We start from the raw sequence: 404,342 nt of genomic DNA, 5'->3' as shown, positions 1-404,342 counted from the left end.
TGGCTCCTACATGAACCATAACTTCTGGCCACTTTGGACCTAAGAAGGATAGAAAAGTACTTTCTAAATGATGAAAAGCTAGAAACAGTGGCAGTCCAAAGAGCCTTGGGGGTCCATGAACATAGATCATTAAAATATCATGAACAGGTACAGAGAATAATCAAAAAAACTAATGGTGCTGGCCTTTATATCTAGAGGACTAGAGTACAAGGGGGTAGAAGTTATGCTACAACTATACAGAGCCCTGATTAGACCACACCTGGAGTACTGTGAGCAGTTCTGGGCACCACACCTTAGGAAAGAGATATTGGCCTTGGAGGGTGTGCAGTGCAGATTTACCAGAATGATACCTAGACTTCAAGGGTTAAATTACAAGGAGAAATTACACAAACTAGGGTTGTATTCCCTTGGATTTAGAAGGTTAAGGGGTGATTTGATCGAAGTTTTCAAGATATTAAGAGGAACTGATGGGGCAGATAGAAAGAAACTATTTCCAATGGTCGGTGAGTCGAGTATTAGGAGGCGTAGTCTAAACATTAGAGCCAGGCCTTTCAGGAGTGAAATTAGGAAACACTTCTACACGCAAAGGGTGGTAGAAGTTTGAAACGCTCTTCCGCAAACGATAATTGATGACATGTCAATTGTTAATTTTAAATCGAGTGATAGATTTTTGTTAACCAACGGTATTAAGGGATATGGGGCAAAAGCAGGTATATGGAGTTAGGTAACAGATCAGCCATGATCTCATTGAATGCGGATCAGGCTCGAGGGGCCAAATGGTCTACTCCGGTTCCGATGTTCCTAGAAACATAGAAGATAGGAGCAGGAGTAGGCCATTCGGCCCTTTGAGCCTGCTCCGCCATTCAATGAGATCATGGCTGATCATCCAAATTCAGTACCCTGTCCCTGCCTTCTCCCCATATCCCTTGATCCCTTTAGCCTTAAGAAATATATCCAACTCTTTCTTGAATATATTTAATGAACTGGCCTCCACTGCCCTCTGTGGCAGAGAATTCCACAGGTTCACCACTCTCTGGGAGAAGAAATTCCTCCTCATTTCAGTCCTAAATGGCTTACCCCTTATCCTTAGACTATGACCCCTGGTTCTGGACTCCCCGGCCATCAGAAACATCCTTCCTGCATCTAGTCTGTCCAGGCCTGACAGAATTTTATAGGTTTCGATGAGATCCCCTCTCAATCTTCTAAACTCCAGTGAGTATAAGCCCAATCGACACAATCTCTCCTCATACGTCATTCCTGCCATCCCAGGTATCAGCCTGGTGAATCTTCGCTGCACTCCTTCCATGGCAAGAACGTCCTTCCTCAGGTAAGGCGACCAAAACTGCACACCATACTCCAGGTGTGGTCTCACCAAGGCCCTGTACAACTGTAGCAAGACATCCTTGTTCCTGTACTCGAACCCTCTTGCTACGAAGGCCAACATACCATTTGCCTGCTGCACCTGCATGCTTACCTTCAGCGACTGGTGCACAAGAACACCCAGGTCTCTTTGCACTTCCCCTTCTCCCAATCTATTGCCATTCAAATAATAATCTGCCTTCCTGTTTTTGCCACCAAAGTGGATAACCTCACATTTATCCACATTATAGTGCATTTGCCATGTTTCTGCCCAATCACCCAACCTGTCCAAATCGTACTGGAGTTTCACGACATCCTCCTCACAGCTTACCCTATCTTACTGTGTACAAAATGGTTGCTAGATTACCTATACAACAAGAAGTCACTCCATTTAATAGGAGATGGCAATTTCCAGTGATATTTAAGGGATCCTCAGACGCCCTCAAGTAAAGTTTTCTTTGCATTAGATTGTGGTGATTATTTTCTTTGGATTATTTCAAAGTGCTTGTAGTTGCTGCTCCACATTCTAAACTCTTAAGGGACTTCTTGTATTGCATTTATTTCTTCGTAGGCATCATTCTCGCAGTCATACTCTGGCAAGAGGAGGAGCAGCAGCAGGAAGGGGCAGAGCTGCACCTGAAATGAGACCGAGTACAGGAAACTTTCTGGTATCCGGTCTTATGTTCATTAATAAATAGACATTCTTATTATGAACACAGCTAGCTTTTGCTAGTTACTTTATTGAGCACATGTGGACTATGTACAGTATCTGTAGAGGCTTCCATCCTGACTGCCACCTTGTGGGTAGCCTAGTGCCTCATGGGTAATGTAGTCTTAATATACATACAGCTGGGTAGTGTAGTCTTATACATACAGCTATATACAGCTCTACGGCGTCACCTAGTGTCCACTATAGAATGACATGTTATTGATCATTACATCCCCCTTTCTTTGAGGTTTAACAAAATCAATATCAATCAGCTTTCAAGAAAACAATAGATAATAATATCAGTAACACTTTTGTTAGTGCTCTATAAACAAACATTTTCAAAACAGTCAACACATTTTCAAAGCTTTACATTGTACTCAAAGATTAAGTCTATCAGGCTCTTTTACTTCACGTGTGGATCTTCTCAACACGGGTAAGTCTGATGTGTCTTCATGAGATTGTTCTGGTGGTGAATGACAAGATGCAGTTGCGGCATCGTCATCAATCTGCTCTTGTATAGATCGAGGTTTCCTTTCGATCTTTGCTTGGAGAGGGTTTCAGTGTTTCCTTCACTCTTCATGCCATAACTCTCAATGTAGTCAATGCACTCTCGAAAAACTGCTGGCAGCTGGATCCCATCATACAGCATAGTCCTCTCAGCAGCCTCGGCTAATGGAACACCAAAGATTGGCCTGAGGGAAGAAGGAGTATCCACCGGAACTGCTTCCTGCTCTGGTGCAGGCTTCTTATTTTTCTTTTTCTCTTTCCACTGCTGCGGTTATATCTTTGGACTTTTTCTCCTTGTGTTTTTCCTCTTTGTGCTTTTCTTCCTTTGGCTTCTCTTTGACCTTAAAGTCTTTTTCTTTCTTCTTGGAGAAACTAGGCTTTTTGAAGATATGGATACCCTTTGGCCTTTTCATCCTTGATGGGCTCTCTGCTTCATCACCTGAGTCATCTGGTCTGCTTATGGCACAGTTTATACGGTAGACTCTCTTGCCCAGTTCTAAGTCTTCACAAGCTTTGTCACCTAGTATCGAATCAAGTCTTTCAGCCACAACAGAAAACATGAGATGATGCACTTTGTCTTGGACTGTCACTTTAAGTCTGCATACACCTAAGCTATCTATTTTCTGTCCATTATAGTCCTTCAGTAGTACTGACTTTTTCTGTATTTTGGGCTTTTCTTTCATATTGTTAATGTCACTCATACTGATTAAGTTTGCTTTTGCCCCAGTGTCTAGTTTCAAGGTAACTAATGCTCCATTTACCTGCAGTGGGATTATCCATTTGTCCTCTTTTACTGCATTAACTTTATGTTCAGCATTGTCCATTTCTGAGGGCTGCACATTTTCTGTATCCTTTTTGATATTGTCACATGACACCATTCCTACAAAAAATGTCTCACTTAAATCAGTGTCCTCAATTACATTAACTCGTTGCCCTTTCGTCATTTTTACTTTTGAAAAGCATTGTTTGGCAAAGTGATTCTTTCCATTACACTTTGTGCACATTTTTCCAAACGCTGGGCATTGTCTTAACTGGTGTTTGTAACCACAGCGTTTACAATTAAACATTTCATCCTCCGATTGCTTTTCATTTCTGTTCTACCCATGTTTCTTCCCCTTGTAGGACACAGCACCGACAGCAGCATTATCACTCATTACAATCGCATCATTATTGATTTCACTGAAAGTCTTCGCGTGCTTTCGAGCTAACTCGCTGGCTTGGCATATTTTCACCGCATTTTCCAAATTTAGTTCGGTTTCTCTCAACAGACGTTCCCTGACTTTTTTTTAATCATGAATACCAAACACAATCTGGTCACGAATCATGGATGATTTCAGCTCAGAGAAATTACATGTCTGTGCTTTCAGTTTCAGATCAGTTATAAAGCTATCAAAAGTCTCATTTTGCTGCTGTGTCCGAGAACAGAAGATGTATCTTTCATAGGTCTCATTCTTTTTGGGAGAGCAATGTGCATCAATTTTTTTTAGCACATCTTCTAATTTTTCTCTGTTCGCCACTGGATTAAATACAAATGTATTAAATACCTCTATCGCCTGTGGGCCTGCAACCGTAAGCAGCAACGCTATCTTCCTTGCGTCTGGCTTCGTACCGAATCCGATGGCTGCAATGTAGAGTTCGAATTGTTGTTTAAGAGTCTGCCAATTGTCGTCGATGTTTCCTGTGAGTTTCAAACGCTCTGGTGGCTTCAAATTCTCCATGTCGCTTTTCACAATTTTTAGCAGATCTTCACCATCCTGGTACCATCTTATGTTCATTGTTATTATTCTTATGAACACAGCTAGCTTTTGCTAGTTACTTTATTGAGCACATGTGGACTATGTACAGTATCTGTAGAGGCTTCCATCTTGTCTGCCGCCTTGTGGGTAGCCTAGTGCCTCATGGGTAATGTAGTCTTAATATACATACAGCTGGGTAGTGTAGTCTTATACATACAGCTATATACAGCTCTACGGCTCCACCTAGTGTCCACTATAGAATGACGTTATTGATCATTACATCCGGCACTGACGGGGCTGAGCTGGTGCCGTTAGATCAAAACTGCCGTATAAACCAGCGGCAATGTTAAAACATAGAGCTTTTCAGCTCCGTGTAAATCAACAAACCCTGTTGCTTAGCAACAGCTTCAAAACAGTCGGCTGCAGCTGCAAGCATCTCTAGCTGAAGCGGTTGCTTAGCTACAGACCTTGCAGAGCCTGACTGGGGGGAAAAAAAAGCAACGAGAAGTAAAAAAACTTATAGAAAACGGCTCCTGAATTTTGCCGGTAGATAGAGCTTTCCGGACTTTTAACCTCCGGTTAAACGAAAGTTTCCTGTAGATGGAAGCATGCTCACAGGAATCCTTACCCTTCAATCAGAGTTATTAGACTCTGGACAACATACCTGTTACTCTGAGGAACAGTGCATAAGGAGGCTGTGACATTGTGTCACCTTCTATAAGACCTGCAACCAACTGCCAGAGCCAGCCATCACTGCATTTTGCAGTCAAGGTCACTGCAGCCCTGAACTTTTGTGTCAGTTTGCACTCCGTGCCTGTATAAAGCAGGTGACTGATACCTAGTTTGTTAAAGAAGTTTCATCACTTTCTTCAGCGATGTTCAAAATATGATAGGGTTCTGGGGTTCTCACAGATTGCAGGGATCCCCCAATTCAAAAGTCTCACTGACTGCAGACTTCATGAATCACAAGGTCTTCCACTCCATTGATAACAACAACAACTTGTATTTATTTAGCACCTTTAATGTAGCAAAACATCCCAAGGCGCTTCACTGGAGTATTATAAGACAAAAAATTTGACACCAAGCCACGTAAGGAGAAATTAGGGCAGGTGACGAAAAGCTTGGTCAAAGAGGTAGGTTTTAAGGAGCGTCTTAAGGAGGAAAGAGAGGCAAAGATGTTTAGGCAGGGAATTCCAGAGCTTAGGGCAACAGAAGGCACAGCCACCAATGGTTGAGCAATTATAATCAGGGATGCTCAAGAGGGCAGAATTAGAGGAGCACAGATATCTCGGGGTTGTGGGGCTGAAGGAGATTAGAGATAGGGAGCAGCGAGGCCATGGAGGAATTTGAAAGCAAGGATGAGAATTTTGAAATCGAGGCTTTGCTTAACGGGGAGCCAATGTAGGTCAGCGAGCACAGGGGTGATGGGTGAACGGGACTTGGTGCAAGTTAGGGCACGGGCAGCCGAGTTTTGGATACCTCAAGTTTACGTAGAGTAGAAAGTGGGAGGCCAGCCAGGAGTGCATTGGAATAGCCAAGTCTAGAGGTAATAAAGGCATGGATGAGGGTTTCAGCAGTGGATGAGCGGAGGCAAGGGCGGAGACGGGCGATGTTACGGAGGTGGAAATAGGCGGTCTTTGTTATGCTGCAGATATGTGGTTGGAAGCTCATTTCAGGGTCAAATATGACACCAAGGTTGTGAATAGTGTAGTTCAGCCTCAGACAGATGTTAGGGAGAGAGAGGAGGTCAGTGACTAGGGAATGGAGTTTGTGGCAGGGACCGAAAACAATGGCTTCGGTCGTCCCAATATTTAACTGGAGAAAATTTCTGCTCATCTAGAACTGGATGTTGGACAAGCAGTCTGACAATTTAGAGACTGTGGAGGGGTCGAGAGAAGTGGTAGTGAGGTAGAGCTGGGTGTCGACAGTGTACATGTGGAAACTGACGCTGTGTTTTCAAATGATGTCGCCAAGGGACAGCATGTAGATGAGAAATAGGAGGGGGCCAAGGATAGATCCTTGGGGGACACCAGAGGTAACTATGCGGGAGCGGGAAGAGAAGCCATTGCATGTGATTCTCTGGCTACGATTAGATAGATAAGAATATAACCAGGCGAGTGCAGTCCCACCCAGCTGGACAATGGTGGAGCAGTGTTGGAGGAGGATAGAGTGGTCAACCGTGTCAAAGTCTGCAGACAAGTCAAGGAGGACGAGGAGGGATAGTTTACCTTTGATGAGAGCCGTTTCGGTACAGTGGCAAGGGCAGAAACCTGACTGGAGGGGTTCAAACATGGAGTTGCAGGAAAGATGGGCACGGATTTGGGAGGCGACAACAAAGACTTGAGAGGAAAGGGAGGTTGGAGATGGGACGCTAGTTTGCAAGGACAGAGGAGTCAAGAGTTGGTTTTTTGAGGAGCAGGGTGATGATGGCAGATTTGAGGGCGAGAGGGACAGTACCTGAGGAGAGAGAACCATTAAAAATGTCAGCTAACATGGGAGCCAGAAAAGGAAGTTGGGTGGTCAGTAGTTTGTTGGGAAGAGAGTCGAGGGAGCAGGAAGTGGGTCTCATGGACAAGATGAACACGGAGAGGTCATAAGGGGAAATCGGAGAGAAACTGGAGAAAGATGCGAGTTCAGGGCTAGGGCAGGGGGGAACCAAAGAGGAAGTTTGGCTCGGTAGGCTAGGGGAAGGAGGGGGAAGTAGCAGAGGCAGCTGAACAGATGGTCTCAATCAAAGAAGTCCATGAGCTCCTCACACTTGCTGTCGGAGGTGAGGGTGGAGGAGACAGGGGAGAGGAGTTTAAGAAGATGGTTAGCAGTGGAGAATAGAAGTCGGGGTTTATCTTTTCATTCCAGAATGATTCTGGAATAGTGAGCAATTTTGGCAGACAAGAGCAGGACCTGATAATGCTTTATGTGGTCCAGCCAGAGATGGCGGTGAATGGCTAAACCAGTTGTCCGCCATATCCTTTCAAGTCTGCATCCCTTGGACTTAAGGGAGCAAAGATGGGTGCCATACCAGGGGGAACGGACAGGGTGAGAGAGTAATTATTTTAATAGAGACTTGGGCATCAAAGGTGGTGGTGAGGGTGTGGTTGAGCAGATCAGTAGCTGCAGAAATGTTATGGTGAATGGAGGGCCAAAGGCTGAACAGTGGGATTTCATAAGTGCAGTTGTAAGAGAGTTGGGAGAGAGTTTTTTCCGGGGGCGGACACAGAAGGAAGTAGTTTTGGGAGGAGAGCGATATGAGGAAGTAGTCAGAGATGGCCTTATCTGCAATTGATTATTGTGCAACCTGTGTGTGATCACCAGCAGTACATCTTGCAGGTTTGTGCCTGCTTTCCTGGCAGCAACCACAATGCTTTTATACTGTGGCAACGCTCTGTCCTCCCCAGTCCTTGCTCCGCATAGCAAGTGAGAAGTTTCCAGCTTGAGGACAAGGCCCATTCGCTGCACACTTAGACCATGAATCCTGCAGAATGCTTCCACAATCAGATCAATGGGTCAACTAGAGCCCCCAGTGAGTAGAGGATTGCATGGTCCAATTTCCTATCTCCTAATTGATGAGCTGCCTATTGAGTGCCTTTCGCATTGGCAGCCCAATAATCACATGATAATAAAGGCCAACCATCAAAACTGTATAGGTCTGAATGATTAGGAACTAATTTTTTTAAAATTTGTTGAAAAATACATCTGCCATGAGAGTTGTGTGTGTCCGGGCCACTGTTAAAGTTAAATAGGTGCAACATTATTTAATATCTACATTTCATTACTATTCATAAAGTAATTAATAAATGGTCCATGAAATTAATAAATCTCATTTTTAAGTTGATGTCCCCATGTCAAATGGCACTTTCTGTTGCAGCCAGTCTACCCACTGTCTCTCCCCATTGACCTACCAATTTCCCTCCTGAGTGTTGGGCTTTTTATAGCTGCTTACCATCTTACGCCCTTCCCACTCCGTGATTGCAGCCTGCAGCCTCCCTAGCTCCCTGTTGATCACTGAACCACACGCCACAAAGATCCAACAGTACTTAATTAAATTGAAAAGTTAAAAAGCAAATACGCACAAGTCAATTAAAATTATTCCAAAATGTTTATTAAGCCATCAATTTATATCCAACATTAAAAAGATAGTGTTAAGTACATCCCAAGAACACTGTAAATTAAATCCATTAATCGACAAAATGAAACTAAAAAAGTACCACCACCATTTCTTATTTCATACTCATTTTCAGTACTTATTAGCAGCATTGCTGAAAAATCAGTAACAATCTTGCACCAGAGGTCATACTGTGTCACTTTTCCATTTGGTGAAGGTTGTGAGTAAAATTAATATATTAATGCACAGTCTTTACCAAGGTAAACGCTGACCTCTCCAGTCTAGAAAGGATCCACTGTCTTTGTCTGAAAGCTTTGACAGCACCCCGAGAATCCCCCGAATACTTTCCTCTTTTGTTAGCGGTGCCTGGTGAAAGTGAATAGAAACTGAAAGTTACTTGGGTATGAAGCACGAAGTATAAATTTCCCAGTCGATGGTGTATTTTGCTAAGGGTGGGCAGCTCTGGTCCACTCCCAAACCAGTCTGAAGTTACTAGAGAAAACTTGGATTAAAATGAACAGAGTGAACCCTCCCATCTGTGCCATTATTGGAACAACCTGGAGATAAGGAGACACTACATGGTAACAAAGTGATTTTTCCCCCCTAAAACTCTGAAGGAACAAATAAATAGACTGGGGCATAAAGTAGTCCCATGGACTTTCCTTCCCCTTAAAGATACTTCCATGAAATGAAATAAGGTTCACCATTACTCAACTACTCATAATACAGCAATATATAACCCATAATAGGGGGAAGGGAGAACAGAGGACCAAAAGCTGCACAATCCAAAAAATATACAAAAAGAATGGTCATTTAAAGATATACTGATTTCATTAAAGTTAATTCTTGGCAACAGTTGAGGAAAGTGAGACAAAATGGACGAACTGAAGAAAAAAATTTGCATTTATAAAGACACATTTCACAGCCTCAGGACGTTCCAAAGCTCTTTAAACCCAATGAAGTGCTTTTGAAGCGTTGTAATGTAGAAAACGGGGCAGCCAATTTGCACACAACAAGCTCCCACAAACACCAATGTGATAATGACCAGATAATCTGTTTCAGTCATGTTGATTGAGGGAGAAATATTAGCCAGGGCACCAGAAATATCTCCCCTGCTCTTCTTCAAAATAGTGCCTTGGGATCTTCTGCGTCCACCGGAGAGAGCAGATAGGGCTTCGGTTTAACGTCTCATCCGAAAGGTGACACCTCCGACAGTGCAGCACTCCCTCACTACTACACTGGAATGTCAGCCTAGATTTTGTGCTCAAGTCTGGATTGGACTTGAGCTCACAGGCGCGTGTGCTACAACCGAGCCACGGTTGACACTGACAATGAAGAGAAATATTGACACATTGAGCTAAACATAGCAGATTATAACAAAATGTATAATATTGGATCTACTACTCAGTCAGGATGCAATACCCATATCCGAGATCACTAGTTATAATGATTACTATAGTGGTTATAATCTTAGACCCAACTTCAATATTTATTTTCTTACCTGTTCACCACCCATGTCTGTTTTGACCCAGCCAGGGTGCACTGAAGCACAAAGTATTCCATGGGGTTTCAGCTCGTTAGCTAAGCACTTGGTTACCATATTCAATGCAGCCTGGTTAAAGACCAATATAATCATGAAATTGTATCAATAATAATACCCAGCTGGGTGGGTTTACAAGCCAGGAATTTCTCAAGAGGGTCAGGTAACAATCTGGGAGTATAGTGCATGGTTTAGAACCATTAACTCATTGTATCTGTGGCAGGAACAATCCAAAATGAATCCCACTGCCCTGCTGTCTCCCCATAACCCTTATTCCTCCTCTGCTTCAAATGCTTATTCACTTTTCCATTTAAAAATTACAATAGTCTCTGCCTATTCTCCCTGGGAATAGGGACAGGGAATGCTTTCCGGTCACAAAGCGTTCCATACTCCAACATCTCTCTCTAAAGAAATTTCTTCCAACTTCTCTTCTCACTCGAACAGTGACACTTTTAAATTGAGGACCCCTTGCCAACGACATCCCAACCAAGGGAATATTCTTTCCCTGTTCACTATATAAAAAAAAACGATTAGATCCCAGGTGAAAATAGTCCCAGTATCTCAAGTCTCTATAGTTTCTAATCTCTGGCATTATCCTGGTGAATCTATGGTGTGTGCTCTCTCTCTAGCTTTAATATCTTTTCCATAATGCAATGACCAAAACTGCACACGGTACCTGGACTGAGATCTAACCATTGCCTTGTACACATTTATCATTACTCATCTTTGTTTCTGTACGCCATGAAGATTTACTCTACATCGAGCTGTTTTGTATCTGACCTGGGAGTGACCGATACTGACAATGGCTGCCTAAAATACAAACAGTTTCATCTTGATAAGTACAACCAACAAACCCAGCACCGACCCCCACCAAAAAAAGTCCTGTTAATGGCTTGGAGGAGGCATAAACCATAACAAACACAACTCAAACCACACAGATTCCTATACACAAGCAGTGTCTTTTGCAATTTTACCCTTTGATTGTGCGGTTGGTGTATACTGACCTTACTGACCCTGTACGGATATGCTTTCCCAGCTGCATCGTCAAACAACTCTATGGAGGCCAAGATGGAGGACATGTTGATAACTGCTGCTTTCTTACAGCTAATACCAGGTTCATCACTCAGCTGAGCTGCTCGCTGCAAAGCTGGCAGCAAAGCCTGCAAAATAAAAAGAAGCAATAGTTGATCCTTTAGTGTTAGAGATTTAGCGAGAACACCGGAAATGAAAACAGAACTTGGCTTACTTAAAATTATTTCATTAGAAAATTGAACAATTTGTAATTAAAATGGATTTAAAAACTAGAAAAATATGGGACACTGGACCACCGATGTTGAACATGTGTCATATTCCATTTACTCTTTGATAATCTTTCAGGCTAGTTTTAAAAACATTACAGCATAGCAATGTGGTGAGGATTGTCAAATGATGACAATTAACAAAGATAAACAGATTATCACTTCACGCATCACTGTTAAACTCTTCTCATTAGTATTTTCATTTACCATGTGTCAAATCTGTCAAACAGAAACTCTGCATTTACTCACATCACTAAAATTCAGATGAGTTGATTCTGCACAACAATCAATATTGAACTTCAACATTTTTGCTCAGCCTTCCCAATGATGACATTCTCTGCTCCTTCACAGTGACCTGGTTAATTCAACCGAAAGTCGACTTTGCATTTACCATAAACTGAGGATGTATCTAAATGAGGGTCACATATGGGTAACAGGAATCACAACAACTCATCAATACAGATGAAGTTGAAAAACCATCAAAGCAAAACCAAGAATTATTTTTTAAAAAGCCACCTCATTGCCCAGCACAATAAAAAAATATTCTATTACACTAATAAGAATACCATTCATACACGATCACTTGCGTCTATTCCTGTCTGAAAGATAGTATCGTGAGGATTTGGAGACCACCCTCTGCTCTGCCCTCCCCATCCATTGAAAGAGTAAGGTGGGATCAGTGACACAATAAATACATTAAAACCAATCAAAATTGCAAGCAATTCCAGGACACAATATTACCTTGGTTACCATCATTGGTCCAACAACATTGGTTGTGTAACTCTGCATCATTGTTTCAGGAATAACTTCATTCAGGCCTCCACCAAAGTTGATTCCAGCATTATTTATTAACAGATTTAGACCATTATTTTCCAATACCTTCTGAATCTGATCAGCACACTCTTGAATGCTGGCAAAGTCATCCACGTCTTAAAAAGTTAACAATAAAGGATTTTAGTTACATGTTTATACTGTATTTTTCCACTTTAAAAGCAACTCGCATCATATTCCAGTACACGGGACAGTTACACAGTACTTCCAACACTGGTGTTGCTATGCAGATTGACTCCGTAGGCACTCGTCACCCTCCGGTACCTCAGCCAAGTTGCCATTATTATCGCACCATAACCAAGCTGATCTTGTTCTCATCTGATGGCTGCATATACGTGCTTTCAGCAGGGCTCTCAAAAGAAGCAGGACTGGGCGATTCTCCCCTCGCAAGCCTAGGAATACTCAGACACATTGAAGTCTGCCTCAGATATGCTAATTGAGCACAGGTTGGAGATTAATATTGGGATCTTGCTGGTCTGTATGGTTCAGTAGCTTTAGATGTTAATTAATTTGCTGATGTGGCTAACAAATAACATAAGCAACATTTTAACCCTGAAAGAGGTGGTTCAAGCTAGGGTGCCTGTGACTAGTACAGATGAAAAGATGTGACTATAGGCAAGGGGGATAGAGAATGATTTTTCTCCCAAGAAAGGATGTATAACACATTAGCTGATCACTGATGATAATAATCAAACATTGATCATGAGGCAGCAGTAACGTAGCTCTTTGAAAAGTCAAACCCACTACCACAGAAGTAAGAATCAATATCTGCCACTGTGAGACTGCCCCGATATAGTAAAAAAAGCTTTAGAATTTTTTTAACTTTAGCAACATTGAGCAAAAAGGACTTGCAGCACACAAGACAGGGGTATTATATACAAATTCTTTGTGGTAAACCACTGTTGTTGTTGTTGTTGTTATTACACACTGTTGTACCTATGCATGCCTCAACATGTCTCGGCTGGCTCCACCCACACAGGCCCAGGTATAAAGGTGATTGACCTGCAGCCCCCTGCCTTCTTGGAACCCAGTCAACCACGAGAGGCATGCTCTGTTCTTTGCTAATAAAAGCCTTTAGTTACTCTCTTAACTCTCAGTCTTTTTATGAGTAATTGATAGCGCATCATTCTTAAAATGCATTAATTACTCACATGTTGATTATTCTATTTACGGGAAGAAAAAGTCCTGATCATTGCCCTGAATTATTCCGATGATGAGGGTTTTACTGTACTGAATGTGCTCTCTTCCATTTCAGTGTGGTGGATGCAGAGGCTTTGTGGCACTATTTCATGGCACCAAAGTGTAAATAGATGAACACTTGTTTTGATTTTGTGGGAAAAGCAAAATTAAGTTTTTTGAAAACCCTTTTGATTGGCTCTATTTTTGGTAGATTTGGGTCACTTCTCAATGATACCAAGTTCATATTTGTTGCTGTTTTAGGAATAATAAACTTGAGCAAATAAGTCAAGCATGACACAGATGGAGAACAACAGACAGGAAATTCATGCCTAAGACTATTTTTAATACATCATCAAATCTCCCATGGCTCATAGCAAATCAGATGATGCAGGGTTTTCTAAGGAGTGTTTTATAAGGCATTACGTGGCATGTAATGCACAATGTATTATTCTGCTAAGGAGTAATGTGTCCCATTAACCCAACAAAGTCTAAAGAGTGGATTTTAACTATCAGGTGGTGGCCAGTGGAGTGGGCGGGCCAACCACTAGATTCTTCATGCAAAAGGCCCGGTCCATTTCGAGGTTTGGCCTCATTAACACACAGGCGCCAAGCTGGGACCCCAAGCAGGCATACCAATGCAGCTAACCAACACAGTATCAGGTGGCTCAGATGCCAACCCAGCTGGGAAAAAACGATAGATTGGGGATGGGGGTGTGCGGGGTGGGGTGGTCTCCTCCTGGCCCCGCAGGAATAATTTTGACACTCACCTTTTTGATGCTCTTCAGCTGCACCGACAGGTGGATGCTCCATCCAATAGGCTGTTAAAATGGCATCAGGCTCCTTTGTACCTTATAGAACCTCCATTGGCATGAATTCACGAGGCTCCCACCTAATTCAATCACGCTCCTTGAGCCGCCCATGAAAACATCAGGTGGCAGACAGGAAGCGAGGCGGTAAATCCATCGCTAGAATTTTAGCTCCTCTGCTGCTAGGTTTCCACCAGGTGGAAGGAGTTAAAATATGTCCTCATGTTGTTAAATAAACATAAGCTCAGGTCACTCACAGTTCTATTTGGTCAAGGGATTTGGGAATTTCGCTCCAGGTTGGAGTACCCAGCATTAAGTTACTGGTTTCTTTATAAATTTGTTTTGCATATGAAACAAAGGGTGACATCGAGAGTGAAAATTACATTGATCCCACAGGTCAAGTAATGGTGGGTATATGAATTTGCCAGGGAGAATATTTCAGTTCATGAAAGAATTTCTAGCCAATAGTTATTGTGAATTTATCTAAACAGATTGGTGGCAAAAAAATTAATGAAACCAAACGCTTATGAAACAGCACCTGAATTAGATCAAATTGCAGATTAATATATTCACCTCTTGTGGTGTGACACATTCACTGAATGAAAATTTTAAAAGAAATTTGATGCTTTGAAGTAATTATTGGTGAAAACAAGTTTCAACATTTATTCAGCAGAATTCACAATGAAAAAAGGTAGCTTTGCCTGTCTTCTCAATAGTAATATGCAATCTCTCGATCATGTTATTTTAATGGGCTCTCTGCATTCATCCCAATATTACAGGGGGCATGTATTAAAATCAACTGCCTACATCTGAAAACCCAACTTTATAAATTCAGCTAATCAGTACCATTAATATAATTATATGTACTGTTTGAATGTATAAAGAGATGAATTTCTTTAAATACTTACTTATATTAATGACACCAATAAGCTCAATTTATAACATTGTTTTCCGATGTATGCCATCTAATTTAATTGGTAGCCCCCTCTAATATTGGAATTATTTCAGAGAGGGCAGGAAAATTTACAATGCAATCTTAACTAAATTACTACAGTATTAGTAATCACTTACCCAACTTAAATATTTTTAGATTGGAGAAACTTTTTGCCATGTTCTTAAGATCCTATGGAGCATAGAGACATAGGTATTAATACAGGAAATCTTGTGTTACATCGATAGCAAAATACTGCAGATGCTGGAAATCCGTAACAACAACAGAAAATGCTGGAAAAACTCAGCAGGCCAGGCAACATCCGTGGAGAGAAATTAGAGTCAACGTTTCGGGTCTAACCCTTTTTGAAAAAGGGTTCGACCCGAAACGTCGACTCTAATTTCTCTCCGCGAATGTTGCCTGGCCTGCTGAGTTTTTCCAGCATTTTCTGTTGTTATTTTTATCTTCTGTTACATGATCATCCAATAACCTTTGATCAATACAAAGTACACCACCAGTTGGCATATGCAAATTCTCTCTGAAGGCAAACATAGCGGAAGACTGAGTTAGGAAAGACAATGTCTGCAGTACAAAGCTTTATGCATGATGAGTTTTTGCATTTTAAAGCCTTCTGCATGACATCACAGATATGTTTTTATTTTCATTGATGTTATCGCATTCCCAGTCAATAACATTTTAAAAAATGGCTATATGATGCATGCACTTCTATTATTTTCAACAAGAATAGGCCATTCAGTCCTTCGAGCCTGTTCCCCCATTCATTTAGATTATGGCAGATCTGTACATGAAATCCATTTACCCACCTTTGCTCCATATCCCTTGATACCCTTTCCTAACAAAATTCTATCGATCTCTGAAGTAGGTGCAAGGAGGGTTGCCTTGTTTGACACTCCAGTACACCCTTCCCAGAGGACAGAAGTGCAATATGCCAGACAGGGGTTGCAACCAGAATGACCACTGCACAGACCTTGTGGAGACAAAATCCCATCTTCACACTAGGGACACCCTCCATCGTGTTGTGTGGCAGATTTTTGAATTTTTTGAATGGTAAGGGAGTCAAGGGTTATGGGGAGCGGGCAGGGAAGTGGAGCAGAGGCCAAAGCCATGATCTTATTGAATGGCAGAGCAGGCTAGAGGGGCCAAATGACCTACTCCTGCCGCTACGTCTTATATTCTTATGTACTACCACCGTGCTAAATGGAGTAGATTCAGAACAGATCTAGAAGCTCAAAACTGGGCATCCATGAGGTGCTGTGGGCCATCAGCAGCAGCAGAACTGTATTCCACCACAACCTGTAACCTCATGGCCTGGCATATTCCTCACTCTACCATGACCATCAACCCAGGGGACTAACCCTAGTTCAACAAGGAGTGTAGAAGAGCATGCCAGGAGCAACACCAGGCGTACCTAAAAATGAGGTGCCAACTCGGTGAAGCTACAACACAGGACTACATGCATGCTAAACAGAGGATGTCCTGTCCACAAAAAGCAAGATACATCCAATCTGGCCAAAAGATGGACAAAAGAGCTGAATTCGAGAGGTGAGTTGACTGTCCTTTACATCAAGGCAGCATGTGACAGTGTGTGACATCAAGCAACACTAATAAAATTGAAGTCAATGGGAATCAGGGGAAAATCTCTCCACTGGCTGGAGTCATACCTAGCACAAAGGAAAATGGGTGTGGTTGTTGGGAGGCCAATCATTTCAGCCCCAGGACATCATTGCAGGAATTCCTCAGGGCAGTGTCCTAGGCCCAAGCATCTTCAGCTGCTCCATCAACAATCTTCCTTCCATCATAAGGTCAGAAGTGAGGATGTTCGCTGATGATTGCAGTGTTCAATTCCACTCGCAATTCCTCAGATAATGAAGCAGTCCGTGCCCGCATGCAGCAAGACCTGGACAACATTCAGGCTTGGGTTGATAAGTGGCAAGTAATATTCGTACCACACAAGTGCCAGACAAGGACCATTTCCAACAAGAGAGAATCCAATCACCTCTCCTTGACATTCAACGACAATACCATCACCAAATTCCCCACCATCAACATCCACCCTTGACCAGAGGCTGGGTATTCTGCACTGAGTGACTCACCTCCCGACTCCCCAAAGCCTTTCCACCATCTACAAGGCACAAGTCAGGAGTGTGATGAAATACTCTCCACTTGCCTGGATGAATGCAGCTCCAACAACACACAAGAAGCTCAACACCATCCAGGACAAAGCAGCCCACTTGATTGGCACCCCATCCACCACCTTAAACATTCACTCTCTCCATTGCCAGCGTACTGTGGCTGCAGCATGTAACATCTACAAGATGCAATGCAGCAATTCACCAAAGCTTCTTCGACAGCGCTTCCTAAACCCACGACCTCTACCACCTACAAGGGTAGCAAGCGCCTGGGAACACCACCTGCAAGTTTCCCCCAAGTCACACACCATCTTGACTTGCAAATATATCAGCATTCCATCATGGACGCTGGGTCAAAATCCTGAACGAACTCCCTAGGAGTACTTTCATATCACGGACTGCTGTGGTTCAAGAAGACAGTTCACCACCACCTTCTCGAGAACAATTAGGGATTGGCAATAAATGCTGGCTTTGCCAGCAACACCAACATCCCACCAATGAATAAAAAAGGACCTGTTCCAACACTGACATCAGACATGGTGACTGAAATATATTGCATGATTTCTAGTCTTTTTCAAATGTGAGAAATCACACAACACCAGGTTATAGTCCAACAGCTTTATTTGAAATCACAAGCTTTTGGAGCGCTGCTCCTTCGTCAGGTGATTTCAAATAAAGCTGTTGGACTATACCTGGTGTTGTGTGACTTCTCACATTTGTCCACCCCAGTCCAACACCGGCATCTCCACATCATAGTCTTTTTCAGTAAGCAAACGAAACTTTTTGCAGTTACAATAAATGATGAACTACATAGACGAACTAGAAAGGGGACGATAATTTTATTCATTCAGCATATTAAATCTTTATATTTGACAATCAAAAGACTCACTTTTGCCCGTGGGCCCTCGGGGTCTCTGCAGCCGGCGAACAGGTAGCGGGGCGGCCGCTCAGCCCGCCCCAGCTGGCGGATCAGCTCCAGACCCAGACCGCGATTCGCGCCCGTCACCAGCACCGAGTTCATCCCGACAGCCGCGTCTCCAACTCGACACTCGACGGGCTCCGGTGTGAAGAGACTCTAACAGCCCAGAACGCTCCCAACAAAATTCTGCGAAAACGCTCGAAATCACGCATGAGCAGTTTAACACCCGTGCACCTACGTCATCAGACGCCCAACCAAGCGGCGTCGCCGCATGCGCAAACCAGCCAAAGCTCTCGAGCATGCGCACTTCCAAACCTCGCGAAAAGACGTCCCCGGCACGTGCGGTGACATCATCACGCCTGCGCGTATGTCCTTTCATTTGACTGATCTTCAAAACCTTCGTGTTGGAGACTCCACCAAGAAAGTCCAGACAGCACCAACAAGAACTTGCATTTATATAGCGCCTTTAATGTACTAAAACGCCTCCAAGGTGCTTCACAGCAGCGTTATAAAACAAAATTTGACACTGAGCCACATAAGGAGAAATTTGGGCAGATCAAAGAGATAGGTTTTAAGGAGCGCCTTAAAGGAGGAAAGAGAGGTAGAGAGTCGGAGAGGTTTAGGAAGGGAATTCCAGAGCTTAAGGTCTTGGCAGCTGAAGGCACGGCTGCCAATAGTTAAGTGATTAAAATCAGGGATGTGCAAGAGGCCAGAATTGAAGGAGTACAGATATCTCGGGGGGTGGGTGGGGCTGGAGGAGATTTTGAAATCCAGACGTTGTTTAACTGGGAGCCAATGTAGGTCAGCGAGCACAGGGGTGATGGGTGAACAGGACTTGCTGTGAGCTAGGACATGGGCAGCAGAGTTTTGGAGGACCTCATGTTTACATAGGGTAGAATAGTCAAGTCTAGAGGTAACAAAGGTATGGATGAGGGTTTCAGCAGCAGTTGAGCTGAGGCAGGGGCAGAGTCAGGTGATGCTCCGGAGGTGGAAATAGGCGGTATTAATGGCACAGATATGTGGTCGGAAGCTCATTTCAGGGTCAAATATGACACCAAGGTTGCGAACAGTCTGGTTCAGCCTCAGCCAGGGAGAGAGATAGAGTCGGTGGCTAGGGAATGGAGTTTGTGGCAGGGACCGAAGACAATGGCTTTGGTCTTCCTAATATTTAGTTAGAGGAAATTCCTGCTCATCCATTACTGGATGTTGGACAAGCAGTCTGACAATTTAGAGACCGTGGAGGGGTCGAGTGAAGTGGTGGTGAGGTAGAGCTGGGTGTCATCAGCGTACTTGTGGAAACTGACGCTGTGTTTTCGGATGATGTCGTCAAGGGGAAGCTTGTAGATGAGAAATAGGAGGGGGCCAAGGATAGATCCTTGGAGGACACCAGAGGTAACAATGCAGGAGCGGGAAGAGAAGCCATTGCAGGTGATTCTCTGGCTACGATTAGATAGATAAGAATGGAACCAGGAGAGTGCAGTCCCACCCAGCTGGACGATGGTGGAGAGGCTTTGCAGGAGGGTGGTGTGGTCAAAGGCTGCAGACAGGTCAAGAAGGACGAGGAGGGACAGTTTACCTTTGTCACAGTCACATAAGATGTCATTTGTGTCTTTGATAAGACAAGAGAAAACATCTTTAATCCAGTAAAGCAGCTTTCAATTGCTTTAAATGTGAGTACTTGAGCATTACCTATCGTTTATTGTACTTATTTTCAGAATTTTTCATGTTATTTGTGGTTTCATCATTTGCTTTGGATCTGTATCCTAGGCCATCCGTCTCCATCCTTTGCCGTTTCTTCCCCAAACTCCTCTCTTCCATTGTTATATTCCTCTGCCTACAACAATGGGTATATTTTAGCCTAACTACAAGTTCAAGTTTAATGTTACTTGTGCCTTCCCCGAACCATGCTTAAATCTGGCTTCCACTGCCGTCCATCCAGCAACCATGCTTAAATCTTTGTTTTCTGCCGACAAGTCCACACGACTTTGTAATACTGGTTTTTCAGCTTTATTTTCCTGGTCGGAAATTGATGTTCCTGCACTGTAATCCATTTCTCTGCTGATTCTGGATCTTACAGTGACCTCCAAATTCTCCACCATTTTTATGCCACGTGATCGATTCTGCACACGTCCTGGCTCTTCATTCCCATGTAAATACCTCCAGCAGTGCATCCTCCGATATTCTACCTTTTAATCACCTTCTGGTTACTTACCAAGGCCTATCTATCCTGACCTTGTTATGTGACCAGTTTCCCTCTTTCCATTCGCGTACGCGTTTGGCTGCCGCTCTGGATCGGAGCACCTCACTTCTATTTCCCCTTTCTTTTTTCTTTGGTTGCATTTCCTGACAACGAATTTCTCGCAAGTGCGCAATTGCAGCTATTTTGCCGTGATGTCAGCTCAGCGTGAGTGCGGGAAGGGTGAACCGAGAGGTGAGGGGGCTGTGTGTGGGGAGGGTGCTCTCCGGGAACAGAGGACGGATATATGTGAGGGGCCGCCCAGGAGAATCCCCCCGGAATAACAACAGAAAATGCTGGAAAAACTCAGCAGGCCAGGCAACATCCGTGGAGAGAAAATAGAGTCAATGTTTCGGGGCAAACCATTTGTCAAGACTGGAAAAGCACAGGAAATGAAATAGATTAAGAGGCCAGGCTGGGAGAAAACAAAAGAGAAGTGAAGAGACATTAAGAGGTATTCAAAACGAGACGAGATGGTGATAGGACAAGTGGAGACAAAAGATGGCTCTAGATTAGGTGTGAATTGCGCTGGCAGAATGGGAGACAGCTGCCATGTGGGAGAGAGAAAAGGGGGGGGCCAAAACAAAGGTGTGGATAAAAAATAAGTAAAAATGTAATGGGGGCCGAGTTTATGATCTGAAATTGTTGAACTCGATATTGAGTCCGGAAGGCTGTAAAGTGCCTAATCTCCCCGGAGCCTGGTATTGGTATTGATGATCCGAGGTGACCCAGACCCAGAGCGAGCAGCCACCCCCGGAGTGGCAAAGGGCAATGGGGCGTAGGGCGATGACGGACAGACCGGCGCCACTCGCGCTCTGTGCATCACAGCAATCACGTTGACAAATCGGGCCAACAGTAACCCATTCCACCCTCTCCCCCTGCACCATGGACAGGTCAGGCCAACAGTAACCCATTCCACCCTCTCCCCCTGCAGCATCGACAGGTCGGGACTACAGTAACCCATTCCACCCTCTCCCCCTGCACCATCGACAGGTCGGGACTACAGTAACCCATTCCACCCTCTCCCCCTGCACCATGGACAGATCAGGACTACAGTAACCCATTCCACCCTCTCCCCCTGCACCATGGACAGGTCAGGCCAACAGTAACCCATTCCACCCTCTCCCCCTGCACCATGGACAGGTCAGGCCAACAGTAACCCATTCCACCCTCTCCCCCTGCAGCATCGACAGGTCGGGACTACAGTAACCCATTCCACCCTCTCCCCCTGCACCATCGACAGGTCGGGACTACAGTAACCCATTCCACCCTCTCCCCCTGCACCATGGACAGGTCGGGACAACAGTAACCCATTCCACCCTCTCCCCCTGCACCATGGACAGGTCAGGACTACAGTAGCCCATTCCACCCTCTCCCCCTGCACCATGGACAGGTCAGGACTACAGTAACCCATTCCACCCTCTCCACCTGAACCATTGACAGATCAGGACTACAGTAACCCATTCCACCCTCTCCACCTGCACCATGGACAGGTCGGGCCAACAGTAACCCATTCCACCCTCTCCCCCTGCACCATGGACAGGTTGGGACTACAGTAACCCATTCCACCCTCTCCCCCTGCAGCATCGACAGGTCGGGACTACAGTAACCCATTCCACCCTCTCCCCCTGCACCATGGACAGGTCGGGACTACAGTAACCCATTCCACCCTCTCCCCCTGCACCATTGACAGGTCGGGACTACAGTAACCCATTCCACCCTCTCCCCCTGCACCATGGACAGGTCGGGACTACAGTAACCCATTCCACCCTCTCCCCCTGCACCATGGACAGGTCGGGACTACAGTAACCCATTCCACCCTCTCCCCCTGCACCATGGACAGGTCGGGCCAACAGTAACCCATTCCACCCTCTCCCCCTGCACCATGGACAGGTCGGGACTACAGTAACCCATTCCACCCTCTCCCCCTGCACCATGGACAGGTCGGGACTACAGTAACCCATTCCACCCTCTCCCCCTGCAGCATTGAGAGGTCGGGACTACAGTAACCCATTCCACCCTCTCCCCCTGCACCATGGACAGGTCGGGACTACAGTAACCCATTCCACCCTCTCTCCCTGCAGCATTGACAGGTCGGGACTACAGTAACCCATTCCACCCTCTCCCCCTGCAGCATTGACAGGTCGGGACTACAGTAACCCATTCCACCCTCTCCCCCTGCACCATGGACAGGTCAGGACTACAGTAACCCATTCCACCCTCTCCCCCTGCACCATTGACAGGTCAGGACTACAGTAACCCATTCCACCCTCTCCCCATGCAGCATTGACAGGTCGAGACTACAGTAACCCATTTCACCCTCTCCCCCTGCAGCATCGACAGGTCGGGCCAACAGTAACCCATTCCACCCTCTCCACCTGCAGCATCGACAGGTCGGGACTACAGTAACCCATTCCACCCGCTCCCCCTGCACCATGGACAGGTCGGGACTACAGTAACCCATTCCACCTTCTCCCCCAGCAGCATTGACAGGTCGGGACAACAGTAACCCATTCCACCCTCTCCCCGTGCACCATGGACAGGTCAGGACGACAGTAACCCATTCCACCCTCTCCCCCTGCACCATGGACAGGTCGGGACTACAGTAACCCATTCCACCCTCTCCCCATGCACCATGGACAGGTCGGGACTACAGTAACCCATTCCACCCTCTCCACCTGCACCATGGACAGGTCGGGACTACAGTAACCCATTCCACCCTCTCCCCCTGCACCATGGACAGGTCGGGACTACAGTAACCCATTCCACCCTCTCCCCCTGCACCATGGACAGGTCGGGACTACAGTAACCCATTCCACCCTCTCCCCCTGCACCATGGACAGGTCGGGACTACAGTAACCCATTCCACCCTCTCCCCCTGCACCATGGACAGGTCGGGACTACAGTAACCCATTCCACCCTCTCCCCCTGCACCATGGACAGGCCGGGACTACCGTAACCCATTCCACCCTCTCCCCCTGCAGCATTGACAGGTCGGGCCAACAGTAACCCATTCCACCCTCTCCCCCTGCACCATGGACAGGTCAGGACTCCCCCACTTCCCCTCCCCATCTCCCCCTCGCATCATGACCAATGGTGGAATTGTGCCTCGATCGATGCCTGCTGCCTCCAACATGGAAGATGGAGCTAAGGCTTTTTTATTCGCAGTTGAAAGAAATGTTGAATTTAAACTCCTCTGTGTTGTGAAAGAAAATAAAATAATTTTATTTTGATACTAAAGTGTGTTGGGAATTGTCATTCTGAGAAGAATATGTATTTTTCTCCCAGAGTGAGTGATCCCATCCTATTCCATTCCCCCACTCCTTAACCCGGAGATGGGGATGGAGCGTGGGCGGGAGTTACTCACACGTTGCACTTTTAACCCCCCGCCCGGCCCTCTCCCACCCATCAAAGGGGGGGGATTTAGTTTAAAATCGAGGCCTTTGTCTCTAAATTGGACATCGACCTGCAAAAGGCCAGTAAACCTGTGTTATATCTTTTGCAGGCTTTGCATAAAACATTCCTGGACAATAGCCACACACCAAACTGACCTAAGCATTGGGAAAAGGAAGTAAATGTATCATATGGAACAGTGAGCTGGCTGAGTGTGGTGGGTTAAAACATTGGCCCAGAAATTCGGGTCAGGGACTTCCCGCGGGTGCAAGCCCCCGAACTGCACGTACCTACCGCGCCGGCCGTTGAGCTGTGGGCCTACGTGGGATTCCGATCCTGGGCCTCCTCCAACTGCCGGCGCGCAGTGCTTGCATATCCCAGGGGCGCAGTTAGTTCGATGCGTCCCCTGGGATCACGTGGGCCATGGAGAGACAATGGTAGCAGGGAATGCTTCATTCAGAAGTTTGACAGGAAGAGCTGTCAAACCTATAAATATTTTAAGCCCCAAAACATCACTAAAACTTCAAATAATTTTTTTTTTTAATCACATTTTTAAAATAACTATAAATTACATGAAATAACTATTTTAAACAATAATTTAAATTTTTGAAAAAAAGAATTACATTTTCTAACGGGGCTAAAAATAAACTTATCTTTAAAGTATTTATAAAAATAATAAACCTGTGGAAAAAATGTTTTAATTTTAATTAATTCACCACTTACCTTGTTAAAAGCAGGCCTTGCACCTGCTTTTTAAAAGTGTAACTGCTGGAGACTTACCCTCCTGGAGAAATCTGCAAAAAAAACGTCAGTTCCAGGCGCACACGCTGCCTCTCCGGCGCACGCGTTCCACCTGTCAACCCCTTCTTTCAGGGGAGCAGAAGTGCCGGTTTCCCACGCATGTGCAGTGCATGTACGAAACCGGCACTTTTGTTGGGCCTACGCGTGAGTACCCCATGCATACTCACACATTGGGACCCGAATTTCTGGGCCATTGAATTTGTTTGTTTCAGCGATTGGCAAAGATGCCTGCGTAGATTTGTTGCAGCCTAACTCACAAGAGGTAGAAACTGCACCATGTGAAGTTACTGTATTTGGATCCATTCTGTATTGGTAACAATATAACTGGAGGTAGTTTCTCCAGAGATTTGCAAAAAGAAGCAATTTCAGGTGAATGTCAACAAGACAGTCTGAAACGCCAAGGACCAAAACAGGGCTGGCACAGACTTGCCTTCTGAATCCTTGTGCCATTCTGACCTTCGGATACATACGTTTATCTGTTTGACCATTGCACGTCTACTCTTTATCAGAGATATTAATACATCCAAAGAGATATGGTCAAAACTGTGGCAAATGGATTTCAATGTAGGCAAATGTAAGGTCATCCACTGAGAGTAATTTCTAAATGGTGACAAGCTAGAAATAATGGAAGTCCAAAGAGACTTGGGGGGTCCATGTACATAGATCGTTAAAATGTCATGGGCAGGTACAGACTGTAATCCATTTATTTCAGCGAGGAGGCACTGAGGCAAACTGTACAACTCACCGCTGTCTGGGTGAAATCAGCTGACTCAAGGCAGACCTGGGATACAACCTGAGTCCACGCTGGTCTGTCTGATCAGCCGGGAATCGTATCCCCTGAACCATCTGTCAATCTCCAATTCCTGATCAATTTGTCACAAACCTACAACAGCAGAGCTCCGGTGCAAATCCTTGTGGCAAACTGCTTCATCACCACTCGGAATAGGGAGAGGAGGAGGAGGACAACATTACTCTAGTCAAGCATCCCAAGGCACTTCACAGGAACATAACCTGACAAAATTTGACACCAAGCCAAAGAAGGAGACATTAGGACAGGTGACCAAAAGCTTTTTTTTATTCGTTTATGGGATCTGGGTGTCGCTGGCAAGGCCAGCATTTATTGCCCATCCCTAATTGCCCTTGAGAAGGTGGTGGTGAGCCGCCTTCTTGAACCGCTGCAGTCCGTGTGGTGAAGGTACTCCCACAGTGCTGTTAGGGAGGGAGTTCCAGGATTTTGACCCAGCGACGATGAAGGATCGGCGATATACTTCTAAGTCAGGATGGTGTGTGACTTGGAGGGGAACTTGGAGGTGGTGTTGGTCAAAGAGGTAGGTTTTAAGGAGTGTCTTAAAGGAGGAAAGAGAGGTAGAGAAGCAGAGAGGTTTAGGGAGGGAATTCCAGAGATGAGGGCCTAAGCATGGAGGGCTGGAGGAGGTTACAGAGATTGGGAGGGGTGAGACCATGAGTGAGCAGGAAGGTGCAGGAACAGGCCATTGGTGAATGCTGCTCAGACTGAACACAGCGGTCACCTCCTGTGCCAGAAACACACAGGAAAGAGGCTGTTTACTTCATCTTATCTTACAGATTGCAGTTTTCAGGTGACATCATCAGGCATGCACACGTCCTTAATTTGGTCTTATCTTACAAATTGCAGCTCTCCTGCTTGCTGTTGTCCTGCTGCATTTTCCCTGCTGTCTCTCACCATCCTTTAATATTTTTCCTGGAGTGTTTTGAATGCTGTGCTTTTTCCCGCTGTACCAATCCCCTTGTGATAATGGATTACGTTTCCTAAACGCCTGTCCCTCTTCAGCATCTTCGAAAATCACAGGACCATGCGCGGCTTGGAAGAGGCTGAAGAACCCAGTTTTGACTTTGACCACTATAATCTGTACATAAGGCTACTACAGATTTCAAATTATGTCCCTGACAAAGAAAAATTATTCATTTTACGCAAGGAAGTTTAGTGAGCAAGCAGATTTCATCCAAGTCCATAAAAGGCATTAAAATCAGGACAGGTGACCAAAAGCTTGATCAAAGAGGTAGGTTTTACGGAGCATCTTAAAAGAGGTAGAGAGGCAGAGAGGTTTACGGAGGGAATTCCAGAGCTTCGGACTCTAGATTAAAATTGGGGAGGCGCAAGAGGCCAGAATTGGAAGAGTGCAGAGATCTCAAAGGATTGTAGGGCCAGAGGAGGCTACAGAGTTAGGGAGGGGCGAGGCCATGGAGGGATTTGAAAACAAGGATGAGGATTTTAAAATGATAACGGAACTGCAGGAAACTAATTTCTCGCGCCTGCGCAGTTCAAGTTTAATGCCGTGATATCATATTCAGCGACTTAAGCCTCTTCAGCGCTTTCCAGGTCACGCATGCGTCCTGCGATTTTCAAGGTAAAAAAAATGTAAGCCGCGTAAAGATGGCAGCTGTGTGGTTGTTCCAGAAAGAGTAACAGTGAAAAAGCAGAGCGAGGCCGGCCTGCGAGTTTAATTTGGACGTCATATTAAAAAAAGTAAATTAAAGAAAATAGTTTAACCTCTAATTGATCTGATCTGCCAAAAAAAACAATTACACTATAATTGACCTGTGACAGTTACACTTTGTGGTCTTAAAGGGACACAATGAGTTACACAAATACAGTTCAGCAACCGAATGAGGCATTGTGTGTCGCACATTCATCCTGAAAAACAGTGTATTCTCTCATCTACCACGGGCAGCACCAAGGGAGATACACTAGTTCATTAAAGTTGATTTATTTCCATTGAAACACACTACAATGTATCTTGGCAACTATATGTGTGGTTGTAATGTTTCCGGCTCCTAATTCCGCCCCCCGGGGCCCCCCCCAGATCAGAAAGCATAACTGTAGATGGATAGAATTCTTTAGGTTATTATATATTCCTTATACTTAGAAAATATTTCCAAGATCATAGCAGTTTTTATATTCCTAATCATGATATTTATTCTTTATTTTAAATTATCTTGAACAATTCAAAATAGGTAGAATAAAAGCTTTACACATCCAAACCGAGCCAAATCCCTTAACTGACAATTCCCTATTGTAATGTTTGTACTGAGGTTTTTTAGGCAGGTATTACTACCCAAAGAAGTTATGTTTTATATAATATGCACAGTACAAATGACTAAACTATTAAAAAAAACTAACTACCTCTTTTTTCTTCATTGAAATTAGATTTTCCCGATAATGTGAGGAATCAGCACTGGGAAGTACTGCATCAGGAATGGAACAAAATAATCTAAAGGACTGGAGTGTTCAAGTTTCATTAAATTATAACTCAAGCCTAATTATTGTTGTTTCTATTTGGTCCAAATAAATAAATATGTTGGTAGCAAAAAAAAACTAGAGGTAGCGTACATAAAATTTCAAGAAGAGGTATTCATGCAACTTCCCTTTAATTGGCGATATTGTGATTCCTGAGCCATCCCTATGTGACTCTTCCTGCTCCCATATACTACAAAAGAGCTCTGGAGTGCCAGTTCAGTTTACCTAAAGATACCTTGCAAAGTTAATTGCTCTCCCTGCAAAACCTGATTGCACAGCACAGTGTGTGGAGAATGAAGAACCAACAAGCTAGATCATTTTTCTTCTACAGATTGCAACCTCCAAACAGTGCTGGAGATTAGCCAAATAGTAAGTGGAATGAGCTCCTATTAGGCGATTGAATGCTTCAGGCCCCTGGACAAAACTATTAAATATGGGGGGGAAAATTCAGTTGTTTGCGCCTCCTGTTAGCACCTTAAGAGGGCGCTAATGCGGCGCAAAGCAACTAGTGCGCGGGCGCGGCGATGTTTGCATCGCTCGCGAAATTAACTAGACATTTTGCGGCAGCGCTAAACACTACCGCCACGACCTCCTGCGCCGGCAGATTGTGACGACAGTTGAGTGCGCAACACCCCGGTAGCGCCCCAGACCGGATATTGAGTGGCACCCCCTGCCTTACCGCCTGCCGCTAGCAACGACAGGTTGAGGGAGCGTTTTGCAGTCAGAAAGGGACTAGGGGAGCGCTATTTAAAGGCGACCGCTTCCTGCCTTTTTTTGTTGGTGACGTTTTTGCACCACACATTCTGAGAGCGAGAGAGACTTCTGGAGAGATTCAACGCTGTGTGAAGGAGTTTTGGGTACTGAGCAACACTTTGCAGGTTCATTTTGATTTGCCCTTGCTTTGCCAGCGCTCTGAGGTAGCGCCTCGCTCCTCGGCCTTTGCGCCTTAAGACAGGTGTGAAGCACCTGATTTAGTGCTCCAATCACCTCCAGGGGCGATAAAAGCCAAGTTTGCCATCGGAGGCGATAATTAGTGCCAGGCGCTAAACTTTGCGCACGGCCGATAATGGTGCCCCAAACGGGACGATACTGAATTTTTCCCCATAATGTTTTTCATGCTTGCTATGTCTAAGCAATAATGCTTGTTAAAAGTAAGCGCATTACTCCATATTACATATTACAGATATTGTTAACAAACCCTTGTTTCAATAATACCCATGAGTGAAACTGGTGGATTGACCCTACACTAACCCAAAAGGTCTTTTATTAGGAAGATTCTGAAAATGCAAGATGCACGCCATAAACCACCTGGCAAACAAACAACCTGCTCTGAATTTGAATCGCCACCATGACAGGGAGCCACCTTTCACCAGGAGGTGATGGCTGTAACAAATTGTCTTGGAACACCACCTCAGATCTGGAGCTGACCCTTTTTGATGGCTGCTGAATTCAAGGTGTTGCATGAAGTTCTTTGTTACCATCTCTGTGGGTCAGCATTGCAGCTTGCCAGCAAGGAGGTGCATCCTAGTCAAACCACAGTTGACCATTACTGTCACTGCATGTGCCAGCCCTGTACTGCATGGTAGCAGAAAATGGCACAACATTGCATCTGCCTCTCTGCTGACCCAGATCTTCAGAGAATTCCCTGTGGTGATTGCCAGGTATATGTGCCAGGACTGGCAGAAATGGTTGGTGGCATCTTAGCAGGAGTAGCCAATCAGCTAACATTGACTGTTGATCACCCTGGCATGCCTTCTTTCATGCAGTGCTACTGAAAGCATAACAAAACTATGATTGGGGTGCTTCTAAGGAACCATCAAACACTACAGTTAGTTAGGCACTCGCATATTTTAGTGATGGAATTAGGAGTCTGCTGGCGCATTTTCCTTTAGGAAGAGGAGTTTCCACCAGCCTTACGTGTCAAGGCCAGGTTATTACACCTCTCTACAGGTGTGGGTGTGTGGGTATCAGCAGATGGAAACAGGGCAACTCTCATGCAGCCTGACCTGCCTGGCAGGCAGGCGTTTGCTGAGGATAGTTTGCAGAAAGGAGGAAATCAGTCCAGATTTCGAGGCCCTTTCCTGATCCGAATGAATTTGCTTAATGAGTATAGATTACTGAAAGCTATCTCAGCTACCATTATATGCACCAAATGAGGATTCCTCAGGTGGTTGGATGAGACCAGATCACAAGGATGCAGTCTGAAAATGCAGGTAGATCCCTTTACTGGTCTCATAGATCCAGACATCTGTTGTGATCATTTCCCATCTGGCTGTGAAATGTCTTAAGCAGCCTCCCTATACTTGGGTCCTTGGAGATATAGGAGAGTTACTAATGGAGGGGCAGAGTTGGGTCTGGTCCCATGGAGAACTATGCAGGCTCTAGTGTGATAGGTTTTCATATTGATATACTGCCCTGAAGCCATGAAAGGGCTGGTATCGCTGCCTTGGTCTGTAGATGTGAGAAGGTCTCTCCTGATGTGCCAGACCTGAAATGAACTTGGAGGTTCTGTCTGTGACATCTTTGGTCCTCCAATGGCTCTTTCACTTACCTGTCAAAAAGCCCCTTGCCTTTACCAGACAGTGCATTCCAGATCATAACAATTTTTTTCCTTATGTTGCCTCTGGTTCTTTTGCCAATGACCTTAAATCTGTGTCCTCTGGTAACCGACCCTTCTGACACTGGAAACAGTTTCTCCTTATTTACTCTATCAAAACCCTTCATGATTTTGAACATCTCTATCAAAACTCCCTTTAACCTTCTCTGCTCTAAGGAAGAAAATCGCAGTTTCTCCAGATAACTGAAATTTTTCATCCCTGGTACCATTCTAGTGAATCTCCTCTGTACCCTCTCTAAGGCCTTAACATCCTTCCTAAAGTGTTGTGCTCAGAATTGTGCACAATATTCCAGCTGGGGCCTAACCAGGGATTTATAAAGATTTAGCATAACTTCCTTGCTTTTGTACTCTATGGGCGCGATCTTGCCAGCCCTGGGGAGGTGGGTTTGGAGGCAGAACTGCCGGGAAAATGGCAGAATCTGGGGGCGGGTGCCCATCCTGCCCCCAACCCGCCTCCGTGCCATCTTCCCAGGAGGCGGGTACCCGACCTGCGCCGGGTCCCGTCTCCTGGAGACAGGAAAGGGGATTACAGACACTTAACTGCCTGTTAACAGATAGTTAACAGGCAGATAAGAGGATTATCCCCATTTTACCCACACAAGTGCGGGCTTCCCGAAGGCTGCTAACCCCGTCAGGTTTACTGAGGCAAGCAGTGGGTCTGCGGGGGTCGGAGGGGTGCAAAACTGCGCTGTGAAGGTAAGTGATGGGTGCAAGTGTGGAGAGGTGAGTGGAAAGTGATAGAAAAAGTTTACTTACCTTTGTTTCTTCCTGCAGGCTTCAATCGTTGGGGATACGGAGAGTCTTGCATCTCCGCGGCAGAGATGGCAGATGGCTGCTGCATTCTCCAATGCAACAACCATCTAATTTCTGCTAAAGAGGTTTGATGAGTCTTGAATAAAAGAACTCATCAAACTACAGAGAATGTCAGTGTTTGACAGCTTCACAGATGAAACATCATACGCTGACGTTCTCTGTAACCGGCTTCCCTTTAATTGACCTACTAAGCCCGCTGGGCGGGCTCAACAAGGTCAATCAAGGGAAAATAACATGGGTTGGCCAGAAGTCGATGGAGGTGGGACTAAAACCCGACAAGTGGGAGTCCCGCCTCCAAAAGCTCCCCATTGACAAAATCCAGCCCTATGCTTCTATTTATAAAGCCAAGGACCCCATCTGCCTTTTTAACAGCCTTCTCAACTTGTCCTGCCACCTTCAAAGATTTGTGTACCTACACCCCCAGGTCTCTGCTCCTGCACCCCCTTTAATATTGTATTATTTAGTTTATATTTCCTCCCCTCATTCTTCCTACCAAAATGAATCACTCCACATTTCTCTGTGTTAAATTACATCTGCCATGTGTCTGCCCATTTCACCAGTCTATCTATGTCCTCCTAAAGTCTGTTACTATCCTCCTCACTGTTTATTACATTTCCGAGTTTAGTTTTGAAATTATGCCTTGTTTACCCAAGTCTGGGTCATTTATATCAAAAAGAGCAGTTGTTCCAATGTCGACCCCTGGGGGACACCACTGCACACTTCCGTCCAGTCTAAAAAAACAACCGTTCACCACTACTTTCTGTTTTCTGTTGTTTAGCCAGTTTCGTAGCCACTCAGCCACTGTGCATTTAATCCCATGGGCTTCAATTTTGCTATCAAGTCTATTATGTGGTACTTTATCAAACACCTTTTGAAAGTCCATATACACAACATCAACCCTCTCCATTACTTCATCAAAGAATTCAATCAAGTTTAGTCAAATATAATTTGCCTTTAACAAATCCATGCTGGCTTTCATTAACCCATATTTTTCCAAGTGCCAATCAATTTTGTCCCAGATGAATGTCTCTAAGAGTTTCCCCATGACCGTGTACGTTAGGCTGATTGGCCTATAGTTGCCGGGTAAATCCCTCTCCCCTTTTTTGAACAGTTCTCCCTTGTACTTTTTGTATTCAGCTGGACTCTCTACTGAATTATGAACCCAACATTTATCATAAGCCTCCTTTTTTTGTTTCATTTTCATCACTATATCTTTAGTCATCCAGGGAGCTCTAGCTTTGGATGCCCTTTCCCCCTTGTGGGAATGTGTCAAATCTGTACCCAAACTATTTCCTCTTTGAAGACCCCCCATTGCTCATTTACTGTTTGACCTGCCAGTCTTTGATTCCAATCCACCTGGGCCAGATCCCCTGTCAACTCACTGAACTTTACCCTCCTCCAGTTGAGTATTTTCACATTTGATTTTTCCTTGTCCTTTTCCATAACTACTCTAACCCTAATAATAGTGATCCCAGTTTCCCAAATGCTCTCCCACTGAAACATGCTCCACTTGCCCCATTTCATTCCCCAGAACCAGATCCAGCACTGCTTCCTTCCTCGTTGGGCTGGAAACATACTGACCAAGAAAGTTCTCCTGTACACATTTCAGGAATTCCTCCCCCTCTTTGTTATTTTCCCAGTCTATATTAGAATAATTGAAGTCCCTTATTATCACTTTCTAAAGTTCTTGCATCTTTCTGCAATTTGCCTGAAAATATGCTTCTTCCCACTATTTGGTGGCCTATACTATACACCCAGTAGTGTAATAGCACCTCAATATTCCTCAATTCTAACTAACCAAATAGATTCTGTCTTTGAACCCTCAAGTGCCTCATCCCTTTCTTGAGCTGTAACAACATTTTTGGTCAATAGTTCCACCCCCTCCTTTTTTTTCATCCCTATCTTTCCTGAATACATTGTAGCCAAGAATATTAACTGCCCATTCCTCCCCTTGCTAGAGCCAGGTCTCTGTTATTGTCACTATAACATAATTCCATGTGGCTACTAGTGCCTGAAGATCACCAACCTCATTTACCATACTCCATGCATTTAGCATGTGTACTCTAAACCCATCTTAGTCTGCCTCGCATTTACCCCCATCTGATCCCTCCTATTTCTGAACTATTCTTGTCTCTCCCAATCCTTGCATCTTTTATTTCCTTTCTAATGCTTCACCCTGGTGCCCCTCCCCCTGCCAAATTAGCTCTCGTGTGTTGACTGCAGCCTATTTCATTGAGATAGTCTGAAGAAGGTCCTTGATGGGGATAGAGGTAGGCATTGATCTCTGATAGACCTGTGGGTTGTCTTTATCACAGCTTTGAGCTGGATGTGTGCGGGTGAGAAAACCCAGTCCAATGGATTTGTTAATAAACCTGTACTGTTCCCTGCACAAAGTTCCACCTGTCCCAGGAGTCCAGCAGTGTGGACTCACACTTGGCTGGATCAGGTTCTGCTTCTGTATGCATGCTATCCAGCGGAACACTGGAAGAGTCACTGCAGTGGCCCATGAGGCACATAACAGGAGTGTGGTAGCACATTGGGTTCAATCTACTTTGGTTGTCGCTGGAGGCTATTTACAAAAGTGCTTTCAAACTTCCTGAGCAACTTCAACAGGAGGTGTTGAAGACAAGCCCCTAAATGTCAAAACATAGAACTTATAGGAAATCCTAAACAATGGCTCAACTTAATGTTCAGTGACATTCAGCCCATGGGTTACAACATTGAAAATGTCAAGCTCTAATGACATCCTGTGGCAACTAGTCAGTGAAGGATCATATGCCATCATCATATTTTAACATGTTCTGAGTTCATAATTTAGGCTGACTAGTGCAATACTGAGGGTGTGCTATTTTGAGTGGTGCCATCCTTTAGATATTGGCCTACGGTTTCCAATCATATCAACAGCAAACCCTTCATATTGATGAGTTATCTTCAGCATTGCACTAGGAAAACTTACATCAATATTTAAACTGAGGCCCCATCTGCCTGTTTCAGTGGTTCAGTTGGACATTGCTAGCACAGAACAACAACTGCATATGCCTACCTTAGAACAATCACTGCACTTCAAAATAATTCAATGTGTGAAGCACTGAGATATTTTGATATAATATACTATATAAATGCAAGCATTATTATTTATTAATGAGGTGGAACTCTCATTGGAGGGCCAGCCTTAGGAGATCAAGGTGGCAGATGCATGGGATCACAGCAGAAGACTGAGGTAGTCTAGTCAAGCAAGTGAAAAATATCAACGAAAGCCCAGTTGAACGATCCAAACTCAGGAATGTAGTAAAGGAAAACCTGAGGTTAAAAGTTGTTGGGAGGATAGGAAGGGTGGTAAAAAAAAACACTATTGCCATCTAACTAGGCTGTCAGCTTAGCTATATTTGCGATGCTGAGTCAGACAGTTGTGGGTTCACGGAAAGACTTGAGCACATAATTTATGCTGAGGTGCCATCTTTCAGATAAATTGTTAAACCGAGGCCTGCTTACATGGACATTAAAGGTCCCATGGCCCTGTTCGAAGAGCAGGGAAGTTTTCCCAGTGTTCTGGCCAATCAACACCACCAAAAAAAACCAACTGAACTGGTCATTTAATTCATCGTTGTTTGTGGGATCTTGCTGCGCACACATTGTCTGCCAAAGTTGCCTGCATAATAGTGACAGCAATTTGTTGGCTGTGAAATACTTCTGGAGGTCCTGAGAATGTGAAAGGTAATATATAAACATAAGTTCATTTTTTATCGTGAAATCTGTAAGGAAACCAAATCTAAAGATGAGAAAACAGCACTCGGTTGAAAAAGGCTTTTTCAAAGCAAATGCAATCCAACTAACAACTGAAGAGAGCAAGGGAATATTTCTTCTATGTTAGATGTAGCGAAAAAGTAACATGTGGAGGAAATCTCCCAGTACTGCTGCTGCATGGTATAGCCATGTAGAGTGGGAAGGAGAAGATCGTAGTGGCATCACAGTCGCCCAATCTAACCTTAGTATGGAGTATTATCGATGAATTAAAATTCAGTGTTTTGACATCCAATTATGAAATTTGAACAGTCTTGTAGGAATCAATTTACAAATTGATCCTCCCAAGATAGGCTGCTTCCATTTTAATTTCAGGATTCACATTACTGAAGCTCTCGAATTTCTTGGTCTTGGCCCGTGGCGTGCGAGCTACTGTTTAAAACACATCAAAATAATCTTTGTAAAGTTTTCTGGAATGCTCTTATTTGGCATCACAGAGTCCACCCTAAAATCTTTTAAAGGTGCAAATACTCCCCCAATTTTCCCAGTTGCTTATCTTACTCTATCTATATGGGTGATTTAATTAATGATATATTGTTTATGAATTTTCAGCCGTTTGGATCTGTAAAATAATACAAAACAGCTTTTCTAATTATAGCACCGACAGAGAAGCTTGTTTTGTTTATGATAGATAGGAAACAGCAAACCAGCTCAGGTGTTTAACCTGATAATTCAAATAAATCACTTAATCCGAGTCCAGAGGAGTGTAACAGATTGTTAAAAATGCAAATCAAATTCTAACAAATCTGTCCAAATCCTAAAGTATGAAAAATGACTTTTTCAGAATAAATGACAACATCCAGTTTATCTGTAAGAAAAGGTCAGTATATTTATGGATTGCTTTATAAAAGGTACTATCATACATTGTTACATAGTAATGAATTCACAAAAATATGAAGAAATATTTACAAGTAAAACACAACCACAGAACAGTTTCACTTTCATCAAAATGAGACATTTAACACAGTTTCTATTTGCACAAAACAAAAACACTCTTAAATTCATTTGATTCCATCTGGAAAGTTGCAAGCACAAAAGTAATCCCTACATCACCAAAGCAGAAACTGTCTAATAAAACAAAACCCTAGAGCTAACAAGTGTATTTCTTGTTCTTTCAAACCTTTTCACACATAGACCCCTCTGAAATTCACCAGGTCCCCCGCCCCCCCACTTCCCTGGAGAGAAAAAAAACCCAAACACTTTCAGGTTTAACCCTTTCACACACCTCTTCCGAGTTACAACCAGTCACTGGACAGCTTGTTCCCAGCAAAGTGATGAAGGAATTGTATTCGGTCAAGTGTTAAAGACTGATAAAAGAGACAAGATAGCTACAGAAACATCATAGGTTTATGAATAAATATATATTTTTTTTACGTGTAATGATTTCATTTAGAAATTATAATTTATTTGTGCTAGAATGATTAAATACAGTGATGATCAGAGAGCGAGTGTACATACATTGGTTTACGAGGATATATTGCCCAGGAAGCAATTGAATGAAATCTGGTAACCTGGTATCTATGAGTGAAAGGGTTAAAATAACAGCATCTGTACATTAGGAAAAAAACAAGCAAATGAGCTAGTTTTTAAATAATAACCCTTTATTAGGTACCGAGTGTCCCTTACAGTGTTGTTGAGAAAAAAATTACAGTGGATATTAAGGAGGAAAAAAAACTTTGATATCCAGTTTATGCTTGGCTAACACACATATAAGGGATGCCATTTTTTTTCTAATTTCTGTACACTCCTTTCTTCCTCCAAATAAATACAATTTGCACAGTAGGTATCAGAGATGAAAAAGCCTGACCTTAACATTTTCACTGTATTCCTTAATGCTTCCAATAAATCTAAGTAATTGATAGAGGTAATATTTATACAGAATTTACATGATACAAAGCTTGACACAAGCTGAAAAAATTGCTACCAGCTCATTGTTAAACATTTTTTTTTTTTTTTAATTTGCCTCCTCTAGTCAGAGCTGTATTTCAACAGCCCAAATTACAATATTCACTTTCTTAATAAATTATTTACAAGCTTTTGAAGTACAAAGGAACCAGCAAAATTCTTTTTATTTGAAAGGATATGTTTCTACAAGAAACAATGTTCAGAGAGGAGAAACCTGGGTGCGCTATGTACAAGATGCAACTTGATCGCAAAAAACTTTTTTTGTTGGTTTTCTTTTAAATGTTTACATGTTTGAAATGATCCCTGAAAACTTCACAAAAATTATAAATGAAATTTGTTGTGAAAATTCTGTCAGAGGTTAGAAAGTTTTTTTGTTTTTTTTTCTTGTAGATAGAAATTACTTTGTACAATATAAACAACAGGATGAGAGCTCTCCTGGCTAGGGATACCCACTCGAGCACAAAAAAACCCTGGAATTTTATACAGAGAAGGTGATTACCAATAGTCACGTGCAAGTCTGTAAGCGAATAGTGCACAAAGCCTCCATAGGCCAAACCCTAGTGCATTAGCACAAAAATAAAAATTCGCTAAGCCAGCGTATCTACAATTTGCAAAAAAAAAGTTACAACTAAAATACATAAAGGAAAGGAAGGGGAATAAAGCATTAAAAAAAGCACCAAACTTAGACTAGACGAACAGGATGCTACTGCCGAGGCCTCAAATTCCCATCAACTACTTTAATTAGCTTAGTAGAAATGTAGTTTGAGCTGCAAACCATAAACCTTTTCAAGTATTCAATGGTCACTTCTTCGCATTTCTGTTTTTTTTTAATGTAAAAAAGAACTCAAAAGAAAAAGTAGCAGCAATCAATTAGGCAGAAGGAAAAAGTGTGGGGACCCTGCTCCACGGCATGGGACCTGGGGAGGAAGAACTGGTATTGTACTAGTTTACTGTGACACAAAGTGGTAAACACCTTTCTTTCCAGAGGAAGAACACCTGAATCCTAAATGCAGTCCCAACACTTATGTGCGTTTTAGCCTTAGGTTCAGCAGAAGTGCGAATTGTTGGTTTGGCAAGTGCAACCACATCTAGGTTACTGCTCTCAAATGGAGCATCTCAGACCAGACCCTTTCAATTGAGGGTTCCTCTACAGTGTTCTGCACCACACAGACATGGAATTTTCACATCTTCAATGGGGAATTTGTAGTCGTACGTGATCTCCTCGTTCACATTTATTTGCTGTTTGGAATAAATCACTATCTTCTTTTGCGACTCCACTGTGATGACTTTAGCGTAGCAATTAGGCTGTTTACAGAGAACAGGAATTCACAGTTAGGAAGGTCAGTACAGTAGTTTTGTGACAGTTTGTTATAGGGGTTTCCTTCTATGCCAAGGTTGGAGGTCCAAGACACATTTAGTGCTAGCAGTTACATTTCTTTAATGGGAGTCCTAGCACTATTCTCTCAATATGAAGAGAACATCCATTAATAATTTGCATAAATCATTGCTGTACATAAGAACTGGGAGCAGGAGTAGGCCATTTGGCACTTCAAGCCTGCTCCGCCATTCAGTAAGATCATGGCTGATCTTCTATCTCATCTCCACTTTCCTGCACTATCCCCATATCCCTAGATTCCCTTAATATTCAAAAATCTATCAATCTCGGTCTTGAATATAGTCAACGACTGAGCCTCCACAGCCCTCTGGGGTAGAGAATTCCAAAGATTCACCACCCTCTGAGTGAAGAAATTTCTCCTCATCTCAGTCCTAAATGGCCGACCCCTTATTCTGAGACTGTGACCCCTGGTTCTAGACTCCCCAGCCAGGGGAAACATCCTCCCTGCATCTACCCTGTCAAGCTGAGATCACCTCTCATTCTTCTAAACTCTAGAGAATATAGGACTAGTCTACTCGATCTCTCCTCATAGGACAATCCCCCCATCCCAGGAATCAGTCTGGTGAACCTTCGTTGCACTCCCTCTATGGCAAGTATATCCTTCCTTAGGTAAGGAGACCAAAACTGTACACAATACTCCAATGTGGTCTCACCAGGGCCCTATATAATTGCAGTAAGATGTCTTTACTCTTATACTCAAATCCTCTTGTAATAAAGGCCAACATACCACTTGCTTTCCTAATTGCTTTCTGTACCTGCATGTTAACTTTCAGTGATTCGTATTAAACATTCAAGTCTAAAAATAAATTTAGTTGACTCCTGATGTGTTGTACATCCCTCTGGCTCAGTTAAAATGTAAACTTGAGCTTAGACTTTAAAAAGTACTTTTATTGTATGGCACCTAAGTAAACGTAAGGTTCTGGTTTCTCAGTTAGGTCTCAGCAGCTTAGACCCGTGAATTGCATTTCTGTAGATTCTTGCATGCTAGTTATGAGTAATGCAATTACTTGTGTTGCTGTTACTGCAACATTAAATGCAAAGTTGTGCCAATCTATCGGTTTCTTTAAAAAAAAACCTGCATATGATTTAATATTCATTGTAATGCCAGGGGTTTGAGTATAAAAGCAGGGAAGTCCTGCTACAACTGTACAAGGTATTGGTGAGACCGTACCTGGAGTGCTGCGTACAGTTTTGGTCTCCTTATTTAAGGAAGGATATACTTGCATTGGAGGCAGTTCAGAGACAATTCACTCGGTTGATTCCAGAGATGAGGGGGTTGCCTTATGAAGAAAGGTTGAGCAGGCTGGGCCTATACTCATTGGAATTTCGAAGAATGAGAGGTGATCTTATTGAAACATATAAGATACTGAGGGGGCTCAACAAGGTAGATGCAGAGAGGATGTTTCCCCTCATGGGAAAATCTAGAACTTGGGGGCATAGTTTCAGAATAAAGGGTCGCCCTTTTAGAACTGAGATGAGGAGGAATTTCTTCTCTCAGAGGGTCGTAAATCTGTGGAATTCTCTGCCCCAGAGAGCTGTGGAGGCTGGGTCATTAAATACATTTAAGGTGGAGATAGACAGATTTTTGCAAGATAAGGGAGTGAAGGGCTATGGGGAGCGGGCGGGGAAGTGGCTTTGAGCCCAAGGTCAGCCATGATCTTATTGAATGGCGGAGCAGGCTCAAGGGGCCAAGTGGCCTATTCCTGCTCCTATTTCTTATGTTCAAATCAAAGTTTTGCAGCTGCTGCCTGGCCTGCTGAGTGTTTCTAGCATTTTCTGATTATATTTCAAAGTTTGGCAGAGTTTACCATAAGCAAGTTACTGATCATTTGATACAGTATCTAGATTAGAATATCTAAATATTCAAGTCAAATTAATACTAGTAGTAATCTTTCTGTTAAATGTTAAAAATGTAATACTTGAAGACTTCTAACAAATATAAGTACTTACATTGCAGCTATGATTGATAAATCTGGCAAAATTGCCACATTTTGTAGCATCAATAATGGAATCGTGGTCTACCCTGAACATGTAGCTACTTCCAATTCCCTCATCTTCATATCGCTTTTCTCGCATGTCTGCAATAACCTGAAGGGGAATAAAATCAGTCTTGGATTAAAGGAATTTTCCTCCCATATTTGGCATACGAAGAACACAAGCAGATGTGCAAAATAATCCGTAAGTCCAATGAATGTAACTTTACAACTTTGTTACACATATAATAATCAATATCCATTAGTAAATAGAATAACTGAAATGAGCCATCTGGTTGTCAAGGTCAGACTAATGTGTGGTAAATCGCGCATGCGATTATCTACTGGGGTACGAGTGATCAGCTCAATATCATTTATGCTGGAAGTTTTGTTTAAAGCACTTCCTTTAAAATCTTCGGCAGCATTGCAATGTAACAGAATTAGTTTTCTATGCCGGTTATAGAATAGAATACAATTCTCCTGGTTTGATTGCCAGGGACAACTGATACTTAATCAATAAATAGAATGGATCCTGCAGCAGCATCATGAAGTTCAGCAGCAACATCACAAACGGGTGGGAGGCAGTGCTCCCCATTCATAATGTCACTGCAGGAGCAGGGATTCCACTGAAGTTCAATTCCCAGGTCGCTTCTAGCCTGCAACATGACAGCATAACACTCAGCAAGAAGGGAAGATTGAGAACCTCTGCTGTGTGCAGATATTTCCAGTTAGAGTATTTTGCAGCAAATTGGATGAGTGATGTTCTTGTTTAAAATACTACTTGTGTAAACTAAAAATGAGGCACATTTCCTATCTAAACCGTGGCATGCAGGATTTATCTGAATTCACACACCTTCAAGATAATTCTCTGTATATGTAATTGGTGGTGTGTCATTCACTCTTCCGTCTTAATTTCAATATACACATCATTATAATTAAACACAAACAAAATAATTTCACATTTTGGGATCATGAATTTGATATTATTGAAAGGATTTTTATATAATCAAGCCTCCCTGATGAATTGGTGAATTTTACACTAACTCTTAACTCATTAAGTACCACCAGGTCCTGCTTTCCTCTGCCAATACTGCTCACTATTCAAGAATCATCCTGGAATGCAAAGATAATCTCTGGCTTCTTTTCACCACAAACCGCCTTCTTAATCCTCTCTCCTCCAACAAATGCGAGGAGCTCATGGATTTCTTTGTCAATAAGATTGAGACCATCTGTTCAGCTGCCTTTGCATCTTCCCTACCTAAACAAGCCAAACATCCCCCGAGGTTCCCCCCTGCCCTAGTCCTGAATTTGCATCTTTCTCTAGTTTCTCTCCTATCGCCCCTCATGACCTCTCCAAGCTCATCTCGTCCATGAGACCCACCTCTTGCTCCTTTGACCCTATTCCCACCAAACTGCTGACCACCTAACCTCCATTCCTGGACCCCACGATTACTTGATATTGTTAACGGTTCCCTCTCCTCAGGTACTGTTCCCCCCCCTTCAAATCTGTCATCATCACCCACCTCCTCAAAAAACCCACTCTTGATCCCTATGTTCTTGCAAACTACTGCCCCCCATCTCCAACCTCCCTTTCCTCTCCAAAGTCCTTGAACGCGTTGTTGCCTCTCAAATCCATGCCGATCTTTCCCGCAACTCCATGTTAGATCCTCTCCAATCAGGCTTCCGTCCCCGCCACAGCACTGAAATGGCCCTCATCAAAGTCACAAATGACATCCTTTTGACTGTGATCATGGTAAACTATTCCATCTCATCCTTCTCAACATGTCTGCAGCCTTTGACACGGGTGACCACACCATCCTCCTTCAACACCTCTCCTCCATCATCCAGCTGGGTGGTTCTGCCCTTGCCTGGTTCCATTTCTATCTATCAAGTCGTAGCCAGGGAATCACCTGCAATGGCTTCTCGTCCCTCTCATGGAATGTTACCCCTGGAGTCTCCCAAGGAACTATCCTTGGTTCCTTCCTATTTCTTATCACAACGTCAGGTTCAACATGTACGCTAACAACACCGAGCTCTACCACACCACCACCTCTCTCGACCCCTCAACTGCCTCTGATTTGTCATGCTACTTTTCCAACATCCAGTACTGGATGACAGAAATTTCCTCCAACTAAATATTAAGACCGAAACCATTGTCTTCGTTCCCTAGCCACCGATGCCATCGCTTTCCCTGGCCACTGTCCGAGGCTCAACCTTCGTGTCTTGTTTGACCCTGAGCTGAGCTTCCAACCACATATCCGCTCCATCACCAAGATCGCCTACTTCCACCTCCGTAACATCGCCTGTCTCCGTCCCTGCCTCAGTTCATCTGCTGCTGAAACCCTCACCCTTGCCTTTATTACCTCTAGACTTGACTATTCCAACACTCTCCGAGCCGGCCTCCCATCTTCCACCCTCCATAAACCTGAACTCATCCAAAACTCGGCTGCCCCTGTCCTAACTCGCACCAAGTCCCATTCGCCCATCAGCCCTGTGCTCGCTGACCTACACTGGCTCCTGGCCTGGCAATGCCTCAAGTTTAAAATTCTCATCCTTGTTTTCAAATCTCTCCACGGCCTCACCCCTCCCTATCTCTAATCTCCACCCCTACAACCTTCACCGAGATCTCTGTGCTCCTCTAATTCTGGCCTCTTGTGCATCCCCGATTTTAATTGCTCCATCATTGGTGGTTGTGCCTTCAGCTGCTTGGGCCCCGAGCTCTTGAATTCCCTCCCTAAACCTCTCGACCTGTATCTCCTCCTTTAAGACGCTCCTAAAAACCTACCTCTTTGACCAAGCTTTTGGTCACCTGTCCTAATATCTCCTTATGTGGCTCGGTGTCAAATTCTGTTTGATAACGCTCCCGTGAAGCACCTTGGGACATTTTACTATGTTAAAGGCGCTATATAAATGCAAGTTGTTGTTATTAACAGCTTCAAGCACAGCTAGAAGTAATCTTGTGTTACAAGTTACAGACAGACAAGCCAAACATTTTCACATCGTGAGGAGATAAATACACAGTGAGAAACTATACAACAACAACAAACAGAAACTGGTCCTTACCTGTCTGATGTTTTGTCCAACATATTCAATGACCATCTCATCCGCCGCAATGGGTTCCATGGCAAAAAGCCCCCATTCATGGATATGACTCTTGGAGAATCTCAGCTTCTTCCTACGGAACTGTAAGTGACAAGTTGCAGTGAAAACAGGCTTTTAAAATAAAATCATCTTGCAAAGAAAAAGACCTTCTGTAAGCATCAATGACTAAAACATGTGCATGTACAAAAGGTAGTAATATTCTTTACTATCCGTATCCTGCTTCAAAATTGTGCACAACAAAATCAGACCAAAGAACGAATGGTTTGATTATTTGACTTTTTAAAAGTCTTTTTTCCTTTAGTACTACACAAATCCAGGTTTTCGTTTCCAACCTTGGCTAGGAACAGGAACACTCAGAAGCTGTCACACTGACTCAGCTGGATAAGGTAGTGGATAGTTAAGCCATACAGACTAGATAGACCCTAGGCTTGATCTCCAATTTGTGCTGAAATAGCCAATCTCAGCCAGGGCAATGGTGGGCAGGGGGAGGGCAAAAGGTGGCCCAGCATTCTTGGTTTAGGATGTGGAAAACTGCGCAGGGTTTCCACTCATGAGTAATGCCCAGTGACCACCACTGGAAATGTGGATGTTGGGTGATGACAGGATCGAGCTCAGCTGCAATTCCCTGCAGATAAATAGCCTGCCGACACTCACCGTCTAGGCTCACATTAAAAATGACCATTTGGGCAAGGTACCAGAGATCAGCCAACACCCATGAAACCATATCCCAGCAAGAATAATTGAAGACCTTCAGGAAAGAGGAGAGGAAGATAGAAGAAATGAAAGAAAAAAACACTGAATATTTTTTAAATGCTTCTGATGTAACACAGATTCTTTAAACCTAGTTAGCTACCCATAATTTTCAGCAAGACATCCAAGTGGCATAAATAAATTAACACAGGAATAAACCAATTGAGAAAGATCATGGTCATTAGAGAGAAAGCTGGTAGCGTAACTAAAAATGAGACTCTTCCATTCACCTGTACAAGAAGTGCATTCAATTTTGGGGTGGCAGCTGGTCCTGTTTTACTGAGAATGAACACATCCAGTGTGATAGAAACACATGTTGCAGTTAGAGCCCTAGATAAGGGGAAATCTATAGGAACTACAGCCACAACGAATGGAACTGAGACCACAAACCTTCAGTTGATTAAATTTCAGGAGATCACTGTCTGCAGGTAAGCCACCCATGAAGGATGACAGGAGTCGGCGCTGCTCCGACCGCCTTTCTGAGCCTGCTCGAGTGGACGCATGAGGTTGGGCTGGAATACTCATTCCCTGTTTGAAGGAGAATGCATTATTAATATTGGTGCTGCCGGAATCGGTTATGTACATCACACACTTTTCTTCTGTATATCAAATATGAAGAGTTTCTATAATTAGTTATATAATACAATTATATAATAACATACAATATTTCTGTTGCTGAGTATTATGTAAATTATTGGCTTTCAATGCTGTGGGACATTGTGCTTTATAGCAATCTGGTACACAAGTACATGTCTCCAAAATAAAAACAGATGTCATGGCCAGGGTCAATGGAAAATTGCAGTGCAGTTTTTAATGACTGAATCCGTAAAAAAAAAAATCACCCTCCTCTGCGCTCCCCAACTGACTCTTCACTGTCGCGTCTACCTCCCACCGGATAGTCCTGCTAGTCTAGGGGATTCAACACTGCTCCTTCTGTGGGTGGGAAATCTCACAACAGTTTAGCAAGATTAGGAATTCTCAAGCACAGCCTGTGGCAGAGTTCAAACACACAGAGCAGCGGCAAAAAGTGGAGATCACTGGCTCTGTGAACCATGCGGGCGGGAGGAAAAAAAACGGAAATGCCAACATTAACGGGGAGTGGGAGAAGAATGTCACTCAGATTTGGCAACAGAGAATACCAATATATATTCACAATAGCCCACAATTTCATCACAGGAAATGAGAAAAATCCCCACAATTGTTTGGCACAATGTTCCAGCGGCTCTGGTTACAACTTTTTATTAAGAGACGCAATTCTTCATTCAGAAGGAAACTACACAATGGGCTGGATATTCCGATCCCTACAGGTGTGTACTCACCTGTAGGGACATCGGAAATGCCGGTTTCAGGCATGCACAGCACATGCGCTGAAAACCGGCATTTCCGATTTGTCAAGAATGCTCTTGACAGATCGGACACCTGCCCTGGAGAAGGGCCTCTGCAGGCGGATAGTTCCGCTTTCTGGAGCCCCTCCGCCCGCAGAAAATCTTTAGAATTTTTACGCCTGGTAAAAGCAGGCATAAGGCCTGCTTTTACCAGGATAAGAGTTGGAAAAAGTAAATGAAAAAGTTTTTTTTCAGTCATTTATCATTTAAAAATACTTTATAAAAAAAGGTAAGTTTATTTTTAGCCCTGTAAAAAACTTTAATTATTTTTTTCAAAAAATTAAATTTTTGTTTAAAATATTTAATTTATTGTAATTGCAACTAAGTTTTAAAATGTGATTTAAAAAAAAATGTATTTATGTTTTGAGGTGTTTTTGGCGTGATCTCCATTCATATATTTGACAGGTCTATCTGTCAAGTGTATGAAGGGAGATTCCCTTCTTTGATTGGCTCCACATAGCCCACGTGATCCCAGGGACACTTGCGAACCACATGCGCCTCTGGGGTATGTAGGCCCTGCACACTTGGAGTTCAAGAGGCCCAGCATCGGAACTATACGCACCTCAGGAGCCCTCAGGTAAGATTTTTTCCAGATCGGAGGCTTCCACACGCGGGAAGCCTCCGATCGGAAAATACTGCTCTATATACCACCTCAATAACACACAGCTCACTAGAACATACTTTTCTGTACGACTACCAAAGATTGTTCTATTTGGTAATAAAGTCTACAAAAAAATGATACTTGGAATGGTTAATGTACATGTCATATGGGCCACCAATTTCATTCATTTACTTCAGTTAAATGGTTATATCCAATAAATAGCACAATGGTAAACTTGTCATAACATATTATTCAAGTTGGTGTTCTGAATTGGTTAATAGAGTATGTTGCCTAGGCCATAAAGACAATATATTCTAAAAAGTCCTAACTACTAAAGTGCATTTATATATTCTGGTAAAATTACTATCACTTACTTTCAACAATATTATAGAAGAGCTTTACAAGGTACTGAAACTAAACTCACTGAATTGTAAACATTAACAGCATAAAGTTGAAAATCTCAGAGCACAGAATGCTTAAGACCACTGAACATGTACAAAGCTGGCTGAAAAAATAATCAAGTGCAAATTTAACTTTCTCCCTTCACACATGTGACTTATCAAACCCCATAACCCTATTCAGAACAGTTAAAATAAGCTGAAAGATGACACATTCATTTATCCCCATTCACACAATAACACACTACAGTCTTGATCAACTTAGTTTAGCTTCAGTGCATCCAACCCCCAACACCAAAATAAAAGTAAAAAGATGGAAAATAACAATTTTTTGCATATATAAAAAAAAACATTGTTGCATGAGTTCTAAAGTGGCATCAGAATTCAATCTTGGACTTCAGATGCCAATCGTGCCCAGAAAAAAACAACACGATGGCAAACATTAAGGAATCGGAATCCCAATTTCAAATTTCCTCTACAACATTCTTTCTGCTCAGCAATCTTACTTGTGTGTCAGCTGGTGGCTCATCAGCTAACTCGCCACTGATGTTGAGGTATTTCGCTTTGTCCTTCTTGCTGATCTTGTAATAGCCTTCACTGCGGGCACAGCCTGTGACATGCTCCCTCATTCCGTCTTCCTTTTTCTTTTTCTTAACCGTTAAAACATTGGTATGTGTGAGGTGTTAAGGAGAAATTTTGAAGTGTTTTCAGACACATCAAGCAAAAGGTAGCTTTATAACCAAAAGATTACACTTAAAACAGTGAGCTTTTTTCACTCTTCCTTCAAAATAAAAGTAACCAAATTATATCAAGTATTGTCAAAGTAAAGTGTTCAAACTGAAACAAGTCAAGTATTTTCCTGCAAAATTCATTAAAAACATAATTAGTTGGAATGTTACATAAGGATATTAATATAGTTTTACTGCATATTACTATTTTTAATTCTATTCTATGTAATAGCAGATTTCCCATGACACTTCTCATTGTGAGTTGGAGGTTATGCATCAACACGGGTGTTTGTGTCATGTTGGGAAAAAAATCAGTTGACACATTTACAGTGACTAAATAAGCCAAATTCCATTTTTATTAATTGGTATCCAGGGATTTTTATTACTTCTTTGGAGATCGAATTCTATGACTGTATATTCCATTATTCTGTGAAAATCATAAACCTTTATTATTGACATTTCTTTATCCATATATAAAAAAAATTTGAGTTAAGTATCTGATATTTAGCAGTAGTGGAGTGGGGTTTACTTGTACGGGAGATGGTCCTGCATTTTGGTAGTGCTGGGAATGGTGCTGCGATTTGATCGTAATGGGGGATCACCCTTAGCTTTAAAAGCACTGGAGTGGGTCTTGGGGTTTGGCAGCACAGGGGGAACCTTTGGTCTGGCATCACTGTGGAGGGAGATGCAATGTTTGGTAGACTGGGGGCGGGGCAGGGGGGGGTGGAATGTAGAATTTGACTCATTGGTGGATTCCTGGTATCTGTATTAGTGAGCGGGGGCGGGGCTTTGGCCTGACAGCACCATGAGAGGATGGGGGCATCTCAGGACATGCAACACTGGTTTGTAACTTTCTAAAAGATTTCTGCAAGCATTTAAATTAATGTTTACTGATTGGTTCCTGGAAGTGTATGATTGCATCCCTGCCACTTTTACTATCTGTCTCTTTCCAGGTCTCAGTCTCTCCCAATCTCTTCTGGTTCTGCCTCTCTGCAATTACAGGAAACTCTTTTTTATCCGGCACCGACAGGACCGGCGTGGTGCCGGTTTATCAAGAAGTCCGAATTACAGAGAGGTATAACTTACCAAGCTACGAGAGCCCCGTACACGGCCACAGGTGCAGGAGCCCCGATTACACGGCACTTGTGCAGGAGTCCCGGTTACACGGCCACAGATCCAGGAGTCCCTGTTGCACGGCCACAGGTGCAGGAACACCGGTTACACGACCACAGATCCAGGAACCCCGGTTACACAGCCACTAATACATAGTAAAACTTACCTGAACCTGCTCCTGAATTTTGCCAGTTAAGAGAGAGTTTCCTGTAGAATGTTTACATTTTCTAACCATCAACACATATGATAATCAGAGGTTTTCTGTTTGCTTCCAAAATTCAACTAACTTATGTTAAAACAAACTCAAATTAGGATGAGGAAAGATAATGTGTGTACACACACATCACTCAGCTTAATATGCTTTCTAAACTTTACTTTATTAAACCAACAAAAGCTGCAATTGTGTGTGATCAGTACATGGTTATTTTTTCTCTCTCTCACACAGGCAGCAGCTGTTTAAAAAATCAATATAAGTTCTACCTGAATTAAGCTTTTGAAATCTGTCCTCTAGCTTTTCTTCACATCATTTTCAAAAGCAACCAAATAGGTTTTGTTCATGACTGAGAGAGGTACATTATTTGGCTAGCTTAGAATGCATCATGGGAAATATTACACAAATGCTAGACTGCAGGATACATCTTCAACTTACAGCTTTGAGCAAAAATAAGCCTAGATGTTTGGGGGAGTCTGAGGCTGGGGCTTTGAGGGAAGTGTTAAAAGACACAAAAGACAATTCAATAGATAAGTATAATTAAGTTATTGTAAAATATTAAATGTTTCCTTTGTTTAAAACCTTTTTTGAACATCAGTTATGGAGAAAAAAAAGATGAAATTTAAAAAAAAATTTATAAGGCATTTTGACTAATTTGATTGGTTCATTAACAAACCATGATGGTGAAATGTTTACATACAGTTTCCCCCCCCCCATAAAATGTTGAGATGTTTAGATTGAGTTTTCCTATTATAAATATTGACATGCTCAGATACAAGTTTCCCCATTATGAAGGTTTACATCGGCAGTTTGCTCATGTAACAGGAATTAACGGTGGTGTGCACCATATGCAAATTTTTAAATAACATATTAGCAAATTGCCTGTGGCGATGCTCACATTTAGCCAAAGGTTTTATAAGTATAGCGTTGTGATGCCAATTAGTACCACCAGGAATACTGACTTATCAGCATTGGGGTGGGTGGCTCTGGAACCACTGGAAGGGGGCATGGGGTCTGGCATTACTGGAATGGAGTTTCAGGGTCTAGCATTATTTTGAGGGGTCCTAGGTCCTAGGAGTACTGGAATTGGATCTTGGTAGCACAGGAGAGGGAAGTTCTTGAAATGTTGCTGCAGCTCCTGGGATCAAGGAGAACTGGGAATGTGAACACAGAGGGGCTCCTAGGATCTTGGGAATGGGGAGTGGAGTTTTTGCATGGGGGATCCTGAGGTATAGCAGGGTTATGGACCAGAGTCTGGTGGTATTGGGGTGTCCAGAGTCTGACAGTATTGGAATTGTTGGGCTATGATCATACTGGGAGAGGGGGGGCAAGATTTAGTGGGCTTGTGGGAGTGGGGGGGGGTGTGGCCCAGAAAAATAGGTAACAAACTACCATTGGTCCATTTCAAACCATCAGGGTCCAACCCCTTGCTGTATTCCCAACTATCAGCTTCGGCCTGATCCATCTGCAGCCTGTTTTGTGCCGTCAGGTATATGGCCCCCACCCCTGCCCATCACTTTCCCCATTGTCAGCTGATTTCTGCCTTTAAAGTTCCTACTTTAAAACAATGGTGTCCAATACGTTGGCCACTAGCCACATGTGGCTAATTGGGAATTCAGATGTGGCTGATTGCATTTCCGATTAGTAAATTAAAAAATTAGCAATAGACACAATTGTTGGGTGTGTTATCTTAATACACATGTTCACATGGTTTATGCTGGTATACTTTAATCATTTTGTGCGATTATTGATAAAATGGTAAGATGAAACGCAGAGTGTGAGTGTTTAAGTAAATATAAATGTGAGTGTATTTAAGATGTTTTCTACTAAAATGAGTGCATGTGGCTGAAGAGGCATCACTGTAGCCACACCTGTGTCTAGTCAGCAATTTCTACTGGACAACACTGGTTTAAAGCACTTAAGGATAAATGTTCTTTTTCTTAAAATTAATAGATGGATTGGGGTGTGCAATTTACCCTTTGTTCCTCTGGTAGTCTTTCCATAAATAAACAAAAATTACTTTGTAAAATTTACAAAGGTTCATCATTTATACAATTTCAAAGTTTATAATTAAAGAAATCCTTAAGCCTCAGAAAAGGTTCAGAAGAGAGATTTTTTAAAATGAATTTTCAAATGATAAAGAGGCAAATTACCAAAAAGGAATTCCATTCTTTATAAACAAACTTCGTCTTCTTTTCTAACCATCAACAAAGAAACCACACCTACTCTAATCATTGTGTGTCTGTGAGCAGTTCATCATAGAAAAACAGTTTAATATCAGACTTGCCCAACATAAAGGTTTAAGAATTTAATCTCCAGTTTCTTTCAAAGTCTTTTGGAGAAAGGAAAGAAATCCTCAAATCTTCACGAGATGGGGGACACACCCTGCTACCCATCAAGTCATGAAGATGCACAGATTGAATGTTGGGACATTCTGTAAAGACACATGCTCAGAATGCAGAGATGTGGCCTGTCTAACTGTTGAGGTAACATTTTCCAGTCAATGTCCAAAGGCCTTCAAGTAAAAACTTTAGTAAAGGTGTTAAAAGACACAAAAGGTACATTTAATAATGTTATTGTAAAATATTTATGCATTTGATTTATTTTATTTTGTTTAAAACCTTATTTTGGGCATTAGAATTTTCAGTTACCGAGGGGAAAAAATGAGTTTTTTTTTTCAGAAAGCATTTTGAGTGACTCAATTGGATCATCAACAAACCATGACAGTTAAAAGTTGACAAATTGGGATAGGATTCTGCCATTTTAAATGTTGACTAGGCAGTTTCAATGTTAAATGGTGACATAGAAGGCCTAACTCATAACTGTGATACAGGAAGTAAAGTTTGTGAACAGAAAGTGTGTTTCATAATATTTTTAATATCTAGATAAATATAAGGAGTTGATAGGGAGGCCTATATGTATGTTAAGCCAATTAAGTTGTAATGCAATTGTTGCTTTCAGATCTTAATTGAAATAAATAAACATATGTTTAAATGGTACATGTAATTTTTCAAGATAGATTATATATAGATGGCTATAAATGTGGAGTTGACTTGGGGTATTCACCATAGCAGTGATTGTTGAATTATTTACTTACATCTAATATTTAAGCTCTTTAAGCACACTGCTATTGCAAAAAATACAAAGAATTTCATATTGTGCTGCTGTAGCATTAAACACTGCCAAAATGGTCCAATATGTACAATGGCCAGTTTCTGTCTTGCAAAGGTTTATTTGTAATGCGGCAAAAGGAAGGGAGCATTAATGGAGACTGGTGAAATGCAAAAACTGCAAATCGGAAACAAAAACAGAAAATGCTAGAAACACTCCAGGTCAGGCAGCATCTGTGGAGAGAACAGATAAGTTATTTAAAAAAGCAAAATACTGCGGATGCTGGAAATCTGAAATAAAAACAGAAAATGCTGGAAATACTCAGCAGGTCAGGCAGCATCTGTGGAGAGAGAAACAGAGTTAACGTTTCAGGTCGATGACCCTTCATCAGAACTGGCTAAGTTATTTAGTTTGAAATGGAACAAAAATCTTGGAAATTATTTACTCCTGTACACACCATAAATGCCTCAGAATATCCAATGGTTAACAGTTTAACAAATTGATGCGCCCCTTTTCAACTTTCTCCACTTATTTTGTCTCTTCCAGTCAGTGGGATTTCTGGCTGATTTTTTTTTTCTTTGCTAGTTTAAAGAAGTTGAGACTAACTATGGGGTGTCCTGTACAGCAGCCAACTCAGTATAGACCAGGGATCGAACTTGGGACATTCCTGGTATAAATGGCTCAGTACCACATTAGAAAATGCATTTTTCAAATCAGCCACTGGAGGCCGGGTTAACTTATCAACTTCAAATTCCACATGCACACTGAATTTTTCCCATTTGCTCAATATTGTAAGAGCATAAATGTGTGGCTTCAAGTGTGTGTGTGTGTGTGTGTGCGTGTGTGTGCGAGAATTGGAAAAACTATTCAAGATGGGATATTCTGAGGCACTACTGCGTATCGGAATAAATAATTGCAAGTTTCCTGTTCCTTTACTAACTAAAGAATCTGTAGAAGAGCAAGAATTATAATGCTGAATTATTTTCCATTAAGTAACTCTTCCATTTATCACCAGCACAAAGAATTTAAGCATCAGACATAATTGAAAATGATCTATAATGTTCCATACAATTCTCTCGGCTCAAAAGACAAAAGAAGTAACCATGCTCAAAAAAAGACTTTTGGCATAAATTACACATAATGAGTATTCTGAAAGGATATAAGGATGATGGACCCAAAGTGTGTCATTCAGACAGTCCATGCAATTGTCCTGCAGAAGCATTCTATCATAGGTAATCTTCATGAATTTAATATCTTCCTCATCCATTCCTTCATTCCATATGTCATACAAAATGGTCATCTCCTCAAATTCAGAGCGAGGTTTAAATAGTGACCTAGGCGGTGAAGATTCAGATGATAGAATATCATCATACCACTCATCATGTTTTTTCCTATGCCTTCGAGTCAATCGTTCTCTAAATTTAGCTTTTTCTTGTTTATCATCTTCATCATCTTCATCGTCTTCATATTCATTCTTCTCATCTTCAATTTTGATCTTCATCTGCAGTTCTTTCAAAGCCAACCTGTCAATTGCGTTTAGTGGTTTTTTGCTTCTACAGTCCAAAAATGTTTCGGTGTTATTCATAACACTTTCCTCCGAAGAAGGCTTGATCTTCTGTAAGTAGACATCTTCCCTAAAGTCTAATGTAACAGCTGCTGGGTCTTTCACACCAAACTGATCATCACCACGCTGACTACAGAGTTCTTTAGTAACATCAGCTTCAACTGCATTGGCCTGCAGAGGAGGCTCTAGCTTACCAGCAATTTTAACCTTTGGTTCCTCTTTTAACTGGGAATCAAAAGTGGGGTCTGGTGGTTGACACACCTGTTTTTCTTTTGCATAGCTGGTCTTGTGATGTGGGATCGTTTGGTTTGGAACACTGCTGAGAGGTAAAGGTGGTACTGGTTCTGACAAGATTAATGCTGGTTTGTTTTCCTCTTCCAATTTTTCTCTGTTATTTGGCACGGTTGTGGGTTTTATTAATTGACTTGAGGCAGAATTGGGTGATAACCCAAGGTCCATTGGGAAATTAGGAGGAGTAATAAATGTGACAGGCAGAGGAAGGGAAGGTTGTAGCAAACTATTCACACTTAGCGCTGAGGAAGGCTCCTTATGCGTTAGATTTTCTCCTTCTCCATCCAGTGAAGGTTTTTTGGATGCCAATAATGGAGACCCAGCAGTATTTGCTTCAGGAAAAGCAACAGAAAAGTTAAAATCTCTGCCTGGAGTGCGCGGAACTCCAGAATTTACACCAGGTGACTGAGATGGATACGTAAATGGACTGCCAGGAATGTGAGGTGAACTCAGAGTCAAGCTGTTCCCTGTTAATGGTCCTTCACTTCCTGGTGTCTGTGGAACTGTCTCAGTGCTCAGGGATGTTGTAAGACCTTTCACAGAATCAGCCACAAAATCACGCCCAGGAGTTCTTGGTGGGCCTTCTTCAGATGCTGTTTTCACCAAAATTGGATGTTCAGGTATGGGCGATCTAATGACTACAGGTACCTCCTGTCTGCCTGGTGTTGGAGGAATTGCTGGTATAGACATAGAGGGTTTTGCAAGGGATGACATGGAAGTGTCAGAGTCAGAATGGATTAAGATTTCTCTGCCAGGTGTGTGTGGAAGACCATCATCCTCATCTGCTCTTGGTGAGGTGAACTTCATTTTATTACGCATTTCTGAATCACTGTCATCAGACTTGTTGAGGACACTGCCTTTAATAACTGACAGAGCAGCAAGGGCTCCTGTTGGAGTGGGTGGCCTGTGAGTTCCAACATCATCGGTTGTGTCTGCCTTTTGAGACTCAACTATTTCAGGTTCCAATTCAATGTCTGGCTCAGGCGCCTCTGCTGCAAGAAAGGTCATAGGAAAAATCAAATAAAAAACTTAACAACACCAACAAAGCTGCCTATGGATTTGGGACATTCCCAAAAAATATCTTAATTTCTCCCTCCTATCACAGAATCATACAGCACAGGAGATCACCATTCAGCCCATCATGCCTGTGCTGGCTCTCTGAAAGAGCTACCAATTAGCCCTACTCCCCTGCTCTTTCCCCATACCCCTGAAAATTTTCCTTTTTAAGTAGAGATCCAATTCCCTTCTGAAAGTTACTATTTGAATCTGTTTCCACCACCCTTTCAGGCAGTGTATTCCAAATCATAACAACTCGCTGGGTAAAAAAAAAATCCTCATCTCCTCCCTGGCTTCTTTGCCAATTATTTTAAATGTGTCCCCTCTGGTTACCGACCCTCCTGCCCATGGAAACAGTTTCTCCCTATCTACTCTATCAAAACCCCTCGTAATTTTGAACACCGCTATTAAATCTCCCCTTAACCTTCTCTGCTCTAGGTTGAACAATCCCAGCTTCTCCAGTTACATCATCAGATCTACAGCACAGAAACAGGCCATTCGGCCCAACTGGTCTATGCCGGCGTTTATGCTCCACACGAGCCTCCTCCCTCTCTTCTTCATCTAACCCTATCAGCATATCCTTCTATTCTTTTCTCCCTCATGTGCGTATCTAGCTTCCCCTTAAATGCAACTATGCTATTTGCCTCAGCTACTCCTTGTGGTAGCGAGTTCCACATTCTTAGCACTCTTTGGGTAAAGAATTTCTCCAGAATTCTCTATTGGATTTATTAGTGACTATCTTATATTTATGGCCCTAGTTTTTGAATCCCCCACAAGTGGAAACATCTTTATGTCTATCCTATCGAAACCCTTCACCGTTTTAAAGACTTCTACCAGGTTAAAATAACCATTGTGGAATAATTTATATCGAATCATTAAAATTATAGTGTTGGGTACATCCCAAGAACACTAATTCAATTAACCAACAAATTTAAACTTTACAAAAGTAACATCACCTCTTTTATTTCATACTCATTTATTTCATACTCATTTTCAGTACTTAATGAGCAGCAGTGCCATTTCAAACAGATAACTGAAACCTCTCATCCTCGGTACCATTCTAGTAAATCTCCTCTGCTCCCTCTCCAAGGCCTTGATGTCCTTTCTAAAGTGTGGTGCCCAAAATTGGACACAATACTATAGCTGAGGTCTAACCAGTGAGTTATAAAGGCTTAGCATAACTTCCTTGCTTTTGTACTCAAAGCCTCTATTTATAAAGCCCAGGATCCTGTATACGTTTTTAACAGCTTTCCTGAATACACTGACGTCCTTGCTGGGATATGATTCTTCACAGTGATCAATCCAATCCAGTCTTCACCCAACATTCTTCCAGCTAAGGTGGCTGAAGAGCAATCAGGGATTGGGAACTCTGCAATTTTCTGTTCCATAGCTCAGAGGCACTACAGCTGATTGTGTGCCTGCTGCTATCCTGGCTGAGGTCAGCTAATACAGTTTTGATTATACATATCTATACAAGTTATAAGGAATTTTGCTCATGTACACCAGATTCACCAGACTGATACCTGGGGTGGCAGGAATGACGTATGAGGAGAGATTGGGTCGCTGGAGTTTAGAAGAATGAGAGGGGATCGCATTGAAACGTATAAAATTCTAACCGGACTAGACAGACCAGATGCAGGAAGGATGTCCCCGAAGGCGGGGAGTCCAGAACCAGGGGTCACAGTCTAAAGATAAGGGGTAAGCCATTTAGGACAGAGATGAGGAGGAATTTCTTCACCCAGAGTGTGGTGAACCTGTGGAATTCTCTACCACAGAAGGCAATTGAGGCTAATTCATTAAATATATTCAAGAAGGAGTTAGATATATTTCTTAAGGCTAAAGGGATCAAGGGATATGGGGAGAAAGCAGGGACAGGGTACTGAATTTGGATGATCAGCCATGATCTCATTGACTGGCGGAGCAGGCTTGAGGGGCCGAATGGCCTACTCCTGCTCCTATCTTCCATGTTTCTATGTTACAATTTAAAGTAAGTTTAACTTTATGTACATGCTATAAAACCTGGTTTTAAAATGAAGGGATTTGATATTTCCCCTGTTCCTTTCTGTGGTCTTCCAAGGCCATGCATCAGATCTGCCCGAGTGGGCAGGCATGCAACCTCTGCTTGTGCCACTCCAAACAAGACGATAGGAGGTGCATGGTAATGGCCAGGGGTAACTCTCTCAACGGATTTCCTCTTCTATCGGTGGGGAAGCACTTGTCTCCACCTGGCATATTCCTATATTCCGCCCACTAAGGGGCACAATGGACATGATCTTCACCGCACGTCAATTACAAGAGAAATGCAGGGAACAGCACTAACCACTGTACATGGCCTTCTTTGATCTCACAAAGGCCTTCGACACTGTCAACTGTGAGGGATTATGGAGTGTCCTCCTCAAATTCAGCTGCCCTCAAAAATTTGTCACTATCCTCCGCCTGCTTCACGATGACATGCAAGCTGTGATCCTGACCAACGGTTCCACCACAGACCCAATTCACGTACGAACCGAGGTCAAGCAAGGCTGTGTCATCGCACCAATGCTCTTCTTGATCTTCCTTGCTGCAATGCTCCATCTCACCCTCAGTAAGCTCCCCACTGGAGTGGAGCTAATTTACAGAACAACGGGAAACTGTTCAACCTCCGTCGCCTCCAGTCCAGATCCAAGGTCGTCCCATCCTCTGTCGTCAAATTACAGTATGCAGAGGAAACGCTTCAAGGACACCCTCAAAGCCCCCTTGAAAAAGTGTAACATCCCCACCGATACCTGGGAATCCCTGGCCCAAGACCGCACAAAGTGGAGGAGAAGCATCCGGGAAGGCACTGAACACCTCGAGTCTCTTCGCCGGGAGCAAGCGGAAGCCAAGCGCAGGCAGCACATGGAGCGCACGTCAACCCAAGCACCCCACCCACCCGCCCCTTCAACCACTGTCTGCCCCACCTGTGACAGAGACTGTAGGTCCCGCATTGGACTATCAGTCACCTGCGAACTCATTTTTAATGTGGAAGCAATTCATCCTTGGTTCTGAGGGACTGCCTAAGAAGAAGGATGATGACACAGTGGAGATTATGTGTGGAATTATGGGCAGGAACCTGTCCATGTTCTACCATTCAGCTTTACAGCAAATGAAGTACCTTTTGGAGTGTAGTCACTGTTGTTATGTAGGAAACACGGCAGCTAATTTGCACACAGCAAGCTCCCACAAACAGCAAAGTGATAATGACCAGAGCATGTTGCACCACCATTGCACACTACAGAACAAACCTTTAAACAGCTGTCCCATTGAAAAAGTCTAACAAAGGTTGTGCAGTACATTGTACCACAAGTTAGCACCCTAAATCCTCTATGTAGCAAGCCTTGAAGGGTAGTATTTTATGACTAGGTGTCATCTTCATTCTTTGCATCCAGCTCAATCTTCACTTACAAAGAATGCACTACAAGTGACCTATATTTCTACAATATAGCCAAGATATCTCAGCCCCAAAATTCCTGCGGTTTTCTGGCACGGAAATTGTGCTGTCTGGGTTGCAGAGAGGAAAGGAATTTGGGGCGAAACACCGTTCCTTTGAATATCTGCTCCTTTCTATCCCCGAGAAAGAATTCCAATGGGAGGGTCCCGCTGTGGTGAAACGGCCCCCCAGGAATATCAGGGCCCTTATACTCAAAGCTACACCATGGAGAGTTTATCTCTAATGTTATCCGTATATATAAGGTACATACTCAATGTCATCAACTGCATACAGAAATTAAACTATTACTATGAAATTAGGCAAATTAATACTTTGGGCTTAAGTCGAAGTACAGCGCACACAGTACACCCCCACAACCAGCACAGGGCAGCAGTGCCTAACCCTAACAAGTGGCAGAGTGCTATTGATAAGAATGAAAGTGTTGCCACAGTATATTACTGAAGAGCCGATTCTAATGTTCCTGAATAACATTGATCAAATCTGAGGCTTGACATTTAGAGATTTGCAACAAAAATTGCATAGTTTGATTCCTAATTGTAACAAGGTATTAAATATGCAGTTATCTCTACCTGGAACTTCTTCTGGTGATGGAGCAGATTTTAAGTCTGGCTCTGTTTGTGCTGGAGCTTCATCTGTAATATTATCATTCAGGACATCGACTACCTCTGCCTCTTCATGGGCTGCTTCTTCTGCCTCTACCTCAGCCCCTCTTAATAGTGGCTCTTTTTCCTTCTCTTCTTCCTCCTCCTCCTCCTCCTCGTCCTCCTCAGAGCTAGATTCATATTCTGAGGATTCATCACTGTCATCTGAATATTCCACTTCCACTTTGGATGAGGCAACACTGATCGCTTCATCTGCAAACATAAGAATTGCAATATGTTATTTGCAGCATCCAATAATTTAAATCAGGAGGGAAGTAAAAGGCTGTCGGGTGGCACAATGCAAGACTTGCATTTATATAGCGCCTTTCATGACCTCAGGACATCTCAAAGTGCTTTACAGCCAATGAAGTACTTTTGAAGCGGTCACTATTGTAATGTAGGAAATATGGCAGCCAATTTGCACACAGCAAGCTCCCACAAACAACATTGTGATAATGACCAGATAATGGGGGAGAAATTCGGTTGTTAGCGCCACGGATTAACGCCTAAAGAGGCCGAGAAGTGGGGCGCCAGCCAATTTCCGGGCGGGTGCAAGGCGCCTAGCCCCATATTGAGCATGCATTTAGCGCCGGCGCTAAATCTTAGCGCCCGCTCATGGGCACAGGCTGATTATGACATTATTTGAGTGTGCAACGCCTTTTGGGTGCCCCGTACCGGAAATTCAGTGGCGCCCCCCTCCGTAGCGCCTGGCGCTAATAGTGACAGCTTACCTGGACCTTACCAAGTCGCTCTCGGGCTGGAGGAGTGTTATTTAAAGGGGACTGGTGTGGTTTAAAAGCGGCAGCCATTTTTGGAGCACAACTTCCTCGAGAGCTACAAAGAGTTGCTGAGCTGCACACTGAGAGCCATTTGACCACTGAGCCAGCGCAGGCAGACGATCTTCAGCCTTCTGACCATCACCTTGCTGTTGGTGAGCCTTGACAACGGGGAACCTTCCTGTGGGCACTTATTATGGGGGCTGCATTGGAGGGGAACGTCCTGCTGCTGACTAATCTGGAAAGGGCACTGAGACGCTGGGAGAGGGGGGCGGGCATGGCCAGATGGAGGAGGGCCAACAGACGTCGCCACAGCAGACCTTACGCTGGCAGGGTTTTCCAACAGCAGCTTTCCTGCATGAACATGCCAGAGGAGCAGTGTGTTAGAAGGCTGCGATTTAGAAAGGAGGTGGTGACTAAGCTGTGCTAGCTGCTTCAGCCAGATCTGCAGCCTCAGATAAGGTGCAGGACATCTCTGTCGGTGGCTGAGAAGATGCCTGCTGGCCTTAACTTCAACACGAGCGGCTCTTCTCAGGCTGCGCGTCAGAGGCTGATCAGAAGTAGCTTCTAGGCCCCTCTCACGGAATGCTTGCTGCCATTCCAAGAACAGGAATGGAACCGGTCTGATACCCCCAAGCCTGTGAAGGGCAAGATGCATGTAAATAGCAGGCATGGCCATTGTAAATGAAGAAAGTGTTTCATTACACAAAATGTGGTTCCTTCAAACATGAGAAAGCTATGGCAACAGAAAGCAAAACTAATACACTGACACATAACTGCCTCTCACACCCGGGAGACTGTCCAAAACATAAATCACATTCCGACCATCTTCCTTGGCCTTGATTCCATTGCGCCAACCAAAGCATCCAATGCCCCATCAGTGAGGCGTTCCGCCCTCTGCCTCACCCTTTCCATATCTTGCTAGGCTGGTGCGCCTCAGATAGGCTCCCACCACTTTGAAGGCCTACAAGGCAGTGAGTGTGTCTGGTGATGCCAATTGACCTGCCCCTTTAAGAGTTGGCCGGCGCCAGTGTGTCTCAGGGAAAGTGATTATTGACAGCACCTTCGCTGTGCCCCGCCGCCGCGAAATTGGGTTGCGCCGCCGGGTTAGCGCCTTAAGAGTAGCGTGCAGCGCCTGATTTAGCGCCGCAATCACCTTTAGGGGTGCTGCAACCCAATATTGCGCTAGGTGGTGCTAAACTGCGCCTGGCGCTAAACTTTGCGCATCGCCAGGACTAGCGCCCCAAACACGGCTATACCGAATTTCTAGGCCAATCTGTTTTAGTGATGTTGATTGAGGGATAAATATTGGCCAGGACACAGGGGATAACTCCCCTGCTAGCACGTGTTGCACAACGACACAATGGGAAGTTATTTTGCCTCTAATTCGTTAAATCTTCAGATCGCAGAGAGAAAATAAATAATCGGAGAGCATAAATCTATACCTCCGTCACACACCTCCTAGCTGGTGGGACAATGGTGCCAATTAGAAGGGTATGGACAGGCTGGCTGTCCCCTCGATAGGTGATGTGGTAAGTGACACAGGAAGTGGGAGAAAATACTTCTAGAATTTCACAACATTGCAACTAGGCACATTAGGAAACTATACAAGCTCCACTGGCATTGCAGAAACACATTTTATTTAGCTGTGTTGCAGTCAAATGGACTGAACATTTGTTTACAGTGGAGCTAAAACGTTTCCTACTGGACTTCAGGTTGGCTATCTCACATTTACTTATCCTGATTTTCCTGACATGCAGGTCAACATAGAAGCATTAACACGAGGCTAAGCTCACAGTATTTTACAGTTACTGATGTACTACAATCCAAATGTCACCCATCACCATCTGCCAGTTTGTCACCTGATCAAGACCTCACCTTCTTCAGAGTCTAGCAGCTCCTTTTCACTGGTCTCAGCATCTGCTTCATCATCTTCCTCCTAAAAAAGAGACTTGCATTTATATAGCACCTTTCATGACCACCAAATGTCCCAAAGCACTTTACGGTCAATGAAGTACTTTTTAGCGTGTAGTCACTGTTGCAATGTAGGAAACGCGGCAGCCAATTTGTGCACAGTGCAGCACTCCCTTAGCACTGCACTGGAGTGTTAGCCTAGATTTTTGTGCTCAAGTCTCTGGAGTGGGACTTGAACCCACGACCTTCTGACTCAGAGGCGAGGGTGCTACCCACTGAGCCACAGCTGACACTGTAAAAGTAATTCAACACTAACGAGCAATGACAGAAAATAATGATTGTACAGCAGTCCACTGAGAAAAAAAAAGAATTTTATTCACATGGCTACACAATATGGGACCTATTTATGGTGCATAGGTCAAACAATTATTCTTGATGTCTTTATATTGGTGTACTTTACACACAGTAAGGCTAGCACCATTAGAATGCCTTAAAGATGAAAACTGGGAGGAGGTTGGGGCACTTTCAATGTAAACTTAATTTTTTTAAACTTACCTTTTAGGCAATAATTAGAATTTAATACTTCTCTTTGCAAACTCATCCTTTTGGGTGTCCAAAGGTAGCCGCTCAATTGGACTTAGTTACAACACCCATAAGAAACTACCTCTATAGGCAGATTAGCTTCTTTTGGGTGTCTGGCTGCTGATTAGAAGTGGTAGAGACATGGATCTTAGAACTATGTACTCGGTCATTAATAACGTTTCCCAGAATACTTTCACTGTAGATATTCCTTCACTCGGTAACTGCCTCCTTCACCCATCAAGCCAGCAGTAGATTACCTCAGCCCTCTGAAGGCTATGCTTATAAAAATCAGCCAATGGGCTACAAGTATAGTGTACTGCAGAGTAATTACAAGCCATGCTAGAGACATCAAGTGGCTGCAAGAGGCATTGCAGAAACACATTTTATTTAGCTGTGTTGCAGTCACATGGACTGAACATTTGTTTACAGTGGAGGTAAAACTTTTTCTATCGGACTTCAGTTTCAAGCTGTTTATAGACCTATTCTCAATTTGAAAGTAGTCTAAAGTAATAAGCACCACTGAAGTCAGTTCTGTTCCAGGGCACTCCCTGGAGAACAGAATACCATATTGTGGACCCATCAAAAGGTTCAGTGAACAACCTCAACCAGGTTTGAAAATGGTAGTAGACTGACTGGACAAGCTTTTGTACCCTAGAATCCGCTGTGTTAACTTGCAACATAAAACACTGAAGAACAAACTAACCTTTTCCGATGAGGCCTTTACAGAAACCTCTTCTTCATCCTGTTCCTCCTCGTCTTCCTTCTCCGAAGAGGATTCTTCTTCCTCCTTCCCAGAAGTTTCCTCTTCCTCTTCCCCTTCACTGTCTAGCTTTAATGGTTTTGCTGGTTTTCGCCTCTCAGTGACTGACTCCAAGTCTCTCTTGGATAATTCAGAAGAATGACTGGCGACATCTGACATGTCTCGGTCACGCTCAGACTCTGTTACAAGCGACAAAGAGATGGAGTGAGTACTCTGCATTGCAATAAACCCACACAGCCACTGCCCAGCCTAATAGTATTATAAATCTTCTCTAATATACTATCTTTTCAGAAAACCCTTTATAATAAAAGTTGCTCATTTGTGACATAGTCTACTTTGTGACATAATGACTGCAATATTACCAGAGAACATTTTACAGCAGATTACACAGAAATGTGTCTATGCAGTATATCTTATACAGAATATTTCATTCACAAACTGCATGAAGTACACACCAACTAACTTTCACCAACTAATACAGGAAATTTTACAAAATGAAACAACCCAAACGGGTGTGTAGGGGATGAAAGAATACTGAGCAGCAAGTGGGGGAGAAGGTGGGGGAAGGCAAGTGAAGGTACAAAGGGTTAAGTTTTAAGGAGGTTTTTGAAGGTGAGGAAAGAAGTAGCAAAGTGGAAGAGTTAAGAATGGAATTCCAGAGTGCAGCGGCATGATGGATGAACTCTCTGTAGCTAGCGTCGGAGCGGAGGGAGTGAAGCCTATCCAAGAGTAGCTCAGAAAATTTATGTGTGAAGGCAATTCCTGTACTGCAGTTTAATTTGTATTTGTAAATATTGAGTTTAGGCAAGTATTTAAATATATGAAATGTACACCAACCTTCATCATCATCATCCAGTGGAGTAGATGGTCTAATTCTCTTCTGATCACCCGAGGAGGCAGCATCAGGTGGCTCTTTCCTCTTTACCTGCAAATTATTACAGAAATATAACATGACTGCCATCTTGAAAATCTCAGTAAATGATTAGTTTTGAAGAACCTGTCTATCAGTAAACATGGAACTGAAATGGATTTTTGCCTGTGTGTCAAGATATAAACGCAGAAAAATAACTTGCACATTTACAAGCTGCTGCACTGAAAGCAGTCACTTTGAACACTTCAATTTCATAGAGCAAGCTGTTAACACTGGCCAACATGCCAGAGCAGAGCAGCTGTTCTAGGCCTCTTCAGTTTCTAGTCAGCCTGTTTACAGTGCCAGTATGCTAACTAATGACATGACAACTGTGGAAATACGACTTTAATTATCACACTTCCTACACTATATAATGCTCTAAGTAAATAGCACTACTGCAGACCCATGCCTCAACCACTCAAATGTAATAAAGACCACTAGGAAGTTATGGTTTGTCTCACACTTGTCTTATGAAATGTTGGGACCAATGTGGCAGTGTTGTAGTAGTACCCACAGGTACTCTATTAAGGAATGTCAGAAATTTTTAAATGGTGCCAATGCCATGAAATAAAGTGTCAGGGAGAGGGAAAAAATCCTCAATATCAGTGGGACACCATTTTATTTGTGCAGGAACAGATCATAAATTCCAATCGTAGCTTAATTTCAGGATTTCCCATACTGTTCCACGTTTAAACTGGCCTGTTGTTAAAAAGACTTCTTCACAAGTATATGAACATTTAATATGCTTCTCTGTGGAGATTCTTAATGGTGGTAAAAACATTGATTAAGACATTGAATCCAGGACTACATAGAGAGAGAAACAGAATTAACTCTTGCAGGACCATGGCCAGGTTTACACGGACCACCGACTGGTGTGCTAGCTTGGCAGAGCCTCTTTTGCATTTGACATTTTTTAACCCAATTGCATCTATGATATGACTACGTCAATCTTGGCTTTTGATTGGATGAAAAAATGGCCATTAAAACTGGTGCCCAGCCATTGAAAATGCATTTTTTTTTTTTTAAGTTGCTGTAATCTCCAAAATGAATGGTGGAAACCAGGAGACAAGAATATAAATTTAAAGTTATTTTCTGAAGAAAAAAGATAAAAGTACGGCACAAGAGAAATAGATTAGGTAGGAAAAAATGTTAGGTTAAAAAAAATGGGGCAAGAAAATGAGGGAATGTGAACAGAATTGGAGTGCTGTTAATGTTTAAAAAAAATTGTAAATGAAAATTATATTTAAGTGATTATTTTTACTGTATGGTGATTAGGAATTAAGCCATTTGCAATGTTTAAGAATCTTTATTCTGTAATATTAGTGTTTATTTCAACTTCACTGCAGCCATGGCCAGGGGACAAGAATCACTCTGCACCTGCAAGCACGTGAAGGGTTAATTTTGAAAAGTCCTTAATTGAAATCGATGTAAATATTCTTTACAAGGAGATTTACTTCTCTTTTTGAGTTAAGGGATTATGAGTAAGACTTTTATGAGTGAACCGTGTTTAAATCCAGCTAAACAAAGTACCATTACTGCCTGAATGAACGGAACTCCAGACCAAATGTAAAACTGCTGGATTCTAGCCTTTGTCTGGCTGCATTTACATTGTGATATACTTCGCTGATTATAACATTTTTAGCAAAGTTTCCCCGAAATGGGACTAGGAAAAGCTCCGATATCTGGATCACATTCCAAATGGAAGTTTAATTTTCGTGACGTGGTTTCACAGTTGAGGTTATGAAAGAGTTTAATCATTTAGCAACCTGTACATCTGTGATGGTTTACACTAACTATAGTTACAGATGTTGGAAATTTTCAAGGTGAGAGATTATAATCTTTAGGAATTTCACATTTTAGATGGCACTTTAATACAGGAACTAGAAAGTATTAAAACTGCTGAAAGTCAAGAATGTTGGCAGATACGAGGTACGAATGGAGCACCAATAGATTGACTGACCATTTTGTACAATAGTTGGAGTGTTTGAATTTTCTCCATGTTTTTAGAGTTGCTGTTACAGGAAATTGCACTGCAACATTTCTGCTGAAATATTTATCAGCTTGGGTGAGTCTGCTAAATCTGACTGGCTTTTATATTCAATGTGGGGGTAGAATGGGAGTCCACTGCAGACTCTTCAATCATACTGCATTCAAACGGCTTTATTAACATGATCTTCAAATAGTGCCACGTATAAACAGCACAATGAATAAAATCTAATTAAAGTCTAACCTTACAACCATTTGGTTAAAGATTAGGGGCTTTTGTTTTCTAACAGAAACCCCGACAGGCTCATATTCGGAAATCTGTGCATATTTGTTGTCCAGTGTGGCAGTTTCTTGTTATTGGCAGTGTTACAAAATAGGAATTTGGATGGGATGTTCAAAAAATTGGATTAGTGCTGACTGACCTTGGTGATATACTGAAAGAGATGTACTTTTTCTGTCATTACTTTACTTTAGCAAATCTCATTAATTGTTCTTTGGGTCTGTTCTACAAAACACTTTCCGTAAAGAAGCAATCTGTGTATATTATTTTCTTTATTGGAAAAGCCACTTTTGAGTAATGATAACACTAGAGGACCTCGGTGCTATGGAAACTGGCCAGTTTGTATTCCAGGGCAGACAGCATAGCAGCCAGTATAACAGAGAAACAACTGTGCATGGTGTGGTTCTGGCCCTTGCACTTTGTCCAGTGCCTGGGGAAAAGCATTAACCATCGAGCAACAAAATTGTTTTACGGGCCTGTGCGGGGACGGTAGGGCCGGGGGGTGGGGGGGTGCGGTGGTGAGCTGCTCAACCAATCCGTGGCGGGAGCACATGGCTACTTCAGCCCCAGGCAGCAAAAATCCTGTATTTATAGCATTAGTGTCATCTCTGGAAGGGCTTATGGAGACCATCTCCTTTGGTGGATTTGGGACCCTCCAGAAGCAACAGTTACTTTATCAGTCAGACACTGAAGTTGGGACGGGCACGAGTAGCACCACAAAATGCTTTTATGGTTAAAAACCAAGAGCTCAGAGCAAACACGCAGTTCTTTTCCGGCATGCTGTGGTTAGTAAAAGAAACAAATCGACTTTCAGAGGCACAAACCCCCCCACCCCCCCAACTTTGTCGTGAGTCTTAAGAAGCTGCCATTGGATTTGTGGGCAACCATGCTGATGGAGAAATATGCCAGGTGGCTGTGTAATGGGGCCCGAGAGAAATTCTGGGAAGCTGGTGTAATATCGCTCTCCTGATACCAGTGCTGAAATAAATAAAGTCACTGTTGCTGGTTCCCAAAGCACAAGCCTCATGTAGCCAGTGCCAACCCCATTGTAAAACTGCCAGGTTCACTTAATCTAGGCCAGGAAGACCCCATTTAAAAAACCAAAATTGGGTCCTTGTGACAACCAGATTTAAACGAATCGGCATTTGTATATTGGGGTTGATGCTGTCTATACATTTGAGTACTAGTGTCACAAACACCCCATCAACATCAGTGCAAAAACAGCTTTAAATGTGCTATAACAATGCTACATTTGGGGGTGGGGGGAGGGGTGGTCAATCCTGTCAAAGGAGCCATGAGAATAATTTAACACAACACTATAATCTGAAATAAAAACAGAAAATGCTGGAAATACTCAGCAGGTCAGGCAGCATCTGTGGAGAGAGAAACAGAGTTTGTGGCCCAGAAATTCGGGTCTCCACGGGTGAGTACGCACAGGGTACTCACCCATAGGCCCAATGGAAGTGCCAGTTTCCTGCATGCACGGGAAACCGGCACTTCCGTTCCCCTGAACGAAGAGGTTCAGAGGTCGAACGCATGCGCAGGAGAGGCTGCGCGTGCGCATCGAACTTCGGTTTTTTATACAGGTTTTCCCGGGAGGGTATGTCTTCAGAAGTTAGACATGTAAAAAGCAGGCGTAAGGCCTGCTTTTTACAAGGTAAGTGGTGAATTAATTCAAATTAAAACATTTTTTCCACAGGTTTATTATTTTTAAATACTTTAAAGCAAGGCAAGTTTATTTTTAGCCTCGTTAGAAAATAAAATTATTTTTTTCAAAAATTTAAATTATTGTTTAAAATAGTTTATTTCATGTAATTTATAGTTTATTTAAAAAGTGATTAAAAAAAAATTATTTGAAGATTTAGTGCTGTTTTGGGGCCGTAGTATTTATAACTTTTGACAGCTCTTCCTGTCAGTCTTATGAATGGAGCATTCCCTGCTCCAATTGGCTCCCCATGGCCCACGTGATCACAGGGGACGCATCGAACTAACTGCGCCCCTGGGATACACAAGCACTGCGCGCCGGCAGCTGGACCAGGCCCCGGATCGGAATTCCACGGGGGCCCACAGCACAATGGCCGGTGCGCAAGGTTAAGTGCAGGTCGGGGGCTTACACCCGCGGGAAGCCCCCGACCCGAATTTCTGGGCCAATGTTTCAGGTCGATGACCCTTCGTCAGAACTGGAAAAAGTTAAGAGATGTAACAGATTTTTAAGCAAGTGCAGGGGCAGGGAAAGGGAGATGGGGAGGAAAGAACAAAAGGGAAGGTCTGTGATAGGGTGGAAAGCAGGAGAGATTAAAGACAAAAGGGATGATGGTGCAAGGCAAAAGGAGATGGTAATGGGACAAGTTAAGAAACAAAAGATGAGTCTAGAAACAAAAGATATGAGTCTAGAAACAAAAGATAAGTCTAGATGAGGAATAAATGGGAATGGCAGAATCATCAACAGCTGCCATGTGAAAAAAAAAATAGGGCAGAGGTTATGGTCTGAAATTGTTGAACTCAATATTGAGTCCAGAAGGCTGTAAAGTGCCTAATCGAAAGATGAGGTGCTGTTCCTCGAGCTTACGTTGAGCTTCGGTGGAACAGTGTAAGAGACCAAGGATGGCAAGGTCAGAGTGGGAGTGGAGCGGAGAATTAAAGTGACAGGCGACCGGAAGCTCGGGGTCACACTTATGGACTGAACAGAATTGTTCCGCAAAGCGGTCACCCAATCTGCATTTGATCTGAAACTATAATCTGAAACTTTGCAACAATGGACTCTGGCAGCGTTTGTATGGAAATCTTGTGTCTGATTAGACACACGGCACAGGGCACACGCATATTCAAAGTTTTTTTAGTGACAGTTCTGGCATGAGATGAATTGACTAATTGGATATTTTGAAGCTAAAGGAGTCGTTTCACCATTGCTTTGTTACAACACACATAAAAACTACAATGCTATCTTGAAGACTCTACATAGTCTCTCCAGGGACCCTGTTTGAAAGACCCTGTGCTAAGCAGTTGATACTAAAAAAAAAGTCACGCACCAAAAATATTTGATCTTAATATTGAAAATCTTCATGATACTGATAAAAAAAAAACACTTTGTCCTCTGGTGATGCGGTGTTTCCCTTACCTTAAAGGATGGCAATCGGATTGCACCCCTTAGACCCATGCCCAGTCCCATGCCTTCATAGCCGAGCCCTTCTCCTTTAGGCCAGTTCTCCAACAGACATGTTGAAGCTGGAGCTGGTTCTTTAGGCTTTGGTCTCTCCTCATCTTTACTTTGATCTGCAGATTTTATTGGTGTCTGTGAAGCCTGTGGAAGGAGATGGTGAAATTAAAATAAAATTACAAAATGTACACAAAAACACAGGACTGGGAACCAAAACCAAATCCAAATGAAAATTCTGGGGTCGAATGTGAATTTAATTGGAAATTAGCAAAGCATATTATAATCTGATTAAGTAAACAGTATGAGTATTACCAGCACAATGCACTTTTTATTTTTTTTGGAGCCAATAAAATGAAGGTGAGCCTATATTGAAGGTTCAATCCGCCAAAACCAGAATATGCACATGACCATTTTATTGGGACAGGACATACCCAGTGACGTAAGAAAACTACTAGGCACTTGGTCTAAGCGTTAAACAAAGCTTTAATCAACTGTTTTACAACATGGAGGTCTAGTTGTGTCCTTCACTAGTTCCTGTTAATAATGTCCAGCTGGGCCCGTGCCCGAGTATTTATACTCTCCCTGGAAAGCGCCACCCGCAGGCCATTTGGTATTATTTCATAAGTCTTTCTTTCATGAATGACGGATTCATGTCACCCAGTCTGGAACATTAGCTGATCGATATGATTCCGAGAGTGTGACTATGTCAGGCTGTTGCTTGACTAGTCTGTGGGACAGTTCTCCCAACGGACACCAGTTTGCAGAGGTAAGTGAGGACGGCCTTGTAGGGGTTGACTTGGCTGAGCATGCTTTCATCATGCTCTGATTCAAAGGCTAGTGGTTCATTCTGTTTTATTCTCGTTACTCTTTTGAGTGATTTGACACAACCGGGTGGCTTTCTAGACCACTTCAGAGGGCAGTTAAGAGTGAACCACATTGGAGTGGGACTAGAGCCACATACAGGCCACACCGGGTAAGGATGGCAAGTTTTCTTCCCTAAAGGGACATTAGTGCACCAGCTGGGTTTTTACAACAATTCAATAGCTTCATGGCCACTTTTACTGAAGCCAGCATTTTATTTGCACATTAAAAAAAAACTGAATTCAAATTTTTGAAACTGCCATGGTGGGATTTGAACTCGTGTGCTCTGGATTATCAAACCAGGCTTGTGGATTATTAGTCAAGTAATATAACCACGATATTGCTGTACCCGATTGTTAATGTAATTAAGTGCCATTTTTGCCTTTTTTTCCTGATTTAGCTGACTGGGATATCTTTGGCAATGTGCATTTTCCTCCTTCCCAAACAATGCTGGATCATGAACATAATCTAATTTCCAGACCATTTTTCTTGTGTTCCTTTGTTCATAACCTCTTTTCATTTGAAATAAGCACTGACAATACGAACTGTTTTACACACAGAAAGAAAAATGAACTAAAACTGAATACAGGGATTTTACACTATACCGGATTTGGCAGTACTTCACACTAACTCCAAATTAGAGAATGTTCCAGTCCTCAGCATTAATGTTCCCCACATTGATGTCTACTCTAGACCATCACTATGAATGAAAGTGAAGTGAAGAAGAATGCCACGATATTTTAAAGAGTGCTGACACTACTGTACATCAAATGACAATTTTAAGTACCAACAATTCTGGTGTTTTTATTACCTGCAAATCTAGCAACTTATGAGAGCAATCTTTTGCAAATTTTATACCAGTGCAACCAATATGCCTGCTTTAATGGTAAGCATTTTGCCAGTAGCAACAGCAGAATCAATCCACCTCGCCATGCAGAAGGTCATGCACCGAGAAAACGCAAGACTTCTACACAAGAATACATCTGCCTAGAGCTGCAAGTTTTACTTATGAAGTCCCTCATGAGCACCTGAAGTAGTTAAGTTGCTTGAAAGCTGCAGAACCATTGGGAGACTCGGGGGGAATTTTTCGGGGGGTCAGCGGACGTGATCGGTGGCGGAAAAAATTGACAGCGGGTCGGGACCGCCGCCACACGCCTTTCCCAAATGTCAGGTCTGTCAATGCTGAGCAGACCCGACAAGCAGTGGCGGGGGAGGCAATTCAGTTCATTATGACCTTGTTACAGACCATTAAGAAGTATCTTGAGCTCACCTTCAGAGTTTACCAGGTCACCCACAGGGTCTACGCTGCTTGAGGATCACATCCAGTAAGCAGGGCGGGAGTTGAATGGCCATGGAAACATCTCAGTAATTGACAGCTGCAAATGTACTAAAAAAGCTGCCATCTCACAGCTGTTCACTTTCCAAGTTCAGAAGCTGTTGCTTACTGCATTTGGAAGACAGATTGAGCTTTATGCAGGTTGCAAGTGTTTGGGGTAAACTCTCTATCCAGTGTCACCTCATTGGAACAACCTCTCTCACCATTGACAGATCACTTCTGTCATCTCAAGTTTAGCTGCCATCTATTACATCAGCATCGGTGCCCTTGAAACTATCTCACCTTGGTCCTCAGATGCCCACCATGATTAGCCCCAACACCAGCAGTACCAACACCACCAACCTTCTCCGCAATCAACTGATGCTGCAGAGGACACAGGGCATCAGCACCCGACCATATTGCTGCCAAGGACACCAGGGGTGGCCTCACCACGGCCAGATTTACTTCACTTGACGCTGTACACCCTGACTGCCACATGATGCACCAGGTTGGCACCACCCCACACCAACACCATAAAGCATCCCTACAATGTCCAAGCCATTCCTTTCACGCTCATCACCATTGCGGGGGGTACTGTTATGTCTCATCATTCACTGCAACTCACTAAGCCACTTCCAAAGGTGCACACAAATCTGTCTAACAACGCAAAGTGTTCAGAATAAAAGGTTTCAATGTCTGACAGCACATTAACAGAAACTTCACATGAACATTGGCTAAAACACACAAGTATCTACCCTTGTGTGTTGTTAGTTGGTATGATTGTCAGTGTTCTTGCTCAGGCCAACATCCCCAGCATCGAAGTTCTGACCACGCTCAATCAGCTCCGATGGACGGGTCACATTGTCCGCATGCCCGATACGAGGCTCCCAAAACAAGCGCTTTACTCGGAGCTCCGGCACGGCAAGAGAGCCCCAGGTGGGCAGAGGAAACGCTTCAAGGACACCCTCAAAGCCTCCTTGAAAAAGTGCAACATCCCCACCGACACCTGGGAATCCCTGGCCCAAGACCGCACAAAGTGGAGGAGAAGCATCCGGGAAGGCGCCGAACACCTCGAGTCTCTTCGCCGGGAGCAAGCGGAAGCCAAACGCAGGCAGCGCACGTCAACCCAAGCACCCCACCCACCCGCCCCTTCAACCACTGTCTGCCCCACTTGTGACAGAGACTGTAGGTCCCGCATTGGACTCATCAGTCACCTGAGAACTCATTTTTAATGTGGAAGCAAGTCATCCTTGGTTCCGAGGGACTGCCTAAGAGAGAGAAGAGATTATGATTGGACTAGGATGAGGGCGAGTGTGAGGGGTGGCTACTGAGATGGGGAAGTGATAATGTAGTTAGAGAGGGATGGGTGGAGGTGCAAGGTAAGTTGGTGTGAGTAAGGATGTGTAGGGTAGGGAAGGTAGAGTGATGAGGATGTGATGAGTGGCTCAGCAGGATGAGGTTGAGTGTGGCGTTGCAGTAACGTTTTGTGATCTACTGAGATCATTGAAAGGTTTGCGCCACTGCAGCCTGGTCCTCCTGACGACATCCCTGTTTGTGCACTCCTGTGCAATGTGCAACCAGGCTGCATTGGTCTCCTGGGGAGATCTCTTCTGCCCATTGGAAGGGAAGAGAACCTCCCTGCGTGCTATGACTCCCTCTATAAGCATATGGAGGGAGTCATAGGAGAACTTGGGTACAGCCGTGCACCTTTGTGCAGTGCTCGTCAGTGTTTGCAGCACCTCAATGCTGTAGAACACTGACAGCACAACTGTCAAAGTAAATTTGCGCATGGTCCCTTTAAGGAAACCGGCTGATGACACGTCATCAAATGACGTCATCATACCTGCTTCCTTCAATTGGTCGGGAAACGTGCTGGCTGGGCTTAACAAGCCCAATCAGGGGAAATCATTTTGAACTGCGGGCTGGAGCCGGCCGCGAGGCCGAGACCCTCTACCACGTCGCCCGCCGCGGACCCGCCGAGATTGGTAAAATTCAGCACTTAGTGTTCAGTGAACACTCGACACAGCACTGCTGTAACCCTTTAGGCGCATAACATACTCTGATAATTCAGTGAAAACAAATTAAGTTCATTAGTCTGTAAGACTATTAGAGCAATGTCCAAAGACATTTAAACTGCTCAACACATGGCCAGCCAATGCTACTCTGCATACATTGCTCAGAGGAGACATGAGTGTATATTTTAAAACTGAATTATCTTTATTATGTATAAAGCTCATGTTTTGAGGCTATTTCATGTGGCAATTTAAATTGCTTCATCCCTAAAGATGAACGAGCACACTGAAATCATTTCTACAACTGACTCAGTTTTGCTTATTTTTTTGATGTTATCAGGTTGATTGTATTGTTGCACACAGACTCAATCTCATTCACACATCAGTAGTGCACACACTTAGAGATCACGCTGACTGGCAGAGAAATAACATCCAAGAAAAAAAGTTGGGTTCGATGATGTGACAACATTGGATATAATGAGAAACTGAGGAAAAAATGGACTCAAATAGATAAACCAGTTCAGTACTGCAATACAATAGCATACAGGTAAAACATTTACATTAGATCTCTCTTCTATATAAAACATAATAATAATGTAGCAACAATCAAATCTAAAATCAGGACATCAGCATCCAAGCAGTCAACTGAACTCTCTTTCCCACCTCCATCCTATCCCACCTTGCCGTCTATAAAAACAAGGAAAATTTAAGTGTAAAAAACCTTACAACATAATTCAAATGAGATAATAAGACTGTTGGCCTGACACACTTACATTTCTTGCCTGACCTGCAGACTCCATATTACCTGTTTCTGACTAACACGGTTTAAAAGCAGAATGTTTCAGTTTGAACAGGGTTCCAGAACCTTCCACATGTAAATGAAGCCTAAAATTCTAAAGAAACATCATTTTTGATTAGAAATGGTAAAAGGAACAAAATCACTGGGCAGTTGTTTCATGCGGATTTCAGTAAGCCATATAGGGGGCCTGTGATACTTTCACATGGTTGGGGGGGGGGGGGTGGGGGGGTGATTTTACTGAAGTACACGCGAGGCGAGGTTCCCAGCCACCAGTGTGTCCTTGGAAAATTATCCCTTGAACTATGCGAAACATTCAGCAGTGCAAGTATAGATTTTACCCTTCTTGGACTGTGTTTAAATGGAGCATTTTGAGTTGTACAACACTGGGGTGAAGTCATGGCGGTTACAGGGTTTGCCACCAGTGGCTGTAATGGGAACAGTCTAAGGTAATGAATTAAGAGTTTTGTGCAAGGATGCTGTAGTGTATGTGCCTTTAAGAGCCCCAGGTGTGCTGTAATGCCGGTAATTGCCACTCGGGCTATATAAGCCTGTATATTGTGTATATCCGTTAGAACCCCCCCCCCAGACTTTGCTTAGTAAACACCTATGAACCAACTCCTGTCTTCAGTGTCTCTATCAACACACGGACACTACAGTGGCGACGAAGTGGAAACGGACTTACCTGCAATTCGGCAGCACCTCCAGGACATCGATTCCTCGGGCGTCCAGAAGACTCAAGAAAGTGAGAGAAGCTGTGGTTTCACCAGCTGGCCAAGCTGGTGGCAGGTACTGCGCTAATCCTTCCTGGGCGTCAGGCTGGGGCTCCAGCAGCTGGCTCTACAGCTGAGACAGGCAGCGAAATCGGAGGCAAGCAATAACGGACTGGGAGGGAGCACTCGGGAGACGGCCGGCGCGGCAAGCAGGTCAGCGTTCAGACCTGCAGAGAAAGTCCGGCGGGAACGAGTCTCCAACTGTAAACAAATAAAAAAAACAAAGAACGGAAACCTCGGGAAACAGCGTTGTCATCGGCAGCAGCGGCGGGAAGCACTATATCTTTTCTGAAATGCCTAAGTCTGGCAATATTGATGCTTTTGATAGCAAAATAGAGGATTGGACCACATACGTGGAAAGAGTAGAGGTATATTGCACTGCAAATGGAATAGAAGATGAAAAAAAAGCTTCAGTACTGCTGAACCTAATGGGCGCAAAGGCATACGGGCTGTTACAAAATGTAATCACTCCAGCCAAACCAAAGGACAAGAATTTTAAAGAAATTGTTGATACCCTGCAGGAGCACTTAAACCCAACACCACTGCTGATAGTGGAACGATTCAAGTTCTTCAAGAGAAATCAACACAAGAATGAAAGTAACGCTGACTACCTAACCGAATTAAGAAAGCTATCAAAGTACTGCCAATTCGGGGCAGGACTAGCAGATTATCTTCGAGACAAATTCGTTTGCGGTCTCTTAAGTGAAGGAACACAAAAAAGGCTGCTTTCTGAAAAAGATTTAACATTGGACAAAGCTTTCAGTATGGCTGTATCATACGAAGCAGCAGCAAGAGGAGCTGCAGAGATACAACAAAAGACACAGAACTTCGGCACCCATGAAATGACACGGTTTCGAAAGATGTTATCGCTGCAGCAGATCCACCCATAACCAGAAGGACTGCTGGTTCAAGGACAAAGCATGCAGGCAATGCGGAAAAATTGGACACATTGCACGGGTATGCCGATCTGGATGAAATAAATCCACAGACAGAAAGAAAAAAATCAATAAAGGAAAGTACAGGAAGGTACAAATGACGGACAGTAGCTCCGAAGACCAGAAGAGCGATAGCGACTCCGAAAACAAGAGACTAAGCTGTCTCAAATTACATAATGTACTTGCCAAAGAGGATTACCAAACCATTTGGGTTAACCTCACGATAGCAGGGTCCCCTGTTAAAATGGAGCTAGATACAGGATCAGCTCTAACCGTAATAAATCGACGGGATTACGAGAGGCAATTTTCGCATATACCTCTAAAAGACACATCCATTATCTTAAAAACATATACGGGGCAGAAAGTATACCCCAAAGGAAAAATAAGGGTGCCTGTTGTATACAACGGCAAAGAAATACAAAAGTTGTATTTATACATTCTACAAGATGGTGGTCCACCATTGTTGGGACGTGAATGGATCAGAAAGATACGTTTAGACTGGCACTCCATTCAGGCACTGACGGTGACCAGTAAGAAAATAAACAATGATGACATCATACCTGAACGATTAAAAGATATCTTGGCCAACGCCAAAGAAGTGTTTCAAGAGAAACTAGGAACCTTGAAGGGCATCACCGCCTCAATAAAAGTGAAAGATGCAGCAATTCCCAAATTTTTTAAGGCAAGACCGGTGCCATATGCAATTCGTCCAGCAGTCGAGGCAGAGCTGGAGAATTTGGAAAAGGCAGGCGTATTATCCAAAATAGATTGGAGCGAGTGGGCAACACCCATCGTTCCAGTCATGAAAAAAGCATTAAATAATGATAAATCTGAAGAACAGAGAAAAATTCGCATCTGTGGAGACTTCAAGGTGACTGTAAACCCGGTCCTTCACACAGTACAGTATCCTCTTCCGAGGATAGAAGATATTTTCGCCTCACTATCCGGAGGGAAACGTTTCACCAAAATTGACTTGGCACAGGCATATCTACAGATGGAGGTTGAGGAGGCCTCTAAAAGGTATCTCATGATAAACACACACAAAGGCCTGTACCAGTACAATCGACTGGTTTTTGGAGTAGCATCAGCTCCAGCTATCTGGCAAAGAGCTATGGAGCAAGTCCTGCAAGGGATTCCGGGGACTCAATGCTACCTAGACGACATCCTTGTAACAGGAGAAAACTACAACGAGCACCTTGCCAATTTGGAGCAGGTGCTCACTAGGCTGAAAGAACGGGGCCTACGAGCAAATCGCCCCAAGTGCGAATTTTTCCAAAATCAGATATCATATTGTGGCCACATAATTAATAATGAAGGGTTGCATAAGTCACCTGAAAAAATTGAAGCGGTCATAAAAGCCCCAGCACCTGAAAATGTTTCACAATTAAGGTCGTTCCTGGGATTAATAAATTACTATCATAAATTTTTACCGAACTTATCAACTCTTCTACACCCTCTTAATGAACTTCTACAAACAGGAGTGATTTGGAAATGGAACGAAGACTGTAAACATGCCTTCCATAAATGCAAAGACTTAATCACATCCGAAGAAGTTTTGGCTCATTACAACCCATCACTGCCAATCAGACTGGCGTGCGATGCATCCCCTTACGGCATAGGAGCAGTATTATCCCATAAATTCCCTGATGGCTCAGAACGGCCGATAGCTTTTGCGTCACGCTCATTAAACTCAGCTGAGCGTAACTATGCCCAAATCGACAGGGAAGCACTCAGCCTGGTATGGGGAGTGAAGAAATTCAACCATTACCTACACGGACAAAAATTTACCTTGTTGACTGACCATCAACCCCTCATCTCCATATTCAACCCTAAAAAGGGTGTTCCCATTATGACAGTGTGGTAAACCACTGTAGTTCACTGTGTTCACTGTTGTTGTTGTTGTTGTTCTCGTTCACTCTTGTTTCACTGTTATGCCTGACTATGCCTCAGCTGACTCCGCCCCTGGGCTACCGAGTATAAGAGCGGCCGCATGGCAGCTCCTGGCATTCGGTCGTCCACTAGAGGCATAGTCCTGATCTGTCTGAAGTGCAATTCAGTAGTTAATAAAAGCCTGTTGTTCTGAACTCTGCCTAGCCTTTTATTAGAATTGATAGCGCATCAATTTTATTAACTACTGAAAAAAAAAAAAAAAAACGATGCTGCAGATTCTTAAGATCAAGTGCCTGGAACTCGACCCGCAAGAACCGGACTCGACTGCTAAGTTCTCGCACTGGCTGCACTGTTTTGAGTCCTTTCTGACTGCATCCGGCGAGACCGTCGCCGCCGATGCCGACAAGCTCAGGGTGCTGAACTCTAAAGTAAACCACCGAGCTTTTGCCCTTATCCGGGACGCTACGAGCTACCAGGGGGCTATCGACATCTTGAAGGAGCAATACGCACGCCCGGTCAACTATGTTTACGCAAGACATCTCCTGGGGTCTCGCAAACAACAGCCCGGGGAACCCACAGAAGCATACATACGGGCGCTGAAGGAACTCGGCCGAGCCTGCGAATGCAAGCAAGTAACAGCCACGGAACATACGGAGGAGCTCATCCGGGACGCCCTCGTGGCGGGCCTCAGGTCCACTCACACACGGCAGCGACTGCTGGAAAGTAGCGAGCTCGACCTGAAGGCGGCGATTTCACTCACCCTCTCGTTGGACGTAGCCCACCGGAACATGGAGGCCTACTCCCCGGACCGCGCGGTCGCCTCATGGATGCTGCAGCCGCCGCCACCTTGGGACGCGGCGCCGCCACGGGCCCTGGCCTCAACTGCTGCAGCGATGTCCCGCCCGAGCCAGAAATGTTATTTCTGTGGCCAAACCAAACACCCCAGGGCGCGCTGCCCGGCGAAAAACACTGTCTGCTCTGCCTGCGGTAAGAAGGGACACTACGCTGGCGTCTGCAAAAGCCAGAAGACCCCTACCTCCAGCAGCGCCGCGTGCGATTCGTGGGAGCGGCCATCTTGCCTCCCTCCAGCCTCGTGGGGATCGGGATCGTCATGGGCGCCGCCATTTTGTCCTTCCTCTCCGACGCCGCCATCTTCTCTGCCATTCTGCCAACGGGCCCCCGACTCACCCACCGCCGCTTCACCGGGGTTCTACAGCGACGCTACCGACTCCACAGCGGCCTCCATCACGCTGGATCAATCCAGACCCCATCAGCTAGCCAGGTCCACGATGGACATCCAGGTAAATGGCCGCGCCACAACTTGCCTTTTTGATTCCGGGAGCACGGAGAGCTTCATACACCCTGATACAGTACGGCGCTATTCTCTCTCGGTCCGGCCAACGTGCCATCGGATCTCCATGGCCTCGAAATCCCACTCAGCAGACGTCGGCGGCTACTGCGTAGTGACCCTCTCGGTGAAGGGCTCCGTATATAAAAATGTAAAGCTCTTCGTCCTGCCACATCTCTGCGCTGCCGTTCTACTGGGGTTGGACTTTCATTGTCACTTTAAGAGTGTCACCTTGACATACGGTGGACCTTTTCCCCCACTCACTGTCTGCAACCAGCAGTTTTTAAATAGCCCACCGCGCCCCACCTGTAGCCTCTCCACCCTCAAAATCACACCCCCCCCCTGTTCGCCAACCTCACCCGCGACTGCAAGCCTATCGCCACAAAGAGCAGGCGATACAGCACCGGGGACAGATCCTTCATAAGATCTGAGGTGACGCGGCTCCTGAAAGAGGGGATTATTGAGGATAGTACCAGCCCCTGGCGAGCCCAGGTGGTAGTCGTTAAGACCGGCAACAAGCAGCGCCTGGTCATCGACTACAGCCAGACTATCAACAAGTACACCCAGTTGGACGCATACCCCCTCCCCCGCATAGCCGACATGGTTAATAAGATAGCGCAATACCGCGTTTTCTCGACCATTGACCTCAAGGCAGCATACCACCAAATCCCTATCCGCCCTGAGGACCGCCAGTACACAGCTTTCGAGGCAAACGGCCGCCTTTTTCACTTCCTCAGGGTTCCTTTTGGCGTCACCAACGGTGTCTCCGTCTTCCAGAGGGAGATGGACCGGATGGTCGACGAGAATGCGTTACAGGCCACGTTTCCCTACCTAGACAACGTGACCATCTGCGGCCATGACCTGCAGGACCATGACGCCAATCTTGATAAGTTCCTCCGCACGGCCCAACTCCTAAACCTCACGTACAACAAGGAAAAGTGCATATTCCGCACAGCCCGCCTCGCTATCCTTGGTTGCGTGGTGAAACACGGAGTCATCAGTCCTGACCCTGACCGGATGCGCCCGTTGATGGAACTTCCCCTGCCCCACTGTCTCAAGGCCCTCAAAAGGTGCCTGGGCTTCTTTTCCTATTACGCCCAGTGGGTCCCTCATTATGCGGACAAAGCCCGTCCACTTATCAAGTCCACTTCCTTCCCCCTGACGGCGGAGGCCCACTTAGCCTTTCACCGTATAAAAGATGACATTGCCAAGGCCACCATGCACTCGGTAGACGAGTCCATCCCTTTCCAGGTGGAGAGCGATGCATCCGACTTCGCCCTGGCCGCTACCCTTAACCAGGCGGGAAGACCCGTGGCCTTCTTTTCACGAACCCTCCAGGGCTCCGAACTCAGACACTCCTCTGTGGAAAAGGAGGCCCAGGTCATTGTGGAGGCGGTGCGCCACTGGCGGCACTACCTGGCTGGAAAACGATTTACCCTGCTTACTGACCAGCGTTCAGTTGCTTTCATGTTCAACAACAAGCAGAGGGGTAAAATCAAAAATGACAAGATTTTGAGGTGGAGAATCGAACTTTCCACCTACAATTACGACATCTTGTACCGGCCAGGGAAACTCAACGAACCCTCAGACGCTCTATCGCGAGGCACATGCGCCACCGCGCAGATCGATAGACTACGGGGCCTCCACAACGACCTCTGCCACCCGGGGGTCACCAGGTTCTTCCATTTCATTAAGGGCCGCAACCTGCCTTACTCCATCGAGGAGGTCAGGACCATGACCAGGAGCTGCCCAGTCTGTGCAGAGTGCAAGCCGCGCTTCTATACGCCGGACAGAGCAAACCTGATCAAGGCCACCCGCCCTTTTGAGCGCCTGAGTATCGACTTTAAAGGGCCCCTCCCCTCCTCTGACCGTAATGTGTACTTCCTCAACATAGTTGATGAGTACTCCCGTTTCCCTTTTGCCATCCCCTGCCCGGACACGGCCACCGCTACGGTCATTAAATGCCTGCACAACCTCTTTGCTCTGTTCGGTTTTCCCAGCTATATTCATAGCGACCGGGGCTCGTCCTTCATGAGCGACGAACTCCGTCAGTATCTGCTCATGAGAGGTATTGCCTCAAGCCGGACCACCAGCTACAACCCCCGGGGGAAAGGACAGGTTGAAAGAGAGAACGCGACGGTCTGGAAGGCGGCCCTCCTAGCCTTAAAAACTAGGGGCCTTCCGACCTCCCGTTGGCAGGATGTCCTACCCGATGCGCTCCACTCCATCCGGTCACTGCTGTGTACAGCCACCAACGCAACCCCCCATGAGCGAATGTTTGTTTTTCCCTGGAGGTCCACATCCGGTAACTCACTACCACACTGGCTGACGTCCCCAGGGCCCGTCCTGCTGAGGAAGCATGTAAGGTCCCACAAAACGGCTCCCCTGGTAGAGAAGGTTCACCTCCTCCATGCCAACCCCCAGTACGCCTACGTGGCATACCCGGACGGGCGGGAGGACACAGTCTCCATTAGAGATCTGGCACCCTCGGGGTCCACTGACCCGCCACCATTGCCCCCCACCACGACCCCCTCCGACACGGCCCAAAATTCAGTAGACCCAATTCTCACCCCTGTCCATTCCACCCCAGTAGCGGCCGGAGCCCACTCGCCCACCCAACACCAAAGGGGACGATACGCCGGTGCTGGACCCCGCTCAAGACGCGTCGTGGGAAGCTGTACCATCGCAACCGTCGCCACGAAGATCTCGACGGCAAACGAGGCCGCCCGACAGACTCGCCTACTCGAACTTTTGATACACTTCACCCCGCCGGACTTAATTTTAAACGAGGGGTGAATGTGGTAAACCACTGTAGTTCACTGTGTTCACTGTTGTTGTTGTTGTTGTTGTTGTCGTTCACTCTTGTTTCACTGTTATGCCTGACTATGCCTCAGCTGACTCCGCCCCTGGGCTACCGAGTATAAGAGCGGCCGCATGGCAGCTCCTGGCATTCGGTCGTCCACTAGAGGCATAGTCCTGATCTGTCTGAAGTGCAATTCAGTAGTTAATAAAAGCCTGTTGTTCTGAACTCTGCCTAGCCTTTTATTAGAATTGATAGCGCATCAGACAGCGCAAAGGCTACAGAGGTGGTCCCTTTTTCTAGGGGCACACCAATACAACATAGAATACAAAGGATCAAAACAGCATGGGAATGCTGACTGTTTATCGCGCCTACCGTTGCCAACGGTAGAAGAGGCACCTACAGTAGACCCAGTAGAGATGTTCCACTCTACCATAGTGGAATGTCTACCAGTGACAAATTCTACCATTGAAAGGGAGACGAGAAATGACCCGATTCTCTCACGGGTCTACGATTTAACAGTGAAGGGATGGCCAGCACATGGCGAACCACTGTTGCCAGCATTCTCGCAAAGAAAACAGCTGTCAGTGTGCCGAGGAACCTTGATGTGCGGATCCAGAGTGGTGATTCCACCCAAACTCCAGGATAAAGTGCTAAAGGAGCTTCACGAGGGGCATCTGGATGGAGTGAAAATGAAGAACCTAGCTAGGGCGTTTGTATGGTGGCCAGGTATCGATGGAGACATCGAAGAAATGACCAAGAGCTGCCTAGGATGCCAGAAGGTCCAAAACGCTCCACCACAAGCCCCTCTACATCCATGGGAGTGGCCCTCATCTCCCTGGCAAAGGGTGCACATCGACTTTGCTGGTCCATTTATGGACTCAATGTTCTTAATCGCGGTTGATGCACACTCCAAGTGGCCGGAGGTAATAAAGATGTCCTCCACCACCACGGAAAAAACCATCACAGTATTAAGGGCCATTTTTGCCAGGAATGGGCTGCCGGAACAGATATGTTCTGATAATGGACCGCAATTTGTGTCCAAAGAATTCAGAAAGTTCTTAAAAAACAATGGGGTTAAGCACTACACATCCGCCCCATACCATCCCGCCACCAATGGATTGGCTGAAAGGTTTGTCCAGACCTTCAAGAAGGCCATAAAGGCCATGGGTAATGAAGACATAAAACTTCAGCACAAGGTGGATAACTTCTTATTCGCATACAGGAATGCAACACATATGGTTACCAACCAAACTCCCGCCATGATGTTCTTCAACAGAAACCTAAGATGCCGGCTGGATTTGGTCAAGCCCAACATCAGAAGGGACGTGGAGAACCGGCAGTTTCAAGGCATGAATGAAAGGCCAACTAGAACCTTCCAGATAGGTCAACAAGTTTTGGCCCGGGACTACCGTACCGAGAAATGGCAGCCTGGAACTATCTGCACACGACTAGGACCACTGATGTATACTGTGGACATCGGAGAAAGCATAATAAGGCGCCATGCTGACCAAATCATAAAGTCATCCGAAAGGGGACAACCTACACCTCAACTCTATACGTCTAACGATAAAGTAGAGATACCCATATCTACCTCCGATCCAGTGATACTGGAACCCAATGAACCCGACACTGGCATTCAAGCCGAATCAGCCTTGCCAGAAGAACCTACGACACCACCAGAAACTACTACACCCCCGAGGCGTTATCCGGACCGAGTCAGGAAGCCTCCTGAGAGACTGACTTATAATTAACTAACTACAGCAATGTGTATATTATTTTGCTTATAACATGTCATAGAGTCATAGAGTTTTACAGCACAGAAAGAGGCCCTTCGGCCCATCGTGTCTGCGCCGCCCATCCATCCCTGTCCAGTCTAATCCCATTTTCCAGCATTTGGTCCATAGCCTTGTATGCAATGGCATTTCAAGTGCTCATCCAAATGCTTCTTGAATGTTGTGAGGGTTCCTGCCTCTACCACCCTTTTAGGCATTGAGTTCCACATTCCAACCACCCTCTGGGTGAAAAAGTTCCTCCTCAAATCCCCTCTAAATCTCCTGCCCCTTACCCTGAATCTATGCCCCCTTGTTATTGACCCCCCTACTAAGGGGAAAAGTTCCTCTTTGTCTACCCTATCTATGCCCCTCATCATTTTGTACACCTCAATCAGGTCCCCCCTCAGCCTTCTTTGCTCCAAGGAAAACAACCCCAGCCTGTTTAGTCTTTCTTCATAGCTGAGGCGCTCCATCCCAGGTAACATCCTGGTGAATCTTCTCTGCACCCTCTCCAAAGCAATCACATCCTTCCTATAGTGAGGCGACCAGAACTGCACACAGTACTCCAGCTGTGGCCTCACCAGCGTTTTGTACAGCTCCATCATAACCTCCCTGCTCTTATATTCTATGCCTCGGCTAATGAAGGCAAGTATCCCATATGCCTTTTTAACCACCTTATCTACCTGTTCTGCTGCCTTCAGGGATCTATGTACATGTACACCAAGGTCCCTCTGACCCTCTGTACTTCCTAGGGTCCTACCACTCATTGTGTATTCCCTTGCCTTATTTGTCCGTCCAAAATGCATCACCTCGCACTTTTCAGGGTTAAATTCCATTTGCCACTTTTCCGCCCATCTGACCAACCCGTTTATATCGTCCTGTAGCCTGAGGCTTTCCTCCTCGCAATTTACCACCCCACCAATTTTCGTGTCATCTGCGAACTTACTGATCATACCTTTTACATTCGCATCCAAATCATTTATGTAGATCACAAACAACAAGGGACCCAGCACCGATCCCTGAGGTACCCCACTGGACACAGGCTTCCAGTCACAAAAGCAACCTTCGACCATCACCCTCTGCCTCCTGCCACTCAGCCAGTTTAGGATCCAACGCGCCAAGGCACCCTGGATCCCATGGGCTCTTACCTTCTTGACCAGTCTCCTATGCGGGACTTTGTCAAAAGCTTTACTGAAGTCCATGTAAACCACATCCACAGCATTTCCCTCATCCACCCCCCTAGTCACCCCCTCGAAAAATTCAATCAGATTTGTCAGACATGATTTACCCTTGACAAAGCCATGCTGACTATCCCCGATTAATCCTTGCCTCTCCAAGTGGAGACTAATTTTGTCCCTCAGAATTTTTTCCAATAATTTCCCTACCACAGATGTTAGGCTCACTGGCCTGTAATTCCCTGGTTTATCCCTGCTACCCTTCTTGTATAATGGCACTACATTAGCTGTTCTCCAGTCCTCTGGTACATCCCCTGTGGCCAGAGAGGTTCTGAAAATTTGTGTCAGAGCCCCTGCAATCTCCTCCTTTGCCTCCCACAGCAGCCTGGGATACATCTCGTCCGGGCCTGGGGATTTATCCACTTTTTGGCCTGCTAAAACCGCTAGCACCTCCTCCCTCTCGATGCTAATATGTTCAAGTATGTCACAGTCCCCTTGCCCGATTTCTATGTCTGCATCGTCTTTCTCCATAGTGAACACAGATGCAAAAAATTCATTTAAAACCCCGCCTACATCATCTGGCTCTACACACAGATTGCCACTTTGGTCCCTAATGGGCCCTACCCTTTCCCTGGTTATCCTCTTGCCCTTAATATAGTTATAAAACATCTTAGGATTTTCCTTTATTTTGCTCGCCAGTGTTATTTCATGGCCCCTCCTCGCCCTCCTAATTTCTTTTTTAAGTATGCCCCTGCACTTTTTATACTCCTCTAGGGCTTCTTCCGTCTTTAGTAACTACCAAAAGCCCCCCTTTTATTTCTAATGCATTTTTGTATATCCCTTGTCATCCAAGGTTCCCTTTGCTTGTTGGTCCCACCCTTGACCTTTACAGGAACATGTTGGCGTTGTACTCTCTCTATTTCCCTTCTGAAAGTCTCCCACTGTTTTGATGTGGATTTTCCTATAAGTAGCTGCTCCCAGTCCACTTTGGCCAGATCCTGCCTTATCATATTAAAATCGGCCTTCCCCCAATTTAGAACCCTTATTTCCGGGCCGTCTTTGTCTTTTTCCATGACCACCTTAAATCTCACCGAATTATGGTCACTGTCGCCAAAATGCTCGCCTACTGATACTTCCACCACTTGCCCGGCTACATTCCCCAGAATTAGGTCCAGTACCGCCCCCTCTCTTGTAGGACTTTCTACATGTTGGCTCAAAAAGCTCTCCTGGATGCACTTTAAGAATTCTGCACCCTCTAAGCCTTTCACACTCTGACTATCCCAATTAATATTGGGGAAGTTGAAATCCCCCACTATTATTACCCTATTATTTTCGCACTTCTCTGAGATTTGCCTACATATCTGTTCCTCTATCTCCCCCTGACTGTTTGGGGGCCTATAGTACACTCCCAGCAAAGTGCTTGCCCCCTTTTTGTTTTTAAGTTCTACCCATATGGCCTCATTAGAGGAACCCGCTAATATATCATCCCTCCTTACAGCAGTAATTGACTCCTTAATTAATATTGCAACACCCCCTCCCCTTTTACACCCCCCTCTGTCTCGCCTGAAGATTCTATACCCCGGAATATTGAGCTGCCAGTCCTGACCCTCCCTCAACCATGTCTCCGTGATAGCAACAATATCGTACTCCCATGTGTTCAACAACAACTTCAGTTCATCCACCTTATTTGCAAGACTCCTTGCATTAAAATAAATGCCTTCCAGCCCTGCCATATTCCCTTTTGCCTTCACATATTTGCTCTGCCTTCCCAGCTGACTTGTTTTTTCCTCTGTATTTGGCTGTAAATCACCCCCTACTATAGCTCCACTCTGTACCCCATCCCCCTGCCAAGTTAGTTTAAACCCCCCCCCAGCAGTGCTAGCAAACCTCCCCGCAAGGATATTGGTTCCCCTCTGGTTCAGGTGTAAACTGTCCGACTTGTACAAGTCCCACCTTTCCCAGAAGCAGACCCAGTGATCCAGGAAACTAAAGCCCTCCCTCCTGCACCATCCCTTTAGCCACGCATTCATCTGTTCTATCTTCCCATTCCTATACTCACTAGCACGTGGCACCGGGAGTAATCCAGAGATTACAACCTTTGAGGTCCTGCTCTTTAATCCTTCACCTAGCTCCCTAAATTCTTGCTGCAGGACCTCATCCCTCTTTTTACCTATGTCGTTGGTACCAATGTGGACCACGACCTCTGGCTGTTCACCCTCCCCATCCAGAATGCCCTGCAGCCGCTCAGTGATATCCTTGACCCTGGCACCAGGGAGGCAACAAACCATCCTGGATTCACGTCTACGGCCACAGAAACGCCTATCTGTTCCCCTTACTATAGAATCCCCTACCACTATTGCTCTCCCACTCTTTTTCCCCCCTTCCTGGGCAGCAGGAGCACCCCCAGTGCCAGGAAGTTGGCTGCTGCTGCCTTCCCCTGGTGAGTCATCCCCCTCAACAGTATCCAAAGCGGCATACCTGTTTGAGAGGGGAATGGTCACAGGGGTCTCCTGCACTACCTGCCTGCTTCTATTGCTCCTCCTGGTGGTCACCCATTTCCTATCTTCCTGTGCAGCCCTTCCCTGCGGTGTGACCAACTCACTAAACGTGTTATCCACGAACCTCTCAGCATCGTGAATGCTCAACAACCCATCCACCCGCAGCTCCAGCGCCTCAATGCGGTTTGCTAGTAGCTGCAGATGGATGCATCTCTGGCACACGTGGTCATCAGGGGCACCGGCAGTGTCCCTGAATTCCCACATAGAGCAAGAGGAGCATATCACGGGGCTGGGCTCACCTGGCATGACCTTCCCTTTACTTAATTTAAATTAATTTACTATCACCAATTAAAAATATCTCTAAGGCGCTTGTATAGTCTACCAACAGTCCCTGCTACACCAGAAAAGACCCTAGTAACTATAAACTACAGAGTTTAAGTTTAAAAAAGAGAAATACTCACCAACCAATCACTTACCTGCTCCCTGGTGACGTCACACTCTGATTACTTTTTACCTCTCTCCTCTGCTGTTGATTTGGTATGCCTCGCTGCTCCCTCTGGTCGGGCCTCGTTGGTGGAGCCGGTTTTTAAGCCGGGCTCCGCCTCACCTCGCCTCGCTGCTCCCTGTGGTCGGGCCTCGTTGGTGGAGCCGGTTTTTAAGCCGGGCTCCGCCTCACCTCGCCTCGCTGCTCCCTGTGGTCGGGCCTCATTGGTGGAGCCGGTTTTTAAGCCGGGCTCCGCCTCACCTCGCCGCTCCCTGTGGTCGGGCCTCGTTGGTGGAGTCGGTTTTTAAGCCGGGCTCCGCCTCACCTCGCCTCGCTGCTCCCTGTTAATAATTACTTAAAATATTATGTACTGGTTAGCTAAAAGGGGAGGAATTGTAGTGTATGTGCCTTTAAGAGCCCCAGGTGTGCTGTAATGCCGGTAATTGCCACTCGGGCTATATAAGCCTGTATATTGTGTATATCCGTTAGAACCCCCCCCAGACTTTGCTTAGTAAACACCTATGAACCAACTCCTGTCTTCAGTGTCTTTATCAACACAAGAACACTACAGATGCCGTGTTACTGAAGTATAATGGTACAAGTACAATCTTTCATCGAGCACAATGGTATAGGAATACACTTTATTAAAAATCACTGGGAGAACAATGAGCTTGGTTCAGGTGGTAAGCTTGTGAGCCAAAAGGTTGTGGGTTCAAATCCTACACTGGCACTTAAGAGCATCATTTATGCACATTCCAGTATAGTAGCGAGGAAGAGATGCATCGTTAGAAGTGCCTTTCTTTAAGCGAGAGGCTAAAATGACATCCTGTCCCTCCATTCAGAAAGGTGCCAGGGGACTATTTGAAGAAGAGCAGAGAGTTCGCCTGGTGTCCCGGCCAACCTTGCTCCCTAAAACACCGCCAACAACAAACAGTTTAACTGGTTATTCATCTCATTGCCGTTTCTGGCATGTTGCAGGTGAAGAATGGCTGCTTGCATTTGCCTACATAAATAGTTACTGCTCTTCAAAAATAACCCATTATGTGAAGCACTTTAAGAGATTTCGACAGAGTAATAAGATGCAACAGCCACCCATATTATGTCTCGATTGACTCCCACTCGCCCATCAACCCTGACCTAACACAACCCCATCCCCCAATACATTCGATTTAAAACCTTCATCTTAAAATCTCTCCATGGGCTTGTCCCCATTTCTTCTCCAGGCTTATATCATCCCTGCAACCTTCAGTCCTCTACCTCTGGCCTTTTATGCCTGCCCTTACATTCGTCCCACCATTGGAACTCAGTGCCTTGGCCCTGTTCTCTGCAACTCCCTCCCTAAAGTCCTCCAATTCTCCACTTATTGCTCACCTTTAAAAACATTCCCAAAACCTTTTTCAACTCCTGATCACTCCTCCTAACGTAGAAACACAGGAATTGCTAGACGAAAAAAGACCAAGGTACATCTAGTTCGCCTTCTACCATCCTAGATGATAGTTGCATGTTACAACAATAATGCAGCTGTCGGCTAGTCATAGTAATCAATCTGTCTACAATTTCTCTGCAGTCCCTCCCTTCCCAATTTATGAGATCCTTGTCTATACCAAAGATATATTTTGAATTCCCTTTTAGGATTTCTCTACTGTTGATGCTCAGCAAAGTTTTGATGAGTAAAAGGTTAACTCGTTCAAGTTTTTAAAAAAAATCAAAACTCACTCAACAAGCGACTTTTTGGCACAGATGTGGATGCTGTACTGTGCTATTTTGCAAGCATTAGTTCTGTTTCCACTTGGTTACAAAGTACAGTATGCAACATTATGCAATATGGCCAACTGCTTGATGCAAAAGGAATTTCTCATTAGTCAAGTTTCACTTCAGAAACATGTGATCTAAAGCACATAACACCAGCTAATGTACTGTATAAGCAATAAACTTTCTATCCAGTTTTCATTCAATTAGGCAGTCAATATATAACAGAGCTGTACAGCCATTGAACCATTTGCACTGTGTAGGTCATTATCTATTGTTGGTCTGTTAAAAGAAATGCTGGGATTGCACAACAGGTTGATCCTCATTTGGAAGACAAAAAGATGGGTTAATGTTTTGGATGTGACCCTTCATCCAACTGCACCAATTTGTTCTCGTTCAGATGCAAGTAGGCCTGCTGTTCATTTCCAGCATTTTGGTTTTATTTAGAAATACCAGCATTTGCCATTTTTCTTTTTATCTCTATTAATGCTCTATTCTTAAGTTTAAATAGCGTACAAAAAAAAGACACCAAGCTTAGCACACTAGCATATTTGCCAAATCAGTGTTCATGATATTTTCCCCCCAACTATAGCAGGATAGAATTAAAAAGTAGAAAATTTATGCTAAGCTTGTTTAGGCCACACCTGGAGTACTGTGTACAGTTCTGGTCACCATATTATAAAAAGGATACAGAGGCAGTGGAGAGGGTGCAGAGAAGATTTACTAGGATGATACCAGAACTGCGAGGTGATACCCATCACAAAACGATGAACAGGCTGGGTCTCTTTTCTCTTGAAAAGAGAAGGCTGAGGGGTGACCTAATAGAGGTCTTTAAAGTTATGAAAAGTTTTGATAGAGTGGATACAGAGAGAATGTTTCCACTTGTGGGGAAGAGCATAACTAGAGGCCATCAATATAAGATAGTCACCAAGAAATTAATTAGGGAATTCCGAAGATACTTCTTTACCCAAAGAGTGGTGAGAATGTGGAACTTGCTACCACAGGGACTGGTTGAGGTGAATAGTATAGATGCATTTAAGAGGAAGCTAGATAAGCATATGAGGGAGAAGAGAATAGAGGGTTATGCTGATAGAGTTAGATGAGGAAGGCTGGGAGGAGGCTCGAGTAGAGCATAAACACCGGCATGGAGAGGGTGCTGTTGTCCTGTTTCTGTGCTGTATATTCTATGTAATTCTACGTAACTAGCAGAATTTCTATGGATGTTATTGACCAACACGGTGGCATAGTGGTTAGCACTGTTGCCTCACAGCGCCAGAGACCCGGGTTCGAATCCGGCCTCGGGCGACTGTACAAACTCCACACAGACATTCTCCCCGTGTTTGCGTGGGTTTTCTCCGGGTGCTCCGGTTTCCTCCCACAGTCCAAAGATGTGCGGGTTAGGTTGATTGGCTATGATAAATTGACCCTTAGTGTTAGGGGGATTAAATACGTGGGGTTACAGGGATAGGGTGGGATATGTGTTGGTGTAGGGGTTACGGGGATCGGGTGGGATATGTGTCGGTGCAGGCTCGATGGGCCGAAATGGCCTCTATCTGCACTGTGGGGTTTCTGTGATTCTGTGAACAATATGTCAATAAAGAAAGCAAAATAACTTTGAGTGGGACCCTATAAAAATGTGCATTAACCAGAGCATCGGACCTATGAGGGAGCAGTGACCGGTGGCAGTTTAAAAGCGGCGGCTGATTCAGCGAGGCGAGGCCCGACCAGAGCATCGGACCTGTGAGGGAGCAGTGACCGGCGGCAGCTTAAAAGCGGCGGCTGATTCAGCAAGGCGAGGCCCGACCAGAGCATCGGACCTGTGAGGGAGCAGTGACCGGTGGCAGTTTAAAAGCGGCAGCTGATTCAGCGAGGCGAGGCCCGACCCAAGCATCGGACCTGTGAGGGAGCAGTGACCGGCGGCAGTTTAAAAGCGGCGGCTGATTCAGCGAGGCGAGGCCCGACCAGAGCATCGGACCTGTGAGGGAGCAGTGACCGGCGGCAGCTGATTCAGCGAGGCGAGGCCTGACCAGAGCATCGGACCTGTGAGGGAGCAGTGACCGGCGGCAGTTTAAAAGCGGCGGCTGATTCAGCGAGGCGAGGCCCAACCAATTCAACAGCAGGGGAGAGAGGTAAAAAGTAATCCAAGTGTGACGTCACCAGGAAGCAGGTAAGTGAGTGGTTGGTGAGTATTTCTTTCTCCTTTTCATTACAAGCTTAAATTCTGCAGTTTATATTTTCTTGGGTCTCTGTGGTGTAGTGGGGACAGTTGGTAAATAAGCGCCCTAGAGTATATCTTTAACTGGTGGTATTGAATTAATTTAAATTAATTAAAGGGGTAAGTCATGCCAGGAGAGCCCAGCCCCGTGTTATGCTCCTCTTGCTCTATGTGGGAATTCAGGGACACTGCCAGTGTCCCCGACGACCACGTGTGCCAGAAATGCATCCAGCTGCAGCTACTAACGGGCCGTATTGAGGTGCTGGAGCTGCGGATGGATGGGTTGTGGAGCATTCACGATGCTGAGAGGGTCGTGGATTACACGTTTGATGAGTTGGTCACGCCACAGGGTAGGGCTGCACAGGCAGAAGGGAAATGGGTGACCACCAGGCGGAGCAATAGAACCAGGCAGGTAGTGCAGCGGACCCCTGTGGCCATCCCCCTTTCAAACAGGTATACTAATTTGGATACTGTTGAGGGGGATGACTCACCAGGGGAAGACAGCAGCAGCCAACTTCCTGGCACCAGGAGTGCTTCTGCTGCTCAGGAAGGGAGGAAAAAGAGTGGGAGAGCAATAGTGGTAGGGGATTCTATCGTAAGGGGAACAGATAGGCGTTTCTGTGGCCGTAGACGTGACTCCAGGATGGTTTGTTGCCTCCCTGGTGCCAGGTTCAAGGATGTCACTGAACGGCTGCAGGGCATTCTGAAGGGGGAGGGTGAACACGCAGAGGTTGTGGTTCACATTGGGACCAACGACATAGGTAGGAAGAGGGATGAGGTCCTGCAGCAAGAATTTAGGGAGCTAGGTAGCAGATTAAAGAGTAGGACCTCAAAGGTTGTAATCTATGGATTACTCCCGCTGCCACGTGCTAGTGAGTATAGGAATAGGAGGATAGAGCAGATGAATGCGTGGCTAAAGAGTTGGTGCAGGAGGGAGGGCTTTAGTTTCCTGGATCACTGGGCCTGCTTCTGGGGAAGGTGGGACTTGTACAAATCGGACAGGTTGCACCTGAACCAGAGCGGGACAAATATCCTTGCGGGGAGGTTTGCTAGCACTGTTCGGGGGGGTTTAAACTAAAATGGCAGGGGGTTGGGAACCTGAGCAGGGAGACAGAGGAAAAGGAAAACAGGGATAAAAGCAAAAGATAGGAAGCAGAAAAAAAGTGGCAGTCAGAGAAATCAACGGTTTAAATCAAACGTGGCCACAGTAAATAATAATTCTAATAGGTCTAAGAGCGTTAAAAAAAACAAGCCTGAAGGCTTTGTGTCTTAATGAGAGGAGCATTTGTAATAAGGTGGATGAATTGGCTGCGCAAATAGAGGTAAACGAATATGATTTGGTTGGGATTACGGAAACGTGGCTCAAGGATGGCCAAGACTGGGAACACAACATCCAGGGGTATTCGATATTCAGGAAAGATAGGCAAAAAGGAAAGGGAGGTGGGGTAGCATTACTGGTTAATACAATTGTAATGAAGGATATTAGCTCTGATTATGTGGAATCTGTATGGGTAGAATTGAGAAATACTAAGGGGAAAAAAACATTAGTGGGAGTGGTATATAGACCTCCAAACAGTAAGGCGGAGGTTGGGGATGGCATTAAAAGGGAAATTAAAGAAGTGTGCAATAAGGGCACAGCAGTCATCATGGGTGACTTTAATCTACATATAGATTGGGCCAACCAAATTAGTAACAATACTGTGGAGGAGGAATTCCTGGAGTGTTTACAGGATGGTTTCCTGGACCAATATGTCGAGGAACCAACCAGAGATCAGGCCATCTTAGACTGGGTATTATGTAACGAGAAAGGATTAATTAGCAATCTTGTTGTACGAGGCCCCTTGGGTCGGAGCGATCATAATATGATCGAATTCTTCATTAAGATGGAGAATGAAGTAGTTGACTCAGAGACAAGGGTCCTCAATTTAAATAAAGGAAACTACGATGGTCTGAGGAGCGAGTTGGGTAGGATTGATTGGGGAATGGCACTCAAAGGGTTGACGGTGGATAGGCAATGACAAACATTCAAAGACCGAATGGATGAGCTACAGAAATTGTTCATCCCAGTTTGGCATAAAAATAAAACAAAAAAGGTGACTCAACCGTGGCTAACAAGGGATAGCATAAGATCCAAGGAGAGGACATATAAATTGGCTAGAAAAAGCAATAATCCTGAAGGTTGGGAGCAGTTTAGGAGTCAACAAAGGAGGACAAAGGGATTAATTAAGAAAGGGAAAACAGAATATGAGAGTAAGCTAGCAGGGAACATAAAAACTGACTGTAAAAGCTTTTATAGATATGTGAAGAGAAAAAGATTGGTGAAGTCAAGCGTAGGTCCCTTACAGTCAGAATCAGGGGAATTTATAATGGGAAACAAGGAAATGGCTGACCAACTAAATACATACTTTGGTTCTGTCTTCACAAAGGAGGACACAAATAACCTCCCAGAGATGCCGGGGAACATAGGGTCTGATGAAAGGGAGGAACTGAAAGAAATCAGTATTTGTAGGGAAATGGTGTTAGGAAAATTGATGGGACTTGTAGTGTATGTAACCGTTCCACCTTTAAGAGAACTATTTTAAGGGTTGCACTACTTTATCTTGGCTGTTGTATACTGTAATACCGGTGGTGACCACACCGGTATATAAGTGCTGTGTAATGATTTATTGGGCAGTTCCGCCCTGACCTTCGACCAGTAAAGACCTGTTAAAATTTACTCTTGTGGTCTGTGTAATAATTCTCATTATAACACACAGACTTAACAGTGGCGACGAGTACGATCTTACCCTGCAGCAGAGATACATCCAAGGCAGTTGACGGGCGTTGAGAGGAGGCATCCGCCCTCATCATTCTGCTGAGAAAAGACTCGGGTCTGCAGAGCAAAGGAAGAATTCTGACACGAAGCCTTCCATCAGCAACAGGCAGTGATCATCCCTTCTATCACGGTGGTGGGTAAGCCGATCAGCGACGAGCAGCAAGTCGGCCACGTTGGCTGTGAAGTAGGGGAGGGAAAAACGGAGGATATAAGGGCGGAGAACTCGACCATGGCCGGGGAAAAGAGCCGGACAGAAGTCGGGGCCAGAGGCGCTGAGACTGGGGCAGCGTAAGGCACGGGAGCCGCGGTGAATGCAAACGCAGCCGGTGTAAAAGACCGGGCTGCAAGCGGGCTGGGAGACGCAACAGCGTCGAGAGAGAGCTCGACCGCGACGAACGCAGCCGGTGTAAAAGACCGGGCTGCAAGCGGCTGGGAGACGCAACAGCGTCGAGAGAGAGCTCGACCGCGACCGGTGAAAAAGGCCGGGCAGCTACCGAGGCCGCAAGGCGCAGCGACCGGGACAGCATAAGGCGCGGGAGAATTTTTTTTTTAAAAACCGCGGAGAACTCAGCCGCAGCCGGGGGAAAGGACCGGACTGCAAGAGGGGCTGGGAGGCACGATTTGAAAACCGCTGGGGAGGGCGAACGCAGCAATACGGCAATCGCCATTACAGCCAGCGGGGGAGAAAGGCAAACGCGGGAAGCCGCCATTTTCGTAGGCGGGGAAGAAGACAAGCGCAGGAAACCGCCATTTTGAAAAAAAAAGTTAAAGAAAAATTTCTTTTTGTTTCTCAAGAAGATTGCGAGGATGCCTAAGCGTGGTAACATCAACGATTTCGATCCCGATGTGGAAGATTGGGCCACGTATGTAGAACGCATAGAGATATATTGTAAGGCAAATAAAATATCAAATGAAGATAAAGCACTAACCTTACTAAACTCAATGGGTGCGAAGACATACGGGCTATTGAAGCATCTTCTATCACCAGCTAAACCGGCGGATCAGGCTTTCGCTAATATTGTTGCGGTCCTGAAAAATCATTTGAACCCCACACCGCTGATGTTAGCGGAACGATTTAAATTTTATGCGAGAACGCAACTGAAAGAGGAAAGCAACGCGGAGTATTTAATTGAACTGCGTAAGCTAGCGAAATACTGTCAGTTTGGGGAAAGACTGACAGAGGCACTGAGAGACAAATTAGTGTGTGGATTGTCGAAAGAAGGAACACAAAAGCGGCTGCTTGAAGAGAATGACCTTACACTTGATAAGGCTGTCACTATTGCAGCATCGCATGAAGCCGCAGCGAGAGGCACTGCGGAAATGCAGCTGAAGACAGCGGTACTCAGCGTAGATCAAATGGCTTTGGGTACAGCGAAATGTTATCGTTGTGGGAAGACAACACACGATCAGAACCAATGCTGGTTTAAAAATCAGGAATGTAGAAAATGTGGCAAGCTTGGTCACATAGCTAAAGTATGCCAGTCAGGAAAGAAGACCAGCAACAAAAAGTCACCGCAGGAAAAGTGCAGAAAGGTACATAAGGTGGCTGAGAAAAATTCGGATTCAGACTCCAACAGCAAGGAACTGGGTAGTCTGAGAATTCACAATGTGAGTAAGGAAGCTGACCGACAAACTATCTGGGTCACACTTCAGATAGCAGGAGTCCAAGTGAAGATGGAATTGGACACCGGATCGGCGTTGACGGTCATGAATAAGCAAGATTACAAAAGGTTATTCACACATATTCCCCTACGGGATACGGAGATAGTATTGCAGACATACACGGGGCAAAAAGTATACCCCATCGGAAAGATAAAAGTCAAGGTGGTACACAAGGGCAAAGAACACCAAGGAATGGACATATATGTACTACCTGAGGGAGGTCCACCACTTCTGGGACGGGAGTGGATCAGGAAAATAAATATGGACTGGCACTCCCTAAAAGCAATAACGGTAGATTCCGGAAAAAAAGATGTCAAACCTGAACGATTGTCCAGAATATTGGATGAGGCTAAAGAGGTGTTCCAACAGGGACTGGGAACACTGAGAGGAATTAAGGCAAAAATCAAGATTGCAGAACATGCAAACCCAAAATTTTTCAAAGCCAGACCGGTACCTTATGCGATACGACCTGCTGTGGAAGCTGAGCTGGAAGGGCTAGAATGTTCAGGAGTACTGTCTAAGGTGGACTGGAGTGAGTGGGCCACGCCCATTGTTCCCGTCATGAAGCGTTCATCGAGTAACAAGCCAGGGGAACCGGGGAAGGTCCGCATCTGTGGAGACTTCAAGATCACAGTTAATCCGGTGCTTCACACGGTGCAATATCCGCTTCCGCGGATTGAGGATATCTTTGCTTCATTGTCTGGCGGGAAACACTTCACCAAGATAGACCTGGCGCAAGCGTACTTACAGATGGAAGTTGAGGAAGAGTCGCGCCAGTATCTCACAATCAACACGCACAGAGGCTTGTATCGATATAATAGACTGGTTTTTGGAGTGGCTTCGGCTCCAGCAATTTGGCAGAGGGCCATGGAGCAGGTATTACAGGGAATTCCAAGCACTCAATGTTACTTGGACGATATCCTGATTACAGGAGATGACGATGAGGAACACCTTGCAAATTTGAAACTGGTGCTCACCAGGTTGAAGGAATATGGCCTTCGAGTTAATCGCCAAAAATGTGAGTTCTTTCAGAAACGGATCTCGTACTGTGGTCATGTCATTGACCAGGAGGGGCTGCACAAGTCACCTGACAAGATCGAAGCTGTTGTGAAGGCTCCCGCTCCGGAAAATGTATCCCAGTTGAGGTCGTTCCTAGGGTTGATTAACTATTACCATAAGTTTCTGCCAAATCTATCCACGGTGCTGCACCCGCTGAATGCTCTTTTGCAGAAAGAAGTACCATGGAAGTGGAGCGAGGACTGTAAGAAGGCCTTTCGCAAAAGCAAGGCATTGATCACCTCAGAGGAAGTGTTGGCTCACTTCAACCCAACGCTACCTATTCGTTTAGCTTGTGATGCTTCTCCTTATGGTATTGGAGCAGTACTCTCACACAAGTTGCCAAATGGCTCGGAAAGGCCAGTCGCATTTGCATCCAGATCATTGACCTCCGCTGAGCGCAACTATGCTCAGATAGATAGGGAGGCTCTCAGCCTTGTGTGGGGAGTAAAGAAGTTTAATCATTACCTGCAGGGCCAGAAGTTTACACTGCTGACAGACCACCAGCCGTTGGTATCCATATTCAACCCTAAAAAGGGCGTTTCCATTATGACAGCGCAAAGGCTACAGAGGTGGTCCCTTTTCCTAGGGGCACACCAATATGACATAGAATACAAAGGATCAAAACAGCATGGGAATGCTGACGGTTTATCGCGCCTACCGTTGCCAACGGTAGAAGAGGCGCCTACAGTGGACCCAGTGGAGATGTTCCACTCAACCATAGTGGAATGTCTACCAGTAACAAATTCTACCATTGAAAAGGAAACGAGAAATGACCCGACTCTCTCACGAGTCTACGATTTAACGGTGAAGGGATGGCCAGCACATGGCGAACCACTGTTGCCAGCATTCTCGCAAAGAAGAGAACAGCGGTCAGTGTGCCGAGGAACCTTGATGTGTCGATCCAGAGTGGTGATTCCACCCAAACTCCAGAGTAAAGTGCTAAAGGAGCTTCACGAGGGGCATCTGGGTGGAGTGAAAATGAAGAACCTAGCCAGAGCGTTCGTGTGGTGGCCAGGTATCGATGGAGACATCGAAGAAATGACCAAGAGCTGTCTAGGATGCCAGAAGGTCCAAAACGCCCCACCACAAGCCCCTCTACATCCATGGGAGTGGCCCTCATCTCCATGGCAAAGGGTACATATCGACTTTGCTGGTCCATTTATGGACTCAATGTTCTTAATCGCGGTGGATGCACACTCCAAGTGGCCGGAGGTAATAAAGATGTCCTCCACCACCACGGAAAAAACCATCACAGTATTAAGGACCATATTTGCCAGGAATGGGCTGCCGGAACAGATCTGTTCTGATAATGGACCGCAATTTGTGTCCGAAGAATTCAGGAAGTTCTTAAAAAACAATGGGGTTAAGCACTACACGTCCGCCCCATACCATCCCGCCACCAATGGATTAGCTGAAAGGTTTGTCCAGACCTTCAAGAAGGCCATAAAGGCCATGGGTAATGAAGACATAAATCTACAACATAAGGTAGATAGCTTCTTGTTGGCGTACAGGAATGCAACACATGCGGTCACAAACCAAACTCCCGCCATGATGTTTTTCAATAGAAGACTAAGATGCCGGCTGGATTTGATCAAGCCAAACATCAGAAGGGACGTAGAGAACCGGCAATTTCAAGGCATGAATGAAAGGCCAACTAGGACCTTCCAGATAGGTCAACAAGTTTTTGCCCGGGACTACCGTACCGAGAAATGGCAGCCTGGAACTATTTGCACACGACTAGGACCGCTGATGTATACCGTGGACATTGGTGAAAGCATAACAAGGCGCCATGCTGACCAGATCATAGAGTCATCCGAAAAAGGGACAACCTACACCACGACTCTATACGCCTAATGATGAAGCAGAGATACCCATAGTATCTACCTCCGATCCGGTGATACTGGAACCAGATGAACCCGACACTGGCATTCAAGCCGAATCGACCTTGCCAAAAGAACCTACTACACCACCGAAAACTACTACACCACCGAGGCGTTATCCGGACCGAGTCAGGAAGCCTCCAGAGAGACTGAATCTGTGAACTGTTTTTGCATGAAGTTGTGTATATATGTTATGATGTTATGTTTAATGGGGAATATATACGGTTAAGCTAAAAAGGGAGGATTGTAGTGTATGTAACCGTTCCACCTTTAAGAGAACTATTTTAAGGGTTGCACTACTTTATCTTGGCTGTTGTATACTGTAATACCGGTGGTGACCACACCGGTATATAAGTGCTGTGTAATGATTTATTGGGCAGTTCCGCCCTGACCTTCGACCAGTAAAGACCTGTTAAAATTTACTCTTGTGGTCTGTGTAATAATTCTCATTATAACACACAGACTTAACAGGACTGAAGGCCAATAAATCCCCAGGGCCTGATGGTCTACATCCCAGGGTACTTAAGGAAGTGGCCCTAGAGATAGTAGATGCATTGCTGGTCATCTTCCAGAACTCGATAGACTCTGGAACAGTACCCATGGATTGGAGGGTAGCTAATGTTACCCCACTATTCAAAAAAGGTGGTAGAGAAAAAGCGGGGAATTATAGACCGGTAAGCCTGACATCGGTAGTGGGGAAAATGCTAGAGTCTATTATAAAAAATGTAATAGCAGAGCACTTGGTAAGCAGTGACAGGATCGGACAAAGTCAACATGGATTTACAAAAGGTAAATCATGCTTGACTAATCTACTGGAATTTTTTGAGGATGTAACTGGTAAAATAGATAAGGGAGAACCAGTGGATGTGGTGTATTTGGACTTTCAGAAGGCTTTCGATAAGGTCCCACATAAGAGATTAGCGTGCAAAATTAAGGCACATGGGATTGGGGACAAGGTATTGATTTGGATAGAGAACTGGTTGGCGGACAGAAAGCAAAGAGTTGGAATAAATGGGTCGTTTTCCGAGTGGCAGGCAGTGACTAGTGGGGTACCGCAAGGATCGGTCCTAGGACCCCAGCTGTTCACAATATATATTAATGATCTGGACGAGGGAATTGGATGTAATATCTCCAAATTTGCAGACGACACAAAGCTGGGTGGGAGGGTAAGCTGTGAGGAGGATGTCGTGAAACTCCAGTACGATTTGGACAGGTTGGGTGGTTGGGCAGAAACATGGCAAATGCACTATAATGTGGATAAATGTGAGGTTATCCACATTGGTGGCAAAAACAGGAAGGCAGATTATTATTTGAATGGCAATAGATTGGGAGAAGGGGAAGTGCAGAGACCTGGGTGTTATTGTGCACCAGTCGCTGAAGGTAAGCGTGCAGGTGCAGCAGGCGGTTAAGAAGGCAAATGGTGTGTTGGCCTTCGTAGCAAGAGGGTTCGAGTACAGGAACAAGGATGTCTTGCTACAGTTGTACAGGGCCTTGGTGAGACCGCACCTTGAGTATTGTGTGCAGTTTTGGTCACCTTACCCGAGGAAGGACGTTCTTGCCATGGAGGGAGTGCAGCGAAGATTCACCTGGCTGATACCTGGGATGGCAGGAATGACGTATGAGGAGAGATTGTGTCGATTGGTCTTATACTCACTGGAGTTTAGAAGATTGAGAGCGGATCTCATCGAAACCTATAAAATTCTGTCAGGTCTGGACAGACTAGATGCAGGAAGGATGTTTCGGATGTCCGGGGAGTCCAGAACCAGGGGACATAGTCTAAGGATAAGGGGTAAGCCATTTAGGACTGAAATGAGGAGGAATTTTTTCACCCAGAGAGTGGTGAACCTGTGGAATTCTCTGCCACAGAGGGCGGTGGAGGCCAGTTCATTAAATATATTCAAGAAAAAGTTGGATATATTTCTTGAGGCTAAAGGTATCAAGGAATATGGGGAGAAGGCAGGGACAGGGTACTGAATTTGGATGATCAGCCATGATCTCATTGAATGGCGGAGCAGGCTCGAGGGGCCGAATGGCCTACTCCTGTTCCTATCTTCTATGTTTCTATGTGTGTGTGTACACGTGTCTGTGAGAGAGAGAGAGAGAGAGAGAGAGAGAGAGAGAGAGAGAGAGAGAGAGAGAGAATAAATAGGAAACGAATTGAGCTACATGGATAAAGTCTGCTAATGTCAAACTGCCATAAAAGTTTGCTATATATTAAAACTGATACTCTAAATTCAGAGTTTAAGAGAGATCCTGCTAAGTCATTGTACCCTTAAGAATGAAGAATGTACATAGTTTGCAAGGTCATAACAGCATCACTGTGTTGTTTGTCCAATAATCTGTTTCCTCCAGCCCAATGATGTGCCAGTCCTACTCCTGTAAATTATCCCGAGTACAGGGAGAGCACAGGTGAGTCATTTTTAATTTAAGCTGGAAAAAGGGTAATACTGCTTTAGAAGAAGCTATTAGCAACTTTCATATTACATCATGTGATAATCTTCTGCTTAAATAGCCGGAGATAAAAGGTAGGCCCAACTTTTAAGACTCCTGGGGGGGAAAATTGAGTCGCGCCCCCTTTGGGGCGCTAACTTCGTCGGGGTGCTACTTTTAGCGCCCCGAAAAAATACGCACCCCCGTGACCGAAATTCATCGGTAGTGCCCCAAGAGAGAAGCAGGGTGCTACTGGAAGCGCCCCGCCTCCCTCTTGGGGCGCTACCGATGAATATTGCGGCCGGGGGGTGGGGGGGGATGCTCAGGAGGCCGGGGACGGCAACGGGTGGCAGGTGCTGGCAGGCGGCCAGCAACAAAAATGGCTGCCCGACACCGTGCCTTTAATTAGCGCCGCCCCGGCCACAGGTAGGCCCCCCTGACCCCGTCGGACATAGCGTCCGACGGTAAGTCAGGAGGCGCTTCCGAAGTTCGCGGCCGGGGTGCGAGCGGGTCGCTGCGCACGCGATGACGTCATCGGCGGCGGCGCAGCGCTAACAGTTACCGCCGCCGCTAACCCTGCTAATTTCACGGGAGGCACGGACGGCGCCGCGCCTGGACACCAGTTGCTTTGCACCCGTTAGCGCCCTCTTAGAGCGTTAACGGGAGGCACAAAGCAACCGAATTTTTAGGCCTTAGTCTTAAGTTTATTTCTGTAAGTTAGTTAATAGTCTATTAAATAGAGACATGGCAGGGCAGCTCAGTCTCTCGGAATTCATATCCTGTGCCATCCAGGACACTTCCCGTATCCTAGACAACCACGTGTGCAGGAGGTGTCAGCTGGAGGAGCTCGAGCGCCGGGTTTCGGAGGTTGAGCAGCGGCTGGCGTCACCGCAGTGCATCGGAGAGCTTCGTGGATAGCACGTTTCAGAAATTGGTCCCCCCGCAGCTAAGAGAGGGAATGGGTGACCGCCGGACAGTAGAGGACCACCAGGCAGGTAGTGGCGGAGTCCCGAGTGCATCCCGCTCTCCAACCAGTATTTGGTTCAGAGTACTGGTGAGGGCGATGATTCCTCTGGGGAGTACAGCCAGAGCCAAGTCCGCGGCACCACGGGTGGCTCAGTTGTACAAGGGGGGGAGGAAGAAGAGTGGAAGAGCAATAGTGGTAGGGGATTTGATAGTTAGAGGAGCAGACAGGTGTTTCTACGGCCACAGGCGTGACTCCAGGATGGTATGTTGCCTCCCTGGTGCCAGGGTTAAGGATGTCTCTGAGCGGCCGCAGAACATTCTGAGGGGGGGAGGGTGAACAGCCAGAGGTACATATTGGTACCAACGACATAGGTAGAAAGAGGGATGAGGTCCTGCAGGCAGGTTTTAGGGAGCTAGGAAAGAGGTTAAAAAGCAGGACCTCGAAGGTAGTAATCTCCAGATTACTTCCGGTGCCACGCGCAAATGAGAACAGAAATAGGAGGATAAAGCAGATGAATGTGTGGCTGGAGAGATGGTGCAAGAGGGAGGGCTTCAGATTCCTGGGGCACTCGGACTGGTTCTGGGGGAGGTGGGGCCTGTACAGACCGGACAGGTTGCACCTCAAAGGGCCGGAACCAATATCCTCGCGGGGAGGTTTGCTAGTGCTGTTGGGGAGGGTTTAAACTAATTTGGCAGGGGATGGGCACCAGGATGTAACATTAGAAAGGGGGAATGAAGTGCTCAAAGGATCGGGAGAGGCAGAGATCACTAAAGTAAGAAATAGTAAGTTATTAGGTGAGGTCAAACTAAAGAGAGAATACAGGATGGTGTAAGATGGGTTTACAGTGTATGTATGTGAACGCACGAAGCGTAGTAAACAAGGTAAGTGAGCTGCAGGCACAAACAGCCACATGGAATTATGATGTTGTGGCAATAACTGAGATCTTGGCTCAAAAAAGGGCAGGATTGGGTATTAAATATTCTTGGTTATAAGGTGTTCAGGAAAGATAAGAGGTGGTGTGGTAGTATTGGTTAAGGAGAATGTTACAGTGCTGGAGAGGGAGGATGTCCTGGAGGGGTCAAGGACAGAGTTAAAAAATAATAGAGGTGTCATTACACTACAAGGTGTATTCTATAGACCACCAAATAGTGGGACAGATATGGAGGAACAAACTTGCAGAGAAATTAGAGAGGTGCAAGAACTATAGAGTAGTAATAATGGGGGACTTCAACTATCCTAATATAGACTGGGATCGTAAAAGTATAAAGGGCAGAGAAGGGGAAGAATTTCTGAAGTGTGTTCAGGAGAACTTTCTTGATCAGTATGTTTCTGGCTCGACGAGGGAGGAGGCATTGCTGGATCTGATTCTGGGGAATGAGGTAGGTCAAGTAGAGCAAGTGTCAGTCGGTGAACATTTAGGAAACAGTGATCATAGTATCACAAGGTTTAGATTTGCTATGGAAAAGGACAGGGAGCAATCTAGAGTAAAATGGGGGAAATCCAATTTCAGTGGGATGAGGACGGATCTGGCCCGGGTAAAATGGAATCAAAGATTGGCAGGCAAAACTAATGGAACAAAGCGCTGCCTTTAAAGAGGAAATAGCTCAGGTACAGTTGAGGTATATTCCCACTAAGGGGGAAAGGCAGGGCAGCTAAAGTCAGGGCTCCCTGGATGACGAAACAGATAGAGAATATGATGAAGCAGAGAAAGAGCGCTTATGACAGATGTCAGATTGCAAATACATCTGCGAATCAGGCTATATATAGAAAGGTCAGAGGAGAAGTGAAAAAGAAAATAAGAGGGGCAAAGAGAGAGTATGAGAATAGAATGGCAGCCAACATAAAAGGTAATCCAAAAGTCTTCTATAGGCATAAAAATAGCAAAAGGGTAGCAAGAGGAGGGGTGGGGCCGATTAGGGACCAAAAAGGAGACCTGTGCATGGAGGCAGAGGGTATGGCTGAAGTACTAAACGAGTACTTTGCATCTGTCTATGGCAGCATCCTCTTCCTTGGTGAAGACAAAGTAAAGGAGGAGGTAGTGGAGATACTTGATAGGATAAAAATTGAAAAAGAGGTATTAGAAAGGTTGGCTGTACTTAAAGTAGATAAATCACCAGGAGCGGATGGGATGTATCTTAGGATGCTGAGGGAATTGAGGGCGGAAATCAGAGGTACTGGCCATAATATTCCAATCCTCCATAGATACGGGGGCGGTGCCAGAGGACTGGAGAATTGCAAATGTTACGCCATTGTTCAAAAAAGGGTGTAAAGATAAACCCAGCAACTACAGGCCAATCAGTTTAACCTCGGTAGTGGGGAAGCTTTTAGAAACAGTAATCAGGGACAAAATTAGCAATCACTTGGATAGATGTAGATTCATTAAGGAAAGCCAGCACGGATTTGTTAAAGGCAAATCATGTTTAACCAACTTGATTGAGTTTTTTGATGAGGTAACAGAGAGGGTTGATGAGGGTAATGTGGTTGACGTAGTTTACATGGATTCTCCCAGTGGCCGAAGAGCTCCTCCCAGAGTCGCAATGCGGATCCCGCCCACTAAGGGGCACAATGGACATGATCTTCACCGCTCGTCAATTACAAGAGAAATGCAGGGAACAGCACCAACCACTGTACATGGCCTTCTTTGATCTCACAAAGGCCTTCGACACTGTCAACCGTGAGGGATTATGGAGTGTCCTCCTCAAATTCGGCTGCCCACAAAAGTTTGTCACTATCCTCCGCCTGCTTCACGACGACATGCAAGCCGTGATCCTGACCAACGGTTCCACCACAGACCCAATTCACGTACGAACCAGGGTCAAGCAAGGCTGTGTCATCGCACCAACGCTCTTCTCAATCTTCCTTGCTGCAATGCTCCATCTCACCCTCAGTAAGCTCCCCACTGGAGTGGAGCTAATTTACAGAACAAACAGGAAACTGTTCAACCTCCGTCGCCTCCAGTCCCAATCCAAGGTTGTCCCATCCTCTGTCGTCAAATTACAGTATGCAGACGATGCTTGCGTCTGCGCTCACTTGGAGGTCGAACTCCAAACCATCGTAAACACCTTCACCGGCATGGGCCTTACACTAAACATCCGTAAGACAAAGGTCCTCTACCAACCTGCCCCCGCCACACAGTGCTGCCCCCCGATTATCAAAACCCACGACAAGGCCTTGGACAACGTGGACCACTTTCCATACCTCGGGAGCCTACTGTCAACAAGGGCAGACGTCGACGACGAAGTCCAACACCGCCTTCAGTATGACAGTACAGCCTTCGGTCGCCTGAGGAAGGGAGTGTTTGAAGACCAGGACCTCAAATCCAGCACTAAGCTCATGGTCTAGAGGGCAGCTGTGATACCTGCCCTGCTGTATGCCTCAGAGACATGGACCATGTACAGCAGGCACCTCAAAGCACTGGAGAGGTACCACCAACGCAGCCTCCGCAAGATCCTGCAAATCCATTGGCAGGATTGGCGCACCAACGTCAGTGTTCTTGCTCAGGCCAACATCTCCAGCATCGGAGCTCTGACCACGCTCAATCAGCTCCGATGGACGGGTCACATTGTCCGCATGCCCGATACAAGACTCCCAAAACGAGCGCTCTACTCGGAGCTCCGGCACGGCAAGAGAGCCACAGGTGGGCAGAGGAAACGCTTCAAGGACACCCTCAAAGCCTCCTTGAAAAAGTGCAACATCCCCACTGACACCTGGGAATCCCTGGCCCAAGACCGCACAAAGTGGAGGAGAAGCATCCGGGAAGGCGCCGAACACCGAGTCTCTTCGCCGGGAGCAAGCGGAAGCCAAGCGCAAGCAGCGCAAGGAACGCACGTCAACCGAAGCACCCCACCCACCCGCCCCTTCAACCACCGTCTGCCCCACCTGTGACAGAGACTGTAGGTCCCGCATTGGACTAATCAGCCACCTGCGAGCTCATTTTTAATGTGGAAGCAAGTCATCCTCAGTTCCGAGGGACTGCCTAAGAAGAAGGGATTTCCAAAAGGCGTTCGACAAAGTGCCACATAATAGGCTTGCCAGAAAAGTTGAAGCCCATGGAATAAAAGGGACAGTGGCAGCATGACTACAAAGTTGGCTAAGTGACAGGAAACAGAGAGTAGTGGTGAACGGTTGTTTTTCAGACTAGAGGAAGGTACACAATGGTGTTCCCCAGGGGTCAGGTCTAGAACCACTGCTTTTCTTGATATATATTAATGATTTGGATGTGGGTGTATAGGGCACAATTTCAAAATTTGCAGATGACACAAAACTTGGTAGTATAGTGAACAGTGAGGAGAGTAATAGACTTCAGGAAGACATAGACAGACTGGTGAAATAGGCGGACACGTGGCAAATGAAATTTAACACAGAAAAGTGTGAAGTGATACATTTTGGTAGAAAGAATGAGGAGAGGCAATATAAACTAAATGGTACAATCCTAAAGGGGGTGCATGAACAGGGAGACCTAGGGACATGTGTGCACAAATCGTTGAAGGTGGCAGGGCAGGTTGAGAAAGCAGTTAAAAAGGCTTATGGGATCCTGGACTTCATAAATAGAGGTATAGAGTACAAAAGTGTGGATATTATGATGAACCTGTATAAAACACTGGTTCGGCCCCAACTGGAGTATTGTGTCCAATTCTGGGCACCACACTTTAGGAAGGATGTGAAGGCCCTAGAGAGGGTGCTGAAAAGATTTACGAGAATTATTCCAGGAATGGGAGACTTCAGTTATGTTGATAGACTGGAGATGCTGGGGTTGTTCTCCTTGGAGCAGAGAAGATTGCGAGGAGATTTGATAGAGGTGTTCAAAATCATGAGGGGTCTGGACAGAGTAGAGGGAAACTGTTCCTATTGGCAGAAGGGTCGAGAACCAGAGGACACAGATTTAAGGTGATTGGCAAAAGAACCAAAGGTGACGTAAGAAAAAACCTTTTTACGCAGCGAGTGGTTAAGATCTGGAATGCACTGCCTGAAAGAGTGGTGGAGGCAGATTCAATCTTATCTTTCAAAAGGGAATTGGATAAGTATCTGAAGGAAAAAACTTTGCAGGGCTACGGGGAAAGGGCGGGGGATTGGGACTAGCTGAGAGTCGGCACGGGCTCGACGGACCGAAAGGCCTTCTTCCGTGCTGTAACCATTCTATGATTCTATGAAAATGTAAGAGTGTGTATTCCTTTACGGCTACAAATCTCTCTGCTGTTTGTGGGACCTTGCTGTCCGCAAATTGGCTGCTGCATTTCCCTACATTACAACAGTGACCACACTTCAAAAATACTACATTGGCTGTGAAGCACTTTGGAATGTCCTGTGGTCATGAAAGAGGCAATATCAATGCAAGTACTTTTCTTTTCTTTTCTAAAGTCTAATTGATGTTCAGTAAACACTGGGCGAATTATTTCAAGGGTTGCTTGCTATTGAGGCTGGAGATCAGAATCCTGTCTTTTTTATGGGCAGGTCAATTAATGGGCTGCAGACGTAGAGGGAAAAATTTGCCCGTTAGTGCCAGTAGATGGCGCTGATGCCCTCCAGGATCTACAGCGGAGGCAACAAGGAAGATGGGAACATGTGCGCAGAAGGAGGAGGAAGAGGAACACGAGGGAGGAAGGAGGCAACCAGATAATCGGGCTTTCAGACGGGTGGTCCATGACTAGCTCATCAGACTCCGATTTGAATGAACGAAAGCCCAGATTCCCGTTGCTCACCACATCCCCAATCATACCATCCCCGTGTCATGCCATCTCACAGCGTCCTCCTGGGCGCAAAGGTGAAATGAGAGCGAGGACAAAATATGCCAAACTCTTAATAAGTTTATGCATAAACATATCATACATATCATATGCATTCTAATAACAAATGACTCTTGTGCCTGCCATAGTTGGATAGCTGTCATTGTGTGCAAGGTGTGAGATGTGGGGGTGAGTGTTGGTAGGTAGAGATTGTTGGTAGGTGAGTGTTGGGGGTGTGGTGCATTGAGCAGTGTGTGAAGCTTGTGGTACAGATGGTGGTATGTAGCATTTGTTGAAGCCTTCATTAACCCTGCCCACCTGCGTGAGCTTGTTAGTTATTCCTGCACTGGGTGTGGGTCCTGGGGACCACAGTGCTGTCCGTGATGTGGTGTGCCACCTCCCTCCACAAATTGCGGCAGACTTGTGGCGAGGGCCTCCTGCCAGTTGGTGAGTACAGGACTGGCTGCCTTCTCTCCACCGCTAAAACGAATGCCTCCAAAGCTTCATGGGAAAACCTGCATGCTCTCTCCGAGGCGGCGATCTGTCATCAGCATTTGTAAATAGGTGCTCTTTTTCTTTGTCCTTTTTATGGTTGTTGAGGCAGCTGTACACCCAACAATGCTGAGAATGAGGTGCTGTAGCATCAATGGACCTTCCCTTTAAGCAGTGAAAAAGGCCTGTGGTAATTATTACTTGTGTTTAGACTACACCCGATATTGGTCCATCTTTTCAGTGCAATGCCAATGAGCTTGGGTTTTTAGACTAGATTTATAGCACCAATCATTTTAATGAGGAGTGAGAACGAATTTTGCGTACAGTCTAGACGATTTTCACCTGGCGCTAATTCACCATTTTTAGTCTAAACACTGCCCATTCCTTGGCTATAACGAATTTCTAGCTCAATTTATGTTCACAGTATTTTCTGTTCCCAGAGACTATGGCTGCGATTTTGCTGATCTCGGCGGGCGACGTCAGTGGTGGGTCCCGACCCCGCTGCCGGCTCCATCCCGCTCTGTGAAATGATTTTCCCTTGATTGGGCTTGTTAAGCCCACCCAGCGCGTTTCCCAGGCCAATTAGAGAAAGCGGGTCTGGTGACAATGGCAATGATTGCACAAAGGCACAGGGCTGCACCCAGGCTCTCCCATGACTCCCTCCATATGGTGGAAGAGACCTCCCCAGGAGATCAACACAGCCTGGTTGCACATTGCAGAGGAGGACCTGGGTGCAGTGCCGCAAATGTTTCAATGATCACTGTAGATCACGAAACGTTAGTACAAAGCCACACTCAACCTCATCCTGCTGTGCTTCTCATCATATCCCCATCATTCTGCCTTCCCTGCCCTACTCCTGCACATCCTTACTCACACCAACTTACCTTGCACCTCCACCCATCCCTCTCTATCTAGATTATCACATGCCCATCTCACTAGCCACCCCTCACACTCACCCTAGTCCAATCATACCAGCTAACACACAAGGGTAGGCACTTGGGTGTTTTATGCAATGTTCATGTAAAGTTTCTGTTAATGTGGTATCATCATTGAAACCTTTATTTTAAACACTTTGCGTTCTTGGACAGATTTGTGTGCACCTTTGGAAATGCCTTAGTGAGTTCCAGTGAATAGTGAGACATAACGGTACCACCCACAATGATGATGGCTTGGGCATTGTAGGGATGCTTTATGGTGTTGGTGTGGGGTGGTGCCAACCTGGCACATCAAGTGGCAGCCAGGGTGTACAGCATCAAGTCAAGTAAATCTGGCCATGGTAAGGCCATCCCTGGCCTCCCAGGCAGCATGTGGTCGGGTGCTGATGCCCTCTGTCCTGTGCAGCATCAGGTGATTGCGGAGAAGGTTGGTGATGTTGTTGCTGCTGCTGGTGTGCCTGGTGCTGCTGGTGTTGGGGCTGATCGTGGTGTGATTCTGAGGACCAAGGTGAGAGAGAGAGTATAAAGGGCACCCGTGCTGATGGAATAGATGGCAGGTGAAGTAGAGATGACAGAAGTGATCTGTCAATGGTGAGAGAGGTCAGACTGGATGGAGACTTGTATAAAGACTTGCAGCATGGTGAATCTGTTGTGGAAATGCAGTGAGGAAGTGTTTGTGGCTGAGGGAAGATATCTCTAAGGTGGGAGCTTTTACTGTACATATGAAGCTGTCAACTCAACAGCCGATTCAATGGCCACTGACCTCCCGCCTCAACCTGACAGATGTGGGCGAGCTGTCAAATGCAAAAGGCGAGCTGAAAATCATTCTTAAGTGGCTCTAAACAAGCCACTAATTACCTGAAAATGGGTCCCCGGCCGCTGCGTGTCGGGTCTGCTCAGCGCTGACGGACCTGACCTTGGGAAAGGTGCGTGGCTGCGAGTGCACAGCGGGGCCCTGACCCGTTGTGGGAAAAAAACTTTCCCACCCAGCCCGCCACCGATCGCGCCCGCTGACACCACCCCCCACCAAAATTCCGGCCTATATCTTTACAATGTAAAATACTGCCTTTGTTTCTTTATACTTTTTTTTTCACACAAAGTGTGTCACAGGAATTTGGCTTGGGCAATGTGTGTTGAACATCCGAGAAGTGACGGACCGGAAGTGTGTACATTCATTATGTTTTTAGTACAGGAGTTTGGCACAGCTCCAAAAATGAAAGAGTCAAGAAAAGAAGCATCTTTGTACCCAGTGGTTGGGCAGTTCAGATGCTTGGCTCCCAACTATAATGTCATGAGTTTAAGTCCCAAGGCTTCTGTTCGTTCATACTGCATTTACATTGCCAGTTGGACTTGGCTATCGGAATCAGTGATGTAAACAAATTGCTAGGATTGTTCTCCTTAGAGCAGGGAAGGTTAAGGGGAGATTTAATAGGGGTGTTCAAAATTATGAAGGGTTTTGATAGATGTAGAGAAACTGTTTCCACTGGCAGGAGGGTCAGTAACCAGAGGACACAGATTTGAAGATAATTAGCAAAAGAACCAGGGGGAGATGAGGATAATTTTTTTAAAGCAGCAATTTGTAACAATCTGAAATGTAGTGCCGGAAAGGCTGGTGCAATCAGATTGAGTAGTAGCTTTCAAAATGGAATTGGATATCTACTTGAAAAAGAAAAATTTGCAAAGCTATGGGGAAGGAGCAGGTGGAGGTTAATCGGATAGTTCTTTCAAAGAACCGGCACAGACATGATGGGCCAAATGGACCCCTTCTGCGCTGTATGATTCTAGGGCACTGCTCTGACTGCCGCACCCCCAAAACAGGCGATTTTGGTTGATGCTTCCGACAGCAACAAACGCAAAGATTCATAGTCGAAGGCGGCGTGTTTTTAAAAATCGCTGGCAGGCTGAACAACGGAAGCGTTCGTGTCCACCTTGTATCGGCCAGCAAATTATTTCGCAGCTTTCCCCCATCTAAATAGTTGCAAGCAATGATCTTAAGACCATAAAAAAGGTATAGGCTTCCAAATGGTAGTTGTTTTCAACTGGAACTACCCTTTGCAGAAAGTGCTGGGCAATAGAAAACAGGATGATTTCTACAGCAGCCGGTAATACACAACCACATCCTGGAGTTGCCTGTAATCAAACTTGCTTTCCTCAGTTGTCTGCATCAGTGGTCATTTCTCAGCCACACACTAGATGGAGTGCTACACAATAAGTTGTTCCCTTGTGCGTGGAGAAGTTGGAACACAGACACACTCGCTTGCCTTCACTTAAAACTTATGTTTCCTGAACATGAAGCAGCTTCCTTCACTAAAACACCCAAATTACTAGAGTGCAAGGACAAAGAGATTTTAAAAAGGGGGAGGGACAATAGGGCTTTAACTCTCCCTCCCCAAAAATATAGATCTACATTGCCAGATACCGTTACACAGAATGCATTATGCAATTTGTACTAAAAAAAACCTTTCGCCATGTCAATCCATTTAGTGCTTTTCAGTGTCGTCTCTTTAATGAAGGGTACTTGGATTGGCTGCAGAGGGTTCGGAGTGCTTCTTGTGAAATGTAACACTTCATACCAATTACCAAGAATCAAAGACAGGTTTCCAACTAATTCTTCTTACTAGAAAAGTTGTGATTTGTGCAGAATCCAAGTTGTGGTTAGAGGAGAATCCCACTTAACCTTGTGGGCCTTTCCTTCCCTCTGTAACTCCTCCATCTCCTGCGCCTCTCTATATTTAAAGTACGCAGCGCTCCCTCATTTTACTGCCATAGACCAAGTGAATTTTACCATTAACATTACAAGGAACAAAAGGTTCCCAACATAAAACAGGGTGATTCTAGCCAACAGCTAATGTCTAATGCAGATGACTGCATAAAATGCGGTATTTATGTTCCACATTTTTTTATTTTCTGTTTGGAATGTTTTATGAGGGACTGAATCACGTTTGTTAGAGACCCCCATTAGCAGAATGCATTTACAATTCAAAAATGCTTCTAATAAATGTCATTTCAACTATGAAACACAGTGGCATACAGGACCAATTTTTCCTTGAATCTCTTTTTACAATGCAAAAGCCTTTAAATGGGAGCACCCCTGTGCCAAGCAAGGTATTCATTAAGGATGCAGTGTAAAATTAATTGGTTCCAAGCAAATGCTCACTTTAAACAAATTCACATGGTGCCCATTTAACAATTTTTAAGTGCTTCATTTGGTTGCCGTTTATATATAAATTGGACTGCAGATGCTGAGTATTTAACAAAGCACCTCCTTTGTAGTTACTGACATGTCAGTTCTTACACACAGGCAAAAAGTGATCAAACCTCAGACAGTCACTAGCAATATCGTCCATATTGCTAACCAACTATTGACTGTAATACAGAACCAAATGTGCATAACAATAACAACTTGCATTTATATAGCACCTTTAACATAGTAAAACGCCTCAAGGCACTTCACAGGAGCGATATCAAACAAAATTTGACACCAAGCCACACAATAAGGAGATATTAGGATAGGGGACCAAAATCTTGGTCAAAGAGGTAGGTTTTAGGGAGTGCCTTAACAGGAGGGAGAGAGGTGTGGAGAGGTTAATGGAGGGAATTCCAGAGCTTAGGGGCTAGGCAGCTGAAAGCACGTCCGCCAATGGTGGAGTGATGAAAATCAGGGATACGCAAAAAGCCAGAATTGGAGGAGCACAGAGATATTGGAGGGTTGTAGGGCTGGAGGAGGTTACCGAGATAGGGAGGGTCGAGGCTGCAAGAATAAAAATATATGTTTTGTATGTGTGATGGACACGAGACTATTAATATATTATGTAATAAAGATAAATTTGATGTGTATGGATCTCCCCTGGGTGAGCAGAGCTCAAGGCAATGGCGCAAAACTTAACAAAGGAAACTTGCACAACAGGATAACCCCCACAGTTACACCAGCGAAACTAACCATCGAAACTCAAGAGCCATTAAACAATTAATTTAATCAAGAAATGGCACCAGCCACTGCAGACAGGCACATGTTCAAAGGAAAGCCAATCAAGAACTGCCGTGAAACTAAGATCCAATCCTGGGGTCTTAGCAATTTAGACTAGAGACAATGGACTTAAAAAGATATAAAACAAGGAACCCAAAGGCTCTCTCTCTCTCTGGGTGACCACGCAGAAAGACAAGACCAGACCAAGAACAAGGAAAAAGGCTGCGTGCATTGCTTGACTCAGGGAGGTACCAGTCTGTGTAAATCTAACCCATTACCTTACGTGTTGTAATCGAGTAGTCCATAAATACCAGTAGGCTATTGTTTTGATGTGCATGAGTGTGTGTGTGTGTGTTTAATAAACTTATTCCAAATTGTTTCAAAAGAATTGGTCTTGCTGTCAATTTAACGCCAGTCGAAATAAAAAGCTTACAAAATTGGGGGCTTGTCCGGGATCTGGCGAGACAGCTTTATATCTTTCTCTTAAACAATTGGAAATTTTGGGAGTTGCGATTCTAACCTGTGGTGCAAAGTTTAAAAGTAAATTCAAAAAAGACAGGATGAAGGGATCGGGGGCATACAAAAAGCCAGCAAAAAATGTAGCTGTAGCCTACCATGAAAAAATATACGAAAAGGTGTCCATAAGGGACTTACAAGAGTTACGGGCACGATGCATCTGTAAAGACCAACATGCGTCCTTTGGGGAGCTCGTGTCATTTATCCAGGAGAGGGTAGATGAGGGAAAGCTAAGGCCCAAACAGGCAAACGGTCTCTTGGCATTCAGGGCACATTACTGTGCTCAGAGCAATGAGAAATTAATGAGGCAGGAGGCAAAAGAGATTCGAGATTTAAAGGGAGAGATACAAGATTTAAAAGAACTAAAAGTCAAAGAGATTCAACTAAAAGAAAGAGATTTAAAGTATGAAAGAAGAGAAAGAGGAAGGCATCCAGCTTGTTAGGCAGTTAAAAGGAGGGAGAAATCCAGCATTTGAGTCAAGAAATCGATCGATTAGGCCGCAGTATCAGGCAACTAGAAAGAGGAGCTGAGCAGGCAGCTTCATTGCTACAGCAACAAAGCATCTCAAATTTAAATGCAGGAGCAGCCGTCACAGCAGCAAATGAAACGAGGTTAGAGCTCAAGAAATATAAATTGGAAAACCTGGGGCTCCGGCAGGAAGTAGATAATGTTAGGGGGGCATTAAGGGAAGCAATTAAGAAGCCACATAGGGAGGAAGACCACTCCCGGTGCCACCTAGAAATAGCGCGGCTAAAGAGTAAATTAGGGCAGCAACAGGCTCTAGTATCCGCCGTAACATGGGGAGCCATAACAGAGACAACAGAAGGGGACGAGGGGGAGACAGATTGGGAAGAGGAAGGCAGTCAGTATAATCCCCAGGAGGGCGGTGAAGGATGGGATACCTTGGAGACACAAAGGCCAACAGTAGCAACCGCCTCTTTATGGTGCAATGTGCATGGTCACATCACTAGTAACCATACCGACTCACGGCCCAAATCTGGTGCTGGCGCCATGGCGTGTAGCCACGAGTTGGGGCCCATTAATGGTGGGGACGACCCACTGGTAGCTAATAGGTGGGCAGATTTCAGGAGGGGTCACCCAGAGTTAGAAGAGGGAGACTTAACACGAGTCCTCCTCTTGGCCTGTTCCATTTCTTTAAAGAATAATCTGCCAGACGCGATCCTCCAGCGTGGCACAGCGACCGATGCAGTCGTGACCGAGATCCTAAACCATTTAGGGATCCAAAACTTTAACTTAGTGGCTATGCTTAATCTGACCAAACATCACCCAGATGAGAGCCCTAGAGCCTTCAGTAATCGCCTGTACGATATGAATGTACCCAGAACCAGGTATCCGCAAATGCTGCAACAGGAAAGAATCAGGAACAATTCAAAACGATGTTCCTGACCCAACTCCACTCTTTAGTTAAAACCACCCTGGGCATAGCCATGAGGCCCACCGATCAGTGGACAGATATAGAGACTAACGTTCAAAGAGCCTGGGAGATGGTAAAAGACCAGTTAAAGGTGAAGTCACCAACCACCGCAAGAAACCAGTGTCAGCGGTGGAGGGATCTAGGTACTACCCCTTTAGGGGACAGTGCATTAATTGTAAGAAGGAAGGTCACCTAGCAAAACACTGCAGGAGACCCAGACAGGCACCGGACCACGATGCAACGCATAGATACCTCCCGAGGGGTGAACCCGAACCCTCTGGGATGGAACAACAATTGGCTCAGTTAGTTACGCTTCTAAAAAAGGACGAATCCAAGCCCTCTGGGACGGATCAATGATTGGAACAGTTGATAACCCTCATGAAAGCCCAAATTGTCACGGGGGGGTTGCAAAATCATTTACCGGTGCACACAATTGCCAATGCACACCCATTGGGAATGCAAAATCCTATAGTCAATGCACACCCATTGGAGCGACCCCTCCAAGGATCCACCCTGTGACGGGGTTTGGCCCCCAAAGATTGGTCGGAAGTGAGGTTCTGACATGATGGTAGCGGGAGACCAGTAGTCCTTGCTGTCTTAAAAGGGGGCCGGCAACAGATTATGCTTACAGACACTGGCTCAGCCGTTACCATCATCCACACTCTGAACGCCATGCAGCGGTGGGAAAGGGTTGTACGGCCCTTAAAGGGTTTAATGGTGATACAACCACCGCGTATACAGGGAAGGCCTCTGAACTTCAGTTGGGAGGCCTCACCTGTAAGGTCCCAGCGCCGATGCTGATGATCACCCCCGACGGAAGGGGAATTTTAGGGACTGATGTGTTGGATCAGTATGGCGCGGTAATAGATTACAATCGGGGTTGTGTTTGGATGGGATTGAGAAATAATGCAAAAGTGATAGAAATTTCAGGTGCTCACTCTGTTTTTTGCTATTAAAAAGCCATCCGAGTATGACCCTCTGACGAGCGAAAATGAAGCTGCGGCAAAACTAATTCAGGAACACCTAGCGGTGTTTGCCACGTGTAAGCACGATTGTGGAAAAATGGCAGGCGAAGAGTCTATTGAGCGACCCCCCCCCCACTCATTCACTAAACAGTACCCCATCCCAAGGGAGAGTCACCCTTACATCCGAGACAGCATAAAATCCCTAGTCGAGCAGGGTGTTGTTAGGACAGGCACTTTCACAACCAATTCACCCACCTGGCTGGTTAAAAAGCCTGATAGCAGCTGGCGACTGACTATTGATTACAGAAAGTTAAATTCTGTAACGCCAGCCTGCTCACCGGTAGTAAGAGAAGCTCCCACCATATTATCTCAAATTCCTGCTGGTTCCAAGTACTTCTCGACCCTCGACATCGCCAATGGATTCTGGAGTATCCCTGTTAAAGGGGAGGACCAGTACAAATTCACGTTCACATTTGAGGACCAGAGCTACACCTGGACATGCCTACCTCAGGGGTTCCACAATGCCCTCACGATCTTCCACAAAAGAATGGCTGCAGTTTTAAAAGAGTTTTCCCGCCCTACCTGCTTGCTACAGTATGTAGATGATCTACTGCTGGCAACCGATAACATGGAGGAGCATCTGTCCCTTTTGCACGAAGTGTTGACATTGTTGGATCAGGGGGGACTAAAGGTGAATCCCCGTAAGGCTCAGTTGGTAAAAGAACGGGTCACCATTCTGGGAGTGTCCATTTCTCCAGAGGGATCGTCCCCCAACTCCCACAAGGTGGAGATAATACAGTGACTACCATTACCCACTTCCAAAACAGCCCTACGATCATTCTTGGGTTTGGTGGGGTAACAAAGGAACTTTATCCCAGGCTTTGCAGAGTGCGCAAAGCCCCTGTATGATTTGATAAAACTGCAGGGTGATGACCTACGCCCAGCATGGACTGATGCTTACACCCAGTCTGTGGCCAAATTAAAAACTGCAGTGATACAGGCTGCATGTCTGATTCCTCCGGATCCCACGCAGCCCTTCCATTTGGAGGTTGGGGCCACAGAACAAAGCCTCGCTGCAGTTCTGTGCCAAACGCAAGCTAATCGACTACAGCCCAGGCTAGAGTGCAGTTTGTCACGGAGTGCAGATTGGAACAGAGTGTTAAGCTGTGAGCTTTGTGAGTGAGGGGAGGGAGGTAGGTGTTCCTTTCTTTTTCCATCTTGGTCAGCTTCCAGGAGAGCAGGAGCTAAAAAGCTGCACGAGAGGGGACAGAGAACCAGCGGTGAGTATTTCTACATTCCAGTCATTAAACTAAAAGTAAGGTCTCTAGTTTAGAGTAAGTAGTGTTTAAAGGGAAGTAAGGTCCCTAGTGTATTTAATGCTCTTTAATTTAAAGGGAGTAAATTAAGGGTAGCACATGGCAGGGCAGCTCGGCAGCGTGGAGTGCTCCTCCTGTGCTATGTTGAAAGTCAGGAACACTTTAGGTGTCCAGGGCGAACACATGTGCAGGAAGTGTCTCCAGCTGCAGCTACTCGAAATCCGTGTTTCGGAGCTGGAGCTGCGGCTGGAGTCACTGTGGAGCATCCGAGAAGCTGAGATCTTCGTGGATAGCATGTTTAACAAGGTGGTCACACCGCAGGTAAAGAGTGCACAGGCAGACAGGGAATGGGTGACCGCCAGACAGAGTAAAAGAACTAGGAAGGTAGTGCAGAAGTCCCCGGGGTTCATCTCCCTCTCCGACAGATTTTCCGTTTTGGACACTGATGGGGGAGATGGTTTTTCAGGGGAATGCAGCAACAGCCAAGTCCGTGGCACTCCGAGTGGCTCAGCTGCACAGGAGGGGAGGAAGAAGAGTGGGAGAGCAATAGTGATAGGGGATTCTATCGTAAGGGGAACAGATAGACGTTTCTGTGGCTGCAGACGTGACTCCAGGATGGTATGTTGCCTCCCTCATGCCAGGGTCAAGGATGTCACTGAACGGCTGCAGGGCATTCTGAAGGGGGAGGGCGAACAGTCAGAGGTCGTGGTTCACATTGGTACCAACGACATGGGTAGAAAGAGGGATGAGGTCCTGCAACAAGAATTTAGGGAGCTAGGTAGCAGATTAAAAAGCAGGACCTTAAAGGTTGTAATCTCTGGATTACTCCCGGTGCCACGTGCTAGTGAGTATAGGAATAGGAGGATAGAGCAGATGAATGTGTGGCTAAAGAGTTGGTGCAGGAGGGAGGGCTTTAGTTTCCTGGATCACTCGGTCTGCTTCTGGGGAAGGTGGGACCTGTACAAATCAGACAGGTTGCACCTGAACCGGAACGGGACCAACATCCTTGCGGGGAGGTTTGCTAGTGCTGTTCGGGGGGGCTGGTTTAAACTAACTTGGCAGGGGGATGGGATACGGAGTGGAGCTATAGTAGGGGGTGATGCACAGCCAAATATAGAGGAAAAAACAAGTCAGCCTGGAAGGCAGAGCAAATATGTAATGGCACAAGGGAGTATGGCAAGACTGGATGGCATTTATTTTAATGCAAGGAGTCTTGTGAGTAAGGCAGATGAATTGAAGGTGTTGATGAACACAAGGGAGTATGATATTGTTGCTATCACAGAGACATGGTTGAGGGAGGGGCAAGACTGGCAGCTCAATATTCCAGGGTGTAGAATCTTCAGGTGAGACAGAGGGGGGTGTAGCAATATTAATCAAGGAGTCAATTACTGCTGTAAGGAGGGATGATATCTTAGCAGGTTCCTCTAATGAGGCCATATGGGTAGAACTTAAAAACAAAAAGTGGTCAAGCACTTTGCTGGGAATGTACTATAGGCCCCCAAACAGTCAGGGGGAGATAGAGGAACAGATTTGTAGGCAAATCTCAGAGAAGTGTAGAAATAATAGGGTAATAATAGGAGATTTCAACTTCCCCAATATTAACTGGGATAGTCAGAGTGTGAAAGACTTAGAGGGTGAGGAATTCTTAAAGTGCATCCAGGAGAGCTTTTTGAGCCAGCATGTAGAAAGTCCTACAAGAGAGGGGGCGGTACTGGACCTGATTCTAGGGAATGTAGCCGGGCAAGTGGTAGAAGTATCAGTAGGAGAGCATTTTGGTGACAGTGACCATAATTTGGTGAGATTTAAAGTAGTCATGGAAAAGGACAAAGATGGACCGGAAATAAAAGGTTCTAAATTGGGGGAAGGCCGATTTTAATATGATACGGCAGGATCCGGCCAAAGTGGACTGGGATCAGCTACTTGTAGGAAAATCCACATCAGAGCAGTGGGAGTCTTTCAGAAAGGAAATAGAGTACAATGGCAACATGTTCCCGTAAAGGTCAAGGGTGGGACCAACAAGCCCAGGGAACCCTGGATGTCAAGGGATATACGAGAATGGATTAGGAAAAGAAAAGGGAGGCTTTTCGCAGATACAAAGGTCTAAAAACAGTGGAAGGCCTAGAGGAGTACAGAAAGTGCAGGGGGGTACTTAAAAAAGAAATGAGAGCGAAGAGGGGGCATGAAAAAACACTGGCGGGCAAAATAAAGGAAAATCCCAAGGTGTTTAATAAGTATATTAAGGGCAAGAGGATAACCAGGGAAAGAGTAGGGCCCATTAGGGACCAAAGTGGCAATCTGTGTGTAGAGCCGGAAGATGTAGGTGAGGTTTTAAATTAATATTTTGCATCTGTGTTCACTATGGAGAAGGACGATGTAGGCATAGAAATCAGGCAGGGGAATTGTGATATACTTGAACAAATTAGTATTGATAGAGAGGAGGTACTAGCGGTTTTAGCGGGCTTAAAAGTGGATAAATCCCCAGGCCCAGACGAGATGTATCCCAGGCTGCTGTGTGAGGCAAGGGAGGAGATTGCAGGGGCTCTGATACAAATTTTCAGAACCTCTCTGGCCACAAGGGAGGTGCCAAAGGACTGGAGAACAGCTAACGTAGTACCATTATTCAAGAAGGGTAGTAGGGATAAACCAGGGAATTACAGGCCAGTGAGCCTAACATCAGTGGTAGGGAAATTATTGGAAAAAAATTCTGAGGGACAGAATTAGTCTCCAGTTGGAGAGGCAAGGATTAATCAAGCATAGTCAGCATAGCTTTGTCAGGGGGAGATCATGTCTAACCAATTTGATTGAATTTTTTGAGGGGGTGACTAGGTGTGTGGATGAAGGTAGTGCAGTTGATGTGGTCTACATGGACTTCAGTAAGGCTTTTGACAAAGTCCCACATGGGAGACTCGTCAAGAAGGTAAGAGCCCATTGGATCCAAAATTGGCTTAGTGGCAGGAGGCAGAGGGTGGTGGTCGAAGGTTGTTTTTGTGACTGGAAGCCTGTGTCCAGTGGTGTACCGCAGGGATTGGTGCTGGGTCCTTTGCTGTTTGTAGTTTACATTAATGATTTAGATATGAATGTAAGAGGTATGATCAGTAAGTTCGCAGATGACACGAAAATTGGTGGGGTGGTAAATAGCAAGGAGGGAAGCCTCAGGCTACAGGACGATATAGACGGGTTGGTCAGATGGGCAAAACAGTGGCAAATGGAATTTAACCCTGAAAAGTGTGAGGTGATGCATTTTGGGAGGACTAACAAGGCAAGGGAATACACAATGAATGGTAGGACCCTAGGAAGGACAGAGGATCAGAGGGACCTTGGTGTGCATGTACATAGATCCCTGAAGGCAGCAAGACAGGTAGATAAGGTGGTTAAAAAGGCATATGGGATACTTCAAGAGCAGGGCGGTTATGATGGAGCTGTACAAAACGCTAGTTAGGCCACAGCTGAAATACTGTGTGCAGTTCTGGTCGCCACACTATAGGAAGGATGTGATTGCATTGGAGAGGGTGCAGAGGAGATTCACCAGGATGTTACCTGGGCTGCAGCGCTTCAGCTATGAAGAGAGACTGGACAGGCTGGGGTTGTTTTCCTTAGAGCAGAGAAGGCTGAGGGGGGACCTGATTGAGGTGTACAAAATTATGAGGGGCATAGATAGGGGAAAAGTTCCTTTCTATCTACCCTTAGTGGAAGGGTCAATAACCAGGGGGCATAGTTTCAAGGTAAGGGGCAGGAGGTTTAGAGGGGATTTGAGGAAAAACTTTTTCACCCAGAGGGTGGTTGGAATCTGGAACTCACTGCCTGAAAGGGTGGTAGAGGCAGGAACCCTCACAACATTCAAGAAGCATTTAGATGAGCACTTGAAATGCCATAGCATACAAGGCTACGGACCAAGTGCTGGAAAATGGGATTAGAATAGACAGGGCTTGATGGCCGGCGGGACACGATGGGCCTCTTTCTGTGCTGTATAACTCTATGGGGGGAAAATTGGGTGAGTAGCGCCACCTGTTTGCGCCTAAAGAGGCAGTCAGTAGCTGTAGCGCCACTGGCTGCGCCTCCCGCGATATTCAGCAGGGGCGCTAATGGTGGCGTTAGCCATTTGCACTGCGCCGCCACCGATGACGTCATCGGTGTGCACAGCGCCCCATTCGTGCCCCGAACGCGATATTTGGTAGCCCGCGTTCACGGGGCCTTGCTGCGCCGGCAGAGGCGCAAGTTAAGGTGGAGGTGCGGGGCGGCCGCTTTTTCAGCATTGCCGGCTGTTTCCCGAGAGCCCGGCACTTCTCCTTGGTGCCAGGCTCTTTTGCCGGCACTCGCGATCGGGGTTCGTGCTGTTGCAGGCCCCTCCCCCTTAACCGCCTCGAGCCTCGCCCCGTCTCCCTCTAGGGGCACTTCAACTGAATTTCTGACGATCGCTACAGCTTCGAACACTGCGCAAAAACCAGCGCCCAGGCGAACTTGGCGCCAGTTTGGCACCTCAACCCAATTTCTAGGCCTATTACTCTATCTATCTATGACTCTATATGCGTCTCGAATCCTGCAGGGGATAAGCAAAAAGCCAGAACTGGGGGAGAGCAGAGAAAATGGCAGGTTGTAGGGCTGGAGGAGGTTACAGAGGTAGGGAGGGTCAAGGCCATGGAGGGGTTTGAATACAAGGATGAGAATTTTTAAATCGAGGCGTTGCCGGACCGGGAGCCAATGTAGATCAGTAAGTACAGAGGTGATTGATGAACGGGATGTGGTGCGAGTTAGGATACGGGCAGTAGAGTTTTGGATGAGCTCAAAAGTGCATGGTAAGAGGCTGGCCAGGAGAGCTTGTGGCCAGGGATAATGGTTAGCCATTTCCTTCAAGTATTGCACGGAATTCAAAAGGCGCTTATATATTTGCCGCTTCTTTGACTGAATCACAGGAGACCGATCTCATATATGTCGGCTCCCCATGCTTACATTGTTAAAATCAGCTCCACCATAACAAAGGGCGCGTCAAAAGCCTACATTTTAGTGAGACTACCATTAGTCGAGATAAGTGCTCGTCTACACTCTGGAGTAGTTTTGCCAATGGGGGCGTGTTGGAGGCAGGAGTGCTGCTTGTCGGGTTGTTGTCCTGCCTCCATCGACTTCTGGCCAACCCACACTACTTTCCCTTGATTGACCTTGTTAAGCCCGCCCAGTCTCACTGGAAGAACTTTATAGTTTTGTCAGTCATACTTATTTTTAACAATAACACTTATGTGGAATTCTAGTTTTAAGGGTTAGTTCTATACACAGCTGATATTCGCTAGGTTCTATTGTACAAGAAAACAAAACAAACTGTTCAGACAACAGCTTTGGGCAGAGCAATTTCTTCTTCCTTTCTTTCTTGCAAAGACTCGCTTTTACAAACTTCTGTTACACATTCACTTCCTTCTATTTTGTCACATGCCTGTGGTACAATTTTCAGGGCGCTTAAGGGGAAGTTCGTGTGGCAGGGCCTCCATGGAGTTCAACAATATGTTCTCGTGTTGGAGGCAGGCAGGATTTTCAGCATCAATCTCTGGAGAGTTTCCAGAGCTCACACCGTGCTCATTGGTCCATTGAAAAGGCCACTTTCTCCAAATCAAAAACTTTGATGTTATTTTATTATTGGGATGCACAGGAATTTTACACTCACCCTCAGGTCATGTGCTGCTTTCTAGGTTACACAGTACATACTGATGCATACATTGAGGATAGACAGTTCATCACACTAGGGTATGTGTCAGCTGTGGCTCAGTTGGTAGCACCCTTGCCTCTGAGTCAGAAGGTCGTGGGTTCAAGTCCCACTCCAGAGACTTGAGCACAAAAATCTAGGCTGACACTCCAGTGCAGTGCTAAGGGAGTGCTGTACTGTTGGAGGTGCCGTCTTTTGGATGAGACGTTAAACCGAGGCCTGTCTGCTCTCAGGTGGACGGAAAAGATCCCATGGCACTATTTTGAAGAAGAGTAGGGGAGTTATCCCCTGTGTCCTTGCCAATATTTATCCCTCAATCAACATCACTAAAACAGATTATCTGGTCATTATCACATCGCTGTTTGTGGGAGCTTGCTGTGCGCAAATTGGCTGCCGTGTTTCTTACATTACAACAGTGACTACACTTCAAAAAGTACTTCACTGACTGTAAAGGAAGTCCGGCGGTCGTGGAAGGCGCAATATAAGTGCAAGTCTTTCTTTTAGGGTATAGATTGTTTGGTCAGTGTCATTTTTTTGGCAGGGCTCTGATCATTGAGGGAGGGAGAGTGAATGCTCTCTCTGGCTGTTGGGAGGTCATGAGCCAAGCCACTTTCTTTCACCTCCTGAATGCTACCTGCTTATGATCTACCTCTTCCTCACTGCTGTTGGGTTCTTAATCCATCCATTCTTTGCTTTAAGGTTTGAAGCCTTAGATGTTCTCTTTGATGGCCTCCCTGCCCCCACTCTGCACAAACATTCAGAACTTTGTAACCCGTGTCCTCGCCTGCACAGAGGCCAGCAGACTCATCCCCCAAACTGCCTTACTGCATCCCAGCAAATTGATAACATCCTCATGCTCACTTTGAAATCCCCCCCATGTCCTTGCTCCTTCCTATCCGACTGATCCCATTCAGTTGTACATTGCATCATGCGGCCTCTGTTTCTTTGACACCAGCTCCTTACCTCCTCCGTTCCACTATCGGTGACTGTTAGTTCAGTCACCCGCCCATCTCTGGGATTCTCACAAAATCTCTTCATCTCGCGACTTCCCGACCTGTTATCAAAATCCTCCTTGAAGGCCTCCGCTCCTCTTCACCAAATTATTATCCTCCTCCCCACCCCCACCCCCAACCATTGTTAATTGTTTTATAAAGTTTATTTTTGTGAGAAACACCACAAAAATACACATTGATAAGTCTCCATTGTTATCTGGGTAAACAAAGTAATCAATTGGTTGTAAAGTGCTATAAGAAGTACTAAGGACATGGTAAATTGCTTTTATAAATGAAATTTCTTCTTTTTTGCTGTCATGCTGCTGGCCTGTAATGAAAAGTCATTTTGGGTGGTTTGGAACTTCATTATATTGTGATGTGAAGAAGCATCTTGGAATGCTGTTGTTCAGTTACCTCGATCCAACTCTGAAACTTCCTCCCCAAAACTTTCAATCTCTCCCCCCTTCAAAACTCCTCAAAACCCAAGTCTTTATCTGGGTCCTGGATCACCCTTCCTAATCCCGCCCTAGCTGGCTCAGCGTCGGTTTTCCTTACACTTATTTGTGAAGTGCCTTGGATCGTTTCTTTAGATTAAAGTCCACTACAGACCCAGCACAAAAAGCTACCTGGGCCACCTCATCCTCAGAGCAGCCAATGGCACGCAACAGCTATCCACCTCACCTCCTCCTTCCACCGGAGAAACACTTCGAAGGAGCAGAAGGTTAGAATGTACGTGGTCACAAAGTGGAAGCAATGCCATGCTTGACAGCACAGCAAAGGCACCGAAAAATATTGCAGAATGTTGCATTTTAGACAACTTCGCCCTGCAAACTATATACAAACAAAATATATTGCAGCTCACAAAGTTACGGGAAATAAAATTGGGAATTACTCATTCTCCAAGGTATCCTGAGAGTTTATTTGTTGAGACAAATTAAAGTAGCTAGTGAGAAATACTTAAGAGATCCTGATGTTGGGCTCAGGGCAAGGCGGGGGGAATCTATTTTGGTTAAGGTATGGAGTATATGTGGAAATGACTGTAGTGCTTTGGTAGTTCATGCATTTAAGGCTTCTTCTGTGAGAGACTCCCATAGCACTGGCTAATTTGGGCAGATATATCTTCTGCACAGGGTTGATGCTGCATATATTCCACCGCCTGCTACGTAGTAAGGTCCCTTCACACGGTGAAGTTATGTAAAATGCAGTAGGCTACAATAATTTGAGATGTCTTTGCTGGGCTGCAATGCAGCAATCCCCCAGTCACTCTTCCAAGATGCCAATACAGTAGTGTGCTCAGCCCAGATTCTGATAGCAGTATACACCATATTATATTTATATTCCTCTCGCGTCCTTGGGTTCGTCAATGAATTATGTGAGCCATGGCTGCAGTGGGTAGCCTTCCCCCTACCCGCCATCCGTCCAGTTTTCCTGGCCCTTCAAATAGTGATGGAACCATGCCATAAAATGAAGAATCATGACAACTCTCAAGGTAGGGAGCATTCATGTAGATGTTTTTGTACCTGTTGTTACAAACGAGCTGCACATCAATGGAGTTTAAACCCTTTCTGTTCATGAAAGTAGTATTGGGAGGAAGGGGGCAGCTGGTATGGCCATATTTGTACCATCAATAATGGCCTGCATTTTGGAGATTACGGCCAGACAATAATAAAATAAAATAAAAGGGCTCTCTCAATATTGTTTTCCATATGGAAGTTGATAATACAAGGCGCCTGGGCAAACAAGGCACCTGTGACCTGCATTGTGCAAGTGAGCATAGCAGGTTGGATGATTTGGTAGATATTTCCTGCTGTTCCTTGGAACAATACCATTGCATAAGGATTTAAGGCGGGAGGAAAAAGAGGAGTAGAGCTATAGTAATAGGGGATTCTATTGTAAGGGGAATAGATAGGCGTTTCTGTGGCCGCAAGCAAGACTCCAGGATGGTGTGTTGCCTCCCTGGTACAAGGGTCAAGGATGTCTCAGAGCAGCTGCAGAGCATTTTGGAAGGGGAGGGTGAACAGCCAGTTGTCGTGGTGCATATAGGTACCAACGACATAGGTAAAAACCGGGATGAGGTCCTAAAAGCTGAATATAGGGAATTAGGAGGTAAATTAAAAAATAGGACCTCAAAAGGTAGTACTCTCAGGATTGCTACCAGTGCCATGTGTCAGAGTAGAAATAGAAGGATATTTCAGATGAATACGTGGCTAGAGGAATGGTGCGAGGGGGAGGGATTCAAATTCCTGGGACATTGGAACCGGTTCTGGGGGAGGTGGGACCAGTTCAAACAGGGCAGTTTGCACCTGGGCAGGGCCGGGACCGATGTCCTGGGGGGTGATTGCTAGTGCTCTGGGGGAGGGTTTAAACTAAAATGGCAGGGGGTTGGGAACCTGAGCAGGGGGACAGAGGAAAGGGAAACAAGGATAAAACCAAAAGATAGGAAGGAGAAAAACAGAAGTGGCAGTCAGAGAAATCAACAGTTTAAATCAAACATGGCCACAGTAAATAATAATTCTAATAGGTCTAAAAGCGTTAAAAAAACAAGCCTGAAGGCTTTGTGTCTTAATGCGAGGAGCATTCGTAATAAGGTGGATGAATTAGCTGCGCAAATAGAGGTAAACGAATATGATTTGATTGTGATTACGGAAACATGGCTCCAGGTTGGCCAAGGCTGAGAACTCAACATCCAGGGGTATTCAATATTCAGGAAAGATAGGCAAAAAGGAAAGGGAGGTGGGATAGCATTGCTGGTTAAAGAAGGGATTAACACAATTGTAAGGAAGGATATTAGCTCTGATGATGTGGAATCTGTATGGGTAGAACTGAGAAATACCAAGGGGCAGAAAACATTAGTGGGAGTGGTATATAGACCTCCAAACAGTAATGCGGAGGTTGGGGATGGCATTAAAAGGGAAATTAGAGAAGCGTGCAATAAGGGCACAGCAGTCATCATGGGTGACGTTAATCTACATATAGATTGGGCTAACCAAATTAGTAACAATACAGTGGAGGAGGAATTCCTGGAGTGTTTACAGGATGGTTTCCTGGACCAATATGTCAAGGAACCAACCAGAGATCAGGCCATCTTAGACTGGGTATTATGTAACGAGAAAGGATTAATTAGCAATCTTGTTGTACGAGGCCCCTTGGGTCGGAGCGATCACAATATGATCGAATTCTTCATGAAGATGGAGAATGAAATAGTTGACTCAGAGACTAGGGTCCTAAATTTAAATAAAGGAAACTACGATGGTCTGAGGCGCGAGCTGGGTAGGATTGATTGGGGAATGTCACTCAAAGGGTTGACAGTGGATACGCAATGGATGAACTACAGAAATTATTCATCCCAGTTTGGCATAAAAATAAAACAAAAAAGGTAACTCAACCGTGTCTAAGAAGGGAAATTAGGGATAGCATGAGATCCAAGGAGAGGACATATAAATTGGCCAGAAAAAGCAGTAAACCTGAGGATTGGGAGCAGTTTAGGATTCAACAAAGGAGGACAAAGGTATTAATTAAGAAGGGGAAAATAGAATATGAGAGTAAGCTTGCAGGGAACATAAAAACTGACTGTAAAAGCTTTTATAGGTATGTGAAGAGAAAAAGATTGGTGAAGTCAAGCGTAGGTCCCTTGCAGTCAGAATCAGAAGAATTTATAATGGGGAACAAAGAAATGGCAGACCAACTAAATACATATTTTGGTTCTGTCTTCACAAAGGAGGACACAAATAACCTCCCAGAGATGTCAGGGAACATCGGGTCTGATGAAAGGGAGGAACTGAAAGAAATCAGTATTTTTAGGGAAATGGTGTTAGGGAAATTGATGGGATTGAAGGCAGATAAATCCCCAGGGTCTGATAATCTACATCCTAGGGTACTTAAGGAAGTGGCCCTAGAAATAGTAGATGCATTGCTGATCATCTTCCAACATTCGATGGAATCTGGAACAGTACCCATGGATTGGAGGGTAGCTAATGTTACCCCACTATTCAAAAAAGGTGGTAGAGAGAAAATGTGGAATTACAGACATTGATAAAGCCTGACATCGGTAGTGGGGAAAATGCTAGAGTCCATTATAAAAGATGTAATAGCAGAGCACTTGGAAAACAGTGACAGGATCGGACAAAGTCAACATGGATTTACAAAAGGTAAATCGTGCTTGACTAATCTACTGGAATTTTTTGAGGATGTAACTTGTAAAATAGATAAGGGAGATCCAGTGGATGTGGTGTATTTGGACTTTCAGAAGGCTTTCGATAAGGTCCCGCATAAGAGATTAGCGTGTAAAGTTAGGGCACATGGGATTGGGGGCAAGGTATTGACTTGGATAGAGAACTGGTTGGCAGACAGAAAGCAGAGTTGGAATAAACGGGTATTTTTCCGAGTGGCAGGCAGTGACTAGTGGGGTACCGCAGGGATCGGTCCTTGGACCCCAGCTATTCACAATATATATTAATGATCTAGACAAGGGAACTAGATGTAATATCTCCAAATTTGCAGACGACACAAAGCTGGGTGGGCGTGTGTGCTGTGAGGAGGATGCCTAGAAACTACAGGATGATTTGGACAGGTTGGGTGATTGGGCAGAAGCATGGCAAATGCAATATAACGTGGATAAATGTGAGGTTATCTACTTTGGTGGAAAAAACAGGAAGGCAGATTATTATCTAAATGGCAATAGATTGGGAGAAGGGGAAGTGCAACGAGACCTGGACGTCCTTGTGCACCAGTCGTTGAAGGTAAGCATGCAGGTGCAGCAGGCGGTTAAGAAGGCAAATGGTATGTTGGCCTTCGTAGCGAGAGGGTTTGAGTACAGGAACAAGGATGTCTTGCTGCAGTTGTACAGGGCCTTGGTGAGACCACATCTTGAGTAGTGTGTGCAGTTTTGGTCACCTTATCTGAGGAAGGATGTTCTTGCCATGGAAGGAGTTCAGCGAAGATTCACCAGGCTGATACCTGGGATGGCAGGAATGACGTATGAGGAGAGATTGGGTCGACTGGGCTTGTACTCGCTGGAGTTTAGAAGAATGAGAGGGGATCTCATTGAAACATATAAAATTCTGACAGGACTGGACAGACTAGATGCAGGAAGGATGTTCCCGATGGTCGGGGAGTCCAGAACCAGGGGTCACAGTCTAAGGATAAGGGGTAGGCCATTTAGGACAGAAATGAGGAGGAATTTCTTCACCCAGAGAGTGGTGAACCTGTGGAATTCTCTACCACAGAAGGCAGTAGAGGCCAATTCATTAAATATATTCAAGAAGGAGTTGGATATATTTCTTAAGGCTAAAGGGATCAAGGGGTATGGGGAGAAAGCAGGGACCGGGTACTTAATTTGGATGATCAGCCATGAATGCATTGAATGGCGGAGCAGGCTCGAGGGACCGAATGGCCTACTCCTGCTGCTATCTTCTATGTTTCTAAGGCGGTGGTCAGCTTAACTGTAACCAAGGCAACAATTGCCTTTACTGAATTGGTTTGCAGGAGTTTACAAAGATCCATGTCTGCCCTCTTTGGGGTAGCTCAGTCTGCACATACATGTTTCATCCAATTTTTTTCAGATAAAATCAGCTGGGAATACACTGATGGCAGCACAAAGGCCTATTATCATTAATCTTCATAAGTACACCTGTCTAGCATGCCCCCGGCAAATCCCATTCTTCAGAACCTGAAAACAGAGGGTTGCCCATAGAGATACCAATTGCTCCACTCAAAGGTGCACACAATAACCATTCCCTAAGCTTGTGACTCTAACAAAAAATTAGTAGAAATTATCTTGGGCGGTTGTGTGAAGTGGGCGGTATTGCATCAGATGTCTGTTATACGCTCTGCCCAATATTAGGTTGCACTGCAGTCAATGGAATTGAACATCAGGTGAGGTGTATAAGAGGCAGCCGATGCGATAACGCCTGTTTTCCGCTAACGGCAAAGACTAATTTCTACCCACATATATTGCGCTTTGAGATAAAATTACTATAACTAGTCAATTTGCTAAATTTATGATTAAAAACAAAAGAGTAAGATTAGTCATCGATTTCTTTCCAGACAGAAACAAGCCACTTCACTCCGCACAGAATACACCACACAGATCAGCAGCAGCTACCTTGGCCACGTGGAGAAGCCCAGGTCCAAACATTTCACATTTTATTTTGTGTTGTATTGTTTGTTCTATTGACATAAATCAAGATTAACAATCCAAAAGCAGGTATAGCACCTCACACATGCAAAAGGGGGGTAACAGTATGTGGAATCCCAGGATTCATTTGCGGATCTTCTTCAGGTGTTAGCAGCAGTGGGTTATCAGAATTTTTCACCAGCAACACCAAGTACCAGGTGTTCACTGACTTGCGCAAAAGCTGATCAAAATGAGTTATGGGTTTTTCACACATGCAGCAGCACTCCTGTAACTCACCATCACAGTAAAGGGTCATTCAATCCATTCTTAAACTTAATTATTTTCTACATGTGGTGTTATTGTGTGGGTATTACTTTGGTAAAGACTTCAGTGTTGTCACTAGGCTTTCATTACAGTAGTGGGTATGTGCAGTTTTTGTAATATTTCCACATAGTGAAAAGCAGTACAATTTTATAGATTTTTCCTAAACTCAGGTCGTGCCTGGAGAGAGCAGTTTTAGCTAGTTAATAGTATGGTGAAGTACTGGTGGTTACAGTTTTGTCACTGATGGTGGTGGTGCTGGCTGCAATTTGAGTTAATGTTCACAAAGAGTGTATCAAACAACGTTAAAGGATATTGCGCAAGTGTGATTTTTCCATGTTGTGTATGGCTAATAACATGTTAAATATAAAGTCTAGTGACAACTACCAGAAAACAAATTTGACTACACAGGAAATTTCTCAAAGAGACATTTTAATTTATGTTATTTTTGACCTAATGTAGGTTTAACCAACTTTCAGTTAAATTCAGAACTTTGAGGTTTATGCTGCAGCAGCTCCCTTCCCCTCTTTTTTGACAAAATTAAGTGTCTAGTTGTCATTAATGACACTAGCATCTCCATGACAAGTCCAATGTATAACAGAAACTGTGAAAACTCTCCCTTCTAACTTGCTCACACACAAACACATACGCACACACACACGATCTTTTCTTCAAAACCATCAATAATGTAAACATAGCAATGCAGATGAGAAAATGCTATTTAACGCTACTTTTTCACATTTCATATTGAATCATTATCAATCTCAGGAGCACACCATCCCCATACCATGGGGCGTTTCCATTTAAGAACATAGGAACATTAATAGGCCATTCAGCCCCTCGAGCCTGTTCCACCATTCAATTAGATCATGGTTCATCTGTAACGGTCATCCAGGATTAGTTTCTCATCCTCTTGGTGATAACAGACACTCCAGGCAAGTTGTCAAAACTGAGTGCCGCTCAGTGTCAAATTTAGGACAGCTTGATGTGGTACAGCCGTACTCATTAGGGTGACCTTTAAAAGTACCTCTACTTTAAAGTGCTACTTATCACTATTACACCATTGTAACTGCAAGTATGATCCTGTTCGACTGCTGGCTGCCTACTTCGCATGTGTGAGGTATCATTTTTGGATTTGATTTTTTTTCACCCATCCTCCACTGTAACTCTTGACCTCCCTTCTCCAGCTGGGAATAGAGGGTCACAGGGTGAAGGGGGTTTTAGAAGTCTGAATGACTTCTAGCAGCAGTTCCTCTCAGTCATCCAACTGACATATGGTACAGAGAGGGACAATGCACCAGCTTATTCTCTTTCAGGCTGCAATACATCTGGCTGGGAACTGGCTCCACTCATGGTCCAGACCTGGCAGACTGGAGTTAACTCAAACAGCAAATTTAACATAAGAATGTAGACTACTACATATATGCATAACTTTGATATTTTCAAAAAAAATTAAACTACACAGTACATACTTATACAAACTGTACTGCAGGAGTGTGTGCCCCGCCCTCCCATGCTCCACCTTCTATCTCTAAACTTCTCTGCCTCTCCTCCTTTAAAACCCACCTCTTTGACCAAGCTTTTGGACACTCTTCCTCATACATACTTCTTTGGCTTGGCGTCCTTTTTTGAAAACTTAATTTTCCAGTGTGGAAATCACTGGCATGGCCGGCACTTATTGCCCATCTCTAGTTGCCCTGAGAACGTGGCGGTGGACCTTCCTCTTGAACTATTTGGGTTTGATACAACTGATCGGCTTGTTCGGCCACTTCAGAGGGCAGTTCATTGGGACTGGAGTCACATAAGCGCCAGACTGGGTTAGGAAAGCAGGTTTCCTTCTCTAAAGGACATTAGTGAACTACAGGAAACTCTTTTTACCGGCACCTAAATAACCGGAAATCTCTCTTAACCGGCAAAATTCAGGAGTAGGTTCAGGTAAGTTTTACGTCATATTAGTGGCCGTGTAACCGGGGTTCCTGGATCTGTGGCCGTGTAACCGGGGTTCCTGCACCTGTTGCCATGCAACAGGGACACCTGGATCTGTGGCCGTGTACGGGGCTCTCGTACCTTAGCAAGTATACCTCTCTGTAATCCGGACTTTTTAATCAACCGGCACCACGCCGGTCCCGTCAGTGCCGGATAAAAAAGAGTTTCCTGTAGTTGGGTTTCTAATGACAATCAGACAGCTTCCTGGTCATGTTTACTGATACCAGCTTTTTATTTCCAGATTTTTCAAACTAAATTAAAATTCTCAAACTTCCATGGTGGAATTTGAATTCAAGTTCTCTGGATTATTGGGTCTAAACTGTTGTATTATTAGTCTGGTAACATAACCAACCCCACTGTGAAATTTTTTGGAATTTTTTTCCATGTTGAAGGCGCTATGTATATATATAAATATATAAGTTAAACGTTATAAAAACAAAAAATATATATTGTGCATAAAAGCACTGCACACTACCAACATCTAAGGCATTGCAAACAACACATGACGACAAGCAGCCAAAATGGGAAGTATTAGAGAAACAACTCTGAGATACGAGAAGTTGCTAAGGAACTGGTGAATACAGCAGCCACCGATGTGTCCTCAAGTGCTAATTATATCATCACAAGTCCTTTTTAGGGAACTTTAAGAATTACTAAACCAATACACAACGCCACATTAAATATTATGTATACAAATACTGACTGCAGTACAGACTTAGAACAAATTACTGACCAGTAGAATTCAGATTGCACAAAACCAAAAGGATTTTATTTCTAACTTTGTGTCATTTCTGTAAACATGAGGGCAAAGATTTACTTTGTAGCCTGGAAATGGAGCCCAATATTTATTCCCATTACACCTTGGATTTCATTTTATTTTAAGACTGTTGACTGTATCGAGGTCTGAACCAGGCAGACCAAAAGTAAGTCAGGTTCTTTACATCTTCAAATTAATAAGGATAGGATTTACAGACTGGCAACTGATTGATGTTTGTGTGGCAGTTTGCCAAACAAGTAGACCTCAGGAAGTACAATACAAAAGGAAACTACAGCCTGCTGACACCAGTTAAGAAGAAAACGTGAAATCTCACATGTGAATCATGACTAACATCTCAGTACAAGGGATTTAAAAATTAAATACATACAATTATAAATGATTTAGGATGGAATACCGATCTTAGGAGTAATAAAGATTCATCTATAGTTAAGATCCCCTTTTATTCCTGAGGGAAAAAAAAACTGAAAACACCCATGGTATAGGCATTTTGCTATTCCACGGTAAGGCTCCTTAACTTGAACATTCAGCCTTGGGAGATTATGTGTTACGTACATTCTGGATCATATCGGTTAGATTATTTAACTGGAATCATTGTTCACATCTATTTTAAATGCAATTAAAATATATTGCACCAATTATTTAACATTTAAAATCCCCATATATTATCTAAAATAAACTTTACAGTGCCAAAAATCTAAAGAGGTCAGAGACAAATTAACAAAATAAAACACTTCTTTCAGACCAAGGTCCATGTTTACTCTTTTAAAGGAGAATATACCCTGGGGGAATACTTGTAATCTAAAGAAAACCAGTAAATAAAAAGTACATTCATTTTTATTTATTACTTTATAAAAATACCTGTATTCAGAATAAACGATCGGGGAGCAGAGTTCCTGGGCTTCATTAATGCTTTGGTCTAATGTAGTTATTCAGACATGGAATTACATAGGATATACGGCACAGAAACAGGCCATTCGGCCCAACCAGTCCCTGCCAGCATTTATGCTCCACTTGAGTCTCCTCCCATCCTTCCTCATCTAACTATCAGCATAACCTTCTCAGGTGCTTATCTAGCCTCCCCTTAAATGTATCTATACTATTTGACTCAACTACTCCCTGTGGTAGCAAGTTCCATTCTCTAGGTAAAGAAGTTTCTTCTGAATTCCCTATTTGATTTCTTGGTGACTATCTTGTATTGAATACCTCTAGTGTTTTTCTCTTCCCCACAAGTGGAAACACACTGTGTGTCTATGCTCACACTCTACTCTATCAAAACTGTTCATCATTTTATAGACCTCTATTAGGTTCAAGAGAAAAGAGACCCAGCCTGTTCATCCTTTCCTGATGGGTATAACCTTGCAATTCTGGTATCATCCTTGTAAATCTTCTCTGCACCCTCTCCAGTGCCTCTATACCCTTTTTATAATATGGCGACCAGAACTGTACACAGTACTTCAAGTGTGGTCTAATCAAGGTTCGATACATGTTTAGCATAACTTCTCTGCTTTTCAATTCTATCCCTCTAGAAATAAACCCTAGTGCTTGGTTTGCTTTTGTTATGGCCTTGCTAGCCTGCGTCGCTACTTTGTGATTTGTGTATTTGCACTCCCAGATCCCTTTGCTCCTCTACCCCATTTAGATTCTTATTTTCTAAGTAATATGTGACCACCTTTTCTTACCAAAATGTATTACCTCACACTTGTCTATGTTGAAATTAATTTGCCAATTATACGCCCATTCTGCAAGTTTATTAATGTCTTCTTGTAATTTGTCTGAAATATAGTCCTCCTCAGTGTTGACTTTCCCTTCCGCAAATTTAGAAATTGTGTTTTTGATTTCCAAATCTAAATCGTTATTATAAATTGTGAACAACAGTTGTCCCAGCACGGATCCTTGTGGGACCCCATCTTCTGCCACAATGAATAGCTACCCTTTACAGATGCTGTATTGATTGAGAATCCTAATTTGAAGTATTTGTTTAAAATAGTAAAGATTACGGTAGCTGCATATCCAAAATAGAGTTACTTTTGCAACATGAAAACATTCACCTTTTTATTCCAATTTATATCCTCATTAGTCAGATGTGGCAGAGGGAAAACAGCAGTTCCAAGAAGAGACTTCTTTATCAATCCTCCCCACCGCCCCCCCACCCCCCTCTCACCCACCAGAGAGAATGTTTAAATGTTATTTTGCATGAAGAGGCCAGTGCAGCCTGTTTTTCCTTTCTCCTGCAGATGACTCAGTGGAGACGGGCAAAACTTGGCCTCCAGAGAAAACCACACCCCTGGGGGTGGGAGATTGGAGAGAACTAGGATTTACGACTGCATTTCAAGCACAGATATCCTAGCAACAAATTCAACACTGCTAATACAGCAACCTTGCTGCTTGTATGGAAATGAATAACACCTTTTACTACAGAAGGAGAATCCTCTTTATCTAATATAAACTCAGTTACGTTTTGAATTTATTGTGCACCATTACCATTCTTTATTTGGTCTCTTAACACCGTTGTTTGAACTGAGAGCCCACACAAGTGACAGGTCTGTGGCAATAATGCTCGAGTCAGCCTTGAGGAGGTATGCAAGGAGACCGACTTTCCGAAAGTTGCTGAACTGGACAGACCATACCTGGTACCGTCACTGACCACATATGGAGATGAAAGAACTCACCCTTAGGAGAACTACAGGTGCAAACTAAAATCATAGTTTAAAAAAAAACTTTTGCAAAGTAAAACTGGCAAAAATCAAACACCCAGTCACCAGAAATTAGCTTGTTAATCACACGCAAATAATAAAACGCAGGATACAGCAAAAGTTGATTAGTTTATCACACTGTCCCAATACAGTTAAGATTGACAGATGAGATAAAACTTTCAGCAGAATATGACATTTTCACCTCATTACCACATAAGCCTTGGAGAATGATGGCTGTCATTTTGCAAAAACATTTAAGATGCACAAGCACCTAGATTTCTCAATCAACAACTACTGATCGATTAATAAAGCTGGTGAGAATTTGGCTAGACTGAAAAAACATTCCTTCCCGCACAAATCAGTATCAAAAAATGGTTGACAAATAGGTGCAGAAACATAAGAAAAGGATTTGGTTAGAAAATGTTATATATGATTCCTGTACGGAAAATTGTTCAACAAGTCTGGCAATTCTATATCTGAAGCAACAGAACAGAAATGAAAGCAAGATAAGATACAAGATGCTGGACAGATGTAATCTGGTCAGTCGCTTAGTAATATTGGTGTTGCTCAACTGTTTGAAGTGCGACTCAGCAGAGTGTAATATTCAATGTAACACCAGCTGCTTACTGTACAGTCAACAACGCACGCTTCACTCAGCAGCACTACAAACTACAGAGCAGCACATTAACATCTTAAGAGGCCAAGCACAGTAAACTGATTAAAAGCTCCCCCCCCCCCCATTCAAAGCTGGTTAGAAGCTCCCAGTTTAAACACTTGAGTATCAAGGAGGCACTATTCTACTGAATTGAGAGTGCTATTTTTTAAGGATGTCTGATTAATGCAATTTGCAAAAAGAACGAAAATCAGGTATCCCCAAGTAATGTGGTTAAACCAGCTCTGACTCTATACTACTATGTCGAGAGCATGTCCTTTAAATTATAATGGCCCATGCAGAAATTTGGCGACGCTGTATTCATCACCAATTGCAAACAGTTCAGCTTGATGCAAGCACATTTTTACATTCCCTCCACCATTCACGGCTCTAAAAATAAACAATTAAACCCATTAAAGTAAGTTGCTTCCTTTACTAATTAGCAATTGAATATAAAAAGTAATTACAAATCTACTGATCCAAGTAACTTCCCATTCCCCACACCCCTGTCCCCGACACCACTATGCATTCAAGCCATAAGATAATTTACTGGTCTGATGGATTCTAAACCAGTGGTCTGAGTTTTCTGCCCATTAATTAGTGCCCTTAGCAAAGACCCCATTTTCACTCTGTTAATCCAGAGGGCAGCAAACTTTAAACCTGGTGCATAATTGATCCAGTAATTCACCACTAGATTTGGTTTGTCTGTATCAACCGTGCCTTGCTCTCCTTAGTCAAATCCTCTATTATTCCAGGATTTTAAAATCACACAGCACAGAAGGAGGCCATTTGGCCCATCGTGCCTGTGCCAGCTCTTTGAAGGAGGTGACCAATTAGTTCCACACCCCTGGCCTTCCCCATAGCCCTGAAAATGTTTCTTTTTCAAGTATTTATCCAATTCCCTTTTGAAAGTTACTATTGAATCTGCTTCCACCACCCTTTCAACCAGATCATAAAAACTCGCTGCGTAAAAAAAAATTCTCATCTCCCCTCTGGTTCTTTTGCCAATTATTTTAAATCTGTGTCCTCTGGTTACCGACCCTTCTGCCACTGGAAAACGTTGCTCCCTATCTACTCTATCAAAACCCCTCATAATTTTGAACACCTCTATTAAATCTCCCCCTTAACTGTCTCTGCTCTAATGAGAATCCCAGCTTCTCTAGCTTCTCCACATAACTGTAGTCTTTCATCCCTGGTATCATTCTAGTAAATTTCCTCTGCACCCTCTCCAAGGCCTTTATATCCTTCCTAAAGTGTGGTGCCTAGAATTTAACACAATACTCTAGCTGAGGCCTAACCAGTAATTTATAAAGGTTTAGCATAATGTCCTTGCTTTTGTACTCTATTTCTCTATTTACAAAGCCCAGGATCCTGTATGCTTTTTTAACAGCCCTGTCAACTTGTCCTGCCACCTTCAAAGATTTATGTATGTGAACCGCGGGCCTCGCTGTTCCTGCAACCCCTTTAACATTGTACCATTAAGTTACCATTCTGGAAGGCAAGGACCACCCAAAATTCCTTTTCTCCATGACGATCTGCCTCTTTACTCCACCTTCAGCTACAATGCAAAGTATGAAGAGCTCATGGATTTCATCATCACTAGGATTGAGACCATTCATGCAGTTGTCTTTGCCGTTACCTCCCCTTCATCTCTTACCTTCCCTGTTTCTAACATCTACCCAGGGTCCCACCCATTCTACCTTTGATTCCTCCATCACTCTACAATCCGTCCTCTACAACTTCATGTCATCCATGAAACCCACCTCTTACTCCCTCAATCCCCTTTCCACTCAACTCCTGAGCACTCAACTAACTACCCCTCCTTACCCACATCCTTGCCAACATTGTTAATGGCTCCTTTTCCCTTTCAAAACCACTGTCATCACCGCCCTCCTCAAAAAGCCCACCTTTGACCCATCCATCCTCATCTCTAACCTCCCTTTCCTCTCCAAGGTCTTCAAACAGGTCATCTCTCAGCTCCATTTCCTTCTTTCCTATATCTCCCTATCCGAAACCCTTCGGTCCAGCTTTTGCCCTGTACACAGCCCCAAAACCACCCTAGTCAAAGTAATGAGTGACATCTTCTGTAACACCAGGGCTTAAAGGGTTACATTATCATGATAGGGCAATAAAAGCCAATCTTATGCAACCTGAGTATAGACGATCAGGGGTGATCTAATCAAGGTGATGTAATATGAATTGAGATAAAGAATAAAAAGGGATTGATCATGCCAAAAGGAGAATTCTACAGGCTACCTAATAGTGGAGGGGAAGTGGAGGAAGAAATATGTAAGCAAATTTATGAAATGAGTAAAAGAAATAGAATAATAATCATGGGAGATTTCAACTATCCCACAAACCCACGACTTCTACCACCTAGAAGGACAAGGGCAGCAGGCGCATAGGAACACCACCACCTCCAAATCACACACCATCATGACTTGGAAATATATCACCTTTCCTTCATCATCACTGGGTCAAAATCGTGAACTCCCTAGCAGCATTGTGGGAGTACCTTCACCACACGGACTGCAGCGGTTTAAGGCAGTGGCTCATCACCACCTTCTCAAGGGCAACTAGGGATGGGCAATAAATGCTGGCCTTGCCAGCGATGCTCACATCCCATGAATGAATTTTTAAAAATTCAAACTGGAAAGAGGTAGGGAAAGGGAAAAAGGGAATGGAATTTTTACAGCATGTTCAGGCCTCCTTTCTAACCCAGTACCCAAGAAGTCCCACCAAAGAGGAATCACTGCTGGCTCTAGTAATGGGAAATGAACCAGAGCAGATAAGTGTAGGGAAACATCTAGGCAACAGCGATCATAACATAATATGGTTTAAAATATTGAGAAAGACACAGATAAAACAAAGACCAAAGTAATAGATTGGAAAAATGCTAATTTTACAGGGATGAGAAAGGAACTAGGGAAGGTAAACTGGAAAAAAAATTGACAGATAAACGAGATAAAACAGCAGTGTGAAATATTTAAAAAGGTAATCAATAGAGTCCAGGAGAAATATATTCCACTAAAAAACAAGAACAAACTAGCCGATAATGAAACACCATGTATGAATAAAGAGACATGGGTAAAATTGAAAGTAAAGAAAAAGGCATACACTAAGTATAGACAATAAAGGAGGTTGACAAAATGGAATATGAAGAGGTTAGGAAGGAAGTCAAGAACACAAATAGGAAAGCAAAGAGGAACTCCAAAATTAAATTATCAAGGAATATAAAAAGTAATACTAATGCATTCTACAGACACATAAATAACAAAAGAAAAAAAATCAGGATAAGGACATGGCCACTAAGGGATATACAAAATAAATTCACAGGTAATGACAGCAAAATGGCAGAAATATTGAATAGTTACTTTGCTGCAGTATTTATCAAGGAGATTAACAAGGTGGATAAGACATTAGAAGAGATCAAAAAAGATATGAAGATATTTAAGATAGAAAGGGGGATATAAGTGATAAACTAATCAAGCTTGGAGAGGATAAAACCCCTGGTCTGGATGGATTGCATCAGTGCATATTAAAAAAAAGTTAGGGAAGAGATAGCAGAGGCACTATTACGTGTATATATATTTAAAAATTAATTAGAAAAGGGAATAGTCCCAGAGGACTGGCGAACAGCTAAGGTTATTCCTATACTTAAAAAATGATAGAACAAGTTCAGGGAACTATAGACCAGTTAGCTTAACGTCAGTGATAGGAAAGATAATGGAATCTTTACTCAAAAATGTAATAGAAAAATATCTAGAAACCAAAAATAGAATAGAGTCGTCAGCATGGATTTCAAAAGGGAAGGTTATGCTTGATCAACCTTATTGAATACTTTGAAGTAACAGAAAAAGTAGACAAGGGTAATGCAGAAGATGAAATATATTTAGATTTTCAAAAGGCCTTTGATAAGGTACAACATAGTAGATGCATGACTAAGGTCAGAGCATGTAGAGTCAGGGGACAAGTAGCAGAATGGATAGCAAGCTGACTACAAAACAGAAAATATGGATTAAGGTTAGCTACTCAGACTGGCAAAAGGTGGGAAGTGGTGTTCCACAGGGATCGGTGTTGGGACCACTGCTGTTCACCATTTACATTAACAAGTTTGACTCGGGAATTGGAACTGCAATTTTAAAATTTGTGGACGACACCAAATTGGGGTGTATAGTTAATACTGAGGAAGAGTGCGACAAATTACAAGACGACATTAATAAACTTGGGTACAGATACACAAATCAATAAAAGTAGCAACGCAGGTTAATAAGGTCATAAAAAAGGCAAACCAAGCACTGAGGCTCATTTCCAGAGGAATAGAATTGAAAAACAGAGAAGTTATGTTGAACTTGTATCGAACCTTGGTTAGACCACACTTGTACTGTGGACAGTTCTGGTCTCCAGGTAATAGAATGGGTATAGAGGCACTGGAGATGGTGGAAAAAAGATTCACAAGGATGATACGAGAACTGAGATGATATATTTATCAGGAAAGGATGAACAGGCTGGGGCTCTTTTCTCTAGAAAAGAGAAGGCTGAGGTGAGCTGATAGAGGTCTTTAAGATTATGAAAAGGTTAATTAATAATCTTGTAGTAAAGGGGCCTTTAGGAAAGAGTGACCATAATATGATAGAATTTTATATTCAGTTTGAAAGCGATTTAGTTAAATCTGAAACTAGGGTCTTAAATCTAAACAAATCAAACTATGAGGGGCGAGTTAGCTATGGTAGATTGGGAAACTACGTTAAAAGGTATGATGGTAGACAAGCAATGGCTAGCATTTAAAGAATACATAATTTACAACAAATATACATTCCTTTAAGGCACAAAAACCCCACAGGAAAAGTGGTCCAACCTTAGCTAACAAGAGAAGTTAAAGATAGTATTAGATCAAAGGTAGAGGCTTATAATGTTGCCAAAAAGAGTAGCAAGCCTGAGGATTGGGAGGATTTTAGAATTCAGCAAGAGGACCAAGAAATTGATAAAGAAATGGAAAATAGAATGAGAGTAAACTAGCGTGAGACATAAAAACAGACTGTAAAAGCTTCTATAGGTGTGTAAAAAGGAAAAAATTAGCAAAAGTAAATGTGGGTCCCTTACAGACTGAGACAGGAGAAATTATACTGGGGAATATGGAAATGGCAGAGAAATGAAACAAATACTTAGGGGGTGGTTTTCATTCAGAAGTCGGGAAGGAGGCAGGGCTACAACTTTCGGGGTTGTAGTCCCGCCTCCATCGAGATGCGGCCAATCCACGCAATTTTAACTTGATTGACCTTGTTGAGCCCGCCCAGCGGGCTCAGCAGGCCAATTAAGGGCCACCCGGCAACAGGTGACATCACAGACTGAAATGTCATCTGTCAAGACGTTTTGACAGATGAAATATCAGTGTTTCACAGCTGGTTGAAGCTGTCAAACACTGACAGTCTTACTTCTAAACCGAGTCCTTCTACACAGACTCAGTTAGAAATCTCACCAGCACAGAAAGCTGCAGGCTGTCACTTTTGACAGATCGCAGCCATTCTGCTTTCTGTGCCGGTGAGATGATGGACTCCCGAAACCTAGAGGAAGGAAGGCTGTAAAGGTAAGTACAGGTAATTTAAACTTCTTTACACACTTTAGACACACCAAACACACTTACCTTTGCACTCATGCACCCATCATTCACCTGAACACCGACATCTCGACCCCTCCAAGTCCTTCAACCCGACGGCCCGACTCCTCTAACTTGGCGTGGTTTGGAGCTGTCGGGAATCCCACACTTCAAGCTTTAAAATAGGAATTAGGCTAAAAACTGCCTGTTAACTACCTGTTAACAGGCAGTTAATTGGCACTAATCCCTTCCCGCCTTGGATAGGCGAGTCCCAGTGCGGGGCGGGTACCCGCCTCCTTTGAAACTTACATGGGGGCGGGATGGTGTCAGGACCCCCGAATTCGGGACTTTAACCCCCGCACGCCTCCAATCCTGACTCCACGGGTCAATGAAAATCGACCCCTTTGTGTCTGTCTTCACGGAAGATGATGCAAAAAACTTCCCGGAAATAGTGGAGAACCAAGAGTCTAGCGAGAATGAGGAACTGAAAGAAACTGGTATTAGTAAAAAAATAGAACTGGAGAAATGGCTGACATCCTAGGGTTTTGAAAGAGGTGGTTATAGAGATAGTGGATGCATTGGTTGTCATTTTCCAAAATTCCATAAATTCTAGAACAGTTCCCGCAGATTAGAAGGTAGCAAATGTAACCCCACTATTTAAGAAAAGAACAAGAGAGAAAACGGGGACTACAGACCAGTTAGTCTGACATCAGTAGTAGGGAAAATGCTAGAATCTATTATTAAGCACGTGGTAACAGGGCACTAAGAAAATAATAATAGGATTGGGCAGAGTCAATATGGATTTATGAAAGGGAAATCGTGTTTGACAAATTTTGAGGTTGTAACAGCAGATTAAATAAGGGGGAACCAGTAGATGCGGTGTATTTGGATTTTCAGAAGGCATTCGATAAGGTGCCACACAAGAGGTTATAAAACAAAATTAGGGCTCATGAGATTGGGGGTAATATACTAGCATGGATTACATAGAAAACATAGAAGATAGGAGCAGGAGTCAGCCATTCGGCCCCTCGAGGCTGTTCCGCCATTTACAGGAAACTTTCTGGTATCCGGCACGGACGGGACCAACGTGGTGCCGGTTCAGCAACAATTCCGGATAACCGAACGCTATAGTGAAAGATACGGACCTTAGAGCTCCGTATGAAGCAACAAACCCTGTTTGTCCACAAGTTGCAAGCGTCTCTGTAGCTTAGCAACAGCTGCAGCCAAACCCTTGCCTTCCTCAATTTGTTGCTGTGCAAGTAATAAAAGTTATAAAAGTTAGCTGAAACCGACTCCTGAATTTTGCCGGTTAACCGACATTTCCGGTTATTCGAAAGTTTCCTGTAATGAGATCATGGCTGATCATCCAAATTCAGTACCCTGTCCCTGCTTTCTCCCCATATCCCTTGATCCCTTTAGCCTTAAGAAATATATCTAACTCCTTCTTGAATATATTTAATGAATTGGCCTCAACTGCCTTGTGTGGTAGAGAATTCCACAGGTTCACCACTCTCTGGGTGAAGAAATTCCTCCTCATCTCAGTCCTAAATGGCTTACCCCTTATCCTTAGACTGTGACCCCTGGTTCTGGTCTCCCCTGCCATCGGGAAGATCCTTCCTGCATCTAGTCTGTCTAATCCTGTTAGAATTTTATAAGTTTCAATGAGATCTCCTCTCATTCTTCTAAATTCTAGCGAATATAAGCCGAATCGACCCAATCTCTCCTCATATGTCATTCCTGCCATCCCAGGTATCAGTCTGGTGAATCTTCACTGCACTCTCTCCATGGCAAGAACATCCTTCCTCAGATAAGGTAACCAAAACTGCACACAATACTCAAGGTGTGGTCTCACCAAGGCCCTGTACAACTGCACATCCTTGCTCCTGTACTCAAATCCTCTCGCTATGAAGGCCAACATACCATTTGCCTTCTTAACCGCCTGCTGCACCTGCATGCTTACCTTCAGCGACTAGTGCACAAGGGCACCCAGGTCTCATTGCACTTCCCCTTTTCCCAATCTATTGCTGTTCAGATAATAATCTGTCTTCCTATTTTTGCCACCGAAGTGGATAACTTCGCATTTATCCACATTATACTGCATTTGCCATGCATCTGCCCAATCACCCAACCTGTCCAAATCATACTGGAGTTTCTCTACATCCTCCTCACAGCACACATGCCCAAACTGCTTGATGATTGGTTAACGGACAGAAAACAGAGAGTAGAAATAAACAGGTCATTTTCAGGTTGGCAGGCTGTAGCTAGTGGGGTACTGCAAGGATCAGTGCTTGGGCCTCAGCTATTCACAATCTACATCAATGATTTGGATGAGGGGGCCAAATGTAATATATCCAAGTTTGCTGATGATACAAAGCTGGGTGGGAATGTAAGTTGTGAGGAGGATGCGAGGAGGCTTCAAGGGGATATAGACAGGTTAAGTGAGTGGGCAAGAACATGGCAAATGGAATATAATGTGGAGAAATGTGAAGTTATCCACTTTGGTAGGAAAAATAGAAAAGCAAAGTAATTTTTAAATGGTGAGAGATTGGAAAATGTTGGTGTTCAGAGGGACCTGGGTGTCCTTGTACACGAACCACTGAAAGTTAACATGCAGGTACAGCAAGCAATTAGGAAAGCAAATGGTATGCTGGCCTTCATTACAAGAGGATTTGAGTATAAGAGTAAAGACGTCTTACTGCCATTATATAAGGCCCTGGTGAGACCACACCTGGAGTATTGTGTACAGCTTTGGTCTCCTTACCTGAGGAAGGATATACTTGCCATAGAGGGAGTGCAACAAAGGTTCACCAAACTGGTTCCTGGGATTGGGGGATGGGGGGATTGAGTAGACTAGGCCTATATTCTCTCGAGTTTAGAAGAATGAGAGGTGATCTCATTGAAACGTACAGTATTCTTACAGGGCTTGACAGGGTAGATGCAGGGAGGATGTTTCCGCTGGCTGGGGAGTCTAGAACCAGGGGTCATAGTCTCAGAATAAGGGGTCGGCCATTGAGGGCTGAGATGAGGAGAAATTTCTTCACTCAGAGGGTGGTGAATCTTTGAAATTCCGTGCCCCAGAGGGCTGTGGAGGCTCAATCGTTGAGTATATTCAAGGCAGAGATCAATAGCTTTTTGAATATTAAGGGAATCAAGGGATATGGGGATAGTGCAGGAAAGTGGAGATGAGGTAGAAGATCAGCCATGATCTTATTGAATGGTGGAGCAGGCTCGAGGGGTCAAATGGCCTACTCCTGCTCGTATTTCTTATGTTTGATAGGGTAGACATAGTGAAAATGTTTCCACTGATATAAATATAAGATAGTCACTAATAAATCCAGTAGAGTGTTCAGGAGAAACTTTTTTTCCCCAAAGAGTGGTAAGAATGTAGAATGCGTTACCACAAGGAGTAGTTGAGGGAAATAGCATAGATGCATATAAGGAGAAGCTAGATAAGCACATGAGGGAGCAAGGAAGAGAAAGATATGCTGATATGGTTCGATGATGTAGGATGGAAGGAGGCTCATGTGGAGCATAAATGCAGTATATACCAGTTGGGCCGAATGTCCCGTTTCTGTGCTGTAGACTATGTAACTCTATGAGGTGTTTAAAATGATAAAAGGATTCAGTAGGGTAGATACAGAGAAACTATTTCCACTGCTGGGAGAATCCAGAACAAGGCGGGCATCCCCCACCCTAGCTCAGTATTCATTCTTTTATCTGTGTTATTTTATTATATTTCCTCTCCATTCTGTATCGTGCCTTGGGACATTTTTAAAAATTAAAAGTGCTATATAAATACAAGTTGCCTTTCATTGTAAAGAACATGGATTGTGCAAATTTGACAAGATTAGCAGCCTTTATCCATCTCTAACAAAATGATTGTAATTTATAAGCACAGGTATGGAAACTCTCTTATGTAGAAACTGGTTGCAATTTTTGGAATTAAAGCAATAGAATTGCTGTCTGAAACTGCATTTTACTGTAGGTGATTAGTAGGCTCATTTTTGATGGTGCCCGAACATTCCTACGGTAAGTGATTTGTTATTGCTCAGAAAATACGATTTTCACTGCCTCCAAAAGTCCTATGCAAAATTACAATATTTGGGAAGCAAATCATGGTACACATGGCAAGTATAGACATTCGCAGAATCTGTCCCAGGATATCACACTGCACTAAATCACTTGCCCCGATCATTCCTCTTCCGCATACCCACCATGCTAATATTTTTCTGCTCTCTTTAGATGCCCCATGATAAACCATTCTCAATCAAGCACTGTGCTTCAATGTTGTACCTGGCAAGCATAACTCAGAAGTGACCCCACATTGATATACTATTGCACTGTGTCACACAATGGTACAATGTGTCACATCACAGTGCCACCACCACTAGTTAATTATCAGTGTATACCATACAATATATGTTTTCCCAATGGGTGGTGATGGAATTCCTCGCATCTACATGGCACCGCACAACTGGCTTGACCATCAACTAAGCTCAACCAAGGAAAAGAAGACTAGTAGGAATCACTAGGATTGAGACTCCAGGATTGAGGACCACTCCATCCATTTCCAACGCCTCTCCACCATCGTCCAGCTGGGTGGGACTGCACTCACCTGGTTCCATTCTTATCTATCTAATCGTAGCCAGAGAAACACCTGCAACAGCTTCTCTTCCCGCTCCCGCATAGTTACCTCTGGTGTCCCCCAAGGGTCTATTCTTGGCCCCCTCCTATTTCTCATTTACATGCTGCCCCTTGGCGACATCATCTGAAAACACAGCATCAGTTTCCACATGTACGCTGACAACATCCAGCTCTACTTCACCACCACTTCTCTCGACCCCTCCACGGTCTCTAAAAATTGTCAGACTGCGTGTCCCACATCCAGTACTGGATGAGCAGAAATTTTCTCTAATTAAATATTGGGAAGACCGAAGCCATTGTTTTCGGTCCCCGCCACCAACACCGTTCCCTAGCCACTGACTCCATCCCTCTCCCTAGTATCTATCTGAGGCTGAACCACACAGTTTGCAACCTTGGTGTCATATTTGACCCTGAAATGGGCTTCCGACCACATATCCGCGGCATAACTAAGACCGCCTATTTCCACCTCCGTAACATCGCCCGTCTCTGCCCCTGCCTCAGCTCATCTACTGCTGAAATTCTCACCCATGCCTTTGTTATCTCTAGACTTGACTATTCCAACGCACTCCTGGCTGGCCTCCCACATTCTACCCTACGTAAACTTGAGGTCATCCAAAACTCGATACGAGTTAGGACACGGGCAGCCAAGTCCCGTTCACCCATCACCCTTGTGCTCGCTGACCTACATTGGCTCCCGGTTAAGCAACGCCTCGATTTCAAAACTCTCATCCTTGTTTTCAAATCCTTCCATGGCCTCGCCCCTCCCTGTCTCTAATGTTCTTCAGCCCCACAATCCCCCCAGAGATATCTGCGCTCCTCAAATTCTGCCCTCTTTGAGCATCCCCGATTATAATCATTCAACCACTGGTGGCCGTGCCTTCTGTTGCCTAGGCCCTAAGCTCTGGAATTCCCTGCCTAAACATCTCCACTTCTCTTTCCTCCTTTAAGACGCTCTTTAAAATCTACCTTTGACCAAGCTTTTGGTCATCTGTCCTAATTTCTCCTTATGTGGCTCGGTGTCAAATGTTTATCTTATAGCACTTCTATATGAAGCGCATTGGGACATTTTACTAGGTTAAAGGTGCTATATATACACAAGTTGTTGTTGTTGTTGTAGACTGGGACTTGAATTCATAAGCGTTTGATTTGGAGTCAAACGACAGACAGTACCACATGTACCATAAAATATACTGGGCTGGATTTTAACACCCAAAAACGGGTGGGTTGGAGCCGCAGCACAGGTTAAAAAAATTTTAATCTCTAACCCGACTGAAGTGTATGTACCTTTAAGGGGAGAACTACTTTTTACAGCTCCTGTATACTGTAGTACCGGCAGTGACCACACCTGTATATAAACCCTGAGTAGGGATCTGTATTGTAAGTTTTAGAGTAACCCTCATCCAGTAAACACCTGTTGATTGTTCCTCTGCAGTCTCTGTCTCTATCTTGAAGGGCACCATACATCAAGATTCACGGATTTAACATTGGCGACGAGGCGATTCGAACCTACCTGAACTCTGCAGAGGAAGGCCGATTCCAGAGGCACGGGCGTCGACCATCCGGCGGAGACTCCAGTGAGGCGGGCTGGCAACAGGTACGGCGCAGACCTTCCCGCACAGCGGCGGCTAGAGCCAACCAACGACACAGGAAAAGGCCGAGCAGCGTCGACGGGAGCAGAGGGTAAAACGCGCAGAGCGCGGCCGGTGTTCAAGGGCTGAGTAGCGTCCGCGGGGGAAGAAAGGAAAGCGCTGGAGACGCCATTTGAGCCGCAGCGGAGAAGAAGGGAGAGCGCGGGAGACGCCATTTTGAGCCACAGCGGAGAAGAAGGGAGAGCACGGGAGACGCCATTTTTAGCCAGTCTAACCACACCCAGGGATGCCGAAGAGCAGCAGTGTCACAGCGTTCGACAATGAAGTCGAAGATTGGGCGACATATGTAGAACGCATAGAAGTGTACTGCAAGGCGAATGAAGTGCCAGATGCCAGGAAAGCAATGGTATTGTTGAATTCCATGGGTGCAAAAACGTATGGCTTACTGCGAAACCTAGTAACCCCAGAGAAGCCAGTGGAAAAGGATTTTGAAAGCATAGTGGCAATCCTACAGGACCACTTAAACCCCACACCGCTGCCGATAGCAGAAAGATTTAAGTTTCACAAAAGGAACCAGCATAAAGACGAAAGTAATGCTGAGTATTTAACGGAACTGCGCAAGCTATCGAAACACTGCCAGTTTGGAACGGAACTAGTAGATACTTTAAGGGACAAGTTTGTGTGTGGGGTTCAAAGTGAAGGAACCCAGAAACGGCTTCTATCAGAAAAGGATCTTACGCTGGACAAGGCTTTCAGCATGGCAGTATCACACGAAGCAGCCACACGGAGTGCTGCAGAGGTACAACGGAGACCGCAAGAATATGGCACAAATGAAATGTCATATGGAGCAGTGAAGTGTTATCGCTGCGGCAGAACAACACACGACCATAAGGATTGTTGGTTCAAGGACCAAGTGTGCAGACAGTGTGGAAAAGTAGGACACATAGCAAGAGTCTGCAGGTCGGGAAAAGGAAACCAGCAGCAAGAAATCTCCACAGGAGAAGTACAAAAAGGTACATAAGGTGACGGAGAGTAGTTCAGACGAACAGAAAAGTGATACAGACTCCGGAAGCAAGGAGCTGGGTTGTCTGAAACTAGATAATGTAATCAAAATGGAGGATCACCAAACTATCTGGGTCACGCTCAAGATAGACGGAGTCCAAGTGAAAATGGAATGGGACACAGGATCAGCCCTAACAGTCATAAACCGAAGGGACTACAAGCGGCTATTCTCACATATACCCTTGAGAGATACAGAGATTGTCTTGAAGATGTACATGGGGCAAAAAGTCTACCCCAAAGGAAAAATAAGGGTGGACGTTATATAGAACGGCAAGGAAACACCAAAAATGGACCTATATGTATTGCCAGATGGAGGACCACCACTACTAGGATGTGAATGGATCCGGAAGATACAGCTAGATTGGCATTCCATACAAGCACTGACTGTAGATGCCAAAAAGGATGACGACGTCACACCTGAACGACTGTCAAAAATGCTAACTGACGCACAAGAAGTATTCCAGGAGGAACTCTGAACACTAAAAGGCATAACAGCGACGATCAAAATAAAGGAAAATGCAAGCCCAAAGTTGTTTTTTTTTTTTTTTTTTTTTTTAAGGCCAGACCGGTGCCTTATGCGACCCATCCAGCCGTCGAAGCAGAGCTGGAAGGTTTGGAACGTTCTGGAGTACTGTCCAAAGTGGACTGGAGCGAGTGGGCTACACCCATCGTTCCTGTAATGAAGAGGTCGTTAAGTAATACGCCTGGGGAACCAAAGAAGGTTCGCATCTGTGGGGACTTAAAGGTGACAGTGAACCCAGTCCTTCACACGGTACAATATCCGCTTCCACGGATTGAAGATATTTTCGCCTCGCTATCTGGAGGAAAACGCTTCACTAAGATTGATCTGGCCCAGGCGTACCTGCAAATGGAGGTAGAAGAAGCCTCAAAACATTACTTCACGATCAACACTCAAAGGTCTCCACCAATACAACCGGCTGGTGTTTGGGGTAGCATCAGTTCCGGCTATTTGGCAAAGGGCAATGGATCAAGTCCTGCAAGGGATTCCAGGGATCCAGTGTTATTTGGACGACATCCTGGTCATGGGCGAAAATGACAGTGATCACCTCACCAACCTGGAGCAGGTGCTCACGAGATTGAAGGAACATGGGCTCCGAGCTAATCGCCACAAATGCGAGTTTTTCCAGAAGCAGATCTCGTATTGTGGCCACGTTATTGATGAAGAGGGTTTACATAAGTCCCCTGAAAAGATTGAGGCAGTAGTCAAGGCTCCAGCACCGGAAAATGTGTCACAACTGAGGTCGTTCCTCGAGCTGGTGAACTACTACCATAAGTTCTTGCCGAATTTGTCTACAGTACTACACCCACTGAACACCCTACTGCAAATGGGGGTACCATGGAAGTGGAATGACGAATGTAAACAAGCTTTCCAGAAGTGCAAAGAATTGATCACATCAAAAGAGGTGTTGGCTCATTTGAACCCAGCACTACCAATTCGGTTGGCGTGTGATGCATCACCCTATGGTATTGGAGCGGTGCTATCGCACAAATTCCCGGACGGCTCGGGGAGGCCAGTAGCCTTTGCGTCTCGGTCACTAACCTCAGCCGAGCGTAACTACGCCCAGATTGACAGGGAGGCCCTCAGCCTAGTGTGGGGAGTAAAAAAGTTCAACCACTATCTGCATAGGCAGAAGTTCACCTTGCTGACTGACCACCAACCACTTGTCTCCATCTTTAATCCAAAGAAGGGCGTTCGGTGATGACTGCGCAACGGCTACAAAGATGGTCCCTTTTTCTAGGGGCGAACCAATATGAAATAGAGTATAAGGGCACGAAACAGCATGGAAACGCTGATGGGCAATCACACCTGCCACTGCCTACTGCGGAGGAAGTACCAGCAGTGGACCCTGTCGAAATATTTTATTCGACTATAATTGAACGCTTGCCAGTAACTAACGCGGATATAGAGAAGGAGACCCGAAATGACCCGACACTGTCTCGGGTATATGACTTGACGGTGAAGGGATGGCCAACACATGGCGACTCACTGTTGCCAGCATTCTCATCCAGAAGAGAACAGCTGTCAGTATGCCAGGGGACCTTGATGTGTGGATCCCGAGTGGTAATTCCACCCAAGTTAAGGGAGAGAGTGCTCAATGAGCTTCACGAAGGCCATCTGGGAGGGGGTGAAAATGAAAAGCCTTGCTAGGGCTTATGTGTGGTGGCCGGGGATCGATCAGCAAATCGAGGACCTGACAAAGAGCTGCTCAGGATGCCAGAAGGTCCAAAATGCACCACCACATGCCCCTCTACAGCCATGGGAGTGGCTCTCCTCTCCATGGCAACGGGTGCATATTGATTTTGCTGGTCCATTCATGGACTCAATGTTTTTAATAGCCGTGGATGCGCACTCGAAATGGCCTGAGGTGATCAAAATGTCCTCCACCACCACGGAGAAAACGATTGCAGTCCTATGGACCATATTTGCCAGGAACGGCTTGCCAGAGCAGATTTGCTCTGATAACAGACCACAGTTTGTGTCCGAAGAGTTTCGGAAATTTATGAAAAGGAATGGGGTAAGGCATTACACATCCGCCCCGTATCATCCAGCCACAAATGGATTGGCCGAGAGGTTCGTACAAACCTTTAAAAAGGCAGTAAGGGCCATGTGAGATGACGACATTCCACTGCAGCATAAGGTGGACAATTTCCTGTTAGCCTACTGAAATGCGACACATGCAGTCACCAACCAGACCCTGGCCATGATGTTCTTTAACCGAAGGTTGATATCTTGTCTGGATTTGCTCAGACCAAATGTACGAAGAGATGTTGAGAATAAGCAATTCCAGCACATCAATGAGAAGCCGACAAGGAGCTTCAATGTAGGGCAACCAGTCTTGGCCCGCGACTACCGAACAGAGAAATGGCAACCAGGAATGATATGCACACGGCAGGGGCCACTAATGTACGCAGTGGATGTTGGGGAGAACATTGAGAGACGCCATGTCGACCAGATCCTAGAGTCACAGGAACGAGTCAACCCCATGTCTCGCATACCTGGTGATGAACCCGATATACAGGTAGCATCTACCCCGGAAACAATAGCATCGGAAGCTGATGAACCAACCGACGACAGGGGGCCAGAATCGCCTCCGCACCAAGAGCAAGACACTCAGGAAAGGCGCTATCCAGAAAGGATCAGGAAGCCGCCCCAAAGACTGAATTTATAAATGGACTATTTTCAGTTAATGTTGCATGTTAAAAATGTTAATTGTTAAATGAATGTTATGGTACTGTTAATCTAAAAGGGGAGGAATTGTAGTGTATGTACCTTTAAGGGGAGAACTACTTTTTACAGCTCCTGTATACTGTAAGTACAGGCATTGACCACACCTGTATATAAACCCTGAGTAGGGATCTGTACTGTTAGTTTTAGAGTAACCTTCGTCCAGTAAACGCCTGTTGATTGTTCCTCTGCAGTCTCTGTCTCTATCTTGAAGGACACCATACATCAAGATTCACGGATTTAACACCGACCACTTCAGAGTTTAACGGAGATAGGACAAGGGATGGGCAGCCAACCCGCTCCCAGGAGACAGGTCGGCAATTTAAATATTGTAATGTGGCTGGCAGCCTCTGATTTAACCTGTTTTACATTTAACTGTGGCCTGCCGGGTTTCCCATGTCTCAGGAAACTCAGTAGTTGAAGGGAAGAGGGGACAGCTTCGGGGAGAAGACACGTACCTTTACAGCACTTATTGTGGGCCAGGAGGTGCATGAGTGCTTCCTCCCGGCCCCTCAAGCTTCCCCCCCCACCACCTCTATCAGACCCGCCCCAAAGACCTCCAGGATCGGGGATCGCCCCCACCCTCCCCCGGGGATGGAAACCCCCTCCCGGCGTCGTGGATCGGACCTAGTTGGTCCTGTGTCCTGCTCCGGAGTCCTCCACATCCGCCTGGAAGCCAAGCCTGTCAATCAGGCTGATTTCCGGGCAGTGAACCTGTCAAGCATAAAAGACGCATGGCACGCGGGGAAACCCGGAGTTCAGGTTTACCGTCCAAACCACCCCCCCCCCCCCCCGCCTATATAACCCACCCATGATTTTTCCTAATATTCAAATAGATTTTAGCAAGGTTTGCAGGAGCAGTCATTTAGCTGTGAGAACAATACTGTGATACAAGCAGCATAAATTCTGTGAACAAATGTCTTGAAGCAGCAACAAATTTAGCAATAGGCCCAACTGGTAGTTTCTGGTTTGGTTCAGTTGGAGTTACTCTTGTCCAAGTTTCTTCAGTTGATAAGTATGCCTCATGCAGTAGCCAAACTATTAACATGGGTTTCATAACTTTTGCACATTGGCTGTCAAACAGAACACCTGGAAACCATCAAATTCAAGGAATAAAATGTTGGTAAAAACCTGTGAAGAATGAGGCCTTTGCCAACCAGCTCAATCCCGAGAAACAACTGACTCAATATTCAAAAACAAGTCCTAAATGAGAGAGTTCTTTGGTTAAATATACATCTATTCACGTTGAGCAATTAGTTTGATCTAGTCTAGCCGGTATAGTGTTGATTTTTTTTCTCTATTAGCCAGTACGAATCTTGTACTGGTCTGCTACAGAGAAGGGACAACATTTTATTGCGAAACAATTTAATTCTTATTTCAAAAAAGCTGCAGCCAACTATTTTTGAGATCATTGCTTTAAAAGATAGAGAACACAATTCCAAACCAAATGATCACAATCACCAATAGGAAATCCAAGCCTATTGCCCTTTCGTTATTGTAACATTGGTGTTAAGCCGTTTAAAATAAATAGATTAATAACATAGTTAAAATGACACCAATCGGAAAGTCTGGGCTCCAATATCTTTACTGATCAACTACCAACATAAACCTTTATGTGCAATCCTTGCATAGATAAGTTTTCAATAGGGGTACTTAACTATTTTAAGAATGGTTTAAATGTAAAACAAGTAGCTTACCTTTGCTTTGCGTTCCTTCCTCTCCCACCATTCATCAAAAGTCCTAAATGCCACCATCTCAACCATTTTGCGGTTCAAATCTTTCTTCATTATGTTCTTAAGTTCCTTCATAACCACCAGCAGGACTCCATCAATGGTGGCTTTGTGAGGATCCTCTTTCTTGAGTTCATAGCCAGGTGGTGGGACGGTGGGATCAAACTTTGGCAACGGAGTCCATTGCTGACCATGAGCAAGACTTGAACCCATCAGATATGGGCGGTATGGTTGCATATTTCCAAACTGCAGGTTCATTCCACCAGCCATGAAAGGTGGGTAAGGAGATGGTCCTTGACCTTGCATCATACGGCTCAACATCTGAGTCTGCATCTGAAAGGACATCTGCATGCTCCCCCACTGGTTGCCTATGCAGTTCATTAGGTCCATGGACATCATCGGATACATGTTGGGGGGGAACGGATGAAGGTGAGGGAGCATGGGAGGGGGAGGTGGCGGTGGAGGGGGAGGCGGAGGCGGAGGCGGAGGCGGCGGTGGTGGCACTCCAGGAGGGCACAAGTCTGGCCGAGCAGGAAGTGGAGGGGGTGGAACAGGGACAGTGGGATGGGTTGGAGGTGGTGGGGGAGGGGGAGGAAGAGGTGGCGGCAATGGAAATCCTGTTTGTGGTGGTGGGGGTAGTGGGTGGAATCCCGGCGGTGGTATAGGTATAGCAGAAGCAGAGGAGCTGACCACTATCGTTTCCGAACATTCTGCACTGGTAATTGGACTCGTATTTGTTTCGTCATCGGATATCTCCATGTCTTCCCCTGATGACTGCTGGGTCTGTCGAAACAAGAAAGAAATTAAAATCATTTCATTAATTGTACTTTTAAAAAAAGAAACCCACTAAACTAGAGGAATATGTAAAATGATATAACCTTTTAAATCATCAAGTTATTTATCTTGTACAGAAATAGGGATTACCATTGTTTAACTGAACATGATAAAAAACTGAAAACAGCAATTCCTTTTCTGTTATAGTTTACTTGATCTCCAATTCCTGCAAATTTATAATTCATGTTTACAACTTCTATGTAAACTTGTAAAAATGGCTCTCTCATATGTTTCCACTTTATTGCAGTCTTTATTTTATCTCACAGTATTGGTTGGTTTACATTTTGAGATGTTTAGTACAGCTTGCCTAATAAAGAAATGTAGTTCTAGTCGGGAAACTTCTAGGAACTTGGCAACATCCACAATCAAACAACTTGTCAGAAAACAGCTGCATTAATGTTAAAAAGTGGACCTCATAATAAACATCAAACTGGGAGAAGAAACACAAACTCAACATCTTATAGCTCCTCGCAATCTTGGCTTCCAATGCAACAAGCTTGTTGAAGACCAAGAAAGAAGCATTTTATGCTAACCAGGAAATGAAACTTGTCTTGGAGCTTGTGCTGCATTATTCTAATGCTTTGAAAGGAACAGAATCAATAATGGGCTGAAGCAGACGTCAAATATTCAGCATCACATTCAGTACGGAGTATTCATCAACAGTGCACAGCATGGTATCAAACTAATTAAAAACTGCATTCAACTTAAATATTGTACAATAAAGCATGGGCCGCTGTGGACATTTTCAAATAGAAAATGTTCCTCTCACACCCTCTAACTTACGCAATTATATATTGTGAAACGGTAATGTTCCAATCTTGGATGTGATTAGATCACTAAGTTCTCAAAGTGTTAAATGGGGTAGATTTTCCCTTAGTGCAATAGCGTAAAACAGGTGATAGCGAATCAGCAGCCCATTTTACATCTCTCCCAGTTTTTATTTCTATTAACAAAACAGACATTTATTAATGGGGGCTTGTGTCTGTGTCTATCACTATCTGATCATTATCACATTGCTGTTTGTGGGACCTTGCTGTGTGCAAATTGGCTGCCGCGTTTCCCACATTACAACAGGAACTCCATTTCAAAAAGTACTTCATTGGCTATGAAGCGCTTGGAGACGTCCGGTAGTCGTGAAAGGCGCTATATAAATGCAAGTCTTTCTTTCTTACGACGGAGCCACATACAAAATTTAAAGTGAACATTCCTGCTAATTTGTATCTTTCCCAAGGAACTGGTGCTAACAGATTTTGTGGCTCGGATTTATCTTTATTGAGTGAGCAGTGCCAATAAAGATTTTCCAAAACTCTAGGCCAGCGAAATCCAAGCAGGAGGGACCAGTAGAGTAAGAAACATAAACGCAAATACAAACAGTCATTAGAGCTGCATGGGCCAGCTAGCTAAGACTCGAGGGCTGCACAGTTTGGAAGGTTCAATGGGAACATTTGTTCAGGTACCAATTCATTCTCCAAAGATTCTACCTGCTTTGGTGAATAGAAATGACTGGATTTAGGGAGGGATTTGCTCGCCCCAAGTTGCATTTAAGATTAAGTTTTTATTTGGTAATGTTTGTGTTGTTTTATTCTGTTCTCTGATTTTCAGATAAAGTAAATAAAATCAAGATAAATTACAGTAGCATAGGCAGCTACAGTGCACTGCAAGACAGCATGGGATATCTTAAGAGGACGTCTCAGTAATATTTCAGGGACATTAATTTGCCCCACTCGTTTTGATGAAAAGAATTAAGTTTAATTTTTTTTAAGTTTGAGACTTCTCTTTTGCAACTCATGATGCCCTCTTATACATGCATTATCAATACAGGAAACTCTTTTTTATCTGGCACCGACGGGACCAGCGTGGTGCCGGTTGATTAAAAATTCTGGATAACGGAGAGGTATATCCACCGCGGGAGACTCGGACTCAGACACATTTCCTGTTAGAGGTGTTCGGATCGGAAGAGGCTTCCGACAGCGCCAAGGTGCTGAGGAGTGGCGGTTTGGAGAACTACCCCCACTGACTAACTCGGCCACCGCGGAAGACTCGGACTCGGCAACACTTCCGGTCATTGAGGTGTTGTTTTCGGAGTATCAATTTTGCTGGTTATTAGAGAATTCCGGATAATTAGGTGCCGTTTAAACGAGAGTTTACTGTACGTCAACTCAAACATCCTCAACATTAAATACAACACAATATCCTTATGCAAATTTTACAAAATGCCATTTCTCCGAGTCACAGTCCACTATAAATTGAGATCATCGTTCTTGTGCCTTTTTCTCAATGCTGTGTGTAGTATTTTTTTTTTGAAGAGAGCACTGGAACACCACCCGCTGGCCAGGCCTCTGCCTACTGTTGCCGTGGCTTGGAGCCAGCGTGGTCTTGACATTTCCTTATTAAGATTTCACAACATGTTGCACTTTCACCCTCTCACCTAGAAACTAAAACATTTTCCTAATCCCCAAACAGGAAGGGCAGTGTTCAAATGAACTACTACAGTAACGAGTTAATTAAGAGTGATTATGTTAATTAAGAGTGATTATGCAAGTAGAAGAATGCAGATTTTTTTTTAAATGCGGTAGAGGAGTAAATTTCAGCCCAGACCGTCTTTTCTGGCACCACACTAGATATAGCTTATTCCAAGATAATCCATGACTGTATTACAGCTGACTCTCCCGTTGACAGATCTTTTTCCAGTAACATGCAGACAAATGTTTAAGTTGAATAACCTTCTTATAATCAAAACCTGTGTCTTATCTAGCAAATCCACTCCTTCTGCTCACTTGTGCTCAACAGTTCAAACACCAACTGATGAACTAGCAATCAATGCTTTCCATTAATAATAGTTAAAGATAATCAGCACCGCCAAGCAGGCAACTGATTCTATACATGGATCATATAATTACTTCCAGGCAACTGCTGTTCCAGTATACAGTGTGTAAAAGTTGTGAGCTTTGCTTGCAAATCTAACTATTTAAACAAAGCCACAGTGCTGCACTAACGCAGAGATAGGAGCTTGTCTGTAACCAGGTACCTGGGGGTTTTGCCATTATCAGTAATGAAGATTATACAATAACAGTACGACAGAGCAAAATCCATCCCTTCTAATTTATGAGGGCACGAGTGCAGAGTTCATAAATGGGAAGTAGCACATAGGATTGGAACAGCCCTGCTGCTTACTGTAGAACTTTGAGCATCTGTTACCTCACATCTGTCTACTGAAATAAGAGTCATTGGCCACTGATATTTATGGGAAGGCAGGGAGGGCCGAAAACAGCCGAAGCACCCGGCAAGGCCGGGGATGTGAAGGTCCTGACGAATTTAGTGGCAAGACCTCAACAACATTTTTTTGTTCCATTTCCCGCTCGGCAGCCGGCCAAATTGACAGCCTGGCTGGCAACCGGCAGGGAACACCAGCGGCAGGGGACTGCAGCCGGGGGCTCTGGGGATGGTCCCTAGCAATTGGGAGGAGGGAAGAGAGGCCGTGGTTGCCTGTAAGTGGGGGGGGGGGGGGGGGGGGCGCGGAGGGAGAGAGGTCAGCAATCAGGGGAAGGGGAGGGGGGAAAGCCATGATCGGGGATGGGGAGGGAAAAAACAGAGGTCGGCAATCGGAAGGGCTTGGGGCAGTGGGAGGCTCCGATCGGGGCTTGGGGAGGCCATAGGCTTCCTTGAGGGGCCAGGGGTGCACATAAAAAAGGCGGCGGGCACATGCGCGGTGTGTTGGGGGAGGCGTTCCTCGTATTATTTAATTCTTTAACAACCACCCGCCCCCCCCTCACCCCGACTGTCTCCCACCTGTCCCCACAACATATCGGGTCATAGCGCAGCAATTGGTTTTCAATATTTTTCTTCGCAAAACAAGCAAAGCACAACTCATTCTTAACAGTAGTGGATGATCTTCATGAACTATTTTAAATGGCTGTAGCTTTGCAGACAAATAGAAGACGCTCATTATATGATACCGAAAGTGACTGTAATTGGTTTACTTTTAAATGCCGATCGCCTGGACAAAGTAGTGTTCATTTCATGAGAGGGAACGCAGTGTTCACCAAAGTGAAATATTCCCTTAATTGGGTAACAATAATTTGCCAAAATGCAAACCTTGTAGCCTCTGCGACGATGTACCATTTTGTACAAAGCTGCTGGAATGGCTGCAACGTGAAGATCTGTATAAAAGTTTGTGATGTGCAAATCAAGAGAAAAGCAGAGAGGGGCTTGAAGAAAGAGTTATTTTCATCTGGCAAGAAACTTTCTACAACTATAGCTATATAATTCTGCTTTTCTAAAAGATGTCGATAACATTATTTCCCTTAAATCAGCTGTTGCCACTCAATAAACGTCCATTACAAACAAGAATTAATCTTTTAACTTGGATGTCATCCTGCATCAACTAAAATGGGGTTCAGATGACAGATGAAACCACTCGAGCTTTACTCCAATAGTAATATCAACCCCTCAATGAAACTGCTTTCTTCTAATTACTCCCAAATATCGCTATTATCAATGTAATAGTACAATATAGGACTTGTCTGGAAGGGAAAACATAAAACTGAATTTAACAGTAGCTGATGGAGGTACATGGATTTTAGTCAGCAGTGCTGTTACTAATCAGGTGGAAGTGAATAGAGGTTTTTAAATTCAGAATGGTACAGCCCAGATGAATTATATTTGGTACAGTATGATATTTAGTATACTGGTGGCTCCCGGGATAATTTTTTTCTTAATTTCCTACGCTTTCCCTCCCTATTGCAATGCCTTCCTTAGCCAAAAAGGATGGCTTTATGATCCACTTAGAGAAGCACAACAATGTTGGTCCTTCGTCCCCGAGATAAGGGTCCAATCCCTTAGGGCATCCCCTCCAATGAAGGGCTAGGAATTGATAGAAACCCACCAGGGTTAAATGTTTGGCTTTGGGAATCAAACCAATGACAACATCAAGACGAGAAGGCAGTGTGTTCATGGATTTGAATTTCACATAACTTGTGTGAATGCCATTTAAAATCAGTATATGGTATAGGACTATGTAGGTCAACACTATGCAGATGAAACTTTACTTACAAAGTTTGTGGCAGTCAAAAGGGTTAACTGCTACACTAACAAGCATCCCACCAAATATCAAGAGGGGAAGGAATAAACTATGTTTTGTAATGTTTATTTTAGTGAAATTAATGGCACAAGTTCCAACCACAGTAGGTGGAAGATGTTTCAAGTTAGTAAAAGAACACAATTCCTGTCAAAGTAGTTGCTGTTCGATTCATAGCCTGCCCTTGGAGGTAGACTGCACTAAAGAAACAAAAAAGTTGATCATAAGTATTTTATTTTTTCCTGAGAAAATAAATCCACAAGATATAAAAATAATTACACATTCCCTGTAATGTGGTCGATTCTATCCAGCGATACAGGGATGAACGAATATCACTTTTCAGGTTGCTCATGTTAGGACACAATCTTTAAATATTCACTAAATTACACACTGCACCCCATCAGGTGACAGACCCTCTCCTTAGAACAATGCATAAGTAGCTTAAAAACGGAGTACATTAACAAACTGATTAGCTGATGTTACATTCTAAAATGTAAAAATTATTTATAGTGTCATTACCTCTTCACGAAATTACAATGCATTGCAACATTTATCTTCCAAAGTACTTACAACTAGCTTCAATAGAAGTTTTAAAAGCTAGTGAAGTTGTCTACATTTTCCTTAGATTTTAAACAGAATAGAATCTAAAATAATGCAACTTGCAAATTTAGAGTTTTACAACTCAACATATTCCATACAACTGGAAAGAACGCGGCATTTCTTGTACCCTCTTGGTGTATCCTTAGTGCTTCTTCAAATGGCTCTTTCAATGTATCCAGTGTCTAGCTGAGCAATGCAGACCTGCAAGATCCTAGGTCCAAACCATGATTTGTGCCAAATTAGCTGGGGCAGGAAGATCAGCCAGAGTTCCTGCTCTATTTCACAATGCAACAATCCCTGCTCGAAATGCACATGTGTATAGCAGGCAAGGGCTTGGCTGTGATGCCCCTGAAATTGAATAGTCTGCCAATATTCACACTTGGGACTCGCACATTAAATCACAGCCACTTGAACGAGGTACCAGAGGGTGACTGGCACTGGTGGAACTGTACCCCAGCAAGAAGTCAATTCCTCTACAAAGCCAGAAAAAAAATGGCAAGGGAAAAAAAAAATTATTTATAAAACAGAAAGCAGAAGATGATGGACTTGCTCCCAATAGTTATTACTTTCAGCGTTGCTTCCCTGCAAAATGTTTAATTTACCTCTCATTCAAGGTAAATTTGGTTCTTTGCTAAATCAGCGTGCCAATTAAATCAAGACTTCTATGTGTTTTGAAAGCAGACATATGGTGAACCACAACTTATCTCCAATAAGAAAGGTTCACACAATAAAGAACAGATTGATGCAAACCCAGATCAACACTAGAAAAACTGCAGAGGGTTAGTTTTTGTTCAGTAAAAAGTGGGAAGGCATAATGTAGCACTTCCCTTAAGTTTTATAATCAGAGCTTAAGTGATACCAGTGCAGTTTCTGGTTAGGTCATTTTTGTCACAATTGTGCAGACACAAAGGAAGTGAGTGAAAGGCCAAGTAGAACAGACATCATTTTTACAGAGGCACACTGTGACATATAAAGAAAATGATGATCAATGCAGTATTATCACTTTGTGTGCTTTTGAGAAGTAAGTGATGTAAACAGAGTGCTCTTCTAACAATGATGATAATCACAGATGGCCCCTTAATAACCTGTAAACTGAACTGAGTTCAGCTGACAAAGATGCCAAGAGTGAAGCTTAAGTGGGGTAACGCACCTAAAATTAGGTTAAGTCCTTTAACTGACTCCTGAATGTTTATTTTATAAACTGTGTAGTGTTTGTGACCTAGTTTTCATGTCATTATGTTGTGGGCGTGTTAAACTGGCAGTAATGAGTTGGAGGAGGCTTGATGTAGAAGCTGTGAATGTACACAGTAGCATGAGACAGGGCCTGTACTGTTCAATAAAGCATAGCTTGAAAAACCTATTTATTACACATAGTAGTTGAGGCAAATAGCATAGATGCATTTAAGGGGAAGCTAGATAAGTACATGAGGGGGAAAGGTATAGAAGGATATGCAGATATGGTTAGATGAAGTAGGGTGGGAGGAGGTTCGTGTGGAGCATAAACACCAACATAGACCAGTTGAGTTGAATGGCCTGTTTCTGTGCTGTAAATTCTACGTAACCTGGCTGGTGTGTGTTTTAACACCCATGACTTCCCCTTTTTATTTTCCTACCCTTCTTAATGCATCAGTTCAGTAGTGCTTCTTCCAAGTTGCCATAGTGAATGACTACAAAAAAAACTTTATTGTATGCTGATAAATATCCCATGGAATTGTTCACCATAAATCAGATGTGCTGTTTTACGACAACTACAGCAACTTTAATCTAAAAAATAGCCCCAAGGTGCTTTACAAATAGAACTAGATAAGAGAACATATACAAAGCCATGGAAGGAGAGATTAAGAGGGGTGACTGAAAGCTTGGTCAAAACGATTGCTTTTGAAAACTTTATCAAAACCTGAGAGAGCTCGCGAGGGTAGGCCACCCATGTAACACTAAGCTGTACTGACCAGAAGGTCCCAGGTTCAATTCTCAGTCTGCAGTTAGCTGATCTTAGACAGGTTAGCACTACAATTGACCGCACCATCCTTGGGCGAGCCAGGGCTCCTAATCCTAATGACCAACTCCAGCTAAAAGTGTCATTTTCATCGTCCAGGGCCCCAAACTCTCCTTCCAGGTGAAACAATGATTTACTTGCATGTCTTTAAATCTAGTGTACTGTATTCGCTGCTCACAATGCGGTCTCCTCTACATTGGGGAGACCAAACGCAGATTGGGTGATTGCTCTGCAGAACTCCACTGTTCAGTCTGCAAACGAAACCCTGAGCTTCCGGTCACTTGTCACTTTAATTCTCCGCCCCACTTCCAGTCTGACCTCGGCCTCCTGCACTGCTCTAATGAAGCTCAATAGAAGCTCGAGGAACAGCACCTCATCTTTCGATTAGGTACTTTACAGCCTTCTGGACTCAACATCCAGTTCAAAAGTTTCAGGTCATAGCCACTGCTCCCATTTTTTTGGACAGCAGCTGTTGGCAATGATTCTGCTGTTGTCATTTACACCTCCTCTAGACCCATCTTTTGTTTCTTTTCTTGTCCCCATTACCACCCCCTTTTGCCTTGCACCATCATCCCTTTTCTCATTTCAATCACTCCTGCCTTCCACCCTATCACAGAACTTCCCTTTTGTTCTTTCCTCCCCTTTTTCTGTACTTGTTTAAAACCTGTTACAGCTCTAACTTTTTGCAGTTCTGATGAAAGGTCATCGACCTGAAACGTTAACTCTGTTTCGCTCTCCACAGATGTTGCCCGACCTGCTGAGCATTTCAAGCATTTTCTGTTTTTATTACTGAAGTAAGTATTTTTGGCAAATATTCAAATTCAAATCTTTTTAGTGATCTTTTGATACTGGCAGAGTTGTTACAGTATTGAATGTTTAGCCACAGGGAATAGTTGAAGCAGAGCCAATTGCACCTTTTAAGGAAAAAGCGGATAAATATTTGAAGCAGAGGAAGTAATGGGTCAAAAGCAAAATGCTGGAAATACTTAGCAGGTCAGGCAGCATCTGTGGAGAGAGAAACAGAGTTAACGTTTCAGGTTGATGACCCTTCATCAGAACTGGAAAAAGTTGGAGATGGAACAGGTTTTTAAGCAAATGCAGGGGCAGGGAAAGGGGAGAACAAAAGGGAAGGTCTGAGATAGGATGGGAGGCAGGAGAGATTTAAATGAGAAAAGGGATGATGGTGCAAAGCAAAAGGTATGGTAATGGGACAAGTTAAGAAACAAAAGATGGCTCTAGATGAAGTGTAAATGGCGATGGCAGAATGAAAGACAGCTGCCATGTGGGAGAAAGAAAAAAAATGGGAAAAAAGTTAGGGGCCGAGGTTATGGTCTGAAATTGTTGAACTCGATGTTGAGTCCAGAAGGCTGTAATGGGTGTGTGTGCGCAGAGGGCAGGGCAGTGGGATGAGATTTGGATTTCTCTAGAAGAGAGCCAACAGAAACATGGAAGGCCAAATGTGCTGTAAACTTCAATGGTTCCATGACAACAATGATATATGATGACAGCAACCTTTACACTGCACCTCTAATAGAGAAAATGTCTCAAAGCAATTCACAGAAGAGGAAAAGAAAGGACGCTAAGCTTTTGAGAGAGTTGGTAAAGCTGACCAAAAGCTTCTTCACACAGATGGGTTTTGAGATGGTTTTTTGTAGAGAGGGAGGATGTTCTGGAGACAGTTGAAGTCTCTGCCACAATGATGGAGCACCATATGGGATGGCAGAATCAGAGGACTGGGGGTTATGTGAGGGGACAGAAGGCTGGATCTAATCGCCGAAGTATAGTGGGGCAAGGCCATGAAGATTTGTAGATGAGGACACTAAGTTTAGATTTGATGCATTGGGGATAGGGAGCCAGCGTAGGTAGGTGAGGATGGAGATGATGGCCACATACAACTTTACTTGACAGGATCTGGGCAACCGAGTTTGGAGATGGAAATCAGGAGGCAAGGTTCGAGGAATTGAGTCTAAAGGTGAAGGGGCGTGGAGAAGGGCTTTGGCGGCAGTGGGGGTGAGGTAAAGGTGGAGCTAGCCAATGTGACGAAGGTAGAAATAAATGGTCTTGATGATGGATATATGGGAGACTGAAGTTACGTATATCTGGTTCAGCCCAAACAAGCATTCAGTGATGGGGATGAAGTCAGGGGAAAAGAAGTGGAGTTTTTGGTGTGGGCCAAAAACAATTGCTTTAGCAATTGAATGGATTCTTGGAGAACTTTGGAAGTGATCACGAGGGTGGAAGGAGAAGTCGTTGGTGGAAAGCACTGGGACAGGTAGAGGTGGAACCATGCAAGGGCAATTCCATGGAGGAGACGATGTGGAGAATGGCCTAGTCAACTGTGTCAAACACCAGAGAGTTCAGGGAGGACAAGGATGGATAACGTGCTACAAGTCGCAAAGGACATCGCAGTTACATGGATAAGACTGTGTAATACACAATGGGGTCGATTTTCATTGACCCGTGGAGTCAGGATTGGAGGCGTGCGGGGGGGTTAAAGTCCCGAATTCGGGGGTCCCGACACCATCCCTCCCCCAACCCCCCTTCATGTAAGTTTCAAAGGAGGCGGGTACCCGCCCCGCACTGGGACCCACCTACCCGAGGCGGGAAGGGATTAGTGCCAATTAACTGTTTGTTAACAGGTAGTTAACAGGCAGTTTTTAGCCTAATCCCTATTTTAAAGCTTGAAGTGTGGGATTCCCGACGGCTCCAAACCACACCAAGTTAGAGTCGTCGGGCCGTAGGACTTGGAGGGGTCGAGATGTCGGTGTTCAGGTGAGTGATGGGTGCATGAGTTTTGGGAGTCCATCATCTAACCGGCACAGAAAGCAGAATGGCTGTGAACTGTCAAAAGTGACAGCCTGCAGCTTTCTGTGCCGGTGAGATTTCAAACGGAGTCTGTGTAGAAGGACTCAGGTTAGAAGTAAGACTGTCAGTGTTTGACAGCTTCAAACAGTCTTGACAAAGGATTTGACCCGAAACGTTGACTCTTATTTTCTCTCCACGGATGTTGCCTGGCCTGCTGAGTTTTTCCAGTATTTTCTGTTGTGAAACACTGATATTTCATCTGTCAAAACGTCTTGACAGATGAAATTTCAGTCTGTGACGTCACCTGTTGCCGGGTGGCCCTTAATTGGCCTGCTGAGCCCGCTGGGCGGGCTCAACAAGGTCAATCAAGTTAAAATCGCATGGATTGGCTGCATCTCGAAGGAGGCGGGACTACAACCCTGAAAGTTGTAGTCCCGCCTCCTTCCTGACTTCTGAATGAAAATCACCCCCAATGTCTTCTTCTGCTACTAAGGTGGAGCTGTATCCCTTTACGGCCTCAAAATCTAACCATTAAGTAAACACAGACTCAGCTCAACCAGAATCTAACTATTGCTTGCTGAGGGTACTCTGCAGATGGAAAATTGCTCGAGTTTCATGATCCAGATCAGAAGCACCCAGCATGAAGTGACAGGTTTCCTTTCTAGTTTTAAAATTGTTTTGTATCTGTAGCAAAGTATGACTTCTCAAGTGCGATGGATGTGCGCTAGACCCAAGACATATTACAAATATATTTTCACAGGCACTGCACAATAGTATTACATAGTAGTTACAGTACAGAAACACGCCATTCAGTCCAACAGGTCCATGCCGGTGTTTATGCCCCACATGAGCCGCCGCCCACCCTTCTTCATCTAACCCCATTAACACATCATAGAATCCGTCGTGCTTGTGCTGGCTCTTTGAAAGAGCAGTCATGCTTAGTCCCACATCCCCGCTTTTTATTCGTAACCCTGAAAGTTCCTCATCCTCAAGTACCCGTCCAACTCCCTTTTAAAATTATTTATGGATTCAGCCTCCACCATCTTTTCAGGGAGAGCGTTCCAGATCCCGACAACTCTGAGTGAAATAATTTCTCCTCATCTCCCCTCTAGAATCTTTGCCAATGATTGTGAATCCATGACCTCTAGTTATTGACCCACTCACCAGACGGCATAGTTAACATCCTGGTAAACATCCACTGCATCCTTTCTAAGGCCTTTAAATCTTTTACATCCTTCCATTCCTTTCTCCCTCATGTGTTTATCTAGCTTCCCCTTAAATGCATCGATGCTAGTCGCCTTAACTACTCCTCGTGGTAGCGAGTTCCACATTCTAACCGCTCTAGGTAAAGAAGTTTCTCCTGAATTTCCTATTGGATTTATTAGTGGCTATCTTATATTTTTGGCTCCTAGTTCTGGTCTCCCCCACAAGTTTTTAAAAAATCATTCATGGGATATGGGCGTCGCTGGCAAGGCCAGCATTTATTGCCCATCCCTAATTGCCCTCGAGTTGAAACATTTTCTCTATGTCTACCCTATCAAACCCTTTCATAATCTTGAAGACCTCTATCAGGTCACCCCTCAGTCTTCTCTTTTCTGGAGAAAAGAGCCCCAGCCTGTTCAATCTTTCCTGATCGGTATAAGCTCGCAGTTCCGGTATCATCCTAGTAATCTTTTTTGCACCTTCACTAGTGCCTCTATTTTGATAATATGGAGGCCAGAACTGTTCACAGTGCTCCAAGTGTGGTCTAACCAAAGTTGTATACAAGCTTAACAAAACTTCTCTGTTTTTCAATTCTATCCCTCTAGAAATGAACCCAAGTGCTTGGTTTGCTTTTTTTTTTATGGCCTTATTAACCTGCGTCGCTACTTTTAGTGATGTACATATCAGTACCCCCAGATCCCCCTACCCCAGTTAAACACTTATTTTTCAAGGAGTATGTGGCTTCCTTAATCTTCCTATCAAATTGCATCACCTCACACTTACCTACAGGAAACTTTGTGCTATCCGGCACCGACGGGACCGAGCTGTTGCCGTCCCATCAAAACTGCCGGACAAACCAGCGCTAATGTTGAAACATACGGAGATTTTGAGCTCCGTATCTGGCAACAAACCCTGCAACAGCTTCTAAACAGTCAGCCGTACCTTGCAAGCGTCTCTGTAGCTTAGCAACAGCTTCAGCGAGACCTTGCAGAGCCTGACTGGTGAAAAAAAAGCAACGAAAAGAAAAAAAAACTAACGAAACGGCTCCTGATTTTTGCCGGTGGCTCGAGCATTCCGGACAGTTAACCTCCGGATAAACCAAAGTTTCCTGTATATTGAAGTTTATTTGCCAATTGCACGCCCATTCTGCAAGTTTATTAATGTTTTCCTGTATTTTCTCACAGTCCTCCTCTGTATTAACTATTCCCCCCCCCAATTTGGTGTCATCTGCAAATTTTGAAATTGCACTTCTGATTCCCGAGTCAAAAACGTTAATGTAAATGGTGAACAACAGTGGTCCCAGCACTGCTCCTTGTGGAATACCTCTGCCACTCTGAGTAACTACCTTTAACCCCCAACTTTCTTTTTTCTGTTTTGTAGCCAGTATGCTATCCATTCTACTACTTGTACCCTGACTCCACATGTTCTGACATTAGTCATGCGTCTACTATGCGGAGCCTTATCAATAGTTTTCAATCAATTTATAACTGGTAATATTGAAACTAGTGTCTGTACGGTATACACAAGAAAACACAGCTGTCTATGAACCTCAACATCTTTTCATGTTGAGGTTAAGTGGAAATTAAAGTTCTCCAGTGTATATGCACATACAAAAAAGGATGTAGCCACAGCAGAATTCAAAAGTTCAGAACCAATCTCACTTCAGGCTTATACGGAGATCTAGTACCATAATCTGGGTTCCATATAAGGGATCCATGATGGTGAATTAGTGGAAGTGCCACCACTGAACTAAGTTCACTGGGTAGTGCCTTATTAAATTCTTGTTTTTTTTTTGCTCCTTTACGTATACACAGCATTCAGTGACTGCAATGAAGGCAGTTGAATTGTGCTGCCAAGTCTTAATGAAATGAGTGTGAATCAGTGCCACTGTGAAACCAACTCCCAAGGTAAGTCTAATTTATATCACCCATGATTCAGGTGGATTGCGTTGAATGTCATGAGGTTAAGCAGCTGATACTGAAACCAATTCAATCTCTATTCAGCACTGTAAGATTTCAGTAACTTAAAAAAAAATTACATTGCCCAAACGCGTGCTGATACTTTCACTAAAGTCACTTTCTCAAATCTATTCAGATCACAGATCAGAACCAGTCAAACTGTTTTAAGAGAATATTGCACCCAGCCATTCATTACTACAGATTACAAAATAATCCAGAATTCCCAGACATAAACCCTATAATGGAATACCAGTTGCATATCTATTTAATATACACCAACTGCTATTTAAAAATGTAAATAACACCATTAATTGCTTTGGATTTGTGCAATATCATAAATAGTATTGATTCTCATGCTGCTGCTGCACTGGGATCATCTATATGGATGTTTCTTTGATCTTGTGATGTCCTACACACTCTTCCACCTCAAGTCCCCAAAATGTTGAAAGCTAGGCTCAGTGCATGACCTTCTACTCCAACTCAATTTTTCTGCGGACCTCAAAATTGTAAAATTTCTCACCTCTAAAATCAGTCTTCACTTCCATCTAAAATCTTCAGACTTCTGGAAACAAAGCGTGGCATCAACTAATCATCATTTACCATGGCTTCACTGCAATCTTTTTAACCCTGATAGCATTCTGCACTTTGGGCCTTGTTCATTCACCTAAGATTTTTATTAACACTAATAAAAAGCTATTGTAGCTGTGAAGAGCAAGTGACAAAATGACAGGGCTGTGGCTCTCCCAATGGCTCGGGTGGTTAAGCCAGCGAGCAACTGAGCCATGCAGACCAGAAAGATCCCACATTCAACTTCCAACGTGCACGGTGTTAGCTAATCTCATCCAGGATGACAGTGGAAGTACCACAATTGGCTTCAACGCCCCTGGGTTAGAGGGAAAAAAAGTCAGGTAGAGTTCCTGCTCCTTATCACTGAAACAGCAACAAAGGGGAAAGTAACAGATGTACAGGCATGATGGGCCAAATGGTCTCCTTCTGTGCTGAATCTTTCTATGATTCTATGATATAAGTTACAAGATCTAGGAGACTGCTACTGTTACAATCCACTCAAACATTTTTTGCACTCTTGAAATACAGCAGTAAACACCTTGCCTGTAATTTATCCAGATCAGTTGAGTGGATTACATGATATAGTTGTAAACTAAATCACAAACTCTTGCAGCATGTTCTCTGTATGAAAAAACATAGCTAGGATGGAAGCAAATGTACTGTTACCCAATCAAATTCTGACACATACAAGAGTACATTAGGTGGGGTGTTACACAGGAAAGCAAGAACTCGACAACATCTCACCAAATTCAGCCAGTCAACTATAGCACATCAGAACATCAAACACACCAACCAACAGCTGACTAATGACATCACAAATTCATTTAAAAAACTCAACAAAAGGTTTTAACAAAGTACCAAGCATGGGAAATTCTACAATTCAGTTCCAGAATTTCCTTTTCTTTTGGTGGGGAGGTGGAAGTGGAGGAAGGATGGTTAGGACCAATAGAAAATAATTTAGTACAAGGCCTCGTGACCTCTGGTGTCAATTGAAAACCCACAAAATATGCGTTTTCTGCGGCTACAAATAGCTGTAGCATCTGTGCAACTTACGAAAAGTTGTCAATTGACCAAGCTTTGTACCACAGCATTACAATAAAAGGCATGGACCTGAACCTTTCCGATGGTCAAGTTCTGGGCGAAATTTTAAAATGTGTTGAGCATTATAAATTCAGAAAGAATCAATCCAGTATTAAGACCAACCTGTTGTGGGTATTACTGTTAATTGCAATTTATGGAGTTGCAACATTTACAGTATTGTCCATTTTACAGGGGAGAAATTCGGTGCTACTTATCACCTCTGACTGCAAACTTGGCTTCTATCGCCCCTGGAGGTGATTGGAGCGCTAAACCAGGCGCTACATACCTCTCTTAAGGGGCTAACGCTGAAGAGCGAGGTGCTAACTCAGAGCGCTGGCGAAGCTCACGTGATGTCAGTCAGCAATGGAACACGGACACATTGGCGCCGGACAGTTCTTAAAGGGGAGGGTCGATCTTGCTCTCCATCCACGCCCTGCTCATTGCAGCCTTGAATCTCGGCCTGGAGAGACCTGTACATCAAATCTGCTGGAAAGAACAATGGAGAGGCCCAGGGAAAGAGCTGAGTGCAGCCCCCATAGTCTCTTCGAAATCGATGCAAGGAAGGTCAAATCAAAATGAACCTGCAAAGTGCTGCTCAGTACCCAAAACTCATTCACACAGTCTCTCTCTCTCAGAATGCGTGGTGCAAAAATGTCACCGACAAAAAAAGGCAGGAAGCAGTCGCCTTTAAATAGCGCTCCCCCAATCCCTTCCCGACTGCAAAACGCTCCCCTCAACCTGTCGTTGCTAGCGACAGGCGGTAAGGCAGGAGGCGCCACTCAATATCCGGTACGGGGCGCTACCGGGGTATTGCACGCTCGACTGATGTCACGATCTGCAGGCGCAGGAGAGCGTGGCGGTAGTATTTAGCGCCGCTGCAAAATGTCTGGTCAATTTCGCGAGCGGCACAAACATTGCCGCGCCCGGGCGCTAGTTGCTTTGCGCCCCATTAGCGCCCTCTTAGGGTGCTAACGGGAGGTGCAAAGCAACCGAATTTTTCCCCCTACTTCTCTTATGACAGATTAAAGTTATATTTTCTTTTGAAAAGTTAGGATTTAAAACATTACCATTAAAACACAAAACAAGACATAATTATTCACATATCTAAATACTACCCCACTCCCCATCTAGATTCCCATTCAGAACTCAACTACAGAAATTGTGTTTCCCCTCTCCAAAACACTCTCAATTTCTTCCTCTCTCTCCTCTAAAACCTCTTTCCATTAGGCTACCTCCTTTAGCTGAATAGAGGATATAATCAGGATCATAAAAGCTTCCACTGCCCTCAAGCACCACTCCTTGATCAGCTAATATTGTGTGGAGGATCCAACCTTTTCAGATCGTAAGAATTTCTATAAATTATATATTTTTTTAATGAATTTTAGCTAGACCAAGTGCAGTATCATTTTTCTTTTAGAAAAAGTTTTCTATTAATGCTTGCTGAGAAGGTCTGCCTTTGTGTGTGTGTGTGTGTGTGTGAGAGGATGAAATGCACATTATGTTGTCATGGTTATAACTTTTGACAAGACAACATTCTTCTCTGACACCTCTAATTATATTAAGGCAGCATGCATGACTTTGAACTGACTGTTAAAATGGAAGTTTTCTTGCCTTACTGTCTACACAGTGATGCAGGAGTAGGCCAGGTGTTTTGTTTGCCAAGTCAACCAGTTACTTCCTGGACCAGAGGTGTCCAGGTTTTGTCTTCATGGAGCCTCAGAGGCCACGTACAACACTTAAATCCACATTCACAACAGTTTGGAAATAAGAAATAAGCACAAGAAAGATTGAGTGGGCTGGGTTTCAGGAGCTGGATTGCCAGGGTTTAGGGCCACATGTTTAACAACCCTTCCCAGGCTAATCTGTCTATTCCTTAATTGGATATTCAAGACCACAAGGTGTGGATCAGTTTAGCTGATGCTGGTTTTGATCGACAGCTCTATACCCAAGAGCTGTCCTGATATCCTTGAATCTATTTTGATTGACAGTTTTGATTAATTGTTAAGAATATGCTTTTTTAATCTTCCTTTTTAACCACTTGCACATCAAAAGAAAAGTAAGAGCTATAGTCAGACAGGGTGGCCCATGTGCTTCAGTTTCCGATTTCACTATGGTGCCATATGGGCTGGGTGCTTAATGACTCAGTGAGCTTAATTTCTCAAGTAAAGCTTTTCATCACAGACTCATGGTTAAAAATTATTGAAGAGAACTGCTAAGATTTTGAAAACTTCTGTGTTTTGGAAGAGATAAATATAAAAGTTAAACGAGTACAGTGTTTGCCAAGTCATTACTGCTTTTGTTATTTTTTTTAATAAACATAGATTAGGATTTTTTTGAGCCTGAGCTGCAGTCTGGCAGCACAATATATTTCACTGGCTTGAAGAAATCTGGCAGACACAGCCTTATTATTCTGGTACATACCCAGAGGGTAGAAATTCCCACTTGCTTACAACACGGGGAGCATCTCCTTGCCTTTACTGTGCACTTGGTTAGGGTGGAACACTTCATAGCAAAGGCCAAGAAATATATAACAAAGTGATAAAATATTACATTAATTTATAGCTTTCCCTCTTTACCAAGTGTCCCTGCAATAGTACCCGGTGTCATTAAAACATTCTGCTTAAACATGTGTAAACTCAGGACTTTTATTCAGAAGTCCCTCCAAACTTCAATAATGCTAAAACCCTTTGCAGAATTTGCAATTTATATTAAGTTTTTGATGTGCATCGAAAATAAAAGTGTTGCTGTTGTAAACACTTAGAATGCATTACAAAATATAAATATTTCTAAGTGCAAAGTTTCACTTGTCGGACAAAATATGCTGGCCTAGAAATTGAGTTTGCGCTGCGCCGGGGCTTAACGCCGGAAATTTAGCGCCGGTGCGAAGTCGCGCTGTGCGCGCCAAAAATTCAGTAGCGCCGCGCCCAAACGGCTGCCGGCACTACTGAAGGCTGTTTGCGCCTGAAAACTGGCGCTACGCGCCGCATTGCGGCGCTATTCCGGCGCTGCAGCGCCCGATGCGGTGCGGCAGGCTCGGGAAGTGCAGGCCTCCTCCTTCAGTTAAGGAGGAGCTGCCTGCACCCGCCCGCTGGCCGGTTAAATCACCACAAAAATGAGCCCGGCACCTCGGGGAAGTGCCGGGCTCGCAGCCGAGAAGCATCTGTTCCGTGGGGGGTGGGGGGGGGGGGGGTGGGGGAGTCCGGGGAGGGAGGTGCGGGCAGGCGGCCGGCGGGAAAGCGGCCGGCCGCCGCTCCACCTTTATGCGCCGGCGCAAAGTCGTGTAAGACTCTGTTGCCAGAGTCTTAGTTGCGGCTGCCACGGGCGAGGCGGCCGCAACTGAATTTCGGCACTGGGACCCGTCACCACGGCAACCGGGACGCTGCGCACACCGATGATGTCATCGGTGCCGGCGCAGCGCTACCGGTGTAACGCCGATGTTGGGCCCTAGTCAATTTCAAAACCGGCTGTAAGTCCAGCGCAATGCCCTCTAGCGCCGCAAAATGGGCGCTAAGCCCACTCAATTTCTAGGCCGCTGTCTTTGCGAAGAAAGCAACCTCCAGAAAAACTAACTTACAATTCTTTTTGGCAAAGTACTCTCACAAAAAGTTGAAAAGTTCATGCTTCACATTGTTTTGACGTTTTTAGATACAAAATAAAACACACGTATTTTGGTTACATTGTCTGCTCCTATAAAATTATTTCTCTTGTGTTTTAATCTCATCAGCGTAGCTTCATTGCTGGATATGGGAGGGAGAAGGCTCACAGAACAGCAAGTCCTGCCACATTCGGGCTACCACCGACGGCTTGGGCCCATCCTAGGCCACCATTTTCACAGCCTCCCTATACAGCTAGCAATATCAGGGAAAATCCACAACTCGAAATGAAAGGCACAATTCACAAAATTGCACGCGTGCAGTTGTTCATCTGTTGCACTCTCGTGCTCTAGAATCTAGCTCACAATATAAACAGGGCGAATTCCAGGTCACCAGTAACCAAGATAGAATGAACCAAATTCCACTTTGAATATATAAGCACTGCTTCAGACCCTTCCTAAATCACTCAAAATTCCTGACATCATTTACAAACTGACTACCTAACCAGATCATTTTTTAAATTAAGTAGCTCATCTTCTGTTTCAGCTGACTTTCCTTTTTCTGCATGTACAATGTTGCTCATCTCCACCTAATCTCATCTCTTTCACATTACCATTCACATTCTCTGTCTGTTGTGTGCCAATTGCCACTTCCTTAGTCTCATCTCCTTGAACACCTCATTTCACGGATCACCGCCTTTGTACCTTTGCTTCCCCTCACACCTTGCATTACTGTCATCAACTCCTCCCCCTCACTTTGCTCATCTGCCCCAAGCCTAAAAGAGGCCCGTCAAAAACCCAAATGTCATCTTGAACCTGGCCAAACTACCTGTTACCACACTAGAGCACCATGCTGATCCAATACCTCACTTTATATCAGCGGCACAGTGGCAATTTTGCCGAAAGAAAAAAATTGACAAAAAATATTAGAACCCATAGCTGCAATGAAAAATTAAACTGTGACTGTTAGACAAGGCACATGAATTCAAACTAGCAAAAGGCAAATTTAGGACCGATCTCAGAAAGTACTTTTGCACAGAGTGGAATGGGCTTCTGGGTAAGGTAGTGGAGGCAAAAAAAAACTGGCATCATTTTAGAAATGGCTGGATGCTGTGATGGAGGACTGTAGGTCCTTTCTGGCTGGATATGGTGTTGAGGGAATTGTAGATCATTGAGAATTTTTGGCTATTGATCTCCATCAGTGACCAGACTGAGGCCTGAAACATAGCCACAGGTCTGCGAATCCTGCAGTTTAACCTCACGTTCCTACCCCTTCTGCCAGCGTTAGGCCCTACAAGTAGGCAGGCCTGCACTGGGCAGCCCCCAGACCTGGGACAGAATATCCCAGAATTCCAGGGTCTCGACAGAAGGTGTACTGCTCCACTCCAGCACTGGGGTAGGTGGGATGGGCAGGAAAATCAGTCCTTCTGTAATTCAGACAGCAAAAGTAACAGATTAACAGGCAAATTAACAGATTAGAGGTGTTCTCACACTGCAGTGAAGCACTGTTGTCCCCTCTTCTTACCATGGGTCACCTGGATGTGGAAGCTACTTTTGGGAAGGGAGAGAATGAGGATTGAAAAAAAAAGAGTAGAACAGAATTGAGGAAACTTCCTTTTTGTGTTTTAGAGACTCAAGCACCTCAGAAAGGGACTCAAACTACAATATTTTAATTGTATTCAGGGAGCAATTGACCCATTTTCGAGTGAGTTATGGGTACATTTGAATAATCTGAATACAAGTTTGGCAGAGCAGATCAAAATTTATGTTCTCAACCTCACAGTTTGAGCATAGTTAGGTTCTTCACTGAGCCTGGTCACAATAATACATGGCTAAAGCCAAGTACAACAGAGTTTTAAATAAAAACAGGAAATGCTGAAAGTACTCAGTAGGTCAGGCAGCATCTGCGGAGAGAGAAACAGAGTTAACGTTTCAGGTCGATGATTTTTCGTCAGAACTAGAAAAAGTTAGAGATGTAACAGATTATAAGCAAGTGCAGGGGCAGGGAAAGGGAGGAGGGGAGGAAAGAACAAAAGGGAAGGTCTGTGATAGGGTGGAAGGCAGGAGAGATTAAACGACAAAAGGGATGATGGTGCAAGGCAAAAAGGAGATGGTAATGGGACAAGTAAAGAAACAAATGATGAGTCTAGAAGAGGTGTAAATGGGAATGGCAGAATCATCAACAGCTGCCATCTGAAAAAATAGGGGTAGAGGTTATGGTCTGAAATTGTTGAACTCAATGTTGAGTCCAGAAGGCTGTAAAGTGCCTAATCGAAAGATGAGGTGCTGTTCCTCGAGCTTATGTTGAGCTTTATTGGAACGGTGTAAGAGGCCGAGGACTGAGACGTCAGAGTGGGAGTGGAGCGGAGAATTAACGTGACAGGCGACCGGAAGCTCGGGGTCACGCTTACGGACTGAACAGAGGTGTTCCACAAAGCGGTCATCTAATCTGCGTTTGGTCTCCATAATGTGGAGGGGACCGCATCGTGAGCAGCGAATACAGTATACTAGATTGCAAGTACAACAAGTAAATCGCTGTTTTACCTGGAAGGAGTGTTTGGGGCCCTGGACAGTGGGAAGGGAGGAGGTAAAAAGGCAGGTGTTGCATCTCCTGCGCTTGCATGGGAAGGTGCCGTGGGAAGGGGAGAGGTGTTGGGGCTGATTGAGGAGTGGATCAGGGTGTCACGCAGGGAGCGGTCCCTTAGGAATGCTGAAAGGGGAGGGGAGAAGATGTGTTTAGAGGTGGCAGAAATGTGGAGGATGATCCGTTGAATGTGGAGGCTGGTGGGGTGACAGGTGAAGACCAGGGAAACCCTATCGTGGTTCTGGGAGGGAGGGAAGGGGTGAGAGCAGCAGTGATGGGGAATGGAACAGACATGGTCAAGGGCCATGTCAACCACGGTAGAGGGGAATCCTCAGTTGAGGAAAAAGGAAGCTATATTGGAAGCACTAGTAAGGAAGGTGGCATCGTCAGAACAGATGCAACGGAGACAGAGAAACTGGGAGAATGGAAGAGAGTCCTTACGGGAAGCAGGGCGGGAGGAATTCCTGGGATTGGGGGGATTGTCCTATGAGGATTGAGTAGACTAGGCCTATATTCTCTCGAGTTTAGAAGAATGAGAGGTGATCTCATTGAAACATACAAAATTCTTACAGGGCTCGACAGGGTAGATGCAGGGAGGATGTTTCCCCTGGCTGGGGCGTCTAGAACCAAGGGTCACAGTCTCAGAATAAGGGGTCAGCCAGTTAGGACTGAGATGAGGAGAAATTTCTTCACTCAGAGGGTGGTGAATCTTTGGAATTCTCTACCCCAGAGGGCAGTAGAGGCTCAGTCGTTGAGTATATTCAAGACCGAGATCAATAGCTTTTTGGATATTAAGGGAATCAAGGGATATGGGGATAGTGCAGGAAAGTGGAGTTCATGTAGAAGATCAGCCAGGGGCTCGAGGGGCTGAATGGTCTACTCATGCTTTTATTTCTTATGTTCTTATAGTGGATGTTTGTCAATAGCCTATCCCCAGAAACGGAGACAGAGAAGTCGAGGAAGGGAAGGGAAGAGTCGGCGATGGACCATGTGAAGGTGAGGGAAGGGTGGAAATTGGAAGCAAAGTGAATGAAATTTTCTATTTCAGGGTGGAAGCAGGAAACGGCACCAATACAGTCATCAATGTACCGGAAAAAGTGAGGGAGGGGACCCGAGTAGGACTGTAACAAAGAATGTTCCACGTATCCCACGAAAAGGCAGGCATAACTAGGATCCGTGCGGGTTCCCATAGCAACACCTTTAATTTGGAGGAAGCGAGTGGAGCCAAAGGAGAAGTTGTTCAATGTGAGAACAAGTTCAGCCAGGCGGAGGAGGGTGGTGGTGGTGAATGGGGACTGGTTGGGCCGCTGTTCAAGGAAGAAGCGGAGCGCCCGCAGGCCATCCTGGTGGGGGATGGCGGTGTAGAGGGATTGTACGTCCATTGTGAAAAGGAGACGGTTAGGGCCAGGAAACTGCTAAAGTGGCAGAGGGCGTCGGAAGAGTCGCGGATGTAGGTGGGAAGAGACTGGACAAGGAGAGAAAAAAGAGTCAAGATATGAAGAAATCAGTTCCGTGGGGCAAGAACAGGCTGAAACGATGGGTCTACCAGGGCAGTCCTGTTTGTGGATCTTGGGAAGGAGGTAGCAGCGGGCTATGCGGGGTTGGCGAACTATGAGGTTGGCGGCTGTGGAGGAAAAGTCTCCAGAGGAGATGAGGCCAGTGATAGTCTTGGAAACGATGGCTTGATGTTCGGTAGTGGGGTCATGGTCCAGGGGGAGGTGGGAGGAGGTGTCAGAGAGTTGGCGTTCAGCCTCCACAAGGTAGAGGTCGGTTCGCCAAACAACAACAGCACCACCCTTGTCAGCAGGTTTAATGACGGTGTCAGGGTTGGATCTGAGAGTTCAGAGTGCTGCAAGTTCAGAGGGAGGTAGGTTGGAGTGAGTGAGGGGAGCAGAGAAATTGAGACGGTCGATGCCATGTCGGCAGTGAGCAATGATCTAGAGAGGGTAAGAGGCCAGAGGGAGGGGTCCAGGTACAACGAGAATTCTGAAAACGGGAGAAAGGGTCAGCTGTGCAGGGGGAAGCTGGCCAAAGAAGTGGGCACGGAGACGAAGGTGACGGAAAAAGAGCTCAGCATCCTGCCGAGCTCGAAATTCATTGAGGTGGGGGCGTAAGGGGATGAAGTTCAGGCCTTTACTGAGGACTGATCGTTCGGGGTCAGAGAGGGGAAAGTCAGAGGGGATAGTGAAAACAAGAGTTTTTTCTCCGCTTGTCCAGTCTCTTCCCACCTACATCCGTGACTCTTCTGACACCCGACACCACTTTAACAGTTTACAGTTTCCTGGCCCCAACTGTTTCCTTTTCACTATGGACGTCCAATCCCTCTACAACAGAGTTTTATTCTATTTTGTTTTTGAGCATTTTCCCCCTCCTTTTCTCATGGTGCCGACTCTTGCTGCGATACGGGACCACCTTTCACTACATCATCCAAAAAGCCATTTCTCATGTGTGTGCCTACAATGCGAGTGTGGGCAGGCTTTCAACTTTGGAGGCATTACAGCCCACACTCTTGTTCTCACCTGATGTCCACACGTGCAAGTTCCAGAAGAGGATCGCTAAATGGTAATCACAGATTTCCATCCCCCTCCCTAGCCCAGGGGCACTGAGGCTAGTTGTACTGCCGTGAATGAAATCAGTTAACTCAGTACAGGCCACAAATCAAACTTGGGGTATAGTGTTAAATTGAGTGATGCCTTTACCTACTAAACCATTCAGGGGGTGGAGTTCTATTACAACATAGAAAAAGTGATGGACAAGAAAAGGCCATCAAGGCGCATCCTTCGAGTATCCTAACTCTCCCTCAAATCATCCAGCTGCATTTTGAATGCCTCCAATGGTTTTACAACAATTTGCATTTATAGGACAACAACCACCTGCATTTATATAGCGCCTTTAACATAGTAAAATGTCCCACAGCGCTTCACAAGAGCATTATCAAACAATATTTGACACCGAGCCACATAAGTAGAAATTAAGGCAGATGACCAAAAGCTTGGTCAAAGAGGTAGGTTTTAAGGAGTGTCTTAAAGGAGGAGAGGTAGAGAAGTTTATGGAGGACATTCCAGAGTTTAGGGCCTAGGCAGCTGAAGGCACAGCCACCAATGGTTGAGCGATTAAAGTCAAGGATGTTCAAGAAGGCAGAATTAGAGGAGCGCAGATATGTCAGGGGGCTGTGGGGCTGGAGGAGATTACAGAGATAAGATGGGGCGAGGCGGGAATTTGAAAAGAAGGATGAGAATTTTAAAATCGAGGCATTGCTTAACCGAGAGCCAATGCACGTCAGCGAGTACGGGGGTGATGGATGACCGGGACTTGGTGCGAGTTAGGACATGGGCAGCCGAGTTTTGGATGACCTCAAGTTTACGTAGGGTAGAACGTGGGAGGCCAGCCAGGAGTGCGTTGGAATAGTCAAGTCTAGAGGTTGCGAACAGTGTGGTTCATCCTCAGACAGATGTTAGGGAGAGGGATGGAGTCGGTGGCTAGCAAACGGAGTTTGTGGCGGAGGCTGAAAACAATGGCTTCAGTCTTCCCAATATTTAGTTGGAAGAAATTTCTGCTCATCCAGTACAGGATGTTGGACAAGCAGTGTGACAATTTAGAGACAGTGCAGGGGTCGAGAGAGATGGTGGTGAGGTAGAGCTGGGTGTCGTCACCGTATATGTGGAAACTGACGCTGTGTTTTCGGATGATGTCGCCAAGGGTCAACATGTAGATGAGAAATAGGAGGGGGCCAAGGCTAGATCCTTGGGGGACTCCAGAGGTAACTGTGCGGGAGCGGGAAGAGAAGCCATTGCAGGTGATTCTCTGGCTACAATTAGATAGATAATGGAAGCAGGTGAGTGCTGTCCGACCCAGCTGGATGACGGCGGAGAGGCGCTGAAGGACGATGGCGCTATAACGTAGCAAAATGTCCCTCCATCAACCCCCGTCAGATTATTGGAAACTTTTCTGACTGTTTGAGAAAAGAAATTCTTCTCAATATTGCTTTAAATTTACTTCACACTAATTAAAAGTTCATGTCCTTCAGTCTCGCTTAATTTGAAATAAAATTATGGGTTTACATTACATATACCATTTAATATTTTATGTACCTCAATGAGGTTCTGTATCTAACCACCTTATATCTAGACTGAGCATGGAATTTTCTGGCCACATGACCCACAATCACCTTATCCAGTCCTGCACAGTCCACTCCTCTTAATTCAGAATTGCTTACTTCAAATGATCTGATAATTCAAATTTTAAGCACTAATTTCCCACCTTTCCTGTGCTATTTACAATGCTTAATTCAAATTATTGGATAATTTAAATGTTTAGTGCAAAAATGATTTTGAATTGTTAAAAAGCAGACTGCATATTCGAGCCATGGCTTAACCAGTGCTCATAGCTCAACTCCTTCATACCTGGGATCAGTCTTGGTCCGCCTCTCACCACCCACGACAATGGCAGCGTACATTATTCCTACTGTGGTATGAACAGTGCTTTGAAAACTCCTCATATATGTAGTTACCCAAACATTGAAAGTGATGAGTCTACCTTCACCTCAAGTCAATTTCAAAAGGGCACTTTTACTTTTCCGGAGATCCTGTTTCCGGAGAGTGACCTCCATGGGCCGCTCTTCTGCTTTTATCCAGGAGTCAGTCTCTGTAGTGCTGCTGGACTGTGTTGTCTAATGCACACAGAGTGCAAATGTGGGAAGCAGTTCTCTGCATTTATATCACAGAAAACCATTGCCTTAATCCAACGCATTTCTTAATCAGTATGATCCGGTCAATGCCTAGAAACTCAGCTCCTTTATGCAATGGAGCGCAGTTGCTGAAGGGAGACCTGCATGCACTCCTTCAGTGTGAAAGCAACATCATTCACCCTGTGCCAAATCAATTAGATTCACCATATAATTATTGATGCATTTTTTTCCAACTAATGTGCAATACATTAAATTTTATTTGGGCTTTGTCTGCCCAATGGCATTGCTAATCTAAATCTTTCCGTAAATCTCATACTGCTTCCTTGCTCTCACATTTAGAGTTGTCAGCAAGTTTGACAAACTTAATTTGGTCTCAAAATCCAGATCAGTAATGTAGATTAGAAATAATAGGGGTGCAAGTACTGACTTTGTGAGACTCCATTCAGTACATTCCCCCAAGCTTGACATTACACTTCTCCCAAGTATTCGGCTTCTTACTTCTGAACCGAGACTCTATCTAGTTTAATGCGCTGCCTTGAATGCCTGTGGCTTTTAGTTTAATCAAGCGTCTTTCATTTGGAATTTTGTCTAAAGCTTTTTGAAAAACCAAATAAAATGCATCACTGGGAGTTATGTTACCTACTTAATCTGTAACATCCTCAAAGAAGTCAAGCAAGTTAGTCAGGCAGGTTCCACCACTTCCAAGTCTGTGCTGGCTGTTTCTTATTGTTAATACAGTCGATACTCCTCCAGCATGTTGATGGATGTGTGGCTGCCTGGGTCAATTGTCATTTTAATTTCTCCTGTTTGAACTCAAGGGAAAGTTACAAACTCAGTCAGTAATTTGTGGATCTAGCCCTTGCCAATCATATTTTCAAGCTGATCTTTTCACACTGCCCTCCCCCCCACCCCACCACCACTTCCATCCAGCAGCCCAGTGGCTCCACAGTCAAAGATATATGGGACATTCCTTCTATGGAGAGGCAGATGTCGTACTCCTTACACCAATAAAGTAGGCTTTTCATGTTTTCTATTGCATTCCGCATTCTTCTTCAGTAAAAAATAACATTGCAATTGCTATTCACAGAAACACATTACTAGTGTCTTAATCAGACCACCTGCACACTTTATCTCTTCTTGACCTTTTGCCCAAAAACCTGTAGCTGATGTGTTGCTATCAGAACATAAGGCAGGCAATGTTTTTGTAGACAAATTCTGCAACCCACTTCATTAAACACAGAATTCCTGTTCAACCAAAAATGTGATATATTTTTTAAACTGGCACTTCACTAACAAGATAGCAGCAAGCAAAGTGCCTTGGCTTCCAAAAAGAGAGGCTGGATTAACTACCCTCGTTGACCATGAATGGGGGAAAAATTCCAACCATAATGTCCTTTAAGTGAGCACAAAGAAAGAACTTGCATTTATATAGTGCCTTTTAGATCCTCAATGCTTTACAACCAATGGATCACTATTGAAGTGAAGCTACTTCTGTTACGCAGGAAAACGAGGTAGTCAATTTGAGCACAGCAAGGTCCCACAAACAGAAAATAAATGAATGACCAGATAATGTCTTTTTGGTTGTGTTGGTTGGGGGAGGAATGCTGGCCAGGACACCGGGAGGACTCTCTGCTCTTCTTCAAATAGTGCCATGGGATCTTTAACATCCACCTTAACAAGCAGGTGGGGCCTTGGTTTAATGCCTCAACTGAAAGACAGCACATCCGACAATGCAGCACTCCCTCAGTACTGCACTGAAGTGTCAATCTAGGTTTTGTGCTCGTGCCCATAGTGCGTTTGAGCCACTATGGACACAAGCGTATAACTTAGATTGACAGCCTGCTGACACAGAGGCAAGAGTCTTACCAATTGAGCCAAGCTGACACAGTTGACCAGGAGCAAACTGTACTCTTATTTCTAATAATTTAGGGCTCTGAATTGACCTGCATTAAAGTAGTCTGAAGAGCAGAGAATATCAAATGTTACAGCAGTTCAATAATAATTTTAAATGAATCAATCCGTACCAATTATGTAGAGATACAGAAGAAAGAAAAAATGAGAATGAGAGAGAAAAGGGGAGAGGGATAAACATGGCAACTACAGGCCAGTCAGCCAAATGTCAGTGGTGGGGAAACCGTTAGAGACAATGAGCCGTAATTTGCGGCCCCTACAGGTGCGTACGCTGCGCATGTGCTAAAACCCGGAACTTGCGATCTGTCAAGAATCTTCTTGACAGATCGTCTGCATCCCCGGAAAAAGGGCATCCGCGGGCGGAGAGTTGGGCTATTTGCCCAGCGAATGCCCTTGAAATTCTTACACCTGGTAAATGCAGGCGTAAGACCCGCTTTTACAGCGCAAGTGTTATAAAAAACAGAAAAATAACATTTTATCAATAATTTATGCATTTAAAAATCTGTGAAATAAGGTAAGTGTGGCGGAACCACCAGAGGATTACGGACAATTGTATATAATTCCTTTTACAGCAATGTAGTACAGCTGGGGGCTGCACCTTTAATGTATCTGTTAACTGTACTAGGGCTTCTTTCCTGTACTCTGCGTGATGACGTCATGCCGTCCGTCACATGATCTCTCAACGGCGGGAAGAACGTGATGACGTCAGAGCTCGGAACCTTCTAGCAGTAGAGCTCAGAACCTGCTAGCAGTTTCCAGAGAGGCTTTCAAGCAGACCAGACCTATTTGTATTGTATCCTACAGTTTCCTGTACAGCTTCGTTTGTTCATTAAATTTTATTGTTTTTGATTTTCTGAGTCGATCTCAATTCTTCGGCTAGGAACCCCAGTTCCTACATTGGTGACCCCGATTTCTTCGAACAATTTTCGTTGAAGTTACATCATGGACACGAACGCAGTCACCCTCAAACTACCGCAATTTTGGGAGCAACAACCGGCCACATGGTTTTTCCAGGCGGAAGCCCAATTTGTAATCCGGGAAGTAGCAGCGGATTCGACCCGTTATTATTACGTGGTCTCCGCCCTCAACAGCGCCACGGCCTCGCGGGTCGTCAGCCTCCTCGAGAGTCCACCGAACGATGGCAAGTACGAAGCTTTAAAAGCACGTTTACTGCAAATTTTCGGTCTGTCCAAGTCGGAGCGCGCTCGCAGACTTATCTCCATGCCCGGCCTCAGGGACTCAAAACCCTCAGAGCTCATGAGCCAAATGCTCACGCTTTTGGGCTCGGAATCGCAATGTTTTCTGTTCCGCGAGCTGTTTCTGTCAATTACCAGAGCCAGTACAGACCGCCTTGGCCAATTCCGCGATCACGGATTGTGCTGAACTCGCCGCGGAAGCGGATAAAATATTCACCGTCTCACAACAATCTTGTGCAGCCACGAGGTGCCCATCCCCCACAAGAGCGAATCCGACGACTCCTCCTGCAGGCTGGTGTGCATACCACGCTCATTTCGGCGCGAAGGCCAGAAATTGCCGTCCGCCCTGCAGTTTCTCACCAAAAAAAAAAACCTACCTCAAACCAGCGGTTTCTGAGAAGATCAATAAGGCCTAAGGGACGCGCCGGAGTTGCGATGGCCGTCGGACCCGCAGGGAAACTCCTATACATTACAGACTCCCTGTCAGGGCGACGTTTTCTCTATGATACTGGCTCCCAGTGCAGTATCCTATCAGCGTCGAAGCTAGATCTTCAATCCGGCAGTCAAGCTCCCCCCCTCGAGGCAGCCAATGGTGCGGCCATTCGCACGTTCGGAAAGAATAGGGTCCAGTTGAGTTTTGGCGGCCAACGTTTTGTTTGGGAGTTCAACACAGCGAAAGTCTCACAGGCCATCCTGGAGGCAGATTTCTTCTGCGCAAACGGGTTTCTCGTCGACGTCCGACACTGCCGGCTAATCAGTGCCTCCACTTTTCACTCGGTCCCCTGCCACCGAAGCACCGCGATGTCTTGGTCAGTTGCCTGTGCAGTCCCATCTCCAAATGAGTTCTCTCGTCTTCTCAGTGAGTTCCCTGAGCTCAGCAGGCCCACATTTTCTTCTTCAGTCGCGAGGCACGGTGTGGGGCACCACATTACCACGACAGGATCCCCCGTTTATGCGAGAGCTCGAAGGCTGGAACCCGGTAAACTCGCGACCGCCAAGGCGGAGTTCCATACAATGGAACGCCTGGGTATTATTCGATGTTCGAATAGTCCTTGGTCCTCGCCATTACACATTGTTCCTAAGCCGGGCAGTGGATGGCGACCATGCGGTGACTACAGACGCCTGAATGAGGCTACCACACCGGATCGGTACCCAATTCCTCACATTCAGAATTTTTCGGCCCATCTGGCAGGGAATTCCATCTTTTCCAAAGTAGACCTCATCCGAGGCTATCATCAAGTGCCCGTGCATCCTCAGGATGTCCCCAAAACTGCCGTCATCACACCTTTTGGGCTCTGAGTTCCTTCGTATGCCGTTTGGGCTGAAGAATGCAGCACAAGCCTTCCAACGTCTCATGGATTCCGTGTTGCGCGATCTGCCGTTCATCTTCGTCTACCTAGACAACATCCTTATTGCCAGTAACAGCACGAAAGAACACATTATGCACTTGCGTACCCTTTTTTCTCGTCTCAGCCAACATGGCCTTATTATCAACCCGGCCAAGTGCCAGTTTGGGTTGCACAGCATTGATTTCGTGGGACACAGAATCACCTCATAAAGGCGCCGTCCCGCTGGCCACGAAGGTGGAAGCAGTCACCTCGTTCCCTCTTCCTCAGACCGTCAGGGCCCTCCAGGAATTTCTTGGAATGGTCAATTTTTATCATCGGTTCGTCCCCAAGGCGGCATTGTTGATGCAACCTTTGTACGAGACCCTCAGGAGGTAAATCGGGCAAAGACCTGATCGATTGGAAACCCCAGATGGACCAGGCTTTCCTCGACACTAAGAATGCTTTGGCTGCTGCGACCATGTTGGCAAATTCCCTTCCGGGTGCAACCATTGCCCTTACCACCGACGCATTTGATTATGCCATCGGGGCAGTACAGGAGCAGTGGGTCGACGGCACATGGCAACCACTGGCTTTCTTCAGCCGACAATTGCGGAAGAACGAACGCAAGTATAGTACTTTTGATAGGGAGTTGTTGGCATTGTTTCTGGCCATCCGCCATTTTCGCTTCCTACTGGAAGGACGCCCATTCACGGCTTTTGTAGACCACAAGCCACTTACTTTTGCGATGGCCAAGACAGCAGAACCATGGTCGGCACGGCAACAACGTCATCTTACGTACATATCTGAATTTACAACCGACATACAACATGTCTCGGGCAAAGACAACCTGGTGGCGGATTGTCTCTCCCGCGCCCAGCTCCACGCAGTACACCTGGGAGTTGACTATGTTGGTTTGGCAAAAGAACAGAAGGCAGACCCTGAAGTGCAGACATACCGGACCGCACCTTCCAGCTTACAAGTGACTATGTCAGTTTCCAGGCCGCAGGGACCACACTCCTGTGTGACATCTCGATGGGCGTCCCACGTCCAATCATTCCAGTCGAATGGCGCAGGAGAATTTTCGACACTATCCACGGGTTGTCACACCCTGGCATGAGAACGACTCATGGCAAAGAAATTCGTCTGGAAGGGCATGCATCTCGACGTCCGTGACTGGACCAATACCTACGTGAGTTGCCAGAAGTCCAAGATGCAATGCCATGTTAAGGCCCCAGTCGCCACTTTTCCGGTTCCGGAGCATCGATTCGACCATGTGCACGTGGACCTGGTTGGTACTCTCCCTTCCTCTCGCAGGTACACTCACCTCACCGTGGTAGACCGCACCACCAGGTGGCCAGAGGCAATTCCTTTGGTTGCCACCACAGCGGCAGACGTCTCCAGAGCCTTCATCTCGTCGTGGGTAGCTCGGTTCGGGGTACTGGCTGACATCTCCTCCGACCGGGGGCCTCAATTTACCTCTGAGCTTTGGAACGCCGTAGCTCAAGGTTTGGGCACCAAGCTTCATCGTACCACCGCCTACCATCCACAGGCAAACGGTCTGTGTGAAAGATTCCACAGGTCCCTTAAAGCCGCACTGCGTGCTAGTCTCCGTGGGCCTAGTTGGGTGGACAGGCTCCCTTGGGTGCTGCTAGGTCTTCACATGGCGCCTAAGGACGACCTGCATTCTTCTTCAGCAGAGCTGGTTTACGGCCAACCACTCAGAGTGCCTGGCGATTTTCTTCCTCCTCACACGGAACCCTGGTCCCCAGCTCAGCAGCTCGTCAGCTACCAGGAAGCGGCCAGGAATTTCATCCCAGTGCCTACGTCGCATCATGATCTGCAGCGCTCCCATGTCCCGGTGGATCTTAAGAGCGCAGAATACGTGTTCATTCGGCAGGATGCTCACAAAAACCTGCTCAAACCGCCTTACACAGGTCCGTTCCGCGTCATCTCGTCAGGTGACAAGTCCTTCACAGTCGACGTCAGCGGTAAGCCTGACCACATCTCCATCAACCGGTTGAAACCGGCACATCTGGATCTGAGCGAACCAGTCGTCACCGCTCAGCCGCCTCGTCGTGGTCGTCCACCGTCGACTGCCGGTCCAGTACAGCCACAGTCATCTGCCGAGTCGCCAGTGCCCGCCTCACCGCGTCGAACACAGCCGGCCTCCTCTTCTCCTCCGCCTGCGGCGTCATCCCAACCACAGCCAACGGCCAGTTCGTCTTCTAGCACTCCGTTCCAGCTGCCAGGGTATCGCAGTCGGTTGGACAGACTCGTCAGACCCCCTTCTCGCCTTACCTTCTCTGTTAAAAGCAATTCTAGGGGGGCGCATGTGGCGGAACCACCAGAGGATTACGAACAATTGTATATAATTCCTTTTACAGCAATGTAGTACAGCTGGGGGCTGCACCTTTAATGTATCTGTTAACTGTACTAGGGCTTCTTTCCTGTACTCCGCGTGATGACGTCATGCCGTCCGCCACATGATCTCTCAACGGCGGGAAGAACGTGATGACGTCAGAGCTCGGAACCTTCTAGCAGTAGAGCTCGGAACCTTCTAGCAGTTGAGCTCGGAACCTGCTTGCAGTTTCCAGAGAGGCTTTCAAGCAGACCAGATCTATTTGCATTGTATCCTACAGTTTCCTGTACAGCTTCGTTTGTTCATTAAATTTTATTGTTTTTGATTTTCTGAGTCGATCTCAATTCTTCGGCTAGGAACCCCAGTTCCTACATAAGTTTATTTTTAGCCCCTTTAAAACATGTAAATTTATTTTTCAAAAAATTAATTTCTTTTAAATATTTAATTAAATGCAATTTAATTAATTTTAAATATGTGATCTTTTAAAATTTATTTGAAGTGTAGCGGTATTTTTTGGGGTATTCCCATTCATACTTATGGGGATTCTGTACATATGGATCCTCCATAAGTATGAATGGGGATTCCCTTCTTTCATTCGTTGGACTGTCCCATTGGTTCCCAGGGGCGCTTGCGAATCGCATGCACCCCCGAGATACGTAGGCCTCTACCCGCGGGTACCCGGAGAGGCCCAGGACCGCGAATCTCCGTACCTCCCAGACCACCAGGTACATGAGCATTTTATTTGCGGATCGGAGGCATTTCCCCGGGAGAAGCCTCCGACTGCAAATTCAGGGCCAATAATCCGGGACAAAATCAATTGCCACTTGGAAACATATGGGCTAATTAATGAAAGTCAGAACGGATTTGTTAAAGGCAAATCGTGTTTGACTAATTTGATCCGAGTTCTTTGATGAAGTAATGGAGAGGGTTGATGATGGTTCATGTGTACATGGACTTTCAAAGGGCATTTGATAAAGTACCACATAATAGACTTGTAAACAAAATTGAAGCCCATGGGATTAAAGGGACAGTGGAAGTGTGGATACAAAATTGGCTAAGGGACAGAAAGCAAAGAGTAGCAGTGAACGGTTGTTTTTCCAGACTGGAGGGAAGTATGCAGTGGTGTGTCCCAGGGGTCGGTATTGGGACCACTGCTCTTTTTGATATATATTAATGAACTGGACTTGGGTATACAGGGCATAATTTCAAAGTTTGCAGATGATATAAAACTTGGAAATGTAGTAAACAATGAGGATAATAACAGATTTCAGGAGGACATGATCAGACTGGTGAAATGGGCAGAAACATGGCAGATTAAATTTAACACAGAAGTGTGAAGTGATACATTTTGGTAGGAAGAATGAGAGGCAATATAAACAAAATGGTACAATTTTAAAGGGGGTGCAGGAACAGAGAGACTTGGGGCTGTATGTACACAAAACTATGAAGGTAGCAGGACAAGTTGAGAAAGCCGTTAAAAAGCATACAGGATCCTTGGCTTTAGAAACAAGGCATAGAGTACAAAAGCAAGGAAGTTATGCTAAACCTTTATAAAACACTGGTTAGGCCTCAGCTGGAGTACTGTGACCAATTCTGGGCACCACACTTTAGGAAGGGTGTCACGGCCTTGGAGGGGGTGTGGAAGAGACTTACTAGAACAGTACCAGGGATGAGGGACTTCAATTATGTGGAGAGACTGAAGAAGCTGGGGTTGTTCTCCTTAGAGCAGAGAAGGTTAAGAAGAGATTTGATAGAAGTGTTCAAAATCAAGAACAGTTTTGATCGAGTAAATAAGGAGAAACTGTTTCCAATGGCAGAAGGGTCGATAACCAGAGAACATAGATTTAAGGTGATAGGCAAGTGAACTAGAGGCGACATGGGGAATTTTTTTTTAATGCAGCGAGCTGTGATCTGGAATGCGCTGCCTGAAAGGATGGTAGAAGCAGATTCAATAGTAACTGTCAAAAGGAAATTGGATAAATACTTGAAGGGAAAAAAATTACAGGGCTATGGGGTCAGGGCTGGGGTGGGGTGGGGGTGGACTATTGGATAGTTCTTTCAAAGAGCTGGTAAAGACATGGGCCGAATGGCCTCCTTCTCTGCTGTTATGATTCTAGAACATGAGAGTGAGAGCAAGAGCGAGAGAGAGAGAAAAAGAGAGAAAGAAAACAGAGACAAGAAAGCAACAAAGATCAACAGCATGCATTCTATCGCAACACAAGCTCAAAGCTTCTCAGAGTACATCACTGGTGCAATAAAAATGCTCTAAAACTTTAAAAAAATACTTGAGATTTTATCTAAAGTTACCCCTTTGAGTTGGTGAGTGCTTGAATCCATACTTTTGTAGCTCATCTAATACAGAAAGGAAAAAAAGAAAGTGCTTTATGAAGTTTAGAACCGGTGGAGGGCCATTCGAGGATTGCAAGTTGACAGTCAGCATTCTCCACATGGCAAATACCTCATCCTGACTGAGATCATCAGGGAGGTACTGAGTGGAGGCAACGCACCTCTGCATGGGAGCAGCAATCACTAGACCTCTGGCAACCATACACTGGCATGAACTGAGGCCGCGAGGCAGGATCTCAGCTGCAACACAGGGAATCTTAGAAGGGGGGAGGAGGAGGAGAAGAAAGTTAAAAGGCCGTTTCAGTTTATGATCTGGATTTACAGCTGGACGTCATTCATGATTCATAAGAACACAAGAACATAAGAAAGAGGGGCAGGAGAAGGCCATAAAGCCCATCGAACCTGCTTTCTTCTCCTCCCAAGATTCCCTGTATTGCAGCCGAGCTCCTGCCTCTCGGCCTCCTGGTTTCGCAACCATCACGAGTCCTCTAGTACCTCTCCTGAGTGGATATTAGTCATGTGAGATTCGACAGCAAGTATCTGCAGGCTACTCAACTGCAGGGGGCATCACAACAGAATTTGATACTGTTCTCGCCTTGACATTTCTGAATGTACACTTCCAGCAGAGGTCACTGGATAGTGATCAGGAGTGGGAACCCTGGCCGATGTTCCCTTCCCTAATCCATGGGTGCTAAAGGCAACTTAATGTTACTACCACAACCCTGAGTGAGGTCAGCCAACTCGGAACAGAGCAGGGATTGAATCTCGGATCTTCCTGGACTGTATGGCTCAGCTCTTCAGGTGAACAATCAGGGAAACAAAAAAAGAATGAAAAAGACAGAGCTAAGCGATCTCACAATCAACGGATCAGATCAAAAGCTCTGCAGTCCTGCCACATCCACTCGTGAATGGTGTTGGACTATTAAACAACTAACAGGAGGAGGAGGCTCCATGAATATCCCCATCCTCAATGATGACGGAGCCCAGCACGCGAGTGGAAACGATAAGGCTGATGTGTTTGCAACCACCTTCAGCCAGAAGTGCTGAGTGAATGATCCATGTCGACCTCCTCCCGAGGTCCCCACCATCACAGAAGCCAGTCTTCAGCCAATTCGATTCACTCCATGCGATATCAAGAAACGGCAGAGCGCACTGGATACAGCAAAGGCTATGGGCCCCGACAACATTCCAGCTATCGTGCTGAAGACTTGTGCTCCAGAACTAGCCGCGCCTCTAACCAAGCTGTTCCAGTACAGCTACAACACTGGCATCTGTTAGACAATGTGGAAAACTGCCCAGGTATGTCCTGTCCACAAAAAGCAGGATAAATCCAATCCGGCCAATTACCGCCCCGTCAGTCTACTCTCAATCATCAGCAAAGTGATGGAAGGGGTCATCGACAGTGCTATCAAGTGACACTTACTCACCAATAACCTGCTCACTGATGCCCAGTTTGGGTTCCGCCAAGATCACACTGCTCCCAACCTCATTACAGCCTTAGTCCAAACATGGACAAAGGAGCTGAATTCCAGAGGTGAGGTGAGAGTGACTGCCCTTGCCATCAAGGTAGCATTTGACCAAGTGTGGCATCAAGGAGCCCTAGTAAAACTGAAGTCAATGGGAAACGGGGGAGAAACTCTCCACTGGCTGGAGTCTTAGGATCTTAAAAGAAGTGACTGCAGAGATAGTGGATGCATTGGTTGTAATCTACCAAAATTCCCTGGATTCTAGAGAGGTCCCAGCGGATTGGAAAACCACAAATGTAACACTCCTATTCAAGAGAGGAGGGAGACAGAAAGCAGGAAACTATAGACTAGTTAGCCTAACATCTGTCATAGGGAAAATTTTGGAGTCCATTATTAAGGAAGCAGTAGCAGGACATTTAGAAAATCATTATATAGTCAAGCAGTCAGCATGGTTTTATGAAAGGGAAATCATGTTTGACAAATTTGCTAGAGTTCTTTGATGATGTAATGAGCAGGGTGGATAAAGGGGAACCAGTAGATGTAGTGTATTTGGATTCCAGAAGGCATTCGATAAGGCGCCACATAAAAGGTTACTGCACAAGATAAGATGGGGTTGGGGGAATATATTAGCATGGATAGAGGATTGGCTAACTAACAGGAAACAGTGTCAGGATAAATGGGTCATTTTCAGGTTGGGAAACTGTAACTAGTGGGGTGCCACAGGGATCAGTGCTGGGGCCTCAACTATTTACAATCTATATTAATGACTTGGATGAAGGGATCGAGTGTACTGTGGCCAAATTTGCTGATGATACAAAGATAGGTGGGAAAGCAAGTTGTGAAGAGGACACAAAGAATTCGTAAAGGGATATAGACAGGCTAAGTGAGTGGGCAAAAATTTGGCAGATGGAGTTCAATGTGGGAAAATGTGAGGTTATCCACTTTGGTAGGAAAAATAAAAACGCAAACTATTATTTCAATTGAGAGAGATTACAAAATGTTGCGGTACAGAGGGATCTGGGGGTCCTTGTACATGAAACACAAAAAGTTAGCATGCAGGTACAGCAAGTAATTAGGAAGGCAAATGGAATGTTGGCCGTTATTGCAAAGGGGATGGAATATAAAAGTAGGGAAGTCTTACTACAACTGTACAGGGCGTTGGTGATACCACACCTGGAGTACTGTTTACAGTTTTGGTCTCCTTATTTAAGGAGGGATATACTTACATTGGAGGCAGTTCAGAGAAGGTTCACTAGGTTAATTCCCGAGATGAGCAGGTTGGGCCTGTTGGAGTTTAGAAGAATGAGAGGTGATCTCATTGAAACGTATACGATTCTGAGGGGGCTTGACAGGGTAGGTGCAGAGAGGATGTTTCTCCTCCTCATGGGGGAATCTAGAACTAGGGGTCGCAGTTTCAGAATAAGGGGTAGCCCAGTTAAAACGGAGATGAGGAGGAATTTCATCTCTCAGAGGGCCGTGAATCTTTGGAATTCTCTACCCCAGAGAGCTGTGGAGGCTGGGTCATTGAATATATTTAAGGTGGAGAACAGACATTTGAACTACAAGGGAGTCAAGGGGTATGGGGAGAGAGCGGGAAAGTGGTGTTGAGGCCAAGATTGGATCAGCCATGATCTTATCAAATGACGGAGCAGGCTCAAGGGGTCAAATGGCCTACACCTGCTTCTATTTCTTGTGTTCTTATACCTAGCACAAAGGAAGATGGTTGAAGGTCAATCATCACAGCCCCAGGACATCGCTGTAGGAGTTCCTCAGGGCAGTGTCTAGGCCCAACCATCTTCAGCTGCTTCATCAATGACCTTCCCTCCAACATAAGGTCAGAAATGGGGATGTTCGCTGATGACTGCAGTGTTCAGCGCCATTCAGAACTCCTCAGGTAATGAAGCAGTCCATGCCCGCATGCAGCAAGACCTGGACGACAGTCAAGCTTGGGCTGATAAGTGGCAGGCAACCTTCGTGCCACACAAGTGCCAGGCAATGACTATCTCCAACAAGCAAGAGTCTAACCACCATCCCTTGACATTCAACGATATTACCATAGCCGAATCCCCCACCATCAACATCCTGGGGGTCACCATTGACCAGAAACTTATGGACCAGCACATAAATACTGTGGCAACAAGAGCAGGTCAGAGGATAGGTATTCTGCAGCGAGTGGCTCACCTCCTGACTCCCCAAAGCCTTTCCACCATCTACAAGGCACAAGTAAGAAGTGTGATGGAATACTCTCCACTTCCCTGGATGGGTGCAGCTCCAACAACACTCAAAAAACTCGACACCATCCAGGACAAAGCAGCCCGCTTGATTGGCACCCCATCCACCACCTTAAACATTCACTCCCTCCACCACCGGCGTACCGTGGCTGCAGTGTGTACCATCTACAAGGTGCACTGAAGAAACTTGCTAAGGCTTCTTCGGCAGCACCTCCCAAACCCGCGACCTCTTCCACCTAGAAGGACAAGGGCAGCAGGCGCATTGGAACATCACCACCTCCAAGTCACACACCATCCTGAAGTATATCGCCGATCCTTCATCGTCGCTGGCTCAAAATCCTGGAACTCCCTACCGAACAGCACTGTGGGAGTACATTCACCACACGGACTGCAGCGGTTCAAGAAAGCGGCTCACCACCACCTTCTCAAGGGCAATTAGGAATGGGTAATAAATGCTGGCCTTGCCAGCAATGCCCACATCACATAAACGATTAAAAAAAAAAAATTTTTAAGAAAAAAAAAACTTAATTTATACAGTGCTTTATCAAATCCTTATTGGCCCAAAGATCTTTACAGCCAATGGATTATTTCAGAAGTGCAGTCACTGTTATTATGTAGGCAAACATAAAACACTGGATGAACTCACTGACCAATTAGAGAAACCCTACACAGGTTTGTGTGTCAAATACTTATTTTGCATCAACGTTATACTTATTCAGAATCAACCAGTCTGAATGTTGTTAGTTTAGTTAAATCATGCAAACTTTGTTTGGGACTCCAAGTGCACCAACTATATGACTACCTCTTATTTTTATTAAGCCAATGAAAAGCAGCATTCACAAATGGTAAATAAGAAAATGGACTATATTCAAATAAAACTAATTCTTCAGCCACACCAGACAGCGGACATTGAGTATTGTGTGCAGTTTTGGTTGCCTTATCTGAGGAAGGATGTTCTTGCCATGGAGGGAATGCAGCGAAGATTCACCAGGCTGATACCTGGGATGGCAGGAATGACGTATGAGGAGAGATTGGGTTGATTGGGCTTATATTCGCTAGAGTTTAGAAGAATGAGAGGGGATCTCATTGAAACTTATAAAATTCTAACAGGACTAGACAGACTAGATGCAGGAAGGATGTTCCCGATGGCGGGGGAGTCCAGAACCAGGGGTCGTCCAGAACCAGGGGTCACAGTCTAAGGATAAGGGGCAAGCCATTTAGGACTGAGATGAGGAGGAATTTCTTCACCCAAAGAGAGTGGTGAACCTGTGGAATTCTCTACCACACAAGGCAGTTCAGGCCAATTCATTAAATATATTCAAGAAGGAGTCAGATACATTTCTTACGGCTAAAGGGATCAAGGGATATGGGGAGAAAGCAGAGACAGGGTACTGAATTTGGATGATCAGCCATGATCTCATTAAATGGCAGAACAAGCTCGAGGGGCCGAATGGCCTACTCCTGCTCCTATCTTCTATGTTTCTATTAACCAAAATAGATAAAAGTTAACAACACCCCCAGGTAGGCAGCAATGATGTAAAAAAAAAACACAAGCAATCACAAATATGTTTCTAGGATAACAAGAATGTAGGCAAGCAGAATTTCCCAGAGATAGAAGATCCTGAACTGCTTTGTGGAGCAAAGAAAATAGCACCCAACTGTCAACTGGGGACAGGCAAGACAGAACATGCTCTTCAAATTGAGATTTCAAATGCTGAGATAAGAACTTAAGAAATAGGAGCAGGAGTAGGCCATTCGGCCCTTCGAGCCTGCTCTGCCATTCAATGAAATCATGGCTGATCTTCTGCCCCAACTCCATTCACCAGCCCTATCGCCATATCCCTTGATGCCCTTACTAGTCAGAAATCTATTGACTTCTGTTTTGAATATACCCAATGACTGAGCCTCCACAACCCTCTGGGGTAGAGAATTCCAAAGATTCACCACCCTCTTTGTGAAGACATTTTTTCTCATCTCAGTCCTGAATGGCCTACCCTTTATCTTGAGGCTGTGGCCCCTGGTTCTAGACTCCCCAGCCAAGGAAAGCATTCTCCCAGCATCCACCCTATCAAGCCCTGTAATAATTTTGTATGCTTCAATGAGATCCCCTCTCATTCTTCTGAATTCAAGAGAATACAGACCTAGTTTACTCAATCTCTTCTCATACAACAGTCCCGCCATCCCAGGAATCAATCTCGTGAACCTTCGTTGCACTCTCTTCCTTCGGTAAGGAGGCCAAAATTGTACACAGTACTCCGGGTGTGGTCTCACCAAGGCCCTATATCGTGGATTTTTTTTTGAGAAGCAAAGAACACCCAAATAATGCTTATCCAATATCTGGTCTCTCGCATTAATTAATTTTCACAATTTCAGCAGCATAGGAAGAATTGTTATGAAGGTGGATGTTTTCCAAATACTGAAAGTGGATACATTTTTTTTTGATATCACATTTGTTGTTATTGCACACACATGTGGACTTCTCCAGGAATAATGGACAGCTTTCATCTGACAAGTGATGTTTTGCACATGAAACAAAGAGAAGGAACTTGCATTTATATAGCAGCCCATTTGCACACATCAAGCGCTCAAAGAGAGCATAGAGAAAATGACTAAAGATAAATTAAATTTATAATGCTGGGAAGATTTTCATTTTACTGACTGAATTAATTTGATTTTTAAATGGTAATGATGTGGTTGCAGCGCAGCATTGGGTGAAAAGCCAGGTGCACGGTGCATTTGGTGAAATTAGCATTCTTAAAAAAAAATGTTCCTAAGTACTCAATTCCAAGAACACTTCATTTGGCTTTGATTTTCTAGAGTTCTAGGAGTGGAAAAATTTAATGTAGTATTTCCTGTAGAAATCAGGGTTCTGTTTTTTATTTAAAGTGCCATTTTGCTTCTGGATGAACGGGAGGGAATAAACAGGAGCACTTCACGATTGGAATGTAGTGGGCAAGTTTACAGTCGTGCTGCTTCAGCTGCTACACACAATCTCTTAAACATGGCATTAAACATGTCAGAATGCCCCCTTTAAAAAGGGAAACTCCAAACCATCTAGTATTTGGAACACTGATTATCCAATATTCAGTCCCTAGGATTAATCCATTTTCGCAATTTCAACAATACAGAAGTTTGTAAAATGGATGTTTTCCCAATATTAAAATGGAGATAAAAACATTCGGAGCTTGTTGGTGGGGTTCTGAGTCAAAGCTAAACTGCTGATTTTCAGGCTTCTGTTTACAGTTCTTGTCCCTATCGGACTTTTCTGCCAGTTCACAAGACATGAAGGCACAGATAGTAGATACACCTTCACAGACGTCAAAATAATCCAGCCCTGTTGCACCAACAGTTGCTGATATACAACCACTGATCACTAGATTAAATTTCTACATTATAAAAGTGATCAACATAAAACTAGCTGATTAATAACAAGGCAGATTTATATCAAATACAATCGCAAACTACTGCGAATGCTGGAAATCTGAAATAACAACAGAAAATGCTGGAAACACTCAGCCGGTCAGGCAACATCCATGGAGAGAAAAACAGAGTTAACGTTTTATATCAAAGGCTGATATCATTGGCACATCAATAACCTCAATATATACAGCTCACTGTAACCCCAATAGGTGCACACTTTGGTGTTCACTATTCCCATTAAACCTTTAGTTTACCATATTATATCTGACAAGATATTTGATGCACATATAGGCTGCGATTTTGCTGACACACAGGGTATGGGTTTGGAGGCGGGTCCGCTGTCAAAATCGAAATGATTGACAGCGGTTTGAGAGCCATTCCGAACCCACCTCCATGCAAGTTTCCAAAGTGTCGGGTCTGCGATTTCAGAACAGATCCGACACCAAGTGGCGGGGAGGCATTTAAGATAGTTAACTGCTTGTTAAGTGCTTGTTAACTATTATTTGGCCAGCCTTTTTCTATTTTCCCCCATTTTTAACGGGGCTCAAGTCATTCAGAGATCACGTCAGGTAAGTAGGTTGGGTTCTCCATGACTCCCCATTGCTGTGAATAGGTGACAGCTGCAAAAGTGGTATGAAAGCTACCATTTCACAGCTGGTCACTTTCCAATGCCAGAAGCTTGAACCTTCAGGACTTGGAAGACACTTTTGAGCTGTATGCAGTTTGGAAATGTTTGGAGTAAACTCTCTATCCACTGTCACCTCCTTGGAGCAAGCTCTCTCACCACTGACAGATCACTTCTGTCATCTCAACTTCAGCTGCCATCTATTCCAACAACATCGGTGCCCTTGAAAAAATCTCACCACCAACATCACCAGGCACACCAACCTTCTCCGCAATCAACTGATGCTGCACTGGACACAGGGCATCATCACACGAGCAGATTGCTGCCCGGGAGGCCAGCGATGGCATCACCATGGCCAGATTTAGTTCATTTGACGCTGTACACCCTGGCTGCCACATGATGCACCAGGTTAACACCATCCCACATCAGCACCATAAAGCATTCCTACAATGACCAAGCCATTCCTTTCACACGCATCACCATTGCAGGAGATACCGTTATGTCTCACCATTCACTGCAACTCACTAAGATACTTCCAAAGGTGAGCACAGATCTGTCCAATAAGGCAAAGTGTTAAAAATAAATGTTTCAATGTTTGACAACACATTAACAGAAAATTTACATGAACATTGCATAAGACACCCAAGTGCCTACCCTTGTGTGTTGTTAGTTGGCATGATTGCAGTAGGATGAGGGTGAGTGTGAGGGGTGGCTAGTGAGATGGGGAAGTGAAGATGTAGATAGAGGGGGATGGGTGGAGGTGCAAGGTAAGTTGGTGTGAGTAAGGATGTACAGGAGTAGGGTAGGGAAGGCAGAGTGATGGGGATGCGATGAGTGACACAGCAGGGTGAGTTTGAGTGTGGCTTTGCAATAATGTTTCGTGATCTACTGAGATCATTGAAAGGTTGGCGCCACTGCAGCCAGGCACTCCTGATGACATCCCTGCTCATGTCCTCCTGTGCAATGTGCAACCAGACTGCGTTGATCTCCTGGGGAGGTCTCTTCCACCCATGGGAAGGGAAGAGAACCTTCCTGCATGCTGTGATTCCCTCCATAAATATGGAGGGAGTCACGGGAGAGCCTGGGTGCAGCCGTGCACCTTTGTGCAGTGTTTGCAGCACCTCAGTGCTACAGAACACTGACAGCAGAACTGTCAAGATCAATTTGGACATAGCCCCTTTAAGGAAACCGGCTGATGACACATCAAATGACGTCATCAGACCCGCTTCTTTTACATTGGCAGGGAACCCCGCAGGGTGGGCTTAACAAGCCCTGTTAATGGAAAATCCTTTTGACAGAGCGGCTGCAGCCGGGAGCGGGACCGGAACCCGCCAACTACCTCTCCCGCCACCACTGGGAAAATCCAGCCCATAGAGTGGAGTTCTCCTGTTTATAGTGAGGACCCTCCACTAAATACACTTTAGCCTTTAAAATGAAATCCATAAGCTTATACACATTCTTCTTTACATTGAAAAGCATCCATATTTTTCTGAATTATTACTAGCATCAGGCATGCTTGAAATGGGCATCCTTTAACACCTGTGCAGATTCAGATCTGGTAAGTTAGGTTATTTACAGTGGTAAATGGGAGGCTGAATTTCAGAAGAATCTGGCCTCCATTTCCATCCATAAGTGGGGGCCATATTATCTGCACATTGGAACCTCACTCCAGATCTAACGGAGCAGTAGCACTTCCCTCACTATTTTACCAGAGATAATGAGGTGCTGGGTTAATTTTTCTAGTCATTCATAATATACTTTATGTACAATAAAAACATTGCATTTTCTGATCAATTTTAGAAAATTGGTCTGTGAAATATGGGATCATATTGTACATTATTTGCACTTCTGGCTTGAAAATAACTAGTGAAGGCGCCTTTAAAGGTTCACTGACTGGCTTGTATTTTGGTTCATCACTGCAATGTTTGCTTTTGCTCCATTTCTGCTCCACTTATATTTACTGTACAAGTAAGTACAAGTAAGTCAATGTAATGAACACCTAGAAAGACTTGCGTGCCAACTGAACAGACTGCTGCCTGCAGGTGGAAACAAGGTTCCTTCAAATGCAAACATGGAGTTACTCTTGCCCCCTTCAAACAACTGATGTGATACCACCGAACTTTTTGCTGTTCGAACCTTCAATTGCTTCCTGAAAACCCTCCATTTCAACCATGGTTTTCCCCCTCCTCCTCACTGTTCATTTGGTATCCGCCACCATGTAAAGTGCACTGAGACTTCTCTCCGTACTTACTGAGTGTTAAAAATTTCAGTTATTGTTGTTGACGGTGAGCGTATTCGATAAAATCTGATCTTATGCTTTAAAAAGCACCTTACGCTTTTCCAACAGTTTGTGCACGATAGTGATCCCTGGCCAATTTTCCCCTAACTAACCCAGGGTAGAGAGGCCAATTGTAGCACCCCTACTGCCAAACTGATTGAGATCAGCTAAGTCAGTAGAGGGAGGATTGAACCTAGGACCTTCCTGGACCTGTGGCTCTGCTACTCGCTGGATAAGCTCTCCAAGCCATTGGCGGGGAGCCTGTGAACTATTATTCAACCCAGAAGATTGAAAAACATGAGTGTACAGCGTCTGTGTAAATTTATTGATCTGCATTATTTAATATGACACACAATCTAATTGTGTGGTGTATGTAACCTGTTCCACCTTAAGAGAACTTAAGCCTGTTCCACCTTAAGAGATGTACTACTTTCTCTAATTGCGGTGGACGCACATTCCAAATGGCCAGAAGTGATCAAGATGAATACCACTACTTCAGAAAAGACAATTGCGGTGTTAAGAACAATATTCGCAAGGAACGGATTGCCAGAACAGATATGTTCGGACAACGGACCACAGTTCGTGTCGGAAGAATTCCAAAAATTCTTGAAGAATGGGGTGAAACATTATACCTCTGCCCCATATCATCCGGCGACAAACGGGTTGGCCGAGAGATTTGTCCAAACATTCAAAAAGGCAATAAAGGCCATGAACGATGATCAGATTCCGCTACAGCACAAGGTGGACAATTTCCTAATGGCATATCGAAACGCCGCTCATGCAGTGACTAACCAAAGTTCTGCCATGATGTTTTATAACAGGAGGTTGCGGTCCAGGTTGGACTTGTTAAAACCAAATGTGCGGAGGGAAGTGGAAAACAAACAGTTCCGGCATATTAATAACAAGACCACTCGAAGTTTCGACGTAGGACAACCAGTGTTGGCAAGGGGCTATGGAAACGAAAAATGGCAGTCCGGAACAATTTGGGCCAGACAAGGACCTCTGATGTACACAGTAGATATTGGTAACAATGTGATAAGGTGTCATGCGGATCAACTGGTAGAATCGAGAGCAAGGGTCGAACCCATGGTTGCGACAGAGACAACTGTGGAAGACGTTAATGAACCTGAAGCATCTACCTCGGCAGGGAATGTACCTGATGATGATAACACCCAATGCATGGGAGACCAACTAGAGGAGTCATCTCAGCAACAGGAATCAGAGACCACTGAAAGGCGTTATCCAAACCGAATCAGAAGGCCTCCTGAGAGACTGAACCTTTGAACTGTTTATACCTGAAGTTATATATGTTATTATGTTATGTTAAATGGGGATATGACTGTTAAGCTAAAAAGGGAGGATTGTGGTGTATGTAACCTGTTCCACCTTAAGAGAACTTAAGCCTGTTCCACCTTAAGAGATGTACTACTTTCTCTGGCTGCTGTATACGTAATACCGGTGGTGACCACCGGTATATAAGCACTGTGTAGTAATATTGTATTTAGTAGTAGTCCTGACCTCCAACCAGTAAAGACCTGTTGAACTTTAATCTTGTAGTCTGTTAGTAATTACAACTAGAACACACAGACTTAACAAATTGAATATCCAAATTGGTCTATTTTTAACAGTTTGATAGACAAAAGCTAATCAATGAATGTTAAGATTTTAGATACAGTAAAGGTTTTGTCACAAAATCCAGTTTAATGTATTCTTTGGCATTATACAGCAAATAAGAGGTATAAACTCTACTTCGAGCATAAACCAGGGAGGGAATATATTAAGCAATTACACCTCTGTTGGATGGGGCGGCAGGGGGAGAACAGAGCCTCTCCAGTTGTGTCTCCATTCATTCCCCACACTATATTTGTTGACTAGAGATGAACTTTAGGTCTATTCAGTTTTGGTTTGGATGGCAGAAGGACCAAAAATACAGATACCAACACCTTACACTTTTATAGCACTTTTAATAGAAAAATCTCCCTTAGTACTTCATAGAGCAGGACAGGAATGGAAGCTGCATCTTTGTTAAGAGGTAATCTAAAGCTTGATTGAAGAGATGGGTTTTAAGAAGACATTTAAAATGGGAAGACAAGAGTTGGACAGTAATTTGGTGAGTGAGCTGAATTCCGCCTCCCCCCTCCCCACCCCCCGCCCCACAAAAGGTGGAAGGTGAGGGCACTGAAGGGTTGGAGGCAAGTAGAGAGATCCAGAATTCAAAGCCGTTCCCTTACTGCCAGCTAGTCACCATGGATCAGATCCACAAAGCACACTGCCTTGTTTATCAGCCACTAAGGATTGGATACATAGCCAGCATTAGACCACAGGGGAATCTGGGCAAAACCCCTCCTCCTCCTCCTCCTCATCCCCCAACCACCATTAAACTGGCTTGGATCAGATGAAAGTTCACCATTGATCACTAGGGACTACAGACAGACGCCCCTCCCCTGATCACTCAGGATCGCATATATGATTTCCCACCACACCTTCAGAACCCATCCATACTAATCGTTTTTGGACAATTCCCTTTAAACACTCCAGGAATAAAAACTACACCAAAAAAACATTAAAATAAAAAGAAAATGTTTATATATTATATATATCACGGTAAACTGACAAAATGTGCAGTAATTGGTAATTGAGGAGCCAGCAATAAACAAAGTAATAACATACAGTGCCATAACCCCCCCATTAATACTAATTATGCAGGCAGTGCTACAGCAATGAAAATACTGCACTCCAGCCAGACTCACTCACGTGATGAACTAACAATAGCTGTTGTTATTTTTCTACAGGTACCAAAAGGTACTGGCAACATTGTCTGGCAATATATTTTTTTTTCTGAGCTGCGACAGTTTAGCTCCAACCGCTGATTACAAACACAACCCTGGGGAAATCGAACTAAAGTAGCAACACAAATGCTAAATCTCCAAGGCACAGGACTCAGCGAATGAAAAAAGGAAACAGCATGCAACATTTGGAAGTATGTCTACCAGCTTATTTTAGCAACTCCAGCTGATCTGCTCCAGGTAATGTAATTATTGTGCAGCTAATTAAGTGCAGACAGGACCAGAGGAGATGACATCTGAAGTAACGCAAGTCTGTTGAAAACCGAGATGATTACACAGGGATGCATCACCTTAAAAATCCCACTCTGTAGCTTATGTCCTGTACCCTGTAGTAGGTTTGAAGCAACTTAATATCTAACCTGTAGAATTTTTTTAATGAGATGGATTTTTTTTTTGCTATACTAAATAATATAGTTTAAATAGCTAGAAGTAATGATGGTTTCAAGTGTATTAGAAATGTTCACTGAGGCATTTCCTTTTCCTGAATAGCTCAGTGGGGAAATGCTCAAAGAGAGAGTGCAGCAAGCAATTGCCTTTATTATCCAAAGCAGGAGGGGAAAATTTGGCCAAGATTCCCAATGATTCCCATCCACTGACCCTGCTGAAGGTGAATGTGCATGAAGATCAAAGGAGGAAATAGTTCCATGCTCCCTACTTTTGAATAGGACATTGATTTTCACTGTCCACTCACACATGAAGAATGGCTAGTGGAGATGGTACTGAAGGGCTGCCACCAACCTTACCACCACTACAACAACAATTTGCAATTATATAGCACCGTTCTAGTAAAATGTCCCAAGGCGCTTCACAGAAGTGGAACCAGACAAAACATTGACACTGAGCCAAAGAAAGAGATATTAGGACACAAAAGCTTCATCAAAAGGAGGTCGGTTTTAAGGAGCAGAGAGATTTTGGGGGATTAAAATAATTGGAGAATTGTTTGGTTTTCAAATTAAAGTTTAATTTCCATACAAATTGCTGTTGCCGTTTATTTTGACTGAAAAAATCTCCAGTATTTTTATGTCTTGGGCTAAATAGGCTATTACAAATTTCACAAGTCTACACTGGATATTCTCTTGTATGTGGCTTTACCAGTCATAGAATCATAGAATGGTTACAGCATGAAAGGCAGCCATTCAGCCCATCGAGCCCATGCTGGCTCCCTGCTCAGCTAGTCCCAGTCCCCCCTCCCTCTCCCGTAGCCCTGCAAATTTTTCTCTTTCAGGTACTTATTTCACTCCCTTTTGAAAGCAGTGATGGAGTCTGCCTCCACCACCCTTTCAGGCAGTGCATTCCAGATCATAACCACTCGCTTCGTAAAAAAGTTTTTTCTTACGTCGCCTTTGGTTCTTTTGCCAATCACCTTAAGTCTGTGTCCTCTGGTTCTCGACCCTTCTACCAATGGGAACAGTTTCTCTCTATCTACTCTGTCTGGACCCCTCATGATTTTGAACACCTCTATCAAATCTCCACTCAACCTTCTCTGACCTAAGGAGAACCACCCCAGCTTTTCCAGTCTATCCACGTAACTGAAGTCCCTCATCCCTGGAATAATTCTCGTAAATCTTTTCTGCACCCTCTCAAAGGCCTTCACATCCTTCCTAAAGTGCGGTGCCCAGAATTGGACACAATACTCTAGTTGAGGCCGAACCAGTGTTTTATACAGGTTCATCATAATTTTCACACTTTTGTACTCTATACCTCTATTCATGAAGCCCAGAATCCCATAAGCTTTTTTAACTGCTTTCTCAACCTGCCCTGCCACCTTCAACAATTTGTGCACATATACCCCCAGGTCTCTCTGTTCACACACCCCCTTTAGGATTGTACCCTTTATTAGTTTATATTTCCTCTCTTCATTCTTTCTACCAAAATGTGTCACGTCGCACTTTTCTGCATTAAATTTCATCTGCCACATGTCCGCCCATTCCACCAGCCTGTTTATGTCTTCCTGAAGTCTATCACTATCCTCCTCACTGTTTACTATACTGTTTTGTGTCATCTGCAAATTTTGAAACTGTGCCTTGTACACCCACGTCCAAGTCATTAATATATATCAAGAAAAGCAGTGGTCCTAGAACCGAGCCCTGGGGAACACCACTGTATACCTTCCTCCAGCCTGAAAAACAAATGTTCACCACTCCCATTAGTGGACCTTGTGTCCTATACAAATCAGGGGTGCACCTTTATTGCTCAATATCTAGTTACCATGATCTGGAGTTCACAATATAGATCCATTATTGTGTGTACTAAATACTATGATCTTGCATATGCCACCATGCACACTCTCATGTCTTGAAGATGGACTCAAAGATACTTTAGTAAGGCAAGGCATGGTTATAAACCAACAAGCTAGTTCATTTAATAGGGAATATATGAATGAACAGAATACAGTTTTCCAGTTAGATACGACTAGTTCCCAGTGCTCCTCATACTATGAAAATAATAAATCGTGCTGCCATTCGGGGTGGATAATCACTCTTCAAGCTCACTGGTTGCTTACAGGTTGCATAGATTTGTACCTCAGCCTGAAGTCTCTCTCTATCTAACTAGAGAAAGAGTGCGTGAGAGAGAAAGAGCGTGAAATTGATCTGCATCTCTGGATGACGAGAGAGAGAGAGAAACACAAAAGCTCTGACCCTCCCTCAATTCTGTGTTTTGAAGATTGGCCCAACAAAGCTATCAAGTTACCACCTCAAATTAAAAGCCACCCCCTTGGCATGGGGGCTGGCATTGCCAGTATGTCAGGTCCAGCAAAGCCTCCTGCTGGGTACAATGAATTCAAACCTGTCATAGCAAGAAATATCGAAGACCAGATATCAATGAACTTCATTACCTCAAAGCTGTAGGAGGCAAAATTAAACACTCTGATGTTTATGATGGCTCATCTGCCTCATATTTCACTGCCCTCTCCGCAACTCCAGAAACCATCCTAATCAACAATCTTAATGGCTTGTGTAGCTCTGGGAGTTAATCTTTTCCAAGCTGAATCTAACCATTATAGCAATATAACAACATGAATAAAACAAAACTCCTTCCAGGCAAAATAGGTACAAGTTCAAAAGCCATTAGCAGAGATTCAGCTTTAATGACATTAGCTGCATCATTTCAATGTTCAAAACCCAACTATTCTTAATATTTTAATACTAGAAATATAACATAGGATACAGGGGCTAAGGGCTCGAATTTCCAAGCCCCGTGGAGGCGGGTTTGGAGGCGGGAGTGGGGGGAAAATTGCAGAAATCGGGGGGCACGAACCCTTCCCGCCCCCAACCCCGTTTCCCAGGAGGCGGGTACCCGACCTGTACTGGGAGCCGCCTCCCCGAGGCGGGAAGGGGATTAGTGCCAATTAACTGCCTGTTAACAGGTAGTTAACAGGCAGTTTTTGGCCGAATCCCTATTTTTAGCCCTGAAGTGTGGGCTGCCCGATGGCTCCAAACCACGCCAAGTTAGCGAGGCGGACCGTCGGGCTGAAGGGCTTGGAGGGTTCGAGATGTCCGGTGTTCAGGCGAGTGATGGGTGCATGAATGCAGAGGTAAGTGTGTTTGGTGTGTGTAAAGTGTTTAAATAAGTTTTACTTACCTTTACAGCCTTCCTTCCTTCAGGTCTCGGGAGTCCCTCATCTCATCGGCACAGAAAGCAGAATGGCCGCGAGCTGTCAAAAGTTGCAGCATTCAGCTTTCTGTTCTGGAGAGATTTCTAACTGCGTCTGTGGAGAAGGACTCAAGTTAGAAGTCAGATTGTCAGTGTTTGACAGCTTCACAGAGCTGTCAAACGCTGATATTTTATCTGACACAAGCTCTTGACAGATGAAATGTCAATCCCTGACGTCACCTGTAACCACTGGGTGGACTCAACAAGGTCAATCAAGGGAAAATCATGTGGGTTGGCCACAAATCGATGGAGGCAGGACTACAACCCAAAAAGTGGGAGTCCCGCCTCCATTACGTCCCCATTGACAAAATCCAGCCCTAAGTATTTGTTTTGATTTACAATCAACAATAAAAAGACTGAAAATAGGAAAGCCTTTCACTTTCTATCACCAGTTAGTCTTCATCTCATTCAAATCTACTGATTTGAATCTCGAGTTGCTGACAGATATTTTAAAATAACTATTAGGAAAGCACAACAAATAAAGCAATCAAATCCACAAATATGCAAATAGGAGAAATATAAATGGGGTTAAAAAGCAGATTAGCCAGTAATAGTGTGACCATCCAGGTCTTACTCCATACAACAGGATTTCAGACACCACTGACAAGTCCATATGCCAGACCTTCAGTATTAATGAACCAAGGAAAATGTAAACTGCACTTAGAAACAGATGCTAGAGCAAATGTTACAAATCAGCAGGAAAAAAATGATAAAGACAGACTTCTACTGGGAGGTTTAATGAAAAAACACCTGCTTGAGCCTGTCCAGCACAGCGACACTGTGTTACTAGGTTTCCCTCAAAGTGTGAAAGCCATGTCCAGGTGCATGTGGATTATGAGGGTCTTTACCACAAAAAGACCCTTTTTCTTGCCTTTCCACTTGAACAGATCAGTACTATACTATTTCCCTATTCTACATGATACATGAGATAGTAACATCTGGGAATTTGGGTGGCCTTCTGGGAATTTGGGTGGCCTTCAATTATAAATAATTTGCACTTATGTAAGTTTATTATTTTCTTTTAGCGGTGTAAACTTACAATTCACTAGGCAAATAAATTCACTACTATAACTCAGACTAATGCATATAATGTCAATTCTAATAGCAGATGTCGAAGCAGAGAGTGACGTTTTCTAAATATATATTACAATGAAATCATCTCTATTTTACTTCCTACTCAGCGCCTCCTATTGAAAAGGTATTAAGTTTGTAAACCTACCATCAGTCAATCTTGGATCAAAAAAAATATTGCATGCATAGCTGTTCTGGCCGCATCTTATGGATTAAAAATAAAAACAAATGTTACACCTAAAACCTGCAAAAATACAACCAGGCTTCTAGCCATCAGTTATTTAAAAATGCATGTTTAACATTAAATCGGCAATGAGATGCCATTGGAATAATTAAGCAGTTTGTCAGAGTTCACAATGACTACTTGCGGGAAAGTCTGAGGTAAAAAAATAAAATCAGGGACAGAAAAAAGCGCCATTATGGCTTATACCAAATGACAGTCTTAAGAAACAAGTTACACCTCAAACAGGCGTGGTCACTTGCTGAGCTCTGGTATATTTTTGCTGAGTTAACTTCTTGAAAAAAAAAAGTAACAAAATGCAAAATTTTACAGATATGGTCTGTAGTACTCAGAAGTAGAATTATTCCAAACTTGTGTTGTATTCCAACACAATGATAGATTTTTTGAACTACATAAGGAACTAGTTCCAAATATACAAAAATCTACAGGTCAGATGAAAAAAAAAAAAATAGGATTGACATCAGCAATATCCTACTTATCCATTCTTGGCCAATTACCTTTCGATATTTGTTTGCCCAGCTGGCTTCAGTTGATTGAATAAATGACCTACACTCTCACCAGTCTCTGTAGCTATGCTGCAGCGAAAGTTAGGAGTTTGATCAGCACGTGAAGGTTTGAAATTGGGAGCACCCCCGAAAAAATAGTGCTTTCACTCCATATGTAAAATTAGCAGTGTAAGATGGGAGGATGGCGGAGGTGCAAGAATTGCAGAGAAATGTGGGCAATGGATGTAGGGCAAGTGGAGGTCAACAGCTACTTATGTTAAAGTACTTAAAAACAGCCAACATGGACCCCTGGATACAACAGTAGTAACGAAGGAGACTGGGCTAGATATAAATAGCTGGACATTATTCCAGTCAGGTGAGTTATGACAGCTTTTATCCAGCTCACTGGTTGAAATACTCCATGGTAGAGGATCTAACTGTGGTAGTGATGGTGGGATTTAAAGTAATTGATAGAAGGATTAGAGGGGAGTCGAGCAGAAATCCCTTTACCCAGAGTGGTGGGGGTCTGGAACTCACTGCCTGAAAGGGTGGTAGAGGCAGAAACCCTCATCGCATTTAAAAAAGTACTTGGATATGCACTTGAAATGCCGTAACCTACAAGGCTATGGACCAAGAGCTGGAAAGTGGGATTAGGCTGGGTGGCTCTTTTTTGACTGACACAGACACGATGGGCCAAATGGCCTCCTTCTGTACTGTAAACTTCTAGGATTCTATATGGTTGGAGAGGAAGAGCTGAAATTCTGGTAAGACCAGTCCCATTCTGCAGTAACACAAGTCCCATTATGCAGCCATAGGAGCAAGCCTCAAGAAACATACTCGGACCAAGTCACCCGCCTTCCTGGTAAAAGGAGGAAGCACAGCAGCGTGCGACAGCAGCAGAGGTCGAACAGAAGTAAAAAAAAGTATTTAAAAACGGCATAAATGTTTCTTAAATGGAGCAATTCAAATAGAAACTTTTTTTAAACTAACTATATTTCATGCCCTTCAGAACCACTATTGCCAAAAGTAGCAAACTAATTTCACTGAATTGTAATCTTTTTAATTTCCAGGGTTCTACAAATACTACCACTGACAAATGACACACATTTCCCTATGATTCTGAATATGTATATGAAGTGTAATGTCTACTACTGAGGCATCTACATCAAAAAGGAAACAAAGGAACTCCTTCCTCAATGGAATGTCAAAGAAAAGGTCATCATTGTGTTAATGAGCAATAAAATTTGACTTTGGCCAATTGTGCTATCTCGAGCCATGCAAGGCAGTTTTTAGGGTTTAATGTATAAAATGCTTAAAATGCACCTCTAATTTTAATCACATATTTGATACCAGATCATTCTATGCTGTATAACAAAGGTGAACACACTTGGGAGTTTTGGAAACTTCGAGAATGTGTGAGGAAATGTGGATGGAAAGATCTTACTGAAAAACTTTGTCTTCACTTTTACAGCTCCATACCCGATTTCAGTACTCACTGAAACAAAGCCGAAGAACAGTAGTAGTTTCCAGAAATGTTTGCAAAGAAGCCAACTGACTTGAAGATAAACTTTTATTTCACCAAGATTTACAAAACCAATTCCATACTAGAGTGGTCTCTCTACAAACACCATGAATACTGAAGGATCCATTCATATGGACAACAAATTGCATTCATATAGCATTCCTCACAAGCAGAAAGACATCCGAATACTTTACAATAACAAAGATAAGGATATCGTAAACACCAAGTATGGAAATAGGGAGACAAAATGGAGAGACTAAGATGGACAACCAAAGGCATAGGCAAAAAGGACTATTTTGAGGTTTTTGGAAGCACGGAAGAAGGGGAAAGGTTTAAGGAACTAGATAGAGAGATCCAGAGCACAAGAGTGAACAAACAGACATCAATGGTGGAGCTGAGGAAAAAAGAAGTCCCGTGTTAAAGGAGTGGACAATGCATGCCAGGTTATAAAGCAATCGAGAGCACAGTCAGGATAGGGGCGGCCATGCAGAGATTTGAAAAGGAGAAATACAATTTTGAAAATTGACACTCTGGGTCACGAGGAGCCAGGAAAAGACAGGGTGACGGGAGTCTGGGGCTTGGTGCAGGCGAGGACTTGGCTTGCAGCATTTTGGATGAGCTGAAACTTGCGAAGGATCGATGTGGGGAGGCCAGCTAAGAGGGCATTAGAAAAGGCAAGTCTCAAGATAACTAAGGCATGGACAAGGATTTCAGCAGCAGAAAGGGAGAGAAAGGGATGGAGGCACAAAAACTGCAGAAGTAGACAAAAGAAGTTTTGTCTAACCAGACAGGACTGATTATACAATCTACATATATTGCCAGTAATTCGCTTATTTCAAGGTTACTTCAACATGTATTTGATTGGACTGTGCAACAATCCTTCAAGGACTTGCAATAGAAATTAGCTGCCAAAAATAGAGGTTTGCTCATTCCCACAACACTATAAAGCATTGTGTATTATAAATGTATAATAATTAATAATTTAAATGCAATGCATGGGTATTACAAAATGTGCAAATTATCTGAAAAGTTAGAGGAAATCTGGCACACCAAGAGTTAATCTGGCAGTAACTGTTGAAGGATTGACATTTTTATGCAGCACCTGTCTACTTGATTTTTTTTTAAAACATCTGTTGTTCCAAGTTAAAAGTCGTCCTTATCCAGTCTTTAGGTTCCCCTAAGCATATCATTCTCTGGCTCAGCTGACCTGCCTGGGAGATCTTTGCCAATGTTACTCTATAGCCATCCATTAGGAGACAAACCAGAGTGGCACTTTTTTGGCTCCCCCGTTGTTTTGCATCCCACCCTGCCCAGGAGACAGCTGCCTCGCCCCATTCTCCTCCCTACAAAGACCAACTGAAGTCAGGGCTGTGTTGTGAGAAGTTGTGCAAGTGTGAAGCAACACCACCTCAAAATATAATATGCTGCACTTGCAGAGCTGAATAATTCAAAGTATTTTAATGGAACAGTAATTTCTGGTTCTAATAGGGTTTTTATTTTAAATTCGCCTTTGTGTGTTACTACTACTGATAAGAACTATCAGGCGGACACAAAATAAATACTATCTGCCAGCTCCCAAAAAGAAAAATGTATATATTTTGGCAAACTAATTGTAAATCAGTACCAGTCACTGAAAATCTAAGCAGTGCTTCCACAAACACATTCTTCAATGATCAATTGAAAATTACCAAAGAGCTGATTTTTAAAAATAATTTGACATGTGGTGCCTCAGCCTAATTTTTGTTTTCATCCCAATATCCAGTGTAAATGGTGCAGATATTTGACTGCACTGGACACAGCATGGTCCCGAAAGACCTCCACGCCAGAACTAACCACCCCAATAGCCAAGTTAGTACACTGGCATTTGCCAGACAACATGGAAAATTGCCCAAGTATGTTTATCCACAAAAAGCAGGACAAATCAAATTCAGCCAATTACCACCTCATCAGCCTCCTCCCAATCATCAGCAAACTGATGGAGTCATAAATAGTGCTATCAAGCAACACCTACTCGCCAATACCCTGCTCACCAATTGCACTGGTGCCAGCCTAGATTACATGGTCAAGTCTCTGTAGTGGGACTTAAATGCACAAACTTCTGACTCAGAGATGAGAGTCCTACCTAAGCCAAGTGCCAGACAATTATCACCTCCCAACAAGAAAAGGCCCAACCACTTCCCTGACCGTCGACAACATTGCCATCACCAAGGTCACACACCATCAACGTCCTAGAGGCCAACAGTGACTGGAAACTTAACTGGACCAACAACACCAACACAGTGGCTATGAGCAGGGGCAGAGGCTGGTTATGCTGAGTGTGTACTTGGTGATGGCAGCGTTATTGAAGATAATGGAGGTGGTTGGGCCTTTTCAAGTTGGAGGTGGTCATTGCCCGGCACTTGGACATCAGCCTTGGCTTAGCGGTAGTACTCTCATCTCAAAGTCTGAAGGTTGTGTGTTCAAGTCTCACTCAAGAGATTTGACCACGTAATCTAGGCTAGCACCAGTGCAATACTGAAGGATTGATACAATGTCGGAGGTGCCGTCTTTTGGATGAGATGTTAAACCGAGGCTCCATCTGCCCTCTCAGGCGAGCATAAATAATCCTGTGGCACTATTTGTAGAAGAGCAGGGAAATTCTCCCGGTGTCCTGGTCAAAATTTATCCCTCAACATCACTAAAACAGATTATCTGGTCATTCTTCCAATTGTTGTTTGTGGGATGAGATGAGTGGCTCTTGACCCCCTCAAATCCTCTCCAGTAGCTGCATGGCTGAAATCAGGAGGCTCAAATACTCACCTGGGTAGGTGCAGCTGCAACAACATTCAAGAAGCTTGACACCATCCAGGACAAAGCAGGCCACTTGATTTGTGTCTCTGCCACTGAACTCAATATACAGCCCCTCAACCACAGGTGCACTGTTGCTGCAGTATTTTCTATCTACAGGTTACAGTGCAACAACTTCCCAAGTTTACTTCAACAGCACCTCTCTGCCCCATGACCTTTACCACCAAAAAGGACAACAGCAACGTCAGGGGAATATCATTACCTCCAAGTCAAACACCATCCTTACTTGGACATCATCATTGTGGAGGGCTATCGGCAGAAGGACTGCAGCAGTTCTAAGTGAAGGCCCTCAACTCAATGGGTTGGATTTTAATACTGGAGGCGTGTAGGAGGCGGGACTACAACTTTCGGGGTTGTAGTCCCGCCTCCATCAAGTTGTGGCCAACCCACACGATTTTCACTGGGTTGACCTTGTTGAGCCCGCCCAGCGGGCTCAGCAGGCCAATTAAGGGCCACCCGGCAACAGGTGATGTCACAGATTGACATTTCAGCTGTCAAGAGCTTTTGACAGATGAAATATCAGCATTTGACAGCTCTTTGAAGCTGTCAAACACTGACAATCTGTATTCCAAGTTAATTCCTTCCTCTCAAGCTGATTTAGAGATCTCTCCAGAACAGAAAGCTGAATGCTGCAACTTTTGACAGCTCGCGGCCATTCTGCTTTCTGTGCCGATGAGATGAGGGACTCTCGAGACCTGAAGGAAAGAAGGCTGTAAAGGTAAGAAAAGGTAAGTAAAACTTCTTTAAACACTTTACACACACCAAACACACTTACCTCTGCACTCATGCACCCATCACTCACCTGAACAACGGACATCTGGAACCCTCCAAGCCCTTCAGCCCGACGGTCCGCCTCGCTAACTTGGCATGGTTTGGAGCCGTCGGGAATCCCACACTTCAGGAATAAAAATAGGGATTAGGCTAAAAACTGCCTGTTAACAGGCAGTTAATTGGCACTAATCTCCTTCCCGCCTCGGGGAGGCGGGTCCCAGCACAGGTCGGGTATCTGCCTCCTTTGAAACTGGCATGGAGGCGGGTTGGGGGCGGGATGGGTTTGTGCCCCCCGATTTTGAGATTTTAACCCCCCACATGCCTCCAATCCCGCCTCCACGGCCCAATGAAAATCCTGCCCAATGTGTCTAAAAGGTCAAACTGTACAGCAAGAATCAGTGACACTACAATACATGCCAAACTATTACATAGAAAAAGTTAAATCTGAACAGATATTTAATGTTAGCAGTAATGAATTGCACTAAATATACTGTAATAATTGGGGGTTATCGAGAACAGAGCACACTTAAGAGGGAGTGTAATCTTTAAAGGGCACCCTTGTACCAACAGGATATAAACCACTGTACACTTGCGCTGCATCATATATACATATGCTTTGCACATATTCAAAACATATGCTGGCATACATCCCAGTAGGGACACACAAGCAGGCTACAAGCTGGAACCAATTATATTTCATCAACAATCAGAACACAACTCGCTACAGTTTGTGAAAATGTGCAGTAATAAAAGACAAAATGAAGAGGTCAATAGTTAAATGATATACTAATAATAAGGTATAGATTGTTACCTATGAAGCTGTATCAAGTGCCTTCTAAATTAGCAATTCTTAAAAAATGTTTTGTACGAATTGTTGTATGTATGCAAAATTAGCAACAGTATGCAATCAACCAACAAGGAATGTCTAATTTTCTCTACATTCTTTTGGACATCACTCTGATGTATAGCAAAGCAAAAAGTATGTTTTTCAACTCAGTTCTGAAACCTTGTTTGTTGCAATATTTAGCATAATACTGGTCTAGGCCAGGTCAGGTCAAAACCTAATGAGCAGCAGCACAGAATAGAATATCAGACCAAATCATAGAGTGGCCAAGCTGTGAAGATTCAACTCATACATGATGACTGGAAAAGGTAATTGGAGATTGGATACATTCAGACCATTTACATCAGTTGGATTCTAATCCACTCACAGTGCTCTTTGTAAGAACTTTCAGAGTGGTGGCCAATCTAATTCCAACAGCATTTCTTTCAAAGGCCATCACCCTATATTTGCTTTCTTTCCTGCTCTGTCCCACCTCTGTCCTGAAGGCAAGCCTTTCTTCCATTGAGGGCAACACAACCAATCCTGCCCTCGTCCAACAACCACATACGTACACGATCCAGCGGCACACTATCCCATCATCAGCGCCATGACGTAGAATTAACCGAAGGTCAGAGGGAGTCCGGCGCTGCCTGGCAGCAGATCCAAGATGGGAGGAGCCGGGCCACGTCAAGTGTTAAAAATCTGCTTCTTTTAGAGCTCCGTGTGGGCCAGGAGGAGCAGGGGTGACTGCCCCACTGGGAGTCCTTGGGCTTCCCCAGGCCTGGCCACCACCCCCAATCCCCTGCAAAGCCTCCTTTCACTGACTGCCGGGGACCGTACTCACCGGTCCGCGGCTGCGGCCTCCTGCCGTTAAATTCCTACCACCGCCCACCGGCCAGGCGTCAGGTGGGAGTCAGTGGAGATTTATTTAAATGAGCTCCTGCCAGGGCTCCACATCCCCCGGCCTTGTGGGGTTTGTTGCCCGCTACCGGACTCCCCCGCACCCTTCCTGTCCTCCCGTTAATATCAAGGCCACAGAGTGGCAACTCAGAAGGATTTTTAATACATACAAAGTGATGAAGGCATGTGTTGCACTTACAAGTGTAGGGCAGCTGTATTTGTGTGTTCCGGCCCTTATCAAAAATAAACATCGAAGTATTTTTGGATATCATTCAGATGGAGCCTGGATTGGGAATAGTAGTTAAAATCGAATAGGGTGCTCAGCAGTTGAGAAAAGAACTGTGCACATAGCTTCGAGAAACACAGGCTGCAATTTATTCCGCAGTGCTGTAATGAAGAAACCTGCTAGAGGTTTAGGTGCACTAATATATACAAAACGCAATAACCTACAGGAGGAGTGTCAACATCAATATCCTCAAAATTAAACACATAAAAACAATGATTAATTTCAACATATTTGTTTTTTCCCCTTCTGCATTTGTTAACTTTTTAATATTTTTGATTCAATAAGGAGCGCTGATGATATAGTTAAGGAAAGTTGGCTTGCAGTTGATCTCATTGAAACATAAGATTCTGAGGGGGATTAACAAGGTAGATGCCGAGAGGTTGTTTCTCCTGGCTGGAGAGTCTAGGACTAGGGGGCATAGTCTCAGGATAAGGGGCCGGCCATTTAAGGCTGAGATACGAGGAGGAATTTCTTCACTCAGAGGGTTGTGAATCTTTGGAATTCTCTACCCCAAAGGGCAGTGGACGCTGAGTCGTTGAGTATATTCAAGGCTGAGATAGGTAGATTTTTGGATTCTTGGGGAATCAAGGGATATGGGGATCTGGTGGGAAAGTGGAGTTGAGGTTGAAGATCAGCCATGATCTTATTGAATGGCGGAGCAGGCTCGAGGGGCCACATGGCCTACTCCTGCTCCTAATTCTTATGTTGTTATGTTCTTAGTAGGGTAGATACTGTTTGGTGCAGTGTGCAGAAGTTAAACTGAGAAGCTTGCTGAAACACCCTAGGTAAACCACTGTATCTCCCATCAAAGTTACTTCACAGTCAGGAAGCCCAAGTATGTTATCAGAGCTAACCACTAAACAAAAGTGTAGAAAAATGTACAAAATCCTGTTGAAGTTGACCAGAGTCCATTTCTGCTAGCACGGCACATTCAAGCACCAACAGGGCAGGCAGATGATGGAGTGCAGGCTTAATTCTACACCACCCCCTTCTGCACCATGGAGTCACGCTGCTAGGACAAGATGGTTTATTGGAGGCAAGGTGCCTTCCCACAAGAATATGGGGGGGGGGGGGGGGGAAGGCAAGAAAATGGTAAGGAAATCAAAAAGGGATAAAGAAAACTGTGGGACCCCAAAGGGATCCCAAGAAGGATGTGATAATTAATAAATAAAGAATGGTAGATCATCTTAATGATTTATTTGTGTCAGTATTTATAAATGAATCAGAGGACCACATTCTCCATATAAAATTTAAATTTAAAAAGGCAAGAAGGAAGAAAACTAACAATTACCCACAAAGAAGTGACAGACAGACTAAGGACACTGAAAGGGAGCGAGGATGGACTTCAAAACAGCTTAGGAAAGGAAGAGGCACAGGAAATTGGTCACATCTTGATGGGTATCCGAAGAGAATCACTAAATACAGGAATTCTGCCAAGAGACTAGAGATATAAATCTGGTACCAATTTATAAAAAAAAAAAGGATGGAAGGTTAACCCAGGGATCTATAAACCTGTGAGCTTAGCATTGGCAGTCGGGAAATAACAGAATATCTGGAACGGAAGCAAAGTGAAACATAGAATGATAAAAACCAGTCAACATGGCTTCATTCTGTTGGGTTCTTTGAATATTTAAAACTGTGTTAGCTCAGTAGAAATCAGTAGATTTAATATACCTAGGCAATAGGAAAGCCTTTGACATAGTACTACAGAAAATTACTTTACAAAGGACCTGAGCTTTTGACATTGATAACTAACTGGTTGCTTCAGAGGATGCTAAGGGAGCAGCATCGACATGGAAAGGAGTGACGAGCAGAATACCATAAGGATCTGGTCTGGAGTCATCGTTTTTTCCAATGTGTTAATGATGTGGAAAGGGAGAGTAATAAAGCTCTTCGAATTCGACAATGGTAGCAATTTGGGATGGGTTATAAATAGTAGGAAAAAAGTGCACCAGTTGCAGAGGAATCGGGACAGGTTCGGAGAATTCCCTTTTGAAAGCCGTGATCAAGTCTGCCTCCACCACCCTCAGTCAGTGCATTCCAGATCCTAAACACTCGCTGCATAAAAAAAAGTTTCTCCTCATGTCGCCTTTGGTTCTTCTGCCAATCACCTTAAATCGGTGTCCTCTGGTTCTCGACCCTTCCGCCAACGGGAACAGTTTCTCTCTATCTACTCTGTCCAGACCCCTCATGATTTTGAACACCCTTAAAGTAGAGCACAATGTGTACTGCTGGTAAAAAAAAATGAGCTTAGGATGTCTAGCTTGAACGACTGAGCACAAGTCTCAGGATGTGACAGTTAGCTATGCAAAGCACTGGTCTGCCCCGACCTAGAGTAATGTGCACAGCTTGAGCATCATAGCACAGAGGGGAATATCTGGCCTTGGAGCAGTACATAGAAGGCACCTAAGCTATGAGGAAAGACTAAAAGTACTAGGGATGTTTACAATAGGAAATAAAGGCAACTCTGAGGTGGTCTTATTGAAGTATGAAAGGAACAGACCCAGGATGATGATGAGAGACTAGAAAAACAGAGAAGGTTAAGGGAGGATTTAATCGAGGTATTCCAAATAAATATGAGGGTTTTGATAGAGTAAATAAGGTGAAACTGTTTCCACTGGTAGGTAGGTCAGTAACCAAAGGACACAGATTTTAAATAATTGGCAAAAGAACTAGAGGGGAGACGGAAAGAAGTTTTATGCAGTGAGTTATAATGTGGAATGCACTGCCTGAAAGGGTGGTGGAAGCTGATTCAATAGTAACTTGAACAGAAAAATAAATTGTATGGCTATGGGGAAAGAGCAGAGGAGTGGGACTAATTGGAGAGCTCTTTCAAAGAGCCGGCACAGACACGATGGGCCGAATGGCCTCCTCCTGTGCCATAAAATTCTATGAGTGTATTAGGCCCTGTAACGGAAGCTATGTGCTGATAGTTATAAAATTGAATAGAATGATTTGCATTGAACTGGTTTCACTGCTATAATTGTACTCCTTAGTGTATTCAAAAAAGTGATTATTAATACCAACACTTTTCAAAAATACAAGTCTTTTATATTGGTCTGATTGTTGGCATCATGTGCCCATTATTTGTGTTTTTCTCATCTCTTGGCCTCAGGTTGAACAGCAGCAATTTAATGAAACTTCAGGCCTATATTTTGCCAAACACTGGACTCATTAAAAAGCAATGCCAGAGTCTGCTGTATAACTCTGGCCTATACAGTTTGACCAGGAATTCTAACTAAGTTGTAATTAAATGGTTAGAAGTCCTTTTCCTCTTGGCTACGGCCATTTCTACTAGAAAATATATTAGAAAAACCAGCAAAATATCATAAAATAAAATCCATTACAATAGAAAGCATGGCTACTATAAAATGTTCTGATTAGCACATGAATTGACTGAAAGTCCACAATTAGGATTAAATTCTAGCACCATTTTCCTGTAAATAACTCTCAGGAATCTTGTAGGAGATGACGTTGCCTCCGTTCAGGTAGTTCCAAAATAACAATGTATACTTTATAGATATTGATGTTATTTTACTTACTTCTTCCAGTGCATCGGGAGTAGGTGGAGGTTCAGCGGCTTCCTTGTTTGCTTCACAGCTCTCTGCTTTAGCTGCAGGAGTCCTACCATCTGAAGATGTGGAAAATCTGCTCATCTGACTGGACTGATCAACAGGTGTCATACTGGCCTCTGATGCCGACCTTGAGCTCTGATTCTGTTGAACAGTTTCAAAAATAGGATCCTCATCATCCGAATCTGGTAGAGGAGTTGGACTAACATCCTCTAGGCCTGTGCTAGAAGGACGAGAGGATGGAGTAGGACCTCGCTGAAGCAACTGAGTGTTTGACCCAGAAAGTGGTAATGGAGAAAGCTGGGAGGAAGAGGAGGATATGGGACTGTGCTCCATTTTAACGTCAACATCAGATTCTTGGTCGAAGAAAGGGAGCTTTGTCCGTTGCTCCTTCAAAAGCATCTCAATACGTGAATCTAAACTGTTTGGTTGTGTTGAGCTGCTAGGTGTTTCAGACGTTAGGGTTTCAGGAGTCGCAGCCCTTTCAGGAGATTTGCTAAAGGAAACAGGTGTTTGATCATTTGAAATGTTACTCTCCGAAGGAACTGGATCTTCTGCCTTCTCCTTTACAGGCACGATGTCCAAATTGGCATTATTATGCCCAAAGGTTTCAGATGGTGGCACAGGTCTTCTGTAATCGTGGTCTCTGGATGTCTGACCATGTTGTTGATCCAGAGTACGGGAATACAGTGGTTGGGCAGAATGCACGTTTTGGTACGGAGAAAAGGCTGACTGGTAGTTTGTCCCAGACTGGCTTGCTGAAGGGTTATGCGAATATGATCCACCCTCTGAGCGAGCTGACTTGTAAGTGTTAACTGGTAGCTCAGGGCCTCTGTACGATCCCGTGTTATGCGAGTAATGGTGTCCCAACCTCCTGAAGGAATCTTGGTAATTAGACTCAGGTCTTCGGGATTTGTACCCAGATTCTTGTGAGTAAGAATAAGCTGGTGTACTCGGTCGACTGGAATAGCTGGAATCCTGCGAGTAGGGGGTTCCCAACCGTGGTGTATGTGGTGTGCCTTGAGACGACTGCGGTGTATACTGGCTGTATGAATTTGGTGTATCCTGGCGACAACTGGAATAAGCAGTATCATGGGAAAATGGGGTACTACTATTTGGGGTTACAGACGGTCCCATGGGAAGATAATTTTCACCAGTTCGAAGTTTCTGGGGATCATTAACCTGTGGCAATGGGTGGGAGGAGGAAAAAGACAAAGTTTTAGCCAAAAAGGAAAATCTACACAAACAAATTAAAGATAGGTCATAAACATCTAATTTTCTGCACCGACATCTAGTACTTTTCTCAACACCAAATTCACACCACATTATACCAGAACAGAAATAAAGTTGATTAAATCAACTAATCTTTCAGCAAAGAGAAAAACTGAAATTACACTTATTTATATTATCCCCCAAAAATCAACCTGTAATTAGGATTGTGGCTCTGCTGTGAAATTAGCTGCATCAGTTAATCAGCTTTATTACCACAGAGGTGACAGGTTTCCAGGCCTCGGCTACTGCCACGCCACAGGTGGCCCTTAAGAAGATGCACACCTTCTGATCGCCTGTTCCTGTGGGCGGAATGCCCTGTTGTTATTCAGTGTGCACCTCAGATAGGGATAGAACAAAGCAGATAGAACTAAAAAGACCCATCCTTCCATTGTGTAGTATGGCAGCATACTAATGTGCTGCACCATTGCAACTGGCCTGAAATATTTATTTTCCCATCAGCTCCTTTTTATCATTTCTGCCAAATCTGCAGCATATACCTTGCCCAGGCCTTCATCGTCACAGCTTTGCTGCAGGACAAGACAGACAGACATGGAAACAAGCTGACAGACTCATCCCCATTCCACCCACCCACCCATCCCCAAATTAGTCTGACTGAGATTAGAAACTAATAATGCAGCAAATCACAAACACAAACCCATGGTTAACCACTGCCTATTGTCTGAAAGTATAGTTTTAAGTATTTGTTTTCAAACAACATGCACATTCATTTTATATTAAAAAAGGATCAATCAAAAAGTGCACCATGTTGTCAGGCCAACTCCCTAATTAAATGATCAATAAATAAATTAGTCCAATAGAATTAAATGATTTTAAAGGAAAAAAATAATACAGTGGTGTGAAAAGATTTGCAGAAACTCAAAACTTGAATTACTTATTTTTTCTCTATTTTCAGATTTAAGCATAACTCGATCAGAAAGGAAAATTACACAGTTATAAATAACTTTAACTAAATTACAATTACATTTCTACAAAGGTTCAGTAGCATGTTTCTTGAAACTGAAACAAGACTAATCATTGTATTATCCAAATTCAAAAGAAACTACGCAGTTTTAAATTGAGTTACTGTGCAGTACTGTCAAAAAGGTAGTTTCATTTAAAAAGAAAATGGCTGGAAACTGCTCTTTAAAATATTACTTTAGCTCCCTTTAAGACAATCCCTCATAAAATGAATATTTCCATTAATAGATATTAAAGATCCAAACTTGTCAATGCACCCACATCATTACATTCACTGAATAATTAATCCAACTCATATTAGCTGACTTTTTTGGACTCTGATTACCAATCTACCTGCCCAAACTACTGTATATAGGTCACCTCTTCAAAAATATTGAAGACATTTATTTCACAAATCTATTTAATAATAGAAATATAAGCGCTCAAAACCACCGATATCAGAAAACTGCCCATTACAATTAAGCAGGAAATGAACTATTCTTTTACTACAAGTTCCTAAAAAACAAGTTATTCATTTAGCAGATTTAATTTATATATTCTTAGTTCAGCTTTTTAAAATCAGTCATTTCCCCCTCCACCTCCCCTTTCCACACCCCATTTTCTCCCGACTTTTACTGACACTTGCTGGAGTTCAGTTCCACTATCTCACCAAAGTGGTGTTTCTTCAATGTGTGAGCCAATAGTGAGTACTGACAAACTATTTGATCCTGGGAGGCATCACAGCTCGTCTTGATCCTGTCCCCACCCACATACACATACTTTTCCAGTATGGGTCTCTGCAAAATCAGGAGCAGGAATGCTGGTTGTTTTTTTTTTCCCCCTCTCCACACTGGACAGTGCACACACCAACTGAGCCATTAGGATTTTTTTTAAATTATTTCATTAATGTAGAAGCAACTACAATACTAGAAATTTATACCAATTGTGAATGCCAAATTATGGATTGCAATATAGAAATTAAATATAACAATTATATTGTTGTGGGGGGGGGGGGGGGGTTGCTTTACAGAGTTAGTGTTGATAAGTTATTTGTATTGAAATGGATTCAATTCATGCCTGGGAAGAGAACGCTGCTCAAAGTTGCAATATCACCTTTGAAGAACTGCATTTTATAAATCCATAATTAAATCTATAAGTTTGATTGAATCTCTGTAACTATTTCATTCTGATCAAGTTTCACTTAAAAAGGTTCTCTTAAAAGGCTGTTAAAATATTACACCATTAATTGGCTCATTGATGGCGCTCTTGTACATTACAGGTAGTAGGCACGCACAAACATTTCTGCTTAACTTATTAGATTTTGAAACAACAAAACCCACATTATAAAAGGGGGCACCTAACAGTTTGTCTGAACAATATCACACTGTGCAGACAGTGACAGGACATCAGTTTGCCCCCATGATTCTCCATATGGTTAGTTAGTGATCCCAGCCATGCGGTTGTGGTGAGGCACCACAGATTTCACCAAATAGACTACTGGTTTCACCAAAGAGAAGCAGAGAAAATAATTTGTAGACAAATCATTCTCATAGACATCCCAGTGCACAGTATAAAGTGGCACTGGCAAAGCACTAGTGGTACGCTAACCTGCCTGCCTGGGGTTAGTGGGCAGCAGAGGAGGATTATAGAAGGGGAACAAAACAAAAAAATTAATGGATTTTTAAAATGGGAATAGAATAGCTGTTACTCTGTACTAGTTAAATACTATATAATTAAAGTACATTTGGCCACTTATGTTTTACAAAGCTTGGCTTTTTTTAAAAAATACAATATTTACACTCACCAGAATATTTTTTTTAATTATCCATTCTCTGTGAAATACTGGCAATTTTTTTTTTTTTTTTTTTTTTTTTTAAAACAAGCATTTTGTCTGCTCAGGTAAAAGACATCTATATCCTAATAAGTGGTATTCTGGCAGTGTGTGTGTGCATTTATCCCCATTATTGCCCTGAACAATTATACACTGAACATTAAAGATTTTTTTAAAAAGCCAGATTGTTACAAATACTGAACTCTTAGAATGGACATTAAGAACATACAGTCTATCCTTAAAGAGAAATTAAAAGTGTTTGCCTCAATAACCCTTAAAGGCAACTTTCAACAGTAAACCACTCCAAGATTAAAACTTATATTCATATAGTTCCTTTTAAATGATTCATAAAATTGGAACAAAAGCTTCTCCATGGAATAAAACTTAATACACAAAGGTGACAAAATACATAATGTAATAACGTAGCAAATTTATATAACCCACACGGACTGAATTTCTATGTATTTTATTCTGAAAACCTTGTCTTAGGTTTTCAAATTTCATCCCCTTTCTTTTCTGCTTTCCTGAAGGCTAGCAGTCAGACGGAGCAGCCCTCTAGTACCTTCTCCATATGGCCATTCTCCATGAGCCAACACTGTGATTATTGGCAGCCTATTCAGCCATGGAGAGCATCATCACCAAGCCTACTATTTTTGTCACTTGGCATCCACATGCACACTTTCCAATAGGGGTCACTGGCTAACAATCTAGGAGTGGCCAATCCCCCACTTCCTAGCCAATGATGTTAAAGCCAATCATAGCACCCTCAGAGCCAATCTGCCCAAGGTCAGCGAACTCAACAAATATATGGGTTCAAGCCTGGGACCTTTCTGGTCTGTATGTTTCAATCACACCAGGTATGTATTTAAACCCATCATATTTTTTAAAAATAGAACATCCTGCACCAATGATGTGAATGCAACATCACTGTAACTTTGAATGGCTCACTAATTTCAGAAACCCTAAAACTATAAAAGTAGGATTATGATATGTTATATTGTGTGCTAAATAACTTTAACATAAGGAACTATGTGAGGGGGTGGTTAAAGACCACAAGTCAGAATGGCCTTGAAACTTGATTCACATATCCCACATCAAAACCTAAAATTGACTATGCTTTGCTCATAGCTGTAACTGGTAATGAAGAGCTCCAAATGGTGCACAGTATAGAATTTTCTGAGAGGGATTTTTTCCTATTCTTTAATTATATTCTATTTTCACAATAGAAAACCTGTAACATAATCCAATAGGAAGAGAAAGTTAGTACCAGAGCCTACAGTAAAAATATATGTATTCATTGAATGAAAACAAATGGTGACATTTCTGAGAGGCAAGTTATAGGAGTCAGTTTCTGAGATTCAGTCTGCCTCTGCTGACCATTAGGCACCACACTGGAGAGTATCATCACAAGATTTTATAACAGGTGTAAAAACACAAAACCACTTATAACCTTTAGCTTATTCTGAGGAGATGGAGTAACATCTATTCAATACCTCTTACATTGTCAACAACAGCTTCCTCAAGCTACAATAAAGTTAACTCCTCTGGCAAGCAACACTTCAATTTAATTAAAAAGTAACCTAAATGTTACATTGGCTGACTGCTGGACTAACATTGCCGGATTAACAGACAGCACACCAGAGTAATAGGAGACAGGGCGGCACCCAGGATTCCACCACTGAGAGTTCCCATTAATTGGCCGCAACAGAAGAAAAAGTGATTTGAGATTCCACACCTGGTCATTGGAAGTCCCTACAGACACTACCCCACAACTCAAAAAGGAAATATCAGCCAATGAATTAGCAATCACCACCTCTCTCACACACTTCCAAGCAGCTAGTTAGTTATACAGTGGCACTGCAACAGGCCTGGGAGCAGATTTCCTGACTAACCTTATGTGGTGATGACTAGTGTATCCCATAAGGTAGACCTAAAGGCCGGGGAACTATATTAAAATGGTCGAGTGGGGGAAAGAGTTTTGTGTCAATTAATTTTTAAATAAATAAATACATTTTCCACTGAAGTATAAACAAAATGCTGGTTGGAATGTAGTGGGGAAACTGGAGCAGACTCCAAACTATTCAAGACTAATTTGTTTTTAAAGATTGAAAAATATATGATTTTCATCTGTTCCTTACTGTGCAAATGTTATTTAATAGCTCTAATCAGGTTGGATCAGATGTATACACAAATTTTAAGTTGCCGATTTATGAGAAGCAAAAGAAAGTTTTCTACTTTTTATAAAGTTGTCAGTAAAACAGCAACTAAACTATAGAATATTACAGTCGCAGTTCTTCGACACCAAGCAAAAAGCTCTATTATTTTCACTAATTAGTCAGACATTTGACATGTCAAAACATGGGACTTTAAAAAGATAGAATTTATTTTCTCCCCTTTGTTGTCTCATGTCCTGCAGCTTTCTGTCCTCTACATCCTTCTTTATCAGAGAGAGTGACAGTGAATCTCTGCGCAGAGTCTATGTCCAGACAGAAGACAACTTTATGGCATGGCAGAGATTGGGCCAAGAAGCTCTCCAGAAATACCACTGTATCCAAACAGCTTTACAGGATGGCAAAGGCTGAATAGTTGTCTCAATGCTACCCTTTTAATGGACTGGGGCACTCTGGGCATCTTCGTGGCCCTATCAGTACTATTAAATCAGCATAGACAAGAGGTGCAATTAACCAGGCACTATAGGGTCCACAAAAGGTTTGTACCCCAAGATGGATCACTTCACCACCTCAGCACAACGCAACAGCCTGACAAGAAATGGAAACCTGACCCAAAAAGGTACAGGGGGCTGTTGCTTAAAAATGTTTACATATGATTTTATGTATTTAATAATTTTACATTTAGTGTCTTATATGAAACTGAATAACAAGAACCTGTAAATTGTCCACCTTAGGAGGATTATTTAAATAATTCCCATATTATAGATTTTGAATTGTTTTAGACCCACTTTATTTCCCAGATTGCGTGGTTCTTTTAAAATTGATGATGCAAGTAATATTCCGAGATCCTGCAACACCTATCTTGCCTGTTGCTAATCTGTCCCGCACTGAAGAAAGCCGCGCAACTTCTGCCAGACTTTTAACAGCAAGCATCACTAAACTCGGCGTGTGCGGAGCTTCATATAATCCCACATTACAGTCAGCAGACCCAGCTCTAAATAGTCACATTCTCGTTGGTAAAAGTAGTCGATAAGGTCTTTTAAACTGACCCCCTGCCCTCCTGCACCCAGTCTAATTTCATTTGTTTACCGGCAAAGTGGGAGGGTCATTGAAACGCATTGCCTCGTTGCACCATGTCAAACGGGTTCTACAGTATCTTTATTATATAAATGTAATAAAACCGTCCATACCTGTCCAAATTCACTGTTTATGACGGGAGAGGTGTCCAAAAAAGCATCGGAACCGACAGGGAGGGTCTGAGGGGTAAAGTGACCACTGACCAGCAGCTCGTAGTATCTCATCCGATGTTCACCTAGAGAATGGCAGGAGTCTGATCACTACGGAGCTTACAGTCAGAACCCAGTCTTAAATTACACACAGGTCTTCACAGTAACTCGTCGATTGGATACAAGCGCTCCCCCTCAAGATGGAATCAACATATTGATCAGAATTTCACGTGACTGTTGTATTTATTAAAAAATCGCCGCGACTTTATAAACTTAGTTTGAACGATACCAAATCATAACAGTTCGATCCTACAGCTTTCGGCCATTCATTAACGTATTAGTGTCCAGCGACAGGACTCTCAAAATACACAGGTTGGGAGGATTTTACAAATCACAGCAGTCCCGGTGTCTGTTTCCTAGCAACATTAAACAACTTGCATTTGTATGTACACGTGACTTGCAAACGACGTTAAAATGAGTCAATATTACATATTTACATTACAGTCCCTGATAATGAAACGAGCGTGGCTTTAAATCCTTTTGGGATACACAGTCGGTCTCAACCCAATTGATTAAAAAGTAACTTTATTGCACCTTTGGTATCGAGCTCCACATGGATGATGTTTCCCATTACGGAAGTGTTGTGGAGGTGCTGGACCGTATCCTTAGCTCCCTTCACCGTGGCGAACAACACTTTCGCGATTCCTAGATGCTTCTTGTTCTTGGGGTTGTAAAGTATCTCCACTTCTTCCACCTCGCCATACTTCTTGCACATGTCTAACAGAAACCCCTCTCGGATGTTGTCGTTCAGCTTTGCAAACGTTACCTGCTTGGGAGGTACGGGTCCTACATAATGCTCGTCGATCTGTTGGCACCAGGAGTACATTCAAACAAACTTACTGTTTATTTCTAATCAACAAAAAAGAGAGTTTATTTTGGACACTTCAATATTCATTTATTTACGTTTTGGAGTTACAAGGTAAAACGTTAAGAGCACCATACTCCGGTCAGGAAATGCTACTGAGGAGTTGGAGTGCAGAAACCATTCGGAATTTTTTTCCCCCCTTACCTTAAATTTTGGAACAGGCAAATCCAGTTCTTTGCTTTTGGTCCACATGCGTCCAAGTCGAGGGTCTCTGACGGTATCAACCGGTGGAACACCGGGATTCTGTAAAGATAACCACTGACATTATTTATTTTTAAAAGGTTTAAGAATGTGCAGCCAAGTGGCGAGCGTGTTACCGAGTAATTGGACTGTCAGTTTAAGAGCACCTGACAGGACAAACCACAATGTAACTTTATTCGCTTGCAACATTGTAACAATGGCAGCATCCTGTGATAAACACAACAGACAGGGAATTAATGGCTGTACCGCCATAGTATCACTCACGGGGAGACCATCGTAGCGGTAGAGTTTGTGTTGTCCCTTCTTCAACGCTGGGTCAATAATCAACTTATAACTTCGCCAATGGTGACTTTTTCTCTCTGCTGAACTCCCTCCTGCGTGGCTGTGCTCCATCCCATTGATCAAACCTGCAAATGGTGAAACACAAGAAGGTTTCAGCACAAAGCTGACAAATGGCCCCAGTTCTGAAGAATTTTTTTTTTGGTGTGTGTGTGGCTTCCACGAATACGTTGCAGATTAAATGGGGAATCTAAGCTCGCTGGACCATTAGGAGAAAAGAGACGGGGAAAAACAATCTCACTTGAACTCTGTTTCTTGCCATGATCTTCGTGGTGCCTCGGTTTCTCTCCAGCTTTCAGTTCTTTGAAAGACATTGTCGTCGATTTCTGTCGGTTTTGGACCAAACGGCGTGATCTGGAAAACAATTACATTTCGCTGATTAGATTACATTGTACGGCTCCTGCCTCCTTTTTGCGAGCCAACACATATTGTGTGCTTCTGCACAGTGTACGTATCCCACAATCCACCCGCCGAGGTCTGGCCACACTAACTAGCCTTCCATTCTCTCGGCACATTCAACGTTTCAATTCGGCCCTCAAACCCCATTCCTGGCGCCTCGACCGGCCGAAATAACTCACAAAACCCGCATTGGTGCAATATCGCGAAAGTTCGAGCCGCTAGGTTTTTAGCCCCGTCCTCGATTTGTGCCGCTCCGGGTTCACTTACGGTAATTTTGAATCAGGATTGGGAATCCATGTTACGTTTACGTAACGTAAAATTGGGTCTCCAAACAAGATGGGTATAGGTGGTTCAAGTTTGAGGACTCCAATTGAGCATTAACTTCCATTTCGCCATTGCCCTCGCTCCCAGCGGAGCGTTCCCCGATTGTTGTTTCTTACGCCTGGACCAAGCAATGGCTCGGGAATTTCGCCTGGTCTGTCAGGCAATCGTTAACTTCCGAGTGGTTTGAATGGTTGGCCGATTTTGCTTGTTAAAGGTGGTTGGTAACGGGAGCCAATCAGAAAGGCGCTTGCATGAGGCTTGTGGTTTTGAAGCTGAAGTGAAAGATCCTTGAACAGAGGCGAGGCTCAGACTGGGCTTTGTGTATGTGCGCGCTGCAGCAGCAACAACAGCAACAGCAAGGACGGCGCTCTCCTTTGTTACAAATGGAAAGATCTCTCTTCACAGTTTCAAAGCACAGTTGGGTTTTTTTTCCTCCAAAAAAACGAATCTAATTTAGATTCTGCAATTTTTTTGGCCACATTTGAAGAACTGATGACGAATTTGGATACACTATTTCGAAGTACTAAAGGCTGAAGATTATTTTTATTTTTAATTTCTTTTTTGGAATACATCTTGGGGTCGAAACTAGGTCACGGCACCCGCGCTGTCTGCAGTTACATTGATATGAAGTCTTTGTGAAGGAAAATGAAGCAAAATTGGATGTTTTTTTTTTGAATGTGTTCTTTTATATAACTATTCTAAAAGCGAATTTAAAAATGGCAGAGGGGTCGTTAGATAGCAGTCTTTTTCAATTTGTAGATACATATGTGAATCTTAATTTTTAGGTTCGTTTTGCATTTCAGAAGATTCAACGCTAAAATCTCACAAGTAGATGATTTTTACTTTTCAATATACAGTGTATGCCTTAAATCGTTAAGACTTCCAAATTTTACACAATGGATGAAGCTCTTAATTTTACTGTAGCAGATAGGCGTTGTCCTTAACTTAATGTTAATAATCCCTGCCAGAATTGATTCTTTTAATTAATGTATTTGAACCCTTTGGTTTAATCGTTTCAGTACAGTGATTCTGAAACTGCAGATAATTGTCACCCTATTAAAAGACAATGTCTAATTTACTGATGTTTGTTTTTGACCCAATCTTTCCTAAAACTTTGATTTTATTTAAGTGATTACATGAGTTCCACTTCAGAGTGAAAAATCCTTAACATTCGGGTTTGAATCAGAAATATCTAGTTCTGTGGTGAGATCTGCAATAGGAAAACCGCCAAACAAACTCCACATTTCAAAGTGTGACCCCTGCCTTGCTTATTCCTTTTTTTTTCCAAATTAAAATTGATTCTTTACCCAGGACTGTCGTTGCCCTTTTAACACTTTCTTATCTGGCATACAAGTTATTTCAGTATGCAGATGTATTTTTAGAAATATCTCTGAGGTTCGTCTCAAAATATATCTGCGGCAGGTGGTGTGCCCGTAAACTGCCGTATGTGTGACATTATTTTAAACCTGGATTAAAACGAAGGTCTGTACCACTTTTATTATATAACCTGAATCCAGCGAAGTACCGTGTTTGGAACATTGGATAGTACGGGTTTTTCATTGGTTTAAACATAATTTTGGAGCTTTATATATTCCGAATGAGCTATTCTGCATTGCTTACAAATAGTACAACAATTTAATTCGCATCGTGTTCTTGGTTTCAGGCACTTCAATTATGTTTATTTCAAAGGCTGATGCACTTCATTTCCAGAAGTTTTTTTTTTTACTTTTAGTTTACATGGTTGTTGGGAGCGTTCAAGAATCTAGACTACAAAGGATTGATGTGGCTTTTTGTCTTAAAGTCTCTCCTTTTAAAATCTGCTCATAAGAACTACATTTATTGGAGGGAGGGAATAATGCTCTAAATTAACTGATTTTAAAATGAAGATATGCCATTCATCCTAATGGAAATGCTCCTTGCTTTTTATTATTGCCATTAGACAGAGAGCTACACGTCATGATTATCTGATGCAACAAAATGATTTATATCCCTCCTTTTACTGTATATTTAGTGCTTGTATTGTTCGGACTGTGGGCGGTGACAGCCTCTTGAAATAGTTTCGGATTACATATGGCCCCGAGGCGAAGCCTGTTTTTTATTCTGTGTGTTGTACTGTACAAAGAAATGTATCCGCCGAAACAAAATGGAGCCGATGACTCGTGTCGTTCAGACTTTATTTTTTTCTAAACCAGTTGCTGGGTAATTCTGGCGCTACCCTGTGATGCTGCCTGGGAACAGTAGGCCGCGGTCACTCGCGTGCGAGCAGTGAAATGTGTTTCTGTTTCAGAAAGGGAAAAAATAGATCCCCATCTGTGAGAGTAAAAGCTAGTAAACACTCGCCCCCAAATATTCACCGCCAGTGTTTTCAAAAAGGACACCATTTGTACAGATCCTATTTGTAGTGTGAGATGAATCTTTTTGTTTTTGTTTAAACAGTTGTATCACGAGGGGCATTGACCAATCGGAATTGCTGAGTTTCACCATGTAAGGAGATTGAAAATAAGGCCATTGTTGCAGCGGTAGCGGCGTGAATCTGGCCGGGGAAAACCCCGAGTGTAATCGCTGCAGCAACTGAAACGCACAGTAAATTCACTGCTCCGCCCCCAGCAACACCATCCAAAGCTCATTACTGAGCCAACATTGTGTGGCCCAGTGCCCCAGAAGCTAAAGTACATCATGATGAGCATTGTGTAATTGTCAAGTGACTCTCTTGTCTGAGTCAATTCCAGGAGGGATTTAGGGAAGGAGATTCCAAAGGCAGTGGCCACCATGTGGGGATGTGGATTCAACAGTTATGTGGTAGATTAATCTACTTCCTCGGGCTGCTGCACCCAGGACTCTCCCAAGACAGTTTCTGGTGGATCTGATCAAAACAAACAAGTTATTTTTTGGGTGGGTGTTGTTCTTCAATCTTTTTACCCCCGCCCCATGCAATAACCCATGCCAGGAAACCGTCCAGAGACCCTGGCAGCTATTTTTCATGAAGTTATTCATGTGAAATTAGACAGTGAGTGTTGATAGGTTAGTTGAGCCTGATTATTTCCTCACCAAATATCCACATGTCCTTTCTTCCGCTGAGGGCACTGGATAATAATCAAAAGCAGTAGTTGTTTCCTTTGCTGCAACCACTGCTTGAGATTGGTAGGAACAACATTTGGCAGGAGCCAGATTGTCAATTTCCTGCTCCCTGTGTTTTTGGGAAAAGTTCCAGGTCCCACTGTGTATTTTTTTTACCCCTCAAGTCCTGCTCCTTGTATCAGTTAGAAGAGGCAAAGAGGTAGGAAGCTGGAAATAACAAAGAAAAGTGAGGGTGAGAAACAGAAGTGGAGGAGAAAGAGCTTGAGAGAAAGTGGAGTGAGAAACCCAAGTGTGTTTGCATATGTTTGAGAGACACAGAGAAAGGAGTGAAGGAGGGAAACCATTTTTTGCAGACTTAACACTATCTGTAGTTAGAGGGGTGTGACAGACCAAGAGATTTTGGTAGGGCCAGTCCCCTAAAAGGTTTGAGCACCGATGTTTAAATTTATTGTCAGTAATGACAATTGGCTTGAGCCAGCCTTTTATTGAAGGCCTGTGGGCACAACATTGTGTGGGTTGGGAATGCATGTAAGTGGATCTCCTGTGTCCCTCCCACCTTTTGTGTTGGTACTTGATGTTCTTTTACCTGTTTCACCCTCAACCCAGTGACACTGCTGTCCCAACTGAGATCAGTTCACTCAGTTATTACAATACAAATGTCTTTGTGAAGTGAACATGGTCATGACACAACCATAATTATAACACCAATGTTGAACTTGCTCCATAGACCAATGAATGAAGGACACTGACAGCCATGTTTGTTGCATTCCCCTTGCCAACTGTTGGGTCTTCTGTGATGTCCTCTTCTGTTAACATTCTATCGCCTATGGCATCACATCTCGCACCAGCTTCTGGAATTTTTGGCTAAATCTTCCCAGGTTTCGGGCTGAATGTAACATTTCTTATCACTGAAATGTTTCCTCGAATGCACTGTTCTTTTTCCTATCATCAGCTGGTAGTGAATACCGCTTTCGGAAGCTGTTCATCTGACATGCAGACAACATGGTCAGCTCACTGGAGCTTGTCTGTATAACCATGACTTTAATGCTTGTCATGTTGGCATCTGTAGTACTTCAGTGTTTAGTCACTCAGCCTAGTGAATTATTTTTAATGAGATCATATATATGCAGTTGGTGGAATATTTCTAGTTGCTCCTAATGCTAGTGGTAAAGAGTGCATGTGTTGCAGACTGAAGGGTGTAGTGAATACAAATGCACTACATGCTTGAAGCTTTGTCTTCAGCTTCGGCTGTGTTGGTTTCAAACATAATGATGCATGTGCCACATTGGCCTTTTCAATGTGGCTGTTTTGCAATTGAGAATGCTGTGTATGTATGTGTTCCCTTATCTTGGTTTTCAAACTGATGACCAATTCTTAACACAAAGAAAACTCAGCAAACTGATACTATACTATAGATTGTCTTCAGAATGGGTTGGTATAGCACAGTCAATCGTAACTGAAAGTTCATAAATGACACATGATCTTATTTTTTTTAGTTTCTATCTACTGCAGTTGCAAGTGGTGCTGACTGTTGGAATTATCTGTAGATGCCCCTGTTACAATTTGCGGGGGGGGGGAGGGGGAAAGTAAGAAAGGGTTGGGATAATTACACAATCCTGCTTCACATAATAATTTATGCATCCATTATGCTATGGTGGTGTTACCTGACTGTTTGATCCATAATCTCCTTCCTTCTCTTGAAGATGCCAAGCCCTTGCTAAAGTACAATTCTATGGGAACTGACAGGCTTCTGTAACTTCGACAAGTGGCCATTTCTCCAGTGTGAGCCTTGACCATAAATATCAGTGGGCCATTCAACAATGGTAGGTATCTTGCCTGAGCGTGAGCCTGATGCTGTTCCTGCCCAATGGCCATCCATGTGCAATTCCAACTGAATAGTAAGTAGGAATCCCCTCCCTGGACTTGAGCCTAATTGTGGCGACCCTACTACCATCCTAGTTGAGATCAGCTAGCCAAGCACAGTCTGGTGATTGAACATGGGAACTTCTTGGCCTCTGGCTCAGATATTCACTTTGAGAGCCTATTATACTTTTTTTTTAAAGCAAAACTTTCTACTTGAATTTGAAATGCAGCAAGATTGTACCCTTTTCCCAAGAAGTGCTTCAGATCTGTTTTGTCAAAGATGACAATGAAATATACAGTGACCTTTATCTGGATTAATTAAACAATTTTTAAACACTTTTTGGGTTCATTAACTAAAATTGTGCCCATAATTATAAGAATTTGATCAGATTTAAATTTGAAGATCTTTTTTGAAGGGAGAAATGCTATCAACTGCAGTAGAAAATGTGTCAAATTCTGCCAAACAAAATGCTTATTTGAACCATAGCAATTTTTGTATCCAAGATAATATTGAAACATCATGTCATACCAGTTTATATTTCAGTTAATCCCTGAAGTTATGAGGACATTCACAACCATGAGATATAAACTATATTGCACAGCACTTGTTCCGTCCAGTTGCTTTAACTTTGTGATGTTTTTTACAAGTAGCATTACTTGTAAATCAAACATGAAATCGTTTTTTTTATATACTCAACACTCAATAACAGTTCCTGTTACATAGTAATACAGTAAGATAATTTCACCAGCTAGTTTTTACCATTTTGCAAAGTTTTTTTTATACATGTCTAGTTTATATTGAAATAAACTAGACAAGTGTCCTGTACCTATATGTTTTAGTGACTGCTTTATTGACTAAATTACGTGTAAGAAAAATACTATTATAAGAATAGAACAAAGTAATGTATTTTGGATAATAAGCTGTTGTTTCTACATAATAAATATATATATTTTCTACATTTTTATATATAATGAGTCAGATTTTGCTATCGTAGGGCATTTACCAGCAGTAGTTGGACTTGTGCCTGCACCCTTCAACGCTCAAAAAAAATTCTCACTACGTTGCTGAAAGTGCGAGCTGATAACGGCGCAGCGAGGGAAACCGGGCATCTGGGACCTGAGTGAACAAGGCAATCACCGGGGTATTTCCTTAATCAATTAGATTTAAAGATTGGAACATAAACAGTGGAAGGACTGAGAAGGGGGTGAATTTATTGTCAAATCCGTTCCTGGTTGGTGTTGAGTTAGCTGTAGTGGCAGTTGGGGTGCTAAAATTGGCTTCAGCAACCCTGGGCTAGGGAAAAGGCAAAATATGTTAAAGCCTTCTACTCCCAGTCACCATCCAGTAACTGCCCCTAAAAAGTGCATATCTACACACAATAAAGCTCTGCTTTGATGTTTTCCAAGGTTCAATAGCCTGCCTAAAGCCAATGTCGAGGCCCATACATGAAGAATGCCACTTGGGTAAGGTACTGGAGGAATGTTGACAACTGTGAAACTAGTTGTCAATGAGTCAATGCTTCAGGAGCAGAAGAAAGAAAATTACAGACAGAGGGAAGAAACCGATTTCAAACAGAGAAGAGCTCGATCTAAGTTGTATAAGTGAAATAGTGTGTGGTCAATGAGTTGTATAAATTTTTTAAAAAGTTAAAATGTTTAAGGTGTAATTGAATCTGGGCAATCAACTACATAGGCCCTGACCTGCCAAAGTGGGGATAATGCTGTGATTTCATCCAGGGTATCATTTGATTTGGTGCATTCTACTATACATTTGGCAAAAATATATTTATGATGGTAAAAGATAAAATCCATCACCTTTAAATGGGCACTGAATTAAGTCTGTGTGCTCTGGTCCAATTTTTCTCTGCATTACCTGAATGCTTAATTCTTGGTCTTCATTCCCTATGTGCAATGCCATGGGATATCAACTAGTGTATTTAATTTATTTAGTCTCGGCATCCAAGCTAGTGCACATCACAGTAGGATATTGGCATCCATATCCAAATTTACTTTTGTATAGCCTTTTAAAGCAGCTCCAAGTTCTGGCAATAGGCACGCTGGTCTGCTCCAACAATAGAGTGTTAGGTTTGAAAGCTTAGAAGAAATAAGTGACTAGTGCATCCAAAATTAAATGCTTTTTATTTAGGCTGATTTATTTTTCCCCAAATATTATTTATTGCAATTAGGGAATTCTTACTCCAATGCCCTCTATATAATATTGGCTCCAATATATGGAACTTGGTAATCCCTGGACACCAGTAGGGCGAATTGTAATCCAGGAATTCTATAATGGAAATGAGCTTCCTGACCTTGCACAACTCATTGCTCCTGAGATTTAAATAGGAATTTGTGCGCAGTAGAGCGGACTGAACCCAAGTACCATACCTCCAGTGTCTCTAAGGAAACTTATTTGACTACCAGTGTCCATAAAAATAAAAAAAAGGGTTGCTAACTAATGCATCTGTGAATATTGAGAAACAGAGGAGGAGAGCTGAAGAACATTGGGAGGGTTATTAGAAGAAGTCTAGAGACATTGGGCTGGATTTTGCCAATGGGGAGCTTTTGGAGGTGGGACTCCCACTTGTCGGGTTTCAGTCCTGCCTCCGACTTCTGGCCAACCCACGCTATTTTCCCTTGATTGACCTTGTTAAGCCCGCCCAACGGGTTTAGCAGGCCAATTAAGGGACAGCCGGTTACAGAGAACGTCAGCGTATGACGTGAATTGTCATCGTTTGACAGCTCTGTGAAGCTGTCAAACACTGACATTCTCCGTTGTTTGATGAGTCCTTGTAGTCAAGACTCATCAAACCTATCTGCTGAGCAGAAAATCAGATGGCTGCTACATTGGCGAATGCAGCAGCCATCTGTCATCTCGGCCGGTGAGACGCTGCTTCCCCAACTGTTGAAGCCTGCAGGAAGAAACAAAAGTAAGTAAACATTTTCTATCACTTTACACTCCCCTCACACACTTACCTCTCCGCACTTGCACCCATCACTCACCTCTACAGCGCACTTTTGGACCCCCGCAAACCCACTGCTTGCCTCGCTAACCCTACCCGCCTCCTGGCAAGATGGCATGGAGGCGGGATGGGCACCCGCCCCCTGATTCTGCCATTTTCTCAGCAGTCCCGCCTCCCCAAGGCTGGCAAAATTCCCTCCATTGGGACAGATTGCAGATTCCAATAGGCTGCTTGAGTGCACCTGGAGAGGGTGGTATGGCCTTATTTTTTATAACTATAGCAGAATTTAGAAAGATGAGTAAGCAAACTGAGGTGAGGTGGAAAGAGAAATTGGCACATGGACTGCAGATCAACAATGCAATTTTATTTTTAAAAGATTAAAATTGAAGAAGAGGGCACATGGAGCCATTACTTATGATAAAAGTGAGAGCGAATATGAGAAAATCAAGAAAAGTTAAGAGAGGGATAAGGAAAACGAGGGACTATGAGGAGAAAATCTCAAAAATATAAGAACAGTAAGTATATATCAGTAAAAAGAGGAGAGCATAGCTATTTAGTAGGAGATAAGTAGAAATTGGTGGGGATATTTAACAAGTACTTTGCTTCAGTGTTTACAAATGGGGAGGAGGTAAATTCTGAATTGGTCAAAGGTGCAAAGAGAGATGGAATAAAAAAAAAAGAAAACATTAGGGAGTTAGTTAAACGAAAGGAGGACAAAGTGCTAGAACCTGATGGGATACAGCCAAGGATTCTGAGGGATATGGTGGAAAAATAGCAGAGGCCCTAGAAATCATATTTCAGGGTTTTATAAAGAAGTGTGCTGAATGACTAGTGTGGCCAATGTAATACCTATTTTCAAAAAGAGAGGCAGAACTAACCCAGGTAATTTTGGAATCTTTAATTAAAGATAAATTACTAAATATCTAGACGAGGAAAAAGTAACTAGAAGCTGCCAACATGGATTTCAGAAAGGGTGTTGACCTTTGCTCAGTAGTAGCACTCTTGCCTCTGAGCAAGTCTAGAGTGTGGGAGTTAAGGGCAGTTTCTCAGTGGTTGGAAGTGGGTAGCATTGTCCCACAGGGTTCTGTTCTGGGACCATTTCTATTCAGTGTACATCAGTAGTTTGGATCTCAGGCTAAAGGGGCTGGAATACTGGGTTTTATAATGAGGGAAATAGAATATAAAAGTTGAGATGTAATGGTGAATCTATACGAAACCTTAGTGAAACCACAGTTAGGTTACTATGTGTATTTTTGGGCTCCATGCTATAGGAAGGATGTTGAGGCAATAGAGAGGATATGGTGCAGTTTCACTAGAATGCTGCCTGGTATGAGAAAGTAGAAATGAAGAAAGACTTGAAAAACAGGTGCTGTTTTAATTAGAACAGAAGAGATTAAAGGATGTTTTGATTAAGGTGTTCAAAATTATGAAAGGATGGAACAGAGTAGATAGAAACAAATTGTTTCTGTCTGGTACTGTCCCCCTCTCCTTCAAATCTTCTGTCGTCAACCCCCCTCAAAAAAAAGCCCTTGCCCCCGCTGTGCTTGCAAACTACTGCCCCATCTCCAACCTCTATTTCCTCTCTCAATTCTTTGAATGTACTGTTGCCTTCCAAATCCATGCCCATCTTTCCCAGAACTCCATGTTTGAACTTCTCCAATCAGATTTCCACCCCTACCACAGCACTGAAGTTGCCCTCATCACAGTCACAAATAGCATCCTAAGTGACTGTGACCAGGGTAAACTATCTCCTCATCCTTCTCAACCTGTCTGCAGCCTTTGACACGGTTGACCACACCATCCTCTTCAAATGCACTTCCTCCATCTTTCAGCTGGGTGGTTCTGCTCTCGCCTGGTTCCATTCCTATCTATCCAGCTGTAACCAAAGAATCACCTGCAATGGCTTCTCTTCCCACTCCAGCACCATTACCTTTGGAGTCCCCCAAGGATCTATCCTTGGCCCCCTCCTATTTCTCATCTATATGCTGCCCCTCGGCAACATCATCCAAAAACACAACATCAGGTTCCACATGTACGCTGACGACACCCAGCTCTACCTCACCACCACCTCTCTCAACCCTTCCACTGCCTCTGATTTGTCATGCTATTTGTCTGACATCCAGTATCGGATGAGCAGAAATTTCCTCCAATTAAATATTGGGAAGACAAAGCCATTGTCTAAGGTGCCCCCTACAAACTCCATTCCCTAGCCACCAACTCTAACCCTCTCCCTGGCCACTGTCTGAGGCTGAACCAGATCATCTCAACCATGATATCTTATATGACATAATTTGCAACAAATATATATTCCTCTAGGGCATAAAAAACCAAAAAAGGAAAAGTGATCCAACCATGGCTAACAAAAGAAATTAAAGCTAGCATTAAGTCAAAGGAGGAAGCTTATAAAGTTGCCAGAAAAAACGGTCAGCCTGAGGATTGGATCTTTTTAGAAATTAGCAAAGGGGGACCAAGAAATTGATAAAGAAAGGGAAATTGGAATATGAGCACAAATTCATGAAAAATATAAAAACGTATTGTAAAAGCTTCTATAGGTATGTGCAAAGGAAAAGACTGGCGAAGGTAAATGTAGGTCCTTTACAGTCAGATGGGAGAATTTATAATGGGGAATGAGGAAATGGCAGAGAAATTAAATAAATACTTTGTTTCTGTCTTCACGGAGGAAGACACAAAAAACCTCCCAGAAATACGAGAAAACCAAGGGTGTGGCGAGAATGAGAAACTTAAAGAAATTATTATTAGTAAAAAAAACAGCACTAGCAAAATGAATGGGACTAAAAGTCAATAAATCTCAAGGACCGGATGACCTACATCCTAGGGTTTTAAAAAGAGGTGGCCGTTGGGATAGTGGATGCATTGGTTGTCATCTTCCAAAATTCAATAGATTCTGGAACGGTTCCTGCAGATTGGAGGATAGCAAATGTAACCCCGCTATTTAAGAAAGGAGGGAGAGAGAAAACGGGGAATTACAGACCTGTTAGCCTCACATCAGTAGTTAGGAAAATGCTGGAATCTATTATGAAGGATGCAATAACTGGGCACTTAGATACTAATAGTAAGATTGGGCAGAGTCAACATGGATTTATGAAAGTCCTGTTTGACAAACCTATTGGAGTTCTTTGAGGATGTAACTAGTGGAGTAGACAAAGGGGAACCAGTAGATGTGGTGTATTTGGATTTTCAGAAGGCCTTCGATAAGGACCCACACAAGAGGTTGGTGAACAAAATTAGGGCACCTGGAATTGGGGGTAATATACTAGCATGGATTGAGAATTGGTTAACAGACAGAAAACAAAGAGTAGGGATAAACAGGTCTTTTTCAGGATGGCAGGCGGTGACTAGTGGGGTACCGCAAGAATCGGTGCTTGGGCCCCAGCTATTCACAATCTATATCAATGATTTGGATGGGGGGACTAAATGTAACATTTCCAAATTTGCTGATGACACAAAGCTAGGTGGCAGTGTCAGTTGTGAAGAGGATATGAAGAGGCTTCAAAGGGATCTCGACAGGCTCAGTGAGTGGGCGAGAACATGGCAGATGGATTATAATGTGGATAAATGTGAAGTTATCCACTTTGGTAGAAAAAAACAGAAAGGCAGAGTATTTCCTAAATAGTGAAAGATTGAGGAATGCAGATGCTCAAAGGGACCTGGGTGTCCTTGTACATGAGTCACTGAAAGTGAATGTGCAGGTGCAGCAAGCCATTAGGAAGGCAAATGGTATACTGGCCTTCATTACAAGAGGATTTGTGTACAGGAGTAAAGAAGTCTCACTCCAATTATATAGGGCCTTGGTGAAACCACACCTTGAGTACTGTGTACAATTTTGGTCTCCTTACCTAAGGAAGGATATACTTGCCATAGAGGGAGTGCAACGAAGGTTCACAAGATTGATTCCTGGGATGGCGGGACTGTCGTATGAGAAGAGATTGAGTAAACTAGGCCTGTATTCTCTTGAATTCAGAAGAATGAGAGGGGATTTATTTGAAGCATACAAAATTATTACAGGGCTTGATAGGGTGGATGCTGGGAGAATGTTTCCCTTGGCTGGGGAGTCTAGAACCAGGGGCTACAGCCTCAGGATAAAGGGTAGGCCATTCAGGACTGAGATGAGATGAAATTTCTTCACACAGAGGGTGGGGAATCTTTGGAATTCTCTACCCCAGAGGGCTGTGGAGGCTCAGTCATTGGGTATATTCAAAACAGAAGTCAATATATTTCTGACTAGTAAGGGCATCAAGGGATATGGCGATAAGGCCGGTGAATGGAATTGAGGCAGAAGGTCAGCCATGATCTCATTGAATGTCCTACTCCTGCTCCTATTTCTTATGTTCTTATGAGTTGAGCTTTCGATCCCATTTCCTCTCCATCAGTAAGACCGCCTACTTTCACCTCCGTAACATCAACTGTCTCCACCCCTGCCTCAGCCCATCTGCTGCTAAAACCCTCATCCATGCCATTGTTACCTCTAGACTTGTTTGTTCCAATGCTCCCCTGGCTGGCCTCCCACCTTGCACCCTCCATAAACTTGAGCTTGTAGGAATGTCTAGTTCCTATCCAAAAGACTGAGGTCCACTCAGGCAATCAAATAAACGAGGTTTAATGAAAAGTAACAGAGTTTAACGGATAACTACAGGAGAACATCGAATATAGGTCTAGTCAGTTCGAAGGCTCCACGAGGACTGCTAGGGCAGTCCCGTGGCTGACGTCATGACATCATCACGTTTTTCCCGCCGGTGGGGGATCACGTGATGAACGGTGTGACGTCATCGCGTTTACCTGCGCTATTAAAGTGATCGCGCTCTGTACATGTAAACAGTGAAAACAAAAGATACAGACTCAGGCTGTAGCCAACATATTATTAAAGGGAATTATATACAATTGATTGGAGTCCCTTAGTGGCTCCGCCATATGCGCCCCCCCAGAATTGTCTTTAATAGCAAAAGTAAAACGGTGAGGAGGCCTGACAAGCCTGTCAGATCGACTTCTGTAGCCTTGAAGTGGAAGCTGATGGACGGTGGACGAGCTGGTGGGCAGTTGCGTTTGATCTGGCACGGCGACTGTGGGCGGTTGGCCACGTTTCGGCGGTTGTGCGATCTCGACTGGGCAGTCAAGGTCCAAGTGAGCCGGCTTCAACCGGTCAACCGAAATGTGGTCCGGTTTACCCCCGACATCGACCGAAAAAGATTTGTCTCCCGGCTCTATCACACGGAAAGGACCAGTGTAAGGGGGTTTGAGCGGGTCCTGATGAGCGTGGTGGTGGATAAACACATAGTCGGCGTTCTTCAGCTCAGCTGGGACGTGGGAGCTCTGCAAGCCATGATGCGATGTAGGTACTGGAGCGAAACTTCTGGCTGCCTCCTGGTGGCTGATGAGCTGCTGGGACGCGGACCATGGCTCTGTTGGAGACGGAAGGAAATCCCCTGGTACGCGTAGCGGCTGGCCATATACGAGCTCCGCCGAGGACGATTGAAGATCTTCTTTAGGTGCCGTATGAAGACCCAAAAGGACCCATGGAAGCCTGTCCACCCAGCCCGCTCCTTGAAGGCTGGCTCGCAGTGCGGCTTTGAGCGACCTGTGGAATCGTTCGCACAGGCCGTTCGCCTGTGGATGGTAGGCAGTGGTGCGATGTAGCTTGACGCCGAGCCCCTGAGCCACAGCGTTCCAGAGCTCTGAAGAAAACTGCAGCCCACGATCGGACGAGATGTATGCCAGTACACCGAAATGCGCGACCCAAGCGGAGATGAATGCCCTGGCGACATCTGCGGAAGTGGTGGAAGACAGAGGAACCACCTCTGGCCATCGAGTGGTGCAGGCCACCATTGTAAGAAGATGAGTAAACCCGTGCGAAGGCGGAAGTGGCCCCACCAGGTCCACATGCACATGATCAAACCTACGTTCCGGAACGGCGAAAGTGGCCAATGGAGCCTTGACATGCCGCTGCACCTTGGCCTTTTGGCAGACCACGCAGGTGTTGGCCCAGTCGCGAACATCCATGTGCATGCCCCGCCACACAAATTTGGACGACATCAACCGTTGCGAAGCCTTCATACCAGGGTGCGACAACCCGTGTATGGTGTCAAAAACTTTTCGGCACCAGGCGACCGGAACAATAGGGCGAGCATCTCCTGTGGAGACGTCGCAGAGTAGCGTAGTGCCCGCGGCATGAACTTTGACGTCAGCCGCTTGGAGGCGAGAGGGGTTGGTTCTGTAAGATTGGGTAGGATTGATTGGGGAATGGCACTGAAAGGGTTGACGGTGGATAGGCAATGGCAAACATTCAAAGACCGAATGGATGAGCTACAGAATTTGTTCATCCCAGTTTGGCATAAAAATAAAACAAAAAAGGTGACTCAACCGTGGCTAACAAGGGAAATTAGGGATAGCATAAGATCCAAGGAGACGACATATAAATTGGCCAGAAAAAAAGCAATAATCTTGAGGATTGGGAGCAGTTTAGAATTCAACAAAGGAGGACAAAGGGATTAATTAAGAAAGGGAAAATAGAATATGAGAGTAAGCTAGCAGGGAACATAAAAACTGACTGTAAAAGCTTTTATAGATATGTGAAGAGAAAAAGATTGGTGAAGTCAAACGTAGGTCCCTTGCAGTCAGAATCAGGGGAATTTATAATGGGAAACAAAGAAATGGCAGACCAACTAAATTCATACTTTGGTTCTGTCTTCACAAAGGAGGACACAAATAACCTCCCAGAGATGCCGGAGAACATAGGGTTTGATGAAAGGGTGGAACTGAAAGAAATCAGTATTTGTAGGGAAATGGTGTTAGGAAAATTGATGGGACTGAAGGCTGATAAATCCCCAGGGCCTGATAATCTACATCCCAGGGTACTTAAGGAAGTGGCCCTAGAAATAGTAGATGCATTGCTGGTCATCTTCCAGAACTCGATAGACTCTGGAACAGTACCCATGGATTGGAGGGTAGCTAATGATACCCCACTATTCAAAAAAGGTGGTAGAGAAAAAGTGGGAAATTATAGACCGGTAAGCCTGACATCGGTAGTGGGGAAAATGCTAGAATCTATTATAAAAGATGTAATAGCAGAGCACTTGGTAAGCAGTGACAGGATCGGACAAAGTCAACATGGATTTACAAAAGGTAAATCATGCTTGACTAATCTACTGGAATTTTTTGAGGATGTAACTGGTAAAATAGATAAGGGAGAACCAGTGGATGTGGTGTATTTGGACTTTCAGAAGGCTTTCGATAAGGTCCCACATAAGAGATTAGCGTGCAAAATTAAGGCACATGGGATTGGGGGCAAGGTATTGACTTGGATAGAGAACTGGTTGGCGGACAGAAAGCAAAGAGTTGGAATAAACGGGTCGTTTTCCAAGTGGCAGGCAGTGACTAGTGGGGTACCGCAAGGATCGGTCCTAGGACCCCAGCTGTTCACAATATATATTAATGATCTGGACAAGGGAATTGGATGTAATATCTCCAAATTTGCAGATGACACAAAGCTGGGTGGGAGGGTAAGCTGTGAGGAGGATGTCGTGAAACTCCAGTACGATTTGGACAGGTTGGGTGATTGGGCAGAAACATGGCAAATGCACTATAATGTGGATAAAGGTGAGGTTATCCACTTTGGTGGCAAAAACAGGAAGGCAGATTATTATTTGAATGGTAATAGATTGGGAGAAGGGGAAGTGCAAAGAGACCTGGGTGTTCTTGTGCACCAGTCGCTGAAGGTAAGCATGCAGGTGCAGCAGGCAGTTAAGAAGGCAAATGGTATGTTGGCCTTTGTAGCAAGAGGGTTCGAGTACAGGAACAAGGATGTCTTGCTACAGTTGTACAGGGCCTTGGTGAGACCGCACCTTGAGTATTGTGTGCAGTTTTGGTCGCCTTACCTGAGGAAGGACGTTCTTGCCATGGAGGGAGTGCAGCGAAGATTCACCAGGCTGATACCTGGGATGGCAGGAATGACGTATGAGGAGCGATTGTGTCGATTGGGCTTATACTCACTGGAGTTTAGAAGATTGAGAGGGGATCTCATCGAAATCTATAAAATTCTGTCGGGCCTGGACAGACTAGATGCAGGAAGGATGTTTATGATGGCCGGGGAGTCCAGAACCAGGGGTCATAGTCTAAGGATAAGGGGTAAGCCATTTAGGACTGAAATGAGGAGGAATTTCTTCACCCAGAGAGTGGTGAACCTGTGGAATTCTCTGCCACAGAGGGCGGTGGAGGCCAGTTCATTAAATATATTCAAAAAAGAGTTGGATATATTTCTTAAGGCTAAAGGGATCAAGGGATATGGGGAGAAGGCAGGGACAGGGTACTGAATTTGGATGATCAGCCATGATCTCATTGAATGGCGGAGCAGGCTCGAGGGGCCGAATGGCCTACTCCTGCTCCTATCTTCTATGTTTCTATGTTTCTATGGACCTCCGGATCCGAGGCTTGATCCGCAGCCATGAGGGCATAGTCGATGCCGAGCTGGACTGCATGAATGGTCGCGCGGGAGAGGCAATCCGCCACCAGGTTGTCCTTACCGGACACATGCTGAATGTCAGTGGTGAATTCTGATATAAACATCAAGTGACGTTGTTGCCGAGCTGACCACGGTTCGGAGGTCTTGGCCATAGCGAACGTTAGTGGCTTATGGTCCACAAAAGCCGTGAACGGACGTCCCTCTAGCAAGAACCGGAAATGGCGGATGGCCAGAAAAAGGGCCAGCAACTCTTGGTCGAACGTGCTGTACTTTCGTTCGTTTCGCTGTAGTTAATGGCTGAAAAATGCCAGCGGTTGCCACGTCCCATGCACCCACTGTTCCTGCACTGTGCCGATGGTGTAGCCTGACGCGTCGGTAGTAAGGGCGATGGTGGCACCTGGCAGCGGGTGCGCCAGCATGGTTGCGTTGGCTAAAGCGCCTTTTGTGTCGACGAACGCCCGGTCCATGTCGACCGTCCAGCTGATCGGATCCTTGCCGGACTTGCCCTTGAGAGCCTCGTACAGGGGCTGCATGAGCAGAGCTGCATTAGGGATGAACCGGTGATAAAAATTTACCATCCCGAGGAACTCCTGCAGGGCCTTGACGGACTGCGGGCGCGGGAACGAAGTAACTGCCTCCACCTTCGTTTGCAGGGGAATTACGCTGTCTGATGTGATGCGATGGCCTAAAAAATCAATCTGCTGCAGGCCGAACTGGCACTTGGCCGGGTTGATGATCAGGCCGTGTTGACTGAGGCGTCTAAAGAGGGTGCGCAAATGGCAGATGTGCTCCTCTTTATTAGGGCTGGCGATGAGGATGTCGTCGAGGTAGACGAACAGAAACTTGAGGTCCCGAAGCACGGAGTCCATCAAGTGCTGGAAAGCCTGTGCAGCGTTTTTCAATCCAAATGGCATTCGCAGAAATTCAAACAGGCCGAATGGGGTGATGACTGCAGTTTTCAGGACGTCTTGCGGGTGTACGGGGACCTGGTGGTAGTCACGGACAAGGTCTATTTTTGAAAAAATGGTATTTCCCACCAAATGTGCAGAGAAATCCTGAATATGAGGGATCTGGTACCGATCAGGAGTAGTGGCGTCGTTCAGGCATCGGTAGTCGCCGCAAGGCCGCCATCCACCGCCAGGTTTCGGAACAATGTGAAGAGGCGAAGACCAGGAACTATTCGACCGGTGAATAATCCCTAGCCACTCCATCGTGTCGAACTCCGCTTTCGCAGCCGCGAGCTTGCCAGGTTCGAGGCGCCGGGCCCATGCGTAGACCGGGGAGCCAGTAGTGGCGATGTGATGTTCGACACCATGTTTCGTGGCAGTGGAAGAGAAAGTGGGTCTGGTCAGGTCTGGGAAATCTCCGAGGAGGCGAGTGAAGCCATCCGGAGGTGGGGACACGCAGGAGACAGTGCGCGCCATGGTGTTACCGCGGTAGCATGGGATGGAGTGAAAAGTGGCCGCATTGATCAACCGGCGGTGCCGTACATCCACCAGGAGGCCGTTGGTGCACAAAAAATCCGCCCCGAGGATGGCTTGAGAGACTTTGGCCGTGATGAAATCCCAGTAAAACCGCTGGCCGCTGAAGCACACCTGGACCCACCGGCTTCCGAATGTCCGAATGGCCCCGCCATTAGCCGCCTGGAGGGAGGGGCCGTGCACCCCAACTTGTAGATCAAGATCTGACGCGGGTAGGATGCTACACTGTGCCCCGGTGTCGCAAAGGAAACATCGACCAGATAGGGAGTCGTTGGTGAAGAGGAGTTTTCCCGAATTACCGATTGCCATCGCAGCCACGGGGCGCTCGTTATAACTGGTCCTCTTTCGACAGGGTGGCTGCTGGGTTTTTTTGAGCGAAAAGCTGCAGGGAGGGCAGCAGCATCTTGCTTTCGTGCCACAACGGGCGTGGTAGAAGCACAACCCCGCAGGTTATGGGGCTGGAGCGGCGTCTGTGGGGGATGGGCGCCTCGTGGCGGCACAGTACTGCTGTGTCACCGCAAAGATCTTGTCCGCATCGGCAGCCAGCTCTGCGCAGTCGGTGACTTCCGACCTGGCTAGGGCAGCCTGAACTTGCTCCGGTAGCTGGCTGAGGAATAGCTCCCTGAAGAGGAAGCATTCCGGTTCGGAGCCCAGGAGCATGAGCATTTGGCTCATGAGCTCGGATGGCTTGGAATCCCCGAGGCCGGGCATATTGAGCAGCCGGCGGGCGCGCTCCGACTTCATGAGCCTGAAGACCTGTAACAACCGTGCCTTTATCGTATCATACTTGCGATCTTCTGGTGGATTACCAAGCAGGCTGACGATCCGCGAGGCTGTGGCACTGTCGAGGGTGGAGACCACGTGATAGTAACGGGTCTGATCCGCAACGATGTTCCTGATTGCGAACTGGGCTTCAGCCTGGATGAACCACGCGGCTGGCTGTTGCTCCCAGAACTGTGGTAGCTTCAAAGCAACGGCGTTCAATTCCATGTTCAGTAACTTCTGCGAAAACCGTTCGCAAAAGTCGGGGTCACCAATGTAGGAATGTCTAGTTCCTATCCAAAAGACTGAGGTCCACTCAGGCGATCAAATAAACAAGGTTTAATGAAAAGTAACAGAGTTTAACGGATAACTACAGGAGAACATCGAATATAGGTCTAGTCAGTTCGGAGGCTCCACGAGGACTGCTAGGGCGGTCCCGTGGCTGACGTCATGACGTCATCACGTTTTTCCCGCTGGTGGGGGATCACGTGATGAACGGCGTGACGTCATCGCGTTTACCCGCGTTATTAACGTGATCGCGCTCTGTACATGTAAACAGTGAAAACAAAGATACAGACTCAGGCTGTAGCCAACATATTATTAAAGGGAATTATATACAATTGATTGGAGTCCCTTAGTAGCTCCACCACAAGCTCATCCAAAACTCAGTTGCCTATATCCTAACTCACACCAAGTTCCATTCACCCATCACCCCTGTGCTCGCTGACCAACATTGGATCCTGGCCCGACAATGCCTCAATCTAAAAATTCTCATCCTTGTCATTCCATGGCCTCACCGTTCCCTATCTCTGTAACCTCCGCCAGCCCTACATCCCTCTGAGATCTCTGCGCTCTTCCAATTCTGGTCTCTTGCCAGAAGGGGCCTCAACTATTCCCAATATTTATTAATGACTTAGATGATGGCATAGAAAGTCATATATCCAAGTTTGCTGATGACACAAAGATAGGCGGCATTGTAGGCAGTGTAGATGAAAGCATAAAATTACAAAGGGATATTAATAGATTAAGTGAATGGGCAAAACTGTGGCAAATGGATTTCAATATAAGCAAATGTGAGGTCATCCACTTTGGACCTAAAAAGGATAGAACAGCGTACTTTCTAAATGGTGAAAAGCTAAAAACAGTGGATGTCCAAAGAGACTTGGGGGTCCACGTACATAGATCATTAAAATGTCATGAACAAGTACAGAAAATAATCAAAAAAGCTAATGGAATGCAGCCCTTTATATCTAGAGGACTAGAATACAAGGGGGTAGAAGTCATGCTACAGCTATACAAAACCCTAGTTAGACCACACCTGGAGCACTGTGAGCAGTTCTGAGCACCACACCTTAGGAAGGATATATTGGCCTTGGAGGGAGTGCAGCGTAGGTTTACCAGAATGATACCCGGACTTCAAGGGTTAAGTTACGAGGAAAGATTACACAAATTAGGGTTGTATTCCCTGGAATTTATAAGGTTAAAGGATAATCTGATTGAAGTTTTCAAGATATTAAGGGGAACAGATAGTGTAGATAGAGAGAAACTATTTCCGCTGGTTGGGGATTCTAGGACTAGAATGGTTACAGCACAGAAGGAGGCCATTCGGCCCATTGAGCCCCTGCCGGCTTTCTGCAAGAGCACTTCAGCTAGCCCCACTCCCACACCCTTTCCCCATAGCCCTGCAATTTTTTTCCTTACTTATCCAACTCCCTTTTGAAAGCCACGATTGAATCTGCCTCCACCATCCTTTCAGGCAGTGCATTCCAGATCCTAACCACTCGCTGTGTGAAATAGTTTTTCTTATGTCGCCTTTGGTTCTTCTGCCAATCACCTTAAATCTGTGTCCTCTGGTTCTCGATCCTTCTGCCAATGGGAACAGTTTCTCTCTATCTATTCTGTCTAGACCCCTCATGATTTTGAACACCTCTATCAAATCTCCACTCAACCTTCTCTGATCTAAGGAGAACAAGTTTATCCACGTAACTGAAGTCCCTCATCCCTGGAACCATTCTTGTAAATCTTTTCTGCACCATTTCTAAGGCCTTCACATCCTTCCTAAAGTGCAGTGCCCAGAATTGGACACAATACTCCAGTTGCAGCCGAACCAGTGTTTTATAAAGGTTCATCATAACTTCCTTGCTTTTGTACTCTATGCCTCCATTTATGAAGCCCAGGATCCCATATGCTTTTATAACTGCTTTCTCAACCTGTCCTGCCACCTTCAACGATTTGTGCACATATACCCCCAGGTCTCTCTGTTCATGCACCCCCTTTAGAATTGTACCCTTTAGTTTATATTGCCTCTCCTCGTTCTTCCTACCAAAATATATCACTTCTTACTTTTCTGTGTTAAATTTCATCTGCCACGTGTCAGCCCATTCCACCAGCCTGTCTATGTCCTCATGAAGTCTATTACTATCCTCCTCACTGTTCACTATACTTCCAAGTTTTGTGTTTGACAATTCATTAACAGAAACTTTACATTAACATTGGATAAAACACCCAAGTGGCTACCCTTGTGTGTTGTTAGTTGGTATGATTGCACTAGGATGAGGGTGAGTGTGAGGCGTGGCTAGTGAGATGGGGATGTGATAATGTAGATAGAGAGAGGGATGGGTGGAGGTGCAAGGTAAGTTGGTGTGAAGAAGGATGTGCAGGGGTAGGGTAGGGAAGGCAGAGGAAAGGGGATGTGATGAGAAGCACAGCAGGACTAGGGGGCTTAGTCTAAAAGTTAGAGCCAGACCTTTCAGGAGTGAAATTAGAGCCAGAATTTTCCGGGGGCTCAACGGGTCAGATGGGATCAGTGGCGGGTCAGGTGGCAAAGTGTTTTTTTTTACAGCGGGTCGAGACCCCACTGTCAACCCGCCACCATGCGCCTTTCCCAATGTCGGGTCTGTCAGCGCTGAGCAGACCCGAAACGCAGCAGCCGGGGGACCCAATAAAACTGATAATTGCCTTGTTGACAGATCATTAATAATACACCTGACCCACTACTGATCCCATCTGACCCGTTGAGCCCCCGGAAAATTCCGGCCCTAATTTCACTCCTGAAAGGTCTGGCTCTAACTTTTAGACTAAGCCCCCTAGTCCTGCTGTGCTTCTCATCACATCCTCATTACTCTGCCTTCCCTACCCTACCCCTGCACATCCTTCTTCACACCAACTTACCTTTTCTCTTTAACTGCTCGCCCACGGGATCCACGTTGCTTGGGGATCACATCTGTTAAGCAGAGACGGGAATTGAATGGCGATTGAATAATCTGATAGCTTGAAATGTGCTATAAAAGCTTCCACCTCACAGCTGTTCACTTTCCAAGCTCAGAAGCTGTTGCTTACTCCATTTGGAACACAGATTGAGCTCTATGTAGGCTGCAAGTGTTTGGAGAAAACTCTCTATCCAGTGTCACCTCATTGGAACAACCTCTCTCACCACTGACAGCTCGCTTCTGTCATCTCAACTTCAACTGCCATCTATTCCATCAGCATGGGTACCGTTTATACGGTTTCACCTTGGTCCTCAGATTTTGACCACTATCAGCCCCAACACCAGCAAAACCAAGCACACGAGCAGCACCAACAACAACACCAACCTTCTCTGCAATCACCTGATGCTGCACAGGACAGAGGGCATCCGCACCCAAGCACATTGCTGGCCAGGGATGGCCTCACCATGGCCAGATTTACTTCACTTGATGCTGTACACCCTGGCTGCCACATGATATGATAGCAAAATACTGCAGATGCTGGAAATCCGAAATAACAACAGAAAATGCTGGAAAAACTCAGCAGGCCAGGCAACATCCGTGGAGAGAAAATAGAGTCAATGTTTCGGGTCTAACCCTTTGTCAAGACTGGAAGAGAAATGATGCGTCAGGTTGGCACCACCCCACACCAGCACCATAAAGCATCCCTACAATGTCCAAGCCATTCCTTTCACACTTTTTTTGCTAACATTTTGTGATCTAATGAGATCATTGAAAGGTTTGTGCCACTGCAACCAGGTCCTCCTGATGACATCCCTGATTGTGCCCTCCTGTGCAATGTGCAACCAGGCTGTGTTGGTCTCCTGGGGAGGTGTCTTCCACCCATCGGAAGGGAAGAGGACCTCCCTGCGTGCTCTGACTCCCTCCATAAGCATATCGACGGAGTCATTGGAGAACCTGAGTGCAGCCCTGCACCTCTATGCAGTCATTGTCAGTTTTCAGAGCACTTCAAATGCTGTAGAACACTGAGAGCAGAACTGTCAAAATAAAGTTGGCCATAGTCCCTTTAAAGAAACTAGCTGATGATGCGTCATGAAATGATGTCACTAGCCTCGCTTCCTCTAATTGGACCGGCAAACGCGCTGGGCGGGCTTAACAAGCCCTATCAAGGGAAAATCATTTTAGGCAGCAGGATGCAGCCAGCAGCAGGGTCAGGACCCACCATCGAAGTCGCCCGCCCCGGACCTGCCGAGGAGAGCAAAGTTTGGAACTCTCTTCAGCAAATGGCAGTTGATGCTAGATCAATTGTTAATTTTAAATCTGAGATTGATAGCTTTTTGTTAACCAATGGGCCAAAGGCGGGTATATGGAGTTAGGAACAGCTTCTTTCCCAGGGCTGTCATCCTACTGAACTCCACAAATAAACTCTAAAGCCTGCACATCTGCCAATGCACTTTATTATGGTTATGTTTATGTTAATGTATTACAAGCCAAATGTATGTTGAATGTTTAAATGTCTTAATCCAAATGTACACTCTCGGGAGCCGCAAGCCTACATTTCGTTGTACTGCACTTGTGCACTAACAATGACAATAAAAGTTGATTTGATTTTGATTTGATCAGCCATGATCTCATTGAATGGTGGAACAGGCTCGAGAGGCTGAATGGCCTCCTCCTGTTCCTATGTTCCTAACCCCGATTTTCATCATTCCACCTTCAGCTGCCTAGGCCCTAAGCTCTGGAATTCCCTCCTAAATGTCTTTTTTTTTTAATTCATTTATGGGATGTGCGTGTCGCTGGCAAGGCCAGCATTTGTTGCCCATCCCAAATTGCCCTTGAGAAGATGGTGGTGAGCTGCCTTCTTGAATCACACCAGTCTGTGTGGTGAAGGTACTCCCACAGTGCTGTTAGGAAGTTCCAGGATTTTGACCCAGCGACGATGAAAGAACAGTGATATATTTCCAAGTCAGGATGATGTGTAACTTGGAAGGGAACTTGGAGATGGTGACGTTCCCATGCGCCTGCTGCCCTTGTCCTTCCAGGTGGTAGAAGTCGTGAGTTTGGGAGATGTTGAAGAAGCCTTGATGAGTTATTACAGTCCATCTAATAGAGGCGTAAGATTTCTAAGGGTTTTCTGCGGGCGGAGGTTCTCCAGAAAGCGGAACTCTCTCCCCCCCTGCAGAGGCCCTTCTCCAGGGCAGGTGTCCGATCTGTCAGGAGCATTCTTGACAGATCAGAAATGCCGGTTTTCAGCGCATGCGCTTGGCATGCCTGAAACCAGCATTTCCGATGTCCCCACGGGTGTGTACACACCGCGTATACACCCGTAAGGATTGGAATATACAGCCCAATATGATTTAAATGGTACAATTTTGAAGGGGGTGCAGGAACAGAGACCTGGAGGTGTATGTACATAAATCTTTAAAGGAGGCAGGACAAGTTGAGAATGCAGTTAAAAAAGCATATGTGATCCTTGGCTTTATTAATAGAGGAATAGAGTAGTAAAACAAGGATGTTATGCTAAATCTTTATAAAACACTAGAGTCATACGTCATACGATCATACGGCACAGAAGGAGGCCATTTGGCCCATCGAGTCCGTGCCAGCTCTCTGTAGAGCAATCCAGTCAGTCCCATTCCCCCGCTCTATCCCCGTAGCCCTGCAAGTTTATTTCCCTCAAGTGCCTATCCAGTCTCACCTTGAAAACATTGAGTGCCTCCACTTCCACCACTTCTGTCGGCAGCAAATTCCAGGTTCTCACCACTCGCTGCATAAAAAAGTTTTTCCTCAGGTCCCCCCCTGTATCTCTTGCCCAAAACCTTAAATCTGTGTCCCCTAGTCCTTGTACCATCAACTCATGGGAACAGCCTTTCACCGTCTAACCTATCCAAACCCGTCATAATCTTGTACACCTCTATTGAATCACCCCTCAACCTCCTTTGCTCTAATGAAAACAAATCCAGCTTCTCCAACCTGTCCTTGTAGCTAAGATCCCCCATCCCTGGAACCATTCTGGTAAATTTCCTCTGCACCCTCTCAAGGGCCTTCACATTCTTCCTAAACTGTGGTGACCAGAACTGGACACAATACTCTAGTTGTGGTCTAACCAGCGTTTTATAAAGGTTCAGCATAGCTTCTCTACTTTTGTACTCAATACCTCTATTTATGAAGCCCAAGATCCCATATGCTTTGCTAACCACTCTCTCAATATGTCCTGCCACCTTCAGGGACCTCTGCACATTAACTCCCAGGTCCCTCTATCCCTGCACACTCTTTAAAACTGTGCCATTAAATGTATATTGCCTCTTCCTGTTCTTTCTGCCAAAATGCATCACCTCACACTTCTCTGTATTAAATTCCATCTACCACTTGTCTGACCATTCTGCTAGCCTTTCTATGTCCTGTTGTAGTCGATTGGTATCATCCTCACTGTTTGCCACACCCCCAAGTTTGGTGTCGTCGGCAAATTTAGAAATTCTACTCTGTATTCAAATATCCAGGTCATTTATATATCACAAAAAGCAGTGGCCCCAGCACTGACCCTTGGGGAACACCACTGTCTACCAGTCTGAAAAACAGCCATTTACCACAACTCGCTGTTTTCTGTCCTTAAGCCAGTTCCTTATCCAAGCTGCCACTGACCCACCTATTCCGTGAGCCTCAATTTTGTTAACCAGCCTTCTATGTGGTATTTTGTCAAATGCCTTCCGAAAATCCATGCAAACAACATCCATTGCATTCCCTTCATCAATCCTCCCTGTTACTTCATCAAATCATTCAATTAGATTAGTCAAACACGATCTGCCTTTTACAAATCCGTGTTGGCTCTCCTTAATTAGCTCTCCAAATGCCCGTTAATTTTTTCCTTGATTATTGTTTCTAAAATTTTACCCACCACTGATGTTAAACTGACCGGCTTGTAGTTACTAATTAGGCATCAGCTGGAGTATTGTGTTCAATTCGGGGCTCCACACTTTAGGAAGGATATCAAGGCCTTAGAGAGGGTGCAGAAGAGATTTACTGAAATGGTACCAGGGATGAGGGGCTTCAGTTATGTGAAGAGACTGCAGGAGCTGGGGTTGTTCGCCATAGAGCAGAGAACGATAAAAGGAGATTTGATAGAGGTGTTCAAAATCATAAATGGCTTTGATAGAGTAAATAAGGAGAAACTATTTCCAGTGGCAGAAGGGTTGGTAACCAGAGGACACAGATTTAAGGTGATTGGCAAAAAAATGAGGTGACATGAGGAAACTTTTTTTTACCCAGCGAGTTGTTGTGATCTGGAATGCAGTGCCTGAAAGGGCGGTGGAAGCAGATTTAATAGTAACATTCAAAAGGGAATTGGGTAAATACTTGAAGGTTAAAAGATACAGGGCTATGGGGAAAGGGTAGTGGAGAGGGACTAATTGGATAGCTCTACCAAAGAGCTGGCACAGGCACGATGGGCAGAACGGCCTCCTTCTGTGCTTATATATGATAAAGGGATATGGGAACAGGGCATGCACATGGGATTGGGATTACTGTTTGTGTGGAGGATAAAGACCAACTTCGACTGGCCGGGCCGAACGGCCTGTTTCCCATTCGTAATTTCTGTGTAATTCCATGTAACCCCATATTTGTTTGCATTGCCTTTAATTCTTCCTTCATTCCAGCAATTTTCGGATTGTACCTTGTGAGATGAGCTTCAAATACGTTGTGTCAGGTGAGAAAATCTAATGTTATCAAATCACTGGCCATGAAGCGTTCATTCCCTACTGACAAAGCCTGGCTCGAAGCTCACATTTTGCAAGTTTACAGCAGGTGGCGTGTTTTCGCTGGAGTTTGAAACACAGGATTTAAAAAAAAACCCGAGCTATTTTGTTTCGGTAAAGGTGGAAAAGATTCGGTCCAGGGTTGGTAATAACTTCAGCTCCTCGTGGACCGGAATACAGTGGAGCCTCGCCCTTCCTAAAATTCCGGGTTCCGTTTTAATTGCGGTTTCGACAGTTACCCAACTAAAATTGTGCAAACGGAAAGTCGACAGCGATGGGGTTTAGCACGTGTCTCTGCTCTGACGTTGTGACCGTCTTCAATTCATGTCAGACAAACTTCGTTTAAAAAAAAATGGACAAATGTTTCTTCCAATCAATTTCTTAGTGTGCACAAAAAATATCCTGTCAGAACAGACTGAACTAACATTATAATGCATTAGTTTAATATTTACTCAATATTCTGGATTTTAAACGTACTTTATTTTAAAATGCAAGGGACCTTCTGATGAAAGCAGGTTCAGATCTGGTGCTCGTTCAATGACATTTCCTCCCTGTAGGAAGTGTATGTGTGTACCACAATCACCTTCAGACCTCTGATAGTGTCCCTGCTCTGTGAACACCGACCCAGACACGGGGCAGCAGCACACTACGGGCAAGGCTGCCTCAAAACGCCCACAAAAATGCGAAATCATTGAAACTGGGACAGGACGTTAAGAGCAGTTAAACGAATTCGGTCAGAAAAGCAGCATTTTCTGGTGGAGTGTAACATAATAAGACACCGACAGTAAATGAATTCCACTGTGTGATTTTCATGGATTGCAATCCTTAAATGAAATCGCAGTGAATATTCATTAAAAGGTGTCATTCATTGGGGTTTGGAATAATAAGGTACAACAACACCATCGATTAATATCATCCATTATAAAATATGAGTGCAGCCTAGTCCACAGTGCGCTGTGCACCGAGCCTTGCTTCGTTACGATGCCAGCAAGCCTCAGTTATCCCACAGCCTGAGAGTTGGTACAGTTCCAAGTTTTGCCGATTTCAGTGAACATTTGTGCTTCCTGTAACCCGTGTTGAAATGTGAAATGGGAAGGGCACTGCTCTCGGTACCAGAAACCAATGGTACAATGTAAGGTATTCATGACGAGGAGCAGACAGGGGTTAGCGTGCGGCTGCTGGGTGGGAGGCGGGACTGCACAGCAGGAGTGTCCCTGCTCTGTGAACATCGACCCAGACACGGGGCAGCAGCACACTTCAACTCAACGTCCTTCCGCACCGCTACGGGCAAGGCTGCCTCAAATCGCCCACAAAAAAAAAATGCGAAATCATTGAAACTGGGACAAGACGTTAAGAGCAGTTAAACGAATTCGGTCAGAAAAGCAGCATTTTCTGGTGGAGTGTAACATAATAAGACACCGACCGCCCTGATTCACTCGCGGCAGATGTGTCGCCAAATGTCACCTTTGTGCCCCGGAGGAATCACACCGGAGTTTAGCGGAGATTCCAGAAACTAATCGTGTTTTTTTCGTCAAAAGAAAAGACTTGAAATACGGTCGCGATGTCAAATGGCCATAATCCGAACTCCACTGACGCTGGTGGGAAAGAGGTGAAAATTGTGATAGTGGGGGACGGTGGTTGCGGGAAAACGTCGCTGCTTATGGTATTTGCCAAAGGGGACTTTCCAGAAGTAAGTTGAATGAACGTCACGATAGAGCTGCTAATAACTGTCAGAATAATGTAGCAGCAGATAAGAGTTTGCTTTGATAACAGTAAGATGGGAAGAGTCCGATTTATATTGTACCAGACCCATTGTCTGGCGATCGGATTTGATACAAGTAACGAGTGTGTTCTTCATTTAGAAAAATGTAATTTGACACATTGCTCTTTTGATACATTGCTGTTTCCAAAATATTGGAACTTGCACAGTAGCATTGATCAGACCCTGCAGTATTTCATTCATCATATTGGGAATAGCCCGACAATATCGCATTCTTTAAAAACTACAGAGAATAACTGTTCTGTTCAAATGTCCACGGATCTCACGATACGGTAAACCACGAGGTCCATGGCAAATATGGGGCTATGCTGTGTAGCGTGTATCACCTCAGTGAGATCCATGGGTCAGCGGTTAACAGAACTCCCCTTGAAGTGGTCTGGGACGGTGAAAAGGTGCCGCTGGCAGTGAGTAGGAACAACTCGAAAGGCGAAAAAGAATGAGGAAGAAAGTGGAAGAGAGGGGAAAGAGAACAGAGACATATCAACAGTAACGATTGAGTCTGTTTCGATTTTACAATACATTTTACACGGCCTAATACTGTTTAGCAGTGGAACGTTCATCTAAAAATATTGTTGTGAGGTTCATTCATGTTGATGTTTATTGTATGTGTTGGTAGTATCAAGTGTCTACTACTTCTTTTTACTATTGCTGACAACCTGCTGCTGTGTCAGTGGTATGAGGATTACTGCAAGAGCTTCTCCCCTTTAGAAGAAAATGCCTGGCGACAGAAGGCAGGCCTTTTAAAAAAGTTTTCCTTCTTTCAATTTTTTAGTTTAGAAAGAAAAGAGCACTTGTTCCTGGGAAAGTACTGCCATGTCCCAGTTACAAGTGAAATTAAGCTAGCTGCAATGGCACAGAGAGAGCAGTTTCACAGCAGGTTGAATTGTCACCTTCTCAAGTTGCAATCACATTAATGATCTTTTCCTGACTGGAGTCTTTATTTTACCAGCTTGAACAGTGCAAACCAGATAAACACACTCCATGAACGGGTAACAGCCTGTGGAGTCGATTTTTGCCTCAAGGATAGATGTTGATTATTAGATTCCTCCAATTGGAGTTGTTCTGGCTTCTCCCAGTATTGGCTCCCACTGTACTATTGTTTTTGTAGCTGTCCTAAAAGGCTCAGCATAGTATGAATGCCAAAGATAGCAATCAAGGTTCAACTAGCTGAATGGATATAAAACAGTTAGTCCAATGTGAACAATATAACAGCCCAGAATTTGCTGGAGTGGGGCATCTTGCAGCGTGCTCCGGTGAGTTAGATGTTTTCCCTCACCCTTCAGCTCCAATTATTTTTGCGCCGCAAATTGCTGGAAGTGCGAATTGATAACAGCATGGTGAGGTTAGCGGGGCATCTGCAACCTTGGGAAATGACGGAACCAACAGTCTATCTCCTTAACCAATGAAATTTAAAGATAAAGAAACAGAGCGAACAACGGAGAAGGAAATAGGATGGATTAGAGTCAATTTAGATACAGATACAGAAAGAGAAACAAAGAGGGAAAGAAAGATTGGACAGAGAGAGAGAGAGAGAGAGAGAGAGAGAAAAGAGACAGAAAGGAAAAGTAAGAAAACAATGTTAAATTTTAAAAACATCTAGGAACAATTTACTACCTGCAGGAGTGAGACTCCACAGTTTCAATTGTTCCTTTTCTGGGCCTCTGAGGTTGGGTAGCATGTCAGGACCATTAAGCACCCTATTAACAGGTGCCTTACGTTGTGAAATAGCAGCCCTAACTGTCTGCGGTGAGTTTAACCCATATTTATGGCACAAATCCAGCAATTTCTAGACACGCATGGGGAGCTTGACGGTGAAACTAACAGCCGAGCGCAAATCATCCAGCAATTTGTGGTGATTCGCAACTCATGACGTATCTCTTCCTCGCCCCAGGTTGCTGTTTATTTATGCATTAATAATAACATGCACTGTGAACTCCCCGTTACTTTTCCAGCAAATTCTGGGCCACAATGTTATAAAGTACATTCAGTACCCATTATGCCCTACTTATATTCTACTTATACTCTAGTTTCAAACTGCCATTTGAAGCTAATCTATATTGAAATTTGGTGAGTGTAAATGGTAAATTATTTAATTTAATTTGGAGTAAAGATTTCAAAATGTTGACCTTGTAGCTACCAGCAGGAGATTCCCATCAGGCTGTTGGATAAGGCAAACTGCACAATCCGCTGGCCATGCAAAGGTGTCTGACAGACGGGTTGTCTTGATGGCTGAGCTGATAAAGCAAACTTTGTCACAGCTTCCGTTTCTGGTCTGTGCTGAATTAGCTGATGGTGGTTGACAATGCTACAGCACCCTGGGCTTGCAAGGGGAAAGAATCATCAAGAGTTTTCAGTTCCCTGTGATTTGGGTGGATGTCAAATAGGAACGAATTGGGTTTGGCTGTGGTTCCCCCCCTAACTGTGCAACAGCCGACCAAGGCTTACTGTCGAGGCCCACACAGGAAGAATGGCTACTTGGGTGGGATACTGCAGAGTGCCCAGTACCAGTACCATACCCCCAGCCAGACTCAGTGCCTGCAGAAACAGAAAAAAATGTCTGGCAGATCAACTGAATCTGGATGACTGTACCCTGTACTTATAAACCTTCAAGTGTTGTATTTCGTTTTATCATCCTGGCTTTAACTGAATGCAATCTCCGCGGTAATTTGATCATACTTGTCTAAAAGCTGCATTGGAAAATTTACACCCACCAGTAAAATCTCTGTGGCTCACTGGTACATTGAACTGCTCACAAACATTACTTCAAGGTGTGGTCATTGCACTGGATTATACTGTATTTAAAGGTAATTTATTATACATACTACAAATACTAGATATAGTATTGGCATGCTGGGGGAGAGGAAGAAAGCAACAAGGGCCGATGTTATTTCCTCCCATTTAAAAGCTTCTGTTTTCGCCTCTAAATCCCCACATGGTGCATCCCATTCACTGCCTAAGTCATCAAACAGCTGACTCTTATGCCCCTCCTGATCTCACTTCAACAAGGTGCGTCAAGACTTGGGCAATTCATATCTTTACTTTCCTTCCTGAAGCAAAGTACCTCATTTCCACTCTGCGCATTCCCTTCAACAATGTGACAAAGTCCAACTAGAAAAATTCAGGTGATTCCATGTACTATCTTATTATACCTGTTGACTTAGAATGATGTTCGATGTTTACTCATTGAGGTGTTAAACAGAAACTTTATTCAGTAATTAATGTAGGGCAATAAAAGATGTCAACATTCATAAGTTTATGTTAGTTACTTTTGAAATCTATCCATTTTCATTATTTTCATTCATGTTTTCCTCTCAGCAATATGCCCCATCAGTGTTTGAGAAGTATGTGACAGATATCACTATTAGGAACAAGAAAGTCACCTTGACACTGTATGATACAGCAGGTAAGACTCTTCAAATTATTTCAGCTTTGGTGAACTTTTACTCAAAATATTTTAATATTCCAGCACCCTGATGGCTCACCAGGCAACATACTACATAATTGTGGCCAGGAAAGTCCTGGATTTTATTTCTGGTCTCTGTTGGATTAGCTGACTTTAACTAAAGCAGTCAAAATTCCAGTTCCAGATGCTGTTTGTGATTCCTGTTTCCAGATTGTAGGCAAAGTCAGGATCAACTTCTGATACTTACAAAATGCAGAATATGCTTAATTTATAATATTTAAGCATTCATAAACATAATAGGAACTTAAAAGTTAGACATATCCTGGGATAGTATATGTAGAGCCAAGCAAACAACTAGTCATTAAGAATTAATTATTTATCGGTAGGTAAAGTTTATTTTCCATGAACCCCTGATAGAAGCAAACTCAAAATATCTTGTCCACTTTCTGAGTTTGTGTAATTAGTTCTTTAAAATACACGACACCATTCCTCACTGAGTAGGTTTACTTGCAAAATATTAAAATCTAATACTGTTATTAGGAAGTGTCACTTCTCATTCTTCAATTTATAAAACTTTACAGTTAGGAACATTGATACTGCTAATGATGATAGATGTTTACTCATTGGAGGTATTAAACAGAAATGTTCTTCCGTAGTTTATGTAGGGCAATAAAAGACGTCAACATTCATAAGTTTGTTAGTTACTTTTGAAATCTATCCATTTTCATGCAGCATCAGTGTTCGAGAAGTACGTGACTGATACTGTGTCTTTAAGGCACTTCTGTGTTTTGCTAACTACAAGCATATTTGAACTTGCTGCGGTTCACTTTATATGGTTTTGGTAAAAAAAATGACTGCAAGTCTATAGGTGGACTTGATATTTTGCTGTGTGAAGCCAAAACCAAACTGATTTTTGAAATATAGGCATCATTCAGAGAAATTGCACTTTGTATCTCTTCACAGAGATTAATTTCAGGAGAATCTCTATAAACTTGGGCTGATTTAGAAACAAAATAGTCTATTAGTTAGTTGATTATTGCAATAAAATGTAACCTTTTGAGAATTACAGTGGCCTTTTCATCACCATGTTTAAAATTTACTTCATATACAATTTATCAGAAAAATGTTACTACTTTTTAATGTTTTAATACAGGCCATTAAATGGCCCGGAAAAAGAGGGCCTCAAATTTCTTTGAGATCTGGGTCACACTCACAACGTAAAACAACCAGGCATGCAAGGCCGGGTGGAAAATCAGACATGACCCAGAAATGTTGGGTCTACACCCAGAAAAGGGAGCCAACAAGAATTTCCACTGGGGCCTGTGACATCACAAGGAGATGGGACCTCCGGGAGGGCTTCCCCCACCAGATTTCCCAAACCGGCCACATCCTTTGTGTCCAGCGATCAGAACATCAGAAAGAATCCGGTATACTCTTTTTGAGCAACCCATAAACAAATATACTGTAACTAATAAAACATTAAATGAAACTTAACAAATTAAATTAAAATTTGATTACCGGGGGTGATGACGCACTCCAGTCCCCACCGGTCGCGGAAGGCCTCGAGCGTGCCGGCGGACACCGCGTGCTCCATCTCCAGGGCCACCCGGGCACGAACGTGGCCGCGGAAGAGAGGCAGGCAATCGGGCCGAACGACCCCCTCGACTGCCCGCTGCCTGGACCAGTTGATGGCCACTTTGGCCAGGCCCAGGAGCAGTCCCACGAGGAGGTCCCCCGATCTGCCCGCAAAAATCCGCTGTAAGTGGGGCATGGCCGGGGAGACCTCAGAGTTATGCCTAAAAAAATATCTATTTGACATCAGCGCTCTTATAAAATGAGCCGGTGACATGGACAGCGGCAACTTCTGGAGCAACCCCACCAGTAGTATCCTGGGACAGCGGTACAGAGCTGCATCTCCTCACCCCCCACCCCTAGCCCCTCCCCCAGCCCTATAGCGGCACCCACCAGAGATATTTAAACTAGATGACCTCGCCCTGACTGGATATTTTGGTAAGGTCAGGAGTAGAAGGGGTGGAGTAAAAAGAGAGTAGGGAGGCCCAAGGACCTTTAGCCCCGAGATATTTTGCAACCATCAGCATGCTAAATGGTAGCTCTGATGTTTAGTGTCTGGAATGTGTAGCACAATATTTTATTGTGTGTAATCTGAACTGCTCATCATTTGCTGGTTAGCTCCTGTTTATCATTATTATGTTAATATTTGATGTACAATATTTTAGGACAGGGCTCCAACACCTTCCCCATTTTCCATTTTGAATATTTAAGCTTCTTTGTTGTTACTGATAAATTTTATTCGGGGAGGAAGTAGTGTTGCTACAAAAAACATCTGTGGCACATCTTTACCAGTTAAATTCTACAGGATGTCCCATTACTTCAGCTGCAAAATACTTCACAACAGGACTGGAGTTTGATGGCTCAAAGGTGAAAATGCAAATTCTTAGCACAAATATTTAGCATATGCTAATCTTGCCTTATTTTAATAACTACAATCTAGATTGTATCGTCTATATAATTAAACATATTGCGTGCAGTGTACATCTGTCACATTTTAAATGTCAAAGTATTAAAACAAAGAAATGCCGCAATTTAATGCTCCTTTTATCTGACATGACACCAGGAATTTACAAGCACTTGCAAATCTACAAAATGGCAATTAACCTCGGAATCTACCTTTTCCTGTTAGATTCAAAGGGACAGACTGGATTAAATGGAGCTGCATCTTAGCAGTAGAATAATTCATTATAATGTTATAAAGCAAGCTCAAGAATGCTAAAAAAAAATTGTCTTTATTGGGTGATTTGGGTGTGGAACTTGAACCTCCTTTTGAAGTGTTAGCTTGTTACTTAGGAGTGACTGACATTGGTACAAAGCCATTTCCTGCCTGTGTTGGACTTAGTTTGATTAACCACAGGAAGGAACTGACTAAATATTATCAGTTTGAAACTATATACCATTTTTCAACTGAACTTTCTTGTCAATTAAATGAAATGCCAATCAGAGTTGGCTGATTTGGGTAGTCACATTCCCTTGTCTTGAGCTGGAGATGAGGATGGTTGCACATAGTAACTGACTTTCTTTACTCCTAGAAAGAGGTTTAGTAAATTGATGCTGGTAACAAATTACAGATGTCTACGTTAGAAATGCATAGGACATGGGTGTTGCCAATAGTTGAGAGTAATTCCCCATCAAGAGAAGTGTCTGACCAATGGGCTGTTGGAAAAATCTATTAATTCTACAGCAAATTGCACTCCCCCTGGACAGAGGAGCCATGACGATGTAAAAAAAGAGAACCTGCATTTATATAGCATCTTTCACAGCCTCAGGACGTGAAAGCTTCTTTTGAAGTGTAGTCACTGTTGCAATGTCAATAAATGCCTAACCACCCTCTCAGATGGAGAGAGACATGGTAGGCATTTTGGAAGCAAGTTATGTGAAAATAAGCATTGCTTCAGAAGTTGATTGGGTGTCAGCTGTGGCTCAGTTGGTAGCACTCTCGCCTCTGAGTCAGAAGGTTGTGGGTTCAAGTCCCACTCCAGGGACTTGAGCACATAAAACTAGGCTGACACTCCAGTGCAGTGCTGAGGGAGTGCTGCACTGTCGGAGGTGCCGTCTTTTGGATGAGACGTTAAACTGAGGTCCCGTCAGCTCTCTCAGGTGGATGTAAAAGATCCCATGGCACTATCCTGGCCAATATTCATCCCTCAATCAACATAACAAAAACAGATTGTCTGGTCATTATCACATTGCTGTTTGTGAGAGCTTGCTGTGCGCAAATTGGCTGCCGCATTTCCCACATTACAGCAGTGACTACACTCCAAAAAAGTACTTCATTGGCTGTAAAGCACTTTGAGACATCTGGTGGCCGTGAAAGGCACTATATAAATGTAAGTCTTTCTTTCTGCTGCAGTGGCAAGGCAAGCTAGTACTGTGTGCGATGGAGTTCACACTCTGAAATGTCATCCCAAACTCAACTATTTCATCAGTGGGAGTCATCTAGTGGTGGGCAAGCAAGGCAGTTCAGCAATTGGTTTCCTCTGGTCTCAATGTTTACTTAAATGTCTGTCTCCAAGTTGCAGGCCTACAATTCTTCAAAAAACAAATTGTAAAACTTCCCAATCAATTTAAAATACACACAAAGTACACCGCCCTTGATATGGATAGTGGATGCATTCTTCTAGGGTGTCCCTATCAAGCACTTCACCTTGACTTCTCCTTGTGGGTAGCATATATTTCCGGCAGAGTACAAGACTGCATTAGTACTGGATTATGGATGTGTTCAGTTGAATCCCTTGGCTGACATTATGAAATTGGCCTCTTAACTTCTTCCTACAGGGGCAAAAGCTATAATGTCAAGCCTATTAAAAACAATTTTCTAACCAATGATGTATTCAAAAAGTAGCCACATAGAACATAGTGCAGTAAATATTTTACATCCATTCATCCCCAGAATTTTCTCTGTCTTCTCAGAGAAGCATAGGAAATACATTGCATAAACAAACAAGAACATAGGGCACATCTAAAGATAAGTACTGTAAGTTCAGACTGCTAACCCACAGTTTCCTTCCCTTTAACAACTAAATTACAAGACTGTAAGCTTCCCTGTTGTTCAGTGAATTTATTAAATTTTATCCAGTGAGCAGCTGAAACTTACACACCAGGAAAATACCAGGTTCCCTCCCAGGTCCATGTCAAGATAACTGACCTCAGCTGGTACAATGGTTTGGGACCCGCAAGTCTGCCTCAGTGCATCTTAGTTAGGAAGGGACAAGTTGTACAGAGTTCCTGCTCCTAATCAATTCCAGTAGGAATTTAACCATTGCTCCAGCACAGGAGGAGGCCATTTGGCCCATTGCGTCTGTACCAGCTCTTTGTTAGAACAATCCAAAACTAATCTCACTGCCCTGTTCTCCCCATAGTCTGCATCTTCCTATGCTTCACTTTTCCATTAACAGATGCCTCAACCACTCCCTGTGGCAAAGCATTTTATAGTACAACAATTTTCTACATAAAAATAACTCTTTTTACTCCCAGTGACAAATTTTAAATTGATGCCCTCGTGAAAGACTCCCCAACCAGAGGAGGTAGTCTCACTATATTCACCCAATCAAAACTCTTCATAATTTTAAAATCTATTAAATCTCCTTAGTTTTCTCTGTTCTCGTGGAAATAGTTGCAATATCTCTGGCCTCTCCACATAACTATAGTTTGTGATCCCTGTTATTATGCTGCTATGTGCTCTCCATGGCTTTAATGTCCTTTCTATAATAAGGCACCCAAATCTGCACAAAGTAGTCTAATGGTGGGCTAACCATTGCCGTGTACAAATTCCTCATTTGCCCTTTGCACCTGCACATTATGGCCCAATTGGCTTTCTTTACAGTAACACCTACCCGCTGTTGCACTAGATGGAGCACAGTAATTTTATATCGCACGTTTGGTGCTGGTGCTCTGCCAAGATTTTTAGCCTGATGGTGTCAGAAGTGGAATATAAAGCTGCCAATGCTACAATGAGGCAATTACATAATCATTTCCATCTGTCACTGTAATTTTTTTTTTAAGTAAGTAAAACTAGCACAAATCTTGAAGAAACAAAAGCTCATATTGCAACAGATAAACTGGTTGTTTTAGTATTCCAGGAAGTGAGATGATCCAAAAGTTTCCAACACAGCAACATACAAAAACAGGTAGTGATGCTTTGTCTAATCACCACAAGCCGTAATAGTCATACACAAAGATATGCAGCAACTCATGCTTCAGTGACTATATTGTAGGTCTGATTGTTAATGTACTTAAAACCTAACATATTATCCAATGATAACAGGGAATTGGTGCAGGTACCAAGAGCTTTGAATCCATTGAGATGTTTATACTCAATTATTGGTTAAGTCGACATGCAAGGGAAAATTTTGGAAGACCAGGTCACTGCATGCAGCCTGTGTACATTGGAAAATCGTGGGGACCCGTCCCCATAATTTTCCAATATCTTCTGGCTGCCCACAAGGCTCTGTGTTGTGGAACCTCCCAAAATTGATCCAGTGTTGGTGGAGATGTGGGGACACTTGAATAAATTACGTTTGGAAATCAGGGAACAAAATAAATTTCCCCATCTCTCCTGAAGGGGCTGGTACAGTTTCACGAGGAACAGCCATCCTCCTGTACCTTGCCCAGGTAGCTTTTCTTCAGGTATGAGGCTAGACAGTGAGTGTTCAAGAGCAGGCGCACAAGTGACATATCTCCCCATGCTAACTCAGAGGCACTGAGGCTAATTATACTGTCCCTATCTCAACTAGAATTAGCTAAATCATCAGAGACTGGGAATAAAGCCGAGGACCCAGTAATCTGTATAGGCGAGTTATAACATTGACTTTACCAACTGAGTTATTTTTTGCAGAGCTTTCCCCCCACCACCCCCTATTTATAGTTCATAAAATAGTAGATTGTACACGGTTTCCAAAAGGAGTGGGCTTGACGGGTCAAATAGTCTTTTCTCTTTCTTTGCTACCGAATGGCCTACTCCTGCTCCTATCTTCTATATCGTTGAATGTGTTTTGTGATTTATGCCTTTTTATATCTATGTTCTCAACTATAATACAGTACATTGGTATTGACATTTTGACTCTGGTTGCTTCCTCTGTCTTGGTACAGTCCATGTCTTTTGTTTTAAAGTGGCTGTTTCCTTTCAATTAGCGGTTTGTTAACATTGATCAGAATAAATTTCCTTTGGGTTGGGTTGTGTGCGGCAGCTCTCTCAGTAGAAAGTCCACCACAAGAGTTCTGGAAAGTCCCCAGTGCTATAGCACTGTTTTAACTCCATGATCTCCATTGAAGGACATAAAACTTGTCACAAAGTTTGAATTGCTGGTTTCATTTAATTAGAGATGAACTTATTCAAAAAATGAATTGGTAAAAATATTAAGTGTATTTGACTTACTGATAGAGATGATGGAGAATTGTGATTGTATCTCCAGACAGGTATCTGTAATGCTGTGTGGTATTGTGAATGCACTTAGTAATATAGTTGTACACAGTACAATCTGTCTATTGTGTTTAGTTAAATTTATGTAATGAGTATTATTCATTTCTTCTGAAACAATCTACATGCAATCTCCTAAACTAATAGAAAGATCACAGAAGACATTATTTGACATGATTTAGGAAAAGATGCTTTTGCGATTTCCAGAACTGATGGTTTCAACCCCCAACAGTTGAGTGACTGTTTCCTTTTAATTAGTGGTTTGTTAACATTGCAGTTGGGCCGGCATTACTTTCTGAAATTCTGGTATTTGATCAGGTGAAAGACTCTGGTTTCACTCTCAGCTTGAGTGTTGTTACTTTATGATACTAAGGAAGCAGTTGAATTTGCCATTCATAAAACAGAACCTTTTTAAACTATTGATCAGGGACTTTTTATATATTTCTGAAGGTTAATTTACTGATTACAGACTCTCATTGTGTGTATATTGTCAGTCGTGGCTCAGTTGGTAGCACTCTTGCCTAAGTTGTGGGTTAAAGTCCCAAAAATTTTGGCTGACACTTCAGTGCAGTACTGAGGGAGTGCTGCACTGTCGAGGTGCCATCTTTCAAATGAGACGTTAAACAGAGGCCCTGTCTGCTCTCTCAGGTGGATGTAAAAGATCCCATGGCACTATTTCAAAGACGAGCAGGCAAGTTATCCCTGGTGTCCTGGCCAATATTTATTCCTAAAAATCGACATCACTAAAACAGATTATCTGGTCATTATCACATTGCTGTTTGTGGGAGCTTGCTGTGCGCAAATTGGCTGCTGTGTTTCCTGCATTACAACAGTGACTACACTTCAAAAAGTACTTCATTGGCTGTAAAGCGCTTTGGGGTGTCCTGAGATCGTGAAAGGCACTATATAAATGCAAGTCTCAATTGGTAGCACTGTCATCTCTGAGTCAGGAGATTGTGGGTTCAAGTCCTATTGTAGGATTTGAGCAATCTAGGATGGCACTCCAGTGCAGTACTGAAGGAGTGCTACATTATCAGAGGTGCTGTCTTTGGATGAGCCTGATGGCCTACTTTTGTCATGGATACACAAACATGAGGAGGTGTGAGGAGATAAACAGAGGTCCCATCTGGCTGTTCAGGTGGACATGACAGATCCTGTGGCCTATTTTGGAAAAGAGCAGGCAGTTCTCCTGGTGTCCTGCCCAACATTCCTCCCTCAACTAATACCATCAAAAAAGCAGATTAACTGGTCACTTTGCTGTCTGTAGGGCTTTGTTATGCACAAACTAGCTGCTGCATTTATCTACTTAAGAACAGTATCTACAGTTAAAAGTACTGGCTGTGAAGCACTTTTGGACCACCGGAGGATGTACAAGTTCTTTCTTTAAGATTCTTGTAAATAAGATAATTGTTAATCCTCAGGTATGCACACAATTTTGCTAACATTATAGAAAAAATTGTAAGGGATAAGGTGCACTTAGTGTAAAAACAGTCTATAAAACAGTCTAGGGTACTTAAGGAAGTGGCCCTAGAAATAGTTGATGCTTTGCTGATCATCTTCCAGCATTCGATGGAATCTGGAACAGTACCCATGGATTGGAGGGTAGCTAATGTTACCCCACTATTCAAAAAAAGGTGGTAGAGAGAAAACGGGGAATTACAGACCGGTAAGCCTGACATCGGTAGTGCTAGAGTCCATTATAAAAGATGTAGTAGCAGAGCACTTGGAAAACCGTGACAGGATCGGACAAAGTCAACATGGATTTACAAAAGGTAAATCGTGCTTGACTAATCTACTGGGATTTTTTGAGGATGTAACTGGTAAAATAGATAAGGGAGAACCAGTGGATGTGGTGTATTTGGACTTTCAGAAGGCTTTTAATAAGGTCCCGCATAAGAAATTAGCGTGTAAAGTTAAGGCACATGGGATTGGGGGCAAGGTATTGACTTGGATAGAGAACTGGTTGGCAGACAGAAAGCAAAGAGTTGGAATAAACGGGTCTTTTTCCGAGTGGCAAGCAGTGACAGGGTACCGCAGGGATCGGTCCTTGGGCCCCAGCTATTCACAATATATATTAATGATCTAGACAAGGGAACTAGATGTAATATCTCCAAATTTGCAGATGACACAAAGCTGGGTGGGCGTGTGTGCTGTGAGGAGGATGCCGAGAAACTCCAGGATGATTTGGACAGGTTGGGTGATTGGGCAAAAGCATAGCAGATGCAATATAACGTGGATAAATGCGAGGTTATCCACTTTGGTGGCAAAAACAGGCAGGCAGATTATTCTCTGAATGGCAATAGATTGGGAGAAGGGGAAGTGCAACAAGATCTGGATGTCCTTGTGCACCAGTCGCTGAAGGTAAGCATGCAGGTGCAGCAGGCGGTTAAGAAGGCAAATGGCATGTTGGCCTTTGTAGCGAGAGGGTTTGAGTACAGGAACAAGGATGTCTTGCTGCAGTTATACAGGGCCTTGGTGAGACCACATCTTGAGTATTGTGTGCAGTTTTGGTTGCCTTATCTGAGGAAGGATGTTCTTGCCATGGAAGGAGTTCAGCGAAGATTCACCAAGCGGATACCTGGGATGGCAGGAATGACATATGAGGAGAGATTGGGTCGATTGGGCTTGTACTCGTTGGAGTTTAGAAGAATGAGAGGGGATCTCATTGAAACTTATAAAATTCTGACAGGACTGGACAGACTAGATGTAGGAAGGATGTTCCCGATGGTCGGGGAGTCCAGAACCAGGGGTCACAGTCTAAGGATAAGGGGTAAGCCATTTAGGACAGAGATGAGGAGGAATTTCTTCACCCAGAGCGGTGAACCTGTGGAATTCTCTACCACAGAAGGCAGTAGAGGCCAATGCATTAAATATATTCAAGAAGCAGTTGGATATATTTCTTACGGCTAAAGGGATCAAGGGATATGGGGAGAAAGCAGGGACAGGGTACTGAATTTGGATGATCAGCCATGATCGCATTGAATGGCGGAGCAGGCTCGAGGGGCCGAATGGCCTACTCCTGCTCCCATCTTCTATGTTTCTATGTTTCTAAAAGTCTGAAATTGTAACAGAACTGTGCATCCTCAATGCATTGTTCACCCAATACACCAAAATGATACAAGGAACGGGATGTGGTTAGCATTTACGGCAAAGAGATAGATAAATACGTCTTACCTCTCTTCCTGTCTTTGCCCGAGAACACAATTTCCTCTGAAGCTTGTGTTTTGTTAGTGTTGCAACAGCATTTGTTGCTGTACCTTAAAATATTTCTATAATTATGTTATTGCAGCATGCTTAATTTAACTGAGAACTGGTGTTTTTTTTATTCGTTTATGGGATGCAAGGACAGCATTTATTGCCATTCCTAATTGCCCTTGAGAAGGTGGTGATGAGCCGCCTTCTTGAACCGCTGCAGTCCATGTGGTGAAGGTACTCCCACACAGGTGTATTCTGCTTATGAACCAATTCCTGTCATTATTTCCCTCCTGATCTACTTACAAATCTACTAAATTTGTTCAATTGTTACATAGATTTTGCAGCACAGAAATAGGCCATTCCACACAATGGGTCTATGCCGGTGTTTATGCTCCACACGAGCCTCCTCCCACCCTACTTCATCTCACCCTATCAGCATATCCTTCTATACCTTTCTCACTCATGTACTTATCCAGCTTCCCCTTAAATGCACCTGTGCTATTTGTCTCATCTACTCTGTGGTAGCGAGTTCCACATTCTAATCACCCTCTGGGTAAATTACTTAGTGGATTTATTAGTGAGCATCTTATACTTATGATTCCTAGTTTTGGACTCCACCACAAGTGGAAATATCTTCTCTATGTCTACCCTATCAAACCTCATCATAATTTTAAAGACCTCTATTAGGTTTCATGAACCATAAATTAAACGGATGCTTTAATAAACAGTGGTACAGTATATTGCTTACAATGCCATCCAAGATAATATACATTTCCTGAAAACCAATTAAAATTTGTATCGATCTAATTAATTTTAAGCCACTTTCTTTAAGGTGCTATGTAAATGTAAGTTGTTGTTGAAGTGTTACACTTCAAAGAAAAATATAAACGTTATATAAACAAAGATATTCTTTTGACACAGAAGCCAGAACGTCTATAAGCTCTGACCAACCTTTAGAAACATTTTTTACATATAAAAAAAAGAATAACAGTGTGATCAGTAACTGATTACAGAATTCATTTCAACAACTTCGTAGTTACCTTGTAGTAGCAGACTATTATATTGTGTTACATAGTATGGTGCATCCTCTGACTTAGCATGAGCACTGCCACAGATTTCTTTTAGTAATATTAAAACAAATCAGTACAGACAGACATCACATAGCAGGTTTAAAGTATCTCTTTCTCCCAGATCTAGTTATCAGTTTTACATTAATGTTGCAAAATTCAAAATGAGATAAGTGGTGATTTCTGCACTGAGGCTGGTTTTGAAGAGAGATCATTAGCTCGGCAGATGGGGTGGGGGGGGGGGGGGGCGGGGTTCCAAGCCAGATAGACCAGGACGATCATAGCTTTGATCTCTGATCTGTGCTGAGTTTATTGATCTTGGTCCGGTGAGAGAGGGAAGCCTTTGTTACTTCAGCATATCTTTGGGTTAAGAGGAGGAAACATCAGCCTGGGTTCCCATTCCGGATTACTGGAAGAGGTGTGCATTTATACTCCCTCTACAGTTGGACCTGTTGCCACGCACTGTCCAGACTCATATGAAGACCAACCACTTGATTGAGGTACAAGGGGGCTGCCAACAGTAATGGCACCATACCCAGCAGGAATCCACAGAGTGCATGATTTGTTTCTTTGCATTTATCCATGTCAGGATGCTCTCATTTCTGGTATATCTTGCATAGATGAAGCATTATTAGCTGAATAAATAGTTCAAAGTAAAACACTAAAAGAACATGCATCATTTTGTGCTTGCTTTCCTCTTTTGTCTTTAGGTCAAGAGGACTATGACAGGCTGCGCCCACTATCCTACCAAGATACACATGTTCTCTTAATCTGTTATGATGTCACAAATCCCACAAGTTTTGATAATGTCCATATTAAGGTGAGGTGGCAAATCATGTCTTCTATATTCCACTTAATGGCACAGTTTTAAAGAGTGTGCAGGGACAGAGGGACCTGGGAGTTAATGTGCATAGGTCCCTGAAGGTGAGAGAGTGGTTAGCAAAGCATATGGGATCTTGGGCTTCATAAATAGAGGTACTGAGTACAAAAGTAGAGAAGTTATGCTGAACCTTTATAAAGCGCTGGTTAGGCCACAACTGGAGTATTGTGTCCAGTTCTGGTCACCACACTTTAGGAAGGATGTGAATGCCCTTGAGAGGGTGCAGAGGAGATTTACCAGAATGGTTCCAGGGATGAGGAGATCTTAGCTATAAGGACAGGTTGGAGAAGCTGGATTTGTTTTCATTAGAGCAAAGGAGGTTGAGGGGTGATTTGATAAGAGGTGTACAAGATTATGACGGGTTTGGATAGGCTAGATGAGGAAAGGCTGTTCCCACGAGTTGATGGTACAAGGACTAAGGGACACAGATTTAAGGTTTTGGGCAAGAGACACAGGGGGGATGTGAGGAAAAACCTGGAACTTGCTGCCGACAGAAGTGGTGTAAGCGGAGACACTCAATGTTTTCAAGGTGAGACTGGGTAGGCACTTGAGGGAAATAAACTTGCAGGGCTACAGGGATAGAGCGGGGGAATGGGACTGACTGTATTGCTCTACAGAGAGCCGGCACGGACTCGATAGGCCAAATGGCCTCCTTCTGTGCCGTATGACTCTTATGGGGGAAAAATTCAGTTGTTTGCGCCTCCCATTAGCACCTTAAATGGGGGCTAATGGGGCGCAAAGCAACTAGCGCCCGGGCTCGCGAAATTAACTAGACTGTTTGTGGTGGCGCTAAACTCTACCACCACGATCTCCTGCGCCGACAGATTGTGACGTCAGTCGAGTGCGCAATGCCCCGGTAGCGTCCCGGACCGGATATTGAATGGCGCCCCCTGCCTTACCGCCTGCCACTAGCAATGACAGGTTGAGGGGAGCGTTTTGCAGTCAGAAAAGGACTGGGGGAGCGCTATTTAAAGGTGACCGCTTCCTGCCTTTTTTTGTTGGTGACATTTTTGCACCACGCATTCTGGAAGAGAGAGCGAGCGAGAGAGAGAGACTTCTGGAGAGATTCAACGCTGTGTGAAGGAGCAGCACTATGCAGGTTCATTTTGATTTGCCCTTCCTTGCTTCGCCAACGCTCTGAGGTAGCGCCTTGCTCCTCGGCCTTTGCGCCTTAAGACAGGTGTGTAGCGCCTTAGCGCTCCAATCACCTCCAGGGGCAATAAAAGCCAAGTTTGCCGTCGGAGGCGATAATTAGCGCCAGGCACTAAACTTTGCGCACGGCCGATAATGGCACCCCAAAAGGGTGATACTGAATTTTCCCCCTATGACTCTATATTCAACAGAAGCAAAATCGTGGTAGTTAATGCTCATTTGTTTTAGCATTTTTCTGAAATTATTAATTGACCCTAACCATCCTTTTTTTTAGGAAAGCATTTATTATTTTCTTCCATTCCCTTCTCTTGGTAGCCCAGCACAGCACATCATCGGCAACTAAAAGGGTGGGTAAATGACCCAGTCCTCAGTCTGCTAATATCACTTTCTGTCCAGGTATCAGGAGGTGTATGAGGGGACCATTGTGGGGATGTGCCTCGCCTATGCTCAATATTTCCCCATAATGTCAAGGGTGGAATGGGAGCTCATCAGGAGAAATATTGTAGGTACAAACCCACCTCCAACCATTATATGGGCATGGGACCTCTACATTGCAGCACTGCAATGCCTACCCTTATCGAATTTACCCAGGATGATAATAAGGCCCAAGGAATTCCAGAACTTTTAGACTCACAGTATAATTATATACAGTATAAATATGGCAATTACACGGTTTGTCAGTTCACAATCATATTTTATCAGACAATATCAATTTTCTATAGTTTATTACTGCATATGAACATTTTTATACATTTAAATGTATATATTTGCATTAATAGTCCTAATTAAAAAGGTACTTGCGCTGTTACGTAGCAGCCCTAACTTTCTGCGGTGAGTTTAATTGGTAATTAATGCGCAAATGCAGCAATTTCATGCAGCTCACAGGGAGGTTGAGGGTGAGCTGCTGTTTTCGCGAGGCTAATGGCAAATCGTCCAGTAACTTGTGGTGATTTGCAATTCACAGGGTATATCTTCCTCACCACAAGTTACTGGACAATTTACACATTAATAATGGTGAGCACCATTAAACTCACTGTTATTTTGGCAGCAAATTCTGGGCCATTAGTTCTGATCAAAATGATAATTAAAAGTGACTGAAGCACAAGTAACTCACTTACATGCTTTGGCAGAGGTTTTGTGGAATAATTCTTGACAAATATAAAATGCTATACAGATCAACATGTGACGTTAAAATGTACATGGTTTTTTTGTTGTATTTCCTCAACTATGGTAGTGGGTTCCAGAAGTAAATCACTTCTGCCAGGAAGTCCCCATACTCCTGATTGGTTGCAAAACAGACCTTCGAATGGACAAAGAACGCTTGAGAAGACTGAGAGCGGCCCAGCAGGAACCTATCACATATAATGAGGTAAAGTGACCGCGTGATGTCAACATGGCTGTGAAGCTGTGTCAGTGCAAAGTACACGGCTCTGCTTTTCCAAACTAACCCTCCGAAGGGAAATCTTGTTTTTCAAGACAATTTTAATTCTCTTTTGATGTTTGAACTGAGTTCTTGTGACAGATACAATTACCCAAGTTCTGCCTGCTTGCAGTTCATTAAAAACATCACAATAAAAAATTTAACACAGAAAAAGTGAATTTTTCAAGCTGTGCATTTGAAGGATGCTCGCTTTCAGTTGCCGACTTTCTCCCCTTTGCTCAAGGTGTTACCTTGTTAATGAGTTGGTAGTTCCACAGGTGCCACATGCTATTATTTATGCGTGAGCCGTATCAGTAAACATTGGGAGGCTATTTGACGGCAGGGGACATCGCAAAATAGCCAGATCCTGTCCTCAGCCAACATCTACAATACGAGCACTTTAAGACACTTTAGGTCCATAGGAACAGCATAACCTCCAAGTTCCCCTCCAAGTCACACACCTCCTGACTTGGACAAATATTGCCGTTCCTTCATCGTTGCTGGGTCAAAATCCTGGAACTCTCTCCCGAAGAGCCTTGTAGGAGTACCTTCACCACATGGACTGCAGCGGTTCAAGAAGGCAGCTCACCACCACCTTCTGAAGAGCAACTAGGAATGGGCAGTAAATACCAGCCTTGCAAGGGATGCTTCTATCCCAAGAATTAATTAAAAAAAAGAATATCTTCTCCCCTCTAACCCAGGAGTGCCAAGATTAATTTGTGCCACCATGGTTTAGATCAGCTAATTCTGCACAGACTCGTGGAGTGGGGGTTGAACTAGGACCAGAGGGGCAGGTGAAAACTGCACTAGAAGCAGAAATTTTCTGAGCATGTAAAGAAATTATTTGAAAAGTAAAGATGTTTGCAATATGATTGAACAGCAATCATGAACTTCAGATATATAAGTTGTCCAAGTTCAGGATACATTAAAAGTCAAGCAGACTCAAAAGGATGTCCTTCTCTTCCTTCAGCCTGCCTTTGGTTTGCCATGGCAGTTTACATAGGCCAATTTTACCACAAATTGCCACAAATTTCTCTTACCAAAAAGTTCTAAGAATGGAGCAGTCACTGTCAGTGTATCTTTATCAATGGCGCCAAACTGCCAATGCAGCCAGCTAGTCTGCAGAAGAATGTCCAAAGAGAATTATAGACTTTGCTGAGAATATGGACCCTGCTCTGGAATTATGCAACCGACTAACAAGTACAAGACCCTTATGATCCAAAAGAGCTCTCCCAAACACCCGACAGATGGATTATGAGTTTGGACGGATCAGTGACAATGCCAGAAACCTCCTGGGTAGCCCTTCCCATTGGAGTGGGAGACTAATCTTTCCCCTTCCATTCAGTTTTCCTGACTTGTAGGAATCACTGACCGGCCCAGTCCAAGCCTGGTCCATAGACAAATGCAGAATCACAGAAATGAAGACAAACAGTAAAAAAAAAAAATTGGCCAAAAAGCAACTGAAAGTAAAACAGGAAACAATAGAAACTGTTAAAAGAGACGAGAGAAACTGAGAAAGGTGAAGAGGAAAGGAGTGAGAAAATAGCAGAGAAATAGAGAAAGGAAGAAAGTAATAAGTCAGAACAAACCTAAGTAAAGTTTAAAAAAATGAAACTGAAGGAAGTCAATAAAGTCACAAAACTGTCAACATTTAAAATAGAACCAATGAAAGCATCACCCAGACACCTTTGTCACCTTTAATTAAAATCATTTAATTAAAGAAACAGCTTGCATTTGTATAGCACCTTTCATGACCTCAGGACACTCCAAAGTGCTTCACAGCCAATGAAATACTTTTGATGTAGTCACTGTTGTATTGTAGGGAAATATGGTAGCCAATTTGTACATCGCAAGGTCCCACAAACAGCAATGATAAATGACCAGCTAATCTGTTTTAGTGATGTTGGTTGAGGGATAAATATTGACCAGGACACCGGGAGAACTCCCCAGCTCTTCTTTTAATAGTGCCATGGGATCTTTTACGTCGACCTGAGATGGCAAACGAGGTCTTGGTTAAACGCCTCATCCAAAAGACGGCACCTCCAACACTGCAGCACTCCCTGTACTGCACTGAAGTGTCAGCCTACATTATATGCTCAAATCTCTGGAGTGAGGCTAGAACCCATGACCTTCTTACTCAGAGGTAAAAGGTACTATCACTGAGCCAAGGCTGACAGCTAATAGGTACATTATTGGGAGCACAAATTTACCATTGTGGTCCAGAAGATAATATTTCAATGGTATTTTCAGAGCAGACTATTTCTGATATTCCAGATACTCAGCCTGCCTAAAATTTCCCAATACACCAACACACACCAATACTCTACCATAATAATCTGATGCAAGGTTATTCTTAACATTCCATTCTGTCCATTCTCTAATAAATCAAAACTGTTATTCTTTACTTGTCATAGGGGGAAAAATTCAGTATCGACCCGTTTGGGCCGTCATTATCGGCCGGGCGCAAAGTTTAGCGCCTGGCGCTAATTATCGCCTCCGACGGCAAACTTGGCTTTTATCGCCCCTGGAGGTGATTGGCGCGCTAAATCAGGTGCTTCACACCAGTCTTAAGGCGCAAAGGCTGAGGATCGAGGCGCTACCTCAGAGCGCTGGCGAAGCTCATGTGATGTCAGTCAGCAATGGAACACAGACACACTGGCGCCGGCCAGTTCTTAAAGGGGAGTTCTGACGAAAGGTCATCGACCTGAAACGTTAACTCTGTTTCTCTCTTCACAGATGCTGCCTGACCTGCTGAGTTTCTCCAGCATTTTCTGTTTCTATCTTAAAGGGGAGGGTTGATGTTGCTCTCCATCCACATCCTGCTCATTGCAGCCTTGAATCTCAGCCAGGAGAAACCTGTACATAAAATCTGCTGGAAAGAACAATGGAGAGACCCAGGGAAAGAGCTCAGAGTGCAGCCCCCACAATCTCTTCTAAATAGATACAAGGAAGGGCAAATCAAAATGAACCTGCAAAGTGCTGCTCAGTATGCAAAACTCCTTCACACTGAATCTCTCCAGAAGTCTCTCTCTCTCTCTCTCTCTGAATGCGTGGTGCACAAATGTCACCAACAAAAAAAGGCAGGAAGCGGTCGCCTTTAAATAGCGCTCCCCCAGTCCCTTTCTGACTGCAAAACGCTCCCCTCAACCTGTCGTTGCTAGCGGCAGGCGGTAAGGCAGGGGGCGCCACTCAATATCCGGTCCGGGGCGTTGCGCACTCGACTGACGTCACGATCTGCCGGCGCAAGAGATCGTGGCGGCAGTGTTTAGCGCCGCCGCAAAATGTCTAGTTAATTTCGCGAGCGGCGCAAACATCGCCCCGCCCGGGCGCTAGTAGCTTTGCGCACCATTAGTGCCCTCTTAAGGCACTAACGGGAGGCGCAAACAACTGAATTTTTCCCCCATAGAGTTATACAGCACAAAACGAGGCCCTTCGGCCCATAGTGTCTGCGCCGGCCATCAAGCCCTATCTATTCTAATCCCATTTTCCAGCACTTGGTCCGTAAGCCTTGTATGCTATGGCATTTCAAGTGCTCATCTAAATGCTTCTTGAATGTTGTGAGGGTTCCTGCCTCTACCACCCTTTCAGGCAGTGAGTTCCAGATTCCAACCACCCTTTGGGTGAAAAAGTTTTTCCTCAAATCCCCTCTAAACCTCCTGCCCCTTACCTTGAAACTATGGCCCCTGGTTATTGACCCCTCTACTAAGGGGAAACGTTCCTTTCTATCTACCCTATCTATGCCCCTCATAATTTTGTACACCTCAATCAGGTCCCCCCTCAGCCTTCTCTGCTCTAAGGAAAACAACCCCAGCCTGTCCAGTCTCTCTTCATAGCTGAAACGCTCCAGCCCAGGTAACATCTTGGTGAATCTCCTCTGCACCCTCTCTAATGCAATCACATCCTTCCTATAGTGTGGCGACCAGAACTGCACACAGTATTCCAGCTGTGGCCTAACTAGCGTTTTGTGCAGCTCCATCATAACCTCCCTGCTCTTATATTCTATGCCTCGGCTAATGAAGGCAAGTATCCCATATGCCTTCTTAACCATCTTATCTACCTGTCCTGCTGCCTTCAGGGATCTATGTACATGCACACCAAGGTTCCTCTGTCCTTCCTAGGGTCCTACCATTTATTGTGTATTCCCTTGCCTTGTTAGTCCTCCCAAAATGCATCACCTCACACTTTTCAGGGTTAAATTCCATTTGCCAGTGTTCTGCCCATCTGCCCAACCCATCTATATCATCCTGTAGCCTGAGGCTTCCCTCCTCGCTATTTACCACTCCACCAATTTTCGTGTCATCTACGAACTTACTGATCATACCTCCTACATTCATATCTAAATCATTAATGTACACTACAAACAGCAAGGGACCCAGCACCGATCCCTGCGGTACACCACTGGACACAGGCTTCCAGTCACAAAAACCTTCGACCATCACCCTCTGCCTCCTGCCACTAAGCCAATTTTGGATCCAATGTGCCAAATTGCCCTGGATCCCATGGGCTCTTACCTTCTTCACCAGTCTCCCATGCGGGACTTTGTCAAAAGACTTACTGAAGTCCATGTAGACTACATCAACTGCACTACCCTCATCCACACACCTAGTCACCCCCTCGAAAAATTCAATCAAATTGGTTAGACATGATCTCCCCCTGACAAAGCCATGCTGACTATCCTTGATTAATCCTTGCCTCTCCAAGTGGAGACTAATTCTGTCCCTCAGAATTTTTTCCAATAATTTCCCTACCACTGATGTTAGGCTCACTGGACTGTAATTCCCTGGTTTATCCCTACTACCCTTCTTGAATAATGGTACTACGTTAGCTGTCCTTCACTCCTCTGGTACCTCCCCTGTGGCCAGAGAGGTTCTGAAAATTTGTGTCAGAGCCCCTCTACCACAATTGTATATGGTCTTAATCACATTTCAATTGTTTTAGCCTTTGGTACAGAGAAAGATAAATTTCCTCATCGGATTGAACAATTTTTGTGTCTCTGCAATCGTGGTAGAGCATTGGATTCCCAACCAGGGAGCTCTAGTTTGAATCCTAGACCTAAATAACATTTTTGCCTGATTGTCTTTATCAGTTAAGTTTTGGCCAGCTCACCGGGTATAGAATCATAGAATCTTATAAGCATAGAAGGAGGCCATTCGGCCCATCGTGCCTGTGCCGGCTCTTTGAAAGAGCTATCCAATTAGTCCCACTCCCCTGCTTTTTCCCCAAAGCCCTGTAATGTTTTTTCCCTTTATGTATTTATCCAATTCCCTTTTGAAAGTTACTATTGAATCTGCTTCCACCACCTTTTCAAGCAGTGCATTCCAGATCGTAACAACTTTTTTTAAATATTTGTTTATGAGATGTCGGCATCGCTGGCAAGGCCAGCATTTATTGCCCATCCCTAATTGCCCTCAAGAAGGTGGTGGTGAGCCACCTTCTTGAACCGCTGCAGTCCGTGTGGTGAAGGTACCCCCACAGTGCTGTTAGGGAGGGAGTTCCAGGATTTTGATCCAGTGACTATGAACGATCGGCAATATACTTCTAAGTCAGGATGGTGTGTGACTTGGAGGGGAACTTGGAGGTGGTGGTGTTCCCATGCACCTGCTGCCCTTGTCCTTCTAGGTGGAAGAGGTCACGGGTTTGGGAGGTGCTGCCAAAGAAGCCTTGGTGAGTTGCTGCAGTGCATCTTGTAGATGGTACACAATGCAGCCACGGTACGCTGGTGGTGGAGGGAGTGAATGTTTATGGTGGTGGATGAGGTGCCAATCAAGCGGGCTGCTTTGTCCTGGATGGTATCGAGCTTCTTACTGCGTAAAAACAATTCTCAGGTATAAGAGGAAGAGTTGGCAGGCCCCCAGCGGAAGGACACCTAATTACAGAACTGCACGGAGTGGAACTAAAGAGCAGTCCACGACCGAGACCTTCCTACTACCTGGCTGCAGGTGTGGGGTGAATGGCAGTACAACAGACTAAGAGAGTGGAAAGGGGAGAGAGAGAAAAAAAAACAAAGAAAAAAGTTTGCAGATTGTCATATTTTTGTTTGTTCCAGGGTGAAGAGGCTGCTCGCCGGATTAACGCTGTGATGTACTTAGAGTGCTCAGCCAAATTCCGTGAGAACATAGAAGACATCTTCAAAGAAGCCTCCGGTGTAGCTTTAAATGCCATAAAGAAGAAAAGAAGCAAAAGTAGAAGGAAGCAGAAGCAATGCCGGCTCCTCTGACAGTCGTTCCCTATAGATGTTGTTGGTCATCAGTGTGCCAGACTGTGCTCCAGACAGTGTATTGTAAATTTGTTGAAGCTATCAATAATTACATGTAATTACCAATTTCTCAGTACACTCATTTACCATTTCAGGGGATATTTTTCACATCCCTGGGAAAAACATTTTTAGCCGTATGTTGCAGGATTCTTCAGGCTAGAGACACATTTGCTAAAGCACAATAAAATAAATCATCAGAGATGCAAGAAGACTGTGGTGTATAGAAACCGGTGTTTCATCCATATTAAAAATAGACCAACAAGAAAAATAAAACCTGCAACTGCTGAACGTCTGGAACAAATAAACACGGAGCAAGTCAGTCAGCATCGATGGAGGGAGAAGACAGGACAGTGATTTGAAAGGGCACATCTTCATGGCTAAAGAAGCACCCTGCCTGAAATGTTGCCTTGGCTTGATGCTGACTAACCTGCTGTACAATTCCAGCAATTCCTGTTTTTTTTAAAAAACAAAAACAGTTCATGTGAATATATCACTCAACAGCACTTTAACCACCACTGCTGCGAATAGGGTGCTGGGTTTAGTGTTTAATTTGTCTCATGTATGTTACTTCTGCAAATGTTTTTCTAAATTAACGTTGAATGTAAAAGTAACAATAACTAGCAGCTGTTTTCAGATCGACCCTGCTTGAAATTGTGAGAGTAACAGTATAACCTGTCATGACGAGCAACAGCTTAATGGCACTAAAGCACTTTTTAAAAGGATTATTTTGCCAGCTTGTTCCCTCCTGTCCTGAAGGCACTGACTCATGGGTGCAGGCGTATAGTTCCACCAGCCCCTATAGCCTGCTGGTACCTTTCTCAAATTACCATTTTTTAAATGCGTGAGCCTAGACCTTAAATTTATCAGCAGGCTAATCAACTGTGGGGACACAGGTGAGCCCGACCCTCTGCTCATTTAATGTTCAATTTCCATGCAGCAATCAGGAGTGGGAACGTTTGCAGATTTTTCCCCTCCATGGCTCTGGGACGCTGAAGCCAATTGTAGTGCCCCAACCACTGCCCTAGTTGAGAACAGTTAATTCAACATCAAATGGGAAATAAAACTAGGACCTTCTGGTCTGCGTCCCTCATCCACACACTGCCTTTAAAACTGACCCATCAGAAGAGTTACTGAAGCACTTTAAAAAAAAAATAAACACGTAGGAATAAAGTTTTAAATGCATTTTGTTTAACAGCCACAATTCTTTCCTTACTGTGGTGCCCAGCCACTAGAAATAACACACAAATACAAGAATGCTGCAGGAGCCAGGCTGAGATAAATTATGCTCTGTTTTTTCCCAGAAAAACAGAAGCAAGGTCAAACCACCTTCTGTTGGGAAACAGTCTGGGTTTTTTTTTTAACAGGACAAGATACAATATCCTAACGAAAAATCAATTCAGTATTTTAAATTCCTAGTATCCTTTCATCTTTTCAAAGTTGCAGCATTTCCTTTTTCATAACTTCATAATTGAGTCTCATGTATTGCATAAATTACTAGGCAGAAAGGGGTCCCGATTGCTGCATCTTCGTGCAAAGGCAAGGAGCTTAATAAAAAAGAGATACAGAAAAGCTGCCCCTCGTTATTGGCCCACAACAACTGAAATAGAAGAGAGCGCTGATGGACACCCACAACAGCTGAAGTACAAGAGAGCACTAACGGGCACTAGAGATGTCTGCAGCTGCCTACTTATTCCTGCAGCCGCCTGCCTATTCCTGCAGCCATAGTCCAGGGTGGGTTGTCCAGCATGATACAAAGATAGAAAATGGCATTAAAAGTGCACTATTCACTGCATTTGCTGTGATAACTGTATGGAGTCCATATGTATTCAGCAGGGTGAAGGTTAATTTCTCTTGCATGCTAACCAGAGCTTTAGAATTTTGCTCCAAATAAACTTAGAATAACTTTTCTCATGATCTTTCCCATTATTGTACACTTAAACTTTCTGTATTGAAAATGTGTGTCTGCAATGTTTCATTTCCTTTACTGGATCCTCGTCAGTCACTCACCTCTGCACCGTCTTCCTTCATTGTGCAAGCAATTAGATGTCGTAAAATATTGGAGATCTGTAACTGGAACTAGTTACTCCATATTACAGAAACTTGTGTGTTGTAGACAAGGTATAAGTTTGCACCCATGTAGTGTAATATTCCTCTATAAATTGAGTGATTATTATAGGATTGGCAGTAAAATACCAACTGTAATGTTACTGTGGCTATCGTCATATTTAGCAAAATTTAAACAGAAATCACCAAAGCTGTCAGCTTACACCCTCTGATTTGCCATTTTAAGTATTGCACTGTGAGCTGGCTTCCTGTATGACTTAAAGAGTAAGTATCAACATGAGAAATTGAATCCTGTGTATTTAATTTTTCCTGCCAATGCCATCTGGTATTGTTGCATTTTATGTAAATTGACAAAAATGCTCAAAAACTCAACTGATTGCGTCTGACAAAGAATTGCATAATTAAAGGTGGTTCCCATGTAAAACCAATGATTTTAATGGAAAAGAAAATTGGGCGCGGTCACTATCGCCTGTTTCACGCTACTGGCGTAGACCAATTTCACTCCCACTGTATCTTATATAGATTGTACTCCAGCTCTCCATTACTTTTATATATTTCTGACAATAACATGACAAGGATGATGATCAGTTCGGAGCTTCCTCCATCAGTTTGAACCTTCAGCATTTTTAAAAAACAGTCGTTGAAACCCAAACTTAAACTTCATCAAACTGTTCTGTCAACATGGGAATTTATATTTTAATACAGTATTTAAAACCATTGGCATTGCTGCTTTTCATCTTTTGTTACTGACTGTTCCAGGACTTTTCTTATTTAAGGTACATATATAGTTTACCTCTATTAATGAATAGTATGGTATTCTTCTGTAGGTTGCAGCTCAGCACAAATTGCATCCAGATTAAATCATTTCAGCTTGCTCTGTGCATGACTTCACACAACCACCGACAGCTGGTAGTGCTTCTGAAAGTCCAGGTCATTTTGTCACAAAGTTGGAAATAAGTGATTATGGGTCGAGCAGGTAAAATGACACAAAACATTATTATAACAAGGGTTCTAGGGAAGTATCTAATACAGAACAGTAGGCCTTTTACCTCTGGGACCTGCATTCAAATCCAGTCTAGATTGATGGGATGAAAGTTTCCTTGTGAGCCTCATAATTCTGTACTAATTGGCACTTAATTGCCAATCTCACTTGGAGAGACCATGGGGTGGTTGTTGTGGCAGCAAATGGAGAAATGTTACACTGGTAAATCTTCGCGCCCGGGTGGCCCTGGAGATGGAGCATGTGGTGTCCGCCGGCACGCTTGAGTACTTCCGCGACCGGTGGGCGCCGTGGGGACTGGAGTGCATAATAAATTCGGACAACCAAATTTTAATTTGATTTGTTAAGGTTTATTTAAAGTTTGTTTAATTTACAGATAATTTGTTTTTGGTCCAATCAAAAGAGTACACTGGTAAATCTTCGCGCCCGGGTGGCCCTGGAGATGGAGCACGCAGTGTCCGCCGGCACGCTTGAGTACTTCCGCGACCAGTGGGTGCCGCGGGGACTGGAGTGCATCATCAACCCAGACAACCAAATTTTAATTTGATTTGTTAAGTTTTATTTGAAGTTTTATTAATTTACAGTCAATTTGTTTATGTTTTTAATCAAAAGAGTACACCGGTAAATCTTCACGTCCGGGTGGCCCTGGAAATGGAGCACGCGGTGTCCGCCGGCACGCTCGAGGCCTTCCGTGACCGGTGGGCGCCGCGGGGACTGGAGTGCATCATCAATCCAGGCAACCAAATTTTAATTTAATTTGTAAAGTTTTATTAATTTACAGTGGATTTGTTTAAACACCAAAACCAAAAGAGTACACCGGTAAATCTTCACGCCCGGGTGGCCCTGGAGATGGAGCACGCAGTGTCCGCTGGCACGCTCAAGGCCTTCCGCAACCGGTGGGTGCCGCGGGGACTGGAGTGCATCATCGCCCCGACCAACATTTTAATTTAAGTTGTTAAGTTTCATTTAATGTTTAGTTAGTTACAATTTATTTGGTCTAGGGTGCATCCAGAAGAGTACACCGGTAAATCTGGAGTTGAGGGCATGTTGCTGAGGAATCCAAACTAGTCCAGACAACTCCATTCTATTTGTGCTTATATTTCTTATTTGTCCCATTTTTTATTTTGGTGGGCCAGAGGTTTGGAAAGAAGTGTGCTTAGCACCTTTGCCTTCTTGGCAGTCTAAACACCAAAATGTTAGTATCAGAAACTTGAGATATATGCAAATTAATAGAACACAGATTTAAACGTTATACATGGCCTGAGATGCTACGATGGGCACCTCTGTGGCCACAAAGACACCCTGCTCTAACTGACATAAGGTGATTGAAATGGAAATGATTCATTTCCCAGTACAGTACTAACATTCTTTACCTTCACTAACACAAATAAAGGACTTATTTTGTAGCGATGTCTTGTAAGAGTTGCATGTGGCTATTTATTTATAAATGTGATAATCCTTTAATCATGTCCAACATGCCACTGATACAGTATACAATAAGGATTAAGTTTCACCTACTGTATCACAATTTATGCTCATCATGGAAAAACTTTTAAGATGGTAGATTCATTAGCTTTTGCACTTTAGAAATAGACTATTTTCTTTTAAAAATAAGTTATGCAGGAATTCTTCCAGGATTCATTGCAGTGTTTACTAAATGAGTGATATTATGCAATATATATTTTCATGTTTGTTATTATTTTCCCTACCAATTTTCTCCTCTCCTCCTGTGTGTTGGATGTGCTTCACTACCTCACCCAAGGGACAATTATTCCGAAGTAATTGAGTGTTAAAAGGCTATTTGGCCATATGGTTCATCACAGCTGAACCAATTCTATCAACATGCATACACTCTAGCAGTGAGCAGGAGTTGGAACCCTGGACAATTTTTCCCTCTTGAACCTAGAGGCATGAAGGTCAATTGTAGTGGCAATATGCTCAAATCAGCTAACTGAGCATAGAAGGGGTTTGAACCTAAAACCTTGGAGGAGAGAGAGGGGCTGTCTGTATTGCAAATTATTCTTTGTGGGGATTCTAATTAACAGTGTTTTAAGTATGAGTCAAGTATAGGTGAGGCACCTCTCCAGAGACAGGAAGAAGTATTAAGGATGATTATTCCCCCATTTTACTGCCTAATTTCCTGTAGTAGGAAAGAAGAAAATTAGGTGGTGATGCACCCAGGTGGTGGTGGTGGCGGCCACCCATGTCCTTTAACTGCTGCAGTTCCTGGGATCATGGTGCTCCCACATGGCGTTAAGTAGGGAATTCCAGGATATTCACACAGCAATGATGAAAGAACTGTGATATACATCCAAGTTAGCATGGTGTGTGACTTGAAGGTGACAGTGTTCCTATGATGTTGCTGTTCTCATCCTTCTCTGTGGTAAAATTCACAGGGGAGGAAGGGGCTGTTGAAGTAACTTTGGTGAGTTGCTGTGGTGCATTCTGTAGATCATAGATACTGCAGCTACTGTATGCCATTGATGCAGTTGCAAATCAAGCAAGCTGCTCGATCCTAGACGTTGTTGAGCATTTTGAGTGTGGCTGTGGCTGCACCCACACCTGATTTTAGCCTTGCCCATGGTGAAGCTTTGAAGAGTCCAGCACGTACACGACTCAGTGCAGAGTACAAAGCCAGTGCTCTGCTTTTATAGCCATGGTGTTCATATGGCTGGTGCAGTTAAGCTTCTGGTTAACAGCAACTTGTAAGCTGTTAATTAAAACAGAAAATGCTGGAGACACTCAGCAGCTTAGGCGAGAGAAACTGAGTTAATGTTTCAGTTCTATGACCTTTTGTCAGAACTGGCGCTGTTAATGGTGAGTGAACTTGATGGTGATGCTTTTGAAGGTTGGGGGAGGTGGTGCAGCTATTTCTTATTGGAGATGGTCATTGCCTGACCCTTAAGTGGCATGAATGTTATCTGGCACTTTTCAGCCCAAATGTGGATGCTGTCTATGTCCTGCTGTGGGTCAGCCTGGCTACTTCATTTTTAGAGGAATAATAAGTGAACACTTTGAGATCATCAACTCCTGGCCATATGACAGAGAGGAAGGTCATTGATGAAGGAACTGAAGATGGTTGAGATGAGAAAACTTCCACGAAGAACTCTTATACCAATCCCCTGCCGCTGCGGTGATCTGCCTCCACCAACCACAACCTGCCAACAGGCAGAAATGCATTTAGAGGAAAACTTCACTGGGTCTTTCACTCATTAAGTTTGCTTTTTAGTAATGGTTTGGAGACTTTTGGTTTATTACCATCAAACCTTGCTGCTATGTTCAGCATTCTGCTTTAGTCTCTGCGGCATTTTTTTAAACCTGAGCTATTAAACAGAAGAGGCAATGATGCATCCATTAAGGCTTTATCGCTGTGTTATTGAGAGCAGGAAGACAATGCTAATCAGTGCAATAATTATTCTGTATGTTTGTCCCAAACCTGGAGCCCACCACCACCAGAGGCACTGTATTGCCAGGTTCTGCAAAGGTTTTAATGAAAGATCATCCACCTGAAAAGTTAACTCTGCTTCTCTCTCCACTGCCTGACCTGCTGAGTATTTCCAGCATTTTCTGTTTCTATGTCAGATTTCCAGCATCTGTAGTATCTATAAAGGTTACCACTGCCTTGAACTTCCACATCCCAGGATCATTTCAGGCTGAATCTGGTGGCATTTTATAAATTAACCAAGCAGCTGTACACAAATGTCAAGTCACTGATGTATTCGTTGAGAAATGTGGCCAGTATATGAATAGGAAAGGACACACTCCAGCAGTGTAAGAGGGCTATCAACAATTTGCCAAGGTGCACGTCTCATTGATTGCATCCAGGTCATCATATATGCCCTTTTCTGTAATACAATGAACTTCCTGAACAGGAAAGGGTTTTACAATGAGAGATCAGAAATAGTAAATATTACATGTAAATGTTCGCTACCCAAGACGTTGCCACAATCCTTTCCTATTAAGACAGCCTACCATCCCATTACTGTTTGTAGCTGAAAGACAGATGTATGGGTAGTTCTCTGAAGATCAGGACTACCCTCTGCAGCAGTGGCCTGTACAACCCTAGGTGAACACTGATATAAATGAGATTCAAGATGCTACCTGAATCAGTTTGGAGCAGAAAGTAGGCATTCTGAAGGCATTCTATAGTCCAACCAGTGTTTCTAAGATTGTGGCAGTGTGCGAAACACTACACAATACTTGCCCAGGAAGTAGAAAAGGAAGAAAAACCAGCCAAGCAAGGTGACCAGGTACCTGCGGAAACGTTGGGTAATACACAGGAGAACCCTTTACTAAATGTGAGACATATGGGCAGAGCTAATAAGGGACACCTGTTCCTGTTACCTGCAATGACTACAACAAAGGTTGTGTCTCCATGTTCCTCCTTTCCAGACACACTCAATTATTCATATATACAGAGACTTGATTTTCATATACAACTTCCAGGTTTATCACTCCTGAAATATTCTTCCAGGTCATTTTACAGTAGGCAAATGTTTTGCATGTAATAATTCTGTGAAAATTTATACTATAGTAATCCAAGTAGAATAATTTTCCAAATCCTTATTTAAAAAATATAATCCACAAGGTTGTGGAATCTGTATTTATTTACAAAACATTGCTAAAATGTCTCGTGATTTCAAGAACGCAAAAAGACACAGTAGAAGGCAGATTTAATAGACGGAAGATCACGTTACGCTTGGGCATTAGTCTTTTAAACTTTAGCTTCTCGTTGCATGATCTCATTGAATTTAACACATACTAAGTTTCATGCAAAGGATGATGACTAATACAAATAATAGATAAGTAATCGTTTTATATGGATAGGATTATTAAACCACACCCAGGTACATGTGCAGTTTTCTATTAACATTTTTACTTTCGTCTTCAACTCAGGTTGCTGTTTGTCAACATTCCTTTATTTCAACATTAAGCAAGAATGAAAAAAATGTAGCCTTATCCATGTGTTGAATGTTTAGATAGACCCACCCACGTGAGGAATGCATTAGGGATTATGGTACAGATTTGTTTCAGGAAGGTCAGGTTAGATTCCTGGTCTGTGCTGATCTCAACTGGTGTGGCACTAGGGGCACTACAATGGACTACAAATCCCTGGGCTAGGGAAGGGGGGAAAAAGCAGCCATGCTTCCAGTTCCTGATCACTATTCCAGGGGCTGCTGCAAGAAGTACATGCATGTTGAGTCGGGATGAGCACAGCTATGCGGTGATGCCTCCCTACCGCTAAAGAGCCCGCTAACATACGAATAATGGGCTCTTGGGTGTGGTACTGGAGAGCACTGCTACATTACAACAGTGACTACACTTCAAAAGTATTTCATTGGCTCTAAAGCACTTTGGGATGGCTGGTGGTCGTGAAAGACGCTATATAAATGCAAGTCTTTCAATAGCTGTAGAAGTGAACCCCTGCAAGGAGTCAACCCCTTCTGCAGGGAAAAAAAAGGAGAAATTTGGTGATAAAAATAGATTAACCTAATTCCTGGGCAGCCACAGTTGAAGCAACTTGTTTCTACATTGCCAGTCCCCAGAGTAACCTGTCAAGTGCTTGCAACACCCACCTTCAGGCTCCTCATAAATTTGACCTAGTCCTTCTAATATGAGTTGAATAGGTCAAACTTCAAAGTTTTGCATCTTTGCTGGTTCACTAACAACTGGCACCTAAGGCAACATTTTCCAATCCAGGGCCAAATTGTACTAATGTAGGTCCCAGCTCTAAAATGGTCAGTAGGATGCGGAAGGTACAGAACAGATAAGTATATGTTTGAACATAATAGAAGAAAAATGTTAAAGCTAAAATATAGACTGTAGGCAAAATATATAGCATGCACAATAAATGTTAAACAGAAAACACTGAAGATAGAGAATCAGGAACAAGAGAGCACAGCCAGAGCAGTTTTAAAAATAATATTTAGGGTTGTTCTTAAAGTGAATTGATAATTCATATTACCTTATTACAGTAACAAAACTACTCGTGACATCACAGTAGCATTGTTATTGTAACTCTTTAGCACTGCAGTCTGTCAGCTGAAATGGTACAACAATTGGCAGCTCCCGAGTGTGTGGAATTCCCTGGATTTACCAGTGTAATGAGGAACTTAACAAAATATCAATCAATTGAATCAATGCATGAATTTGTTCCCAATACGCATCGGTATCACAGAAGAATAGATGAACCCACTATACAACTAATGGAATTTAACAAAGTACATTACCCCAGCACTAGAGTGGAACTTTTAAACTGGAATAGGGCTAACTTCAACGGGATGCAAAAGAATCTAGCCAGGGTAAAATGGAACTAAAGACTGACAGGAAAAACTAACGGAACAATGGGTGATCTTTAAGGAGGAGATGTTCCAAGTACAGGCTAGGTAAATTCCAACAAGAGGGAAGGGTAAGGGAACCAAAGCAAGGGCTCCTTGGATGACGAGGGAGAAAGAGACGATGAAACAAAAAAAAGTTGTATGATGAATGTCAGGTGAATTCTTCAAGGGAGAACCAGATCAAATACAATAAGTTGAGAGGGGAAATGAAGATGAAAATAAGATTGTCAAAGAGAATGAGAGAGTAGAATGGTGGTTAATATAAAAGGGAACCCAAAAATCTTCTGCCGGCATGTAAACAGTAAGCGGGTAGTAAGAGGCGGGGTGGGGCCTATTAGGGACAAAGAAGGTGATATATGCTTAGAGGCACAAGGCAAGGCTAGAATACTTTGTATCGGTGTTTACGAAGGAGGTGGATGCTGACAAAATATCGGTAGAAGTGGAAAAGGTAGAAGCAATGGAAGGGGTGAAAATTGATAGGCTGGGTATGCTTAGAGTGGACAAGTCGCCTGGTCCAGATGGCTTGCATCCCAGGTTGCTAAGGGAATTGAGGGAGGAGATAGCGGAAGGGCTTGCCATAATTTTTCAATTTTCCCTAGATGTGGGGGAGGTGCCTGAGGATTGGAAAGTGGCAAATGTGACACCATTGTTCAAGAAAGGGTGTAAGGACAATTCTAGTAACTACAGGCCGGTCAGTTTAACATCAGTGGTGGGTAACGTTTTAGAAACAATAATCAAGGAAAAAATTAACGGGCACTTGGATTTGTAAAAGGCAGATCGTGTTTGACTAATCCAATTGAATTTTTTGATGAAGTAACAGGGAGGATTGATGAAGGGAATGCAATGGATGTTGTCTACATGGATTTTAGGAAGGCGTTTGACAAAGTACCACATCGAAGGCTGGTTAACAAAATTGAGACTCGTGGAATAGGTGAGTTAGTTGCAGCTTGGATAAGGAATTGGCTTAAGGACAGAAAACAGCAAGTTGTGGTAAATGGCTGTTTTTCAGACTGGAGGATGGTAGACAGTGGTGTTCCCCAAGGGTCAGTGCTGGGGCCACTACTTTTTTTGATATATATGTGACTTGGATATTGGAATAGAGTAGAATTTCTAAATTTGCCGATGACACCAAACTTGGGGGTGTGGCAAACAGTGAGGATGATACCAACACTTTAGGAAGGATGTGAAGGCACTTGCGAGGGTGCAGAGGAGATTTACCACAATGGTTCTGGGGATGGGGGATCTTAGGTATAAGGACAGGCTGGAGAAGCTGGATTTGTTTTCATTAGAGCAAAGGAGGTTGAGGGGTGATTTGATAGAGGTGTACAAGATTATGATGGGTTTGGGTAGGCTAGACGAGGAAAGGCTGTTTCCAATAGTTAATGGTACAAGGACTAGGGGACACAGATTTAAGGTTTTGGGCAAAAGATACGGGGGGGGGGGGGGGGATGTGAGGAAAAACTTTTTTACACAGCGAGTGGCGAGGACCTGGAATTCGCTGCCGATGGAAGTGGTGGAAGCAGAGACACTCAATGTTTTCAAGGGGAGACTGGATAGGCATTTGAGGGAAATAAACTTGCAGGGCTATGGGGATAGAACGAGGTAATGGGATGACTGGATTTCTCTGCAGAGAACCGGCGCGGACTCGATGGGCCAAATGGCCTCCTTCTGCGCCAATGTGACTCAATGGCCTAACTGGACTCGGAATACTGTAGAATACATCAGCAATGGTGAATGATGCAGCAGCCCAGGTACTACCTCAGGAAGCAACAACCACATTTCAAATCTGGGACCTCCCAAAGATGGAACTTTTGCCACAAGCAAAAAAAAACCAAACCTTCTGTTTTTGGACAAGAAATTGCATGGCCTTAGTGATTGATGGCTTCTTCGTTTTCCAGGGAAGATTTCTGTAGGCTTTAATATATGCAATTTTGTTAACTAGGGTCATTCTAAAAGGAGGGAAAGATGGGCTGAATTCAATTTCTCATTGTCAAGGTTCACATATGCATAGTGGCCATTCAGGCAGCGTATCAGTGAATGCAAAGTACCATGGAACTGTACGCCAACAAGACGACATCTGGAGGCAGGGAGAGGAACCTAAAAATCGGCAAGAAATAAATCCTACAAATGTAACAATTGCCTATAATAAATAATTTAACTTTGCTGAGACTTCTTTGGTTAGATAATTTTATGCTTTTGTGGATTGTGTCACAGATCAAAATTAATGTTTTTTTGCCACCCCAGAAAACCAGTATTAAAATTTTAACCATTTTATTTTCATTATTACAGTTATAGTGAACAAGCGTGGATGAAATACCGAGGGGGACATATTAAGTATGCATCAGTACATTTCTGGCCGGCAGTCTCAGAACTTCTAGCTAAACAATTATAGCAGGGCTTTTCATCAGACATAACCTCAAGAAATGAACCAATAAAACACCCTAGAAATTTACATATTGGCCAAAACAAGGTAAAAAGAAATACTGTGAATGCTGAAACACGCAACAAGTCTGTCCACATATGAAAGAGAAGGCAGGTGAACATCTTGGGGTGGGCTCCTTCAGACATGAGGAGGGCCCTTTCGATGAAAGGCACTCCATAAACCATTAACCATGCTTCGCTGTCAGACACTGACCAACTTGGTGCGCATTTTCAGCATTATTTATATTTTAGTTTAAAACTAGGTCCATTTGTGTGAAAAATGCAACTGTTGAGCGGTTACAAAGTGATTGCTGTTCAAGATGCAATGGTGTAGTAACTCAAGTGGCATAAGACAAAAACTAAAAACCACAGTCGGCGATCGGATGTCATTTATAAATTTACAGCCCGAGAGAGATGTTTTCTTGAATTGGTTTATTTTAACAGCCTTATACACAAGTGATAGTACAGTAGAAGTTAAGCCCCATATAAAGGCCAAATCTTCCCACAGAGATGGGCAGAAACACTTTACCCTGTAACGATCACAATCAGGAAAGTCCAGATCTTCCCTTTTTATTCTATTTCACAGTATAATGTGAACCTTACAAGGAACTGCAGCTGCAGATACTTAGATAAAAGAACCCAGGAAGCATATATTCACAAACAGCATTTGGGGGAAAAAGAGAGAATTTTCAGTTGGGAGATACATGAGGTTGAAGAACATTTTAAACAAGGCTGTGCGTCACTGCGACTGTTCTGTTGATTTATAAACAGATTTCTTACTATCTCTATTATATTACAGACGTTTTCATAAAATGTCCATCACTGGACTTCAATAAGTACAATTAGTTCACTGCAAGTTTATTTCTCTGATTATGTGTGTTTTTTCTGTACAGCAGTTTAAGGCATCACACTCGCTAATATTGCTTACCAGTATCCTTCTTAAACCACTTGGTACATGTGACTATCTCAGCATTAACATATCCTACTGGGATCCGACTAAAGCAAATTGTTGAAAATTGTAGCTTATTACTGCTGTATTGCACTTTGGTAGTAAATAATTTAAATTACACTTGCCTGATAAGGTGTGGTTTCAAGTTTTTAATTAACTGAATTCTTGACACAGGTAAACAGTCAACTGTTCCCTTTCTGTGCAGCAAGCATTCATTCTATTTAGTGAAAATGTTAAATACAAACAGTTGTTCGGTAACAAGCAGTAAAAATAAATTTTCCTTTCCTAGCATTAATAGAAAACACTGGTTTATCTGAAAAAAAAATATTTTACATGTTATAACTTCCAAGTGACAGGTTGGTTTCACAGTTTGCAGAAGTCCGAGTGACCACCAAACATGACATTGTATGATAATGTCCCACTGAAGCCTTCTGCAAAAGTCAATCATCTGAGTATATTTTTAGCTCTGGGAAGCTTTACAGACATTTATGTACTTCTTGCTCTAGTCAAAAATGAAAACGGCAACTACAGTGATGTACTGCTACTATGCCCATAACAGTGTATTAGGATTTCATTTTTAAATTACAAATCCTTTTTGTTTATGAACAGTGCTCACAGTTTCTGACTGTTCGCTTTTGCTCCAGAACATGTCGATTTCCACATAGACCATGAATCATTGCAAGTATCTTTCAAGGACTACACAAAACATCAGTTTGGTATCAAAAATTCCAGACTTTGACATCAACTAAAAAGGTGTCTATTCCAAAACAACACATTTTTAACAAATCCTAAATCATACGGGCAGCGGTGGATGGTACCTGCCTACTCAGCACATTTCAAATTCAGCATCAATGGTGTAGCTGCAATGCTTGCTGCTCATCAATAGATGCATTAAGATCAACTTTGGAAGAATAATGTATTCTTGCTGTGGACCACTGAACAGACATGCCCTCGTTTTAGATTTCTACATGATCTGTGCTGTGTTTGGGCTCATTTCTAAGCTGAGAGATTGGAATTTCTCTTGCAATAACATCACATCATTTTAAGACAAAGATTAAACTAATTTAAGAGAACCTGATTTCTTTTGTGCTCAATTAGATATGTTTGTTTTCATGAAAAAGAAAATTAGACCATTTTTAAAATGCTTACTGACACACACCCCCCCCCCGCCTTGGGCTGAGTGGAATTCAAGTTCAAAAGAAATACAAACGTTCAAGCCGTCTGACAATTGTTTTCCTTAGGTTTAGAGAAGCCACAGTGATTTTCTATTATGTTTTCACCAACCTGTTACAATCTTCAGAGAATTCCAAAAATGATCAAATTCTTCAATGTACAACAGCCTTTGGTCTAAAAGCAAAACTTCTCAATTTTTACAGTGAATTACATTTGCTTTACAAGAAAATATAAACTTATCTGTTCTAATGAGTTTTAATGCATCTCAACACCACATACAAATAAATCAAGAGTATTTCACAAATTCATATGTCTAAGATACTTAGACCAGCTTAAGTGAAGAGCAAATGGATTAACAAAATTATTTTAAAAAACAGGTGGGGCAAATGCCATTAACGTTTGTAATTAAATAAAATCAGTATTCTCAGTTTGGAAAATTCAGGACACCATGACTGTTTTAATATGCAGCCTAAATTATTTAACAAAAAAATGTAGGCCAATTAATTCATTTCGGCAGTCAATTTATTCGCGGAGTGGCAGGACATGGGTTCATCCACAATCCCAAATGCAATGAATTCCTTCTGAGCTGTTCCATCAAGAGTAGGCATTAAATGGATCCCAGGCACTTCCCCCAATTGTAGGGAGACAAAAAGATCAGAGTTACCCTGAGTCACTCTGTGTAAATACAACCAGCTAGATAAAGAGTGGCACTGGTAGACATACGGGAGGAGGTAGTTTGTTTGCCCTCTCAGACAAGAAATAGTGCACAGTGTTGGAAAAAATGTCCTTAAAACAAAATCCAAGGAAAGGACACACTAAACTTAAGAAGGGTGATGCATATTTTAAAAAGTAATGTTATGCACGCAGCATCTGACAATGAAATAATTACATATATAATCCAAATTGTAATACACATTTACTCGATGTTAACATAACATCTACAAGGGCTGAACACAGAACACACATGCAGAATTTACATGAATATTTTATGCCTTATATTTCAAATGGTGCAGTTAAATTTTACTTGGACAACCAGTTCAAACTAATTTTATACTTCAATCAAAATTCATCTCCCCGTTTACATTGTAGACAGCTCATAAACTGGCTAACTCTAGTCAAACCATGATAAAGGATTAGCCAAACATCTGATCTTAGAGAGGACATTTACCCTACTTCCCCACTGCCTCCCCCTCCTCTTGTATCAATGTTAATTTTTAGAAGGGCTCCATGATACTATAATTCACATTAAGGATGATAACATCTCTCATGGTAGTGAAAAACTAGAACATTGAAATGAATATTCAACAAACTTGTTTAAAGGACAATGAGCCATATTAATGTATGGATCTTAAAATTAGAGTGAATTAGCTTAGTCATTTTCTCTAAGAATTTGTGTAGAGAATGCAGCTAGCATCAGGATTCTTAAATATTTGTGCGACAGTTACAAATCCAACCTCACTGATGTGCGAGTGTTCAGACCCTCAAATACAGCAGCAAGAGTGAGAAAATGGGAATAATATGGCGCCATCTTCCCCAACAATGTTGTTTATCCAGCAGGATTCATACGTTCATAGCTTCTTCAGTTTATCATTGTTTTTCTGAAATTTTTGATGAACAACTTTAAGAGTAGTAAGAAAGTTCCCAAGGAAGAGCACCAGGAATGTGAGAGCCAAGACAAAAATCTGAGAGAGAGGAAACAGGTAAAATAAATTGACAAAACAACCCATATGAGGCATAGCTTTTGTATTAGGACAAAAATAACCATTTTTAGCTAAGTTATTCCAAATCTTAGCCATTGCTGCCAACTTCTAAATACAGGAAACTCTCGATTTACCGGCACCTAAAAAAAAAAACCGGAAATCTCTGTTAACCGGCAAAATTCAGGAGTAGGTTCAGCTAAGTTTTACTTCATATTAGTGGCAGTTCCTGGATCTATGACTGTGTAACTGGGGCTCCTACACTTGTTGCTAAGCAACAGGGACGCTTGGTCTGTGGCCGGAGTTCCTGCACATGTCGCTAAGCAACAGGGAAGCCTGGATTTGTTGCTGTGTACGGAGCTCTCGTACCTTGTAACTATACCTCTCTGTAATCCGGACTTTTTGATAAACCGGCACCACGCCAGTCCCGTTGGTGCCGGATAATAAAGAGTTTCCTGTATCAGTAAAAAAAAAACCCACATTTAAAGAGCATTATTGGACACGCTCAGTATCGGAGATGGTAGAGCATCGGTCTCTTACATGGTGATATGCAAGGTTGCAGTCAGTCAAGCTCATCCTACTATTAAGCAAATTTAGATTCATTCTTAAACCGACCAGCCAAATAGAGCACCACACTATAAGACACTTAGGGCAGGATTTTCATTGGGCCGTGGAGGCGGGATTGGAGGCATGTGGGGGGTTAAAATCTCGAAATCGGGGGGGGGGGGGGGGGGGGCACGAACCCATCCTGCCCCCATGCCAGTTTCAAAGGAGGCGGATACCCAACCTGTACTGGGACCCGCCTCCCCGAGGCGGGAAGGGGATTAGTGCCAATTAACTGCCTGTTAACAGGTAGTTAACAGGCAGTTTTTAGCCTAATCCCTATTTTTATTGCTGAAGTGTGGGATTCCCCACAGCTCCAAACCACGCCAAGTTAGCGAGGCGGACCGTCGGACTTGGAGGGTTCGAGATGCCGGTGTTCAGGTGAGTGATGGGTGCATGAATGCAGAGGTAAGTGTGTTTGGTGTGTGTAAAGTGTTTAAAGAAGTTTTACTTACCTTTACAGCCTTCCTTCCTTCAGGTCTCGGGAGTCCCTCATCTCACCGGCACAGAAAGCAGAATGGCCGCGAGCTGTCAAAAGTTGCAGCATTCAGCTTTCTGTTCTGGAGAGATCTCTAAATCAGCCTGAGAGGAAGGAATTAACTTAGTGGACAGATTGTCAGTGTTTGACAGCTTCAAACAGCTGTCAAACGCTGATATTTCATCTGTCAAAAGCTCTTGACAGATGAAATGTCAATCTGTGACGTCACCTGTTGCCGGGTGGCCCTTAATTGGCCTGCTGAGCCCACTGGGCGGGCTCAACAAGGTCAATCAAGTGACAATTGCGTGGGTTGGCCACAACTCGATGAAGGCGGGACTACAACCCCGAAAGTTGTAGTCCCACCTCCATCAAGCCTCCAGTATCAAAATCCAGCCCTTAGTCTCAGGAGGAGGAAAATGGCATATTTTGATGGAAGCACACCTTCTCTTCAACTGATCGCTAAAATGCACTGGCAGCACTTCTGGAGAAGTTCAGGCAGTCTTACAGTGAGCAGCTGCTGCAAGAGACTTTGTTTTTGTGGATATTTACCCTCCAAAAGGATTTGCACCTCTGCAATTGATGGGCGAGGAAGCATAAAACAGTGACAACTCCCTCATAGTGTTTTTACTAGTCCCAGCACGCACACCCCTCGCATCCGCACAGACATATCAGCCTTTGCTGAGATAATCCCCACTTTCAGTTTGATTGTGTATTATGGTTGTTTAGAGCTCATATTGCACTAAGGATTATCAATTTGGAGTGATTTTGAAAGTAAAATCAAATTCCTTACAAGTTTATCATATTCAGCCCATGAACTAAAAAAAATATTACTTTGGGATTGCTTAGTATTGGCAGCAGTTATGGAGAGGCTTGTGGCAGATTGGAGGTCTGTTTTGTTTCAAGTGACAAAGTACTTCATATTATTATTACTTCTTTCTGGGATTCTGATGGCTTGTCAGCTGATGACCGCTTGAAATTGGTTACAGCTTGCTGGGATCAGTCTGTATATGAATCCACATTATTGCTTGGTATGCAGACTGCCATTTCAAAGATAGTCGCCTGGATTGCTTAGCAAGTGTTAAGACACAAAGACCACCCAGGAATTAGAAATAGTTAACCACTCATTACCAGACTGTGAGAAGGAGACGGAGCTAGTTATTTGGGATTGCCGACCTACCAGAGGGGGAGGAAGAGTGGCAGTTACCTATTGTAAGAAGGAAAACCTGTCAGGCAATTTCTGCACCTCTGAAACCTTGACTAGTTTGGACTTCAAAGTAATGACGGATATTTAATTGTTGTATCAAGGTTCCTTTCGTAACTTTCTGCTTCACCAGGCAGTTGATGAACTGGGGTCAATGAAGCACTTGTGAATATAAAATGTCATGTATAAACTTATCCTCCTAGACATGTGATTCAAGTCCTAAAAATGATTAAAAGTTTGAGACAGTTAATATTTTTAAATAGTTTTAAATTACTGGTGAGAAATCAAGTATTATTTTACTGTATTCTAGTGATATCTGCATAGTTTACTCGTATTTCTTAATTATACTTCTTAATAAAGATGATTTATAGTTTATAGCCCGAGATATACAGACCGTCAAAGAGAGTATTATTTGTTTGTCAGTTGGAAAGACCAGGAGAGTATAAGCATCTCATATTTATAATGAGCTTATCAACAGCATAGGAGTTTATTGGTTACCCCGTGCATGCTATATCATCAGATACTGTGCATACAAATTCATGCTTTGATGCATAGGGAGCAAGGGCTTGCTTATGAGAATGGCCTTTTGTGCTGGACATATCAAGTAAAATATCCGAATTGCAACAAGTACTGCTGTTTGGATTGAATCAGCCTTCCAGCTGGAGGTCATGCAGAGGAGATGAAGCTCATGATAGAAACACGTGGAAAAATTTGACTAAAGCATAAGTTCCATTGGTCTGTACTCACTTGCCATTCTTTGCACCGTTCATGTTGTGAAAGTCCAAAAAGTGTTAATGAATTGTATAATTGCCAAAACTGTAAAAATAAAGTAACAAAATCAAATTTAATAAGCTTGGATACACTTAAAATCTATGTTTTTTCCCCATTACCAAAATGTTCCCTATCTCTCCTGAAGATGTTGACTCCTTGCTTTGGCACAGTTCCATGTGTGTCTTTTGTCCTCATCATGCATCTGATTCTCGACAGTTGAGTGACAACGGACTATTTGATACAGGGATATCATTCATTGCCAAGCCCAATCTTGTCCTCTCCCAATGTGCACACACATGCATGTCCAGCCCAGAAGTGCAAGGCTAGTTGTACCACTGTTCTAACTGCTAATTCTGCAGAAACCAGGGCTCAATCAGTTTATAAAGCTGATTTACCTGCTGGATAAATTCACTGAGCCATCATGAGAACACAATCACCTTCTAAGCAAGCTTTTGATGTCAAGTTACTGTACTACAGCAGCAATAACATTTGTAAACTTAGTGTAAACTGCATCCAGCTATCCTGTAATACCTCATCTCCTGCAAAAATCACATTCCATTAAACATCTTGGAAAACATTTTCCAAACTATTATTAGCAAAGATTGATTTTGTTATACTTACATGACCAAAGAAAAGAAATGGAAGAAGAAAAGTTAAACCTCTCCACATCCATGATTGAAATCCTTCTGCAATTACAAATATAGTATAAATAACCAGCATACGGAAGTGGCGTCAATGTGAACACTCTTCACCCTGCATCACATTTTAGGAGTTTAAAAATAAAAATACAAAACTTTAAACCTTTTGTTCTTTCTAGTTACAGAAATTTAAAAGAATTATTTCCCTTGCTCCATCTGGTAACTATTTACTCCGCTCTTTAGGTTCTTCCCTTCTTCATTCACTCCCAAACAAGTGGGAGCATCAGCCATTAGGCAGAATGCGGCTATACGTAATCTATAATCCCTTTCTTTAACATCACTTTCAAATTAGGACGAGATGCCAAACAGTTAAGTTGGTTATTACTGTACTCCAGGAGTGCATCTATTTATGAAGAGAATACATTTCTATGGTTGAATTTTGACAAAAAATAAAGTGGAAACAGAGGAATAAAACTCCCCACTTCTCACGCTGATTCAAACTGAAAAGCTTCTGTAAACACGAGGTGAACTTATACTTTCTCACCACACCCAGTAGGACACAGTGGAATGTTTAATTAACCTCCAGACCTTGGGGATAAAGTTTTGTACATCATATGCCCAATATTATCAGTGTCAGGAGTGATTATGATATATGGCTGAGAGCCACTCTTAATCTAGCCACAGTACAAGGCTATATGCGTGAGTTTAGAGTATTCTGTTGTGCAATTATTATAGCAGTGTTCAGTGGTGGTGGTGTGATTGATTATTTAAAACAGATTCAGATAATTTCAATTGCCAATCTGTAGCAGTCAGATCCAGGCTAGGAGCGGAGGGGAACTTATCAATGATACATCAAGCATAAGGGCAAAGTTCACTATAAATGAAATAAAATTAAGTAGAGTTATCAAATCTACAACAATGAAAACTTCAGTATCAAAGATTACAGAGAATGGCTCACATGGTTGCTGGGTCAAAATCTTGGAACTCGCCACCTAACAGCATGGTGGAAACACCTTTACAACACAGACTGCAGTAGTTCAAGGCGGCGGCCCACCACCACCATCTCAAGGGCAACTAGGGATAGGCAATAAATGCCAGCCTTGCCAGTGATGCCCACATCCTGAGAATGAGTGATAATTTTTTTAAAAAGTTGTCTAGTGTGACTTCCCACAAGAATGAAGGGAAAATCTGAGGAAGGCACCTGGAATCCATTCAACACATCCACACAGGGGAACAGCCAAGATTGAGAAATTAGTGCATGGAGAATGATGGGCACACACCCACATCCCCATACTCTGTACTACCCTGCAAAGGGGATGGGGTGGGGGGAGGGGGGGGGGGGGACACAAGACATCATCGTCGTTTCATTCTCATAATTGAAGACAATTTTGTAAATATTGAAGACTTTAGGGATACAAATTACTGCTGCATCACATACCTACTGTAAGGTCCATGTGATCCCTTTCCCCCAATGCCCGCAATCTATAAAGACAGCCACTTTGGTAATAATACTGCAGGAACTGTACACAACCTGCAAGAAAATGGATTTATAAGCTTAAATGATTATGCAAAACCTAAATGGTACACTCTCACAAATGATCATCGGAAGCTGGAAATATAACCAAATGCCAATGGATACGTTCCACTTTATTACTATTAAAAGGGCTCTAATGTGTTCTCTGATTACTTTGCTTATAACACATCAATATTGCTCAAGTTTATTTCCACACCTTCTTTCGGTTCTGTGCTGTTACATACCATTCCAGGGCAAAAGGGTTGAAGCAAGCAATCTGTTCTGATGCCCAATGTCAAGAACGAAGTAATTACTCCAACAAAGTGCAATATTGTGGCAGAGTTACCTTCCTCCCCGAATATTCTTACCCTCTGCTAAGTAAATTGTTTGTCTTTATCTGACAACAACCTTTAATTACCTGCTTACGGTCAAACTCTCACAAGAAGAAGAATTGCTCTGGTTGCTATGCATAATGACACTTCTTTTTGAATCCAATATAATGCTGTTACACAGTGACCAGTGATCACCCCTCGTCCCCCTTCACCAAGGTGGGGAATTACAAATCCAAGATAAAATGCTAAAATCTGTCTCAAGTGCTTTAAAATTTTAATCCACTGTATTAATATGCTCAGCTTTGCTTACAGAACATTTGATATTCAAATTCACACATACTTAGATGAATTGTAAAGTGCTCATTATCATAATATACAAGTGGAAAGCCCAAGTAGTTAGTTAAAAAAAGTTCCCATAACTGAATTTTGAGAAAAGATTCTAGTAATGAGCAAAAATGGTAATGGTTTAATAATGGAATGTTCACTCAACATCTATATGATCACAGGTTGAAGTCTCAACAGTGGCTGACATTAACCAACTGAACATACATACAGTAAAAGGTTTTATCACGGGTTCTACCGGGAACGGTAGCATAGTCATGGACTAATGATCCAGAGACGTGAGTTCAAATCCCACCACGGCAGTTAATTAAATAAAAAGCTAGCATCAGTAATTGTGATTACCAGATTGTTGTAAAGAACATCTGGTTCACCAATATCCTTTAGGAAATCTTACCTGGTCTGACATATATGCTATGTGACTCCAGACCCACAGCAATGTGGTTGACTCTAAACTGTACTATGAAATGGCCTAGCAAGCCACTCAGTTGTACACAACCGCTACAAATAAGAATAAAATTGGACGGACCACCCGACCAAAGATAATGGCACATCCAGCCCAGTCGACCCTGCAACGTCCTCCTCACTAACATCTGGGGACTTATGCCAAAATTGGGAGAACTGTCCCACGAACTAGTCAAGCAACAGCCTCACAGAATCACACCTTTCAGCCAATGTCCCAGATTCTTTCATACAGTCGGGAGGGAGTGGCCCTGGGAGTCCTCAACATTGACTCGGGACCCTATGAAGTCTCATGGCTTCATGTCAAGCATGGGCAAGGAAACCTCCTGCTGATTACCACCTACTGCCCTCCCTCAGCTGATGAATCAGTACTCCTCCATGTTGAACAGCACTTGGAAGAAGCACTGAGAGCAGCAAGGGCACAGAATGTACTCTGGGTGGGGGACTTCAATGTCCATTACCAAGAGTAGCTCGGTGGCACCACCACTGACCGAGCTGGCCGAGTCTTGAAGGACATAGCTGCCAGACTAGGACTGCGGCAGGTGGTGAGAACACCAACATGAGGGAAAAACCTACTTGACCTCATCCTCACCAATCTACCTGTTGCAGATGCATCTGTCCATGACAGCATTGGAAGCAGCGACCACCACACAGTCCTTGTGGAGACGAAATCCCGTCTTCACACTGAACACCCTCCATCGTGTTGTGTGGCACTACCACCGTGCTAAATGGGATAGATTCAGAACAGATCTAGCAGCTCAAAACTGGGCATCCATGAGGCGCTGTGGGCCATCAGCAGCAGCAGAATAGTATTCCACCACAACCATGTAACCTCATGGCCCGATATATCCCTCACTCTACCATTACCATCAAGCCAGGGGACCAACCCTAGTTCAATGAAGAGTGCAGAAAAGCATGCCAGGAGTAGCACCAGGCGTACCTAAAAATGAGGTGCCAACCTGGGAAAGCTGCAACACAGGACTACATGCAGGCTAAAAAGCAGAAGCAGCATGCTATAGACAGGGCTAAGCGATCCCACAATCAACGGATCAGATCAAAGCTCTGCAGTCCTGCCACATCCAGTTGTGAATGGTGGTGGACAATTAAAAAACTAACGGGAGGAGGAGGCTCCATGAATATCCCCATCCTCAATGGTGACGGAGCCCAGCACGCGAGTGCAAAAGACAAGGCTGAAGCATTTGCAACCATCTTCAAGTGGATGATCCATAGTGGCCTCATCCCGAGGTCCCCACCATCGCAGCAGCCAGTCTTCAGCCAATTCGATTCACTCCACGTGATATCAAGAAACGGCCGAGCGCACTGGATACAGCAAAGGCTATGGGCCCCGAAAACATCCCGGCTGAAGACTTGTGCTCCAAAACTAGCTACGCCACTAGCCAAGCTGTTTCAATACAGCTACAGCACTGGCATCTACCCGACAATGTGGAAAACTGCCCAGGTATGTCCTGTCCACAAAAAGCAGGTCAAATCCGATCCAGCCAATTGCCACCCCATCAATCTACTCTCAATCATCAGCAAAGTGATGGAAAGTGTCATCGACAGTACTATCAAGCGGCACTTACTCACCAATAACCTGCTCACTGATGCCCAGTTTGGGTTCTGGCAGGACCACTCGGCTCCAGACCTCATTACAGCCTTGGTCCAAACATGGACAAAAGAGCTGAATTCCAGAGGTGAGAGTGACTGCCCCTGACATCAAGGCAGCATTTGAGCGAGTCTGGCATCAAGGAGCCCTAGTAAAACTGAAGTCAATGGGAATCGGGGGGGAAACGCTCCACTGGCTGGAGTCATACCGAGCACAAATGAAGGTGGTTGGAGGTCAAGCGTCACAGCCCCAGGACATCACTGCAGGAGTTCCTCAGGGCAGTGCCCGAGAACAAACCATCTTCGGATGCTTCATCAATTGTAATGTATATACCTTTAAGGGCGGGGAACTATCTTTTACAGCTCATGTATACTGCAGTACCGGCAGTGACCACACCTGTATATAGTACTGAGTAGTAATCTGTACAGATCAGTTCCAGTGTGAGCCATGTTGAGTAAACACCTGTTGTACCGTTCTCCTGCAGTCTGTGTCTTATTATACACGGACACAACATTGGCGACAAGGCAAGTTCGAACCTACCTGCAACTCTGCATCACCTCCCGGGGATTCGTTCCTGGAGATCAGTGGATTGGAGGTCAAGGTCAGAGACTCGGGCGTCGACCACGGGCAACCGCCCAGTCATCCAGCAGAGACTCGAGAATTGCGGGGGAGGCTGCCGAGAGCCAGGCTTGGCTTTCCAGTCGAGGTGGTCCAGCGAAACGGGCTGGCAACAGGTAGTGCGCAGACCCTTCCCGGACAGCGGTGGGCTAGAGCCCGACCGAGCGGCACAGCAAAGGGCCGAGCAGCATCGACGGGGGAGAGAGAGAGAGAGAGCAGAGCGCAGCCGGTGTTCAGGGGCCGAGCAGCGTCGAAGAGAGGGAGAGAGAGACGCGCAGAAACCTGCGAGGCGCCGCCATTGCCACGAGGACCGCCGAGAGCGGCATTGGCAGCAGCGCAGGAGAAGCGCGCAAAATCTACAGGGCGCCGCCATTGCCACGAGAACCGCCGGGAGCGGCGTTGGCAGCAGCGGGGGAGGAAGGAAAGCGCGGGAGACGCCATTTTAAACCACACCCAAAATGCCGAAGAGTGGCAGTATCACCGCATTTGACAATGAAGTCGAAGATTGGACTACATATGTCGAACGAATAGAGGTATACTGCAAGGCAAATGAGGTGTCAGATGACAAGAAAGCGTCGGTATTGTTAAATTTAATGGGTGCAAAGACGTATGGTTTATTACGAAATCTAGTAACCCCAACGAAGCCAATGGAAAAGAGTTTTGAAGACATAGTAACGAAAGTACAGGAACATTTAAACCCCACACCGCTGCTGATAGCAGAAAGATTCAAGTTTCACAAACGGAACCAGCATAAGGATGAAAGCAATGCTGATTATTTAACAGAACTGCGCAAACTATCGAAACACTGCCAGTTTGGAGCGGGACTGGCAGATACCTTAAGGGACAAGTTTGTGTGTGGGCTTCAAAGTGAAGGAACCCAGAAACGGCTTTTATCTGAAAAGGACCTTACGCTGGAAAAGGCTTTCAGCATTGCGATATCATATGAAGCAGCAGCACGGGGCGCTGCAGAGATACAACAGAGACCGCAAGAATATGGCACAAACGAAATGTCATATGGAACAGAGAAGTGCTATCGCTGCGGCAGAACAACACACGACCAGAATGATTGCTGGTTCAAAGACAAAGTGTGCAGACACAGTGTGGAAAAGTAGGACACATAGCACGAGTCTGCAGGTCGGGAAAGAAAACCAGCAATAAGAAACCTACCAAAGAAAAGTACAAGGTGGTACATAAGATGACGGAGAATAGTTCAGACGAACAAAAGAGTGATAACGACTCAGAAAGCAGGGAACTGAGTTGTCTGAAACTACATAATGTGATCACAACGGAGGATCACCGAACCATTTGGGTCACTCTCAAGATAGCAGGAGTCCAGGTAAAGATGGAATTGGACATAGGATCAGCCCTAACAGTCATAAACCGACGGGACTACGAGCGGCTATTCTCACACATACCCTTGAGACACAAAAATTATTTTGAAGACATACACGGGACAAAAAGTCTACCCCAAAGGAAAAATAAGGGTGACCGTTATATATAACAGTAAGGAAACACCAAAACTAGACCTGTATGTATTGCAAGATGGAGGACCACCATTACTGGGATGTGAATGGATCCGGAAAATACAACTGGATTGGCATTCCATACAGACACTGACTGTGGCTGACAAAAAGGATGACGACGTCACACCTGGGCGACTGTCAAAGATCCTAACTGACGCGAAAGAAGTGTTCTAGCAAGGACTCGGAACACTAAAAGGCATGACAGCGACGATTAAAATTGAAGAAAAGGCAAGCCCAAAATTTAAGGCCAGACCGGTACCTTATGCGATCCGCCCAGCCATCGAAGCAGAGCTGGAGAGTCTGGAATGTTCAGGTGTACTGTCCAAGGTAGACTGGAGCGAGTGGGCTACACCCATCATCCCTGTGATGAAAAAGTTGTTGAGCAGCACGCCTGGGGAACCAAGGAAGGTTCACATCTGTGGGGACTTTAAGGTAACAGTGAACCCAGTCCTTCACACCGTACAATATCCACTTTCGCGGATTGAAGATATTTTCACCTCGCTATCTGGAAGGAAACGCTTCACTAAGATTGATCTGGCCCAGGCGTATCTGCAAATGGAGGTAGAAGAAGCATCAAAAAAATACCTCACAATCAACACCCATAAAGGTCTCTACCAAGACAACCGGCTGGTATTCGGGGTAGCATCAGCTCCAGCTATTTGGCAGAGGGCAATGGAACAAGTCCTGCAAGGGATCCCAGGGACCCAATGTTATTTGGACGACATCCTGGTCACGGGCAAAAATGACAGTGATCACCTTGCCAACCTGGAGCAGGTGCTCACTAGATTGCAGGAATATGGGCTCCGAGCTAACCGCCCCAAATGCGAGTTTTTTCGAAAACAGATCTCGTATTGTGGCCACGTTATCAATAAAGAGGGGTTACGTAAGTCCCCAGAGAAGATTGAGGCAGTAGTCAACGCTCCAGCACCGGAAAATGTGTCACAACTGAGGTCGTTCCTCAGGCTGGTAAACTACTACCATAAGTTCTTGCCAAATTTGTCTACAATACTACACCCACTGAAAACCCTACTGCAAACTGAGGTGCCATGGAAGTGGAGTGATGAATGTAGACGAGCTTTCCAGAAGAGCAAAACACTAATCACATCGAAAGAGGTATTGGCCCATTACAACCCAGCATTACCAATTCGGTTAGCATGTGATGCGTCACCCTACGGCATTGGAGCGGTGCTGTCGCACAAATTCTCGGACGGCTCAGAGAGGCCAATAGCCTTTGCGTCACGATCACCAACCTCAGCCGAGCGTAACTACGCCCAGATTGACAGGGAGGCCCTCAACCTAGTGTGGGGAGTGAAAAAGTTCAATCACTATCTGCACGGGCAGAAATTCACCTTGCTGACTGATCACCAGCTTCTTGTCTCCATTTTTAATCCGAAGAAGGGCGTTCCGGTGATGACTGCGCAACGACTACAAAGATGGTCACTTTTTCTAGGGGCGCACCACTATGAGATTGAATATAAGGGCACGAAACAGCATGGAAATGCTGATGGGCTATCACGCCTGCCACTGCCTACTGCGGAGGAAGCACCAGCAGTGGATCCTGTCGAAATATTCCATTCGACTATAGTTGAATACCTACCGGTAACTAACGCTTGTATCGAAAAGGAAACCCGAAATGACCTGACACTGTCTCGGGTATATGATTTGACGGTGAAGGGATGGCCAGCACATGGCGACTCACTGTTGCCAGCATTCTCGACAAGGAGAGAACAGCTGTCAGTGTACCGGGGGACCTTGATGTGTGGATCCCGAGTGGTAATTCCACCCAAGTTAAGGGATAGAGTGCTCAATGAGCTTCACGAGGGTCATCTGGGAGGGGTAAAAATGAAAAGCCTAGCCAGGGCTTATGTGTGGTGGCCGGGAATCGATAAACAAATTGAGGACCTGACCAAGAGCTGCTCAGGATGCAAGAAAGTCCAAAATGCACCACCACAGGCCCCTCTACACCCATGGGAGTGGCCCTCATCTCCATGGCAACGGGTGTATATTGATTTTGCTGGTCCATTCATGGACTCAATGTTCTTAATAGCCGTGGATGCGCACTCGAAATGGCCTGAGGTCATCAAAATGTCCTCCAACACCACAGAGAAAACTATTGCAGTCCTACGGACCATTTTTGCCAGGAATGGCTTGCCAGAACAGATTTGCTCCGACAATGGACCACAGTTTGTGTCCGAAGAGTTCCGGAGGTTCTTGAAAAAGAATGGGGTAAGGCATTACACATCCGCCCCGTATCATCCAGCCACAAATGGATTGGCTGAGAGGTTCGTACAAACCTTTAAGAAGGCAATAAAGGCTATGTACAATGACAACATTCCGCTGCAGCACAAGGTGGACAATTTCCTGTTCGCCTACCGGAATGCGACACATGCAGTCACCAAGCAGGCCCCAGCCATGATGTTCTTTAACCGAAGGTTAAGATCTCGCCTGAATTTGCTCAGACCAAACGTACGAAGAGATGTTGAGAGTAAGCAATTCCAGCACATCCATGAGAAGCCAACAAGGAGCTTCAATGTAGGGCAACCAGTCTTGGCCCGCGACGACCGAACAGAAAAATGGCAGCCAGGAACGATATGTACACGGCAGGGCCCACTAATGTACACAGTGGACATTGGGGAGAGCATCGTGAGACGTCATGCTGACCAGATCCTAGAGTCACAGGAACATGTCAACCCCATGCCTCGCCCGTACGTACCTGGTGATGAACCCGACGTACAGGTCGCATCTACCCCAGAAACAGTAGCATCGGAAGCTGATGAACCAACCGACGACAGGGGGCCAGAATCGCCTCCGCACCAAGAGCAAGACACTCGGGAAAGGCGCTATCCAGAAAGGATCAGGAAGCCTCCCCAAAGACTGAATATATAAATAGACTATTTTCAGCTAATGTTGCATGTTAAAAGTGTTAATTGTAATTAGTTTGATATTTAAATTGTTAAGAGTGTTATGGTACTGTTAATCTAAAAGGGGAGGAATTGTAATGTATATACCTTTAAGGGGGGGAACTATCTTTTACAGCTCATGTATACTGCAGTACCGGCAGTGACCACACCTGTATATAGTACTGAGTAGTAATCTGTACAGATCAGTTCCAGTGTGAGCCACGTTGAGTAAACACCTGCTGTACCGTTCTCCTGCAGTCTGTGTCTTATTATACACGGACACAACATCAATGACCTTCCCTCCATCATAAGGTCAGAAGTGGGGATGTTCGCTGATGACTGCATAGTGTTCAGTTCCATTCACAACTCTTCAGATAATGAAGCAGTCCATGCCCGAATGCAGCAAGACCTGGATGACATTCAGGCTTGGGCTGATAAGTAGCAAGTAACATTCATGCCACACAAGTGCCAGGCAATGACTATCTCAAAAAAGCGAGAGACTTCTAACCACCGCCCCTCGTCATTCAACGGTATTACCATCGCCGAATCCATCAACATCCTGGGGATCACCAGAAACTTAACTGGACCAGCCACATAAATACTGTGGCTACAAGAGCAGGTCAGAGGCTTGGTATTCTGTGGCGACTGTCGCACCTCCTGACTCCCCAAAGCCTTTCCACCATCTACAAGGCACAAGTCAGGAGTGTGATGGAATACTCTCCACTTGTCTGGATAAGTGCAGCTCCAACAACACTCAAGAAGCTCGACACCATCCAGGACAAAGCAGCCCGCTTGATTGGCACCCCATCCACCACCTTAAAACATTCACTCTCTGCACCACCGGCGCACCGTGGCTGCAGTGTGTACCATCTACAAGATGCACTGCAACAGCTCGCCAAGGCTTCTTCAGCAGCACCTCCCAAACCCGCGACCTCTACCACCTAGAAAGACAAGGGCAGCAGGCGCATGGGAACACCACCACCTCCAAGTTCCCCTCCAAGTCACACACCATCCTGACTTGGAAATATATCACCATTCCTTCATTGTTTCTGGGTCAAAATCCTGGAACTCCCTCCCTAACAGCACTGTGGGAGTACCTTCACCACACGGACTGCAGCGGTTCAAGAAGACGGCTCACCACCACCTTCTCAAGAGCAATTAGGGATGAGCAATAAATGCTGGCCTTGCCAGCGACGCCCATGTGCCATGAACGAATAAAAAAAAGTTTCCAACCAGGCTAAATGGTGGGAAATTGCATGGATGCATATTCCCTGACAGCTACGTCGGAGCAGCACTGGTCTTAGTACCCATGTAAAAAAAATAAACAAAACTGAGAATAGCAAGGGTGGGAGGAGAGGGTGCGAGGGAAATCAGATAGCTATCATTTGACTTTGTCTGCACAGATGAAAGGGTAAAAGCTGGATTTTGACAAGGAGGGGCAGGGTTAACAAGGCCCAGGTTAACACACTCCATGTAAAAGTTCACAGCCCAGAGAATATACAATATCATGTAGGTCCTCAAAGTAAGTTGAAAAATACAGTAAAAAAAACAAGGAGGCAATTATTCATTTACTTTAAAAAGTACAGCTTTTTTGAATGCAAAAAAGGAGCACAAAAGAGCTTAAGAATGTTAACCGCAGATCCACTTAGGCCAGTCTATTTGTAACTCATCTATGCAATTACCATAGGAATCAAGGTTTTGCTAACCTTACATGGAAATAAAGGTTTTAGCCGCCACTTTGGAGCGGTGACCCTATAGTCAGCCTGATGGGTAGAAATGCAACTCACAATGTTCAGGCTAAACTCTCCAAGGTGATGACCAAAATCTCCATTATGATGCAACGTGAACAAGTACTTGTTTCTTAAACTGATTTACCTCACTGCCCTAGTTTCTCCCTTCCCAAAAAGTGGCACATATCTCATAATGAAAGATGCAAAAATCAAAAAGAGGCAGAGAAAACAAAATACTTACTTTGATAAATGGAAAATGCTAGAAATTGACTGCGAAACATCTGATACATTAATCCATTAGGCCTTAAGTGCAAAAGAGAAGAATTATTAATAGAAGAAAAAAAGGTTCCGAAGTATGCATATACATTTTCTGATCATTAAAGTGAACTGTTAATTTACATCGGCATACAAGTGATCTTTAAAAAGTCATTTAAAACCGAGGTGAAAAAATAGTGCTGCAAACTAAGCTAATAAAAAGCATCTGATCCTGTCTTCACCTCATATCCCACGTCCTTTTTCTAGCAAAGGATCATTTTTTTAAATTTTTCGTTCACCAATTCTACCCCCTCACCTTTGACTTTGACACCCTAACTGGGCTATGGTGCCTTGAGCACAGTTGCCCTTCAGTACCTCACATAAGTGACCATTATTTATGTATGAGCCTGGACGGTGAGTGTTGGCAGGCGACTGGATTGCGGGGACATAACAGCCCAACCTAATCCTGTCATTGGAACAGGAGTAGGCCATTCAGCCACACGAGGCTGTTCTGCCATTTAATTAGATCATGGCTGATCTGTACCTCAACTCCATTTACCTGGCTTGGTTCCATATCCCTTAATACCCTGGTGTAACAAAAATCTATCAATCTCAGTTTTGAAATTTTCAACTGACCTCGGCTCAACAGCTTTTTGGGGGGCGGGGAGTGTTCCAGATTTCCACTAGCCTTTGTGTGAAAAAGTGCTTCCTGACATTACCGCTAAATGGCTTAGCTCTAATTTTAAGGTTAGGACACAAAAGTTCTGGAGTCCCTCACCAGAGGAAATAGTTTCTCTATCTACCCTATTAAATCCTTTAATCATCTTAAACATCTCAATTAGATCAACCCTTAATCTTCTATGCTCAAGGGATTACAAGCCTAGTCTATGCAACCTGTCCTCATAATTTAAACATTTAGCCCTGGTATCATTCTGGTGACTCTGCACTGCACCCTCTCCAAGGACAATATATCCTTCCTGAGTGCCCAGAACTGAACACAGTACGCCAGACGTGGTCTAAGCAGAGCTTAATATAACTGTGGCATAGCTTTCACTCCTTAGTACTCCATTCCCCTCGAGATAAAGGCTAAAATTCCAGCTGGTGTCTGCACATGTGCACTTCCAGAATGGTCACAGTATCGTGAGCAGGAGCTGAAACACATGGGTTGATTTTGCCTTCTATAAGTCAGGGATGCTGCAGCCAATTGTAATGCCCCACTACTTTCCTAGCTGAGATTAGCCAATGCAGCACAGGCTGAGGATGAAACCTTGAGCCTTTCCTGTTGTATGGCCAGGTATCATAACTAGAGGTGCATTTACCCTGGGACATTGGAACCGGTTCTGGGGGAGGTGGGACCAATTCAAACCGGACGGTTTGCACCTGGGCAGGGCTGGAACCGATGTCCTAGGGGGAGTGTTTGTTAGTGCTGTGGGGGAGGGTTTAAACTAAAATGGCAGGGGGTTGGGAACCTGAGCAGGGAGACAGAGGAAAGGGAAACAAGGATAAAAGCAAAAGATAGGAAGGAGAAAAACAAAAGTGGCAGTCAGAGAAATCAACGGTTTAAATCAAACATGGCCACAGTAAATAATAATTCTAATAGGTCTAAGAGCGTTAAAAAAACAAGCCTGAAGGCTTTGTGTCTTAATCCGAGGAGCATTCGTAATAAGGTGGATGAATTAGCTGCGCAAATAGAGGTAAACGAATATGATTTGGTTGGGATTACTGAAACGTGGCTCAAGGATGGCCAAGACTGGGAACTCAACATTCAGGGGTATTCGATATTCAGGAAAGATAGGCAAAAAGGAAAAGGGAGGTGGGGTAGCATTACTGGTTAAAGAAGGGATTAACACAATTGTAATGAAGGATATTAGCTCTGATGATGTGGAATCTGTATGGGTAGAATTGAGGAATACCAAGGGGAAAAAAACGTTAGTGGGAGCGGTATATAGACCTCCAAACAGTAAGGCGGAGGTTGGGGATGGCATTAAAAGGGAAATTAAAGAAGCGTGCAATAAGGGCACAGCAGTCATCATGGGTGACTTTAATCTACATATAGATTGGGCCAACCAAATTAGTAACAATACTGTGGAGGAGGAATTCCTGGAGTGTTTACGGGATGGTTTCCTGGACCAATATGTCGAGGAACCAACCAGAGATCAGGCCATCTTAGACTGGGTATTATGTAACGAGAAAGGATTAATTAGCAATCTTGTTGTACGAGGCCCCTTGGGTCAGAGCAATCATAATATGATCGAATTCTTCATTAGGATGGAGAATGAAGTAGTTGACTCAGAGACAAGGGTCCTCAATTTAAATAAAGGAAACTACGATGGTCTGAGGAGCGAGTTGGGTAGGATTGATTGGGGAATGGCACTCAAAGGGTTGACGGTGGATAGGCAATGGCAAACATTCAAAGACCGAATGGATGAGCTACAGAATTTGTTCATCCCAGTTGGGCATACTGAATTTGGGTGATCAGCCATGATCGCATTGAATGGTGCAGCAGGCTCGAGGGGCCGAATGGCCTACTCCTGCTCCTATCTTCTATGTTTCTATGTTTACCCACTGAACAACTGGGGAGGGGAGGGAGTCCATAAATTAACTTTAATGTAAATTTTACTGTATAAATTACCATTTTGTTGCAAGAATTTCCCAAAATATGTTAGAATGTTCTAAAGTACACTTTTCCCCAATGTTGAATTATTAAAGAAAGTTTGAAGCTTACCATGTTAACATGACCCCAGAGAGAAATGTAGACACATAATGATGAGACACCCACCAGCCCTTGATTCTATCAGATAAAGAAACAACAAGTGGTGAAACATTTATGCTTGTAACCAAATTAACAGTTTATTTAAGTCACTTATAATGTGGTATGTTCAATCCACTTTCCAAAATACCAAAAAGCATCAAAGTTGATGGAAGTTCTCTAGCACTGCAAGATAAAAACTTTAACAATGAAAGAAATCTATGATTAAAGAAACAAATTTAAATCCATTGTGCATACCCAATACAAGTTTTTTAAATTACAAATTATACCACAAACAGAAGATTTGCTTCCCTTAGCCATAAATTCAAGCTATAAAACTGCTAAAATCATGAAATGCGCATCTAATCTGCACTAGTTCAAACAGCTAAATTTTAAAAATCTGGTGTCTTTTTTTGAACAAGTCTACTGGCCGATGGTGATCACCTGACCTTTCCAACTGAAATACACTCTCAATCTCATTAGGCAATAATTAGATGAGCTTTCAAAATTTAGTGTCACTTTTAAGTTATCTCATTTATTAAAAGTAAATATGATTGCTCTAACATGTCGTTTTCTAGCAATCTCTTTGGTTGCAGCTGATCACGTGACCAAACTGGTTGTTCTGTGCCTGACTGAGGGAAGGGGCTCTGCACCGATACTGGTAAAGACAGGGGCGTGGCGGGGATTCAGCAGATTTGGTTGCTATAAACAAAGGACTGTTCCTGTGTCAACTACTACTCATTGTTTTTTCAACACTGGAACTGATCCAGGGGAACAATGTGGCTGAAAAATCAATTGGTCGCTTGTAACTGCCGTTCACTAGTTCCTGGTAACTCATTATACCATGGAGTTATCACAATGAGAAAGTATCACATTGCAGTTTCCCCTGATTTTTCTTGGGGTACAAAATAAAATCCCTTTTCAAATGTAATACCAAGGTCAGATGTAATACCAAGGGCAGCATCATGCCACTAACAGCATTTTTAAATCTTCAAGGTAGGATGCACTGTGGACAACTAATCAAAAATGCAATTAGACACATCTGGATTCCCAATCAGGCACACGTGGCTAGTGGTGACCGTATTGGACAATACTGTTGTAGTCGATTTCCTGTGATTTTGCAGAGTCTTCAGACCAAGTGTATTCAACAACAACAACAGCTTGTATTTATATAGCGCCTTTAACGTAGTAAAACGTTCCAAGGCGCTTCACAGGAGCGTTATGAAACAAATTTTGACACCGAGCCACATAAGGAGATATTAGGGCAGATGACCAAAGTTTGGCCAAACAGGTCGGTTTTAAGGAGCGTCTTAAAGGTGGAAAGAGAGGTAGCGAGGCGGAGAGGCTTAGGGAGGGAATTCCAGAGCCGAGGGCCTTGGCAGCTGAAGGCATAACTGCCAATGGTAGAGCGATTAAAATCAGAGATGCTCAAGAGGCCAGAACCGGAGGAGTGTAGATATCTCAGAGGGATGTAGGGCTGGAGGAGACTACAGAGATAGGGACCGACGAGGTCATGGAGGGATTGGAAAACAAGGATGGGAATTTTTAAAATTAAGGCGTTGCTTAACCAGGAGCCAATGTAGGTCAGTGAGCACAGAGGTGATGGGTGAAAAGCACTTGATGCGAGTTAGAAACATAGAAGATAGGAGCAGGAGTAGGCCATTCGGCCTCTCGAGCCTGCTTTGCCATTCAATGCGATCATGGCTGATCATCCAAGTTCAGTACCCGGTCCCTGCTTTCTCCCCATACCCCTTGATCCCTTTAGCCTTAAGAAATATATCCAACTGCTTCTTGAATATATTTAATGAATTGGCCTCTGCTGCCTTCTGTGGTAGAGAATTCCACAGGTTCACCACTCTCTGGGTGAAGAAATTCCTCCTCATTTCTGTCCTAAAAGGCCTACCCCTTATCCTTAGGCTGTGACCCCGGTTCTGGATTCCCCGACCATCGGGAACATCCTCCCTGCATCTAGTCTGTCCAGTCCTGCCAGAATTTTATAAGTTTCAATGAGATCCCCTCTCATTCTTCTAAACTCCAGCGAGTACAAGCCCAATCGACCCGATCTCTCCCCATACGTCATTCCTGCCATCCCAGTATCAGCCTGGTGAATCTTCGCTGAACTCCTTCCATGGCAAGAATATCCTTCCTCAGATAAGGCGACCAAAACTGCACACAATACTCAAGATGTGGTCTCACCAAGGCCCTGTACAACTGCAGCAAGACATCCTTGTTCCTGTACTCAAACCCTCTTGCTATGAAGGCCAACATACCATTTGCCTTCTTAACCACCTGCTGCACCTGCATGCTTACCTTCAGCGACTGGTGCACAAGGACACCTAGGTCTCGTTGCACTTCCCCTTCTCCCAATCTATTGTCATTCAGATAATAATCTGCCTTCCTGTTTTTGACACCAAAGTGGATAACCTCACATTTATCCACGTTATATTGCATCTGCCATGCTTCTGCCCAATCACCCAACCTGTCCAAATCATCCTGTAGTTTCTCGGCATCCTCCTCACAACACACACGCCCACCCAGCTTTGTGTCGTCTGCAAATTTGGAGATATTACATCTAGTTCCCTTGTCTAGATCATTAATATATATTGTGAATAGCTGGGGTCCAAAGACCGATCCCTGCGGTACCCCACTAATCACTGCCTGCCACTCGGAAAAAGACCCGTTTATTCCAACTCTTTGCTTTCTATCTGCCAACCAGTTCTCTATCCAAGTCAATACCTTGCCCTCAATCCCATGTGCCTTAACTTTACACGCTAATCTCTTATGCGGGACCTTATCGAAAGCCTTTGAAAGTCTAAATACACCACATCCACTGGTTCTCCCTTATCTATTCTACCAGTTACATCCTCAAAAAATTCCAGTAGATTAGTCAAGCACGATTTACTTTTGTAAATCCATGTTGACTTTATCTGATCCTGTCACTGTTTTCCAAGTGCTCTGCTATTACATCTTTTATAATGGACTCTAGCATTTTCCCCACTACCGATGTCAGGCTTACTGGTCTGTAGTTCCCCGTTTTTGCTCTACCACCTTCTTTGAATAGTGGGGTAACATTAGCTACCCTCCAATCCATGGGTACTGTTCCAGATTCCATCGAATGCTGGAAGATGATCAGCAAAGCATCAACTATTTCTAGGTCCACTTCCTTAAGTACCCTAGGGTGTAGATTATCAGGCCCTGGTGATTTATCGGCCTTCAACCCCATCAATTTCCCTAACACCATTTCCCTACAAATACTGATTTCTTTCAGTTCCTCCCTTTCATCAGACCCTATGTTCCCCGACATTTCTGGGAGATTATTTGTGTCCTCCTTTGTGAAGACAGAACCAAAATATGTATTTAATTGGTCTGCCATTTCTTTGTTTCCCATTATAAATTCCCCTGATTCTGACTGCAAGGGACCTACACTTGGCTTCACCAATCTTTTTCTCTTCACATATCTATAAAAGCTTTTACAGTCAGTTTCTATGTTCCCTGAAAGCTTACTCTCATATTCTATTTTCCCTTTCTTAATTAATCCCTTTGTCCTCCTTTGTTGAATCCTAAACTGCTCCCAATCCTGAGTTAGGACACAGGCAGCAGAATTTTGGATGACCTCAAGTTTACGGAGGGTAGAACGTGGGAGGCTGGCTAGGAGTGCACTGGAATAGTCTAGAGGTAACAAAGACATGGATGAGCGTTTTAGCAGATGAGCTGAGGCGGGGCGGAGTTGGCGATGTTACGGAGGTGGAAATAGGCGGTCTTAGTTATGCTGCAGATGTGTGGTCAGAAGCTCATTTCAGGGTCAAATATGACACCAAGGTTGCGAACAGTCTGGTTCAGCCTCAGACTGTTGCCAGGGAGAGGGATGGAGTTTGTGGCAGGGGCCGAAGACAATGTCTTGTTGGACTAGAAACATACTCGTCTAAAAAGTAGTCCTGGATGCGTTCTGAAAAAGCATTCTCAATTTGATGGCATGCATTACCTTTATTCCAGTTTATTTTGGGTTAGTTAAAATCGCCAGTATTATTGCCCTATTTTTGCATATTTTTCTGAACTGCCTGCAGACCACCCCCTCTATCTCATCGGCTCTGTTTGGTAACCTGTAACTGCACACCAAAAATTGTACCATTTCCAATCCTCTTTCTTACAACAACAACAACAACTACATTTTTCAGTCTTCTTAAGAATAGACAAGGATTACAAATAATCAAAGAAAAGGGTGCTGGACTGGAAACAACTTAATCCTTATGCTCTCGTGCTGTGATAGAATCCTTTACTAACAGACACCCACTTCATTTTTCCCTCCCTATCTCTCCTGAAAATGTTGTAACCAAAAGTATTAAGTTCCCAGTCTATCCGCATGCATACCACTCAATGGAGTGTTGACCCTTATTGCCTTTTCTGCTTTTCTCATTTAATTTTTTGATGTGGCTTTCCCCTTCTGCAATAGTGTTTTTATCTCTCACTACCTGAAATATCTATCTTTCCCTTTCTCCTCTGATATTTTCTCAATACAGGAAACTTTGTGATATCTGGGACCGGCGTGTTGCCGATCTATCAAAACTGCCGGACATACAAAGTTAATGTTGAAGCATACGGAGGTTTTCATCTCCGTATCTGACAACAAACACTGTTGCTTAGCAACAGCTTCTAAAGAGTCGGCTGCAGCTGCAAGCGTCTGTAGCTGAAGCTGTTGCTATAGCTACAGACCTTGCAGTGACTGACTGGGGGGAAAAAAAAGAATGAGATCTAAAAAAAAACGTACAGAAAACGGCTCCTGATGTTTGCCGTTAGATCGAGTATTCCGGACATACAACCTCCGGATAAACCAAAGTTTCCTGTATCTGTTTCAGCTAAATCTTCTGCGTCTATTCCAACAGCTTTATTAGCCCTGCTCTCCCTTTCCAGTTTCAATCCTAGACTTTGCCCACTCCCTGTCATATTAGCTGCTTTCCCTCCCTTACCAGCAGTTTTCCATCTGTTCCCGGATATCCTTCACACAGGCACCAGGTCGCAGTGACTCCCAGTCATGACTGCAAAAAAGGCTATGTGTACACCTCACTGTAGATTCCCCACAATATCACTCTCCTATACTTGTTGTCTGCCTGCCTCACACCCCATTGGATAGTTTTGTTCTGTGGTGCCGCAATGTTGCTGAAGATCACCCTCCTCTGATTCACTGTCACTGTTCACCTTGGTGTGGAGATGCCGGTGTTGGACTGGGGTGGACAAATGTAAGAAGTCACACAACACCAGGTTATAGTCCAACAGTTATTTGAAATCACAAGCTTTCGGATGCAGTCCAACACCGGCATCTCCACACCATGGCTACTATCGACACCACAAACTGCCGGCTCAAAGTGGAGAGGATCTCCAAGAAGATCGCGCATATCGAGGCTCCGAAAGCTTGTGATTTCAAATAAAACTGTTGGACTATAACCTGGTGTTGTGTGACTTCTTACAACTGTTCACCTTGCACTTATCCACCCCTATATATTCTATATAAATATATATATGTATGTATACTGGACAGTTCCAGCTACTCTGGTTCCCTGCCCATGTGAGTCATCACCCTCTGTTGCCTCTGTGAATGATCAACCACACTTCTTTCTCCATTATTCCCATGTCCTGAATTATTTTTCACTCTTTCTTGGGTGACCACATTTTGGAGAGCGCAATCCATTGTGTCTAATGATGCTGAGTGTGGCAAATTCCTTTGCTCCCAAGCCTCAGTTTTCTAACACTTCGTGTAAATGTGCAGTTCCTGGACACACTGAGGATCCATGATGTCCCACATATCGCACTCCACACACATCACAAAGATTCTTTGCACTGTTATCCCTTGTGTCTGACTTGGAAAAATGTAGATAGTGTTAACCTGAACTTCCACTAACGCCAAACGCTTGCAAGAATCAAGCTCCTCTTAGTATTCATTATAGGGAAAGAAACTCCTGTCCAACTGTACCTCAAGGCTGAACTCCCTCTCGGGCTGAAGTCCCCCTGACGCTAACCTCCACATTCCACTGGCCTCCCTCAGCTCGAGGTCAGCATTTCACACAGAATCACAGAAACCCCACAGTGCAGATAGAGGCCATTTCGGCCCATCGAGCCCACCCGATCCCCGTAACCCCTACACCAACACATATCCCACCCTATCCCTGTAACCCCACGTATTTAATCCCCCTAACACTAAGGGTCAATTTATCATAGCCAATCAACCTAACCCGCACATCTTTGGACTGTGGGAGGAAACCTCCTTATTAGTATGGCAGTCATATTAAATCTGCATTGTACATAAATACATAGATTATAAATGTGCCGACTGGTAGAAAACAGTTTATGCCCTTTATCCAATGATGACAACACTTTGGCAGTGGAGCATGTAAAAGGCAGAGCTAGTCACGTGCACTCAAATAGTCAGAAGGAGTCTGCTTTCTGTCCTCCAAATCAATTTGAAGAGAGTCACTGGAACAGTTAAGTTATTTCAGTCTATAGTAATTGAAAGGTTACATGTTTTGTTGCCCTTTTTTTGGAATAAGTTTAAAAAGTGGGCTTTACATGGGAAGTACTGCTGTTGATGCAAAGTGAAGGAAACAAAACCATCTGTAGGAGGCGCCTTTGGCTCCTCTGATACTGGCTCACACCAAAGGTGGAGTATCGACAGTGGTCCTTCAACCTCGAAGGTCACCATCTATGGACGTCCTCATGGCTGTGTGGTCCTTTGTGAGGGGCACAGAGGTTCCTACAACGTGTGCGTATGACCACCCTATTTTGGTCACTTGGTCATTACTGCTGTTGATAGTGTAATACAAGGTGTCTGCTGAGTGGTTGCTACTTTATTTTTTGCCTCATCTCTTTCGTCATTAGCAACGCTTCCGTCAGGCTTGTGGTTAATAGCAGTTTTGTCAAAAGCAGCAGCAGAGTACATATGTATCTTCATCTGGTCACATCTCTTATTTTATTTTTGTTGATACAAACGATTGGTCTCCCATCTCATGTTTTGTTTGAAATATTAGTTACCATAAATTTGGGTAAGAAGGCTTTCAGTAATGAATAGGTGTGATATTACAAGTGCATCGCAATGGATGTAGTTTCCAATATATAGTTTTAAAACTAGTTGACTTTCCGTCATTTCTTATCAGCAAATTTTTGATATATTTATTTACATATGAATATAAACTTGGATATACCTATCTAGAATGAATTAATAATCTTATACTGCATGACTTCAATTATAAATTCTTATATTATGTCCACATTTAAAATGGAAATTTCTCACACTGCAATTATATCCTCCCACCACTGGTGGCAATATAGTGCCTCGGTTTTGCATCTCCCAGCTCCTCAACCTGTACTGAAGAGAAACTCTTTTGCTCCACCTAACACCACCTCTCAGTTTAGCAAATTGCTAGACATTTTGCTACTTCACTATAAAAATATATAAAGTCAAAGTATTATAATAATAATAATGATAAATTGAATGACTCCAGTATTGCCAACCCCACTGCCTCATAAATCAGGAGACAACTCTTAAAAAATGAAATTTGGTACAGAAGTCACGAGTACTATTTTTTGCCCAACCCGACCCCTCACTGACCTTTGCTCCCGGACAGGAAGCGCATTCGGCCATCACTAACCAATTACTGGCATAAGAACATACAAAATAGGAGCAGGAGTAGGTGGATCGGTGGCCCAGCTGTCGTGTCACTCGCAGGCCAGCCTCGCTTTGTTTTTGACTGTTACTCTTTCCGGAACATAGCCTCCTCCAGCCCGACAACCACCCCGAGATCTCTGCGCTCCTCCAATTCGGGCCTCTGTTGCATTCCTGATGTTAATCGCTCCCCCATTGGCGGCCGTGCCTTCAGCTGCCTAGGCCCTACGCTCTGGAATTGCCTCCCTAAACCTCTCTGTCTCTCTGCCTCTCTTCCCTCCTTTAAGAGGCTCATTCAAATGCACTTCTATGACCAAACTTCTGCCCTAATATCTCCTTATGCGGCTCGGTGCCAAATTTTGTTCGTTAACTCTCCTGTGAAACGCCGTGGGACATTTTATTATGTTAAAGGCGCTATCTAAATACAAGTTGTTATTGTTTCCCACTGATCGAACTACATGGCTGACCTACTCTCGTATCTCCAGCTATAAACTACTACAAATCGCCTTGTGTTCTTTTTTGCGCATGCGTAAAGCGCGTATTTTTTCATGTATGTGCAAATCGACGTTTTCCAAAAATCCCGAGATTAAGGCATTCCATCGCGGGTGATGCTTTATTTCACTCCGAAATCGCGCGTCTCGCAATGGATTCGTGAGAGTTGGCAATAATGTGACTAATACTCGGGCTAAATTACATCCACACACCCTGGACTCACGCCATCTCATCCTGTTTCAGCTATCTCTTCAAAAAAAAAAAACAACCTTTGATCCCTCCGTCCTTGCAAACTACCGCCCCATCTCCAACCTCCCTTTCCTCGCCCAAGTCCTTGAATGTGTTGTCTCCTCCCAAATCCACGCCCATCTTTCCTAGAACTCCATGTTTGAATTCCTGTAGTCGGGTTTCGGATCCTGCCACAGTACCGAAACAGCTCTCATCAAAGTCACAAATGATGTCCTGTGTGACTGTGACACAGGTAAACTATCCCTCCTCATCCTTCTCGACCTTTCTGCAGCCTTTGACACGGTTAACCACACCATCCTCCTCCGACGCAACTTCACCATCGTCTAGCTGGGTGGGACTGCACTCACCTGGTTCCATTCTTATCTATCCAGTTGTAGCCAGTGAATTATCTGCAATGGCTGCTTTTCTCGCTCCCGTACTGTTACCTCTGGTGTCCCCCAAGGATCTATCCTTGGCCCCCTCCTATTTCTCATCTACATGCTGCTCCTCGGCGACATCATCAGAAAACGCAGCGTCAGTTTCCACATGTACGCTGATGACACCCAGCTGTACCTCATCACCACCTCTCTCGATCCATCCACTATCTCTAAATTGTCAGACTGCTTGTCTAAAATCCAGTACTTGATGAGCACAAATTTCCTTTATTTGATGTTGGGATATAAAATGGGGCAAATCACTGATGCGAGAGTAAAAGAACAATTTGAAAATAGCAACCACAATATACTTAAGTTCAATGCATGAATAGAAAAGGATTACAAATAATCAAAGAGAAGGATGCTGGACTGGAAAAGGGCACTGGACTTGAAAATGGCAACATTTGGTTTGATAAAAAGGGGATCTGGCCCAAATTAATTGGGCAGAAAAGCTGGCAAACAGGTCAATGCATCAAATCCTCAAATACAAGGTGGATCCCATACAGTAAAAAGAGTTCCATAAATTGAGTGTGTAAAATTAAACTGAAAACTTAAACGGGAAGTTTATGATTAAAATTAGGGCTAACAATACAAATGCAAATCATGAGGAATATAGAAAGTGTAGTGGGGAGGGGGGTGGAAGAGAGAAATAAGGGCTATAGGCAATGTGAAAGGAGGCTAGCAGATAAATATAAAAAGGAAATACTAAGGGTTTATATAAGCATATTAAAAACAATAGGACTCCTCAGGAATGAAGGAGTTTAATTGTGGAGCACAAAGGCATAGAAGAAATATTAAATAAATATTTTGCACTTTTTTTTTTACAAATGGCAATGGAAGTGAAAATATATGTGTATGAGGAGGAGGATACCGAATAATTGATGGAGTTAGGTGTAAAAAAAAAAGGAACTGGTTCTAAAAATTCAACATGGATATGTTACCAGGCCTTGATGGCATGCACCACAGGCTGTTAAAAGTCAGAGATAGCAGAGGCTATGCCCACATTTTTTCACTTCTCCTTAAATATACAATTGTGCTGTGTGATTAGAGAATAACTGAAGTAACACCCTTGTTCACGAAGGGAAAGAAAGACAAGCTGTAATGCCACTTGTGGGCAAATTCTTAGAATCCATAATCCAAAACCAGGACCCCAACTCCCTACCAGGTGCCACCACCCTCCAATTGCCAGGTTCCACCCTTCTGTCTCCTTGTCTGCAATGCTCCTTCTCATTCCCTCCTAGCCACCTACTTTCTCTCTCAACCATGCATATTCCATCAACTCCTGAACAGCTTCTCCCATCGGATTCCAGTGCCCATTTCCAACCAAATACATGTTGCCCATCATCTTGCTGTGTACCATGGACCTTTTCTTTTTTTTAAAAAAGGCAAGAAAAACTGAGTACATCAGTATAAAGGAATATATGTGAGCTATATGAAGAGAAAGTGGCGCATGCTGAAGAGAGAGGAGACACAAGGAGAGAGACTTACATAAAGAGAAAGAGAGTCAGAGACAAATGGAGACAGAACACCACAAATGAAAGAAGTGAGAGAGGTTGACAGAAGGAGAAAAGAGTGGAACAAAATTGAAAATAAAAGAGCAATGCAGAAACAATTAGAGTGGGATATAATGCGGCACAAAAGGAGGAAGATAATCTTTTTTTTCCCCCACTGTGAGCCACAGCAGATCAACGACTTGTTATAGTCCAATGTGATAAACTGCAGCTGAACTTTTATCAGCTGTTCTACACCAAAACACTTTGGAAAAAGTGTAAACCAAACAGGAAAATTATTTGGGGAATTATTGGGCTCAACAAGCTCAGAGACATTGGGGTGAATTTTAACATCCCAAAAAACAGGTGGGTTGGGGGAGGGAGAGATGTTAAAACTTTAAAAATCTCAAACCCAACCCGCCCTCTTTAACGGAGTCGGGACACGAGGCAGGCTGCCAACCTGCTCCCAGGAGGTAGGGTGGCTAATTAAATATAACAAGCCTGGCAGTATCAGATTTAACCTGCTTTGCAGGTTTAGCCAGGTAGCTGAAGGGAGGTGAGGACATCTTCAAGGAGAAGGTAAGTGCCTTTACAGCACTGCCTGTGGGCCAGGAGAAGCAGGAGTATGCCCACCCTGCCCCCGGTCACCCAAGCTTATCCCCTTGCCTTGCATAGCACCCCCTCTACCCCATGCTCCCAGTAGCAGCTGCAGGCTCCCTACCTGGGGCTGTGGCCTGCTCCGGAATGATCCCCGCCCGACTGGAAGCCAAGCTTATCAGGCTGACTTCTGGGAGGGGATCCTGTCAAAACATAAAATATGCACGCTGTGGAGTCAATACTCCACGGCATGTGTCCCCCAACCCCCACCTCCACCCCCACAGTCAACGCAAACCAGCCTCATCAGGATCGGGTCCATTAGTACTGAGGGAATACACATTTTCAGTACTCTCTCAGTGTTAAGTATTTAAAGGTTAGGTATATTACAGACTGTGTGTAGAATAACTCCCTCCATCATGGCCCAACTCCAACATCAGTAGAGCACCCTCTACTGTCCAGTATTTTTTAAATTATTCTGCTTTCTACAGCAGCCAGCCTGTTGCCTCTCTGAATAAGACTACTAATTCAGTCAACTTTTGTTTAATTTGGCCAGTTTTATTTCACACTAGAAACTGAGTTGAAATTAACTAAGTTTTTTTAACCCCATCCTCTGCTCCTGAAGGCATTAACTCTCTGTTGGGGTATGGTTTCACAGGTACAGTACTTGCCACTTTTTCTCATATTGGAGCCAAGTGGCAATTATTCATGTGAATTTTGAGAGAGAAGTTTGGTATGCTATTTAATTCTGGGGAGCATTGCAGCCAACTCCAACCAGTCTTCAGCTAACATCTATCCACACAGATGCACTTACAGCAGTGATTACTAGATACAGGAGTGGAAACCTTGTCTGATTTTCCTTTCCTTAATCCAGGAGCACTGAGGCGGACTGTAACCTCCTCTGCTTCCCCAGCTGAGTTTAACAGGGATCAAACCGGAGATGTTCCTGACTGGTGCCTCTCAGCTATTCACTTGATTAACTTGCGAAGCCATCAAAGCAGCCGACACCAAGGAGACGATTTTGCCAGCCCTGGGGAGGCAGGTTTGGAGGTGGGACTGCCGGGAAAATGGCAGAATCTGGGGGCGGGTATCCATCCCGCCCCGAACCCGTGCCATCTTCCCAGGAGACGGGTACCCGACCCGCGCCGGGTCCCGTCTCCTGGAGGCGGGAAGGGGATTACAGCCACTTAACTGCCTGTTAACATTGTCCCCATTTTTCCAACAGAGGTGCGGGCTTCCCGACGTCAGGAAATCCCGCCAGGGTCAGCGAGGCAAGCAATGGGTCTGCAGGGGGAGAGAGGGGTCCAAAAGTGTGCTGTGGAGGTGAGTGATGGGTGCAAGTGTGGAGGGGTAAGTATGTGAGGGGAGTGAAAAGTGTCAGAAAAAGTTTACTTACCTTTGTTTCGTCCTGCAGGCTTCAATCATTGGGGATCCGGAGGCTCCGGCATCTCCACGGCAGAGATGACAGAATGGCTGCTCCATTCTCCGATGTAACAGCCATCTGCTTTCTGCTCAGGAAAGAGGTTTGGTGAGCCTGGAGTACAAGAACTCACCAAACAACAGAGAATGTCAGTGTTTGACAGCTTCTCAAAGTCTCCAACGTGCCCCCATTGGCAAAATCACCCCCAAAGTCTTATGTTATTTCACATTGGGCCTTACAGCAATCAGGGAGGAAACATCATCCCATCATGTTTTCAGCGTTCAAATCCATGTTCAGGAACCATCCACCCCCTAGTGGCTTAAGGAGAATATAGATTTTAAAACCGTAGCAATTTAGATTGCTATTTATCATCATGCTCAATGTGACAATGGTGGGTGTACATGTTAAGTGTATGAGTGTACTAGCTCTTGGCCATTTTTAGAATTTCCACCATTACTGATACCACTGTACTAAAATTGAATGCGTCAAAAATGTAACGTTTCCAATAGTTGATACAAATACCGAGTTATGTGTACTAAATATTGAATCAAATCCTCAGGCCTCTTACCTAGGCTTCCTAGAAGTGGTTTGAGCTTGGTGAGCTCATGTAAGTGAACACTGAGTATTATATGGCTTGATGTCACATGGATTAAATAAGGCTTCCCTTCTTGAGGTGCTATTAACACTTCAGAGACTGACAAGAGCCAGAAATGTCTCTTTTTATTAATTGGCAGACGTCAATATAAAAATTATGTTGGTGACAGGGAAGTCTAGGTTGACTAATGGGGTGATTTGGCAGACAGGCAAAATGGCAGGCAGAAAGTGTGCTGCCAGCTTGTCTGGTGATCCAGATCACAGCTGCATTTGACAGTGGACAGAATTTGTGACATTATGGGTCACAGAAACACCTTCGAGTTTACAATGCTTTGAGAACTGTTGTGAGGCGAGAGGTAACAGGCTGGTACATCAAACATTTAAAAAGTGGTAGGCAAATACCAATTCAGAATTTGGGGGTTTCTGGCAAATCAAGGCAAACATTTTTTTTTGGGGGGGTGGGGGGTGCGGTAGAGTATTATATATAGTTTCCATGTGGCTTTAATTGTTGTCAAGACTGTTTCCTTTGCTGTGAAGAGGATGCTATATATTGCGATCCTACTGTTTGCCATTTTTTAAACAGAGCAGGGTGTTCTTCTCCCACACTACGAGTATCAGTTCCTTGGATGCAAGCTGAGAAAGTGGGCTATCAAAACTTGAGGCCATTCATCTGTAGGTTGTAGTCTAAGGGGGTGAATTTCCTCCGAGGTTGTCCCACTCACCCGCTGTAACTTCAGCAGAAGAGGCGCAGAAACCCAGGAAAATGGCTTAGATGCTATTTACACAATTTTGAGGGTTTCTGCGGCTGTTATACTGAATTATGGCGGATGAGAGGGAGAATCCCCTAAGTATCAAATGTGTTATTTCCAGGTGCAAGAATGTAAAATAAGATCATGAACAATTGTACAAGTATGTTGTGTCCTCAGGGACACAAAAGAACCTTACATTGTTCCAGCAAAACATTGTCTGCATTGAACACCTTGCTGGATCCATATGGTCCATCTCCAGTAAAAAGTCCATTAGAGCTTCAGGAGATAAGCATCTGTGCAATGTCCTGGCAAATTCTTGAATCCACATCTCATTATTGGATATGGTATTGGATATGGGTTGTTGCGTCAATGCTATCACAGTGTGGACTTTGTTTTGGATATGATGCTTTTCTGCTCTGGAATATTAGACCGCCTTTTTCCTTGGTTACCATAATGTTGAGTCAGCTTTCTCGTGCAACATGTATGGGTAGGGAAGGAACTATAGGACCATGGACATTGGCTGTAAATACATATTTCTAAACAATCACCTTAAATAATGGTTCTCGAATAACATTACCAATTTTTAAATGAGAAAGCAGGGTTAACTCGTAGCTGTCAGGCTTGTACTACAGCATAATTAATAAAACAAAAAAATATTTCTTGTGTGATATGATGTAAAGCTATTAGCAATAATTCTACTTCAAGATAGTAAGAAAAAAGTTACAAAAACAGTAAAGTGCCATATTACCTTGATCCATTGCTGATGAGAACGCTCTCCCTTATTGTTAACGTGCAGTAATACCAGACCAACAGGAAATTAAAGATTTCATCAATTACCCTGGTAACAAAAAATAAAGTTTATTAAAAAGGAGTAACTGTACCAAGTTGGAGTTCATAGCAGTAGAATTCCTTACTAAAAGGAGTGTACAATGTAGTCTGTACAATTAAATATGTATTTTTATTTGAAGAAAATTAATAATTTTGTGGTCTGTACCAACACAGGTAGTTGTAGCTATCCATTTCTGCCTTTCACCCAGCAACCTGACCCCATTTCCACTGGCATACATGGTACACAACAGGATTGGCTTAGTGGCCAGACAGAAGATGCTTCTACATACTTGCTTGTTAACAGTTCTGGAACAGCAACCAATTTTTTTTTTTTTTTTTTTAATAAAAGGTGAAGCAATCATACTGCCAGACGTTTTGTTTTCCTCAGTGATCCAATGAGTTGGTGCTCAAGTTGTAGCCTCTTTCTCTGCAGTAAGGTTGGGGCTTGAGTTTTTAAGGTGCTGAGGTATTTGCTGGTCTGACTCATCCTTTGCTTGCTTTCTTGTTTTGTCTTGCCCTGAAACCTCTCCGCCTCCCTTTCCTCCTTTAAGACGCTCCTTAAAACCTACCTATTTGACCAAGCTTTTGGTCATTTGCCCTAATTTCTCCTTGTGTGGTTCGGTGGCAAATTATTTGTCTTATAATACTCCTGTGAAGCACCTTGGGATGTTTTACTACGTTAAAGGCACTATATAAATAAATGCAAGTTGTTGTTGTCTATCCTACCGGTGCCATTTTTCATATTTTCTAAAAAGGCTTTTCAATGTTATTTTAGATGTAATTTTTCTCTTTTTTCTGTAAATTTGAATATTTTCTTCATTCTATTTTAATTGCACCTGTGCCATTTTATTTTATTTTCAGTTGCTTGTACTTTGCACCACCCTCTTGTTTTTTCCTCCAGCTCAAATATATCTTTGACTCTTTCCTTAAAGCAAAAAGGAAAACAATACAGCTTCTTTGCAGAGCAACTGCATGATTTTGTTCAATGTCATAATCTGGTTTAAGTCCGGCATAACAAATTCAATTACACTCCAAAACACTAGAAAATGTCATGCAGGTACTCAGACATTACAGTAGGTGGAGCTTTTTAACTAAAAAAAACAGTATCTCCCACAGTACTCACACCAAATGCTATTTCATGCAAGAAAGCATGGAGTGAAAAAAGGATAGTTGGCCCATATCAGGTTCATAATACAGTGGAGAACCACGCTGAATACAGAAAGTACAGAAGAGAACTGAAAAAATAAATAAAAGGGGAGAAGAGAGTGCATAAGGATAGATAGGTGGGAAACATAAAAGGGAACCAAAAGCATGTTCTAAACATATAAATAGTAGGAGGACAGTCAAAGGAAGGGTGGGGCCAATTTAGGGCCAAAAAGGAGATCCTCTTGTGGAGGCAGAGGGAATGGTTGAGGTACTAAATGAGTACTTTGCATCTGTCTTGACTAAAGAGGATGCTGCCAATGTTACAGTAAAGGAGGAGGTAGTAGAGAAATTGGATACGGTAAAAACAGATAAAGCGGTGCTAAAAAGGTTGGCAGCGCTCAAAGTAGAAAAGTCACCCAGTTCAGATGGGATGCATCCTAGGTTGCTGAGGGAAGCAAGGATGGAAATTGGGGAGGCTCTGGCCACAATCTTCCAATATTCGATATAGGAGTGGTGTCAGAGGACTGGAGGATTGCAAATGTTACACTCCTGTTCAAAAAGGGGAGTGGGATAAACCCAGCAACTACAGACCAGTCAGCCTGATGGCGAGGGACAATAATCCAGGACAAAAGGCATCAAGGGGGAATATGGTATTGAGATAGAGGATCAGCCATGATCATACTGAATGGTGGAGCAGGCTCGAATGGCCTACTCCTGCTCTATTTTTCGATGTTTCTAAAATTAATTGGCACTTGGAAATATATGAGTTAATAAATGAAAGCCAGCACAGATTTGTTAAAGGCAAATCGTGCTCGACTAAGTTGATCGAGTTCTTTGATGAAGTAATGGGGAGGGTTGATGAGGGCAGTCACAGTGTGGTTGATATTGTGTATATAGACCTTTAAAAGGCATTTGATAAAGTACCACATAATAAACTTTAGAAAAATTGTAGCCCATGGGATTAAAGGGGCAGTGGCTGTGTGGATATGAAATTGGCTAAAGGATAGAAAACAGAGAGTAGTGGTGAATGCTTGTTTTTGAGACTGGAGGGAAGCATACAGTGGTGTTCCCCAGGGGTCGGTATTAGGACCACTGCTCTTTTTATATGTATTTATGACCTGTACTTGGGTATGCAGGGCATAATTTCAAAATCTGCAGATTACGTGAAACTTGGAAATATAGTAAACAATGAGGAAGATAGTAACAGACTTCAGGAGGACATAGTCAGACTGGTGAAATGGGCAGACAGATAGGTGATGAAATTTAACACTGAAAAGTATGAAGTGATTCATTTTGGTAGGAAGAATGAAGAGAGACAATATAAACTAAATGATACAATTTTAAAGGGGGTTCAAGAACAGAGAGACCTGGGGGTGTACGTACTCAAATCTTTGGAGGTGGCAAGACAAGTTGAGATGTCTGTTAAAATGGCATACGGGATCCTTGGCTTTATAAATAGAGGCACAGAGTACAAAATTAAGGAAGTTATGCTAAACCTTTATAAAACACTGGTTAGGCCCCAGCTGGAGTATTGTGGTCAATACTGGGAACGACATTTTAGGAAGGATGTCAAAGCCTTGGAGGGGGTTCAGAGGAGATTTGCATAAAAGGGTGGAGGAAGCAGATTCCAGGTAACTTTCAAAAGGGAACTGGATAAATACTTGAGGGGGGAAAATTTTCAGGGATATGGCGAAAGAGCAGGGGATTTGGACTAATTGCATAGCTCTTCCAGAGCCAGAACAGGCACAATGGGATGAATCACCTCCTCTGTGCTGTATCATTCTATGTTTCTATGGAATAGAATAATGTAATCTCATGTGCTACACTGCACTCCTCTTCTGAAGGCGTGGACAAATGAGTTCTTGTCAACTGCGTCCCCACAGGGATGTGACATGTCCTTATCCACTAGGTAGTCACCACAAGCTCATCCTGTGTATCTCCCAGTGTCTGGCTTTGCATGGTGAAAGGTGCTTGTTTTTCTCAATTGGCGGGGGGGGTGGGGGGGGAGGAGCAATAATTTGCTGAACAGTTTACAACTGTCTTAAGTTCTAAAATGGTTAAAGACTGAGCTACTTTTACGAGGGTGCAGTTCCAAGGGCAGTAACACCCCTCTGGTTCCTTGAAGTTGCCATTCTTCATGAATGAACCTAGACACTCAGGTGCATGCATGCCTGTTTGTGGATGTGTTGGGTGTGCATCACAGGCAAGCCGGATCCCATTCACACCACACATCCATGCACACACTTCCTGCAGGGAGTCTGGATAGCAGCCTGGTCAAGCTGTCTCTTCCATAGCCCAGAAAACTAAGACCAATTTTAATGCCTCCACTGACAACCTGGATCACATCAGTTAACACAGCACAGAAACTTCTGTATAGCTCAGTACAGTACCACACAAGGCATTTATACTAAGCCATCCAGATAGCTCAAGCTACTTTAAAAAGCATTTAAACACTGAGGGAGTAATTTCCAACTTCGGCGTGGGCAGTAAACTGGCGGTTGCAAATTGGCCGCCCATTATACACCACGCCCAATTTTCCTTGCCCTCGACTTAAATGGAAAGGAAAAATCGGGTGGCGTGTAGAACATGCTGCTGAACTTCTACCGCCAGTTTTCTGCCCCCGTCAAAGTTGAATATTACCTCTTGAAAGTTTAAATTAAAGCTTAATTATTTAAACATCAAAATCCATGTGTTACTGAAAATTGGACTCGAAACAGATTGGTCATGTTGGGCATTGCCCAGCGGGTTGTTTTGTATAAACATTGCCCTTTGCTTTTATCAAGTTATACTGATATAACTAGGAAGAGCATTTACAAAGCAAACAGTACAGTAGAAATGATTGCCCTGTAATGGATTAAAAAAAGATTCAATTAGCATATACATAAAAAGGGTTACCAGCAAAGAAATAGAAATATATTAATCTAAAATACTGTATTTCTGTGGACTGGGTTGGAACCTTATCCCTTCAACACAGGAGCCTTAGCTTAAATCTAGCCCAGATTGTTGCAATTAAAAGTTCTTCCCTGTGTGGCAGCTACAAGAGTCACGAGTAGGATAAGTGCGAGCAGTCATAATTCAGTTCCGTATGGGTGAGGTACAGCACAACCCTGACCATAATTTGTTCCCGATTGTTACTAAACCAGGGGTCGCCCCCCCCTCCACCCAAAATGGCCACAATGTTAAGAGAAATGGAAAGAAAATTCCTAATTGTACACTATATGATTCTCTCTTGCAGTTGGAAGTAAAGCACATTATTGGAGCATGAGAAAGGGAGCTTTACTGTGCATCTGGCCAATGCAGAACTAAGTCCAAATTAAAAAACTTCCCAGCACTATCAACCCCGATGAGCACAAAAAATGGAATATTGCAATTGTCCTTCCAATTAAAGGACAGACAAAAAGCAAAAGCTTTACCTATTCAGCAGAAACATGCAAGATATTGCACCAAGTAACAAGATGATGGTCAGATAAAGTTTGAATTTTTCATATTCATCTTTGTAGGCAAACCTGTAAAAACATTATTGGAAGCAACAACAGTTAGGCTTTTTCACACTAATGTAATGGAACAAAACAAATATTTTAGACCTTCTCCTTTCAGTTTTAGTATTGTTCTTCAAATCCTAGCTTGCGGACTCAATTAATTAGTGTTTCTCAAATGTTAATGGTTTCCGTGTCAGCTGTGAGTCAGAAGGTTGTGGGTTCAAGTCCCACTCCTGGGAATTGAGCACATAAATCTAGGCCGACACTCCAGTGCAGTGCTGAGGGAGCGCTGCACTGTCGGAGGTGCCGTCTTTCGGATAAGACGTTAAACCGAGGCCCCATCTGCTCTCTCAGGTGGACGTAAAAAATCCCATGGCACTATTTCGAAGAGCTGGACCATCCACCTACAGCCAAGAGGGAACATGGGCCTCAGCAGTACATTGTGCCTCTGAGTGAGTGGGCAAAGGGGGCTTTGTTAGATATCTGGAAGCAAGCTGCCGATCACCTTTCTGCAGCAGAGGCATAACCAGGGCAAACTGAAGAACTATGGCGTTAACTTATAGAGGAAAACTTACAGAAGTAAAAATTATCTACAGGAGACTTTGGTTTATCCGGAGGTTGAATGTCCGGAAACCTCGATCTACCAGCAGAAATCAGGAGCCGTTCTGTTAGGTTGTTTTTCTTCTTGTGGCTTTTTTTTCCCCCAACAGTCAGGCTTTGGAAAGTCTCTCTGAAGCTGTTGCTAAGCAACAGTGTTTGTTGTCAGATACGGAGATGAAAATCTCCGTATGCTTCAACATTAACTTTGTATGTCCGGCAGTTTTGATAGATCGGCAACAGCTCGGTCCCGTTGGTACCGGATATAACAAAGTTTCCTGTAGCGCAGATAGAACCAGTATACACATGCTTGCCATCCAGGAGGTAGTTTTCTTTTTAAATGTAAACTGCATATAGATTTATGTTTTGTTGTTTAACACTGTTCTGATGTTTATGAGTTTTTAAAAAATTGTAATTGTTTAGTTACAATAAAATGATATTTTACAATGTACATGGAGAATTATAATGGGCCAAATTTTGCTGCAGCAGGGCATCTAACGGTGTCTACCATTAGTTAGACATGCCCTTGCACGTTTGGTTTTTACATTTTTTACGTGGCACGTTTCTGAACATGCGAGCTGATAACATCGCAGCGAGGGAAACAGGGCATCTGGGGCCTGAGTGAACAGGACAAGCAACTGTGTATCTCCTTAACCAGTCAGATTGAAGGATTGTGAACTTACAGTGCAAGGACTGAGAAGGAAGTGTCAATCAGGTACAGAAAGGGAAATAAAGAGGGGAAGAAAAATTGGGTTAAGGGGGGAAAAAAAGACAGAAAGGAAAAGTAAAAATCTTTTTTTTTAATTTTACATTTTAAAAATCTCCAACAACAATTAAAACCTGAAGGAATGAGGAGCGAGAGACACTTGTAATAGTTCATTTTCAGTGCCAGAGGGTTTTTTTTGGCAGTAATTAACATTTACCACATCATTAAAAGGGTACTTAGACTGGAATGGTTAAGACTTAACTTTCTGTGGCGAGTTTAGTTCATATCTACCGCGCAAATACAGAAATTCACTCCATTCAATGCATTTTAATGGTGAGCCAGACAGCGAGATGCTGTTTTCGTGAAGCTAACAGCAAGGCGGCGCAACTCGGAAAGCAACTTTTGGATTTTCCCATTTAACCACACATCTGCTCTGCATCTGAAGTTTCTATACTATTTGCACATAAATAACAGTGAGCGCCATTAGCAACACTGTTATTTTGACAGGAGAATCTGGGCCAATATTGAGTGAACTTTATTGAGTGACATAGGTTGAGAACAATATTGGACACTGATGCAGTGAGTAGCACTGCGGTTTAGGGTGTACTGCTGTTTTTGGCCATGGTGTCATTGCCTGGAGTATGCGCCAGATGGTTGGCTTATGAGATGAGCTATGCGGAGAATGCTGTTGGCATGTCCACCAGTAAACCAGGATTGTGGATAAAATTTCAAACAAATCTCTTCTTGCACAGTCTCGGAGAGTACAAGACTTTCTACAAATAAGTTAATTGCTACTTTATCTCACTCCATACTAATTGCATGGGCATGATTTTCCTGTCAGTGGAATGCACCAATAGCCTGCAGTTAGGAGAAAACCCTAGAGCCTGCTCATACTGGAAAGTAGAAGATGTTACTGCGGGGAAGTCCAGGAAGTTACGTGCTGAATCCTGTTCAGTAGCATGCTTGGTGAGCTTTTGGACGTCAAACAACACCTTTTGGCATGAGGCTTTGCTACAGTTCCAAGTTATGTTCTCTGGGCTCCCCACAGAATTTTACTAAACCAAGTGAAGAATAACAGGAAATCCTGCCTCTCAACTAGAGCTGGAGTTTGGCAGAAGAGGAATGACAAGTGAAAGGATTGCAAACATAACCACCTTAAATAGGCAGTATCATTTAGATTTTTTTTTAAAATCATAAATTGACTCGCAATGTGAAAACCAAAGAATGCTCAATGTAACTGGTAATTGTGCTTGGTGAATTCACTAAACATTAATTTGGTACAAATTAAAAGGAGTTCTTTAGATGGCCTGACACTTACATACCAAAGGTTCCAGGTCTGTGCTGGGTAATCTGATCTCACTGGTGCAGTAGTTGGAGCACTTGTATTGACCTTCGAATCCCTGGGGTCAGAGGGCATGGGGAAATAGGTCAGAGTTCCGACTCACGATCACCATACAGTTAGAAGTCACACAACACCAGGTTATAGTCCAACAGTTTTATTTGAAATCACAAGCTTTCGGAGCGCTGCTCCTTCGTCAGGTGAAGTGGAGAGATGCCTATAGACACAGATTATATAGTCACTGACTAATCTGTGTCTATAGGCATCTCTCCACTTCACCTGACGAAGGAGCAGCGCTCCGAAAGCTTGTGATTTCAAATAAAACTGTTGGACTATAACCTGGTGTTGTGTGGCTTCTTACATTTGTCCACCCCAGTCCAACACCGGCATCTCCACACCATGACTGTACAGTTAGAAAGTGCAAGTATGCATGTCAAGCAAGAACAGAACTGGGCTCAGTTGTGATGCCCCCCAACAGTTAAATATTCCACTGACATACTCTCAACTCACATATGAAGAAAGGCTTCTTGGACATGATGCCAGGGAGCTGCAGGCACCCATGGAATCACACTGTGGGAGGAGTTAGACCGTCACAAGAGGGAAGGAAAAAAAAAACTATATTCCTCTTTTGCAAAGCTACCAGCGAAGTCAAATAAGTGATCGAAAGCATGCTAGAATAGTTATGAAACACAGATCAGAAGGTAAATTGATATTACTTAGCCTGCTTGCTGAGAAGAGTTACATTCACATTTCCAAGCACCAGGTTTAAGTATAGCCTGAAAGAAGAAAAACATTGAAATGTGCAAGGTTTTACTATCACTTGAATATTAGCATTTCCACAGACAACAAAATCAGAGATCATAATTTATCTCGCATCAACTCCATGATTAAAAATTAAGAATTTACACAACTGGGGTAAAAAGAATAAACACAGTGTGACTGGACTTATCCATTAAGATTTCTGGAAAATCATGTATCATGTGCTTGTGAGCTTCATTCTAGAAGAAATATCTTTGTAAGAAAAAAATAAATCCTCTTTATTCATTCTATTTAGCAATAGTTGGTAAATTGGAATGGATCAAAAATACAGGCTTTTGGTAAAATTTCCACTCTAATATAGATTTTGAGAGGTCACCAAAGCACTTTGTAAATTATCACAAACTGGATGAAACAACAATTAAAGTAAAAGTTTATTTCACAATTTCTTCCCATTTGCTTTTTGAAGGGTGACTTTGATAGCTGCACGTTATAAAGTTGTTCTACGCTAATCTAATGGCCAAAAACACCACATAGTGTGGTAGTGAACCACAAAAAAGGAATTCAAATTTAATCGCTGGCATGTGCTAAGTTAGCAATTCTCAACGGCGTGGCGATGGGGTGTTACAATTGGCCTCGATATCCCCAGGCTAGTAAGGGGAAGAAGTAAACCTATTCGCAATGACTATTTAGCAATCCTGGTGGAAATTTGTATGTGTGGATATGTGCATGTGTGGATATTGGTTTGAGAACAGAATTGGACTTGGTCATGGTACTCCCCATGGTCAAATCCATGCCAACATATACTATCAAGGTTCACACTACTGGGACATGGACCTGCCGTGTTCCTGGTGCCAGAGTTCATATTGTCCACAAGTTACCTCCTGCTCCCTCACTCCCCTCCCCATTCAACTCCCCTTCCTCGCCCCCATGCTAGCTAACATTGTTCCCTTTCCTCAGGTACCAGTCCCATCCCCCATCCCTTCAAAACTGCCATCACACCCTTTTCAAAAAACAAAACCTCAATCCATCTGTCCTCTCCAATTATCACCCATTTCCTATCTCCTTTTACTATTATGAAAAAGGAAAGGAAGAACTTGCATTTATATAGTACCTTGTGGCAGAGCCACTAAGGGACTCCAATCAATTGTATATAATTCCCTTTAATAATATGTTGGCTACAGCCGGAGTCTGTATCTTTGTTTTCACTGTTTACATGTACAGAGCGCAATCACTTTAATAGCACGGGTAAACGCGATGACGTCACGCCGTTCATCACGTGATCCCCCACCAGCGGGAAAAACGTGATGACGTCAGCCACGGGACCGCCCTAGCAGTCCTCATGGAGCCTCCGAACTGACTAGAACTATATTCGATGTTCTCCTGTAGTTATCCGCTAAACTCTAACTTTTCATTAAACCACGTTTATTTGATCGCCTGAGTGGACCTCAGTCTTTTGAATAGGAACTAGACATTCCTACAACCTTTCATTATCTCAGAACATCCCAAAGCTAATGAAATATGCTTTCAAGTGTAGTCACTGTTATAATGTAGGGAAACGCGACAGCCAATTTGCGCACACCAAGGTCCCACAAAGAGATTAATGACCAGATAATCCATTTTAGTAATGTTGGTTAAGAGGTAAATATTAGCCAGGATACCTTGAGAACTCTCTTGTTCTTCTTCACATAGTGTCATGGGATCATTTTTATCCACTCGAGGGCAGTCGGAACCTCGGTTTAATGTCTCATCAGAAAGACAGCACCTCTATCAGTGCAGCACTCCCTCTGTACTATACTGGTGTCAGCCTAGATTATGTGTTCAAATCTCTGGAGTGGGGCTTGAACCCATGACCTTCTGACTCAGGGGAGAGAGTATTATCACTGACATCCAAGGTCCTTGAATGTGGTGCCTCTCAGCTCTGTGCCTATCTCTTCCAAAACATCCAGCTTCCACCCTTCTCACAGCACCAAGATGTCTCAAGCCAAAGTCATAAAAGATATTCTCTGTGACTGTGACCATAGTACATTATCTCTCCTCAATCTTTCTTTGGCATTTGATAGGTTGGTCATGCCATTTTCCACCAACACATCTGCCTCTGTCAGTCAGAAACAGGAGAATTTATAATGGGGAAACAAGGAAATGGCAGAGCAATTAAACAAATACTTCACGGAAGAGGACACAAATAGCTTCCCCGAAATGCTAGGGAACCAAGGGTCTAATGAGAAGGAGGAATTAAAGGAAATTAGTATTAGTAAAAGAATAGCGCTGGAGAAATTAATGGGACTGATAATCTGCATCCCAGAGTATTAAAAGAGGTAGCCATGGAAATAGTGGATGCATTGGTTGTCCTCTTCCAAAATTCTATAGATTATGGAACAGTGCCTGCAGATTGGAGGGTGGCAAATGTAACCCCACTATTTAAAAGAGGGAGAGCGAAAACAGGGAACTACAGACCGGTTAGCCGAACATCAGTAGTAGGGAAAATGTTAGAGTCTATTATAAAGGATGTGATAACAGGACACTTAGAAAATATCAACGGGATTAGACAAAGTCAACATGGATTTATGAAAGGGAAATCGTGTTTGACAAACCTACTGGAATTTTTTTGAGGATGTAACTGGTAGAATAGATAAGGGAGAACCAGTAGATGTGGTGTATTTGGATTTTCAGAAGGCCTTTGATAAAGTCCCACATAAGAGGTTAGTGTGAAAAATTAATGCACATGGGATTGGGGGTAATATACTGGCATGGATTGAAAATTGGTTAACAGACAGGAAACAGAGAGTAGGAATAAATGGGTCTTTTTCGGGGTGGCAGGCAGTGACTAGTGGGGTACCGCAGGGATCAGTGCTTGGGCCCCAGCTAGTCACAATATATATCAATGATTTGGATGAGGGAACCAAATGTAATATTTCCAAGTTTGCTGACGACACGAAACTAGGTGGGATTGAGAGTTGTGAGGAGGATGCAAAGAGGCTTCAAGGCGATTTAGACAAGTTGAGTGAGTGGACAAATACATGGCAGATGCAGTATAACGTGGATAAATGTGAAGTTATCCACTTTGGTAGGAAAAACAGAAAGGCAGAGTATTATTTAAATGGTGATAGATTGGGAAATGTTAATGTCCAGAGGGACCTGGGTGTCCTTGTACACCAGTCACTGAAAGCAAACATGCAGGTGCAGCAAGCAGTTAGGAAGGCAAATGGTATGTTGGCCTTCATTGCAAGAGGATTGGGGTACAGGAGCAAGGATGTCTCACTACAGTTATACAGGGCCTTGGTGAGACCACACCTGGAGTACTGTGTGCAGTTTTGGTCTCCTTACCAAAGAAAGGATATACTTGCCATAGAAGGTGTAATGTATATACCTTTAAGGGGGGAACTATCTTTTACAGCTCATGTATACTGCAGTACCGGCAGTGACCACACCTGTCTATAGCACTGAGTAGTAATCTGTACAGATCAGTTCCAGTGTGAGCCACGTTGAGTAAACACCTGTTGTACCGTTCTCCTGCAGTCTGTGTCTTATTATACACAGACACAACATTGGCGACGAGGCAAGTTCGAACCTACCTGCAAGTCTGCATCACCTCCCGGGGATTCGTTCCTGGAGATCAGTGGATTGGAGGTCAAGGCCAGAGACTCGGGCGTCGACCACGGGCAACCGCCCAGTCATCCAGCAGAGACTCGAGAATTGTGGGGGAGGCTGTCGAGAGCCAGGCTTGGCTTTCCAGTCGAGGTGGTCCAGCGAAACGGGCTGGCAACAGGTAGTGTGCAGACCCTTCCCGGACAGCGGCAGGCTAGAGCCCGACCGAGCGGCACAGCAAAGGGCCGAGCAGCGTCGACGGGGGAGAAAGAGAGAGAGAGAGAGAGAGAGAGAGAGAGAGAGGGCAGAGCGCACAGGGCAGAGAGAGACGAGCAGAAACCCGCGAGGCGCCGCCATTGCCACGTGCACCGCCGAGAGCGGCGTTGGCAGCAGCGCAGGAGAAGCGCGCGAAACCTACAGGGCGCCGCCATTGCCATGAGAACCGCCGGGAGCGGCGTTGGCAGCAGCGGGGGAGGAAGGAAAGCGCGGGAGACGCCATTTTAAACCACACCCAAAATGCTGAAGAGTGGCAGTATCACCGCATTTGACAATGAAGTCGAAGATTGGACTACATATGTCGAACGAATAGAGGTATACTGCAAGGCAAATGAGGTGTCAGATGACAAGAAAGCGTCGGTATTGTTAAATTTAATGGGTGCAAAGACGTATGGTTTATTACGAAATCTAGTAACCCCAACGAAGCCAATGGAAAAGTTTTGAAGACATAGTAACGATACTACAGGAACATTTAAACCCCACACCGCTGCTGATAGCAGAAAGATTCAAGTTTCACAAACGGAACCAGCATAAGGATGAAAGCAATGCTGATTATTTAACAGAACTGCGCAAACTATCGAAACACTGCCAGTTTGGAGCGGGACTGGCAGATACCTTAAGGGACAAGTTTGTGTGTGGGCTTCAAAGTGAAGGAACCCAGAAACGGCTTTTATCTGAAAAGGACCTTACGCTGGAAAAGGCTTTCAGCATTGCGATATCATATGAAGCAGCAGTACGGGGCGCTGCAGAGATACAACAGAGACCGCAAGAATATGGCACAAACGAAATGTCATATGGAACAGAGAAGTGCTATCGCTGCGGCAGAACAACACACGACCAGAATGATTGCTGGTTCAAAGACAAAGTGTGCAGACAGTGTGGAAAAGTAGGACACATAGCACGAGTCTGCAGGTCGGGATAGAAAACCAGCAATAAGAAACCTACCAAAGAAAAGTACAAGAAGGTACATAAGATGACGGAGAATAGTTCAGACGAACAAAAGAGTGATAACGACTCCGAAAGCAGGGAACTGAGTTGTCTGAAACTACATAATGTGATCACAACGGAGGATCACCGAACCATTTGGGTCACTCTCAAGATAGCAGGTGTCCAGGTAAAGATGGAATTGGACACAGGATCAGCCCTAACAGTCATAAACCGACGGGACTACGAGCGGCTATTCTCACACATACCCTTGACACAAAAATTATTTTGAAGACGTACACGGGGCAAAAAGTCTACCCCAAAGGAAAAATAAGGGTGACCGTTATATATATAACGGTAAGGAAACACCAAAACTAGACCTGTATGTATTGCAAGATGGAGGACCACCATTACTGGGACGTGAATGGATCCGGAAAATACAACTGGATTGGCATTCCATACAGGCACTGACTGTGGCTGACAAAAAGGATGACGACGTCACACCTGGGCGACAGTCAAAGATCCTAACTGACGCGAAAGAAGTGTTCCAGCAAGGACTCGGAACACTAAAAGGCATGACAGCAACGATTAAAATTGAAGAAAACGCAAGCCCAAAATTTTTTACGGCCAGACCGATGCCTTATGCGATCCGCCCAGCCGTCGAAGCAGAGCTGGGGGGTCTGGAACATTCAGGTGTACTGTCCAAGGTAGACTGGAGCGAGTGGGCTACACCCATCGTCCCTGTGATGAAAAAGTCGTTGAACAGCACGCCTGGGGAACCAAGGAAGGTTCGCATCTGTGGGGACTTTAAGGTAACAGTGAACCTAGTCCTTCACACCGTACAATATCCACTTCCGCGGATTGAAGATATTTTCGCCTCGCTATCTGGAGGGAAACGCTTCACTAAGATTGATCTGGCCCAGGCGTATCTGCAAATGGAGGTAGAAGAAGCATCAAAAAAATACCTCACAACCAACACCCATAAAGGTCTCTACCAAGACAACCGGCTGGTATTCGGGGTAGCATCAGCTCCGGCTATTTGGCAGAGGGCAATGGAACAAGTCCTGCAAGGGATCCCAGGGGCCCAGTGTTATTTGGATGACATCCTGGTCACGGGCAAAAATGACAGTGATCACCTTGCCAACCTGGAGCAGGTGCTCACTAGATTGCAGGACTATGGGCTCCGAGCTAACCGCCCCAAATGCGAGTTTTTTAGAAAACAGATCTCGTATTGTGGCCACGTTATCGATAAAGAGGGGTTACATAAGTCCCCAGAGAAGACTGAGGCAGTAGTCAAGGCTCCAGCACCGGAAAATGTGTCACAACTGAGGTCGTTCCTCGGGCTGGTAAACTACTACCATAAGTTCTTGCCAAATTTGTCTACAATACTACACCCACTGAACACCCTACTGCAAACTGGGGTGCCATGGAAGTGGAGTGATGAATGTAGACGAGCTTTCCAGAAGAGCAAAACACTAATCACATCGAAAGAGGTATTGGCCCATTACAACCCAGCATTACCAATTTGGTTAGCATGTGATGCATCACCCTACGGCATTGGAGCAGTGCTGTCGCACAAATTCTCGGACGGCTCAGAGAGGCCAATAGCCTTTGCGTCACGATCACTAACCTCAGCCGAGCATAACTACGCCCAGATTGACAGGGAGGCCCTCAGCCTAGTGTGGGGAGTGAAAAAGTTCAATCACTATCTGCACGGGCAGAAATTCACCTTGCTGACTGATCACCAGCCTCTTGTCTCCATTTTTAATCCGAAGAAGGGCGTTCCGGTGATGACTGCGCAAAGACTACAAAGATGGTAAGCATGCAGGTGCAGCAGGCGGTTAAGGCGGCAAATGGTATGTTGGCCTTCGTAGCAAGAGGGTTCGAGTACAAGAACAAGGATGTCTTGCTGCAGTTGTACAGGGCCTTGGTGAGACCGCACCTGGAGTATTGTGTGCAGTTTTGGTCGCCTTACCTGAGGAAGGACGTTCTTGCCATGGAAGGAGTGCAGCGAAGATTCACCAGGCTGATACCTGGGATGGCAGGAATGCCGTATGAGGAGAGATTGTGTCAATTGGGCTTATACTCACTGGAGTTTAGAAGATTGAGAGGGGATCTCATCGAAACCTTTAAAATTGTCAGGCCTGGACAGACTAGATGCAGGAAGGATGTTTCTGATGGCTGGGGAGTCCAGAACCAGGGGTCATAGTCTAAGGATAAGGGGTAAGCCATTTAGGACTGAAATGAGGAGGAATTTCTTCACCCAGAGAGTGGTGAACCTGTGGAATTCTCTGCCAGAGGGCGGTGGAGGCCAGTTCATTAAGTATATTCAAGAAAGCGTTGGATATATTTCTTAAGGCTAAAGGGATCAAGGGATATGGGGAGAAGGCAGGGACCGGGTAGTGAATTTGGATGATCAGCCATGATCTCATTGAATGGCGGAGCAGGCTCGAAGGGCCGAATGGCCTACTCCTGCTCCTATCTTCTATGTATCTATGGTCACTTTTTCTAGGGGCGCACCACTATGAGATTGAATATAAGGGCATGAAACAGCATGGAAATGCTGATGGGCTATCACGCCTGCCACTGCCTACTGCGGAGGAAGCACCAGCAGTGGATCCTGTCGAAATATTCCATTCGACTATAGTTGAATACCTACCGGTAACTAACGCTTGTATCGAAAAGGAAACCCGAAATGACCCGACACTGTCTCGGGTATATGATTTGACAGTGAAGGGATGGCCAGCACATGGCGACTCACTGTTGCCAGCATTCTCGACAAGGAGAGAACAGCTGTCAGTGTGCCGGGGGACCTTGATGTGTGGATCCCGAGTGGTAATTCCACCCAAGTTAAGGGATGGAGTGCTCAATGAGCTTCAGGAGGGTCATCTGGATCTGGGAGGGGTAAAAATGAAAAGCCTAGCCAGGGCTCATGTGTGGTGGCCAGGAATCGATAAACAAATCGAGGACCTGACCAAGAGCTGCTCAGGATGCCAGAAAGTCCAAAATGTACCACCACAGGCCCCTCTACACCGATGGGAGTGGCCCTCATCTCCATGGCAACGGGTACACATTGATTTTGCTGGTCCATTTATGGACTCAATGTTTCTAATCACCGTGGATGCCCATTCGAAATGGCCTGAGGTCATGAAAATGTCCTCCACCACCACGGAGAAAACTATTGCAGTCCTACGGACCATTTTTGCCAGGAATGGCTTGCCAGAACAGATTTGCTCCGACAACGGGCCACAGTTTGTGTCCGAAGAGTTCCGGAGGTTCTTGAAAAAGAATGGGGTAAGGCATTACACATCCGCCCCGTATCATCCAGCCACAAATGGATTGGCTGAGAGGTTCGTACAAACCTTTAAGAAGGCAATAAAGGCTATGTACAATGACAACATTCCGCTGCAGCACAAGGTGGACAATTTCCTGTTCGCCTACCGGAATGCGACACATGCAGTCACCAAGCAGGCCCCAGCCATGATGTTCTTTAACCGAAGGTTAAGATCTCGCCTGGATTTGCTCAGACCAAACGTACAAAGAGATGTTGAGAGTAAGCAATTCCAGCACATCCATGAGAAGCCAACAAGGAGCTTCAATGTAGGGCAACCAGTCTTGGCCCGCGACTACCGAACAGAAAAATGGCAGCCAGGAACGATATGCACACGGCAGGGCCCACTAATGTACACAGTGGATGTTGGGGAGAGCATCGTGAGACGCTATGCTGACCAGATCCTAGAGTCACAGGAACAAGTCAACTTCATGACTCGCCCGTACGTACCTGGTGATGAACCCGACGTACAGCTCGCATCTACCCCAGAAACAGTAGCATCGGAAGCTGATGAACCAACCGACGTCAGGGGGCCAGAATCGCCTCCGCACCAAGAGCAAGACACTCGGGAAAGGCGCTATCCAGAAAGGATCAGGAAGCCTCCCCAAAGACTGAATATATAAATAGACTATTTTCAGCTAATGTTGCATGTTAAAAGTGTTAATTGGAATTAGTTTGATATTTAATTGTTAAATGAGTGTTATGGTAGTTAATCTAAAAGGGGAGGAATTGTAATGTATATACCTTTAAGGGGGGAACTATTTTTTGCAGCTCATGTATACTGCAGTACCGGCAGTGACCACACCTGTATATAGCACTGAGTAGTAATCTGTACAGATCAGTTCCAGTGTGATCCACGTTGAGTAAACACCTGTTGTACCGTTCTCCTGCAGTCTGTGTCTTATTATACACAGACACAACAGAGGGAGTGCAACGAAGATTCACCAGACTGATTCCTGGGATGGCAGGACTGTCGCATGAGGAGATTGGGTCGACTCGGCCTGTATTCACTAGAGTTTAGAAGAATGAGAGGGGATCTCATTGAAACGTAGTAAATTCTGACATGGCTAGACAGACTGGATGCAGGGAGGATGTTTCCCCTGGCTGGGGTGGGGGGGGATCTAGAATGAGGGGTCACAGTCTCAGGATACAGGGTAGGACATTTAGGACTGAGATAAGGAGAAATTTCTTCACTCAGAGGGTGGTGAACCTGTGGAATTCTCTACCACAGAAGGCTGAGAAGGCCAAGTCACTGAGTATATTTAAGGAGGAGATAGGTAGATTTCTAGACACAAAAGACATCAAGGGGTATGGGGAGAGAGCGGGAATATGGTATTGAGATAGAGGATCAGCCATGATTATATGGAATGGCGGAGCAGGCTGGAAGGGCCGAATGGCCTACTCCTGCTCCTATTTTTCTATGTTTCTAAGTGTCCAGCACCATGGGACTGGCCTTGCATGGTTCCAGTTATATCTATCTAAATGCAGCCAGTGTACTTCCATCAATAGATTCTCTCCCCTTCCCCGCACCATCATCTTTCCTTTGCCCTGTTCTCTTTCTTATCTGCAACCTGCTACTTGTTGATGTCATCTGCAGGCACAGCATCAGCTTTCACATGTGTGCAGATAATACCCAGCTCTATCTTTTCATTACTTCTCTCAACACGTTGGCTGCCTTTGTGTTGTCAACTGCTTGTGCAACATCAAGTCCTGGGTGAGCCACAATTTCCTCCAATTCAACATCAAGAAAACCAAACAGATTATCTTTGGCCCTCGTCACAACCTCCACTCCCTTGTCACTGACTCCAACCCCTGCCTGGTAACTATCCCAGGCGTAACCAGACAATTCAGAACCTTGGCACCCACCCTCTGATCTAGATTAGCTCCCATTATCCAACAAGTCTGTAAATCCATCAGTGGTTTTGCAATTGCCTCAAGCCCTATATCCCGCTCCCAATTACTCGGTTCCTCAGACTCTGGCCTTTTCTGCATCCACCCTCCCTTCGCCCCAACATTGGCGACAGCCATCAGCTCCTCAGACCTACTATCTAGAGGTTTGTCCTGAAATATCTCTGCCTCTCTCCAACTTGAAGAACCTTCTCAAAACCCAGCTTTTCAACCAAGCTGTTGGTCGCCTATCCAAATGTTTTCTTTCTTGGTTTGGGTTCCTGTTTCCTTCCATTTATTTGAGACATACATTGGGAAGTTTCTTTCCATTAAAGGCACTATATATTTTCCAGTTGTTCTTGAACCATATCACAGTGTGAGTTGCCACTTTCAGGAAGGAAGGGAAAAAACCTGAAGAAAAAAAGGTCTGTTCTACCCCATAATTGCTGTGTTTCAAAATCACTAATCAAAGTTACGTGTTGTGTCCTCATAAGGAGGCAAACAAGTCCAAAAGTTAAAACACTCAAATAGGAAACCAACATTTAAATCCCTGTTGGTCTTCCCTTAGGAAACAAGACTGCTAAAGCTTGGCTGGGTTAAGAGCTATATAGATGGATACTGCAATGGGTTAGCACAATAGTTTGCACATTCTCCCCGTGTTTGCGTGGGTTTCCTCCGGGTGCTCCGGTTTCCTCCCACAGTCCAAAGATGTGCGGGTTAGGTTGATTGGCCTTTAGTGTTAGGGGGATTAAATACGTGGGGTTACGGGGATAGGGTGGGATATGTGTTGGTGTAGGGGTTACGGGGATCGGGTGGGATGTGTGTCGGTGCAGGCTCGATGGGCCGAAATGGCCTCTATCTGCATTGTGGGGTTTCTGTGATTCTGTGAATAGCGTGTCACCACTGGTACTTGGGTTTCGAGGCAGCCAGACAGAGGAAATGAAAATTTCGAGTCTGTGAGCTTCTAGCATCCTATATATGAAATAAGTTCATCTTGGCAGCTCCTACTGGATGTCAGCCACAGTACAAAAATGCATTTGTCACGAATTTCAAACTTAATCAGAATATCTACAAGGTTGGCTGATGAGCAAAATGAAAATGTCACATTTTGTGCAATACTAGGTGACGTTGAGTTTGCAGCTCATTATTGGGCAAGATAAAGGGAGCTTTGCTCTGCATTTAACCTGCACCGTACATGACCTGGGACTGCTGGTTGCTGACACTCCGTGCTCGAAAAGGAAAACGCTGCATTACCCAGCGCTAACATCTCTCACCTCGAGCATAAAATCTCACCAATCAATAAATACAAAATTAGTGCAGGTTGCAATAGTGTATTTGGATTTCCAGAAGGCATTCGATAAGGTGCCACATAAAAGGTTACTGCACAAGAGCGCACGGGGTTGGGGCTAATATATTGGCATGGATAGGGGATTGGCTAACTAACAGAAAGCAGAGAGTCGGGATAAACGGGTCATTTTCTGGTTGGCAATCAGTAACTAGTTGGGTGCCACAGGCATCAGTGCTGGGGCCTCAACTATTTAAAATCTGTATTAAATGACTTGGACGAAGGGACCGAGCATACTGTAGCCAAATTTGCTGATGATACAAAGGTGTGACGAGCACACAAAGAATCTGCAAAGAGATACAGATAGGTTAAGTGAGTGGGCAAAAATTTGGCAGATGGAGTATAATGTGGGAAAATGTGAGGTTATCCACTTTGGAAGAATGAAAAAGCAAATTATTATTTAAATGGAGTGAGACTACAAAATGCTGTGGTACAAAGGGATCTGGGGGTCCTAGTACATGAAACACAAAAAGTTAGCATGCAGGTACAGCAAGTAATTAGGAAGGCTAATGGAATGTTGGCCTTTATTGCAAGGGGTATGGAGTATAAAAGTAGGAAAGTTTTGATGCAACTTTACAGGGTGCTGGAGAGACCGTACCTGGAGTACTGCATACAGTTTTGGTCTCCATATTGAAGGAAGGATATACTTGCACTGGAGGCAGTGCAGAGAAGGTTCACTAGGTTGATTCCTGGGATGAAGGGGTTGACGTATGACGAAAGGTTGAGCCTATACTCATTGGAGTTTAGAAGAATGAGAGGTGATCTTATTGAAACATATAAGATTCTGAGGGGGCTTGACAGGGTACATACTGAGAGGATGTTTCCCCTAGTGGGGGTATAGTTTCAGAATAAGGGGTCGCCCAGTTAAGATGGAGATGAGGAGGAATTTCTTCTCAGAGGGTCATGAATCTTTGGAATTCTCTACCCCAGAGAGCTGTGGAGACGGAGTCAATGAATATATTCAAGGTGGAGATTGACAGACATTTGAACTACAGGGGAGTCGAGGGGTATGGGGAGAGAGCGGGAAAGTGGTGTTGAGGCCAAGATTGGATCAGCCATGATCTTATTGAATGGCGGAGCAGGCTCGAGGGGCCAATTGGCCTACTCCTGCTCCTGTTTCTTATGGTGTCTGATGGAGCCTCCCTACCTATGAAAAAGTGCATTATCTTCCCTCACTAGCTCGACTAAAAGCAGGAACTCTGGAAGAAGTAGATGCAAGCCCACATCCTCCCAGTCCATACAGCCAATCCCTGGTACATCTACTGTTATAAGAACAAGCTTACGTTTGCACAGGATTATTTTTATTTTTTAGGGAAAAAAAAACATACCCATTCTTCTTGGGTAGGAATGCTTCCATATCAAAGAAAACATTGCGTCGCTCTTTGATATCATTATTAAGTTTCTGTATGACTTCAGCTTCTTCTGCATTAGCTGAATGTTTATACCTGTGTGAAAAACAAAAGATTTTTTAAGCTGTCACACATCTTAGCCCTTTTCTGAATAAAGGAACAGAAATACTATATAACAAATATGTAATGTTTTCTCCAGCCTTTCCTCTACAGTTTAACAGTGCTATAAATAACTGCCGAGTTCAATTTTGCTACTAACTAGGCACTTAATGGTGACTTCGCGCCAAATACTTGTATTTTCAATTATACATTTATGGGGCTTCAGGCCATCTGTTTACATGCAATATAGGAATATTCAGACTTTTTGCATTCTGTTTTCCTTATACTTTCCATTCTCGGGATGTGGGCATCGCTGGCAAGACCGGCATTTATTGCCCATCCATCGTTGCCCTTGAAAAAACGATGGTGGGCCTTCTTATTGAACTGCTGCAGTCCATGTGGTCCCACAACACTCCTTACCCAAGGCATTTCAGGATTTTGACCCAGCGACAATGGAGGAACAGCGATTTATGTCCCAGGACAGTTTCTTGCTGATGCCAGGTGCCCAAATTGGGAATTTCCCATCCTTTGTTTTAAAAACATCAAGCACAAAGCTCGAGAGACACAGGTATACCATGGTAAATTAAGCCATCAAGAACATTACCATTAGATGATAAAACAGTCAATTTACTTACAACATTAAAATAAACAATCTAACATGACACTACAACATTCCATATCAGTGTGGCGGAACCACCAGAGGATTATGGACAATTGTATATAATTCCTTTTACAGCAATGTAGTACAGCTAGGGGCTGCACCTTTAATGTATCTGTTAACTGTACTAGGGCTTCTTTCTTGTACTCCGCGTGATGACGTCATGCCGTCTGTCACGTGATCTCTCAACGGCGGGAAGAACGTGATGACGTCATGACGTCATAGCTCGGAACCTTCTAGCAGTAGAGCTCAGAACCTGCTGGCAGTTGAGCTCGGAACCTTCTAGCAGTTTCCAGAGAGGCTTTCAAGCAGACCAGACTTATTTGCATTGTATCCTACAGTTTCCTGCACAGCTTCGTTTGTTCATTAAATTTTATTGTTTTTGATTTTCTGAGTCGATCTCAATTCTTCGGCTAGGAACCCCAGTTCCGACATTGATGACCCCGATTTCTTCGAACAATTTTCGTTGAAGTTACATCATGGACACGAACGCCGTCACCCTCAAACTGCCGCAATTTTGGGAACAACAACCGGCCGCGTGGTTTTTCCAGGCGGAAGCCCAATTTGCAATCCGGGGAGTAGCAGCGGATTCGACCCATTATTATTACGTGGTCTCCGCCCTCGACCTCGCGGGTCGTCAGCCTCCTCGAGAGTCCACCGAACGATGGCAAGTACAAAGTTTTAAAAGCACGTTTACTGCAGATTTTCGGTCTGTCCAAGTCGGAGCGTGCTCGCAGACTTATCTCCATGCCCTGCCTCAGGGACTCAAAACCCTCAGAGCTCATGAGCCAAATGCTCACGCTTTTGGGCTCGGGAATCGCAATGTTTTCTGTTCCGCGAGCTGTTTCTGTCAACTACCAGAGCCAGTATAGATGGCCTTGGCCAATTCCGCGATCACGGATTGTGCTGAACTCGCCGCGGAAGCGGATAAAATGTTCACCGTCTCTCAACAATCTTGTGCAGCCACGAGGCGCCCATCCTCCACAAGAGCGAATCCGACGACTCCTCCTGCAGGCTGGTGTGCATACCACGCTCGTTTTGGCGCGAAGGCCAGAAATTGCCGTCCGCCCTGCAGTTTCTCACCAAAAAAAAACCTACCTCAAACCAGCGGTTTCTGAGAAGATCAATAAGGTCTAAGGGACGCGCCGGAGTTGCGATGGCCGTCGGGTCCGCAGGGAAACTCCTATACATTACAGACTCCCTGTCAGGGCGACGTTTTCTCTGTGATACTGGCTCCCAGTGTCGAAGCTAGATCTTCAATCCGGCGGTCAAGGTCCCCCGCCTCGAGGCAGCCAATGGTGCGGCCATTCGCACGTTCGGAAAGCATAGGGTCCAGTTGAGTTTTGGCGGCCAATGTTTTGTTTGGGAGTTCATCACGGCTAAAGTCTCACAGGCCATCCTGGAGGCAGATTTCTTCTGCGCAAACGGGTTTCTCGTCGACGTCCGACACTGCCGGCTAATCAGTGCCTCCACTGGTCACTCGGTCCCCTGCCACCGAAGCACCGCGATGTCTTGGTCAGTTGCCTGTGCAGTCCCATCTCCAAATGAGTTATCTCGTCTTCTCAGTGAGTTCCCTGAACTCGCCGGGCACACATTTTCTTCAGTCGCGAGGCACGGTGTGGCGCACCACATTACCACGACAGGATCCCCTGTTTATGCGAGAGCTCGAAGGCTGGAACCTGGTAAACTCGCGGCCGCCAAGGCGGAGTTCCATACAATGGAACGTCTGGGTATTGTTCGACGTTCGAATGGTCCTTGGTCCTCGCCATTACACTTGGTTCCTAAGCCGGGCGGCGGATGGTGACCATGCGGTGACTACAGACGCCTGAATGAGGCTACCACACCGAATCGGTACCCAATTCCTCACATTCAGGATTTTTCGGCCCATCTGGCAGGGAATTCCATCTTTTCCAAAGTAGACCTCGTCCGAGGCTATCAAGTGCCCGTGCATCCTCAGGACGTCCCCAAAACTGCCGTCATCACACCTTTCGGGCTCTGAGTTCCTTCGTATGCCGTTTGGGCTGAAGAATGCAGCACAAGCCTTCCAACGTCTCATGGATTCAGTGTTGCGCGATCTGCCGTTCATCTTCATCAAATCAAAATGTACACTCTCGGGACCGCAAGCCTACATTTCATTGTACTGCACTTGTGCACTAACAATGACAATAAAGTTGATTATTATTGTTATCCTTATTGCCAATAACAGCACGAAAGAACACATTACGCACTTGCGTACCCTTTTTTCTCGTCTCAGCCAACATGGCCTTATCATCAACCCGGCCAAGTGCCAGTTTGGGTTGCACAGCATTGATTTCCTAGGACACAGAATCACCTCAGAAGGCGCCGTCCCGCTGGCCACGAAGGTGGAAGCAGTCACCTCGTTCCCTCTTCCTCAGACAGTCAGGGCCCTCCAGGAATTTCTGGGAATGGTCAATTTTTATCATCGGTTCGTCCCCAAGGCGGCATTGTTGATGCAACCTTTGTACGAGGCCCTCAGAGGTAAATCGGGCAAAGACCCGATCTATTGGACACCCCAGATGGACCAGGCTTTCCTCGACACTAAGAACGCTTTGGCTGCTGCGACCATGTTGGCACATCCCCTTCCGGGCGCAACCATTGCCCTTACCACCGACGCATCTGATTATGCCATCGGGGCAGTACAGGAGCAGTGGGTCGACGGCACATGGCAACCACTGGCTTTCTTCAGCCGCCAATTGCGGAAGAACGAACGCAAGTATAGTACTTTTGATAGGGAGTTGTTGGCATTGTTTCTGGACATCCGCCATTTTCGCTTCCTACTGGAAGGACGCCCATTCACGGCTTTTGTAGACCACAAGCCACTTACTTTTGCGATGGCTAAGACAGCGGAACCATGGTCGGCACAGCAACGACGTCATCTTACGTACATATCTGAATTTACAACCGACATACAACATGTCTCGGGCAAAGACAACCTGGTGGCGGATTGTCTCTCCCGCGCCCAGCTCCACGCAGTACACCTGGGAGTCGACTATGTTGGTTTGGCAAAAGAACAGAAGGCAGACCCTGAAGTGCAGGCATACCGGACCGCACCTTCCAGCTTACAAGTGGCTGATGTCAGTTTCCAGGCCGCAGGGACCACACTCCTGTATGACATCTCGATGGGCATCCCACGTCCAATCGTTCCAGTCGAATGGCGCAGGAGAATTTTCGCCACTATCCACGGGTTGTCACACCCTGGCATGAGAGCGTCACAATGGCTCATGGCAAAGAAATTCGTCTGGAAGGGCATGCATCTCGACGTACGTGACTGGACCAATACCTGTGTGAGTTGCCAGAAGTCCAAGATGCAACGCCATGTTAAGGCCCCAGTCGCCACTTTTCCGGTTCCGGAGCGTCGATTCGACCATGTGCACGTGGACCTGGTTGGTCCTCTCCCTTCCTCTCGCAGGTACACTCACCTCACCGTGGTAGACCGCACCACCAGGTGGCCAGAGGCAATTCCTTTGGTTGCCACCACAGCGGCAGACGTCTCCAGAGCCTTCATCTCGTCGTGGGTAGCTCGGTTCGGGGTACTGGCTGACATCTCCTCCGACCGGGGGCCTCAATTTACCTCTGAGCTTTGGAACGCCGTAGCTCAAGGTTTGGGCACCAAGCTTCATCGTACCACCGCCTACCATCCACAGGCGAACGGTCTGTGTGAAAGATTCCACAGGTCCCTTAAAGCCGCACTGCGTGTTAGTCTCCGCGGGCCTAGTTGGGTGCTGCTAGGTCTTCGCACAGCGCCTAAGGACGACCTGCATTCTTCTTCAGCAGAGCTGGTTTACGGCCAACCACTCAGAGTACCTGGCGATTTTCTTCCTCCTCACACGGAACCCTGGTCCCCAGCTCAGCAGCTCGTCAGCCACCATGAAGCGGCTAGGAATTTCATCCCAGTGCCTATGTCGCATCATGACCTGCAGCGCTCCCATGTCCCGGTGGATCTTAAGAGTGCAGAATACGTGTTCATTCGGCAGAATGCTCGCAAAAACCCGCTCAAACCACCTTACATTAGGTCCGTTACGCGTCATCTCGTCAGGTGACAAGGCCTTCACAGTCGACGTCAAGCCTGACCACATCTCCATCGACCGGTTGAAACTGGCGCATCTGGATCTGAGCAAACAAGTCGTCACCGCTCAGCCGCCTCGTCGTGGTCGTCCACCGCCGACTGCCGGTCCAGTACAGCCACAGTCATCCGCCGAGTCGCCAATGCCCGCCTCACCGGGTCGACCACAGCCGGCCTCCTCTTCTCCTCCGCCTGCGGCATCATCCCAACAACAGCCAGTTCGTCTTCTAGCGCTCCGTTCCAGCTGCCGGGGTATCACAGTCGGTCGGACAGACTTGTCAGACCCCCTTGTTGCCTTACCTTGTCTGTTAAAAGCAATTCTGGGGGGGGGCGCATGTGGCGGAACCACCAGAGGATTACGGCCAATTGTATATAATTCCTTTTACAGCAATGTAGTACAGCTGGGGGCTGCACCTTTAATGTATCTGTTAACTGTACTAGGGCTTCTTTCCTGTACTTCGCGTGATGACGTCATGCCGTCCGTCACGTGATCTCTCAACGGCGGGAAGAACGTCACGACGTCAGAGCTCGGAACCTTCTAGCAGTAGCGCTCGGAACCTGCTGGCAGTTTCACTCGGAAACTGCTAGCAATTTCCAGAGAGGGTTTCAAGCAGACCAGACCTATTTGCATTGTATCCTACAGTTTCCTGTACAGCTTCGTTTGTTCATTAAATTTTATTATTTTTGATTTTCTGAGTCGATCTCAATTCTTCAGCTAGGAACCCCAGTTCCTACATCACCGTATTAAACATAATGACTTATTTAGTCAGGAATGTTATTATTCCGCAGAGCAGCTCTGTTACTAAATAACTTCAAATAGAGAAAAAACTACTTTAAAAATTTTACTCAGATCTGTTAAAAGATATTAAAACCTTCCGGAAAAAGATAGGCCTTGGGTGGGGCTGGAACAGACTGGTCAGCAATGTTCCCCCTAAGGTGTACGACTGCGCACCAATCGGGAGGTCCCACGCAGGCCGCACACCAGCCGCTGCTGCTAAAAAAGATACTGAGCATGCGCGGCCACGTAGCAAATAAGGGTCCACACACACCAAAAAAAAATTCAGAGGGAACATTGCTTGACACGGACACGTGATGGGCCGGTTCTTGCTGCAGTGCGGCGTATGCCATTTAGACTTTTTAAATGCACCCTTCAGCTTGATCTTGCACCATAACGTGCTGGAAGTGTGAGCTGATAACGGCGTGGCGAGGGCAACCGGGTATCTGATCTCAGTGAACAATGGGACCAACAGTGTATCTCCTTAACCAATGAGATTTAAGGATTGAGAAAGAAACAGAGGAACGACGGAGAAGGAGAGTGAATTGGAGTCAAATCATGTACAGAAAGAGAAATAAAAAGAGAGAGGGGGGAAAAAGATTGGATTGAGAGAGATAAAAGAGACAAAGGAAAAGGAAATCTCCAACAACAATTTACTACATGCAGGAATGAGATTGAACACTTTAAATTGTTCTCTTTCAGGGCCAGAGAGGTTGATTGGCGCTGCATTAACAATTATCTTATCGTTAAAAGGGTACTTATGTTCTTAATTGCCAGACTTAACTTGCTGCGGCTTGTTTTACAGGCAATTAATGTGCAAATCCAGCAAGTTCTTAAAAATAATGGGGAGGCTAAGAGTGAGGTGCCGTTTGTGTGTATTAAATGGTGGAGCGGTATAAATCGACCAACGAGTTCTGGAGATTTGCAACTCACACCGTATCTCAATCCCCAGAACTTGCTGGTCGATTTGTACTTTAATAATGCCATTATGAAAACAACTGGAGCTGGTCAATCTGTATTTGCTGTCTGCAATGAAGTTTGATTTTTCAGTAAAGAATAATGATTTTTATTACAATTCCCTTTACAAAGCAGTGTTCAAATGCAATTGCATGTGCTTGTCATTAACTTACTTACCTTCGGAGACTGCATGCGAGGTCTTTTATTCTTCTTTTTTGTTTACTTATAGAGTTGCTACATATAGTCTGAAGGTTCGTAAGTTCATCGAGTTTTTGTCTATACACTTTGTGCGTTTCCTACAATGGACAAAGATAAAATTAGAGATTCTACAGATTGATCTAGAAAGCAAAAGATTAATCACACATTATGAAAATGCAATTGCAAGGTTTTTTTTTTAAAAAGGAACAAATTTTAACTGCTCGTTATCTTGTTTAAGATGTTCAGTACAATCTAGTGTATAGGTCACAAATTCATGTTTGTTAAGATATAAAGATACAACTAATAGTGACGAAAAAGAACTGCGCAACACAGCAGATTTTTTGGTTCTTTCCTTTTTCCTCTTCAAAAACACCTCCTGGTCCCATTTACACTCCTTTCACCAAGAAGTGGTTGCTGACTCCTTCAAGTTTTAAGAGAACCCCTTATTCAGCTAACAGGCTGCACATTTACCAAAAGGCAGGATGTCATAGGTGCTTTACTCCATAAGATACTTTGCGACAGTAAGTTAGCATCCAGTAGCTTGCAAAATCCCTGAAACTTTTACAAGTGCTTGATTGAAACGTCAGGTTGTGCTGTAACTCCATCAAGCCACCAAGTGATCATGAAGCACTGATGTCAATTACTAGACCAATTTTACATGCAATTTTTTTTGTTTTACATGTTTTCCTACATGTCCTATAGACCATGGTTTTCGCTGCATGCAGCATTATTAAAATAGGCAGATAGGCAAACACTACAGATTTCCTTATAAACTCCCACAACCTGTCCGGTTAATACAGGAAACTTTCGATTAACCGGCCCCTAAATAACCGGAACGCTCTATCTGTAGTGTATGTGCCTTTAAGAGCCCCATGTGTACTGTAATGCCAGTAATGGCCACTCGGGCTATATAAGCCTGTATATTGTGTTGTATCAGTTAGTTCCCCTCCAAACTTTGTTTAGTAAACACCTATGAAACCAACTCCTGTCTTCAGTGTCTCTATCAACACACAGACACAACAGTGGCGATGAATTGGAAACGGACTTACCTGCAATTCGGCAGCACCTCAAGGACATCGATTCCTCTGGCGTCCAAAGTTGAAGAAAAATCAAGAAAAAGAAAAAGCTGTAGTTTCACCAGCTAGCCAAGCTGGTGGCAGGTACTGCAATAATCCTTCCTGGGGCGTCGGGCTGGGGCTCCAGCGGCTGGCTCTAGCAGCGAAAGCGGAGGCAAGCAGTAACAGACGGGGAGGGAGCACTCAGGAGACGGCCGGCGCTGCGAGCAGGTCGGCGTTCAGACCTAAAGAGAGAGTCCGGCGGGAACGAGTCTCCAACTGTAAATAAATAAATAAATAAAAAAAGAACGGAAACCGCGGGAAACAGCGTCGTCATCGGCAGCAACGGCGGGGAAGCGCGGGAAGCGCCATATCTTTACTGCAGAAAAGAAAAGCGCGGGAAGCGCCATTTTTTTTCTAGGATGCCTAAGTCTGGCAATATTGATGCTTTTGATAACGAGAGAGAGGATTGGACCACATATGTGGAAAAAGTGGAGGTATATTGCACCGCAAATGGAATAGATGAAAAAAAAGCTTCAGTACTACTAAATCTAATGGGTGCAAAGACATACGGGCTGTTACAAAATTTAATCACTCCAGCCAAATCAAAGGACAAGAATTTTAAAGAAATTGTTGATACCCTACAGGAGCACTTAAACCCAACACCGCTGCTGATAGCGGAACGATTCAAATTCTTCAAGAGAAATCAACACAAGAATGAAAGTAACGCTGATTAAATCACCGAATTAAGAAAGCTATCAAAACACTGCCAATTCGGGGCAGGACTAGCAGATTATCTTCGAGACAAATTAGTCTGCGGTCTCTTAAGTGAAGGAACACAGAAAAGGCTGCTTTCTGAAAAAGATTTAACACTGGACAAGACTCTCAGTATGGCTGTATCATACGAAGCAGCCGCAAGAGGAGCTGCAGAGATACAACAAAAGACACAGGACTTCGGCACCCATGAAATGACACAGGGTTGCGAGAGAGGTTATCGCTGCAGCAGATCCACCCATGACCAGAGGGACTGCTGGTTCAAGGACAAAGCATGCAGGCAATGCGGAAAGATTGGACACATTGCACAGGTATGCCGATCTGGACAAAAAAAATCCACAGACAGGAAAAAAAAAAAAAATACAGAAAGGTACAAATGATGACGGGCAGTAGCTCCGAAGGCCAGAAGAGCGATAGCGACTCCGAAAACAAGAGACTAAGCTGTCTCAAATTAAATAATGTAATTGCCAAAGATGATTACCAGACCATTTGGGGTACCCTCACGATAGCAGGGTCCCCAGTTAAAATGGAGCTAAATACAGGATCAGCTCTGACCTTCATAAATCGACGGGATTACGAGCGGCTATTTCCGCATATACCTTTAAAAGACACATCCATTATCTTGAAAACATATACGGGGCAGAAAGTATACCCCAAAGGAAAAATAAGGGTGCCTGTTGTATACAACAGCAAGGAAATACAAAAGTTGTATTTATACATTCTACAAGATGGTGGTCCGCCGCTGTTGGGACGTGAATGGATCAGGAAAATACGTTTAGACTGGCACTCCATTCAGGCACTGACGGTGACCAGTAAGAAAAAAAACGATGATGACGCCATACCTGAACGATTAAAAGACATCTTGGCCAACGCCAAAGAAGTGTTTCAAGAGAAACTAGGAACCTTGAAAGGCATCACCGCCTCAATAAAAGTGGAAGATGCAGCAATTCCCAAGTTTTTTAAGGCAAGACCAGTGCCATACGCAATTCGTCCAGCAGTCGAGGCAGAGCTGGAGAATTTGGAAAAGGCAGGCGTATTATCCAAAATAGATTGGAGCGAGTGGGCAACACCCATCGTTCCAGTCATGAAGAAAGCATTGAATAATGATAAATCTGAAGAACAGAGAAAAATTCGCATCTGTGGAGACTTCAAGGTGACTGTAAACCCGGTCCTTCACATGGTACAGTATCCTCTTCGAGGATAGAAGATATTTTCGCCTCACTATCCGGAGGGAAACGTTTCACCAAAATTGACTTGGCACAGGCATGTCTACAGATGGAGGTTGAAGAGGCCTCTAAAAAATCTCACGATAAATACACACAAAGGTCTGTACCAGTACAATCGACTGGTTTTCGGAGTAGCATCCGCTCCAGCTATCTGGCAAAGAGCTATGGAGCAAGTCCTCCAAGGGATTCCGGGGACTCAATGCTACCTAGACGACATCCTTGTTGTAGTGTATGTGCCTTTAAGAGCCCCAGGTGTGCTGTAATGCCAGTAATGGCCACTCGGCCTGTATATTGTGTATATCCGTCAGAACCCCCCCCCCCCCCCCCCGACTTTGCTTAGTAAACACCTATGAACCAACTCCTGTCTTCAGTGTCTTTATCAACACACGGACACTACACTTGTAACAGGAGAAAACGACAACGAGCACCTTGCCAATTTGGAGCAGGTGCTCACTAGGCTGAGAGAACAGGGCCTACAAGCAAATCGCCCCAAGTGTGAATTTTTCCAGAATCAAATATCATATTGTGGCCACATAATTAATAAGGAAGGGTTGCATAAGTCACCTGAAAAAATTGAAGCGGTCATAAAAGCCCCAGCACCTGAAAATGTTTCACAATTAAGGTCGTTCCTGGGATTAATAAATGACTATCATAAATTTTTACTGAACTTATCAACTCTTCTACACCCTCTTAATGAACTACACCCTCTTAATGAACTGCTACAAACAGGAGTAATTTGGAAATGGAGCAAAGACTGTAAACATGCCTTCCATAAATGCAAGACTTAAATCACATCCAAAGAAGTTTTGGCTCATTACAACCCATCACTGCCAATCAGACTGGCGTGCGATGCATCCCCTTACGGCGTAGGAGCAGTATTATCGCATAAATTCCCTGATGGCTCGGAACGGCCGATAGCTTTTGCGTCACGCTCCTTGAACTCAGCTGAGCGTAACTATGCCCAAATCGACAGGGAAGCACTCAGCCTGGTATGGGGAGTGAAGAAATTCAACCATTACCTACACAGACAAAAATTTACCTTGTTGACTGACCATCAACCCCTCATCTCCATATTCAACCCTAAAAAAGGTGTTCCCATTATGACAGCACAAAGGCTACAGAGGTGGTCCCTTTTTCTAGGGGCACACCAATACAACATAGAATACAAAGGATCAAAACAGCATGGGAATGCTGACGGGTTATCGCGCCTACCGTTGCCAATGGTAGAAGAAGCACCTACCGTAGACCCAGTGGAGATTTTCCACTCTACCATAGTCGAATGTCTACTCGTAACAAATTCTGCCATTGAAAGGGAAACTAGAAATGACCCGACTCTCTCACGAGTCTACGATTTAACAGTGAAGGGATGGCCAGCACATGGCGAACCACTGTTGCCAGCATTCTCGCAAAGAAGAGAACAGCTGTCAGTGTGCCGAGGAACCTTGATGTGTGGATCCAGAGTGGTGATTCCACCCAAACTCCAGGATAAAGTTCTAAAGGAGCTTCACGAGGGGCATCTGGGTGGAGTGAAAATGAAGAACCTAGCCAGGGCGTTTGTATGGTGGCCAGGTATCGATGGAGACATCGAAGAAATGACCAAGAGCTGCCTAGGATGCCAGAAGGTCCAAAACGCTCCACCCCAAGCCCCTCTACATCCATGGGAGTGGCCCTCATCTCCCTGGCAAAGGGTACACATCGACTTTGCTGGTCCATTTATGGACTCAATGTTCTTAATCGCGGTTGGTGCACACTCCAAGTGGCCGGAGGTAATAAAGATGTCCTCCACCACCACGGAAAAAACCATCACAGTATTAAGGACCATATTTGCCAGGAATGGGCTGCCGGAACAGATCTGTTCTGATAATGGACCGCAATTTGTGTCCGAAGAATTCAGGAAGTTCTTAAAAAAACAATGGGGTTAAGCACTACACGTCCGCCCCATACCATCCCGCCACCAATGGATTGGCTGAAAGGTTTGTCCAGACCTTCAAGGCCATAAAGGCCATGGGTAATGAAGACATAAAACTTCAGCACAAGGTGGATAACTTCTTGTTCGCATACAGGAATGCAACACATATGGTTACAAACCAAACTCCCGCCATGATGTTCTTCAATAGAAGCCTAAGATGCCGGCTGGATTTGATCAAGCCCAACATCAGAAGGGACGTGGAGAACCGGCAATTTCAAGGCATGAATGAAAGGCCAACTAGAACCTTCCAGATAGGTCAACAGGTTTTGGCCTGGGACTACCGTACCGAGAAATGGCAGCCTGGAACTATCTGCACACGACTAGGACCGCTGATGTATACCGTGGACATCGGAGAAAGCATAATAAGGCGCCATGCTGACCAAATCATAGAGTCATCCAAAAAGGGACAACCTACACCACAACTCTATACGCCTAACGATGAAGTAGAGATACCCATATCTACCTCCGATCTGGTGATACTGGAACCCGATGAACCCGACACTGGCATTCAAGCCGAATCAGCCTTGCCAAAAGAACCTACTACACCACCAGAAACTACAACACCACCGAGGCGTTATCCGGACCGAGTCAGGAAGCCTCCAGAGAGACTGACTTACAATTAATTAACTGCAGCAATGTGTAGATTATTTTTCTTGTAACATGTAATTAATAATTACTTAAAATATTATGTACTGGTTGGCTAAAAGGGGAGGAATTGTAGTGTATGTGCCTTTAAGAGCCCCATGTGTACTGTAATGCCGGTAATGGCCACTTGGGCTATATAAGCCTGTATATTGTGTTGTATCAGTTAGTTCCCCTCCAGACTTTGTTTAGTAAACACCTATGAAACCAACTCCTGTCTTCAGTGTCTCTATCAACACACAGACACAACACTATCCACTGGCAAAATTCAGGAGTCGGTTCAGGTAACTTTTTTTACTCCATTTGTTGCTGTGCAAGGGTGTAGCTGAAGCTGTTGCTAAGCTACAGAGACGCTTGCAACTTGTGCCGATTGTTGCTTCAGCTTCAAAACAGAGTTTGTTGCTTTATACGGAGCTCTGAGCTCCGTATCTTTTACTATAGCGTTCGGTTATCTGGAATTGTTGATGAACCGGCAACACGTCGGTCCCGTCCGTGCCGGATACCAGAAAGTTTCCTGTAGTGGACACTTGTGGTAGTCGTGACACGCACTCTGACTTGACCTCCTGGTTAAGGCTTAACAAAACTATTACGTATGCAGCTACAGGAGAGATGCGTCAAATATTACAAAAACACAAGCTCATTACCATCAAACTGAAGTAATTACCTGAAATGGCATAAACATTAACTTTTTTTGGGGGGGGGGGGGGAGGAGTTATTATCTTTTGAGGACACTTTTAAAAGGAGCAACATTTTCCTTTAGTGCAGTGTTTGTTGTCTAATAGAAATCGCTAACTAGCCACAGGTGTGGCTATGGCAACAATAACCACATGCACTCATTTTAGTACAAAACGTCTTGCACACAATGCAGCATGTTTGCACCCGGGTGGCCCTGGAGATGGAGCACGCGGTGTCCGCCGGCACACGAGGCTTTTCGCGACCGGTGGGCGCCGCGGGGACTGGAGTGCATCACCACCACTGGGAACCAAATTTTAATTTAATTTGTTAAGTTTTCTTTGAAGTTTTATTAATTTACAGACAATTTGTTTAAGCAGCCAATTAAAAGAGTACACACAATGCAGGTAAATGCACTTCATGCGTATATTTACATAACAAGCATACACCACCATTCAGAGCAAAACTTTGCAGTCTTACAAAGTTTGGAATTCTGCCGTGAATTTATCAGACAGCAAATCTTATTTCAGCGTCTAGGTATTTTTTCCACCAGTTGTGAGCAGTACTTTGACTTCATCAGAGTGCTTGCTAAGAATGGTGACTCACATGGAGGTGCGCCAGACCCAACCCTGCTTTCCATCCAGGATGCTTGCCCTTTACCATGATGTGCCCTGTTGGAGCTATTGGTTAATGGTTGAGGCTGCTTTCTTCTGCTGACTTGGAGCAGTTGTTCCGATTGGTTGAGTGGAACATGATGACATGTAGCCTCTCCATAAACTGTTGCTGGTGTTTCCATGGTGCTTAAGTCTGACATTTTAACCCATGTTACACATCATTTTAGCAAATAACTAAAAAGCAGTAACTAAGGAAGTACAGAACACACAATGATCAAAATAAATTTGCACACTTTGCTTTTTGTCTTACCATTTTACCAACAAATGCACAAAAAGGTTGAAGTACACATGCATACGCTGTGCAGACCCGAGTATCGAGATCATATTCTCAATGAGTGTCTATTACTAATTTTTTTAATGTACTAATCAAAAATGTAATTAGCCATATCTGGACTCCAATTAGCAACATGTAGCTAGTGGCTAATACATTGGTCAACACCGCTTTAGTGCAAACTATGGGAGGAAATATGAACACCAATATATATAGCAAACAGGTCTAAATAAATTGTTTGCTATGAAAATTAAAAGTTCTAAAAATAATTATTTACTGCTGCAGATTATCAACAATTAATGCATGGTCATTAAATTGCACAACCATGTGATTATTTTATTGCAGTATTACACACCCTTTGAAAATGAACCTATTTCAGATAAAAGCTAGTTTAGAACATAAGAACATAAGAAATAGGAGCAGGAGTAGGCCAATCGGCCCCTCGAGCCTGCTCCACCATTCAATATGATCATGGCTGATCTGATCCTAACCTCAAATCTTCTATCACTCTGCATCCACCCGAACCCATGTGATCTCCCGGGAGAGGCGAAAAACCAGATAAAGACCCAATGGCCAATTTGGGAGAAAAAAATCTGGGAAATTCCTCTCCGACCCATCTAGGCGATCGAAATTCTTCCAGGAGATCACTCTGTCCCTATATTTTCTACAGTACTTACCTTCTGTAAAGGCGATCTCCACCCCAGCCAGGAACAGGAATAAAACCATCTCCTGAAATCTAACAGAATTAGAACACAGTAGGAGCAGAACAAGGCTACACGGCCCCTGGGCCCGCTCCACTACCCACAGGGCCATGACCATTCCGAACCCACTCATGTCCAATTTCCTGCCCGCTCCCCGTAACCCTTAATTCCCTTTACTTCTAGGAAACTATCTATTTCTGTTTTAAATTTATTTAATGATGTAGCTTCCACAGCTTTCTGGGGCAGCAAATTCCACAAACCTACCACCCTCTGAGTGAAGAAGTTTCTCCTCATCTCAGTTTTGAATGAGCAGCCCCTTATTTTAAGATTATGCCCCCTAGTTCTAGTTTCACCCATCATTGGGAACATCCTCACCGCATCCACCCGATCAAGCCCCTTCACAATCTTATATGTTTCAATAAGATCGCCTCTCATTCTTCTGAACTCCAATGAGTAGAGTCCCAATCTACTCAACCTCTCCTCATATGACCACCCCCTCATCCCCGCGATTAACCGAGTGAACCTTCTTTGTACTGACTCGAGAGCAAGTATGTCTTTTCTTAAGTATGGACACCAAAACTGTATGCAGTATTCCAGGTGCGGCCTCACCAATACCTTGTACAACTGCAGCAATACCTCCCTGTTTTTATATTCCAACCCCCTAGCAATAAAAGCCAACATTCCATTGGCCTTCTTAATCACTTGCTGCACCTGCATACTAACTTTTTGAGTTTCGTGCACCAGGACCCCCAGATCCCTTTGTACTTCAGTACTTTCCAGTTTCTTGCCATTAAGATAATAACTTGCTCTATGATTTTTCCTGCCAAAGTGCATAACCTCACACTTTCCAGTATTGTATTCCATCTGCCAAATCTCTGCCCACTTACTTAGCCTGTCTATGTCCCTTTGCAGGTTTTTTATGTCCTCCTCACTCACTACTTTCCGTCCCATCTTTGTATCATCTGCAAACTTTGATATGTTACACTCGGTCCCCTCCTCCAAATCGTTAATATAGATTGTAAAGAGTTGGGGACCCAGCACTGACCCCTGCGGAACACCACTAGTTACTGGTTGCCAATCTGAGAACGAACCATTTATCCCAACTCTCTGCTTTCTGTTAGAGAGCCAATCCTCCACCCACGCCAGAATATTACCCCCAATCCCGTGATTTTTTATCTTGAGCAATAATCTTTTGTGTGGCACCTTGTCAAATGCCTTTTGGAAGTCTAAATACACTACGTCCACTGGTTCCCCTTTATCCACCCTGTATGTTACTTCCTCAAAAAACTCAAGCAAATTTGTTAAACATGACTTCCCCTTCATGAAACCATGCTGAGTTTGCCCTATTAAATTATGTTTATCCAAATGTCCCGTTACTGTCTCCTTAATAATGGACTCTAACATTTTACCAACCACAGATGTTAGGCTAACAGGTCTATAGTTTCCAGCCTTCTGCCTACTACCCTTTTTAAATAAGGGTGTTACATTAGCAGTTTTCCAATCTGCCGGGACCTTTGCTGAGTCCAGTGAGTTTTGGAAAATTATTACCAATGCATCCACAGTCCCTACCGCTACTTCCCTCAAGACCCTGGGATGCAAGCCATCAGGTCCAGGGGATTTATCCGCCTTGAGTCCCATTATTTTACCAAGTACCACTTCCTTAGTGATTTTAATTGTATTTAGTTCCTCCCCCCCTAGAGCCCCCTGTTTGTCCAGTGTTGGGATATTCTTAGTGTCCTCTACTGTAAAGACTGATAAAAAATAATTGTTCAGTGTTTTTGCCATCTCCATGTTTCCCACCATTAATTTCCCGGTCTCATCCTCTAAGGGACCAACATTTACTTTAGCCAACATTTACTTTAGCCACCCTTTTTCTTTTTATATAACTATAGAAACTTTGATGTGGTACATCACAAACAATGCAAATTGAGTAACTTAGAACTTCAAAAACCAGCACAAGGTTCATTGGCATTAAAGTGAACTAATGTAAACACTCGGATAGATCATCGCTGTTCTCCCTCACACTGTACAACACTTAACCCTAGATCAAGAGATACAGCAATGACCTGCTGAGTATTTCCAGTTCCATGTACTGTACACTGCAGGCACTACACTAATTTAATTCTTTGGAGATGACATGCAACCTACATTTACTATTTTTTGGTTTATTTTTGTGCATATCAAAAGGGAGTTGGTCACTTTTCACTTCTGTCACTCAGTCAGCAATGACTACACCCTGGTCAGATATAGCTGGGCCCGCTTTAAATAAGTAAAGCATCCTCTACTCTGTCCCAGTAATGTAGTTTTACCTTAATACATTAGCAAAAAACCTTCTGCTCTTTTCCATTTCCCACTCCAACTTTCCAATGGCCTTTATGATCAAGACTGCCAAATTGTGGGACTCTTACAGCTATCAGAAAGGAGATTTTTACATATGAATGCAATGGTTACAGTGGTGTAGTGGCAATAGCAATGGACTAGCAAGAGGTCACAAGTTCATATCCCACCATGGCACATTGTAAAATTGAATTGTGTAAATCTGGTTGTGTGTGTGTTGGCCCCAGAATACATTACCATGTCAAAAAAAACCAACTGATTCACTGAGGTTCTACAGGAAAGGGAACCTGCCACTTCTAACTGGTCGGGCCCACATGTGACACCAGTCCCCAGTAGATGGTTGACTCTTAATACCCCTAGCAAGCCACTCAATTGTACAAATAATTGTGTGTTTAAGAGTTTTTTAACCCATAACCAAGAGGTGAATCTAAGGAAAGGCAATAGATTCCAGCGTTTCCTATTCCAAAGAACAAATAATAAAATGAATCTGGGCTAAATACAAACTCAGATCCGAGATGAAAGGTAGTGTACTAACCCACAGTGGTGCACAATCTCGATCATATTAATTGGACATATCAAATTGGGCAGGGCTGCCTTGAGGATGAGTTCATTGAGTGTATTAGGGATGGGTTTCTTGAGCAGTATGTAACTGAACCAACCAGGGGGCAAGCAACCTTAGATCTGGTCCTGTGTAACGAGACAGGATTAATTAAAAATGTCCTAGTAAAGGATCCCCTTGGAATGAGTGACCATAACATGGTTGAATTCCATATTCAATTAGAGGGTGAGATGGTTGGATCTCAAACAAGCGTGCCAAGCTTGAATAAAGGAGACTATGAAGGTATGAGAGCAGAATTGAGTAGAGTGGATTGGGAAAATAGATTAAAGGATAAGACGATACATGATCAGTGGTGTACATTTAAGGAGTTATTTTACAACTTCCAAAAAATATATATTCCACTGAGAAGAAAAGGGTGTAAAAGAAAAGACAGCCATCTGTGGCTAAGTAAAAAAATTAAGGATAGTATTCGACTAAAAACAAGGGCATATAAGGTAGCCAAATCTAGTGGGAGGATAGGGGATTGGGAAAACTTTAAAAGACAGCAAAAAATAACAAAAAGATTGATTAAGAAAGGGAAGATTATGAAAGTATATTAGCAAAAAATATAAAAACAGATAGTAAGAGTTTTTATAGTTATATAAAAAGAAAAAGGGTGGCTAAAGTAAATGTTGGTCCCTTAGAGGATGAGACCAGGAAATTAATGGTGGGAAATATGGAGATGGCAAAAACACAATGAATATTTTGTATCAGTCTTTACAGTAGAGGACACGAAGAATATCCCAACACTGGACAAACAGGGGGCTAAAGGGGGGGGGGGGGGGGGGGGGGGAGGAGCTAAACAGGATCAAAATCACTAAGGAAGTGGTACTCGGTAAAATAATGGGACTCAAGGCAGATAAATCACCTGGACCTGATGGCTTACATCCTAGGGTCTTGAGGGAAGTGGCGGTAGGGATTGTGGATGCATTGGTAATAATTTTCCAAAACTCCCTGGACTCGGCAAAGGTCCCGGCAGACTGGAAAACTGCTAATGTAACACCCTTATTTAAAAAGGGCAGTAGACAGAAGGCTGGAAACTATAGACCGGTTAGCCTAACATCTGTGGTAGGTAAAATTTTGGAGTCCATTATTAAGGAGACAGTAACAGGACATTTGGATAATCATAATTTAATAGGACAAAGTCAGCATGGTTTTATGAAGGGGAAGTCATGTTTGACAAATTTGCTGGAGTTCTTTGAGGAAGTAACATATAGGGTGGATAAAGGGGAACCAGTGGACGTAGTGTATTTAGACTTCCAAAAGGCATTTGACAAGGTGCCACACAAAAGATTATTGCTCAAGATAAAAAATCAAGGGATTGGGGGTAATATTCTGGCATGGATAGAGGATTGGCTATCTAACAGAAGGCAGAGAGTTGGGATAAATGGTTCATTCTCAGACTGGCAATCAGTAACTAGTGGTGTTCCGCAGGGGTCAGTGCTGGGTCCCCAACTCTTTACAATCTATATTAACGATTTGGAGGAGGGGACCGAGTGTAACATATCAAAGTTTGCAGATGATACTAAGATGGGAGGGAAAGTAGTGAGTGAGGAGGACATAAAAAACCTGCAAGGGGACATAGACAGGCTAAGTAAGTGGGCAGAGATTTGGCAGATGGAATACAATACTGGAAAGTGTGAGGTTATGCACTTTGGCAGGAAAAATCGTAGAGCAAGTTATTATCTTAATGGCAAGAAACTGGAAAGTACTGAAGTACAAAGGGATCTGGGGGTCCTGGTGCACGAAACTCAAAAGGTTAGTATGCAGGTGCAGCAAGTGATTAAGAAGGCCAATGGAATGTTGGCTTTCATTGCTAGGGGGATAGAATATAAAAATAGGGAAGTATTGCTTCAGTTGTACAAGGTATTGGTGAGGCCGCACCTGGAATACTGCGTACAGTTTTGGTGTCCATACTTAAGAAAGGACATACTTGCTCTCGAGTCAGTACAAAGAAGGTTCACTCGGTTAATCGCGGGGATGAGGGGATGGACATATGAGGAGAGGTTGAGTAGATTGGGACTCTACTCATTGGAGTTCAGAAGAATGAGAGGCGATCTTATTGAAACATATAAGATTGTGAAGGGGTTGGATCGGGTGTATGCGGGGAGAATGTTCCCGATGATGGGTGAAACTAGGGGGCATAGTCTTAGAATAAGGGGCTGCTCTTTCAAAACTGAGATGAGGAGGAACTACTTCACTCAGAGGGTGGTAGGTCCATGGAATATGCTGCCCCAAAAAGCTGTAGAAGCTACATCATTACATAAATTTAAAACAGAAATAGACAGTTTCCTAGAAGTAAAGGGTTACGGGGAGCGGGCAGGAATTTGGACACGAGTCTAGGTTCGGATCGGTCATGGCCCTGTGGGTAGCAGAGCGGGCCCAGGGGCCGTGTAGCCTGATCCTGCTCCTATTTCGTGTGTCTAATTCTGTTAGATTCAGGAGATAGTTCTGTGATAGTAGATTGGCGGTTCGGATCAGATCAGCCATGATCTTATTGAATGGCGGGGCAGGCTCGAGGGGCCGATTGGCCTACTCCTGCTCCTATTTCTTATGTTCTCACATTTCCCTAATGTTATTAATCTGTTAAATTCATTAATATTTTACATAGTATACTGAGCCATATCTGGGTTGTGAAATAAAGCCATTTTTACTTCTCTCCTCCCTCTCTAGAATTCACATTTCTTAGCCATGGCAGATAGTCAGGCCAACTTTTCGTCCCTATGATGAAGCGCCAGTGATTTGGCTCTGATCAGGAAATCTTTGGATATCAGGGTGCTGAAACTCATATCCTTGCATTTAATGAATCATAGCATTAATGTACCAATACACTACATCCCCATGAAACAATGAATTATCTTTGAAGGACCTTTAAAGCATACACTTTTAAAGGGAGCATAATCATCCCACCAGCTAATTTGGGTAGATCATAACAAACATCATTCGGAGTGGTAAATGTACCCAAATGCATTACTTTTACCGCAACTACACTACTAGTGGCATGCATTCTGACAACACTTAGTGACAACATTAATTATTTACAAATAAGAAAAAAATACATGGTGACTTTAATAGAACGGTGTCTCAGTCTCGCCAGGAATTTGAAAGCTAAGTAACAGTGCAAGGCAAAGTTGCAGGAAGTTTTAAGATTTTTAAGAACACACTACAACTGGAAACAGACATTGAGCAACTTTTCAAATATGAAAGTATAATTGGATGCACAAAATTTCAATCTAATCCTCCAACAGTAAATCCCATTCTTCACTACTTGCCTTTCTCTTACAATTATTCTGTCTACAAAAGGAAACTTGTGAAGTTCATTTGGATACTTGAGTTAAACAGAAGCAAAACCTACATACCCAAGTTTCACTTATTTCTAAATATATTAGAATATCTGCCAGAAAAATCAAGAATAGTTTATGTTGTGGTGATGATGCCCCAATTTTGGTCAAAAATAAACAGCTTCCCCAATAAAAATTGGTGAGCAGCAGCCATGAACTGCTTTTTGCTGGGAATGTGTGAGACCGAGGGTATAAAGACAACTGACTTTTTCATTTTGGCCTCATACAGGCAAGTCGAATACTAAGTCACATGCATGAAGACACAGTAATTATTAAAACACCTGGTGTATTGCAATTTCAACTGCAGTTAATTCGATTTAGCACTGACTAGGATAGAACACAGCTGTCTTCACATTTGCTCTTCTCTTCCTCCCTCCCCCTCAAGGTCAAAAAGTTCACTGAATGTCTAACATGGCAAAGTAGATCCCCCTGCCACCCCCCACGTCATACTGTGTTAGAGCTGCTATGCCAAGCTCTGGTGTGTGTGTGTCTCTCTCTCTCACCTGTTACACACATTTAGGGCAATTCAGACAGATTTGCTCTTTAGGACAGACACACACACACTGCATCACAAAATGGTCAAATTCAAATGTCAACAAACTATTCAAATTAGGATCTGGGGGAAATTAATGGCCCTTTAATACATTTATGAAAAAATATTTATGATGTTAAATTGTCCTTGCAAAACATTCAAATACCATATGATGTCCAAGAAGGGTTTTAAATATTGTTGAAATGAAATAAATTTTCAAACACAGGGGACAATTTCCAGGTTTTGAGGAAGCATGTTTGGGACGATCAAATGCAGAAAGATTGCAACTTCAGTCAGAGGTCCAGAGGTGATTAAAACTTCACCAGCCGTAATAGATTACAAGGAAGATTGCTTATTGTAAAATGTTAGTACCTATGGACTTTGGATTATGTCCTCTCAAAAATATCTCAATTGATAAAAATACATGAACTATTGAACAGGGATCAGATCAGTCTGGTAGCACGATAAGTTTTGCTGCTTTCGACATGATATATCCATTATCACACGAGCATGATCTGAAATGTATTTTGGATGTACATGAATAAATATCTGGAACTACTTTCATATCACACTGCTCTGTAAAAATGCTACATTTGAAAGCAATTGCGTCCATAGAACATTTACAGTAGTTTTAGTTTAGTTCATTCATTAATCTGTAACTTTTACAGAACATTCTCAGCAAATAGGTATGTTGACATTTACTGGCTCATAACTAGATTATTTAATAAACAGACACAAAATGAAACATAACTTTCTGTTCATGTACAGAATGTGAAGTTCAATGATGCGCAAACAAATGGAATCTTTTCAATTGAACATCCAATAGTTTTTTTTTGTTTTGCAAATTTCTCCTCTCCTCTTCTGAGGGAGCTGATTGTTGCTGTAGCAATCTGGTACCTCGGCCGAATGGTCTTGCTTCATGCTTGAGCGCAGTAAATGAGTCCAACAGGACAGTTGATCATGATGGGTAGCCAAACTGATTCTCTCCTACAAACATGTATACTTTCCCTTGGGGTCAATGTAATTAGGAGTGGGAACGCTGGCTGATTTTTCCTCTCGAAGGACCAACTCTCGTGCTCCAACCACTGCCCTAGCCGAGAGCAATTAACTTACCACAGGCCAGGAATCAAACCTAGATCTTCTGGTCTCTGTGGCTAAAAATACATCTTTACTACATTGATTCACCAAGATTGATCTTTGTGCTTTCGTGCATTTTACTCGCAAAACAGCATCTTGCAAGGTTACATGATCTCATGGTAGAACATTACAATTGTACTGCCAAGGAAACCTCAATATTACTCTCATTTCGCACGATTTTGAGGTGCATCACATTTGTCAGGAGATTCTAGTGCTCGTTTACAAAACCCCAAATCAATTTTAGGACCCAATTAACAAGCAGGAAAATTCTGCATCAAACTTTAAAGACTGTACCACCAAAACGTATACACAATTTCAGCTAACTTCCTCTAATTATTAAATAACATGTTTTATAGTGTACATTTAGCCTTTTTATGGCTACCAAGTGCATTCAGATTTAAAACCATACTCACTGCTCGACACTGCACCCAAACGCTAGGATTCAAAATTTCCTCAACGATTGTTAACCGATTATAAAGGCTTTAATCACAACCTAGACTTTAAAAAATATCAATTTGGTATTACTGACAGCGCAGTATCTTGACTGACAATGAAATGGCCACAGATTCTACACCTCATTGATGCCCTTAAAATGTAATCTATATAGGCGCGTGCATATAGTGACACTGCATAGCAATGATGTGCTGGTAATTAAATGAATTTGCGGTAGAATCCCCTCGGCAAAAATCAACTACCACATGAGATATTAAACACACTCTGCTCCAGCACGGTACATGGGCTAAACAGAACAAGCACAGATTTTTATTAGTATTGTACAAAAGCGACATTTTAAAAAATCCAAACGTTTATCTGATCGACAAGAGCCTCCCAGCCTAGACCTTGTTGAAATCTGCTCCCTGAAGTCTGGGGCCTTATTCCAACACAGAGACAGAGACAAAGGGGCCCCCCCAACCCCAATGTGACACGAACACTTGGAGCTGCCTCATGAAACAAAACCCAAATTCAAAAGCACCGACGAAACGAGGTCGCCTCCCAAAATTTTTTTAAACGTCTCTCTCTCCCCCGGTCGGGGCAAGCGCTGACCATTTACCTGCAGCTGTTTGAATTCTTTATCCAACTCTTCCCATTCAGCCTGGCACCGCTGCAGTGACATTGTCCAGTCCGTTCGGCACTACAACCGCTGCACCGGGACTGCTGGGAAGCCGCCGTGACGTCAGTCAACCCACTGCAGCAGCAGCTCCTGGTGCTTCTCCTGCATGGTGACTGCTTTATTCCACCCAGACATAACAGGACTGGGGGCAAGATACTGGCAGCACAAGGCGGGCGGGGGAAATAACGGCTTGAGTGCTGATGTTTGCTGCTGGTGAAAATTCATTGAAACTTTAACAATTATTAGAACTGTATAAAACACTAGTTAGGCCACAGCTAGAGAGTACTGTGTACACGTTTACAGGAAAGGTGTGATTACACTTGAGAGGGTGCAGAGGAGATTTACGAGGATGTTGCCAGGATTGGAGAATTTTAGCTGAGGAAAGATTGCATAGGCTGGAGTTGTTTTCTTTGGAACACAGGAGGTTGAGGGGAGACTAGATTGAGGTGTATAAAATTATGAGGAGCCTAGATAAGAGCGGATAGGAAGGACCTATTTCACCGAGCAGAGAGGTCAATAACCAGGGGGCATCGCCCTCACCAGTATTAAGTTCCTCTGGGGCGTGCAGCCAGAGCCAAGTCCATGGCACCATGGGTGGCTCAGCTGCACAGGTGGGGAGGAAGAAGAGTGGAAGAGCAATAGTGGTAGGGGTTTCGATAGGGGAATAGACAGGCGTTTCTGTGGTCGCAGACATGACTCCAGGATGGTATGTTGCCTCCCTGGTGTAGGTCAGGGATGTCACTGAACGGCTGCAGGACAATCTGAAGGGGGAGGGCAAACAGCCAGTGGTCGTGGTCCACATCGGTACCAACGACATAGATAGAAAGGAATGAGATCTTGCAGGCAGATTTTAAGGAGCTAGGAAAGAGATTAAAAAGCAGGACCTCAAAGCTAGTAATCTCCGGATTACTCCCGGTGCCATGTGCTAGTGAGTACAGAAACAGGAGGATAGAGCAGATGAATGCGTGGCTGGAGAGATGATGCAGGAGGGAGGGCTTTAGATTCCTGAGGCATTGGGATCATTTCTGGGGGAGGTGGGACCTGTACAAGCTGGACGGATTGCACCTCAACAGGACCGGAACCAATATGCTCGCGGCGGGGTTTGCTAGTGCTGTTGGGGAGGGTTTAAACTAGCTTGGCAGGGGGATGGGAACCTGAGAGTGGATTCAGAAGGGAGAGAAGTAAAGCTGGGAATGGAAGGCAGAAAATTAGTAAGTGAGTTTGGTAGGCAGAGGAAACAAAGGCTAGAAAATAGACAACAAGGGAGTTTGGCAGTGCTAAATGGTATATACTTCAACACAAGGAGTCTAGGGAATAAAGCAGATGAGCTGAGACCACAGATAGTCACGTGGGAGTATGATATTATAGCTATTACTGAGATATGGCTGAAAGGGCAGGAATGGGAGCTCAACATTCCTGGTTACAGGGTCATCAGACGAGATAGAGAGGGGGATAAAAAAGGAGGGGAGGTTGCAATATTGATTAAAGAATTACAGCTGTGAGGAGGGAGGATATCTTAGAAGGATCATCAAATGAGGCTATACGGGTTGAACTAAAAAACAAAAAAGGGGCAATCACACTGTGTACTATAGACCTCCGAACAGTCAGAGGGAGATAGAAGAGCAAATACGTAGGCAAATTTCTGAGACGTGCAAAAATAGGTCAGTAATAGTAGGGGATTTCAACTACTCTAATATTAACTGGGAGAAAATTAGTGTGAAAGGCATAGAGGGAGAAGAATTGTTAAAATGCATTCAGGAGAACGTTTTTAGCCAGTACGTAGCAAGCCCAACAAGAGAGGGGGCGGTTCTGGACCTAGTTTTAGGGAATGAAGCTGGGCAGGTGGAAAGTGCATCAGTGGGAGAGCATATTGGTGGTAGTGATCATAATTCAGTTAGATTTAGGGTAGTTGTGCAAAAGGACAAGGATGGGCCAGGAATAAAAGTTCTCAATTGGAGAAAAGCTAATTTTACTAAGCTGAGAGGTGATTTAGCCAAAGTGGACTGGAGACAGAAACTTGAAGGTAAATCAGTGTCAGAGCAGTGGGAGGCATTCAAGGAGGAGATAGTGAGGGTTCAGAGCAAGTATGTTCCCTTAAAGAAAAAAGGTGGGACTAACAAATCTAGAGCTCCCTGGATGTCAAGGGGCATACAGGGTAAGATAAAGAAAAAAAGGGAAGCTTATGACAGATACCGAGGACTCAATACTGCAGAAAGCCAAGAGTATAGAAGGTGCAGGGGTGAAATCAAAAAGGAAATTAGGAAAGCAAAGAAAGAGCATGAAAAAATATTGGCAAGTAAAATCAAGGAAAACCCAAAGATGTTTTATAAATACGTTAAGAGTGAGAGGATAACTAAAGTAAGAGTAGGGCCTATTAGCGACCATAAGGTTAACCTGTGTGTGGAAGCAGAAGACATGGGTATGGTTCTTAACGAATACTTTGCATCTGTTTTCAGACATTACAATCAGGGAGGAGGAGTGTGAAATGTTAGATGAAATAAACATAGTGAAAGAGTAAGTATTAATGGGTTTAGCATCTTTGAAAGTGGATAAATCCCCAGGCCCGGATGAAATTGATATACCTATCAATTCATTCCATGAAAAGCGACGAGTTAAGATCGTAACTATAGGTTTTTATTGGCTAAATAACAGAGCCCACCCTCGTGGGTGATCGGTTCCAACAAGGAAGAATACTAGCCAATCAGTCACCTTTATACCTGGGCAAGCAGGCGGAGCCATGGGCGGAGTCAGCTGAGGTATGCCCAGGTATAACAGCGTGCGTGGCAACAGGTAACCTTGTGTAGTGATAACAACAGTGTAAACAGTGATAACAGTGTAACAATAGTGAACGGTTGTGAACGATAACAGTGGTTTACCACATTCACCCCTTGTTTAAAATTGAGTCCGGCGGGGTGAAGTGTACTACCAGTTCGTGTATGTCAGTCTATCAGGAGGCCTCGTAAGCCTTTCTGATCGGCGCAGCAGCGGCGGCGGTGGTGCAGTATCCGATGTTAGTGCTGGTGTCTGCGTGGTCGACGAAAGCTCCTGGGGTTCCGTCATGCCGCCTACAGGAGCTGGATTTGGGGGAGTGGTGGGGGATAACGGTGGTATCTCAGGGGTGCCCGAGGGTGCGAGGTCTCGCAAGGAGACTGTGTCCTCCCGCCCGTCTGGGTATGCCACATAGGCATACTGGGGGTTGGCGTGCAGGAGGTTCACCCTCTCGACCAGAGGGTCCGTTTTATGGGTCCTCACATGCTTCCGCAGCAGGACGGGCCCCGGAGAAGTCAGCCATGTTGGTAGCGAGGTTCCCGTAGTCGACTTCCTGGGGAAAGCAAACATTTGCTCATGAGGGGTGGCATTAATGGCAGTACAAAGCAGTGACCGGATGGAATGGAGTGCTGCCGGGAGGACTTCCTGCCAGCGAGAGGTTGGGAGGCCCTTAGACTTTAGGGCTAAGATGACGGCCTTCCAAACTGTCGCGTTCTCTCTTTCCACCTGGCCGTTCCCCCGGGGGTTGTAGCTGGTGGTCCTGCTCGCAGCAATACCTCTCGCGAGCAGGAACTGGCGAAGTTCCTCGCTCATGAAGGATGAGCACCGGTCGCTATGTATATAGTTCGGGAACCCGAACAAGGCGAAGAGGTCGTTCAGGCATTTGATGACCGTGGTACTGGTCATGTCTGGGCAGGGGATGGCAAAGGGGAAACGGGAGTACTCGTCAATAATGTTGAGGAAGTACACATTACGGTCAGAGGACGGGAGGGGCCCCTTAAAATCGATGCTCAAGCGCTCGAAGGGGCGGGTGGCCCTGATCAGGCTTGCTCTGTCCGGCCTATAGAAATGCGGTTTGCATTCGGCACAGGCTTGGCAGTTCCTGGTCATGGTCCTGACCTCCTCGATGGAGTAGGGCAGGTTGCGGGTCTTAATGAAGTGGTAAAGTCTGGTGACCCCGGGGTGGCAGAGGTCGTTGTGGAGGGTCCGCAGTCTATCAACTTGCGCGTTGGCGCATGTACCTCGTGATAGAGCATCTGGGGGCTCGTTGAGTTTACCAGGCCGATACAAGATATCGTAATCGTAGGTGGAGAGCTCAATTCTCCACCTCAAGATCTTGTCATTCTTGATTTTGCCCCTCAGCTTGTTATTAAACATAAAAGCAACCGAACGCTGGTCGGTGAGGAGGGTAAATCGTTTGCCTGCCAGGTAATGCCTCCAGTGTCGTACCGCTTCCACAATCGCCTGGGCCTCCTTCTCGACAGAAGAGTGTCGGATCTCAGGGCCCTGGAGGGTCCTTGAGAAGAAGGCCACAGGTCTCCCCGCCTGGTTAAGGGTTGCAGCTAGGGTGAAGTCAGATGCATCGCTCTCCACTTGGAAAGGGATGGACTCATCCACTGCGTGCATTGTGGCCTTCGCAATGTCTCCTTTTATGAGGGAGAAGGCTGCGCATGCTTCTGCTGTCAGGGGGAAGGAGGTGGACTTCATGAGGGGTCTGGCTTTGTCCACATAAGTGGGCACCCATTGGGCATAGTAAGCGAAGAGCCCCAGGGTTCTCTTCAGTGCCTTTTGACAGTGGGGAAGGGGAAGCTCCATGAGGGGGCGCATTCTTTCGGGGTCGGGGCCGATGACTCCATTCTCTACTACGCAGCCGAGGATGGCAAGGCGCGAGGTGTTAAATATACATTTCTCCTTATTGTAAGTGAGATTCAGCCGTTGGGCCGTACGGAGGAATTTCTCCAGATTAACATCATGGTCCTGCTGGTCGTGGCCGCAGATGGTGACGTTATCTAGATAAGGAAACGTGGCCTGCAGCGCGTTCTGATCAACCATCCGGTCCATCTCCCTTTGGAAGACCGAAACCCCGTTGGTGACGCTGAAGGGAACCCTAAGGAAGTGGTAGAGGCGGCCATTCGCCTCGAAGGCGGTATACTGGCGGTCCTCAGGGCGGATAGGGAGTTGGTGATAGGCCGACTTAAGGTCGATGGTGGAGAATACCCGGTACTGTGCAATCTGGTTGACCATATCAGATATGCGGGGAAGGGGGTATGCGTCCAGCTGGGTGTACCGGTTTATGGTTTGGCTGTAGTCGATGACCAGGCGGTGTTTATTGCCGGTCTTAACGACTACGACCTGGGCACGCCAGGGGCTGGTGCTCCCCTCGATGATGCCCTCCTGTGGTAAACCACTTTTGTCGTTCACTATCGTTACACTATAGTTATCACTGTTATATCGTTATCACTGTTCACACTGTTGTATCACTATACGAGGTCGCCTCTTGTCACGCTGTTATACCTGGGCTGAACACTGCTGACTCCGCCCATGGCTCCACCTACCTGCCCAGGTATAAAGGTGGTCGACTGGCTGGTATTCCTCCTTGTTGGATCCGATCACGCACGAGGGTGGGCTCTGTTATTTAGCCAATAAAAACCTATAGTTACTTTCTTAACTCGTCGCTTTTCATTGGATGAATTGATAGGTATATCAATTTTATTGGCTAAATTTTAAAATGTCGACACTTGAGCAGTCAAACGACCAGCCAAATGACCAGCCAAGCGACCAGCCAGACGCCCAGCTACAACAGCCACAGCAGCCGGCCTGGCTGCGAGCCCTCAGACCACCGTACCTGGACCTAAACCCACAGGCAGCAAACTCAGCCCTCGACTTCGAACACTGGCTGAGCTGCTTCGAAGCCTACCTGGGAGAATCCGGCGTGCCTCAGAAATCCATGCTAAGAGTTCTGAACGCCCAAGTGAGCCCTAAAGTATTCGCACTCATCCGGGACCTTAAAACATACGAGGACGCCATCAACTGGCTGAAAAGACAGTACCAAACCCCGGTAAATTCCATGTATGCCAGACACCTCCTAAGATCCCGCCCGCAACAGCCAGGAGAGCCCGTGGAGGAATTTTTACGGGTGCTACAAGCACTCGGCAGAGACTGTAACTTTAAAGCGGTAACGGCGGCAGAAAATACTGAAGACAATGTCCGCGATGCCTTCGTGAAAGGCCTGCGGTCCGACTACTCACGGCAAAGACTACTGGAAGCAAGGGACCTCGACCTGGACAAAGCTGCAGCCCTCGCTCTCTCTCTAGAAGTGGCCCATCGGGACCTCGAGGCATACTCAAGGTACTGTAACTCGCGACCCTGGGACTTGGGACCGACCCCGACCGCGATACCCCCCGCAGCAACCCCCCTGGGACCTACCTCAGCGTCGGCGTCCCGGACCCGATCGAGACCGCCACCCCCGGTACCGGCTCCGACATCGGACCCCCGCGATCGGGCCGCCGGCTGCTTCTTCTGCGGCCAGGCGAAACACCCGAGGTCGCGCTGCCCAGCCAGGAACTCTACCTGCTCAAACTGCATGAAGAAAGGCCACTTCGCTAAGGCCTGCAGAGGTGGATCATCAGAGGCCAGCAGTGCCTCATGCGAGCTGTGGGGGCGGCCATCTTCCTTCAAGGCAACAGAGGCCAGCATCCCCACATGTGAGTCATGGGGCGGCCATCTTTGATACAGGCAACCGACACCAGCAGTGCCTCATGTGAGTTACGGGGGCAGCCATCTTCTCCGCCATTTTGTCCAACCTCGTGGGAGACGCCATTTTACCCACCACGCTCGACCGCCACCGTGCCTCTAGACCCGACTACCGCCTCACCCGCAGACTACAGCAACTCGCTCAGCTATACACTAGCCTCCGTCTCACTGGACCAAGCCCGCCCGCATCACCTGTCCAAGTCAATGATGGACATCAGAGTAAACGGCCACGCCACGACCTGCCTGTTCGACAGCGGAAGCACGGAGAGTTTCATCCACCCAGACACGGTGAGCCACTACTCCCTCCCTGTCCTGCCAACGCGCAACCGGATCTCGATGGCATCGAGATCCCACGCCACAGACATCAGCGGCTACTGTGTTGTGACCCTATCGGTTAAGGGTACGGAGTATAAAAATTTTAAACTCCTCGTCCTCCCCCAGCTATGCGCCGCCGTCCTACTAGGGCTAGACTTCCAATCCCACCTCCAAAGCGTCACGCTAGCATATGGCGGACCCCTCCCCCCACTCACAGTCGACAACCAACAGATTTTAAACCGCCCACCGCGTAACACCTGCGGCCTATCCACCCTCAAAGTCCCGCCACCTTCCCTGTTCGCTAACCTCACCCCCGACTGCAAACCCGTCGCGACCAAGAGCAGGCGGTACAGTGCCGGGGACAGAGCTTTCATTAGCTCTGAGGTGCAGCGTCTCCTGAAGGAGGGCATCATCGAAGGGAGCACCAGCCCCTGGCGTGCCCAGGTCGTGGTAGTTAAGACGGGCAATAAGAACCGCCTGGTCATCGACTACAGCCAGACCATAAACAGGTACACCCAGCTGGACGCATACCCCCTTCCCCGCATATCTGATATGGTCAATCAGATCGCACAATACCGAGTATTCTCTACCATCGACCTTAAGTCGGCCTACCACCAACTCCCTATCCGCCCTGAGGACCGCCAGTATACCGCCTTCGAGGCGAATGGCCGCCTCTACCACTTCCTTAGGGTTCCCTTCGGCGTCACCAACGGGGTCTCGGTCTTCCAAAGGGAGATGGACCGGATGGTTGACCAGAACGGGCTGCACGCCACGTTCCCCTACCTAGATAACGTCACCATCTGCGGCCGCAACCGGCAGGACCATGACGTTAATCTGGAGAGATTCCTCCGTACGGCCCAACGGCTGAACCTCACCTACAATAAGGATAAATGTGTGTTTAACACCTCGCGCCTTGCCATCCTCGGCTGTGTAGTAGAGAACGGAGTCATCGGCCCCGACCCCGAAAGAATGCGTCCCCTCATGGAGCTACCCCTCCCCCACTGTCCAAAGGCTCTGAAGAGAACCCTGGGGCTCTTCGCCTACTATGCCCAATGGGTGCCCAATTATGCAGACAAAGCCAGACCCCTCATGAAGTCCACATCCTTCCCCCTTACGGAGGAAGCGTGCGCAGCCTTCTCCCTCATTAAGGGAGACATCGCCAAGGCCACAATGCACGCAGTGGACGAGTCCATCCCCTTCCAAGTGGAGTGCGATGCATCCGACTTCGCCCTAGCCGCTACCCTTAACCAGGAGGGGAGACCAGTGGCCTTCTTCTCAAGGACCCTACAGGGCCCTGAGATCCGACACTCGTCAGTCGAGAAGGAGGCCCAAGCGATTGTGGAGGCGGTACGACGCTGGAGGCATTACCTGGCAGGCAAACGATTTACCCTCCTCACCGACCAGCGTTCGGTCGCTTCTATGTTTAATAACAAGCTGAGGGGCAAAATCAAGAATGACAAGATATTGAGGTGGAGAATCGAACTATCCACCTATGATTATGATATCTTGTACCGGCCAGGTAAGCTGAACGATCCCCCTGATGCTCTGTCACGAATTACATGCGCCAGCGCGCAAAGTGATAGACTTCAGACCCTCCACAACGACCTCTGCCACCCCGGGGTCACCAGACTTTACCACTTCATTAAGGCCCGCAACCTGCCATACTCCATCGAGGAGGTCAGGACCATGACCAGGAACTGCCAGACCTGTGCCGAGTGCAAACCGCACTTCTTTAGGCCGGACAGAGCAAGCCTGATCAAGGCCACCCGCCCCTTCGAGCGCCTGAGCATCGACTTTAAGGGGCCCCTCCCGTCCTCTGACCGTAATGTGTACTTCCTCAACATCGTTGATGAGTACTCCCGTTTCCCCTTTGCCTTCCCCTGCCCAGACATGACCAGTACCACGGTCATTAAATGCCTGAACGACCTCTTCGCCTTGTTCGGGTTCCCAAACTACATACATAGTGACCGGGGCTCCTCCTTCATGAGCGAGGAACTCCGTCAGTTCCTACTAGCGAGAGGTATTGCTGCAAGCAGGACCACCAGCTACAACCCCCGAGGGAACGGCCAGGTGGAAAGAGAGAACGCGACGGTATGGAAGGCCGTCCTCTTAGCCTTAAAGTCTAAGGGCCTCCCGCTGGCAGGAAGTCCTCCCGGCAGCGCTGCATTCCATCCGGTCACTACTCTGCACTGCCATTAACGCCACCCCCCATGAACGAATGTTTGTTTTCCCCAGGAAGTCGACTATGGGAACCACACTACCAACCTGGCTGACCTCCCCGGGGCCCGTCCTGCTGCGAAAGCACGTGAGGGCCCATAAAACGGACCCCCTGGTCGAGAAGGTGAACCTCCTGCACGCCAACCCCCAGTACGCCTATGTGGCATACCCAGACGGGCGGGAGGACACAGTCTCCTTACGGGACCTCGCACCCTCGGGCATTCCGGAGACACCACCTTTACCCCCCCCAACCCAATTCCAGCTCAGGTAGACGGCACACTGGAACCCCACGAGCCTTCGCCGACCACGCAGACACCAGCATCAACACCGGAGAATGCAACACCGCCGCTGCGACGATCAGAAAGGCTTACGAGGCCTCCGGACAGACTGACTTACCAGAACTGGTAGTACACTTCACCCCGCCGGACTCAAATCTAAACAAGGGGTGAATGTGGTAAACCACTTTTGTCGTTCACTATCTTTACACTATAGTTATCACTGTTATATCGTTATCACTGTTCACACTGTTGTATCACTATACGAGGTCGCCTCTTGTCACGCTGTTATACCTGGGCTGAACACTGCTGACTCCGCCCATGGCTCCACCTACCTGCCCAGGTATAAAGGTGGTCGACTGGCTGGTATTCCTCCTTGTTGGATCCGATCACCCACGAGGGTGGGCTCTGTTATTTAGCCAATATAAACCTATAGTTACTTTCTTAACTCGTCGCTTTTCATTGGATGAATTGATAGGTATATCACCTCCTTCAGGAGTCGCTGCACCTCAGAGCTAATAAAAGGTCTATCCCCGGCGCTGTACCGCCTGCTCTTGGTAGCGACGGGTTTACAGTCGCGGGTGAGGTTAGCGAACAAGGAGGGGGGCGGGACTTTGAGAGTGGAGAGGCCGCAGGTGGTACGCGGCGGGCGATTTAAAAACTGCTGGTTGTAGACTGTGAGTGGGGGGAGGGATCCACCGTATGCCAAAGTGACACTTTGAAGGTGGCATTGGAAATCCAGCCCTAGTAGGACGGCAGCGCAGAGCTGGGGCAGGACGAGAAGTTTAAAGTTTTTATATTCCGTGCCCCTAACCGACAGGGTCACCACACAGTAGCCGCTGATGTCTGTTGAATGGGACTTCGACGCCATCGAGATCCGATGGCGCGTTGGCCGGACAGTGAGGGAGTAGCAGCGCACCGTGTCTGGGTGAATAAAACTCTCCGTGCTCCCGCTGTCGAACAGGCAGGTCGTGGCGTGGCCGTTTACTTCGATGTCCATCATGGACCTGGACAGATGATGCGGGAGAGCTTGGTCAAGCGTGACGGAGGCCAGTGTATGGCTGAGTGAGCTGCTGTAGTCGGCAGGTGAGGCGGTGGTCGGGTCTGGAGACAAGATAGCGGCCGAGTGCGGCGAACAAAATGGCGGCGCCCATGACGCGGATCCCCACGAGGTCGAAGTTGGACAAAATGGCGGAGAAGATGGCCGCCCCCACAACTCACATGAGGCACTGCTGGCGTCTGTGGCTTTCCCCCTGCAGGCGTTTGCGAAGTGGCCTTTTTTTTTGCATCCGGAGCAGGTCGCGTTCCTTGCAGGGCAGCGCGCCCTTTGATGTCTCGCCTGGCCACAGAAATAGCAGTTGGCGGCCCGATCGCGGGGCTCCGCTGCCGCAGCAGGTCCCGAGGGTGGTGGTCCCGATCGATTCCGGGACACCGACGCCGTAGTAGGTCCCAGGGGCGGCGGTGCAAGGGGTATTGCGGCCGAAGTCGGGCCCGAGTCCCAGGGTCGCGCAGCACTGTACCCGGAGTACGCCTCGAGGTCCCGATGGGCCACTTCCAGGGAGCGAGCGCGGGTTGCAGCTGCTTTCAAGCCGAGGTCCTTTGATTCAAGCAGTCTTTGCCGTGAGTAGTCAGACCGAAGGCCTTTCACGAAGGCATCACGGATATTTCCTTCAGCATGTTGTGCAGCCGATACAGCTTTAAAGTCACAGTCCCTGCCGAGTGTTTGTAGCGCCCGTAAAAATTCATCTACAGACTCGCCTGGCTGTTGCGAGCGGGATCTTAGGAGATGTCTGGCATACATTGAATTTACTGGGCTCCGGTACTGCTCTTTTAGCAGGTCGAGGGCCTCCTCGTATGTAGCAAGGTCCCAGATGAGTGCAAATACTTTAGGGCTCACCTGGGCGGTCAGAACTCTTAGTTTGTCGGCTTCCGATGGCGCGCCGGAGGCTACCAGGTAGGATTCAAAGCAGCTCAGCCAGTGATCGAAGTCGAGGGCTGAATTCGCTGCCTGTGGATTTAGATCCAGGTACGGCGGTCGGAGGGCTCGCAGCCAAGTCGGCTGCTGGGGCTGTTGTAGCTGGTCGTTTGGCTGCTCCAGTTCATTCATTTCAAAATTTAGCCAATAAAATTGATATACCTATCAATTCATTCCATGAAAAGCGACGAGTTAAGATAGTAACTATAGGTTTTTATTGGCTAAATAACAGAGCCCACCCTCGTGGGTGATCGGTTCCAACAAGGAGGAATACTAGCCAATCAGTCACCTTTATACCTGGGCAAGCAGGCGGGGCCATGGGCGGAGTCAGCTGAGGTATGCCCAGGTATAACAGCGTGCGTGGCAAGAGGTAACCTTGTGTAGTGATAACAACAGTGTAAACAGTGATAACAACAGTGTAACAATAGTGAACGGTTGTGAACGATAACAGTGGTTTACCACAGAAATGTATCCCAGACTGTTAAGCGAAGTAAGAGAGGAAATAGCAGAGGCTTTGACCATCATTTTCCAATCCTCTCTGGCTACAGATGTGGTGCTAGAGGACTGGAGAACTGCTAACGTGGTACCGTTGTTTAAAAAGGGAGAAAGGGATAGACCGAGTAATTACAGGCCAGTCAGCCTAACTTCGGTGGTGGGAAAATTATTGGAAAAAATTCTGAGGGACAGGATAAATCTTCATTTAGAAAGACACGGATTAATCAGGGATAGTCAGCATGGATTTGTTAAGGAAGGTCGTGTCTGACTAACTTGATTGCATTTTTTGAGGAGGTAACAAGGAGTGTCGATGAGGGTAGTGCATTTGATGTAGTCTATATGGATTTTAGCAAGGCTTTTGATAAGGTCCCGCATGGCAGACTGGTCACGAAAGTAAAAGCCCATGGGATCCAAGGCAAAGTGGCAAGTTGGATCCAAAATTTTTTCAGAGGCAGGAAACAAAGGATAATGGTCGAAGGGTGTTTTTGTGACTGGAAGGCTGTTTCCAGTGGGGTTCTGCAGGGCTCAGTACTGGATCCTTTGCTTTTTGTGGTGTATATATATACGTACATACAAATTAGTAGCAGGAGTAGCTCAGCCCCTCGAGCCTGCTCCACCATTCAATAAGATCATGGCTGATCTGATTACTCCACATTCCCGCCTACCTCCGATAACCTTTCACCCCCTTGCTTATCAAGAATCTATCTACCTCTGCCTTAAAAATATTCAAAGACTCTGCTTCTACCGCCCTCTGAGGAAGAGAGTTCCAAAGACTCACGACCCTCAGAGAAAAAATTTCTCATCTCTGTCTTAAATGGGCGACCCCTTATTTTTAAACAGTGACCCCTAGTTCTAGATTTTCCCACATGAGGAAACATCCACCCTGTCAAGACCTCCTCAGGATCTTATATGTTTCAATCAAGTCACCTCTTACTATTCTAAACTCCAGCGGATACAAGCCTAGCCTGTCCAACCTTTCCTCATAAGACAACCCGCCCATTCCAGATATTTGTCTAGTAAACCTCTGAACTGCTTCCAACGCAATTACGTCCTTCCTTAAATAAGGAGACCAATACTGTACACAGTACTTCAGATGTGGTCTCACCACTGCCCTGTACAACTGAAGCTTAACCTCCCTACTTTTGTATTCAATTCCCCTCGCAATAAATGATAACATTCTATTAGCTTTCCTAATTACTTGCTGTATCTGCATACTAACCTTTTGTGATTCATGCACTAGGACACCCAGATCCCTCTGCATCTCAGAGCTCTGCAATCTCTCACCATTTAAATAATATGCTTTTTTTTTATTCTTCCTGCCAAAATGGACAATTTCACAAATTATACTCCATTTGCCAGATCTTTGCCCACTCAATTAACCTATCTATATCCCTTTGTAGCCTCCTTATGTCCTCTTCACAATTTACTTTCCTACCTATCTTTGTGTCATCAGCAAATTTAGCAACCATACCTTCGGTCCCTTTATCCAAGTCATTTATATAAATTGTAAAAAGTTGAGGCCCCAGCACTGATCCCTGTGGCACACCATTTGTTACATCTTGCCAACCAGAAAATGACTCATTTATGCCTACTCTCTGTTTCCTGTTAGCTAGCCAATCTTCTATCCATGCCAATATGTTACCCCCTACACCATGAGCTTTTATTTTCCGCAATAATCTTTGATGTGGCACCTTATCAAATGCCTTCTGGAAATCTAAGTACAGTACATCCACCGGTTCCCCTTTATCCACAGCACATGTTACTTCCTCAAAGAACTCCAATAAATTGGTTAAACATGATTATCCTTTCACAAAACCATGTTGACTCTGCCTGATTACCTTGAACATTTCAAATTGCCCTGGTATAACGTCTTTAATAATAGCTTCTAACATCTTCCCTATGACAGGTGTTAAGCTAACTGGCCTGTAGTTTCCTGCTTTCTGTCTCCCTCCTCTTTTGTATAAAGGAGTTACATTCGCTATTTTCCAATCTAATGAAACCTTCCCCGAATCTAGGGAGTTTTGGAAAATTAAAACCAACGCATCAACTATCTCACTAGCCACTTCTTTTAAGACCCTAGGATGAAGTCCATCAGGACCTGGGGACTTGTCAGCCCGCAGCTCCGACAATTTGCTCAGTACCACTTCCCTGGTGATTGTAATTTTCTTGAGTTCCTTCCTCCCTTCCATTTCCTGATTTACAGCTATTTCTGGGATGTTACTTGTATTCTCTAAAGTGAAGACCGATGCAAAATACCTGTTCAATTTAACTGCCGTCTCCTTATTTTCCATTATTAATTCCCCAGACTCATTTTCTATAGGACCAACGCTCACTTTGTTAACTCTTTTCTTTTTAAAATATCTATAGAAGCTCTTACTATCTGTTTTTATATTTCTAGCTAGCTTTCTCTCGTACTCTAATTTTTCTCTCATTATTAATCTTTTAGTCATTCTTTGCTGTTTTTTATATTCTGTCCAATCTTCTGACCTGCCACCCATCTTTGCACAATTAGATGCTTTTTCTTTAAGATTGATACTATCTTTAACTTTTTTAGTTAACCACGGATGGTGGGTCCTCCCCTTGGAATTTTTCTTTCTCGTTGGAATGTATATATTCTGGGTATTCTGAAATATCCCCTTAAATGTCTGCCACTGCAACTCTATTGACCTATCCCTTAACCTAATTTGCCAGTTCACTTTAGCTCGTTCTGCTTTCATGCCCTCATAATTGCCCTTACTTAAGTTTAAAATACTAGTCTTGGACCCACTCTTCTCTCTCTCAAACTGAATGTAAAATTCAATAATATTATGATCGCTGCTACATGAGAACATAAGAACATAAGAAGTAGGAGCAGGAGTAGACCATACGGCCCCTCGGGTCTGCTCCGCCATTCAATAGGATCATGGCTGATCCGAACCTAGACTCACATCCACTTCCCTGCCCGCTCCCTATAACCCTTAATTCCCTTATCAGCTAGGATTCCCTTATCAGCTACCTAGGGACACCTTCACTATGAGGTCATTAATTAATCCTATCTCGTTGCACAATACCAGATCTAGTATAGCCTGCTCTCGGATTTGGACTTGAATGTAGGAAGTATGATTAAGAAGTTTGCAGATGATACAAAAATTGGCCGTGTGGTTGATAATGAAGAAAAAAGCTGCAGACTGCAAGAAGATATCAATGGACTGGTCAGGTGGGCAGAACAGTGGCAAATGGAATTCAATCTGGAGAAGTGTGAGGTAATACATTTGGGGAGGGCTAACGAGGCAAGGGACTACACTATAAATGGTAGGACACTGAGAAGTGCAGAAGATCAGAGGGACCTTGGAGTGCATGTCCACAGATCCCTGAAGGTAGCAGGACAAGTAGATAAGGTGGTTAAGAAGGCATATGGGATACTTGCCTTTATTAGCCGAGGCATAGAATATAAGAGCAGGGAGGTAATGCTTGAACTGTATAAAACACTAGTTAGGTCACAGCTAGAGTACTGTGTGCAGTTCTGGTCACCACATTACAGGAAGGATGTGAATGCACTAGAGGGGGTGCAGAGGAGATTTACGAGGATGTTGCCTGGGCTGGGGAATTTTAGCTATGAGGAAAGATTGGACAGGCTGGGGTTGTTTTCTTTGGAACAGAGGAGGCTGAGGGGAGACCTAATTGAGGTGTATAAAATTATGAGGGGCCTAGATAGAGTGGATAGGAAGGACCTATTTCCCTTAGCAGAAGGGTCAATAACCAGGGGGCACAGATTTAAAGTAATTGGTCAGAAGTTTAGGGGGATTTGAGGAGAAATGTTTTCACCCAGAGGGTGGTGGGGGTCTGGAACTCACTGCTTGAAAGGGTGGTAGAGGCAGAGACCCTTATCACATTTAAAAAGTACTTGGATATGCACTTGAAGTGCCATAACCTACAAGGCTACGGACCAAGTGCTGGGAAATGGGATTAGGGTGGGTAGCTCTTTGTCGGCCGGCACGGACAAGATGAGCCGAATGGCTTCTTTCTATGCTGTAAATTTCTATGATTTAAAGTAATTGGTAGAAGGATTAGAGGGGAGTTGAGGAGAACTTTTTCACCCAGAGGGTTGTGGGGGTCTGGAACGCACTGCCTTAAAGGGTGGTAGAGGTAGAAACGCTCATCACATTTAAAAAGTATTTGGATAGGCACTTGAAGTGCCGTAACCTACAAGGCTACAGACCAAGAGCCGGAAAGTGGGATCAAGCTGGATAGCTCTTTTTTGGCCGGCACACAGATGGGCCGAATGGCCTCCTGTGCCGTAAATTTCTATGATTCTATGAATTAATGTCTACATGTCATAAGATACAAAGAAGTAAGACTTTTACTTTAAAAACCAGACCTTTGACATTTATAAGGTGGCCATTCTTAAGCCTCATTTTAAAATCCAGTGCATATTTCAAATAAAAATGCTGTCCGGTCCCAGGGGAAGGGATATCTCGAGGCGGCTAGAGAGGAATGTGGAAAGGGAGGGGATAAATCCAGTTGTCCATGTTGGAACAAACGACATAGGTAGGAACAGGGAGGTCCTGCTGAGTGAGTACCAGGAGTTAGGAACTAAATTAAAAAGCAGGACCTCAAGGGTAATAATCTCTGGATTATTGCCCAAGCCACATGCAAATTGGCATAGAGACAGAGAGATCAGGCGAGTTAACACTCGCTAAAGGGCTGGTGTGGGCAAGAGGGATTCCTTTTTATGGGGTACTGGACAGGAAGGAGCTGTACCGATGGGACGGCCTCCACCTTAACTGGAATGGGACCAGTGTCTGAGCAGAAAGGATAAATAGGGAGGTCGCAAAGGCTTTAAACTAGTAAGATGGGAGGGGGAGGGATCTACAAGAAATGAAAGAAGCTTAAATATAAACGAAAACAGAAAATGCTGGAAATACTCAGCAGATCAGGCAGCATCTGAGGAGCGAGAAACAGAGTTAACGTTTAAGGTTGATGACTTTTCGTCAGAACTGGAAAAAGTTAGAGATATAACAGGTTTTAAGCAAGTGCAGGGGCAGGGAAAGGGGGAGGGGAGGAAAGAACAACAGGGAAGGTCTGTGATAGGGTGGAAGGCAGGAGTGAGTAAATGACAAAAGGTATGATTGTACAAAGCAAAAGGAGATGGTAATGGGACAGATAAAGAAACAAATGATGAGTCCAGAAGAGGTGTAACTGGGAATGGCAGAATCATCAACAGCTGTCATCTGAAAAAATGGGGGCAGAGGTTATGGTCTGAAATTGTTGAACTCGATGTTGAGTCTCGAAGGCTGTGCCTAATCAAAAGATGAGGTGCTGTTCCTCGAGCTTACGTTGAACTTCGTTGGAACAGTGGAACAGGCCGAAGACAAGAGAAGTCAGAGTTGCAGCGGAGCGGAGAATTAAAGTGACAGGCGACTGGAAGCTCGGGGTCACCCTTACGGACTGAACGGAGGTGTTCCACAAAACGGTCACCCAATCTGCATTTGGTCTCCCCAATGTAGAGGAGACCGCATCGTGAGCAGCGAATACAGTATACTAGATTGCAAGAAGTACAAGTAAATCACTGTTCCACCTGGAAGGAGTGTTTGGGGCCCTGGACAGTGGGAAGGGAGGAGGTAAAAGGGCAGGTGTTGCATCTCCTGCACTTGCAAGGGAAGGTGCCGTGGGAAGGGGAGGGGGTGACTGAGGAGTGGACCAGGGTGTCGTGGATGGAGCAGTCCCTTCAGAATGCCGAATAGGGAGGGGAGGGGAAGATGTGTTTGGTGGTGGGATCACGCTGGAGGTAGTGGAAATGGCGGCGGATGATCCGTTGAATGTGGAGGCTGGTGGGGTGAAAGGTAAGGACGGGGAACCCTATCGTGGTTCTGGGAGGGAGGGGAAGGGGTGAGAGCAGAAGTGCGGGGAATGGAATGGACATGGTCGAGGGCCGTGTCAACCACAGTAGAGGGGAATCCTCGACCTCTTCCACTGTTTCAATGAAGCTCAATGTAAGCTCGAGGAACAGCACCTCATCTTTCAACTAGGCACTTTACAGCCTTCTGGACTCAACATCAAGTTCAACAATTTCAGACCATAACCTCTGCCCCTATTTTTTCAGATGGCAGCTGTTGATGATTCTGCCATTCCCAGTTACACCTCTTCTAGACTCATTTTTGTTTCTTTATCTGTCCCATTACCATCTCTTTTTGCTTTGTACAATCATACCTTTTGTCATTTACTCACTCCTGCCTTCCACGCTATCACAGGCCACCCCTGTTGTTCTTTCCTCCCCTCCCCCCTTTCCCTGCCCCCGCACTTGCTTAAAATCTGTTATATCTCTAACTTTTTCCAGTTCTGACGAAAGGTCATCAACCTGAAACGTTAACTATTTCTCTCTCACAGACACTGCTTCACCTGCTGAGTATTTCCAGCATTTTCTGTTTTTATTTCAGATTTCCAGCATCTGCAGTATTTTGCTTTTGTATTAAATATAAATGAAATGGGAAAGGAGAGCATGGGACAGACTAAGTTAAGGGAGGAAATAAATGGCCTGGGAATAACTTGAGTTATAGAACAGGAGTGTAAAAAGATGGTTAAAAATAAAGTGGGAGCTATTAAAAATGAGTTAAACTGTCTGTACAGCAATGCACACAGTGTCTGTAATAAAACAGGGGATCTGGAGGCAATAATACGGTAATGCCAATCTCACAAATCATGAGACAAACTCTTAAAAATCATGAGATTTGGTAAGAAATCATGAGTTCCTATTTTTTGGTTTAAAAACCTCATTACTGGCTTTATTTAATCTCTAACAGGTCATAGCTCTTTACAAAAACTATATTACTGCGTCTGAAAATGCTTTACAAAAAACTTTTTAAAAAATCCTACCTGTTATCACCACCCTTCACCTGGTGCCCAACACAACCAGCATGCAATGCAGTCCCTGCAGCTGCCAACCAAAGGTAAGTTTTAGGGGGGGGAAAATCAAAAACACTTTCCCATGGAGACAGGAGTCACGATCACCCCCAGTGATTGGTGTGATTGGTGATGTGAAAATATTTATCTTCCCTTCAGCTGAAAGGTGGCTGATACAACAGATGTGTGTTACATTCACATGTGATGATACCATATTACAGGGTAAAAGGAATCTCATACACATGATAACTTCACGTCTATTTCTCCTTTTTGACTACCATAAATATGTTTTACAGAAGTACTTCTGCACTTATGACCTGTTCTGTATCTAAAGCATTAAGAAAATGTTTCTTTTGCTTTTCTGTGTTTACAACTGAGTTGCAACCTTGCAAATGAATATTTGGCAGCAAGACAATGTATTTAGCGCCTATATTTAGGTCGTACCAGGTAGCTCGGATCATTGAGCATTGGTATCAGGACCGGGATATTCTCAATTCAAACCCTGGGAGGGTTCACATAGCCTATCACTTCAAGGTGCAATAAAATGAATACCATGTCATAGAAACAGGGCACTGTCTACAGTATACTGTTTACAGTGCTCATCAGTCTACCATAGTATCTGTCCTTGGACAACAACAACAACTTGCATTTATATAGTGCCTTTAACGTAGTAAAACGTCACGAGGTGCTTCAGAGGAGTGTTCGCAAACAAAATTTGACACCAAGCCACATAAGGAGATATTAGGACAGGTGACCAAAAGTTTGGTCAAAGATGTAGGTTTTATGGAGCATCTTAAAGGAGAAGAGAGAGGCAGAGAGGTTTAGGAAGGGAATTACAGAGCTCCAGGCTGAGGTAACCGAAGGTATAGCCGCCAATGGGGGAATGCAAAAATCGGGAACACTCCTGGCTGTTGAGAACCACTCCCCAGAGAGATTTGTGTTTAACCAGGACTGATTTCTATGCTACTGTAGGAACGGAGGTTCCTATCAAAAAGACTGAGTCCGACTCAGGCAATTAAATTAATGAACTTTAATGAAACAAAACAAGTTTAAACTGGAAACTGCTAGAACACATCAATAACAGGTCTACTCTCCTTGAGGGCTCCACGAGGACTGATCCTCTGGTCCGAAGACTGACGTCATCACGTTCTTCCCGCCATTGGGGCATCACGTGACTAACGGCATGACGTCATCACGTTGAAACCGCGCTGTAAAGGTAACTAGACATTGTACAGTCAAACAGTGTAATTAAAGGTACAGGCACAGACAGTAACTACATCGCTGTTAAAGGAATTATGTACAACCGCTCTGAGTCCTTTGGTGGCTCCGCCACATGCGCCCCCCCAGAATTGTCTTTAACAGAAAAAGTGAGGCGAGGAGGAGGTCTGACAAGCCTGTCCAATTGACTTCGATACCCTGGTAGAGGAAGTTGATGACCGGTGGTCGAGTTGGCAGTCAGTTGTGGTTGAGCAGGCGCGGTGAGCGCGGTCGAGTTGGCAGGCAGCTTTGGTTGATCTGGTGCGGCGGCTGCAGGCGGTCGGCCACGTTTGGGTGGTTGAGCGACTACGACAGGGTGGTCCAGGTCCAGGTGAGCCTGCTTCAAGCGGTCCACCGAGATGTGATCCGGCTTCCCTCCGACGTCGACCGAAAAGGATTTGTCTCCTGGTTCGATGACGCGGAAAAGACCAGTGTAAGTGGGCTTGAACAGATCCCGGTGAGCGTCATGGCGGATGAATACATACTCCGCATTCTTCAGTCCCAGTGGCACGTAGGAGTTCTGCAAACCGTGATTGGACGTAGGTATCGGAGCGAAGCATCTGGCTGCTTCCTGGTGGCGAACGAGTTGCTGGGAGGCGGACCATGGCTCCGTGGGAGAAGGGAGGAAATCCCCTGGTACACGGAGCGGCTGGCCATAGATGAGTTCAGCTGAAGACAATTATAGGTCGTCTTTGGGCGCCGTATGAAGACCCAGAAGGACCCATGGAAGTCGGTCCACCCATCCTGCACCTTGAAGACTGGCCCGAAGAGAGGCTTTAAGCGACCTGTGGAATCGCTTGCAAAGACCGTTCGCCTGTGGATGACAGGCGGTGGTGCGATGAAGTTTGGTGCCGAGCCCCTGAGCCACAGCGTTCCAAAGCTCCGAGGAAAATTGCAGCCCGCGGTCAGAAGAGATGTCCGCCGGTACCCCGAAACAGGCAATCCAACAGGAGATGAAAGCTCTAGCGACGTCTGCCGAAGTGGTGGAAACCAAAGGAATTGCCTCTGGCCACCTAGTGGTGCGGTCCACTATGGTGAGGAGATGAGTATAACCCTGAGAAGGCGGAAGCGGCCCCACGAGGTCCACATGCACGTGGTCGAAACGACGCTCCGGAACAGTGAACGCAGCCACTGGAGCCTTGACATGACGCTGGACTTTGGCCTTCTGGCATACGATGCAGGTATTAGCCCAGTCACGGACATCGAGGTGCATACCTTTCCAGACGAACTTAACCGACATAAGCCGTTGCGAAGCCTTCATCCCAGGGTGCGACAACCCGTGTATGGCATCAAAAACCTTCCGGTGCCATGCGACTGGCACGATAGGTCAAGGAAATCCCATGGAGACGTCGCAAAGGAGCGTGGCGCCTGCAGCCTGGAAGATGACGTCGGTCGCTTGGAAGCTAGAGGGAACAGTTCTATATGATTGGACCTCCGAGTCCGAGGCCTGATCTGCAGCCATGAGGGCGTAGTCGATCCCCAGGTGCACCGCGTGGACCGTCGCACAGGAGAGGCAATCTGCCACCAGGTTGTCCTTACCAGACACATGTTGAATGTCCGTGGTAAATTCGGAAATGAACGTCAAGTGACGTTGTTGACGAGCGGACCACGGTTCAGCGGTCTTGGCCATGGCGAACGTAAGGGGTTTGTGGTCAACAAAAGCCGTGAAGGGATGCCCCTCCAATAAAAACCGAAAATGGCGAATGGCGAGGAAAAGGGCCAGTAGCTTCCGATCGAAGGTGCTGTACTTTTTTTCATTCTTCCGTAGTTGACGGCTGAAAAACGCCAGCGGTTGCCACGTGCCGTTGACCCACTGTTCTTGCACTGCACCGATGGCGTAGTCTGATGCGTCGGTGGTAAGGGCGATGGTAGCACCTGGAAGTGGGTGCGCCAGCATGGTTGCGTTGGCCAAAGCGTTCTTGGTGTCGCCGAATGCCTGGACCATCTCGGCTGTCCAGCTGATTGGATCTTTACTGGACTTGCCCTTGAGGGCCCCGAACAAAGGTTGCATGAGTTGAGCCGCCTTGGGGACAAAACAGTGGTAGAAGTTGACCATCCCCAGGAACTCCTGCAAGGCCTTGACTGTCGACGGCCGTGGGAAAGAGGTAACCGCTTCAACCTTCGTCAACAAAGGGACGGCGCCATCCGATGTTATGCGATGTCCCAGGAAATCGATCTGTTGCAGGCCGAACTGGCACTTGGCCGGGTTGATGATTAAACCGCGTTGGCTGAGGCGCGTAAAGAGGGAACGCAAATGGGAGATGTGCTCCTCCTTGCTGGCACTGGCGATGAGTATGTCGTCAAGGTAGACGAAGATGAAATGCAGGTCTCGAAGAATGGAGTCCATTAAACGCTGGAACGCCTGTGCTGCGTTCTTTAAGCCAAACGGCATCCGCAGGAACTCAAAGAGGCCAAAAGGGGTGATGACTGCGGTTTTCGGGACATCTTGTGGGTTCACTGGAACCTGGTGATATCCACGGACGAGGTCGACTTTAGAGAAGATAGAATTTCCCGCCAAATGGGCCGAGAAATCCTGGATATGCGGGATCGGGTACCGATCCGGAGTGGTGGCGTCGTTGAGGAGTCGGTAGTCACCGCATGGCCACCAGCCGCCGCCTGGTTTCGGCACAATGTGGAGAGGCGAGGACCAGGGACTCTTGGATCACCGAATGATCCCGAGCTGCTCCATCGTGTCGAACTCCGCCTTCGCAGCTGCGAGCTTGCCGGGTTCGAGCCTTCTAGCCCGCGCATAAACCGGGGAGCCAGTAGTGGTGATGTGATGTTCAACACCATGCTTCGTCGCCGAAGAGGAGAAGGTGGGCCTTGTCAGCTCCGGAAACTCCCCGAGGAGCCGCGTGAAGTCATCCTGAGGAGGGAAAGCACAGGCAATGGAGCGCGACACGGAGGTACCGTGGTAGCACGGAATCGAGTGGAAGGTGGCCGCGTTGATCAGCCGGCGGTGCCGGACATCGACAAGTAGGCTGTTGGCACACAGAAAATCCGCCCCTAGGATAGCCTGTGAGACTGTGGCCGTGACGAATTCCCAAAAGAAGCGCTGACCACCGAAACAGACTTCGACCCGCCGCTTTTGGAACGTTCGAATTGCTGCGCCATTAGCCGCAACGTGGGAAAAACCGAGGTTCCCAGTGTAGGGGTTCGCAAAAATCCCCATAATCCCTGAAGATCGGAAAATATTGGTCCACATCGTGGACGAAGAATTGTGTGATGTGAATTGTCTCTGGGTTGGAAAATGTTTTAAAAAGCATACCCAGAACTGAAAAAGGCTGCGTTGAGATGGACAGCACGTGGACAACACCGGAATCGAGGAACTTTGTGGAAAAATTCGCACACTCTAAGACAGTACATTTTATTAATAAAAAATTGTACTTTTGAGTTTGAACTGTGTAAATCACAAAGGGGTTAAAATGGCCGTCAGAAAGCATGGCCAAAAGACAAAAGCAGCTCGCAGCTCGTGGATGTCTGTGTAAGTGGGAGGATCAAGCAGTGGCAGTCAGACCTGTCAATCAAACAAGGGAGTTTCCCTTCTCAGAAGCAATCTTGACTTAAGGGATTATCCACTTGAGCAGTAACTGCAGAACAATCGGTTTCTGTTTACACAGTAATCCAGCCCCATTCAAAGCCCTTACACACATTGAGACACAATGAAACTCCGGAAAAGGACTTTTGAAAGAGAACAGTTTGGATTGAATGGGTTTTTGAATCACCCATCACTGAACAATAGGGCAGTTGGATTCCCTTTTGTTTTAGCCCAGGTGAACTCTGGATGTGGGCGGGTACACTTCGGCCCCAGAAGGTAGACACATCCAAACCACTCCAACCACTATGAATCAGCCAATCACAGCCTTTCTCTTGTGTATTCGGATTTTTGGGCGCGAATTTTGCACACAGACCCTTTTTTTTCAGCGCCAAACAGCAGGAGTTGGCAGGATATAAAGGTAGCTCCTGAGAAGCTATCTCTCTCTTACTTCCTTGGACCCCAGGTGAGCAGGTTTCTGACTCCTCAACAAGGCAACCTAGTAAGGAGTTAGGGGGTGGTAATTTAGGGGAAATTGCTAAGATTGTTTAATTAACATTGTAGACATTTATCCCTCGTTTTTGCCGTCTGCCTTCCCGTTAAGCAATTTACTGTAATTACTGTGTTCGTGTGGTATAGTTTAAAATTTGATTATAGTTTCTTTAGTTTAATAAAAGTTGACTTTCTCACATCCAGATCAGTTGTCTGTTTTTAATATATCATGAATTATAAGTTCCTCCAGTCAGAACTGGAAGGTGGGGTAGCGATTCGAAACCGCTGTTTATATTGGTTTACAGTGTAGCAGCAAAAGGCTGCCTGACCAGGTGAATTACCGTAAACCAGGTAAAAGGTTGGAATTGGTCAGAGTGCAGGCAAAGGCTGCTGACCAGGTAAATTACCGTAAACCATGGAAAAGATGCCCCCTACACCAGTCTGCATGTCGAGCTTCGACGCAGGTAGAATGCTACACTGCGCCCCGGTGTCACCAAGAAAACGGCGGCCCGAGAGGGAATCGGTGATATGGAGGAGTTTCCCCGTAGAACCGACGGCCATCGCCACCGCGGAACGCCCATTAGACTTGGTCATCCGTCGCCAGGGACGCCGCCTGCGCTTTCTTGGTTTTTTTGGGGCGAAAAACTGCAGGGGGAACGGCAGCATCGGGCTTTCGCGCCAAAACAGGTGTGGTAGGAGCACCAGCCCGCTGTAGGAGATTTTGGAACCACGTCCGTGGGGGATAGGCGCCTCGTGGCCGCGCAGCACTGCTGGGTAACCGTGAAAATCTTATCGGCTTCGGCCGCTAGCTCGGCGCAGTCTGTAATGTTGGATCTGGCTAGGGCAGCCTGAACCTGTTCAGGCATTTGATAGAGGAAAAGCTCCCGGAAGAGGAAACATTCCGGTTCAGCACCCAAGAGCGTGAGCATTTGGCTCATGAGCTCGGACGGTTTGGAGTCCCCGAGGCCGGGCAGCGTGATGAGCCGGCGAGCGCGCTCCGACTTTGAGAGCCCGAAAACCTGAAGCAACCGCGCCTTAATTGCATCATACTTGCTGTCAGTAGGAGGACTACCGAGGAGGCTGATGATCCGTGATGCAGTTGTGCTGTCGAGGGCGGAGACCACGTAATAATAACGGGTCTGATCCGCGACGATGTTCCTAATAGCGAACTGGGCTTCAGCCTGGATAAACCAGGCGTCTGGTTGTTGCTCCCAGAACTGTGGCAGTTTCAGTGTGACGGCGTTCGTGTCCATGTCGAATCTTCCACCAAAATCGTTCGTAGAAGTCAGGGTCACCAATGTAGGAACGGAAATTCCTATCAAAAAGACTGAGTTCGACTCAGGCAATTAAAACAATGAACTTTAATGAAACAAAATGAGTTTAAACTGGAAACTGCTAGAACACATCAATAACAGGTCTACTCTCCTTGAGGGCTCCACGAGGACTGATCCTCTGGTCCGAAGACTGACGTCATGACATCATCACGTTCTTCCCGCCATTGGGGCATCACGTGACTAACGGCATGACGTCATCACGTTGAAACCGCGCTGTAAAGGTAACGAGACATTGTACAGTCAAACAGTGTAATTAAAGGTACAGGCACAGACAGTAACTACATTGCTGTTAAAGGAATTATGTACAACCGCTCTGAGTCCTTTGGTGGCACCGCCACACTACTTTCTTTGTCCAGCATCACATCTGCAGCATGACCCAACTCTTACAACGTAACAGGAAGTGCATTAAACCATCCTCTACAATTGTAATCTCTCTATTCACACTGTTGCTTTTTAAAGCTCACCGTGCTGTACTTCAGAATATATAATGAGGAAAGCAGAAAGTCAAGTTTAATCCACTTGTCACAATTGCATATGCTCCATAAAAAATGATATAATGCACAAAGGATTTCCATACAACATCAACTTGCATTTACAAAGCGTCTTTAACGTAGCAAAATGCCCCAATTTAACATAGCAAAACGCCCAAGGCGCTTCACAGGATTGTTATAAAACAAAATTTGACACCAAGCCACAAAGGAGAAATTAGGGCAGAAAGCTTGGTCAAAGAGGCAGGTTTTAAGGAGCGTCTTAAAGGAGGAAAGAGAGGTAGAGAGGCGGAAAGGTTTATGGAGGGAATTCCAGAGCTTAGGGCCTAAGTAGCTTACAATAAACTACAATGCATTTGCAAGAATAACATCACAACTGTTATTTTTTTCCAATGTGATTGTTATCATACTGCAACTCCAAGGAGAGAATTGACAGCCTGTATCCATAAAACAGAATAAAATCACTCCCTCAAACTAAGTGTACTTTTGATAGAAATATGTATCCTGAAGTCATTTCATGGCATTAACAAATTTGGTTTGAAATTATACTTCTAATCTGCTTGTGTTTTGTTATATTGTCTGAACCCATTAGATTAGATTACTGCCTTAAAATTAATTCAGAGAATTGGTGGCTCTCTAAATAAAGGGAAGAAACATCTTGTGAATTATTATCTTTAATATCTTGTAAACCTGAACCCCCAAATCCCACTGGTCCAACCGTCCTAATCCAGTTATAATTATTACTCTTCTTTCTTTTACCAAAATGTACCATCTCATATTTACTTACATTGAATTCCATCTGCCAGTTTATTAACCATTCCGCCATCAATCAATAACTCCTTGCAGCTTCCTTTTGTCCCCAGAATTATTTAAACTAAATTATACAATTTTATAGGGCGTTCGGGAACAGAGCGACCTGGGGTTCTATGTACATGAGTCTTTGAAGGTGGCAGGACATGTTGAGAAGGCTATTAAAAAGGCATATGGGATCCTTGGCTTTATAAACAGAGGCATAGGGCTGGATTTTCATCGGGCCGTTGAGGCGGGATTGGAGGCGTGTGGGGGGGTTAAAAATGCAAAAACTGGCGGGTGGGGGGTGGGCCCAACCCCGCCTCCAAGCAATTTTCATTAAATCGTGTCTACTGGTCCCGTCTCCGTCCCGCCTCCAAGAGGCGGGATAGGCCATTAAGGCCCTTAACAAGCACTAAATTGCCTCTATAATGCCATTTTGATAGGCCTTGGTGATTTTAACCCTTTTCCGACGTGAAGCACACCTGTTCTGAAACACGACAGTGAAACCTGGCGGTAGCACAATTGGATTGCTGACTATTAGCTGCAGCTCCACCATTAAATAGGATATTTGATCAGCCGTCATTTGCAGGTGGCAGGACTTTGTTGTCTCAGGTCTGGGGGAACTTTTAGAAGGCATAACCACAGTTGTGGAAGTTTAGAGCCTGACACCCATCTCCAGTGTGACCTCCTGGGAAACCCCTCTCGCCACCTTCACTCAGCGCTTCCTCAACTGAGGCATATACCAAGTAATCCTAAGCCCTCAATGTGGAAGTCCCATTAGCGAACACGCCACAACTACAGCAGTAGCCACCAGATTTTTTATTTACAGTAATCATCTGATGGCTTTTTAACATAAAACATCAAATTTCACCCAAGTGACTACCCTTGTGACTATTTGTGCAGTATCTTTCACTTATGCGTGCTCCTATGTGGTGTTTCCCCTGTGGCTTCAGCAGATGTGGAGGCCCCTTGCTCACTTTCTTGCTGCTCCTTTCTCGACACCTTTGGCGGGCGTCCTCTGGGGTTGCGAACCTGTGAGGGCTCGTCAACAGTCTGCTGCTCCTGCGGCTGTGCAGGGGTTGAGACGCCGATCTCAGTTGGGTGTGGACTCTGGTGGGGCTCTGACCGAGGGCTCTGCAGTGGCATGGAAGTGTGAGCACTTGGAGAGGAGCCCCCACTTCCTTGATGTCTGCCACCAACTTCCCTCTCATGGGTCAGGTCCTCCTCAGCGCTTGCAAGTGGCTTGAGAGCACCTTGCTGCACATCAGGGGAGCCATGGGGACCCGTATCTGCACTGGCAGTCCTACTCAGAAGAACTTCCATGAAGGTCTGGTTTCTCTGTTCAATAGATGACCGTCGCTCCTCCAGAGATGTCATTCTATTCAGAACACTCACCATGTTTTCTGCACTCTGGCGACTTATCATCTCCATGGAAGTTGCCATCCTTTCCATGGTGATGCGTTCATGCGCCAATGACTCCACAAAGGCTCTGCTCATGTTCGCAATGGACTCCTCCATTCGCTCCACACTCGCAGCGACCCTGGAGACAAAACCTGCCAGAGACGCCTGCATCTGTTCCTGGAGTTCCAGCACCGCTGATCTTATGGATGGACCCAGAGGCAGAGGGTCGACATGCAGCTGAGCCGAGCTGGCAGAGTCCTGCGCCCTCCGACTAGGACTCTCCACTGCTGTCCCTGTCTCCACAATCTGCTGATGCTCACTTGTGAGCTGTGATACACCAGGTGACAACACGACTCTATCTCGCGATGGTCCCTCCGAGGTGTGAGTGTCTGCGCTGGTGCTGGGTGTGGTGAATTCTGCTGACGCTGCGCCCTCAGAGGTTGCAGCTTCCTCTGAGGGGTCTGGATGCTCAGGCTCTTCCTCCTGGCTAGTGGTGATGGGTGCTTGCGATAGTCCTGTGGGGGAGTAAAGGAAAGTCAGAGATGTGATGCCAAGGTTACATGCACATTGCATATTGCAGATGATCATAAATCCATCTGTTAGAGCTTCAGAATCATTATCAGCGACTCATGCAATATCATTGAGATGGAAAACTATTCTGTCACCAGCTTGCTGTGATGGCCCGTCTGTCCGTCCCCCACTTGGGAATCTTCCTCCGCTCCCACGATCTCCAGGACCGCCTCCTCCCAGGTGGTGAGCTGGGCTACTGAGGGTGGCCCTCCTCCTGTCCTCGCTCTTTCCCTCTTATTGTGAGCTCTCTTTTCCTGCAATGAGGGAAACAAGTGGAGTTTGAGTGAGAATGAAGGAGTGAGTGTAGAGAATCCATAGCATAGATACTTAGAAGGAGACAAAGATGGAGTGAGCTGGCAAGACCAAGGGCCCTCCCTGTGTGTTGTAAGTTGTAATTTCATCACAGTGATAGGGAGTGTGAGGGCTGCATAGTCGAATAGTTAGGTGAATGTGACCATAGAGAGGGAATGGGTAAGGGTGCATGGATGTCAGTGTCAAGTGGGATGTGGAGGAAGAGATTGCTAAAGCTGAGTGCTGGTGAGGAGAGGCAATGGGGATCAGATTGAGGGTGATGGGAAATTCATACTCACTTTTCCAGTGCGCAGAAGGTCATGAAACCTCTTCCTGCACTGAAGCCAGGTTCTGCGGGTTATTGACAAAGAGTTGACCTCCTCAGCCACCTGGATCCACACAGCCTTGGTTTGCTGGGGAGGCTTCTTCCTCCCTGAAGAAGGGAAGAGCACCTCTTTATTTGCTCTTGCTCCCTCTACTAAAGCCTGCAGGGCAACGTCATCAAAGCGGGGTGCAGACCTAGGTCTCTGGCTGGCCATTCTTCCTGCAGGTGCCTCTCACTGCAAAGGCCAAAAGCTTGGCAGTCTGCAGAAGAAGCAAGGCTTGTTGCAGACCTTAAATGCAGCAGCTATGATGACGTCATCGGAGGGGACTTTCAG

At 44.4% G+C, this 404,342-nt stretch overlaps 4 protein-coding genes and 1 long non-coding RNA gene across 7 annotated transcripts; 2 read left to right on the top strand and 3 right to left on the bottom strand.

Annotated features, from left to right (window-relative positions):
* Positions 1 to 8,388: 8,388 nt before the first annotated feature.
* Positions 8,389 to 18,335, bottom strand: LOC147104354 (uncharacterized). Of its 2 annotated transcripts, XM_085961636.1 has the most exons (6): positions 18,038 to 18,328; positions 15,139 to 15,190; positions 11,993 to 12,180; positions 10,958 to 11,113; positions 9,915 to 10,025; positions 8,389 to 8,779 (listed from the first exon to the last, which is right to left on the bottom strand). In XM_085961636.1, the coding sequence occupies exons 1-6, from the start codon at positions 18,167 to 18,169 to the stop codon at positions 8,666 to 8,668; spliced, it is 753 nt and encodes a 250-aa protein (XP_085817762.1). In that variant the 5' UTR covers positions 18,170 to 18,328; the 3' UTR covers positions 8,389 to 8,665. The 2 variants fall into 2 exon arrangements, with proteins under 2 accessions (XP_085817762.1, XP_085817763.1); XM_085961637.1 differs by lacking the exon at positions 9,915 to 10,025 and having other exon boundaries at positions 18,038 to 18,335.
* A 17,473-nt stretch (positions 18,336 to 35,808) lies between these two features.
* On the bottom strand, positions 35,809 to 229,913 carry setd1ba (SET domain containing 1B, histone lysine methyltransferase a). Its single transcript, XM_085961635.1, has 19 exons — positions 229,697 to 229,913; positions 229,272 to 229,384; positions 228,956 to 229,098; positions 228,635 to 228,733; positions 228,160 to 228,430; positions 227,530 to 227,651; positions 220,079 to 221,290; positions 154,915 to 155,730; positions 69,026 to 69,208; positions 63,569 to 63,656; positions 62,675 to 62,910; positions 61,354 to 61,414; positions 58,628 to 58,912; positions 52,840 to 54,525; positions 47,022 to 47,188; positions 44,522 to 44,659; positions 43,343 to 43,462; positions 40,257 to 40,394; positions 35,809 to 38,215 (listed from the first exon to the last, which is right to left on the bottom strand). Exons 2-19 carry the CDS (start codon positions 229,342 to 229,344, stop codon positions 38,042 to 38,044), a joined length of 6,012 nt encoding a protein of 2,003 aa, XP_085817761.1. The 5' UTR covers positions 229,345 to 229,384; positions 229,697 to 229,913; the 3' UTR covers positions 35,809 to 38,041.
* Positions 229,914 to 230,088: 175 nt separating this feature from the next.
* Positions 230,089 to 240,165, top strand: LOC147104352 (uncharacterized). Its single transcript, XR_015072320.1, has 2 exons — positions 230,089 to 234,654; positions 236,102 to 240,165. It is a non-coding gene; the product is annotated as an uncharacterized LOC147104352 (long non-coding RNA).
* Positions 240,166 to 255,981: 15,816 nt separating this feature from the next.
* Positions 255,982 to 284,378, top strand: rhof (ras homolog family member F). 2 transcript variants are annotated; one of them, XM_085961633.1, is made up of 6 exons: positions 255,982 to 256,278; positions 257,871 to 258,017; positions 261,423 to 261,510; positions 273,474 to 273,583; positions 276,030 to 276,164; positions 282,262 to 284,378. In XM_085961633.1, the coding sequence occupies exons 2-6, from the start codon at positions 257,889 to 257,891 to the stop codon at positions 282,430 to 282,432; spliced, it is 633 nt and encodes a 210-aa protein (XP_085817759.1). In that variant the 5' UTR covers positions 255,982 to 256,278; positions 257,871 to 257,888; the 3' UTR covers positions 282,433 to 284,378. The 2 variants fall into 2 exon arrangements, with proteins under 2 accessions (XP_085817759.1, XP_085817758.1); XM_085961632.1 differs by having other exon boundaries at positions 257,866 to 258,017.
* A 12,864-nt stretch (positions 284,379 to 297,242) lies between these two features.
* On the bottom strand, positions 297,243 to 374,967 carry tmem120b (transmembrane protein 120B). Its single transcript, XM_085961631.1, has 12 exons — positions 374,786 to 374,967; positions 357,785 to 357,903; positions 351,014 to 351,130; positions 338,295 to 338,354; positions 334,871 to 334,963; positions 330,232 to 330,321; positions 315,808 to 315,873; positions 313,069 to 313,130; positions 303,243 to 303,335; positions 301,788 to 301,852; positions 301,143 to 301,211; positions 297,243 to 298,098 (listed from the first exon to the last, which is right to left on the bottom strand). The coding sequence occupies exons 1-12, from the start codon at positions 374,846 to 374,848 to the stop codon at positions 297,985 to 297,987; spliced, it is 1,011 nt and encodes a 336-aa protein (XP_085817757.1). The 5' UTR covers positions 374,849 to 374,967; the 3' UTR covers positions 297,243 to 297,984.
* Between the last annotated feature and the right edge of the window lie 29,375 nt (positions 374,968 to 404,342).

Source organism: Somniosus microcephalus, chromosome 19, assembly GCF_052327205.1.
Source record: "Somniosus microcephalus isolate GS21.2 chromosome 19, FLI_Smic_1.0, whole genome shotgun sequence".
NCBI lineage: Eukaryota > Metazoa > Chordata > Chondrichthyes > Squaliformes > Somniosidae > Somniosus > Somniosus microcephalus.
Note: the sequence above shows the minus strand (reverse complement) of the source record. Positions and strands in the feature narration are given on the sequence as shown.

Bases quoted from the DNA above. Each gene is read 5' to 3' on its own strand.
- LOC147104354 (XM_085961636.1), bottom strand. From the start codon at position 18,169: ATGAACTCGGTGCTGGTGACGGGCGCGAATCGCGGTCTGGGTCTGGAG. The intron at 12,181-15,138 runs GTAAGTGATTAC...TAACTTTTTAAG, and splicing joins TCTAAAAATATTTAAGTTGG to ACGTGGATGACTTTGCCAGC. The intron at 11,114-11,992 runs GTAATATTGTGT...TTTATTTTGCAG, and splicing joins GACCAATGATGGTAACCAAG to GCTTTGCTGCCAGCTTTGCA.
- setd1ba (XM_085961635.1), bottom strand. From the start codon at position 229,344: ATGTCTTTCAAAGAACTGAAAGCTGGAGAGAAACCGAGGCACCACGAA. The intron at 61,415-62,674 runs GTTAGTTTGTTC...TCTCTTTTTTAG, and splicing joins TAAAGGCCTCATCGGAAAAG to GAGGAAGATGATGAAGCAGA. The intron at 40,395-43,342 runs GTAAGGACCAGT...ATTCCCCTTCAG, and splicing joins TTGGACAAAACATCAGACAG to GTTATTGCAGACATGCGAGA.
- rhof (XM_085961633.1), top strand. From the start codon at position 257,889: ATGTCAAATGGCCATAATCCGAACTCCACTGACGCTGGTGGGAAAGAG. The intron at 258,018-261,422 runs GTAAGTTGAATG...TTTTCCTCTCAG, and splicing joins CCAAAGGGGACTTTCCAGAA to CAATATGCCCCATCAGTGTT. The intron at 261,511-273,473 runs GTAAGACTCTTC...TTTTGTCTTTAG, and splicing joins GACACTGTATGATACAGCAG to GTCAAGAGGACTATGACAGG.
- tmem120b (XM_085961631.1), bottom strand. From the start codon at position 374,848: ATGTCACTGCAGCGGTGCCAGGCTGAATGGGAAGAGTTGGATAAAGAA. The intron at 338,355-351,013 runs GTATGTTTTTTT...TTCTTCTTTCAG, and splicing joins TTCCTACCCAAGAAGAATGG to GCTATACTTAAACCTGGTGC. The intron at 303,336-313,068 runs GTAAGTATTTTG...ATTTTCTTGCAG, and splicing joins AGCATTTTCCATTTATCAAA to GTTGTGTACAGTTCCTGCAG.